This window comes from Gasterosteus aculeatus, chromosome 14, assembly GCF_964276395.1.
Source record: "Gasterosteus aculeatus chromosome 14, fGasAcu3.hap1.1, whole genome shotgun sequence".
Taxonomy (NCBI): Eukaryota; Metazoa; Chordata; class Actinopteri; order Perciformes; family Gasterosteidae; genus Gasterosteus; species Gasterosteus aculeatus.
Window position 1 is genome coordinate 15,751,423 of NC_135702.1, and position 560,166 is coordinate 16,311,588.

At 45.0% G+C, this 560,166-nt stretch overlaps 44 protein-coding genes and 3 long non-coding RNA genes across 119 annotated transcripts; 22 read left to right on the forward strand and 25 right to left on the reverse strand.

Moving 5' to 3' along the window:
- Positions 1-29,717: 29,717 nt before the first annotated feature.
- Positions 29,718-33,929, reverse strand: cdk9 (cyclin-dependent kinase 9 (CDC2-related kinase)). Its single transcript, XM_040197261.2, has 8 exons — positions 33,603-33,929; positions 33,368-33,481; positions 32,905-32,986; positions 31,701-31,791; positions 31,413-31,579; positions 30,917-31,088; positions 30,674-30,822; positions 29,718-30,565 (listed from the first exon to the last, which is right to left on the reverse strand). Exons 1-8 carry the CDS (start codon positions 33,641-33,643, stop codon positions 30,200-30,202), a joined length of 1,182 nt encoding a protein of 393 aa, XP_040053195.1. The 5' UTR covers positions 33,644-33,929; the 3' UTR covers positions 29,718-30,199.
- Positions 33,930-34,093: 164 nt separating this feature from the next.
- Positions 34,094-46,153, forward strand: fpgs (folylpolyglutamate synthase). The gene is made up of 15 exons (XM_040197259.2): positions 34,094-34,516; positions 38,042-38,170; positions 38,302-38,355; positions 38,533-38,597; positions 40,423-40,537; positions 41,164-41,241; positions 41,318-41,379; positions 42,089-42,191; positions 42,303-42,380; positions 42,455-42,602; positions 42,773-42,856; positions 43,871-44,021; positions 44,102-44,177; positions 44,579-44,645; positions 44,967-46,153. Exons 1-15 carry the CDS (start codon positions 34,262-34,264, stop codon positions 45,335-45,337), a joined length of 1,836 nt encoding a protein of 611 aa, XP_040053193.2. The 5' UTR covers positions 34,094-34,261; the 3' UTR covers positions 45,338-46,153.
- LOC144388251 (uncharacterized) lies at positions 39,463-39,908 on the reverse strand. Its single transcript, XR_013452568.1, has 2 exons — positions 39,820-39,908; positions 39,463-39,602 (listed from the first exon to the last, which is right to left on the reverse strand). It is a non-coding gene; the product is annotated as an uncharacterized LOC144388251 (long non-coding RNA).
- A 473-nt stretch (positions 46,154-46,626) lies between the features above and the next one.
- On the forward strand, positions 46,627-51,483 carry skp2 (S-phase kinase-associated protein 2, E3 ubiquitin protein ligase). 2 transcript variants are annotated; one of them, XM_040197260.2, is made up of 10 exons: positions 46,627-46,827; positions 47,442-47,692; positions 47,787-47,901; positions 48,132-48,275; positions 49,270-49,404; positions 49,560-49,658; positions 49,767-49,894; positions 50,271-50,322; positions 50,521-50,628; positions 50,709-51,483. In XM_040197260.2, exons 1-10 carry the CDS (start codon positions 46,814-46,816, stop codon positions 50,914-50,916), a joined length of 1,254 nt encoding a protein of 417 aa, XP_040053194.1. In that variant the 5' UTR covers positions 46,627-46,813; the 3' UTR covers positions 50,917-51,483. The 2 variants fall into 2 exon arrangements, with proteins under 2 accessions (XP_040053194.1, XP_077944436.1); XM_078088310.1 differs by having other exon boundaries at positions 47,790-47,901.
- A 2,777-nt stretch (positions 51,484-54,260) lies between these two features.
- On the reverse strand, positions 54,261-60,991 carry nadk2 (NAD kinase 2, mitochondrial). Its single transcript, XM_040198551.2, has 12 exons — positions 60,202-60,991; positions 60,034-60,122; positions 59,865-59,953; positions 59,604-59,685; positions 59,328-59,411; positions 58,308-58,447; positions 57,127-57,220; positions 56,946-57,041; positions 56,160-56,215; positions 56,022-56,075; positions 55,811-55,934; positions 54,261-55,738 (listed from the first exon to the last, which is right to left on the reverse strand). The coding sequence occupies exons 1-12, from the start codon at positions 60,430-60,432 to the stop codon at positions 55,600-55,602; spliced, it is 1,278 nt and encodes a 425-aa protein (XP_040054485.2). The 5' UTR covers positions 60,433-60,991; the 3' UTR covers positions 54,261-55,599.
- A 1,705-nt stretch (positions 60,992-62,696) lies between these two features.
- LOC120832344 (excitatory amino acid transporter 1) lies at positions 62,697-73,621 on the forward strand. Of its 2 annotated transcripts, XM_040198547.2 has the most exons (11): positions 62,697-62,744; positions 62,964-63,072; positions 64,364-64,503; positions 64,610-64,747; positions 68,164-68,368; positions 68,451-68,493; positions 69,716-69,996; positions 70,088-70,321; positions 71,740-71,934; positions 72,030-72,164; positions 72,786-73,621. In XM_040198547.2, the coding sequence occupies exons 3-11, from the start codon at positions 64,365-64,367 to the stop codon at positions 72,994-72,996; spliced, it is 1,581 nt and encodes a 526-aa protein (XP_040054481.1). In that variant the 5' UTR covers positions 62,697-62,744; positions 62,964-63,072; position 64,364; the 3' UTR covers positions 72,997-73,621. The 2 variants fall into 2 exon arrangements, with proteins under 2 accessions (XP_040054481.1, XP_077944437.1); XM_078088311.1 differs by lacking the exon at positions 62,697-62,744 and having other exon boundaries at positions 62,946-63,072.
- A 538-nt stretch (positions 73,622-74,159) lies between these two features.
- On the forward strand, positions 74,160-77,639 carry spra (sepiapterin reductase a). Its single transcript, XM_040198554.2, has 3 exons — positions 74,160-74,640; positions 76,315-76,605; positions 76,777-77,639. Exons 1-3 carry the CDS (start codon positions 74,319-74,321, stop codon positions 76,965-76,967), a joined length of 804 nt encoding a protein of 267 aa, XP_040054488.2. The 5' UTR covers positions 74,160-74,318; the 3' UTR covers positions 76,968-77,639.
- Positions 77,640-79,113: 1,474 nt separating this feature from the next.
- Positions 79,114-87,454, forward strand: smyd1a (SET and MYND domain containing 1a). Its single transcript, XM_040198553.2, has 10 exons — positions 79,114-79,421; positions 82,608-82,784; positions 85,182-85,395; positions 85,553-85,683; positions 85,805-85,843; positions 86,067-86,262; positions 86,364-86,456; positions 86,548-86,711; positions 86,984-87,152; positions 87,266-87,454. The coding sequence occupies exons 1-10, from the start codon at positions 79,285-79,287 to the stop codon at positions 87,377-87,379; spliced, it is 1,434 nt and encodes a 477-aa protein (XP_040054487.2). The 5' UTR covers positions 79,114-79,284; the 3' UTR covers positions 87,380-87,454.
- A 588-nt stretch (positions 87,455-88,042) lies between these two features.
- On the reverse strand, positions 88,043-101,433 carry dqx1 (DEAQ box RNA-dependent ATPase 1). Its single transcript, XM_040198545.2, has 12 exons — positions 101,091-101,433; positions 99,342-99,721; positions 98,805-98,998; positions 97,705-98,161; positions 92,310-92,615; positions 92,041-92,140; positions 91,793-91,951; positions 90,333-90,524; positions 90,118-90,228; positions 89,811-90,001; positions 89,124-89,314; positions 88,043-88,949 (listed from the first exon to the last, which is right to left on the reverse strand). Exons 2-12 carry the CDS (start codon positions 99,669-99,671, stop codon positions 88,742-88,744), a joined length of 2,439 nt encoding a protein of 812 aa, XP_040054479.2. The 5' UTR covers positions 99,672-99,721; positions 101,091-101,433; the 3' UTR covers positions 88,043-88,741.
- Positions 101,434-102,401: 968 nt separating this feature from the next.
- On the reverse strand, positions 102,402-111,118 carry thnsl2 (threonine synthase-like 2). 5 transcript variants are annotated; one of them, XM_078088312.1, is made up of 10 exons: positions 110,966-111,116; positions 109,359-109,484; positions 108,368-108,599; positions 107,820-108,014; positions 105,939-106,091; positions 105,616-105,855; positions 104,731-104,879; positions 104,124-104,249; positions 103,862-104,016; positions 102,402-103,044 (listed from the first exon to the last, which is right to left on the reverse strand). In XM_078088312.1, exons 2-10 carry the CDS (start codon positions 109,368-109,370, stop codon positions 102,819-102,821), a joined length of 1,488 nt encoding a protein of 495 aa, XP_077944438.1. In that variant the 5' UTR covers positions 109,371-109,484; positions 110,966-111,116; the 3' UTR covers positions 102,402-102,818. The 5 variants fall into 5 exon arrangements, with proteins under 5 accessions (XP_077944438.1, XP_077944439.1, XP_040054484.2 ...); XM_078088313.1 differs by lacking the exon at positions 110,966-111,116 and adding an exon at positions 110,019-110,034; XM_040198550.2 differs by lacking the exon at positions 109,359-109,484 and having other exon boundaries at positions 110,966-111,118.
- An 837-nt stretch (positions 111,119-111,955) lies between these two features.
- Positions 111,956-123,548, reverse strand: tbc1d13 (TBC1 domain family, member 13). The gene is made up of 12 exons (XM_040197895.2): positions 123,191-123,548; positions 122,204-122,277; positions 122,078-122,118; positions 121,047-121,108; positions 120,406-120,505; positions 116,726-116,808; positions 116,184-116,343; positions 115,173-115,383; positions 114,917-115,080; positions 114,479-114,639; positions 114,342-114,399; positions 111,956-114,260 (listed from the first exon to the last, which is right to left on the reverse strand). The coding sequence occupies exons 1-12, from the start codon at positions 123,211-123,213 to the stop codon at positions 114,195-114,197; spliced, it is 1,203 nt and encodes a 400-aa protein (XP_040053829.2). The 5' UTR covers positions 123,214-123,548; the 3' UTR covers positions 111,956-114,194.
- Positions 123,549-126,577: 3,029 nt separating this feature from the next.
- On the forward strand, positions 126,578-140,433 carry zer1 (zyg-11 related, cell cycle regulator). 2 transcript variants are annotated; one of them, XM_040197943.2, is made up of 16 exons: positions 126,578-126,901; positions 127,786-128,003; positions 128,094-128,244; positions 129,469-129,923; positions 130,950-131,123; positions 131,224-131,338; positions 131,498-131,644; positions 131,735-131,908; positions 132,768-132,983; positions 133,695-133,736; positions 133,910-134,029; positions 134,367-134,482; positions 135,150-135,338; positions 136,168-136,265; positions 136,396-136,498; positions 137,795-140,433. In XM_040197943.2, exons 2-16 carry the CDS (start codon positions 127,837-127,839, stop codon positions 137,880-137,882), a joined length of 2,355 nt encoding a protein of 784 aa, XP_040053877.1. In that variant the 5' UTR covers positions 126,578-126,901; positions 127,786-127,836; the 3' UTR covers positions 137,883-140,433. The 2 variants fall into 2 exon arrangements, with proteins under 2 accessions (XP_040053877.1, XP_040053878.1); XM_040197944.2 differs by having other exon boundaries at positions 126,732-127,056.
- Positions 140,434-145,693: 5,260 nt separating this feature from the next.
- On the reverse strand, positions 145,694-146,825 carry LOC120832364 (uncharacterized). The gene is made up of 2 exons (XR_005714180.2): positions 146,348-146,825; positions 145,694-146,178 (listed from the first exon to the last, which is right to left on the reverse strand). It is a non-coding gene; the product is annotated as an uncharacterized LOC120832364 (long non-coding RNA).
- Positions 146,826-147,061: 236 nt separating this feature from the next.
- Positions 147,062-152,922, reverse strand: LOC120832188 (Y+L amino acid transporter 2-like). Its single transcript, XM_078088500.1, has 4 exons — positions 152,867-152,922; positions 148,587-148,729; positions 147,631-147,756; positions 147,062-147,458 (listed from the first exon to the last, which is right to left on the reverse strand). The coding sequence occupies exons 1-4, from the start codon at positions 152,920-152,922 to the stop codon at positions 147,331-147,333; spliced, it is 453 nt and encodes a 150-aa protein (XP_077944626.1). The 3' UTR covers positions 147,062-147,330.
- On the forward strand, positions 152,772-168,269 carry sh3glb2b (SH3-domain GRB2-like endophilin B2b). Of its 14 annotated transcripts, XM_078088336.1 has the most exons (13): positions 152,779-152,983; positions 153,836-153,977; positions 154,993-155,004; positions 156,546-156,674; positions 156,885-157,018; positions 157,207-157,299; positions 158,699-158,761; positions 159,920-159,976; positions 161,135-161,158; positions 161,246-161,335; positions 162,251-162,351; positions 166,832-167,066; positions 167,823-168,269. In XM_078088336.1, the coding sequence occupies exons 1-13, from the start codon at positions 152,921-152,923 to the stop codon at positions 167,928-167,930; spliced, it is 1,251 nt and encodes a 416-aa protein (XP_077944462.1). In that variant the 5' UTR covers positions 152,779-152,920; the 3' UTR covers positions 167,931-168,269. The 14 variants fall into 14 exon arrangements, with proteins under 14 accessions (XP_077944460.1, XP_040053093.2, XP_077944465.1 ...); XM_078088333.1 differs by having other exon boundaries at positions 161,135-161,335; XM_040197158.2 differs by lacking the exon at positions 159,920-159,976.
- A 1,230-nt stretch (positions 168,270-169,499) lies between these two features.
- On the reverse strand, positions 169,500-187,441 carry pip5kl1 (phosphatidylinositol-4-phosphate 5-kinase-like 1). 2 transcript variants are annotated; one of them, XM_078088331.1, is made up of 11 exons: positions 187,297-187,441; positions 184,517-184,669; positions 183,634-183,849; positions 183,395-183,445; positions 183,102-183,256; positions 180,215-180,339; positions 179,188-179,222; positions 179,035-179,090; positions 178,807-178,919; positions 178,430-178,592; positions 169,500-172,114 (listed from the first exon to the last, which is right to left on the reverse strand). In XM_078088331.1, the coding sequence occupies exons 3-11, from the start codon at positions 183,841-183,843 to the stop codon at positions 171,664-171,666; spliced, it is 1,359 nt and encodes a 452-aa protein (XP_077944457.1). In that variant the 5' UTR covers positions 183,844-183,849; positions 184,517-184,669; positions 187,297-187,441; the 3' UTR covers positions 169,500-171,663. The 2 variants fall into 2 exon arrangements, with proteins under 2 accessions (XP_077944457.1, XP_077944458.1); XM_078088332.1 differs by lacking the exon at positions 187,297-187,441 and having other exon boundaries at positions 184,497-184,623.
- Positions 187,442-188,445: 1,004 nt separating this feature from the next.
- Positions 188,446-190,869, reverse strand: dpm2 (dolichyl-phosphate mannosyltransferase subunit 2, regulatory). Its single transcript, XM_040197167.2, has 4 exons — positions 190,553-190,869; positions 189,835-189,924; positions 189,640-189,742; positions 188,446-189,542 (listed from the first exon to the last, which is right to left on the reverse strand). The coding sequence occupies exons 1-4, from the start codon at positions 190,676-190,678 to the stop codon at positions 189,487-189,489; spliced, it is 375 nt and encodes a 124-aa protein (XP_040053101.1). The 5' UTR covers positions 190,679-190,869; the 3' UTR covers positions 188,446-189,486.
- A 4,216-nt stretch (positions 190,870-195,085) lies between these two features.
- Positions 195,086-212,793, reverse strand: eeig1b (estrogen-induced osteoclastogenesis regulator 1b). The gene is made up of 12 exons (XM_040198149.2): positions 212,595-212,793; positions 211,999-212,277; positions 206,999-207,119; positions 206,363-206,392; positions 205,387-205,503; positions 205,238-205,284; positions 202,825-202,979; positions 202,298-202,399; positions 200,173-200,386; positions 198,213-198,334; positions 198,057-198,126; positions 195,086-197,984 (listed from the first exon to the last, which is right to left on the reverse strand). Exons 2-12 carry the CDS (start codon positions 212,142-212,144, stop codon positions 197,939-197,941), a joined length of 1,170 nt encoding a protein of 389 aa, XP_040054083.1. The 5' UTR covers positions 212,145-212,277; positions 212,595-212,793; the 3' UTR covers positions 195,086-197,938.
- A 2,685-nt stretch (positions 212,794-215,478) lies between these two features.
- naif1 (nuclear apoptosis inducing factor 1) lies at positions 215,479-219,104 on the reverse strand. Its single transcript, XM_040197920.2, has 3 exons — positions 217,869-219,104; positions 217,452-217,502; positions 215,479-216,408 (listed from the first exon to the last, which is right to left on the reverse strand). The coding sequence occupies exons 1-3, from the start codon at positions 218,311-218,313 to the stop codon at positions 215,876-215,878; spliced, it is 1,029 nt and encodes a 342-aa protein (XP_040053854.2). The 5' UTR covers positions 218,314-219,104; the 3' UTR covers positions 215,479-215,875.
- A 401-nt stretch (positions 219,105-219,505) lies between these two features.
- slc25a25b (solute carrier family 25 member 25b) lies at positions 219,506-233,760 on the forward strand. 4 transcript variants are annotated; one of them, XM_040197916.2, is made up of 11 exons: positions 219,582-221,418; positions 225,232-225,358; positions 226,241-226,328; positions 228,962-228,997; positions 229,169-229,280; positions 229,953-230,111; positions 230,213-230,365; positions 230,445-230,552; positions 230,866-231,033; positions 231,107-231,257; positions 232,395-233,760. In XM_040197916.2, exons 1-11 carry the CDS (start codon positions 221,128-221,130, stop codon positions 232,577-232,579), a joined length of 1,578 nt encoding a protein of 525 aa, XP_040053850.2. In that variant the 5' UTR covers positions 219,582-221,127; the 3' UTR covers positions 232,580-233,760. The 4 variants fall into 4 exon arrangements, with proteins under 4 accessions (XP_040053851.2, XP_040053850.2, XP_077944456.1 ...); XM_040197919.2 differs by lacking the exon at positions 219,582-221,418 and adding an exon at positions 223,196-223,470; XM_040197917.2 differs by lacking the exon at positions 228,962-228,997 and having other exon boundaries at positions 219,506-221,418.
- A 1,930-nt stretch (positions 233,761-235,690) lies between these two features.
- uap1l1 (UDP-N-acetylglucosamine pyrophosphorylase 1 like 1) lies at positions 235,691-242,661 on the forward strand. The gene is made up of 9 exons (XM_040198114.2): positions 235,691-236,384; positions 236,922-237,126; positions 237,835-238,010; positions 238,425-238,597; positions 240,668-240,861; positions 241,152-241,292; positions 241,368-241,553; positions 241,897-241,963; positions 242,433-242,661. The coding sequence occupies exons 1-9, from the start codon at positions 236,105-236,107 to the stop codon at positions 242,535-242,537; spliced, it is 1,527 nt and encodes a 508-aa protein (XP_040054048.2). The 5' UTR covers positions 235,691-236,104; the 3' UTR covers positions 242,538-242,661.
- A 2,886-nt stretch (positions 242,662-245,547) lies between these two features.
- Positions 245,548-248,686, forward strand: LOC120832189 (Y+L amino acid transporter 2-like). Its single transcript, XM_040198263.2, has 4 exons — positions 245,548-245,558; positions 245,652-245,794; positions 246,624-246,749; positions 246,922-248,686. The coding sequence occupies exons 1-4, from the start codon at positions 245,548-245,550 to the stop codon at positions 247,047-247,049; spliced, it is 408 nt and encodes a 135-aa protein (XP_040054197.2). The 3' UTR covers positions 247,050-248,686.
- Positions 248,687-250,389: 1,703 nt separating this feature from the next.
- zdhhc12b (zDHHC palmitoyltransferase 12b) lies at positions 250,390-255,948 on the forward strand. Its single transcript, XM_040198034.2, has 5 exons — positions 250,390-252,247; positions 252,340-252,479; positions 253,100-253,192; positions 254,438-254,604; positions 254,680-255,948. Exons 1-5 carry the CDS (start codon positions 252,151-252,153, stop codon positions 254,993-254,995), a joined length of 813 nt encoding a protein of 270 aa, XP_040053968.2. The 5' UTR covers positions 250,390-252,150; the 3' UTR covers positions 254,996-255,948.
- Positions 255,930-269,506, reverse strand: pkn3 (protein kinase N3). The gene is made up of 22 exons (XM_040198033.2): positions 269,053-269,506; positions 267,388-267,664; positions 266,066-266,235; positions 265,610-265,733; positions 265,145-265,296; positions 264,629-264,836; positions 263,776-263,946; positions 263,460-263,569; positions 262,716-262,859; positions 261,917-261,992; positions 259,978-260,137; positions 259,182-259,272; positions 258,987-259,033; positions 258,732-258,801; positions 258,513-258,604; positions 258,256-258,432; positions 258,111-258,173; positions 257,955-258,031; positions 257,646-257,788; positions 257,005-257,112; positions 256,849-256,929; positions 255,930-256,581 (listed from the first exon to the last, which is right to left on the reverse strand). The coding sequence occupies exons 1-22, from the start codon at positions 269,071-269,073 to the stop codon at positions 256,381-256,383; spliced, it is 2,763 nt and encodes a 920-aa protein (XP_040053967.2). The 5' UTR covers positions 269,074-269,506; the 3' UTR covers positions 255,930-256,380.
- A 1,182-nt stretch (positions 269,507-270,688) lies between these two features.
- LOC120831980 (protein SET) lies at positions 270,689-275,619 on the forward strand. The gene is made up of 8 exons (XM_040197966.2): positions 270,689-271,236; positions 272,866-272,923; positions 273,009-273,151; positions 273,283-273,386; positions 273,475-273,588; positions 273,749-273,919; positions 274,500-274,640; positions 274,722-275,619. The coding sequence occupies exons 1-8, from the start codon at positions 271,167-271,169 to the stop codon at positions 274,740-274,742; spliced, it is 822 nt and encodes a 273-aa protein (XP_040053900.1). The 5' UTR covers positions 270,689-271,166; the 3' UTR covers positions 274,743-275,619.
- Positions 275,620-276,780: 1,161 nt separating this feature from the next.
- dync2i2 (dynein 2 intermediate chain 2) lies at positions 276,781-283,116 on the forward strand. The gene is made up of 9 exons (XM_040198522.2): positions 276,781-278,293; positions 279,508-279,768; positions 279,963-280,072; positions 280,191-280,348; positions 280,776-280,885; positions 281,102-281,272; positions 281,527-281,759; positions 281,844-282,001; positions 282,785-283,116. The coding sequence occupies exons 1-9, from the start codon at positions 278,216-278,218 to the stop codon at positions 283,021-283,023; spliced, it is 1,518 nt and encodes a 505-aa protein (XP_040054456.2). The 5' UTR covers positions 276,781-278,215; the 3' UTR covers positions 283,024-283,116.
- A 29-nt stretch (positions 283,117-283,145) lies between these two features.
- sptan1 (spectrin alpha, non-erythrocytic 1) lies at positions 283,146-317,772 on the reverse strand. Of its 21 annotated transcripts, none has more exons than XM_040198520.2 (56): positions 317,584-317,702; positions 302,976-303,215; positions 302,768-302,893; positions 302,006-302,146; positions 301,304-301,584; positions 301,070-301,214; positions 300,824-300,978; positions 300,158-300,293; positions 299,962-300,063; positions 299,728-299,865; positions 299,530-299,640; positions 299,361-299,438; positions 299,069-299,224; positions 298,744-298,948; positions 297,813-297,994; positions 297,460-297,703; positions 297,191-297,313; positions 296,896-297,113; positions 296,638-296,730; positions 296,369-296,503; positions 295,382-295,530; positions 295,095-295,151; positions 294,226-294,424; positions 294,038-294,142; positions 293,917-293,949; positions 293,780-293,815; positions 293,308-293,355; positions 292,776-292,867; positions 292,090-292,234; positions 291,819-292,000; positions 291,627-291,726; positions 291,327-291,524; positions 291,077-291,223; positions 290,898-291,001; positions 290,598-290,760; positions 290,374-290,388; positions 289,475-289,606; positions 288,674-288,811; positions 288,487-288,591; positions 288,177-288,385; positions 287,729-287,849; positions 287,302-287,423; positions 287,087-287,219; positions 286,894-286,992; positions 286,646-286,805; positions 286,216-286,292; positions 285,926-286,135; positions 285,546-285,842; positions 285,314-285,426; positions 285,092-285,109; positions 284,602-284,656; positions 284,294-284,490; positions 284,128-284,181; positions 283,903-284,049; positions 283,669-283,816; positions 283,146-283,581 (listed from the first exon to the last, which is right to left on the reverse strand). In XM_040198520.2, the coding sequence occupies exons 2-56, from the start codon at positions 303,210-303,212 to the stop codon at positions 283,456-283,458; spliced, it is 7,440 nt and encodes a 2,479-aa protein (XP_040054454.1). In that variant the 5' UTR covers positions 303,213-303,215; positions 317,584-317,702; the 3' UTR covers positions 283,146-283,455. The 21 variants fall into 21 exon arrangements, with proteins under 21 accessions (XP_040054454.1, XP_040054448.2, XP_040054446.2 ...); XM_040198514.2 differs by lacking the exon at positions 317,584-317,702 and adding an exon at positions 306,527-306,775 and having other exon boundaries at positions 293,917-293,946; XM_040198512.2 differs by lacking the exon at positions 317,584-317,702 and adding an exon at positions 306,527-306,775.
- Positions 317,773-318,627: 855 nt separating this feature from the next.
- On the reverse strand, positions 318,628-329,273 carry odf2a (outer dense fiber of sperm tails 2a). Of its 2 annotated transcripts, none has more exons than XM_078088327.1 (19): positions 329,071-329,273; positions 328,456-328,557; positions 328,117-328,230; positions 327,817-327,993; positions 326,595-326,782; positions 324,766-324,907; positions 324,537-324,659; positions 324,362-324,436; positions 324,151-324,222; positions 323,942-324,058; positions 323,648-323,833; positions 323,270-323,379; positions 322,254-322,389; positions 322,028-322,138; positions 320,924-321,187; positions 320,520-320,620; positions 320,002-320,164; positions 319,780-319,905; positions 318,628-319,704 (listed from the first exon to the last, which is right to left on the reverse strand). In XM_078088327.1, the coding sequence occupies exons 1-19, from the start codon at positions 329,071-329,073 to the stop codon at positions 319,531-319,533; spliced, it is 2,484 nt and encodes an 827-aa protein (XP_077944453.1). In that variant the 5' UTR covers positions 329,074-329,273; the 3' UTR covers positions 318,628-319,530. The 2 variants fall into 2 exon arrangements, with proteins under 2 accessions (XP_077944453.1, XP_077944454.1); XM_078088328.1 differs by having other exon boundaries at positions 324,537-324,662.
- A 485-nt stretch (positions 329,274-329,758) lies between these two features.
- On the reverse strand, positions 329,759-347,105 carry scai (suppressor of cancer cell invasion). Of its 4 annotated transcripts, XM_078088329.1 has the most exons (18): positions 346,304-346,406; positions 346,140-346,212; positions 345,737-345,861; positions 343,655-343,750; positions 343,272-343,358; positions 342,628-342,726; positions 341,974-342,070; positions 341,108-341,206; positions 340,704-340,856; positions 340,051-340,152; positions 338,938-339,039; positions 338,693-338,771; positions 337,111-337,210; positions 336,897-336,978; positions 336,029-336,101; positions 335,548-335,721; positions 334,239-334,339; positions 329,759-333,820 (listed from the first exon to the last, which is right to left on the reverse strand). In XM_078088329.1, the coding sequence occupies exons 3-18, from the start codon at positions 345,841-345,843 to the stop codon at positions 333,674-333,676; spliced, it is 1,698 nt and encodes a 565-aa protein (XP_077944455.1). In that variant the 5' UTR covers positions 345,844-345,861; positions 346,140-346,212; positions 346,304-346,406; the 3' UTR covers positions 329,759-333,673. The 4 variants fall into 4 exon arrangements, with proteins under 4 accessions (XP_077944455.1, XP_040053164.2, XP_040053166.2 ...); XM_040197230.2 differs by lacking the exons at positions 346,140-346,212; positions 346,304-346,406 and adding an exon at positions 346,798-347,105; XM_040197232.2 differs by lacking the exons at positions 346,140-346,212; positions 346,304-346,406 and adding an exon at positions 346,591-347,086.
- A 1,783-nt stretch (positions 347,106-348,888) lies between these two features.
- On the reverse strand, positions 348,889-354,589 carry ppp6c (protein phosphatase 6, catalytic subunit). Its single transcript, XM_040197235.2, has 7 exons — positions 354,390-354,589; positions 352,223-352,318; positions 351,822-351,887; positions 351,084-351,225; positions 350,902-350,981; positions 349,467-349,676; positions 348,889-349,384 (listed from the first exon to the last, which is right to left on the reverse strand). The coding sequence occupies exons 1-7, from the start codon at positions 354,462-354,464 to the stop codon at positions 349,136-349,138; spliced, it is 918 nt and encodes a 305-aa protein (XP_040053169.2). The 5' UTR covers positions 354,465-354,589; the 3' UTR covers positions 348,889-349,135.
- Positions 354,590-355,328: 739 nt separating this feature from the next.
- LOC120831645 (stromelysin-3) lies at positions 355,329-369,266 on the forward strand. Its single transcript, XM_040197234.2, has 8 exons — positions 355,329-355,528; positions 360,033-360,289; positions 360,891-361,034; positions 362,823-362,956; positions 364,803-365,011; positions 365,501-365,705; positions 366,321-366,581; positions 366,678-369,266. The coding sequence occupies exons 1-8, from the start codon at positions 355,430-355,432 to the stop codon at positions 366,800-366,802; spliced, it is 1,434 nt and encodes a 477-aa protein (XP_040053168.1). The 5' UTR covers positions 355,329-355,429; the 3' UTR covers positions 366,803-369,266.
- Positions 367,267-369,266, forward strand: LOC120832190 (uncharacterized). Its single transcript, XM_078088340.1, has one exon. The coding sequence runs from the start codon at positions 367,267-367,269 to the stop codon at positions 368,263-368,265; it is 999 nt and encodes a 332-aa protein (XP_077944466.1). The 3' UTR covers positions 368,266-369,266.
- A 935-nt stretch (positions 369,267-370,201) lies between these two features.
- LOC120831836 (SWI/SNF related BAF chromatin remodeling complex subunit B1b) lies at positions 370,202-377,529 on the reverse strand. The gene is made up of 9 exons (XM_040197624.2): positions 377,109-377,529; positions 375,983-376,094; positions 374,955-375,063; positions 374,697-374,834; positions 374,324-374,451; positions 374,034-374,200; positions 373,756-373,946; positions 373,391-373,522; positions 370,202-371,621 (listed from the first exon to the last, which is right to left on the reverse strand). The coding sequence occupies exons 1-9, from the start codon at positions 377,196-377,198 to the stop codon at positions 371,582-371,584; spliced, it is 1,107 nt and encodes a 368-aa protein (XP_040053558.1). The 5' UTR covers positions 377,199-377,529; the 3' UTR covers positions 370,202-371,581.
- A 466-nt stretch (positions 377,530-377,995) lies between these two features.
- derl2 (derlin 2) lies at positions 377,996-382,284 on the reverse strand. Its single transcript, XM_040197626.2, has 7 exons — positions 382,095-382,284; positions 380,494-380,559; positions 380,099-380,172; positions 379,897-379,990; positions 379,502-379,697; positions 379,314-379,404; positions 377,996-378,990 (listed from the first exon to the last, which is right to left on the reverse strand). The coding sequence occupies exons 1-7, from the start codon at positions 382,185-382,187 to the stop codon at positions 378,885-378,887; spliced, it is 720 nt and encodes a 239-aa protein (XP_040053560.1). The 5' UTR covers positions 382,188-382,284; the 3' UTR covers positions 377,996-378,884.
- A 1,327-nt stretch (positions 382,285-383,611) lies between these two features.
- pdzph1 (PDZ and pleckstrin homology domains 1) lies at positions 383,612-398,720 on the forward strand. 3 transcript variants are annotated; one of them, XM_040197621.2, is made up of 14 exons: positions 383,612-383,937; positions 384,374-384,461; positions 385,472-385,574; positions 385,735-387,972; positions 388,092-388,253; positions 391,502-391,663; positions 391,788-391,889; positions 393,052-393,162; positions 393,618-393,796; positions 393,902-394,059; positions 394,207-394,249; positions 394,537-394,723; positions 397,117-397,252; positions 397,968-398,720. In XM_040197621.2, exons 3-14 carry the CDS (start codon positions 385,472-385,474, stop codon positions 398,065-398,067), a joined length of 3,681 nt encoding a protein of 1,226 aa, XP_040053555.2. In that variant the 5' UTR covers positions 383,612-383,937; positions 384,374-384,461; the 3' UTR covers positions 398,068-398,720. The 3 variants fall into 3 exon arrangements, with proteins under 3 accessions (XP_040053555.2, XP_040053557.2, XP_040053556.2); XM_040197623.2 differs by having other exon boundaries at positions 385,472-385,560; XM_040197622.2 differs by lacking the exon at positions 385,472-385,574.
- A 3,240-nt stretch (positions 398,721-401,960) lies between these two features.
- On the reverse strand, positions 401,961-406,772 carry macir (macrophage immunometabolism regulator). 2 transcript variants are annotated; one of them, XM_040198092.2, is made up of 2 exons: positions 406,654-406,772; positions 401,961-403,828 (listed from the first exon to the last, which is right to left on the reverse strand). In XM_040198092.2, exon 2 carries the CDS (start codon positions 403,819-403,821, stop codon positions 403,168-403,170), a length of 654 nt encoding a protein of 217 aa, XP_040054026.1. In that variant the 5' UTR covers positions 403,822-403,828; positions 406,654-406,772; the 3' UTR covers positions 401,961-403,167. The 2 variants fall into 2 exon arrangements, with proteins under 2 accessions (XP_040054026.1, XP_040054027.1); XM_040198093.2 differs by lacking the exon at positions 406,654-406,772 and adding an exon at positions 406,110-406,239.
- A 2,499-nt stretch (positions 406,773-409,271) lies between these two features.
- Positions 409,272-412,793, reverse strand: pomk (protein O-mannose kinase). The gene is made up of 3 exons (XM_040196979.2): positions 412,665-412,793; positions 410,786-411,052; positions 409,272-410,158 (listed from the first exon to the last, which is right to left on the reverse strand). The coding sequence occupies exons 2-3, from the start codon at positions 411,038-411,040 to the stop codon at positions 409,388-409,390; spliced, it is 1,026 nt and encodes a 341-aa protein (XP_040052913.2). The 5' UTR covers positions 411,041-411,052; positions 412,665-412,793; the 3' UTR covers positions 409,272-409,387.
- pam (peptidylglycine alpha-amidating monooxygenase) lies at positions 411,462-442,956 on the forward strand. Of its 15 annotated transcripts, XM_078088343.1 has the most exons (28): positions 412,895-413,023; positions 413,705-413,874; positions 415,626-415,667; positions 416,235-416,356; positions 418,578-418,692; positions 419,087-419,144; positions 419,641-419,728; positions 421,897-421,988; positions 422,737-422,820; positions 423,087-423,135; positions 423,303-423,370; positions 424,655-424,735; positions 424,816-424,892; positions 425,829-425,932; positions 426,576-426,769; positions 426,937-426,987; positions 429,952-430,215; positions 433,326-433,455; positions 434,276-434,392; positions 434,505-434,577; positions 434,820-435,030; positions 436,187-436,390; positions 436,747-436,862; positions 437,438-437,534; positions 437,870-437,920; positions 438,042-438,293; positions 439,397-439,456; positions 440,640-442,956. In XM_078088343.1, exons 4-28 carry the CDS (start codon positions 416,265-416,267, stop codon positions 440,816-440,818), a joined length of 2,907 nt encoding a protein of 968 aa, XP_077944469.1. In that variant the 5' UTR covers positions 412,895-413,023; positions 413,705-413,874; positions 415,626-415,667; positions 416,235-416,264; the 3' UTR covers positions 440,819-442,956. The 15 variants fall into 15 exon arrangements, with proteins under 15 accessions (XP_077944473.1, XP_077944481.1, XP_077944472.1 ...); XM_078088355.1 differs by lacking the exons at positions 412,895-413,023; positions 413,705-413,874 and adding an exon at positions 411,569-411,637; XM_078088351.1 differs by lacking the exon at positions 429,952-430,215.
- Positions 442,957-445,134: 2,178 nt separating this feature from the next.
- Positions 445,135-448,722, forward strand: june (JunE proto-oncogene, AP-1 transcription factor subunit). 2 transcript variants are annotated; one of them, XM_040196976.2, is made up of 2 exons: positions 445,135-445,241; positions 446,686-448,722. In XM_040196976.2, the coding sequence occupies exon 2, from the start codon at positions 446,818-446,820 to the stop codon at positions 447,838-447,840; it is 1,023 nt and encodes a 340-aa protein (XP_040052910.1). In that variant the 5' UTR covers positions 445,135-445,241; positions 446,686-446,817; the 3' UTR covers positions 447,841-448,722. The 2 variants fall into 2 exon arrangements, with proteins under 2 accessions (XP_040052910.1, XP_040052911.1); XM_040196977.2 differs by having other exon boundaries at positions 445,143-445,241; positions 446,825-448,722.
- A 33,974-nt stretch (positions 448,723-482,696) lies between these two features.
- Positions 482,697-491,159, reverse strand: thap1 (THAP domain containing, apoptosis associated protein 1). 2 transcript variants are annotated; one of them, XM_040198143.2, is made up of 3 exons: positions 490,976-491,159; positions 485,627-485,819; positions 482,697-483,873 (listed from the first exon to the last, which is right to left on the reverse strand). In XM_040198143.2, exons 1-3 carry the CDS (start codon positions 491,044-491,046, stop codon positions 483,481-483,483), a joined length of 657 nt encoding a protein of 218 aa, XP_040054077.2. In that variant the 5' UTR covers positions 491,047-491,159; the 3' UTR covers positions 482,697-483,480. The 2 variants fall into 2 exon arrangements, with proteins under 2 accessions (XP_040054077.2, XP_040054078.2); XM_040198144.2 differs by lacking the exon at positions 490,976-491,159 and adding an exon at positions 490,288-490,536.
- Positions 491,160-494,163: 3,004 nt separating this feature from the next.
- On the reverse strand, positions 494,164-496,757 carry LOC120832030 (uncharacterized). The gene is made up of 2 exons (XM_040198043.2): positions 495,844-496,757; positions 494,164-495,703 (listed from the first exon to the last, which is right to left on the reverse strand). The coding sequence occupies exons 1-2, from the start codon at positions 496,387-496,389 to the stop codon at positions 495,551-495,553; spliced, it is 699 nt and encodes a 232-aa protein (XP_040053977.2). The 5' UTR covers positions 496,390-496,757; the 3' UTR covers positions 494,164-495,550.
- Positions 496,758-498,044: 1,287 nt separating this feature from the next.
- Positions 498,045-511,951, reverse strand: wdr91 (WD repeat domain 91). 5 transcript variants are annotated; one of them, XM_078088357.1, is made up of 19 exons: positions 511,820-511,951; positions 509,606-509,733; positions 509,329-509,508; positions 509,028-509,235; positions 507,811-507,893; positions 507,145-507,254; positions 505,046-505,217; positions 503,803-503,886; positions 503,590-503,754; positions 502,421-502,599; positions 502,196-502,250; positions 502,012-502,107; positions 501,501-501,595; positions 501,045-501,198; positions 500,030-500,138; positions 499,824-499,936; positions 498,842-498,949; positions 498,637-498,726; positions 498,045-498,543 (listed from the first exon to the last, which is right to left on the reverse strand). In XM_078088357.1, exons 2-19 carry the CDS (start codon positions 509,726-509,728, stop codon positions 498,379-498,381), a joined length of 2,289 nt encoding a protein of 762 aa, XP_077944483.1. In that variant the 5' UTR covers positions 509,729-509,733; positions 511,820-511,951; the 3' UTR covers positions 498,045-498,378. The 5 variants fall into 5 exon arrangements, with proteins under 5 accessions (XP_077944483.1, XP_077944486.1, XP_077944485.1 ...); XM_078088360.1 differs by lacking the exon at positions 511,820-511,951 and adding an exon at positions 510,460-510,705 and having other exon boundaries at positions 503,590-503,706; XM_078088359.1 differs by lacking the exon at positions 511,820-511,951 and adding an exon at positions 510,460-510,705 and having other exon boundaries at positions 503,590-503,718.
- LOC120831430 (long-chain fatty acid transport protein 2) lies at positions 511,498-519,787 on the forward strand. Its single transcript, XM_040196831.2, has 10 exons — positions 511,498-512,132; positions 513,845-514,048; positions 514,251-514,409; positions 514,633-514,757; positions 515,196-515,390; positions 515,995-516,085; positions 516,160-516,358; positions 517,276-517,373; positions 517,891-518,021; positions 518,102-519,787. The coding sequence occupies exons 1-10, from the start codon at positions 511,655-511,657 to the stop codon at positions 518,276-518,278; spliced, it is 1,857 nt and encodes a 618-aa protein (XP_040052765.2). The 5' UTR covers positions 511,498-511,654; the 3' UTR covers positions 518,279-519,787.
- On the forward strand, positions 519,700-525,951 carry prrc1 (proline-rich coiled-coil 1). 2 transcript variants are annotated; one of them, XM_040196833.2, is made up of 9 exons: positions 519,700-520,107; positions 520,757-520,876; positions 521,198-521,743; positions 521,898-522,046; positions 522,566-522,668; positions 522,744-522,907; positions 523,291-523,394; positions 523,898-524,000; positions 524,249-525,951. In XM_040196833.2, the coding sequence occupies exons 1-9, from the start codon at positions 520,008-520,010 to the stop codon at positions 524,456-524,458; spliced, it is 1,599 nt and encodes a 532-aa protein (XP_040052767.2). In that variant the 5' UTR covers positions 519,700-520,007; the 3' UTR covers positions 524,459-525,951. The 2 variants fall into 2 exon arrangements, with proteins under 2 accessions (XP_040052767.2, XP_040052768.2); XM_040196834.2 differs by having other exon boundaries at positions 519,787-520,250.
- A 1,329-nt stretch (positions 525,952-527,280) lies between these two features.
- Positions 527,281-536,693, forward strand: lmnb1 (lamin B1). The gene is made up of 11 exons (XM_040196832.2): positions 527,281-529,991; positions 531,591-531,747; positions 531,914-532,039; positions 532,230-532,400; positions 532,857-532,982; positions 533,463-533,683; positions 533,766-533,994; positions 534,910-535,014; positions 535,178-535,297; positions 535,428-535,535; positions 535,882-536,693. The coding sequence occupies exons 1-11, from the start codon at positions 529,636-529,638 to the stop codon at positions 535,921-535,923; spliced, it is 1,761 nt and encodes a 586-aa protein (XP_040052766.1). The 5' UTR covers positions 527,281-529,635; the 3' UTR covers positions 535,924-536,693.
- An 848-nt stretch (positions 536,694-537,541) lies between these two features.
- On the reverse strand, positions 537,542-538,899 carry LOC144388252 (uncharacterized). The gene is made up of 2 exons (XR_013452570.1): positions 538,806-538,899; positions 537,542-537,943 (listed from the first exon to the last, which is right to left on the reverse strand). It is a non-coding gene; the product is annotated as an uncharacterized LOC144388252 (long non-coding RNA).
- slc27a6 (solute carrier family 27 member 6) lies at positions 538,716-556,209 on the forward strand. Its single transcript, XM_040198001.2, has 10 exons — positions 538,716-539,371; positions 541,048-541,257; positions 542,379-542,537; positions 547,257-547,381; positions 549,062-549,256; positions 551,686-551,776; positions 551,863-552,061; positions 552,851-552,948; positions 553,109-553,239; positions 554,959-556,209. The coding sequence occupies exons 1-10, from the start codon at positions 538,891-538,893 to the stop codon at positions 555,133-555,135; spliced, it is 1,866 nt and encodes a 621-aa protein (XP_040053935.1). The 5' UTR covers positions 538,716-538,890; the 3' UTR covers positions 555,136-556,209.
- The last annotated feature ends 3,957 nt before the right edge of the window (positions 556,210-560,166 follow it).

Consider the following 560,166-nt stretch of genomic DNA (forward strand, 5'->3'; position numbering starts at 1 on the left):
CATGCCACTCTGAATCCCAACATGTTACGATCATATAAACGGCATGTCACTCGGTGATCCCATGTAAGACTCATTGGCATTCTGATTCAATGCTTCATCATCTTCAAGATCCTCATTTACATGGGATTCGCATATGAATGAGGAGGCAGGTCCGGAACGTGACGTTCTGAGATTGGTTTGTGCCGTTCTAAAAAAGGAACCTGCCACTTTTTGATATATTTTTTAACTTGGTGCCACTGGACTCACAATTGAAAAAAAATAGAACCATGAATAGTCTATAAAATTAAAGGATTTAACTCTACTTTAAAATATTTGATCCTTCCAAGGGTTTGGTTCAGTAAGATTGTTATGCATCAAACATATATATATATATATTTAGCATGGAAACAACGTCACCATTTCTTCCACGCTAATTTTAGGATCACTCCTTTGCCATATTGTTTGTTTGGCTTACCGTTGAGCCAGTTAAAGGCTAATGTGAAGCAGGCATAACAGGGAGAGGTTCTCATGAGAAACCAGCTGTGTCTCTTCAAATTATCAGCCTTCACAACTCAGCAGCTCCTCTCACTTGGTTAGTCCAATTAGCTTCACATGCACAGTAACCATGAGGCTAGTCAAACCCGGATAAACCATATGGCCAATTGAGCAATTGCCCAGGGGCCCTTGACCGCTAAAGGGCCCCTGGCCAGTGAGGGCACAAGCAAAAAAATCTGGTCATGTCTCGCTTATAAATTAAACTCTCCGCCGAAGCCGTTGCGCTGCTCAGAATCTCGGCCCCTGGCTGCCTGCGACTGTGTTCGTGAGCTGTTACTCTCTCCTCATTGGTCAGTCCCAATGACTCATTCGGACTGACCAATGAGCAATGAGGTGGGTCAAAGGTGACACCAGTCAACGTGCACGGAGCAGGTCGCGTGACGTCAAGTGCTGTGTCCCCAAGTGCAAAAAATGCGAACATGGAGAAGCTAAGTGGGAGCGCTAAACAGAAATTAAAAACACCGTAAATTTAAAGTATATAGGGCACGAACTCGTGACGAGCCACTGGCAGTCCTCCAACTTAACTCTCCATAGAACGAGCCAACGAGCTGCAGCTGCGCAATGAGCAGAGTGGCTTCAGGTGTGATCCGGTGCACGCCCGGCTCGTCCCCGCCGCAAGGTGCGTAACCGTCTGGCTGGCCGAGCCATAACAATACCCCCCCCACCAAGGGAGCCACCCGGCGACTTGCCAGGCTTCTCGGGATGGGCCCGATAAAAGGCGGTCAGAAGCCCCGGGTCCATGATGAGCCGGCGGGACACCCAGTTACAGTGCTCCGGGCCATAGCCCTCCCAGTCCACCAGAAACTGGTACCCTCGCCCCCGCCCCCGAACGTCCATCAGCCGGCGAACCCTCCACTGAGGGTGCCCGTCCACGATCTGGGCGCATCCGGGGCAGGAGGCATCAGGGGACTGTGGGTGACTGGCTTAATCCTCGAAACAAGAAAAACGGGATGCATCCGTATCGAAGCCGGTAGTCTCAGCCTCACTGCCGCAGGACTGAGCACCCTCGCGACCTCAAAGGGACCCACGAAACGGGGGTCCAGCTTCTTGGCGGCCGACTGCACGGGAAGATCCTTGGCGAATGGCCAAACTCTCTGCCCCGGGTGGTATGTCGGCGCTGGGTTCCGGCGACGATTGGCCCCCCCGGCTGCCACGTTCAGCTGCTTGGAGTAGGACGAGGGAGTTGATGGAGTACTCGACCCATGGGAGGAACCGACTCCAGGAGGACGGGTTCTTGGCAGCCACACAGCGGAGTGCCGACTCCACGCTCTGGTTCATCCTCTTCATCTGCCCGTTAGTCTGTGGGTGATAACCAGAAGAGAGACTGACAGAGGCACCCAAGCCCTTGAAGAATGCTCGCCATACTTGGGATATGAACTGAGAAGTGGTTCGAGACCACATCCTGGGGAAGACCATGGAGCCGGAACACATGGCTCATCAGGAGGTCCGCCGTCTCTGACACCGAAGGGAGTTTGGGGAGGGCCACCAGGTGTACCCCCTTACTGAGCCGATCTACTACGGTTAATATCACCGTCCTACCCTGGGAGGGCGGTAGTCCAGACACAAAGTCCAAGGCCACGTGGGACCAGGGGCTGCTAGGAACAGGAAGGGGTTGCAGTAGCCCGGCGGGTGCCCGGTGAGAGGCCTTGCTGCGGGCACACACGAGGCAGGCCAATACAAAGTCCCTCACCTCGTTCCTCATCGTAGGCCACCAGAAACGTCGAGCCAGGAAGGTGAAGGTGCGGTGGACCCCCGGGATGGCAGTACTGAGGTACTCGGGACCTGACCGATTCCGGGACGAAAAGCCTCCGTGGAGGCACGCCACTCGGAGCAGGGTGGGAGCGCAGCGCCCTCTCACGACAGTCTTGATGCCCCAGGCCACCATGCCGATCATCCGGGCTCCGGGAATGATGGTTGCTGACTCCTCGGTGGCCATTCTCCTCCCTTGATGAAGTCGGGACATGGCATCCGCCTTAATGTTGCGGGAATCGGGACGATAGGAAAAATCAAACTGACTGAGGAAGCCGGCCCAACGAGCCTGTCGCCCATTGAGACGCCTAGCCGCCTGGATGAATGTCAGGTTCTTGTGATCTGTCCAGATGGTAAATGGCTGCTCTGCCCCCTCCAGCCAATGGCGCCACTCCTCCAGAGCAGCTACCACTGCCAGCAACTCCCGATGTCGTAGTTCACCTCCGCGGGGAGAAAACGTCGGGAGAAGAACGCACAGGGGTGCACCTTCTGATCCCCCACTGCCCATTGGGAAAGGACGGCCCCCAGCCCAGTGTCCGAGGCGTCCACCTCCACAATGAACTGTCTTCCTGGGTCGGGGTGGAGTGGAACTGGGGCGCTGGTGAACCTCCTCTTGCTGGACATGCTCCTCGAGAGTCCTGGAGAAGACCAAGATGTCGTCGAGGTACACAACCACGAACTCATCCAGCATGTCGCGGAGCACGTCGTTCATGAGCGCCTGAAAAAACCCTGAACGGCATTACCCGGTACTCGTAGTGACCCTGGGGTGTCTTGAAGGCAGCCTTCCACTCGAACCAGGTGGTAGGCGCTCTGGAGATCCAGCTTGGAAAAGATGGCAGCCTGGGTCAGGGGCTCAAGGGTGGAACTCATGCGGGGGAGGGGCTACCTGTTCTTGACCGTAACGTCGTTCAGTTGGCGATAGTCAATGCAGGGTCGGAGACCCCCATCCTTCTTCTTCACAAAAAAGAAACCCGCTGCCACTGGGGAGGACGAAGGCCGAATGAGCCCTGCTGCCACTGACTCCGAGATGTACTCATCCATGGCGGCCTTCTCAGGAATGGACAGGCTGTACAGCTGACTGCTGGGAAGGGGAACCCCAGGGCGGACAGCTAACCCTCAATCACTCCACATAAAATTATGTCAAACCAAATAATACAAATATTTATCATCTTTACATTCTGGCTACTGAAATGATAGCGAAGGCGGCGCATGGGATAGGGAGGGTGTGCTGTGCAGCGCAAGGTTGGTGGTTTGAATCCTGGCTGCTCCGTGTGCCAAGTGTCCCTGAGCAAGACACCTAATCCCCAATTACTCCACATAAATTATGTCAAACCATGGGCGTTTTGGATAAAAGTGACAGCTGCATGTATAGTAATGTCTTGTAAGTCAAAGTCATCATCGTATCTCATGAGATACTATCTCATTATGATGACATACAGGACCTGTTTTTCAGTGGCTGACATGGGCTTCCATACAATAATCTACAACAGATGGAGTAGTAGTAGATGGATTGTGATTCACTGCACTTGTATGTGAATTTCCACCACTTCATAAAATATATGTAACATGCAGTTGAATTACGGTAGTCTGCTATTATTGTGAATTGACAGCTTTAACTGTTTATTCATAACATTGACCGTTAATTTACAGGGATGGAAATTTAACTGTATGTTACAGTTATGACATACTGTAAGATGCCGTTAGAAATGTACCGTAAATGTACAGCAATTTGTTACAGTGTACCACTAACACCGTGACACACAACAGCGTTGGATTAAGATGTGTAACATGGTTCCACGGCATATAGCTCGAAGAGAACAGCAGAGGGAAAGCGTTACCATTTCTTTGAACCGCAGAGTTTATGATTACTGGGGATTTATTCATAGGAGCGACATTTTTCAAATATCAAATAGGGATTTGCCGCATTGACAATAAAGACATTGAATAATACTTTTAGAATTGCAAAATGTAACTTCACTTAATTGATTATATGTTTCATACTGCATATACTGTGTCACGAACCGGCCTGCACGGTCATGACAACAAAGAGGGGGATAACACAAGCAAGTAGTTAAAAGAAAGAATTTTTATTAACTTAAGCAGCAGAAAACATAACTTTGGTAGCGTAGCAATGGCGTGTGGAGTCAGTAGTTTCAGTGGTGGACGTGAGTGCATGCATGGAAGGTGTGTGTGTGTGTAATGTTGTTTAATGGCAGGATAAACCATACTCTTCACGATCAGGCTGTCTTAGGGAAGAGAGAGAATAAGACCAGCTGAGACCAGAAGCCGTTTAATAAAGTGCACTGGCACACAAAGCCCATGAGTTTCCAGCGCTGCTGGTTACGTCAAGTGTTTCCACTCTTCTTATGACCCTCTGCCACGCCCACCTGTAACACCTGCAACAACACCAGCCAGTACCAGAGAAGGTCGTCACAACTGTATGTACATGTAAGACCAATTGTGAGTCGTACCTTCTGAAAACTTTTATTCCCCTAACCTTGTCTCTTGCTAATTGGTTCTGAAACTAGTTGGGCTAATGATATGCAAATGAGGCTTGATTGGCTTGAGTGTGACATGGAACTTGCACCGTGGAGGGAGATTGGAAGACCCCCCTCCTTGCTTATCAAGATATGGAGATAATTGCAATTAAAGTAATTTGCATGCACTAATGAATTTGTCTTGTGTTTTTCATGATCGCAGACATGGAGTAAATAATTGATTTCCTATCAGCCGTGAGCTTGTCAAACTGCCTTTGTCAGGACTGTGTGAAGTCAACAAAGAACAATCTGCCTGCGGAATTGTTAAGAACAGTGTATTAAAATAGTGTTGATGTATTTGCGTCCTCTGTTGTCCTTCAATCAGAGTATTGCCGGTTAGATCCCCGGCAGTGTCTACGATGTATGAATGTCGAGATAATCGTGATGGGCACATGGCCCCTAATATGGTAGGCCCTGTCATCAGTGTGTGAGTGGGAGAATGACCATTCAGAGCTGGCGCCCAGCTCACTCTCATCAGATGTTCCCTCAGTCTCCCATTGGGCCAGTGGCTGTGAAGTTTGACTGGGTTCATTAGGTAGCTCAACATGAAATGCATTTAACATCAAATGCGGTTAAATTCAAAACACCGCAAGGAATTGGGGACAGAATGATCTCCTTTTTTTTGTAAAGGATGTGGTTCCTATGCTAAAAGAGCGAAGTAAGGAAGCATTGAAGCTCCTTTCCTTAGCATTAGAGAATTCCAACAGCTCTTATCATGGCGGCCACTTACACTACATTACATTACATGTCATTTAGCGGATGCTTTTATCCAAAGCGACTTTCAATAAGTGCTACTACCTTTGGGTCAGGAACACAGGAACCTTCGTAAGAAGAAAAGACTATTCCAATCCAGCCCCAATCTTTTATTATGCCTCCATGCTATCTCTGATCATCCCGTTTTTAATGTCACATGGCAATGACTTGTGGGTAATTCCCTTGGGCTAAATCAGCATCCAATGCTTGGATTGGGATTGGACGTCTCACTCACAGGGAAAAACACACCAGGGCAGGAAATCAGCATTCAGGAAAGATTTATTGCCATAATATGTCAGACATACAAGAAATTTGACTTGGCGGTTGGTGCATAACAGCAGGCAGTACGACAATGGACGACAAGACAACATAGTGCACGAGGAATAAAATAAAATGTAATGCTATGGGTTAGTAATATAAGGCTATGGGTTAGTTTAAAAATAAAGGAATACAAGTTAAAAGTTAAGAATAAAGTGCCTCAACAAACAGATAGTGACAAGTGAAAGTGACGTGTGCAGAATGAAAGAAAGTGACCGGTGGAATGTCAGAGTCAGTCAGTGGGGGATCGGCTCTGTTGATGAGCCCGACTGCCGACAGGAAGAAACTGTTTGTGTGGTGGGAGGTCTTAATCCTGATGGGCCTCAGCCTCCTGCCAGATGGAAGGGGCACAAACAGGTTTTGTCCGGGGTGGGAGGGGTCGGCTATGATCTTTTTAGCTGCTTCAGGGTCCTAGAAGCGAACAAGTCCTGCAGGGACGGCAGATTGCAGCCCATCACCCTCTCTGCAGAGCGGATGACACGCTGCAGCCTGCCCTTGTCCTTGGCTGTGACTGCAGCGTACCAGACTGTGATTTCTTCAGCTGGAAGAACAACCTCTGCTGAGCCTTCTTGGTGATGGAGCTGATGTTCAGCTCCCACTTGAGGTCTTGGGTGATGATGGAGCCCAGGAAACAGAAGGAATTCACAGTGGTGACGGGGGAGTCACACAGGGTGATGGGGGAGGGTGGGGCTCTGTTCTTCCTGAAATCCACAACCATCTCCACTGTCTTTAGCGCGTTGAGGTCCAGGTTGTTCTGGCTGCACCACGACACCAGATGGTCAGGTCTTGTAGGCGGACTCATCCCCACCAGAGATCAGTCCAATGAGGGTGGTGTCATCCGCAAACTTCAGGAGCTTGACGGACTGGTGGCTGGAGGTGCAGCTGGTGGTGTACAGGGAGAAGAGCAAAGGGGAAAGAACGCAGCCTTGGGGGGAATCGGTGCTGATGGTCCGAGAGGCTGAGACATGTTTCCCCAGCTTCACATGCTGCTTCCTGTCGAACAGGAAGTCTGTGATCCACTTGCAGGTGGAGTCGGGCACGTGCAGCTGGGAGAGTTTGTCCTGCAGCAGAGACGGGATGATCGTGTTGAAAGCAGAGCTGAAGTCCACAAACAGGATCCTGGCGTAGGTTCCTGGGGAGTCCAGATGCTGGAGGATGTAGGGCCATGTTGACAGAATCATCTACAGACCTGTTGGCTCTGTAGGCAAACTGCAGGGGGTCCAGGAGGGGGTCAGTGAGGGTCGGTGAGGGTCTTCAGGAGGTACAGGACTAGCCATTCAAAAGACTTCATGGCTACAGAGGTCAGGGCAATGAAATTAAGTGAACCTAGGGACACAAGAGGCAGGAAAATACTGAATAAGACATGAAACAAACCCCCTACCGTGGCACATTGCTCCTGTAACTGTCACAACAGTGTGTGACTGCTAGTGACCGATGGGCAGGAAGTTCTGTGTATGATGGCTGCAGTCATCAGTGTGTGAATGGGTGAATGTTGACCTGAAGTGTTAAAGTACTTTGAATGGTTGAAAGACTAGTAAAGCGCTTTTTAAGTACAGTCCATTCATTTGGAACCCCAGAAGTGGGAAATGTACTCAAGAGCTAATGAATAAATACCTGTATATTCTCTCACCAAATATTAATAATAAATATTGTACTTAATATCTTATTGAATGGTGGGGGTCAGCGTCTTGAGTTGTGTCTTACAGTCAAATACATTTAGTGGTAAAGGTATGGAAGGAAACTTTCTTCCTTTATTGGATTCCATTTTTATTTCATATTTGGCAAAAATCTTTTTTCTTTACACCTTTGGGGTTAGAGCTGAAAGAATAAGAATATTGTCACACATTAAAGAAAACTTGATAGAAACATATCATCATAATCCTAGTCAGATATGTTGTGTTCTAGATGAAGCAGCGACATAATGAATCTGTTAATTGTTGGAAGGATCTTCTAACTATCAATGTTGTCTCTTTGCCAATAACACTCCTCCCATGGCACGTGGAGTAGAAAGGGTGGCGGTTTGAACCCCAGCTGCTCCATGTCCCATGTCGAAGTACCCCTGAGCAAGACACCCAACCCCTAACTGCTCCCCGGGCGCCTTTACAGCAGCACACGGGTTAAATGCAGAGAAAAATGTCCTTCTGTCTGCAATTTAATACTTGACAATAGAAATGTCTTCTTCTTCTTTGGTTGTTATACAACTTTGTTTGAGGAACACAGACACTGCCGGTGATTTGATAAAATGAACAATACTTCCTACAAATCAGTTAGTTCACATTATATCCATATCATATTATACTATGTGTAAGATGGGAGTTTGAAGCAAGGGTGTTGGGTGAGAAGGGGGATGGGGTAGTGATTTCTTCCAATCAGACTTTGAATAATTAAACTGATCAACTTAATTAGCTCAATTAAGTTGATTTGACCACGGAACGTTGCCATATGGCACAAGGAAACAAAGGAGAGGGGAACTAATTAAAAGTAAAATAATGAGGATTTTAATTAACTGGTTCCCCAGACATCAGCAAACGGGATGTGGAGTTGTAATTAAAAAGTCCTGTAGTGCTGGCAACATTCTCTCGCTCTCTGTTTTAATAACGGCAAAGGATCCATCCATCTAATTAAATCTGTAAATAAATTAGCAACACTGAGGGTCCCTGCTTGAGATCTATACCACACCTCCCACAGCACAGCTCCCAAATAGTTTTTCCAAATGTTGTCATCAGCATGCAGAAAAAAAAGAGGGAGAAGATGAATAGACAAGTACTCCTCTCTGGAATCCAATAGGTTCTAACACAAATCACGCAAACATGTGTGGATGCATAAGCTGCCACTTGGATCAATAATACAAATTCTAATGTCAATGCTATGAATGAAACCTCAAAGCTTTAAACTAATTGGTGCAGGCTACTTGCCACACACTACTATTCACCGATAGTAAATGTTCTATTGATTGATCTTCAGCACAAATGTCTCATGTATCCCAATGACAACCAGAGGACTGCAGTGTGCTGTCCTTCCATGATCCCACATCAGCTGCCTCCCACCACCCCTCCATCTTCCGTCTACAGCATGCTTGTATGTCTTTCATTTGGTTTATGAGTGTGTGTGTGTGTGTGTGTGTGTGTGTGTGTGCGGGTGTGTGTGTGGACGAGTCGTCACTCTCTCTCCTCCTGTGAGCATCAGAGGCGAGCTGCCAGGCCGCGGCCCACCAGGAGTACAGCCTTTCATTAGCACTCTGTAATTAGGAACACAGGCAATTTGCAGCATGGCACCCAGCTCACACACACAAAAACATGCACACACACGGAGGCTCGCTGACACACACTCTACCCCAATCCCCGACACGCACCAGGGCAGACAGGAAACCAGGGAAAAGAGACGTATGGCTCGCGTTGAAGGGCTCTGGTTGGCACTGAACCGGAGACAGAATGTCCCTCTCCGCTGTGTTCAACACTGAAGATGCTAAAGCCATTGGTCTGTTTGGTGCTGTTGGGGAGTACTGAAATAATAAGTGAAAAACAGTTGTATTTAGTGCTGTGAGAAGTTTAATAAATGGCCGCAAGAGACATCCACCTCTAGTCTGCTACATTCTTATTAACGCATTACTATTGCTGACACCATTACTACCGTTGTTATCATTGTTCTACTAAATTCACACAGCTGTTACTATTAGAATCAGGAATCAGGAAACATTTATTACCAAAATATGCCAAACATACAAGGAATTTGTCTTGGCGGTTGGTGCGCGACAGTAGACAATGTGACAATAGACAAGACAGCAGTGCACAAGTAATAAAATAAAGTAAAATGAAATGCTAATGCAATGGGTTAGTAGAATAAGGCTATGGGTATAGTATAAAACAAGGGAATAAAGTTTAAAAAATGTAATATTTAAAAAGTTTAAAAAAAAGATATATTAAGCATAAAGTGCACTAACGAACAAGTAACAAAGTGACGAGTGACGACAAAGTGGTGAATTACAGTTGAAGTGGCATGTGCAGTGTGAAGGGGAGTGACCGGTGGAATGTTACAGTCAGTCAGTGGGGGACCGGCTCTGTTGATGAGCCCGACTGCCGACGGGAAGAAACTGTTGGTGTGGCGGGAGGTCTTAGTCCTGATGGACCTCAGCCTCCTGCCAGATGGAAGGGGCACAAACAGGTTTGGTCCAGGGTGAGAGGGGTCGGCTACGATCTTTTTAGCTCGCTTCAGAGACCTGGAAGCGAACAAGTCCTGCAGGGATGGCAGATTGCAGCCGATCAGCCTCTCTGCAGAGCGGATGACACGCTGCAGCCTGCCCTTGTCCTTGGCTGTGGCTGCAGCGTACCAGACGGTGATGGAGGAGCAGAGGATGGACTCCGTGATGGCCGTGTAGAAGTTGTTTTAAATCATTATGTGGCTTACTGCTTAATATTTGATTAATTTCTGTCATATGCATTTAAAGTATTGTACATTTTTTATGTTGTTATCCCTGTTGAAAGCTACATTTGGGACTTTTGGGCTGCACAAAAACAACGAATTGAAGTCAATTGAAAGCACAGATCCCATGTAAGACTTAATAGGATCATTTGGGGATTCTTATTGTCCGTTCTGCTCACAAAGTAATCATCTGATCAACTTCTGTTAGCAGCTGGGATTTGTGTTCAGTGGAGACTGTGTAACGTCAGTTTCCCACCTCAACACTTCACCGGCAGTGCGTAGGAGGTTATCCCTGTAATTTACCAGGAATTACTCTATATGTGAGGCTTTAATGACATTCACTCGTTTTCTTTCTTCCAGCTGGACAATCTCTGAGCCAAGACAAAGACGTCTGCAACCCTACACCACTGCCCTCCCACTGCCTCCACAGCCTGCACCACACCTCCCAGTTCCCCTCACATCTACTGATGGCCCAGATACAATATCGGTCCAGATACAATATCACTAATATCTTTAATTGCCTCGTTAAATTGACACACAATTCTGGACTAGGGCCGAGGCACTGACCGTAATTAGACACCTAAACATGAAGCTAGGAGCGTTTTATGTAGGGGCACTTTGGGGAATGTTTTAATGAGGACGTGGTGCTGAGAATAGCTTTGGAGTCATTTGTTGATTCAGGAGCTGCACCCGGTGGCCAGCACTCCTAACCTTGGACAGGCACGCAGACACACAATCACACACACAAACACACACTAGCCCCGCCAGTCTCCATAGAGTTTGCAGTGGGATTAATACAAACAATTGCAAACTGAAAAGGTTCTGCTTTTTGCATTTCTTGGGAGTTAAATGTTTTATTGCTTGTCTTGAGAGTAGCATAAGGGGAAACAATGAGGTCATCAAATGAAAGCAGGACCAGGTCTTACGAGAGACAGTAGAGACACTGAGATACTGAATCTTGACTTATTAGCATTAACGGAACCACCATATCCTATATTCCTCATAATGTCACCTAATCTGTGAATATATCAGAAGAAAAGCCTTATTCTATGGCTTGACCGCAGCTAAGAAATGTGTTATTATAATCTCATAATTTCATAATTTTAGAAATGATCTTTAAACGCTGCAAGTTTGTAACAATAGTGGCATGAATTAACAGCAATGGAATATCATTTCCAAACTATGTTTTCATTAATGTATAATCACCTCAAACTAAGAATCAAAAAGAATTATATGACAGAATACATCAGTCATTGTCTCTCAAGGCTTTTTCCTTCTTTTTTTTTTTAGCTTTTTCTAATAAAACAATGACCTGCTGCCACACTGAAGCTATGAGAGCAGAGAGAGTGACGAAAAACTGTCTAATGGATTTATAATAAGTTGAAAATCACTTTCGGTCAAGGTCCTTGTCGGTTCACTACCTGGAATTTTGCTTCACTTAATTCTTTGGACAGTTAATAGTTACTGGTTGTAGGGACTTCACCGTAGGGGGGAACAAAGGACTATGAAACACCGCCAAGCCCCATCAGGTGTTAGAGATCTCACATTTGTAGGAGATGTGGTTGAACTCATATAGTGGAGCCTCATTGGGCCTGCTGAGGATTATCGAACGGTATTCACGGATCTTAAAGTCGACATTTGCTGCCACACGACACGAGGATTAGTGGAACAGAGCGGGTCGCGGTACCCGTTCATGAGCCGGAGAAACCTCACTGGACCAGTCCGAAAAATCATATGTGGCATTGGTTGTACTTGCTCTGCTGCGTTTTGTATACGTCAACTATTTATTTCTTTGAGTGTAAGATGTCCAGAAACTGAATAATACTTTGATTATATCTTTTAGCAGCTCTTCCTCTGCTCTGCTCTCCTCCATGCAGCGTGTGTACGTTCATTTTCCTCTTCTCCCCCCTCATTCATCTCCTTACATCCTCCCACCTTCTTCTCCTGTCAGGGGGGAAAGGGACAATTCTGTGCTTTCTTCTTGTCTCGTCCAGTGCTGCTGTACGCCAATCTTCTTTAGATTAGGGTACGTGAGTGCTGTTGTCTTCTTTTCCTATCAATCCAAACCACATGTATGCACATGCACACACATAAACGCCTTGAACAGATTCACACACGTGTTCCCCGTTGGCTGGATGGGATAAACCTTCACTCTGGACTCTGAATGTGGATTAGTACTTTGACTATTTTAGACCTATTGACACAGAAAAAAGGTTATTAAATGAAGCTTAGGCGAAAATTCAGGAAGACTGGACAGGCTGTGCCGCTCCCTCGTCAACGTGATCTCCAAAACCTGTTCGTAAAAATGTATACAAAAATCTTGAACATACAGATTCGTAACAATACACACGAACTGGCGGTGGTTAACCACGCCCCCTTGAGTGAACAACATGGCGGTCCATGTCAGATTCTAGAGTGAACGTCTCTCCGCCATGCTGGATTTCTTGAGGGGGTTAGGGTTAGTAACTACTATTACTATTCTTACAATTTAACATTGATTTCTCGTTAAAAATGCAATCATAACACGTTTATTTTACATCGTTAGACTTCACGAAGTGTGTTTACGGGGTGCAGGTCCCCGTTCACTTTGAATAGGGTGACGTCATCGGTTGCAGTCCGTATTTATTTTGTATGTATCACTACGAATTTGTATGTTCAAGATTTTCGTATACATTTTTACGAACAGGTTTTGGAGATCAGGCTGCCCTGGTGGCCTCCTCTCTCCCCGGCGGCGTCCGGCCAGCTGATTGGGGGCGGGGTTGGGTGTCCCGCCACTACCCCTGACACCTCCAATCACAGCAGGACCATATGAGGAGAGTGGAGCAACTTATTCTTTACCACCACCACCAGTGTCTGGACTCCCAAAGGGGGGATATGCCTCATCGCGGCATCCCGGCCCCTGGTCTATCCTGCGGCAGGATGGAGTTCAAGCTCCAAACTTATATATAAATATAAATATTATATTAAATATAAATATTTATGCCTTATTTTTATATTTTTAAATAAAGCATTGTTCAAGTCTCTACAAGTCTCTCTGGATAGAAATGGTTCTTTAGAAGGCAGTGTTGTTCTACAAAGAACCATCACCTTCTAAAGAACCATCTTTTAGATGGTTCTACGTGTTTTTCATATGGTTCTTTTGGGATATTAAATGGTTCCTAGAGATATCAATGGGTTCTTATGTTGTGGTTGAATGGTGGGGGATGGGAAAAAAAACACCTCCGTGTTAGCTAGTTACACATATACATATAAGCCGCAAATGTCGTGAGCAGCAGCAGCGATGGAAAGCCCCTGGGTGACGTTTTCGTATCGGATGGACAAACAATGATGGTGCACTTTGAGGCGGAGGACGTTTCGTTGGCCTTGGGTGTTGTGTTGGCCCTCTATGGTGTTTTTAATCTTGCGTACCCTTGTCAGCTTTCATTTTTGGAGGCTTTTATCCTGAAGACACACGGGTACCAGTAGCTGTGCAGAGCGGCAAATGGTCTGAACTTTGGACTTTTCTTGTTGCATGCAGCACATGCAGGATTACAACGTATAACATTGATTAATGACATAGTTAAGTGTAGTGCAGCTGCAGGTTTTTTGTTTTATCCTGATCATTTTGTGAATGTAGATGATTTAAAAGATCCTCAAATAAAAAATATTGTGAACCCTGATTCCATTATTATCATGTGTAAATGTACACCTTTTTCACATTTCACAAAATCGGTTACTCAAAGAACCATTTATTCCTTGGAAGAACCATTTTTAGCTGAGCCATTTGGGTCTATAAAGAACTTCTTTGAAAAAGGTTGTTTAAAGAACCTTTTTTTCTTCAGGTTCTTCAAAGAAACAGTGCTTCAAAGAACCATTAGTTGAAGGTTCTTTGAGGCACCTCTATGGGTTCTTTAAAGAACCGTTTAAGGAAATGGTTCTGAAAGGTTCTTTGTGGAACCAAAAATGGTTCCCCTGTGGCATCACTTCGAAGAACTCGGCGTGACACTCGACAGCCGACTCTCCCTAACTCCCAACATCAGTGTGACAACACGATCCCGTAGATACACGCTCTACAACATCAGAAGAATACGTCCACTCAGGAGGCTGCCCAGGTACTGATTCAGGCTCTTGTCATCTCCCGCCTGGACTACTATAACTCCCTCCTGCAGGTCTCCTCGTTACCACCATTCCACCTCTGCAGCTCATCCAGAATGCAGCAGCTCGACTGGTCTTTAACCTTTCGAAGTTCTCCCACACTACTCCACTCCTCCGCTCTCTTCACTGGTACCGGTGGCCGCCCGCATCCAGTTCTAAACATGGTGCTCACGTACCATGCTGTGAATGAATCAGGTCCAGCTTACATCCAGGACATGGTCCAACCCGACATCCCGACCCGCACTCTCCGCTCTGCATCTGATAAACTGCTTGTTCCTCCTCACTGAGAGCAAAACACTCGACTAGATCACGACTCTTTGCTGTCCTGCTCCTAAATGGTGGAACGAGCTCTCTGAAGACACCAGGACCGCAGAGAACCTTCACATTTTCGTCTTTAGTCTGAAAGGACACCTCTTCAGACTCTACCTCCACTAAAACACTAACTGTAGCACTTAAATTGTACTTGTAACACCACTCATCTATAGCAAATTGTAAATTGGTTTATTTGAGGAAATTTCTTTCTTGTTTCTTGTTCTTCTGAGTTTGTGTCCTGTTGAATGCACTTATTGTAAGTCGCTTTTGATAAAAGCGTCAGCTAAATGACATGTAGTGATAATAATGATAATAAAAATAACCATTTTTGGTTCCAGTTGGCACATATTTTTCTGTGTGTTTGACTGTTCTATTATTGGTCCCTGAAATGATCGATCTATTTAATTAATGTCAAAAAATACATTTTTGTACTTGCTAAAGACCAAACCCTCTCCTACCAGATCCCAAACAAGGTCCTGCCAATCAAGCACAGCCTGCACCTGCTCAACAATAGCAAAACTGGTTTTATTTATACAAAATATATTTTGCATATTAGTCATTACAAGTACCTAAATACTGGAAACAAAAACAGGAATACAAACGTTTGTCACAAGTAGTTTTAGAACGTGAATTTTGTGTTGTGAAAACGTTCTTCATGGGATGTCACAGTATTTCCCCTCATCTCTGATGTGAGTGATGGAGCCAGAGAGCTAAAGGTTAAATGATAAGGGATATCTGTGCCAACCGAAGGTCATTATTTCCATTTCTCTCTGTAAGACCGACCACCTCTGTCGCTATCTGCTCCACTGTCAGCAGCGTCTGAAACGCAGTCCAGGTCTCCACTCAGGATACTTCAGAGACGGAGTGCAGCTGCAGCAGACAAAGAGCCCATTGACAGGAGCAAAACAGGAAACAGCCATACAGCACGTTTCCCCGTGGAACATGTTGGGATCCCACACAACCTGTGCTGCACCTTGTTCTTCCTTAGGCTTAATTCTATTATTTTATGATTACCATGATGTACATTTTATTGAAACAGTCAAGTAGAAAAATGCATTGAATGCAACAGATGCTGATGAAACCCAACCAGGCAGGAAATTGCTTCGTGAGACGCAGCAGGACATGTATCGTCTTTTCAACTAATTCTCTGAATGCTCTTCATTCTACACCATGCCATATACTCCTCACCTTTAGATGGGAGTATGTATTAACCCAAACCCATATGGCTAAACTCTGTGACGCAATTAAAAATGGCAAAACCTGCAGGATACAAAGAGCCACGTTTCATATTTCCGAAGGGTAAGGCTCCCATCTGTTGACTAAATAAATGTCCTCATTGAGTGTGAGGTAATGCAGTTTAATTTGATGTAATGCGATAGTCATCCGAAAGAAATTGCTTGTGAGCATCAAAAGCCACTGAAGCATAATGAGCAGCAGCAGCTGGGTGACCAGATGAGTCTGCAGCTCAGGAAAAGCCTTTCCATTCACTTTCTATCACATTTTCTGTTGTAGGTCCTTGCTGAGCAGCAAGATGTGAAGTAATCAGGCCTGTGAAATACTGAAGTGAAACTTTACTTACACTTGGTGCTGGGTTTTCTCAAACAAGAAACTGAGGAGTCATATACCCCTTGAAATATAATGACTTTGTCATGTGTATGACAGGGTTGAGTCAGGCTTCAAAATAACGTAGGTAGCTTGGGACTAGTTTATTAAACTAAATTACAAATTGTGTTAGAAATCGCACATCAAGCTCTTTTGAAGTCTTTACAAATTGTTGGCTTTCTAATATTTGTCTTTCTGAATTAAATGTGAATTCTTGATTCAATTTAATTGATTTAATACGAGCCAAAATGATGGACAAAATACGTTGGTTTGTAATTTAAAAACATCATTTATTTATTATTTCCAATACTATTACCATCACCGGAAAAAAAAGTGTTTTTAGATTTGACTAAATTAGGAGGTTTAAGATTTAAAATGACTTCTTCAATAAGGTTTGTGGGGGGTAGTAGTCGTCAAACGGTTCGGCCGACCAGGAGTGGGGGGGGGGGGTAGTAAGTCACTCTGCTCTCTGCCCCGCTGCTGAAAGCGACGCGGCACACAGACATATTCATGTCAGTGTGGAACAGAAAACAGAAAACATGGGAACCAATGAGTCATACTCTAAAAACAAACAAGCTCTTTTCTATCCTTCTCAGTTGCTTTGGTACATTCCTCTAATCATCCTTGACATTTGCAGAACAGCATGTGCATTTCTCAAAACAATTTGTGCAAATAGCAAAACACTACGGAGTACCTGCGAAAGCCAGTCTCAAAATCCATAGTTCATCTCTCAAAAGCACATGTCACACATGTGCGACGTGTGGGCGAATGATTGCAAGAGACAGACAAGATTCACGTTTACACTTTTACTGTAATTTGTTTTTTCTTGCAATACAGAATGGAACCAGCTCATCTGTCATACAGGGGGGCTGGAGTCAATCCCAGCTAACTTCAGGCACACCCTGGACTGGTCACCAGCCAACCGTTGGGCTAACACAGAGACACACAACCATTCACACTCACATCCACGGGCAATTCAACAATACCAATCAACATGATCCCCCGCGTCTTTGGACTGTGGGAGGAAGCCGGAGACCCCACACAGAAAGGCCACTGGGCGGAGTGGAACCCAGGACCTTCTTGCAGTGAGGCGCCAGTGCTGACCACCACGCCACCGTGCTGCCCCCAATTTAGGACCGATTCAGAAGAAAAGTCTTATGTATTAAAAGTATTATGACAACTTGTTCGGCCATTTTGCATGTAAAGACTTATGCAATGAACTAATGTCTAAATGTTGTGGGCTATTTAACAGAGACCCATTATGATTAACTTTGATCAACCTGACATAAGCCATTGATAAACACAGACACTTGTACATAATCATTTGCATGGATGTACCAAAGCATTTGCAACTATTTGATGCACAAGTGATACAATGATTTTGAGAATTTCAATTCTAATCTGAGAAACGTACCAAAGCAACTGAGAAAAACTGTGCTGCAGATGGGAAAGCCACAGCACAGAGCCCAAGATTTCAGTGGGAAGAGAGGCGGTGGACTCTGGGTTTGCATCAGGATGATTGTTGCTGGACATCAAAAGTGGAATCGACCATATTACCCACCCAGAGAAATGTGGCAAACGTTGCGCTTGTTTACATTCCTAATGACACTAAATTGGTGAAGAAGACCGGATGCCATTATCCCTGATGCACAACACCTCCCACCCAATTCAGGATAATAGCAGCACTGTGCAGCACTGTGCAGCGTGTGTGCAGGAGAGACAGCGAAGGATGCTGAGCGACTGCACTACCATCACTGCTTCATCACATATATTGAAATCCTTCATATGCAATATCCATATCAATACCAATGAATGTATGTGCAATATAAAGATTGTGAGCAGGACTATTCCCAATCCAGAAATACCCTCCTGTTCTGCTCTTGTTTCCAGGGTCCCCCACCCTCCTCTTTGTTTTTCTTCTCCTTGATCTGCTTCTCTCCTCCTATCCCGATGGGGTTTGCCAGGCACAGGTGCTACATTGGATTACCTATCCAAAGCTCCCCATAACTGACCGGATGACTATTTACTGTACTGGTTTGGTTTTGCTTTCTACCGATGTCTCTCGTTCCACTATCCGCCGCGGCCGTGTAAGGGACTCCCACTTGGTTCGATGACGTCGGCAATCTCCAGAACTTCCAAAAAGGTTGTATTTATTAGTATTAATTCATTACAGGAATCCTGAAAGACGTGCAAGTTGTTTTCTCCAGTGTAATGGGGTTTGGTAGACATGACAGACGAGTAGAAGTACTATCCAAGGGGAATTTTCATAAAAGGGTCAATCCATTATTAACGTGGACTGAAAGTTTGCTTTCATCTGTCTGCAGAACTTGTAACATAGAACATACAGTTGTGTTGCTAAATTGGTTTCCACTCGCATAAGTTGAAAAATACATCCGTAAACGTCGGTTTGTCTACTGCATTGCAGGAAGTTGTCATCAGCTCACTGGCAGCAGCTTGTCGGGTTGGCCGGGCCCACACAGGACACTACCACTGATTCTGACTCCGGATCAGTTTCTGATCAGCAGAATTCCAGCGATAACAGATTGAGAACCTCTAGAATTTCCATGGGTTGCTGCTCTTTTCAATCAGTCAAAGACCGGATGGAAATAAGCCGCCCGGGTCACGTGGTGCCACACACGTGCTCCTCACGTGTGAAATGCAAGCAATATGTGATAAGATGCCCAGTTTTGCGAGAGTAGAAACATTCTCTCAGAAAGGACACTTTAAGTGCCATATTTGGGTAACTGGTAATAGAGGTTTGTCACTGAAGGTGTGACTGATAAGTTCACAGAGAGATGGGAAAGAAATCCTCCATTTTACAAACAACACACCAGGAATCAATAAAACACATTAAATGCACATAATGGAGCTCTTCTTTTCAGAAAAGGGCCGCTTTTCTAGTCTACAGGGAGATCAAACAGTCGGATAAGAAGGTTAGTCAGAGACCTTCTTTTACTTTCCGTTCTCCAAGAAAAGAAATGTGGACAGCCAGACCAAGAATGGACACTCTTAAATGAAATTCTTTCTACAACAGTTGGACACCAGCATGTGTCTTGTGGTCGAAGACAGTGGTGATTATTAAAATGTGAATACAGCAACAAAATATATTGCTCGGGTGTGCTAATCTTTTTCCTGAGGAATCGTGTGCATCTTGAATGTTAAAATGTACGTCCAAATCCCGGCTAAAAGTTCTAAAAGTACTCGCAATAAAAGGGCAGTTGTCCTGTTGGCAGACCCAGCCGGCCGCCAAGAGGACCCTCTTTATTGACTTGGCTGATAGAAATCTGCAATGACATTTCTCTCTCCTTTCTATCTTAAAGAGCCCAGGGCTGACATTACAGCTCAGCGTTTCAAAGGCCCAGTCAAATGGCTCTTTTTGATATTCAGCCCGGCCAGCCTTCTGGGGACCCCTGGCAGGTGGAATCGTATAGAAGCAAAGACGACGGGGAGTATCTAAGACCTAGAAACTTTTTAACAAAGCGGGGAGGTAGCTGCAATATAGAATAATATTGGCTGAAATAAACGCCCTCTGAGAACATTGTGGACTTTATCGACTCTATAATCACCTTTGGTAGCCCCCGGGGCCTGTGTCCTAAGGCCTGTCTGTCTCACTCACACAGATGTTTGATTATTGTTAATGTACAACAGTAAATCCTGGCTCTAGTCTTCTACATTTTTATCAGAAAACCATCATCCCCACTGACGTAGTGTGTGCGGGCAACTCCATGCTGCTCCCTGCTGGTAAAGTACCAAGGAGCCGATGTAATCTGTTCACACTGAGATTAGCTGTGACGAAACTGTGAATCACAATCATGGGGAACAGAGTCCGCTCATAACACAATCTGTCTGCACAAGACATCCCTCATCTCTATTGAGCCCCCCCAACACTTTAATACACATACTACTGCATATATACTTTATTTCTGTAGGGAAATGTTGTGGGCCTTCTCATCTATAACCTGTAACTATGTTTTTTATCTTCCTACCCTACAATAATATTTTAGTAAATTGGCATATACAGAATATCCTCAGGATTATTCATACTAACATGTTTTTTTAGTCCTCTGTACACGAAAATGATTCAATGCTGCACTGATCTGTTTATATAAACAGATTTCAATTTCTCCAATAAGTCTTGTGAATGAATGAATGATTTCCTGTGTTTGTAGGATTTCAATCAATGCTCTTCAAATAGTGATAGAATTGCTCATCAAAACATCTTTCAATGAAGCGTTTTCCAGTTTTCATTCTTACATTAAGTTGAAGTTTGAGGTGTTTAGGCTTGAAATGTGTATCCCCTTTACCAACGTATTGTCACAAAGAGGTCATGATCATTATAAGACTCTCTGACCTACTGTGACAGCCAACCCTACCATGGGGATGGTTGACACAACGTCATTCCAAAGAGGGGAGACATACACCGTAACAAATTGCTGTAAATTTACAGTGCATTTCTAACGGTATGTTACAGTATGTCATAATAACTGTAACATATAGTTACATTTCCATCCCTTGCTTGTAAATCAACGGCCAATGTCATGAATAAACAGTTAAACCTGTCAATTTACAATAATAGCAGACTACCGTAATTCAACTGCATGTTACATATATTTTATGAAGTGGTGGAAATACACATACAAGTGCAGTAAATCACAATCCATCTACATCTTTTCTAGGTTCATGTATGGAAGCCCATGTCAGCCACTGAAAAACAGGTCCTGTAATGCCGTCATAATCCGATGAGATACGATGATGACTTTGACTTACAAGACATTACTATACATGTAGCTGTCACTTTTATCCAAAACGCCCATGGTTCGACATCATTTTAATTAATTAATTAATTAATTAAGTAATTGGGAATTAGGTGTCTTGCTCAGGGATACTTCAACTTGGCACAGGGAGCAGCCAGGATTCAAACCACCAACCTTGCGCTGCACAGCACACCCTCCCTATCCCATGCGCCGCCTTCGCTATCGTTTCAGTAGCCAGAATGTAAAGATGATAAATATTTGTATTATTCAAAGTGTTCATTGCCTAAAAGTCATTTGCGTGTCAATCGTGACCGACTGCTCCTGAACGTGACGTCAGACGCGTAATCTCAGTTCATCCAGAACACCTGTCAGTTCTACATCGGAGGAGTTTCATTGCCTCGTCTCTCCAAGTAACGTTGGTAAGTGTTATTTGCCTGTCATGATTAACATTCTCCTTCCTTACATCTTGTTGTCTTCCTCATCTTTGTAATTTTAATATTAGATCGTAGATCCGTCTGGACCCTGGTCCTGACTCCTGCCTGGCCCTGCGGACACCTACCGCTTCTAACACCATTGATATTCCCATTTCTATTGCTGTAAAGATTAATGTGCATAACTAACTTTGTTTCTTCCACAGAGTATTTGTGCTTTCTCACCACGTAGGTTTCCATGGATCATGGTTCTATCTGGGCCCTGTTCCTGCCTCCTACCGTGGCCCTGCTGACACCTGCTGCCGCTATCATCATCATCCTCATTATTACTATTTTAAATATTAATCATAGTACTATTACTGTCATTGTAAACCAACATTACCCTCTCCAAAAGTCTTTGTGCTTTCCCTCCTCACAGGCTTCTGTGGATGGTGGTTCTATGTGATGGTGGTTCTATGCGATGGTGGTTCTATCTGATGGTGGTTATATATGATGGTGGTTGTATGTGATGGTGGTTCTATCTGATGGTGGTTCTATCTGATGGTGGTTCTATCTGATGGTGGTTCTATCTGATGGTGGTTATATATGATGGTGGTTCTATCTGATGGTGGTTCTATGTGATGGTGGTTGTATGTGATGGTGGTTATATATGATGGTGGTTATATATGATGGTGGTTATATGCGATGGTGGTTGTATGTGATGGTGGTTCTATCTGATGGTGGTTCTATCTGATGGTGGTTATATGTGATGGTGGTTGTATGTGATGGTGGTTGTATGTGATGGTGGTTGTATGTGATGGTGGTTCTATCTGATGGTGGTTCTATCTGATGGTGGTTCTATCTGATGGTGGTTGTATGTGATGGTGGTTATATATGATGGTGGTTATATATGATGGTGGTTCTATGCGATGGTGGTTGTATGTGATGGTGGTTCTATCTGATGGTGGTTCTATCTGATGGTGGTTCTATCTGATGGTGGTTATATGTGATGGTGGTTGTATGTGATGGTGGTTGTATGTGATGGTGGTTATATATGATGGTGGTTCTATGCGATGGTGGTTCTATCTGATGGTGGTTGTATGTGATGGTGGTTGTATGTGATGGTGGTTCTATCTGATGGTGGTTGTATGTGATGGTGGTTCTATGCGATGGTGGTTCTGTCTGATGGTGGTTCTGTCTGATGGTGGTCCTGTCTGATGGTGGTCCTATCTGATGGTGGTTCTATGCGATGGTGGTTCTGTCTGATGGTGGTTCTGTCTGATGGTGGTCCTATCTGATGGTGGTTGTCCCTGCAGTGGTCCTGCCGTACACCTGGGCTCCTACTCGCAGTTATTTGAATCATTTCTGTTACAGGAATTGAATGTATTGTAAATCTTTTACATTGTTCATTCTGTACACATGACATTGTAGTCTGTCCATCCCGGGAGAGGGATCCTCCTCTGACGTTCTCACTAAGGTTTTTTTAATCTTTTTTTTCCACCATGGAAGGGTTTTTATTTTTTTCCTGTGTTGATGGGAGGGTTTCGGGACTGTAAAGCCCTCTGAGGCAAATTTGGAATCTGAGATTTTGGGTTATACAAAATAAAATGAATTGAATTGTGAAGAGCAGTGGTCTAAGGTTGTCCGGTGTACCATGTGCTCGAACCCTCCTCTGGTCTCAGTAGTGAAAGAAGGGATGGGAATGCATCATTAAAGCTGTGCAGCAGAGCGACTGTCTCCTTCATAAACAAATTCTGAGCTATGTAATAAACACAAACACACGGAGCACCCCAGGATTTTGACAGCTCCTGCGTGTGTGCCCCCTGATTGATGAGCCCCATTCCAAATGTTTTTTCATCCAAATCAGTGGGGGTTTAAGTGCCTCGTGCATGTTAATACCAAACAAAACATTAGCCGGAGCGGCCCCGTTGCTAACCCTCTCTGCTGATTTCATCACTTGTCTCAGTTTGGCTCCACATGACTCCAGGACACAGACGGATGGATATGGAGGCAAAATGGAAGTAGACACCATTACAGGTCGGGTCATTTTACACAAACACTTTTTATGAAAACTGTAATTGAATCATTTTTGACTCTGTATTGGTCACTATGGTGTTGCATTTCGGAACACGTCATTCCACCATATTTAAGTTTTTGTTAAAAATTGAAACCTGGTCATTTATTAATTATCCAACAAGATGATGGATGGCTTTGATGGCGCTTTGTAGTGTTAAACGTGTTCTCTGTGTGGTTGACACACCTTTATTTCTCCTTTGAGCTCTGGCGAAAGTTCATCATTTATTTGGGGAAGATTACAGCAGATCTCTGTGAGTGTGTTGATATATTACGGTTCTTCTTTGGAGGTTCATGACTGTCATTCAGCCTATTGTAAAACCTTTTCTGCAAAATCTGGACTTTTATTTACTGCTCTTAAAAAACGTCAATAAAAAGCCAGAGGAGCAACAAAGTCTAAAAAAACATTTAGGTTTAATCATACATCACTTAATTTGTTACTTTTAGAGGAGCTCCTGTAATCTGAAACTTCAGCTTGCTTTGTTTCAGAAGTTTAAGTACTAAAAGCCAACGTTTTTACATATTTGTTGTTTAAATATTGCCTGCAATGTCTTTTTTTATTTTTTACTTTTGTCTTTGTCTAGAACACAGATGTTCACAACTCCTCTCTGCAATCCAACTCTCACCCTCAACGGAAATACACTCGGCAACACAGGATAAGCCACTGGGAGTTTTCATTTACTCCCCACAGCTCCGTGAGCTGCTGCAGAAAAGATAAATACGAAATCCGCCTCGGGAGTGAAGCAGAAGGCTGGAGTGCTACTAATGGCTTAATGTGGCCCCTGACTGTGTTGATTTCAGAGCAACCCAAGCTCATCCTACCCCTACTGGGCAGCTAATGCAATTACACCCTTGTATCTGCAGGGGGCTCCCTCTGTCCCCATCTCCACCTCAGCCCACTGCTCTCTCAGGGACTCTGTCTGTGAGAACGTGTGTGTGTGTGTGCGTATGGAGGGAGAGGTAGCGGTAGTGACTAGCAGGTCTCAAGCCCACATTGTACGCTTAATCAATCATTGTGCCGCTTTAATGACACCCTGCTGCTTTCCTAATGTTTTCTGGCAGAGACCGCCCGCCTCTGGCACCGAGCTTGTGCCGGCACACATATGGTTGCCTGAAGTGAGTGACAGGACACGTTTCATGTGTGCTGCCCAGAACGCTGGATGCCATCAGCCACGCACATGCATCACTGGGTAGGACTGACAAGGTGGCGGAAGGAGGGAAATGACAAAATAAACAAGTTGAAGAAAGTGATGGAGAGAGTAGGAGAATATGATTGTGCCTTTCCTGATTGGCTCGGCCTCGCTGCCTCCTAAAAGAAAAGTGTAGAGAACAATTCAATATAATCCTGGTTTCTGTGCTGGAAAAAAACTGGAATAGTTTGAAATCAACATTTGGGAGGCTGAAATGAAAACTGAAAGGTCATGAGATACTTCGACCACTTGTATAGATACAACTCGTCAACAGTGCATTTTTTGCCATGCAGGGTGGCTTTATGGACGGACATATGTGAGTGTGGACCAGAGCATCATTTTTGATTTTTTTTGAAGACTTAAATATCTCAATGTTGCTGATTATTGTGACATTTTCACAGCTGCAGTTTCAGTAAAGCAAAATACATCAGTATGGTTATCTGATATCAAATCATTCACTAATACGGATTTAGATGACGGAGCTATATGTTTAAAATGATTGCATTTAATTGCACTGTTGTTGATGCTGTCTTCAATTAGGTTCTTTTGTTAAACTCCTTGACAGTTTACTTTGGATTTCATTCATCTGAGGGGCCTTTGGCACAAACACAGGCTCTAAAGGGTTTTGGGTAACTGCTTTAATAAAAGCGCGGGTAAGTGTGTAAGACTGCGGCTCCACTTCCTGGTCTGAACTCGGGGTTCTCATGAAATAGATCCACAAAGAAACTGGGTCCGATTTGTAGAAATGAGTGGGGAGAACTGGAAACAGGAAGCGGTTGTTGGTGGATGGCGTGCTTCTGGTTAGACCTTTGGGCGGTGTGGTAATTGTACCCGCTGTTGACTCTTTTGGAACTGAAATGAAGAAAATAATCAAACAGATCTTGTCTTTAACATGTTTTGTTGGATTCTTGCAAGAAGAAGTCACTGTCTGCAAAAGTGTGCACTGCAAATTAAAATTCACACAAAGAGCGTGATCAAGGGTGGGGGCCTGTGTACTGAACCATCCTTAAGCATGTAAACATACAATAAGCACTTCTTATCCAACGCTGAGAAGAAGAGGGTCTGTGTATAAGCAGTCAGCTGCGTCATGATGCAAGCTTATCATAGTCTGTTAGGAAACAGTTCTTTTTAATAGAGAGTGAGTGTTTATTCATAGATATTTAGTGTGCGGAGGAATACTACAGAATTAAGCTGCAGCAGCAAAAATAGCCTGATTCAGACACCCACACAGACTACTACTACTACTACTACTACTAAATACTGACCTTAAGGGGCAAGTATTTATAAAATCATTTACTTTACCATATTTTTATATTTTTAATGTTGACATTATTTTGTAGAAATATGTTTCCACTTTGATATTAAAGAGTTAAATATATATATGTTGAGCATAATTGATTAAAACATCCAATGAAGGTAAATACTTTTTATAGGCACTTTAACATTATTAGCAAGAATCTGTGCCTGCAGAGGACTGCATAGTACCATGCAGATTAAATCACCTCGGCAGAGCAAAGTGAACACAGCAGCAATCGGTTTCTTGTGCTTGCAGTTTTTCTCAGTTGCTTTGGTAAATTTCTCGAATCATCCTCAACAAAACAGAATGTACATTTCTCAAAACTATTAGTACAAATAGCAAAACACCACGGATTGCCTGCAAAGCCAGTCTCCTGCTCAAAGTCCTTCGTTCATCTCTTAAAAGTAAATGTCTGCGTGGGTGAACATGTCAGTCCATCAGAATGACGAGTCCTCGTGTCATCGTGTACGGACCAGACAGTCAGATTGCCGAGTCATGTTGTCAGTAGAACAATGTACTCTGGAGGTTCTGTTCTGATGTAAACTAAGTTTTGATGACAATTATTGTAAATTGTGTGTATGTGGGAGATTGATGGCAAGAGACTGGATTCACATTTACGCTTTTACTGTTTGTACCGTAATTTGTTGATGGACCACGTCATTGTGTTACAGAGGAAAAGACATCACTGCATACTCTTGCGATGCAGCGTGGAAAGAATCTTTTAGAGTGTCTTATCCCGCCTCTGCAGGCGTCTGCTGTGATTAGATTAGATTACAGGTCATTTAGCTGATGCTTTTATCCAAAGCGACTTACATTGCATTTTTAACTCCTGGCTTTTTACATATTTCTCTCCATGGGGTTGAGGGATGTGGAGTAGGGTGGAAGAAACGCCATCAGCATCCTGTTTCAGGTCGCAAACCATCACCTGATGATGTTGGAGCCACGGAAACTGACATCGTCCCAAACTATTGGATTCTTTGGAAAGTCATCTCCGATCTGACCCTTTCTTGTTTAGGGGTGAGATCCCTGTGGAGAGTGTAAAAAGCCTCTGTACTGCTTGGCCCAATAATATGTGCACAGGTGTGGCTCTTATCCCCTCAGGTGTCATCGGCTTCTTCTGCCTCTTCCTCTGTTTTGCCTCCCAACTCCTCCGCCAGGCAGCCACACTCCTCTTCCTCTTCTCTCTGGCTGTTGACCCCGTCCAATTCCTTGTCCTTCCATTGTAACATTGTGTGGTGGTCCGGCTATATATATATACTTGCTATTTTATTAGAGAAAATCAAGATTCACCTCGGACCAATTTTCAAATAAAGAAAAAAAGTCTAATGGAAGTGTGTAGAAATATGTTTGACATATTATGACAAGCTTGTTCAACCATTTTGCATGTAAAGAACTAATCCCACATCCCACTCTGAGACGCGTTTGCCTCAAGACAAACCCTGACGCGCTGCCATCACATCCGTCAGACGGACACCGTGATGGAGCTTCTAGCGCCAGTTCCCAGTGAACCTTCTCCGGCCCAAAGCTGGCACAGCTTAGAGCATCAGTTTGGCTCCTGACCTCTCATTCATTGAGACAATCAGCAGGGTGGTTTCTATGCAGAAAATGTGAGGCTATTTGCCTGCAGGCGGCTTTAGTCGGGGGTCCATCTGTCCATTGGAGCACTTTCTAATTTATGTTGGTTGCTGTTCATCATTGACACACACACACACACACACACACACACACACACACACACACACACACACACACACACACACACACACACACACACACACACACAGAATGGAGCAGAGGAGCTCTGGAACTAAAAGAGCAATCCATCATCTGAGGAAAGCTCCAGTTTGACACCACATGCAGCCTGTTGTTAGACAGTGAAACTATGAGCCTGAGGGGATCCTTAAGAAATATAGGATGCTATATTTGCATATTAGTAAATGCGTTAGGCGTAGAGGATTTTAGGCTCTGCTTAAGACTCTTAGACATATCTTGTTCTTTGCCACGTTTTTGTCGTTTCCATCTAACATGTTAATATGCTTCAATGTTCAAGAAAACTTCTCTCTCAAACGGCCAGTCTGAAAATAGAATAATGCTATAGTATTATAGTCGGTCGACGTCATTCACCGTGACACTAGAAAGGTCTCTGTAATGCACAGTTGTGACATCACATTTCCCTTACTTTGTGCCATAGATAGAAAGGACTTTTTTAAATTGCAGACTGCCTTAGATTTGAATGAAGGATTGTCCTGTATTTGGCTCCATGCTTCTTTCCCTCAGCTGTGACTGGTCTCCCTGTAGCTGCTGAGGAGAAGCATCCCCACAGATGTGACCACCACCACGTGTCCCTGACCAGGTCTGACCAGAGCACCTTTTCCCACGTATTGTGTCCCACGTGGCTTGTGGCAAACTCCAAACGGCATTTCTTACGCTTTACTTTCAACAGCGGCTTTCTTCCTGCCGTATATTCTTTCCATTTTTTTGACGGATGGATTTTCTGCTGCTCCGTGAACTATTCAAAGCTTGGGAAACATTTTTAGAAGCTAACGCTGCTTCATGCTAAGCTACAACTTTATCCCTGAGCTGTTTGGTGAGCTCCGTGGTCTTCATGATGCTCTTTGTTCAGCAATGCTCTCTAACAAACTGCGAGGCCTTCACAGAACACGTGTATTTATACTGAGATATAACTGCAGACAGAAGGGCCCCGCTTACTGGTCATGTGACTCGTCGAAGCCATTGGTGGCACCAAAAATGTGTTTACTTGTTCGTAAGCCGACATTAACGCTAGTAGCCACAAAGGATACCACCAGAAGCACCATGCACATTCATATGTAAAGGAAAGAAATAGTTTTGGTAAATGCATTTCTTGAAGTATACACTGTGGACCCGGACACTATTTTCATTTTGGCCGTTTGTAAAGTCAGGGAGTCTTTTAACTACAGGACACAAACGTAAATTCACTTGTTTTTCTTCCGCTCAGCTCTCACTTCTTTTAGATTTCACTGACAAGTGTACGTGATGAGGATAACGGAGGCTGACAACTAAAGATATTCCTCACGTGAGGAAGGTGCCAACCAAAAACGTTTGGTTTGGTGGATTTCTGGGTGACGGTCATGCAGGTCAGACATCATCACCAAATCACCAATCATCATTTCGAACGAGGGCAGAAAGTTCAGGCTGCAGCAGTGTGGATCACAGGGCACACCAGGGAAAAAGACAACGGCTTGAATCAAGAGGCTGCAAATGCAACCGGACGTCAAGCTTTGGTGGCCAATAAATGTTGACTTTGTTTAAGTTCTACATGATCTCATTTCGTTTGAAGCAAAAGATTCGAATTTTCTTAGTTTTTAACAACAGAAGGGAAACTATGCCCCGAGAATGACGATGAACCCAACTTTGAGGCAAGAACCTTGCATGGCCGCTCAGCCACGATCAGTGTGGTGAAGACCCCCTTTCCCCCCGACGGCCTCCGTCTCGCTCTCTAGAGGAACAAGCTCGAGTGCAGCTGCTCTCGCTCAGTTTCTTCAGTGAGCGCTCAAAGCTCGTGTTTCTGTCACACGATATTCAGAACACCAGGAAAATGTACATTGGTGTGTTGGACGTGAACCTCAGCAAAAACCCATGATCACACAATCTTATTCAAGTAAGAACTTTTATTTTGGGTTCGTTATATTTAGCCATTTGTGAATTCTTTGTGTAAAATGGCTTAAATAGATTTCTCACTTTAACATAAATAAAAAACCCACAGCCTTTAAAGACACAGCTTTTTTTGTTTTAAACAAAACAATGATAATAATTATGTGGGAAAATGTAAAAAAAAAAAAATTACTAATCAAAATAAAACTATATGGGGCCTAATCAAGGCGAGCGGAGCCAGAGTCAACCATCACTCTCTTCATTATTACCTGGGAAGACCACACCAGGTTGGAAAATAATAACCTGGCTTGCATACATGACATGAACTGAATATTAAGAGCCCTGTTCCTGGTCAGCGTAAACAACCCGCGTCCTCTGCTGTGCACACGGAGCAGTAGGTCTCCAGAACGCAACCAAAACCGCAATGTGAGATTCGGCTGGTTGGGAAAGACACTTGTGAATAACAACAAAAGGACTTCAAGCACTAAAACACCCGATCAAACTCAGCCTGACTGGTGGTGGCTGGGTTTCTGTTCTGGTTGGGCTGCTGCTGGGGCATGTGGCCTCTCCGTCTGGGTGGGGCCAGATATTCAAACATGGAGGTGTTGTGGGTGGAGAGCATGTTCTTCAGGTCTGACGGCATGGGGTCAGACCAGAAGAAGTCGTGGTTGAGCGCGTCGTCGCTGTCTATGCGCTGTGCCGGGTCCAGGACCAGGAGTTTGTCTATCAGATCCAGGGCGTACGGGTCTTTGACATACGCTTTCAGGCGATCCTTTACTTTCCTCTTCTGGCCTTTAGGCAGCTCCATCTTCTGGTAAAGCTCATACTTCTTATCCACACTCGGCCACACCTGACAGGAAGCCGGAACAGATCATGATCCCCATGACAGAAAACACACGCATGTCCCCAAGTAATGCAACTTCAGTCTGTGCTGATGTTCTGTTAGACGGCATCTTACCTCAGCAGTGATGGAACCACACAGCTGGCTGATGAGAGTGAGTTGATGCTGCTCAGTGTTCCCTTGCATTATGGGACTCCTGGTCCACATTTCCGCCATGATGCAGCCTGCTCCCCACAGGTCGATGGGGGGGCCATAGTCTCGCTCACCTTTGAGAAAATATATGACATGGAAATAAATATAGAGTCCAGATGCATGTCGCTTCTTGTGTGTTCAGTGAGAAGCTTTGTGGTCGCCTCTCACCCAGCAGCAGCTCTGGAGGCCTGTACCAGAGTGTGACCACGCGGTTGGTGTAGCGGTTCCCCTGGCTGTTTTTAGCCAGGCTGAAGGCTCGAGCCAAACCAAAGTCGGCCAGCTTCAGGACGCCATCTCTGGTGATCAGCACGTTGGCTGCTTTCATATCTCTGTGAAGGATCTGATCAAAGAGATAACATACGGGTGAACACACAAGAGAGGCGGTTGAGATTGATAAATGAGGTGGCATTTCTAGGGTTTAAAACAGGATATAAAATATGCAGACACGTCCCATGCTGCACACAATGTGGGATTAACTGATTTGGTCATGAATGCCATCACAAACATGCATTTGGAGATGGTCATTTATATTTTCTCCTGATTGTCTGATAATGATAAAGAAGTCCTTGAAGTCAGGAGGAGAACCAGGGATCGGTTCGTACATTTCGGTGTGAGATCCCTACTCAGAAGAACCAGGCGATGATGACGTGGAACAACGCCTCACCTTGTTTCTGTGGATGTAGTACAATCCGTTGAGCAGCATCTGCATGACCTTCTTGATCTCTGCGAGTGTAAACTTTACATTGGCGTTGCTCAGCAGCCCGGCCAGGTCGTGCTCACAGAAGTCAAACACCAGGTAGATGCTGCCTTTGTATCTGTTGTACTGAGTAGCTTCAAGAACAATGACAAGTCGAAATTAAAGAACCAAAAAAAAAAACTCTTCTTGGCCTGAGGAAACATTTAGGCGTGGCAAACGTAAGATGGAGAACAGACATGGATGTTTGACACCAACCTTTGGTTCTGCAGATCTCTATCAGGTTGACCACATTCTCGTGTTTGAGCAGCTGCAAGATCTTGATCTCTCTGAGAGCCGTGATCGGGAACTGAAACAAAGAGAGACCCTTATAATGACCTAACAAGCACTGATACACTAATATGAATTCAGCATGCAGTCAATATCAGAGCAGAGGGAAACAGCACTGTGTGCTCAGCATGTAAACAGCAGGTCAGTAACACTGGACCTGCTCGTCACATCATACTGGTGTCTGAACGCCAGAAACAAGTGCTGGATGTGCACTTTAAAGACTTCTATGGATTATAATGTTTAACAAAACCCAGTGTTCCATATAGAGCTGTATTTGAAACGCTCGCTGGGCTACAAATATCAGTGTAAAGGGGTTCTTGTATTGTACTTTGTCAGCAATAGCGGACTAATTTTTAGAGCCTTTTTATTTTTTCGGCTGATTTCTAAGTCCAGCCTCTCTATGGAATCGTCAGAGCCAATGGAATCGAGGCAGACCCACGTGGATCAGAGCGACAGCTTCCCAAGCCCGTAAAAGGAGGACCCGTGTAGAACGAGTAACGAGGTTCTGCTCGGAGAGCGAAGGGCCGCTAAATGACAGCAATCCCTAAATTGCATAGCCGTAGTGGACGCTGTGGGATCAGCGATTCATCTCTGCTCCAACTGCAGCTGGGAGGCTCCTGTGAGACTGACTATCATGGCAGACACCAGAAAAGTCTCCAATAACAGCAGAAAAGGTGGCTAGGTTTTTCCTGCTAGTACCTTTTGCTAAACTGGCAACTCTGACTTGGAGTGAAAGAATGGAAAGTTGGAGGGGAAGTGAAGACGCTGCAGGGATCTCAATGCGGATTGTCGTGGGCGCGTTACATCACGTCAAAGATGTTTTTTTGCAAAGATCATGATACCACCTTTTCTGGTACAATCTGAGCAATGCTGGCCAGCCAGTTGACCACCGCTCCCCAGAATAAAATCTCTTCTGATGTACATGATTCAAGTCAAATCAAACTCAATTTAGCGGCAGGCGACTACACACGTATGTCAAACTTCGTCCTCCTAAGGTTGTAAACTGAGGGCAGACACTGAAACGTGTAACTAGAAACATCCTTCGGGTCATATGGATCAAATATATATATATATATATTTAAAGTAAAATAATTCCACATCAGCCATTGAAATAATTAGAGTGGAATATTACCCCTTCCTTCTCATTCTCCATTAACACTTTCTTCAAAGCGACCTTCTTCCCAGTCTGTCTGTGCTTCGCTTTGAACACCTCCCTGTGAAACGACAATAACAACATGACAGCCACATAACAAATAAAGCACTTTCGCTTTGTTTTACAAACAACGACAACAAGTAAACTACGGTGCAATTATAAACCACACATTGAATATTATTTGCACCATTTAATGCCAACAACTATTTCCCCACAACTCTACATTTACGTCAGTACGTTACCAACGTTACGTTCTAGATTTGTTGACATGTATAACGTCTCTTTGCTGTTTGAACGCCTGCAAACACGGTTACTAACGTTACCTTAACGTGACTTGTGTTAGCTTAGCTTAGCACAGCTAACACAATACTCTCCGTTAAGTACAACGTTACGTGTTAGTCACTCAAACACACACAGAAAGGGACATTTGTGTGAGACTTACCCAAAGGTTCCCTGTCCTATTTTTGCCATTTTTTCATATTTGGAGAACTCGTCACAGAAAGGAAATTCAACTCCATCGTAGTATTTCGACATGATGGCGGCCTCTCGGTCGGGCCTGAAGAGAAATGTAATTTCATATTGTTGGAACACAAGCTAAACAGGATCTGAACCATTTTACTATATTCATTGAAATACACTCGTTTTAAAGGTAAACATGTAAACCATTATATTCTTACTTTTCAGCCGCGCCGGAGTTGGTTGTTTTCTCTCGCTGCATGTTTTCAGTCTGCGACCCCGCTGTGTGTTGAGAGTGTTGCGTTCAAGTGAAACTCAGGCTCCGCGAGCTCAGCAAGTGATTCTTTGATTTATTTATTGATACCAGTGCAAATAATATATAGAAAAAACTGACAGTCCATTCAATTCACATATGAATATGATATCAATTAATCAAAATATTACTTCTAGTCCAATAATATTTGTGAACTTCTTTGGGCAGTAACGGTTCTTGAAGGCAGCAACATGGCGTTTTAGTGCAGGGAAGTGAACGTGACACCTGGTGGCCTGGAGGAGCACTACTGCCTGGAAGATATACTTTACTTAACGTGACGTAATTGGGCCATGTGTCCCTGTGGTTACACGTTCGTCCCACAAATCAAACGTTAGGCCAGCGATTCCCAAAGTGTGGGGCGCGCCCCCCTGGTGGGCCGCGAAGGTACTGCAGATGGGCCGCGAGAGGTCATTTATAGCTTGCAATATGGAAGATTTGTTTAGTGAGCTATACACAGACAAGTTCCCGGTTACATAGACCACATAAACAACAGAAAACGGCACTACACGTACCTGCTAAAATATACATAATATATACAAATATAAATAATCTTTTTCTTATTCTTTTATGAATACTTTCTGTCAAAAGACTGGGGCGCGTCCCGACGTCATTTGCGTGCGTAGGCGGGACCGCCCATATTTGGCCGCGGCTTCCGGGACGGCTCTTCGCGCCATGGTGCTGTGCATGTTGCGCATGTGGCAGCGGGGCTCCGTCTCTGCCGCGCGGCTCGGAACGCACCACTGGCCTTTCGGCTCGGCGGGTCTGTCTCTCAGGCGCTACAGCACCGAGGCGGCGCCGCAGATACCGGGCATGGAGTACCAGGTACGCCCCTCCTGCCGCTCGCTCAGCCGCCTGCTAGCGAGCTAGCGGCCGGCGCTGTGTGGACACGTTTGGGTTAAAGCTGTAGTGCGTGCACAGTTTTTGGGATCATAGAAACATGGCTGACTGTGTGTGTGTGTGTGTGTGTGTGTGTGTGTGTGTGTGTGTGTGTGTGTGTGTGTGTGTGTGTGTGTGTGTGTGTATGTGCGGTGGAAGCTGCCGGTGTGCACGCGGCACGCTGTCACGTCAGTGCAGACACGTGGTCCAAGCCGCTGTTTTTCTTCTCATGTTTTGTGTTTTGTTTGAACTCAACATTACGGAAACACTCTAAAGCTAAAGAAACACGAAACTGTTAACATGTCAATCTGTAACCAGATGATCGAAGCAATTTGTTGCGTTAATTATTGCGCTGTTTTGTTACTGTTTGCGTCTGTGTGTGTGTGCGCGCGCGTGTGTTACGTATGTGTGTTACGTGTTTGTCACTCACGTGTACTCGGGCCCTCAGACGGAACAATGTCTTTGTGTGAGACTTACCCAAAGGCTATTTTTTTATTGCATTTCAAATATGGAGATATGGTCTTTTTGAACATGCAATTACATGTTTACAGGGCTTTTACTTTGAATAAATCGCAATATGTTCAGTAAAGTTTTTTTCAATTTTCTTACAATAGTAGTCAGATATGTCCTCAACACATGTATGTTAGTCTTTGACTGGAATTATTGAGAAAAGTATTTTTATTGCAGTTCAAACTTGAGAAATGGTCCTTTTGAACTTGAAATATAGGATAACTATCCAACTTTGTACAGTAAACGTATTCCTTTTTTGTACAATAGCAGTCAGAATGGTCCTGAACACACATACATACTTCAGTCATTGTCCAGAATATTTGATTAAACAGATTTTATTCCGGTTACTTTTTCAATACCGTAAATGTCAGCATAGACGCGCACTACAATCCAAGCGTCGGCTGAGTTGAGCGCAGTAATGTAACCAGCTGTCCAGAGCAACTTGTTGCGTTAGTCATTGCCCTATTCATGTTACTGTTGTTTCTTTTAAACCACAAACCATCATACCATTGATTACACATGCTATGTAATGGGGCCAAAGTTCTGCCACATTTCACTTTTTAAATCATTTTTTCCAACAAGCTGAGGGCGGTCGGATCTCGTGCACTTGAGGCCACGGCCCAAACATCTCCCCCTCAACCCTCAGGGGCTTTACTGACGTCTGGGTGTGTGGAGAGCTCAGCCTCTCCAACCTGAGGACTGGCAACGCGATCCCAGGGCGTGTCCATGTCTTTGGGCAGGACACGTAACCCAACACTGCTCCCGTGACCGCTGCGTGTGAATGTAGTTCCTGACGGGCAGGTGGCACTTTGTGTGGTAGCTCCTGTCATCGACCTATAGGTGAATAATGACATGTCGTGTTCAAGCGGTTTGAGCGGTCGGATGACTAGAAAAGTTGTTCGTTTTCACACCAGCAGATGAAGAGCGCACATCCACCGAGACCATAATGAGGTCCAGAACAGAGGCCAGCAAGCATCAGTTGCCTTTGGGAGGCGCCGGTCTTTTCTATTCAAGAACTTCCATCTCCATACGAAAATCTGCGTATCAAACTGTCTGCATCAGCACCCTCCTCTACCGTTGCCTGAGGCTCTCTCGTTCACAGTGCATGCTCGGAATGACTCAGCACTGTAAGAGGCCACCGTCACCCACCACCAGCTACGATGCCTCACTGAGTGCTGTATGCACAGCTCGCCTAAAGCCAACGCTCTGCTGGAGGCCAGAAGAAGGGCTATAAAGACCAAATAAACACGGTGCTGAAGAAGAGTAAAATCAGACTCTCAGTGTGTTTACATGATGGTATAATTGGAATCTTTGCTTAGTCGGACGATGCTCTCTTTCGGGGGGAGGTGCTATTATCCCAATATACATGGCGGTGAATAAATCTAATCATTGGCCGAGAGCATGTCATATCCGATACGATAGGTGGCGCTGTTTTCATTACAACTAGTTGTGATACAGCCATTTCCGCTTGACCGCTTCACCACGACCAACAACAACCAACAACATCACGAGAAAGATGGCGAGCGGAGAGCAAGGTGAAGCTACATCCCTCTACTATCTGTGCATGATGTTAATAGGAGCACAGTGAATGCGAATGGCGCTATTGGCTGATTTGATAACGTAAAGAAGACGCCGTCGGGATCTCAAGCATGCGCAAAGACGCAAAGTCCAGTTCCTCATCCGATTCACCGTCAAATGCCGCGATAGTCGAACTGTCAACTGGATCGGATGGAGTTATCCAGGGGTGTTAGTCGGATCGTAGTCGGACCGCACATAGTCGGACAAAGATGTTTACATGAAACGGATCATTTGATTTCAGTTCGACTAAGCCAGTTATTGGAATCCATGTAACCATGCTGACTGAGGGCGTGGCTGCTGATTGTAACATCTGGCGGCAGATGTGCCGAGACGGGACCAAAGCACTGGAGGAGGACAAGACGGCCAGGAGATGAAAGAAGACATGAAATAAACTCCACCAAGGTTGCCAGTACAACCACTAGGACCTGCACATGTCCCACGTGCTACAAGACCTGTGGATCCAGGATCGGACTACACAGCCAGCACTAAACTCACCGTAGGCGTCATCGTCGGCCTCAATGGACAACAAGTGTGCCAAACATCAGGAATCAGGAAACATTTATTGCCAAAATATGTCAGACATACAAGGAATTTGTCTTGGCGGTTGGTGCGTGAGAGTAGACAGTGTAACAATAGACAACAAGACAGCAGTGCACAAGTAATACAATAAAATGAAATGCAATGAGTTAGTAGTATAAGGCTATGGGTTAGTATAAAAGAGAATAAAGTTAGTTAGAAATTTAAAATATTAACCAAGTTATAAAATATTAAGCATAAAGTGCACTAGCGAACAAGTAACAAAGTGACGAGTGACGACAAAGTGAAAAATAACCGTTAAAGTGACATGTGCAGTGTGAAGGTGACCGGTGGAATGTCAGTCAGTCAGTGGGGGATCGGCTCTGTTGATGAGCCCGACTGCCGACGAGAAGAAACTGTCGGTGTGGCGGGAGGTCTTAGTCCTGATGGACCTCAGCCTCCTGCCAGATGGAAGGGGCACAAACAGGTTTTGTCCGGGGTGGGAGGGGTCGGCTACGATCTTTTTAGCTGCTTCAGAGTCCTGCAGGGATGGCCGATTGCAGCCGATCAGCCTCTCTGCAGAGCGGATGACACGCTGCAGCCTGCCCTTGTCCTTGGCTGTGGCTGCAGCGTACCAAGACAATAGAAAAACTGGATTCATATTCCTTGTCATGTGTACACCTACCAACACCTTTCAATCCCATTAATTAGCACATTAAATCCAGTTGGTTTTAATGTGTGCACCAATCCCTTCCTGGGACCAGGTATCAGCCAGGCTCCATGTTTTGCATATGGCAACACGTCACGTGTGTCCAGCTACTGTCCTGTGCCGTGGCTCAGACATTTCCCCCTTTCCTTTTGCTGCAGGATGCCATTTGCACTTTGAACACACTACAAACCAATGCCAGTTCTCTGGAGCAGGTCCGAAGAGAGCGGAGCAACCCTCAGCTGCAGCTGCAGGCCATGAGGGGCTTCCTGGAACGCTCCGGCCTCACAGCGAGTCCCTTTTTTTATATTTTGTAGTGTTGGTCTGTGCCCACTTGAAGGATTACAGAGGATGCTGTTGTTGTGTGACAGACTATTTATTTCCCTCAGTCTTATCTGATGTTTTTGTGCCGGTATCAAAGGTGGAAGAACTGGACCATCTCAATATCATTCATGTGACGGGAACAAAGGGCAAGGTGAGCTGACGGGTCACCCGGCCTGTTTAAGGCTTTTATACGTAACATTTTAAAGGCACAGTAATGATTCCACCTCGCAAATATTACATCCTTTGTTCACATAATTCAAGCTGTGACTGCTCATGTGACCTGTTGTGTACTGTATGAGGCCTCTGAGTGTCCCCGTTTATCTTACAGGGGTCAACATGTGCGTTCACGGAGCACATTTTAAGACGTCACGGCTTCCGCACAGGATTCTACAGGTAAAGCTGCAGTGTGTTAATGTGCTTATTGGAGGGAGGAAGCTGTCGGTAAACGGGCCTCATGTTTTGGGTTTTTAACTTGTAGATGGTGTAGAACAGCGGCCCCCAACCTTCTTTGTGGTGGTTTACGGCTTTGTAGGTGATGAGTAATATTTAAAGTCTGTCCTGTGTTTGAGTGGGAGCCAGTGGAGGTTGCGTAGTGTTCACAGTGGGTGGAGGTGAGCAGCAGCGTTCTGAACATATTGCCGTTCTTTGAGGTTTTTGTTGAGCCGTAGAGGACTCGTCACCAACCTTTTTGAAGCCCAAGATCGACCTACTGAAGGGCTTTTTATTTGGCCTAATTGTAATGGAATAAAATCAACACTAAGCTTTCAAATGACTTCACATAAAATGGAAATGATTTAACCGCGCACACAAGGAACAAGAAAAAACATCTCAGGCTGTACGATACTATTTATCAACTTAAGCTACTGTTATTTTGATTGACCACTGTTCCATATCAGTGCGAGATGTAAACTGGTACATTACATCATGGCTCAACAAAGTACACCCCGTGACTACCTCCCAACCAATCACAATGCTGGATTTCATCTACCCATATATACTGTACATTATGGCCACAATGGACACATCAGAATGTATTCTACAGAGGTCTGTTTACTCCACCGGTGCCGTTTCTGCTCTGACATGATTTGAATCAGTCTGAAGTCGTGGTGCATCTATTGCGTTAATGCCCTTATAAGGAGCTGGCGTTTCCGTATGCAAATCCAGGTGCACGACAACGCGTGTTTGGCTGATCAGCCGTTCATGAATCAGGCGATCGTTTCTGACGTTGGTCCACAGTCGATAAGGAAACATTTCAGACACTGCCGAAAATATTTTATTTTGGAGATGCGATCGGCGGGTTGGCGCCCGCTGCAGAGCAGTAGAGTCGACGTTGTCGGGGCATGGATGGGAGTTTCCGTGGTGGCAAAGGAGCAGGAGGGTCGGCGCCGTGCAGCGTTCCTGAGGTGGAAGAAGAGGTGTTGGTGATGTGGTGGGCGTGCCGTAGGAAGGAGGATGGGGTCGAGGATTGGTGTCGGCTACTGGAAACCAGTGCCATACTGGCGCCTACCGAAATGCAACAGATTTCACTGCTTCCTTTCGTTTTTTGAGCCGATTATCAAAGAGGATTATGAGAAGTGATTCTATAAATTAAAAAAATAATAGTGTTTTATTTTACTCTTTGAACATATTGGCTGTGCTGATCTCTTTAGGTACAGTGCATTGGCCCGATGTAAGGTGGGTCCAACTTCCCAATTTCAGTTCCATCCATCCATCCATCTGCAAAGCACTTATCCTGCGCAGGGTCGCGGGGGGCTGCAGTCTGTCCCAGACAACCTGGGCGACAGACAGGGTTCATCCTGGACTGGTCGCCAGCCAATCGGGAAAAGGGAAGAAACCTTAATGACAACGTCAGAGGAGGGACAAATGCATATGTGTGAATCATCCAACTCAAATAAATGTACATTTCTAAACCCATAAGATCGACAGTTCAATCGATTGTGATTGTAACAACACTGTTTGTCAACATCAAAATGCCAAGGCTCACTGCAGAGGACCATTTCTCCAAAGGCCCCATTTGAAAGGCATTGCCTAGATTCTTGTCCAATATCGTATGTGGCCACGAGCATTTTGAGAGATGACGTCCTTGATATGATTCTGTTACGTAGGACTGCAAGTGTAATAAACCACATTAATAATTAACATGAAAATAATACACCGCCATGGTATTTATTTACTTACCAGTCCATTAAAAGTCCCTTTTTTCTTTTTTTTTTTTAAGTTCCCCACATTTGGTACAAGTCAGAGAGCGGATCCGGATCAACGGGCAGCCCATTGGAAAAGAGCTCTTCACCAAATACTTCTGGCAGGTTTATGGACGACTGGACAAAACAAAGGTAACGTGTGCTCCAGTTTGATCAGCGGCTTCACGGCCCGTGTTTGAGTCCATAGTAGATTAGAGACCTCGTGTGAGGACCATCACGTGACATCACTCTGCTTTCATTATCAGGGGTCAAAATAATGTTTGGGCAAACGTGGTCATTCCTTGAACAAAAGCACTTTGTTTGCAGGAGAAATCATTTCTAGTCTAGAAATCTTAAAGCGCCAATTGCGTGTGGCTGTTTGATTCCACAGTAACGCGTCGGCAACCAGATTGCCAACAACTTTTATTACAAATGATGCATCGATTGTGTCCACTGGAAGCGGCGCGTCACACAGCGAAGACACTGAAAAGGTGTGAAGACGGCACAACGTGTGCGCTGTTTGTGCTCCGGGGTTCAGTGCCTGTGGAGCCGAGGGAAACGCTGGTAAACGGCACGTTATTATTCACACACTGACAGCTGGCCATCAGTGACTGGCCTTCACACGCATAGCCCCAGCTACAGGAGCCGGGATCGAACCGACAACCCTGATTGCAGGACTACTGTGACCCACAGTCTCTGTGTTCTCGCCACCTTTTTAGCGTTGCATCAAGTGTAGATTTTCAGTCCTCACGTGTAGAACTTTGCTCTCTCTTCTGCAGGACGCCCACGGAGGAACAATGCCGGCATACTTCCGTTTCCTCACCATCTTGGCCTTCCACGTGTTTCTTCAGGAGAAGGTATGCTAGCTGCTGCCTGCACCACGCGGCTCTGAAGGCAACTTCCTCGGAATCTAAATAACTGTTCTTTGTCAAGGTGGATTTGGCTGTGATTGAAGTTGGGATTGGTGGTGCATACGACTGCACCAACATTATACGGTACGGCTCAATATTCACAACGCAATTCCTATTTACTTGCTGTTTCCAGCTTGAAATATTGCTCAACTAGAATTTGTATTATTCTATCTATTGATATCTTTAATTAAGTGCAGTTTGAAGGATATGTTTTCAAAACTCCAAGCAGATTAGAAAACCCCATTTATTTCCTCTTTGTTCACATAGTCGCCTGGTTGTGTGCATGCAAGGACAGGATCCAGGACAAACTGTTTACAGGTTACCAAAGGAGGGCTGTCCCTGTTGTACCATCCGGCCAAAGTCCAAGAGCCCGTGGAGCGCTGGACTGTGTGCAGGGCGGTGGTTTTAAACAAATATTTTGAGCCTCGGATATTTCTTCATCACTGCGAATGCTAATTGGCGGATCATAGTCCGCCTTGGATCTGAACACTAAAACACTGCAATGAATATCCTGTCAACTGTGTTCTGGCTATCAAATATTTACTCAAATGTAGATTTGTAAGACTCCTTAAAAGTGAATTTGTCCTTTTTCTGATGTCCTTGCATGTAAGTTGTGTTAATCAGGGAGCTGATCTTAATTAAATGGCATTGGATTGTAATAAATGTGGTATTGTGCTAACATGGTATCGTCATGTTCCTGTTTGTCCCAACGTACAGCACCAACTGTAGCTACGCATTCCCTCTAACTGCAGTTTTACCAACTTGAGTGTGCGCTGTGGTTGTGTGTCGGCAGGAGGCCGTGGGTGTGTGGCATCTCCTCTCTGGGTATCGACCACACTCAGATTCTTGGAGACACCATTGAAAAGATCGCCTGGCAGAAGGGAGGCATTTTCAAGGTGTGTTGACTCCTACACGTCGGTCATGTTTCCCTGTGAGGTGAACGTTTGTATCTCATATCATCGATTTTAGTTTTTTCGCTGGCTGGTAATCGCGTGCGTGCCTTTCAGCTGGGCGTTCCTGCCTTCACGGTCAAGCAGCCGGAAGACGCGATGGTGACGCTGAGTAGTCGGGCCAGTGAGATGAGGGTAAGTGACCCGCCGAGCGGTCAGGCAGGGGCGGAGATGCGTGCTCCTGTCATACGCTCCACCTGTTGTTGCAGTGTCCCCTGTGGGTGTGTCCAGAGCTGGAGGAATACCAGGCGCACTGTGGACCTCTGCATCTGGGCCTGGCAGGACGGCACCAGCGCTCCAACGCCTCCCTCGCCCTGCAGCTCAGTCACACGTGGCTGCAGAGAAGATGTCTACCAGGTGGGACGGGGGAGGGGGGGTTGTTTTATGTCCCATCAATTTTATAGGTAGGAGGTTCTTATCAGATTAGACTCAAAAGGTGCTGCGGGTGAGGGGGGCCAGAGACTAACTCGGGTGTGTTCTGTAAATGTAATGTGTGAAAAGGGCTTAACGCTGTCCTGGCTCCACAGATCGGAGCCCCCCCTCAGGCAGTGTAGAGAGCGCGGCGCCACGGCAGGCGCCTCCCTTCAAGCCCAGCCCCATCATGATAAAAGGTGAGTGCTGGAGATCAGAGCGGAATGATCCTCCTTTTGATGCCTCGGCTATTGTGTCATAGTTCAAATCAATCGGGACGGAACTTTTTCTGCAACTTTTAGCAGCTGTGACGTAAAACAGTTTTAAATTTCCTTAGTTTTTTTTCACACAGTCATAGTGTCTGAGATGGAGTCATGGTTATGACTTTATAACAAGAATTAACTCCCAACTAAAGCTCTTTAACCGGGTAAGACACCAGTTTGTGACCGATGGACAGTTTGGACACTAATATTTTATAAAATGACCCCGTTGAATTGCATGCTGGGTACAGCTCACCTGCTATCACAAGAACAATGAGACCAGAAATTATTAATAATTCACTAAAGTAAATAAGGGACCACCTTGAGATAACAGGCACTAATAACCAATACAATAAATCACATTCACTCTACAAGAGTAAAGAATTTGAAAAGGTTTAAAGAGTGCGCACTGATTATAATTACAGATTGTCACACTATACAAATGCACAAGTAAACACAGAAAAAAACGTTCTTTAAAGTATGACAAAGATTATTTGTGTGTGTGTGTGTGTGTGTGTGAGATCTCCTCCTCCAGCGTAGTAATGCTCAGCATTTTAAAATCTTAAACAGGCAAAATGACGGCAGTTGCAGGAACACAAATGAAACCTGCATGGATGCACAGTCAGTGTTTTGAAGTATCTTCTGGCTGCTGACTCAGCTGTTTCAAGCTGATTGTAATGATTCAAGCACCTTAGTTGAACTCAGCGGACAAAGGTCATTTCTGCAGCATCCTATTGGTCCAAAGCAAACCGTGTGGCGATGGAGGGCAGAGCAGCTGTCTGCTGTCCTCCTGGATCCAAAGAAAATGAAAGCAAAACGGGAACAACGTTTTTTTTGTTGGTCCAATAAAGTCTGTTTCAGCCTGCAGGAAAGAGAAGGATTCTTTGCCGCGTTTTGAGAATATGAAATCTGTGGGTTCGGCGCCGTGTAGACATGATGTGACTGTGGTCTCAGGGCTGGCAGACACCGAGTGGCCGGGAAGGAATCAGACGCTGAAACACGGAGCGGTCACCTACTTCCTGGATGGAGCGCACACCATGCGCAGCATGCAGGCCTGCGTGCACTGGTTCAGAGAGGCCGCAGTCCAGCACGAGAGGAATGCGAGGTGACGGTGCCCCCACGTAGCAACATCCACGCCGCCCGTAAACCGTACTGATGTAGAACCGTGAACTGCTTGTGTTCCAGTGGACCCGTGGTCCGAGTTTTGCTCTTCAACGCTACGGGGGAGAGAGACTCTGCCGCCATGCTGAAGCTGCTGGTGGTGAGGAACCGTCTTAACCGCGATCACGGGGGCTAAACTGGCTATTCACAGCATTGAGTGACCAACCAGAACCTTTACCTCGATGACGTGAACAAATCATCACTGAACTAAAAAAAAATGACTTCCATATTTTTTTTGCTGAATGAGTAAAATGTAATTGTCTTTAACAACGTAGTGTGTGTGTGTGTGTAAAATAGTGCTCTGTGCACGCATGGAAGTAACCACGTGACCTCCAGACAGCTGATCTGATGTGAAACGTTTAAGGACTGAAGCGTCTTTGGCTCTCCAGACTCCCCTCTGCGCTTTTTAATGAGGAACATGAGATCTAATCCGTGTAACCTGATTTGAAGAAAGCTAAATCGAGTCCGTACTGACTGCTCAACTGGTCTTTCTCTCTTCAGCCATGCCATTTTGATTTTGCGGTGTTCTGCCCAAACATCACGGAAGCCATCGCTTCTTGCAACGCAGGTGAGTGGTGGAGACGAACGTTGAAGGGCCATTCACTACACATCACTTGTTCTCGTACTCGTGACTCTTTGCCACAGGCGCTGCTGAGATGATTTGCTACCTGGAGACTCCCAGTGGTTGATTTTAAAGGTGTAGTTGAGCATTTTCGGAGATCTGCAGCTTTGGTGCAGAAAAACAAATTGTCACCTTTTTAAATAAAAATAAAGCCGATAAGCGTCTCACAAAATGTTGATCTATTGCTTTAGATCTCTAACTAGTTTTGACAAAGTTTCCCCATCTGTGATACTGTACTCAAACCTTTGTCATCCTGTCGCTCCTCAGACCAGCAGAACTTCAACGTCTCGGTGGAGCACATGCTGACTCGCTGCCTGGACAACGAGAGAAGCTGGCATCTCCACAACAGCTCGGGCCACACCAAAGGGGCTCCGCTGCTCATTGAGAGCAGCCTGGCCCCGGAGAAGAAGGCAGACGCCCTGGTCTTCCCCTGCATACTCAGCGCCCTCCAGTGGATCACGCAGGGCAGGGACTCTGTGCTGGCAGACCCGGCCCATGGGGAATTACCGGTGAAACCCAGCGTCGCGGCCAGAGCCGCTCCGCTCTGCGCCGCCGCCGAGGTCCACGTGCTCATCACCGGGAGCCTCCACCTCGTGGGAGGAGCCCTCAAGCATCTGGACCCGGCGTCCTCCAAGTAAACGGAACGTGTCACTTCAGACGGCGTGGCTGCACGTTTACCTCTCCAAGAGAGATGAGGTCTTGGGCTGACTGGCTCATGCACAGTGACTTCAGGTGCTCACCTAAAATGACGTTCGCCCCCCCCCCACCTGGCATTATAGCCCAGACCAAGGCAGATCCAGTCCTCCCGACAGAACCAGCCTCACCCGAAGCCTTACAGAGGCAGCGCCGACGTGTGGAGCTCACCTTCTCCAGTCTTACTTGAAGCCCAACATGTTTACATGAAATGCTAAAGGTACCTTCATGTAGCGGAGTCTGCTTCACTCATCCGCAGTGCGCTTCTTTGTCACAATACCACCTTAATTGCCCCGACAATGTCTGATGGGAACTCTTGTCCGTCACCTTCAGTGTCTTTGTTTTGTAATGAAATCCCTTTGCCATGGTCTCCTCTTGCTTCATGTAGAAGTGTATATATTCTAACTGTTGGCATCAGATGAGTTCATGTATCTAAATTAAATTCTCTATTCTATTTTACAATGGAATAATATAACCATTTTAAGTCTAGTTTTGAAAGCTTGAAACTATACAATATTTGGGATATGTACTAATTTATTTGGGTCCTTCTATTCTCACAGTGATTTATTCATTGGAAATCTGAGGTCATCAGCTGGAAGGAAGTTTATTCACATCCTTTCACCCTGTAACCTCAATGGAGTTTGAATTCAGTTCTATCCAGACACGATGCTCTTAAATGAAACTCGTCTCTTGTAAGTCGTGGGGAAAAGGTTTGCTCGCTTCTTTAAATGGAGTCAATTAAAAAAATCTGGATATGAAAATTGTCTTTCGCGTACTTTCCCTTGTGAACCAACAGTTTTCTGATTAAAGACACAATTCTTGTTCAGTCCATGTGGTAAATTGTAGGGTGGGTCCACTGCCATGACACACTTATGACTACATCATAGTTAAAGAGCTTCAAGGGGTATGAAGACTATAAGAGATGCTGGTAGGTGGACAGATCCAGTAGCACACTGATGTAATAATAAAACAATAGTCGTATCTGTATAGAAGTTATTGACACAGTTCTGTGGGAGGTAACTCATGTCTGTTAACCGCTTCTCATACCGACTGCAGATAAAGAAGCATCCGCACAGCAGCTCTTATAAATAAATATTATATAAATTTAGTTTAGTCAATGATTGATTAATATGTCAAATTAAGTATTGTAATGTATGTATTTTTACATATAATATATGGAGAACAAACGCTATAAATGTGTACGTATACGTACGTATCCATGTATACTCTTGTATGTGAAGACACCGGAAGCAACAAGCAACACTTGAACGCCACATAAAGCCGCGTGACGTGCGACGCAGCCACGTCGATGACGTAGAAATACGGGCGCGCGGCGGTGAGTTTAAAGAGTCTCGCTTGGAGGGCAGCGGTGAACGCAGCCTTTCACGAACACGTTACCGTCTGGATCCGAACCGGAGCCGATGTCGGAACACAGGTACTGATACGACGGTTTTACCCGCAATGATCCCTGTGGGCGAAAGTACTGCCCGCACGTTACAACCGCTCCGCGCGTCACGCGTTAGCCTAACTAAGTTACTTTGCATGTGGAAACAGCAGCTAACTAACGTTAACTAGTTCACGATGATCTCCACGAAGCAGCTGCTCTTCTGTCTCTCACGATGCGGGTTTCTAACGCTGTTCGCGGGTGTTTGTGAGTCGCCATCGTGTGCAGCCGCGGTTTAAAACTCAAGCTAACGTAGTAACTCTGTCGATGCCGCGCTTTCCTGCAGCCAGGCCTCGGCTCCGCTACCAACGTAACACACGGTACACAATTAAGCGTAACTGGGGACGAGAATAAAACGCCCGTGTGCCTCTGGACGCCTTACAGGACGTAGAAGTGCTGCCTGTTGGCGTTTTTGTTTGCCTGTAGAATTTGCGCGGTCACCCGCCGCCGCAGCATCGTTATGGCGGGCGGGGAGGCTGCTTTCTGCAGCGGAGCGGTCCGCGATCGCGATGTCTCCGAGCTGTCTCCGAGATGTCTCCGCGATGTCTCCGAGACACCGTGAAATGTGCTCACCTTTGGATGCTGTGTTCCTCCCTCCACGCCAGCATGCCGCTGCAGGACCTGCCGTGCCTCAGCCCGCGGGGCTCCGTGTTGTCTCAGGCCCGGAGGACGTGCAAACGCCGGTCCAGAGGGTGTCTCGGCGAAGGCCTGGAGATGGAATGCACCCCAACAGAGCTCATCCAGCAGTGGTCCCCGCTCCACAAGCACCAGCGGCTCGCCAGCAAGGGCAAAGAGAACGACGGCGGCCAGTTTGTTCTCGCTAGGAGATCGAGGAGGAAGCGAGAAGCGGCGTCATGTAGGAGAACCTCGTGCCCCGTCTGACCCGCTCTGCTGCTCCTAGTCGATACTGCGATGAATTCATTCTGTGCTCCTTTTCTTTTAATCCCCAGCAGACGTCTCGTGGGACCACCTGCCCGACGAGCTCCTTCTGCGGGTCCTCTTCTACGTTCCTCTGAAGGACCTCCTTAGGATGTCCACAGTTTGCCAGCGCTGGCGTCGAATAGCGTGAGTCCCCACTCACTGCAACGGGGCGTTTGGGTTCTAAGAACCTTAAAAAAATGGATTTACGATCGAAGTAAATCTCTCCATCAAGACACAGATGTGAAACCAGATGTAAATTCATCTCGATGCGTGAAAAGCTGTAGTGATAAGCAGCCAATGGTTGTGACATCAGTGTGAAACTGGTCCATCCCAGTAGAATGTCCATGAACGTAGTCTTGCTTTCACCGTTGCAGGCTGGATGAGTCTCTGTGGCACAGCGTGGATCTGGAGGGGTTGACCCACACGGGTCCAGCTCTGCAGCAGGTGCTGAAGACCGGCGTCCGCATGCTGCGCTGCCCTCGCTCCTTCGTGGAGGAGCTGCACTTTACGGGCACCGGGTGAGTCCAGCAGGAGCTGACGCTCCACAAGGAGTCTGAGCCGAGCCACCCGGGCTGCTACAGCCGGGTACACCTTGTTCTGTAAACTTACTGTCAATGAATCTCGGGAGCAGACCTGAACCCTCAGTGAGCTTCTACCAACAAGTGCAGTGTGAGCATGTCTCCTCTTCCTCAGCCCATAGAGCCCCATTAGGACTCTTCATCGCAGCAACACCCACACTGTCCTCTATTATAATACTCATCGCCTACAAAGCCCTAAACAACGCGGCCCCTACCTGCCTCTCAGACCCGGTCCCTCAGGTCCACCATGCTAACACCCTGAAGGCCATCAGGACCAAGCGCCGGGTCCCAGGGGGGGGCCTTCTCAGCTTCTGCACCTCCCCTCTGGAACGTTTTATTTTTATATTTTAGTGTTTCTGCCTATTTCTCTCATCTGTATGTTTGACTTACTTAGATTTACATTTGAAAGCGTCTTTGTGTACCCAGAAAAGCACTATAAAAACCCCAAAGTATTATTATTGACACTTGTGGATTCAATCACAGCAGAAAATAGTCCGACAAATGCTCTTTCATCCAGATTTTTAAAAAAAACTACACTGACCGAGTACACTGTGTAATTATTGAGCCATTTCTAAAAAATAAAAGGTCTGTTTTTATTTTAGATATTTAGATCCTCTGTTTGAGCCAATGGGGAAGCAGACAAGTGGAAGCAGGAAGTCTAAGGAGAGATAGAGAATAACTTGATCACAATGTATTAATGTTTGTTGCATGGCGTGTTTACGTGGTTAATAGTCTATGAAATGAATGTCTGACTGATGAATCTGTTAATGCTCACACCCCAACGTGTCCTCTGATGGTCAGAGTTTGGTCTTTTACTTGCGTCGATTTTCTCTTGGTCATAACTGTCAAACATTCTGTTTTAAATAACTGATTCTAGTATTTCTACAATAATAAAAGCGCTTGATGGCTTTGCTTTGTCTTTTCTGTTGTGCAGCCCTCTGCAGATCGTTGTGATGGACCTTTCCAGCTCCATCATCCCCACCGCATCGCTGGAGAGCATCATGTGTCACTGCAGGCAGCTGGAGTATCTGAGCCTGGAGGGTCTCCAGCTCTCCGACAACATCGTCAGGTAATCTCCATTTCTCCAATCTGCTCTGCTGCCACCGGACAAACATCATTGCGTCAACCAGCAACGTGAATGAATGTGAATCTCTTCACTATTTGGAGTCACTTTTTCGCGCGTCATCCCTCATGCTGATTTTTATTGTCCCGTCTCCTGCTCAGCTCTCTGTCCAAGAATCCAAACCTGCTGCAGCTCAACCTGAGCGGCTGCTCTGGCTTCTCTGCTGCCGCTCTGGGCGACATGCTGGCGTCCTGCTCCAGGTCCGTTGCGTGTCAACGTCCCCCGTCTCCAAATAACCGCAGCCGCTTCCGCCCATCGCGGCCGTTTTGAATACGCTGTGCTTAGTGTTTTTTTTCCTCCTTTTGCAGCGTCGAGCAGTTGAACATCGCCTGGTGCGACTTCAGCAACGATCACGTCAAGAGTGTAGTTGGCTGCGTGAGCGCCCGACTCACTCACCTGAACCTGAGCGGGTACAGAGAGGGACTCACGCTGGACGGTGAGTGTTGGTGCTCAAACGTCACGTGCCGACGTTGCTACTGACGACCGGAGCGTCAGCGGTGGATCAGCAAGAAAAGGGCGTCAATTCCACTTAGAAATCTTATGGTGTTTTCTGGGTGCCGATATATTAATTGACGATCCTTGTGGACAGTTGCAGATCTTTTTTGTGTTGTTATATCAGCTGGTCTACAAGATCCAGATTATTTTTTACAAAAGTCCCCCAAAAGCATTTTGAATGCTGTGAATTTCAGTGTAAACAATGTAACCCTTTAACAAATACTATAACAAATCTTTTCATTCGTATCCTTTAATGATTTAGTGCTTAAAAGGATCGACATGCATCTTTAATGACTTTAAATGTTCACTTTGTACAGACGTGAAGATACTGGTGACGAGATGCCCCCATATTCAAACGCTAGATTTAAGGTAAGATGCCGGTTTGCTGCCTTGAAATGATTTTCAGACTCCTCTGGAAATCTTAATTCTAGTACTTTTTGTTTGATTGTAATTACTCCGGCGCATCATGCGATTCGCTGCATGTGACATTACACATGTGGGGTGGGGGGTAACGAGGAGTCTAGCTTGTGGCTGCTGATGATGACTGTTGGAGGTGTCACGTTCCAGCGACAGCACCCTGCTGATGGCCGACTGCTTCCCCGTCCTCAAGCCGCTGGCGGATCTGCTGCATCTCTCCCTGAGTCGCTGCTATCACATCCACCTGGCTGCCCTCACGTGAGTCCCCCCCCCCCGTCCCGTCCCGCTCCCCGGGCTGCGTAGTGGCACTTCAGCCTGACGGCCTGGTGTTTCTCCAGGGACCTGGATACGACCTTCCCCGGGCTGAGCCTGCTGGACGCGTTCGGCATCGTGAGCGGCAGCCACCTGTCCTCCCTGAAGAAGGAGATGCCTCGCGTCGCCATCAACTCCAGGCCCTTCTCCGGCGTCGCCCGGCCCACGCCGGCCTCCGGGCCCCTCGCCCACTTCATGTGGGGCAGGAAGTGTCGGCTGAGGGTCCAGCAGTGACCCGTCTGCCTGAAGCCCGGCTTGTTCCCGCTGCAGGGTGTTGGATCCTGCAGGAGTCGGCCCGTGGTGCCGTGACGAGCCACGTTCCAGTGTTTGTCGCTGCTACCGGAGATGTTTCTACGCGTCAACGGCGGCTTCCTACAGCGAGTCTTTCCGTACTGAACGCGCACGCTTTGTAGGTGAACGCTATACGTTCTTTTAGGGAGGTCAGATGGGATCGTGGAGTCCACTTCTGGCTGGAATGTGTTAAACATTTTTAATGGATTTTTGAATCTGTTACAGGTTCTAATAATGTGTTAATTTAAAAAGAATCGTAAGGGAAACCTGGTGTAAAGACTCAATTAGCAGATGCCTGAGTAATGTGGAATAACACTGATGACAGAAATGTCTTCTTAGCTGTAATAATGAGTTAGCACATGATTTTAATGAGCATAAAATGATGTATCCATATTCGCGTCTGTTACGTCTGCAGGCTCACTGTGTGTCACCATTGATGTGCTGTATGAATATATCGTTCAAATGAAGGATGATGTTGAGTCTGAACAAGTAAACCACTGAACACCCCGACTGCTCCTCGTGTCACCGCTTCATTGTGTACAACCGCTTCATAACAACACACATAGTGACTTTGTCTTTAATTAACGCGCCACGAGACTCTGTCAGAGTCATTAAAGGCTTTCTGGGTGTTTGGGCCGGTCGGTACCATCGGTGAATAAAGACGTCTGGGTGTTCTGTTATTGTCTGGGAGAAACATAAAGCGTTACTGAGGTAAACGTTTACTTCAGGGCCGTCGTATCACATCACGCGGCGCTACATTCATAAGGGTTTTGTAAAGCACAGAGAAGGTTTGATACAGTAACAATTAAACATTTAGTGAATAAACCCCTTTTCTGTCAAAAGCGACGATGGAGTTTTAAGCGGCCTCCCCGGAGGCGTTGGAGTCTTTTGGCGTCTGACGTGAAAGACGCACGTGTCTTAATTCTTCAGCGTCCATTACGACGACGCAAACTATGCGATGGCGTCATTTAGCGACGTTATGACGGCCAATAGCAACTTTCCTTGCTGAGGAGTTGGCGGCACAATGACCCCTGACCCCAAAAGAATCCCAGAGGTGCGTAAACGGCATTGAGATCCAGTTATTCCCAGTTATTATATTATTATAACGATGAGCACTGCGCTGTTCGCACCGCTGTACACGGGTTTGTTCCTTCACCTACGACTGCACGCGGCTCTGATCCCATTGTCAAGTTCGCAGACGACACAACGGCGATTGGCCTCATCAGTGACCACGACGAGTCGGCCTACAGAGACGAGGTCCAGCACCTGGCGGTGTGGTGCGCCGACAACAACCTGGCCCTCAACACCAAGAGGACCAAAGAGCTAATTGTGGACTTCAGGAAGAAAGCTGGCACACACGTCCCCGTCCACATCAACGGGAGGTTGAGCGTGTCGCCAGCTTCAAGTTCCTGGGTGTCCACATCTCTGAGGACCTCTCTTGGACCCTCAACACCTCATCCCTGGTGAAGAAGATGAAAACCGGCCAACGCATCACCGGTTCCTGACTCCCCACCATTGAGGCCGTCCAGAGCAAGAGGTGTCTGCGGAGGGCGCAGCTCTCACCCCAGCCACAGACTGTTTGCCCTCCTCCCCTCTGGGAGGCGCTACAGGGTGCTCCGCTCCCGGACCAGCAGGTTCGGGAACAGCTTCATCCCTGTGGCTGTCACTCTACTGAACTCTGCCCCCCCCTGAACTCTGAACTCTGCCCCCCACCCCCACACACACACATCTCCCTCAGTGACTGTACTCGACCCTCCACCCTGTCTCGACTGCCACACACCCTTATTACTGTATTAATCCTACTTATACCTACAATACCTCTTAAATATAATATTACTAATACCCCTTTCACTTCATCTCACATATTACCACCACTAATACTCACACCTGCACTTTATACTTATCATACCTTCTTACCTCAATTGCTGCTATTCTTGTCCCAATTACTGTTCATATTGCATATCTATTTCTTACTGTACATATTTATTTAATCACTTATTACACTTTACATGTGCACATACTCTGCACTTTTTGCTATTCTGCACTTCTGGTTGGCTGCATTTCGTTGCCTCAGTACTTGTAACCTGTGCAATGACAATAAAGTTGAATCTAATCAATGAAGTGTAAATGTTAGAGGTCATGAGGACAGACGAATAAACCACACTTTGCTTCACAAACCGCTGTACTACTGTTTGCAAACAGGATGTTTATTCATCAGAACTCATACACACAATCAGAACTGGCATTTTCACACACACGTTGTGAACGGTCAGAGTTGGACAAGCACGACTGTTGAAAGTCCAAACGAACCATGGAGGTGATCCAGCATTCAGAACCAGAGCTAAATGGAATTCAGCCGTTGTAAAATTGTGTGCTTCTCAGTCAAAGTGTCCTCTGTGGAAAATGTATGAAGCCCCTGTTGTAATATGAAGCATTCGGTGTGTTCCAGTGTACATCGATACAACAGCCAGTAGCATTATGTGTGTGTACAGACACAACACAGCCACGCATCGAGACCGGAGGGGCAAGGACGATGAAGCGTGTTGAACATTAAAGGATACGGTTATGAAGACATGGGCTCACTTATAGCAAATGTTTAGGATGATTAGAGGCCCGTCCTGTTCAACATAAGAGACAAAGAATGCTCTCATTTGTCAGACGACACGCACGTCTACGTAGTTATTTCACTGGGGGATCATAATCCCGTACAAAGGTTGTGGCAGAATATTCTTCAGTTAAAGAGAAAACGGGAGTAAATGTTTTTGGAGAAGAGGGCGAACGATTAAAAGTCAATTGCTGAAGTTAAAAACCACAAACACAGCCAGAAAACTTGTAGTTATGAATTCGGACCTCAATCTGCCATATGGCAGCAGATTGTCACCTGAAGAATACGTCATGGAATCGAGACTTATTTAACAGGATTTGGAAAAACCTGTTCGTCTTCAGTAGTGGACTACTGTAAGACAAAACACACGTGCGACCTGCTGCAGGTTCACTGGACACTTTCTACGGATTATTTCATAATCTGCGCTGCATCTTTTGTTCGATTAGTAGCTTGCTTGTTGATTAATGTTTCAATATATAGTGTTTACATGTGGTTCTGCCTCATGTTTTGATGGTTTCATGTGAAGTTCTTCTGAATGACCTTGATGAAACATGGATTTGATTTAAATGAATCGTTTGAGTCAGCAGAAGCACTCTGGATAATTATCAGAACTATACTGATACCTCTACCAGCGATGCAAACAGGGCAATGGGGGGTTTAAATAAGCACACGCACACAAACACGTGTTTCATACTTTATCGGATTGAAAAAACGAACCCATCCCAACATACTGACATCATATTGCTGAGGAAGCCTGCGTTTGGCGCGCTGCACATCACAGCTGTTGTAAAGGAACAGTATCCGACTGTTACAAGAGACGCGCTGGAGTCAGAAATCATTACACAGACGATCTTTATACTTCCAGCATGATCATTGTTCCAACAGTTAGTGTCCACGGGCTGAGCGGCGTTTCGCTTTGTGTGAGATCGAGTTCCAACCCGGACTGAGGCCGGTCCGCAAACGACCTTCAGAAGCACCTCTGGTCCTTGAGACGTGACGCACGACTCTCGTGACCTAAACACAGACCTCTGCAGGCTGGAGGGGGGGGGGGGGGGGGGGTTCATCTAGAACAAAATATAAGCTATGTAACAAAAATATCTCCAGTCAACAGACGGACTCCGTTCTTTCAGCTCAGCACATAAAGCTTCAAAGCAGCACCAGGTACGTCTGCAGGTCACGCACTGCGTTAAGGTCCATGAAGGAGCCGACGCAGACCAGCAGGGAGTGTTTCTACCAACGAGTAGAGCGTGTGCAGGTCTCCTCTTCCTCAGCGCGCACACACACACACACACACGCACACACACACACACACACACAGAAATTCAGAGCATATCAAGGGAGGAAACTCGATCACAATAAGTCATTTTTATATCCCAATAATGTGTGCTAGTTATCAATTTAAATGATAAATGATTTTTGAATTAATCAAGGATTTAATTAAAAGTAGATCAATTATAATGAATTATCACACAGCTCAAACTTGCTAATAGCTAACAATGCTAACTAATAACATCCAATAGCATTTACCTGATGTGGGCTCGCTCACGTGCACCAATACCGATCGGTCTCACACACACACGCACTCTTTGACAATACTTATTGATGATATTAATTCTTTGCATGTTGGATAGGGAACCTTTACATTAATTTCGGAACCTGAGCGACACAGATCGTGCTGAGAATCGGAACTCATTAGTATTTGTTGGCAATACAAATTTAGAAGAGTTCGTACTTTAAAAATCAGGAACCTGTGGCAACACGGGTATGAAAGGACCACACAGAGTGGTGTTTACCTAGTTATTGTGACCCACTACACAAATCTATATCATGGATTTTTGTAACCCGATAGAGGGAAAGAGGAATACAAGGCAAGATAAAAGGGTTTTTGAAAATACATAGCTTGTAAAAATGCACTCATTTCAAAAAACAATGGTAACAGTGACCCCTTTCCTTCAGGTAGAACATTATTCACCACTTGGAGGCTAAAAGCCATGAAGGTGCCTGAAACCAGTCCAGACGTCTCAATGTTCAAGAACAACGGTGCGCAGCTGATCCTCCTCCGCCATGCTGATGGTAGCGATGGCGCCGTCGTTGAACTCGAATGAAGTGCCGCCGTCAACCACCATGCAGGCGTCCCAGCAGCGGGAGCGCACGGACACCCTGCAGCAGAGGGCCGGTCAGACGCTGCCCTTCGTACGGTTACTGTGGTGACGGCGAGCGGCGTCCACTGACCTGCTAGCGAAGCCTCTCTGCTGGCTGCTGGAGAACACGCGGTTGACGATGGGCTCCCTGATGCTGTAGAACAAGCGCCTGTCGTCCGGACTGAACACCAGAGACTCGTTGTACTCGTCCGTCACTGAGGGAGCAGACAGACGCCGCGGTCATGGGACAGAGTGCCAAAATATGTAGCAGTCAAACAGAAACAAAGGAGGACGAGCATCACCCTTTTCCACGATGTCACGATCAAGCGGCATATCAAGACCCATTTGAGACTTTCCTGAAAAGAGAGAAAGGAGAGACGTTCAGGAGACACGTGGATTCAGTTGGATCTCAATACGACAGCCTGTGAAAAGGTACGAACCAATGCTTAGAACCTCCTCCACAGCTTGTTCGGTCAGTTTGTTGATGTTATATGACCTGAACAGAGAGAAAATATTCGTCAGTGAGCGCGATGGACCCCGTCGGTCTGATGATCACGGCGCCTGTTACCAAGCACCGGTGTGCTTTAGGACTGCTGCACGCAGACTGGCTGAGGCGCTCGCCACAGAATCACATCACCACGCTTGTGTGGAGCGTGAAATAGTCCACTGATCAAAGCACTGGAGGTCCCGCAGTGCTCCATCGGGCATCGAGCATAAAAAAGGCTTCTCGCAGCTCACGCACCGCGTGGAGGCTCCCTGCTCGCTGCTACAGCTGGACGGAGCTTCCTAAAGCTTCTAGGCTCCTCAAAGAGCGGACCTCTAATAGACCGAGGCTCAATTACAAAGCAGTAGTTCATGACGACAGCGGGATTGACATCAGTCTTCTCATCTCGGTCCCAGCGGACAGCTGATGGCTTTTTACAAAACATTCATTTTACATTAACATCATATATATATTATTATTAGTGGATTTTCTATTTGAGGAAAACAACAGAAAGGGAAATGTCTCGTTCCAACTGAAAGGCGGCATAATGTTCATAGTGTCAACTGCAGTCGTCCCACAGACCGTCCCCATAACGGAGGACGGTAAATAGGCTTTCTTTTCTTTGTTGAGACAACCAAAGACGTCCCTGAAACTGCTGTACTGTCCAATAGAAAATGGCCTCATATTGAGAACGGGTCAAGATGAATAACTCTTTGTATATTCCATTGAAGGCATTATTTACCAGGCTTTGGATCCTGTTCCTGTACAAACGCTGAGTCCTGAACTCTTCTGCTTCTCCCACGGGCCGTCATCCACAGAGATCTCGTAGTAGGAAGCCCTGTGGAGCGGCAGGTTTGAAGGACACGCACACTAGTACAGCACGTTTACACACAGGCAGAAGCACAGGAGGATGATAGAGGTACCTGGAGGACAAAGACTCTCCGATGAAGATTTCATTCAGGCTTCTGATAGGAAGCAGACTGGTCCTGGAGAAGCTGTCATATAGCATTCCTGCCCCTGAATTAGTAACAGAACAGCGAGAGAATACAAGCATCAACTACAAAGGTTCACAAGCTACTGGCCCAAACTGTTCGCAAGCTACTGGCCCAAACTGTTCGCAAGCTACTGGCCCAAACTGTTCGCAAGCTACTGGCCCAAACTGTTCGCAAGCTACTGGCCCAAACTGTTCGCAAGCTACTGGCCCAAACTGTTCGCAAGCTACTGGCCCAAACTGTTCACAAGCTACTGGCCCAAACTGTTCACAAGCTACTGGCCCAAACTGTTCGCAAGCTACTGGCTCAAACTGTTCACGGGTTCACAAGCTACTGGCCCAAACTGTTCGCAAGCTACTGGCCCAAACTGTTCGCAAGCTACTGGCCCAAACTGTTCACCGGTTCACAAGCTACTGGCCCAAACTGTTCACCGGTTCACAAGCTACTGGCCCAAACTGTTCACGGGTTCACAAGCTACTGGCCCAAACTGTTCAGCGGTTCATAAGCTACTGGCCCAAACTGTTCACCGGTTCACAAGCTACTGGCCCAAACTGTTCAGCGGTTCATAAGCTACTGGCCCAAACTGTTCAGCGGTTCATAAGCTACTGGCTCAAACTGTTCAGCGGTTCATAAGCTACTGGCTCAAACTGTTCACGGGTTCACAAGCTACTGGCCCAAACTGTTCAGCGGTTCACAAGCTACTGGCCCAAACTGTTCAGCGGTTCATAAGCTACTGGCCCAAACTGTTCACCGGTTCATAAGCTACTGGCCCAAACTGTTCAGCGGTTCATAAGCTACTGGCCCAAACTGTTCACCGGTTCATAAGCTACTTGCACACAGCAACCAGACGCGTTAGAGGAGGACAAGGACCAAATGCTTAAGTGTCTTTACTAAAAGATGTTATTTAGTTTAGTAAATGGAGATTTAAACACTGGTTCAACTGAAGAAAAAGATCCTCAGTTTAAGAAGATAGAAATCAAATTTAAACAGTAACAGCTTCCCGTTTCACAATAAAAGCACAAAGCTCCTCTTCAGACTGCACAATGACAAGCAGAAGGTTAGAGACAGAGGGACAGCCAGGTTGTCAGAACGAGACACAGAGACAGTCCTACTCTGCTGGCTGCCCCTGGTGCTGATGCGGTGGGCTCGGCTGTGCTGCTCCAGGCTCAACTGCTGTTCGTGCAGGTCGACGGAGGTTGGGTTGATTCCGGTGCCTTCTAAGTGCACGCGGGTCCTCTGACGCCACAGCCACCTGGACACAGCAGAGGACAGAGCACCAGCAGGCGCATCTTTAGGACATTGCACAGCCAAGAGAAATGGACTGTACTGGTCTCATACTACTCAGAGCGCCTTAACGACACATGAACACTAACTATGAATACTTACCGTGTTTCTTACACAACCATGTAGTCTATACAAACATATCAATTTACTGAGAAACAACTATAGCCAATTGTTTCAACAGGTGGATCGTGGATGACCTGGAGACACTGACGTATCAAAGACGACCCTGTTTTTATTTCCCCCCATATTGGTGGCTGACAGTCTCGATGTATTAATGCCGCACTATAAATATTTATTCACCTGCATACATAGTGAAAATACGATCAATGACAACATTAGCAATAGGAATTTGTCCCAAGAAGTTACTGACCTTGACGTAACAAATGAATCCATTAACTAATCTCAACGTACGTTGACCAGAAAATCCCCAAATCAATAGTTTCACTAGAAGCTGTGAGGACACCAGCTTAGCTGAGCTGCAGGTTGGAGTAAATATTGATTATTAGTTTATTAGATTAGTGACCTCTAGTAGCAGGTAGATGTCTGCAGACAGCTACTGGATGTACTCGGTTTGACATAATCCGAAGGCGGCAGTCAGATTTTAGAAACCACGTGACTTTTACCAGACACACGACTTAACCTCTCGAACTCAAGCCAGCCTCCACTTCGAAAACCAGTCCAGCCGGCCCACGCCTTACTTTGCTGTACGCGTTACTCCGCTGTAGGCGTTACTTCGCTGTAGGCGTATATACTAGATTACACGCTAGTAAGAACTGACAGGGCATCATGCTCACTAGAAATAAGACAAAGCACAAGCAGGCTAGCGTTGCTACGGGGTAAATACGCACCTGAACTCACCACGGCGGAGTCTCTCCAGGGCCTCTGGGAAGGCATGCGTGTAGCGCACGGGGAGGCAGAGATGACCTTCTGACCTGCAGATAAAAGAGAAAGAAAGAGGAGCGCAACGCAGTTTTAGGGCGGTCATGACACATTGTACCTCATGTCTCGAGCCCTTGTAAACAAACAGCCACCACTCTCCAAAGAGCCCCCAGTACCCCCCCCCAGCACCCCCCCAGTACATCAGGTGGGATGGTTTATTTAACACCCTGAGCGCAGGCATTTACCTTTCAGGGTCTGTGTTGACGCCCACAACTGGTTTGTCTTTGCTTAAAACCTTACTGGCAACGAGTAGCATCGTCCCGTCACCTAACAACACAAACGTGCGTCAGAGAACTTGTTTGGTGTGTTTGCACGTGTGAAGCCTTTGTGTGAAGCCTTTGTTCAGGGGACTTTTGGCCCCCCAGATTATCACCACCGTACGTAGGGACACATGCTGAATCACTGCAGAGAAGGCTGCATCACAAATGATGATGTAACATTCGTACCTCCAGCAGAGATGATGGCATCAGCCCATCGGACCACTTCTTCATCATATTCTCCCCTCTTCACCACGCGCACCTCGATGCCTTCTTTCCTGTATCACAGAAGTAGAGTCAGTGTGGGGGGTCCCGGGGGTCCCGGTGGTGTCCCCCCCCATGATGGAGCACGTCTCACCGCAGGCTGGTCACGACGTGTTGCACGTTGCCGGTGTGGATGTTGTGTCTCTCCAGCAGGCCGCTGTAGCTGGAGCCCTTCATGGCGAGCTGCGGAGCACAGACACGGGCTTCAGCGCGGGCAGCAACGGGGAGCCCGCGGGCAGCAACGGGGAGCCGGCAGCCTTACCAGTTGTTTCAGGTCCTCTTCAGAGAGCCCCGCGTACAGGTACCGCTGCTGCTCGAACTCGTAGCGCGTCGTCTTCGTGACGACCGCGACTTTCCCCGGTTTGAAGCCCTCCGTGGGCGGCGACGCGGCGACGCTCGCGGAGGCGTGGAAGGGCCGAGGAGCGGTCCCGGTGAGCAGACGGACAGCCCGCAGCCCGAGGCGAACCCACCTCCCCCCCGCGAGACCGCTCATCCTGACCGGTGGGACCGCCGCCACTAACTGCGGAGCATGTCCCGCCGCACGTGTCGGATCGGGTCTCTGTCGTTCCGTAGCGGACCCGCGGGTCACATGACACGTCGGCGGCCAGAGGTTATTCTGCGCCCACAGGCGTGGGACACAAGTCCAGCTAACCGCGGAAGGTTACCGGGTCTCCCGAAGCTCGCCCTGGCGACCCGGTGACACAGTCGGGCCGGTATTCGACGCCGCGGTCCGTATTCGGTTACCAGCGGAGCATAAGAAGCTAACAGTTAGCACTTAAGCTACCTGTCCTGCTAAGCCGCGACTCTTACCACAAGTTTACACCGGACCTGGGGCTCGCTCCCCGGGTGCGACCCACTTTTATACTCGAGGTAAAGCGGGGGGAGGACAGGCGACTACAGCGGACACATCGGCCTCACCGCGCGTACGTTCCCGTGCGACCCCCAGCACGTCGCCGAGCTGCACGTAGGCTGCGTGACGTCAGAGAGAAGCGCGTGTCCGCGGGGCCTTCACGGCCACGTGCCCGACTGACAGGTCACCCGACGCGGCCACGGGGTCGGATTGGTTGTCGTTTAACGTAGTCAATATATTGCATACAGTCTTTGACACCCTGGCCTCATGAAAACAATATTTTCTTATATAATCTACTTTTCTGAACGTGAAATGTAGCTACAATTAAGATTAATGAGGAAAAAAGCCTCATTATCTATTGTAAAATATAACATCTGAGAACTATACAATATTAATATCTTCCCCAAAACTCAGATTAAAAGTGGCCCATACACGAATAAAATTGTAAGAGCAAGTTTGAGGATGTAATTCAGAAAATACCAAATGAAAACCCTAACCTTAAGGTAAACAACCCGAGAAGTTATACTAAATAACTTAATCAAAGTTAAAACCAATAATGCAACAATGCAACAAAATATGAGGATTAAAGGGGGACTTTGAGAATATTAGATCATCTAAATCAGTTTTAGTAAATTAACTAACTAAAGGCTGTCGAATGGGGAATATTTCAGCTTAAATGAAGCGACTCCTCTAAGTCATGTATTTTGATACAGGTATTTATGACTCCTGCCTTTTAATAAACCTTAAATCTAAACTGGATTATAACTCATTTGAAAGCCTGGTGTTCAGTCCTTCGCAAACAACCTGGAAAATAATACAGCCAGTTCTCAAATAACTATTATTGCCTTTAAAACAAATAAAATCTTTTTTATTGTAATGTTGGTGATGTCATTAAATTATAAAAACTTCTAAAAAACTATTGTTTTTCACCTGAAAGTTATTTATAACCCTGACATGCTACATATGTGCGTGCGTTCTGGTTTGTATGAAAATACGCCACTGCCCTTGGGGCTAAACCATTTCTTTGAATCATACAAACGCTCAGGAGCTGCTGATCAGGTTCTACATCCTGACATCTGCTCTTTGCACAGTCATCGACCTGCAGAGGAGAGCGGAGTACTCCTACAAACAGATACTTCTGCCACTGCCAAGTGTGTGAATGGGAAACAGCACACACACTGTTACAGTCCACCATTTGCTGTGTAGTTTGAATCAGCCACCAAACAGGACGGATGTGGATAAGGAGGACGGTGAAAACCCTGTAATGTGTGAATTTGGGCTTTACAAAATAAAATTAATTGAAAAAATGAATACGTTTTTGTCCTTGTTTTATGTGTATAGTACGTAGAACATTGAGAGCAACAGAAAACTGGAGTCGAATGTGCACAGTTGGCCGATAAACCTTATTTCAAGTAATGCGTTTCTACCATTATTATGTGGTCATGAGACATGAAATCAAATTCAGTGCTTGATCCTAAATTCTTCTTCGTAACACACAGCTCATCTTTGGGTATAAGCCTGGACGGAAAGCTCAACTAAGGGGTCTGAAAACTGAATTTTGAAGCGTTAATACTAGTGCGACTCTGAGATTATTGTATGAACAATCAGAAATGTTTCATTCATAAGTGTGACAGTGAGTGAAGTTTGTAAAAGGCCGTGTGACCTGATTTGAGGGATATTCTTCACTAATTATATTCACCACCACCAGGGAACATTTTCCATACAGTGAGGTCACTTATTACTGCACCAGCTCTACTTAAACAGCTAATTGTGGTGTGTCATTGACTCTGTGGAATTACCTCAAACTATAACACTTCCCAAGTGAGATGATGTGTATCAATTAAACCTGGTTATTGTTTGATTTCGCCAAGTACAATTAGCGTGTTTGTCTTTGATACACAGCCTCCGTTGCAAGAAGAGACCAATGTGAAGAGGAGGGGATGAGAGGAAGGAAGGTGAGGAAGATTTCTAGCTTTAGATGGATCATTCCAGAATAATACTGGGACAATTTTTATAACTCTCAACAAAGTTTTCCACCAATCTGGGTTTCACCTGAAACTGTGTCACAGGGCTAACAGTGTTATTATGGGAGGAGCACTTCTAATTTGTCCCCCCCCCCTCTCCCTTGTCTCTCTTTCTGGATGTCTCCCCTCCCTTGTTTTCCAATTACAAAGGTTCCCACACGCTCCAAGTGCTTCATGTTAGAGGTCCATCTCCAGTCGCCGCCTCACAGCGCCAACGCTGGAGCTCTCTGACAACCGAAGAACCACCAGGTCTGACCAGGTACGTGACACTCGTCTGCCCACACTTGTATTGGATGCTGTTCTTTTTAATTGCAGCTGAAAGCTAAGGTGGTCACTGCAATAGAAGATGGACATTTTATTTTATTTGGAACGTTTTAGTTCAGATATTTACCTCTGCCCCAATGGGATAAAAGCGAATGGCATTTTATTCATAGAGCTGACAAATGAGAATCTATTCAAAAGAGACAACCTGACTAGAAACCATTGGACGCAAGAGAGAAGATATTGAGTTCAATTTACTCTTTAAGTAGAGAATTTGTAGCAGAAGGAATCATTTGCAAAGGAATGACAGTGACGCCTCCAGTAAATGTATAAAGTCCTAAACGTATTGTCTTTTTAATGTTAGAAATGTTCTACTTATTGAAATAAATTCTGTGCTCGTCTAAGAGTCATTGGACTAGAATTCCACTTCACGTTCATAATGCTCCTGAGATCCCTTTTCTTCTTTGCCCTACAATACGCACAGAGTAGCATGACGCTGATTTCTGTACTTCTGCAGAGTTCCCTTGATTTTAATATCAGATACTTACTTCTAAGTGAAATGATCTCTTAGTTTAGATCATGTTGCCTCATCCAGCGTTTGCCTGCAGGACGCTTCAGCACCCTGAGCACCAAAGTTACATAATTCCCTCCTTGTGTTTTCTGTTGGGCAACAATAGAACTAACGTAATTAACATCGAGGACTGACTGTCTCACCTTTGTCCTTTATTATAAACTTAAACAAAATATAATAATCAATATCATGGCCAGTTGGTTTGTGTTCAGTTCTTATTTTGCACAGACACAGGAGCAGCTGGTCTGTGAAGGCTGAGGTGTCTCACACACTCACACACAAACCCACAGGGTCACGTCTGCTGGGAGTGGGACAACTAGTGCAGTCAACAAGTCAGACTCATGCGTTTCAGGCCTTAACGAAAAACCAGACGTGTTTTGTGTTAATGATCAGTGTTGGACAACCAAGGTCTGCATTGTGCTCACCAACATATCAATAATACCTCCGTGTTGTTCCGCTGGTCCTGTCCAATTGTCTCACGCAAAGACCTCTGACAAACTACTCCAAAAAGCAGCCGCAGGAATACTAGTCACGTTAAAAAGTGGCAACTTGAATGCAGCCCAGTGAACACAGTGAAAGACAAACGGAAGTACAAGCATTGTGTTCAAACAAACTTATCCAAACCCCAAATGTCCTTGACCAACACGGTAGCCACGTCTGCTCAGTGCCTTTTCACGCAGACGCCCGCTGGCGCTAATGCACATGTTGTCCACTGCAGGATGCAGCGACTCCGGGAAGGTGTTCACATACGTACAATGAAGGCAAAGAGGAAAGTGGAGGAGATCTCTAAAGAGGACGTCCAGGCGTTCCTAAAGAAGAATGCCTTTGTGCTCTTTACTGTTGGAGCGGTCATTGTAGGTGGGTATGCGTCTGCAAGCTAAATGTCCATTCAGTCTGCATCTCCTTTGCATTGGCAACCCTCCACAGGAAGATCCAGAACATAATGCTGTCACTCACTCTGCAGGTATTGTTCTGGGATTCCTGCTGCGGCCATATAAGATGACCTATCGGGAGGTGAAGTACTTCTCCTTCCCTGGAGAGCTGTTGATGAGAATGCTTCAGATGCTCGTTCTCCCCTTATTGGTATCCAGTCTGATAACAGGTAGGCATCGGCCAGTTAACACGGGACCTGTGAACACTTACGTTGTTTTGTATTCGCCGGTTTAAATCGGTTTCTGCTCAGAGGTCAGAGGTCTTGTTTATGTGATTGATCAGTTGTCACTTCAGCACCATGTCAGTCAATTAAACCTGCACCTCAGCTGTTAAATGGTGAGTTAGATGTGAAAAAGCAAAGACGGTTGAGGTCTGATCTTTTGGTTTGGCTGTCTATATGAGGTTTTGTGGCAAATATCTAAAAGCAGAAAAGGACAAGGTAAACTCCATGTGATGGAACACATGACACAGAGGCTTAATGGATAATATCAGCTTGTACTTAAACATACTTACATAAAGTTGCTCCTTTTTGAAATCCTAACAGAACCGGTTATACAAGTTGGTACATATTGTACAAACTGAGCGAGGAGATATGACATTCCTTGACAAAGGGGATGCAACTGTAGAAATGAGATAATAATTGAATCATGACAACCCGATAATTGTGTGTGCAGCTCTGTGACTCCACTGTACAACCTTGATAACATCATCTCAGATAGGTGTAATATGAGGAGGCCAGACTCCCATCGATTCACTGACAGAGAACACTTGGTCCAAATCAAGTACAGAAGATGCTTCAGTGACAACAGGCCACTCATTAAAGCCCTAGTTGGTCATTTAGCCTTCAGCCCAGAATTCCTTTAACAATAGAATCAGAGGTGTGAGGTGGGATTCAGAGTTGTACAAGGGGAGAAGACGTGCTGTGTGGTCCTCAAGCAATTCAAAACTGACTTTGTCGACTGAACTTGAGTTGGGTTCTTAATATTTGCTTAATATTTGGGTCCAGCTCACAGTAATTCAGCTTCATTGATCTCCTGGGATTTTGGTTCATTTCCGTCCCGTGACCTGGATGGAGTGTTTAAACTAAACAGGCCAATGTCAGAGGCCTCACAGGGTCCCTGCTGATGGACAGTTTGTTCTCTGATCGGCTCGGGGAATACACTATACACCCAGGGAGTAATCTGCACTCCTAGTGGCTCATCGTGTTACGCCACATCACAGCCGGGCCCGAGCGCCACAATGATATTCCCTTCTTCAAGATTTCATGCAGAGTTTCTCCTTTCAACTGTGTCAGTGTGCTGAAACAGCTAGAAGCAGCACACCACACTGTAACAAATCTAACGGTATCTTACAGTATGTCATAATAACTGTAACATACAGTTACATTTCCATCCCTTGCTTGTAAATTAACGGCCAATGTCGTGAATAAACAGTTAAAGCTGTCAATTTACGATAATACCACACTACCGTAATTCAACTGCATGTTACATATATTTTATGAAGTGGTGGAAATACACATACAAGTGCAGTGAATCACAATCCATCTGCATCTGTTGTAGGTTAATGCATGGAAGCCCACGTCAGCCACTGAAAAACAGGTCCTGTAAGTCATCATAATGAGATAGTATCTCATGAGATACAATGATGCCTTTGACTTACAGGACATTACTATACATGCAGCTGTCACTTTTATCCAAAACGCCCATGGTTTGACATCGTTTATGTGGAGAATTTGGGAGTTAGGCGTCTTGCTCAGGGACACTTTGACTTGGCACAGGGAGCAGCCAGGATTCAAACCACCAACCTTGCGCTGCTCAGCACACCCTCCCTATCCCATGCGCCGCCTTCGCTATCATTTCAGTAGCCAGAATGTATGAAATTAATCTAATCAGAATGAAGATGATAAATATTTGTATTATTCAAAGTGTTCATTGCCTAAAAGTCATTTGCGTGTCAATCGTGACCGACTGCTCCTGAACGTGACGTCAGGCGTAATCTCAGTTCATCCAGAACACCTGTCAGTTCAACATGGGAGGAGTTTCTCATTCCCTCGTCTCTCCAAGTAACGTTGGTAAGTGTTATTTGCCTGGCATGATTAACATTCTCTTCCTCATCTTTGAAATTTTAATACTTTACCAATGACAGTGTTTCTAAATATTTTATTTTGGTTTGTTTTACAGAGGCTCTGGATTAAGGACGCCAGCCGTTTGCTGCGGTCAATTGAAAGTGTTCCATAGCGTATTGTTGCAGTTTGTTTACCTTGTTCCTAATGATTTTATGATTCATTTTTTTATTATTGTATACATGCAGCATATTTTATGTTTTGTTCTTGGTTACAAATGCCAAACATTTTTGTCTTAAAGGCATCTAAAAAACTCCAACCACTATGACCGAAATGAGTTTGGTTGTCTTTCTTTATCTTGTGGGGAATGAAATGCAAAAGTATACAGTTATAAGTAAACGGTAACAGTCTGGTATTTATAACACAAAAACAGTAATCGTATGGTAACAAACTGTAATCCAATATACGGCAACATACCGTATATTGAGGTAAAGCACTGTAAATAAAACAGTAAGTTACTGTAACGAATGGACTCAGACCCAAGAGCAGAGCTCTCAATGTTTATTTGGGACGACAGGCAACTGTGGTCTCAAGGGATAAGGCAGTACGGGGAATCCGGGGACAGGCAGTGGTTCGGAGACACGGGATGGCAAGAGACGGTTCTGATCCAGGGAGTGGGCACGTTCGTAGAGGAGAGAAGGCGGAAGGTCGATACACGGAAGCTCACTGGTTCTACGGGAATTCAGGGGCAGAGAAACAAAGGGTTCAGCAGAGAAGCGTACTTGCAATACCTTACACCTCATACCTAGTTCTTCGGCGCCCCCTTGCGGCCTCCTGCCGCCACGCTGAGGTTGAGACTCCACAGTTACTAGCGTGGATTGTCAGTAAATTGCAGTTGATTCACAGTAAAATTGGTTCAAGTTTACGGCAACATACAGTAATGCATTATACGGTAACATACTGTATTCTACGGCAGTGTACCATAAAAAACAGCAAATTACTGGCATCCGCTGCCAGTATTTTACCGTTAATTGACTGTAAAGTTCACGCCAATTTACTGTAATCCATTTTACGGTAACATAGTGTAAAAACCATTTACAGTATTATACAGTAAAATAACGGTAAATTCCTGGCATCCTTGCTGCCAGTAAGTTACCATTAATTTACGGTGACATTTTGTAGAGCGCAGCAGCCACGGCACACATGTTGCTACGTTATCTTTTCTGTCAGAACCGGGGAAACTAACAACAACTGTTATTGCTTTTCTTTTGAGATCAGGATCAGGAAACATTTATTGCCAAAATATGTCAAACATACAAGGCATCCTTTAGATGCTGGTACTTGGTTGATACCATCAGCCTGACCCGCTGTTATATAATTCTTTCATAGTTAATCAAAACAAACAAATTGGACAGAGAAATGTCACCTCCATAACTGGTGCTGACCGGCCAGTGGTTTGCAAATACTATATTACATGTGTTAATACTCTGATAGTGACTGTATTTCCACCCTCTGTCCTTTAGGAATGGCAGCTTTAGACAGCAAAGCCTCAGGAAAGATGGGCATGAGAGCCGTGATTTACTACATGACCACAACCATAATCGCAGTCTTCATTGGTATCATAGTCGTCCTCATCATCCACCCAGGAAAAGGATCCAAAGATGAGTTTGGAAAGCAGCAAAAGATAGAACAAATCAGTCCTGCTGATGCCTTCTTAGACCTGATCAGGTAACGTGCACACATGAATTTTGAAGTTTGAATGGAGCTGGCCCACACCATGTCTTACTCACTGGCTGATTTCTCATTTCAGAAATATGTTTCCACCAAACTTGGTCCAAGCCTGCACACAGCAGGTGAGCTTTACGTGGATATTGTCAGTCGTGTATTGCGCAGTTTTACTTGTGCAAACACTAAAGGCGCTTTTCAAAATTTCAGTTGTACATAGTAGCAGTAAAAACATTTCCTGTAAACTTACTAGTAAAATGAGAATTTGAGAAAAAGAATTTAGAAATGTAATCAAATCAAATATAAAACCAGAGAGATTTTCCACTGTCAGGGCATTAACGATGAATCTACATTGATCTATGAAAAATGTTATTGATTTTGATCATAACATTATACGTGAACGGGTACATAAGGCGCATGAAGGTGTTTCTTTATCAGGAAGCAAAAGAGTCAGCTTGCTCAAATTTAAAAATCAAAAGGTATTTAATAACTAAACAAAGTGATAAGGAACACAGTTACAAAGTGAAATACAATGCAGTGAAATATTTCGCGAAATAGAGAATTATCTGCGCAAGTCTAAAGTGACTTATCAAGGCGGCTGCAGGAGAATTCTAACAGTCCTTTGCCCACGCTGGTCCTCCTGATGTGTGTCTTCTTGGGTGTATTTGAATGTCATTGGCTTCTCCTTCAAAGTGTCTCCTCCTTGATTGTCCCCCTCACATCGAAGTGTGAAGCCGCTTCTGTAACCTGAGACCTTCTTTGTCTCATCTGTCCCTCACATTCCAACACATTCAATGTAGATACATATGACTTTATGCCTCAATGAGTGAATATGACATAGCATGCATAGTTTGTCTTCATCTTATAACTAGTACACTCACACCAACTACAATTCCAGACTAAACATCTCTACTAGTACTATAATTTCTATCACCAAGTGTGCACTTGAACCCTAACATAACATAAGGCAGTTTAGTGGAAAAAATATAGCTGAGTCTGCAAGGCCGTTTCCTGTTTTAACACAACTAAAACAGGATATGAAACAGTATATTGCATAATGATAATAGCACAATAAGCAGTATTTCCCAACAGACCAGTTCTCAAGGGTAACATGAATAACTGGAGCAACGATTTTGAAAACGGTTTTGAATAATCTGTTCGTAGACCAGTTTGTCACAGCACGTTTTTGATCTCATAGTGCATAGTCAAGGAGATATTGAAAGGCTTGGTGAGCATGTCGGACATGAAATCATAATTCAAGTCAACATATATCTTATTCTAGATGTTAGTTAGTGCGGGGCTCAAACTCCACAAGTGACTATAACGCCTTTTTATTCCCTCATTCTACAGTTCAAAACCAAATACGGAAAAAGAACAGTCCATGTGACTGTTACAGTAAATGACACCGTCTTCAACTCGACCAATGGCACCCAGGAAGTCATGGAGATCACCCGGGAGGACGTGATCCCAGTGCCGGGTCAAGTGAACGGGGTCAATGCTCTCGGGCTGGTGGTCTTCTCCATGTGCTTTGGTCTGATAATTGGCAGCATGAAGGAGCAGGGCCAGATCCTGAGGGATTTCTTCGACAGCCTCAATGAAGCTATCATGCGCCTGGTTGCCATCATCATGTGGTGAGATCTTTGCTTTCAGGGGAAGAGATGTTGAACAAATATTGATGTCTCACTTGTTCTCAATAACTCGCTGTTGTTCTCCTCCTCTCAGGTATGCTCCTATCGGTATCCTGTTCCTGATTGCAGGAAAGATTGTAGAGATGGACGATCTAACACAGATGGGCGGCCAGCTGGGCATGTATACCATCACGGTGATCATCGGCTTACTCATACACGGAGTCCTTGTTCTTCCCACTCTCTATTTTGTTATCACTCGGCAAAACCCCTTCATATTCATCGCTGGTCTCCTGCAAGCCTTGGTAACAGCCTTGGGCACCTCCTCCAGGTGAGTCGTCTCCGACACTATGAGGTGAATGACGATGAATCCCAACTATTCCATAAACACAAAACCTGCTGTATCTGCTAAAAGGTTCTGTCCTATCGTCAAAACCTGTTGCAGTTAGAATTGTGAGGGCTCTGCGTCTGTAACACAGCTCTTTGTTTTCATTGACACACAATAACGTCACTTTCCAGTGACAGACAAGACACATGATGCTACATATGATACGTGAACAAATGTGGTCAGTGTGGTAGCGTAAGAGGCTGGAGCAACATGACCTCATCCGTACTGCTCATATTTTGCATATTTAGCAGCGTTTTGCATAGAATCATGATGGTCAATGTTGTAACTGGTGCTCAATGTTCAAATAACCAAACTACTTGATTAGGACTAGAAAAAGTGTGACGTCACTCAGTCGTGTCTTACAGTCAAGTTGTCTTCTGTTACTTTACCCTTCGTACTTTAATGAATGCCGTGGTCATTATATGTGATAAGAGATATATAACTAAGCCAGAGTTGCAGCTGACAGAATAACACATTTATTTGACAGAATATGCAACTGTAATTAGTCAGATCCAGCACACTCTAGCAGTAAAATAATAATAAATCGGTTAATTCACACATTTACACAATTGGCACTAATTTGATAGTTTCTTTTTTTTTTGCATGTGTCTGTTTAAAGTGTGTTGCTTTTAGTCTAGATGGTGACTTTAACTTGCCCTTGATAACCAGCTGTGTAGGACCATTCAGCAGGACGTACTTATGGAGAACATGTTTATTTTGGTTTATTGGCTAGCCTGGAATTTTATTAGGAACCTTCCTTCTTGCAAAAGTACAAAGTACACTGCTGTTGCCTTTCACAAAACTATACAGATCTAAACTCAGCATTGAGCATGAATTAAGAGGCCGTATCAAGTCTGCAACCATGTTTTTAAGTAGAATCAAAGCAGGCTCATTGCAGCCACCAATACACACATCTGCACTATTTTTTGTTTTGCACAGGTTGCACATTCAGTGCAAAACAGGTTAATTCTAGTCACAATAAACTATTCTTATTTTTTTGCTGCAGTGATGCATTCAATTACTTGAAAAATCATAGATGGAGGACTCACAAAATAAAATTTCAGTAAAATTTCAACATCTATGTAGCTGGGGCATGAACATGTTTTTCCTTCCAAAGTGACACAAAAGGTCGCAATGGTTTTACTATAGAGTTAATACATTTGTTGTTAAATATTTTTGGAAAATGCCCTGTTTCATCCTAATTTACAGTACGCTTCAAGCTAAAGTCCATTTAAATTACTGAAAAATAGTGAATCCAGCAAAACGTAAGCTGAATGCATCAGTCAAACTAAGTCAACCAGGATATTTCCAAACACGTGAGACCGTTTCTTTGAACTATTTTCGAATCTTTCCTCGCTCAGCTCAGCCACCCTCCCCGTCACCTTTAAATGTCTGGAGGAGAACAACAAGATTGACAAGCGAATCACGCGTTTCGTGCTGCCTGTGGGGGCCACCATCAACATGGATGGAACCGCTCTGTATGAGGCGCTGGCAGCCCTCTTCATTGCCCAGGTGAACAACATGGAAATGAATTTTGGGCAGATCATCACCATCAGGTAAAACAATGAGGAGGATCGTAGACAACGCTAATGCTAATGCTGTTATCAATGAGAAGAACCAAAATGTCTGCGTGTGCTTCTCTTCAATCCAGCATTACAGCAACTGCCGCCAGTATCGGAGCTGCCGGCATCCCTCAGGCAGGCCTGGTCACCATGGTGATTGTACTGACCTCTGTTGGACTTCCTACTGATGACATCACTCTCATCATTGCGGTTGATTGGTTTCTGTGAGTGGCTTCATGGATCAGGAACTTGTGAACAGTAATGCATTTTGAGCGCGTGACACGTCGCTCTGTGAAGTTACTTTGACTTACACATAAATCATCTGAAAGGTCAGAAGCAGATCTGTGTCTACTACCACCCAGTGACACACTTCTCTCTCCCCCCCGAGTCTCGTTCTACATCTTCCCTTTTGTATTGAACATTTTTGCAATGAGTTTTAACATAGAAACATAATTAGGTTTCCCAAATTAATCATTTCAATTAGAATACCCATCCGTGAAATGACTAGGCTAACTGGGGTAATTACCCGTCCCTCCTTTTGATGGGTTGGACAAAATATGACTACTACCAGTGTCCAGGCGTTCCCTCATGAAGACCCAGAATTGTAATTTAGTATTTACCGAAGAGCAGCATGCATGTTATGGTGGACGAGGACACATCCCTGTCGATGTGGACAAATAGCTCCCGTAGCTGTGACTACATGATGGGCAGGTGTCACTGTGTACGGTGGCTCCTCCCATCAGAGTATGAATGGGTGAGAATCGTTAAACAGAGTGGTATGAAGACTGGAAAAGAGAGAAACAAACGTCTAGCATCTGTTGACTCTGTTCCTGGCTGGTGTGCAGGGACCGACTTCGTACCACGACCAACGTCTTGGGGGATTCCATCGGCGCCGGCATCGTGGAGTTCCTGTCCCGACACGAGCTGCGCAGCAAAGACGTAGAGATGGGCAACTCGGTGCTGGAGGAGAGGGAGAGGAAGAAACCCTACAAGCTCATCTCCCAGGATAGTGATTTTGAAAATGACAAACGTGCCCACAGTGAATCCAACATGTAACTGAACATCATCGCCGTGTACAAGCACGTACAGTTAGTTCACACCTTTTTGATTTGTTAACATTCCTTTATCTCTTCTATCCAAAATGACAACGCTGAAGTTCTTTGGTGTCGTTTGGTCCAATAGGACTGGTAGTTTCTATTTTGTATGTTGGCTACGTGAATGAATATTTTAACCTAATATTGCCCTCGTGTAGAGTTTGAGCTGGAAGTATGTTTAGAGAAGTGCTGGATGAAGCTAAGACACGGGAGTGAAAGATGTTTCTGGAGCACATAGTGATACATTATGTTAAGACATTATATATTTGGACACTGACATTTTTTGACCAGGACATATAAAGTCAAATTAAAATGTGTCTATATTGTCCTAACATTAGATGGTTGACATTGTGGTTATTACAGGTTCTTACAAGCGTTTTATGAATCTTGTTTTGGTACAGATCAGGTTCACAGATTCGTTCCTTACAGTGTGCGACTTACAGATTTGACAAAAGTGACTCTGTTGGGTCATTAATAGATGTTAAAGCCTTTGATTTCAATAATATTGTGTGAAATGAATTTAACTACTGAACATGAAAACAGTTTTTGTTTATAATAACTTCAATCAAATAAACAGAAAAATCCTTTCCCGCCTCTTTTATTCATAATGAATATACATTTCAATTGATTCAATAATAAAGATATTTCTTGTAAATCTCAGCTTAAACATTAACGTCATCAAATTAAAAATAAAACCAAAGCTATTTGCCACTGCTAGGGCATTAACATGAATCCAAGTTGTTATAGAAAAACAAGTTACCCTCCACGATCATAACATTATGATATAATTACTATTATAATTATAAATGTAAAATTACGGGTACCAGCATAAACATGTTCCTTTAATTAGGGAGCACAATAAACAATATATCTATCGATCAATAATCCATGTTCAGTAGCACGTGTCCCTGTTAGAGTAAAGCTGAGAGAGATTATAAAGCAGAGTATTTAGAACATTTGATAATTGAAAAGAAGAAACTGTAAACAACAGTAGATTAGAAAGTAGTGTGGTCATCAACAAGCTGAGGACTTGTCGATGACCACACTATATATTGTATAGTGATATTCGGTGTAAATGAGTCTCTTTGGCCCTGGTGAAGGAGGAACCGGGAGAGGGCGACAGGGCCACGGGTCCTCTATTACCGCGGGTAGAACCCACGAAGAAGAACGGGCCTCTGCCGCTGGATAAAAAGGCTCGGCTGGCCGCCTCTGCACGCGCACTCGTCTCGAGTCTCGCGCCACATAGTTGGGGTGTAACGCACGCGCAGCGTGCCCTCCGGAACCATGTCTTCCCCTGCGCGTACTGACCTGGGCCGGGCGCTGTGTATCATCACCGGGGCCTCCAGAGGCTTTGGTCGGACCGTAGCGAGAGAGATGTCTCGGTTGTTAAAGCCGGGTTCCGCTCTCGTCCTGACGGCCCGTTCCGTCGATGAGCTGCGGGCTCTGCAGGCCGAGCTGGCCGAGTCCGAGGCAGGCCGAGCGGGGCTGCTGGTCGAGTGTGTGGTAGCAGATCTGAGTGAGGCGGACGGACTGGCGAGCATCGTTAAAGCGTCCAAAGTGGCCTTCTCCGAGGACATGGACCATGTGCTGCTGGTCAACAACGCCGGTAAGGAGGTTTTGGTCTTGAACATTGAAAAATATAACAATGTATTTAAAGATAAAAAGAAGTGGACAGAAAGTATTGTCTGGTTGAATATAGTTTTGACTCATATAAAATATATTTTTTCAATCTTCACTTAAATATTTTTTGATATTCGTCGTGTTATGTTTTTCGTGCAGATTTTCAGATTCAAATATTATATTTTCAAGTTTCCGATTTTTCATTTTATTCACCTGTTTTTCCACTTTCAGACTTTTGACCCTGATGTGACGTAGGGGGCGGGGCATCAACTGAGCGCGCCGTGTAACCATGAGTGACAGCTTAACAAATGAGGCAGAGACAGATTCGGACATCCCGGTTCAACAGCTCGTCAGCGACGCGTTGTTAAAACACAAACGACTCCTCTCTGTAACCGCAGTGATGTAGACAACCAGCTACAACCACAGTGAACCATCATCTTAGGAATACGGACTGCGAGCTGGACGAAATTATATTGATCTGTGCAGATCTGCCCTGTGAGACGATGCGCACGCGCCGTCTGCAACGCGACATCACCATGGTTACAGAGAGGCGTTGTTTGTGTTTCAACAAGGTTTCGCTGACCAGCTATTAAACCGCATCTGTGAATATATTTCCAAGTTGCTCCATTGTCGAAGTGCCCCTGAGCAAGACACCCAACCCCTAATTGCTCCCTGGGCAAAAATGAAAAGCCATGGGTTAAAAGCGATAAAAGCGTCAGCTAAATGACTTGTAATGTAACGTAACGCCGTTGAGCACGCTGTCACTTACGATTACACGCCCCTCTCAGTTGATGCCCCGCCTACTACGCGAAAAGATCCGAAAGTGAAGATTGAAAAAAAAAAAAAGAATTGATTTCATTCATTTTCGTCTACACATTTTGTATTTTGAATATATTGTTGTATTTTTCATGCTCAAGACTAAAACTTTTGTTTTTCAAATTATCCAAACTTTTGTCCTGGATTTGGCTCCATAGAAAGTACAAAGTGTATATATATCATTCAAAGATTTTTATTGTCAAATACACCCCCCCCCCCCCCTGTGTATTGAAATTATTATGCTTGCCTTTTCTGGAAGGCCGACCAATCAAAAGTTAAAATAAAAATACAATATTTACATAAATGTACATGAAATTAAAATAAGACAGAAATGAGGTAAGGGGAAATGTGCAAAACATTGTATACCGAGCTGCTGTTGTATGATTTATTTCAAAAGATAACAAGTCAGTAATGTATATCTTGGTATTTATTTGTTAATTTGAGTACCTTGTTGTATACGATGCTTTGTACCACTATCATGAGAGGAGAAGTCAGACCGCTGCATCCCTACATTGGAGGCCCCAGCAGCATTTGAGTGGAACCCTTTTTTACTTTAGTGATGTTTATCGCGATCTGTTAAGAACACTCACGCGGTCAGTGACGTGCGGTGATGTCAGCAAGAGGGGAGGCACTGAGTTATGGAAGCCAGATTACCTGATCTGTTCTTTAGGCTAACATGTCAAATCAAATAAACGTTACGCACAAGCGCCACACACACACACACAAACACACACGGGTCATATCATGAAATTTCCAATCATTATGTTTCAATTTTGCGTGTCACTGCACACGGTATATTTTTAAGATGGGACACATCTGGTAAACCCTCCTTTCCTCTCCCCAGCGTCGCTGGGGGACGTGTCTCGCTATGCCAAAAGCTTCACCGACAAGGCGGAGGTGGACTCTTACTTGTCTGTAAACGTCAGCTCCTCCCTGTGCCTCACTGCCAGCGTCCTGCAGGCCTTCCCACAGCGTCCAGGTCAGCTGCGCACCGTGGTCAACATCTCCTCGTTGTGCGCTCTGCAGCCTTTCCGCTCCTGGGTGCTGTACTGCACCGGTAAGGCCGCCCGAGATATGATGTTCAGGGTGCTGGCCGAAGAGGAGCCGGACGTCCGGGTGCTCAACTACGCCCCAGGTGAGGGACTACCTGTTAGTGCCGGTGACGTTCTGCTCCAACTGGTCAGCCTGAGGCTGGAGCTGGTCTCCAATTCCATCAGCTGACTTTCAGTCACAGAATAACGGGGGGACGTTTAAACCATTTTCAAGCCTTGACCCACACTCGTCTGTGTCCTCTGTCTCGAACCAGGGCCTCTGGACACAGCCATGCAGACTGTGGCCAGATCCAGAACGGCCGATCCCGACGTCAGGAAGTCCTTTTCAGACATGTTCGCTCAGGGCCAGCTGCTCACCTGTGAGGCGTCTTGTAGCAAGCTGATGAAGCTCCTCCTGGAAGACGGCTACACAACGGGAGCTCACATCGACGTCTATGACGTGTAGACACAGCGCGACTGCCTACACATTATGTCCTTGATTTAGATGCAAATTATTTCTGATTTATCTTCCATTTCCCTCCCGCACTACAGTTTGAAGTGGGTAGATATAGACTCTGTATGAACGGTCAGTCCTCTGTAGGTTGTAGCCTTCTATATTGAAATGGACCAATATGAAAACCTGTATATCCAAATGATGTTCAACAAGTGGGTGTACAAAACATTCCAGAGCTCCAGTTAGTTCCCTGCACAGCCAGGAGAGTAGAAGTGTGTGACAACTGACCTTTGTCCCCACGTTGGTGTGTATGTTGGATGATTGGCGGGTGTGCTGGAAGCTAGAGGGGAGGGCCGGCAGTGAGGCCTAGTGTTTGGGCAGGGGGTGATGTCAGCAGTGACATCATCAGGTTGGACCAGGTATACGGGGGAGGGTGTCATAATGGGTGTCACCTGTGCACATGGTGCAACCTGGGGCGGGTTGATTGACGGCGCTATAAAGGCGGCGGACAAAATGACTGCTGGGGGGAAAATGGTGGAATCTCCGTGTAGCTGAGCCGTGTTAGACGGGGTTATGTGGAGTTGATTCAGTTAATGATTTAGGTTTTGTTTGGTTGTTTAATGAGACGTGTATCAGGAACCTTCCTTTTTTTTACAAATAAAGAAAGCTTCTTTTTTACCTGGACCAGGTCTCACTTGCCTGCCTCCTAATTCCAGGATTCCTCGGGCGTGGCCTCCTCACAAAGTGGAAGGTAACGCCTCAGTAGAACATCTAGAGTAAAGGACACCATTTGTAAACGTTCAAGGGAAGAGTCATCTCCAGCTCACACGGCGTGCAGTCCTTGGACATCACGTTCATTGATTTTTATATTTAAAGCAGTGTAAATGATAAACATACAATAAATCAAATCTGAAAATCACCAATAAAGAGTTTTCAAGTTAATTACTGATTGTCACCACAATACAAATGCTTCTTAAAACAGAAAAAACCCTCAAGATCAACCATATACGTAACCAACAATCCCTGTGACACACTTATAAACCAACTATCTAAACAATCAAATAAGAGTGATTGAACAAAGGAGGGAGAATGGGGACAACGGTGGGGGACAAGTGTGACACTAAGCGTAGTACCGACTATGACACTGGGGCCGAGAGGGAGTAGGACGACCGACTCAACTACAAAGGGGGAAATAATATGCCGTTGCTATGGCAACGCTATCAGCCACTGCAATCTCGGGAAGAGGAGGGTACTTTGAAGTAAACGGCACAAGCAAGAGGATTCTTCACAACATTGTTTCTACGGAAGCCCAGAACAGTGTCGCCTGAGGGAACGGGGAGTATTCAGCTGGTATATCTAGAGCAAGATCAAACCAACACCAAGAACCCTCTGTTCACACTGCTCCTCAGTGAGCCAGCTAGAACATCAGCTGATTCAACGTGATCAGCTGCTGTGGATTCTGGTATTTAAAACTCTTATTTCTCAATGTCGGCATCGAAATGATATTTAAGGACCTTGGTGCCCGGTCGGCTGTGAGATTGATCTATAGGCTACAGCCAAAGGCTGAAGCTCCACTAGACGTAATATCAGTATGTAGGATGATATTACGTCTGCTGCACTACATCTGCTCACAAAAGAGGAAGAGGACACAAATAAGAAACCCATGTCTGTGATGTCCGGTGACGGTGTCCCATCAATTGACGTTGTCTTTTCCACTATTCATTATATATTTATTTATTTATAGCCGCTTTCCTTCAGCCGTAATCTATTTTGCAACCTGAAGTCTGTTTGTTAAATAAAAGCAATACGTTTTTATTTCTTGTCTTCATTTTCATTTTTTGCAAATTCCAATTGAAGCCTTTGATAATCAGCAATCATCAGGGATGAGGAACATTTATTACCAAAATATGTTCGACATACAAGGAATTTGACTTTGTGAATTTGAATGTTTAAGGCTTATTGGGGTCCTGGAGGAGTCAGGATGGGACCGCCTCCTCGGTACATTGCAAAGGGCTGCGTCTGAATTTCTCCTGTCATGAGGCTCTGACTGACACCCACAGCCGCCCGAACCAAAATACCACCAGAGGAACCAACCCAAAGAAGGGGGCACCGCTAGACTACCTCCTCTACCCCCGGCCCCTCATTTCCACTGCCCTCCCCCCTCCCCACTCATGGAGTTGGTTCAACCTCGAGAAGGGGGCACATTTATTTTGGGCCGTAGCAGGGTTAGTATAGAGGGGGGGGGAGTACTCTCCACTCGCTGCAGCGTGTTCAGTCCCTCATCCCTCTGCGGGCGTCTGCCTCCTCTGGGTCTGGTTTCACCAGCACAATGACTGTGGGCAACATGGAGAGTGCTCAACTGTTTGACGCTGGCAACAAAGGTCGAGGCCTGAGGGCCACCAAAGAGCTCCGCGCTGGGGAAGTGGTCTTCGCCGAGCCCAGTTTCTCTGCTGTGGTCTTCGACAGGTACGAGGCTTCTGTTGTTGTGGTCTCACACTAGATGGACAGGTAGGGCTGGCTTTGTCCTACTCAGCATGTCTGCACATCTTAATCACGCACTGTGTGTTGTGGAGGGAGGTCAGGCTTCTCCAAGGGGTGACCTCATTTCTAAAGGCCGAATCCTCATGACACCTGCAGTGAGAGAGCAGCCACAGGGTCATGTGATCTTCATTTACTTCACTCTCCCACAAAATGATTGTGACAATTTGCAAACTTTGAAAGTAATTTTCAAAATTGGTTTGGTACTAAAACATTAGTAATAAATATTCCATGGAGGTCGTGTGGGGGAATAGACGATATTTTTTCCCTCTACATGCAGTAGATCCTGTATCAGTTTTCAGTGTTTTAAAATAAATTTAAAGTCAGAGTTAATCTTTAACATATGCATGTATTTGTTTAGCACTATAGTCAATCTGCAGTGTTATGGTGAGACTTTTAGTTGTGTTGAAAACCCATGTTGTTGTAACTAACATGTCATAAATGTTAACTGGATGATGGAAATGGTAACAACGATTGAAGATGGAAAAAAATTCAAATCAGACAGTATTTTTCTCATCTATTCATGAAATATAAAATGTCACCCAAGCAATTTTGACAAATAAACATGAAACATAATTTAGAATTACCTAACACACTCTCACCTCAACCACTGAGCAGGTGACGTCAGATTTCTTTTTTAGCGTAAGTTAACTTAGTTGGCTTTGTAGCCCAGGCTCTAATGTTTCTCCTGGTGTGCGTCTTTTCCATTCAATTAATTTTATTTTGTAGAGCCCAAAATCGCAAATTACAAATTGCCTCAGAGGGCTTTACAGTCTGTAGAACATACGACATCCTCTGTCCCGAAACCCTCCATCGGCACAGGAACAACTCCCCAAAGAATGAAAAAACCCTTCCAAGAGGGAAAAAAGGGAAGAAACCTTAGTGAGAACGTCAGAGGAGGATCCGTCTCCTGATGGACGACTACAATGATGTCATGTGTACAGAATGAACTATGTATAATACATGAGACTATATGACACAAATGATTCAAGTAACTGTGAGTAGTAAACCAGACGCACAGCAGGACCACTGCAGGGACCACCACCATCACATAGAACCACCATCAGATAGAACCACCATCACATAGAACCACCATCACATACAACCCCCATCCGATAGAACCACCATCCCATAGAACCCCCATCCGATAGAACCACCATCACATAGAACCCCCATCAGATAGAACCACCATCACATAGAACCCCCATCAGATAGAACCACCATCACATAGAACCACCATCACATACAACCCCCATCCGATAGAACCACCATCCCATAGAACCCCCATCCGATAGAACCACCATCACATAGAACCCCCATCAGATAGAACCACCATCACATAGAACCCCCATCAGATAGAACCACCATCACATAGAACCACCATCACATAGAACCCCCATCCGATAGAACCACCATCACATACAACCACCATCAGATAGAACCCCCATCCGATAGAACCACCATCACATAGAACCCCCATCCGATAGAACCACCATCACATACAACCACCATCAGATAGAACCCCCATCCGATAGAACCACCATCACATACAACCACCATCACATAGAACCACCATCACATAGAACCCCCATCAGATAGAACCCCCATCAGATTAAACCACCATCACATAGAACCACCATCACATACAACCACCATCACATAGAACCACCATCACATAGAACCCCCATCCGATAGAACCACCATCCCATAGAACCCCCATCAGATAGAACCACCATCAGATAGAACCACCATCCACAGAAGCCTGTGGGGAGGGAGAGCACAGAGACTTCAGGAGAGGGTAATGTTGGTTTATGAGTAAAGTAATATGATTAATATCTAAAATAATAATGATGATGGCAGCAGCAGGCGTCAGCAGGGCCACGGTAGGTGTCAGGACCAGGGTCCCGAAGGAACTACGATCTACGGAGACCTGATAGGGGAGATGTGGTGGAAATTTGTGGATTTAGCCCATGTGAGAAATCAAAAGTATCTTGAGCTTGCTTTGTGATTAAGTATTTATTACTAACTAGAATATAGAAAAAAGATAAAGAATACAGAAATCATCAGCACAAGTCGTAAGCACAGACAGAAGTCAAATGACTACAATTCAGCTGAAAAGGGACAGATGTTCCTTCCCCCAAAAGGAGCAGGATGATCTGACCAAGTTAAAGAGGAGAACAGGAGCTTATGTACACTTCAGGGAGGTTTGTGCTGCCTCAGCACAGGAGAGCCCACCCCTCAAGAGGAGTGTTGGAAAAGTACCAGATGATGTAGGGGTGACCCTGTGACCCTCCCTTTATGGACCCAGACAATCAACAACATCTAAAAGGTCAGTCAGGGCACGTATGATTACATCTGTGTCTTATCTCACCCTGGACTGCCTTTAGTCACCGGCTCACATCAAAGGTCACATTCCTGAGAGCCTCACCCCACGCAGGCTCAACAATTTTACCCCAACAGGAGAAAGCACAAAAAACTCCCGGAAAGAAGCTGAATTAGTCATGTGCATTAATAAAACGTGAATTATGGCAGAACGAGAGCGTGAGAGAGGAGCTCGGTGTGTCCTAAGAAGTCCCCGGGCAGTCTAAGCCTATAGCAGCTTAACTAAGGGCTGGTCCGTCTAACCTGAGCCAGCCCTAACTATAGGCACAATCAAAGAGGAACGTTTTAAGTTTTACTTTAAAAGAGCTGACCGAATCTGCCCCCCAGACTGAAAGTGGAACCTGGTCCACAAAAGAGGAGCTTGATAACTAAAGGCTCTGACTCCCATCCTACTTTTAAAAACCATAGGAACAACAAGTAGCCATTTCGACATTAGATTTCTATGAGTGCCTTTCATTCAACGGTATGTTGTAGACTTGATCGGAACCCTTGGAAGGTTAGGTGGAAAAACTTGTTTCCAGGCTTTTGAGCCAAAGTTAGTGAAGTTTAAGAAATCTAAAATGTAAACTTTATACACAATAGCATGTATTTATTTAATATTGGATAAACACTAGAGAATGGGTGCTCTGAAATGACTGGCCTCATCACTTAGTTTTCTTTGGTCTCTCTCGTCAGTGAGAGATGGTGTTTTTAGTTCAGCTGCTAGCGTTCTCTCTTTTGTCTCCCTCTCAGTTTGGCCACTCAGGTGTGCCACAGCTGTTTCCGGCGCCAGGCCAAACTGCACCGCTGTGCCCAGTGTAACTTTGCCCATTACTGCGACCGCACTTGCCAGACTGCATGCTGGGATGAACACAAGCAGGAATGTGCAGCCATCAAGAAGATGGGCAAGTGGCCCGGCGAGAATGTTCGGTAAGGAGAGCTGACCTGAAGGAAGCTGCATGGAGAGAGAGTTGTACTGAAGTGACTTCCTACACAGTATTTAGCAATCAACCACCTTACTGCAAGGAAAGAAATCATAGGAGCCAAAGTTCAGATTCCTAAAAAATTATACAGTGTTCATTTACAAAGCTAGCTTGCCGTGACAAAATAATTGAATTTATTTGCCCAACGTTTGGTACACAAGAACTTTTTTGTGTGGTATAGTATAGTGTAGTATATAATAGAATAGTGTGGTATAGTGTAGTATATAATAGAATAGTGTGGTATAGTGTAGTATATAATAGAATAGTGTGGTATAGTGTAGTATATAATAGAATAGTGTGGTATAGTGTAGTATATAATAGAATAGTGTGGTACAGTGTAGTATATAATAGAATAGTGTGGTATAGTGTATTATATAAGAGAATAGTGTGGTACAGTGTAGTATATAATAGAATAGTGTGGTATAGGGTACTATATGATATAATAGTGTAGCATATAATAGAATAGTGTGGTATAGGGTACTATATGATATAATAGTGTAGCATATAATAGAATAGTGTGGTACAGTGTAGTATATAATAGAATAGTGTGGTATAGTGTAGTATATAAGAGAATAGTGTGGTATATAATAGAATAGTGTGGTACAGTGTAGTATATAATAGAATAGTGTGGTATATGATGGAATAGTGTGGTATAGTGTAGTATATAATAGAATAGTGTGGTATAGGGTACTATATGATATAATAGTGTAGTATATAATAGAATAGTGTGGTATAGTGTAGTATATGATAGAATAGTGTGGTATAGTGTAGTATATGATAGAGTAGTGTGGTACAGGGTACTATATGATGGAATAGTGTGGTATAGTGTAGTATATAATAGAATAGTGTGGTATAGTGTAGTATATAATAGAATAGTGTGGTATAGGGTACTATATGATATAATAGTGTAGCATATAATAGAATAGTGTAGTATAGGGTACTATATGATATAATAGTGTAGTATATAATAGAATAGTGTGGTATAGGGTACTATATGATATAATAGTGTAGCATATAATAGAATAGTTGGTATAGTGTAGTATCTAATAGAATAGTGTGGTATAGTGTAGTATATGATAGAATAGTGTAGTATAGGGTACTATATAATATAATAGTGTGGTATATAATAGAATAGTGTAGTATAGGGTACTATATGATAGAATAGTGTGGCATATAATAGAATAGTGTAGTATAGGGTACTATATGATGGAATAGTTGGTATAGTGTAGTATATAATAGAATAGTGTAGTATAGGGTACTATATGATAGAATAGTGTGGTATATAATAGAATAGTGTAGTATAGGGTACTATATGATGGAATAGTGTGGTATATAATAGAATAGTGTAGTATAGGGTACTATATGATAGAATAGTGTGGTGTATAATAGAATAGTGTAGTATAGGGTACTATATGATAGAATAGTGTGGCATATAATAGAATAGTGTAGTATAGGGTACTATATGATGGAATAGTGTGGTGTATAATAGAATAGTGTAGTATAGGGTACTATATGATGGAATAGTTGGTATATAATAGAATAGTGTAGTCTAGGGGTACTATATGATGGAATAGTTGGTATATAATAGAATAGTGTAGTATAGGGGTACTATATGATGGAATAGTTGGTATATAATAGAATAGTGTAGTATAGGGTACTATATGATGGAATAGTTGGTATATAATAGAATAGTGTAGTATAGGGTACTATATGATAGAATAGTGTGGCATATAATAGAATAGTGTAGTATAGGGTACTATATGATGGAATAGTGTGGTATATAATAGAATAGTGTAGTATAGGGTACTATATGATGGAATAGTGTGGTATATAATAGAATAGTGTAGTATAGGGTACTATATGATGGAATAGTTGGTATATAATAGAATAGTGTAGTATAGGGGTACTATATGATGGAATAGTGTGGTGTATAATAGAATAGTGTAGTATAGGGGTACTATATGATGGAATAGTTGGTATATAATAGAATAGTGTAGTATAGGGTACTATATGATGGAATAGTTGGTATATAATAGAATAGTGTAGTATAGGGGTACTATATGATGGAATAGTGTGGTGTATAATAGAATAGTGTAGTATAGGGGTACTATATGATGGAATAGTTGGTATATAATAGAATAGTGTAGTATAGGGTACTATATGATGGAATAGTGTGGTGTATAATAGAATAGTGTAGTATAGGGTACTATATGATGGAATAGTTGGTATATAATAGAATAGTGTAGTCTAGGGGTACTATATGATGGACTAGTTGGTATAGCACAGGAAAGGACACAGTGGTGGACACATGATTCTGAATGGTTTCCCTGCTTGTCTTGCCCAGTCTGGCTGCTCGTACGCTGTGGCGTATACACAAGGACACCGGCATTGTGTCGGACAGTCAGCTGGTGTCAGTGGACCACCTGGAGGACCATGTGGCTGACCTACCCGAAGGAGACCTCAAGCAGCTCAAGGCGGATGTGCACACCTTCCTGGAATACTGCTCTTACGGAAGAAAGCAGCCTTCCGTCGACGACGTCTCACACATCCTTGGCATCGTAACAATGACTTGATTGTTATTGCTCAGTATAACATGATTATATATTTATGAAGTGCACCAGGAAAGACAGCGTCAGAAACACACACTGTACTTTGTCCCTCTCATTGTCCCTCGTACCCTCCATCCTCTCCTCCCCCTCATGTCTCTCTCTGTAGATCAAGTGTAATGGAGTCACACTGAGTGACCAGAGAGGCCTGCAGGCTGTGGGTGTGGGTCTGTTCCCCAACCTTGGTCTGGTCAACCACGACTGTTGGCCCAACTGCAGCGTCATTCTCAACCACGGCAAGTAGGTACCACTGCTTCCTACCAGGTCAGCTCTGTATTTGAACATCTACTACGAGAGTATCCTAGTAACTAGAATAATGGAACTGTGAACCATCCTGACTCGGTAACGCTTTCATTTGCAGCCAGTCAGCCGTGAGTTCTGCTCTACACTCTCAGAGGCGGTATGTACTGCAGCCAATGTGACTTTCTTAAATGAAAATGACCGAGTATGACCCGTAGCAAACAAAAACACACGTACAAAGATGTCAATTAATGTGCATCAGTGCTGATAAGTAAACAGATAAAGAACATTTCAAAAAATGCAGCAAGAAAGTCCAGTGTCACCATGAAGTAGTGTGTAAGACGAGAAGATGAGACCCCTCTCATGTCCCCCCCCCGTCCCAGGATCGAGCTGCGAGCTGCGGGTCACATCTCAGAGGGTGAGGAGCTGACCGTCAGCTACGTGGACTTCCTCAACCTGTCCACTGGGCGCCAGAAGAAGCTGCAGGAGCGTTTCCACTTCCAGTGCAGCTGTGAACAGTGCAGCGAGCACGTCAAGGACGACCTGATGACGGCTGCTGCAGAGAGCGAGGGGAACAAAGTTTGCCATTACATCATATCTGTCACATCTTTATGTCACGTTTGTGGTGATGGAAATAGTGAATGTTCCTGTTGGCTGTTGTCCTTGTGTCTCCCTCTCAGCCCTCGGCTGATAAGGTTAAAGAGGCGACCGCGTTCAGTAAGGAGTGTGTGGAGAAGATCGAGAGGCTCCGCGCTGAGAAGGACTACCACGAGGTAGACAGCACTGCTCAGCTCTTTGTCTCTCTCGTTGCCTCCACCTCATATGGTTCACTGTCTTCCCGTCGGCCCCTTGGCCCTCTCTCAGGTTGTGAGGCTGTGCCGTGATTGTCTGGAGAAGCAGGAAAACGTCTTAGCCGACACTCACCTGTATGTGCTGCGCGTGCTCAGCGTTGCCAGCGAGGTGCTCTCGTACCTGCAGTCCTTCTCTGAGGCTGCAGGTTACGCCCGCAGGATGGTGGAGGGATACATGTGAGTACGAGGCTGTGGTCTATGTTCTAACTCCTCATGTTCCATTTGTTTGTATAATACTACATTTCTCAGATTAGAATTGAAATTCTTTAAACTACCTTTTCAATCTACACATCATTGTGTCACTTGTGCACATCAAAAAAACAGTTTCTCATTTCGATGGAGCCCAATGGGATGCAAAATGTTAGCATTAATATACACACAATACTTGTTGGTTTTAGTAGTATGCGTTCATGATTGGGGGCGGCTCTCCACGGGATTTGTTTTTGCAGGAAACTGTACAACCCCAATAATGCTCAGCTGGGCCTGGCCATCATGCGGGCCGGTGTCGCCCACTGGCATGCAGGGCAGATAGAAGTGGGTCACGGCTTCATCTGCCGGGCCGTTGCCATCCTCATGGTGACACATGGACCCAACCACCCAATCACCAGGGACCTGGAGGTACTTTAATGCTCTAGACTACTTCCAGGAGTACAGCCAAGATATGTTTCTACTGACCGATGGAAATTATTCAAGCATTATTCAATTGTTGTCTTGCTCTTTTGTGCCTTCAGTCTATGCGCATGCAGACTGAGATGGAGCTGAAGATGTTCAAGCAGAAAGAGTGTGTGTACAACGCCACAAGGGACGCTGCTCTGATGAAGCAGCCCATGATCAGCAGCTTCTAAGCTGAAGGCTTCCTCCGCAAGCATCTACACCACTGATGAAAATAAATACAAATAGATGATTACGCAAACCCTGCACTCAGGCCGTGGACTGAGTCCTTTCTGCAAACAGATGGAGATACTGAGGTCGTGAGCACGTCCACCCAAAAATGATTTATTAAGTAAACTTTTCATGTGTGTTATCTGTAATTCATATTTCCCAATTCTAAACTGGACAGCAGATCCTCCACTCTGCTTTTGGCCCGACTATAGAAATAGAAAGACGAAGGCGGCTGTTAAAGAGGAAGCAGCGGACCTGATACCTCATTTGGCAGAAAGAGGCAACACCGTCTGCAGCTCAGCTGGAGAAAAGAAATGAAAATAACCCTGTGACATACTCACGGTTGGTCAATTTGCATTGTGGGAAGACCTGCAGTCTGCTGCCTCGCCTTTGACCGGTTCAGCTATCTCTCACCAACTTAATGTGGCTACGATAAACTGGTGAAGTCCTTTTGTGTGCATGAGGTCTGACCTCTGCACGTCTGCACAATCCTCCAGGCGAGATGACGTTTGAGCTTCAACGCATACAGAAACCCGAGCAAAGCGCAAGGTCCACCCAGTTAATGTAGTCAAGTATGGTAGTGATCAACTATACTAGCTTTAGAACAAAAACAATCCCTCAGTTGAAATATTTCCAACATGAAAAAAAACACTTTTATTTGTATTGATGTACTGTATAGAAGGAAATGCTATTAAATAGGATGTTTTATTACTCACACAAAGATGGAGTGAAAAAAGAAGAATCTAAGCAGGAAAGGCAAATTATTATACAAACCGTATAAAAACATTGCACATAGAAGCTCTGTGGATCACAGTAAGCCCTGAGAAGCCATCTGTCCATGAGCATCTGCATAGAGGTCAAAGGTCAACCATTACAGTGCTTCTGCTCACTGTAGTGCATATTGCTATTAGCTGAAGTCTAGTGTTTTACCAACATGTGACATGTATTTCCTCCACTCCTTCCAATGTGTGTAGTGCTGCACCACCCAAAGGACAACGGCTGTGTTTGCTGCTATGCACACAACAACCCACAATCATAAAGCCATTACACACTACGAGCACACTATTTGCTTTATAGAAGAACAGAAACACGAGTCCCTCATGAAATACACATCATTCTAAATAAAACGGATCACAACAAGGAGAAACGGGTTTGAATATTTCCCAAAGCCACTGCATATGAGACATTACATACATCGCTGTACAATGGGGGATTTCCAGTAAAGGTCCATTTGAAATCACACGTGTGATGATTAAACCCACATTTATACATAGTACCAAGATTTCAGATAAAAGTATAAAGTGACAGCTGTGTGTTTAGTGTCTTTATTGGACAACACAGAGCTCGGTGCCGGACTGACTGTGAGTCTCTCCGGTCCCGTCTGCGTCTCTGCGAGTCCTGCTGGGCTCGTCTGACCCCGGGTCCGGGTCACATGACTGGGGCTCCAGACTCTGCCTCAGCTCCATGAGCAGCTCTTTGCCATCACTTGACGGCAGGTTCCCCAGGTAGTACTGGGGGGCCAGCTCCACAAGCCTACAGCAGAGAGGGCTTTACTATCGTGGCCCGTTATTGACGAGTCCTCAGGGGCAGTACAACATTCAAAAGAAATAACTATTGATTACGTCTAAAGTGAATAATATAATACATATTTTATGTTTGGTAAAGTAAATCTGAATCCATAGAAACATAACTAGCAGTGTCACTCACATCTGAGGGTGGACTTCTGAAGCGATGCGGATGCAGTTGTCACAGGAGATGGTGAACTCGTGGTACAGGACCCAGCTCGGGGGTTTGGGGCACGGCTGCCGACACAGGTAGGAGGAGAAGGGATGCAGGTGAGCCACGTGGCGGTGAGTTAGCAGCAGGTAGTTACCCGAGCCATCCACATCGTGAGCCACCTGCGCAGAAGAAGAAGTAGGTAAGGTGTGAAATTAAAAGTTGGGTTAGACCGACACACTGATTTTCTAATATTAGGTTTCGCATTGAAAAAAATAAAAAACACACATTTGTTTTGTAGCTGATTCTTAAAAATATGCCCCAATATCTGTCAATTCAGACTGTTTGGGTGTTACGCGCAAAACTATTTTCTGTCAAACATAATTCCAACAGGAAAAGTATGTTATACATTGCATTATTAACATGTGAAAATTCTGTGTCATTCTGTTTTTTCTGTAAACATTTCAAACATTAGAAATTGCTGGTAAAAAAACTAAAAACAATGAGAACAAAACAAAAACAATGCATTTAGGTTCAACAAGCGGCCGCGGTCAGAGCCATCAGTATGCTAGCATGCTAACATGTTCACTATCTTAAGTTAGCATGGTAGCTAACATGTGCTAGTTAGCTATGAAGACAAAGAAGAGCTGGGGCTGATGGGACAACGGGGGTGTTTACTTTGAGGAAGAAGCCCGAGATGAGAGCCCGCTTGATGTTGGTGCAGTTGTCTTGGCATCCAAAAGCAGGAGGAGAAACAGGAAGCTCTATTCGCTGCATCACCTCCAGCAGCTCCGCTCTGATCACCACAGCCAATCGCAAGGCAGCGTGACTGAGGGAGTTGGTCGTGCACCACGCCTCGTCCTGATTATCTGCAATCACCAGAGACCAGTCAAACTCGTGGACATGTCTGCTCCGAGGCCTCATGAGAAGAACCCATGATCAGTGACTCGCTGACTTCACGTGATGAAGATGATGTGATACGTACGTTCGATGAAGTTGTTATAAATATTAATGAGAGTCATGTGGTCTCCCTCCGGGTGCATCAGGGGTCTCCAGTGTGTGACAGCGGTCTCCGCTGCCACAAAGCAGGAAGGAGCTGACAGAAGAAAAACCACATCGAGAGCACATTTACACATATCTATATTTACATTGTCATGTCCATTGTTTTCCAATTGATTCCCTCTTTTCCTTTTTTTCTACCTGTAAGCATGGCGGCTATCGTGAGCAGTTCATCTACACAGTCGTACTCGCAGGCAGCGATCAGGGCTTTGGCCAGCGGGGGCTCCAGGGGCAGCTCGGACATTATGATGCCCACTTCTGACAAGTTCCCGTCGTCATCCAGTGCTGCCAGGTAGTCCAGGTCCTCCAGGGCCTGCATTAGAGCCTCCGGGGCTGGGAAGGAGACACGCATGGAGGGAAAATAAATGTGGAGGACCAGAAGAAGGGAGGACTCCAACTGCTCTGCAAAGTGCTGTAGTGCACGGCAGTGTTAGTGTGTGGAGTATTTGTGTGAGCAGGGCGGCGTATGTGGGACTGAGTCTAAATGAAGTACAGTGTGAGCGATGAAGGGACCTAATGGAGCTCTATCGATGAGGAAGAGGAGACATCCACACTCTGTACTTGTTGGTAGACACAGCAGTAGCTCTTCCCAGGCACAACAATAAAGAATGAAGAGGAGACTAGCGAACGGCTGGTTTATGATCCAGCCAAGAAAATAATGTATTGCACTGATTATAGGACGTACGGCAGTGAAAGGGTCAAGGGTTCTTTTTTGTAGTTGGGAGAAGCAACTTCACAGTGGAGACAATAAAGGACAATGACATCTTAGTTGGCTCCCTCGAAAGCATTGCGACTGAACGGACGAAGACAACAAAGTCCTCCTGCACCAGTTATATGCAATGAGCTACTGTTTTTGTCTTTGTCTGAATCAGTTTTTACACACTTGGTAAAGCTCCAATTTTAAATATAGTTCTTCAAGTAAATTGTAGCAAACCGTAGTCAACTTTAATCACATTAAACTCAATTTCCCAACAATAAAACTTGTGGCTAATGAAATTGCTGAGTGGCTGGTAGCTTTGGAAAACCAGTAGCCACAGTGGCTGGTGAGCAAAAATGTTAACGTGAAGCCCTGTTTGTAACTTACTACCTTAGTTACCGGTGGCCCCAAAATAGACCACGCTGGAAACCTGCACCGTCTCGGCACAGCTCCTGGGCGAGATTGCTAAATGCCCCCAGCGACTCCCTGAGGAGGATTCCATGTACCTATAAGGCCTCCTCCTCAAACACCAAGTAACTGCACTTCATTTGCCAAGAATAAGTAGTCACGGCCTAAGACCGTCACACGAGTAGACGTGATCGCAGCCCATCCCGGCGCTGACAGTAGCACTGCACAGTACAATGTCCACTGCAGCAACATGCCAGCTGGCTCACGGCCTTTAGAGAACTTCCAGGTGTAAAACCATCCGGCTGGTGTGGTAGTGCTTTCAAATGGTCTACCAAAATCAACCCGTCCTGCGTTTCCCTGGTAGAGACCTGAAAAGCTCTTGGGTGGTCTGTCCCGTTACAGTCGGTCCCCCAAGGAACACATTCAGCACTGATGACTCCCACACACTGCCGTCACAGTTGCTACCAAGTGTTAATCAAAGAAGTCGTGAAGGTACCTGGTCGGTCGAGGAACTTGCACTGTCCCATGTCGGCAATATCAAGCCTCTTAAGCAACAGCACCAAGTGGCTCAGGTTTTCCTCCACCACCCCTGGACAATGAGCCTCCTCCATGCCGTCCTCGTACAGGGACTGGGCGTAAAGACGGAGACACAGCCCTAAACAACAGAAAGAAGTTCATTGAGTGAAATCCACGTAGAACTACATCAGCTGGTAATAAGAACAGCAGCAATGACCTTTGACCTACCCGGGAGGTGGCTGTTCACTCTTTGCGTTCTCATGTCAGCCTGGTGTTTGCTGATCGTCCTCACAACCTGCGAGTTAGCTCGTATCTGTGTATTGTAAACCTTTGGTGGAAGAAGAGGGAAATGTCAGAAAATCTTTCCTTTGGGTCGGAGTGTAATTGCACGAGCTTCAAAACAATACAAACTACCAATGAGCAGACATTTCGCCTATTTCACTAATACCATTTGTAAAATAATCATGACATTTAGTCCGGTAGGAAAACAAACTCACAGTTTTGAGTTGAAGGCCTGTGTCTATGACGTAGCGAATGGCTGGCAGGGAAAAGGAAGCCTCTGCCAGGCTATCGGACAGAATGACCTTCCTCTTCACCCCCTGACCTTTGGCTCCCCGCCCCGAGCCATCCAGGCCCTCAGAGCCGTCGCTCTCCCTTAGTGTAGAATCTTCGGGGCTGGATTCGTAGACCCGCTGGGTCAGCCCACCCAGTCCAGCATAGAGGGGGAGGATCCTGAGAGGACCGAGCTGAGGACTCAGAGCTACACACTCCTTCTCCAGCAGAGCCAAACACGCCTCGGTTTCCTACACGGAGAGAACGGAGCTTCAGTTTGAACATCGGCCTCAAGCCCTCCACAGGGCGCTGAAGTCAGCCGACACGAGGCCACCGTGTTTCTCTGTGATTTGGTTGGTGTGACTGCACTGTGTGAGTGTGTGCGGATTAACAGGAGGTACACAAACACGCTCCGTCTGAAATAGAAACACTTGTTACATCCCTGACCATTGTTGGTGGCCTGTATCTTTCTTTCCGTGTTTTGCAGGCAGCTCAGCAGACGACTTAATTGAGGCATCTTGATTGGGCGCACCATCAGAGCCGGCCCCTTTAAAACACATCATCCAGGGGGGATCGGGAGAGGACAAGAAGCATGTGGCTGGTTTGGCTGCCACCATGTTCAAGAACAATAAATAAAAAAATAATAATAATAAATTAACTATTGGCTGCTACGTTCCTTATTTTCCATTGCGTTATTTTTTGTTATGTTGCCGGACCCTTCGTCCATTTTCCCGCTTTCACATTTTTGACTCCACTCTGTGTGAAGCACACTGTGACCAAAGGCCGCTGGTAAGTTTAGCGTTTTGATTGTTTGTTGATTTGGTGGGGGTTTATTGCCGTTAATCCGAGGGGAGACTTGTATCTAATTGGTACGCGCCGAAGATATTGGTGGCTTAGTTAGTCAATTAGTTTTGGGGTACTATTCAGGGACCAGGGTTGCAGGGCTGTGCGTAAGAGTCGGTCTTGTATGTATTTTTTTTGGTATTTCTTGGTTTTGGTGTATGTGTGCTGTTGGTTGCTGTAGAAATTGGACTTCTCAAGTAGTGTCTTTGGGTGACTTTAGATTGTGCTCTGTGTAGGCGATAGTTAGGAGGATGTCTGTGGTTGATGAGTTTATTGAGAGCCATTCCGTTCTTTTTGTTCTTTTGCAGAGTTGTACTAAAGGACCAGTTGGTTCAAATTGCAGAGTTTTACGACATTAGCCTTACAAGCATATGATAAGAAGCTTAAGGAGACTTTGTTCAAGGCTGTTTTTGCAGGCCTAGTAGATAGGACTTTCCTCTTCCTCAGGAAGGAACGCCCTGTTTTTCATCCTGCTTCTGAGTTGTCAGCTGCTAGCAGTTCATCGGAACAGGAACGCCAGTCCGGGTTATGCAAGCTGGAGCTGGAATTAGCCACAAAAAGTCTTTCCATCACTGCACCAGTTCCTCCAGCTGATTCATGGCCTTCTTCTCCTGTTCGCTCGCCTGTTCATGCTGCTTCTGCACCTTTGACGGCCTATACGGGTGCTTTGGGTGGCAATAACATCCCGCCTCCGCACGATGTTCTGACAGGTGCGTTAATTGGGAATGCTCAAGTGGTTAATGTATTCGATGTTCCTCTTGCTCCCGAGCCTGTGCCATTGCCACTACGAGGCCAACCGTTTGATGTTACCCGTCACATTCGGATGGTTCCACGTTTTAATGAGCGAAGTTGAGAAATATTTCACTCACTTTGAGAGAGTTGCGGTCACGTTGGGATGGCCAGTCGAGGTCTGGACGTTGCTTTTGCAAATTGTGTTGACTGGCAAAGCACAAGCTATTTATTCTGATCTTACTGTGCAACAGAGTTCAGAATATTTATAATATTTGACATTCTGAATGCTTACGAGTTGGTCCCAGAAGCTTATAGGCAGAGGTTTCGTGGCCTTTCGAAAATCAGACAGACTAACTTTTGTCGAGTTTGCGAGCGAGAAAGAGAGCGTATTTGACAGATGGTGTACTTCTCAACATGCTCAGTCCAGAGAACAACTTCGAGAGTTAATTTTGTTGGAGGAGTTTAAAAATTGCATTCCAGACACCGTGGCAATGTATTTAAATGACCAAAAAGTAACCACGCAGTTGGAAATAACAGCCCATTGACAGGGAGTTGATAATGCAGGAACGGAAGATCGATCCGTCATTGTCCAGGTGCCAGGTGAAGGGGGTCCTAGTGAGTAGATCTGTGGATTACTATTGGGATAATGGCCTACGGATGCGGAAATGGACTCCAACTCACAGTCAAGATTTGGGATGGAATACAGTTTGTCAGTTAGTGGTTCCTGCTAAATTTAGGCTGCATGTTTTGATGTTGGGGCATGATCATGACTTTGACGGTCACTTAGGAATTAAGAAAAGTTACCATCGTATCCTGCGCTATTTTTTTTGGCCCGGTCTAAAGTCTGACTTGGTGAAGCACTGCCGTTCATGCCATCGCTGCCAGGTGGCAGGTAAACCTAACCAGGTTATTCCACCTGCTCCACTCCATCTAATTTCGGTCATAGGGGAGCCCTTTGAACGCATCATTTTAGATTGTGTAGCGCCTTTGCCAAAACAAAATCTGGGCATCGATTCCTGTTGACCATCATGTGTGCCGCTACACGCTACCCAGAAGCTGTTGCACTGCGCTCCATTAAGGCAAAGCCAGTAGTGAAGGCGTTAATTCCTTTTTTTTCAGATTTTCGGATTGCCCAAGGTCGTTCAAACTGACCAGGGGTCAAATTTCCTGTCTCGCTTATTTAAACAAGTATTACAGCAGCACTCCATCCAACATTGTATTTCCAGTGCTCATCATCCACAGTCTCAAGGGGGTCTGGAGAGATTCCACCAGACGCTGAAGTCTTATGTTCCGCACTTATTGTTTCGATTCTGCGCGAGAGTGGGATGATGGTCTCCCACTGCTTTTGTTCGCAGTGCGTGAAACGACTCATGAGTCACTGGGGTTCATTAGTGATACTGACTATTGTTATAGGAGCGGTCGGTAAAATCAACGCGCATTTGCTCGTATTGTCACTTCAGTATTCTTTATTCATTGTTCGGCAAAAACAACCTAAATCACACTCAAAATAAACGGAGAATTCAATGCGTAATGCATAATGCGTAATGCGGTCAAAATAGTATCTCCTTCCGCTCTCGAAATAGAAAACACACCTGGCCTTACTCAGGTGACATTTAAATAGCCGACGCCCCCTGACGTCATCATTACATCATCACAAATAAATCAACAAAAAAGGCAGTTTCATTATGCACGATACAAATGTAGTGGAATGGCTTCTACAACGATGCTATTGGTACACCAGACAGACGTCGTAATGTAACGTGTGTCACATCAGTATGTTTAAGCCGTATGTCTCCTGGGACTGCGAGTGTGCGCCCTGTGCTTGCGGTTTCTGCAACTCCTATTGTCTCCCCCTATTCTCCAGAGGAGGACGGCCTGAGTTTTTGTGACGTCTCTGTTTCTTTTCCTTGTCTTCAGAACTCGGAAATGTTTAAGGATTTGCCTAATATTCTTGCCCACTTGTCGGATTCTCACGCTAATGATGTCCAGGGGTTGATAGAGTTCTTTCCTAAGTCGTTTTCGGATGTTCCATCGCAGACTAATGTCCTTACTCACGTCATTGATGTGGGTGACCTAATGTCCATCAAGCAGCATGCTTATCGACTTAATCCGACAAAAAGCGCTGCTATGAGACGTGCAGTACTTGGTGGATCTCGGGTTAGCTGAACTGAGTTCCAGTGCCTGGAGCTCCCCGTGTATCTTAGTTCCAAAGCCTGATGGAACATTTCGTTTCTGTACTGATTACCGTAAAGTCAATGCTGTGACCAAGCCTGACTCGTTGGACCGAGTGGGCTCAGCCCGTTTTGTCACCAAGCTTGAACTTGCTAAAGGTATATTGGCAAGTCCCCTTGACCCCCCTATGCTGCCGAAATTTCTGCATTTGTTACCCCTGACTGCTTCATGCAGTACTCAGTCATGGCTTTTCGACTTCGCAACGCTCCAGCCAGTTCCCAGCGCCTGACGAGTAAGGTTTTAGCTGGCCTGCAGAACTGTGAGGTGTATCTAGACGACACAGTCCTACACTCATCCTCTCGGACCAGTCACCTCGAGCTCATCCGCGTCGATTTCCATCGGCTCCGTGATGCCTCACTGACCTTGAACTTGTGAGTTTGGAAAAGCCACCGTAACATACTTAGGAAAACAAGTTGGCCAAGGTCAGGTCCGCCCTGTGGAGGCCAAGATAGAGGCCATTGTTGATTTCCCGACTCCCAAAACCAAGCGTGCGATGCGCCGGTTCCTGGGGGCTTTGTAACACCACCGATTTTGCACGGTCTGTTGATTGTGAGACTGCGTTTCAAAACGCCAAGGTGTTGCTCTGCAGTTCTCCGGTGCTCGCTGCTCCAAATTTTGACCTGCTGTTTAAACTGGAGGTTGATGCGAGCACAACGGGAGCGGGTGCTCTCCTTCAGCAGGAAGGCACAGATGGACTGGATCAACCAGTCTCTTACTTCTCCAAAACGTTCCTAAAGCATCAGTGGAACTCTAGTACGATCGAGAAGGAAGCACCTGTATGTGTGTATACTCACCATAATCCCCTTGTGTTTCTTTCCAGGATGAAAAATGCCAACCAGCGCATCATGCGGTGGTCACTTTATCTACGAGGGTTCAACTTGGAAATTCGTTTTAAGAAGGGGTGTGCGAACATTCTGGCGGACACTCTGTCTCGCACATATCAATAAGAATTGTTTGGTAAATTTCAGGTTTTTGTACATGTTGATTTTTAGTGGCGGGAGTGTTACATCCCCGACCATTGTTGGTGGCCTGCATCTTTCTTTCCGTGTTTTGCAGGCAGCCCAGCAGACGACTTAATTGAGGATCCATCTTGATTGGGTGCACCAGCAGAGCCGGCTATTGGCTGCTACGTTCATTATTTTCCATCGCGTTTGTTTTTGTTATGTTGCCGGACCCTAGCAGGGAACATAACAGTGCTGCTGTTGACATGAAGGGAGTATAATGTTCATGAGGGAGTTGGATAAACTATAGGTCATATGCAGATGGCTTTGCGCATGGATGGAGAACACATGACAGATACACTGTGACTGTGTGTGTGTGTGAGAGAGAAAGACACTGGCCTCTCAGGTTGAGGTGTTTAACTCCTCTACAACACAACTCTGGTGGAACTCAAAGCTTTTCCTTTTGTTAAAAATACAAACAGTATTTACAATAGTAACTGGGTAGTGTTTCGTCCGATAAGTCATTTACATCAGCTCAAAGACGTTTTTTTTGGGACTGGAAGAGTAACATACATGATTAGTAGACGTGTACCTGAGCACTGGCCAAGAACACCATCACATCTCCCTCCTCTCCCCTCCGGTGCAGATCCAGCACCATGTGACAGGCAGCAGCTGCCGGCTCCTTCCCCGATGGAAGCTCTCTGTACAGCGTCTCCACCCGGTTCGCCTCAATCGCAGGCCTCCTTCCCCCCTCCGCCTGGCTCCCTTCCTCCGGCTCCGTAGTGGGGGGGTCTTGGAGCACAGCGTCCAGGGTGAGGTGAGGGACTGATGGTCCCAGGAAAGTGGAGAGGCGGGGCGCCAGCGTTGGGTGAGCGAGGAGAACCACGCGGAAGTTGTCCGGCCTCTGGCGGCAGACGTCACAGAGCAGACCCAGCAGCACGTCGGTGGGCACGGTGCGCTGCTGCAGCTCGTCCAACACCACGATGCCATACTGATGCAGCAGAGGGTCCGACATCATCTCCTCGAGCAGGAGGCTGTCACTGACAAACCTGAGGAGAAACAAACAGAGATTTGAAAGCATTTAGACATCAGACTGGCCCAGTGGCTCAAACGTCACATGACAAAGAGATGCTAAATGGCTGTAAGCGACGACCTCTCTTTACACGATCATTGTGCAGGAAAGGACACAGGGATCTCTAAAGGAACACAGAACAAAGAGTCGGGGCGTGGCTGCAAAGGAAAATAGCCAACTAGCGCATCTACTATTACACGTGACACAAATCCGTCTCGGCTCGGAAAACGAAGCTCCGAAGGACTAATTTGATGGATTCCCTACAGTTCGGAAGAGCAGCTTTTTACAAACATGTCATGTGTCACACTTGTACTTGACCTGTTGAGGCCCTATTAAGTATCCCCGGGGCACACCGAGGTTACTGTAGTTAACTTCTGTAACTGACATACATACAACTGAAAGCTGTTTACTTTAGTTTACGTTGTAAAAAGACAACGTGTGTGACCAAAGGTTTGATCGGAGTTCACAAGCAGTGTTTGAATTTGTGAAAAACTGTGAATTATTAAAACGGGGAGACATTGAATTCCATTTAGTTACTGGCAGCTGTATGAGTGAAACTGAAAATGAGAGTCATGAGAATATGACGTCCTTTTCAATAAACGCTGTCCATGCATCCAAACCTGAGCAGGGTGTCGGGTGTGCAGCTGTCATCATGAGACACTCTGTAGCCCACCTCCAGACCCAGACTGAGATCCATCTCGTCAGCCACCCGCAGGGCCAGACTCACCGCGCTCACTGAATGGGGCTGGGAACAACACACCAGGCCCTGAGAAAATTCATAGGACAAAGCATACTCCACGCACCACTGAGGCACCTGCGGGGAGAAGAGAAAAGACAAGGAAGTGGTAATATAATACTGGGGACACTAGTGGTTACACACGGTTTTAGAAGCACAGGCAGTGTGAATAGAATTACTTGAAACATGAAGGTGGAGCACTGAGTGCAGTGAGAATCCATGTTAACTGACTTAAATAAAGCAGTCCCCATTAAATGATTGTTTCAGCCGTCCACCCGAGAAACACTGACTAATATCAGCTCTGTGCAGCTGTATTGACGTGTAGAATTGTCACGACATCTTAAGAGTTTGACCTGAATAGATCTCAGTGACTCCATAGAGCACACGTGATGTCACCGCGTCCCCGCTGGATCCCGGTTACCTGGGTGCTTTTCCCAGCTCCGCTCGGCGCACTGAGCAGCAGCATGTTGTGGCTCTCCAGGTGCTCCAGCAGACTCTGCCTCAGCCTCCAGATGGGAAACCGCCGCCTCTCTTCCAGCAGGGCGTAGTAGCGCGAAGAAAACGGCAAACCGTCGTAGGGGTTCACTTCTAGGTCTCCGAGGCCATCCTCTTCCCCTCCTCCATCACCTTCATCGTCTAAGTCCCCAGACAGCAGGGAAGACATGGACAAAGAGTCCAGGGCAGCCGAGGGCCGCACCTGGGGCCCAGGGGACAGGGAGGTAGCGGGGGACTCTGCTGGTGGCGATGTCATCGTCAGCAGGGATGGGTGAGGGGCTGGTTCACAGAAAGGCCTGAGATCACCTGCGGCCCAAGAAACAGAGTGAGGAAAGGGATGTTTGTTAGAAACAACAGGGAGGTCACTTATTATTTCTCCTTTCCTTTTAACGGGCTGTAGCACGTTTGCGATCCATCTATGGAAAGCTCGACTCTACCCACTTTATTAGGTCCACCTTGCTAGTAAAAGGTTGGACGCCTTTTTTCCTTCAGAACTGCCTTTATTCTTGGTGCCATACTTTCAACAAGGTGTTGGAAACATGCAGCACAGATGTTGGTCCATATTGACGTGATAACATCACACAGTTGATGCAGATGTGTCGGGTGCACATCTACGATGTGACTCTCCCGTCCCACCACGTCTCAAAGGTGCTCAATTGGATTGAGATGCGGTGACTGTTATTCTAGACTAATATTCAGTATGATATAGCATCAAAAAAGCAACTGCATGAAATAAATAAAGATATGGTGCACTAACATAATATGGGAAATAGAAATTGATCATGCAAAGGGTAATTTACATCCACCACTACGGTGTTTTTGCTAGTGTTTTCTTAAAAAGCTACGAGTGTTCATCTTGACTTGAGAGAGAACACTAGATATTAAAAACTGTTCCGGTTGGTAAACAGCAGCACCAGAACCCAAAGTCACTAAATCTAGTGAGAAAGTCTCTTCACTCCTCAACCCCCAAAATCACATCATAAACACTAATTCAGGTAGATAGATAGGCAGGCAGTTAGGTAGGTAGAAAGACAGGTAGATGGGTCGGCAGACACACAGGTAGATACACACAGGTAGATACACACAGGTAGATGGGTCGGCGGACACACAGGTAGATACACACAGGTAGATACACACAGGTAGATGGGTCGGCGGACACACAGGTAGATACACACAGGTAGATACACACAGGTAGATGGGTCGGCGGACACACAGGTAGATACACACAGGTAGATGGGTCGGCAGACACACAGGTAGATACACACAGGTAGATACACACAGGTAGATGGGTCGACGTACGATTATTCTGCGCCCTGGCTTGGTGTGGAGAAGGAATATCAAGAGATGGGATTAATGCATCTAATAAGATTCCCACATCCTTTGTTTGAGTACCGCGACAGGTAATCGACTGTTTATTTCAGATTACAGGTAAAATGACTGAACTGGTCGTCCTGTAGAGGTGAAGGTATAATCTTAATCATGTTTTTATCGTGTATCACAGCAACACGGGCACGTCTCTCTCTGTTATCTCCGTGTGCCATTTCCAATGCGCCGAGGACGCGTCAGCTGACGCTGCCACAGGCGGAGGTTAAACAAAACGACCCTGAAACAGACACACATACACGGCTAAGTGCAGGCACGCGGGTCCGTAACGTCAGGTGGAGTCGTGTCTTACCTGAGGAACATATCGGCAAAGAGAACAGGAAATCAAGCAGGACGAGTCCGCTGTTGTTGTGTCACTGCCGTGTAATGTTGCTCACACACCGCCTTCACATCGCGTTACCGCAGAGGATGGAGAATAAGCCGCAACGAGGAACAGGGGCTGACACTTGTTCACAATCTCTCTCTGGGAATGTTTCCCCCGTCCTGGTTGTTTTCTGACAGCTGTGTAACAATAAAAGACGACGGTGTTACCAGGTCGCGTTAACCAGCAGTCGCCATGTTGGCCCGTGTAGCTGTCAAACCCTGTGCTGCGTTCAAGGACCCTCGGAGGTTTTGGATCTATGATCAATTGGCAGACTTTCCCCGACACGTTTATTCTAGTCTTTTCAATAAATCTGTGTATTAGTGTGTAATTCCCTTACTCTTGTTTTGCAACCCACTTGATTGTATCTCAAGAAATATCTTAAAGTATTATTTATCAAATATGTAAAGCAAAGGGTTCCATGCTCTTTAACTAACTCCGTGAATGTTGCACCAAGTTGAACACGTTCGTGCGCATCCTGTCCGCTCATACAAATGTCTGAGCGTCTCCAATGACAATTTATACAAATGCATCAACATATTTTTCATCCAAAGACTGTAGGGCGGGGGTCAAACTCATGTCAGGTTCGGTCCAGATACTGCTGACTACGATCGAACACGGGCCAGACCATTCAGATCATACGGAGGGGTGGCGCTGACCTCCCGACCGGCGGGCGGTCATTCTGATGACCCTTGTTATCATCACAGTATTTACAGTATAATTAACACAGCCGACATTTGACATGTTAGCAGGCTTTACGCAATGATCGAGCCATTTATTTAAATATTTTTCATTTATGTTGCATCATTCTTTTCCTCTGCTATATTTTGGAATGTAAATTAATAATTTATGAAATAATAACAATCTCAATGCAATAATAACCGCAATGCTACTTTTAACGAGATTGTCCACAAGTGGTACTTTCTATTAAATCCCACTGATAAGAATATTTTTCTGTCCTTTTTCAGAGCATTCATTGCTCACTCTGCTGGTGGTCTTAATTTGTCTATCGATAGGGTACAAATGACAAATAGAAGTTAAGTGAAATAACAGACAGTTGAAATCTGAAGTCTGTCATGGCTCCAGGTGATGGATCTAGTAAATACATTTAGGGTGTAGTTGCAATCATCGTTATTACAGCTGGACTCAGCTGTGTTGCTGGAGTGTAAATATCAGTTAGTAATAGCAAGAAATGTACTTTTTAAAGGGTATGTTTCAATATTTGCATTAGATAAAGGCTTGTTTTTGAGACAAAAAACCTTGGTTTGATTTTATTCTTCAGCATTCATTTACATCTGTGTTACAGTTGTGGCAGGAAGATTGAAAGTTGTGAACAGTTGATTGGTGGTGGTGATGGTGTATGACACCACCGTAGCAATGCAGAGACCATTTGAATGGCTAAAGTCCGTCAAAAAAGGGAACAACAGGCCTTTTGCATCGACATAGTTTACTAGATCCAGATAAGCACGATCACGGTGATTTGTACTTGTAACGCCACTTTTCTATAGCAAATTGCACTTTCTTGCTTCTTGCGAGTTTGTATCTTTATGGTTGAATGCACTTATTGTAAGTCGCTTTGGATAAAAGCGTCAGCTAAATGAACATGTAATCACGATTGACCTCGCTCATACACGTGTAATGTAATAACATCTTTCCGAATCAGCTGTTGTAAGACTGTCTGGTTTTCCTGGCTGAACTCAGAGACTGGATTTTCTCTCTCAGTATGTCCTCCCAGTCTTTGCACCAGTTCGAGCTCCGCTCCAGGTTCTGGTAACGGGTGGCCAACTTGTCCAACGCCAGCACTGCGTCCGGCAGCTCAAAGGTCAGGCCAGCCCTCTGCACGGTTGCCTGAAACTTGGCTGGAGATGCTGTTGCGATGTAGCACCTGCAAAGAAAGTTAGTCATTACTTAGAAAACTGGAGGAGAGTCGAGTGGCGTGTAGTAGTAAACGTTTTGCTCGCACTGACTCACACACACACACACACACACACACACACTAGTGCAAAAAGTGGTCTTGGAAGGTTTATTTTTCAGAACGGAACAAGCCGATCTTAGTTGGTATGTAGCGACGTGGACCCGCCTCCATTTGCGCTGGAAATAAAAACCAGCGCACAGAGAGCACCAGCAGACTGACTACCACCCCCCATGAAGTTGTAACCCTGGGGAAACACCGGAGTCTACTCGATCAATGGGAACAACGTGTGTGTACGTCGTCCGACTCACGTCCCTAAACGCAAATGGGTTCTTGTGTTATTTAAGTTATATAGCACGCGGGTCGATGCGTAGTCGATACACACGTCCCTCTATTGTTTTAGCGTTGCCGTGCGTCTTCGAACAGCCCATCATCCGAACGGCAGGTCGCCAAATCTGAAGGCACCTTCCCATCATGTGAACGGACGTTCTGAAAAAGGAACCTGCCACCGACCACCTTTCACACTCTCACACCTCAAAGTGCTGCTAGCAGGGCGGCAGTTTGCCCAGCTAGGGCAGTGTGACTGGTCTACAATGTGGAATGATTAGGCTTTTTTCTTATGGTGGCCCTTTGTTCTGGTTTAGTTCTTTCTTTGAGCGTAATAAAACACGTATAATGCATTTGAGTTGTGACCCACTTTTCATTGAGTGAATGCCAAATTCACTTCATGTCTCACTGTGACCACGTCTTGTGTGTGTGTGGCTCAGTAGATGAATGGACTTTGCCTGACCTGTTGAGCCCGGGGCTGTGAGGACAGTGGTAGTGATGCCATACGGCTACAGCTGTGTGAGGACACAGGACATACTGGTTTTCCTCCCAGCATCTCCTCATGGTCTCCAGGATCCCCTCATCAGTCACTGTTCCAGTCGATAAAACGTGTGACAACTGCAAGTAAAACATACAGTGATTGTATGAGGGTGCAGAGGAACGCTCGGTCTCACTAGGCACAAGAAGACCAGCATGCCTGCACGTATACAGTGAATGATTCCTACAAGCCTGCGTTGGTTTTCCGGCAGAGAGTGTCTGTGTGATTGTTGAAACTCCTCCATCATGTTTTTCACCGCAGCTCCATCTCTGCCCAGCAGCAGCCAGAACAGTCGCTCCATGTTGTAAGGGTCCTACAGACCAAAACGCAGCACACTGAATGACCAAACAAGTCAGTACAACGGATCCTTTACACACTTGGTGGCCGTTCAAATGAATGCCTCTTGACCTAACTAACAGCGGTGTGTTTAAGCTGTGTATGAAATTCATCAACGCTAGTCTCCCCATCTGTGCACCAGTGGATAAAAACATCTCATCCAAGAAAAATCTAAATCTATTGTACCGACTGCCCCACGTCACTGATCAGAGGTTGGTCATGAGATTTACTCATGAATTCACATGTATTCAAACAACCATTTCATTTCAAATGACTGCAAAGGCAGAATGCCTGAACATATTTTGCTTCGGGGCTGAACAGAAAGCAAATAACTGAAAAAAAAGAAGAAAAAAAAAATCAAAAACGTGGATTTAAATTGATACAACAAAAGAAAAGAATGTGTGGACGAGTGTCACTGGTGTGAGCAGTCACGACTACGGGCTGTGTGATTGTGTTACCTGGATGTCGATGGCAGGAGCCAAGGTTTGTGTGACTTTAGATGCCATGGAAAAGTCCCCCATAGTCACCGTCCTGTGCACTATGTCATTAGAGTTCACCATGGCAACCAGCTTCAGAGGCAATCCCATCAGCTTCACAATGTAGCCAGCTTATACACACACACACACACACACACACACACACACACACACACACACACACACACACACACACACACACACACACACACACACACACACACACACACACACACACACACACACACACACACACACACACACACACAAAACTTTTCTTAGGGGGAAGCGTGGTGGAATCATTTGGAAAAAGGAAACCTTTGCTCTTAGAGGGTTTAATGACTGTTTTAAATTGAACAGATTTTTTTGTAAAAATTAGTAAAAGTAAAGTAAATTACTGAAATGAATGCTCAAACAATCTCAGTTTGTTCTCAGTTGCTGACTGCTAGTTGATAAGTGATGTTGCCCGGATATATAAATAAATGGTTAAACGTGTTGGTTAATAGGTAATAAGTAACAGTGAAGTCACTTTCTGTGCACTTTCTGAGAGCACTGGCAACGACATCCTGGTCACTGCTTTCCTAACCACGCCAAAGCGACCCCTGTCAAGTAAATAGTCCTATAGCCATAAAAATAACCACATGGTAGAGCCTGTTTACATATATATTAAACTATGTCTGTGTCATATTTTTCGTCCTCTTCCCTTAGTGTTCTATTAGCTTTTTTAACTTTGCATTTCTATAGAGGTTTTTAGTGCGTGACTGACACCTACCTTTCAAACTTGGCTATTCAAGACTGAGTATATATTATTTAAAATATGGACTTTCGAGAGAAATAAACATTGAATTCAAATAGAAATCAACCTACCAGCAATGTTTCCCGCCCCTCCAGTGGGCACCACCACCTCCAGCTCAGGCAGGTCTCCGTCAGCCTCTGTGTGCTCGATACCACTGAGCTCTAGGTAAGCGTAGATGAAGTGGGCCAGCTGGACCATGACTCTTGACCAGTTGACTGAGTTGAGGCTCATGAGACTGTGAGAGCTGACCAGCTCCTGGTCTGCAAAGAGACGCCGCAGAGGCCGATCTATGTCATCTGAGCTGCCGTCGGCTAGAGAGAGAAAGTCGCACGTCATTTGATTGTGATCGATTATTAGAAAGCAGCAATTGGTCCTTTTGCTTCTTTGGATTTACCAGAAAACACATGGACATTGTCCTCCAAGCAGGTGGTCATGTGTTTCTCTTGGACTGGTGTGATGCGTCCTCTGGGGTAAACCACCACCAAGTCCAACCCCCTGAGACCCCTCGCACTCTGGACTGCTGAGCCACCTGTGTCTCCTGACGTACCTGGAGAGGACACCAGCAAGCTGACGGATTCCCATTCATTACGTTCATCATCTTATCGGTGCTACTTAGTATCGTCTTTGAGAACACGTCGATGCCTGTTAATTCCATGATAGCTTTTGTGTAAATGAGCTTTACCATACTCTGATTAACATTAAGCTTTCCTTTCCCACTCAACAAATTATAAAAACCTGTGCATTTTGTGAAACTCCTTGCTCCCATGTAGGAGGGAAGATGTTTGCTTCCGGTTTCTTTCCGGCAGTCAACTTTAAAACATCGATGTCACAATGACATTGAATGTCCACTTACCTTAACCAAGTAAGTATTTAAATACTTCCTTAAACCCTTTGGGCCAATTACGAACAGGTTTTATTATCATCATCATCACTCACTCCCTCCAATGGTGTAACGTCATCACTCACTCCATTCCATGGTGTAACGTCATCACCCACTCCCTCCAATGGTGTAACGTCATCACTCACTCCCTCCAATGGTGTAACGTCATCACTCACTCCATTCCATGGTGTAACGTCATCACTCACTCCATCCAATGGTGTAACGTCATCACTCACTCCATCCAATGGTGTAACGTCATCACTCACTCCATCCAATGGTGTAACGTCATCACTCACTCCCTCCAATGGTGTAACGTCATCACTCCCTCCCTCCAATGGTGTAACGTCATCACTCACTCCCTCCAATGGTGTAACGTCATCACTCACTCCATCCAATGGTGTAACGTCATCACTCACTCCCTCCAATGGTGTAACGTCATCACTCACTCCATCCAATGGTGTAACGTCATCACCCACTCCCTCCAATGGTGTAACGTCATCACTCCCTCCCTCCAATGGTGTAACGTCATCACTCACTCCATTCAATGGTGTAACGTCATCACTCACTCCATCCAATGGTGTAACGTCATCACTCACTCCCTCCAATGGTGTAACGTCATCACTCACTCCCTCCAATGGTGTAACGTCATCACTCACTCCATCCAATGGTGTAACGTCATCACTCACTCCATCCAATGGTGTAACGTCATCACTCACTCCATTCAATGGTGTAACGTCATCACTCACTCCATCCAATGGTGTAACGTCATCACTCACTCCCTCCAATGGTGTAACGTCATCACTCACTCCATTCAATGGTGTAACGTCATCAATCACTCCAATCAATGGTGTAACGTCATCACTCACTCCCTCCAATGGTGTAACGTCATCACTCACTCCATTCAATGGTGTAACGTCATCACTCACTCCCTCCAATGGTGTAACGTCATCACCCACTCCAATCAATGGTGTAACGTCATCACTCCCTCCCTCCAATGGTGTAACGTCATCATTCACTCCCTCCAATGGTGTAACGTCATCACTCACTCCCTCCAATGGTGTAACGTCATCACTCACTCCAGCCTTCTTTGCTGCACTAGTCCACTTGTAATCTGACCCTCTAGGGAGCGTGGAGTCCTCATGTTGGGTTTGCATTTTTTTTAACCATTCTGGCTGTGTGTTAGGGAGGGTTGGTGATGAATCCCCAACCCTCCCTGACAGCCCACCACGGCCCCCTGGGGATCCCGCCCCCTAGTTTAGGAACCACTTCCTTAAGAGATTAGGTTTTATCATCAGGGCTCAAACAAGCCGATGCCTTTGTAGCGACGTCTCAGCTCAGATGGTAAAACGTATTCTTTAGTTGCCTCACCTGCCATTATCACCCATTAAGTCTTACCTACAAGAACAATAGCTGTGCGATTCTGCTTTTTGAGGAAATAGTTGAGGAAGCGCACTGTGCAGGTCATGGCCAGGTCCTTAAAGGCCATTGTGTCCCCATGGAAGAGCTCCAGGATTGACAGTCCCTCCTTCAGCCGGGCGATTCTCAACACCTCAGGTACAGAGAAACCAGTCAAGGCTTCACCCACAAGGACTGGGACGGGGAGAAAGAAAGAAAATCATTTGGTGTTTGCAGCTTGACTTTTATTGTTCTGAATATCAAAAGACATATACTTAAATTATTTGAGTCACTTCTTGCTTGATGTCTTCTATTAGTTACTTTTGAAGGAATACACTAACTGTCAAGCTTTTGGTTCATGTCCTGGTTTTCCAGTAAAGCAGTTTTTGTGTCTGGAAAGCCACGATGCTGCATCTGGGTCCTACTTCCGCCACTCCCCCGTTACACTTACCACGATTAGTTTTTACAACAGTAGGCTATATACAGTCTGTAATCCTTTCCTTGAACATTTGTGAATATCAAATGACATTAATATTACTCCAGCTCACCCTCCAGGTCCAGTCTGGGGATAAGCCGAGTGGGGATGAACAGTGAGGCAACCTCCACCACCAGTTGGGTGTAGGTCAGCCCTTTCCAGGTCCTCAAGGTGTTGGGGCTCAGCACAGGTACATTCTCAGGCATGAACATACCCCCATCGGGAGCGAATCCCGAAAACAGAACTTCATGGAAGTCCCATCCATGGACGCCACCTCGAGTACTGCAGTACTGCATCAGACCAACCTGGGGAGGGAGGGATACCTGATCTCAGATCCGACATGCTGAGTAACGCAGAATGACAGTATCAGAGTATCTGAAGTATAAAGCAGGCTTTTGAACTCACTCTGTTGTTGCGCTTCATTCCTTCACTTCTACTGAAAGTCCTCTAAGAAGGCGTTACATTCCCCAAGAAACACACAGTCCATCAACAGAGCATCGCTATCACCTCTTTGAAGAGCGAGGACCCCCCCGCTTCTGTGTTGGTTTGTTAGATAAACTAAACCAGTATAATATTAGTTAATTTTGGTCCTGCATTCACAGTTACCTTTGGGGCACATGACACTTTTTTCTCTGGTCCTCTCCATAAATCGCTCTTCCCTTTTCCCCCCCCAGCTATTTTTTTTGGGAGAGTTGTTTGTGTACAGACCGTGCTATACCGGGCTATACAAATAAATTGAGATTGGTTGATTTGAAAAAATATTAGTTGGAATATATTTTGTGATGGCATGATGCATAATACAATAAAGTTGTGTTAAATCCAACATAATCGATACAAAGGATGTGTTATTGATCGCTACGGAGTGTAACTACCTTAAGTACTGTGCCTATTGTATTGTTCTTTCTAATACTAGGCGATTAAGTTTCAGAGGGAAATCATCAAGGTATTTTTACTACACTACAGTTAACATAACAGCCGCCTATGCATTTGCTGTTTTGTCTTAGAGGCCTAATTAGAACACGTTTCACATCACTTGGTGTAGCGGCATTCCTTTAGTAACGTACGTTATTAAGCATTTCTTGGTGTTCTTGGCGTTGTTTGGTGTTTATTTCACGCAGCAAAAGCGTGACACATTCCGTCACGCGGTAGAAAAACTGCTCTGGTGCCTGATCAGCTCATGGCAGTTGCACCTGCACAACATGGACGAATCAAGAACCAAATAATCAGCACTTCCAAAACTCCAATTAACCAATATACGCACATCGGGCTCTTCCGACAAAAGTGCATTTCCCACTGGAGAAAACTACCCGCGTGTGTAAAAAGTATTTAGATCCACAGTCAAGACATATATTTACTAGTATTTGCATTGTGGTCCCTTCAGCATATATCCTGCAGTGTGTTGAAGGAGTTCATTCAAAGATCACAGCAGAACATGATTCACATGTATGTTCTTTTCATATAATGTTGAACCTGAATGAGGTTTGAAGCACACTGTGACATCACAACAGGTGTGTGCTGACATAGAACGTATTGCAGACTCCTTATCAGACAACCATGATCACGTTACTTAATCACAATACAGAACAGTCGATGAACCTTTCACCCTGTTTAAATGTCCTTTTACTAGAGCCCGTAACTCATGGCAGCTATCATACCAGCGGTGTGCACAGATAGTACAAATACACCACCATTATACTACCTCACAGAGCATGTGCCGTACTTACCGGTCAAATAGATTTATACAAAACTCTCTTCAGTTTCTCCTAAGCAACACATGCACACACACGTCCTGCCGCTCTATGCTGCCAACCTTTCTACACCAATGCATCTATTGACAAGCTGATGATTGTCCCAGCGCAGATAATAGGTGATCTTGAACTTTGGAACCACCTACCCAAGGAAATACTTACTCCTTATAAAGTAGACCGACTTCCAGATAACTTGAGATTTTGTATCCATGGTTTGTGTAAATGCATTACCCTATTACGTTAGAATAGATGGAATTACCGAATAGGAGTAATGTCAGGTTCCGTGTCAGGTTGATAGTAAACCACATCAGAGTGTCACCCAGGGATGATCAGGACATTATGATGTACCATTTCAAAATTAAAGCCCTGCCATGTCAATATGGGTCAGAATCTCTGTGGAACGTTTCCAACACCTTTTTTATAGTATGCCACAAATAAGGCAGTTTTGAAGGCACAAGGGGTTCGGGTTTTTAGTAGTAACTTGATCAAAATAGCAGGTGTAGTACAACAAGTACAAGCCCATGCACATGTGGCATGATATTGGTGATGCTACCGTTCATAACAGTGAAGTTATTGAATATTTCTGTGATGTTTTTTTGCGTTGCACTTTGCAGGCGGTGCCTGCGGACTCGTGTCATTAAAATCAATGTCAAGCTCCTGCACTGGTCCGTACTGGTAAGATGGTGGTTAATTGTGGTTGTAGCTGGTTGTCAACATCCCTGCGGTTACAGACAGGAGTCGTTTGTGTTTTAACAACGTTTCGCTGACGAGCTGTTGAACCTGTGAATATCTTACAGAACTTTCCGTTACAATAGCATTTACAGAAACCCCGACGTGTTTGACGGGTTAGCGTAGCTAGCTATCTCTGTTAGCATACTTTGGGTCTGTATGCTGATTTGGACAATTTATAAAACAGAACTTACAACTGTTTCTGAGTCGTTGAAAGTGCGTCTGGTGACTGAAACTCACGGCCGCCAGATACGAGGTGACTGCGGTCTGCAGCTCGGGGACGCACAGTGGTGTCTGTGTGTATATATATCTACATACGGTGGCCCCCTACCGGAACACGCGTGTACAAGCATTACGGTAACGGACTTCAAAATAAGGGCATAGTCCCATCCAACATGATGGGCAATTCACGAGTCTGTTAATAATTAATAAGGTAACAAATAATTAAACAAACTAATGTATTAGTTAACTACTGCATTTTAGAAATTAAATTCCAGTTCTGTGAATACTTCCTTATCCACAATAGTACAGAAGACAAAGACCAATCTGACCAAAAAATACAGTTTATTAAGGGACTTAATTTAATTTGGGATTGATCGCAGAACAGCTTAAATTGTAATATCAGGACATCCTGCTATATATTTTGAAACTGAAAGTGCATTAACACATGACATCTCATGCATGAGCCGTTTTTCCACTGATTGGAATTAAAAGCAAACGGCCAATCGTCAAACTATTTTACTAGACAAGCCGATAACCTCACAAGACGATGTTAGATTATATTAGAAACTTTTAAACAATCACAATCTCACCGTGTGAGTGTGTATATACTACTAATAACAGGCTGTTCCCCTCAGTGGGCAAGGAGAACAGCCAATTGTCAATACCTCTTCCAATTGGCTCAAAAGATTGTGGGCGGGACTTATTTCACACTCGTTTAACCCGACTAAAGGTGGCTCTTCAGGGCCACTTCATCTGCAAGGTTACCTACAACACGAGCTGCTGGTATCTGGTAAAGATGAATAGAATACCGTCAGAACTGATGGAGAGGATGAGGAGGATCTGTTGTCATTAGTTACGCCTGTAATGGTGAAAAGGCTGCTGGAGACATGTTTAAATAATTACAACGTTTTTGAGGACTGATCTACAATTTGCTCACCTACTTGGCTTCACAAAGACAGACGTTTCATTTATACGATCATTCATTTTAATGTACAGCTGCAAACGTAAAAGCATGTATTCAAGTTGTATCATGGTACACGTTACAAAATGTGCTTAAAAAATTAGAAACATGCAATTCATTGACATAAGACAGAGTATAGAGAAACACACACACACACACCTTGGTCATTCAGAGTGAACTGAATCTTTTGGATTTAGATCTATCTAACTGAGGGACACTCAGCAGCAAAGATGCTGCTTGAGAGGGAACGCTGTCAGGAGCGCAAACATTTCATAATCAAATTCAAATCTCTGAACTGTGTCTCAGACGTGGGGATCATTCAGGTTCAGACAGGCCATCCGTTTAACACAGTTCTTAAATTATAAAGATTTAACACTTTAATATAATTGAATGGTTCCATACTGAGGTGAAGATCAACAGAACTTCCATAGCACAAACCTGCATAATATTAAAGAGTACATTTCAATAGCGTGTTCTGATTAGGACGGTCACATAAGAGAAAGGAACTCAGGGAAATGCTCTGGTTTCCATTTGGAGTGTGCAAACGAAGAATGAGATTACAAAATCCTGCACATTTTACAACATGCTAGTTCATACTGACGCGGGGAAGCATTTCATCAATGAGCTCGATGAAGAGTTCCTCGTACCACTGTGCATCTTCTATCAGCTATCAAACGCTCTTCTAAACAGCTTCTGAGATCACTTGTCATGCTTTTTCCCCAACTGAACCTTCTTAACATGTCATAATGCACATTTCTATTTGATCTTTGCTCAATACATGAGCAGCATTGCCACATAGATTCCATAGTCTGGGCAGGTGTTACACTGAACAGCATCATGCTGAACCCTGGAGGAGCTCAGCTATTTGAACATCAGCTGCAGGCTGTGCAGTGTTGTTCAGTCGCTACTTCAGCTTCCCACCATGTCACTGTAAATCTTAAGACCCATAAGCTAACTTATTGAAACGGGAAAGAGCTACTCTTAGCTTCATGCAAATCATCAAGCAGAGTTTACACTGAACCCCCCCTCACGCCCTTTTCTGCTCTATCAAAAGCTGCTGGCTGTCCTCAACATGCCGAGCAAAGTATCTTGAGCTAACTCAGTCCAAGCCTTCAAAAGACGAGCAAATAGTACAACACAGAGATGTTGGCAGTCATCTGTCCCTGATTCACTGATTGACCTTTTGAGGTGTTACCTAAAAGGCTTGAACTCGGTTTGGGAATATAGCAGAGAACCATGTAGCCGAGGCCACTTCCACACACTGCTGATCGACTATTGCACTCGCTAAAGGATCAGATGTGGTGGAAGATCAAAGTCTCTTTCAAACTGACTGAAACTTTTCCTCGGCTACAGAGCAATAAAAACGCATGCAAAGTTTAGTCAATTCAAGATCATTTTAAGGCAAATTTCAAATTCAGCTACTTGTGCTTCTTTTGATATCGTAGAAAAATATGGTTGTGTTTCTTAAAGCGGTGTGACGTATTAAGGGGATGCTGCTGTTGAAATAATATGTCTACGTTTAAAGAATACTCGGGGTAGTTTCTGTGCGCTGGTGCCACAGAAAGCAGCAGGTCACTCGCCGTGCCGAGCTTTATAAGAAATACTCTGTGATGGGACACTACCAGTATTGGAACAATAGTCTTTCAATACTTTTTTGCTGTGTCGAAGACATCCATCACAGTCCCAACGGGAGAAAACAGGTCATGTTGAGAAACAATGTTAAAGAAATGAGGATTTTTCAGAGGGTGATTAAACAGCATGTTTAATAGGCCACGCCCATTACTTCAGATTTATTTGATCCACGCAGAAAATGTCCCACAAACACCGTCTCCCGTTTCACAGGATTAAACAGAGGACGACTTTTGTTACATTAAAAACCTTCAACTTTGTAAAATAGAACAAACAGAACAAACTGCACTGTCGGTCAAACCAATGAAACATTTACTCAATCTGACAACATGTGGTGGCAGAGACATGTGTTTAATCCTTTGACAAACTAAGACCTGTAGTGTAGGACTAATGTGGCACATGTCCAGTGCAGCCACCATCATCAACTGGTCTCCACGGGAGAGACGGCCGTGAGACCAGTGCTCACCGCGCAGGGAATCGTCTCCGCGGCCAGTGAAAACGCAGCCGGCGGGCCGCTTTTCTTCCTTGTGTCCCATGACAACGTTCTGTAATGTCTAAACTCTCTCCTACCACGTCCCAGCAGAAAGGGCAGGAGCCAAAGAGCCAACGGGTTAAGAGTTGTCCCGCAGATCTTTGGCCTTGGTCAGGATGGTGTGCACATCCGAGATGGGGTAATCCTGAAAGGAGAAGAAACAAATCCATTTTCTGCACTGTGTGTCTAATAATGAAGCGTCCCAGCGGATTATAAAAAGCTTCACCTGCAGTGACCTCATGTTGACCGTGAAGTCTCCGGCCAGTAGATTGTCCCGGATGAGTCTGTGGATAGAAACCAGGGTTCACTTATAAAGCCATACGGGTGGATCAATGCACAGGATCCACAGTGTGACCTGCTCACATGAGCATGGCGCAGCACACCAGGATGAGGAAGTGGAACCGGTCCTGGTCCGAGAACAGAGTGTCCCAGATGCGGATGACATCAGGCAGGAGGAACTCCTGCGATAGCAGCAAGGTCAACCAGCGGAATGTGAAATACTGCGGTTTGATGTTCTGCTCTTCCTGTGTGGACAGAAGACAAAGACAGACATGGTGGGGACACGACCATATCGGTTTGAATCATCTTTCAGATTGACCGGTTCCTGCTGCTTTTCTTGATCTGATGGTAAACTATATATTCTGTCTCAGACAAACAAAGCAATCAGAAGACACAGATGAGGTTCTAGGAACATGGGATGGACATACATTCCTAATAAGATGTAGTTATATCTGGTGTAGCAGAGGAGACAGAAGAGTGAGGCGGACATGTTTAGTGCGAGACACTTCTACAGGGCCGTACCAGCTTGAGAAAGAGCTCCAGGTCCTTGTCCTTCAGCATGGAGTACACGCTCTCCATCTTGTAGGTGATGCCACACTGAGAGTCATCCAGGCTCTTGATGAAGTTGTCTCTGTTCTCCGACATCAGGTTGGTGAAACAAAAGAACGTATCCGCTTCAGCGTGCTCTGAACAACGGAGCAGACGGCAGGTCAAAAAGGGCCGGCTTCCACTTTCAAGGCGCCCAACGTCTCAAACGTTCCGTTTCGATGCAACCCACCTTTCCACTGGCTGTTGGGGTCCGTGGCAAAAGTGTAGTAGATTGGCCCAACGATCTCATTCATGCCCTGGACATAAGCGATCCCAGGGTTGAGTTTGGCATAGATGAAGAGGATCCGCTCCACCACCTCCCAGTGTGCCTCGCTCCCATTGGGCAGCACCTCATACTCGTTGGATGGATACAGGTGGAACGCCTTTCCGGGGGAGCTGACCTGGGAGAGCACATTCAGTTCAACCACACGTGGAGCCGCTGGTCTGCAAACGATGTTTAATGCCGATTATGTGCAGCACATATAGTGACATTTATGTAGGAAAAGGAGCGGCAATTCGGTCTATCAGGGAGTACAAAAACCAGCAGGTGCCCGGACTATGAAGCCAGTTCACTGATATCAACTAGCTCCACTGACCTCAGCACCCGCTAACGCTCTAAATCAGAGGTGGCCAATAGGTCGATAGCCACGGCAGATCGCCTGCCATTGGAAAAACAGTCAGTGGGGTCACGGAAAAGCTGGTAGTGCTCACAGCGATCCTTACACATGAACACATTTAAGATCGATGCAAAAGTAGCTCACAAGCAGACAAGGTGTGGGCACCTCTGCTCTAAATGCTCCTCCAGCAGCCAAGGTATCTCACATAAAGGGGCGGGCCTTACAGCATCTGACCAACCACACAACACATCTGCTGTCAAGAGCGCCAGATTTTACAAATATATCTATTACATTAGATAAAGACAAGTAAAGACGAGACCCAAGATAAACAGTTTAAAGGAGGAAGGCGACAAAAAAAAATTCATAATGTCACAATAAATCTGTGTGTGTATTGTTTCATTAGTGTGTCACAGTATGTTATTCCTTATTCTTCCAGCTGTAAACCCCAGAGGAGTGAAGAGAAATCAACGGCAAATATAAAAACAATTCAATTCATGAAGGTTTCCTCCCATAACCTATAATTACCACAAAACGGATTAAAGTAACCCTGCGCTCATCTTTCTCACACACACACACACACTTACATTGGTGACCCCACTGCGGTTGCGGTTTACAGTTTGGGCTTTCAGCGTGGTTTGTTCCACTCGCCGTCGCAGCGTCTCGTACTCATTCTGAGGGTCCAAGATGAGTTGGCAAGGGTATTCTGTGGGGCGCTGGAAGAACGCCATGTCGGGGTACAGCCGCCTGCAAACAACATTACACTTCACCCGACCGTTGTCATCGCGGCCTGGTACCAAGGGGCCCGGCGGTGGGGGACCACTGGTCTGGAGCAACTATCCTGCTCCGAAATAGTGTCCGAACGAGCTCTCTGAAGACACCAGGACCACAGGGAGCCTTCACATGTTCCGCCGCAGAACTTAAGACACACATCTTCAGACTCACAAACTATAGCACTTAAATTGTACTTATAATGGCTCTTATCTATAGCAAGTTGTAGATCGGCTTATTTGAGGAAATTGCACTTTCTGTATCGGTATCACTATGGTTGAAATGCACTTATTGTAAGTGGCTTTGGATAAAAGCGTCAGCTAAATGACATGTGATGTAAAGCATACAGATGGATTACCTCACATCCTTATCAATTTGTAGCAGAATCTCATTGTCTTTGAAGTAGTTATTCCACCTGCTGTCGGGGTTCGGATTCAGAGGCTGAAAGAACAAGACAGAAAAACCAGACGCACCTGTGAGCAAAGAGCGAGCGAGCACACGCGCACACGCACACACACACACACACACCTCTCTACATTGTAGATCAATATTGAAGACTCAAGTAAAACTATGAAACAACACAGAAGGAAGTGTGTGTTAAACAAACCAGAATACGTTTAGAATATACACACACTACCGTTCAAAAGTTTGGAGTCACTTAGAAATGTCCTGTTTTCTTCAATGAAGATAATAAATCAATCAGAAATACTATTGTTATCTATATCTATATATTATTAATGTGGTAAATGACTATTCTAGGGGGAAACGTCAGATTTCTAATGAAATATCTACATCGGTGTATCAAGGCCCATTTCCAGCAACCATCACTCCTAATGGTGCATTGGGTTATTATGTTAGCACAGTTATGCTATAAAGAAGCTATACAACTGGCTTTGAGCTAGTTGAGTAACTGGAGCATCACATTTGTGATTCTTCTCGGCAGAGTGGCAGAGAAAAAGCCACATCTGAGACTGGCCAATACAAAGAAAAGACTCATATGCACAAAAGAACACAGACATTGGACAGAGGAAGAGTGTAAAAAGTGTTACGGACACACAAATCAAAGCTTGAGGTGTTTGGATCACACAGAAGAACATTTGTGAGACGCAGAAGAGGTGAGAAGATGCAGAAAGAGTCCTGACGCCTGTCAGGTGGTCCGAGGCCTCTTTGGTGCTGGTAAAGAGGGAGGTTCGTACAAGGTAAAGGGGATTTTAAATAAGGAAGGCCATCACTCCATTCTGCAACGCCACGTCGTACCCTGTGATTAGAGCCAATTTCCTCCTACAACAGGACAAAGCACACCTCCAAATTATAATAAGAGGAAGAAGCAGGCAGCTGGTGTGGTGTCTGTAATGGAGAAGCCACAAAGTCACCAGATCTCAACCGCATTGAGTTGCTGTGGGAGCAGCTTGACCGAATCCTACGCAAGAAGTGCCCATCAAGCCAATCCAACTTGTGGGAGGAGCTTCAGGAGGCGTGGGGGGACATTTCTACAGGTTGCCTCAACAAACGAACAGCTAGAACGCCAAAGGACTGCAATGCTGCAACCAGTTCTTCAAACTTTGCTTTTTTTATGTCTATGATAATATTTTCTATTCACTTTGCATCTCATTTGATAAATAAAAGTTTTCATAAGAGTTTTCATGGAAAACACAAAATTGTCTGTGTGGCCCCAAACGTTTGAGCGGTGGTGTAAATACACCGGCCACTTTCTCAGCTACACCTGTTCAATTGCTTGTTCACACAAACAGCTGATCAGCCAATCACAAGGCTGAATGAGACTTTTAGGGACTTTGAACGTTCCATGGTTGTTGGTGTGTCAAAGTGCTGATCCAGTGGGATTTCGGTTGGGGGAGAATTGTTGAGTCGGCGTAGAGTGACGCACTCAGGAATGTGACCTTTGATGTGAGCCTGTGACCTCAGACAGTCCAGGGTGAGAGAAGACACAGAGGGAACCATACGTGCCCTGACTGACCTTTTAGAGGTTATTGATTGACTGGGTCCCATTAAGGGAGGGTCTACGTCGTCTGGTACCTTTCCATACGCTCCTCTTTCAGGGGGGGCTCTCCTGTGCTGAAGTGTATAGAACCTCCTGTTCTCCCCCAGAAACTTGGTCAGATCTTCCTGCTCCTTTGGGGGGGGGGGGACAATCTGCCCCTTTTCAGCTGAATTGTCATTTGACTTCTGTCTGTACTTACAGCTTGTGTTGATGATTTCTGTATTCTTTAGCATTTTTCTATATTCTAGTTAGTAATAAATACTTAATCACAAAGCAAGTTCAAGATACTTTGGATTTCTCACAAGGGCTTAATCCACAAATTTCCACCACACTCTTTAGGGTCTACAGGGAAGAGTCCAAAAAGAGAAAATATCCAGTCAGCAGCATTATCACCCGCCCACCCGCCAAATGTGGGTAGAATCTAAAATAATAAACTCATTGCAGGGTTCTCAAGCCTTACACATTGGCCGTGACACACACACACACACACACACACACACACACACACACACACACAGTTCAACGGGGTCACACGCCACACCTTGAGAACCAACACCGACCGCGTTGTCCTGCTACCGTATCGTTTCCCCTCTCAGCCACCGTACCCTCGTTACTAAGCAACAATGACGTGAACACACGTGACAGGTGAAGGCTTTTGATAAAACTTTGGCTCAGAGAACCAGGAGGACGGACACAAAGGAGAAAAACAGGATGAAATCGAAAATGAAGAGGAGACAAAGAAAAGACTGTTCAACGAAAAGTGGAGGTCCAGTCGAGAACGGCTGGTTTATGATCCAGCCAAGAAAATAATGTAATAAACTGATTGTAGGACGTACGGCAGTGAAAAAGGTTAAGGAGGTCTCTTTTCTATTTGGGACAAGCAACTTCACAATGGAAACAACTAAGGACCATTTCCGTTGGCCACGTCAAAAGCGTTGTGACTAAACGGACAAAGACAACAAAGCGTTTTGGTCCCTGGTCCTCACGAAGGCGGCAGAGCTTTACACCCCCTGTACCAGTTATATGGAGTCAGCTACTCTTTCTGTCTTAATCAGTTGCATATGCTTCCTCACAAAAGAAGCTTTACACACTTAACAGGGCTGAAGATTTGGTGACTGCATATAAACATTTTATGTAGTCTCGATTTGGGTCAAATTAAACTCAATTTCCCAACCACAAGAATTGTGGATAATGAAACCTTGAACCGTGAAGGAACCTTGAAGAAGATACTACTTCAGCAGAGGACCACACCAGGGCCACTCCTGTCAGCCGAGACTACAATTCACACAGGATCACCAAAACTGGACAATAGAAGATTGTAAAACCTTGTCTGGTCTGATGAGTCTCCATTTCAGCTGCGACATTCATATGGTCGCCTCAGAATGTGGCGTAAACAACATGAAAACATGGATCCATCCTGCCGTTTAGCAACAGTTCAGGCTGGTGGTGGTGTGGTGGTGAGGGGGATATTTACTTGGTACACTTTGGGCCCCTTAGTTGACCGTCCATCCCTTTATGGCCACAGTGTACCATCTTCTAATAGCTACTTCCAGCAGGATAACGCACCACGTGACAAAGCTCATATCACCTCAAACTGGTTTCATAGATGTGCAGCCGACAGAGCTGCGCTGTGCTATTGTGTCAATAGGGACCAACATCTGCGAGGAATGTTTCCAACACCTGGTTGAAAGTCTGCCACGAAGAAATAGGGTAGTTAATTAAGGCAGAAGGGGCTCCAACCTGCCAACCTTTCACTAGCAAGGTGGACAAAATAAAGCGGCCGGTTAGAGTGTGCATATATTACACACACACACGTTAGTATTTAGGATGAGCCAGATTAAACATAGTTAATGGTTGCTGTAGTGATTATAGTAAAGACAAATTATTAACATTGGCCTGAGAGATCTTTACCATATGTAAAAGATATGACAGGTGTCATGTGCACAACAGTCGATCATGTGACAGAAATGATACATGTAATGAGAAGAAGTAGCAGCAGTAAGAAGCATTAATAATAAATAACAGCAGACTTGACTCACATGGTCCTCCATAGTCACATCTTCTCTAGAAAGGCCCATGTTGGCTTTTGCGATACCAGGCTGGATGATCATTTCTTTTAGGAACTGGGAGTACACCTCCCTGAGAGAGGGACAACAGGGAGGAACATTTGTTTAAATCAAGGTGTATACTGAGTAAAAAGGTGGATTAATCAGCTGACAAAAGATGAATAACAGATTCTTTATTTTTAATTAACAAGTTAAACAGACACACCATTTTTTGTTTAAAGCTTCTAAAATGGGATTTTATATGACTTTCAATTGAATATTTGGGGGTTTTAGTTGATTTTTTAGTCGCATCCAGGAAAATAAAAGGGCCATTTTTACATGAAACACTGAACAAACAATCGATAATTCACCATCCTAACCTGCAACAACCCTAAGCCCACATCTATATACATGACCTCCTGTTAGTTAATACGATATCCAAAACCTGAAAACCTGTGATCTAAACAAAGAAACAACACTAAAGGTTGTTTCTGCCCAGCTGGCTTCACAGCGAGACGCAATACACGGCGCCAGGCCGTTCGTCCGAGCCACCTAACGGCGTCACCTCCTGTCACCAGCTATGCTGATTGGAAGCAGCTGACCTCCATGTTATTTGATCAACGTGTTCTTCTTACCTCTGCTTTTTGAGAAAAGACTCCCATAACGTCTGGTCGAAAGGCAGATAATTAAGAAGGATCTGAAAAGTGAGGGAAATAATCACAAGTCAGGGTCGGCCATAATTTAGACTATGGGCAGCATCAAAAGACAATTTATGGATGTAGAATGAGAGAGGAAGCGTTGTGTACTGTATGAGTAGTCAGATGAGACCTCCTGGAAGCTTGTGTGAGTATGGAAGATGAGATGAGAATAACGAGCTTCCTCGTCTTGCAGGCAATTTAAAGCTGGATCAAAGAACCACTCGTGGCATTTTCAACTTTTCACATCCAACAATTATTCTACAATTTTGAATGTTTTGCTGGTCCGTAGTTTACTGAAACCCTGCGATGTAATGTTTTCTGAAGGACACGTGGCTCCAGATGGAGTGGAAGGTATACAGCAGTTTGAATATGTTAATGATGATGTATCATCGAGCATTCATCAGGTGGAAACAGGCTGGTGCAGTTTGGTCACTAGCTTAGGTTTTAGTTTTCTAATTTGTCTAGCAGCGTGTGATCGCCGTAATTGTCATAGTCAGTCTTCTGATAAAATCTGACATCATGCATATTACATTTAGGGACGATACAAAGAAGGGCGATGCGATCACCATTCTTGATAGGGATTGTACAAAGGCAATCAAGTATCCCATTCATATGAGATGTTCACAGTTAGTTACAATCCCTTCTCAGCATAGACAATGTTTATTTATGGCTATTTGACGTTGGACAGGCAGATCGAGGAGTCACACTCAATGTTTTTTTTCCATTCTTCACAGTACAGTTTGTTTGCTGTTCTGGAGGATAATGCATGAAAAAGTGCATTAAGTATAAACACTTGCATACATGCCCGCCTTCTGTGGTGTGCAGGGGGAACTAAGCCATGTTGGATCCGACTTGTAACGCAAGCGGAACTCAAGGAAAAATGTACAAAAGCTTTGGGATGTTTGTAAATGTTGTTGCATGAGGGCCGATGTGTCACGCACAGAAGTTTAATAAACAACACAACTTACTTTCCAGCAAAGTGCTCGTATGCCCCCTTCGAATGGGATTCCTGAGTTGATTAAAGAAAATGACAATAAGATCTAACACAAACGTGATCAGTTTGAGCACACAGAAGCTGGAGGAGGGAGAGTTACCGTTGAAGCACAGCTCCCTCAGGGTCTTCAGGTTTATGTTTTCTTCACTCAAGGTTTCTTTGAATTCCAGTATTCTGAAATAAGAAACGAGACGAGGTCCGAACCAATGGTACGTCTGAGTTACTGCTCAGTGACAAAATGCCTCAGACATCATATACACAATGTGAACTCATAACAAGTCATATTGATTCCTAAAACCTTTGTGAGAATAACTTTAAAAGAACAGTTTTACATATTGGTTAGTGTGCTTAATCCTTTCTTTCCACGGGTGAGATGAAAGCATAGCATTAAGAATAAACCATTGTTGGCGTTTCTTATATTCAAATGCAATGTGGTTTAAAATCCAGTCAGAGAAAAAGGAAATTATTATTATTCAGAAATTATGAAAGTGGTTACTTAATCGAGCCCAAGGACTTTGTCCAAGGTTTGTCTTAATGGTCTTTAGCCATATACAGCAGTAACGTTAGCGGTATAGCTAACTGCTATACAGCAGTAACGTTAGCGGTGTAGCTAACTTGCTATACAGCAGTAAGGTTGGCTGTTTAGCTAACTTACTATACAGCAGTAACGTTAGCTGTTTAGCTGCTATATAGCAATAACTTTAGCGGTACAGCTAACTGCTATACAGCAGTAACGTTAGCCGTTAACGTAGTGTGTCAGCTGATGTGCTAACCAGGAGATAGCATAGCTACTAGGATCGGTTAAGTTGCTAACGTTATATTAGTTAACTGGTAAAGCGCTAAGAAGTCTCTGTGTTTTCGACATTTAACTAGATGTGACACAGAAGTCGCCAACATCTACACGCGGAATGTTTTTGCTATGTTTGTCTCGCCAGCGTTTCTGATGCGCTATCTGGACCGGAGCGGTTCTCGGTCTACTGGTCGGCTGCTAGCTGCTGCTGCTATGGAGGATGTGCGGTTATCGTAGGATTCAGACCCTCCGCGTGTCCTGCGTCTCCTCCAAAGACAAAGACGTACTGTGTCCCACCTGTTTTTGTACGCAGATGACATGATGGTGTCTCGTCAGGCGGCGGTGTATTCCTTTTACTGTCCCCAGAAAGGACTGAAGAGATGTCCAGAGGGAGGTCCCCCTGTCACTTCCGTCTTCACAACAACGATGCAGCCGCTGGCCACAGTCACACCGTCACAATGGGCTCATGTGTCTGCAGCCAGGCCAGCTTTCATAAACACAACGTCACATGTAGTAGTTGCACAGGTTGCATTTCAATTAACGTGTAGTTATAAATAGACCATAACCGACCACTTAAAGCCGAATGTGAAACACTGACTGTGATTTGTTGTCACGCCGCTAGGTGGCGGCCCTGAGTAGAAAGTACACGCCGTGTGATGCTCGAAGCAGCAGCAGCGCCCAGTCCGACAAGTGGTCGGTGGAAGGTTCCTTTTTCAGAACGGCAGGTTGCGGCGGTCGGTTCCTCTGGTGGTCGGTTCCTCTGGTGGTCGGTGGTCGGTTCCTCTAGTGGTCGGTTCCTCTGGTGGTCGGTGGTCAGTTCCTCTGGTGGTTAGTGGTCGGTTCCTCTAGTGGTTAGTGGTTGGTTCCTCTGTTGGTCAGTGGTCGGTTCCTTTGGTGGTCAGTTCCTCTGATGGTCAGTTCCTCTGGTGGTCGGTTCCTCTAGTGGTTAGTGGTTGGTTCCTCTGTTGGTCAGTGGTCGGTTCCTTTGGTGGTCAGTTCCTCTGATGGTCAGTTCCTCTGGTGGTCGGTTCCTCTGGTGGCGGGTGGTCGGTTCCTCTGTTGGTCAGTGGTCGGTTCCTTTGTTGGTCAGTTCCTCTGATGGTCAGTTCCTCTGGTGGTCGGTTCCTCCGGTGGTTGGTTCCTCTGGTGGCGGGTGGTCGGTTCCTCTGGTGGTCGGTTCCTCTGGTGGCGGGTGGTCGGTTCCTCTAGTGGTCGGTTCCTTTAGTGGTCGGTTCCTCTGGTGGTTGGTTCCTCTGGTGGTCGGTGGTCAGTTCCTCTAGTGGTTAGTGGTCGGTTCCTCTGGTGGTCAGTGGTCGGTTCCTCCGGTGGTTGGTTCCTCTGGTGGTCAGTGCTCGGTTCCTCCGGTCGTTGGTTCCTCTGGTGGCGGGTGGTCGGTTCCTCTGGTGGTCAGTGGATTTTTTCTTCTTTTTGGTAGGGGCAGCCAATCAGGTGGTGGTCGGTTCCTCTGGTGGTGGGTGGTCGGTTCCTCCGGTGGTGGGTGGTTGGTTCCTCTGGTGGTCAGTGGTCGGTTCCTCCGGTGGTCGGTTCCTCTGGTGGTCAGTGGTCGGTTCCTCTGGTGGTCGGTGGTCGTTCCTCTAGTGGTTAGTGGTCGGTTCCTCTGGTGGTCAGTGGTCGGTTCCTCCGGTGGTCGGTTCCTCTGGTGGTCAGTGGTCGGTTCCTCTGGTGGTCGGTGGTCGTTCCTCTAGTGGTTAGTGGTCGGTTCCTCTGGTGGTCGGTGGTCGTTCCTCTAGTGGTTAGTGGTCGGTTCCTCTGGTGGTCAGTGGTCGGTTCCTCTGGTGGTTAGTGGTCGGTTCCTCTAGTGGTTAGTGGTCGGTTCCTCTGGTGGTCGGTGGTCGGTTCCTCTGTTGGTCAGTGGTCGGTTCCTCTGGTGGTCAGTTCCTCTGGTGGTCGGTTCCTCTGGTGGTCGGTTCCTCTAGTGGTTAGTGGTCGGTTCCTCTGGTGGTGGGTGGTCGGTTCCTCTGGTGGTCAGTGGTCGGTTCCTCTGGTGGTTGGTTCCTCTGGTGGTCGGTTCCTCTGGTGGTCGGTTCCTCTAGTGGTTAGTGGTCGGTTCCTCTGGTGGTGGGTGGTCGGTTCCTCTGGTGGTCAGTGGTCGGTTCCTCTGGTGGTTGGTTCCTCTGGTGGTTGGTTCCTCTGGTGGCGGGTGGTCGGTTCCTCTGGTGGTCAGTGGATTTTTTCTTCTTTTTGGTAGGGCCAGCCAATCAGTTTCGGTAAACATCCCAGTATGATTCAATGCAAAAAAGGGTATCCAACACAAATTATTACTTTGCAGTTACATATCAAACATTTATTCCAACAGTTTAACATAATAATGACATCTTATTCAAACAATTCTGTATATCAATGAATATTTATATAACTATATATATATATATATATAAAACTATTCAGAATATGAGATAACTACCATATCATAACTACTAGAAATATCATATAATGAATATATTATTAAAGGATAAATAAATTACAATATAAATATATAAAATCTATTATATATATTGAGATGAACATATGGGGAAACACCCAATCAGTGAGTTGAGGAAAGACCAACTCAAAAGCCCCACAAAACGCACAATTAATTACTTTGGATAAAATGTCCCTGTTTTCATCCACGTCCTGTCCTCACCGCAGTCCTGTGTGCGTCGCAGCTGCGTAGCGATGTTAACTTCCCAAGTTGTTGGAACATTAATCCCATTAATGAACATCAATCACTTTGTTTCTTCCACAGAGCCTCCTTCTCTCCATACAGGTTTACATGGACCCTGTTCCTGTCTCCTGCCATGGCCCCGCTGACAACTGCTGCTGCTATCACTATCATTATTATCATTATTAATCACATTACTATTACTCATCATATGCCCACATTACGGACTTAAGACCCCAAGTGCTTTTGCTCCTCACATGTGTCTGTGGCTTATGGTACATCTGTTTAGTGGATGGTTATTCTGTACACATGACACTCGTTCCATACTCCTCCTCTCCATAAGGTTTCTTCCTTTTTACTCCCCATTGAAGGTTTCTTTCTTTCCCCGTCCAATGTCAGGGTTTGTTCGGACAGAGGATGCCGCATGCCTGCAGACTGTAAAGCCTGCTGAGGCAAATTTGTGATTTTATGCTATACAAAATAAAATACATTGAATTGATGTTTCTGTTTTTGCAGTGCAATAGAACATCACATAATCCTTTGTTTCTCATTAATGGGATATCGTAATAAACAGTTTGCTTCACTAGAATACTGTTGTAGAAAAGTTCTGCAGGGTTCATTGCTGCATTAAGGAGGGCATCCTGGGGCAAATTTGTTCTTGAGTCCTCATCGATACAGGACTACAAGATCTGGCGATATTGAAGGATCTGCATTTGTTATCATAGTTTAGTGGTGCAAATTGCAGATTGTACACAAATCTGCAGTGGTTTGGGGGTCCTGGAACCTGGGCCATCTGGAAGAGAGAAAGTAATTCCAATCGTATAAGTAACGATCCAGAAATGTATAATGGAATAAATCATGTTGCATGTTGTTATGGTTTGGCACTTAATTGCATAAACGTACAAAACAAACAAGGTGAGTGGAAAATAACTAGAATCAATTTAGGTTTCTTCTAAATGGTTTTGCTAAAAAAAATACTAGATAAGGTCGACTAGAGGAAAATAAGTCACGTCAACAGTAATACTACTAGCATACTCCAACTGCTACTAATGATAACTTTATCAACTGACCAACTTGATCAAATGCGTGAAAATAGGAATAATAATATCCTGATGGACGAGTGATGGAATAGATGAAGAGGAATAACCAACATTGGAAGACTACGAGGAAAGATTGAGGGGACGGGGGAGAAGTCAGAGGAGAAAGAGAAGGAGGAGGAGAAATAGGAGGAGGAGAAGGAGGAGGAGTCTGTTTGTTGACATCGGACGAAAGGGAGAATCAGATGAGTGAAGACTAATGATTAGAACTTAATTTCTCGCCGTCATCAAGACTTGGCGACAGCTAAGGTAAAGCCGCGGCCAACGAGCCGGCCGACCGCAGTTTGTTGTGTGTGTTCCCTCCCCGCGGGGGGCTTAGCTAGCGCTAGCCCCACTAGCCGTGTTAGCTAGCACCATTGAAGGGAAAGTAATCGTTAGCCGCGAGCTAATTTACAGGCTGAAAGGTAAGGTGAAGCGAAGCCTAAAATAACAAGTGCAGCTTCGTGGTGTATTCGGTGGTTGTGAGCGAGTAGGTTTACAGTTGTTGTCTGTTTGTCAGTGACTATTTATCGTTAGTGAATCATTGTACAATGTAGCTAGCTAGGAAGCCAGCTAACTTCGTAACAGTGTCCTGGGAGACCAAGACTCGCCGCGGTGTGTGGTTGACGTTAACGTAACTAACGTTAATACACTGGTAAGGAAAGTTATGTAGCAACCGCCTATCCGAAGTTTCCAAGTTAGCTTAACAGCAATAATACTTCAGCGTAAACTAAATACGCTAATTTAGTTCGAACCGTTGACACAAGTTGATGGCGAGTAACCGACGTTACGTGTGAAGGCTGCCCGTCCGAGGCGCGTGCGATGCCCGCAAAGAGGTCGTGAAACGGGACATAAATAGTCTGTATTTAGTATTAACAGAGGAGTCATTCAACATACGTGGAACGACTTGAATGTCATTAGCGTAACTTGAATTAATTGATGTGAGTTTATTTCGTCGCATGAGGTTAAAGGGCACCACACAGAACACTTAACATAAGAGCAATATTTATTAACCTAAAACATGAATGCTTTACTGTGGCGAATGTCAAAGAGAGTGGAAAAATGAAACAATGCTTCCATTTAATCCTCACGTAAGTGACAATGTCAACGGGGACAGTTTAGCCGTCTAAGGTGTTTACTGTGTCCAATGACAGGTCCCCTGCACTGCCCTGTCCTCGGTCCGAGCAGGAGGAGAAGAGGCGAACATGGCGGCCAAAGCAGGAGACAACCCTGACAGCCTCATGACCCTGGCCACCATCTTCTGCCTCAGGAACCTGAGGAAGACCATGTGCTACCAGGGATTCAGGAGCAAGCTCAGTCTGCGCTCGGACATCTTCCTTCCCAGCGAAATCTGCGACAAGCTGGTTAACACGTATGGAGCTGCGTCGCTTTCATGGTTTCCCAATTCCCGAGAGTCTTCTTGGTCAAAATCCAATGATGTTTCATTTTTTTTTCCAAACAGATACATGGAGTTGGTGCACACAGACAGTAACTTTGAACCAGAGGAGAGCTTCTTTCAGCTATTCTCGGACCCTCGAAGCACCAGACTGACCAGGGTACAGCTGAGAGAAGACTTTGTGCGCGACAGAGATCTGGAGGCCATTAAAAGACAGGTGAGACATCACACGTTAGTCAAAGACCAGTTTTCAGCTCTCCTTTTGCAGTTCACCTCCGTGGCACATCTCAAATAGAAAACTTTCTAAAGACAAAACGAAGGCACTATATTGTTTTTCATTCTTTTTTTAAAGTATTATTTTTATAGTTTTCATTCCCATCAACCTAGAATTGCACTGTACTTAATTATGTAGACACAGACACAATTAGACAATGTATATGAGACAGCATATCACAAGCAGTCATAATATGTAAACCTTTTTATTTGTAAATTAAATTAGTTTTTCTCCTAATGCATGTGTTTTAGGCAGGTTTGTTTGGTCAGGATTTGAGGAGGGGCTGATGACCAAACTGTTGGTTGATACCAATCAGACCACTCTGTCTATTTGAAGCCTTATTTTTTTTTCTGTCTAGCATTATTTATTTAAATGACAGTTAAGTCGCAAAATGAGAAGGTGGAGAATTGAAGAAGACCACTCATTACACCGGCTTTGTTTTTTTGCGTGTGTGCCCTGAGGCAACCTCTGGGTGTGAAAGACGACACCCGTGATGAACGGCCTTAAACCTGCATTCTCTCTACTGGCCACCAGGAGGCGAGCGCTCTGCTCCACGTCTGTCATACAACGACAGTCCATGAGACAATGACATTGTCCCCTGGTTTATTAACTATCCAAACATTGCCCCACCCACTAGCTGTAAGGCTTCTTCAATACAGCATTGTGATCCTATTTTTAGAGTCAAATTAAAGTTAAACTTTAGGGTGGGCTTACCGTGTGATTGACAGGCTTTTACCACAGAGTCATCTGGTCGGTCCGGACAGTTTTCTTTGTTTTTACCTCATGATCTTTCTGTGGTAATCTTTTTTACCTGATCAAACACAATTTTAACCTTTTGGTCTCCTGAAAATGTCCGGTTCGTCATTTATCAGAATCAGATTTGTTTATGTTATATGATAAATCATTTAGACCCATATCCTCCTCCGTAGATTATAAGTATGTTTTCTACTGTGATTCACCCACAGAGTCAGTGTTGGCTCAGTGGTAGTTATTCAGAGCAGGTTGTCCTTCAATCAGATGAGCGTGTGTATCATAAAGAGCCGTACAGTACATTTATGTCCTGTCAAACAGTGAGACGGAATGTTTTGTAACTTTTACCAATTAATTGCAGTATAATACAATTTCTAAATGTGTTTCATTAATGATTTACTTCTTGTCTCACTACAGGACCCGATTGAGCTGCACCTCACCTACTGCAATAGTCTGTCGTCCCGCAGCTTGAAAACACTGACCTGCTTCCGGGAGACCTTGGTTTCTCTTTGTCTCTTCGGCTGCAGCCACATCTTCTACAGGAAGGGCGGCGCCCCGCTCGCCTGCAACGAAGACACTGAGGACGAGGACGAGGAGAGCCCTGCTTCTAGGCAGGCACTCGAGACAGACTTTAGCTTCGAGGGCTTCAACCGCCTCAGGTTGCTCAACTTAGGTGGCCTGCCCGACGAGGTGGATGCTGAAAGTCTGCTCAGACCCCTGAAGTCGCTCATCTCACTTGATCTGTCTAATGTCCAATTGCCGGGAACAGCGTTTCTCACCCAGTGGAAAGATAGACTGGCATCCCTTGTGCTCTACAACGTCAACCTGTCCGAGGAGTTGATCAGTACAGTGGTGGAGCTTTCTAACCTCAGGTAAGGTAGGAGGGGCTTCTATGGGGAAGTTGGCATCATGCTCTTACCACACCATGTATATCCTGCCAATCGAAAGTGATCAATTACAACATGGTGTAATAAACCTGGTACACCAGGTTTATTACATCTTTGCAAGTGAAAGCCTATCTGAAAGTATTCGCCCAAATGCAGACGTAAAAAAAAAAATCCAGACTTCCTTGAGGGGTGGAGCCCCTTGTTCAATGGTACAGGAAACACAATCTTTCTTATAAAAAGAACTGTATCAATTCAAAATATTTAAAAATATAATAAATACATTATCTACTCTCGTTTCAAGGACAATAAAGGATGCGTTGAAACATAAAATACGTAACAAAAAGACTTAATATATCTACTACATAATGAGTTTATTCAGTTCTTCAGGGGTGAAGCGATAAAAACAAAAAGGATTAAGTTTATAAAACAGCCACAGTATTTTTCTAATAAGTTTTATGTGGATTTATTACAACTGCGGTTATTAAACCACTTGTGTCAGCTCTTCCTCTCTGTTTACAGCTTAGTTGGACGGTTCACTTCTCACTGAGCACTTCCCTTCTTTTTCTCTGTCTCTCCCCCCTGTGTGTAAATATCACTTCAGCCGGGACGCTTATCCGAACACACATATTTGTGTCAGTTATAAAAGTTATCCGTAGTGACATTGCAACATGTCAAAACATTCAAAGCTCTCAATTGTTGAATACAGTTATTTAATAAGTAAAACTGTCAATACATGCACCATCTAATGTTGTGTGTCCACGTAGTTCTTTAATGATGGACTGAATGGAATGATGGATGGAAATGGATGTTTCTGTCCATTTTTGTTGACAGTTTTATTTATTAAATAACTGTATAAAACAATTGAGAGCTTTGGATGTTTTGACATGTTGAAATGTCAGTATGGACTTTTATAACTGAAACTGCAATTCTATTCATTTTAATGTCCACATGTGTTGTTCCCTCTATATGGCCGCTAAGCATCTGAGAAGAATGCGTCTCTGTCATTGACAGGCATCTGGACGTCTCGTGGGAGACCAGGCGAACCTCTAAGTTTAAGATGAGCAGGAAAGTCCTGACGGCCATCGTGCAGCGTCTGGTCAATCTGGTGTCGCTGGACGTCTCTGGTCACATTATGTCGGACAACTGCACGGTTCCACACTTTGAAGAAGCGATGGGTCGGCCAAGGTGGGAAGCCAAATCTACGGGGAACGTTGGATCGTAGAGAAAATGTTGTCCTTGTCTTTCAGATGAACAATAAGCCAGTTTTTTTTCTTCTCTCTTTTAGCATTGAGCCTTGCAAGAGCAGCATCTATCCTTTCCAGGAGCTGAAAAGGCCGCTGCAGTTTCTGGGCTTGTACGACACCACCCTCTGTAATGTGACACACATCCCTGCTCATAAGGTACAGTTCAACACTACTATCACATCTACAGGCAGACGGTCCGTTGTGCCAAACAAGCTACAGTATTCTGTGATTCAAATGGAAAATGAATTCAGTGCATAATAAAAATGAGGGCTTTTGCTTTGTGAGTTACATCAGCGTGTTGTCGGCCTGTTTCAGGTGACCGGATCAAAGAACGAAGACCAGGTCCTGAATGCCATCGAGGCTTACACAGAGTTTCGCCCCGAGCTGGCCCACAGAGCCATCAATCAGCTGTTTGACATCGCCAGGATACAGCACTGCAGCCAACTGCTCCGAGCTTTGCAAGTACGATCCGTTTGATTTGGTCCTCCTCTTGAGGAACGGACAGGTGATGTCCACTATCTATACCTCACCTTCACCCTTCTGTCCTTCCAGCTCGTCATAGCTGCGTTAAAGTGCCATAAATATGATAAGAGCATCCAGGTGACGGGCAGCGCTGCTCTGTTCTACCTGACCAACACCGAGTACCGCAGTGACCAGAGTGTGCGGTTGCGCAGAGAGGTCATTCAGGTGCTCCTAAACGGAATGGAGCAGTACCAGGAGGTCACCGTAAGTCTACGCTGGGGCCTCAGACTAAAAATGGTTTTTAATCAATCAATGTCAAAAGTTGAATAATTGTGACTTTAGAGTAATGGTGCCCAACCAACGGAACACTTTATACCAGGACACAGAGGGAAAACCAAAACTATGACCGGATTCTCTCTCAATTACATGCAACACATTTCCCAAGTGTTTTTTTTGCTACTGTGTAAAGTGCGCCTGCTCATCAGCAGTGATAAATATTCACACACACTGATTTGGGGTGAAATCCAGGGGTTGCGGATCAAACCTACCTCTGGATTAGTGGAGACGGCTTTACAAGAACACTTTCTTGCTCATATTTGTATTTCGAACGGCACAATGTTCAGCAGTGAGGATCTGTGTTAGAGTGACACTTTGAATCTCAAGCAAAGAAAGAAAAAGCTTTCAGTGACGCAGGTTACAAAATTAACTTTTAATGTCCCCTTTTTTGATCCGTTCATCCATCCCATTTTCTTTCTGTCTGAGAAAGTTCTCCCGCATGCCGCATCCAAAGTTTTCTGCTTAACTTCGGCTCCACTGGTTGTTTGCACGCTTTCACCGGCAGACAAAGAGCACATGCGTCGCCCAGAGATCTAAAATGAAAGTGTCTATTTAAAAGTGGAGTACCTTTCTCCATTTTCTGTGCGTGACGTGTTAAGCTACTACCAGTGCTAAAAAAAAAAATGCTGTTAACGCATGATGAAATCAATGTCGGAGTTAATGGATTGCTGCGTTTTATAACATTTAGAACACTGTAACATGCCTCATAACGTGCTGTAATTTTCACTTAAATTGCATCGTATAAGACAGTTTTCAGTTGTTGACCCTCCTGTGTGTCCCACGCCAGGTCCAGAGGAACTGCTGCTTGACTCTGTGTAACTTCAGCATTCCAGAGGAGCTGGAGTTCCAGTACAGTCGGGTCAACCAGCTGCTGCTGAAAATCCTTGAGCCGGGCCGGCAGGATGAGTCCATCCAGAGAATCGCTGTGCACCTCTGCAATGCTTTGGTCTGTCAGGTGGCCAACCATCAAAAGGAGGCGGTGGGGAAAATGGGCTTTGTCAAGGTAACAGCAAGTAGAGTTTAACAATTAGATATTCACTGGTACTTTTAAAATTCTACTTAATTTAGTTACAGTTTTAAATTCCCAGTGCAGAATTCCATGTTCTGTATTTGAGCCTTTCTTTGTTGCTATTCAGGAGCAGTGGGCAGCCACAGTCAAATATTTCTTTACGTCCTCACCCTGATATATCGCAGAGCTTCCCTACCGTGTGTGTGTGTGTGTGTGTACACAGAATAATCCATCAAAAGCAGCCTTGGTTCTGCTCTTGCAGCCATTTCATGCAATATAATATTTCATTGTTCAGTCAAATCTGTGCAAACTCACACTTGTCATGATACTAGGATTGATGTAATATAGGAAGCACAGGCGTAGTTACAGTTTCTCATTTCAGTATCCAAACGTTTGACTGGTACTGTACGTGCAGTATATGTTCATATTTTACCCTCTGATTAAGAAAAGAAACAGCCAATACTTGTCTCCATTGCATCACCGTCTCCGTACATTTGTGGTGTAGCAGCAGGTTTTTCCCCCTCTTCATTTTTAAAATTTTGGAGTGTTGTCCCTGTGCTGGTGTGGGGGTCTCGAGAGGATGCTGCATGTGTACAGCTTGTAAAGCCCTGATTTGCTATTTTTGGGCTATAGAAAATAAAATGAATTGAATTGAAAGCAGCTTGACAGCTCTCAGAAAAGTATTTGTTTCTTCCTCCTTCACAGAGAATGTTGAATTTAATTCAGAAGAAGTTACAGGACAGATTGGTAAGTTTCTCTTTAATTCCCTATCAATTAATCTTTGAACTTGAAATTGTATGGTTTTAGACTTTCAATAGACCAATATAACTATTGCTGCACTGCTGCTAAACTTGCTGCACTGCATCTGTTTGTCTACCTGTCGGATCCTTGCCTTCAAGTGTGTGTTTGTTTCACCTCAGTGTGACCAGGTGATGGAGTTTGCCTGGAGCGCTTTGTGGAACATCACTGATGAGACACCCGACAACTGTCAGATGTTCCTGAACTGTCGGGGCATGAGTCTTTTTCTGGAGTGTCTACAGGTGAGGCACCCGGCAGTCCACTAAGCATGCTCAGACAGTCCACCAAGCATGCTCAGGCAGTCTACTAAGCAGGTTCAGGCAGTCCACTAAACCTGCTCAGGCAGTCCACTAAGCAGGTTCAGGCAGTCTACTAAGCTGGTTGAGGCAGTCCACTAAACATGCTCAGGCAGTCTACTAAGCTGGTTCAGGCAGTCTACTAAGCAGGTTCAGGCAGTCCACTAAGCATGCTCAGGCTGTCCACTAAACATGCTCATGCGTTAGAAAGGAAGTATCCTGCTGACGGCAGTAGTCTTCTGTGTGATAACAGCTCTCCTCTCGTTGCATGATCTTACTCTAGGAGTTTCCAGACAAGCAGGAGCTTCACCGTAACATGTTGGGGCTGTTAGGAAATGTTGCAGAGGTGAGAGCGCTGAGGCCACAGCTGCTCACCCCCCAGTTCATCTCTGTGTTCAGGTAAGAGTGTGACTCTTGCTGGATCATTTCGTTTTTCTTAAAAATGTATATTTATACTAGGAAACAGCTTGTTCTGAAATCTAGTTGTTATGCCATTACAGACTAGGGGCATGAAGTGGAGCGTGAGGGCTGGGTTATTGAACTTAATGTATATGTGTGTGTTTTATATGACTATATATTTATATACTTTTTAGACTGTTCTTTTTACAGTCGGTGTCTCCAGGTACACGTTTAGCTGTGACTCATACTCCGTAGTCCAATAAACATCGCTGTAGTCTCCAGACTTCTAAACAGCGCTTGGATTTGTCAAAGTGCGTTGATACATCCTCACCAACACAACAGTGCGGTTGCCCTGACTGTAACACACCGTCACTGCTAAACAGATGAAAGCTTTGCTAAAAGAAATATCTCGTGTGTCTTTGCCTGCAGAATGAATAAATTACAAAGCAGTATATACTGATGCATAACGAGTTCACCTGCTACACGGAGAAAAGGACTTCTTCACATCATTGTGGCACTGACACACAACCCATTACTCAACTCAATGAACCAAACAGTTGAAACACAACTAAATATAGAGTTTGTAGTTCAAAGTAAATTCACGTCTGAGACTTTTAATGTCTTCTGCCTACAAATGGTCAGATATGTGCTGTTTTGTGTTGGACAGTAACCTGCTGGACAGTAAGGCTGACGGGATCGAGGTGTCCTACAATGCATGTGGGGTGCTGTCACACATTATGTTTGATGGGCCGGAGGTTTGGTCCATGGAAGAGCCGCTAAGAGACACCGTGATGGACAAGATGTGGGACGCCATCCAGAGCTGGGACGTCACCTCACGGCGCAACATCAACTACAGGTGACGATCTGTTTAGTTATTATCATACCAGCTTCTCATGATGTATTATATAGTCACATGTCATAATGCTTTATTAAAGTAAATACGATAAAGTACCAAACTCCAGAAGAAATAGTTAAATGATATTTAGAGCAGCTGTGCTCTGACATGTAATGGTGCGCTCACACCAAACCAGACTCCAATGTTTTGCGTCAACATTCCGCCATCTTTTTTTCCTCCGCATCATCCGTGTAAGACACGGCAGCTAAATAGCATCTGTAGGTGCAGACAGCTCTGTGAATATTAATATATACACTGGATGACCGCCGCTTCCAGCCGTACATGGTGCTAGCCGTTAGCCCGTTTGATAGCTCGTTCGCTCTGCTGAGGGAACCGTCCCACGGACGACAGTCTGCTCAATCACAACCGAACAACTCTTTTAAGAGCCAGACACACGTCCTGTGATATTACTTAACATTTAGTAGCAGCTGTGTCGTTAAACAATACAATTACTCTACGTTATAATGTACAATATTCAATGCCGTGATTAGATGTTGTAAAAAAACGGCACTATATTGCAAATTCGCACCACTCGAGTCTCATCGCGTCTGTGCATAGACTTTGTATATATTCCTGTGGTGTGAATAATTTGCGTTGCGTTTGTTGTGAACACATTTTAATGTAACCGCTCACAAGTCATGACATGTTTCACTGAATGTGTTGAAAAGCTACTGAAAATGACTAATGTCATGACATCACATGTGTAAATGAGTAACAACACATCAGTAAATACTACACGGAAGCTGTTTTTTCTCCATCTTGAATGTTGACATTCCTGTTGGTCTGTCAGGTCATTCGAGCCGATCCTGCGGCTGCTGCCTCAGAGCATCGCTCCTGTCAGTCAGCACTGGGCCACATGGGCTCTCTTCAACCTGGTGTCAGTTTACCGTGAGTCTCCACTGTGCTCAGTGTTTACATCCTCAGAGGTGCTCTCACCTCATTTACAGCTAGTTGATAATACATATATTGTACAACAATACACTAAATCTATCTCTTTACATTTAACTTTGTTCCACAGCGAGCAAGTATTGTCCTCTTCTGATAAAGGAAGGAGGAGTAATTCTTCTAGAGAAAGTTCTGGAGCTGGACAGCTCAAAGCCAGAGACAAAGGACATGGCCAGGTGAGACTTCAGGCTGTGTTTGTATGCATCGTTTTCCGTGCTCTTTCTTTACTCTTCTTTTTTATCAGCCAAGATCAATTGTGCAGCTGCTGATTGATGCGGGTGGAGCAGCAGAGGAAGAACTAGTTTTCCTTGTTTTAACGTTTGTCCGTTGCACTTAATAAAGAGCGATTCCAAGTCTTTAGCAGAAGTTGTACGTAGCCAAGCCTGGAATCTCTTCTGTTAAGGGGTAAGGGCACACGTGACTTCAGTAACACAAAGGAGTCTGGGGATGGTTGGATGTAACACCTGCCTGTCAGCGCGCACACACACACACACACAACTAACTGCTGCTTAGAAAAGATTTCAGGCAGCATTACACATGGAGGTCCCTGACATTCCCTTCAGTGTGGACATATCGTGTTAGCTTCAAGTAGCTTCCCTACCTATGAAACCCTCAATTAGGCCGTAATCAGGGCTAGCAACAATATAAAACCCACAACAAACACTCTTTAACAGGGTAAAACAACACAACACAACAGCTTGTGACACTGATAATCGTACATTTCTAAAAATGACCCTGCCGAACTGCATGCTGGGTACAGCTCACAACAAGAAGCAACTCTGCTGCTACATGAAAACACGGGAAAGAGCGATACAGGAGGAACAAGGAGAGACCACAGATGCACCAACACAACTTGTGCCCAAGAGAGGAGCTCCGTCTGTTTGGAGGGTTTTTGGTTTTGGAAAATCCAACTTAAGTTACGTTAGATCAGAAAACCATTTATTGCAAAGTCCGTCGAGCGTCTGATGGCAACACTAGCACCCACAACAAGCTAACGAGCTAACGCGCTAACAAGCTAACTTGCCGGCCGATTGCGAGCAGGTTGGGCAGCGGGCGGCAAACAGCTGTTTGGGTGGCGGCGGCCCTTTTCGGGGTCAATTAATTAATGTGTTTACTTGAAAAACAATACGGTCACATATCAGCAAACCTTTAGAATCTTTCTAAATACCGTGATGTGGATTTCCGGCCGTACCGCCCAGCCCTAGCCGTCAAAAATGAGCTTTATCTACTATCACCAGAGACCGTTGTTCCCTGTTTTGTTTCTACTACAAGCGAGCCGAGATCAGTCAAACTGTGATATGGACCAAAAATCCAGATTAACCGCTGTCGTTGTTTGGTCGTAGCATTTGTACCCAATTGTCCCCTTGTGGAATGCAGCATTTGACTGAAATCCCCTTTCACTACATAGAATGGACTGTTTAAGATGTGGACAGAACTTAATCCTCGACTTGTTCTACATTGAATGTTTTCAGCAAAGTGATGGAACAGTGTGAAAACTTCAAAAAAGACCCCATGGACACCAGCAATGGACAGGAGGTCAACCTTGGACAACGAGGTTGACATCATAGGAGCCATTACTCCCAGCAAACCGACCTAAGGCCCCGTGCACTGTCATCACCGCCACAATGGGCAATTGTGCGCACTATTCTTATCATTGTCATTATTTTTGTAGAGCAGAAATGTGTCTGCCGTTCAGACGCACAGTGTGTGTGCGAGTGTGAGTGACAGATGCCGTCAGAGGGCTCAGGTCTCATTCACTAAGCTGTTGACGCCGTGGATAACACCAGTGGTGACAGGAGGGAGTTTGTCCCTGACTGGCACCATTATTTGTTTTTGTTATATATGTAAATATTCTTCGTTTGTCTCTTCCTTTTACTGTGTGTATGTTTTATAATATAGCCAAACACTCATGACTTTACTCTATGTTTAGGTTTGAATGACACATGGTCAGTACTAAGAAACTATATCATTCATGTGTAGGCTGGCCGTCCTGGATTCTCTGGTCTCTAAAGGATTATTTAGATTTGGTTGCTACTTGCGTCTGTTTTTAATGATCTAGGATTTTAAGCTGATTATCGGTTGATAACTCAAAGCACCCACAGTGGCTCCACTTGATACGAGCAAAACTATGCAGGGTCCTTTGCACACGGCTAGGTTCATAAAGAGGAGCCTGAGCTCGTCCACTGGGATGGAGCGCATGCTGCAACCAGGAGAGCCCCCACTAAACTCACATATGGTAGCTGCACAAATGTAGTATTACACCTTTTTGGTGCCCAAGTCGGTGTTCACTACCAGCTGACCCGACCGAATGAATCTGGTAATATTGGGTGACTGCGTTGTCCTCACGGTAACACTTTGCTGTTTATTCCAGTAATGTTGAATCAGACTTGATGAAGTAGATTTATAAATGGTAAGGACATAGAACAGTAAAGTTTAACGCTTATTGCATCTTGTGAAGGAAGCAGTTCTTCTGAACTACGCACCTTTTACTGGTTGCTGGACATCTAGACGTTCAATAAATGAAATCACGAATGCGTACAGTTAGGCTGGTGTCTGTTTTAGCGCCTCTTCTGCTAAATGTTAAAAGAGCCAACACTACCCCCACTTCACTGGGACGGCGTCTTTATACTTCCATAAAGCCTGACGTTGTTCACTAAGTTTGCTGTTGTGACCTCCAAGACGTTTTTTGAGTTTTCTTGCAAACTGTTTCTCACCAAAACCAACAACTAGTGGTTCAAACTCCTCAGTCTGCCTTTAACTTACTGGTTGATTCAATGGCATTTCTCACAAATGGCTCTGAGATCCTTTACAGGACTTAAGAATGAGGACATTCTTCTGCAAAGGGCATTCGCATTAAATATCCAACTTAGCTGTCAAAAGGCAGCGTCTTGAATTTCCACATTTTTATCTAAGAGACTGGATTACCTGTCGTCTATAACAATGTTCAGTGAGGCATGGCTGATACAACACACATTACAGTGTATCAAGAACAAATCGTGCATTGTATTTTATTCTAGAAGTACGACACACGAGCGTGTTCCATGCAATGTGGGATATATTATTGTGTCCAACCACCAGTCCACATCCCAAAGATTTAAACAAATGAAACTGAGTAGATGAGCACCAATTCTATCACTTCTATTAAAAGAGAAGTGATTTTGTCCTGCATGTCATTTATCAAAGGAGTTCTTGAGTTCAGTGTGTTTGCACCTTTTGTCTACCGAGTGCCGATGCTGATCTCGGATTGTCAGGACTGTAACGTTGCTGTAAGAGCACATTAAGCTCCATCGGATCTCCTAATCCCACGGCGTTGGTTTAGATGGGCCGGGTCCGGGCCGCTGCACCCAGGCTCCCCAGTGCGTTGCTCCAGCTGGTTCCCAGTACCAGCCCCTGTGCTGTGTTGGTTGCTGAGTTATTTCACTTGTGTTGGTTGTATCCACTGACTTCATTTCCCTGATTCTCATGTACAGTTTTTCTTTGTGTGATTTTTGGAGTCAAACTGGTACAGCTCTATTTCTATTGCTAAGTAGTGGTGTGAGATGAACATCTTTCTTTTTGGATTTCAAATGTGTTGACATGAAGAGGATTTACAATTCAACAAAATATAGTGAGTTTGTAGTTTATAAATCACCAGTGTTTGTTTAATTACCATAATAGAAGTGTGAACTTCTCTGTAGGGAAGCTAGATGACCATTTGGAAATTGTAATCCTCCATCACACCTTTCTAAGTTCTTCAATTTCTCCGTTTTGGCTTTACAGGAAGAAATATGTATCCGAGTCTAGAGCTGAAAATGTAACCCCATGGATTTCAGTGATGACAAGAAGCTACTGTAGAGGGATGATTGTCATTTATGAAGACTTGTCTAAATTAAGAAACCTAGTTGAAGTGAAAAACTGCTGTGTTTCAGATTTCATCTACTTAATTCCTGATTCTGAAGGTCGTCAACACTCGTTACTGATTTGTTTTGTGACTGTTGTGTAATCCAAAATGGAGTGTTGAGTATTTGATCAAACATGAGAGGGGATTCCAGCTTTTCCTGCTCTGAATTGCACCAGGCCATTAGTGAATCTATATGAATAAGCAATAAAGGTGGAGTGGTAAAGAATGAAATTCAGCTTTGTTCTTCTACTTCGATTAGAACTTATCAAATTGTAATAAGCCTGGACCTCCAGTATATAGAAGACTGAGCTATGTGACTTATATCGGCTTCTGTGAGGACAACTGCATGTCATCATGCACCAGGGTGAGTGTATATGGAAGTGTATATGGAAGCACCAAAAAATGATCGTGCTCATTTTCATATATTGTGCAATAAGTGAATATAATGATCATCGCGACAGAGCTAATGCCATGTAGCAGCCTGCTTCAAGGCCTCCACCATCATCCCACGTAGCCCTGACCTCTGTGGTCATGGAGTCTGGCTGGTCCAGTCCCACCTAAAAACCCTCAGCGACCCATTCCTAGTTCCCCTACTGAGCCAAAAGGGTCTATAGACGATGCTGTCAACACGGCCCTCCACTTCATCCTCCAGCAGCTGGTCTCCCCAGGAACCTACGCCAGGTTCTAGTTTGTGGACTTCAGCTCTGCGTTTAACACCATCATCCCATCTCTCAGGGCGGCGCGGTGGTGTGGTGGTCAGCACTGTCGCCTCACAGCAAGAAGGTCCTGGTTCGGTTCTCTCTGGGTACTCTAGCTTCCTCCCGTAGTCCAAAGACACTCTGGCCTGACGATATTGTATCTGGTGGGAGACTGACGAATGACAAGGTTGTTTTGCAGTCAAAACTACTTAGAGCTCAATGCTTGGAAGAAAGTGCTCCTCCATCACCGCCGGTACGCTGCATCCACCAGGAAGCTGCAGCGTGTCATTCTCTCTGCAGAGACGGTGATCGGCTGCAACCTGACGTCTCTCCAGGACTTGTTTGCTTCCAGGACCCTGAAGCGAGCCGACCCCTCTCACCCCGGACAAATTTGTTTGTGCCACATGTTGTGAGCGGCTAGAGGGTCGTATTAGGTTACTAGCAAATGAGGAACTAACTTATGGACATTAATACAATTATTAATAATCACTAAGATACTTAAATAAAATAAACTAAACTAAATAACGGCACCACCCTGAGCAAACAGGGACCAATAACCAATACTATAAATCAAGTCTCATAATTGATATTCACTCCTTGAGAGCGAAGATGTTGGAAGGATTTAAGTTCGAGCACTGGCAATGTGTCAACTGTCACCACCATATGAATGTAGTAAACACAGGAAAACGGTTCTTTAAAGTATCACAGGGTTTATTAACTCACAGAAACACCGATCAAGATCACTTATAACTGCAAACAACAATCCCTATAACACTTATTTCAAACCTACTCACTAAACAAACAGTCAAAACCAGAGTGTGTGTGTGTGTGTGTGTGTGTGTGTGTGTGTGTGTACAAAGGGGGGTGCGAGAGAGAGAGAGACGAGGGGGGGCAGGGAAGGAACGGCGGTGGGTTTGCGCGCAACAATAAGCGGAGTGCCGGTTGTGACACCAGGGGGCGAGCGAGAGCAGCGGGGCGGAAGCGAGACGGTTAAATCAAACCACCGAGAGAGACAAAGTTACAATTACTATGGCAACGCAATCTGTTGCTATAGCTACGTTTTAGAAAGGGGGGGGATACTTATGGCGCGTTTCCACCGAGCGGTACGGCACGGTACGGTACGGGTCGGTACCCTTTTATTTGTGTCTCCACTGCCAAAAGTTGAGAAAGGTACCAAAAATCCGAACCGTACCACTTTGTGGGAACCCTTCCGTTGAGCTACCTGGCACAGTTGTTTGGTACTAAAGGGCGGAGCTAGACTCACTGCAGAGCGTTGATTGGTTGAAAGAATGGACGGACGCGAGGGGATTCTGACCCGCGACCAGCGGAACGTGGATCAGCAACGTGAATCAGGATGGTCGGACCGACGTGAGCGCAGAAACAAACGACGTGGCTCGCGATGCGAAATGAAACCACAGGCAAACGGATCTCGCGACGAAACGAAACGAAAATAAGAAAACAGCGTAATACAGTTGGCGCTTTCAGTCCCTTGCAGAAAATCACAGTCTCACATCAACAGGACATATTACGACACTTGCAGGTACACATTCAAACATAAATCAAGGGTAGCGGATTCGTTGATCCGGACTATATCGTACCACGTTATGACTGAACAAATCAAATAAACATCAGGTGTATATCAACACCCTAAATTAGTCTGCCCAGAAAGCCTGTCTCTTACTGTTTGATGGGCTCGATCGACGTAGCGGACGTCCGAACTTCTCGCTGGGAACAGCGTCGGCGCGGCGGGTCAGAGAGCGGCTGCTCTCCGGTCCTCCGGGTCGAACGGAGATACAATCAAGAAGCGAAAAAAGAAAGCGAGTCGAGTTCGTCCAGCGGGATTAAGACTGACACTTGGGAATTGGAGAAAAGAAAACAACGCTGTGGTGTCTCGATCTATCACTAACGGGGAGGTCGGGCGAAAGAGATCGATTCTTTGGCGCAATCTCTTTTATAAAGTTGAGGTCCATAAATCCATGTCACTGTCCTTGGCCAATGGGAGCTCCGTGTCTCGGTGTTCTTTTGGACGTCCTCTGTTTATGGCCAGGTGGGGTCTGCAGAGCCGCAGGGCTCCTGTTATCAGCCCCTGGCATCAGGCCACGGGGGACCATATATGTGTGTGTGTGTTTTTCCTTTGTTTTCAATCTAGAGAGTTTAGACTCTAAACTCTTGTGAAGATTGAAAGGCTTTCGTAGTTAACGATACTTTCCGAGAGTCGGATGCAGATACGCGAGCCGCCGTTAACGTGAACGTTTGCTAGCGCGTTAGACGCCAACGTCACGTGACTTAACCTGTGACGCATTCGGTCCACACGTCTCCAAAGCTGGATGGAAAAACAGGTGGCCCATAGAATGTTATGACGTCACACAAAGATGAAAGGGAACGCGTCATGGCCTACGTCAGAGAGCTCTTAATGCTCCAGAATGCATCTTGAGTGATACGCGTTCGGAGAAGCAAGAGAGCGGACGTGTGTGGAGACTTCCAAGCGACATGGCAGAATCACAGGGCGGTGGAAGGACGCTTCCACGGGAGGTAACTGAGACGTTTGTTGTCCCAAAAGAAAAGCGGATATCTCAAACCGAAGCCCGTTACACCCAAAGGAAACTCAATGAAGCAAAGAAAACGATATTACAACTTAGAATCAAGTCGGAGGAACAAAGTAAATTGATCGTTATGAGCCAGAGGAAGATGGATTATCTGCATTCGGAAATATCTTCACTCAGAGAGAATGAAGACGTTTCAAAAGAACATCTAAAAGAAGCAGAGAGGAAACTTGCAGATAAATCGAATATGAATGATGATCTTCATCGACAGAACGCTAAAATTGAAGAGCTCTCTAGAATTAACGCTGCCCATAAGCAGAGTGAAGAGGAAGCTCACCAAAGAAATCATGAGAATTTGGCCCAACTTAAAGACTTGAATGAGAAACTAGACAGAACGACCAAATATCATTCAGATTTTGTTCTGCAATCCGAGAAAAGAGAGGACGCTTTGATCAATGACAATAAGGTTCTTGGTGATAAACTGGCCTGCGTGACATCTGAGAAAGATCGAAATCAGGCAAAGATTTCTAATCTGGAAGCAGTTGTTGAAGCGCTAGTTGAGGAAATCCGAACTATGAAGAACCAGAGCCTGATCGCTGAGAGGGAACACACCAAAGTCACTGAGCATCTTTCTACAACAAACAATGTAGCAACGGGTACGATATCACAACTTAAAATCAAGTTGGAGGAACAAAGTAAATTGTTTGTTGTGAGCCAGAGGGAAATCGATCGTCTGCAATCAGAAATATCTTCACTCAGGGAGAATGAAGACGTTTCAAAAGAACATCTAAAAGAAGCAGAGAGGAAACTTGCAGAGAAATCGAAAATGAATGATGACCTTCATCGACAGAACGCTAAAATTGAAACAGACTTTGAAGAGCTCTCTAGAATTAGCGCTGCCCATAAGCAGAGTGAAGAGGAAGCTCACCAAAGAAATGACGAGAATTTGACCCAACTTAAAGACTTGAATGAGAAACTAGACAGAACGATCAAATATCATTCAGCTTTTGCTCTGCAATCCGAGAAAAGAGAGGACGCTTTGATCAATGACAATAAGGTTCTTGGTGATAAACTGGCCTGCGTGACATCTGAGAAAGATCGAAATCAGGCAAAGATTTCTAATCTGGAGGCAAATGTTAACGCGCTGGTTGAGGAAAACCGAACTATGAAGAACCAGAGCCTGATCGCTGAGAGGGAACACACCAAAGTCACTGAGCATCTTGATGACCTTCAGAGTCAAGTTGAAACATGTTACAGAACAATCTCGGAGAAAAATGAGCAAATGCAACTACTTAAACAGACCAACGACCAATATCTGTCAGAGATCCAACAATTCAGAACGGAGGAGACACCCATGGATGAGACGGAGGAGACACCGGTTCAGGCCAGAAGTTGGTCTGGCCTTGCTAAAGGTCTGGTGAACGTAGGATGTTATGCTGCCATCAGCATCGCCACGGCAGTGCTTACTAACAGCTGGAGTTCAGACTTGAATTGCAGCCAGTCAAACCGTTTCAATGATTTCCAATACACCGCACCTCGTCCCTTCTAATCAGGTACAGACTTACACCAAATATGACTATATTTGAATATGGCTATTAGTTGTATTCAAAAGACACATCCAATCAACCGCAACTCAACAGATGAACAGAATAAGACATCCCCTTCTAGCGAGGGGTAAATATTCATCTTCATGATCAAACCAATGTAGGTTTTTGCATGTATGTGTGGTTTAGGCCCGGCTAACCCGCATGCCGTTGTGTCCTTGGGCAAGACACTTAACCCAACATTGCTCCTGTAGCTGCGACTACAGTGTGTGAATGGTAGTTACTGATGGCAGGTGTCACTGTGTGTGGTTCTCCTGTCATCAGTGTATGAATGGGTGTGAATGGGTGAATGATGTCATGTAGTGTTAAAGCGCTTTGAGTGGTCAGAAGACTAGAAAAGCGCTATACAAGTACAGGCCATTTACCATTTACCATTGTTTGCCTCCGTATGTCTGTATGTGAGTGTGAATGATGACCTGACAATGTGAACTGTGATGGTTCATGTTAAGTGTGAGGTAAAGAGAATGCATTTATATTTGTATATATAATTGTATGTATGTACGTTTGAATGTGAGTGTGAATGGTGACATATCGCCTAGTGTGAACTGTGATAGTTTATCATCAAACCTTTGTAGGTTTTTGCATGTACCGGTGTTATGGTCTGGCTCAAAGGCCACAACAAATAGAGGAAACCACGCTCCAGGGATTACCAGCCAAAGATCTTTATTCACCAAAGTAACTGGTTAAACAAACAAAACACAGCAAAGGAAACACGCCATTGTGCTGGGGAACAGGAGAAAACCAGCAGTCACTCTCAAACACTCAGGAAGGGGCAGGTTTTAATGCACTCAAGAGACAGTGGCCAGCTGCGTCTGATCTGCCTGATGGCCTCAGCTCCACTCCACCAGGAAGTTCACCCTGTAACACACACAGACAGGGACACAGCCACAAATACCCTGGCAGTGGCCCTTGGGCCGCCACACCGGTATATTAGTATTTTATAGAATACATTTTACACACGTATCTTGTTTAACTGCTGTCGCCGGATCTCTCCTACTTAACAGGCAGAATACAAACACTGATTAATTTCAACTGAGGCCAATTGCCTCCCCCGGCACCGTTCCCTGAACAGTGGTTCCTTTCTCCGTCCCCCCTGCAGCCGAGCCAAACCACACCCGCCACCACATGGTTCTTCTTGGAAAAAGAAAAATCCCTGTCAAAGCCTTGAGGAGACAAGCGTGGAACATATTGGCAGATACCTGCCGTTATATTAGCGGGTGGACTTGGCTGCTTTGTGCTGGTGTCCACCAACGCACAAGTCTGACTACTTATTATGACTAATAAGAAAGCGACCTCGTACCTCTCTGGGTTTTTGATCTCCTCTGTGATGAAGTTTGTTAGGGTTTCGGAAGCTCTCGAGGGAGGCCTCAATCCTTGTTCTCGTCCCGGCCGGAAACGAGGACACGAATGAGTCAATTCGTTTAAATTCAAAAATCAAAAGTTATTTAATAACTGAACAACGTAATAGGGATTACAATTACAAAGTGAAATACTAAGCGATCAGTGGAATATTTCGCGAAATAGAGAATCCTCTGAGCAAGTCTGAAGTGACTTATCAACGCGGCTGCAGGAGAAATTCTAACAGTCTTTCCCCCGCCATGGTCCTTTGAAAACTCTTGAGGTGTGTCTTCCTTGGTGCATTTGAATGTCATTGGCCTCTTCTCCAAAGGGTCACCTCCTCCATTGTCCCTTCCACGTCGAGGTGTGAATCTGCAGCTGTAACCTGAAACCTCTCTGTCCATCTGTCCCTCACATTCCAATGCACTCAATGTAGATACATTCGGCTTTATGCCTCAATGAGTGAATCTAACAAAGCATACATCGTTTAAGTCTTCATCTTATAACTAGTACACTTTCATTACAACAACCCATCATTAATGATCACCGTTCATCACACTTCATCATAAGATCTAAGACAGTTCGTGTGGTTCAATTCTCAAGACATTTGCCTCAGTCGGCTGCCTTACATTAAGTTGTTCATTTATTACCTGACAGGAGAAAAAACTCCCAAAAAACCCTCTTTGGGGATAAAATTGGGAGAAATCCATAAAGAACGGCAATTGGCATCCGTCCCCAGGTTTTAACATCACATTGTGACAGAATGTTAATGTGTACAGTGTTTATATGATTTAAATGACTATGAATTGTGTTTGATTGAAATTGCATTCACTTCATCTAACATGTTAATGTAATAACTAATATCTAACATCACACAAACTATAATTCTAACACTAAACATTATTACACGTACTATAATTTCCTGACTAGGGGTGCACTTCTGGCTTAAATCCCTAACAAGTTCAGCGTGTCCCAGCCCGAGTAGGAGTACAGCGCTGAGTAGAGGGCCAGGGCCATGTCACCAGGGTTCAGTTTGGGGCATTTGAACGAGCCCTCGAAGTTCTGGTCAAAACCTACATCGACACAGGGTTGTTTGACTCGTCCAGGACATAAAGAAGTATCATTTAAGGCTAAATCATTCCTGAATATTTAACGTCTAATGTCTTACATTTTAGTTATTGTAATCTTCAGATAACTTCCCTGCACATTTGTCCTTCTTGCTCATGGTAAGTTTTGTTTTCCTACCCTGTGCGAGCTTCACCAGCCCAGTAATGACGATGACGATGAGAGGAAGGACCTTCGCTACAGTGGAGATGACCTGAAGATTGGCCCCCCATTTCACTTTCATACAGTTCACAAAGGTCAGCAGACCTGGTGAGAGAAGAGGGGGGACGAAAGCAGTTAACAAATAGCAAAAAACACTACTGACCTGAGACCTAAAAGTTGCGGCACAACAAATTCATTCCAGCATCTCAGGCAGACGCATGCAGCCAAGCGGGGGCCAAGCGTGAGCCACGTGCTGCACGGCGAGTCACACGGCTGCAGCCGTTAAACACCTGCTCATGAAGCGGTTACGTCAGCAGAATTATTTTCTCAAATGATCCCGTCTGAGCTCGCTGGCTCCCTTTGAGCTAAAACCGCAACGGAGAGAGTTGTGTGCTTTATGTGGTGTCTGTGTTGCAGCATTTGTTTTAAGATGCGTGTGTGTGTGTACGGAAACACACCAAACGTGCGAATACACAATCGTGGTCTTTTTTAGGCTTTGTGAAAAAAAAATCTTTAAAACCTTAAATTGGATGTGACTTCATTCTTGGCCCTGCACATAACAAATATTTAGGGTTTCTATTCACTAAACCAGCCTGGTACATTTAAGGCTGAGTTAAAAGGAAACCAAGTATTAAGTGTATTTACACACATATCCCTCTAATTGAAAAGAAAACAAAGACCAAGTGAGGCGGCTGTAATATAATGTGGCATCTATTTAAATGCAGCATGCATGATTCAACATGTACTGGTAGCGCTGCTTAGAACTACCTTACAGCTGCTGCGAAATCTCCTAAACTCAACAGTTTGCAATTAACTTAACAAAATTCACAAAACATTTACTGCAAACACAAGCGTGCACAACCGCAGGCAGTATTAAAAACGTACAACCGATCAAGCAGAGCATGCAAGTGTGCTTAGTACAGGGAGAGACTTACATATGATGACGGCGGCGGTGAGACGGACAGCAGCATAAGGGGCTGTGCAGGTGGAGTAGAAGGGCTGGACCAGGTAGGTGGAGAAGGTCAGAGCGATCGCTGCCTGACAAGCCGGCTCAACTATCAACAAGGACGTCCACAGTCTACGGGATTAAGAAGTCTTCATCATAAAAGGCAAACATGCAGCATATATATTTTGTTTAACTGCATTAAGAGAACAATAATTAATCAAATACATTGTCTGCATCTCTACTATTAGGAACATGGCTTTCTCAGTTCAAAATGGAGAGCAGGGCATGCAGGAAAAAGAATGACCATGCAATATGTGGACCGTCTCCAACAAACTCATGAGATGACTCATGTGGAGTATTGTTGAGTAGCGTCACAGTGAAGACGTATTGTAGCACTCATTTACAGGGATTTACACAAATTAAGAATATATATGCAACCTATTGTTGTCATACAATGCAGGTTACAAAAAGACAACTGTGCGTGAAGGGAATGCATGAAAAATAACCATGTGTGTTAAAAATGAGTGTCTGCGGGGGTAAAGACTCTACCTCGACTAAAAGACTATTGTAGCACTTAAATTGTACTCGTAACGCCACCCATCTATAGCAAATTGTAAATTGGCTTATTTGAGGAAATTGCACTTTCTTGTTTCTTGTTCTCTTCTTGTTCTGAGTTTGTACCCCTATGGTTGAATGCACTTATTGTGAGTCGCAAAGCGTCAGCTAAATGACATGTGATGCAATGTAATATGCTGCCACCTAGTGATTGTTTTTTTTAATGATCCCACCCACTTATTTCGCAGGTTATGATTGACCATCAGTATTCCCTGCGTTACATAGAGCCAATCACTGTATGCTTTTGACCTTTTGACTGTAGGCATTCATCATCAGAGGATGCATTATGCTGTATGTATTATTTAATGTGAAATATGAAAACTGCAACTCTCCTTCACCCTCCTAGTAATAACATGCATGTTTAGGCTAATAATGCTCTTCAACCCTGAAACAAAGAGGGAAACACCCACCCTGCAGAGGACCTGAGCGCTGCATTAGGGGACTTAGGGCTTGTCAGGCCAGCGTTTACGCACCTCTAAGTGGCGTTTACGCACCTCAAAGTTCCCTGCGCCTTGTATTCTTTCGTTTGAATAATCCGAAATAAACTTGGTGTAATTTTAAAACAGCTAAGACTACGTTTGCTATTGTTGAACATATAAACGCCGTAGTCTGAATCATGTTCATCTGCGCTGTATTACGGTCTGTGAGCATCCAATCAGTGCCTTGCGGCTGCCGCAGCAACCAATCAGGATCCAGAAGGTGTGTAAACATACACGTTGTGGATCAGCCCAGTGGTCCCCGACCTTTCTTACCTCACGGACCGGTTTCATGTCAGACAATATTTCGCGGACCGGTCGAGAAGGACCGACTGGGGGGTAGTAGTCGCGCGCTCTGTGTTCGCTGGTCGTGCACGGTAAAAGAAAAACGCCTGGTGACGCGTAGATTAGAAAACAAGTCAGTTCTCAATGTGAAAACAAAACATGCTGTATAGGCTATTTATGATGACGTAGGTAGTACATGAGTGTTCCTTTAACTTATGTTGTCAGTGTAATTGACAGACTGCTTAACTGGTTAACTCTTAAATTCAACATATTTGTTCAGGCAGTGAGAGGACAGGCAATGATGCCGAGAGCACAGGGAGAGAAACACCAGGTCCAATAGAGAGAGGAGAAGCACAGAGGAGCCATGAACCCCAGAACGCGTGTTCTGGGGTTCATGGCTCCTCTGTGCAAGGCAGGACCTGACGTGGAGGACAAGGAGGCCCTCTGGGCACTACTGTAAAAAGGAGACTCCGTATGTAGATAGTTCTTAATCTGCAATTGTCTTGTTGTGTTGTGTTGACATACTTTTCTTCACTGTCTTCTTAGATTTAATAAACTACAAACTACTAACACATGTATTCATTGTCATTGATTGTATATGACTTTTACTGATAACATAATGCAATATAGCCAGGACAGCCTTACAGAGTCGCGACGCCTTGTGTTGCGTTGCTTCGCATCGTGTCGAGGTCTGTATGATCACAAAATTCAGTTTACCCACCTCTAATTTTACCACTACAGCACTGGTCCTCAGTGAAGAAAAAACGTGGTGAAGTTTATTAGCAAGGTGGAGGGCCCAACACACACAAACAGTTTCTTCCCGCCCGGGTCCCCCACCGACTGACTCTGATGTCCCTTTTCCCACCTGTCACTCCCCTTCATACTCCATATTTAAATATTCTTAATCACTTTCACATAACCATACTCTACACAAGTGTTCTGTTGACGGGTCGGCGGTGGTGCAGGGGTAGGGAGGGTTCGAGCCCCGGCTGCTCCATGTCCCATGTCGAGGTTTCCCTGAGCAAGACAACCCCTAATTGCTCTTTAGGCGAAAACTTAAATGCCATGGGTTAAAAATGCAACGTATGTTGCTTTGGATAAAATCGTCAGCTGAATGTAATGCAATGTCACGGTGTGGGTTATTTCCTGTCTTATTTTGTAGTTTCTGCTTCATGTCTCCCTGGGTAACTTCACTTCCTGCCTTGTCCTGTCATCCCCTGTGATTGTCTGATGGTTTCCACCTGTGTCCAATCACCTGCACCTCCCTAGTGTATTTAAGCCGTGTGTGTCTCTTGTCGCGTCATTGTCGAATGTCCTGGATGTCTCTGGTTCCTGCCTGCCTTTTCCCCTGTTCTTGTGTGTGTTTTTGCCCCTTGGCCTTTTGTTTTCTGCATTTTGACTATTAAAGTCTTTTTTTTTGCTTTAAATGTCTGCATTTGAGTCCTGCCTTCCTGACAATGTAGTGTGAATCTCTTTGTCCATGTGCACTTTATTTTAATTCTTATTTCATTTTTTCTTTCTTTTCTTCTATTTTATATTTGATTATGAATTGGATATGTTATATTTCCTCCACTGTGTTTATTTGTCTTGTTGTCCAATGTCTTATTGTCTTATTGTCCAGTGCTATCACCCGCCATGTCAATCTCCTTGTATGTCGAACATATTTTGGCAATAAATGTTACTGATTTGCAGTCAGCAGTTATCTGTTTGCAGATGGATGGATGGATGGAAGAGCTGCCCAAGATGGTGTAAACGCAAACATTCAGCACTTTTTTTATTTTATTTACAAACGTAGGATTGGGGGGAGCTGCGCTCTTGTGATTGGTTGAAAATGAGGGCGACTGTGTGATTGGCTACAGAGGTTCATGTTGAAAAAGACGCATTTGTAGATCTACTCACGTCAGACGAGTCTCAAAAAACCCTACAATATAAATATGACTCGTACTGTATTTATGTGTGCGTTGAAATATATTTGTGAATCTTTCTGTGTGCATTTGTAAATCAAATATATTTGTAAATCTTTCTGTGTGCATTTGCATTTATTGAGACTGATCTGACCCCATAGAGGGCTGATTTCATTTCAGGCAGTTTACAAAAAAATAATAATTTTGATTTTATTGACTTCACCAGTGACATATAAACGTATGTTTATTGTTGTTATTGTTATACACATGTTAGTGTTTATTTATGTGTACACATCAGAACACTCACAGGGGTTCCCCTTCATCCCCACAGAGCAGAAATGTCCACATACACAAAACAAGTGTTTTCCTTTTCTTTTCCGATGGATATTCTATTTCTGGAGCCGAGGCCATAAAAACTGCCTCAGGGTGCAACAGGTTTGTTCAATAAAACTGAATGCTGTATTGTAAGAGGTGCAGTCAGAGATGTCTCATCGTGCATCAGTCATTGTCTGGAATTATTGAGACACATTTTACAGAAATGACGTTTAGCGCATTTACATTGTAAAATATCTTGATTGGTACAGTTAAGATATTTTTGTACGGCTGTGGTCAGAAATGTCCTGTACACGTCAGTCAGATTTTATTTATTAAATGATGGCTCCACTAATCCTCAAATCAAAGACTATATACAGTTCACAAGTTAATAGGGTTTTTCTTTTAACTCAAGAGACGCAGGTAACGTTTACACGTAAGGTAAGTCATCTCAGTTACGTTGTTTTGGACTAAACGAATGACATTGTCTCACTTTGCTCTAACTAGACAGCTGGTTCTGGTTTTATCCGCTCGGGTTCTGAGGTGAGTAGAACAAGGGGGCGGGGAGTCGTGACACCGCCCGGCGCTGTGGTCTCTTTAAGGGCGGAGGGAGGACTTCCGGTGGTCCGTGAAGCGGATTACGGCTTCAGTCCTGCTGATTCGCCGTCTCAGCTGACCCGGAGGATCCCCGCAGGCAGAGCCGCAGCAGCAGCAGCACCGCCGCCGCCGCCATGGATTTCAACGTGAAGAAACTGGCCTGTGGCGCAGGCGTCTTCTTCACCCGCGCCGTGCAGGTACGCGGCGCGCGCAGCATCCCGCGGGGACACGCGGGCCGATTCCCCGCCGCGTCCCCGCGGATGAGCGGTGTCCGCGTGACGCCTTCTGCGCAACACAGAGCGCTTGTTTGAAATCCCGACGCCAGCGTTTAGCTTCGTGCGTGCTCGCGTTAGGGGGGAGGGGGGGGAGTAAGCCGATAACCGTTCGTCCCGCCTCCATCCATTATTGATCCACTATTGATGCATTATTGATCGTGTGTCATGTAACAGCCACATGTAAGTCACCGACACACCGACACACCGATGCTCGAGTCATCCGGTAGTGTGTCTGTGGATCTGTCTGTCAAGGGACCGCTGAGCTGTGGGAAACATCCCCATCACTGCTTAGTCTATCTGATAGCTTTTCATTTTATATATATATATATATATATATATATATAATACTATTGTGGATGTTTTAATGCCTCTGTAAGCTCTGCAAACTATATTTTAGGATTTATGTTAGAAAAATCAAGCAGGAGTCTTTATTTAATTCGAATTTAGAATTTAAACACACGCTAATTATGCGTCAAGGTTAAAAATATTTACTCTTCTTCTTACTCTCTTTGTGTGGGTATTTCTTTTTTAATTTCTTTGAAATTAGTTCTTCAAAGACATTCTATGTTTAGAAAAGCAGAATCTTGACGTCTGAGGTTACACACATACGAGTACAATGAAGCCATTTCCCCCCATAGATACTGTGAGATGCATGTAGTGGTAAACAATACCCACTCTGCATGTGATGTGCTGTAACATCAGACAAGTTAAAGCCCACAGATCGTATGTGTATATATTGTATTCGCTGTCAAGTGAAGATTCTTTTCCTCCCAGTTCACGGAGGAGAAACTGGGCCAAGCTGAGAAGACGGAGCTGGATCCCCACCTGGAGAACCTGATCACCCGGGCAGACAGCACCAAGAACTGGACGGAAAAAATCTTAAGACAAACCGAGGTGCTCCTCCAGCCCAACCCAAGTAAGAGAAACACTTGGTACTCACAAATGAAGCTGTATGACAACTATGTCTGGCTCATCAATCAAATGTAGCCTGGGCTACAATCATTCCCCCAAACACAACAACAACAACAACAACAACTAAGATTACCAAAGTATCAAATGCGTATTTTTATATTAAGACTGATCACACACTGCACATTTTCTGATCTAGCGATCGAAGCTACACGCTAACAAGGAGAGCGAGACGACTGAAGTCAAACCGATTAGACACCGATTGCACAAATATCCGTGACTTGTCTCGGTCCCACTCGAGGTTTGACCAAACGAATCACGTTACCGCTTTACAATCAGAAATACTCCTCAACGTGCGGTTTTTCAAAGGGGAAGAAGGCATATTTTCCAGCATTTTCCAGGTAATAAATGATCACTGGACCTGCTGTGAAATCATTCGTATCTGCTTGAGGGTAATTTTCAGGTTCAACTGATGCACCTCGTTGATTCTGATCAGCTGACAGCGCTGTCATTAAATAATGTCTGATTTCAATCTTTAATCCTTGATGTTTTTACACTTTATTATTACAGTCTGAACACACATGTGCCGTCCTCTTTCTTTACCTTTTTTCACTCTGGTTATCTCGTTTTTTAACGTCCCATTGCAATGACTTGTGGGTAATTCCCTTGTGCTAAGTCAGCATCCAAGGTAAGGTGAACGAACGAATCATTCTTCCAATCTTTTTTTTGGAGAGGACTCGTTACTCTCGAGTCCGTGTGAGGGTTCGTTCAAAATGAACGAATCGTTCACGAACGACACATCACTAAATCTCTGCATGTTGGTCCAATGGAACTATTGGAGAACTAATAACAGCCCAACAACAACAACAGGTATATTTTGATAGCGTTTGATTCATTGATGTCAGGATCTAATGATAATTCTCTAATGAAAATGAGCTCTTTTACTATAATGTTTAGAGAATGGACCTTGGTATTCATGTCTAACCCTTGTTCTGTGTATTTTCTAATCCTCCATGCTCCAGTTGACCACACTGGTAAGTCCTTTCTGTTTAAGGGAGCACTGATTAAGTCATGTTACATGAGTACAGTTGACGTTTGACTATTACTGAACCATACCAGAGAAAGTCTGCTGTACAGTGAATGTATTGGTTAAACTACCTTAAATGAACGCTCCTACATATTTTTCGGCGCGTACCTGGTCTCTCATGTGGTCGACCAGTTGGGCGGACCTGAAGATCCTCCAGTGGGAGGCGTCCGAGAGTCACCATAGTTGGATGCCGAACCATCTCCGCAGACTCCTTTTCGACACTCCCAAGTTCCTTCCTGATGTCCAAGCTCTTCATCCTATTGCTAAGACCGGCCACCATACGGGGGGAAACTCATTTTATTCCCAGAATTACATTCATTCCGTTGCTTGCGGCAGGCAGTCCGTCCCCGTCGGGGGTAGAAATCCACTGGTTTCTGTCCCCAGACCCCATAATACTGAAGCACCCTACACAAAGATCGGGGGGATCCGGTCAAAAGCCTTGTACAGGTCAACAAAGCACTTGTAGACTTGTTGGGCAAACTCCCAGGACCCCTCTTATAGAAGAGCTGGTTCACCGTTCCACGACCGGAACGGAATCTGTACCGCTTCTTGAATGCAAGAGTCGATCTTCCCCAGCGATGGAGGCGACGCTGCCTCCTCAGGGCGGATCCATGCTGCTGGCGATCGGCCCGCCACCCGCCCTGTTACCTGCTCGCCTTGGGAAACCCCACCGTCGGACGGATGCACTGAACAACACAGGATCCCTGAGCCACTCCTCCACCACGTTAAGGTGGTGCTCATAAATGAGAACATGATATTGAATTACATTGTAAAACTACTTGAATTCTCTGCGTGATAGAGCTTCATTCACATTCTGTCTGTCTGTCTGACCTCGTTGTGGGGTCGTCGTGGCGCAGGGGTAGAGCGGGGGGGGCGCTGGGAACCGCAAGGTCGGTAGTTCAAGTCCCGGCTGCTCCATGTCGAAGTGTCCCTGAGCAAGACACCCGACCTCTAATTGCTCCCCGGGCAAAAATGTAATGTAAGTCGCTTTGGATGAAAGCGTCAGCTAAATGACCTGTAATGTAACGTCCTCGGCTGCATCTCCTGTTTGTGGTTGTAGTGTCATTAGTCTGAGTGTTGTGACCTTTTAGAATAATCCAAACCACTCTACAAGGATGCTTCCAAAAATGCTCCAAACTAGAATAAATATAGGCTATCATCGTACATATAGTAGGTATAAGATATTCAAATACACCCTTTTATTAGGAATATGGGAACCATGTGACCACTTCCAATCCCATATGCTGCAATGCCAGTCCTCTCTTGACCAAATGTGTCTCAACCTTTGACTGTTCTACTGCCCGATTTACAAGATGACGTGATGGTTGGCACCAATGCATTCATTAGTTTACATAATCTTAGTTTCTTTAACACATTAATGCCTGCCACATGGTTTGAATGGCTCATGAAACTGAATCAAATGGGCTCAAGCTTGTTTTTCTCCTTGTGTGTACCGTCCTCCTGAGATCTTTCTAACCTGATATCCAGGTGCTCGAATAGAGGAGTTCATCTATGACAAGCTGGACAAGAAGCTTCCCTCCAGGACGACCAACACAGAGCTGCTGGGCCAGTACATGTTGGAAGCCGCCAATGAATTTGGTCCGGGGACACCATACGGTCAGTGGGACGGATGAGACCGTTGACTGAGACTGTTGTATCGTTGTCGTTGCTTTATGTCTAGATAAAACGTATCAGATTTCCACTGGCTACACCAGAAACACAGGAGGCTGCTTCCCTACTCAAATAATGTGTGTTTGTTTCATTTACATCGTCAGTCTGTCCTGGTACTGACTTCTTACACAACGTGTCACATGTGTGTATTTGTAGGCAGCACCCTGATCACGGTGGGAGAGTACCAGAAGAGACTCGGTGGAGCCGAGCGCGACCTCCTCCAAGCCTCAGCCGTCGGCTTCCTCACTCCTCTACGCAACTTCCTGGAAGGAGACTGGCGGACGATATCGGTAAGACTTTTTACTGGCTCGTCTACTGACTCACTCGCTACTTTACTTGAAGACGTTGTGTTGGATTTCAACACGACACAATGGAGGAGCAGTGCATTGCCATGGAAACAGAATACTTTACTGTCTTCCTGCTGGAGCTGGTTGCTTCATCATAGAAACATCCCCCCGTTCCCTCTTGTCTTCTGCAGAAAGAGAGGCGTCTTCTGGAGAATCGGCGGCTGGATCTCGACATCTGCAAAGCACGTCTGAAGAAAGCCAAACTGGCAGAAGCCAAAGCAGCGGTGAGATGAAACGAGAACTTCTTCTTCTTCCTTGTCCTGTCTTCTGTAGTAGAAGTTAACATGTTTTGCAGTCATACAAACAAAGCCAAAGACTCTCTGGTACCAGGTGAATTTGATCCATTTCTAAAAACACATTTATGTGTGAATTTGTATTGATTAATTCTGCTTTATGTGCCTCAGAACGCTTTACAGTCTGTGCACATGTGACAGACATCTGAAGCCTCACATTGGCACAGGAAAAACTCCCCCAGAACTATGATTAGTGTTGATCTAGTCATCCCCTAACTTGGTGTGGCAACGCTATAACTATTCAAGAAAGTGAACTTTGACAGACTGGAACCTGCTCTGCTTCTGCTCCACCTCTGCCCGCATGCAGATGTTGCATGCCGATGTTCTGCGCTTCAGCACATGCTTTGAGTGAAAAAAGGCCTCTTGCGGGAAACTAATAGGACCAGAAGCAACGTGTCGATCGCTGCGGCTGCATTTGCAGCACCCGAGACCGTTAAATCTACTGTACAACTTCATGAATACTTGACGGGCAGGTGGCACCTTGCATTGTAGCTCCTGCCCCAGTGCATGAACCAATGGGGGAAAGATGGCATGGGGTGTGTCGGAAGAAATCAAATTGTAAACCACGCTCCGTAGTGTGATCTCTCTCTGGGGCCGAGTGTTCCGTTTTAAAAATGACTCCATGCCATAACAAATGGAGGCTATTAAAATGTTCCAATCCCAGAGATCCGTGGCGCTCTGTGGACTCTTCTGACCTCTTTTAGCATGACTTTTTCTTCATAGCAGAAAGGCAAATCCGTCTGCTAAAATAACGTTACATACTAACATAATAATGCTGATGGTGGCTGTATAACTAGGAATGTACGTATGCAGTGATGTAGAAATATCAGGAATAATGTTGAGTTATTAGAAGTAAGGCTCAGGCTATAGGAATGATTAAATACGGCTTTTTTATGTTAAAACACCAGCAAAGTTAAGTGATATTTAGTAAGAAACTTTGCTAAAAGTACTTTTCCATATTCGTCATCTTTCTCTGGTGTTTTGCGTTCACAGCTTTACTGCCGAATAAATCTGTCATGTGACATATAACCATGTCACCATACAAACGACCTCTGCTCCACACGTAGACGAGACGACTCCGAGCTCCATCTAATGGCAGCAACGTGGATCAACGTAAGAATGTAACTTGAGTCTCATCACTGAATGATTCAGTCAGAAGTCATTGGAGCCGTCTGACGCCCCCCCGCCAGCAGCAGCAGCAGCAGCAGCTGTCTACACTTTGCTCCTGGTCATTGTCTTTCTGCCGATCTGCTTTGTGTGTAACTGCGTAACGATTGTAACTGCATGACCGTGCCAACATGTGTTTCCTCCTCCCCGCTCGTGTCTGTAGGCTGCACCCGATTTTCAGGAGACGAGACCTCGAAATTATGTTCTCTCTGCCAGCGCTTCAGCGGTAAGAGTCCCGAGTGCAACGAGTGGCAACCGGCATGCAGGGCCGCAGCTATGCTAACACGCTAATAGGCCCGGGTCTCTAGAACACCCTGGCTCTGATGTAGGAGGATGCCAACATACCAACCACATGTAAAGGCAGACTGTGCATCTTAAAAAAAAAAACAAATTACACACATATGAAAAACAGTATTATTCAGTGTTGCTAAATTCAGGCTCCTTTGCTGCTTCACTTGATCAGATATGACTGGTAACGCTTGTGAATGTTTCTTCCAAATGTCTTTGTGACCCTGCTCTCTTATGTCGCCGTGTTATATGGTCTAACCTTTCCAGTAGTTATTGGGGCCACAGGGGCAGCTGTTGAGCGAAGGTTAGAAAGATGTACGCATCTCTTCCGTCTCCATGACAACCAAGTTTGATGTTTTTACACATCTACAGATAAGTTTTAGTTTTAAATACATTGTTAGATTTTTGAAACGCCTTAAACCGTTGATGTAAGATGCACATGCTGAGTATTTATTGGCTGTAAATGACGTTGGGGCTGCAATTCTAAAGCTGGAGCAGGTGACATCAAGATGACAGCATGTTTATGCATGTTTGTTAGAAACATTATGGACAACAGCACCACGCTGGTTTGACTTAAAATGATACGGTGTCTCTGAGGAGTTTTTAGTGCACTGATCCTAAAAGAGCACATCACAGTATAATGGATACTTTTAATACAAATCAAATCATGTTGTAGAACTTGTTGTCGCCACTGTGTCTCCATTTCTCATGTAATATCAAAAAGGTACATGAGCTCACATCCAAACACACTTAGTCAGATGTTTTCTGCAATGATATCGCATCATTATCACTCATGCTTTGTGTACATGCTGTAGATGATTGCGGTGGAGGATAACGTATCATATTTCACCAGTTTATGATGTTTTTGTATATAAAGTAAATATCGTCCCTGTTCTTGTAGCAGTGAAGGAAAAGTTAGGTAGAGCTATAAAGTAGCAGATTGCGAAGGTACCTCAATGTTGCACTTCTAGGAGTTACTAAATTGATTTAGTTCCAGTCGACATTAAACCCACCTCGTAGCTGCGTTACATGAGCTAAGGAGGCTTGTTGACTTCCATCTGGTGTTCTCTGTGTGGACTGTGTGAACCGGCTGCAGAGCGGCTGGGAGAGCTGGGATGTGGAGACGGATCCCGGTGTGTCAGAGCAGCGGAAGGTTGTACGCAGAAACGTGGCGTTGGTGAAATTAGTCGTGGTGCTCCGTGGTCAGACTCCCGTTCCTTAGAGTGTGTTGTGTGTCATTCCTACTTTGCCCTACAGCATCACAAATTATGGTCACTTTGCCCATTTGGGGTTTTCCCAAAAAGCTGGGAAACCCCGGGGTACTAAAAATATTAATGTGCTTAGTGCCACATGCAAAAACAGCTAAATCAGATTACTGTTGCAGAAAAGATCATCCAATGAGAAAGATGCTCACTCATAATAACACATGTTTAACACACGCGCAGCAGATCAACCATTGATCAGCATGCAGCTTCAGAGAGCAAAGGTCAAGCAGAGTTCAGGCTGCTAACAGCACCAGCTGTTCCATACAAACACATCTGTGTCTGGAGCATCTCTGTCTCCATCGGATTCTGACTATTCAGCATTTCTAATCACGCACATGCCTTTTTGTTGAAGACATTCTGACAATATTACCGTTTTCCCAAAGTGACCATCATATGCTGAATTATTAACACGAGGGGGCTTGACTAAAACATTTAATACATCCCTGACCACAGCTCCAATCATTCATTCATTCATCATCAACAAGAAGAAAGCGTAGATTGAGTGGAGATGGAGCTCAATAATGTTTGGTGCATTTTGTGGGACAATCCTGAGTAATGGAACAGTTACATCTTTGTTTTCTCAGTGAAACACTATTTTTCAGCTTTGTGTTTGGTTTTGGTACATTGCAGCTACGTCATTAGATCTTTGTGAGACTCGATTGCACCGAGAAGGACGGCTGTGAAAAACTCACCGCTGTCACAGATGTGCTTGAATGCTCAAAACATTTTAAGCTATGAAACACTTGTATCAGGAATTGTCCATTTTCAGTGATTGAATTGTCTGACAAAATCAATTCTATTTGAACAATTTTGTTAGAGATCTTTGCTTAAGGTCGGTCAGCTACTTAGCTGGTTAGATTTAGGGTAGAAATTGCCATGGTAACAGAGACTTGATAACTAGATATTTAGATTCAGCCCCCCTCGGTTTTTCTTTTTTAGTTTGAAGCACAGTCAAAGCCTCTAGATCTTTTATAGCGTCCACATCCTTTCATGTTGGAGTCAGAATGGTTGGTGACTGCTTCTTTCTGTTCATGCTGATCGCTCAGCTGCTGAGTGAGGAAGCCGACAAAGTGAGTACCTCCACGTGTGGACATTCGCTGCGTGGAATCTGTGCGTGTTTAAAGCTCCTCTTCTGTCCTGTCCAAATGCGCCTGCAGGCCGAGCACGAGCTGCGTGTCGCCCAGGCAGAGTTTGACCGACAAGCGGAGGTGACCAAGCTGCTGCTGGAGGGCATCGGAAGCACACATGTGAGCATCTGGAGATGATGGAGAAATGAGCCCTGTGAATCCGTGTTTACTGAGCACATACATGCTCCGAAGGATGAGTAATGAGTAAATGGTGCACATTAATTGTGCTACGTCGACTTGAGTGAACTATGACACACACCTTTTTTAACTCCTCGTCATTGAACGACATACGGGGAGGTTTACAAAACACTACAGGGGAATGTAAGATGTTTGTAATGATTTGTTCTAGTTCTACAAACCATTTTATATTTCAGTTATTATTTTAAACCTTCAGATTACCTATATATATATGTGTATATATATATATATATAATGTATGTATATGATATAGATAGATACACACAACTTAGTGATTCCCTTGAGTGAAAAGATTGCTTAGATAGATAGAAAGATACCATGTTGGGATCTACCTTTAACTAGAAACATTTACGTCAAATAGTTTATAAAAAATGAATGTATATAGATAGTTGGTTATAAATACTGCTACATTGTCACAAGATGTGTTACAGGTAGTTCTGTCTTTTAGATCCTTAACCCCTTTTAAGTCAGAGAACAATGTTTTTACAGGCCTTTTTTTTTTAATACAGATTAAGTAAAGCGAATACAGCATGTTGTTTGAGCTTTATACATGATGGCTGGACAGAAGCCCCGTTTCCTGTCTTTTTGCTAACTTTGAAGGTGAAGACGCCACTCAACCTTTCTTTGAATTGTATCTAAAGATGAGCTCTGCGGTGTCGTCATTAGCACTGTTGGATTAGCGGCGTGGATTCTCTCACAGTCCAAAAGCGGCTTCGGTTCACTGATGAACTGATGACTCTACGCGTGGATGGAATGAACCTTTGCTGTACATAGATATGTGTACAGTTCTTGCAGGGATTCCACTCAGCAGCTTAAACTTTTGCTTTCTCCCCTCAGCTCAACCACCTGCGCTGCCTGCAGGATTTTGCCGAGGCTCAGGCCACCTACTACGCCCAGTGTCATCACCACATGCAGGACCTTCAGAGGGAGCTCAGCAGGTGAGGATTCATCTGTAGCATGTGTCTGGCAAAGGTAGATTAGATTACAATAACTTAGTCAGTTCCAAAAGTCATGGGACTTGAAATGGTTTCGCAGAGTGAACCGCAGCGCGTTGACCTGCATTCTAAAGCCCCTGTGAGTGTTCTGATGTGTACAAATTAGGGCTGTCCATAAATTAACTATGAAAAAGATGAAAAATTAACTAATTAATCACATATTTTGAAACGAATTAATCGCAAAAGGCGCGGCCTAAGTTAGTTTGCGTGTAACCGAGAGACGTACCGAGCCAACACAACAGGTCATCAGACCGGCTGCTGGTCCGCCTGAAGTCATCCAGACGCACTTCCTGGAGCACAACACAGTTTGTTTAATGCAAACAACAAATAAAGAGCAGAAAGTGGTTATTTATTTCCATGATGGATAGCGGAAAGTATTAGTGTTATATAGTAAATGAAGGCGAATTAACTATAAAGAGTCGGGCCTAACGCATCTTCAGCCTCCGTCTTGCTCTGACTGCAGCCAGCGTCGGTTCTGGGGTCAACTTGCATTGACGATTGAAGTTGCATTAACTGCGTCAAAAATATTTGAACACATTAATCGCATAGATCAATGCGTTAATGTTGACAGTCCATCCATCCATCTTCAACCGCTTATCCGGGGTCGGGTCGCGGGGGCAACAGCTCCAGCAGGGGACCCCAAACTTCCCTTTCCCGGGCCACATCTACCAGCTCTGACTGGGGGATCCCAAGGCGTTCCCAGGCCAGTGCAGAGATATAATCTCTCCACCTAGTCCTGGGTCTTCCCCGGGGCCTCTTCCCAGAAGAAACACCTCCCTAGGGAGGCGCCCAGGGGGCATCCTCACCAGATGCCCAAACCACCTCAACTGGCTCCTTTCGACGCAAAGGAGCAGCGGCTCTACTCCGAGCTCCTCGCGAATGGCTGAGCTTCTCACCCTATCCCTAAGGGAGACGCCAGCCACTCTCCTGAGGAAACCCATTTCGGCCGCTGACCTAGTTCTTTCGGTCATGACCCATCCTTCATGACCATTGGTGAGGGTAGGAACGAAGATTGACCGGTAGATCGAGAGCTTTGCCTTCCGACTCCGCTCTCTTTTCGTCACAACGGTGCGGTAAAGCGAGTGCAATACCGCCCCCGCTGCTCCGATTCTCCGGCCAAACTCCATCTACCCCTCACTCGTGAACAAGACCCCGAGGTACTTGAACTCCTTCACTTGGGGTAAGGACACATTCCCTACCTGGAGTAGGCAATCTATCGGTTTCCTGCTGAGAACCATGGCCTCAGATTTAGAGGTGCTAATCCTCATCCCGACCGCTTCACACTCGACTGCGAAACGCTCCAGTGAGAGTTGGAGGTCACAGACGGAAGATGCCATCAGGACCACATCATCTGCAAAAAGCAGCGATGAGATCCGCAGCCCCCCGAACTGTAGACCGTCCTCCCCCCGACTACGCCTCAATATCCTGTACATGAAGACCACAAACAAGATTGGTGACAAGGCGCAGCCCTGGCGAAGGCCAACCCCCACCGGAAACGCCTTCGACTTACTGCCGAGCACCCGAACACAGCTCTCGCTTTGGGCGTACAAGGATTGGATGGCCCCAAGCAAGGACCCCCTCACCCCGTACTCCCGCAGCACCTCCCACAGTATCTCTCGGGGGACCCGGTCATACGCCTTCTCCAAGTCCACAAAACACATGTAGACTGGATGAGCATACTCCCAAGCCCCCTCTATGATCCTGGAAAGAGTGAAGAGCTGGTCCGTTGTTCCACGACCAGGACGAAAACCGCATTGTTCCTCTTCAATCCTTGGTTTGACTATCGGCCGAACCCTCCTTTCCAGCACCTTAGAGTAGACTTTACCCGGGAGGCTGAGTAGTGTGATACCCCTGTAATTGGCACACACTCTCTGGTCCCCCTTTTTGAAGAGGGGTACCACCACCCCGATCTGCCACTCTTTTGGCACTGTCCCAGACTTCCACGCAATGTTGAAGAGGCGTGTCATCCAAGACAACCCCCCAACACCCATCGCTTTTAGCATGTCTGGACGGATCTCATCAATCCCCGGGGCTTTGCCACTGCGGAGTTGTTTGACTACCTCAGTGACTTCCACCAGGCCAATTGACGATGATCCCTCCTCCGCCTCCAGCTCCGCCTCCACCAAAGAGGGCGTAGTAGTTGGGTTCAGGAGTTCCTCAAAGTGTTCCTTCCACCGCCCGATAACCTCCTCAGTCGCGGTCAACAGGGTCCCATCCTTACTGTACACAGCTTGGATGGTTCCCCGTTTCCCCCTCCTGAGGTGCCGGATGGTCTTCCAAAAACACTTTGGTGCCGACCGAAAGTCCTTCTCCATAGTTACCCCGAACTCCTCCCATACTCGCTGCTTTGCCTCCATCACGGCAGAGGCTGCTGCCCTTCGAGCCTGTCGGTACACTGCAACTGCCTCTGGAGTCCCACCGGATATCATAACCCAGAAGGCCTCCTTCTTCAGTCGGACGGCTTCCCTGACCACCGGTGTCCACCACGGAGTTCGAGGGTTACCGCCCCTTGATGCACCTAAGACCTTGAGGCCACAACTCACCGCCGTGGCTTCAGCAATGGAGGTTTTGAACATAGACCACTCTGGTTCAATGTCCCCTACCTCCACAGGAATGTGAGAGAAGCTCCGCCGGAGGTGTGAGTTGAAAATCTTTTGGACCGGGGCCTCCTCCAGACGTTCCCAGTTCACCCTCACTACACGCTTGGGTTTACCGGGTCTGTCCCGAGTCTTCCCCTATCCTCTGACCCAGCTCACAACCAGATGGTGATCAGTTGACAGCTCTGCCCCTCTCTTTACCCGAGTGTCCAGAACATGCGGCCTCAGATCAGACGATACGATTACAAAATCGATCATTGATCTTTGGCATAGGGTGCTCTGGTACCACGTACACTTATGAACATCCTTATGTTCGAACATGGTGTTTGTTATGGACAATCCGTGACTGGCACAGAAGTCCAGTAACAAACACCCGCTCGGGTTCAGATCAGGGAGGCCATTCCTCCCAATCACGCCTCTCCAGTTATCTCCATCGTCGCCCACGTGCGCATTGAAGTCTCCCAGTAGGACTATGGAGTCCCCTACTGGAGCCCCATACAGGACTCCATTCAGGGTCTCCAAAAATGCCGAATACTCTGAGCTGCTGTTTGGTGCATATGCACAGACAACAGTCAGGGTTTTCCCCCCCACCACCCGAAGGCGTAGGGAGGCGACCCTTTTGTCCACTGGGGTAAACTCCAATGTAGCAGCACTCAGCCGGGGACTTATGAGTATCCCCACACCCGCCCGGCGCCTCACACCATGGGCCACTCCGGAGTAGAATAGAGTCCACCCCCTATCCAGGAGTGTGGTTCCAGAGCCGAGGCCGAGGATCCAACTGATAACGCTCCACCTCCCGCACAAGCTCCGGCTCCTTCCCCCCCAGAGAGGTTACGTTCCACGTCCCCAGAGCCAGCATCTGCCTCCCAGGTCTGTTCCGTCTAGACCCCCCACTGTCACTGCCACCCTTGTAGCAGCGCACCCGACCCCATCGGTTTCCTCCACAGGTGGTGAGCCCATGGGGAGTAGAGTGTTGGGCTGCCGCATCACTCCTTCGGGCTGTGCCCGGCCGGGCTCCGCGGTAAACCCGGCCACCAGACGCTGGCTGTCGGGCCCTCCATCTGGGCCTGGCTCCAAATGGGGGCCCCGGGCTTCCTCCGGGCCGGGTAACTCCTTCCCTCTTCCGTTTTTTCATGGGGGTCTTGAACCATTCTTAGTCTGGCCCCTCGCCTGAGACCACTTTGCCAAGGGTAACCCTACCAGGAGCACAAGGCTCCCGACAACACAGCCCTCAGGTTCATAGGGACACACAAACCTCTCCACCACGATAAGGTGACGGTTCCCAGAGAGGAATTAAGAGGTTAATGTTGACAGCCCTAGTAAAAATAGTTTGTTGTTAGTTATGTTACTCGTGAAGGAATAAATCAATATAAGTCCTATAAACCTTGGAGACACCGGGCTAAAGCACATCCCCGCGTGTGGGCAGCAATCATGGAAAGGTTCACATTGATGGAGTGTAGATAAACTACTCTAGAATAGGCTTTGTGCAGGCCTCAGGGCAGAGAAATGGCAGGAGTTCAAATCTGGATTACTTTCCTAAATCCGGCTCTGGTTGGCCGATCTGTTTCAACCACTTTGTTCATAGTTTGATCCTATTGGTTCCCACTAACATCACGTGGAAAAGAGCGACAGATCCCACTGAGAAGCCCAAACGGGTAGAGCATCAAATGATGTTGATAAGATTTACTAACTTGTTGGAGTTGTGTTTGGAGTATTTCCCGGATTGTTGCAAATCGTAGCCAATCTAATGTTTCGAACAGTGTTCTATTATTCGTTGGTATTTTTCTTTATCTAAATCCTTAATCTGGCTTCCTATATTCACACAGATGTGCTAATTCCATCAGCACCCCCCACTCTGCCCCTGTTGTGTGCCCCGACCCCGTCTCCTCTGCCTTCCTGTCTGGACCACCGTCTCCGGGGGCCTCCGTGTCCTCTCTGTCCAGCCAAAGGCCGCTGGCTATGGAGCAGACGCAGCTGCCCGTCACCGGCACCAGGAAGGCCAAGGTCCTGTACGACTACGAGGGCCACGACGGGAGCGAGCTGTCGCTCTTGGCCGATGAGGTAAAGTAGGATGTGGATGCTCGACCTGCTCATGAACACAAACCAGTTACTTTTGGCTCTGATACAGAATATCAAATATTTCATACATATGCATTTTTGCTTCTCGTATTGAAGTTAATACCTCAAATTCTCACATGTTATGTTCTCACCCGTAGGTGGCGCGTAAGTTTTTATCGTCGTAGTTGTTGTTACATTTGAGTTTTCATCACTTGTCCCTTGTTGTTAACGACACGAGGGCTCCGCCTGGAACAGTCGTTGTTTGGTGCCACTTTATGCCGTGCAGACGGTCCGGTCATGTATGCTAGCAACGCTGCTAATGCTAGCAGTGGCTACGTCCTGGCTTGTTTCCTTCACACATGTCAAATAGTTGACTAAAAAGAAAAAATTAGGTTTTAAATAAAAATGAAGTTCAGTGCCTCATCAACTCTGCAACCTGGAAATCCCCAGAGATTTATTCCAAGCAGAATCCTGTTCCCTGGAAAGGGTTTCAAATTGAGATTTGCACGTTCAGTGATACGGTCTCATTAGCTTCACATTTAATTGAGTAAAACTATATATTTTTATTCACGAAGTGATTAGCAGCACACCGCCATGAGTTGTTGACTGTAAACTATCATATAAGAAACTATACTACTACTATAAGAACGTTTGGTAAAAGTTACATATTAGCTACTGAAATGATTGCGTTTTGTCATAAAATATATACATTTTTTTTATTTTGTACATCTGAAAATGTTCTGTTGTGTGTTTCTCCAGCTCATTATCGTACACACCGTACCAGGAATGGATCCTGATTGGTTGATTGGAGAACGGGGGAACCAAAAGGGAAAAGTCCCCGTCACCTACCTCGAACTGCTGAGCTGATGGACCAAACAAGAGGACGGACACACACACACACACACACACACACCTGTGTGCATTCAGTTCAGTAACATTTTAATCTTAAACACTCATGGTATCTGTTTTATGAATGCAGGTGACTCGTGGGAGGAAATGCATCTGTATGGGTCATTATGAACGTCTCCCTCCTATTTTAGTAACGTATGTTCGGTCCACAGTTCCAGCAACACTCGCTCATTTTGTTATCAGAGCACTGGATATTTTTGTGTTAAAACTGAAATCCTTCTGAATCTTTCAATTGTGTTTTACCAAGAGGTATTCAAAGACATGCATAATCCATTAAAGCATCGTTCTGCTTCACAACATTATGACTTGGGTCTTATTTTGGAGTTTGTGCCGTTTGTATTGTTTAGGAAAATGTTAATGAGCTGTACTTTTATAGCACTTTTCTGGTCTTTTGACCACTTGAAGCACTTTAACAGCCATTAAAGCATCACTCACCCTTTCGCACGCGGACGGCAGAGGCAACCATGCAAGCTGCCAGCCGCCATCAGTAAATAACATTCATCCAACCGCTACGGGAGCAATTTGTTCCCGTCCACGTCCTCTGGTCGAAGGACGACCCTGCTTTCCGCTGAGTGTTTTCATCATAGCTGAGAATCGGGAACAGAGTGAATTTGCTGGCACACAGTTTGAGGAGGGAAGAAAATACATAGTTGCAAAAAGAATTTCTCCAGACTAAACCACGAAAGTACTGGGGGAACTTTCTAGTTCTACTTTACGTTTGCAATGAATATACTACATCATAGTGAATAATAGAATATTTTTGGAGAAACATAATCGAAAGGAATGTCTGGTATCAGCAACCGGATGATTAAAAAGCAAAATTAGCCTTAAACAGTGTTACAACAATGCTGAAGGCGTTCTCGCTGACTGCAGGCAGAAATTGTCAGAATAACGAATCCCTGATTCTCCACATGCATGAGAAAACTGCGTTTTCCACACTCTTGATCGGCAGCCTTTCAGCTCCGTGGATGGAGGAGATCGTCTCCTCGCACACAATATGCAGGCCAAAGTCAGGCCAACTGCCTGAGGTCAAAAGGGCAATTGGAAAGTTGGAGCATCTTCCAGTTACAAAGAATTTCTCTGATTTGTGTAACAACATTACAATAGCTGTTGTACAAGGGAGGTTAAACGGGTTTGGTTTGATTTGTGATGAGCTGAAAGATATTATCGATGTAGTGAAACATGGCTCAAGGATCAAGACCAAAGAACAGACTCACGGACTAGTGGGAGAGTGGAGTCTGGCATGTTGCATTACGTGTAAGATAACGTAAGTCTCACCAGATTCCGTGCAATAAGGGCGGGTCATAGCTACGTGTAGGGTTGCAAAGGGCCAAAAGGTTTCCATGGGAGGTTAAGCCTGGGAATTTTGACCTTTCTTTTCAATGCAAAAGCATATAACAGAGAACGTTAATGTAGTTAAGAACAAGGACTCTGGATGCAGCTAGTAAATAAACATAAAACATTCTGCTTTTAGACATCTTTGTCACCACCTAGCATTTAATTACTTGGTAAACTGAAGCCACGTTCACTTTTAATACGTTTATTAACAGCAGGCGGACCTTTTACAGCAGTGGGATGTATGTACGTCACACCAAAGGACACCATCACCTCCAGTGTTTCCCTGCCATTCAAAAAGGGGAAGTCTGACCCACCCGGGAATGTCTCTGTTATTTTACATTTACAATTATCCACTGGTCCCTGTGCACGGGGGACTTCCGTCTCAATGGGCACGTTCCTACCAGCAGACAGGCCGCGCCTCGGAAGGCAAAGGTGGCTCGCGGCCTGATTATTTGCGGCTGTTGGGGTCCATCAAAAAGCACAAGTTGGGCGACTTACCATGAAATAAAGTAATTACTGCAAAAGAAAGGCTGAGAAAAAAAAAACAGGTAATCAAAACTATATGTTCAAGATGTACGGAATGAGTTTTTTTTGTGAAGAATGTAGCCAGCTATGGAAAGCCAGCACATTTAGAACTGAAATGATTCAGGGAAAAACACTAATACCAGAGGGTTAATTCCCGTATACTCCTGTATATATAAGAGAATCATACGTTTGATTTTACATCACAAGTTGCTATCAGATGTAAACAGTAGTTTAGTGCAGTTGACAACTGCCATAGATTGTTGGTTCCCATAAGATGACGCTGAAAGATATCGTGACCCTGGAGCTTTTTCTTCAGAGCCACTATTTGGGCCAAATATCCTCCGTTTATTTTAAATCAAAATGTAATGACGTTTGAGTACATTCATGCTTATATCTTTTTTCTTTAGGACTAAATTGATGTTTTTAGCTCCATTGCTGATGAGCCTGCAATAACCAGAATATGTGGTTTGCTCGATCTGTATTAGTGGAATGATCAATGTAGCGATGCAATGTGTGCGTTTTTGGATGTTGCTAATTACTATTAGTATGTCTCGATATCTCATTGCCAAAAACGGTCTTTTTCGAGAGCTTTCCGCTGAATTTCAGTTTTCATTAAGTCGAACGCGGATGACTACTGAGCAAACTCCATCCACAACAACTGGAGCGGAAAGCTCCAGAAAAAGGTTGTCAAAGGCCTAAAGAGCTGAAATTTTTTGTCAAACGATTGAATATTCTCTTTCTTATAAGAGCAGGCAAGACTGAAGAACAGAGCTTGCAAACTGTAGAAACCGCCTCCACTCCACAACGTGTGTGTGTGCGTAAATTAATTAATTCATTTAAATTACTTCCAAAGCACACTTGTTTCATCTGGTGTTTCCTGTTTTTAACTTGTGTGTTGTAACATTCCTTCAGGAGGGGCTCTGAAAGGTCCACACATCTTGTCATCACATACTTTTCCAACTTGTGCTCCTTAGATGTGCAATAAACATGCATGTGTGTCACAGTAATATGTGTCTATTTCTTGAATATCCACAGCAATACAATAGGATTAATCCTGAAGGAACCTTATTTTGGAAGAAATATGTACGATCAACTAGAAAAGACAATGTCAATCACCGACAACAGCCATCATGTGACTGACGGAAGCCACTGAAAACACATTTCCAGGTTGTCTTGGTTATTTGTGCATGTATGTTGCACAGTGGAAAACAGAGCAGTACATTTTGTGCAAAAAAAAAATCAGGAATGAGTAACATTTACTGCCAAAGTGTGTTTGACATACAAGACATTTGACATGGTGGGTGCATAGAATTGGGCAGTAAAACAACGAGACAATGGACAAGAGTCAAATAACAGCCTCTCAAAATGTCAACGCGAGATACAAATAAAGCATGGTGTCTTAAACGCGACGTTCCCATACAACTCGTTACAGTCGGTTTTCAACACTCAACACTGTGAAAACACACCACACAGCTATTTGATCAGTTTTAGTAAAAAAAAAATCAACCTTTAGCTAAAAGATAAGTAGTGTTTGTTAAAGAACTTCACTTGCAGGCGTGATGTTAAACATTCAACATAAAATTAAAATAAGTGAATGCTAACTTTTCCTGTTTGCAATAGACATGGCAGCGGTTCCCCTGCTGTCCCCTGTTTACCAACTCATCATTTGTTTCCTGCAAAAAAGTAAATGATAACCGATTTTGTTGGTCAATAACCTGTTTTTTTAGGGAATGAGGCGAAAAATGCCGTTGATGCGTTTTAAACACGTGAAGAGATATAGATGAACTTGGGTGTGTGCTGTTGTGAGAGCGTCTCCACCCCTCGCGGTCTACTTGCTGTGGTCCTGGACCCAGTGACACAATCTGAGGCAGTACGTCTGCGGACTGACGGTGGAGAAGGACCGGCCTGGATGTCTTAGACTCTTCCATAAATGCTCCAGTCTCTTCCTAAAACTATAAACTGTGAAGATATCAATGATGCCGATGAAGTAGCGCTGCTCAGGCCCATCGATGACGTGCAGAGGATTCTTTAGATTGGGCAATAAACGTCTGTTTTGGGCCCTGAAGTCTGGAAGCTCAGTTGCGTCACCGCTCGGCACCGAAGGCTCTGGACCAGTTTGACTAATCGACCCTCCACCACATGATGCAACCGCTGCCTGCGAGGGCGCCAAATAGCTACAACCTGTTTCAGATCCATTCAGAGAGGAGTCCTCTTCCAGGACGGCCCCGGGGACAGCAGCCATGCCTGCGTGGACGCGGCTGCCGCCTGGATTCACAGATCTGAAAGAAAGTCACAGCGGAGATAAAAGCTGTGAGTTACTCTGTGTGGCCTAATTCACAAGACAGACTGTATTTTTTCTAAAGGGATCCGGATGTGTGATGGCAGGTAGACGTCATAACGGCAGTAAGAGTAAGAGCAATGAACTAGGATCTATTCTATGTTATTGTGAACTTTATTGAGCGATTCATATTACAACTATGATGTTGTATGATTTCCAAAGCAAAGCCACATTTTGTAATGAAGAAATGTGGTTTTTGCTTCATTTCCAAAGGAACAGAAACAGACCAAACCTGGATATGGCTTTGAGAGACAAACTGAGAAGAAGAGAAGAACTCTTTGCATTCAATAGTACGTAGTAGTGTGTCGAGTTACACCCCCGAGGAGTAGCGCCATCTACAGTGGAATCTATCCAAGACCCATCGGGGTCGAGCTCAGAGCAATTGTTGCTACGATTGATTGTTGATAAGATTTTCAAAAGACGTCCAATGTAGGTATGAAAAGGTACTATATGACATATATTACAACAAACCGCATGGATGTCAAGCGGTATTAGCTCAGCATCCTAGTTTGCGTATCATCGTAGCAATGTGTCATATGGGGAGCACATGTCGTGTTGCATTACATGTTGGGGGCAGGCCGGTGAAACAACCATAAGACCACTGGGATCCTTCTGCAAACTTCAATCATCATCACTGTGCGGTACTGCAGAAGTACAATTTACCGAGCTTCGGAACACTATAGACAATTTTCAGTTCTAAAGGGTTTGTCTGGTTTGCTCAGTAAGTTCAATTAGAATATCATTCATACGAGACGACAACATTCCATTTTTGCAGCACTGCCGGTCAATCAGCTTCTTCCGTATCAGAGGAACACGCTGCCAGACGTAGAGCTGCAGCTCGATATCACTTACTTCAACAGTTATATAATCAGTTAAAAGCTGCTCAGCACCGCACTCATTGAGCAAATGGTTTTTACTACTGACTTTTAATGTGGTACTCAGTAGCTTGGTAACGTAAGTGGTGACATTTGTGTTTGAACCATGAGTGTAAAGTGTTACCCAGCTTTTTTTAAGTAAATAGCACTGATTTCTTTTCAGTGTGGGTATCAGGAGATTGATTGAAGACAATATCGTCCACTGGAGGTCCTGACCTGATTCCTTTCATCGGGTCCTACGTGTGGAGGCTTTCACTGACTCGGCCCAGTTGTTCATTGTTAGTAGAAGTGCATTATGGGAGGCCGTTAGCCATTATGGTTTCAATGCCTGAGAAGAACAGCTCTACAAGGATACATCTCTGCTGGTTCTGAGGCCTCTGTTGTTTTCTTTATACCTATATATATATATATATATAGGGATTATTAAAACTTAAAATATGGCTTATCATGTATATGAAGACAATATCCACCTCCATCTTTCCTTCAAACCCAATGAGGTGTTCGGGTTAATTAGGTTCCTTGACTGGGTCAATGCTATTTTTTACAACTGACAAAACGGAGGTTCTGGTCATTGCACCTGATGATCCTGTCAGCAGAGCATTGGTCCACTCGTCTTTGTTGTTTGACCACCATGTTGAAAAGCTGTGCAGATCCACCTCGGAAATATCAGCAAACTGAGATCCATTTTATCAACAGCTGAATTAGAGATGATCGTTGATGCATTTATCGCTTCCTGTATTGATTATTGTAATGTACTTTTCTCCTCACTCAGTATATCTACGGTTAACTGTCTGCAGGTTATTCAGAAGGCTGCCAGCAGATTACTGACGGTCTCACCCCCCCCCCCCCCAACACTCTCAGATCTCTTCACTGGCTCCCTGTAGAGATGACGAGGAGGAGAAGGGAAAAGTACGGTGGCTCTGAAGTGCAAATCACAACGGGAAATAGGAAAACACAACAACATTAACTCCTTATAGCAGATAGCTGAGGACGGACCCTTCTGATTGGACAGACGGACTGTCTGTCTTTTAACCCTCTTAATCCGAAGCCTTTCGCCAGCGACGCAAAGTGACATGGAGGATTCAAATTACCGTAACTCCTTTAACTATTTGCACAATCGACGTAATTCTAACTGAGAAATGCCGCTTTCTAGATCTTATGGCAATCAATAAATCAGTGGCAGGACTGAGAGCCTGTGATGAGGGGGGAGGTGACACAGCAGGAAGTCACGGAGAGATGGCGATGTTTTACGAGTGTCTTAAAAGTGTCCAACTAGTGTTTCACCATTGTTTTAGATTAGATATGTAAAGTGTAATAAGTGAATAAATAGATATGTACAGTAAGAAATAGATATGCAATATGAACAGTAATTGGGACAAGAATAGCAGCAATTGAGGTAAGAAGTGTAGGTATGATAAGTATATGTAAAGTGCAGGTCTAAGTATTAGTGGTGGTAATAAGGTGTTGTAAATAAAAGGGGGAGATGGGGTGCTGTGGACGCTGTGGACGCTGTGGACACTACGGCCGACGCGGCTCGGGGACCGGAGTCCGATTCCTTGGCGTGAGGAATTGGATGAGTGGCGGGAGTGCGTGACAAGAGACCGAAATGCGTGACTGTCACGCTCAATGCGTATCCTCGCAGCACGAAGACGAGCAGAACAAAGACAAGGGAGTCTTTCGTGGCAGTCTTCGGGGCGGCTGAATGCGGCGCCTTCTTCTGCTATTTTTAATAATGTGTTTGACCCCTTCACCCGTGCCTGTTCGAATCTCTTCCCGCAGATACTACAGGCCTCGGGCTAGATCTGCTCTCTATCGTAACCTCTCCTCTCTCTCCTATCCCACCCGCTCCTCACACGTCCAGCACCTCGTCACAGGAGGTCTCTGGAACTGCCAGTCAGCGACTCGCAAGGCTGACTTCATCTCCGGCTTTGCTATCCAGCAGTCACTCGACTTCCTCGCTCTGACCGAGACCTGGATCACACCCGAGAACACATCCACCCCAGCCGCTCTCTCCTCCGCCTTCTCCTTCAGCCACACTCCCAGGCCCACTGGTAGGGGTGGTGGCAAAGGTCTACTCATTTCACCCAAATGGAGCTTTTCTCTCTACCCTCTACCACCAGCCACCCCATTGTCCTTTGAATTCCATGCTGTAACAATCACTCACCCGGTACAATTAACCATCATTGTCCTCTACCGTCCGCCAGGCTCCTTAGGTCATTTTTTGGAAGAACTGGACATTCTCCTGTCTAATTTCCCCGAAAATGGTCCTCCGGTCATCCTCCTGGGTGACTTCAACATCCAGACAGAGAAGTCATCTGACCTCGTACACCTACTTTCTTCCTTCGCTCTGTCACTCACTCCCTCTCCTCCTACTCACAAAGCCGGCAATCACCTTGACTACATCTTTACTAGAAACTGCTCTACCACTAACCTCTCTGTAACTCCACTTCATGTGTCTGATCACTTCTTCATCTCTTACTCCCTTCCACTCTCTATAACTAACAAACCTCCCTCATGGACTAACTCTATACCGGCCCGTCGCAATATCCGCTCCCTCTCTCCCTCCTCGCTGGCATCCTCTGTTCTATCAGCTCTCCCTTCAACTGACTCCTTCTCACTCTTGCATCCGAACGCTGCTGCAGAGACTCTCCTCTCAACTCTTTCCTCCTCTCTAGACTCTCTCTGCCCTCTTACGACACGACGGACTGGCAAATCCCCTCCGGCTCCGTGGCTGTCTCAACCGGTCCGTGCCATGAGAGCCACCATGCGAGCGTCGGAAAGGAGATGGCGTAAATATAAACGACCTGACGACCTGCTTGAATTTCAATCTCTCCTCTCCTCGTTCTCTGCCTCTATCTCTGCTGCCAAAAGCTCTTTCTACCAGTCCAAAATCGAATCCTCATTCTCTAACCCCAAAAAACTCTTCTCGATCTTCTCCAATCTCCTCGAACCCCCTCCCCCTCCTCCCCCCTCCACCCTTCTTCCGGGAGACTTTGTCAACTACTTCACCAAGAAAATAGCTGACATACGCTCCTCCTTCTCAAACCCACCACCTACTTCTCGCGTCCCACCGACCTCACCTCTTTCGCCCTCACTTCCCTCTTTCACCGCCCTCTCTCCTAACCAAATTCTTACCCTAGTAACCTCTGCCCGTCCGACCACCTGCCCTCTTGACCCCATTCCATCACATCTTCTACAATCTATCGCACCTGACCTTCTTCCGTTCCTTACCTTTCTCATCAACAACGCTCTGTCATCTGGCTGTTTTCCCAATTCTCTGAAGGAGGCAAGAGTCAACCCTCTCCTGAAGAAACCCACCCTCAACCCTTCTGAAGAAAACAACTACAGACCGGTCTCTCTTCTTCCCTTCTTGTCCAAAACCCTTGAACGTGCTATCTTTAATCAACTCTCCTCTTATCTCCACTGTAACAACCTCCTTGACCCCCACCAGTCAGGTTTCAAGGCAGGCCACTCCACAGAGACTGCTCTCCTTGCTGTCTCTGAGCAACTCCACACTGCTAGAGCCGCCTCTCTCTCCTCTGTCCTCATCCTTCTGGACCTCTCTGCTGCATTTGACACGGTCAACCACCAGATCCTTATTTCCTCCCTTCAGGAACTTGGTGTCACAGGCTCTGCTCTCTCCCTTCTCTCGTCCTACCTCGATGGCCGCACCTACCGGGTAACCTGGCGAGGATCTGTGTCGGAACCGTGTCCTCTTACTACTGGAGTTCCTCAGGGTTCCGTGCTGGGTCCCCTCCTGTTTTCGCTTTACACCAACTCTCTTGGCGCTGTCATTCGCTCGCATGGCTTCTCTTACCACAGCTATGCCGATGACACCCAACTAATTCTCTCCTTCCCTCACTCGGACACCCAGGTGGCGGCTCGGATCTCTGCCTGTCTAACTGACATCTCTCAGTGGATGTCCGCCCACCATCTGAAAATCAACCCCGACAAGACTGAACTACTTCTCTTTCCCGGAAAAGATTCGCTTACCCAGGACCTGACAGTCAACTTTGGAAACTCTGTGCTAACGCCCACTTTGACTGCTAAGAACCTCGGCGTCACACTCGACAGCCAACTCTCCCTGACTCCCAACATCACTGCGACAACGCGATCCTGTAGATACACGCTCTACAACATCAGGAGAATACGTCCCCTTCTCACTCAGAAGGCAGCGCAGGTACTGATTCAGGCTCTTGTCATCTCCCGCCTGGACTACTGCAACTCCCTCCTGGCAGGTCTCCCTGCCACCGCCATTCGACCTCTGCAGCTCATTCAGAATGCAGCAGCTCGACTGGTCTTCAACCTTCCGAAATTCTCCCACACTACTCCACTCCTCCGCTCTCTTCACTGGCTACCGGTGGCCGCCCGCATCCAGTTCAAAACACTGGTGCTCACGTACCATGCTGTGAATGGATCGGGTCCAGCTTACATCCAGGACATGGTCAAACCCTACATCCCAACCCGCACTCTCCGCTCTGCATCTACAAAACTACTCGTCCCTCCCTCACTGAGAGCAAAACACTCGACTAGGTCTCGACTCTTTGCTGTCCTTGCGCCGAAATGGTGGAACGCGCTCTCTGAAGACATCAGGACCGCAGAGAGCCTTCACATCTTCCGCCGCAAACTAAAGACACACCTCTTCAGACTCTACCTCGACTAAAGACTAACAAATTGTAGCACTTAAATTGTACTTGTAACGTCACTCATCTATAGCAAATTGTAAATTGGCTTATTTGAGGAAATTGCACTTTCTTGTTTCTTGTTCTCCTGAGTTTGTACCCTATGGTTGAATGCACTTATTGTACGTCGCTTTGGATAAAAGCGTCAGCTAAATGACATGTAATGTAATGTAATGTAATGTGACACTTGAGAGCCCTGTATCATTTCCTGTTAAAAGACAGTCAGTCCGTCTGTCCAATCAGAAGGGTCCGTCCTCTGCTATCTGCTATAAGGCCCTACCCTTTCCGTAAGAAGTTAATGTCGTTGTGTTTTCCTATTTGCTGTTGTGATTTGCACTTCAGAGCCACCGTAGAAAAATAGTCTACAGGACAAAGATGGAGGACCAGCTGCTGCAGAAAGTCATCAGCAGGGCCTGGGAGGGCCTGAAGGTGATCTGGCTACAAGGGGACCAACCACAGCCTGTGGGGGACAGAAAGTGGGTGAATGACCTGAACCTATTCTTCAACAGATTTGGTCAGCCACCCAAACCTGCTGCTGCAACCCCACGTCTACAAACCCTGTGGAACGTGAGGAACGTTAATAATAACCGAAGAGCTTGTAGTCCCTCCAGAATGGATCACTACACCACACAAGCAGGGAGACAAAATGTTGGGAACCTCTGTCTAGAAATGTAAAAAAAAAGGGTTAAAGACACTGACCTTTTGGTCCTTATAATGAGAGTAGCGAAGGAGATACTCTGGTGGCGTTCATCCTGGTGTAAGGGCTGATAGCCCAAGAGGAGACTGTAGTCCAACACATTGAGCCTCTGCAGGAAGTGCGTGTCAATCTCCACCTGCCGCACCAGCCAATGACGCTGCTGGTCTGCACACAGACAAACACCACAAGTCAAACATGGCTCCTCAGAAAGCAAACTTGTGCGGTACGTTTGATATTCTTATCTTACCACTGGCATCTAAATAAAACATTGGCATCATCAACGGTTCCTCTGATTGATGCATATTGTTGTTGGAGGCTGTACATGAAGCAGATTCCCTTATGACTCCCATCACACAAACATCCCCTTATTTCTCCTTACCGAGGATGACAGACTGGCCCTCGAAGTTGAGGTCTTTGAGAACCACAATGATCTGGCTCCCCTCTGGTGCCGGCTCTGTCCACCGACTCACCTCACAGCCCTTAATGTCGTACCTGCAACACAAAACACACATCCAACCGCACGAGGATGCTGCACCCTCCATTCCTGTGTAGTAAAACACAGCAACACTTTGCTTTGTATTTCCGGAGGCAAGTAGATGGTGCTGACCTGGCGCTGATCCGATCACCGGGATAAAATACACTTTGCATAACAATGAAGTATTTCTGCAAAGGACATGCAAAAAAAAGGAAATGGCTTCATTACGCTTTGAACATTCATCCATTTGAATACTTTAACAGTGACATTTACATATATTTGTACCTTGCTTCTGTGTGGGATTTTGATCCTGTGAACACCTTGAAAAAAGTGAGAAATAATTCAGTCCAATTCTCTGAAATGTTGTTAAATTCTAACATATTTATTGTTAAACATTAGTATTAGTTAAATTCATGTTTCTGGCTGTCTCTTTTAGATATGGTTTGGTCTACAAACTCCTGAAAAAAAACTCTGAGATTCTAAATCAAATTAAATTCTATATAATAAGTTGTGCACTTTTACTGCTTCTCTGCTGTGAGGGTTTCACAACAGAGGATGTCCCCTCTGGACAGATTGTAAAAAAAAAGAATGGTATTGAATCTTAGCTCAAAATCCCAAATTGGCCTTAGAGGGATCAAATGTTCCACAATATTCACTATCTAGTCTCCAACTGGATCTGACCTTTGGTGGTGTTCAATGTTCAATGTTGCAATGACTGAGTGAACCAAAATACTAATATATTTCTTTAACCCGCTCTTTAACTAAATATCTCTTACATCCGTCCCAGTTATGTTTATATCGCCTCTAGGCTCAAGTTTTGATTTATTACCCCACTGCTGTCCAACACCTCATGAAAAAGTCAGTCACGCTGACTTATAAATGTTCTATAATCATAATCATGTGAGCGACTGTTGCTCAGTGTTGCTCAGTCATCCTTCAATAAGCGGATGGGCGTTTTAATCCCTGGCTTTAGTCCACATGGCGACATGTTGACAGGCAATACACTAAACCCGTAGCTGTGACTATAAGGTGTGAATGTTAGTTTCTGATGGGCAGGTGTCACTGTGTGTGGTAGCTCCTCCCATCAGAGTAGGAATGGGTGTGAATACATGAATGATGACATGTGGTGTTAAAGAGATTAGAGTAGTTGGAAGGCTGGAAAAGAGAAATACAAGTACACTTCATTGACCATGGTCACTCTACTTTGGTTACCTGGCCCAAATTAAAGTGGGTCATTGTGTGTGTGTGTGTGTGTGTGTGTGTGTGTGTGTGTGTGTGTGTGTGTGTGTGTGTGTGTGTGAGATGTGTGTACCTAGGAACTTGACGAGCAATGAATGGGGGAACTTCCTCAGATGTTCCATGTAGATTTTCAAGTTGGTCAGAAGGAATTGAATTTCCCTTTTGTTCTGAGTCTTCAAGAAGAATCGCTTATCATTTCTAGAAGTCCAAAAGCACCAAAGATGAATATTTCTATCCTCTCAGTAACACAAGAGTCTGACCCTTTAAAAAGTTATTATTTTGATTCTACAACTTTATCTACCCATTTAACCATCTAACATCCATCTATCTTCAACCGCTTATCCGGGGTTGTGTTGCGGGGGCAACAGCTCCAGCAGGGGACCCCAAACTTCCCTTTCCCGGGCCACATCTACCAGCTCTGACTGGGGGATCCCAAGGCGTTCCCAGGCCAGTGCAGAGATATAATCTCTCCACCTAGTCCTGGGTCTTCCCCGGGGCCTCTTCCCAGAAGAAACACCTCCCTAGGGAGGCGCCCAGGGGGCATCCTCACCAGATGCCCAAACCACCTCAACTGGCTCCTTTCGACGCAAAGGAGCAGCGGCTCTACTCCGAGCTCCTCGCGAATGGCTGAGCTTCTCACCCTATCCCTAAGGGAGACGCCAGCCACTCTCCTGAGGAAACCCATTTCGGCCGCTTGTACCCGTGACCTAGTTCTTTCGGTCATGACCCATCCTTCATGACCATTGGTGAGGGTAGGAACGAAGATTGACCGGTAGATCGAGAGCTTTGCCTTCCGGCTCAGCTCTCTTTCCGTCACATCGGTGCGGTAAAGCGCGTGCAATACCGCTGCCGCTGCTCCGATTCTCCGGCCAAACTCACACTCCATCTTCCCCTCACTCGTGAACAAGACCCCGAGGTACTTGAACTCCTTCACTTGGGATAAGGACACATTCCCTACCTGGAGAAGGCAATCCATCGGTTTCCTGCTGAGAACCATGGCCTCAGATTTAGAGGTGCTAATCCTCATCCCGACCGCTTCTTACTGGACTGCGAAACGCTCCAGTAAGAATTGGAGATCACAGAAAGAAGATGCCATCAGGACCACATCAGCTGCAAAAAGCAGCAATGAGATCCGCAACTCCCCAAACTGTAGACCCTCCTCCCCCCGACTACGCCTCGATATCCTGTCCATGATGACCACAAACAAGATTGGTGACAAGGCGTAGCCTGGCGAAGGCCATTCCCCACGGGAAACACCTTCAATTTACTGCCGAGCACCCGAACACAGCTCTCGCTTTGGGCGTACAAGGATTGGATGGCCCCAAGTAAGGAACCCCTCACCCCGTACTCCCGCAGCACCTCCCACAGTATCTCTCGGGGGACCCGGTCATACGCCTTCTCCAAGTCCACAAAACACATGTGAACTGGATGGGCATACTCCCAAGCCCCCTCCATGATCCTGGAAAGAGTTGTTCCTCTTCAATCCTTGGTTCGACTATTGTTCGAACCCTCCTTTCCAGCACCTTGGAGTAGACTTTACCAGGGAGGCTGAGTAGTGTGATACCCCTGTAATTGGCACACACTCTCTGGTCCCCCTTTTTGAAGATGGGTACCACCACCTGGTCTGCCACTCTTTTGGCGCTGTCCCAGACTTCCAAGCAATGTTGAAGAGGCGTGTCAGCCAAGACATCCCCCCAACACCCATTGCTTTTAGCAACTCTGGACAGATCTCATCAATCCCCGGGGCTTTGCCACCGCAGAGTTGTTTGACTACCAAAGTGACCTTCACCAGGCAAATTGACGATGATCCCTCCTCCGCCTCCAGCTCCGCCTCTAAGAAAGAGGGCGTAGTAGTTGGATTCAGGAGATCCTCAAAGTGTTCCATCCACCGCCCGATAACCTCCTCAGTCGCGGTCAACAGGGTCCCATCCTTACTGTATGCAGCTTGGATGGTTCCCGGTTTCCTCCTTCTTGGGTGCCGGATGGTCTTCCAGGCGCACTGGTGCCGACCGAAAGTCCTTCTCCATAGTTACCCCGAACTCCTCCCATACTCGCTGCTTTGCCTCCATCACGGCAGAGGCTGCTGCCCTTCGAGCCTGTCGGTACACTGCAACTGCTTCCGGAGTCCCACCGGATATCATAACCCGGAAGGCCTGCTTCTTCAGTCGGATGGCTTCCCTGACCACCGGTGTCCACCACGGGGTTCGAGGGTTACCGCGCCTTGATGCATCTAAGACCTTGAGGCCACAACTCACTGCCGCGGCTTCAGCAATGGAGGTTTTGAACATACACCACTCTGGTTCAATGTCCCCTACCTCCACAGGAATGTGAGAGAAGCTCCGCTGGAGATGTGAGTTGAAAATCTCTTGGACCGGGGCCTCCTCCAGATGTTCTCAGTTCACCCTCACTACACGCTTGGGTTTACCGGGTCTGTCCCGAGTCTTCCCCCATCCTCTGACCCAGCTCACCACCAGATGGTGATCAGTTGACAGCTCTGCCCCTCTGTTTACCCGAGTGTCCAGAACATGCAGCCTCAGATCAGACGATATGATTACAAAATCGATCAGCGATCTTTGGCCTAGGATGTTCTGGTACCACGTACACTTATGAACATCCTTATGTTCGAACATGGTGTTTGTTTTGGACAATCCGTAGTACAGAAGTCCAGTAACAAACACCCACTCGGGTTCAGATCAGGGAGGCCATTCCTCCCAATCACGTTCCTCTCCAGTTATCTCCATCGTCGCCCATGTGCAAACAAACATTTACAAACAAAAACACTTCAGGTAGTTATTACATTAAACTGTGATATAATAGGAGAGGAGAGCTGTTGCACAACAAAGTGCAACAAAAGTAGGTCTTCAGGCTCAATATATTGGATTTCAATCTAAAATAAATGTTATTTCTTATGAAAAAAAAGTGTGCAAGCCACTTTCAACAGCTGGTATATGATGACTCACGTCAGGAAGAAGTCGGCCTTGCTCTTGGAGTTGCTGATGAACTGGAGGTAGCAGCTTTCAGAGCAGAGCGACTGCTGATACTCCTGCTCCGTCATTCCTGAAGAGCTACGCAGGCTGGCAAACACAGGGCCTGCAAATGTCTCCATTGTAAAGTCCTACACGAACACACACACACACACACACACACACACACACACACACACACACACACACACACACTAAATATGCAGCTACAAGGATTCAACACAAAAACTAATTTGAGCCAGTTTAGTTATTGAAACACATCCACCTACCTTATGAATCTGAGTGACCTCTAATCTGTAATCATCATCTGACAGTTCATTCTAAAGTGGAATAAAGAGGAAAGATGTCTTAGTAGTCCTACTTAATTGTTGATTAACAAAACATTTTAAAAAATTGTGTTAACGTTCTATAAAATAGTTGTCAACGTTAATAGATGAGAACATTGGGGGCGGACCTTAGCGGGCTGCAGCGCTCTGATGACATTGTGCCTCTGCTGCCGCGTACTCACTGTAGCTGAATTGTTGATGTTGTTTTGAATCGCTGCTGCCAATCCCTCCTTCATCATGCAGGTGAGACTGTAGAACTCGTGCTGCTGATCAATCTCAAAAACGCCCAGAAGCTTCCACTGCTGCCTCAAACCTCCCCAACGCCTCCTCTTGACCGTGCCGGAGCGCTGGCGGTGACCAGACATCCCCAGGCCACCCCCGCCTGCTGACATCTCCACCTGGGACACCAAAAATACACAGACCGAAAAAGTATCACCCGAAGCACTGCACTCTAAATGCAGACAGGCTTCCAAAGCTCCAGCGAAAAGAAATGAAAGAGCAAGCGGAGGCCAGAGAGGCCAGTGACAAACACAAAAGACAGCTGTCTGTCAGTTGAGTCTTTTACAGGGTAGCTATGGAAACCAACACAAAGGAATAGTACTTTCATGAGCTGTGCTGTGGTAATGGGATGATACTGGCCCTCCACATCTCTTAATTCGGTCCCATGTATGTCTACATTAGAGGAAAACAATCTAACCTCAATCAGTGTACCTGCAAATTAAAGCAGTGACAGTGATTAACATGACAAGGCAAAGACTAAAAGGGCATTGGGGGAATGGACCGGTGAAAATGTAAAAGGTATTAAACAATGTAAAAACACTTAACACATAAATGTTTGCTCAACAATTGACTGCTGTACGAAACACAAACAATGTTAAAAGTAAGTGACCAAAATCCGTTTTTTAGGGTTAAAAGCTGGTGATATTCTAGTTTTTCCCTGCAAATCCCAAACTAACAATGAATGCATTTACTAATCAGAACAGCCTCACTGCATCACTGGGTCACACGCTCCTTCACTAGAACAAACACACAGACAATTGCTTACTGTGACTCAATCCCACGGACCTTATTGGGGTGAACTGCTCCTTTAACCTTCTATGCTCGGCCCTGTGACAGTGGAGGAGGGATCGTGCTTTGGCCCCAACCCCTTTTGTAACTTGGTTAGATATGCTGTTGGGTGATAGCAACAAGCTCCAGGCACCTCTGTGGCTCTTCTTTCTGTTGCAACACACACAACTACACATTAACTCTGACTGAGAAACAAAAGCCGTGTTTGGGCTGCTGCGGTTGGAACAGAGCATTTCAGACAGGCAGAGGGTGTTGAATCGCAAACACAGCAGAATTTAAAATCAAACGGTGGCGCTTTGAGTGTTAAATGAACGCCCCAATTGTCACGGTGGCTCTTCTGATCCACTTTCCAATAGAAGGCTCGGTTGCTCTTTTACAGTTTTTGCAGCACTGTTGAAAGGACATTCCGACATTGTTTTGCTGTTGCTTACTGTGCAGGTCAATAGTCAAATGAATAATGTGGGCTTCGCTGATCACTGGAAGGCGTTTTGGGGGGAGCATGGTCTGATTGGGAGGGACGGCATCCATCCCAGATCAACACATCTGACCCAGTGTCTCAGTGGACCTAACCCATGACCCAGAGTCCAGACCAGGAAGCAGAGTTACACACATCTCTGTGCTTCCGTCAGGCCAGTCACCCAACAAAACCATAATTGTCTCATTGTCAGATTCAATTGGTGTACAGAAACCCAATCGTTGTTTTAACCACACCCTTGACTTGGTTCTGGTGTTTGGTGTTGGGCTGGAACATTTAACACTGTCTTTCCACAGACAATTATCTAATAACCTTTGAATTTCCACCAGAATCTGCTCCTCTCAGCAAAGGCTTCTACAGTCGATGCTTATCTGATAGCGCTGCAGCCACGTAGAGGTGATTCCTTCTGCTCTAAGTTCACTATCGTGTCTCAAGATACCAGAGAACTACTGTGAAAACTTCCCAAATCAATCATCTTGTTGACAGTGCTGCAGGATCTTTGACAGACGCTATTGCTCCTCTAGAAAGGACAGTGGTAACTAGAAGGATAAGTATAAGTAGAACCCTCCAACATGCAACTTAAAGCCAACTGCTTGAACAGTTATGACGTTCCACTAAAGTAGAAGAATCCAGGCTTGTTTGGCGAGTGCAGCACACATTGGTAGAGGAAACACTGAAAGTATTGTACATCTTAAGTTCTTCATTCAGTACACAAGACCTCCATTACATCATTACATCCTGTCCATCCTGGGGGGAGGATCCTCCGCTGCCGTTCTCCATGAGGTTTCCTCTCTCTTTCCTTCAGTTTTTGGGAGGGTTTTTCCTGTGCTGATGTGAGGGCACAGATTCCAACATGCGTCTCATGTGTCATGCATCCTTTGTAAAGAGACAGGTGACAAATGGGCCTCACGCTGTCTGTTTCCTTTTGTTTAAGACTTTTTTTAAAATATCTGAAACAAAAACTCAAAATAAGTGTAGGATTAAAAACTATTTGGGGTTGAACATGTTTTCTTTCAGTTCTGGCGTTGTAATAAATTATGTTTTTTTTTCTTTTCACTTACATATTTTGATATTTGAGGTCATATATTTTTCAGTAGCAGATTTAATATTTTCAGACCAATTTTTCATTATTTCTTATCTTATTGTTTTCAAATTTTTGTGTCCCTTTCAGATTGTATTTTCTTAGTTTTAGATTTATGGGCAAATTTGGATTTCAGTTGGTATTCTTGAAGCTTAAGGAGCAGATCATCTATCAACAAAATCATTCAGGAAACAGAAGTGTTCTGTACATCCTATTCACGTCATTGGTATTAAAAATATCAACGCTAGTTTTTAGCAGTTCAGCAGTATCTGTTCTGTATGCAGTATATGCAGTATAACAGCAATAAACTATGCCAGATGGTGCCTTTCAGCAAACGTGCTTTAATTTGTGACGTTCTGCACTTGTCGTCGGGGCACATGAGCTGAGCGTTGCTGCCAAGACGCTCCAGGCCTCACAAATCAGAGCTCAAGCTGTTATTGTGGCAGCGAAAGTCAGCAGACGCCCGCGCTCACAGAATGTCTCAAACTCATGACAGAGACAGCACAGCTGCAAAAACGAGGTCCAAATCAGATGGTTGGTCTGCACTATTTTTACATTAGCAAATAGTTCTAAATAAATATAATGCAGATATTTGCAGATAGAGATGGACTTTACCGAACAACCGGAAGGATTTAGTAAAATATCCTGTAATCAAAAATACCAACAAGCAAAAGTTGGGGCTGTTCACACATATGCATCCTGATTTGAACATGATTTTACATGTGTGCATGTCATATATTTAAAAGAATGTTTCATTTGCAGGTTTTTCCGGACTGTTGGACATCAGGTCTGGCAGCATGTTGTTCGACACACACTGAGTGATGCTGAGTATGCAGCTTGTTGACGACCACACAAAAGCTGTTTTTCTGCTGCTGGATGACAGGGTTAATGTGGGTCAACCTCACCAGCCCATCTGCCCACCACTACATATGAAACAGTTAATAGCTGCACATATTTACTGAAAATAGCTAGTACTTTTTGTACTAGATATCTTTAGTAAAAATCTATACAATTTTAAACATCCAACAAAATGCAAAAGTCTGGCTCTGATTAAATGGGACACATCAGCAAGCATGTAGACCGAATATCAGAACGCCCTCAGATAAAAATCACATCGCAATTTCCATCAGTGTTAAACAATCCTGGGAACAATGAAAGAAATGCCATTTAAGTTCTGAATGGACTAGTAAGGTACTCTTTTAATGTTGCATGTTTACTTGCCTCAGTGTGGCTCGTGGATGCAGAGGATAACAGGTCGATGCTCGGCCGCTGGACTGGACTGGTGTGTGTGTGTGTGTGTGTGTGTGTGTGATGACACGCAGCCCTGCGGTCACACCCACAGGCACTGACTGCCCAGCCGCACTGCACTGGCAGCATAGTGGTGGTGCAGTGATGAAACAGGAAGCACTGAGTTACAAGTAACGTGGTCTCCCAGCCCAGTGGTGCAAACGTACAACAGCAGCACCACATGGTTCTGGAAGTATACAACACAACAGGATCTAATTGAACGCCTTGCCATGTCTTCTACCTACTGGAAGCCAACGCCCGGCGGCTCGTCTGAAAAGCATGTTGCGTGTGAAAAAGCATCACGCCAAGAGCTAGAGGCTCTTGGAATTGATTTATCTCAAAATCCATCACAAAGGGCAAAGAAGTCAAAACCTCAAGGAGCACCATGTGGGGTTTAGTGAGATCTGGTACTCATCTAGTTCATTATCAATGAATGATCTGCCCATTAAATAAACTGCCCTTTAAAACAATATAGAATAGTTTCACAAAGTTATTTTTAGGATTTATATTATAAATTTAATCATTTTAAAGCAGCAACAGCAAAACCCCTATGCAAAGCCCTTAATATCTCAAAGGAAACCAATGTAAAATGTTTATAAGATTTCTTGGGTTTTCTTCACAGGTTCACTTGCGCTTCGACCGTGTGTGTTTGGTTGTGCAGGTGTTTGTGTGTCTGCGTGTGTGTATTTGGTCTGCATAGCTATCTTCAGATAGGGTTGAATGGGACTGCATGGAACACAGCCTGCTCTGTGTAGAATCTGTGAGTTGTGTTGTGTTGTTGGTGGAGGGGCCCCGTCCCTGTAAAGCATGTAACGCATGCTACAGGCTGGAGATAATTATCAGATGGTTGCAACTCATTTATTTCAAGGAATTTCTCCCAGTCATGAGATAAGACATTATTCTGAGATACTAAGTCATAATTGTGAGATGCTAAGTTGTTATTTTCACTTAAAGGACCTTTATTCCTTTCATCAATAGGCATTTTAACAATAACAATAAAGTAAGCCTCGCCCACTATTAAAACGGCTTTATGCTGCTGCTGCCAACACACGTACCAGTATTCCAGTACTGAAACCACTGCAGTGCAGAAAATAGAATTTATTTTTAAAAAAAACATATTTCTCATCATCGTTTTACCCATTGCCCCTATTACCAGTCATACTGCTGTACAAAAAGCTGGTTTTCCTCCAAAACTATTTACAATCAACATTGACAAAACAAAAAACGGATACATCATTAATATTTAAAGATTTCGGACTCTTGCCGCTTTCAGTGAAGTTTCCCCCACAGTGAAAGATATTTCACCTCCCTTCAAATCTGCCACGTCACTGTTGACAAACGTATCGGCCCAATTACAAATATGGAGGATAATATTAGAGGACCTGATATTTACATAATCATATCATCAGATTCTCTCTTAGAAGTGAGGGAGTAGTGGCGTAACGCCGGCTCCTTCAGAGAGCGATGCATTGTGGGTACCTTGAAGCCCTGCTGAAGCCCTCCAAGTGTGTTCATTCTGCACACATGGCATCCCGGGAGAGGGGTCCTCCTCTGACCTTCTCCCTGAGGTTTCTTTCCTGTTTCTTGGGGGGGGGCATATATACAGACTGCAAAGCCCCCTGAGGCAAATTTGTAATTTTGGGCTATATAAAATAAAATGAATTGAAGAGTTTCATTAGACTAGTGAAGCCTGCAGGATGTCACGTGTTTGACTGTGACATGGGAGTTCTGTTCTTTGCAGTAATCAGAGGGTGATGGATTATCTCCTGCATCCCAATGAAACCTTCAGGTGTATAAATATGACACGGATATCACTGCTTGGCTTTAGGATTATTGTTGTCACACTTTCTACTGCTCACTAGAGGAGAGAACATATCAACTGATTGAATAGCAGCCATTTTTTTATTTTGTCATAGGTTTTCTTTTTCTACACTACAACTTGGGGGCACAAACGTCTTTCAAATTAAACACATCTTCTTAACTTAAACTGATCCCAGAATAGATACAAAATACAAAATAAATGTCAACGAATACAATTTTCTAAGGCTTAACATCAGCTGAGAGGGTTTAGCATCGCGGCTATTTTCACATCCATAAATCGACAGCCGTCCCTCCGTCCTGACATTAGTCCACTTTCTTTGGCTTACGGTTCTTCCACATGATAACTGCAGTGAAGGCCCCTGTGAAGATGAGAGCAGTTTGGACTTAGATAAGTCGTTTCCCTTCACACGTGGAGCATGACAGGGTTTGTCGGTGCAGAATGCAGACAGTACTCACCGATACAGAGGAGCAGTATTACTGCTGCGACGCCAGGCAGAATGACCGAGTACTCTCGAGGAAGAAAGTACTTGTGCAGGAGGTGATCGTTGTCCACGAAAGGCTGGAAGAGACCAAACAGCTCATCATGAAAAGTGACGCAAACGCTAAGTGACAGGTTTCATGTTTTACACGTTACTGTGTAACAGAACCTACCAGGACGATGACCCAGACCGAGTAGTACGTGAACAGCAGGAGGCTGAAGACAACAAGACTCAGGCCAACAGCTTGGTCCACCCCCGTAGCCTGAGAAGAGACCAGTAAACACTGAGCAGAACGCATTGTGGGGCTCTTATAAGTCACAGTGACGGACAAAATCTCAAACTAATTATTCTACGTATCCATGATGAACTTCAATGCATTTGGGGTAAGAGTGCTGGTGATAGCAGCATATGTTTCATGCTTAAAGGAATATTCCATCAATATTCTGTAGTTACACAGGTAGTTAGTTAGTTTAACTAACTACCAACAGCTAACTAGACACAAAGCAGAAAACACAGATATCCTGACTTGTAATGCAAATAGTTATTAGCCCTTAAAAAAGGTTTTGTTGAATTAAGCTAAAATAGGTTAAATAATAAGGGCTTTTAGGTCAACATATGCTGTTCAGTTGCATTGTGGTAAATGTAGTTGAGTTGGAAATTCAATTAATTTTATTTTGTACAGCTCAAAATCTCAAATCTCAAACACGCCTCAGAGGGCTTTACAGTCTGTACACGATGTGAGGGAAGCTACGAACAGAAGCTAACGCTAGCTAACGCTAGCTAACCGTGTGTTAGGAAGCTTCTCTGCGGGACCAACTGCCTCAATGTTCAGCTGCTATTTGACGAGTTATAGCTTTAAGTTCTAAGTCAAATACGAGTGTTTCTCTTACCATCTCTGTTTGCTGACGTTTCCTGCTCTTATTCTTCTTCTTCTTCCCTTTCCGGTTAAACCGGCGGATCAGACGCCGCTCAGAGCCTCTGCCGCCTCCTGCCGGTTGATCTGCAAAACACGTCATACAGATACGGACGCTACTGCAACTTCATTTACAATACAGGCCTTTGTATGTATGGATTTACATCTTGTTTTTGTTACAGCCAGGCAGACATACATTAATGAACGTAATACGATATATATATTTTTTATACAGTTTTCTAAATAAAGTCCAAACAGTGTCAGTTATAGCTGATAGCATCACCTACCCGTACTGACTTGGTGAACACTGTTCGATCAGTAAGTTCAGTGCTGTAGTGGTAAAATTAGAGATGGGTAAACTCTGAATTTTGTGATCATACAGACCTCGACGTGATGCGAAGCAACGCAACACAAGGCGTCGTGACTCTGTAAGGCTGTCTTGGCTATATTGCATTATGTTATCAGTAAAAGTTATATACAATCAATGACAATGAATACATGTGTTAGTAGTTTGTAGTTTATTAAATCTAAGAAGACAGTGAAGAAAAGTATGTCAACACAACACAACAAGACAATTGCAGATTAAGAACTATCTACATACGGAGTCTCCTTTTTACAGTAGTGCCCAGAGGGCCTCCTTGTCCTCCACGTCAGGTCCTGCCTTGCACAGAGGAGCCATGAACCCCAGAACACGCGTTCTGGGGTTCATGGCTCCTCTGTGCTTCTCCTCTCTCTATTGGACCTGGTGTTTCTCCTCTCCTTGTGCTCTCTGCATCATTGCCTGTCCTATCACTGCCTGAAAGAATATGTTGAATTTAAGAGTTAACCAGTTAAGCAGCCTGTCAATCACACTGACAACATAAGTTAAAGGAACACTCATGTACTACCTATGTCATCATAAATAGCCTATACAGCAGGTTTTGTTTTCACATTGAGAACTGACTTGTTTTCTAATCTACGCGTCACCAGGCGTTTTTCTTTTACCGTGCACGACCAGCGAACACAGAGCGCGCGACTACTACCCCCCAGTCGGTCGTTCCGCCCGCAACGACTACTACCCTCCCCCCCCCCCCGTCGGACCTTCTCGACCGGTCCGCGAAATATTGTCTGACATGAAACCGGTCCGTGAGGTAAGAAAGGTCGGGGACCACTGGGCTGATCCACAACGTGTATGTTTACACACCTCCTGGATCCTGATTGGTCGCCGCTGCAGCCGCAAGGCACTGATTGGATGCTCACAGACCGTAATACAGCGCAGATGAACATGATTCAGACTACGGCGTTTATATGTTCAACAATAGGAAACGTAGTCTTAGCTGTTTTAAAATTACACCAAGTTTATTTCGGATTATTCCAACGGAAGAATACAAGGCGCAGGGAACTTTGAGGTGCGTAAACGCCACTTAGAGGTGCGTAAACGCTATTTATAGGTGCGTAAACGCTATTTCCAAAATTCCAGAGGTGCGTAAACGGCGTTTACGTGCGTTTACCCTCCACTACAGCCCTGAGTAAGTTCCCCGTTGTGTGTGCTTGCAGTGCTCTGGGGACGCTGGCTCCATGCCGTCCGCTGCTTCACAGGTGTTTGGGGCAAAGTACTCAAGAACATCTTAATAACAACTCTGAGAGCAACCGGGATCCCTAAAACAAGTTCATGTGAGATAAAATCGTGGCAGCAGAATTGTGGATGGGCTGAAGGTGAGGAAGGGATTTGGTCTGCTGATCAAATAGTAATCTGATCAACTTGTCATTGGCCTAGTTTTTTGAGTGAAATAAATTGTCCAATGCCTAAAATGTTTCTGAGATGAAGAAAGCAGGATTGAACTTTTGATGATGGTTGCTCAAAGGTTTTGAGTGTTCATTGGACTACTAAGACGGTTTAATATTGAAGTCAGTGAACCATCTTCCAATAAATCTTTTTCTCTTTTCCAATTATATTTTTGTTGGGCACAAATTAAAAAATCAATCTCTCCACATGCCACATCCTCTGTCCCAAAACCCTAACATGGGCACAAGAACCCCCCCCTTTCCAATAAAAATGCTTTTGAGTGGGGAGAAAAAAGGAAGAAGAGGATCCCCCTACTAGAATGGCCAATATGATAAACATGGCATATGTACAGAATGAACAACGCAGAGATTTACAATATGTTCAATGGAAATGAAAGAAATGGTTAAGACTAAAAGGTAGTAAGCAGAACAATGATGGAATAATGATAATAACAGCAGCTTTGTGCTTGTAAACGGTAAATCCTCGATGAACACCAATGCTGGCCACAGAGTCCCACAAGGTCCTGAGCTTGGACCGATTTTATTTACCCTCCATATGCTTCCTTTGGGCGACGTTATCAGAAAACACTGCATAAACGTCCATTGTTATGCAGACGATACTCAACTGTATCTGTTGATCAAGTAAGAAGAGACCGACCAGGTTGTTAGACTTCAAGAATGTCTTGGAGACATCAAAACTTGGATGACCGGCAACTTCCTGATGCTAAAAACCAAAGTTATCGTGATAGGCCCAGTGTCACACCTGTATGTCAAGTTTTTTTTTTCCTGTCTCCACATTTATTTTGTGACTTCCTGTTTTATTTTGGAAATTAACTCTCCTCTCGTTTCAGGTTCCTTGCCTTTCCTCGTGTGTCACCAGTCTGATTGTCTTCCCTGATTCCTGATTGTGTCCACCTGTTCCCACACGTCCCTCATGTGTACTTATAGTCTGCGTCTCCCCTTGTCCTGTGCCAGTGTGTCATGTCCTTTGCCTTGTACACCAGCCTCAGGAACAGAATCAAGCCCAGGTTACCGTATCGGTTTGAAGTAGCCACCTTGTGGTCTCCTTGTGCCGTTTATAGTTTAGAGCCCTTTGTGGATTGATTGTTTTGTTAATTCTGCTGCAAGAGAGATTTTGGTTTTTCTTTTAACTATTCAGCTCTCTTAGTTTTTCCACGATTATTTTCCCGTTCATCTCTCTTCGGAGAAGTTTTCTGTTTCCAGGGACGTCCCTGTGTTTTTTGTTTTTGGATAATAAAAACGTCAGCTGAACCTTTTACTCTGCGTCCGAGTCCTCCTCAGGAGCTCCCCCCGTGACACCCAGAGCGCCTTCGAAGTCGGCTGTCGCGTGATACGGTTTCTATGGATGGAATTGTTCCCGTTTCTAGCAGCACCGTCAAGAATCTTGGAGTTCTCTTTGACCAGGATATGAGCTTCAACTCTAATATAAAGAAGACTTCAAGGACTGCCTTTTTTAATTTACGCAGCATATCAAAAAATAGGAACTTCCTGTCTCAAATGCGTTGGTTACTTCTAGACTGGACTACTGCAATTCTTTGTTATGAGGCTTGTAATCTAGTATTTGCAGTAGTCTAACAATGGTAACAAGGTAATGTAATAGTAATGTGACTAATAATGATGATAGCAGCAGCAGCAGGTGTCAGCAGTGCCACGGCAAGAGGCAGGAACAGGGTCCACACGGAACTGTGATCCATGGAAACCTGTGAGGCGAGAAAGCTCAAACCCTCCAGGGAAGAAGCTGCATTAATGATGTGAATTATTTTAGAAAGAGAGAGAGAGAAGAGAAGAGAGGAGCTTGATGAATCCCACAGCAGTCTCCGCCTACAGGAGTATATATATATTATCTGCAATAAGCTGAGGACATTTTCTTACATACACATTGGTTGACCGTGTTCTGAATAGTGTTTTCAGGTTCACAGCTTATAGATCTTAGTATAACCAGCGTGATCATTGCATTTGATGTCCATGTGGCCAAGAGGGAGCATGTAAATGCAAAGGAGAACTGGACCCAGTACTGACCCTTGGGTCACTGTGGACAGCGACACGAGTGCGCTTTAAACGTGCTCTAAACTGTTGGAGAGCAGTCTCGCCAAAACCATCAAAACGGAGTTACTGCCAGTATCACCGGATAGCAACAGCTCCTTTGGACCTTGTAGAAGGGTCGTTTCTGCGCAATGCCTTTCTCTTAAACGTGATAGAAAACATTTTAGTTGTTGGCCTTTTAAAAAGGAGTTGTTGGGAATCTGTTAGCCGGGTTAGACCCTCATGGCTGCTTTTGAGCTGGGAAGCAGCTCCTCAGGGAGCTGAAGGTCCGGTGGTTCCACACTTCTATATCTCAACGGTTGAGGACGCTGTGCTTCTAGGAACACTTCTGCTGACTCTCTGGTCCAGGGGTCTTCAACGTTTTTCAGGCCAAGGACCCCCAAACTGATGGCGAGGTGGAGCAGGGACCACCTATTCTACGGCGTTTGCTCCCCCATCTTTTATTTTTGAGCTTGGCGCTCTTTAGACGTGAGCATGAACACGATCTGATTGGCTGGTGCCTGCGCTGTATTTGCATGAAAGGAGCTGTGAAGGAAGCGTGTCCAGCTTGAGAGCTGCTGAGGGAAGCTCAATGTGTGTGTTGTGGACTGAAAGATAACATCTTCTCCATCAATTTATCCGTTTGCTACAATATGTTGGATTCATGTTTAAAGACATTAAATTCTGAATCTGAAGACAAAAAAAAAATTGGTTGAATTTATTGTTCTCCAACACTATCGTCACAATTATTAACAGGATTTGTACTCTATGTGACTTTTACATGTATTTCCCAGCATTTAATACAAGAAAACACTTCACTTCAAAAAAGAATTAAAAATCATCCATTCACACAAAACAAAAGTACAGACCAAAGGTCAATTACTTAACGTCAGCATTCTAAGAAGTCTTTTCAAAGTATAGATCCAATTTTAACAGCAATTTTAATTTGATAAATTTGAACTAGACCAGTAAAACATTGTTTCCATATTCTCTCCACAAAGAAAGCCCACCTATACATTTGAAATCAAAATCACAGCTCTGAATAGTCCCAATTTAATGATGCAACAATGTGTTGATTTTCAAATCACCTGGAAAGACCAAAAACCTTCTGTAGGAGCCATTAGTTCTCAACGGCTCACTGAGATCAGTCACTACCTTCTTACTGCATGCAAAAACATTTAGTAGTATAATTGTTATAAATTAGAAAACAGGTTACAATTGTCAGGTGCAAAGAAATCATGATAAAAAGTATTGAAAGAACAAATCAAAGCATCAGAAAGCCCCTCCGATAATATCCCATCTCACCACACAATGTCTCTTTGAGATGTAATTCCAAACACATAAAAGGAAAAGCAATTGGATGGATGCACGTGTAACCATGGTTTCCAATCACTGCATGTGGACGGGGTGGGACCGGCCCCGTTCCTACTTAAAGAGAACATTTGTTTAAAGATACAGAAATGACCGTAGGGCATCGAAGATAAATACCATGGTACGGTATGAATGTTAATATGGTTCTAGTGCTTATGTGTAGATGGCAATGGAAACCTGTGGCTGAGCCCCATGTGACACCCCCGGTATCCGCTATGTTTACCAGTTTAATCCTACATCTCTACTGTATTTATAGAGATGTACCGATACCAACACTGGTATCAGAGACCGGTCCGATGCGGATTCAAGCTGGATTTGATGAATAAACATTCAGTAGATTTATATCTACGAAATGATTCGTTACATATAGTTAGACAAATAAAAAAGTATAATTAGGCTCGATGTTGCCTCGCACATAAAGATTGATCCCAGTCAGTGAGGCCTGCAGCTTATTGATTATACACTCGTATAATCGCTACTCTGTGTTGGTCAATATCCAACGAGCAGGTTTCACTCATGGCGACCTAAAAAGTCCTACCACTGAATCCATAGAACAGGACTCGATGAATCGGTCAGTCAAACATTCATGTCCAGCATTCCCACACACAGTATAGTAAGACTAGTGAAATGAACACACGTCTCTTTACTCTCCGTCCCGGCTCACTAGCAGCTTTGTGCTGCTGCAGCTGTGGGACTGACCTCAGCACAGTGCCATTGTCCGCTATATAAATACACAAAGTGCAACACAAACTGTCCAACTATGTCGCGCAGTTCATTGCAGCATCCTCACAGAACCCAAACAAGAAAAGAAATAATAGTAAAGACTTGCTTAAAGCTGCGCTCATCTTTTGGACCAAAAGTGTGTGCAAATTGTTCCCCCGCAGCAAATGATCAACTCTAAAACGACTCATTACAAGACGGGCCGGGTCAGAGACTACTAACCCAGTGGAGCATTCAGCCGCCACGCAGACAGCCATTTCTCAGGAGTACAAAAGACAAAAGAAAAAGCAACACAACTCTAAATGAAAGCCGATGCTGCTCCTCGTCTTGTCAGCAGCAACAACTTTAACGTGGCGATGTTGCGTTTGCTGCCTCTTCTGCAGCTAAACGCAGATCTAAGTCCCTTTTCTATGCAGCCTGTCGCAATGTGACGCATTTGATATCCTGCAGTCTGCATTCCGGACTCTCTGTGCGTTTACCAGGAAACGGTACCTTCCCTGATTAGTATAAAAGACGATTAAGATCAACGTATTTATTAAGTCCAGAGAATGGGCGGCTTCACATGGCCGGCCATATGAACATCCGTCTCATAAGACGAACCCTCTCACGAGCTCTTTGACAGATTCACCCGACTACGGTTGTCCCATAACAAGAGCATTGAAATGAAACAACAGAGAAGACATTTCACGTGTCATTTTACACAACTATACAATCTCCATATTCTTTTAGTGGTTTTCCCAAACCTCACAGAACAAACATGTGCAAAATAGTATGTTAAGTGTGTATATACAGTGATCACATGGCATCAAAAGAGAGAATTTCAGCGACCTTCTGCTGCATTTGAAGGGTTTTCATAAAGCCTTGAAATGATGACATCATATACCATATCATGACTTTGCATATGATGTACGAACAGTTTATATATTTAAACGTTCCAACACATTTTTATGGATGTAAAAGAGAACATCCTCTCATTTTTAGGTACCTACGCTTTAACAAACGGCCAGCGTCGCTGAAATGTAGCACAACAGCTGTAAAAAACAAGAAGAACCCAAGTGAAAGGAATGTGATCGCAATCCAACATAATAAAGTTAATTACCAGAACATCACTGAACTGAACGTCCTCACGGAAGGAGTCAATTCAGTCATTTCAGGCACCTCAAATTCATGCTGTGAAAGTAATTTGTCATGACTCTGAAATAACAAAGCAACCAGAATTGGATCATTATAACACATACATGTATTCGAAATAATATATTATATAGAAATAGACCTTTTTTTCTTAACTTGAGGTAAAAATAATGAAAAAAGGTGCGTCCAATATTTAATAAAATAGATCCATTGTATGTTACAGACCTCCCATCACCTGATTAAATAAAGAATATAGTCTTCACAGTCTTTCCCCAAGATATGTCCACTTGAAGTATGTACACAGTCCCACATATTCAGTGTGTTAAAGTTTCCCTCAGTGAGTCTCGATGACCACCGGCTCAAAAACACCAGCTGTTCCTCTGGGGAAACACAGAGACACACGGTCAGTTTGCACAACAGAAGGTGTCCTGGACGAACGGAGGGACCTGTACCTGTTGGAGAGCTGCGTCCCGCTGAGGGCGGTGGTCCCATCTTTGCAGACAAACAGTCTCAAGTTGCTGTCTGAAGAAAACGAGGAGGAAGAGTTACTCGTGTGACACCAAACGTTGAGCGGAAACCGAATCCCGACGACTTAAGCTGCGTCACACCTTCATTGTTGCTGCTGTCGGAGAAGTTCTGACTCTGGACAATCTTGTCCACAATGTCATCTGCATCAATGCGGGTGTCGTCCACACAGCTGGGCTGCTTCTCCACGCTCTCCTTCTTTCTCCTGGTGTTGGGGGGAAAAAGAACGCGTCTTAGAAGTACAAGAACATCGTGCAAGAAGCAAAGGAGAAGAAGTGTTACTTCCTCCTATGACTCTCTCACTTCGCCCAGCGTCTGATAACTAGAGCTGATTTAACAACTCCATGGGATTTATTAATACAACATCACCAGCTTCATCCACCGGTATGGTTCACAGCTGGATTGGTACGCAGCGCATTGCAATAAGGCAAGAAAAGTTACCGTTTCAATTCTACTTATTATCATCTGTTATGTTTTACCTGGTTTGTTGTCCTTTGGCTTTCTTTCTCGTGAGTGATGACTTTGTATTAGTGCAATGTTACCAGAACCCATTAAGCATCTCAACAGAGAGGGTATTCAAATCCTTTACTGCAGTAAAAGTACGAATACCGCAATGTGAAAATACACCACAACAATTCAAAACCTTACTGAAGTAAAAGTACGTCTGTATTTTTGTCTTTGTACTGGTTTGTGTTCAGTCTGTGGTCCAACGGAAAACTCCTCCCCGAAAGGGAAGAATTTCAGGCATGTAAGTTTACACATTCCTGAGATTCATTCTAAACCTGTATCGGTGAGATGGAGTTCAGACATGCACCACATGCATGAGCAGATCTTTGTCAAACGAGCAATAACATATTCCAGAACTTGCCAGCGCAAGTCACTGCTCCTGCAGAACTGACATTAATCAAAACACAATTACTACAGAAATACCAGACTCAAAGCTCGCCGAGGACAACTTCGTTTACAAGTCGTTTAAATGGCGCAAAAGCTTAAAAATACAAATATAAATCCGGTGTTACGTCCCTACTGGTGTTTGAACCTGTAAGGGTTGGGTAGGAAGGCAGGACTCAGATGCAGAGTTCAAAAGCAAAAACGACTTTAATAGTCAAAAAGGAAGCAAAGCAAAGGCCAACGGGCAAAAACACACACAGGAACTGGGGGCAAAAGGCAGGCAGGAACCAGAGACATCCAGGACGATAGACAGGGAACATCCAGGACGATAGACAGGGAACATCCAGGACGATAGACAGGGAACATCCAGGACGATAGACAGGGAACATCCAGGACGATAGACAGGGAACATCCAGGACGATAGACAGGGAACATCCAGGACGACAAACAATGACGCGACGGGAGACACACACCGATTAAATACACTAGGGAGGTGCAGGTGATTGGACCCAGGTGGAAACAATCAGACAATAACAGGGGATGACAGGACAAGGCAGGAAGAGAAGTTACCCAGGGAGACAAGAAGCAGAAAACTACATAATAAGACAGGAAATAAAACCACACCGTGACAGAACCTACTGGTTTGCCTCCGCTCGGGTGTTGTTGTTTACTTGACAGCAGCAGCTGTTTCCTGCCTCGTTCGCCTGATTTGTCACATATTCACAAACATTTTGCTGAAATCATCTCATATCTACTGCAGCAATTAGGATTGTATAGTGAGCACCACATCACTGCCACGTGTAAGGAAATACATATGATAGATGGATCCAGAAAGTATGGGACATCTAATAAATTCACAAATTCAAAAAAGCCCCAAAAGCCGATCGTTACAAAACGATGTGGTTCTGTCACATTAACACACCGAGCGTTGTTACTGCATGTTGCTCGGCCCTCTGTGACCCATCAACTCTCTCTATACACACACGTTACAAACTACCCTGTGTGCGTTGTACACAGAACCTGAATATCATGCGCACAGAGACTACACACTACTGAAAAATGGACAAAGAAAGTAACAAAGTAAAAAATGCATGTTGTTTTGATGTTTAAAACGAAATGAATAGAAAGATGCGGGTGTGTGTGTGTCTCCACCTGGAGGATCTGTTGGTCATGAGGGCAGCTGCAGAGGGCAGAGGAGGTCTCCCTGGTCGGGTGGGCGTGCCGTGTGGCTGCAGCTCGGTGGGGGTGGAGGGAGGTATCTGGGAGGGTGGAGCGAGGCCACAGGAGACGCTGCTGCTGGAGGACGCGTTCCTCTCGTGACTGAGGTCAGTCAGGCTGGAGCAGCGAGAGTGAGCTGTGCTGTAGCCTGGAGGGGACGGGAGGGTTATCATTGACACACGGAATTCACACACGGGGATCAATCATTTTTATGATTTAGTTTATGATGTTTGCCGCTGCCCCAGTTATAGCTGTTGAGCTGTATAACATATTTGTTGATCCTGGTCTTTGCTTGCTTCTGGTAAGCTTCATTCAAAGTAGATTCAAAACTACTACAGGGAGTATTTTATTACAATAACAGAATGTAAACTGTATTTCTGTTAATTTCCTTTTCAATTTTTAACCCACTGAAGTGACATAAAAAGTATTTTCTGCTTAGCGCCCATTTTGCAATCCAACATTACAGTCACTTTCATACCTTGGCATTCAAAATGCTATACCTGGGGGGGCAATACACACGCCACCTGAACAAACATCTAATTACCTACACTTTGTGTTTGTGTCCTATTAGCTCTGCCCTGTTCGATCACCACCACTGTTGCTGCTTCCACACATCTGCAACCTCATGTCATGGTTGATCAAACCCTCTCTGTCAAACACCACATCAAGCACAAAAAACACCTTTTTCCAACCCTCATCCTCCCTTTCATCACCTCACCACTCAACTACTCCTAAAGCATTCCATACGGCACAAAATGATCAACAAACTACAATAAATCCAGAGTTCAGCTCTCCCACTCCCAATTTACCTCTAAGTTAATACTAAATGTGAATTTTAACATATACCATGAGCTAAAACCATTGCAAACAGATGGGAGATCATTGATTCATATACTGACGATCAGTGGTCCTTAAATCAAGCCTTGCGGCACTCCCATCTTGTAGGTTTTCAGAGGTACCGTATTTTCCGCACTCCAACGCGCACTTAAAAGCCTTTCATTTTCTCAAAAAACGACAGTACGCAATTGGTTAATCGGTTGATCCATGCTGGTTGTACACGGCGCTCAAGGCGCTCTGCCAAACACACCAAAGCTCGATCTACGACGGCGAGATGCTGAGCGGCGCTCAACACGTGAGATATGGAGCTTGTTTCAGGGCGCGTCGGAGAAACAAAGCTGTCGTTCTCGCCGAGCACTTCATGAGAATAAAGAGCGAGAGACGGCGCCCTTTTCTCTACAGTAGCTGAACCATCTTAACGGGGAAAATAAGTTATTCTAAAAGCAGCCGAAGATTTAAGGCGTGGATGGCGAGGGGGGCGGCGGGAGCGGACGCACCTCACGGCATTGATCGGACCCTGAAAGCACCGTCTCCACCTCCCCACATCCGACCACATCCACCCGCCCCGACAAACGTTTGACTGCAGGATCTTATGCGCATTATAATCCGATGCACCCGATATATGAGAAATGTTCTAAAATAGGTCATTCATTGAAGGTGAGCCTTATAACCCGGTGCGCTTTATAGTGCGGAAAATACGGTAATCTTATTATGTTTTATGTTTATCCACACAGACTGCTGTCAGCCACATGGCCGAGGGATCCAGTAGTTATGGACAGATTTAAGTAAGCCAGTTTGTTGAGTAGTATTTGATGGTTTACGGTCTGCTTCAACAACTTCAAAGAAGTAACAGCATGTTGCTGTAGTTGAATCATTGTTTTTCTGAAAACACATTGCATAGTATCATGATGGGTCTATAGTTGCTTAACGGCTGTCTCTGAATGTGTGTATAAGGGTTATTATTATAACTGAGAAAAACTGTAATTGAAGAGTCAAAGATCATTCAACGGTCTTTTCTACAAGTTTTCAAAAAGAATAATAGTGTGCAGAAGCTTCTCTCATAGAACACAGGGTGGATTTGCAGTTTGTCTACCATCAATTGCTTCTGAGCCGTCCAGTCTTTACTGTGGAACCGTGCAGGGTGTACGTGATGACTCAGGTTGAGGAGCCTGTTCTACCAAAGCATCCCTGGACAAAGTCAAAGCTCCAGAGAGCCTCTAACCTGATATCTTGCTGTGCTGGCTGGCAGAGCTGGAGCTGCGGAAATGAGCAGTGTGAAAGACCTCATCTGGGCTGCACACACTCCGTCCCTCCTCAGGAAGCCCTGCGGAAAACACACACACATACATGGATCTTTAATATCGTCACTTTGTTATTAGTGGCATAGAGCGGTCAACAGCCAACCTGAAGACGCTCTCAATTTGTTGTTTCACTTCAATACAAAGAATTTCAGAGCTTAGGGCTCCCTGACGAAACCAAGGCTAAGAATCATTTTCATTCCTTCCCATTCTCTGTTTTAAAAAACTATCCATGTGAGCGTTAAACACATTGTTGGATTTTGGTCTTTCTTGGGTTTTGTTGAAAATAGGAAATCAGCAGAAAAATTAATAATATTATGATTGCATCAGTTTTGGACTTTACTGTTACAATGTGACTGTGTTCCCAAATATAATAACTGCAAAAATAAGAACCACATTGTAACAAGTTGGTTTAACCCTTCATTTCCATCCGGTTGACATGGACAGTTACCTGAGCTACGTACTGAAGACTGTTTGGGTTTGAAGGCTCCAGGACCCTCAAAAATGCCACCTAGCGTCTGCATGGTGGAATCAGTGCTCTCACCCTTACAGTCCAGCTGCAGGGTGGGGTCCCCAACCAAGACAGATGTGGTTGTGCATGGAAGTCTGATGGTAAAAACACAAAAGAAACTATGAGTACTACAAAAAGTCAGGAGCAGGTGCATGCTTGGATTCTAAAAACGTAAGGTAAGATCATAAAGTTTGGCCTGCGGCTGTGATCATTTTATTACAGTAAGGTTCTTCAAATGTTTCAAATTGGTTCTTTGTGGTCTGAATGAAATGTCTAACACATACTTTGGTCACAGGGATCATTATTGACTGCACCCTTTTCAACCTTCGTAAAATAAATAAACAAGTATTTGTAAATAAAATGTAATTATAGTATAATTTCAATCATTTTATTAAAGCAATAAGGTACGAGAGGCTGTACTTCATCGTCCAACAGTCCGGGGGCGTTGTTGGGCCAGACGTGGAACCGGCAACCCGGTCAGTGAAATTATAAGAAAAGTAAATAGCTGCCTTTCAGCGCAAAATAGTTGGAGCCACCATACGTTGTTGCGGTGCCAGCAACTTAATTATTGAATAAAGTCTATTGTCTCCTACGTGCGTCTGAGCGTCCTTACAAGATCCCACGGAGCGAGCTAATAACACGGCTACAGTTGTGTCTCATTCAGGGGTCAAAGGGGTCAAGTAACGAATTACAAATACTCACGTTACTGTAATTAAGTCGATTTTTTGGAGTGTTTTCTTCAAGTGTGTCATTTTACTCATACTTGAGTACAATTTACACCATGTAATCTACTTCGCTACTTTTAAAATCAGAAGTCGCTATTGAGTAGGGCTGCAACAACGAATCAATGAAATCGATAAAATTTGATTAATAAAAGCGTTGGCAACAAATTTCCTCATCGGTTCGTTGGGTCGCGAGACAGTCACACACTCCCGCCACTCATCCAATTCCTCACGCCAAGGAATCGGACTCCGGTCCCCGAGCCCTGTCGGCCGCAGCGTCCGCGATTTCTTGATTGCCATAAGATCTAGAAAGCGGCATTTCTCAGCGTTCAGATAGTAAACAGTTAAAGGAGTCACGATTATTTGAATCCTCCATGTCACTTTCTGTCGCCGGTAAAAGGCTTCGAATTAAGAGGGTTAAAAGACAGACGGACAAGACCTGTCCAATCTGAAGCGTCCGTCCTCTGCTATCTGCTATAAGGCCCTCTCCTTTCTGTAAGGAGTTAATGTCGTTGTGTTTTGCACTTCAGGGCCACCGTACGCGTCACTAAAGACCGAAATGACTGACTGTCACGCTCGATGCGTGACACGTGACCGCCCTGAAAGTGTGTCACGGGCAAAATATGCAAAGTCGACGTAACCTTTCACGGGAGCGCCGCGTCGTCCCGTTTTGACGTGAGAAACGTAACCTCCTGCTGTTTATTCGTCATCCAGCTGATCAAGCTAGCGTTAGCTCGCAAACAACAACAGTAAAGCAGTTAGCAGGACTAAGACATGTTTTTATTTACTCGCCTCTTTTGTTTATTCATTTTTCAATCTTGTATTTCGTTTCGCTTTGTCCCATATTGGTTATTGTTAACAAATATATTTGTGTGTGTTTAATGCTGTCATTTACGGTAAATGGTAAATGGACTGTACTTTCATTTGTCATTTGTACTCTAGTACTCTAGTACTTTTACTTGTAATTGAGTACAATTTAAGCAATGTAACAGTACTTAATTGTTTGCTTCCAAAAGCTCGCATTGCCCCCAACAGATCATTTGTGGGATTTCCAAGGTTTTTTCAGCAATCGCCACCGAGCTAACACCTAAAACGTCAACGGTCGTGCAAAATCTAACCTGTTACCTTGAGTGCGCATCGATATGGAACGCTCAGGTCAATGTGAACAGCAAGTGTACATTATCGCCCAATAATGTACCTCTCGTGACTCACTCTCAACCAATCAGAACACTGCATTTCATCTACCCGTGTTATAATGATTTTATAGTGTAGTCAAAATCGCTGAATTAGTGTATTTTCCTGCTCAGAAACGGGGAAAGACGCAAAGGGAATACAGGTCTTTGCACGTCACCTTCAGTCAGATAAATCATATCGCTTTGAACCAGTTACACCCTGAACAACAAGAGGCTCCCCAACGACGTCTGTTGACGTCGGCAAAACCCGGATCTGCCAAACAAGTTGTTTTCATTACTATTAATTCATCCCAGGAATCATTAAAAGAACGTGCAAGTTGTTTTGTTCTAGCGTTTGGGGGTTGGTAGACAATATCAGACAGCCTCATTAATGTGTACAAGAGTTTTGACTGGGGGGGGGGTCCACAGGGTCAGAATCTCTGAAACAGAGGCACTCACGTTTTAAAGCAGGGATCCCCGGACAGCAGAGTCGTTTCAATTGTTACCTTGAAAAAAAGATGGATGTTACTACACTTTAGTGTGTGTGTGTGTGTGTGTGTGTGTGTGTGTGTGTGTGTGTGAGGGGGGGGGGGGGTCATTTTCCTCACCTTCAGGATAGAATTGTCTTGTCGAATGTTTTTGGTGTCATAACCTTCAAGGATGCAGCAGCGAACTGTGGAGCCTGAACCAGCAAACTCTGCAATGTTGAGATCAGCAAAACCGAGCTGGAGCCACAACAACATGGACATGCACGGAGACAGACAGACACATGGACAGACAAAGACGGACAAGCAGTAAGACACACAGACAGACAGACATGCACACAGATGGAAATTTGATTAGTGGTTTTGGAATGATTAAGGCGAGTTCAAAACAAGTTTCTTTAGCTTTGTCTTATTTTGACTGTTTGCATTCATTTGCTGTGGATATTCAAGTTCCTAGAGGATGATTCTTTATGTTTTAAGGACTACTTAAATTCATCATCAAGTGAGTGCATTTGGGGAACCTAAACTGCAGCTTAATCCCTAAAGACGTTTTTTCCCCCAGTCCGTGAAACATTTTTGCAGTTGAATTATTATCACACATTTCAGAGTGTCTTTTATTAATCATTCTTACAGATTGTCCTTTTTACTATGTTTGAACAGACAGTGCAGGAAAACATTACTCGGCATCGTTACACCCTCGTAATCAAGCAGGAAAGAAAAAAGGCTCCCTGTCATCAGGGTATGATATGACAATATCCTAATCTTTATTATTGAGCTCAGGTGATGCTGTAAACTACATGACTGGTGCTTCAAGTTCAACTGTTACCAAACACACACACACACACACACAGACACACACACACACACACACACACACACACACGCACACACACAGCATTATCTTACTGGCTACTCATTACCTCTGACGGGGCCCTGTTACATGGCCCTGTAATGTTGACACAGCTCATTTCTGTACAGCTTTTAGCATCACTGACTACTCCGCTCTTTGAATCGGAGTTCACACCATATACTAATGAGGAGTTTTGATGTCCTCTATATTTTCCTGGTTACTACTCACATCGTCAAAAAATAAACGTACCTTTGAGAAGGACTTTCCTCCTTTGAGCTCCTGAACAGACAGAGAGCACAACAGTCCGTCAGAACACTCCATTCAACATAATATTACTATTTTTGTTGCACAGAGATGCTGTGGAAGAACCAGTTACTTGCATCATGCAGCAGGTATAATCACTTCTGCATTACAGTTATATTTAACATTTAGATTTACAATTAACATTTACATTTAACATTTAGATTTACAATTAACATATACATTTAACATTTAGATTTAGATTTAACATTTAGATTTAGATTTAACATTTAGATATAACATTTAACATTAAGATTTATATTTAACATTTAGATATAACATTTAACATTTAGATTTAGATTTACATTTGACATTTATATTATTTAACAACTTTGTGTTACTGCCAAACATTATCCTTGGAAAAGTTATTGCATGGATTTACATGAATTTCTCTCTAAATGTTTGAATGAATGAATATTGTCGTGCTTTTTGGTTCATATGATAATGCTAAATGTAGCAAAACTGCACAGGATTTTAGTGCGACATTTTACAAACGGCGCCCCATAGATTTTGGGGGTATTGGCACTGCCTTTAAATGATGATGAAGAGAAACAAGAGAGGGGGCTGCTGGGACTTGTAGTTTACCTTACGCACAGAGACCCGGCAGACACAGGGGTCCAACACTCCAGTGTTTGGACTGGCACTCATTTTACACACAAAAGAAAACTTCTTCCTCCATCGAACACAGTTCTGCTGCACCTCCTCCCTACACACACACACACACACACACACGGGTTGACAAATAAAACGTAATAGTCTCTTTCCAGTGCTGTCTGACCTCTGGTCCCCTGTTAACTGGCCCCTGACTAATTCACCATTAATTGTCACATAATATAAGAGACATATAATGTGCCAAACATGAGGTTGTATTATACTATTTTAAGTTATTGTTCCATTGTACGCAAGATGATTCCAATGTGGCCTCGGTCCTGAGGCAGATGCATGTCCTGCATCACGCACGGCCAAAGGCTCTTTGTCCACAGGCAAGATACGGTATCCATGTGATGTGCAGGCAAGCTGTGACCTCCGGCCTCAGAGGAGTTGACCAACGCTATTATCGTCCTGGTGTTCTTTAGTAGCGCAGCCAGCAGATGCCAATTTACGACAGGCTCCTTATTTCTCTCCCTATCTAGTCTATAACACTTACAATCTGCAATTCAATCATTTCAGCTGAAAAATGGCTAATAAATTGAAACAGAGCTGGATAAATTGTATTGACAGTTTGAGAGGCTTTATCTTTATTTTCTAAACACAGGTGCATGGGAACGAAATAATGTCTTAACATAATGTTGTCGCGTTGCTTGGTCGTACACGAATCTTTCTAATAAAGCTTCAATTGAATTGTAGCATTACATAATAATGCTGGATTCTGACTTTACAATGGATTTGTACGCAATAAAATGATTAAATCCAACCACATTTTTTATTACAAGATCCCACTTAATACGATTACCCTCTTGACTTTTACTTGACACTGACGTGTGAACTTGGATTTACATTTAGAAAACAGGAAGAAGGCCGGGGAATATGGCGGCAAATCAGGTTGATGCACGCGCGTAAATCAAACATGAGGTTCAGAGGGAACCTCAAAGCGTTCGATGAGATGAGAAGACTCCTTAAGCTGGAGAGATGAAAGCCTTAATGCGGAACGTGCTCCTCCTCTTTTCATTTGTGGAATTTTGCAATCAACAGCAGGAAGTGAGGACTCTTTGGACGGATCCTGGGTGTCTGTCTATCAGCAGGCGTTTCTCCCTAAACTAATGAATACAGAGCAAAGATCAACTACAACAGCTGAGGTTACAAATCTAATACTAAAGTTCTGCACTTTATTCTCTGAACACACGCAGGCATCAGCGTGCTTGGCTTGTCCCGACTTGGCTGATGGTATCTGTCCCTGCTCGTGTCGTCCAGCTCAACGTGCAGATTTAGTCATGCATGTTTTTCAACCACAGGAATAATTCCTGTCCCTCCCTCCAAAAACACTAAATTAAAGCTACATTGACCCACATAAGTATTCTTTGGAGCTCTGTTTGTGACCACATGTGAAATATATATGTTTTCTATTTTCTGTCACGCCGTCAATCATAGGAGCGTGTGTTAGTATCTGACGGCATAGTTTTCAAAGATAGATTTTAACATTATCTTTATAGAGAAAACTCCCGCCCTGCTTATCTGAAAGGTGACCTGCCGTTTACAGCCCCTCAAACAACCGGCTGCCTGGGAGGAGCAGAAAGCGCCGGACAGGTTCTGCCACTTCTTCTCTTACAGCCCGAGCTTCCGGCCTTCACAAACACACCATTGTACAAGTAGACACAAGCAACGCTTTCCGCCACAATGAAGCTACACTTTTAGAGCGTTTGACTCCCAAAGATCTGGAACAGTCTGACTTAGTGACCAAGGCGTACATCTTTTGTCATTTTGACGAAGTCTCTTTGCATTTCACTCCGTTGCATTTTGCATCAACATTTTTTGTTCAGTGTGTGTACTGTGTGTGATTACATACAAACTGGATGCAACATGAATGTCTTGCATCGCCTCAACCGGTCTAGACGCGCCGCGTACTCTGCTGATGCTACTAATATGTAGCTGTGTCGTTATCCTACACTATAATGACTATAATGTATGATATTCAGTGCAGTGATGGAATGTTGTAAAAATGACACATATGGTTCGATCCCGTTTTGTTAAAAGTGCCACGTCTCATAATAAGTATCGTACAAGCTCGGGTTACCCGCACACAGCGATGCTACTATTCATTCATCCTTCATTTATTCTGATTCGACAAACGTCTGCAGTGTCCCTACATTATGTTTGTTGTTTAATTTGGGTAAAACTTAATTAAAACAGATCTTAATTCATCTGCTTCCACTGAAATGAATTTGCGGCCCCTTGTTGTTGTTTTTTTAAATGTCCAAGTTCAATAAACGCAGGTGAGTCTTTGTTTGTACAATGATTTCCATTCAGACTGCTTAGTAGCTAAAGTTACAGAAAAGCCAAGTAATGACGCTGAAGGCATAAATTCAGTGAGGGGGACTGGAGAAGCCTGTGTGGCCCCCAGGGGCCCCGCTGTCTATGTGGGAGCGCCATGAGCTGATCGGGGTAAATCAATCACGTCGGTGCTGTTTAACGTTAGAAGCCGTTCTCCTCTCTGTTGTTATTTCATCAAGCACCAGATGCAACCCTGCAGCCCCCCTCACACCTCCGGTCATATCAGAGCTTATTCCCTCCCACCACCACCAGTGTCCAGACTCCCAAAGGCATCCTGGTCCAAGCCCCAACAAACTCTGCACGTTTAATACCTGTGCTTGTTTCAATAAATCCGTGTTAAAAGCTCAGAAGTCTCTCCTGATTGAAATGCAGTAAGTAGTTTTTAATAATCATAGTATAGTGCTTGATACTTGAAATCATCCTCCGAAAATCTAGATTATGGGTCACTTCCTCCTCCCTTGCTCTCTCAGTCATAGATCTGCTGGTGGCTAAATTCCCAGTCGTACTGGAAAGATTTCTGCTTTAGTTCCTTTCCAGTTGCAATGTGAACAAAATAAGCATTAATAAGAAAATGAAAGTCAAAGTGGCAAACCAGGAGTTCAAACTCCACAGTGCTGATAGCGCGAGGCGTAATAAAGCAGTAAAGGCGCGTCGGGACTACAAAGACCAAGCAGTGAAACATCATTGTGTCAAAAGGTCCAGCCTGTCCACGCTGAGTCTAAAATGTATCCGGGTCTGTTAGTGTTTCAGCGTTTTCAGTCTAAACCTGCAGGCCGTTAGTGTAAAGGAAGCATAATATATGCTTCTTTAAATGGAATTGTATTAGTGTGGACGTGGGTGACAAATGTGGAGTTCATTTTTTGAGCAAATAACTGGACACATTTATCGAAACAAATAGGACATTCAGGTGTGTCGCCCTAACGTTCCTGCTGGAGTTATTTGCATGCAGACAAATGTGCTGCCTGTTGAGTGAAGCACTGACGCACATTGTCTGTGTGCACTTTTGATCTCACGGCAGCTAACTGCTCCCAATGTGGGACTAATAAAGGATTGCTTATTATTACTATTACTGTTAAATAAATACTACTATAATAATAATACTGTTACCATGTATTTCACTATAATATTTTATAAAAGGTATTTATAAAAACATGTTTTAAAGGACAATTGTCTAATGACACTGTTTTAATTTTTTTCAAGTTTGAGTTCAATATTGCTCTCATTTCTATGCAGCGTTGAGGCCTAGCTTAGCACACACTGGAAGCTGGAGAAATGAGGCTACATGGCTCCAAACAAGAATAGCAAAGCAGACAATGTGTGGTTTACTTTCTTCCCTGTTTCAAGGCAAACTGGAATCGTGTCATCGCAGTGGGGCAGAAGGACCTGTGCTCACAGAAAAACTGGGCAGATTCAAAAAATGTCTGTGAAGAAATACTTACACAACAACTCGAGTCCCAGACGTGTTAAAATAACATATCTTTTTTTCACTTTGTGCGAAATTTTAAAAAAGGGGGGGGGGGTGTTTATTTGCTGACATATTGGAGAGTATTTGTCAGCTATAGAGGGATCCGGGAAACTTTTTCCCCCCCATCTTCCAATCTTAATGCTAAGCTGGGCAAACCACATTGACCACACATGAGGTTAACATTAACCATATTACCAACATTTACCACATCTGCGTTAAACAAAGAAACGATGAGCTGTTATTTACCCATCATCAAAGTTTACTTATTGATGAGTGGTAAGTTACATTTCTTTCTCCGGGAGGTTTAGTCTCTGCTTGCTAACTGTACAGAGAGTAAGTTTAACCAAGGGGGAAAACCTGAACATTAATGGTGTGCTCTCATTGGGTTAAACATGGAAAAATGTGATTTGGTCCAGAAAGGAGTGTCTATTTTTTGTTGAACCCGAAGATCATGAAAGAAACCAGCAGCTAATTCATATTGATCCACAACTGTAATTACCCAAACCGTATATGCCCACGCAGATATACCGAAGTTACATATTGAATAAATCACAGTTGCAAAAAACAACACATTCTGCTTTTTAGTAATTGAAATAATCTAAGTACCTGATAGAGAACCACTTTTAGTGCAACTACTTACAAAGATATAGTTCGTATTTCTGCCAAATAAGCAGGATGGAGAGGACTAGGAATTGCTTTGGCCAAGACAACTCCTGTGATCAGAGCCTGCAAAGGTCCAGACGTAAAGAGAAGCTTTCCATCCTGCATAGTAAATTATTTTGCTCCCTCCGGCCAAGGAGCCATTGCACAAGTGACTTAACCTCCACATGGTTCCTCAGAGCGGCAGCGAAAGATCTGTAACATAAACTGCAGTGGACTGGTTGAACTGCAAGACAAGCGGTTTGACACCGGTTTGACAGCGGTTTGACAGCGGTACCAGCTCTTATCTGAGGTGGCAAACTAACAACAGAGGTCAGACATTCACTCCCTACACACGCTATCTTGTAATAAATAGCTTCAGATATTGAAATGGGGGAAAATGCATTTATGAATCGATGTCAGTAGGAGCAGATGAACATGAAGAAAGGTTTCATCAGGTTTTAACAAGGAAGTGATAAATTGTTCTAAATACCTGGATGACAAAATGGCAAAGTCCCCGCCATGAATCAGCCGGATTTTGCAGAAAAGAACACCGTTGACGAAAGGCACTGCTGTAAGCTCCTCCAGTGTAAAGTGCACTTGAAACTTGAACCTCTTCTTTTTCATCAAAAAAGACATTGTTTCCAGGTTTTCATGGTATGATGATAACTGCCTATGAATGAAAACTGTAAAATATAGATAATTGTGTTGATCCCGAGTAGAACATTCTACTTTGCTTGAAGATCAGTCATCTCGGAAGTTGTTTTTAGACCTGGAATTGGAAGAGAAAAAAATACACGTATTAAAAGTTATAACCAGAACAAGATGAACTCGGTGTCTTTTGCGACTGCGTGATCGCTGCAGCACCGACAGCTTTGGAAATCGTGTGCTCCGTTTATTTTTCTATCCGACATTGCAGAACGGACACTCTCTTCTTCTCACAGTCACTTGGTGTATTCTAATAGTTCAGACACTGTCTGCACGACTGCGTTTCTCTTAACACCAACACATTCGATCGGTGCACAAATATGCCACGCAAACACCGAAATCGTTCGGCGGCTCAACGCCTCCGATGCAAAGCTCACTGACCCTTTTCGTTCCGTCCGTCTGGATAGAACGCGGCACACAAGTGGAGCCGTCTCGGTTTTCAGTGCATCTTCACCAACTTTTGTCTCTCCAGCAAAGGTTTCTCAAGAAGTCAGTGAGATGTGCTCCGTGAACGTCTCACGGGGCCAGTTAGGGACCGTCCACAAAGTCTGAGCACGGGCGTGAAAGGAAGATACCCTTCGTAGGCAGGATGTGCATATGTGGAAATGTCCTATAGCCAGTGGCAGCTGTCCAATATATGGCATGGCCACACCTTGAGCGCCCCACCTATAAAACATTAAATAGAAATAATAATGCATTATACGCATTGTCAATATGTGTGGTTTTAAAATATGGAATGTGCCTAGTAATATTTGTAAGTTGTGATATATGAAGTATATGATCTTCCTACACGTCCCCGGAAGTCATATAAAATCCTGTCTCCATGCGCAGGCGACAAGACTGACATACAGTACATACTATAACATTTGATATATATAGAGGGAGGGACCAGAGGAGGAGGTGACAACAGGACTTAATGACTACAACGCCCCCCAAAGCCCTGACCTCTGGGCTCATGAATTCTTTTGAACACAATGTTATGTCCCACCTAAAAGCATGTACCCGTCCAGGGTGGCCTACAGGTGGCAATCTGAAAATCTGGTGACCTTCTGCAATCAAAAAAAGTTCTCAACACTCTAAAGACAGTGGATATGATAGTGGACTTCAGGAAGAACGTAGCTCCACCAGCCTCTATCCCCCTGTGTGGAGTCCTTCCGCTTCCGGTGCTCCACCATTATCCACAACCTCAAGTGGGAGCAAGGCATCAGCTGGTCTGCTAAGAGGGTGATTGGCTGCAACCTGCCGTCCCTCCAGGACTTGTTGGCTCCTGTAGGACTCTGAAGTGCGCAAGACAGATGGTGGAAAAAAAAAAAGTTCAACAAACAGCAGGAGGCAGAGGTCCATCAAGACCAAGACCTCAGACTGGATTCTCATTTACGCTTTTACTGTCTGTACCTTAATTTGTTGATAGACCATGTAATTGTGTTACAGAAAGTAATGTACTTTAACACTACATGACATCATTCACCCATTCATACGCTGATGACAGGAGAACCACACACAGTGACACCTGCCCATCAGTGACTAACATCCACACACTGTGGTCGCAGCTACAGGAGCAAGTGTCTTGCCCAAGGACACATCGACATGCGCGTTAGCAGGGCCCGGGATCGAACCGACAACCCCTCTGATTAGAGGACGACCGTGCTCCCCACTCACCCACAGTCGCTCCACAGAAAGGAAAAGACAGCACTGCACATCACAAATAAAAACAACATAGGGCAATCTCCTTAGGGAGACCTGTCCATGCAGAGCTATAGCAGTCTCAGGGCAGCGCAGACTCGTTCCTGTCTGTTGGGCCAAAGATTCTCATCCACATCGACCGAATATCTTCTCTTTCGATGCAGCATGGAAAGAATCTTTTAGAGTGTCTTATTCAGCCTCTGCAGGGTCGATGTGGCGCAGAGGCTGTGCTGGGAACCGCACGTTTGGCGGTTCGAGCCCCGGCTGCCCCATGTCCCATGTCGAAGTGTCCCTGAGCAAGACACCCTACCCCTAATTGCTCCCCACGCAAAAATGTAAAAGCCATGGGTTAAAAATGCAATGTAAGTTGCTCTGGATAAAAGTGTCAGCTAAATGACCTTTAATTGTGATGTCATCGTATGCTGCATCCATGGCAGCCAGAAGGGTCATCTGTGTATATGGCGTGAGATCACACACTTTCCATCTCCATGCGGAGGAAAATTCCTCAATGGGGTTAAGGGATGTGGAGTAGGATGGAAGAAACGCCATCAGCATCCTGTTGGGGGTTTGCAAACCATCGCCTGATGATGTTGGAGCCACGGAAACTGTCCCCAAACCATCACGTACTTTGGCAAGTCATCTCCAATCTGATTCGTCTCTTCCTCTCCCCGTCCAATTCATTGTCCTTCCATTGTCAGATAATATTGTGTTGTGCTCCGGCTATTTATATACTTTGTATGTTTCATCAGAGAAAGTCAAGATTCACCTGGGAGCAGTTTACCAATTTAGGACTAATGGAAATGTTTGACATATTACAGTTTTGACATCACTCATACTGTATGACAACTTATTTGAATGTAAAGACTTATGCAATTTTAATCAACACGTCATAAGCAATTGATAATGTCAGAAACACCAGAGAATTGTACATAATGATTTGCAGGGATGTACTAAAGCATTTACAGCTTGTTCAAAGAAATGAGAAACTGCTTTTTTGACGTGCACCAGTGACACAATGATGTGAAGATTGAACAGGTAGTTTTCAGAATTTTAATTCTGATCTGAAAAATGTACCAGTGACTGAGAAAAACTGTAATTATTATTATTAATATAAGTAATATTATTAAATATATTATCTGTTTGACTGTTATTTGTATTTTATTTTGTATTGTATTTTATTTTTCTATTGTAAATGTAAATGTTTATATTCCTGCATTGTGTTCATTTGCCTCAGTGTCTTTTTGTCCAATGTTTGCACCAACAGTCATGACAAATTATTTTCATGTCCAACCTACTTGGCAACAAATGTTTCTGAACGGAGGAGCTGGACTCTAGTTGGACTTGGGGAGACGGACTCTGGTGGGACAAGAGGAGCTCATCTGTATTTCAGAATGATTCTTCAATCCTTCAACTCCAAATTAGGGACAAATCATTTCAGACAACACAGATTTCTTCCTTAAATGAATATTACAGATGAATATACTACTGCTCCACCAGTGATGCAACTCGCGTGTACACACTGACCTCTTCTGGTCCTTTAATAGTGATGCAGCCAGTAGTAAAAAGAACTGTTACAAAAACATTTTACTTATATTTTATTCAGTTCTGAGGACATACACACTAACTGGAGTGTGCTGGACTCACTGTCGTGCTTCAGGGTAAACCGCAGGATGACTTGAGGACCAAGAATGAAATGTTCAGCAAACAGCAGGGGGATGACTTTCCGCTACTTTATAGTAAAAACCTTATTTCAATATTAAATACAATGTATTAAATAACATAAACACACATTGCCTCTTCACTGCTTCAGTGACTGTTTTTCCAATTCATAAACAACACATCAAAATCCTGCACACACTTCCCTCAAGGCAACTTTTGACAAACTTTTAATTCTGAAGTCTGTGTGCATGCACTCTTCTATGTACAAGGCACACACACACACACACACACACACACACACACCCTCACACACACAGTCTTTATTGTGCATCCTCAGCTTGCTGTGGAGGAGGTGGAGGTGTTTTGGGCCTGCTCTGCTCCTCAGGTCCTGCCCCGTCCACTGCTGCAGAGCTGCTGGGGGGAGCTGCTACCTCACTCCCAGTCTGTAGGAATTTGCGCAGGTCTTTAAGTGCAGGTCTAAGCATCTGAACTAATGCCAGAAGAGCAGCCTGGGTTCCCTCCAAGGCCTGGGCCTGCCTCTCTTGGGCGAATGCCTGAGCCTCCTGGGAGCGCCGCATCACGTGCAGCAGGTCGTTCTGGCCCTCCAGGTGCTGGGCGATCTGTCGGATGTGAACGTTGGTGACCCTCTGCTCCTGCAGCAGGCGGGCTGAGTTGAGGGCGATGCGACTCTTCAGCTCCTGAGGTTTGGCCTGACCCTGAGGGGGAGGAGGGGACGCCGCGGACGAGGCCAGCATCTCCACGGGAGCCTCAGCGGTGGGCGTTGAGTCGCTTACAGTAGTGGTGCAGTACTCCACTACACTTCCATCCTCCAGGTTGTGGAAAGTTGTTTCCGCTGGACAAAGAACAGGAAAACAGTTGTTTTATTAGTTATTACTAACTTTCACTTTGGGGGTTTCCATGCAAACATCAAAAGTGAAACCATAGTATATATAGTCCCCATGTTACCCACAGCAACAGCTAATAGTCTTTGTTGTGTCATTTTCTTGAGGTTAAAACAAGAAGGTCAATAGCACTGTCAGAGTCAGGATGTGGTCCACGGTGGAGTTTTTCATCTGGAAGGTCATAAATATGCTAGATGGAGTCTCCTTGAAGCTGATTAACTCTACATGTCATCATTCATACAGAGATGAGCTGCCATACGCAACTAACAGTCAGACGACAATCACAACGACCACGGGAGCAACTCGGGGGGGGGGGGGGGGGGGTGTCTTCACCAAAGACAGGAACACGTCCATACGGACTAGCGGAGCCGTGGATTGAACTATGACCCTGCTCTACCCCTGAACCACAGCCGCCATGCATATGCAACTTATTTCGTCCTTAAATTACATTCAACCCCCTCTTTGTTGGACACGTAGACTTTTCTTAATCGTCCCTAATTTTGTGTCCAAAGGTGTATTCATTTGACAGATCAGCTGGTTCTTAAAATCTGAGAATGAATGATGTCATTATGAAGTAAGGATTCACTTCACAAAGAAAAATGCTGCCTGACATCAGGACGTTGAAGTGATGAACAGAGAACGAGAAGTGCAGCAGGGGGATGACGGCTCCTTATCTAGGATCTAAATGTTTCCTGCAAGCTGCTAGAACAGCGATCGCTGCTGATCGAACTTTAGAGTTCTGACATAGAACAGTAACTTATCAGAAAATGCTCAAGATCCACCTTCCTGCAGGAAAATGATCAAAGAGCAGATTCTTCTCTGATTTCTCTTCATGTCAGCTTACAGTTGGCCTGTTTGCCTCCGGCGTGTGCTGGCAGACTTCACCATGATCACAAATCACAACCAATGAATTCCATATACGAAGAGCTACTCTGATGAGGGGATTTGCGGTGTCAGGTTGATAGTATCATGTGGTTAGTAGAAATAAACTTACCATTCAGTGGCTTTGCTTCATCACAGACTGTTACTGAGCCTGCCGGAAGAGCTGGAAGACACACACAGAATATGATGCTAAAAACTCCAAACAGGAAACGGATGAAAAATAATTCAATTAGTAGGTTCACAACAAAAACACGTGACTCATCCTTTTAAAGTTTGTTTTCACTGGTTCTATCACTGTAAATGCGTCCGATGCTGTGTGATTCACACACCTGATCACAACAACAACAACAACAACAACAACAACAAGAGTCGGGCACAATCCAGTGCCGGCGTCCTGTCTGATATCACATTGCATGTGTGGAACTATCCTGTGAGTAAAGCCGCATCTGGTCACTGCTGCCGCGTCTTCGCGTGCACTTTATTACTGCAGCGTTACACGTGACCGTGGCGGTGCGCGCGCGCTCCTTACTCTCTGCCAGCGTGACGGTGGTGGCGGTGCTCACGGTCACAGGTAAGCCCATCTCCGCATCCGAGTCCCCCGCGGGCAGGCTGATGATGGTGGCCTCCCCCAGCAGGTTACAGATCCGCTGCTGCATGGCCGTGAGGATGACGGGGACCGGGGTGCAGTCGGCGGAGGTCCCCTCTATGGCAGCCCGCGCCTGGGCCACTTTCCGCCGGACCTCCGTCTTCATGTCGGACCACTTCTTCTTCACCTCGGGCAGCTCTCTGGGACAGGTGGTCACGGCGTTTACCTTCCGCAGGATGTCCACCCACGCGTTATTCTTGGCCATGTGGGTGACTCCAGCGTTGAAGTGGTTAACCAGTGTGTGTTTCTGTTTCTCTATTTCTTCCACTATAATGTCCACCTCTCTCTCCGAGAAATTCATTTTTCTCTTTTTCGCGATCGATGCCATTACTGCGAAAATTCGTCTTTTGTTGAAGTAATTGTGCGTAGTGTACGCAAAATAGTAGGCTTTACTCAATTGAAATGCGCAACGTAATGGCTACCAGAATCGGCGTCTTCTTCCTACTAACAACGCTTACGTTAGCTGGGCGTGAAGTCCCGCCCACTGACACCCCATTGGTTGAATGTCTCGCGGTCATGCCTTGTACTCTGTGACTATTGGCTTAATCGAATGCCAATAATCAATGATCTCGATTATTTTCATTAGTAGCTCCTTTCATATTACAGTCTTACTTGGTGACTAATAGTTGTTGTATTTTATGTTTTCATTTCAACAATTCTGTAACAGAAAGCATTAAGCAGTAAATAAAAAAACAAACACAGTGAGGGACGAACTTTTCATATGTTGCCTTACATTTGTACTGAATAAAATGTTAAACTAGTAAAATGTTATATGTTAAACCAGTATAATCAATATTTCGCAAATGACTGTAGTGCCATTTTAGCTTCTTGCACAAGGACAGTAATAACAGAAAGACTCATTCTCATTGTATCATTTATTATTCTTTGCATTCTGTCGTTTGTGTGTGTGTGTGTGTGTGTGTGTGTGTGTGTGTGTGTGTGTGTGTGTGTGTGTGTGTGTGTGTGTGTGTGTGAAGCAAAACAAAAGAAGTATATCTACTTACACTATCTTTCGACATTTTTGTCAATAACATAAACTGAAATGAAACTATAAAATGCATGTAATAGTTGAAAAAGAAAACCCCACCAATAAAAATGTAATGACCTTTGCAAATGAATATTTATGTGTACCAGTTACCTGTTACCTAATACATGAATGTTTGGGGATTTACAATGTGTAAAGCCACACAATGATCCACATATATTTGTCGCTTTGCTGTCTGGTATTCAATAAAACGATCCCAAATCTAAACAAAATGACATTACATGTCAGATGCAGTTATCTCTAAATATAAACAGGAGACCACTGTTAAGCCTTCCAAACATTAAGGCCCATTGTCTCTCAGCAGTAGAGCTTTCAGAAAAACCCCAAACGTCTACAAAGTGGAAGTTTGGTCTTTAATTCATTATCTTCAAATAATCAATGATTCAATTGAATTCATTTTTTTCCAAATAGCCTAAAATCACAAATTTGCCTGAGAGTTCCTCACACATATGACACCCAGTACACACATATGACATCCTCTGTCCCGAAACCCTCACATCGGCATAGGAACTCTTCACAATATGAAAAATAAAATCATAACGAAGAGAAAGAAAGAAGAAACTTTATGGTCTAAGGCATTGATCACAATGAGCATGCATTATAGCCCATAGCTCATGTTTGAGCTATGGGCTATAAAACATATGGGCTAGAGTCAATTTATGAATTCTCAGTTCATCTCCTTGATTCCTTTCCTTGTTTCATCTTAACATATTGGCAGCTTCACCACGGATGAGTATAAACATAGTTCAAGGATATGACTCGCAGCCTAAGCCAATCAGAGGCAGAGAAGTGCTTATATCATATCGGTAAGAGGATTAGTATGGTGTCAACTATGCACTTACTAGTTACTTGGCTTGGTGACATATTTTAGGAAAACATTGGCTTGTTTAAAGATCTCTTGTTTACTGTTTTGAAATATTGTAATGTTCATAAACTTTAATGATATTAAACAAGCAATAACATCTTAAATAATATATCTAGAAGAAGGACAATTTCAAAATTCTGATTGGAAGCATTTCCTACCAATTCATAGATTCATGGTGGTTATAGCAATAGCTGAATAATGAGTCATGTCTTCGCCGTTCACTCCAACGGACTATTTCTTTACACAATATTACTGGATAATTAAGCATTGTTTCCGGAAGTTAGCAGCCCAAACTAGTATACAGTTGCAACAGAGTCCATCGTTTGTGATCCATTTTTAAAAGTATGACATTTCCTTATTCTGTTTTTTTAAACAACTACACAACGTTACATGTGCTGGTATTTTGTATGCCTAGTGTTCATTTTTTATTTTTTTACTTTAACATTAATGCTAGATTGATGGATTGACAATTAATTTCCAAAACCCGCCCTTCGGTCTCAGTTTTTAAAGCTTTTTAAACATTCAAATAGCCCCCAATGGACGTACACGAAGTCAGTGTGAATCACGTGACGATTAAGCGCCTCAACTTCCGGTGACGCGGCTCGGCTCTGCCTCGTCCCGAACGATTCCAGCCAACGAGGGATGGCGAGAAGCAGCCAATCAGAGGCCGAGGGGGGCGGGCCTTGTCGCGTCGCGTCGCAGCAGGGTTTTTCTTTAAGCCAGCGGGTCACCGGCTTGTCGGAACAACGTAACGTTATGTTTATCTTCTTAGTCCGCAAGTTAACTCATTAACAAACATAAACCTCTTATTCAAAACGCTGCGCCCAACGGGAACCTGCATTCTCGTGGCCGTCGACAAAACTGTGTATAAACTCCCCCGTTTGACGCTGTGAAGTAACGTTTGTTAGTTTTCTACCATCGCAAAGCTCCGGCTCCCCGTCTTATCGCCGCGTAACGTTTAGCTGGAATCTTCCATTTCGGTTGGCTTTGCGTTTAAAAAAAAAGTAATTCATCAAGTCACATTAGGAGAAGCGGCTTTCGTCTCGGGGGACCCCCGCTTTGTGCGTTGGTGGTGAGAGGTCTGGTTTGTAAGCTAACCGGCTCCCCGGCAGCGCTTCCTTTCATCGCCGGCTCGAGTGGAGGGAAATGTGACGTCGCCGCGGGCTCACGCGCTCTCCGGCCCGGCGGACGCTCATGTTCGAGGCAGCGTTCGTCTCCAGCGGGGCTCCCTGATGCCTCCTTTGCCCAGCGACCCGGGCGGCGGGGGCGGTCACGCCGAAGAAGAACCCTCCCCGGCTCCCCCGCCCGAGGCAGCTCCCCGACAGCCCCCCGCCGGTGGCTGCCACGCGGACCCGGGCCCGCCGGGGCATCCCTGCGACGTGTGCGGAGGGCCGGAGCAGGAGCACCGGCTGAAAGTCTTGTTCCAAGTGCTGGACGTGAACGGGGATGGAGGCATCTGCGTCAACGACCTGGAAATCGGGCTGAAGAAACTGGGGGTGCACCGCACTCAGCACGAGCTCATGGTGAGTGGGAATATCTGCTCCAGCGGACCAGCTGCTCCGGTCCTCAGTAGCAACGTGTCCCGTCACAAGTAAAGCAAGTTGTTCCCGAACAAGCAGTTATTTGTAGTCCAAAAGGCACCTGGATGTCTCAGTTGAAACTATTCTTGTTAGCCAAGTGACATTGGACATTTCAACATGGAGGCAAAAGCACTTTTGTGTGTGGAGCATTCCGCCTCCAGGCTGCACGCTGTCCTAGAACCGCTCGTCCTGGTTCGGACTTGGTCCTGAGTCCCATTTTGTTGGTGTTATTGCTCGAACATTTTGTGAGACTCCACAATTCATCCTCCACATACCGGTCTGCTTTTACCTCCATTCTTTGACCACTTAAATCCCCTTTTGTAACTTACCGATTCACATGGTCCAGTCCTCCATCGGTTAGGACGAGCTTCTTCTAATGGAGGCCCCACATGCCTGTGATGGGTCTACTATGGATCAGCTTCTCTGAATCTTGTCCTGTCAGGAGGACCTCGTCTCCGCCCGTGTTTTTTAGGACATAGAATGTGGATTCTATTGCTCCGTTTACATGAATATCTGAACTTTGGTGGGAGTCAAAACATAATCTCTGCTTTCCCTGTGTGGTTTAAGACTTATTCTGAATAAGTTAGTTATTTGAATAATTTGAATAATTCAAATAACCACAGAAAGACCAACCTTGTTTTTCAATGTGTGCAAAAGTCTATTGGGATCAGCGGCGTAAACACGGAAGCATGGAGTGTGCGAGCCGTCTTTGTTGAGTCTGCAATGGTGGGATTGTCTCAAAAGAGCAAATACACCTTTTTGGAGATACACATTTTCTATCCTGTTTAATCTATATTGGTAAATTTTAGTTTGTGTTCATTTTTTTGTTGTAGCTGCTTGTCAACAAGGTTCCAGACCTTTTTTTCCTCACCCTGCTGAAAACGGTTTTAATCCTCCGCATTTAGAGTTAACCATCAATAATTCTCCATTTTTTTTCCTTCATAGAAATACACACTAGAATAGAAATATTGTGATTTTATTAATAGAAACAAATCATAATTTCACTGATGTGCACATACGACTAGTGTTGAAGTTAAACAGGTCAACACTTTCTATTTCTTTTCTAATTGTCCTTTCTTTACGTTGCTGTGAAAAGATCTCCTTCAAACAACTGGAAGAAATAGTAATGAACAATGATGATTACTGAGATCTCCTGTTTCTGACAAAAACACATCACAATGTGATGTAATGTCAGGAGCCTTCAACTCTGGAGGCACCACCCAGTACTTGTATTGAATAACTATATAAATAAATAAAGAGGACTGTTGTTGAGCGGGTGAGATGCTGACGGCGTGCTCGGGACTCCTCCCTCCTCCCGAACCAGGGAGCAAGGCATCACTCAGCAGATTTTCTACTGTGCGGGAGGTGCGACCGGTGGGGGGAGGAACCCTGCTCTTCTCCAGCCTCCTCCTCCTACGCCGACTGTCATTTCCAACCTGCAATCGCATCCTCCATTGGCTGAGGGGCGGGACCAGGGAGCCTGTTACTATGGGCTGCAGCGATTGGTCGACTCGGGCTCAGCTGCAGTGAGGATGCAGGTTTTTTGAGTCTCGCTGTGCTGCATTTTACCGGCTGCTGGTCGTGAAGCCAGCGAAGTAGCTTCATCATCCTCAACGTGAGCTACTTTAGGTGTGCAGCTCTTTGTTGAATCGTGCCTCAGAGGTGTATTTAGGAACTATTTTGGATTTTTGTTGTTTGTGTGTCTGAGCCCGGACGTCGATCAACTGAGTCATTTTACATTTATGATGAGCGAAAAAGAATCCAGCCCGAAGAGAAGACGGAGACACTGAGCTGAAGTGGAGCCAACAGAAACCTCTGAGTGTCCTTAAGTTTGCGTAGGGGACAATCGAGTAGACTTGTCCCGTTCTGAGGTGGATGAAGACTCCGTGTTAGTGACGGAGGCTCCTGAGAACCGCAGTGAGCTGCAAGCCGGCCTCCAGGGAAACACTGCAAACTCCCACAGTATTCATTGGGATGGCACCAGCTCCTGATCAGGTAGGATAAAGGACGCCTCTTGACCTCTGACTTTTCCACCCAGTCAGAGATTTTGACCGCTGTGCGTCTCAGAGCTGCCGAGTGTTGTCGTCGTGTCGGCAAAGGTTCCTCCAGAACCACATCGCTGTGGACTCAGACATTTACCTTGGACTGCCAAGTACAAGCGGTCTGTAGGCAACTAAGCAGCTCCACTGGAGCCCTGCCTTGCTCATGGGTACCTCCGGTCTTATGCAACCCAATTCATACAAAGCATTAAAAGCTAAAGTTAAAAGCTTCGGAAATATTCCACCTGACTTTTCATTCTCTATGTCATTAAAACTGTTGGACTGATTTCAGTGTTTCAGATGGGGCTGGGGGGGCGAGGGTAGCAGTTGGGCGAAAGGTTAAGCCGACTGGGGAGGTTGAAGTAGCCTGTCTGCTCGTGTCGGGTGAACTGCTGTGCGTGGGGACATTTTTCTACTTAATTGCAGACTTTTCAGGTGGGGGGGCTGATATAATGGTAGTAAACACTTTCTTTTAGTCTAAAGGTCACTGAACACTGATGTGTGAGATGCGATATGCTTCATGTCGAACTCCATAACTGCATTGACATCTGTCTCTCTGTATCGGTTCAAAGATCGTGCTGCTTGCTGCTCACTGGGAAATGCAGCGGCAAATAAGAGCAAAGGAAACTGAGTGACTCAAAGGGAGGAATGCCCCTCGAGCCATCTTGCTAACCTCCTTTAACCTAACCATCTTGCTAAGTTTATTGGTGCTCCATTGCTATTTGCGCATATTTAAAATGCAGACAAAATTGGCCCCTTTTATTTATTTCAAAACAATCCAATTTTTGAAGATCAGAGCTGTTTATTTTGGGACGCAATGAAAGTTTTGTAAGGAAAAATAATGACTGAAGCTCCCCGATATAGCCTTTTTTTAAAAATACACAAGGAAAAAGAAGTTTTACTGCTTTGCCTTGTTTCTAAAACACAGCATTAAAATCTTAAATCAAATTTAAAAAAACAACTTATTTCAGCAACCTGCGTATACGTGCGCCCTGCAGGCGTATAAGGAGACGATGAGGACAGAAAAGATGCAGCAGCCTGGATGGACTCCTGGGTCCTAACGGGCTCTTGGCTCAGAGACTGACCCTCCCCACCCAACCAACGCAGCGCCTCAACACGCGTGTACTTTGCTACTGTCGTGCCTTTAGCGCTGCTGGGATCAAGTTACTGTGGTTCAGTCGTGCACCTCCTGGACTGAGGGTCCGTTCCTGCAGTGCATCTTGCACAGCCTACTTCCTCCATCCTGTGCTTGTTTCCACATGCTCGGTGTGATTGTGCCTCTTTGGCAGCCTGTTGGCAGGTTCATTCTGTGAGAGGACAAACGTCCATATTGGCTCCCTGCTCCATCTCCCGCTGGTTCGGGTATATTCGTGCCCCACTTAACTCTAATTCTGTGAATTCCTTCTGGTTGGCTTGGCAGAGATATAGGCTGAAAGTGCTGTGAACTGTCTTTAGATTACTAACAACCCCGTGCGTGTGTGATGGCTGCAAAGTGGTCCAAACTGCAGGCTGAGTCAACAGTGCACAGATGGCTGCTACTGTTCCCCGTCACCGTCCAACGAGCTGTAGCGCTGTTTCAACTACCAGCTACATACGAGTCCACGTCAATATCCTTTACAGTTAAGGTTGCTCTGTATTCAGCAAATGACTGAAATGTGTTGACATCTCACGAACACCAAAATGACCTTAGAATTAATCTGGTTTCTTCTCTTTCCAGAAAATATTGAAGGCAGGAGACAAAGACCTGGACGGACAGTTGGACTTTGAGGAGTTTGTTCATTATCTCAGGGACCACGAGAAGAAACTGCGGCTGGTCTTCAAGAGCCTGGACAAGAAGAACGATGGTGAGGACGCACACACGAGGCCTTCGGCTCGGCGCGACCAGAGGAGCTCTGCTCCGTCCTGTGACCCGCGAGGCTGAGATGCAATTTAGCCTTACTTAAAAACATTTTTTCATTCCTTCATTTATTCATTCTACAGTAATAATGTTTCCATTTGATTGGTTATTTATCATTTTCCAATTAAGTTAAATTTTGATTGTTTAACACAGGCTTTAAAGAAAGAAACAACGAAAAACATTGTCCATATTATTTTACCCCTTTCTTACTTGAGTTCTAAATTATTGTTACAGATTTGTACGTAGCAACTAATGTGGTCTAATAAAAGTAGGGATTTGTATTATAACATTTCCCTCTGAGATGTAATACATAAATACTACTAGTTTATAGGTTGTACCATCAGTAACCATTCACTCACTGGTGCCACAGCTACAGGAGCAATGTTGGGGTTCAGCGTCTTGCCCAAGAGCACATGGGCACGCGGGTGAGCAGGGCTCGAACGCCCATCCTGTAATTGCAGGTCCAGCGTGCTCTCCACTCACCCACCGTTGCCCACGATTAAGCTGTAAATTGTACTTGTTCTAAAAGTACTAAAGGTATTCTAAGTCAGGCCTGGAGGCGTCCCAAAGAGCTACGACGAACTCGACCCAGGAAAAACAAGATAATCCAGTTCCGCTGGAAGGAGACGTTCTCCCACTGAGAACGTAAAATGTAAAGTTAAAAAACGGGTCCTTTTTGCACACGCAAAACCGGTTAATTGATTCAATTAAAATGAAGCGTGCAGCTCTGCCTCTATGAGGGTCAGCTGGTACCACACGTTGTTTCTACGCCCGCACAGAAAGCCCGGCGCTCATCTGTAATTTATAAAGATTCTTTTCTGTGGTGTAGGCTGGATCGACTCACAAGAAATCGTGCAGTCTCTGCGTGACCTGGGGGTCAACATCTCTGAGGAGCAGGCCGAGAAGATCCTCAAGAGGTACGTGCGTGTGCTGCCTTCGTCTGCTGTCTTTCAATAACTCCATCACCATGCTTGAAACATGCTTGATGACATAAAATATTTTGGAGGGACTTCTGCTGAGCTCTAACATGGCGACATAGATGAGGTCAAATTAATTAAAGGAGAAAAAGACCCCATCAATGCAGGAGAACAAATGATAAACTAAGATGATCCCAAATGAGTGAGGTTAGAAGCGGCAACAACACAACTGGTGGAGAAGATCCGCATGCAGAGGGAGGGGTCGTGTCTACGGCGAAGCCAGACCACCTCCGCATAGATATCAGAAACAAACCAAAACAGGGATTCAACAACTTTTAGATGGTGTTAAACCAAAAACTACAAGATGTGCCTCCAGGGCCCACGTTTGACAGAAGCCGAGCAACCAGCTGAGGAAACGGAGGCTGTAGATCCACACACACAGACACACACACACACACACACACACACACACACACAGATTTACAGATCCAGCGAGCCCACCGGTCACTTGGCCCCAAACCTCAAGATGGCACCGTCTCAAGATCAATCCTGCTTAACTTCCACAGATGTGACAATGTTGTGACCATATACTTAGTTCGGGCCAGAAAGATCACATACGAAGGGAAAGTTGTGGCTTTTGCGAAAGATCATCCCACTAATGTGAACAACAGACTGAAGTACAAAGTACCTTAAAGTGGGATGAGGATCCACTGGAGGACCGGCCCCACTTAAACACGAGGAACCGCGACTATCAGAAGTGGTTACAAACCAACCCCCCGTCAGTAAAAAAAACTGTGCTGAAATGCGCGATATAAATCCCCGTCAGAAGGAGTGATTGTGCAGGTGACCAGCGGAATAAAATTCCTAAACTCTGTCAGTGGGGGTGAATATAAGCTTGGCATGAATGGCTGACAACATTGTTGCTGTGCTGTAAGATTGTTTTGAAGTATTCTTTTGGACCTACAGTGGGGAACAAGTATTTGATACAAAGGTTTTCCCACTTACAAAGCATGTAGGAGTCATCGGTGTCATCGGTACTCTTCAACCGTGAGTGACGGAATCTAAAACACAAATCCAGAAAATCACATTGTATGATTTAAAAAAATAATATATTTTGCAGTTTATTGATTCATCAGAAGAGCCCAACTTAATATTTGGTACTGAAATGACAGACTTGCGTTTCCCTGTAGTTCTGACCAGGTTTACACACTGCAGCAGGGACTCCTCCATACAGACCTCCTCCAGGTCCTTCAGGTCTCGGTCGCTGGGCAACACTGACTTCCAGCTCCCTCCAAGGTTCTCTGTTGGGTTCAGGTGGCCGGCTGTCTGCAGTGTATCAAATACTTGTTCTCCTGTACTTTGTATTGCTTATTTATATATTGGTTTAATGTGTTTTCTTCTCCTGGTCTTTGTCAGCTGGATATATATATTTTTTCTCACGGTATAAAAAAATACAATAATCTAAGGACTATTGTTTTATGTAACTATACAAGTTCACACCAAAAGAAAAGCGAATTTTCTGAACATTTTATTTGCGCGAGTTTACTCGCCCGACTGTTTATTCGCTTCATTCGTGCAGGAAAGGCAGCCAGAATTATTACACAAACGTTGGAACCGCAAACGCAGTCGTGTTTGGGTTCAGGACGTCCTCCGTCGCCGCACACAACTTGGTGACTTTCACCAGCGCCTCCACTTTCAGGCTAACCAGCAGCAGTTTGATGGGCCGTTGGGTCGGATCGGTGCCATGGTCAGTCTGTTAGATGCCAACTAACGTACAGACGTTCGATCTCTCAGCTCGTGTCTCCGGTGAGCTTTGTCATCAGGACGGCGGTGATGGCGGGCGGAGCATCTCAAAGCTGCTAAAGGACCCTTTGTGTGCCCGTTTTACCTCAAGTTGATATGGTTCCTAATGAAATGTTTAACATACTTTGGATCATTTAGAACCGCACCCTTTTTTCCCGTGTCTAAAACAGCCCTCCACGGTGACCTGTTTTGACTGCCTGTTCCTTTTTAAATGGTAATGTCCTCTCCTCCCCCCGTGCAGCCGACCTCAGCGCACCTTGAGGGCTTAATTTGCTTCATGCTGCTAGCTAGCTGTTCCAGGTGTAGACTCCCATTTCATTGTGACGACAGAATGATGAGGACGTTCATTCTCAGTCACACAAGCATGACGTTTCTGACGTATAAGAACCATAACAAGTTTTTTGGGGGGTCTGTAGACATGCCAGGTACCCAAATTAACGTGTAGAAGCACAAAAAAATTGGAATTTTCATACGTCCCCATTTAAGAAAAGCGGCTTCAGTCATCCCACAAGTTTACAATGCATAGAAAAATAAAAGCTTTGGAAAGCCAATGTTCACTTCCTCTATTCAGACTGACCGGCCAGTAGGTTCTGTTAGACGACTCGCGCGAGTAATTCGCTTCGCTTTTGGTGTGAACGCAGCATTATAATCTATGCAAATGAAATGCATTTCCATTAAAAACCTAATGTTTATGTAGTCTCATTAGTTTATCTGTAATTTTAACGGCTAACTTAAATTACAGCAAATATTTGTAATTTCTGTGGGTCAGTGGGGTCCTTGTCTGGCTCCTCTAACCGTCTGTCTGTCTTCTTCTCTCTGGCTGGTCTCAGAATAAGGGGCCCAGATATGACCCCTCCTATCTTGTAGTAAGTAGAAGCTTCTCTAGTCTGCTTGCTCTGCCACTGATGCACTCTGCAGTCTGCCTGGTTCAGTTACCAGATGGTGGATAAGTACAACCATCGTGGAGACGTAACCGTGGCTTGTCCTTTTTACCTGCTAAAACTGTCCCGATTTGACCGACCGCTTTACATCCTCAGTATGGATAAGAACGGGACGATGACGATCGACTGGAATGAGTGGCGGGATTACCACCTCCTGCATCCAGCAGGCAACATTCCTGAGATCATCCTCCACTGGAAACACTCCACGGTAGGAGACAGACACTCCGAGCAGCCAAGTGTTTGGACAGGAAGTGAAATGTTACGTTTTGAAAGACATTTTATAGGCACTTGGCAATACTATGTGCATTAGTTTGAAGCCCTTCAGGCTGAAACACGGAAGACATTCTATCAAAGTCAATGCCCTCCAACCCGGACGTATGTTTAAAGATGTCCTGCTCATAAGAGCAGGATGGTTTTCTAATACTATTTATTCAATAATGATTTGAAATTCAATTTCTTCTAAAGTAACCCAGATTATAATTATGGTTTCATTGGAATACTTTAACCAAAATTTTCAGACAAACATTTCTTGGAAAAACCTGAACCCTGTAGCTCCTCAGACCCAACACATATGAAGGAATGTGGAGCCTCACACGTGGATGGTGAACAGATGAAATGTAAAGCTTGATCTGTGCTCTCTTCACGCTGGTGGAATATCAGATCAGTCCGATGAAATAACTGATAAATAATGAGGGTGTGTACGGAAGGCTGCTCTCGTGTATCCTCAGACGTCCCTCTTCTCTCCTCTCTCCTCAGAGCAGGAGTAAGAGCTTTGGGGCGGCCGTCATGATGGCAACGTAAAACCACTTCCTGTTAAAGTGAGGAATCAGCTGATGAGAGACTTTGGATGCACCTAATGACCTTTAGGCTTCCTCCTCAGATCTTTGACGTTGGGGAGAGTTTGTTGGTGCCTGATGAATTCACGGCAGAGGAGAAGAAAACGGGGATGTGGTGGCGACACCTGGTGGCAGGAGGAGGAGCTGGTTGTGTGTCTCGGACTTGCACTGCACCACTGGACCGGCTCAAGGTCCTCATGCAGGTAAAGCATGACACGGAGATGAGCAAGAGGAAGCGACGTTGAGATCTGTGTGAAGCCACGCTGACTGCCCCCACCCCCCCCCCCCCCCTCCTCTCCCCCAGGTTCACTCCTCAAAGAGCAACAGCATGCACATCACTGGAGGCTTTGTCCAGATGATCCGAGAAGGCGGAGTGAGGTCACTGTGGCGAGGCAACGGCATCAATGTCATCAAAATTGCCCCAGAGTCTGCTATTAAGTTCATGGCCTATGAACAGGTATTCCCTTCACCGCTCTGATCCGTTACACCGTGGATCTCTCACGCTGGCGCATAACGAGAAATGTCCCGTCTGTCAGATGAAGCGATTAATTGGCAGTAACCAGGAGACGCTGGGCATTGCGGAGAGACTGGTGGCAGGCTCTCTGGCTGGAGTGACCTCTCAGAGCAGCATCTACCCCATGGAGGTGAGCGACCAACGAACAGACGGAACAACAAAACAGGATTATACTCATTCTGTAAAGGTTACGTAGCAAATGAGGACTCTGTATGTTTGCGTGTAGAAATATGCGAGTGGATTGTTTGTCTTGTAACGTTTAGCCTCGACCTCATCATGTCAAACTGTACTGTGACTTCACACACAGACCTCCAGTTAGGCACAGTGTGAGCAAGACATGGATGTACATGTGGTTCATGGGTACACAACCTATTTTAATATGAAGGATCATGCACGGCATGTATATTGATCTGTTTGTTGAAGTCTGAATGATTCGCTCTCAGGTCCTGAAGACGCGGTTAGCTCTGAGGAAGACCGGCCAGTTCTCCGGCATCTTGGATTGTGCCAAACATATCTATCAGAAGGAGGGAGTGGCTGCTTTCTACAAGGGCTACGTCCCCAACATGCTGGGCATCATCCCCTACGCCGGCATCGACCTGGCGGTCTATGAGGTCGGTTGTGCTTGTCGAAGGGATAAGTCGTGGTCTATAGTTGAGTCTTGAGCTCTCTTCTCTCCTCTGTCAGACCCTGAAGAATTACTGGCTGCAGCGCTTCGCCACAGACAGCGCTGATCCGGGCGTGTTTGTGTTGCTGGCTTGTTGCACCACCTCCAGCACGTGTGGCCAGCTAGCCAGCTACCCGCTGGCCCTGGTCAGGACCCGCATGCAGGCCCAAGGTTGGTCACGGCCCAGCTCGGCTGCTCTGTACGGCTACTGTCTGTTTGAATCTCATAACGGTGTGAAATCCATTGATTTGCTATTAGTAATTCATTCAGTCCCAATGATTGGACTTAATGCGTGAACATTATTTTACTCTAAATCTCTTACTTTGTACCTCAGAGCGAGTCCCATGTCAGATTCCACAAACTCGTGATTGCATAAAGTAGTCTTACGTCATCTGTTTCGACCCGATCGGTGCGACTTGTTTATATTTCTGTATTGTAGGATTTGATCTGATAACCTCTTTGTGGCCCAGTGAATAACTGGAGGCGCCCACTGGTCTTTTGTAATGCATCTCTAGAGTGGACTTATGACAGTTCACCAAGCAGACTGAAGCCTGGTCCTAGCTACACCCGGCTTAAGTCACAGGCCTTGTACCATGCGTTGCTTCGGTACATTGTTAACAACCTTGTGCTGTCTTTGCAATGTGGAACTAATCATTCGATGCTTCATGTTAACGTCATTATGAAGATTGGACCTTCAGCCAGCACAGATTGACGCAGTGACCTTTAGTGACCAGGTTGAACTTTCGTGGAACCCAGACTTATCGTGTGATACAACGCGCGCTGCGTCAGATTTATCATAAACATTTACACCAGCTGTGTTGTTTGTGCTGGCGAGCCACAACTATTCCATCTCAGGTCAGAGGAGCTCAGGAGAAGGCTGCACTCCTCCTTCTGCTGCTGAAACCTAAGATTACGTCCAATAAAAGAATTGCAGAACAGCGTATCCATATCTTCTCACACTGCATAGATCTTCTTTGGTTTGCGTGGTCGTAGTCTTAGCTGATGGTGCAATGGAAGTAACTTTGGTTATGTTGGAACGCCATGTTAGGATCTTAGCTTAAAAACCACATTATCAAAACTTAAAGCTAATGTTTCCGCAAGGACTGCTTTTCTTTCCCTCAGTGTGAATTCTGTGGTCGGCATGGTCACAGTACTTTAATCATGCACGGGTGCCTCCTGTTTTTACTTCTGTTGTGAGATGATTTTGAATGTGGGCATTGCACATGACGTTCATGGTTCCTAGATTTAGTCGAGTGTCTCCATCCTGCAGCTTCGTGTGCTCAGCCCGTCTTCCTCTGTCTCCCTCAGCTACCTTGGAGGGGGGCCCTCAAATGAGCATGACGGCTCTGTTCAGACACATCATCAGGACCGAGGGACCCAAGGGACTCTACCGAGGCTTGGCGCCCAACTTCATGAAGGTCCTTCCATCTGTCAGCATCAGCTATGTGGTGTACGAGTACCTCAAGATCTGGCTGGGGGTCCAGTCAAAGTGAGGAGGGACATCACGGGGGCTGAGAATTCATTTTGCTTTTTTTTTGAGGCGAAGGTTTAATGTGTGTCGGCTTCTAAGAAACAAACAACATATTGATATAGAATATATTGAAATCGATTATGATATTCTAGTGTTTCAAAGGATGAATGTGAAAGAAGAGGAATCCGAACTTAAAAGATAAGATCGAGGAAAGCTTAACTGTTTTAAGCAATCCAGATTTATGACGAACCGATTGATATTCAACCCTCTGTCTAGATAGATATTCCTCTATCGGTTGATAGATAGACATCCATATGTATATATATAATGCATATATATAATTGATTGATTGAAGTAGTGTAGTTGAGGACGGTGTGGCAGGAGCAGTGCTGCAGGTCTCGTCGTCGTCTTAAAGGGCTTTGCTATGGCAGATCACAAACTCTGAAAATAAAACCTGCTCCCTCTCTACTTAATTGAGCTCATAAATTAAGTAGGTTGAACTAATTAATTTCTAAAATACTTTACATCAAATTTGATTTGACAAGATAATGGAACTTTTAATGTTCCTTTTGATCCTCAAGATTCACCGCTTCCTCGGTCGCTCCAAAGACGTCGCGCTGTATTCAGTCAGCGACGTGTGAGCACGAAGAGCTTTTGATGTGATCAAAACGATCGAGTCAGTGTTTGTTTGGGTAAAAAGGTAAAACTGTCAAGTGTCTCAGAAGCCTCTCTGGGAGTCTTTTCACATGTTTAACTTGGACATCAGGAAAATAGTATGATTAGCTGGATCACTAAGGGGTTTTTCACTTGTGTGTTGGCTACATTCTCAATGATGTAATTAAATAGACCTTTAAGTCCTATTGGAGGACTGGTGTCTGTGTCACATGAAGCGGAGTCCTATGAGTGCCTTATGTGCCTCTCTTACGTAAATGCACTAAATCACTACAAAGGTGGGGTCTGTGAAATGGTGAATGCACTTTAAGGTACTCTGCTTTAATTCATGTTTTATTGTTATTTATGTATTTATTTTAACAGAAAAAGGAGTTTGTGATCTATTAGTAGTGCTGAAATTGATATTCAGGTGCCTTTTAGGGTGATCTGTTAGTGTTCAATACTAAAACAAACCATGAATGAATGCTGTAAAATATGTAACCCATGCTTTGTAAAATGATTGGAGACATTATTAAAATGTGATTCATTGCATTTTGTTATTTGTTGGATAGTTTTATTTCATCATAGACTTAAATGATGCATTTTCCATCTGACGAGTTTTAAAACACGCATTTTTACTTAAGAAGTGGGAGAGATCTTTCACACAGCCATAAACTTTCTACAACCTCATATCACTGGAGTAAAGTTTACAATATATATATTTTAAAGATGTAGTGAGGGAGAAGTAGAAAGTATTATTTGAATGAAATACTTAAGTACCTTAATCAGGAATCAGGAAACATTTATTGCCATAATATGTCAGACATACAAGGAATGTGACTTGGCGGTTGGTGCATAACAGCAGACAGTACGACAACACAACAGTGCACAAGGAATAAAATGTAATGCTATGGGTTAGTTCAAAAATAAAGGAATAAAAGTTAGAAATATTTAAAAATAAAGTGCACCAGCAAACAAAGTGACGTGTGCAGTATGAAGGGGAGTGACCGGTGGAATGTTAGTCAGTCAGTGGGGGACTGGCTCTGTTGATGAGCCCGACTGCCGACGGGAAGAAACTGTTGGTGTGGCGGGAGGTCTTAGTCCTGATGGGCCTCAGCCTCCTGCCAGATGGAAGGGGCACAAACAGGTTTTGTCCAGGGTGAGAGGGGTCGGCTACCATCTTTTTAGCTGCTTCAGAGACCTGGAAGCGAACAAGTCCTGCAGGGACGGCAGATTGCAGCCGATCACCCTCTCTGCAGAGCGGAGGACACGCTGCAGCCTGCCCTTGTCCTTGGCTGTGGCTGCAGCGTACCAGACGGTGATGGAGGAGCAGAGGATGGACTTGATGATGGCCGTGTAGAAGTGGACCATCATCGTCTTTGGCAGGTTGAATTTCTTCAGCTGCCTCAGGAAGAACAACCTCTGCTGAGCCTTCTTGGTGATGGAGCTGATGTTCAGCTCCCACTTGAGGTCCTGGGTGATGATGGAGCCCAGGAAACGGAAGGAATCCACAATAGTGACGGGGGATTCACGCAGGGTGATGGGGGAGGGTGGGGCTCTGTTCCGCCGGAAATCCACAACCATCTCCACTGTCTTTAGAGCGTTGAGCTACAGGTTGTTCTGACTGTACCACGACACCAGATGGTCAGACTCCACCTGTAGGCGGACTCGTCCCCACCAGAGATCAGTCCAATGAGGGTGGTGTCATCCGCAAACTTCAGGAGCTTGATGAACAGGTGACTGGAGGTGCAGCTGTTGGTGTACAGGGAGAAGAGCAGAGGGGAGAGAACGCAGCCTTGGGGGGAACCGGTGCTGATGGTCCGGGAGGCTGAGACATGTTTCTCCAGCTTCACGTGCTGCTTCCTGTCAGACAGGAAGTCAGTGATCCACGTCTGCCAGGCGGAGGTCATTCATGGAGTGGGGGTTTTGGCTTGTAGTTTGTTACATTGATTTAGTGGAGTAAAGCCCAATCGCAATCTCCCCCTGACCCTTGACCCCTCAGGGACGTCACTGACATGTCCTGGTAAGTGGTTGAGTGTGTGAGTCTGAGGTTTAAATGGTGTAAATATGAATGGGACAGCAATTTGCTGCCTCATGTCGCCATGACAACGTAAAAAAATATTTACAATTTACAATTATTTATTTCATACTTTTTACTCTTATTTGAATGTCTTCCAGGCTCTTTCCTCATAACAGGATCATTTTAAGATTACATTTCTACAGGGCTTTATTTCTTAAATTGCTTCAATGACAAAATTAGACATTTTATGAATAAATTGGTAAATATTGACTGATCCTGTGGGGTTCTTTATCTTTGACCATTAATGTTTTAAAAGTATACATTTCAATATGACAATGAACGCACGTGTGCGACCTCTTTGTTTACCTATTTTTTACACATGCTTTACCTGGTTGGTTATCCCGTTTTTAACGTCACATCGCAATGACTTATGGGTAATCCCCTCGGTCAAAGCCAGCTTCTAATGCTGACTTACGGAGAGAGTTCACAGAAGCTCAACATGTCTGCCGGAGAGCACCAAACTAGACAGAACCAACTCCTCGCTGCGCCATTAAAGGCGCATGTTTGCGCCCAAATGGACCGAGCCGCTGGTCTCCAGGAAGCCGCTGGGCGCGTGCACGCAGGAAGCGCGTGCAGAGGGGCACTTCCTGCACGCTCCGCACAGCGGGGGGGCTGCTGCTGCTGCTCGAGCGCGCGCGTGAGTTGGTGAGCGGTCAGCTGACGAGGCGCCGAGTCAGCGCGCGTCGGGTCCCGTGGCTCTGCGCGCTGAGCGGAAGCGTGAGAGCCTGAGGTCCGCGTATCCGGTTCTACCGGAGTCCTGCGAGCTGCAGACGGCGTTCGAGCGTCCTGGCTGGCTGTCCGTTACGGGGACACGACATGCTGTCCTTTGAAGGAGCGAAGCGGAGCCTGGAGAGCGCAGGGCAGGCTCACGTCCTGCAGTTTTGGCCCGAGCTGGGTGAGGGGGAGAGACGCGCTTTCCTCCAGGAGTTGTCCCAGCTGGACCTGAAGGGCCTGCGGGATCACTGCGAAGGAGCCGCGAGAGCCGCCGCCTTCCCGCCCTGCAGCCTGGATGAGCACGTGGAGCCCGTTCCCGCCGAGTGCATCGGCAGCGCGAGGACCGGCGACGAAGACTCGCTGGCAGCTTGGGGGAATGAAGGTGAAGGCTCCCGGTAACCGGAGAGGGAAGCCGGAGAAAAGGAGAAAAGGCTTCGCTCACTCTGAGCAAAAGGATAGTTCTGTACCAACGTTCTTCACTTTTATACTCCAAATGCTGCACAGCTCTTTTGACGGCTCTGACCGTTACTCAACATCAGTTTTCATGATTTAATTTTATTTAACATTAAGACATACGCTTACTTTATGAGTAAGAGTTATGCGCTCCATGGGGGGGGGCGTCTAAGAGGGCTCACAAGGCCAAACTGTATTCCACTCTATATACACTGCGTCGAGAGATTTACCTCTTCATAACTTTATAACATTTCTGATTCAATAAGCAGAGAATGGAAACCTGGTTTAGTGGCTCATACTGTGTGTCACTCACAATAACTGGTTCTACTGAAGCTTTCCCACAGCGTTATGGCAGCCGTAACCGGCTAAATGTTATATTCCAGCTTTAAACCCTTTTTCCCACGTGTCCAGTATGACGGAAGGTGTTTAAAGGCCCTGCTGCTCCTGTCACCTCCTCTTTTGACAGGCCTTCTGCAGATCTCAGAGAATCGAGTTGGAGTCCTGCTCTTGGCTGGTGGTCAGGGGACCCGTCTTGGTGTTCAGTATCCAAAAGGGATGTATGACGTTGGACTACCAAGCGGCAAAACCTTGTATCAAATGCAGGCAGAGCGCATTCACAAAATCCAGCAGCTGGCTGACAGAAAGTTTGAGTCTGCATGCACCGTTCCATGGTAAGATCATACGATGGGTCTTCCTCCACTTCTCCCATCATGTGTAGGCTGATGCTGACTATGAAAGAATGAATAAATGAAATGTTAGCTGCTAAATCTGCCCTACAAAGCCTGCAGGCAGTACATATTGTATCAAACAATATGTAGTAAATTCATTATGCTATTGATTTGAAACCAAAAGTTAAAACCATTTGAGTTTGTATATGAGGAAACGGTCACATCTGCTTACGATTCTAATTGGATTCCTGTTCGGTGTGGTTAAGCTATTTTGACATACTCATGTATTCATACGATACATTGTGAATGAATCACTTCTATTGGTTTTGAGGTATTAACAAATTGTTTCGTGGAAAGCTGAAGGAACAGATTGTTGTATCACGTTTCTTTTCCCCATTAAATTCCTTCAAAGATTTTCCAAAAGGCAGTTTTTAGGTCGCATCGATGGTCTACGTTGGATGTCAATATTTTATGTTTTAGAATTTAGAATGTATCAAAGGAGTTGTAAAATTAATTTAGATAAAAATATACAATGTCCAAACACGTATGTCTGGACATACGTTTCCATGGTGAGAAAAACCATGGAGCAAAAGTTCCGGGATGGAGTATTTGGTATTTGTGGAGCTGGGGGGGACTGTACAGTATTAGCGACCTCTCACATCCCCCATTAGTTCATGTTTGTGACCAAGACGTCTCGTGCTCCTGTTTCAGGTACATAATGACCAGTGAGTTCACTCTGGCTCCCACTGAGAAGTTCTTCAAGGAGAACAACTACTTTGGTCTGCAGCCATCAGACATTGTGATGTTTGAGCAAAGGATGATCCCAGCAGTGACCTTTGACGGAAAGGTCATCCTTCAAGGGAAAGGGAAGATAGCCATGGCCCCAGGTAGGTGCCCACCAGGGTGCACATGCACTACAATGATGGTAATAATTTAATGAATACGGTTCTAGTGAACATAGGGGGGGGGGCGCGTCTGTCAGGGTAGTGTGAAGAACAAGTTCTGATGTTAAAACAGATCCTTTTCTGATTGTATTTTTATTTTATTTTTTATAAATCATTGTTATGCAACCAATGCACTTTCTGATGTGTTTTCTTCACTTCGAATTTGCTGTTCTGTTTTAGAATAAAGGGTTGGCAATGCTTTTTAAATGCTGTTTTTTATCCGATTAATCGAAAAAATAATTGCTGATTTTCAAAATAATCGTTAGTTGCAGCCCTACACCAGACAAATAGGTAGTGAATCCAATGCATGTTCAGGATAGTTTGGGGTAATGATTCAAAACCTCCACTCCCTGGCAGATGGTAATGGTGGTCTGTACCAGGCACTGGTGGACAACAAGGTGCTGGAGGACATGAAGAAGAGGGGAGTGGAGTACCTACATGTGTACTGTGTGGACAACATCCTGGTGAAAATGGCCGACCCTGTGTTTATTGGGTTCTGTGTGAGCAAAGGGGCTGACTGCGGAGCCAAGGTAGAGTATGAACATACAGTACATATGAAAGAGTCCATTTAAAGTGTGGCTCAATATTTTGGGAATATGCTCATTTGCCTTTTGTATCTGAGAGTTAGATGAGAATATTGATTTCATGCCTGTGCATTACACACAATGCTGGAGTAGAGAGGCGTCCTCTTTACATTTCAGTTTGTGTTGAGATTCAAAAGAAATGTGCTAATCGGAGAGCTGTAGCGGTGCTGGAAGTGTTTTTGATCTTTGGACAGAGCTGGGCTAGTTGTTCACACAGTTTTCAGTAGGCTACGCTTAGTCAAGCATCATATGTCAACATGGGCTGTCTTTCTAGTTCTAGCTAGTAGCTGTGCACAAAACAGCGTTTTCTGCACTAAACTCACAGAACTGATCAATCTACCCACCTCACTCTTGCATATAAATCCAAACAATTGTATTTGTATGTATAAATTGGTTGTTTCCTATTAAAAGAAAAGCAGTATGCCACTCACTGCACCAGCCACCTTTTGATTTGATCGAGATTGTTCCTTTAGTTATTTTGAGCAGTGTAGTTGTGCCTTTTTATTGGATGTCTGTGCCAGTCATGAACTCGTCGTAAGAAGTAACAAGAAGCACCATATCATTGCTGGTCTAGAAGTAAGAACCGCTTACGTCAGGGGCTGGGGGCGGGGTTACCGTGACCAACAAGACGAGAGAAACTTTGTGATCTGCCATTTTTTGATAGCAGCTAATCGAGCTAACAACAACACAACAACGAATAAAGGCGAGCCGCGCGAACATGTTTGATCCGCCGTGTTTGGATGTCAATGTAGGTCCGCAAAGCCATGAACATCAAAAGCAAAGCAACGTCCGCCATTGTTGATGATGTCTTTGTGTTTGGCACCGCCGCTGTAACGTTGCTGGGAAAGATGAGACGTAACTGTGACGTAGGACTTGGCTCTGCACTGGCTCTTTAGCCTGTGGAAAAGCAAACTGGTTCTTTGGAGGCTCGTCAGTTGAACCAACTCCGAACCGGCTCTAGCTCTGGCTCCGAACCAGCACCTGGTTCTTGTTGGTGGAAAAGGGGTATTAGAGTGCATTTTTAACCCCTTGGCTTTTTTACATTTTTTCCTGGGGAGCAATTAGGGGTTAGGTGTCTTGCTCAGGGACACTTCGACAGACAGGGGCAGACGGGGTTCAAACCACCAACCCTGCGGTTCCCAGCACACCTTCTCTACCCCTGCGCCGCGACGACCCTTGTATCCAACGGCAGGAGAGACCCAAACGGGTAGTGAATTGAAAATATCTGGCCGAAGCTTCTGCCCACCCAGCTTTAACTCCCACCTTTGGTGGGATCTCCCTGGTGGGGGACGCTGCCATCAGTTGTGGACACAATGTGGGGCTGCCTGTCTAGCATGTGACCTGAGAACCCGCTGGTAGACACCAGTTATGAAGGAGGCCTTTCCGGCTCTGCATGGCTGAAGCAGCAGTCCGGCCCTAGAAGGCCATAACGCCTTGCTGTTGTTGGTTGTTACGGGGGCGAGGTCCTGCGTTTGGTCATTTGGGTAGACCAGGGAGACGGTTCACCTCATTGAAGTATGGAGTGCTGTTGACCCTGAGTGGAGACATAGAGGAAGTCCGTGCTCTCCACTCACCCGTACTGAGTGGGACGGTAAATAGGATTTGGAATCAGGGGTTAGTTTGAGGCAGAGAGTTTTGGTTACGGTGAAGGTCAGATATAAAGGTGGGGCTCTGGTTGTGATTAGGAACTAAAGCGGCGTGGGAACAGTCAACCACCTCTCGTTACAGGGTTGGCCTGAACTTAGCCAGCAGCAGGTTGCGAAATGGCCTCGGGTCCTCGCTGGGTAAACGGATGGCTTATTTTAAGAGCTTCTCTCCTCAAACTTATTTAACAATCCTCACGCTCATCACACTTTCTCTGATGTTTAAATCATATTTAGTTTGTTCTTCAGTAATTAAAGACAACAAATTAAGACCAATGTTTGGAAAGTCATGGGAGCTTCCAGTAACAATAAATCTCAAGGGTCAAATTGTATAAAGTAAAATAAATCTGGCCTCTTGTCTGTATCCTGTCAGGTGGTGGCTAAGGTGCACCCTGCTGAGCCAGTGGGCGTGGTCTGCCGTGTGCAAGGCGTGTCCCAGGTAGTGGAGTACAGCGAGATCCAACCGGAGACAGCGGCGCTCCGAGGACCTGGAGGGGAGCTGGTGTACAGTGCTGGAAACATCTGCAACCACTTTTTTACAAGGAGCTTTCTGCAGGATGTAGCAGAGTAAGTCTTCACTGCGCCGTGTGTTGGTAGGATCGTCCTGTAAGCCCAGTGTGCGATTCACATCGAAGACGTACATAGATGACACCATAGCTTGCAAAGTGCAACAGGATGTGCCCATCGATGAGGGTAATGTAACGTTTTTCAGTCTGCAATAATTTAGTAATTGAATCCTAAAGAGCAGGTGTGCTCCTAATCTAGGGGTCTGTTTTAGATTAATTTACCCTTTTAAAAACATTGACGTGTGCGCGCGCATTTTGATTGCCTTCTGTCTTTTTACTCTCATCTTACAGGGTGTATAAAGGGCAACTGAAACAACATGTTGCCTTTAAGAAAGTGCCCTTTATTGACACATGTGGCAATCCAGTCAAACCAAGCAAACCCAACGGCATTAAGATGGAGAAATTTGTTTTTGATGTCTTTCCATTCTCAAGGTATTGTATTGTAAATTCAGATAACGACGTCTGTCAGTGCCTCTAAACTAATTCAAATATGCTGGTCTTTGGAAGGAACTTTGTGGCCTTCGAGGTTGTACGTGAGGACGAGTTTTCCCCGCTGAAAAATGCGGACGGAGCGGCAGTCGATAGCCCAACCACGGCCAGAAACTCTTTGCTGGCTCAACACTGCCGCTGGGCAACAGCCGCAAAAGCCACGCTGTTGGATGAACGAGGGAATCGCCTTCCCCCTTCAGACAGGTCAGAGTTCCTAAATACTCTGATCACAGCTTAAACCGTTCAACCTGGAATTTGCCTGGAAAAGTAGAACGAACGACGTTAATGATGGCAAGATACTTTCCATAAGAAAGTCACGTAGTTTTATTTTTATAAAGCAGCCTACCAGTACCTCCAAAGCTCACTACATGGTATTTCTTATTTGTTTAATCCACATGTAAAAATGGCTAGTTGTTTTTTACGGGGACCAATCCTGAGAAAAAAGATGATGGCAGGATGCGTAGACGTGTATATGTTTCAATGTGCATCTGGACTGGTGGTCGTCGTGCTTCCGTCCCTAATATCTGAAATAAAAATGATTCTACAGTGTGTCAGCGGGGGACAACCCCCCAGCACAGTGTGAGATTTCCCCACTGGTCTCCTACTTCGGTGAGGTAAGCATATTCTATACATAGCCTATTTTATTCTGTATAGTTAAATTTGTAAATCGAACAGGCCATGTTCTTGCACTATGTTGTCTTGTTGTCCATTGTCTTACTGTCTGATGTTACGCACCAACCGCCATGTCAAATTCCGCGCAGGCGTACGTCTAACATACTTTGGCAATAAATGTTCCTGATTCCTGAAATTGCCGTCTGACCCACATATAAACATTAAGGATATTAGAGATAAATGTACTGATTGGGTTACAGCAAACCTTTTCTGTCACAACCCTCTGTGAGGATATAGGGACGTTGTGAGGAATCACTGGGTTACAGTAGTGAAACATGTGAAGGTTATTTGAATGAAAGATAATTCCATTTCTCAGCTTATTATTAGATGAATTGTGGCCACTGAATGCTTCTACGCAGTATTTCAATCCCATTCCAGTCGTGTCATTGACTTCCTTCTGCCTTCTGCCAGGGGCTGGAGCAGCTGCTCAAAGGGAGGACGCTGACAACTCCTCTCATCCTCGATGAAGAACTGTCCAAATGCCTGCAGGCTCAGCGACACTGCTCTGATGAATAGACCGGAGCAGATGTCAAGCTCTGCAGCCAGTCTGGATGGAGGTGTTTAGAAGTATCGGCCCAAGAAATCACAGTTTTTATACATCTTTGAACTGTATGTGAAGATAATAAATGTCAAAGTGTCATGTTGTGTTTTCCTCAACAGAGAGAGAATGAGCTAGAAATCTTTTGATGTGATGTTTTGGGAATTCATTTTAAGTTGTTTGCTTCTACTTTTACACGTTTACTTTTCTTGGGTATATTACATGAGCGTTTTGTGTCACTGGATATTATCGTGGTCTGCATGACTCGTCACTGTAACCGATGAAGGCCTCTCTTTTGTAGTCCCTCTTCAGAGAAATGCTAGTTTCACCGCTGCAGGCTGACGTCACTAACAAGCGTCTCCCGTCGCATCCGAGCTACGTAGCTTAGTGAAATTGAGGTCTGGCTGGATGTGAATAGTCCCAAAAATGACCTCATGAAGTCTATTCATTGACCTCAGTGAAAAACCTCACAGGGTCAAAGAAAGATGGTCAGGAGAATTCATGAGTTAAGAAAAGACTACAATGTATTGAATATTTCTCTGTAATGTAGCCTCCATAAACACTTTATTGAGACATCGAATACTATGAGCCTAATCACTATTGATGTAGACACCGATGAGGTTCAGGTAGATTTAACATTTAATGTATTGTGATGTTTGTGCTTTTGAGTGGACAAGGACGCTTCTACCTCAAGAGTAACAAGCAGACAAACGGTAGGCGATGCAGTATGGTGTAAAACAACAGTTCTGAGTTCAGTGTTTACCTCGATAATGTTTTATGTGCGTCTTCTATCCAATATCCAACAATATTTTAGTGTAATCCAGTAAAGTTCAGCAGAACCACAAACTACAGCTGTATCGTCTTTAGAGTGACGTTGACAGTCCAGAACAGTATTTAAATGCATTAGCATGGTGACGTCATCAGCAGTGCTGTAGTGGTAAAATCAGAGGTGGGTAAACTCTGAATTTTGTGATCATACAGACCTCGACGCGATGCGAAGCAACGCAACACAAGGCGTTGCGACTCTGTAAGGCTGTCTTGGCTATATTGCATTATGTTATCAGTAAAAGTCATATACAATCAATGACAATGAATACATGTGTTAGTAGTTTGTAGTTTATTAAATCTAAGAAGACAGTGAAGAAAAGTATGTCAACACAACATAACAAGACAATTGCAGATTAAGAACTATCTACATACGGAGTCTCCTTTTTACAGTAGTGCCCAGAGGGCCTCCTTGTCCTCCACGTCAGGTCCTGCCTTGCACAGAGGAGCCATGAACCCCAGAACACGCGTTCTGGGGTTCATGGCTCCTCTGTGCTTCTCCTCTCTCTATTGGACCTGGTGTTTCTCTCCCTGTGCTCTCTGCATCATTGCCTGTCCTCTCACTGCCTGAACAAATATGTTGAATTTAAGAGTTAAACAGCCTGTCAATTACACTGACAACATGAGTTAAAGGAACACTCATGTACTACCTATGTCATCATAAATAGGCTATACAGCATGTTTTTTTTCACATTGAGAACTGACTTGTTTTCTAATCTACGCGTCACCAGGCGTTTTTCTTGTCCTTTTACCGACCAGCGAGCACAGAGCGCGCGACTACTACCCCCCAGTCGGTCGTTCCGCCCGCAACGACTACTACCCCCCCCGTCGGTCCTTCTCGACCGGTCCGCGAAATATTGTCTGGCATGAAACCGGTCCGTGAGGTAAGAAAGGTCGGGGACCACTGGGCTGATCCACAGCGTGTGTTTACACACCTCCTGGATCCTGATACAGCTACAGCCCTGTCCGTACCTACCTCATCTCGTGCTGTGAAGGTGATGGGTAGCCTAGATTGTTTTTTTGTAACTTGCACATGAGGGAGAAGGGAAACGCTTTAGTGAGACTGGTGTTAAGTTAATGCTGTTTTCTCATACTGAGAAAGATTTCGTTTTGGTAAACTGTCAATGCTCTATAAATCATATCTTGATCCGGATGAAACCTTTACCCATATCTACATTTTAGATGCAGATTTGAAAATGCTTTATTGCGAAATGTGTAACAGGAAACCCGAACATGTCACAATCTAACGGCTTTTCTACCGGGTCCCTAATGAGCGTTCATGTGCTTGCTCGAGCGATCATTGACGAGCCTCATCTTACAGGCCTGACAAGCCCTAAGTCCCCTAATGCAGCGCTCAGGTCCTCTGCAGGGTGGGTGTTTCCCTCTTTGTTTCAGGGTTGAAGAGCATTATTAGCCTAAACATGCATGTTATTACTAGGAGGGTGAAGGAGAGTTGCAGTTTTCATATTTCACATTAAATAATACATACAGCATAATGCATCCTCTGATGATGAATGCCTACAGTCAAAAGGTCAAAAGCATACAGTGATTCGCTCTATGTAACGCAGGGAATACTGATGGTCAATCATAACCTGCGAAATAAGTGGGTGGGATCATTAAAAAAACCAATCACTAGGTGGCAGCATATTACATTGCATTACATGTCATTTAGCTGACGCTTTGCGACTCACAATAAGTGCATTCAACCATAGGGGTACAAACTCAGAACAAGAAGAGAACAAGAAACAAGAAAGTGCAATTTCCTCAAATAAGCCAATTTACAATTTGCTATAGATGGGTGGCGTTACGAGTACAATTTAAGTGCTACAATAGTCTTTTAGTCGAGGTAGAGTCTTTACCCCCGCAGACACTCATTTTTAACACACATGGTTATTTTTCATGCATTCCCTTCACGCACAGTTGTCTTTTTGTAACCTGCATTGTATGACAACAATAGGTTGCATATATATTCTTAATTTGTGTAAATCCCTGTAAATGAGTGCTACAATACGTCTTCACTGTGACGCACACTACTCAACAATACTCCACATGAGTCATCTCATGAGTTTGTTGGAGACGGTCCACATATTGCATGGTCATTCTTTTTCCTGCATGCCCTGCTCTCCATTTTGAACTGAGAAAGCCATGTTCCTAATAGTAGAGATGCAGACAATGTATTTGATTAATTATTGTTCTCTTAATGCAGTTAAACAAAATATATATGCTGCATGTTTGCCTTTTACGATGAAGACTTCTTAATCCCGTAGACTGTGGACGTCCTTGTTGATCGTTGAGCCGGCTTGTCAGGCAGCGATCGCTCTGACCTTCTCCACCTACCTGGTCCAGCCCTTCTACTCCACCTGCACAGCCCCTTATGCTGCTGTCCGTCTCACCGCCGCCGTCATCATATGTAAGTCTCTCCCTGTACTAAGCACACTTGCATGCTCTGCTTGATCGGTTGTACGTTTTTAATACTGCCTGCGGTTGTGCACGCTTGTGTTTGCAGTAAATGTTTTGTGAATTTTGTTAAGTTAATTGCAAACTGTTGAGTTTAGGAGATTTCGCAGCAGCTGTAAGGTAGTTCTAAGCAGCGCTACCAGTACATGTTGAATCATGCATGCTGCATTTAAATAGATGCCACATTATATTACAGCCGCCTCACTTGGTCTTTGTTTTCTTTTAATTAGAGGGATATGTGTGTAAATACACTTAATACTTGGTTTCCTTTTAACTCAGCCTTAAATGTACCAGGCTGGTTTAGTGAATAGAAACCCTAAATATTTGTTATGTGCAGGGCCAAGAATGAAGTCACATCCAATTTAAGGTTTTAAAGATTTTTTTTTCACAAAGCCTAAAAAAGACCACGATTGTGTATTTGCACGTTTGGTGTGTTTCCGTACACACACACACGCATCTTAAAACAAATGCTGCAACACAGACACCACATAAAGCACACAACTCTCTCCGTTGCGGTTTTAGCTCAAAGGGAGCCAGCGAGCTCAGACGGGATCATTTGAGAAAATAATTCTGCTGACGTAACCGCTTCATGAGCAGGTGTTTAACGGCTGCAGCCGTGTGACTCGCCGTGCAGCACGTGGCCCACGCTTGGCCCCCGCTTGGCTGCATGCGCCTGCCTGAGATGCTGGAATGAATTTGTTGTGCCGCAACTTTTAGGTCTCAGGTCAGTAGTGTTTTTTGCTATTTGTAAACTGCTTTCGTCCCCCCTCTTCTCTCACCAGGTCTGCTGACCTTTGTGAACTGTATGAAAGTGAAATGGGGGGCCAATCTTCAGGTCATCTCCACTGTAGCGAAGGTCCTTCCTCTCATCGTCATTGTCATTACTGGGCTGGTGAAGCTCGCACAAGGTAGGAAAACAAAACTTACCATGAGCAAGAAGGACAAATGTGCAGGGACGTTATCTGAAGATTACAATAACTAAAATGTAAGACATTAGACGTTAAATATTCAGGAATGATTTAGCCTTAAATGATACTTCTTTATGTCCTGGACGAGTCAAACAACCCTGTGTCGATGTAGGTTTTGACCAGAACTTCGAGGGCTCGTTCAAATGCCCCAAACTGAACCCTGGTGACATGGCCCTGGCCCTCTACTCAGCGCTGTACTCCTACTCGGGCTGGGACACGCTGAACTTGTTAGGGATTTAAGCCAGAAGTGCACCCCTAGTCAGGAAATTATAGTACGTGTAATAATGTTTAGTGTTAGAATTATAGTTTGTGTGATGTTAGATATTAGTTATTACATTAACATGTTAGATGAAGTGAATGCAATTTCAATCAAACACAATTCATAGTCATTTAAATCATATAAACACTGTACACATTAACATTCTGTCACAATGTGATGTTAAAACCTGGGGACGGATGCCAATTGCCGTTCTTTATGGATTTCTCCCAATTTTATCCCCAAAGAGGGTTTTTTGGGAGTTTTTTCTCCTGTCAGGTAATAAATGAACAACTTCATGTAAGGCAGCCGACTGAGGCAAATGTCTTGAGAATTGAACCACACGAACTGTCTTAGATCTTATGATGAAGTGTGATGAACGGTGATCATTAATAATGGGTTGTTGTAATGAAAGTGTACTAGTTATAAGATGAAGACTTAAACGATGTATGCTTTGTTAGATTCACTCATTGAGGCATAAAGCCGAATGTATCTACATTGAGTGCATTGGAATGTGAGGGACAGATGGACAGAGAGGTTTCAGGTTACAGCTGCAGATTCACACCTCGACGTGAAGGGGACAGTCCAGGAGGTGGCCCTTTGGAGAAGAAGCCAATGGCATTCAAATGCACCAAGGAAGACACACCTCAAGAGTTTTCAAAGGACCATGGCGGGGGAAAGACTGTTAGAATTTCTCCTGCAGCCGCGTTGATAAGTCACTTCAGACTTGCTCAGAGGATTCTCTATTTCGCGAAATATTCCACTGTTCGCTTAGTATTTCACTTTGTAATTGTAATCCCTATTACGTTGTTCAGTTATTAAATAACTTTTGACTTTTGAATTTAAACAAATTGACTCATTCGTGTCCTCGTTTCCGGCCGGGACGAGAACAAGGATTGAGGCCTCCCTCGAGAGCTTCCGAAACCCTAACAAACTTCATCACAGAGGAGATCAAAAACCCAGAGAGGTACGAGGTCGCTTTCTTATTAGTCATAATAAGTAATCAGACTTGTGCGTTGGTGGACACCAGCACAAAGCAGCCAAGTCAACCCGCTAATATAACGGCAGGTATCTGCCAATATGTTCCACGCTTGTCTCCTCAAGGCTTTGACAGGGATTTTTCTTTTTCCAAGAAGAACCATGTGGTGGCGGGTGTGGTTTGGCTCGGCTGCAGGGGGGACGGAGAAAGGAACCACTGTTCAGGGAACGGTGCCGGGGGAGGCAATTGCCCTCAGTTGAAATTAATCAGTGTTTGTATTCTGCCTGTTAAGTAGGAGAGATCCGGCGACAGCAGTTAAACAAGATACGTGTGTAAAATGTATTCTATAAAATACTAATATACCGGTGTGGCGGCCCAAGGGCCACTGCCAGGGTATTTGTGGCTGTGTCCCTGTCTGTGGGTGTTACAGGGTGAACTTCCTGGTGGAGTGGAGCTGAGGCCATCAGGCAGATCAGACCCAGCTGGCCACTGTCTCTTGAGTGCATTAAAACCTGCCCCTTCCTGAGTGTTTGAGGGTGACTGCTGGTTTTCTCCTGTTCCCCAGCACAATGGCGTGTTTCCTTTGCTGTGTTTTGTTTGTTTAACCAGTTACTTTGGTGAATAAAGATCTTTGGCTGGTAATCCCTGGAGCGTGGTTTCCTCTATTTGTTGTGGCCTTTGAGCCGGACCATAACACCGGTACATGCAAAAACCTACAAAGGTTTGATGATAAACTATCACAGTTCACACTAGGCGATATGTCACCATTCACACTCACATTCAAACGTACATACATACAATTATATATACAAATATAAATGCATTCTCTTTACCTCACACTTAACATGAACCATCACAGTTCACATTGTCAGGTCATCATTCACACTCACATACAGACATACGGAGGCAAACAATGGTAAATGGTAAATGGCCTGTACTTGTATAGCGCTTTTCTAGTCTTCTGACCACTCAAAGCGCTTTAACACTACATGACATCATTCACCCATTCACACCCATTCATACACTGATGACAGGAGAACCACACACAGTGACACCTGCCATCAGTAACTACCATCCACACACTGTAGTCGCAGCTACAGGAGCAATGTTGGGTTAAGTGTCTTGCCCAAGGACACAACGGCATGCGGGTTAGCCGGGCCTAAACCACACATACATGCAAAAACCTACATTGGTTTGATCATGAAGATGAATATTTACCCCTCGCTAGAAGGGGATGTCTTATTCTGTTCATCTGTTGAGTTGCGGTTGATTGGATGTGTCTTTTGAATACAACTAAAAGCCATATTCAAATATAGTCATATTTGGTGTAAGTCTGTACCTGATTAGAAGGGACGAGGTGCGGTGTATTGGAAATCATTGAAACGGTTTGACTGGCTGCAATTCAAGTCTGAACTCCAGCTGTTAGTAAGCACTGCCGTGGCGATGCTGATGGCAGCATAACATCCTACGTTCACCAGACCTTTAGCAAGGCCAGACCAACTTCTGGCCTGAACCGGTGTCTCCTCCGTCTCATCCATGGGTGTCTCCTCCATTCTGAATTGTTGGATCTCTGACAGATATTGGTCATTGGTCTGTTTAAGTAGTTGCATTTGCTCATTTTTCTCCGAGATTGTTCTGTAACATGTTTCAACTTGACTCTGAAGGTCATCAAGATGCTCAGTGACTTTGGTGTGTTCCCTCTCAGCGATCAGGCTCTGGTTCCTTATAGTTCGGTTTTCCTCAACCAGCGCGTTAACATTTGCCTCCAGATTAGAAATCTTTGCCTGATTTCGATCTTTCTCAGATGTCACGCAGGCCAGTTTATCACCAAGAACCTTATTGTCATTGATCAAAGCGTCCTCTCTTTTCTCGGATTGCAGAGCAAAAGCCGAATGATATTTGATCGTTCTGTCTAGTTTCTCATTCAAGTCTTTAAGTTGGGTCAAATTCTCGTCATTTCTTTGGTGAGCTTCCTCTTCACTCTGCTTATGGGCAGCGCTAATTCTAGAGAGCTCTTCAAAGTCTGTTTCAATTTTAGCGTTCTGTCGATGAAGATCATCATTCATTTTCGATTTCTCTGCAAGTTTCCTCTCTGCTTCTTTTAGATGTTCTTTTGAAATGTCTTCATTCTCCCTGAGTGAAGATATTTCTGATTGCAGACGATCGATTTTCCTCTGGCTCACAACAAACAATTTACTTTGTTCCTCCAACTTGATTTTAAGTTGTGATATCGTACCCGTTGCTTCATTGTTTGTTGTAGAAAGATGCTCAGTGACTTTGGTGTGTTCCCTCTCAGCGATCAGGCTCTGGTTCTTCATAGTTCGGTTTTCCTTAACTAGCGCTTCAACAACTGCTTCCAGATTAGAAATCTTTGCCTGATTTCGATCTTTCTCAGATGTCACGCAGGCCAGTTTATCACCAAGAACCTTATTGTCATTGATCAAAGCGTCCTCTCTTTTCTCGGATTGCAGAACAAAATCTGAATGATATTTGGCCGTTCTGTCTAGTTTCTCATTCAAGTCTTTAAGTTGGGCCAAATTCTCATGATTTCTTTGGTGAGCTTCCTCTTCACTCTGCTTATGGGCAGCGTTAATTCTAGAGAGCTCTTCAATTTTAGCGTTCTGTCGATGAAGATCATCATTCATATTCGATTTATCTGCAAGTTTCCTCTCTGCTTCTTTTAGATGTTCTTTTGAAACGTCTTCATTCTCTCTGAGTGAAGATATTTCCGAATGCAGATAATCCATCTTCCTCTGGCTCATAACGATCAATTTACTTTGTTCCTCCGACTTGATTCTAAGTTGTAATATCGTTTTCTTTGCTTCATTGAGTTTCCTTTGGGTGTAACGGGCTTCGGTTTGAGATATCCGCTTTTCTTTTGGGACAACAAACGTCTCAGTTACCTCCCGTGGAAGCGTCCTTCCACCGCCCCGTGATTCTGCCATGTCGCTTGGAAGTCTCCACACACGTCCGCTCTCTTGCTTCTCCGAACGCGTATCACTCAAGATGCATTCTGGAGCATTAAGAGCTCTCTGACGTAGGCCATGACGCGTTCCCTTTCATCTTTGTGTGACGTCATAACATTCTATGGGCCACCTGTTTTTCCATCCAGCTTTGGAGACGTGTGGACCGAATGCGTCACAGGTTAAGTCACGTGACGTTGGCGTCTAACGCGCTAGCAAACGTTCACGTTGACGGCGGCTCGCGTATCTGCATCCGACTCTCGGAAAGTATCGTTAACTACGAAAGCCTTTCAATCTTCACAAGAGTTTAGAGTCTAAACTCTCTAGATTGCGGTCCGCGAAATATTGTCTGACATAAACCGGTCCGAGAGTTAAGAAAGGTCGGGGGCCACTGGGCTGATCCACAACGTGTGTTTACACACCTCCTGGATCCTGATTGGTCGCTGCTGCAGCCGCAAGGCGCTGATTGGATGCTCACAGACCGTAATACAGCGCAGATGAACATGATTCAGACTACGGCGTTTATATGTTCAACAATAGGAAACGTAGTCTTAGCTGTTTTAAAATTACACCAAGTTTATTTCGGCTTATTCCAACGGAAGAATACAAGGCGCAGGGAACTTTGAGGTGCGTAAACGCTATTTATAGGCGCGTAAACGCTATTTCCAAAATTCCAGAGGTGCGTAAACGGCGTTTACGTGCGTTTACCCTCCACTACAGCCCTGGTCATCAGGTCCGTTCTTCTGTACCCGTGAGTCTACTCTCCCGTATCCGTTCTCCGGAGAGCGCAAGTCCGTTCCCGCAGTCTTGAGAAGGGGCCTCAGTTTGCGCACCTCGCGCCCATTGTCACTTCCGGCCCCCGGAGTGTCTCGTGACCGACGCTGGCCAATCACAGCTCGGCAGTACAGAGGCGACAACACACAACACAAACGCATTAGACCGGAGCTGAATTCATGCATGATGCGTTTCGACCTACATTTAGTGTGCGACTGAACCACGCGGAACCGAGTCCAGTCCAGTCCAGTCGGGCGCCACACGGCCGCTACCGTAGCCGGGACGTCAACGGTCCTTCAGCCGCCGCTAGTCCTCCGCGTCCGTCCGAAGACAGCGATGGACGCGCTAACATGCTAGCGGGCTAGCGCCATGTTCAAGAATGTGTTCGGCTCAGGCTTCCTGGTTCGGACCGCTCATGTGATTCTGACCTGGGTCATAACGTTGATACTCTTCCTCCATGACACAGGTGAGCCCGTTAGCGCGTTCATAGTGTTACTAAACGCCCCCCCCCCCCCCCAGCAGGGGGCCTTCTTCATGGCTCCCCGTGTGTGTTGTCAGAGCTCAGGAAGCAGGAGGAGTCCGGACAGCTCGTCCAGCCGGTGCTCTTCGTCCTGCTGGTGCTGCTCTCCGTGTTGCTCTATTTCGCCGTTTCTCTGATGGACCCGGGCTTCATCTTGTCTGATGACCAGGATTTACAGGTGTGTGTGTGTGTGTGTGTGTGTGTGTGTGTGTTTGTGTGCATGCACATAAAACATATTGAACAAACATATTGAACATTTGAACAAAATGAAAATGGTAAACAACTAAAGTTAGTGATTAAGTGTGTAAATAAAACAATCTAACTGTGATTGTAGGCTGTTATTGTTTGGATGTAAATGACAAGCTAACACACTGAAAAGGCTTTGAATAAATGCTTAGACCACAGGTGTCAAACTCAAGGCCCGCGGGCCGAATGACTTTGCTGTTGTGAGGATTACAGAAAGACGTAAATTGCATTTTGATAAAAGACCAGCAGCTGTTCCTAAACATTCTCTGAGTGAGCGCATGCGTTAGACCAGGAGGACCAGGTCCTTCACCGACACGGTGCCGGTAGATCACACGCAAACCACGTCAGGTCCACACGCATGCGTGGTCGCTTCCGCCAGACGAGAGTTTAGTGTCCCAGAATGCAGCGCTGTTGTTCCGTTTGGTACGTCGCCACGAGTTGCAGTGAAAAGTTGGCTAGATCGCAAAGCCAGGCGAGTGTGGGGACCGTCTGCGCCACCCCCCCCCCGGGTCAGCAGTTTCTCTGACCAGTTTGTCTTCTGTGTTGTGACAGTTCACGTTGGGCGTGACGGAGGAGCAGCAGGACATGATCCCACACTCCACCAAATCTCTGCGACAGCGCCGCTGTGGCCACTGTCTGCTGCAGGTAACCATTCCAATCAATAGTCAATATGTATACTCATTATTCTTTGATCTTGTTGTAATGGAGAACAAAGGGTGGAAACAGTAATTCGTCAAAACATGAAACTCAAGGGCCACTTCTGTGCTTTCAACTGCAGTGTCTTCAGTCATGTGTCTCAAGTAATCACCTAAAGCTCAGCAGTGGTTCTGCGTCATGCTGAAGGAGAATTAGACACCAGGGAAGATTCACCGGTTCGCATAGATGCATCGGCGTAAAAGCTCCCGATGCGATGGCCCGGATCAAAAAAAGTGTGCACCGGATACCTTGTGGGATGAATCGCGGTGCATCGTTTCCAACATTTTTGCATCGGCATAATTTTATCAGCATAATTATGCCGATGTATTTATACAGATTCGTGTGTAGGCGAACACACTGTTTCTATGCGCGCTCATCTCCACTGCTGTCAGTGGCCGATTCTCGTGAAGTCTCGCGCGAGTTGGAGGAGAGCGCGTGGGAGAGCGTTACCATGGCGAATGGAGAGTTAGACGTCTCGAAAACTCGCAATAAATCCGAGTGTTTGGCAACACTTTGGATTTCCAAAGAAAGATGGCAAATTCGATAAATCCCGTGCCATCTGTAAAATATGTCGCGCTGCCTTTAAAGTACACCGGCAGCACAACTAATTTAGGGACGCACCTGAAGAGGCGACATGGTGAGACGTCTGCCTCCTCCTCAGATTCAGGTATGGCTACATTTTGTGGATCAACTCGTATTCCTTAAGAAAAAACCTCAAAATCGGAAATAGAAAATTTAGTGTGTGAGCCGGTTGATCCATATGTTTAGAATGAAGCAAATTCTGTTGTGACTGCCTGGTATAATAAAAAAAAAAAAGTTAGATTAAGAGAACATCTCGTTGAATCGCACTGCATCGCAATAGGGGTGAATCGCATCGCATTAGTAGCTGCTTTTATGTATCGGATTGTTGGCAGTGCATCGATATGTGTATCGCATTGTCCTCGGTGATGGAGATGCACATCCCTATTAGACAGAGATGAGCCTGTGGTTTTGTGCGCACCCACACACTCCGACCCCCTTTGCTCAGGGTCATCGTGTGTGCTGACTCAACGAGGTTGTTTGTTTTTTTAAAAAGGACACTGACGAGTTCATCCAGCTTCACGCCTCCAGCACCCACCGCGTGTTGTTGTTGTTGTTTTTGTTATGAACAAAGAGAATGTTTCATCTGATGACCCTGAGCGTTGTTCTAAGCAGCAGCCGATGAGATCAAAGCACTGTCAGACGTGCCAGCACTGCGTGCGGCGGTACGACCATCACTGCCCCTGGATCGAGAACTGCGTCGGCGAGAGGAACCACCGCTGGTTTGTGCTTTACCTCGCCGTCCAGCTGCTGGTGCTGCTGTGGGCGCTGCACATCGCCTGGTGAGTACCACTCCCGTCACCAATCCCCGGCGCTGGCAGGCCAATGCAGAAGGCCCCTCTCGCTTGTTTCACCAGGACGGGATTCCGGCACGCACCCGGCTGGCAGCTGTGGCTGCGCAGCAACGGCATGCTGCTGACCGTGGCCGCGCTGGTGGCTCTGCTCTCGCTGATCGTGCTGCTCCTGCTGGGCTCCCACGTCTACCTGGTGTCGCTCAACACCACCACCTGGGAGTTCATGTCACGCCACCGCATCTCCTACCTAAAACACTGCGGCGCCGACGAAAACCCCTTCGACCGCGGCACCTTCGACAACCTGTGGTGTTTCTTCTGCGTGTGGGGCACAGTGGTGTGGGAGCAGGTGTACTTCCGGGAGGGCAGTGACCAGGTGTAGGGTCACACGGCGCTAAAAAGACTGAAGGGGATTTCGCTCAGCAACAACCTCGAGTTTTCGGGACCACATAACGTCTGTAGAGGAATCGTGCTTTTGTTCTTGTCCCACATATCCCGTCTTTAGCGTCGCCCCCCCCCTCAGTGGCCCCTTGGGAGTCCGCAACAGCTTCCCGGCCCTGGTTCAGTTGCTTCCAACCACTCGAGGATACAGTAGCATTTCCCTGTGTGACGTTAGGCTCCACTGGATCCTTTCTGTGAGCAGTGAACACCCCCCCCCCCCCCCCCCCCCCCCCCTCTCCCTCCCTGTTCAATCGTTTTTGAAGTTTACCCTTAATACATGTGAAACATTGCATAAACATTCAATACAAAAAGTGAATATACTTGTTTTAGGTGCATGTGTAGACAATCCAGGTGTGGTTGCTATGGTTTCCTGATTGACAGGTTAAATAATTGCTCCATTTGTTTTGACTGTAATCGCCGAGTCTTATTGTGCACAAAGGTGTGACAGTGTCTGCGGGGCAACGGCGTTACGACAAGCCAACGTGTGAAGTCATTTATGGAATATGAAGGTACCGGTGTTTTTGGCATTGAATCCCACCACGATGTACAGGACACTTCAGCGTTTCAAGCTATTTTATATTGCATATTATTTTGTAAACAATTTTGAACCCAAAAATGTCTCTAGATTTCTATGACGATTAACTGGCAGAGCAGTGAAGAGATCTGTGAGTCCAATACATTGGTTGGCTTCTCTGTGTGCAATAGTTCCCTTGTGAGACAGCAATAAACGTTCTGAATGCACAGCAGTCTTCTTGGACAATATGCAGACTGCCTCCAGATTCATTTTTAGGAATTCAAGTCCCATTGTGTACTTCTGAATTATATGCAATGCTGTCATGCACTGTTTTTACTACTTTAAAATGACTATACATCAATAAATGTTTTCCCTGGTCACTGGAGTCCAGCACATATCAATTTATTCATTCATATTTCCTTCACGTCGTTTACACTTCATCATGATCAGATCATTTTAAAATAACAAATTGGTAAATCAACAGTTGTATTGATTGAGCAAATCTCCCAGAATAATTTAAATTAACATTAGTATGAGTTTTACATCCACTTCTAATGGTTATGATAAATAGATACAGTTTGGCATTGAGATCACAAATATTTACAGCTCAGTTGTTGGACAGAGGCCTTTGTAACTATTGCACTAGTGACATGTTTGGCACAGCGTTAACAGGAATTGATCCCACGGGTTTGTGAGACAAAGCATTAAAAAAAAGAGCGGATGGACTGGTGGTGCGTTAGAAGAGACCGGAAGAGGACGCGACCTGCTCCTCCGCTTCTGTGGAATCAGCAGGTCGGACGGAGTCGCCCCAGTCAGCTCATGAAGGAGAAGTCAAAGTCCGCGAAGATGTCCTGCTGCTCCGCAGTGAGGATGCAGGCTGCCCGCGGGGGGGTGAGGACTGGCTTCAGGCGAGTAAACTCCTCATCGAAGTTACTCACGTCCTTCGGCGCTCTGATGGCCGGCAGGAAGGGGGGCTTCATCTTTTTGGCCAGGAGAGCGTCCCAGTCCGTCTCCTGTGGGAACACGAGGAGCAGGAATCACTAGAACTACCTGACGTGTAACATGTACAACAGAAATAGCCCGGTAGCCCGGTACCGGTCCCACACAGAACTAGAACTACACGAGTCATGTTTTCTCGGGTTTCTGCTGCTCCAGTGTTGCTTTAAATGAGCTTTAACGTGAATGAGTGAATGGTAAAATTCTACTAGCTCATCTCTGCCGGATGAAGGAGATGCACCCGTTTGTCCAGAGAGGGACAGTCAGGTGTTCAGCATAATGACCTGAAAGAATTTGTGGCGTTTGATCTCCGAGGCATCTTCCTCGCCTCCTCCCAGTCTCATCTCAGGGTTCTTCCTCAGCAGCTAAAACGATGGAGAGGAGTCAATAAACGATCGGTAGAAAGCTCCTGCAGAGACGGCGCATTGGTTTAGGCCCACCTTTTGAATGAGGGACAGCGCCTCAGGAGAAAGGAAGCGAGGGTACCGCACCTCGTCGTTGACGATGCTGTCGAACACCTCCTCCTCATCGTCCCCTGGGAAAGGAGACTGAGAGCGGAGCACAAAGTGAACGCTGGTCTACGGGGTTCTGGTCCTTCAGTGGTTACGTTACCGCACGCGTAGGTCAAGGAGTTATTGTGCGTCTGCATTGGAGCTGAACTTGAAATAATATACTCACATCTTCTCAAATACATTCAAATTCCTGTGAAATACTGACCTGGTCCCACTAATGATAAAGCCGCACACATTTCACACTGACACAAACCCTTTGTGGTCTTATGCATCAAGCAGTGTGGCACTCAGTGTTCATGTCTAAGCAATCTATAAATAGAATTATTAACAAGTAGGGGGATCAAGATCACACTGAAATGGAGCAGCCACTATCAAGTGTCTATAACTGATAATTGTCAAATTAACTTTTAACCATCACTAATCTTCCTCTTGAAGGTCCGTGAGAAATCAATCGCAAGTCAGTCGTGTGACTTTCTACATAACGATTGTTTGTTTGAGGACTTTCAGGGTGTAGAGAGCGTCACAGCGTGATGAGGAGCTTTGCTTTGGCTGCTCATGTTCCTACTGACCTCCCCCACCAGCATCTCATAGACCAGGACCCCCAGCCCCCACCAGTCCACACTGCGGGTGTAGTTGTTGTCCGTCAGCACCTCTGGGGCCAGAAACTCTGGTGTCCCACAGAACGTTGTGGTGCGATCGCCGTGGCCCATACCTACACACACACACACACACACACACAATCACTGCATATAACAACACCAACATGCAGTTATGACTTCTGGGATAAGTTCCTTATCCCCACACCAGCTACGAAATGATCATTGGCATGTGCTGCACGTTGAACGGCGACATCACAAATAGAAAAATAATGATCTTACCTTCTTTGCACAAGCCAAAGTCTGCAATCCTGACAAAACCGTCTGCATCCATCAGCAGATTGTCCAGCTTCAGATCCCTGACAGACACAAAGCAACAGGCTCCCGACATGCAGCCACGTACGGAGTCATTCTGAGAGCAGCCAGAGAAGCACTCACCTGTAAACTATTTGGTTCTGGTGTAGAAACTCCAGGCCGAGCAGCACGCAGGACGAGTAGAACCTGAAAGCAGACGATGATGATGATGATGGGGTGAATAGCAGCGCGGCGTGTGTGCGCTCCATGCAGAGTGACGTCTGCTCACCACGCCTGATTCTCGGTGAAGATGCTGGCGTGAATGTGGGTCATGAGGTCTCCCCCGGGGGAGTAGGCCATCACGAAGCACACGTGGTCGGCCGTCTGGAAGCAGCCGTACAGGTTCACCAGGAAAGGATGCTGGGAGACGTTGATCACTTCGAAGATCCTCTTTTCACACATGAGGCTGAACACACACAAACAATATTTAAACACACTGCAGACTGAAGCATCCACTCTACAGTTACGTGTCGAGGGATCGCTTACCTGTCAACTTCATCCCGTGTTACGATGTCTCCTTTCTTCAGGGCTTTGATGGCATAGAGTTTGCCTGACTTCTTATGCTCTGCCAGCAGCACCTTTGATCATCAAAGGAGGAACATTTGAAGCCATGAAGATGAATGTGCATCATTGGTTCTCAGGGTTTTCTGACCCAAACGCTGCTACGGACATTCTTACAGCTGGATCCAGTTAGGCGATGCGTACCTTACCGAAGTGACCTCTGCCCAGGACTGAAATGCAGTTGAACTCTTCCATCTGAAGTCCTTCATCCCTGCTGCATGACAGTATAAAGGTGAACACACAAAATTCTCAGTTTTCCATCACATTTCTTCTGTGTTATCTGCCTTCGTGGCATTAATGATGAAGTGCCACTAAATACACGTTCTTCATGAGCAGGACTGTGTGTGTGTGTGTGTGTGTGTATACACACACACACACACGCGCATGGACGTGACTTACTGTGGCGGTGAGTGAATAGAGGGTTGACGCTTGTTCTCTCGGAGACACTGGTTTCACAGACAAGAGAGATTAAGTGACACATCTGGAACATTAAGACCGGAAAAACAACCAACTGCTCTAGATGACGAGCTGATGGGTCATGAAATACAAAGTTATTGTCGAGCCCTTGTTCCACTGGTGTCTCCGTATGCTCACCGATGGAGAGTCTCTTGTGCTCTTTCTGCTGCGGTGTGGAGATCTGCCGGGTTGTTCTTCATTAAAATGTAGACACATCACAGCAGGCTCTCTGGAAACAAGAGGAACTGGTACTGTGACAACCTTCAGCGATGCACCTCGAGTTCCTAACATTTTTTTGAGCAAAAGCTCCACTATTCTCTGTTATGTCTCTGCAGGATAAGCCGGGACGATTTTGATTTGATTTGAAGAATTTCTTGAACATGTAGACACCAAATAATAAAAAATTTAAAAATCAACAGACGTAGACCACAAAATGAGAAAATACACCTTTTGTTCAAGAAAAGGAGTAGGGGGAAGCAAAAGCTTATAGATACCCACCCCTTTCTTATCCATATTCTCAATTAGTATATATTACTTTGAAGATTAATATCATACATACATACACACACTCTCTCACACACACTCTCACCCACACACACGCACGCATACTCACACGCACAAATAAATACAATTTAAATTTCCTTCACTTAATATTGTGAATATATTATTGTTGAACACACGACAACCACATTTTGTAGCCTCACATATTGGCATCTTAAAGCCTCTGTATCGTACTCCTCATAACTCAGAATGCAGGTCAGTGGTAAAGTCCCGGCTATCCTTCCTCTCTAATCATGACATCATGAGTCGTGGAAAAACAGCCTGAAATCCTTGTGGACAACTACGCAAAGAGGTTAGTAGCCCTCTATAGTAGCAGCTCTTGTGAAAAAGAGATGTTTCGGGGTCCCGGTCTGGAGACTCCATGAAGCTTTACCGTTCTGGAGAAGCGTAGGAGGGCAGGGCGGCAGCGGTCGGGCTCGTGAAGGGAGGGCTCATGGACTCCAGGGAGCTGCAGGGAGGCAGGATGCTCATCACCAAACGGCCCCATGTGGCAAAGTTCATGTTCATCTGGGCCGCCCGCAGGAAGTCCTTCCCTGTGAGGAGACATGCAGACAAGAGAGATCAAATGGGAAGAAGTTAGTAGTGAGAAAAGAAAACCTATACTTTAGAAACACAGGAGCAATTCACTATGCTTCACACACATTAAATACAAAAGGACCATCCAGTATCATCATCATCATCATCATCATCATGGATTAATGATCCCGTAGTAACGCGCTAAAATTATCATCATTTGTAAAATCCTTTACTGGTTATGAATATACTCAAACAATGGGTCACAGTGAGGGTGTGATGTAATCAGTATTCTCTTGGGAGGGGCGTCATCAGGCATATCAACCAATGAGCGCATTGGGGGCGGAGCTTAGCGTTCTGCAGGTGAACCCAAACAGAAAACAACTGGCAGAGCGAGATGGAGAAAGGTGACAAACTCTTTTTAATTTAAAATCTTCCAGGCGTTTGAGTCGATAGATACAGAGTTATTAATAAACACCACCATCATACACAAGACGTGAGAACAAGCTGCTCTTAGTTGTAACTCTTTATTCAGGCAACTCCGCCATGACGTTCCCCCCCAGGTTGTTCCATCACCCCCCTGGGAACCTCCAGGTACTTCTGAAATATTCACTGCTTTAACTTATATTTTTGCATGAATAAAAGTGCACAATACACTACTTCTGGATGAATTAAATCACAATTAAAACATAATTGCTCCCCAGCCCTAATATTAACATAATAGTTATACTCGCTTTGTTGGCATACAGAAACTTAATTGAATGGAATTGACTGATTGGGGTGAGGACATGGTGCTGTATGCCCGGTTGGCAGTTAGTTTAGATAGAGACAATCTGCAACATGTTTGACAGTGACTCACTTGGGCTTCCAATCAACAACATTTGAAAGTGATTAATATCAAATTATGCTAATAAATAAAATTGAATGAGTCTGATTTGTTTACCGTTTATTTTGGTTAAAAAAAAAAAAAAAAGACTACTGCCTAATAGTCTTATTTCTGCAATTTGATGACAAATGCATATACAGGAAGCCCAAATAGGTATATTTTTTTATGAAATTGCCCCCTAAATAATATGTCAATTTCCTACCCTGATCCACAGATAGATTATCCATCTATGTTCAGGAGCACGTGTCCCTGTTAGAGTGAAGCACTAAGGACACGTGTGAGGTTTACTGTGCAGGGACCTTTTAAGTCTGTGTTTGTACCGGATGTCTTTTGGAGAAAACACAAAGACTTTGGTGATCCAGGTCATTAAGAACGTTGTCTGAAAGAGATTAACAATGGAAATGTCTATGTAGGAGCTTGCTACATTTCTCTGCTCTGCTTAGCAGCATCTTTGACCCGCCCCCAAATGTTTACTATTGGTTGAGGCGTGTGATGAAGCCGATGCTGATCAACACCTTGTAGTGAGGCACGGTTTGTTCGTATGTATATTCAGAGGCAGTGAGCAACGGACTTTAAAAATAATAATAAAAAAAACTGCACTAACACACGAGAAAATAATTGTTTGTGTTAATGAATGTGTTAATGAGATAATAACGCGTTACCGTGCCCAGCCCTGATTCTTTTCTTTGTTTATTGTTTGGCTGAGAGCCATTTATAAGGATGGAATTGATGTCTGGTTGTTAGTATGACCTCACCGCGTCTCCTATACTCAACATCAACTAACAGAATCATCTTTGACGGTTTTTGTAATTAATTACTTCTCATTTTGACAAAGGTGAACTCAGCCCAAAGTATCAGAAACAAGCCAGTGATTTATCAAGGATCAATGAACAAATGCCATAAGTGCGGTTACCTTTTTCTTTAGGGAAGATTCTCCTCTGCCTCTGGAGTTTGGAGCGCCGCTCGATAACAGGATTGATAAATGTGACCTGGAAATGATTCTGGTGTTAGATTCCTGCAGCATCAGTACCGGTGTCTGTGTCATAGTAAGGAAATATGAACGGCTTGGGATACTTGTAACTCATTAATTCACTCACTGCTCGTTCCAATAAACGGTAAATGATTACAAACATCATAAGAACACGGATTGTGACTTTTCGGTTTTTATGGTGAAACAAGAACAATAAGCTTTAATTCATTTGAAAAATGAATGAACCCTGGAATGAGAAAGTCCAATGTGTAGGCAGGAAGTTATGGGCACTAATGTTAAAGCGAACACTCTACTATTTATTGGGTACAAAGTAGCCAAACATTTGTAGTGTCTAAATAACGATTTCCCCTCTCGACCTGACGGAGGTTTCTGAGTAATGACGTTGCCACATAGACCCTCGTCTATGGTTCGTGTATCAATGACAAGTACTGTGCTGAGAGTGGACGCCAGTTTGGATCAGAAAGTCACAAAGTGGCGGATGGAGGACGTGGTAGACCAGCAGCGACATGTTGTCAATGGACTCCGGTGGCTTTATAACGGATTTGCTTCCCTTTAAGAAAAGGCTTTTCGGCTATTGACGTTCTGGGTGAACCATGATCATGACACCAAGACAGAATGCGATTAGTGGACAAGGAAAGGTGAAGACTAAATCTCAGACACAGACGCCACAAGTCTCCTGGCCGGAATGAAAATGAGCAGTAAATAAATAGAAAGTAAGAACCTCGATGAAGAGGATGCCCTGAGGTTCCAGCTGGACACACATGCCATGACGGTGGTTGTCCAGGAAATCCTCCAGCCGCAGGAACTTCACCCCACATAACGCTCGCCAGTCTCTCCAGTACACCGCGATCTCCAGCTCCCTGGACTAGATCCACACACACACGTACACAGACACATGCATGACTGGATTATTACATCGGGAGGACGGAATGGCTTCATCTTCTGAATTACTAAAGAAAAGAAGACGAGTAAACAGACATGATATGATACGAAAAAACTTCAGATAGAAACACACAAAAAAGAGGATACTCATGTTTAAATCTGGCCGTGATTAGTCATGTGACCACGGGGTCTTGGACGGGGATGGCTGACGTGTAAATGTTGGGAACAGGAGCAAATGGAACTCTGCGAATATCTTTGCATACACTTTGTATGTAGCATCTTGTGCACGGTAGAAGTTGAAGTGGGGACACCTCATACACAAGCGTAATGATAATCTTTAGCAACTCGTCAAAGGCAAAGGAGCGAGACCCGTCAGGGGGTAGAAGATGAGCAGGCAGGTCTACATGTGCACAAACAGGTCAAAGTGTGTCTCAATACAAAATCACAGTCATAAGATTGGACACACATTCTCATGAGAACTGTTACTGTGCGTCATTCCAAAAGGAGGCTACAGGAGGCGCCATGTAACAGATACACTTCTGGCTGAGTCGCACGTTGAGGTGCTGAAGTTAAAGCCACTGACCCGTTCCAGCTCCATGCTGAAGCTCTGGCCCCAGGCATCTTTGCCCAGCTGTCGCCACTGTGTGCGCCCCACAATCCGGTTGTCCACCTTTAGCACAGCTCTTATCTCCGCTGAGACACAAACACAAAGAAACACACTGACCCGGGCTGCGAGGACGTCATGAAGAGACAGAAGGCGATGGCGGCTGCCGTAGAAACAGTGTGGACAATTCCGAACAAACGCCTCCAGTAGAAAACTATATTCTGCGCTGAAATACACTTCCTGCCTCCTTAGATACCACACACACACACACACACACACACTTATATGGACGTACAGGACAGGTCATCGGCCTTGCTCATCTTGGCACTGGCGCTGCGTCCCGATTGGCCGGCTCTCCCCTTGGCAGAGAGGCTCACAGATGTGGCCGGGACGCCGGTCACACGACCTCGGCCAGGGACCGACTCCAACAGGTCCTGGCAGCCCATCAAACAAACCTCCAACCGACCTACGGGGAAGCCGCTCTGTTTTCAATTCAGTCTTTTAAGAAAACACAAAGTTGGATGTAAAACATAAACGAACTGTTGCCGATTCTATAAAACAACGTGGAGACATCTCTGCTTTTTGGACAAGTGCCTTCATTTGATGCGAGTCGCTCTGCACTGCTCTGGTTCCCCAGGATCACAGTTAGCTCTGTTAGCTCTGTTAGCTGCCCTGTTGAGAGTCTTGTGGTTCTGGATTCCTCATTAGGATTATTTTGGTGTCGTTGATACGGACGCCTCAATGCAACGGCGTCTGCTGTTGATGGGTGTGGTGGAGCTGGTTGAACCGCTTTATATCATCATTGTACAATAAGAACACACCCTAAGAAGTGCCTATTCAGTCCAAAGAGAATTGTTTGCCTGGTGTGTATTCCAAATTAACCTTGTAGCTTCTGGGTTTACCTCAGCGATAAATGTCCCAATGAATACGCAAAACGGTGTTTCACACTTTTGTAAAACTAAAAAAAAAATATGGCTGAATAAAAGAGCCTCCACATTTAAATGCTCCCATGACCCTGTTGCTAAGCAACCCTGAGGACACATTAGTCTTTTAGTGTTTTTTCTCCTACGACGCAGGATCATACTGACGTTGTATACAGGTATTATATCAACATGAAATAAATAGACGATGAATATAACAAGAGCAACCTGTGAGACTGGCTGGTTTGAAGAGGAAGGATGAAGAGGAAGAGGACATCTTCTTTGACATGCCAGAGGAAGGTGGCGTTCCCACAAACAGCTCCTCCCTGATGACAGCATGCTTGGGATGGTCCCGGGGCAGCTCGCTCAAACGCCTCTCCAGGGACAGACTTAACAAATCCACCTTCTGAGAGGACTCCTGCATGCGCGCCTGCGCCTGAGGGACACGCGACGCCAGAATACTCAACCTACAATACTTCTTTTGAGGGGGGGCTTTGTCACATTCAAACAAAAAGGTCACCAGTCAGAACAAAGACGACTCAAAATGATTCAAATATATTAGATGATGTATGTTCTTTGTGCTTGATGTTATTTGTAGTCTAAATGTAATTTCAGTATTTCTCATTCGGGACTTTTAAAAATAAACCATCTTCTGAGTAACGCTTCTAAAACATCCCTCATGATGCAGGCGGCCTCTTCTGTAAAGATCTAAATCCCTCCGACGCTTGCGGTCAGTCAGCCCACCTCTGCTAGGACACGGCGGTCCTGGATCTTGCTGCCACTCAACTGCTTCACCACTTTTTTTGCTCCTTCTGCTACGGCCGATTCGATCTTCATGTGGTGCAGCAGGTCAGCCATCCGCATCTCCAGAGGATTGATGATCTCCACAGGCTGACCTGAGGGCAGCCGCAGATGTTAAGGAGGATGTATCGGTAAAATACGGGGGCCGAGCAATGAATCAGTATCCCAGTTTTCTGTACAAATTATGAATTTCAAGCAAACTTGAACTGAAAACCAATTAAATAATTTTTGCCGTATTTGAAAAATGTAAAAAAATAATCTTTCAAGTTTCAAGCAGCTCAACTCAAAATGAAAAATAATTTGATTAGCTCACGTGAGATATTGACACATTATTGCTAAGCTAACGGGACCCGCTGAGGGTTCCCTTTGGCAGCGGTGCCGGTGGAGACCATCAGATGGGAGGTTTACCGTGCGAGCCGTCCTGCGAGCCGTCTCGGGCCTGACTGACTTTGATGATCTGCATGCGCAGCAGCTCGATCTTAGTGCGGCTGTCCTGGATCATCTGCTGGGCCGTAGTCATTATCTTCCTGTCCTGGAAAACACACGGAGGCTAGACGCATGTGGTCCAATGCGGATACACGACATGCAGTGAGACTGGGTGGGAACCAGGTATGTGATTGGACCTCCAATGATCGTCAGCTATATATATATAAATATATATATATAGGGTAAATTCCTGCTTAATAAAATGTTCACGTGTACTCAAGTAGCATATAATATAATGTCCAGCTTACAGATACTACTACACTTCCTGTGATTTAACCTTTTTGGCCCCCCAATCAATCAATCTACAGACTCTTACAGAACCATTGGTAAGTTATGCAGTCATTTGTAATGCAACCAGCATTTACATCTGCACAGCACCTTGACTGAGCTGTTGCTGTACGTTTGGATCATGTTCTCGGCGCCCTGTTTGACTTTGGTCTCCATGGTGAGCTGTTTCTTCAGCGTTCTGACCCGACTGGCCGCCGGCGATGTGACCTCTTCCCACGGACACGACTGTGCCGATAGGTTGTCCTCCTCCTCCAAGCAGCCTGCATGAAAAATAAAAGCAAATGACGGGTGAGGCTCTAAAGGTCTTTGCACGCCATTGTCTTGTATTGGTGCGGATTCATTTTAGAGGGTTTTCATAACTTATGTGATTACTACGTCTTTCAGTTAATTCACAGGGCTGTTTACATTGAACACAGAAGAAAACGTTGCCGGTGTCAGATATTTACAATAACTAGAGCAAAAGACCGAGGTCCCTCTATCAGGATGGTAATAGTTGTCATGTCAACATAAAACAATACGTTCAAATAATATCATTCAGATTACTTCCAGGTGCACAACGAGTTTGCTTTGCTGCAATATTGTAATGTAGCGAAGTATTTAAACAGACCAGATACAAACGTAGCGCTCAATAAGGCCTGATGTTTGTCATCATGATGATACACATCTGAAAAGACAAGGTTTCCTGCAGCCGAGTCAGGAATACTTCATCCGCTGATGTTTGCATACATTTTCATTCCCTCCTCCCTTCCTTCATGTGTAGCGCTTAAGAGCAACAAGTAAAGATCTGTTCATGCCTGAATAGCTTTGGTAAGTGTCCTCCTTCATGTGTAAAGCCTGCTCATAAATATGCAGCCTGAATTAGCTTCCCTTTAACAACCGAGTGTCCAACCTGGACGGGGTTTGTCTCCCCTAACTTGAACATATGGCTCAAACTAATACCAAATTGGCCTACAGCATCCCTTGAAGCAGAGCACCTATGACATATGATGATGTCATAGTTAGTGGAGGTAAATGGTTGAAACATGGTGGAGAAAAGCTTTTAAGGCTAAAGCGTGACATTAATGCTCAACTAATCCATCGGAACGTCAATATAAAATCCTTTATCCTTTCTTTATTGAGTGATTTATTTTCATGCAACGTATATCAGTCTTCGTATTGCTTACAATAACTAAAATTAGTACTATTATTTATTTCAAAGTACTTCTTTGAATATTCGTCATAATACAAAAATCCATAAATAATAAGGAGGGAAAACCGGTTTAAAAAGAGCCTTCTACAGCAAGTATTTGTGTTAAATAGGTGTTTTTGATCTTTAGAATAAAAGTCACTTTGATGATGATCGGTCCGGAGGTAATTCAGACCTAATGGCGGCACTAGTGTTGGACGTGACGCGGTGCAGCCTCTGTGGTTACCTGTGCTGCAGTCCTTCTCGGTGGCCATGGACCTGGCGTTGAGCTCCTGCAGTTCCCAATGCAACCTCTCCAGCTTGCGGCTGGAGGCTTTGAGCTGGCCCTCCACATCGGCGGCGCCTTTACGATTGGTGAGGGCCCGCCGGAGTCTCTCAGCGGCCTCCTTGATCTTCAGCTCGCGCTGGATCTCCTGCCTGAGCAGAGTACGGGCATCTTCCAGACGCTGCTGAAACTCTGGGTCCAGAATGTCCCCCTCATCCAGAACCTGCATGGTGCCACTCTGGAGGACACATCACAGCGGCTTCAACGTCCGCGCCCCACGCTTCCTGTTTTTGTATCTTATATTGCACATCTTGAAAAGACGGGGCCACCTTTCCTTTACTGGTTCTTAAAAAAAACCCTGCTTCCATCACGTATGATTTGGTGGCGCTGTTTCACACATGTCTCGGTGGAACACACTCACTTGGGGCGGCGGGGGGTGAGAGGGGAGCACGGTCGGGTTGGTGGTTCGATTCCTGGCCTGGCTAACCCGCATGTTGACGTGTCCTTGGGCGAGACACCCCTGTAGCTGCGACTAGTGTGTGAGTGTTATTTCCTGATGGGCAGGTGGCTCTGTGTAGCTCTGTCATCAGGGTGTGAATGGGTGAATGATGGGATGTATCGTTAAAGCGCTTTGAGTGGTCAGAAAACTAGAAAAGTGCTATACAGTCCATTTATTTAAACAAGACCATGGATCAATACACATGGATTCTGCACTACAAGTAGTTTACAACAAATGTACCTTTAAGCTAGACCTCGTGCTTTTTTCAAAATGGGAAATGAAGAGAGAACATTTAATTGCAGGCAGCGTCAACATCACAAAGCCCAGGACGGATCAATGGAGCTCGACACTGCCGGAGGCCCTCAAACCACCAGCTACCACACACACACACACACACACACACACACACACACACACACGGTACACACCCGTGTGTGCAGGTATGTAAGGACAACGATCTGCGATCATTGACAAAAGAAACTCCTATTCAAACTTTCAGATGAAAAAAGCACAGGTGGATGAGAACAAAGAAGGAGCGGAACAAGTTAATCAAGGGGAAGCAACTGGCAAAGGTAGAAGTGGTTCAGGAAGACCAGTAAACCCATCGGTGGAGCACCAGCACAAGGCCCCCCCTCGTGTGGAGGCAGGTCTGCGTAGCTTTCTACTGTAGGGGCACAGAGTCAGGACTCAGGGGTCCTGCAAAGCCCAATATCAGCCAACAGTCCTGCAGAAGGTCTATTGTCTCCTGTGGGACACGCCCCCTGCCAAGAAAAACACGCCCCTCCCCTGTCCTAGGAAGTGATGTCCAGTCTGGTCATCATGGGGACCAACGGATGGCCTGGTACATTTATTCAAAATCTAAAAAGGAAAAACTCTTTTCACCAAGACCAACAAATGTATTCAAAGTAAGCAAACTAATATTCAAATAAAGCATTTGGGGTGGTGAGTGTGTGTAAATAACAACACTGGCGACCAGGGCCAAACAAGACAAACAGGAACATCCAGCTGCCTGTCAAAGTAGCACCAGAGTCACAGCTGAACGTTGGGTAATAGCGGAACGTGGCCCCTGAAGGCCCCACGTCATTCACCTCGATCAGACAGAACCGAACCTGTGGCATTGGTTTTACCTGCGCAGGTAGACCGGACATGGCGGCTCTCGGGTGGCGCACAGCGTCTGCTCCAGCTACGGGGGGGGGGGCGCCGGTGTTCTTCGGACCAGAGAGTCGGTGATAAGGGTCCAGCAGGAACGGAACCGGCGGCGTTGGATAAACTGCGGGCGGTACGTGGGACCGACTGTCTGTCTCACAGGCGGTCCACGCGGGATGCGGGCGCCGGTTGTTCTGTTTGCCAGGAAAACAAATACCGAGTTAACTTTGAATCGACTTTAGCTCCACGAACAACTGACGTCACGCGACGCGGCCGGATTGGTTGGGGTTCGATATGACGAAACGCCGCAAGAACCAATCACATTTGATTATTCAATGCACCTGTAAAGGTGACCACGTGGTACGCTTACGCGGCCTATGGGATTCCTTCTTGTTTTATACAGCTGATAAGCTTCATTAGAACTCCTCTTTGGATAAAAGGGTTTCAGTATGTGTTGTTTTAAGAGGTTAATAACTAAAGTTAAGGTTGTTAACCAGCAATCTGAAAACCATTAAACCCAATTTTAACAGAATTTGTTGTTGTAGCCTGTGTCAAGTCAAGTCAAGTCAAGTGGTTTTTATTGTCGTTCAACCATGTGCAGTGATTACAACACAGAGCAAAACGAGACAACGTTCCTCCAGGACCATGGTGCTACATAAAAACAGCATACAACTAAATAAAATACCTTTATAAAATATCTATATACAATGCACGTGCAGACAAGTGCAGTAAAAGACAATAGTGCAAAAAGATTTCAGTTTCTAAAAACACATACACATACATTACATACTATGAGAAAGTGTTCTATATATGCGCATAGCAGTTATTGAGGTGGCAGACAGTAATAAAGTGACAGTTAATAAAGTGCAACTCAGGACTATAGTAAAGTAGTAAACGCCATGGATTAAAAATATGTAAGTCGCTTTGGATAAAAGCGTCAGCTAAATGACCTGTAATGTGTGTGTGTGTGTGTCAACCCAGTCTCTGAGGATTGAGGAGTCTGATGGCTTGGGGGAAGAAGCAGTCTGGTCATGAGGGCCCGAATGCTTCTTGCCAGATGGCAAGAGGTACGGAAGGAGGTTGCTTTGGAGATACAGTGTTTTTTGTAGATGTCTTTGATGGAGGGGAGAGAGACCCCCACGATCTCATCAGCTGTCCTCACTATCCTCTGCAGGGCTATGCCGTCCGAAACGGTACCAAAGTACCAAACCAGGCAGTGGCATCGCGCAGGATGCTCTCAATAGCACCCTCTATATGTGGGAGATGTGCTTACCTCGGCCTTTGAAGAAAGTAGAGATGCTGCTGGGCTTTCTTGGTGTTGACCGGACTGACTGAGGTCTCCCGGTCAGGAAATCCAGGAAATCACAGGAAATGTGGTGAACTTTGACACAAAAACACATACTCGCCGAGGTATATTTTCTATGAGACAAGCATTTAACGAAACTGCAACTGATCATACAAGTCATCTTATCAAGGATGGGTTTAGCACAAAAGTTAAAAGGGAGCAAATACAACGTTTAGAGATTCCGTTGAGAACGTCTGTGGTCCCAAAATACATCAAATACATCAAGTGTTGTTCCACTTTAATGACATCACAGGACTCCTGCTAGGGCCCCTGCAGTGTGCCATATGGCCAAAGAGGTGAATGGTTGAGGCAATCAATATGGAACTGGACTGAAGCAGGTTTCTGGCATCCATCATCAAGCAGGACCTCAAGTGGATTCCAAACATTGACATCTACAGAAGAGAAGTTCAAAGTTCCGTTGACGGAACAGATTGAACGATGATGGACGCCAAAATGAACTGGCGCTGTCCTTGTGGACCGACACAGATGGATGGAACGAGCCGGCCGTCGCTTTAAGGCTCTGCGGTGCAGTTCGGCACTCCGGCCAGCAGGCGGCGGTAGAGCGCCACGCACGTGTTCCCCGACCAGGCGCCTCCGAGAGAAACAAGCGTGCGAAGCTGCGCTCGTGCGTCTCTTTCGTGGGTTCCGAGACACGCACTGTAAGGTAGAAGTAACTTTTATCCTCCAGAGAAGAGTTATAAACCACCTGGAATATACATCTGGTCCAAGGTCTCACGTCAAACGACAACCATGTCGGCCTCACCGGCGAAAGTCAACAGAAAGGAGAATTCAAATCACGACGCAGCGGACGAGACCTCTGGTAACGTTAAGGAATGGCGGTTATCCCGTACAACGCCATTTTCATTTGTTTTTCGTCATTTTGTTATTTTCATTGTAATTTGTTATGCTGTGTCCAATGGGGTTTATCTATGGACGAACAGCCCTATTTAGCTTTCCGACACGTAATGTTACACACTGGGAATGTTGTGCAGGACTGTGCTGTAGGTAGCATGGTAGCATAGGCTAACTATTTAGCCAGCGTGAGAGGTTAGCTAGCCGTTAGCTTACGTTAGCAACCAACAGTTCACATGAAGATGGCCGGTGTTTGCGTTGCATAAGCTGCAGTTTGCTCAATGTGCAGTTATTGTTCATGCAGATAGTTTGTGGGTGGTTGTAGTTGGGAGTTTTTGCTTAAATCGTTTGCAGCTATGCTCGTACTCGATTGGATCCCAAACTTCAATAACGATTGTCCGCTAGCGTCGCGAGCAAGTGCAGCATTGATGGGACGTTGGCGTTATAATGTTTTTGCATCGGTCTCAATAGGCCGAGCACGTTAATGTGTTTAACTTAAGCACGCTCGAGCTTGGCTGTGGTTTGCCAGGTGGCCGAGGAGCTAAACGTCAACAAGCGCCTGCCTTCGCTTACGGCAGCTCTGCTGTCCCGTTGATGGGCTCTAATACTTGTTAACGGAGCCCTAATCCATTCTAATGGAGCTCCCATGAATGTTGTTGGCATGCAGAGCGTCTGTGGTGGACCTCGCTCCTCTAAACCACCGGTCCGCTGCGGCAGCGACACGTCGCTAAGCTCCTCATTCAAACCGAGCCGCCTTCAGCAGCAACAGGAAGCTCCAGAGGCGCGGGTCTGTCCGCCATGGCTGCTCGCGCGCGCAAACACACACACACACACACACACCGGGGTTGGAGTCCCGAGCATTAAAAAAAGACTTCAAGAATATCATACAATTATTTCTGAAAAGGCGTTTAATTTATTTCTAAGAAGGAATGCCGTTCCTAAAAAATAAAGTTGAGGTTATATGAGGTGGTCCTGGCCTGCAGATGGATGGCTGGCTGAATGAGGAGTCCGTGGGGTCACTCTGGGAAGTGTGAAATTGTTTTTACATTTTATGGAGTTAAATGTATTACCTCTGTATGGCGTGCCAGGTTTTGCCTGCTGTAAACGTGTGACATTAAAGAAAACATTAAATTCCATCCCTTATACGTGCTGTAATAAAAAATATGAAACCTGAGGCTCTCGAGTGTTCCTAAAAATTAGGGCTGGGTAACAGTACCTGGACCTATACTGTAGTATACATAAACTATTTCAATCGGCTCGGGCGCGGTGATGGTTGGACTGGACGGATCAACATTTACCGTGGACAGTTTCCTCTGTTCCATTGAGTTGTCAGTTTGTTTCCGTGAACCTTTTTAACCTGCTAAAACTAACATCTTAAGAGGTTCATTTAAGGCTTTACAGTCTTTTTGGATCTACTTGACTCCAACGTGGCTGCTCACTCACTTCTACTTATACCCCACAATTCCATGTGTCTGCGCTGATCGAATCCATCATGTAATGGGAATGTGTAGATATCATTTATATACTTTTCAATGGCATTGCATGATGACGTGTACCTTTGCTTAATCCCAAAACAAAACCTGTTTTTTCCTTGCAGAAAAAGAGCAACAGGAAGCAATTGAACACATCGACGAAGTACAGAATGAAATTGACAGGTGCGCATGACTCTTGTTTATATTTATTGAAAGATGTGCATCGTGACAACGTTTGGTTATTGACATTTCTTTCTCTACCCTCCAGACTGAACGAACAGGCCAGTGAAGAAATTTTAAAAGTAGAGCAGAAGTACAACAAATTACGCCAGCCCTTCTTTCAGAAACGATCAGATCTCATCGCCAAAATCCCCAACTTCTGGGTCACAACATTCGTCAACCATCCACAAGGTAAACCATGTTCTATTGTTCCATCTGTATCAAGGATACAAACAATCACATGTGCCACAAATCTTCAGAAAGTGCATGAACACACCTGCAGCTAACCGTGTGACCTGCAGCTAACAGTCTCTGTCCTTTAGTTTCAGCTCTTCTGGGGGAGGAGGACGAAGAAGCACTTCATTACTTGTCGAGGGTGGAGGTCACTGAGTTTGAGGACATCAAGTCTGGATATAGAATAGATTTTGTGAGTCGTCACCTTCCCTTTTGTATTTGTACATTCTCAATAGCAACAATGGCATGTACTGATACAGATGTGTTTTTCTTTTCTTAAGTATTTTGATGAGAATCCATATTTTGAGAACAAAGCCCTCTCCAAAGAGTTTAATGTAAACGAGAGCGGAGATCCCGTTTCCAAGTCCTCTGAAATCAAATGGAAGGCTGGAAAGGTTTGTCTTCTTTTCTCTTTCACATGTGTGTGTTCATTTTAATTTATTACACTTGGGCTTACTTGATCTTTTTTTTAAATAATGCTTGCAAATATTGTTCACTCATTGTATTAGTCACTACTCTAACATTCATTCTTAACGACCACGTTTCCCTCGCCAGGACCTGACGAAGCGCACGGGCCAGACATCAAACAAAGCTGGCAAGAAGAGGCAGCACGAGGAGCCAGAGAGCTTCTTCACCTGGTTCACCGATCACTCCGATGCAGGAGCTGACGAGTTGGGAGAAGTGATCAAGGACGACATCTGGCCTAATCCACTGCAGTACTACTTGGTAGGCTTCGGCCATTTATCTTAGTTCCTCCTGGTCTTACAGAGCCTTCAAACAGAAAGAGGATGTTGCACGTGTACACACTGTAAAGCTCTCTGAGGCAGATTTGTGATTTTGGGCTGTACAATATAAAACAAATTGAATTGAATTGCACGGTGGGTTCTAATCCCTAGGGCGTATGCTTGGAAAGTTATGACAGTGGCTATTAGCTTATCTGTTTATTGGCATGATTGTATGTAACAATTAGAAATGCAAACATCTGTTTTCAGGCTGTGTGGGCGGGTCACGGATGTAGAAGTATCAATCCACACATAGACTGGAAAAAAATGGAGACTGCTGCAGAGGAGTTGTAGATATCTGATTTGATCCACCAAAGAGCACTGATACGTTTGTTTCTTTACTGTAGAATGTCCACCCAGACATCTACATGTCTATCAGACATATTGGGGTCGGCCCCCCAAAGTGCAGCAGATATGCTCTGAGTAGAAGCAACAATGCTGCTCCGGGGTGCTCCTCTAGTAACGGGTGCTGTAGGAGCTCAGGCTGATACTTCACAAAGTGTTCATGTCTGAATGATCCTAAGGTACCTGACATGGAGGATGAGGAAGGTGATGGTGACGATGACGACGACGAAGACGATGAAGAGGGTCTGGAAGATATTGACGAGGGAGAAGAAGAGGATGGGGAAGACGATGACGAGGATGGTGATGGAGAAGATGGCGAGGTACGAGTACTGTAGATCACGTGACTGTCCCTCCGTGTGTGTTTGATGGAGGAACCAGTTAACTGTTTTTCCTTCTTTCAGGAAGACGGAGACGAGGATTAAACCCTTCAGCCAACGCGTGTTCCCCGTCCCGTGATAGTCATCCTGCATCCCAGCGGAGCAAAATACCTGTTTTGTGTGTGTGAGAGTGAGTGTGTGAGTGTGACTTGGGGTGGGAAGGTCGTGTGCCCCGTCCGTCCTCTGCAGACACGTCCTATCCATAGTCCATAACGTTGTGTGTGTGTGTATAGACCAGCTCCATACACAGGTCTGCATCGGGGAGGGGGGGTCGTCCATCCTGAAGTCTCACCCGTCACTGTTATTCTTCCTCTCCCAAAGACATTCGTTAAAATCTGTAGCGTTCTGCACGTCATCCTGCGTAGATTTGAGATACGTACTTTAGCAATTTCTATGTAAAATATATCAGTTTCTGTTGTGCGTTCAATAACAATGAAGCCATGGTGCAGTGAGGACTCGGCCGCAGCGTCCATAGCCACCATATCTATAGATCTATATGTGTGTAGATGCATAGATAACATGGAGAGGATGTTGGGACGTGTTACAAGTTGCATTGTCCTTGTACTAATGGAACTGATTGAACCACCAGCTTGTTGCTTTCAATTCTTCTACATGATTTGAGTCAGACCGATAATCAGTGTGCACAGAGTAATGGGGCGGGGCTTCGACACCAAATCTGGACTTTTGTTAAATTAATTCCTATCACCTTTTTTCCAGACACCCACAACAAGGTTTGAATTGTACTTTTTTTTTTTTTTTTATAGAAACAACCTAAAAGATCTAATTTTGAACTCAACATTTTGAGATGGGGGAGAAAAGATTTGTGTAGTCTGCAGTGTTTCTCCTGTTCCACTGGAAACCTGTTGGCATTAAATTAAGTGTACTAGTTGCTTTGTTACAAGAAATAAATGTATACATGATGTCTGGAGTAGTTTGATTACATTTGGCCATTAGTCACCTGCACCTAGGTTTATTTTTCACGTAGGCCCAGAAATTACACAGCACATTACACTTTTGGAAATGTTGCAAAAGTGAATGTATTTATAGAATAATAAAAGACACATGCACTTGTGGCTTTTTGCAGTAACTTCTTTGGCTCGGCCCGGTTAGAATGCAACACCAGACGGGCTGCCTGTGGGTTGAGTGGATGCTGTGGAGCTCTGATTGCCTCAAATGTCCTGGAGGTTCCTCACTAATGTGACCATCGCTAATCATTACTCTTTAGATGTGCCCTGTTATTAAACTAGGACCCAAGTTGCTTTATTATTACATGTCATTTATCTGCCGCTTTTATCCAAAGCGACTTACAATAAGTGCTTTCAACCATAGGGATACAAACTCCGAGCAAGACACAAAGTGCAGCCAATTTACAGTTTGCTATAGATTAGTGGCGTTATAAGTGCAATTTAAGTGCTACAGTTAGTGTGTTAGTGGAGGTAGAGTCTGAAGAGGTGTGTCTTTAGTCTGAAGATGTGAATGCTCTCTGTGGTCCTGATGTCTTCAGAGACCTCCTTCCACCATTTAGGAGCAGGACAGCAAAGAGTGGTGATCTAGTCGAGTGTTTTGGTCTCAGTGAGGAGGAACAAGCAGTTTATCACATGCAGAGCGGAGAGTGCGGGTTGGGATGTCTGGTTGGACCATGTCCTGGATGTAAGCTGGACCTGATCCATTCACAGCATGGTACGTGAGCACCAATATTTAGCACTGGATGAGCCACCGGTACCAGTGAAGGGAGTGGAGTGGTGTGGAAGATGAATATTGCAAAGATAAATGAAAAAGAACATGCAAGCGCTACAACCTTTTAACAAAAGCACCAAATGAACTGGTGGTATGTTTTAGGGCAAAACATTCATATTCTACGGCAGAGGTCTTCAACAGAGGGTCCGCGGAGGTACTGCAGGGGAGGGTCGCGATTAAAAAAAAAAGTCAACCAATTTTTTCCCCCACAAGTTTAAATGTCTTCAGAATCAGAATTGTATTTATTGCCTTTAAATACACATTGACATGAATCCAACATATTGTAGCAAACGGATAAATTGATGGAGAAGACGTCATCTTTCAGTCCCACAGCAGCTCTCAAGCTGGACACCGGTTCACTCACAGCACCTTTCATGCTGTTACGTCATCACAGTCACCAGCCAATCAGATCCATTCATGCTCACGTCTAAAGAGCGCAAAGCTCAAAAATAAAAGATGGCGGGCCAAACTCCGTAGAATCGGGGGTCCCTGCTCCATCTCGCCATCAGTTTGGGGTCCTTGGCCTGGAACACGTGCCCCTGTTCTACGGTTAGGTATTTGGTAATTACACAATTGAGTTAGCACCTACACGAGCGTCTCGAGGGTCTACTCAAAGCATTAACACCAGCTGGATTATGTAACTGAACTATAGAATGTTCCACATTGTAAAGAACTGAATTACTAGACTCACATTGGGTTTCATGCATTAGAAGTGTTCATTGGAGTAAACCGCTCCCACGCACGCACACGTGTATGTTGAAAGGCTGTGCAGGTGATACCAGGTGCTGTAAGTACTTTAAAATTAACGTGTACGGTGCATCCGGAAAGTTCGGTGTCTATTTCAACATTTTATGTTGCAGCCTTAATTTCAAAATGGATTCGTTTGATTTTTTTCCTCAATTCACACAATAACACCCCATAATAATACGGTGAAAGAGCTTGGTTACATGTATTTAAGAACAAGAATATTCCATGTAGTATTCACGGGCTTTGCGCCTTTGTTGTTGCTACGAGCGTCAACATCCGGGACCCAAATTGTGACCTTCACAATAAGATCCCACTGCGACGCCTCAAAATGCTTTAAAAGCTCTTCCATCATTGCCCGAGTGTTCTTGCTTTCTCTCACCAAAGTAACTTTCCTGTAGTAATTGTCCATGTAAATGTTTGTATATATTCTTTACATGTATGAATTGATATTACTTAACGTCAGGTTTCGGTGGCGATCCAAAAAAAGGACCGGAAACGGCGTCACGCCGCAAATGACCGGTTTAGGAACACCTTTCTTAAGCGATTTAGACACCTTTTAACAATTTAAGTGGACGTCGTGAGCAATGTGAATGAACACAACAGACACACGTACGGGGTCTATTTGCTCTAAGCTAGCTGAATGCGATACACACCATTTGGTGGCTATAACTATTTTGTACAGCAGCTTACTATTTACTTACTATTTATAATGTTGCTCCCAGCCGTATTACAAAAGCCTAACAACACACTTGAACAGCACGTTATCGGACGATAAAGTAGAGCCTCTCGTACCTTATTGCTTAAATGAAGGGGCCACCCGCCATTAATGACGGAAGTGGTTTTCCGTTAATCTCCGTAACCAAGGAGACGGCAGCTTTGAGGCAAACGGCCCGCGCGTGAGCTTCGGCCGCTAGCGGAGGCCGCTGAGAGGAAAGTCGCGCATTTACCACTCAGACCCCGTCAGAAGGCAGCGGACGTCGTTCGGGTTTACTGTTGGACTTTTACTCCGCCAGAGAAAATCTCCCATCAGCGGCATGTTTACCGACGAAGCCCAGGAGCCAGTGAGCATCCGCTCTGCGTGGAGGACGTCTCAGCAGTCAGCGCAGGACTCGGTACGTTTGACCTCCATGGCCGCTGTCGTAGTATGAATGTTATATGATATCTGTAGTTATCGAATATTTCATGTTTTACAGAAACCGTGTGACCACAGACGTTCGCGTTAGCTGACACATGTCACGTTCAGGTGTTGCTCGGAAATGTAACAACCTGTTGCTTTGCCCATTTTATAGTTTTTCTCAGTCGCTTGTGGTACATTTCTCAGATTAACATGATCAAAAAAACTACCTGTTCAATCTTCACATCATTGTGTCATTGTGCACATCAACTGTTTGGGGACAGTTTCCGTGGCTCCAACATCATCAGGTGATGGTTTGCGACCTGAAACAGGATGCTGATGGCGTTTCTTCCAACCTACTCCACATCCCTCAACCCCATGGAGGAATTCTTCTCCGCATGGAGATGGAAAGTGTGTGATCGCCAGCCACAAACACAGATGAACCTTCTGGCTGCCATGGATGCAGCATACGATGACATCACAGCAGACGCCTGCAGAGGCGGGATAAGACACTCTAAAAGATTCTTTCCACGCTGCATCGCAAGAGTTCATTGATTTTCGTCGACTTTGGCCCATCAGACAGGAACGTCAAGAGGTGTATAAGACTGCACTGTAACTCCTACAGCACTGCATGTACAGTTTTCCCTGAGGAGATTGTCCTACGTTGTTTTCTTTGTGATATGCAGTGATGTCTTTTCCTCTGTAGCACAATGACGTGGTCAGTCAACAAATTACGGTACAAACAGTAAAAGCGTAAATGTGAATCCAGTCTCTTGCAATCAATCTCCCACATACACACAGGTGTAACTTACAATTTACAATAATTGTCATCAAAACTTGGTTTACATCAGAACAGAACCTCCAGAGTACATTGTTCTACTGACAACATGACTTGGCAATCTGACTGTCTGGTCCGTACACGATGACACGAGGACTCGTCATTCTGATGGACTGACATGTTCACCCACGCAGACATTTACTTTTGAGAGATGAACGAAGGACTTTGAGCAGGAGACTGGCTTTGCAGGCAATCCGTGGTGTTTTGCTATATGTACTAATAGTTTTGAGAAATGTACCAAAGCAACTGAGAAAAGCTGTAATCTGAGAAGCGAATGCATTCATTTAACTTTTCGAACTCAAAATCACGATTGCAGCTGCAATATGCTTGATGTGTATCCATAAATACAACAGCCTTTATTTGTCGGTGATCAGATCGGCTGTCAGACCCGAGCTGTGCACAGTGCTGAGGCTGAGGTCCAGACTCTGTCGACCGCCGTCAGCTGGACCCAAACGCAGCCACACGACGAGGCCCAGGAGCAGCTCCTCCAGCCCGCCGCTGACCGGCTGGACCCGCCCGGCCTCAAGGCCTTCCTGCAGCGGGTCGAGGACACGGTCATCAGAGAGCTGGACCGAAATGGCAGGAGTCACGCCTTTGATGAATTCCAGGTGAACTGGGAAGATCAGAGTCAGCCGGTAAGTAAGCAACAGAACTTCGGACTCCGTAAGGCAGGTGGCAGACAATCTGAAAGTCTTGCTGCTGCTTGTGATTTGGTGCTCAAACATCTTGGAGCATTTTCTTTGGACACTGACAGTGGATGATCTTCATGACGGGTTCTTTTTATGACACTGTGTCCATGTTCAGACCCCAAATCTGTTCATGTCTGCAGGTTTCATGCCTCCATTGCCTTCAACATCCCAGCGCTCAAGAGAGAGGTCTTCATGTAACCAGTGTGTCCTGGAGCTGTACAGGCTCAGTTATTGCCTGTGCCTTCGGTCGGTATGTCAGTGCTTCACCTAATCCACCTCCCTCGCTTTACACACACACACTCACACACACACACACACACACACACACACACACACTCTGTATTTAAATTCCTGTTTTTGGTGGGCAGGACTGACGATGGCGACTGGATCACTGAGCCCTCGTGTGTTTGTACGTGGAACCTGGACCGTCGCGGTCTGAATCCCAAACAAGCAGACCTGGTCATCGATGTTGCCACTGCGGTGACGGCTCTGTGCTGTCATCCCCAGCAGCCCGCCCTCATCACAGGTACTCCAGTCCGCCTGCACATCCTCAACTCATGACACTGTTCCTGCAGCAGCAGCTCTCAGGTTCACTTCGCTCACTTCTAATAATTGTATCATTCCAAAGCAGTGGCACAAAGCAAGCTGGACTTCCTTATTAAGTTTCTAATGTTCTTTTTTTTTTTACTCTTCCAAAAACACAATGTCGTCAATTTCCTATAAAGCAACTCAAATTCATCCTTCAGAATGGGCCCCACCTGCCTGTTAAATAATCTATAATCTAATGCAAGTTCAGAGCCAGGAACACGTTAAACAGCAGCAGTGCTCACTGACCGTGTTCTTCATCAGCTCAGTGACCCTTTAGCGGACTGAGAGCGTGCAGACAGCAGAATAATCCCCGGTAACGTGGACGTGTTTCGTTCTCTCCGCTGAGGTTATTGTTGTGGCTGCAGGTGGTCTTTACAGTGGAGAGGTGGTGGTCTGGGACACCAGTCGGACTCAGGACCCTGTGCTGGTCCAAACTGGGATGTCGGCAGACAGCCACAGGGAGCCCGTCTATCAGGTGAGTGGACGCACTCAGTGGGGCTCCTGTTGGAGGACGGGTTAGTCTACTCTGATCATTGACGCCACAGGCTCAGCATCCTCCACTTCCCCTTCAGAGGCGTCAGCAAAGTCCCGATAATAAAGCTGGAACAAAGAATGCGCTTCAGTCCTGAGAGGCGAACTGCGAACAGGAAACCCGATTGGTGGATTCAAAGTGCCGTGTGTGTGCGTGCAGGTTGCCTGGGTGCCTCTACAGAAGGCGGGAGAGTTTGGGGTGCTCAGCGCGTGTTCAGGAGGACGGGTGCTGCTGTGGACGGGGGACCTGAACGAGGGCCGGTTTGTCCTTAATGCTGCCTACGCCCTGGTGCCACAGCAGGTTCCCCACAGCAGCTACGTCAGCTTCAAGGTGAGCCTCAGGGGGAAACACTGAAACCAAGCGCAGCGCTCCTACCGTCAGCACAAACAGTGAGCACTTCCATACCATGATCCCACTTATGTCTGTTCTCCACTTCCCTTAGTTATTTTTTATTTATTCTTTTATTTTCTGCAACATTGCATCACTGCCTCCTGCACAGGAGGGACATACACAGGCTCATATGAACGAGGACATGATGTGTACGTTCCAAGCTTCTCCCGTGTGCTGCTTTGTGTTGCTCGTAGGCCCGAGGCAGCAGCACCGTGGGCGTCACCTCGCTGGCTCTGTCCCCTTGGGACCCGGACACCTTCTTGGTGGGTTCCGAGGGCGGCCTGCTGCTGCGATGCTCCTTCTCCTCCCAGACGCCAGCGGCGGTGCCCTCTGAAGGCCACAACGTGACACTGAGAGCCCCGGCGGTCTTCGTGTTTAGGCCCCGCAGCGGCCCCGTCCACTCGATACACTGCTCCCCTTTCCACAGGTCACCGCTCCCGCCCTGGACCAGTCACTTCACAGGTGATCGGCGAGGAGTTGACGTGTGATTCAACGGTGACTTTGTGTGCAGGAATCTGTTTGTGAGTGCGGGGACTGACGGCCGGGCCCACCTCCACTCCCTGCTGCAGGCCGACCCACTGCTCTCCCTCAGGGTGTCCGACTCCTCTGTGTTCCAGGTGCAGTGGTCCCCAAGCAGACCACTGGTGTTCGCAGCAGCCGCTGCACAAGGTACAGTGGAGAACGTGAGAAGTATGTGTGCGTGACATCGTTAAAAGATGCAGACTCCAGTTCTCCACGGTGAACTTGGAGCCATGTATCCCCCCCCCCCCACCATATTCTACAGGTCACATGTCATTAACATGCACTGCTCAAACGAATTAAGGGAACGCTTTGAAAACACATCAGATGTGAAAAAATATGTTGGACATCTATACTGATGGACAGTTTAATGTCTTAATATGAAGTCTGTTTCTGATGGGCAGAGACATTCAGACCAGTGGCCTGCTGGAGGTCATTCTGTAGGACTCGGGCAGTACTCAACCTGTTCCTCCGTGCACAAAGCAGCAGATTTCGGTGCTGCTGATGGGTTGAGGACCTTCTACGGCCCCGTCCAGCTCTCCTAGAGTAACTGCCCGTCTCCTGAATCGCCTCCATGTCCTGGCGATTGTGCTGGGAGACACATTAAATCTCCTTGGATGTGCCACCCTGGAGGGGTTGGACACTCTGTGAATCTTAGGGTTAAGAAATGGCCTCATGCTCCCTGTAGTGATGACTAGCTAAATTCATCCATCCATTTTCAACCGCTTATCCGGGGTCGGGTCGCGGGGGCAACAGCTCCAGCAGGGGACCCCAAACTAAATTCAATTAATTTTATTTTGTATAAAATGCTTTTGCTTTCTGATAAAAGCAGTGTTCCTTTCATTTCTTTGAGCGGTGTATACACAGCTGAATGAAGCAACAGTACTTGAGGTATTTGTATCCACTCTGACTTCCTGCTGGTCTGCGTCCAAGGTGAGGTGCACATATTTGACCTGGGCCGCAGGTCCCTGAGGCCGGCAGCCACCATCGAGCAGGGAGGTGCGGACCAAGCCGCAACTTGTTTGGCCTTCAACAGCCAGAACTCTCACCTCTTGGCATTGGGGAGAACAAATGGGACGGTCTGCATTTGGCAGCTGAGCCACGATTTGACGGAGCAGAGTCCCCGAGAGATCAGCCAGCTGGAGCAGATCGCCAATCAGGTGGCAGCATGAGAAGCACGGACAGTTGAAAAATTGTGACATTTTTGTGATTGACGAGGATTTCTGTGAACTGTTTTCTGAAAAATAAAAATCTGAACAACTCAATTGTTGGAGTGAAATCATCACAGTAGAGGTTTCCAGTTCTAACCAGTAGCGTTTATTAAAGCACACTGCAGTTGTTAGGTAACAACATCATTATTACTATTAGGTTCTTAAATGTATTGAAAGCACAAGCTAAAACAATCACATTCAAATGTAGACGGATCCACGATGCTGTGATGAGAAGCACAAATAATTAGGGGTAGTGAGATAAATAGAGAGAGTACAGACAGTTGTTATTAGTGAGTATTCTTGGTGCAACAATCATGCACTTTCAGCGGTGTGTGTGTGTGTGTGTGTGTTTGGGGGAAAACGCGTCCCGATTGGTCCCTGGAGGACGAAGGATCAGTTGACGAAGAGCGAGCGTGTGAATTCAACGAAGTCAAAGGCTGACGGCAGCTCCCGGCCCTTGCTGTCGAGGTAGGGCTTCATGTGCGAGAGGCAGTAGTCGGCCTGCTCCTTGCTCAGGTTCTGAAAGAGAAGAGGACAGTTAGTCCTCCACAAAGACACAAAGCCACGGTGGCGGCGTCCCGACGGCCCGGGCGAGCGCGCACACACCTGGTAGAGCTCTTCTTTAGTGACGTAGGGTTTGTTCTCTGTGCTGAGGGCTCGGAAGGCACTCTCGATCTCCTCGCTGGACTTGACGTTCTCGGTCTCGCGGCTGATCATGAACGCCATGTACTCCTGCAACGAGACGTTGCCATCCCTGCAGACAGACCCCCCCCCATAGTTAGGCAGCGTGTTAAATACCGTACCGCCAAGTTAGTTTCCTTCAACGTTCCAGTGACGGACCTGTTTGGATCCACGGTGTCGAGTATGGCCTCAAACTCCGGATCAGGTTCTCCTTCCTCCACCATGGGCAGGTCGTATCCTAGTGAGCGCAGACATGACTTGAACTCTTGGTGGTTCAGACGGCCGGACTTCTCCTTGTCGAAGTGCCTGCAAGTGTAGATGTGTAGGTGAGGACACGTCGTCACCAGACAACACATAGCGACGTGTGAGCAGGAAGCCACGTACTTGAACATCATGCTGAACTCCTTCAGGGCCTCCTCGGTCACTCCAGTGGTGTTCCTGCAAGATGAAGAGGGAGGAACGTGGGCTGAGGGCAGCAACGCTTTTCCCACATTGGGGAACATTGTCTGGATTGCAGGTGAAGTCGGTGGCAGGACGTGTTGCTGTGTACCTGGCCTGTATCTGCTGCTCCAGGTTGTGCTGCATCCTCATTCCCAGCTGGTCCAGCTGGTCCCACTGCTGGGCCAGGCCCACTGTGCTGTGCTCGGTGTACTTGTTGTCCAAGATCAGGGCTTCCTCCATAGCTGCACCCAGGTCTTCAATCTTCTTCAGCTGACTGCGCATGGCCCGGATCTCCTGGTGCTTACGCTACACACACACACACACACACACGTTACCTCAGCTAACGACAGTCTTGCTCTTCTAGTTCTTGTCCAATGGAAGGACTTGTGTCAACGTGCCACAGGGATTGATATGTACCTTAGTGGCCTCCAGCTGGGACTCCAGGGTACCCGACTCCTCCACCATACACGAGCTGTTAGAGGGAGCAGAGCAGTCTGATAAGACACTTACTAAAAAGCACTTCTCTACTCCAACCGGTATCCCAGAGAAGCTTGAATCGTACTCCAAAGTGGACCTCTGACGGTGAAGTGACCCAAACCATGCAGGGTTCTGTTCTGTCGTGGTCACTGCGCACGTGACCTAATGACAATGACCCAATTGGACCAAACACCTTTGGAAGAGTCTTTCGGATTGTTTAGCATGCGTGTGGATAAGTTGCTGATTCCATCCCTAAAGGTAAACGAGGTGATGACCAGCCAGTCCACTGAGGCCCGGCTGGATGGGACATGAGCTCATGGCGCCCTCATGGCAAACGGAGCAGGACGTGAAAAGAGATTAGCGGCTAGGAGCATTTATGTCCTCAGCAAGCGCTTCAACACAACTAATAAAGAGGAAAGGTGATACTGACCCATCCAGAAGATATGTCCTGGTTACAGCCGTCGGTGATGACGCAGTGGGGGGGGGGGGGGGGGGGGACACAAATACAGGTTAACATGAGGCAACTACACACAACTCACTGCAAACAACATTGGAATCATTATGAAAAAAGCCAGCGTGAACAAAAGAGTATTCAACAGTGCAGGATGTGATGTGTGTGCACTGTGAAGAGGCTCCGCGGGGGGGGGGTCACCTGGTCTCCTGCAGCCATTGGTGGAAAGCATTGGCGTGCTGCGCGAACTCTTGACGCAACTTATCGTTTTCTTCCTGCCTCCTCTGCTCCTTCTGCAGCTCCAGCTCTCGCTCCTGCACCCACATGGACGGAGGGGCGACAGAGGGCAGGGGGGGTCAGCGAGGATCTACTAAAGACTTCAGCAGGGCGGCTTTGTGAATAACAATGCATGAATGTGGTTTGATGTGGACACCTTGATGATCTTCTGCAGGTTCCTCCAGGTCTCCTCCAGGGCCTCCATGGTGAACCAGGTGTAAGGGTTGGACACCACCTGGTAACTCTTGATCTGCTGGTCCAGCTCGGCCAGCTGGTTGAAGTCGGCCTGAGCCGAGCTCAGCGAGGAGCGGAAGGCCTCGTGGGCTTCACGCAGCGCCCGGATCTCCTCCAGAGAGTTGCATCTAACGGGGTCCGTCAGATCCTCTTCTGCATTTTCAAACCAACTGTTGAAGGCGGAGGCCTTCTTGGCGAAGGTCAGGAACAAGTCCTCAACCTGTGAAGAAGACGGGACCCTTGAACCGATTCTAATTCGTTGCCGAGATGCTTCAAACAGATGACGCGCTCGTGGCCTCTGACCTTTCTGAAGTGCTCTTGAGCCTCCAGAAGCTTCTTCTTGCGAGCGCCCGAGTTGGACAGCAGCTGGTTCCAGCGCTTGATCAAGGAGGCGTGACGAGCTTCGATGGCTTTCGATTGGACGTGCTTGGCGGCCAGCAGCTGGTCCTTGAGCGCCGTGATGTTGGTGATGCCCTCCTGCTGGAAGGCCTGCAGACCGGCATCAAAGGTCTCCTGCAGACACACAGAAAGAGAGGCGGTCAGAGAGGAGCACCTGGCCGGGGTACAAGGACACTGCTGCAGGAGATGAGTACCTGCTTGGTGAGCAGCGTCTGGACAGAGGACAGGTCTCTGCCGTAGTCATCGGTCTTCAGGCTGTTCTCTTTCTCTCCTAGACACAAAACCCATCACAGGTTGGAAATGATCGATCGCTCAGACTAGAAAAGGTGCATCATGCCGCCTCCAACTGAGGAATTCTTGAGGAGCGAGAGCATAAAACTTACAATGACAGTTAGTAATGATGCATTAACAGAAAAACTGATGAAATCTCTTCTGAAAGCTCCATCAGTTTTTCTAGAATAAAAGCTCACGCTACAGAAATGCTACAAAGAACAAACGACTGTTGAGTGAATGTATTGTAGCGGCAGGATTTCAGTCTGTGGACGATTGAAGCTTTTTGGACCATCCAGTATTCAGTCCCTTCTGTCTGGGGGGAGGAGGACAGACGTGGTTGTGTGTTCTCACCAATCCAGGACTCCACCACGTCGGCCTTCCAGTTGAACTGCAGGAAGGCGGAGTTTTCATCCAGCTTGGCCTTCCTCTGAGCGGCGGCCCTCTCCAGCTCCGACACTTTGCCTCGCAGAGCCGACATCTTGGCACTGATGTTGTCCACGTGATGGTTGTTCTACGGGACGCACACAGACAGACGGCATCAGCAACCCCGCACGCATCAACGCGGAGGATTAGTCCTCTCTCTGCTATTCAGTGAGCACCTTCTTGATCAGCTCCTCTCCGTTAGTGCAGACATCGCTGACTCGGTCCCTGTGCACAGTGAAGTCCGTCTCAAACGCTTCATGCTTTTTCAGCAGGCCCTGAGGACAAAAAGGAAGGTTCCCGTTTCACGTCGTCATCCCCATTTGGAAGCTTTGCGATGGAGGCGTCTCATGAACGGTGTCAGATAAGCACCTGCACGGCAGCCAGTGTGTCTCCGTAGTCCTCGCTCCCCACTAGATTCAACTTCTCATTAATCCAAGCCTCTTCCTCCTCCACGTTGGCCACAAACTGCTGGTACTCCAGTGACTCCTCCAGCCTCTGTCCCCTGGGAGCACACACACAGTCACACACCTATTCCTATCTGTGTGTGTGTGTGGCTGGATGGCTGTGTAGCGCAGCAGGCTTACCTGGCTCCAGACAAGTCTTTGAGTTCCTTCCAGTGGTCCACAAACTGAGCCAGCCTCTGCTGGATCTCCTCCTGGCCGATGGTGTTGTCATCAGACAGCTTCTTCCCAGTGTCCAGCACCGACTGGCAGCACACAAACACAACAAATCATTGAATGGCAAAGCTACAATACCTTTGAAAATACCCAATGGGATCATTCCATTCAGAAATGGGAATGCACAGTATTTATCACTACAAATAAAATCATCCTTAATTAGTCCACACAACACAACACCTTTCATGCGGCTTTGACGGCGGCATTACTGCACACTAAAGACGCAGGTTTTACATCCATTTCTCCACAAACAACATTTAACATCCGGGTCCAGTGACTCACACGTGTAGCGAGTCCACTCACACGAACATCAATGGAATGAAGCGATTCCCACCTGAATGGCCGGCTCGTGGGCTCCCAGCTCGGCCTCCAGCCTCTTGTGTTTCTTCCTCAGGTTCTGTACTCCCGTCAAATCACGTCCGTAGTCCTCCGAACTCACCAGCAACTTCTTCTCTCTGTGAAGGTCAAGCTTTATTGTTCTGTTGCCAAACAACAATCTCTGCCTCCCTACTCCTGCTAAGGCTGCATCCTTATTTGTCAAACAGTTACATTGTTATATAAAAAGGAAAGAAGTGGGCAGTAAATCGGTTTTGTTCCGCTGCGAGCTGTAATGATCAGAATGTAGTTGTTGGTTTGAAGCATTGACAGTCTGCCATCATAACGTTGCTGTTCATGCCGTCTGCACGTCCTTTTTATGCAGCGAACCAAAACAAAAAGTTTGGAATGTCAGCATGGGTCACCCTCACCCATCACCGATACCACGTTTCAAACGACTCTCTTACTTGATCCAAGACTCTTCATCATCCAGGTCCCTGAAGAACTGATGCAGGCGGTGGGACTCGTTGAGTTTGGCGCGGCGACCGGCGGCCATCGTCTTGATCTTAGTGAATCGGCCGTTGACGGCGTCGCGCTTGTCCTTCACCTGTGAGGTGTCGACGGCGTTGCTGCCCATCAGGCTGTCGGCCTGGCCGTTCAGATCCTTCAGGCGGTCCTGGAGGGGGGGGGGGGGGGTAGGTGGTCAGAGGCGCCAACTCTTCTGTCTCTTTCTGATCGACTTCAACTCGATGATTTCCTCATTTGTGAGCTACGAACCTCGTGGGCAGAGATATCGGCCTCCAGCAGCTGGTGTTTCTTCAGCAGGTTGTTCACGGAGGCCAGATCTTTCCCATAATCCTCAGAGGCAAGAAGGGCTTCCACCTGGGAGAAAATGCACCAGGCAGTAAGAAAACCTCCTGTGCATCGAAGCCTCAGTGCTGTATTCACGCATGCCGGCTCTCACCTCAGAGAGCCAGAAGTCAAAGTCTTTGATGCCCGTGTTGAAGTTCTGCTGCTTGTTGGCTTCTTTGAGTTTCTGGCTCTTCTCTGCAGACTTGTTGACGAGGAACTGCCACTGTTCATCCAGAGCGCCGAGGCGCGCCTGTGCAATAACGCGTCACGTTTATGCTCCGTATGTTCTCACGCATTACTTCTCAGAATGAGACAAAAAGCTCCCAGCATCCCATTTATTCTCATGTCATTGAATTATCCGATTAAAATATCTAATTGGGATTTCTTTTTTTGTATAAAGTTAATCAGCTGCAACAGAATACTTTCAGCAGCACAGCCGGTGAAGTGAACAACCACCAGCTCAAGCGTTCACAGTCTTAACTAATAGAGTCAAACTTGGAATCACAGCTCAATTGAAGCAAATTGAATTTTAACTGCAATTTTCTTTAGTGTTACGACTCGATGTTACGACTGTCATCTTAAAAACCAAATGCTGACACCAGAATGCGTTCTCCTCTGTACTCGCGTTAAAGTCGTTGGGTATTGAATCCTAAAGATGCTCCTTTGATGCTAAAACACTGTTTTCAGTCACTTTGGGTTTAATTAACAAACTACAGAACATCGCCGCTAGCGTAGTAAATACAGGCGAGTAGAGAAGAGCATAAGAAAGCAGCAGTTTGACTGATGTATTTCTGCACACAGCGGTTGTTGTTTTTAGCTTCGGACTGTATCATGTAACCCCGTTTCTTTAGAGCAGGTGCTGCCGACTGCCCAAGGACATTCACCAATAAAGCTGCGTGAGTGCTGAACGTACCTTGACGGCGTCCTCGCTGCCTGCGCAGGCTCCTCTCTGGATCAGGGTGTTGCCGGTGTCAATGACCCCTCGGATCCGGTCTGCGTTGGCATGCAGCTCCGCCTCAAACGCCTGATGTTTCTGATGCTTGCTCTGGCAGCACACATGGAGAATCACGAGTGTTCACAACACGACTTGAATGGAGATTCTTCATACTTACACTCTGCACAGGGGCTCAAATAATACTAAAACATTCAGCGGGAGCATTGTGAGGCTGACATTAACCTCAGCTTCACGATGCTTCTAAAAGGGGGTCTGACTGCAAAACTAGGAATTACTACAAAAAAAAAAAAAAAAAACTCAGGACACAGGACGACCATCAGGACGGACATCGGCAGACGAACAAGTGAAGAACACAGAATGGCAGCGGACATGTAGGCAGTGTCTGTCTGCGACAAAAACAATGACGCTACCGCAGGAAGAGTCCCTTCAAAGCTGCTTCATGTTTGGATCTTTAAACATCAAACGCACTATTCTGAATTAGACACAAAGGTCGAGCTCTGCGGCTGCTGTGACATCCTTCAATTCAATTTCAAGGTCCAATTGGATTTAACTACAAAGTGAAGCAAATTTAAAGGTAACCCCCTCAAGGACTAAAAAATACAGATGAAAGCCGCATCCAACAACTAGTAGCCTTGATGACAAAATACAAAAATTAAGACGAAATTAAGACATTTCTTGAAAAAAAGAAGAAAAAAAAAAGAAGAAGCAGCTGCCACTCAACAGTGGTGATGAGGGACAAACTCAAGAGGGACGGAGTGAAAGTTCTTCATTGTATCTAAACACGCACAGCAGAGACACGGACACACGGAAGACAACCTGCTGGGTTGTTAGTCAGCTGACACACTACTCAAACTTACCAGCAGCTTGGACAGCTATGAGAAGATATAAAAAAGACAGTGGGAGAAAAATTCAGTCTCGTTCAGACGGGACAGAGGGGTGACATGGTTAACGTGGCTCACGCACCTGGCAAAGACTGAAATTAGCACACGTCCTCATTTTATTGTATGTGTAGCATTTAAGTGAAGGGCATTGTGGGGGGACACCAGCTGTTGCTATGAACCTCTTGCAGCCCAGCGTGTACCTGGATGTTGGTGGGGTCCTTGTAGGACTCGTCCGTTGCCGTCTGCAGCTTCTCGCTGATCCAGGCCTCGATCTCGTCCACGTCCCTGCTGAACTGCTGCAGCGTCTGGGATTCACCCAGCTTGGAACGCTTTTCAATCATCTGAGCCTTCAGCCGGCGCCACCTTATTGAACGTCAAAAAGGTTTAAACTAAGCGGAGTGTCAGAACCGAATATCACAAGAGGGATCCTCTTCCTTAAACAACACGCCAGCTGCTTTAAAGAGCAAACCAAGCGGAAACAGCCGTGGTACGTTTCCTACCGGTCGAGGACTTCGTTGCGGCGATTGGAGATCTCCGGTTTAGCGTAATGATCAGCTCCAATCAGCTGGACAGCAAAGGACTGCAAGGCAGCAATCTTCTCCTCCTGCAGTGGGGCCACATGAAGTCATGTACAGAGCAATCTACCAAACTGTCCCCAGTGACAGAAGGCCTCACTGACCTGCACGTTAATGGCCTTGTCAAAGTCTTCGTGCTTCTTGATGAGGGCCTCCACGCTGTCCAGCGAGTCACCCTTGTCATCACTGGCAAGGAAGGCTTCCCGAGCTGCCATCCAGTTCTCTGCCTGTTCACAGTCCCTGTTGAAGAGCTGCAGAGGGACGAGGAGTCAGGCAGTGGAGGGAGAACATTATTGTGCTTTAAAAAAAAAAAGAAAAGAAAAAGGGGCCACATCATGGCTCATTATTCAGTACCTGCAGCTCGAGGCACTGGTCCAACATCATGCGACGCTGCACCCAGGCCTTCTCCAGGTCGGCCCGCTCGCGGTCTAGAGCCTCCAGTTTCTGCTGGATCTCAGGACTAGCATAGTGGCCTCGCACCAGCAGCTGCTGACCAAACTGTTCAAAGGCCTGGAAGGTTCCAGCGCGAGCATCAATCTCTGTGCGGTGTTCCTGGACGACACACACACACAAAAGACAGGAAGTGTTGGATGGCCAAAAAGCTGCGGTGACACCTGCACTGTTGCGCTTTGAGTGACAGGAAGGGTTCTTTGCCTGGTGTCTTTCCAGAAGCGCCTCGGCTCCGGTCACGTCTTTGGCCAGCTCCTCTGAGGACACCAGCCCTCGTATGCCATTGATCCACGACATCAGATCTCTGCACACAAATCAAAGCGGACACATTAACGTCATCGCTCCCCAAAACAAAACATTGTTCTTCACCAACAGAAATAAGTGGTCCCTCCTCACCTGAAGTCAGAGAGGAAGCGCTGCAGGTCGTGGGAGTTGCCGAGCTTGTCCTTGCGTTGATCGGCTCGTCCCACCAGGCTGCTCCAGGCAGTGTTCAGCTCGGTGCACTTCTCCTGGATGTCATCCACCGCCTCTGGGTGGGACTGGATCAGACGCTCTGCGGTCTCCCCGAGTGAGTTCACCTGGCGCGGGGGAAACAAGATTAAAGACTCAAGGGAAGCAATATATTTACGGCTACAATCTTACATTGCTGAATAAAAGCCAATCGGACCTTATCCCCCAGAGCTGCCAGGTCCCTCTCAAAGCCTTCGTGCTTGCGCTGCAGAGCCTGCACACTGGCCAGGTCGTGACCGTAGTTGTCGGTGTTCAGGGCCTGGTTCTTCTCCTCGATCCACTCTTTTGTTTCATCAGCATCCCTTTGGACGCACAAACACAAGTTCGGTGGCCGTTGTGAAGGGAACTTGTGTGCTCAAACATCATCATCACGTGAAGGACTGGGACTCATCTTAGTGTGTCAATTCATTGAATGGAAACACTTTAACTTAGAAACTTGGGTAACGAAACTTCTCCAAAGAAAGACTTTCTTCCTCTTGCGAATGAAAAGTTGAATCGGTAAGAACTGAAGCCTGATTTGGTCTGAACAGCATCTACGTGGCTAATGTTACTTTACGTAGACATTACAGAGTCAGTTGTTTGACTCCGTAATGCCTCTTCTCGACTGCCCAAATTCTAATAAGTAATCAGTACAACTTTCAATAACCAACTTTGTTATAAACTGGTTCAACATGAAACATTATTCAAAAGGGTTCTTTGAGCTGGAAGTTATTGATGATCATGATTGATCAGGCTTCTTACCCATATTCAAACTGCATGACTATTCTATCTAGAGAGGCACCGTGATGTAAAACCTGACAGTGTCTGTGATGTCACACACCCCAAACGCGCTCTGGGTCGTACCTGTGGAATCGCTGCACCTCGTGGGCACTGCCCAGCATGTTGCTCCGGTCTTCAGCCAGCTGCTGCAGGGACCTCCAGCGATTATTGAGCTCCTACACATAAAATGCTGCCTGTTACTTCTCATTTTTGTGAAAAAATGCAATGATTTACAGTATGAGAACTAAACATTGAATGATTAGATAATTACAATTTACCTGCATCGTCACATTAACTTGAAGATTGGGATTTAAAGTGAGGTGAGTCATGCTTAATTCAATATTTTACTCACGTATAGTCATGCAAATACAATATGTGCAAGAAGTGTGCTAAGGGACAAACAGACGTGGAGGATGAGGTGAAGTGCACAAGACTGGATGCATGTTAATAAGAACGTTGCATAACATGGCAACGAAGGAAATGACTAAAAGGTTACTAAAGACGTCACTTATGTAGCATGCCAGGATTCGGTGGTAAGAAACGGATCACAATGCAGGACAGGAGAGCTGGAGGACGGAACATTCAAAGCGCGCGCCGGTGGGCGAGTCAATCTTACCTTGATTGTGTTAAAGTTAGCCGTTGTTTGAACAGCCATGCGTATATTCTATAGTCAACGATGAACCAAAAATGGCAAAGAGGAGGAGGACAAAGACAGAAAACACCACACCCGTCAAGAGTATGAAAGACACTCATAGTTTGCCTCCTCCCAGGACAACCCATCAATCAGGACACAGAAAGCACTGCAACCACGGCTGTAGCAGAGCTAGTCGACCCCAGACACGGAATTATGATGAATCACGTTAAACACCGAGACATAATGAGAATACAAGAAAAGGCCCCATGTCCCATTATATCCAATGAGGACATGTAACACCCAGAACCATCCCAGTAAGATGTCTTTGGGTACGATTGCAGTAGATTCCAGCAGTGACACACCAGTATCAAACATCCACGGCTGATTGACAGGCAGTCACATTTATGCACTTGATGCGTTTTGTTTAAATGACTGGATTGTAGATGAAGCTCACCTTCCATGGAGATGCAGTCTTGGAATCGGCTTCATCCTGTTTTTTGAGATGCGTGCGTCAAACAAGAGTCTTATTTCATGTGGTACTTGAAATATTTGTGGAATATCAATCTAAAAGCGGATGCAAAATGGTCAAACCTTGCCAGGAGCTGCACCAAGCGCCTCCTGCTGCTGCAGACAAAAAACAAACACGATCATTGAATTACTGGTAAAACTTGGAAGATTGCTCAATACGTGAAGCCAGTAAAGAAGAACCTACCTGAGCCTGAACCATGGGGGCCTCCTCAGCCATGAGGCCTTCAGACTCCAGCTCAGACGCCACTTTGTTGATGTCCCTCAGACGAGACTCGTTGGCCTTTAAGTCCTGGACCAGACAAAACAACACCATGTCACACATGCTGGGACTCCCGAGAAGAAAAGGCCTCTAAAAAAGGAAACGGACGTTACCTTCTGGAAGTCGTCAAACTTCTTCTGCAGGACCTCGACCTGTTCCAGGTCAGAGCCCATCTCTTCATTAGTGAGAGTGCTCTCCTTCTCGTTGATCCACTGCTGCAGCTCATTGGCCTCACGGAACAACATGAACTTCTTGCAGCTCTTCTCCAGCATGTCCTTGCGCTTCTCCCCCAACTCCAACAGAGTACCATACCTTGAAAAAGATGCAGCCACAGAATTCAATTAAATCATTTCCATTTAAAAGCTCCTAATCCCTTTTAAAACGTAGATCATGAAAGAAAAACAAATATTTGAAATTTGAGGAATTTCATTTGTGCCATTTCAGTGCAAACGACTTGCAAAAGCTCTTATTAAACCTGCATTGTAATGCTGGGGAAGGAACAAACCTGTTGAAATGTCAGAGAAACAGCCTGAACAAAGAGTTCTGCACTCAGGTGTTCTACCCATAATGTGTTCATAATGAGCTGTTCATGTTGTTGTGTTGTGGACTGGGTCAGTACTTGTATTCATGTATCAATCCATCATCTATTTCCAACAGCAATTCATGCAATAGCTTTTGTAATCTACTTCTCGTGATTTTAAGTACAATTTAAATTAAAAGTTGGACCGATTAAAAGTGAGTGTTGGACAATGAGGTAATGAATGAGCCCAGTATGACCCGAACAGAACAGCGCGTGACATGACAAACAGATGGACATCCAAAGGAGCGCAGGGATGAGAGGGATGCGAGAGGATCTTCTGTCTCTGAGCAGAAGAGCAGCGTGAAGTCGACACGCCGTCACGCAACATGAGGGGGTTTGGGAGGGATGGAAAACTGCAACGACACTTCACGATCACAAGTACACGCAGATACTACTACTCACAGCTCTTCCACCTGCTTCATGCGCACAGACACGCTGCAGGCCTCCTTGGTAACAAGCCTGCTCAGAGGCAAGGCAAGACCACGGCACAGCGGGACAAGAGTAAGTGGTTAAATACAGCAGAGGAGACAAGAGACAGAAGCCAGGGGACAGGCCATTATTGTTAGAAGATATGATTTGAGGAGTCAAGAAAGGTTAAAGAGCAGAGAATAGAGGAACTGTTAACCAGTCAGACGGGAGACTTGGGTTAGTAAAGTGCATTTGGGGAGGTTTTGGTGTGGCTTTCTTACTGATTGTCAATCTGGTCTTGGCGCAGTGCAATGCTGCCGTGCTCATCCAGCAGGTTTTCCCTGGACGAGGACTGGGTGGGATCCAGCTTCTTCACATAGGCTGCAGGAACAAAGCCCTGCCGGTCGTTCACCTCCACCTTCCACCAATCCTGAAAAAAAAAAATAATAACACATGATATTATATTAAAGATATTGAACACGTAAAAATAAAAAAAGATATATTTTTATTTTTATTTTAAAATTGGTCGGCTTTCCGGAAAGGCAAGCACAAGAATTTCAATACGCAGGGCGTGTGTAACTGACATTAAAAGTCTTTGAATCTCTGAACACGTTCAGCTCAAGGTATATTGATAAGAAACGAGAAGTACTTCTCACAAGCTAAATACGAATGCCTTACTGAGAAACATTCATCTTCCATACAGCGGCTGAAGTAAGCTAGCCACACTAAATGCTGAGCATCCTACAGGGGAACCAGAGGTACTGTGGGAGAGCCAAGTCCAAAGCCAACATCGGGTTCTTACCAAGTCATGGACTGGAGGGCCTCCTTGGAATGAGATTTGCTCATATTTACGCATTTCTTCAATCTGATCTGTTCTCTCCTAAACATTCTTCCTTTTAATAACGGCCGTATTGTGCTGTGAAAACGGAGATGTGAGACTCCGTGAAGGACGTAGTCAGCAGACCAATCACAGCCTGGTGCTGCAGGAGGCTGCGTCGCTTTAGACGCTAGTCTAGAAAAATGGGTCGACGCGCGCAAGGGACACACAGGGGACACGCGAGGGACACTCGAGGGGCTCTTGCGTGTCCCTTGCGTCTCTCTGAAAACGCAGAAGCATAAACTAGGCTTTAAACCCCGACTATGCTGAGATTAACAGACAGATGCAGACAGAATTCTACCATCGGAACAAAGATGTTTCTGAGGCCAAAGGTTGACCAATTGAAATATCTTTCAAAAGAACGTTTATTGGAGCTTTATCTGCTCTGTACCTTGTTGGTGCTGTTGAGCAGGGTGAGGATGTCCCCCTTCTTCATGGTCACTTCCCGGGGACTCTTCTCCTGATAGTCGTACAGGGCCAGGACCAGCTCCTTCCCGGTCTCATCATCCGTCGGTGCCACTTGCTGCTGCTCAGTTAAACAAACATTCAGAGTCAATGACTTATGCTGTGCTTCGACTGAAGAAACCTAAGTGAGATTGCCAGTGTAGCCATCAGAGGCTTCATTAGAAAGCCCTGCATGCGAAGAGGGGCGGGCTTTACCCTGCAGGACTGGGCCTGTTCCTTCAGAGCATGGATGCTGCTGCCATAAGCACTCAGGTCAGACATCAGGGCCTCGTGCTTCTTCAGCAAAGCCTGAGGAAGACAAACAACTCAGCACATTGCATTTGCCAAAGGGATAAACGGAATACATATGAAATAAATAAAGCTTGCAAACAAAACTAAAAGATCAACAAATGATACAGTTTATAAGTATTTAAAAAGCATATGCAATGTTGATACAATATTTTGTGTACGTACCTCAGCAGAGTCCTCGTCTTTGCCGTAGTCTATGCTCCCCACGATCGGCTCCTTCTCCCTCATCCACGACTCGGCCTCGTTGGCATCAGCAAAGTACTGCTGGGCCTGCAGGGAGTCCTCCAGATCCTGTCTCCTCTGTGAGGCCTTGGCCTTCAGCGTGTCCCAGCGTCCATGCAGTTCAGCCAGCTTACCCTTCACATCCTCTGCGGCAAAGTGCCCTGCGAACCCCCCCAGGAGAACGGTCAGCACTTTGAAAGTTCACAATCAACTCGTTGAGAGAGCAAACAAGGCTGACCTTCCTCCACCATGGCCTCTCCTTTCTGGGTAACAGCCTTAATGCGAGGCTCGTGACCGGTGATCTCCGCCTGCAACGCCTGGTGCTTCTTCAGCAAGTTTTGGACACCAATCAGGTCTTTGCCTAAGGAAAACACCGAGAGTGAACAACATCCGAGGGTGGTGCTTCAACTGAAAGCAACGCATCCTCCCCCCAGCTTATAGGTGTCTAGGGAAACTTTAATTGAGACCATTGATCGAATACAATTAAATATGGCCAGGGGGTTCTACCTCTGTTGGTAGAGGCAGCAATGGGCTCCTTCTCACGGATCCAGGTCTCCTCGTCCTCCACGTCTCTGAAGAGCTGCTGGAGCCGCAGAGAGTCGGACAGCTTCTGCTTGCGCGCAGCCATGGGCTCACGCAGCCCCTCGTAACGCGCCACCAAAGCTTCCTGCTTCTTGCGGATGTTGTCAGCATCAAAGTGTCCCGCCTCTTGGAACTGACGGGCCTGGATAGTTATGCCATCGATGCGATCCTGGTACAGAACGAATCAAAACATGGCTATTTGATTAATGTGAATGGAACAGGGCTGCGGTCAGTTAGCATCTGGTATGCCTTCAGGATGTAAGCCTAACATCAGGCACCTGATGAGCAGCCACGTCGGCCTCCAGCAGAGCATGTTTCTTCTGCAGGTTCTGGACACTAGTCAGGTCTTTGCCGTAGTCGTCTGAAGCCAGGTGGCCCTCAACCTCGTACAGCCACAGCTCGATGTCCTCGACATTTCTGTTGAACTGCTGCTGCTGGTTGGCCTCACGCAGCTTGATGCCTAAAGAGAAAAGAAAAATGAAATTCACAATAAAAAAAAAAGTGTTCTGTGCGATAAATCAGTGAAAATATCAGTTTCATGGTTATTAACCCAAATATTTGTAAATCGCCTGTAGCTAATTAACTAAAATATTTATTCAACAACTAAGGATTGATGACTAATTATTATTAGGAAATTAGAAAAAGAGTATGTTTATTGATTAAGAAAAGACCATGGTATTGGAAGTTGTAGTTGTGTATAATAAGTTTGTGCAAGTTAAACAGCTTCACAATGACATCGATTTGAAGTGGTTATGAAAAAAAACCCATCTGAATTTAATGAAGTTCCTCCCCAAAACTACATTTTACAAGATTGCACCTGAACGCACCAGAGCTACACAGCGGACAGACTGCCGGTGTGAAGAAAGCTGAACAGCAGGCCACTTTATTTCCTGGTCTAATTATTTTAGATGTTTACTAGTGCAGCACCCACTGAAGGCATGGATGTACATAACAGAGAACATACTTCCTGTGAACTGTTGGGTCCTGAGACAAACCTCTACCAAGTAGAAGGAAAGAGAATATACCAAGAACACACCGATAAGGTGATCATACATAAATATTATTGCGGATTGATGATTAATGCAGATGTTTGGTTTCATATGAAGTGTGAACATATTTCTTGAAAAAGACATCTCAGTGAGAATCCCTGAACATTTTCACTATTAAATTTGAACTTTGATGAAATCACATCTTGCTTTCCTACAGTACCTTTAAGCTCAGTGGCCTCCAGTAGTTTTTTCCACTGGGAGCTGACTTCCTCCATGCGGCCTGCCACCTCAGTAGAGGCATAATGCTTTCCGTCCAGCAGCTCCTGGCCAGACTTCTGCAGGGCATCAATGCGGCTCTGATTGGCGGACAGCTCAGCTTCAAACGCCTGGTGTTTCTGCACCTTGCCCTGCAGGTTGGACGGGTCCTGTTGTCAAGGGAGCACGGAGATCGGAGAATGGAAATGTCAGAAAAAGAGAGCATACTGTGGGGATAAAACACATAGATATTTCTGTTAATCAAGCTCTCCCACTCGTTGACAAACTACCTTGTAAGCCTCATCCGTGGCCGTCTTCATCTTCTCGTTGATCCAGCTCTTGAGCTCATCGGAGTCCCTGAAGAACTGCTGCAGATGGAAGGAGTCCTCCAAGGCAGCGCGACGAGACTGAGCGCGCTCGTGCAGGGCGTTGCGCCGGCTGAGCAGCTATGGGTGTGAAAAGGAAGAGAAGTCCTGTTGTATTGAGTGTTGACGACAAAATCCAGCCAGCGGCTTTAGCATTCGGTGCTCATATTTGAGTTTCGATTAAGGGAACGTTAAGGGAGACGAGAGTGTCACTTACAGCATCTCTGCGGGTAGCCACGTCCTCTTTGGCATAGTGGTTGTTCTGGATGAGTTTTGTAGCAAACTCATCCAGGGCCTGGGGACGCACAAAAATAATCTTCCATGGAGGAGCAGCCTTGTTTGGATGACAGAATGTGTGGGAAAGTAGACGACCGTGAGTAACTTACAGTGATCTTCTCTTCCTGGGCACTCAGGGACTTCTCAAAGTCCTCATGTTTCTTCAGCAGTGCCTCGACACTGTCCAGGGAGTCACCAAGGTCTTCATTCAGGAGGAAGGCCTAAATAACCCACAAACAACATGAAATAGTGGTTCAGAATAGACATATTGGATAGTCAGTGGTCAGTTAGTGGACGGGCCACTTTACCTCTTGTTTGCTCATCCAATTGTCAACTTGCTCCGTATCTCTGTAGAAGAGCTGCAGGTCCATGCACTGCTCGTACTGTTGCCTGCGGACCTCCCACAGCTCCAGCAAGGACTCCTTCTCCTCGGAGAGGATAGCCAGCTACAAACAACACAACAAATCATCGTAAACACGGGTTACATGCGGGTGTGCAGGTATACATTTAGAAAACCAGCCAAAAGAATGGCACAGTCGTACCTTTTCCTTGACCTCCTCCGAAGCGTAGTGTCCTGTATTAAGCAGGGCCTGGCCGGCCTCATCGGTGGCTCGAAAACTGTCTTCATGAGCATCGATCTCCCCCTGGGACACAAGGAGGACAAGCTTGCATTGCTGCTTTCGACATTTGAAATAGGCTTTTAAAAGGGAAACGCTAACAGGAGATGAGGGACTTTACCTTGTGCTCTTGGTGGCGGTCCAGCAGAGCTTCAGCTCCAGCCACGTCATTGGCCAGTTCGTCAGCATTGATCAGAGCTTTCATCTCCGTCACCCAGCTGGTCAGATCCCTGAAGTCTGCAGTGAAACGCTGCAGACTAAAGAGAGATCACAGGAGGGCAGAAGTGATGAGTTCTACAGAGAAATTCACCTAACCAGTATATAGTAACAAACGGTGAATTGACCTCAAAGTGAATAATAAACATGGATTTCTCTTTTCCAGTCTTCTGAGCATACACAGTACACCTGCCCATCAGCTACTAACATTAATTACACTGACACAATATTTGGGGTTAAGTTTCTGGCCAAAGACACATCGACATATGGCTGAACTGGGATCGAACGGCTGCTCCTGTGACTGAAGGAGTGCCCTGCAGTCAACATAATGTAGACCTGTTGGATACCTGGTCGGAATTATGACCCACCGAACGCACTGTCAAATTTGCAATGACACAAACTAGACTGGTGTTGCAAAAGTACCCGGATAAACACATGACCGATCTCTCCATTGAATAGACACTAAATGTAACTACGCCTACAATTCTGCATATTCTCCTCTACGGACCAAGAAATTGCTATTTCCACATTGCAGGACTGATCCCTATGAACCGGAGTACTGGGAGTTTACCGGTAGGAGTCGTTGAGACGGGCGTGGCGCTCAGCGGCCAGAGTGCGAATCTGTTCCCAGTTGGTGACGAGTTCGTCTTTCTTCAGATGGATTTGGGAGGCGTTCTGTGGATGCGTCTGCTGCAGGCGCTCTGCATCGCCACCCAGTGTGTTGACCTGGAATAGACAAGAGCATACAGGTTCTAGACCAGGGTCCTGTGCGGTGTGCATGTTGATGTTAGCATGTTAGCATAAAGCATCTTCCTGCCTTGTCCTCCAGGGCAGCCAGGTCTCTCTCCAGCCCCTCGTGTTTGCGGAGGAGGGCCTGCACACTGGCCAGGTCACGACCAAAGTCATCAGAGGCCATCAGCTGCTCCTTCTCCTTGATCCAACTGATTGTCTCATCCACATCCCTGTTGTTGGAATCAAACACATACAGTTTGTATTGACATTTTGTCTTAATACCATCCGTGGTAAAATCAACATGTGACATGGGGTCTACCTGTTGAAGCGCTGCACCTCAGCGGCCCCAAACAGCTTGCCCTGCCTCTGCTGGGCGAGGCCCTTCAGGCGCTGCCAGGACGCGTTGACCTCCTCCTGCTTACGGACTATGAGCTCGGCCTCGGGATGGGCTTCCTGGATCAGCTTGGCTGCAAGCTGGTTCACCTCATTCACACGTTCCTCATGGGCAGCCAGGTCAGTCTGGAACTCCTCGAACTTCTTCTGCAGAAGCTCCACGTGCTCCAGGTCCTGCCCCAGCTCTTCAGAGGAGGCTATGGCCTCCTACGCGTGAATGGAGATGGAAAAACATTCAGGCAAATACATTTACATCAAACAAACAAACAAACATTGAAAGCCATTTAAGCCGACTATTTGTGCACTTCAGCTACAGCTTGTTGTTGATCAGTTACTTTCTAGTCGTTTAGTTCTTTATTGGTTTTCCAGTGAATCAAACATTTTCCTATCCATGGGAAACGTTCAGTATGTACTATTAGTCTCAGACCCTCTTTTTAGCTTTCAATTGTCACACTAACCTTTAAACTATAACAGCTACTTTGTCTTTGTTGGTTTGTTTTAAATGTGTATGTGTTTGTCAACCACAGAAGCACCTTTATTGCACAAAGGCCAAGCTTCTATTCCATCCTTTCTGACAGATTGACAGAACCGTAGTTCCATAATAACAATGTTCCCATGAGAAACTGACCTTGTCACTGATCCAGTCCAGGGCATCTTCACACTCTCGCAGGTACTGGACCAGTTTCTGGGCCTGCAGAAGACGCGTTCCCTTCTCCTTTGTCCTCTGCAGCAGAAGGTCCCACAGGCGATGCAATTCCTCCAGACGGGTCTAGAGCACAGGAGGGAGGGACAGTGGAGAGGGAAATATGAATGATGTCAAATAGTTTCCCCTCTATAATGAATTAGTATGTATCTGAATAGAAAAGGGAATCGTACAAGGTGTCTGAAGCAGTGGTTCTCAACTGGTAGGTTGCGGACCCGTTTTACTCATTTACAGTAATTGTAATGTAGGTTGTGTTACTGTCTGTCCTCAAGCATTATTTTGTGTTTTAATTCAAATGCAGCAAATTGAATGTAAAAGAATATTTGCCTCTCCATCATCGTCCCTTTGGTTCACCATTAGACTCGTTTTGTGTGTTAGCATTCTGTGATGTATATCATCACTAAATACATTCTCAGGCTCATAAAGCACCATCTTTTCATCAAACAAATTGGAGCTTTCCACACAGAGCCAGCTCCGGAAAAATGTTCACGGCACTCAAGAGTCACATGACACATGGTCCACAGCAGCTCCACACCTACTTGTATATACTCCCCCGTATTGACACTAGTAACTATGGGTCTCCGTTGTGTCCGGTAAGGCGTGTAAGACTGAATCGGATAGAGCAAGTTTAACAATGGACAGGAATGTGCGTACTGGGGTGACCTCCAACGTCACTGGGTGCCTTACTCGAATGGTCTCAGAGGAGAAGTGTCCCTCGGTGATCATAAGGTTTCCGGTCTCGTCCAGTTTGATAATAGCCCCGGCATTGGCCTGAACTTCAGCTTCAAAGGCCTGATGCTTCTGCAGCTTACCCTGTTGGCATGAAGAGACATGGGATGAATACATACATCAAAAGAAATGTACACACAAAAACATGGAAAGGAGCCTGGCGTACCTGCAGGTTGGAGGGGTCCTTGTAGTTCTCATCAGAGGCGATCTGCAGCTTCTCCTGGATCCACTTCTCCAACTCGTCGGCGTCCCGGCGGAAGAACTGAAAGCGGTAAGAGTCCTCCAGCTTGGTCCGACGCGTAATGGACAGCTCCTTGAAGCGCCGGTAGCGGTCCAGCACCTGCTGTCGGCGTTCCTGGATGTCTTCGGCTGTCTCCAGCACTTTAGCCCCTACGGTGTCCATTTTCTGGAAACACACCATGATGAGAATCAGAACTAGGTATGTACTTTTTTTATAAACAGAAAACACACATATTGTGGAAGTCACTGGAAAATACTCCTTATTCACAATGTACATTGATGGTACTGGATTTGATCAATACTCACAAACAAAAAAAACACCACAAACACTCCCCGAGCCTAAGTTGACTCGTGAGTTAAAGCATTGAGGTTTATTTAGGTCATTTTCGCTATATTTAGGGAATAGTTTGTAAGCAAGCTTGGAACTATGCGGCAGGGTACAAAGAGACTAAAGCCACCCTGTCCCCAGCCGAGCCGCCGGCGCCAGCAGCTGAAAACAGTCAAATGCCAAACGGGGGTGGGGAGCCGGACATTCCTCGTGCATGCAAATAGCTCCTAGGCGTCCACACACAATGGAAGCGCTGCAGTCAGCTTCCGAGTCCACTGTGGCCCCGACCCCGCGGTCAGCGGGGCCTCAAACTGAGGCTAACGTCTACTAGCGACCTTGATAGAACGGCCCTTTAAAACTAGCTTCATTTCTAATGGGGGGCACGTTGTGAAGATTGTGTAAACTCTTTTTTACCCGATTGCATTTTTAAAACTCTGGGGGCTTTTACCGGTTAATAACCGGTGCTTAGTAGAGAAAACATTTTGTGTTTCCGTGCCACACCCCACCCATCAACAGACCGGGGGGTTGGGGGGGGGGGGGGGGGGTGCAACACCAAACTACGGTCAGAGAAACCCCAAGTGGAGTGTCACAGACTGTAGATGAGCTGGATTTTTGTTGATGTAGCAGAGACAAAGAGAGACGTGGTCCATGGCTACACTTGGATTAGTGCAGTCAGCGGGACAGACGCCCCCCCTCCTGGCTCGCCCCAGGGCACGGGGGGGATGGGGGGGGGGCTTACAGCTCTGGGATTTAACAGACTCATTCTGCACAGCGCTGTCGGCAAAAGGGGGGCTGACACATGGAGCTGCGCGAACATCTGCTTACGCATCCCGACATTCAAAAGAGATTTCATAGAACCCAAGAAATGGGTTTTGGAAAGCGGAAACGTAACAACAGACCTGTGAGCAGCACGGATAGAAGACTGATGACACACATGGGTGTCCTGCTACCAACAAGAAATATCACACATGTTGGAAACACATTGACCAAGTAATCAATATGCTCGGTAAAAAGACTTTAACAAACGTGGTACAAACTCCCAAGCTTAACTTTCCATGGAAACTTTCCCAAAACGTACCAGAAATTTCACCTCTGCATCCCTACTCGCAATTACAGCCTCAACACAACATCAGGCTCCACGTGGGGCTGCAGAAGCCCCACAAACATGTGACTCTTTGTGAAGGGGTCTTTTAGGGGGTACATTATTAACGGAGTGGTAGGAGAAGTTTGCTTTAATATAAAGTCTTCGTGTCAGCAGCGACTGTGTATCAAGCATGCGGTTGTGGCGCTATGCTGTGCACCGCCGAATGGTTGTTACTAGGCAACCGCTTTGCTCAGGGCATTTCAGCAGTGAATGCCACACATAATGATGAAAGAGAAGAAACGTGAATTAAGAATGAATTCCCTCTGACTTAAGATTACACACGTTTACAAGCAGGAGATCTTTGAAAAAAAGCAGGACATTCAACCTTAGAACCTTCATTATTTGCTTATAGAGATTGTATAAAGGCAATAAAATAGTCCATGAAGATGAGCACATTCCGATTGCTCCATGGTCTAAGGACTTGTTTGTATGTGTCGGAGAATAAGGCACCAAACTACACGTTGCGCTTGCCGTCACACTTGTGTCACATGACCTCACAGAACTGGGGCTCCAGTAAATACCGCCCTGTGACTGCTGATAGCACTCTGTCCCACCATGGATGCCTAGATAACAGCTTCCTCTCTTCAGCTCCCTGCTGCTCTGCGTACACACACACACACACACACTGATACTACGGACTTCTGTTTCACTGATGGGTGCAGTTATACAACCCTAATTCACCCTTTACCTCCGCTTACAGGCACATCAAGAATGCAACGCTGGCCACTGGGAACTATGCCAGCAGCATGTGACTTTCAAAGTCATCCGCATTGAAAAGTCCACTTTATGGGTAGGGCAACAAAAGACACTGCTCCTATTACCACCTCTCTCTGGAAACGACGCAAACACATTAGCATTATAGCAGAGCATTGAAGAATAAACACCCCTGCTGCCTCATCGCTCCAGCTGCCTGTTCTTAGACTGCCGTCATACAACAGGAATAACACGGCTTGTTCATGAAAAGCCTACTGATCAATCTGTGGGTTAGAACACAAATCTAAACCCAAACAAACTACATGCTATATGTAGAAGAACCTGCTACACCCTCAGGAGTGCGGAGGGTGGAATGCCAGTCATTCCACTTGATAAACATCTGAAGCCTATTTGCAATGTTCCCATGAAGCCACATTAGGGCCTCGGTGCCGCATGCTCCCATCAGTCTTACAGATCGCACTGACGTTCCTGAACTCCTCATCCGGGATGACGTCATTTACTCAGCAACGCCCGATGACTATGGTGAGCCATGTGTGATGAATTGGGGTCCTACTGACGCAATACTGGGAGGATGGAGGCTGAATGCTTCTGCGGGAAATGGGAGTCCCATGAGACCAGTCACGTCCCCTTCCTACTGAGGAACAGTTAGCACGAAGACCCCTTAAACTGAACCTGTGGACAACGCGCGGCTGACTATCATTTGCAGGTCAATTCCCTCACCCAAGTAGTCATATATGAAGACATCATAGCAGGTTATATGAGATCTACACGTACACATTAACTGCCACGGGCTAAATCAGCTATTTATTTGAAGCAACTGTAGTTGATCATTGAAATGTGTAGCATTTAACTATCAACTATTCACTTAATACCAATAGAATCAAACATAATCCACGTCACGGTTTACAAATCAGTGGTCCCGTTAATATTTGCTGAGCTCCTGCCTGTCAGTTTGACAACTTCTACTGCGCCGATAACCAGTTAGAGTCAAATCCCAATTTTTCTGGAGCATAAAACATCGTACTGTTTAAAAAAAAAGCACAATAGCGTATTCTACTTCCCTTTAAGATAAGACCACACCTTCATTTCGTTGCAAAGAATATCACACTAACAGATGACGTGCTGTAGAGTTACTCACTGCTAAGGCGCGATGGTCCTGGTTCATCAGAAAAGTCCAACACGGACAAACGCATGCACAATTCAATCGCTGCGCACTTACCAAATCCTCATGACAAGAAATGACATTTCCATGCAGACAGCCCTACGTTGGTAGAAACAAAATCATACACACATCAGATATGTCTAGCCTGGATCGTTGTTGTTCAGAGGTCCTAGTCTGCAGGAATGGGTACATCTGGAGTCCTTAATCTGTTGGTGGAGGCTCATCTACTCCGCAGCACAGACCGACGCATTGCACCTGCAGTGACTACGCTGTACAGAAGAGCCAGCCAAGATGCAGCCCAGCCCATGCGTCGCTCAGTAACCTCCGCTCCACTTCTCCCCCATCCCACATCATCATCGCTGCCCCACAACCTCTCCTGTGCAAACCCATACACAGAGACACAGTGAGACAGACAGGGAGGTTACCTTGAGTTTGGGTCTAGTAATGGGAGGCTGTTTGGGGGCATAACATTGATTGTGCAATCAATAAGAGGCCATCAGCAGTGCACAGTCAGAATAGGAAGATGCTTTCACAGCGAGCATTATGTGGGAAGTTCATCACGATGATGTTTCACAAGTCAATGCATCAAGAAGCACTGGATATTTAATACAGACTCTTCCGATCAAACTGCCTCAAAATGTCTGGAAAGTAGTTCAAGCCAGCAGTAAGACGAGTTTGCCGGCTGTGCAGTATCTGGAGGCCTAACACACAATCTATTTTGATCTGGGTCACGGTCAGACTGGAGTTACAATGAAAAACCTAATTTGGGTTTAGAGAAGAGAAATATGCAGGTTTGTGTTCACTGTATGAATAAAGGCTTTACAGCTGCGCTCAAATGCTGCAAGCGATCAATGTTATTCAAAAGAAAAACAAAAGAGGCAGACTAATGACTGCAGAGCTGACCCTGCAGAAAGGACTGACCCCACCCTCTGTGAGTGCTCTTCTACCAACACGAGCACATTATTCTACTAACCCATAGCATTAGCATTTCATTTCATTTGATTGTATTACTTGTGCACTGCTGTCTTGTTGTCTATTGTTACACTGTCTACTGTCACGCACCAACCGCCAAGACAAATTCCTTGTATGTTTGACATATTTTGGCAATAAATGTTTCCCGATTCCTGATTCCTGACATGCCTAGTTCCAAACATCCCAACGGGTCCACTTTGCATTCCATGGGTGGGAACCAAGTCCCGTTATGCTGCAGATCAACAACGGAATTAAAATTATTTATTATCTTGTAAATATATACAAGATAAAAAGGAGCCCAAAGATGTCCAAGTCAGTTGTAAAAAACTAAAAACTAACGTCTACTAGCGACCTTGATAGAACGGCCCTTTAAAACTAGCTTCATTTCTAATGGGGGGCACGTTGTGAAGATTGTGTAAACTCTTTTTTACCCGATTGCATTTTTAAAACTCTGGGGGCTTTTACCGGTTAATAACCGGTGCTTAGTAGAGAAAACATTTTGTGTTTCCGTGCCACACCCCACCCATCAACAGACCGGGGGGTTGGGGGGGGGGGGGGGGGGTGCAACACCAAACTACGGTCAGAGAAACCCCAAGTGGAGTGTCACAGACTGTAGATGAGCTGGATTTTTGTTGATGTAGCAGAGACAAAGAGAGACGTGGTCCATGGCTACACTTGGATTAGTGCAGTCAGCGGGACAGACGCCCCCCCTCCTGGCTCGCCCCAGGGCACGGGGGGGATGGGGGGGGGGCTTACAGCTCTGGGATTTAACAGACTCATTCTGCACAGCGCTGTCGGCAAAAGGGGGGCTGACACATGGAGCTGCGCGAACATCTGCTTACGCATCCCGACATTCAAAAGAGATTTCATAGAACCCAAGAAATGGGTTTTGGAAAGCGGAAACGTAACAACAGACCTGTGAGCAGCACGGATAGAAGACTGATGACACACATGGGTGTCCTGCTACCAACAAGAAATATCACACATGTTGGAAACACATTGACCAAGTAATCAATATGCTCGGTAAAAAGACTTTAACAAACGTGGTACAAACTCCCAAGCTTAACTTTCCATGGAAACTTTCCCAAAACGTACCAGAAATTTCACCTCTGCATCCCTACTCGCAATTACAGCCTCAACACAACATCAGGCTCCACGTGGGGCTGCAGAAGCCCCACAAACATGTGACTCTTTGTGAAGGGGTCTTTTAGGGGGTACATTATTAACGGAGTGGTAGGAGAAGTTTGCTTTAATATAAAGTCTTCGTGTCAGCAGCGACTGTGTATCAAGCATGCGGTTGTGGCGCTATGCTGTGCACCGCCGAATGGTTGTTACTAGGCAACCGCTTTGCTCAGGGCATTTCAGCAGTGAATGCCACACATAATGATGAAAGAGAAGAAACGTGAATTAAGAATGAATTCCCTCTGACTTAAGATTACACACGTTTACAAGCAGGAGATCTTTGAAAAAAAGCAGGACATTCAACCTTAGAACCTTCATTATTTGCTTATAGAGATTGTATAAAGGCAATAAAATAGTCCATGAAGATGAGCACATTCCGATTGCTCCATGGTCTAAGGACTTGTTTGTATGTGTCGGAGAATAAGGCACCAAACTACACGTTGCGCTTGCCGTCACACTTGTGTCACATGACCTCACAGAACTGGGGCTCCAGTAAATACCGCCCTGTGACTGCTGATAGCACTCTGTCCCACCATGGATGCCTAGATAACAGCTTCCTCTCTTCAGCTCCCTGCTGCTCTGCGTACACACACACACACACACACTGATACTACGGACTTCTGTTTCACTGATGGGTGCAGTTATACAACCCTAATTCACCCTTTACCTCCGCTTACAGGCACATCAAGAATGCAACGCTGGCCACTGGGAACTATGCCAGCAGCATGTGACTTTCAAAGTCATCCGCATTGAAAAGTCCACTTTATGGGTAGGGCAACAAAAGACACTGCTCCTATTACCACCTCTCTCTGGAAACGACGCAAACACATTAGCATTATAGCAGAGCATTGAAGAATAAACACCCCTGCTGCCTCATCGCTCCAGCTGCCTGTTCTTAGACTGCCGTCATACAACAGGAATAACACGGCTTGTTCATGAAAAGCCTACTGATCAATCTGTGGGTTAGAACACAAATCTAAACCCAAACAAACTACATGCTATATGTAGAAGAACCTGCTACACCCTCAGGAGTGCGGAGGGTGGAATGCCAGTCATTCCACTTGATAAACATCTGAAGCCTATTTGCAATGTTCCCATGAAGCCACATTAGGGCCTCGGTGCCGCATGCTCCCATCAGTCTTACAGATCGCACTGACGTTCCTGAACTCCTCATCCGGGATGACGTCATTTACTCAGCAACGCCCGATGACTATGGTGAGCCATGTGTGATGAATTGGGGTCCTACTGACGCAATACTGGGAGGATGGAGGCTGAATGCTTCTGCGGGAAATGGGAGTCCCATGAGACCAGTCACGTCCCCTTCCTACTGAGGAACAGTTAGCACGAAGACCCCTTAAACTGAACCTGTGGACAACGCGCGGCTGACTATCATTTGCAGGTCAATTCCCTCACCCAAGTAGTCATATATGAAGACATCATAGCAGGTTATATGAGATCTACACGTACACATTAACTGCCACGGGCTAAATCAGCTATTTATTTGAAGCAACTGTAGTTGATCATTGAAATGTGTAGCATTTAACTATCAACTATTCACTTAATACCAATAGAATCAAACATAATCCACGTCACGGTTTACAAATCAGTGGTCCCGTTAATATTTGCTGAGCTCCTGCCTGTCAGTTTGACAACTTCTACTGCGCCGATAACCAGTTAGAGTCAAATCCCAATTTTTCTGGAGCATAAAACATCGTACTGTTTAAAAAAAAAGCACAATAGCGTATTCTACTTCCCTTTAAGATAAGACCACACCTTCATTTCGTTGCAAAGAATATCACACTAACAGATGACGTGCTGTAGAGTTACTCACTGCTAAGGCGCGATGGTCCTGGTTCATCAGAAAAGTCCAACACGGACAAACGCATGCACAATTCAATCGCTGCGCACTTACCAAATCCTCATGACAAGAAATGACATTTCCATGCAGACAGCCCTACGTTGGTAGAAACAAAATCATACACACATCAGATATGTCTAGCCTGGATCGTTGTTGTTCAGAGGTCCTAGTCTGCAGGAATGGGTACATCTGGAGTCCTTAATCTGTTGGTGGAGGCTCATCTACTCCGCAGCACAGACCGACGCATTGCACCTGCAGTGACTACGCTGTACAGAAGAGCCAGCCAAGATGCAGCCCAGCCCATGCGTCGCTCAGTAACCTCCGCTCCACTTCTCCCCCATCCCACATCATCATCGCTGCCCCACAACCTCTCCTGTGCAAACCCATACACAGAGACACAGTGAGACAGACAGGGAGGTTACCTTGAGTTTGGGTCTAGTAATGGGAGGCTGTTTGGGGGCATAACATTGATTGTGCAATCAATAAGAGGCCATCAGCAGTGCACAGTCAGAATAGGAAGATGCTTTCACAGCGAGCATTATGTGGGAAGTTCATCACGATGATGTTTCACAAGTCAATGCATCAAGAAGCACTGGATATTTAATACAGACTCTTCCGATCAAACTGCCTCAAAATGTCTGGAAAGTAGTTCAAGCCAGCAGTAAGACGAGTTTGCCGGCTGTGCAGTATCTGGAGGCCTAACACACAATCTATTTTGATCTGGGTCACGGTCAGACTGGAGTTACAATGAAAAACCTAATTTGGGTTTAGAGAAGAGAAATATGCAGGTTTGTGTTCACTGTATGAATAAAGGCTTTACAGCTGCGCTCAAATGCTGCAAGCGATCAATGTTATTCAAAAGAAAAACAAAAGAGGCAGACTAATGACTGCAGAGCTGACCCTGCAGAAAGGACTGACCCCACCCTCTGTGAGTGCTCTTCTACCAACACGAGCACATTATTCTACTAACCCATAGCATTAGCATTTCATTTCATTTGATTGTATTACTTGTGCACTGCTGTCTTGTTGTCTATTGTTACACTGTCTACTGTCACGCACCAACCGCCAAGACAAATTCCTTGTATGTTTGACATATTTTGGCAATAAATGTTTCCCGATTCCTGATTCCTGACATGCCTAGTTCCAAACATCCCAACGGGTCCACTTTGCATTCCATGGGTGGGAACCAAGTCCCGTTATGCTGCAGATCAACAACGGAATTAAAATTATTTATTATCTTGTAAATATATACAAGATAAAAAGGAGCCCAAAGATGTCCAAGTCAGTTGTAAAAAACTAAAAACTAACGTCTACTAGCGACCTTGATAGAACGGCCCTTTAAAACTAGCTTCATTTCTAATGGGGGGCACGTTGTGAAGATTGTGTAAACTCTTTTTTACCCGATTGCATTTTTAAAACTCTGGGGGCTTTTACCGGTTAATAACCGGTGCTTAGTAGAGAAAACATTTTGTGTTTCCGTGCCACACCCCACCCATCAACAGACCGGGGGGTTGGGGGGGGGGGGGGGGGGTGCAACACCAAACTACGGTCAGAGAAACCCCAAGTGGAGTGTCACAGACTGTAGATGAGCTGGATTTTTGTTGATGTAGCAGAGACAAAGAGAGACGTGGTCCATGGCTACACTTGGATTAGTGCAGTCAGCGGGACAGACGCCCCCCCTCCTGGCTCGCCCCAGGGCACGGGGGGGATGGGGGGGGGGCTTACAGCTCTGGGATTTAACAGACTCATTCTGCACAGCGCTGTCGGCAAAAGGGGGGCTGACACATGGAGCTGCGCGAACATCTGCTTACGCATCCCGACATTCAAAAGAGATTTCATAGAACCCAAGAAATGGGTTTTGGAAAGCGGAAACGTAACAACAGACCTGTGAGCAGCACGGATAGAAGACTGATGACACACATGGGTGTCCTGCTACCAACAAGAAATATCACACATGTTGGAAACACATTGACCAAGTAATCAATATGCTCGGTAAAAAGACTTTAACAAACGTGGTACAAACTCCCAAGCTTAACTTTCCATGGAAACTTTCCCAAAACGTACCAGAAATTTCACCTCTGCATCCCTACTCGCAATTACAGCCTCAACACAACATCAGGCTCCACGTGGGGCTGCAGAAGCCCCACAAACATGTGACTCTTTGTGAAGGGGTCTTTTAGGGGGTACATTATTAACGGAGTGGTAGGAGAAGTTTGCTTTAATATAAAGTCTTCGTGTCAGCAGCGACTGTGTATCAAGCATGCGGTTGTGGCGCTATGCTGTGCACCGCCGAATGGTTGTTACTAGGCAACCGCTTTGCTCAGGGCATTTCAGCAGTGAATGCCACACATAATGATGAAAGAGAAGAAACGTGAATTAAGAATGAATTCCCTCTGACTTAAGATTACACACGTTTACAAGCAGGAGATCTTTGAAAAAAAGCAGGACATTCAACCTTAGAACCTTCATTATTTGCTTATAGAGATTGTATAAAGGCAATAAAATAGTCCATGAAGATGAGCACATTCCGATTGCTCCATGGTCTAAGGACTTGTTTGTATGTGTCGGAGAATAAGGCACCAAACTACACGTTGCGCTTGCCGTCACACTTGTGTCACATGACCTCACAGAACTGGGGCTCCAGTAAATACCGCCCTGTGACTGCTGATAGCACTCTGTCCCACCATGGATGCCTAGATAACAGCTTCCTCTCTTCAGCTCCCTGCTGCTCTGCGTACACACACACACACACACACTGATACTACGGACTTCTGTTTCACTGATGGGTGCAGTTATACAACCCTAATTCACCCTTTACCTCCGCTTACAGGCACATCAAGAATGCAACGCTGGCCACTGGGAACTATGCCAGCAGCATGTGACTTTCAAAGTCATCCGCATTGAAAAGTCCACTTTATGGGTAGGGCAACAAAAGACACTGCTCCTATTACCACCTCTCTCTGGAAACGACGCAAACACATTAGCATTATAGCAGAGCATTGAAGAATAAACACCCCTGCTGCCTCATCGCTCCAGCTGCCTGTTCTTAGACTGCCGTCATACAACAGGAATAACACGGCTTGTTCATGAAAAGCCTACTGATCAATCTGTGGGTTAGAACACAAATCTAAACCCAAACAAACTACATGCTATATGTAGAAGAACCTGCTACACCCTCAGGAGTGCGGAGGGTGGAATGCCAGTCATTCCACTTGATAAACATCTGAAGCCTATTTGCAATGTTCCCATGAAGCCACATTAGGGCCTCGGTGCCGCATGCTCCCATCAGTCTTACAGATCGCACTGACGTTCCTGAACTCCTCATCCGGGATGACGTCATTTACTCAGCAACGCCCGATGACTATGGTGAGCCATGTGTGATGAATTGGGGTCCTACTGACGCAATACTGGGAGGATGGAGGCTGAATGCTTCTGCGGGAAATGGGAGTCCCATGAGACCAGTCACGTCCCCTTCCTACTGAGGAACAGTTAGCACGAAGACCCCTTAAACTGAACCTGTGGACAACGCGCGGCTGACTATCATTTGCAGGTCAATTCCCTCACCCAAGTAGTCATATATGAAGACATCATAGCAGGTTATATGAGATCTACACGTACACATTAACTGCCACGGGCTAAATCAGCTATTTATTTGAAGCAACTGTAGTTGATCATTGAAATGTGTAGCATTTAACTATCAACTATTCACTTAATACCAATAGAATCAAACATAATCCACGTCACGGTTTACAAATCAGTGGTCCCGTTAATATTTGCTGAGCTCCTGCCTGTCAGTTTGACAACTTCTACTGCGCCGATAACCAGTTAGAGTCAAATCCCAATTTTTCTGGAGCATAAAACATCGTACTGTTTAAAAAAAAAGCACAATAGCGTATTCTACTTCCCTTTAAGATAAGACCACACCTTCATTTCGTTGCAAAGAATATCACACTAACAGATGACGTGCTGTAGAGTTACTCACTGCTAAGGCGCGATGGTCCTGGTTCATCAGAAAAGTCCAACACGGACAAACGCATGCACAATTCAATCGCTGCGCACTTACCAAATCCTCATGACAAGAAATGACATTTCCATGCAGACAGCCCTACGTTGGTAGAAACAAAATCATACACACATCAGATATGTCTAGCCTGGATCGTTGTTGTTCAGAGGTCCTAGTCTGCAGGAATGGGTACATCTGGAGTCCTTAATCTGTTGGTGGAGGCTCATCTACTCCGCAGCACAGACCGACGCATTGCACCTGCAGTGACTACGCTGTACAGAAGAGCCAGCCAAGATGCAGCCCAGCCCATGCGTCGCTCAGTAACCTCCGCTCCACTTCTCCCCCATCCCACATCATCATCGCTGCCCCACAACCTCTCCTGTGCAAACCCATACACAGAGACACAGTGAGACAGACAGGGAGGTTACCTTGAGTTTGGGTCTAGTAATGGGAGGCTGTTTGGGGGCATAACATTGATTGTGCAATCAATAAGAGGCCATCAGCAGTGCACAGTCAGAATAGGAAGATGCTTTCACAGCGAGCATTATGTGGGAAGTTCATCACGATGATGTTTCACAAGTCAATGCATCAAGAAGCACTGGATATTTAATACAGACTCTTCCGATCAAACTGCCTCAAAATGTCTGGAAAGTAGTTCAAGCCAGCAGTAAGACGAGTTTGCCGGCTGTGCAGTATCTGGAGGCCTAACACACAATCTATTTTGATCTGGGTCACGGTCAGACTGGAGTTACAATGAAAAACCTAATTTGGGTTTAGAGAAGAGAAATATGCAGGTTTGTGTTCACTGTATGAATAAAGGCTTTACAGCTGCGCTCAAATGCTGCAAGCGATCAATGTTATTCAAAAGAAAAACAAAAGAGGCAGACTAATGACTGCAGAGCTGACCCTGCAGAAAGGACTGACCCCACCCTCTGTGAGTGCTCTTCTACCAACACGAGCACATTATTCTACTAACCCATAGCATTAGCATTTCATTTCATTTGATTGTATTACTTGTGCACTGCTGTCTTGTTGTCTATTGTTACACTGTCTACTGTCACGCACCAACCGCCAAGACAAATTCCTTGTATGTTTGACATATTTTGGCAATAAATGTTTCCCGATTCCTGATTCCTGACATGCCTAGTTCCAAACATCCCAACGGGTCCACTTTGCATTCCATGGGTGGGAACCAAGTCCCGTTATGCTGCAGATCAACAACGGAATTAAAATTATTTATTATCTTGTAAATATATACAAGATAAAAAGGAGCCCAAAGATGTCCAAGTCAGTTGTAAAATGCAGAAGAATACAATACAATTTCCCATATGAGATGTAATCAACTAGTAATAATAAGATTATCCAATTCAAATGAGGCAGATTACAGGGACATAGAATCTACTGTGGGAATATATGCAAGATATTTTCGGTATACAGTTCAAAGAGCGGTCCCATTTAGTTTTTGTGCTTTTGTAAAACATAATGAGCTTTCTTACATTCTGCTCATATCATTTTACGCCTGTTTATTCTTTGACGAGCTTAAAAAAGGCTCAGGTATCATCGGCTGGATCAATAATACTCTCCGACTGTATGTTGGCTGGCAGGGGGCTTAACCCCTTTTACCCAAACTTAAGGTCAGTGTAACAGCCAGCTGTGACTACGATGTGCAACCACGCCACTCATCAGGGAGGTCACTGGATGGATGGATGAATAAATTAACTCTCGTCATGAAGCAAATCTATACGCACATGAACTTGCTATGGACCAACTCCATTAAATATGCAACATTAATATTTTAAATCATGCATGCAAGACTATATACACAATATCCAGACTTCTTTACACACACACACACACACACACACACACACACACACACACACACACTGTTCTCTTTTCTAAAATAAAAGGTAATATCCAATCAACATGACAATAAGAGCATAAATGGAGCGTATCTGGCCTAAACTATTTAACACAGTAAATCCCATGGACTCATAGATATGAAAGAGCAAGAGCTGGGCTCTTTCCACATGATTAATAACGTGATCAGTAACGATGCTGCTTTCGTTCCCATGGTGATCGTAGCCAGTGTGCTGCAGCCTTCTATCGGACGCCCTCTCGAGGGTGGGGGCAGTGGGGGCGGTGGATATGTGGAGAACTTGGCACCACCCGGACGAAGTCCGTCTCCTGGTCAGTCAGTAGCAGGAGTGCGATGTCGCGCCTTCATGTTACCGAGTCACGTACACAACCGTAGATACCTCACCGACTATCGTCGTATCGCTGCCGGGCAGCGTCTCCTCACAGCCGCTGACAAAGCACCGTCCGTACCGCTCACAAACGACCCGAGCGCGCGGGCCCCACAGCAGAGGACACGCGCAGAGACACTGCGAGCCGCCGGGTCACCGCACAGTGACGGGAGGCCCGGCAGCTGGAGCCGTCTGTGCCGAGGTGCACTGGGCGGCTCCCCGTCCGCCATGGCCGACCACAGCGCAGCCGCCTACGTAACCAGGCCATCGCCGCCCCGCTGCTATTCCATTCATCGAGGCAAGACGAGCAACTCGCAAAATGCGATTCAGCAACTGTTCCAATGAATATAAATACACCCGGGTGGATCCGCCTCGGTGTCTTTTGTGAACCAGCGTTAATAACTAGCGGGCTAACGCTAGCTAGTAGACCGCTAGCAGCTCATGACCAACCCGCGGGTTAACGTCCCGTTATGTTCGCTGTTAACGGTTTAACACGATGGACCGGCGCGAGCATAACGTTAACGTTGCGCTGTCAAGGCGGAAAACACGACGATATTTGTGCTAGCGGACGTAAAATATGTCGAATCAGTGTTTAACGTTAATCAACCATTTCGTATTAAAGCAACGCCGCTCGACGGACGTTAAAACCAGCTGGTGCCGCTCGGCGAACGGTAACGTCACCACGGAGCGAACACAACAAGACGTCAAGTAAAACCACGGCCCGCTTATCGGCTTATTCCGTCGTTATTTCAACTATCGTACCGTAATAATCGGTGAAGGAACGCCCGCAGCTAACGTTAGCCACCGAGCTAGCGCAGCCACAGCGGGGACAGGAAACACATTTAAAGCTCGTAACTAAGTTGACGTTACAGTGTGCAATGTTTCCAAAGGGGCAATTCGGTCAGAATGGAAGAAATTTTCATACCTCGGTGGGTTTTCGACAGAGCTTAAGAAGTGGTTCTTGTCCAAGCGGATCGACGCAGAAAGACGCGACGCGGAGCTCTGGCTGCTGTTTTTTATCAGTTGTGACGTAATTCTCTGCAGCTGTACGGAAAGACCCGACAGCTACCGAACGGGCCCGAAGCTCCAAAGCATGACATGCTCAATATTACGTGATACCGTAGTTTGTTCCACATTGGTTATTATATTCTTATAATAATATTACCAGTGTCGCTGTAGCAAACCATACGTATATGCAGTAAAAGCTGGTGGGCTGGGTTGGCATCATTAGACCACATTATCAAAATATTCATCAGTTGAGGCAGTTTAAGACTTTCACATTCTCCTTGATTGTACACAAATACCCTTTGTAAAATATTATTATTTTGTATTAATATTTGTTTATGGCAGACCAGAAACACATGGTACTTGCTGCTCAGGCGCTTTGTCAGTCACACATAATATAATTAGTGCTAATCAATTCAGGTTGCTGTTTTGGTCTTATTCCTAGAAGCTGTGCTGCCATCGCTGCAGTCTCACACTGTTAATACAGAAAGCACCGTATCTTCATAAACAAACGGACTTCCAAAGACTGTGTTAAACTACAACCTTCACTGTTGTCTGAGCGTTCAGTTGATTTAGAAAATACATCTTCTGCTGACACGAGTCCTTCCTGACCAGTATATTAAGTCTGCTTCTGTCACGGCTCGGATGCTGCACCACCATTGTGTTCTTCCTAAAGTCAACCATCTCTCTGCTCCAGGCTTCAGAAAGCAGGTGGTGTTTCAACCCCCCATTGCACGACGTCAGCCTCTACTGCCCCGTCCTCCTCCTCCAGTCCATCCCTTATTCACCTGAGCAGTGCAGAGTCATCAGGGAGCTTTGCAGGTGGCGTGCTGGAAGTGAGGCTGGGTCCAGCGACGGTTTCATGTGGCGCCGGAGCTCGTCCAAGACCAAAACTGTTGTGTCAAACTGTACACTCTGACACTGTACGACCGGAACAAAATAAGCAATGAGAACACCGTTTGGATCAGGTAGAAAAACATTTAGTTGGTTTATTGACGTTACCCATAGTGGGCATTAATTACTCAGCGAATGAATGCACTCCGTGGACAACAACTATTCCATTAACGTAGGAAACTGCACGGCCAAGAGGTTTTTTTTGACACACTGTCTTGTGATGGCACCAATGTTTTCAGCTCGGTACAACCCAAGAGCACAAAACATTAAAGCACTTATTGTGTCACAGCTACAGAACTGTTTACACGTAAACAAGGAGACAAATCTATACTTTTAGTAAATATTAGTACCAGCACATCACATAGTCTGTTAACTGGTAATATTACTACTACTGTGAAGGGATGATGAAGATGAGCAATTCTTATTGATTTTGGCGAGTAAAACACTAACTGACTTTTCAGATCCAATCCTTTGTGTCTATAAAATGTCTTCATACAAAAACTGCCTTCTTTTGTTCAGTGTGTCCCGACTGACTTTTGCATAGCGGTGCAGTGCCACTGGAAGGCTCTGGTTGTACTGGTCCGGTCATCGGGCATGACGGCGAGGCAGCGGCCTGCATGAAGAGCTGTGAACCACGGACCCTCGGGAAGGTCATCAATACACCGCTTCACCAAGCGGCAGTATCCCAAACATAAGGACAAAGACATAAGGTGTAACTTGTGTTGGTGCATTAAAGCATCGGGTGAAATAAGCACGCGCAAAGTGAAAGAATAATCTTCAAGATCTTTAACAAACACGTAGTCTTGAAAACATCAAGCCCTGAGTATACATGAGATGGTGGGGAGGTCTGTCCCAGGGTTCCTGACCCCAACGAGAGCCACTAAAGGCATTGTATAATCCAAGGCCTTTGATATTACTCCTGTTAGCCTGTTTAAAAGCAGGGAGTGAGAGCAGAGCGCTGACAGGCGGGCTGTCAGACGGGCGAGGCGGCGCCGCGCAGTGACCTGTCCAGGCCCAAGTCCCCGAACACGTCGCCGTAGGAGGCTTTAAGGAACTGGACGTAGTTCTGGAGACTTCGGTTGGTGCTGTCGGACTGCTCCAGACGGTCCTTCATATCCCGTAGTCGGCTCTGGTACCGCCGCTCCACCTAAGCGCCATAAACACACATGTTATAGGCACACTGACACAGAGGATATTAGATACCGTTAGCGGAGGCCTTCACCTCCTCCTTGCTGCGTCGAACTTGATTGATTTCTGACGTGGTCCTGCCAAGCTGAGCCTCTAGGTCCAATATCTTGTACTGGGTGGAGCGTTCTTTGGTGGCAGCGAGTCCTCTGCTCTCTGACATCTGGAGATAAATATGACCCACTGCACTTGAGCACTCGGCGAAGTCCTACTGAGGATCTACTACTGCGTTCTGTAAACACACAGGCGTCATTCGGACCTGCTGGTGAGCCTCCCCCAGAGCCTCCTCCAGCTGCCGGCTCAGCAGGCAACATTCTCTCGTTTTTTCTTCTAGGCGGCGCTGTTCGCTCTGGATGGCGTCTTCCCGTTTGGCGATGACTGCGAGAAGGTCGCTGTTCTGACTGCCAGCCTCACCCAGCTTTCTGTAAGAGGACAGAGATCAACAGCGATGAGCAGCTAGAATGAACAGCCAACAGCCCCCGACACACAGGATACACATGTTATAGCATTATGTGAGACTTACAATGTCATCGTATCTGATGTCGTCGAGAATAAATGGCAATAGAAGGTATAGAAAAGTATGTAGACAACTGGCTGCACATCGTACATTTACTGTAAAGAGGACCTGCTGATAACTTACTCACCGACTCCATGCAACAACACCCCTGCTGTTAACATCCACCAAACCCCTTAAATTACGGGGGGCGTCCTACGATATGCGACTGGTCCGAACAGAGCGCCAAAGCCAGATGGAGGAACGCAGAAGTGGTGACTGACCTTTCCAAGTTCTCCACGCGCAGCTGAAGCTGTCGCTTCTCCTCCAGCAGCATCTTGTTCTTCTGTCTTAGAAGCTCTACTTGGCTGCACTGGGTCTCCACCTTGCACAACACAAGTCCTTCATCCCACAACTCGGACTGCGCAGCCCACTTACAGCTTGTATAAATGTTAAAATGTATTGCGTGTGGTCTGAGTCAAAGCTGGAGCAAAAAATTGAAAAAGTTACTGGCAACGGTTAACTTAAGCTTTAATTTGGATGGAGATAATAGTGGCCTGATGCCAATGTTGTTTTCAGCGCCACTGATGTCCAACCTCAATTCTCCCCAAATCAATTTCCAACTAGCACCTAAACACGGAACATAAATGACTATTTGGTGATGCTAAATGGAGCATCGCCTGCTGACCTTCACGCGGAGCTCGGTCAAGGCGGCGCTGAGCTCGGCGCCGCGTCTCTCCAGGCTGCGCTCCCTGTCCTGCGCTTCCTGCAGCTGGAGTTCAGAGCGCCGCAACGCTTCGGGAAGCGGCTCCAAGGCAGCCAGCCGCCCCAGGAGCTCGCTGCGCACCGCCTCCATTTCCCGCTCCAGCTCCCCGCGCACCAGCTGGGCCTCCTGCTGCGCCCGAGCCAGCCGCGCCCGGTAGTCATCCGCCTCGGCCCGGGTCTTTCCAACCTGGAAAGAAGAATAAGTGGCTTTAGACTCTTTGAAATGACTTTTAATCATAAATTCAAGGAAGGCTGCGCTTGAAAGGGTTATATTGAGTTAGCTGTTATATATAAAATACAAATATGGCCACTAGACGGAATTCTAAGCATCCCATGGGAAGTTGTAGTAAGAGTTTCTTCTCTTCATTTAAGTCGTGGTTCCCTCTGTTCACATCATGTACAGGCCTATCTGCTCAGCTCCAGTTATCATTAACCATTTGTTAAGCATAATGTACTCCAGCCCTTAGCAGGAGATTCAATGTTATACATGTTACAGACCACACGTATGAACAATACAAACAGCCAGGCTCTTTAATGGGCTCAAAAGGTTTAGATTGACATGTTTAAAAGGACGCAGGAAGGAATTCGGCTTTCTTTTTTTTTGGTCATCCTGGGAAGTGATTCTATGGTGCCGCCTTACTTGACCCAATTCATCGTGCTGCTTTGAGGTGTGGTTCAAATATTCCTGCACTACAGTTTTCCTTCTTCTTCTCAACTTTCTTGTTACGCCGAAGATTCAGCAACTGTATATTCTGTACCAGGTCGTTCCAGGCAGCTGATTGGATACCACGCTGTGCAGAATAGTGGCAGTTTGTCCGTGCTTTAAGGGGCTTCCTGTGCGCTTCAGAGGAGTATCTTTTCTTATTAACCTTGCATAGTTTGAAGTTTTGACTTTTGCATTGTTTTATTGTATGTATAAGATCAGATGTCAGGTCAACCTCATGTTGTTATGTTATCACAACATATTTGATCTGGTTGAATGAAGATTCAATGCAAATGTCCCAGTGATGCATTGTGTGTTAAATACCTGCATCTTATAGCTGTCCAGCAGGCTGTCATATTGCTGGACTGAGACTTTGACCTGCTGGAGCTCGGACTGAGACAAGGCCAGCCGCTCCTCCACCGCAGACGATGTAGCCTGAAAGGAACACGCGTTATACCTTCACCCTGACCCTCCTAAGGACACATAAGCAGGGAGTCTGTGGGACGGACAGTGGGGACAGGAAAGGACATTTTGATCTCTGGCGTTTCACCCTGAGGGACTGCTTCTCCAGTTGGGCAGCAGTGGTCTCTGTGGTGAGTCCCTGCAAGGAGTCCAGCAGGGCCTCTCTCTCCGCTCGGCCTTTCTCCCCCGCGGTCTGCAGCTGCTGCGTCAGCTCTGCTATTCGGCTGCATCACACAACAACATCGGTCATATTTACATTTAGATGACAAGCGACTGTACACTGCTAAGAATGTTACATGGTTATGAAATATAACAAACAATGGGCCTGCCTGAAACTCAACATAATAACATCCAATGTGTATCATACAGGAACAACCAGCACAGCCGGCTTCAGCAGCGACATGACAGGTTTATGAGTAATTGTCTCACAACGTGGTACCCGGAGGCTTTAATGACCTTGTCTGTTGTCTGACTTTGTCAACAATCAATGTTGACTTAAAATGCTAATGGATATAATATAAATGGGTTAGTAAAATACAAAATAATAAATAAAGTCTAACTGGTTCATTATTTTTGCACATGTTTAGCACATCACCCACCAAACACACTTTTACGCTGCTCATAAAGACATGAACACCAGCTTTGATGCAACTCTTTGCTTACTCTATTGATGTCAGCCTCACATGGCTCGTGTGCAAGCAAGACAGCAAACATCTGGCTCCACAAGGAGCTCAGTGGCCAGACCGGCATCGCTGACACCCAACAGTCACGCCCCAAATGTCGCTCAGCGGCTCAGTCTGTACCCCTGTCGGTCTATACCAAACACCTGCAAGTACTGTGGCCAGAAAGCACACATGATCAGGGTCTCTCTGCAGAAGCACTGAGCGTAACTTCCTCCCGCGTACCAGCACGCGTTTTAATCTTCTGAAAGTGATGTTACAGATGAAACACATGTTGCTTTCGCCATGTGTATTTTCTTGTATTTAAGTAAGTGCCCATTTAAGGGTTTGAGACTGGGGTGTTCAATGTGAGCCAGTCGGGTCGTTGCTCTTAGCTATTCTTGTATGCGGATCTGATCATCAGCCGGAGCAGAGCTGGAGTTACCTGTTCAGCCATGACACTTCCGTCTCCAGTTTACTCCTGTCCTTCACCTCTTGAGCATGGTGACCCTTCCAGGACTCGGCTGCCGACAGCGCATCCACAACCTGCTTCTCCTGTTCATAGGAGGCAATCAAAGGTGCAGTGTTTCAAACAGAGCGAGAGAGAGATGAGGCATGGAGCTCTCTAACAGGTTACCTGGAACCACCAGTACCAAGAAGAAGAATTGAATGTCGTAGTAATTAAAGTGTTTCCTTTACATGGCCAGTGATCTCATTATTGACAAAGGCACAATGGATCATAGCGGCCTGTGCATTGTGTGTGTGTGTGTGTGAGTAATCAATGCAGGGCTGTGGTGCACTGTGCTCTGGGACGTGGCCCTACCAGGTCCAGTAGCTGGAGGCTCAACTGGCCAGCAGTGTCCTCGCCGCGCTGCGCTCGCTGCCTCTGGGCCCGCGTGGCCTGTTTCAGAGCCTCCCGGTCAGCAGCGGCCTGCTGCTTCAGCCTCACCAGCTGCTCCTTCAGATGCTCCATCACCCCCTTCCGCTGGCTGGCTGCTTGCTCCTGGTTCTGGACCAATGGAAAGCAGCACGCTTCATTTATCAACCACATAATCATCACGCAGACAACAGTGGATGAGAACGCTTGATGCCGCGACCCACAGATTACACGACAAACCTTTATTTGCACAGAGAGACGGTTGTTTTCAGCCTCTTTGCTCCGCAGCTGTCCTTGTAAATGCGCTCTGGTCGACTCCAGACTCTTGGACAAATCAGCTGCACTCTTTGCATTGTGCTGTGTTGCCAAAACAAAGTACAATTGATATCAGCGCTCCACAGAGCCGCAGTTACAGTCGAAAGGTGTCACAAATACTGTGCTGTCAGCACCTTTTCAGTGTCTATACGTTTGGAGAGTTGATTAACCTCGCTGTCCTTCTCTTGAAGTTTCACCACAAGATGCTGTAAAAGGAAGAAAAAAATGTATTTATAGAGCACATGTGATACATAGCGAGAGGGGGGCGGATTCCACTAAATACAATAATAATAAAACATGTAATGAACAAGATATTGTGGTAGATTTAGGTTGTATCCCGCTCACAGCATTGTCTGCCTCTGTGGCTGCCAGTCTCTGGAGCAATGCGTCCTTCTGCTCCGACCATCGGCGCGACTCCATCTGCCCAACCGCCGTCCACCACAGTGCCACAAACACACAAGGGAGGGAGTCAACGCGACTGATCTCGCGTTGCGGTTTGAGGACGCGTTACGCACAGTACCTGGGACGCGTGCTGCTCCCTGAGAAGGTGGCGCAGAGTTCGGTTTGTCGCTTCAAACGTCCCGAGTTTCTGTAGCAACAGCTCCTTCTGACGGTCCAAGGCCGAAGAGTCGGAGGCGCAGAGCTTCTTCACAGAGACAGACAGGGGACGAGGGAATAGGGTTACCGAACAACAAGGTGACATTTCATATCAGTGTTGACGTTTATGAAGGAACATGAGTGACACTCACGCCGCCAACAGACGCGCACAGCTTGGAAACCGTTTCCCGCAGGGCTGAGACTTGTTTGGCAGCTGCTGTCCCGTCCACCTCGGCCTCCACCAGCTTCCTGTGCAGAGCGTCTTTGTCTGTCTGCATGTCGTCCCCGTCGCATCTGCAAAGACACGGCGAATACAGACGGTCAGTGAGTACACATGCACATGGACCATGTAACCACGGTTACTGAGCGCATAATGTGATTCAATGACAAAAGAAATGTGTCCGCTGGTAACCAGGACTAACTAGTCTACTAGTCAGGAGGGCTAAAAGCTCATTTCTTCTGCCAATCCTTTTCCGTTACAGATCATGTAGAATGCATTTACAAAAGACGCCCAGCTGGGTAAAGAAAGGACTTCTGAGGTCAATCAATTTACTTTAAACAGAGTATACCAATCTCTGAGTGAAAGGACACACAATTGTAATAAATGTGTCCTGGTTCAAGTATCAAAAACAATGTGAAGCTTGAATTGGAGTCAAGTTGGGGGGCTCAATCACCATGGCAACCCAGGTGCCCGAGGCTTAAATGGCAAATTGTAAATCAACCACATCCATCCCTTAAAACACAACCTTCAACATCCATGGTGCCGTGATGAGACACATGATGAGTCACGTCATGAGACACGTCATGAGTCACGTCATGAGACACGTCATGAGTCACGTCATGAGACACGTCATGAGACACGTCATGAGTCACGTCATGAGACACGTCATGAGACACGTGATGAGACACGTGATGAGTCACGTCATGAGTCACGTGATGAGACACGTCATGAGACACGTCATGAGACACAACATGAGACACGTCACGAGTCACGTCACGAGACACGTCACGAGACACGTCACGAGACACGTCACGAGACACGTCACGAGACACGTCATGAGTCACGTCATGAGACACGTGATGAGACACGTGATGAGTCACGTGATGAGTCACGTGATGAGTCACGTGATGAGACACGTCATGAGTCACGTGATGAGACACGTCATGAGACACGTCATGAGACACGTGATGAGTCACGTGATGAGACACGTCATGAGTCACGTGATGAGACACGTCATGAGACACGTGATGAGACACGTCATGAGACACGTCATGAGACACGTCATGAGACACGTCATGAGACACGTCATGAGACACGTCATGAGACACGTCATGAGACACGTGATGAGACACGTCATGAGACACGTCATGAGTCACGTCATGAGTCACGTCATGAGACACGTGATGAGACACGTGATGAGACACGTGATGAGACACGTGATGAGTCACGTGATGAGACACGTCATGAGACACGTCATGAGACACGTCATGAGTCACGTCATGAGTCACGTCATGAGACACGTCATGAGTCACGTCATGAGACACGTCATGAGACACGTGTTGATTAAGGACAGCCCCTGCTGGAAGCCAGCATTCAGATCGATTTCCCCATCGAGTACCCGCTGCACCTCTAAATGTAGCTTCGGTTGTAACATGACGTGCACATTTAAGAGCATATTCTGCACACAGGGCTGTTACAGGAGATCTAAACCAAAGGGACACAACCCTGTCCCGCCTAGAAAAGCGCATTTCCAAAGAAATACACAAATCCTACAATTCCTGCATTTTCAACTGTGCACTTGTAACGTGTAAAACTGGAATTGGCTTTCAGAAACTGAGTGTTGTTCTTCTGGTCTTTATCGTGAAACCTCCAGCTGAATGCCACAAACCTAAAAACAAACACACACACACACACACATCCATAACTGCCCCCCCCCCCCCGCCTCATGTGAGGCACCACAGTGTTCAGTGGGATATTTGCCTGATGTGGTCGGTCTCCTCCAGCATCTTCTCCATGGATTGCCGTAGGTGTGTGTTCTCCCGCTCGGTCTCCTCCAGCTCCTTGGCCACTTCGGCCAGTTCCTCCTCCTGCTCGGCGATGACGCGCTGGGAGACACTCAGCCGCTCCGACTGACGCTCCAGCAGCTGCTCCTTCTTCCGCAGCTCCACCTGCACGCACACATTGCGTGGACGCGTGGAATAATACTATTAAAAACATGAAGTAAACCCCAAAGCTGAAGTGGTCTTCATGCTGTGAGAGGCCGTGCGTCCCATTCAGAATGGGGTTGCACATCGATTACACATCGTGTTGTTGTAGAATCTACACAGCTTTCTTGTAAGTGTCAACCGTAACCTTTATACATAATAAGGTGTGCAATTTCTCACTTTCTCATTCCTCAATGTCGCTCTAAAAAAATCGTTGAAAAATCTCTGCGATAAGGGTCTGTTTGGAGGGAGAGAAAATATATTGTGGAAATTAGATTTTATCTTGATTTCTAAGCAATTTAGATTCCAAGCATTTCATCACCTCGTCAATATTGGTTATTTTCTTTGTAGAATGAATTGCCAATCTGGTACATTTAATGCATCTTAAAGCGAAAGTACCCCAACGTGCTAAAAGGGAAGAGACCCGTTCACATAATGATACCAGTGTTCCCCTCAATAAAATGTAGCTAAACTTTAAATGTTATTCAGTTCAACTCCTGAAAAGTTAACATATAACGGCAGCACCAGCATCGTCACTCGTATCGTTAGAACTCAGCCTGCTACAGATCTGAGAGGTGAACAAACAGGGTTATTATTCCTCATTTTAGACGTAGAAGCAAGAGACATCTTCTAGTGACATACGGTCAGGATTGATCAAGCAGATACGAAGAAATAGGGACTTTTAGTACCAAGCGTGTGGTTTGATTGGCTCATTTTTTAAACTAGCATTGACACTAGATTGACTTGATTAGATTTCCCATCATGCCACTGGGTACATTTTATCAGCATGGCGATGTGTCCATCTGTTGATGACGTCGTCTGCTCCCTTCACAGAAGATGATAAACTCCTCATGTTGAAATGAAAGTTCAGTTCAATAGATTTCTTACATTAGAATAATAATCCCAATAAAATGAACAATGAAAACAAAAATCTCTTTCAGCCTTTAAGTCCAGTGGGGACTCGATGAGGAAAAGGACGATGCAGAAGAGAATCTGACCTCGTTCTTCAGAGAGCTGACTTCAGTCAGTAAGCTGTCAATCTTCCTCTCATACTGGCTGATTCGTCCGTGCAGCCCTTCTTCTCCTTCCTCCTCTGATGTGAGGTCAGCTAGTCGCAGCACAGACTGGGAATGTTCAGGGAGGGGTTGTGCGATCTCAAGGCAGTGTGTTGGCCCCTTTGGTTCAAATGACACGTTAACCGGATGAGCTCTTTCACAATCCTGAGACTAAAACAATCGGAATAACAGAGGAAAACGGCGGATGGGATTTGGATGTACATCTCCTCTAAATTGCGTTACCTCCCACTTGTATGACGTGTCCCGTACCGAGGCCTTCCCTGGTGGTATCCATGGCACCCGAGTTTTGACCTTGGCTGTGGGGTGGAGGTCAGCTCTGTCGACCTTGGTCTTCCCCTTAAAACACACGTGTGCAGCAACATGTCATCGTCACCCGTTAGGCCTTCATGCTGCGTCAGAACTACATCCTATGAGAACAGGTGTCGATTTTCAAGAAGACAAAACATTCCTATCAGGCAATGAAAAGAGAGATTAATATCAAAAAGATAATATTAAAAACGTGCACATGTACAGTAAAAACCAAAGAGATCCCTTTTAGAGACACATTGATAGATCTCGGACCTGACTCGTCCTCTTGCTCTTCACGTGCACGTGGACCGGAGTGTCTTCGTCGATGTGCAAATGGATTGGAGGAGAACTTGAGCGAGTTCTCATGGCTTTCCTCTGTGAGACACAATGGTTTAGTATTTCAGCTCTCATACACATGTACAACAGTCATTCTTGTTGAGCCGATGAGTTCTGAGGAGTTAGCATGAAATCCTGCACCACACAGTAAATCACTTACTATAAACAAACTATATATATATATATATATATATATATATATATATATATATATATATATATATATATATGCACACTCGATATATGGACAATAGACATGTGGATGATGGATTGTGTGTATATTAGACATGTGGATGATGGATTGTGTGTATATTAGACATGTGGATGATGGATTGTGTGTATATTAGACATGTGGATGATGGATTGTGTGTATACTAGACATGCGGATGATGGTGGTGACGCTGTCAGTCTAACGCTTATCACAAGACAACATCACTTGAACAAGAAATAACATCAATGTAATGTCCTACGTTAGCCTGACAGTAGCATTAGCTTGATAACCGACAGTAGCCGTGCTAGCTCTTCAATTGAGAAACAAATTATCTTTCTTACCATATGAAAAACCAAACGATGTTCATCAAGACTGGAAAGTAGGTTTCATTGAAGGAAGCTCGGGGTTTATTTAGATGCAGAATCAGTAACGCGAGGTTTACAAGGAAAGACTGCTGGCTTGAAGACTTGGATGAACCTCAACAGGTAGTAGTGACGCTAACGCCTCCCTGGTTGGTCAGTTCAAAGCACGTGACTCCTTTCCCTAACAGTGATTGGACAAGGCTCGACGTTTTAGCGTCACTTAGCAACTAAATCAACTCAACTCGCTGCGTGCAGTCGCAGCAGATACTACAAACGAACAATTACGTATTGAGCTGCAAACCAAGAACAAAGGTCCACGTCTTATTTTTAAAAGCCTTTTATCTGTTTGGGAGCACTTTCTGTTAGAATACTTCGTGGATTAAGTCCCCTCGTAGACGTGTCATTGAGCTTCGTGGCGCAGTATCTCGCGTGGCCACTGGAGGGCAGTAAATCCCCTGCAGACGCACCGCCGTTAAATTGTGTTCTCTTTGGACTCCACCTTAAAAAGTTAATGAAAGTTTTGAAACTACTGTTAAAAATGCAAGTTAATGATGCACTCTTCATCATATGTAAGTTAGTTTTATTGTTACATGTTAAAGTTGCCATGGCAATCTCAATGTAACACATGTATATCCCTCCCAGTCCCACAATAAAGACACATCAGTTGTTTTATGAAGCCACATTTATCTTTTTCTTTATTGGCTCCATCTGGCAACACAGAAAAGACAACAAAAGAAACACCATCTGATACAATAATTGATCTCAATCACTGTTAAGATGGGAAAGCAAGAGCACATCAGTCTTTGGCACTTTCTATTCTAAACAAACATGCTGCCCACAATGAAAAATCATCTGTGCACTTTTTCTTTTTTAAACTTATGTTTTGAAAATACATTTGACACAGACTGAAAATCAAAACAAGCAGGTCACAAGTGTTGCTGTAAAGGAAGGCTTCACCATTCTTTTGGACATGTTTTAGAGTATAAAAAGGTAGAAATGACTCCTGCATATCTGGCGAGAAAACAGGATTGATCAGTCGGCAGTTATTGAGTTGTGTTCCCAAGAGGTGTCACCATGCTTCTCCGTGGATGTGGCTCCGTTATACTGAGCAGTGGGTTTTGTGCTTGCGGCATGTCAAAAACATGTATTCATTAGATCTTGTGCTGGTAGAACGTAATACTGATTATGTCTCACACCCGTAAGACGGTCTCAAAATCCTCCCTGTTATGTACTCCAATTTTCTCTGCTTCTTCTGTGCATCTTCATGGTATAAATGTTGGACTATGTGCACTGTAGCATCCTTAGAAAAAAAGAAAAAAGCTGCTGTTAAGGGATTATGTTTTGTGAAGCAGAGGTTTTCTGACGGGAAACTTTGTTGCAGCTGGTCGAAACAACTGGTTAAACTGTTCATCTCATCTTATCCTGGACCGGTCGGCGTGGGAATAAGTAAAGGCAGAAACCCCCAATGTGGGTCAGGTAAAGGGGACGTAATCATTTGAAATCCCAATTCTCAAAAACAAAAACAGGCTTCAAACCAGATCAGTTTCCATACAACAAGGATCTAGTACACAGCAGCAGTTTGTAAACTCCTTTCAGCGCGTGTGGGCTTTTAACCGGATTGTTAGTGTGCATTTATAGTACGGCATGAACTCCGCGTGATCTACATGAGACCTTCAGCTGCAATGCACAGAGGATCTATCGTGTGGTCCACACAGGTATCTCCTTAATCTCCTTTGCACAGAATCATAGTATATTTACAAAAGGAGGCTGTTTTATACAAGTCAATAAGTCGTTAATCTCTCGGTGGTCTGAGTTATCTGGTTATCTGGTCAGCAAAGGTTAGTGTCTCGCTTACGTCGACGTCGCGGTAAATATCCGTTTCCACAACTTCATCACACAAATGATGCCTTTCAAACGTCTTCATATTTAGTTCACACGAGTTATCTTTTTTATTTTTTTATTTTAAAAGAACTTCTCAGCTTCCTAGTGGAAACTAAACAAGCCGAGCCGATACACCGTCCAAATGACGTGGAGCAGGAAACTGCCAGACTCAACCGACGCACGCAAACAGACTCAACATGCTAAAAGTTCTTTGAATTTGACCGGTGTCACTTCACTGTTGGGCTTCTTTTCAATGAAGTAATGCTTAACGGTGCCATCGGGCCACAGACGTGATGCTCTCATGGATCTGAAGGGACACGGTGCAACAGGTTGTCGCAACATTTCTTTTTCAGACTCCTTCTATGCGAGCTATTCTTCTATGCGAGCATACAGAACATTAGTGTGAGGTGAACTCTAACGTGAGCACCGTCTCAGAGCACCACTGGCTAGCAGGCAAACGTGTGCGTGTGATGTGAACATGGGGATCGCTGCCCATTCAACAGTTTTTGGAAATCAGCAAACATGTTTGACACATTTCAAGTTGAGGCTGTTAAAAACAGCGACGGCTGATGACCAGTTGCTTTAAGAAAATGTTTGAAATCACCGACTCCTCCGAGTAAAAAAGAAGGTCACCAGTGTGAAGGGCTGGCATGAGGAACGCTCACATGGAAGGGTTATTCTCACAGCACGACGACGAGATCAGAACAATATTAAACTCCAAAAAGTGCAAACCTACAATATCTTAATCATCATAACACGGGGGGGGGGGGGGGGGGGGAGGTGGAAGTGGATCACAATGAGAAATGAAGTGTAGAAACGGCTCATTTTACCAAACAGATGTAAAATTGAGAAAAGCGGAACTCGGCCTGTGCAAGTCCTTGGAAAGTTGGAATGTCGCACATTTAAAAAAAAAAAAATGACCAAAGAACAAAGTGGCCTCATTAACGGCTCTTCCTTAGGGGACCAGTGTGTAACACCAAGGGGCCGCGCTGGCAGGAGCGACCCTCATATTCCTCACGTGTGGGAATAATGAGGTTCTGCACAGCCAGCAGGTCCTCCTCTCAAGGGTCCACCATGTTTCTACGCAGGTCTCCATTCGGGGGACTACACCACCGAATCCTACACACTGCTCCTCTAAGTTCAACTTCATATTTCATCACACATTTTATAGACTTACTAAATACCCAACAAACATTTGTGCCAACACATTGCTCCATATCATCAGTACACGAACCGTAACAATGTCAATAAAAACTACTAACACAAAAACAAAATTCAAAAAGCTTGAAGCGTCACTTCATTCCGAACAATCCACAAACGGTGAACTACAGTTTGATGTTTATTGTTCTTGCCTGTGTGCAGTATCAAGGTCTCGATCAGACTGTCGGCCCGAAGCTGGTTTTTGCATTTCTAGAATGTATCCAGATTGGTTTTAGAAGATTCGACAGCTTAAAAAAAAGAAAACCCACATGCAATACAGTTTTTTTTTCAAGTGAGGTTGCAAAAACATCCGCAGGTGATTTGAAATGCATTTCTACATCTGCATCTCTGCTCCCATCAGATTCTGACTGTGGAAGTAGAAGTCCGATCTGACGCCCCGCTCGTGACGGTGCCGCCTGGATGCCGCCCGACCAGCGCGCATCTGCTGGCTTTTTGGATCGACGGTACGAGTGGAACCCGAGGAGCCGACGCGCGAGGAAGCCAACCGTGTTCCACGCCACGAACGGAATAAAAGCGCCCAGCATTTAAGGTTACGGAGGTGCGTCACTTGAGGGCTAACCGAAGGATGAGGCGTGCGAGTGTGCCGACCACGCGGCCTCCCTTCACCTCCTCTGTCGCATACTGTGTCGTCTTCATTTGCTTACAAACAAGTACAGGTACGGGCCCATGCAACACATGCACCGGCTCCATCTACTAGCCAACCATTTCAAATCGACGAGCCTTTCAGAGACTCACAGCGCGATAAAAAAAACAACTACATGGATACATTTCTTGCCCTTTTGCATGCAAATACAGCACAGTGATATGGGAAAGCAACGAGGGCTAAACAACGGACAATAGAAGCTATTATACGGATCGCTGGTTTGTGATACTTTTTCAAAGTGATGAGGACACTCGACAGAACATGACCTCATGCACCTGAACCTGCTACGAGTCAAGCTTTTATATACAGCCAGTAACTGCACAACGTTACCGGCGAACCCCAGTAGCGTCAGCTTCTAAGCCAGCAGGCGATGTACTAACATCGTACACATTGTTCCAATGTAGTGATGCAGCCAAGGCTTTTGCCTTCATACACAGAGATACAGTCACGACTGGAAGATACTCAGGCTTCTTCAATTCTCCATATTTTAGGCGAACGCAACCTTCCCTCTAATAACAAAAATAAATCATATTTTTTTTGCAACGCAAAACCAAGGCGGCTAATAATTCTGTGAGCTTAAAGTAAGAGGCTGCAGGTTCTAACCCCACATCGGGATGTGGATCGGGGGGTCTGGGTTTACTCTCAGGCACAACATGCGGATTATATTTTAAATGTTGCCCAACATTTGCTTCCACAAGTTCAGTAAAATGTGTGACGTGAGCTTCTATGTTCTGAATAAGTTATTCCATTACCTGGAAAAACAAAAGAAGGAAAAGGGTGAGGGCCCAGGCAGCAGAGTCTGTATGTACACAAGCCATTTGGCCCCGAGCAAAGATGCTAGTATGCTTCCAGTGAATCATCCCAAAATAGACTCTGCACGTCCAGCATAGTTGCCAGCTCCAAGATATGCTTCTGTAGAAGGCTGTTCTCCACCGTGTCCTGCTTAGGGAGCTCAGGGTACGACTCCGGGAAGCTCTGGGACTCCTGCAGACACAAAGACCTCAAGTATCAGCACGCGTTTCAGTGTGGACGGAGGCCGATGGGTTAATTATGCGGCCCGCTAGGTAAAATACAAGAGCACATATGCACTCCAGTGTTTGTCCTATATTCACAGTGGGATGCTGGTCAGCCAACCTGCTTGCAGGTGTGTCACCAGTAGCAGCTCCATTGGCGTGGTGCAGTGGACTGTAATCTCCCTGAATAGATGCTCTGAAGTGTGCATCAAGTACATTGTGTGTTGGCATCTCCACAAGTGGGACGCGCTTTGTGTGTAATGTGCCCGATGGTGCGTGAGTGCACATTAAAGAGAACGGGCCTGTGCGCTGGGCTCTTATGCTAGATTTCTGCAATTGAAATGAACACGGCAACGTTTCGCAGGGAAACCACTGACGCAGGGACTCACCCGGAAGACTTTATGCAGTCTGAGTGCAGCTGAGCAGAACACAAAGCGGATCAGCAGCTGCCGGAGGAACTCGTCGCCAAAGAATTGCAAAAAGGCTTGATCTGAAAAAGCACAACGGTTTAGTGGGTTTTTGCCTTTTTCTCCATTTCTGCCACAACCAAGGACCACTGGAACGTCGAGAGAGTATCTTCTCTTAAACGCTCTTGTTGTCACATACATTACACACATGCAGGTGGAACTCTCTACATTTAAACACTCCTAAAACTATCACAATATCAGATTTGCCACCTTAGTATTTTTTTTTTAATCTTATATTGGAACAGCCCAGGAAACAAAAGAGATATTTGCTCCCACATTATGAAAGCTGACAGTACCCAAGGATGCAACCGCCTGCTCTCAATGGCACAAGCGAAGAGGCAGCTAGCTATATGAGCAGCAAAACCTCGCTCACTACTGCTTCGTTGTGTTCTGCAACATCTATGTTGGTCACGGAGTCCCACAAGGTCCTGTGCTCGGACCGATTTTATTTATCCCCTATATGCTTCCTGGATGACCAGCAACTTTCTGACAACGCAGATGTTATTCTATTAGAGCGCTGATGGAATTCCTCTGGGTGGAATTGCTCTGTAATCCAGTAGCACTGTAATATTGTAGTCATTGTAAATCAGGCACTTCCCGTCTCAAAGTGATACAAAATAACTAGTTAATGCGTTTGTTACTTCTAAACTAGATAACTGCTCCGAAAAATCTCTTGCGCCTCTCAAGATGATTCAGGATGCTGCAGCACGTGTTTTAACACAAACTAAGAAAAGGGACGATATTACTCCTGTATTAGCTTCTCTGCACTGGCTCCACTATTTGAATCATCTCTGTCGTACAGCTTTCACGTGGTTCATTCTGTACACGTGACCCCCCGTTGCAATCGCTCCATCCAAGGAGACGGATCCTCTGCCGTTCGCACTAAGGTTTCTTCCCCTTTTCTCCCCTTTGCAGGGTTTCAGGACAGAGGAGGTCGCATGTGTGCAGACTGTAAAGCCCTCTGAGGCAAATGTGCGACTTTGGGCTACACAAAATAAAATGAATTGAATTCCAGATGAGGTCATCAAGTGCCCTTCCCGCCGCAAGGTGCAGACGGGGGTACTCCTGTTAACTACTCCCACCACCTAGACTGACCTGACTGACCCCGTGTTTCATTTGAAAAACGTCAAGTAAATTAATAAAAATACCAAGACATATACAATATTTCATGACCATGAACTCTGTCCTGTAATGTCTGCCATTATGTCACGGAAATGAACAGATGTGCTACCTATAGTCCGTGACTGAGTAATCATCTGCCCAATGTCCCGGTAGACTTTCAGGAGAAACTCTTGAGCCCTTTCCCACAGGCCTCGCTGCACGCTGCTCAGTCCGCACACAGAGGAGAAGGCCAAGAGGGGACTGTAGAGGAACAGCGTGAAGAGACTCCCACGCTGGGACTGATCTGAGGTAAGATCAGAAGGGATGACGGGTGAGAGCATAAACACATGTTATACAACAGGCAGCGGGAGCCCACCGTAAAATTCAAACCAATTGGACATTTTAAAACCCAAATAAATAGGTTGACTGATAAAAACTGATTCATAAATCAGTTTGCATTTAAATCTATGTAAAACTTCCAGCTAATAGATGCAACCTTTCGTTAAAGCATAAGCGTTTCATACAGTTATTATCAATGAATCTCATAAGTAGACCTGAACCAACCAATGAACTATTGATCTACAGTAACACACACACACACACACACACACCTTGAACACTCTTGGGATACACTGCAGGGGACAGCAGGCACACCAGAGGCTGCCCAAACAGATTCGTGAAATGCTAATAAAAGGACAGAAAAGGTCACATTAGTTAGAAGAGTGATCATATGATAAACACATGTGAGGCTTTTGGGAATGTACGCAGGGAGTATATCGTGTTAAACCCTTAAGAGCCTCCTCGTTGCCGAGGGACGAGGGGCCTTGTGGGGCCGTAGCCGCCGCGCACGGCAAAACAACACGTAGGTGATGCTTGGAAAATGTGTCAAGAGGTACTAGCACATGTAAGTGGGAGAGAATCAAGTCATTTTTCAAAGTAAAATGTTTAGAAAAAGATATATTTTTCTTTCTTTTTCTCTGCAGCCCGCGGACCGGTACCACTAGTGTAGAGAACAAGTTCTGACGTTCAAACAAATCCTGTCTTCTGGTTCGTATTTCTTCTTTATTTTTTATAAATGATTTATTGTTGGGACAGCTGAGGTCCCATTTAACCAAAATATACATGTTTTTGTACACTGTATTTACAAAAAATAATAATTACAACCTTGTGCACTTTCTAAAGATTTTTTGCACTGTGAATCTTCACCGGCAACTGTTTTTGAATAACGGGTTGGATTTATGCTTTTTTGTTTTTGATTCATCGATTAATAAAGATAATCGTTAGTTGCAGCCCTAGATAAGATTTCCTCATGAAGTGTCAATTGCACTGAATTTAAAATTGTGTGTGTTAGTTGAGATTTGACTGAATTGACCTTAATCGCCTCTGTGAGCAGAGGTCATCCAAAGCTGCCTCTCTGCCCCTCACAGGTTGACAACTTGTCACAGATGGGTTTGTCAGGTAAGTGAAGTATTGGCATACCTTGTAGGCTGCGCTGTTTGAAGAATCTACAATGACAAAGAGCGGCTTCCGGGTGAATGGGAATAAATCCCCTGGGTGAAGGCTGCAAGATGAAGGACAAGTACGTCAGGAAGTCACATTTATGTCCAACAAGCCTCCAGTGAGCTGGAGATTCTAAGCTTGTCACACAAACACAGTTATATGAATAAAATACATCTGACGAATCAATAATCACCAGTGCATTTCTTTCTGGGCCTGATTCCTCTTCTGTACCGTCTCTCCGTTCACCACGTCTCGATTTGTATTTGTGAGAACTCCTCCAAAATCGTATGGTCCTGCAGGAAATGGTCAAAGATTAATTGGTTCAACTTGAGTAGACGTGATGATATATAAATCGTACATTTCCCTGCTACTCTACATTACAGTGGTCGGCCTAGTTTGTGTTTGCTTCTAAAAGAGAGGATGTTGCTGCATTAGGGGCACCAAACAAAGTGGTCTACCAGACACATGTGTAAGCACTACGACTCTGGAGAGAGATTGTAATTATCTGTGCACCTTTAACTATAATAATTAGGGGGCTGTCAATCAGATTATTAAAAATTAACAAATGAATCTCACATTTTGAAATGTATTAATCTCGATTAATGGCGATTAATGAATGTTGTTGTTACAATGTTGTTAATGAATGTTTGTTTTTCTTCAAAAGACTAACGTTAAATCTTAAAGTAATGTGTAACTCATTGCACTTTTCTCTCAACTCGCCATAATTGTGCCAACAATCTCCCCACATTTAGCCAGAACGTTTCAAACCACGGTGTTTTAGGTCTTTAAGTCTGCAGAGGACCAGTGTGGTGGTCCTCTGCAGACTGTGTGCCGCGCCGAGTAACGTTAGATGTTGAGATGGAAGCAACCTAGCAGCTAGCTTAGCCTAGCTTAGCCAGTGCTTTAAGTGGTGCCTCCTGTTTGACATGTGGAGTTCACAGCAGTTCACAGTTCTCTGCTGTATGTCGCACCACTGTTTGTTTTACTTGATGTAACCGACAGCAGCTGGCGGCCGTTCCGTTTCCGCGGCCAACTTCCGGTTTGCTTCCGGTCCCGGAAGTAAACAAACTATGGTTTAAATATATTTTTTTGCATTAATCTTGGCCACATTAATTGCATTAATCGCATAGATTAATGCGTTTATGTTGACAGCCCGAATATAGAATTTTCTTGTAAGAACTAACGTTGGTTATTACATTGACGTACCCTTTTTAAACATTGAATACTCTACATAACTATTGTCCACATCAAAGATATTAAATTCCAAATGTCAAGGCACCTTTTTATAGTCTGTTAACAACGGTTAAAGATTTGCGAGCTTTTGCTCAACAAAGCTAACCGTGCGGCAGGAGCACCTGCTTTGCTTTGCTTTACACTTCCTCCCTTTCTTATCCAATACATTACATTACTAGTTTCATCGGCTGGTCTTAGTTATGTCTTTATTACCTAAATGTTTGAGACGGCTTCGATTTGGCATCTCGGTTTGAGATGGAGCAAGAACATCCAGTTATGTGGTTATAGTTATAATATCACTGATCTTCACTGACTGAGTCCAGTTGAAGTCTAAATGAAATGAATGATCATTATGAGTGAAGGGGACAATCATTTAACATTATCAGCGATGGAATTGCCTGCTTGTCCAACGGACGTGCTTCACGCAGGTGAGCAGGGATTTTTAGATTCAACCGGCCTGGTTTGAAAGTAGACAATCCTTTTTCATAAAAAGTCCATATGATATTAAGAAGAAAATGTGGGGTGTGACATTGACATCGTACCTTCATAATCTGAATTGCCAGTAGGAAAGACTCCCGTCGCCGACAGGTAAACAAGCAGAACGCTGTTGGCAGGCAACTCCTGAGAAGAAGAAGATGCTTACGTCAAGTTCTTAGATGAAGGCAGAAGAGGGAATAGTGGGCAAGGGGTGCGGAGAAGCTCCAACAAAATATTATTTGGATTTTGTATAACATCAACACTATGAATTTCTTACTTAAAAACTTAAAACTTAAAGTTGAAAACTGACCTTAAAAGAGGCAGACAAGAAGGTAAAAAGCTGGCTGAATGTGGGTTTGTACAGCAAATACTTGTGAGGGTTCTCTCTTTTAGCCGGCTTCTCATTGGGTTCCTGTGGAAAGATAAAGTATTACTAATTCACATAAATACACAAACATACACACCGTGCCGTGAAAAAGTATTTGTGCCCTTCCTGGTTTCCGATTTGTCACAATAAAATGTTTCAGATCATTAAAGTGATTTTTATATTAGACAAAGATAACCCAACTAAATTAATGCAGTTTTCAAAGATTATTTAATTTATTATTATCATTATGTATTATCCAAACCTCCCTGGCTCTATGTGAAAAGGGCATTGCCTCCTAACCCTAAAAACTCCCTTAATAATAATAATAATAATAATTGTACATTTATGAAATGACCCCGCCCAACTGCATGCTGGGTGCGGCTCGCCCGCTATTATACAACAAGAAGAAACTCTGTTGCTGCATGAAAACACAGAAAAGAGCCATACAGGAGGAACAAGGAGAGACAACAACACAACTTGTGCCCAAGAGAGGAGCTGTGTCTTTCAAGTTAGACCAGAGAAAGATTTTGGCGTCAATGGATCAACGCTGCGGCTTCTTTTGCGGGTTTTATGAAATGTCGTGTTACTTTGACACCAGATGTAGCAGGACACACGCCTTCCAAAAATGTGGTCTCGCCAGTCCACAGAATATTTGCCCGAAAGTCTCGGAGATCATCAAGATGTTTTTTTGGCCTTTGTGTTGTTGTTGGTGAAGAGTGGCCAGTCTCTTTCTTATTGTAAGTCATGACCTCTGACCTTAACTGGGGCAATTACTCTTTTCACATCGGGCCATGTAGGCTTTTTTAACCTTAACGTATGAAATTACAAATATTTAACTGCAGCTGTGTAAAGGGAATACTGCTGTTAAAAAACAGCACTAATACGAGTGCACAATACACCACATTTTAATTCATTATTACATTTTGCGCATTTGCTTTTAATCACATAGATTCTTGCGTAAGTAATCGTGATACAAAGTTATAAACGTTGCCCAGCAATAGTAAAATCCATATTTCGCCGGGGACATTTAATCACGAGTCTTCGAACGTGACTCACCAGCGTTCCCTGCTTGGACGGCTGCATCGCCAGGTTCACCGGTTCCCTCTCCAAAGCTTGAAGCATGCGGAACATGTCGATGGTCAACTCGCTGAACTTCACCTGGAAAGGGAACAGACGTGACCTCAGCATCGGGAGGATTGTCATTGAGGCGGAGCGCTTTTACAAGGCTTAGTTTTTGAAGTGCACATTTCATGCAGGTGGACAAAGACAAAGCTGAGCTGCCATAATGAGAACTGTGCGAAGACTATATAGAAAAAAACATCTCCATATCCGTTTAGGGATTTAAGGTTTTTGGTCTTCGACTACTAGCAGCACCTCCCAAAGCCGCAGCTCCACATGCTTCACCTCATTCTAAACAAGTATAAGATATTTAATTAAATGTTTACTTTAAAAGGTCATTTCTGTTCTGTCTTTAAAAGGTTTACAACTGAATTCACTGAACAGACCAATCAACTGACGGCGCCAAAAGAAAAACAAAGCGATTGAGTAGGAAACGTCCTTTGGAACGGTGAGCAACAGTAGGACGTGACAGTGTTAAGTGTTGAAACGGTGTGAGATGAAGCAGTGTTTCCCCTCCGTCTGCAGCTTTTGGGGGAGAGGGGGGGAGTGTGTGTGTGTCAAAGTGTGTAACGGAATTAGTGGGTTAAAACCTGGTTGTTACAGTTGCCGATGATTAGTGCATCTGCAAGGACGAGCTGGCCAACCACCATGCCTTGTTCCAGGGGAGGCACGCTTCCCTCCTGCAGACGGTTGCTGGTGACGACAACAGAATTGTTGTCATTCAGAACCACCACCGGATCTGCCTGTTTCACAAAGAGAGGCAAACCACAGAGGGACACAGGCGATGAGACAATGACACACCTGCCAGGGGGGGCATATGAGCTCCCTGCTCTCAGTTCAGGAAGAGCTGAACTTTCACAAAGTTATGGGCCGTCACCTTCTTTCTATATCACACGTCAAGGCCTCGGTGGACGATCCAATCACACAGATTTGCAACTAGCATCACGGACAATGATCTAGAGGACAAGCGTGTTACATATTAAGGCTTCGTTACCTCCACAAAAGCCGCCACTTCCTGGAGAACCAGGTTCCATTCCAGTTGGTCCTCCGTGTTGAATCGCTGTGTGTAATCTTCGATTTCATCAGATAACTCCTGCAAGTAGCAAACAGACGCGAGGTTCCATATAGATCCGTGCACAGTTCAAAATACACTTTTTTCAATTCATAAAATCAGATTCATACAGATTGTAGGAGGCCGGCTAACTTTGCCCAGTATTGTGAAAAGGGGAAATGGGAAGTTGTGTGTGTGTGTGAAGGCAGCGCGTTCATTGAGTATTCTCAGGTCATACAAGTACTTTTCTTCATCCACTTGTCAAAGAGCTGCTCACGCTGGATCATAAATTGGGGTTGGAGGCAATGGAGGTTCTAGTTTCAGCACTACTGGTCACAACAGTGTCTAAGCCGGATTTAAAAAAAGACAAAGAAAGGTCCAAACACAAGACACAAGTTCTTCTAGTGTGTCTCCGTCACTAAGGTCCGTCTCTTCTCTGCAATGGTACCGACGCGCCAGTCAGCTCCAATTCCAGTATGGTGGGACATGAAAATTAGGACGTGTACATAGATCCGTGCTTTTGGTCAATGGACCTCTGGACAAACAGAGAAGTAAACTTCTTTGAAACGCTCAAACTGCTCCAATAACTCTGACGGTAAATACTGAACAAATGAGGCACAAGGATAATTGTTAATCGACATGTCAGAAATATGCAGGTGATGATGTTTGGTGCAGGTCAACCCCAATCTCACTTCCCCACATCGAGCAGGAGATGATGCCGTGTTGCTGGAGGACGTTACGGTGTCATGCTCCTCAAACCAGAGGGCAAAGAGATCGCTCTGCATACTTACAGAACGAGAATTCCATACCTTCACCAGAACTTTGACCAGGTCCATCTTGTTCAGCAGCAAACAGACGACTATGTAGCGAGCATAATAACGAAGCTTCTTCACCACTAATTCTGGCCTGGTGAGAGATGAGAGAGGACAATATGAAGGTTTGGATCCCGACGGGCAAATCAACTGATCGTCTTACTTTGCTTGCTCCTGTCTGTGGCTGACAGATGTAAAGAATAAGACCAATGATGTTCAAGTTGTTGTTTTTAGTGATATCATACGTTATCAACGAATCCCAAATCAACAACAATGTATCTACTAAATAGCTATTTAGAAAAGTGTTGTGTTTGCATGAAAGCTTCACAGAATCCACTACAATACACGCAAGCCGACGTCGGGCTTCATGGTCAGATGAGGTTTAATCCACTGCCGAAAATAGTCCCCAACGAACACAATGTGTCCTGTTTGATTAACATACACTAAAAACCATAAGAACTGAGAGATGTGCTTTGGCGGGATTGGTTGACAATAAACAAACATATAGAATATAACCAATGTTTTCCTTGTCTGCACACGTCAGTGATCTTGGGGTTAAGAAAAGGGATATTCAGCACAAAAACTTTTAAAAGAGTGAAAGGTGAATTATACACCAAGCAACATTTCCCTAAAGACATTAGTGGAAGTTACCTGTCCTCTTTGTTGACCTGAAAGTAGTAGGAGCGCTGGCGGATGGCGGAGTAGAAGGAAAAGGCCTCGTTCAGGTAACTTGTTTCTGAGGTCCGAAGGCTGTGAGTCGGGGGCAGAAAGCAGAGGGCTGTTACAGCGGCGTGGAAGGACAGATGAACGGCTCCACACACAGAGGCTGCTCCTCCTGAAGCTCATGCAACTACAACGTCAACACTTCATTTATGTCCACCTGTTTAAATCAACATCAATGAATCAGACATTTTCTCAGCAAAGCAAGCGCTTCAATTCGGTTCTAAAGTAGATGAATGTATCCTTCAGTGAAATAAAGTGCCCTAAAGCTTTCTCTTAGATTTGATTTGCTCAGGTTTTTGGATGACTAACCGACTTTTCTAAAGGTTTCCCCTCAACACATATATTGCGTACTCATTGCGTACTCATTGCCTAATATTTACCCTGCTGGGATCCAGACGTATAAAAGTTATAAAAGTATGGAATGGTCTGCCTACACTGAAAAAGGCTCTGTGCCCTATCTGCATTTTGAATAACTATTTGAATTGTATTTAAACAACTGTGATGGAGAACCGATCATGACATAATGTATTCATAATAATAATAATTGATAGCAGAGATACAGTTTGACTTACTAGTAGTGGTAGTAAAGCTGTCCAATTTTGGATGCAACTTCCCCAATCTGCCATCTCCTCAAGCCGTAGCGACTGTCCAGGACCTGCCTGTCAGCAAACACATGATACTGACATCACTCACACGGAACATCTGCGACCGTCGTGTGCAAGTTAATCAAATAAGAGACTTCTACTACGTCACAGTTTGTCCTCATTGGGATTCGTTTCCACCCTGTTCAATGCGAATACAGCCAACAAGTGTATGTTTGATGTTTTGATGATGTTTGAACTCGTTGTGATGAATCAGCACACACACACACACACACACACACACACACACATGAAACACGGCACCGTCGTCCCACCGAACCCCAACCGGGAAAACAAGAAGAGGTGGAAGTAACCTGTGCTGCTGCTGGAATTTCCACAGCTTGGTGTAGACGTCAAACGTGCGTCCGAAGTAGGACTGCCACTGCTTGTGTCCGTACTGAGGCAGGTCTCTGCAGCAAAGGACACACACGCCTTCTCATCATCGTCTCGTCACCTTTCACACACCAGACACACTTCGAAGGTAAAGTCACAAGTTATGCAGACGGCGGAATTCTATCATCTCTGTGTGAACATTTCATTTGACAGTTTGTCCGTAAGGCTTTTTTTTTATGATGAAATTGATTTCTGTGGAAGTGCCCCCCCCAGGAGAAGGGTCTCAAACGGTTGCTTTCTTCTCACCAAACCGCTCACAGTTGCATCAAAGAGCAGTAGATCCTCACATTAAAAAGCTGCGACGTGTGAATGTTTAGAACATTTTCGACTGACGGGCTGTGAACACTGTTCCTAAGATGTAACTTTCTGTTATGCAAGAAATACAACTGATTACGGGCCCATTATTATAGACCTGAATTAAGGATGTGAATGATTCCTAACACTAACTCACGGGGGAAGACCTGTATCGGCAAATGTGAACACGATTTATTGCAATAAAACCGTGTGAGGAAATGAAGCTCTATTTAACCCATTTGGTCAATTGGTCCTATTATTATCAGTCCAGTTCAGGAAGCAAGCCCTTCCCCTCTCCACCAGAACGGTCCTGCCTGGCCCGCTACTCAACGGCTCCGGCTTCTCCAGAGGGCCAACCTGCCCGTCGGCTCCCCGGCTGCACGGGTCGCATTCTCGTGTTAACGTTGCAGTGGAAACATCCACGTTGTGCGTCAGCGTCGAAGGCACCTGGAGCTCGGTTTGCAGAAAGAACATTCGCACGGCTTCAAGTTGACAGCAGACCTGTTACTTATTCTACGTGAAACCAGTTTGTTTTGTCTACCAAACACCAACAATAAACCACAACAGGCTTCTCCTCCAAATGCACGACCTGCTGCTTTCTCAGCATGCGAGGAAGCCGAACCCGCGCGTGTGTGTGTGTGTGTGTGGACGTCCCAGTGAAATGCCAAATGCCTGGCGTTCCCACGAACTAGAGGCTTGTGGGTAACGCTGGCGCTGTGTGTGTACACGTATTGTGGCTCCGTCGATTAGCCACCGGTGGGGTCCCGTCTGCGCACATCTACCTATTCCAGACAATACTAGACAGACTCCATCCAAGATGACTAAGAGCACTGAGATGGAACGCCTTAAAAAACACATGATCTTGATATCAGCAGAGCGTAATCAAAGCTTGCACACGTGTTTTCATTGGCTCAGAAAAGGCCTTTTCCATCTACATGAGGAGCAGCGCCACGTTTCAACAGCAACTCCCAGCAGACGAACGCTGGAACTCGCTATTAACGGGATAAATAATTAGATGACGCAAAAGAGGTGTTTTTTATCAGGACTTTTGTGTTGGTGAAGTTTATTATCCCTCTGCAGCGAGCGTCTCATGCGCCGTGCAGACATGAAGAACATCTGCCCATCTGGCTTTCAACACCGACTATTATATATATAATGTGTGTGTGTGTGTGTTGACATTTAAAAATAATAATACTATTCACTCAACTACTTTTTATGTTGTGCGACCTTTATATCTGCAGAACTGGTGTTAAACACAATGACCCATTAAATTGCAACTCCCAAAACCAGTCCAGTGTTATATGTATATGTATATATATATATATATACACATATATATATATAAAATTATTATATCGTGGGGGCGTCCATCATATATTTATTTATTGGGGTTTTATTGTAGTTGTTGTTGTGCATTGCCTGTGCAAATAGGGGAGCGTATAGAGTGTACACTAAAGTATAAGACATTAAATACAGTTTAAAAAAATATCAATTGAGTATTACTATAAATATAGTGATAATAAATGACTTAGATGAATATACAAACATTTTTAGCCGGACACTCACGCGGCCTCACACAAAGGACACACCACTCCCTGTATTGAATACATATAATCATACATGTGCATTGCATGCGTTTCCTACAACTACACACTGCGTGTCCAAGCTGGATTATGAACACGCAGCAGACACAAGACGTCCAAACCTACCGGAGTCCATTGAAGAGTTGTTTGGACTTGTCCAGCAGATAGCAGAAATCTGTGACCGTCTTCCTCTCGCCTAACGGAATATCATCCTCAGTCTCAGCTCCAGTCATGACACCGACTTTTCACACCTGATCACAGGCAGAAACAAACGAATTTTGGCTTAGTTATAAACGGTTACAAATATTGGAAGCAGGGGCAACGAACGAGACCAGACAGCGTAGTCGTCTTGGGTACTTCTGATTCAGAGGAAATACATTTTGACGTTTAAACTATTGCCACCAGACGCTTCTGGAAGCGGATAGCAGAGTGTCCTACTTAGATAGTAATAGAAATACGATAGTGAGGAGGAAACGTGTCACGTGGTAACCCTTTTAGGTTGTCTTGGGATGTCCCAGATTTCACTCACAGTGGCTGCAACCTCCAATTAGCTGAGATGGAAGAGCAATCAGGTCGAGGCACAGTTAGGTCACGATGTTCAGCTATAACCGAATGGCATCGGAAACAATTGGTTTATTGTGCCACAGAAACATCATAGTGTAATAACAGGGGTCAGAGGTCAGGACAGCTCACCTCCTCACGTTCAGCTCAGTAACACAGTTCCAAACAGACCAACTGTCCTGAAGTGTCTTTATTCAGCATCTCTGCACATGCAGCAGCTCTCATTGAGCTTTAGAAGCGCGACAACGAGCCCATGATCATTAGAGGGGAAGCTTAAATTAATGCATGAGGTTTTAAGACAATCGATACAATACAAATTTGGGAGAAAATCTCTCGCTGGTGCATCTTTTCACAGAACTTCTTTGTAGATAGAACACTGCAGCGTAGACAGCGATGGTCTGATCGATCCGATCATTCACCGTTAGCTGCTCATCCCACACCGGGCCGTTCACCATTAAGCCTCCGGTGGGCTGAATGGAGCGCGGACACCACCTTTCCGCCGTTGGAGCTCAACGGATCGCGGTCCTTCGCGGGGAGGACACCGGCAACCGGGGGCGGCTCGCTGCCTGCGCGTGGCGGCGTGGAGCCCCGCTGCCTCCGCTCGTGTCGCTCGCGGTCCTCCTTACCTCGCCAGCCGGCTAGCGGGGACGAGCGGGCGGACGTTTCCACAGGGACGCGCCTCACAAAGCTGCGCGAAAGCCCCGACGAGCTCCGTGGGTGAAACGCGCCTGCCTTGACATGTCCCCCGAGGGACGGGACACCGGACCGACGTCCACCGAGCCGGGACCCGGCCGCGTGCACCGGACAGCTGTCGCCTGGAGCCCGAGCGAGCCTCTGGATGAAGGGACGCGCTCCGGTGGCAGGTGAGGAGGCAGGGCGAGGACAGCGGCTGGCACCGCGCTACCACAACTGGCTAGCTACTTCCGGGTCAACATTTTCAAAATAAAGGCTTCTCATCTTCATCATATCATAACCCTGTTATACATATGTCAACGGTCAACCTTCACTGGCAGAGCAAGTAGCAAGCATCGATATTCAAAAATGTTGATCGAAATAAAATGCAATATTTTATGTGAGAATTCCTAAATCTCAAAATTCATAATGAATTTCAAGCAAAACATTTTCTCCAGGTCTTTGAAACATAAAGGAAGCCGTTCTATTGGCTAGTTAAAAGGTACACTATATAGTAAGTCGTTGGTTTGCTTGCTTAAAAATGAAGGAAACAACAATCATTAATTAATATACAAAAGAAGCCTTTACAAAAACATGTTATAAACAATAAAATTATAGTATATAATCCACCAGACTGGAACACAGCCCCCTCCCCAGTTGAAGACATCCAGGTGACTGGGATCTATATTCATAAAGAACCATGTTAAACTGATGTAAAAAGAAATCTCCGTTCTGCTTAAGCATTCCTTTCTTCTCTGCTGAAGTAATGATATGATAAAAGAAGAGAACCTACCAAATCGATCACCAAAAGTGCAACAAGCCTTGTTCCGTCAGCAGAAAACAAAACAAAAAGAAATATAAAGAAATCTGGCTCGACAAGTAACTCAGTTTTGCGCAGTTTTTTGTTGCAGTAAATGTTGAATATCGAACTACAATTATTGCCTTTTGATACCTTAACGGTTTTGCATTATATCATTCAGGGATGTTAGCTGAAATTGATTGGATAGCACCATTTAGAACATTTTCCACCAGCCGCTACTGGTTGATACGTTGATGTTCATAATGCTTAATTGGTGTTTTCAGAAGCAGTACCTGGAGGGACTTAGGACCCTGGGGGGGTTCAGGTGATGGAACAACCTGGGGGAGAACGTCATGGCTGAGTTGCCCGAATAGTTAAGAGCAGCTCGTTTTCACGCCCTGTGTGTATTAAAACACGACAGTGGAGTTTATTAACCACTTTGTTTCTATCAACCACCGTCTGGAAGAGATTGCCTCTCTCCATTTCTCTGCCAGTTGTTTTCTGTTTGGGTCCATCAGAGCGCTGCAGCACGTTAAGACCCGCCCCCAACGCTCATTGGCTGCGTGATGACGCCCCTCCCAAGAGAATACTGATCAACATCCCGCCCTCACTGTAACGGCCTTTCTCAATGAAAAGTATTTTTTAAGGCGCGATAAAATACTTGTTAAGTGTTAATAAATGAATATTTAATTTAGTAGTAGCCTATTTCTATTTTTTTTATTTCCACTGTAAACTTACATTCCCAAACGTTTAAATGAAAATGAGATGTGTAACTAAAAATACTGTATAATTTCAAAGTGGAGTCGGTGCAATACAATTTGTAGATTGAGTTACACTGTACTTAACATTGTTTAACTTAACATTAAAGGTAGAAATAAAAAAAAAGTAATGTCAGAAATATCATCAAAGATGTGTTTATATGTATATAAAAGTATGATTATGGTTTCTATAGCTAAAAGTAGCGTAACCAGAGTCCACAAAAAACACAGAAGAAATAATGTTTAAGAATAGAATAATATAACTGCTGATTGAGCAGCAACTTAATAGTATTTAAGAACCTTGAAAAGAAAACTAGCCAACTTGTTTAAAAGGCAACCACGAGATCAAAAAGGCTGTGATTATAGATACATCTGTGCAGGTTTTCCCACTTAAAAAGCATGTAGGAGTCTGTCATTTTTATCATAGGTACTCTTCCACTGTGGATATAGCTATATCACTACTTGAACATGTACTATTGGCAGTTAGCACCAATTTAAATGTTTTATTTGCTTCATTGGGATACATAAACATCGAGATCTAACAAGTCCACGTTTTATCAACAAAATATGAGGAAACTTAAAAAGGTATCTTCTCATTGCAGAAGGTTTAAATACAGAACAAGTGAGTGTGGTGCAAACAGACTGTAGCCTTAGAAGGAACCTGTCACTGTTCAATATGCAGTGGACCTGAAAGGGCCGTTACTTTGTAAAATATGTGAGAGGACTGGCTCTTGTCTAGAGGAAGTAGGGGGTCGTAGTTCGGGGAGGTATGACACGCTCTGAGTCGGGCACGGCACGGAACAGCTTGGGCTCTCGTCTGTTGACGTCCTTGAAGACCATGATGGACGCGATGTTTCCGCAGCGATAGCAGTAGTTGGGCGCCGACCACACGGTCACCAGCTTCTCATCGAACATGAACTTGTAGCCTTCGTGAACCAGCTGATGTGCGCGGCAGATTAGCTTCAGATTGTTGATGTGCACAAACTGTGAAAAAAATATGAGGATTATTTTCAATCAATAGGTAAAATTTTCCATTGATTTGTCTCAACGTTTTAAAACCACATACCTCATTGGTAACCTTGGAGCCAAACAGCCAGCCTGCACCTCGCGGACTGATCGCCCAGGTGTCCACATCTTCTGGATCTGACCACACAAGGTCACAGAAGGCCCCCTTGTGGGGGATCTCCTGGTTGCGTTCGATCGTGCGGATCTGGTCCAACGTCTTGATGTCAGGCGAAAGACCACCATGGACACACAGGACCTGCTCATCTATCAACTGAAATAGACATGAGAGATTAGGGGTGGGAATCTCTTGGTACCTCACGAGTCGATTCCGATTCAGAGGTCAACGATTCGATTCTAAACCGATTATCGATTCTAAACCGATAAAACGATTATCGATGCATCTCGATTTTCAAAATTTTCTCAAATCTGAGTTTGCTACTCAGAGGTTGCTAATCACTTCCTACTTTATTTGATAATTAAAGAAAATCAACAGATTAATTACCTTCTCTAATTTTTTATAAGAAAAAAAAATGTTTGTCACAAATATGATTTTCTATCAACAATGCAAGAACCAACGCAGCTTGCATTTCAACACAATATGGAAGTAGCCGATGTAAAAAAAATATTAAACAGATTCATTTTTCTTTTAAATGAAGAAAAAGCTGCTCCTAGTATTTGTAAAATACCGGAAAAAAGTCCAAATCTGTGAATATCTTGCCAACTTTCAATACGGATCGACTTTTTGGAAAATGGAAATAATGAGGTAAGATGTGCGCAGGATCCTCCGTAGTTCGGTAAAGTTATTAGATATTTAGATTCAGACTGACGGACTGGTCTGCGAGCTGGACGCATTGCTCTTAATGCGCCGGTAATGATGGTAAATGATGGTTGTAGCTGGTTGTCGTCTACGGTCCACTACGGTTACCGAAGGGGGGCGTTTGTTTTTTGACAACGTTTTATCTCATAATTTCGACTTTCTATCCCCTTTTTTTAGTGCAGAAATGGGCTTCTATAGTTGTATGAATGCATCACTCCAGCCAATCCAAAGACGGGGTTTGTAACCAATCAGGTGTAGAGACCATGGTGACTGGCCCCGCCCCCTTACTGTCAAAAAGACCCCTATGAGAGATGCTATTATATAACTGGCTGTCCTGTAAACATCAGTCAATATGACCCAAATCATGATCTTGATCAGGTTCTAAGTGTGAGAAACCGTAACAATATGCCAATGGAAGGTTGGTGGGGAATGTAGGCTATAGATTACGTTAGGAGACAATGTTAGCAAGGAACACATGAGCTCTGGTGAGCAAGGAAAACAAGGACAGCTCCACTTGCATCAACTAGGAAAAGTTTCCCAATAACATTTAATTGTCTGAAACCTTTATAATCTCTAAATTGCTATGGGACAGAATTGACCCATGCAGCTAACATGTTCCAGCTACGTTCAAAGAGAGGTTGTGATGTTACCAAAGGGAAAGAACCACAAGTAGACTCACGGCTGCAACAGTCAGCATGTCGAACACTTTGGTGCAATACCGCCAGGCATTTGCATTTCCATATTTTGTTTGGCACTCATCTAAAAATAAGCAACAGACATGGCAACACGCTTCGATGAGCTGGTGAAACAGAAAAAATGTGCATGTATATAAAAAGCTAACCGTGAAGCATGTGTACTTACCATAAAAGCCGTACACTTGCGTTATCTGTCTGCTCTCATGGTTTCCACGTAGAAGTGTGATGCGATCGGACCACTTTGCTTTTAAAGCCAGCAGATGTGTAAATGTCTCCAAGCTATAATATCCTCGGTCTACGAAGTCGCCCTAGATGAGGGAAAAGAGCGTCAAAGAGCCTCCATGTAGGAAATCAGGTCATTACGTTGAATATAGACCCAAACACAAAAGATTTTTCATTGTGAGAAGATTCTCGAGCTGCAAATCGTTTAGTGCCTCATAATTCAGTTCTCAAGGGGCGGGAAAAAACTGCAGCAAGTTACATAAATACCACGAGGGACGGTATTTCCGTTCTTATGTAAATAAGATCCCCGTGTCTGAACCGAACCTTTGGTTGGACGTCGTCTTACTAATGAATTCTTACTCGTTTGAAAAGACCACAACATAAGAGGAACAACTTATTGGGGAAGTTGAGGCGGGAAGGCGTCGGTACCACACCGCGCGCATGCCAACCATCTGAACTACTACGGTCACTGAATTTAGGAGACGATGCTACAAGCTTCTGTGTTTGGAGCCGAGGTAGACCACTAAATATTTGGTTAAACAGCGAAAATGTCATGTCAGGATTATATAAATGAAATAGGGTAGTGTCTTACAAATTTATAGAGTTTCATTTCGGTACAGAATCTCCGGTTTTATTTTGTTGGGCCCCACTTTCCCCCTCAAATCAAGAAAAACTAACTTACCATGAAAATGTAATTTGTGTCTGGAACTTGGCCTCCAGTTCTGAAGAGCTCGCAAAGATCATAAAACTAGAAGAGAACATTAAATAAAATGTATTCTTGCTTATTAGGGAGGAAAAACAGAAAAGTCACACACTATTAGCATTATAACAACAAATTCACCTGGGATGGGAGATAATGCAATAAAATAATTTCATCATGTTTAAAATAGAATTGAAATATTGTGCTACACAGAAAAACATTTTGCACCTGAATTCTTGAATGAGAATAAATCAATACTTTATCAGTCCAAAAATATGCATCTAATTCATTCATGAGTAAATCAAATTGTAATCATTTCATTTAGATTATTGATGCTGATTAAATCATCCGTGGAAGAGGAGGAAGAAACCAATTGTGCTTACCTGACCATGAATATCTCCACAAACAGTAACTGGAGTAGAGACTGGCTGAACATTTGATTCCTCCAGCAGTAAATCACATACGTAGTCACATAATCTCTGAAAAAGTAAAACATGGCAGTCGTTATTTGCAGCCTCAGCCAGATTATCCAGAAAGTTCCAAGATCCTGAAAATTCTGACGTGGATAAACACTGAACGAGTCATAAGTGATTACGTCTTATTGATTAGACTGCCGGCATTGCTAACGTTGGCTGCAGCGGACACCAATGGATGTAAACGGAGCATTTCTGCAGACCTTATTGATAATCAAGGTATTTAGTACGGATTTATCGGTTCCCATTTGGAGGCGGGTATGAAGGGCGGAGTCACCCCTCAAAGACCCTGAACATCCTCTCATGTCTGAAAGCACGTCTCACTATCAGTGCTTCTTCGTCCAAAACGTGGTTGGGAGTACAGGTGGGAGTCTGACCATCTGGTGTCGTGGTACAGACAGAACAACCTGGAGCTCAACGCTCTAAAGACAGTGGAGATGGTTGTGGATTTCCGGCGGAACAGAGCCCCACCCTCCCCCATCACCCTGTGTGACTCCCCCGTCACTATTGTGGATTCCTTCCATTTCCTGGGCTCCATCATCACCCAGGACCTCAAGTGGGAGCTGAACATCAGCTCCATCACCAAGAAGGCTCAGCAGAGGTTGTTCTTCCTGAGGCAGCTGAAGAAATTCAACCTGCCAAGACGCTGATGGTCCACTTCTACACGGCCATCATGGAGTCCGTCTTCTGCTCCTCCATCACAGTCTAGTAGCTTCGTTGATGCGCTTTATTTTTAAATTATTTATTTTTAAATAAACTAACTCTTAGCCTTATACTACTAACCCATAGCATTCTATTTGATTCCTCGTGCACTATGTTGTCTTGACGTCCATTGTCATACAGTCTGCTGTCACGCACCAACCGCCAAGTCAAATTCCTTGTATGTCTGACATATTTTGGCCATAAATGTTTCCCGATTCCTGATTCCCAATTCCTATTAAACACGTTTGTTTCGGATCAGAGCGGCACATGAGACTCCAGGATTCATTTTAGCCTGGCTGTTAGCCATGGTTACATGGTCACAACCACGTCAAAGCTAAATTCATCCAGAATAACCTGAATATCCCGGCTTAATCCCTTATCCTGGTTTTGTGCAATAGCCCTCAGCTCTTGGGAAGAAAGAAAAGCAAATCAAATTTAGCTTGTAGCTTTCGACGCTTGTAGCTATATATATATATATATATATATACACACACACACACACACCCTGTGTGAAACAACAGAGCTGCCGTATTGTTCACAGCAGTATTGTGTGATCTGTGGGAAGCAAGCCTGTGTTTACATGTTGCTTCGTGGTCAAATATTATCAAAGTTGATGGTTTTTGTTTACGTAGATGTTACAATGTTAAAATTGCAATCTTACATCTGCCCAAAGGATTTTTGTATTATTGTTTTTTACATTGCTTCTGATGGCAACCTAAAAAAGGTGGATGATGTTTTTGGTTCCTACAACTGCATTTTATTGTGTTAGCCTGTGTAGAATTTACTTTATAACTTGGGCTGAATTAGAATTAGAGAGACACACAGAAGAAAGCAAGCGGACGACAGGAGACGGCACGATGACGATATTGAAGGGAACTAGTTAAGATCACTTCTCTTCCTTATAAACAATAATGCAGAAGATGGTGCAGCCAGTATAGTTCCGGCTATGCGACAGTGTGATAGCATGCAAAGGACCAGATTACGGGCGAGCAGAAGAGTGAAGGAGCCATTCGGAGCGGGCTTCAGCTCCTGATGTCTCCAGTGAGGATACACGGAGCTGCTGATGCAGCCTCGGGAGGAGAGCTGCTTCCGGTACTTAGCTAGCGCTAGTAGCTAACGTTAGCTTAACTCGTTGACTACAGCGTCTTCTAGAAAAGCCTGTCCAGACTTCCATCGGACTTTGTTAGCCGGAGGTCACTTCCCCGGGTACGCTGGTTAAAGATACACACAGATAATAAGCCTCTCTACGTCAGAGCAACAACTAACGTTGGGTAATAGCACTGACTTCATTAGCCAAGTTTGAGGAACAAACCTCTACTTTGCGTCCACTGAAATCAAACGTTAGGCTACTTTTACCTGAGCTACTTGAACTCACCTTTAGATCATTTTCCGGCAGGTACTTGCAGTGTCTCGCTATTTCAACGTAATTGTCAAGGTCTAAAGGCGCCATTGCCAACGCGCTAAAGTAGTTAGCCGGCGGCTAGCAAGTTCCTTTTCTTCTTCACTGCTCCTTCATGTTCAACTGTCATCACTGGTGTAAAGTGGACATCAACTTAGTCAGCCACATCCTGTGGAAACCTTCAAAATAAAACGCGTTAACGACGAAACAGTCCTCTATACATAAGGAAATCTATAGTTAAGTCCAAAATTATATGTTAAAGCAACATTTGACGTATTTATTCAATCGTTCGATTTTTAAAACTTTAACGAAAAGGCAAGTGGCTATTTCTTTAAACCTTTATTTTGAAGGAACAATTACAGCGGCATTCTCTACATTCAACTTGATGCTCTATACTTCGATTGCTGTGCAGGGCAAATGCAACAGCGCCCCCTGCCGACGCCCACTGATCCCTAAGCTGCTCGAGGTGCATGTAACTGTAAACTTCTGTTGGTTCTTTTATTTTCCGTCATCCGCCCGAATATGGATTATGGAATACACAAGCGGTGAGAAGAAGGATCGTTGGAGGTTCCCAGCAGGGGTCATTTCTGTAGGCTCCACGTGCACACCAACCAAAACAAGCAGATTTATTACAGATGATCAAGTGCCATTTGTGATAAGAGTTCATTTGCGACAGTCTTGTGAGTAATATATACAATGCGTGGGACAGACGGGAGACATACATATTAGTAAACATGTCAACAACATACTCACAAAGTTTATGGAGAGAAAAAATGAACAATATAAAAATAAATAAGTTAGCAAAGACAATACCAGGAACATATATACGAAATAAACGTATTCATACTAATTGATAACCTATAACTCACCGCGCTCCATCCGTCCTCCTGCGCGCGGAGCGGAAGGGGTTAAATCCGCGCGCAGAGCGCAGTGCCGTCGGGGGAGGACAAAGACACCCCGTCCTGTCCCTCCGCTCGCACCGTTACTCAAGCACATTGACCCCGCGAGAGAACAAGATGCGGACTGCGCCCGTCGTGTTTTGCGGGATCTTGCCTCTGCACCTTTTCCTCTGCGTGCATTCTCTTCCGCTCAGCGGGAGGTCCGAGCAGCCACAGGTGAGTCCAACGCGGACACCTGAGCATTACGCAGAGAGAGCAAGGGACTTTATTAACGTGAAGCGACCGCACACAGCTGGACAGGCAGACAAGATGATGCAGTGTGTGTGTGTGTGCGTGTGTGTGTGTGTGTGTGTGTGACAGGAGAGATCAAGACAAATCAGTGGGTCTTCATGTCATTTATTGTCACCAAAGCCCAGATAAAAGCTGCAGTCCCGTGACAGATTTCTCATTAAGCCACAAGTGGTTCAAAACGTTGAGAGAGCCGTACACTCGTGTCTCTTTAACACATGGCCCCCTGCCAGCTTTCAGAGGTCTGTTGTTGTAACTGCTTTTGTTCTCATAAGCTCAACCCAACATGAAATATCTGAAGTCATTATTAACCCTGTGAAACTCGTGAGTCCTGCAGTTGTTTTCTCCGTTTGTGGATGAGATTCTGTACTTTTGTTGATTCCTTTTCCAGAAGTAAAGATGAGACATTGTGCGCGTTATAAGTCATTGTACTAAACCTGTACTCAGAAGCGGTGCTGTTTGCTGACTCGGGGCGAACGGCAGAGCGGAGAGCTGCTCGGAGGGATCAGGGGAGTGTCTGCAGAAAACAGCCGTCCAGAGAGGACCACAAACACAGCTTTTCATTATACAATCCTTCATCGTGTTGGTCAATCTTCCTAAAATGCAAAGAAACCCGAAAAACATGTTGGAGGCCACCACATAAAAGCCTTTTCTTTTCCTGTTATGAGATTACATTTGGTCCATTTGGCCTTTAATCACTCACGGGGAGGGCCGTGCAGCGAAGGCTCACATGCAGATTGGAACCCAGTAAATGGTGCGTCCACTTTACCAGCTGGCACCCCGCTGTGAAACGTGTCTTCAATGAGAGACGTCCTGACGGTCATTTGTCTGACCAATTCTGCCGCTGCTACATGGACACAACCCTGCAAACGTTAGAGCTGTAGTCGAGGTAATAGATGGCTGATTTAATCTTAAGGTTACTGTGATAACTGTATGTCTCCGTATCAGCAAAAAGATTTTCTATTTCTTTGTGGTTCTAATCTAAATCTAAATGCCGGTCATCGGTGCCTACGGGTCATTTCTGAGCGGAATTCAGATGAGATCATGCCAGAAAGCCCTTCAGCTCAAACTCCAGCGGCGACTCCGATGGAGGCCGAGTTCACGGTGGACGCGCGCTGAGAAACTATGTCATTCATACTGTAACTAATCGATTCATTGAAAAATGTATCATCACATTAATTGGTAATGATAATAATCATTCATTTGCCCCCCCCTCCCCCCCGTATGAAGCATGTTGTTATGATATATCCGTGAGCAGAATGTAGGCGACATTGGAATTAGATTAGAGGCATCATTTTATTACATCACCACACTAAGATTCCTGTTCAAGGTTTTGCTGCAGCGTTACAAATGTTTGTACTGGAGTTGTAATTTCTGTTGAGTCTGAACACTTTCTATTGAATTACAATTTATTACTGTAACAACAGTTCACTAAATCTATGATCTTATTCTTTGTTATATTGAGTTTGAAAAGGCATTAACCTTAAACGAGTCAATCCTTAACAGAATAAAGTCCCGTACAAAGAGTGAGGCATACAGTCTATCAACGAAACAGCAGCATTGAAGCTCCGGTATCAGGAGTGAAAGGTTGAGTGGAGAAGAGGTTTAATGAGCGATCAGTCTGTCATCTGTTCCGCCTCAAGGCTTTTTATCCTGTAAATAACGTCTCCACCAAACAAAGAATGCTACTGTCTTATTTTTGTGGTTCAATATCCATCCTTTTTTGTACGAGCCTGTCTGTGCGAGTAGATCTCGTCCCGTTCGTAGTGTGATGAATTAGGTGGTCATGTCAGAATTGCACGTTAGTTATGTGAGATCAGCATCCTTCAAACCCGCTCATGACACGCTCCCTGCACAACACGCAGGCGGCCTGACCTGACTGAACAGGGACCTTCCAGGAATCTGCTTACTGTGTGTGATTAAGCTTTGCTGAGCTTTTCAGAATACACTCGTGTCTGTGTGTGGGGGACATTTTTTCCATCTTGTGCGTGTTCATACCTGCAGGCACACATTGTATTTCCATGTTTGTAACAGATGTAACCGGTGCCATCTGTAAAGCAACGTTCCCCCCGTGAAGACGGGCTCACCACTTACTTTGGGTTGAGGCTTGGCACGTCAATTTGGGGCGGCGTTTCAAGGAAGCCAGGGTCCTGTGGGGACAGGTTGGCTCTGTCTCCAGGAGTCCCCCGGCATACCAGACAGCTTGGTTTTAATGGGCCTTTGTGTTTATACATCATAAGTCGCTTCTTGCCCACACGTGTGCGATTGTCCCTCACTGAGCTGCCTGTCAGCCTCTCGCGGCCCGTAGCCCCAATTTTGTATAAGGGGTCAAAACGTCTTCAATCCAGGTTCCAGTCATGCAAGCTGGGACTTTAGTCAAGCAATCGCTTCTGTTAAAACAATAATAACCCCAGTGTATCCTCTCATTGGGAATATTTGCTGCTTTTCTTTGTCATAAACTATGGTTGAAGGCGTGAGTCCTGCGACTCTCTAACGTAACTCATACTTAGCTACACCGTTGTCCCTGTGAGGCTCTTTGTTTAGTGATGCTCTCTCTAACAAACTGAGGCCTTCACAGAACACCTGTAATTGCAGACGGTCACTCATTATGTGACTTGTGAAGCAATTGGTCGCAGCGGATCTTTGTGAGGTCTAACAGCAAAGTGGGTGAATGCTTCTGAGAGGCACTCTATGAGATTTTAGAAAGTAATTATTGGTTCATTCCTCTGCAGAGCCGTGTGGTGTTCAGCCCTCTGTAGCTCTCATTAGAGGACACGTGATGTCGTGGCGTCGGGTTGGTGCCAGCGTTGGGCCCTGAGCTTTGTGTGGCGTGCTGGGGAAGCAGCGTTAAGGAGAGGCCCGTTGGACAGGCCGGTAATGAGCCATTTCTATAGTTGGATTCCCTGACGTCAGCGACACGGAGACACAGACGCTAAACAAACACTCACTCACCACGCAGCGCATTTACCATCTAGATGTCTCAGTGCTGCTCAACAGGTGGACTGAAGAAGCCTTTTTGCATTTATATTTCCTGGGGATGCACAAACCAATCGTCTCGTTTCGCTGTCTGGGCAATTGTTTCTGATATTTTGTCACATTTTGTGCCACCACTGCATCACTACCACACACGCTGCACGTATCGGTGAGGGTGAGTGAGAGAGGAAGCTCACAATGGGTCACAGCGGAGCCTCAAACGGCCCTAAAACCTTCGGATTAATTCACTTGATCAGACACGTATTGCTCTGTGAATCCAACCTGTCAGTCGGCAGCAGAGAGCTAAACGGCGCTAACGGAGGTCACATCGGAAGGGAATGCGCCGCATTCGCGTTTCCAATACTCGATTTAATCCAAAATGTTCGGTAGTGTTTCTCTGATCTCTGCGTCGGATGTAAACAGCATCTTCATACAGACATTCCAATGACTCATGAGCAAAAAATAAACTGCTTTAATACGTATTTGTTGACGTCAGCCTTTCACAAACAATATTTTATTGTTAAGTAATCTCTCTCTTGGTCATCGTGGGTGAAAGAGGACGAGAGGAATGAGGGACGTGCAGTGACAGCTCTCTGTATACGTTCTGCACCCACTTCACTGACTTCCAATTCATTATTTGGTCCTTATTATTTGTGTCCTGTGTGTATCTGTGTTGTATGTGAAGCTACTGGATTCCGTCATTGCCAAGAGGATTAAATAACGCATCCATGAAATAAATGACACTGATCGTAAAAAGGGGTCAAGGACCACAAAATGTCCCTTACGGTCCGCTGCCCGTTTCCTTCTCCAGAGCTTAGTTTATCTGTGAATGTACATTTTAAGTCCTCATTGCTGCTAATTGTATGTAAATATTTCAGGCCTTAAGTCCTTCAGGCTTTAGTGATGACCTGTGACGTGATGTAGTCTCACAGCGCTGAAACTATTGCTCATATCAGATGGAAACGTTTAAAAATGGCCTTGTTTTGTTGGATAAATCGAAGGCTCCTTAATATGACAACTAGTGAATCCGATGATGAAAGTCAATAGAGACTTTCACCCACGTGACAGTTCTCACCCAACAATTTCCATCGTCTCCACAGCCGCGTCTACTGGTCCAGCTTGTTGGCTTTGAAATGGGCTCCTCAGCAACTTTGAAGCTGAACTGTACCAATCATAGGCTAATGGGACGGCTCACCTCGTTGACTCCAATTGTCAAATCAGCAAAACAGAACCAAGGTGTATCAGCAAGTTAGACTGTGTGAGGAGGAAGGATTGTGGCAGCCAAACACGGCACAAACCCCAAAGTCGACTGCGACCTGGGGAAGTAAAGCCACGCGGCAATGAACGATAGAAACGGAGATTGCAATATTCAGTTGGGAAATGAAATGTGTAATTGATCATAGCTGCCAAAGAGCCTGTTCCTGTATGATGACCGTCATGGATGTGCCTTTGTTTGAAGGTATGGCCTCAAAGCAACAGGGGGACACATGAACAGGACGTGCTAAACAAAGAGCACCATCTGAGGTCTCCATCGGAGTCCAAAAATGGCACCAGGTTCTGGCGGCGTCCTCGCTGTGGAGTTCCAGACTACTCCACCTTCATGCAGGTTAAGGTGTTGCACCGTGACCTGAAGAAGGGAGGCCTGAGTCGAATGCAGCGCGGGAAGCGATTTGCTCTGTTTGGACGCCGCTGGGAGAAGACGGACCTCACTTACAAGTAAGAAACACAAACCTTCCGCCTGTAAGTACATTAGTTTGCTATGCTACCCTGCATCTTCCATTACTTTAATGCGTTTTATTAACTTTCTTCATCCTAACCTTTGATTTGCCGAGGACCTCTAAGGTCTTTACCAGTAACGTCCGATGGTTGCAGAATGAGTTTGCTTCAGTCTGGTGAGGCCTGGGCTTGTTTACATGAGGCTCTCTGCTACATGCGTAACGCAACATACATACAACACTAAATTAACAAAATAAAAAAACAACTAACTCAAATGAATCTAGCTCTTCTCATTGTTACGGCAACTTAGATTAGTGCACACAGCTACACACTAATGTTTCTCCTTCCCCAGGTAACGTCCTAAAGCATCTGCTTAAATAGGGCCTTCAATTAGCAGCATCTAGTTTGCACCTTATCCAGGTGTAACTAATAACTGTGGTGCAACCCCTATGACATCACCAGTGATGTCATCAAGTGCACCAACAGAGGAAACGAGACAGATGGTGTGTTCTCACCGACTCTGTTAGTCTTCAGATGTTATTTTTTGGATGCCTATACGGGTTTACAGGATGCAAATATTCATAGCGTGTGTGTCCAATAGGATTGTCCGTTTCCCCTGGCAGATGAGTGAGGGCAAAGTGCGGCACATACTCCAGGAGGCATTTGGAGTGTGGGGCGCAGTGACTCCTTTGACGTTTAAAGAGGTCAACACTGAGAGAGCTGACATTATTATCGACTTCAACAGGTAAGAAAGAGGCACCAGAAGTATCTCATGAGCTGTAACCACCCTCGCTGCCAAGGCACTCCCAGAGATTAAAATACTTACAGTCACATACTCCTACTTACAGCAAAGCGCATGTTATCTCATGATTACTCATGAAGGCTCCGAGCAGGATTAGCCAAACAAAAGTATCATTGTCTATTTAGTGAACAGCCTTACAACTAATTCAAGAAATATAAATGAAGTCCTAAGGAAACACCACTAGAAAAAAAGACTGGTTAGAAAGTCAAAATTATGACTACCCAACTGACGGGACGATGTTTGTGTGGCGAGAGGTCTTAGTCCTGATGGACCTCAGCCTGCTGCCAGATGGAAGAGGGCTCACAAAGTTTGTGTCCGGGGTGAGAGGGGTCGGCTACCATCTTTCTTGGCCGATGCAGTCCTGCAGGGACGGCAGATTGCAGCCGATCAGCCTCTCTGCAGAGTGGAGGACACGCTGCAGCCTGCCCTTGTCCTTGGCTGTGGCTGCAGCGTACCAGACTGTGATGGAGTAGAGGATGGACTCGATGAGGGCCGTGTAGAAGTGCACCATCATTGTCTTTGGCAGGTTGAATTTCTTCAGCTGCCTCAGGACAGCCTGATCTCCAAAACCTGTTCGGAAAATGTATACGAAAATCTTGAAGATACAAATTCGTAGTGATACATACGAAATAAATACGGACTGCAACAGATGACGTCACCCTATTCAAAGTGAATGGGGACCTGCACCCCGTGGACACACTTTGAGAGGTCTAACTTAAAGTCTAATGTAAAATAAACGTGTTATGATTGCATTTTTAACGAGAAATAAATGTTAAATTGTAAGGATACAATACTAACCCTAACCCCCTCAAAAAATCCAACATGGCGGAGAGATGTTCACTCAAGAATCCAACATGGCGGTGAGATGTTCACTCAAGGGCCGTGGTTAACCACCGCCAGTTAGTATGTATTGTTACGAATTTCTATGTCAAATATTTCGTATACATTTTTACGAACAGGTTTTGGAGATCACGTTGCTCAGGAAGAACAACCTCTGCTGAGCCCTCTTAGTGATGGAGCATATAGAATTAAACCAGCATCAGCTTCCATAATCATTTAATTAGATTTTTAATGCACAAGAACTAGGGTTGTGTCATCTGCAAACATTTTTGGAGAAAGGCTTTTTGATGCACATTAAAATATCATTGGTTGTGCAGGTACTTAGTTATAAATGTTTTTTATTTGATGTTTTAAATTTTTATAAAACATAGACAAATAGCTGTATTTATTTATACATAAATACAGCTAGCGAGAGCGAGAGAGAGAGAGAGAGAGAGATTGATCTACATAGATTTACTTTTTCTGTTGGATCTTTTTTTGCTGCCACTTTGAGCTCTCAGTTAAAATATTTAAAACCTTTAGAAAAGCTCTGGTGAAATCACGGTAGGAAATGAAGCTTAACTCTGGTGCCTGTATCGTAGACTGGTTATTCGTAGGATCAGCCCAGGCGGCCACAGATAGTCGCTGGCGAGCAGTGTGAGAAACACATGGTGCCAATGGTGGTTCCTCGCACTCATTATTATTTTATTTTTTTGCATAATAACTCCTGCTCACTAGTTAGCTACAAAATATTTCTCAATTAGAATTGATAAATGTGTGTTGAGTGCCAACAAAACATTTGTCTACATTCTCCCACCAGGATTTCCAACATGCTTAGCATATCGAATTAGCACCATGTGTGTTACATTTAACATTGCTTGTGTATAATAATAATAAAAACCGCTTGTGTAGATACTGGCACGGCGACAGCTTACCCTTTGACGGCCCTGGAGGAATCCTCGCACACGCCTTTTTTCCCAGGACTCAAAGAGAGGGCGAAGTCCACTTTGACTATGATGAGAATTGGACAGTGGGGAACATTACAGGTGAGTAATGTTTGAAATAACTTGAGATCCAATATTGATCCTGTTTTATGTTCTCCCTGTTCCCACACCGCAGAAATAACAAGATCCATGTTAGTTAACAGATGAACAGCCCCAGGCAAAGACCTATAACTGAATAATCTCAGGACACATTACCTGAACCAAACCCAGGAAATATGGCACAGACTGATAGTGATGTGATCAATGAAAGATCAACATATCTTGTAGAAAGCAAATTCTATTTATCCAAACAGCAGTGGTTTCAGAAAAGGGAGAAATACAACTCATCAAACATCATGAGGAATTCATAGTAAAGGAACTGCAGAGATCCAGTTGGTCGTACAAATTTTTACATTTTCAGCACAGAAGACAAAATATGTCCTTCACAAGGAAACAAATGATTGCAATTGTGGTTCGACAAAAGGATCACACACGCTCATCAAATCAAAAGTTGAAGATAAATGTAACAAAGTGTTAAATTCGTGCTAAATTCAATGAGGTGTTTGGTGGGAAAGGATTGTGGGGGCAGACAAAACGGCAGTGAAAGCTATGGATGAACTAGATCTATGTTAGATTAGAGTGTGATGTATCGGTCAGCAGCAAGATCCTCTTCAAAAACACAAGATGAAATCTAATATCGGGCACTAGGCTTCTGAAACAACTCCAACGGCAACACAAGTGGAAACGGGTGAAATGCTTCTAGAATTACAAAGAAAGAAAGAAAGAAAAGAAAGAGTTGGCTTTGAGTTATTGGGCTAATGTTCAGAAAGCCCAATGACCAACTGAACTTCAGTCCATCACCTCCACTTCCAGCAATAGTACAGTGGATAATCCCTGATGCAACAGTACATTTTGCATTGCTAAAAAAGAGCAGCAAGCTTACGTCAAATGTTGTATACAATACAGACCCACATTGACAGTTACAGTTAGAAATAAAGAGTCTAGTTGCAGTAGTAGTAGGGAAGGAAAAGAGTCTAGTCGAAGCTTTACAGTAGAAGATGGAGTTGCACAAGGAAGCATAAATTGCCCAATTGTAGGGCTCTTTTTTCAATTACGATCATTGATATCTTTAGTAAGGTAGATACACAGTTAGGGTTGGCATTAGTATCTAACATTATTGTTAGAAATGTAAAAAAAACTCAGACTCAAGCAACACTTTAGTAAACATCTGAGGTATTCAATCAGACACAAGACCAGACGTTATTATAGAAATCCGACACTTCTCTCAATTGAGAAAAATTGCTTTTAGTTTTTCTGCACGAAACACAGGAAATTATTCAACGTTTTCTCAAGATTGACCCTTTCATTACCCCTCGACAATTACATTACATCACATGTCATTTAGCTAACGCTTTTATCCAAAGCGACTTACAATAAGTGCATTTCAACCATAAGGACACAAACTCAGAAGAACGAGAAACAAGAAAGTGCAATTTAATCAAATAAGCCAATGTACAATTTGCTATAGATAAGAGCCACTATAAGTAGAATGTGAAAGTAGTAGAAAGTGCTACAGTTAGTGTGTTAGTGGAGGTAGAGTCTGAAGAGGTGTGTCTTTAGTCTGAAGATGTGAAGGTTCTCTGTGGTCCTGATGTCCTCAAGATGATTATCTAAAATCCCCTTTCCTCAATATGCAATTGTTTTGAATTGATTTTGATTGAATTGATTGAACTATTTACATTTCTTGTCATTATTGCAAATAAGGTGAACCTCAACTTGCATTTTGAATGAGTAAATACATGAATGTTGAACAACTGTTTAAAAACTCATCATTTGTGAGATTTTAAAAACCCAATTCAACTACTTACGTTAGTGTCACTGTCCCCTTATGCTTTGCTGTCATGTTTAGGCACTGATCTCGCACAAGTGGCCACTCATGAGTTTGGCCATGTCCTTGGCCTGCAGCACTCCCTGGAGCCTGATGCTGTGATGTGTCCTTTCTACAGTGACTCCTACCCTCTGCAGCTCAGCGAGGATGACAAGAGGGGCATCCAGTATCTATATGGGCCCCCTCTGCGCGCACAGCCCGACGTCACTGAGACCAATGAGATTGACATGGTGAGCCACTGGGAAACTATTCATTAGTGTTTGTACACGAATGAGCCGGCGTCAGGCGGAAATCGCTACTGAGACAAGCATTATTTCAACGGAAAAGCTTACTTGGATATTACACAGTGTAGTACTTTGTAATCCGTGTATATTGCTGTATGTCGGACAACAATGATTTGATCCTTTTCTTATTTGTACATCAATTTTGTTTGACTCAGTTGAAAACACGACAAAGATACCAAATATCATCCAGTACAAATCCCAGCTGTCGCTCGCTATGATGAATTATGAGTTAATCGAGCCAACACTGGTGGATCTGCATTATTGCACAATTCTATAATCATCATGAAAAAAACGATGTATTGTCCAACAGAAGTAGTTGATAGGACCGTCCCAATGGACTGCAAAGATATGCATTGGGTTTCAAGAGTTCGTCAGTTGAACATGCGTATTAGTCCACAGACGAATCGTTCTGCCGTGTGTGTTGTTGTTCCCCAGTTCGACGCCTGCAGAACAAACTTTGATGCCGTCTCCACGTTCAGGGGGGAGCTGTTCTTCTTTAAGTCCCGGTATGTTTGGCGTATCCGGGATAGGCAGCTTCAAGCTGGCTATCCCGCCTTGGCCTCACGTCACTGGAGAGGCATTCCCGACCGAATCGATGCTGCGTACGAAGACACGAATGGCAACATCTGGTTCTTCCAAGGTCGGTCATACAGAAGACAACTTAAAAAGACGGCAGTTTGAATGTGGAAAATATGATTGAACGACTGAATGAGATTTTCAACGCATGTAGGTTACTAAATGAAGATGATAGGGAACGCAAAATGGGATTACTGAGACAACTAAAAATTCAATAGAGCTTCTGTACGCCCCCCTTTATTTTCTGGGAACACCCAACTTGTGAGAGGAGTTTGTAAGCCACAGGCTGTGAAGGAGTGGGATGTCTGGAAAACCCTCAGACTGACTTACAGTGAGTCAACTATAAAATATTAAAGTGTAGTCTCGGTTGTGTCGTCATATATGACATCACTGCTGGATGTGGCTACAGGTGCAACTGAGCAGCGCTTCTGTCCAACACCCCAAATGATTCATGGGTGAAGCTGGGTTTGGTCAGAGGGGAAACAGATGCTTTCTGGAGGGTACTTTATATAAATCAGTTATAGTAGACCATAATGCACACAATCCCACTCTGCAAAAACACTGCGTTCAATAACAAAATAGAATGTTTTGTCTCAAATATGTAAAAATGATATTAACAGTAGTCTATGACATTTAAGGTGCAGTTTGGGTTTTTACTTATGTCTTTCTACCACGACAGGTGACAGCTACTGGGTGTTTGATGCCGAGAAGAAGATCACAGGACCAGATTCAGTGCGGCAGCTCGGTCTTCCTGTCACAGATATCCAAGCGGCTTTGAAATGGGATGAGGACCGTGTTGAGAAAGTCTACATCTTCAAATCTGCTTCCTACTGGCCCTTCGATTCCCAAGTGAATCGAGTAGTGGATGTTCATCCGCGCAGCATGCACCAGTGGGGAGGAGTGCCCGGCCATATCGATGCAGCTTTTCGAGACATATATGGTGAGACTCGGCACCCAAAGGATACATTTGAGGCCTAGTGAGTGGTAAAAGTCCACAGTTGACTGTGGCCTTCTCTCTTCTCTCGCCCTCTTACAGGTTACGCTAATTTCCTGAGTGGACTGCAATATTGGAAATTTGACCCCGTGGCGTTGAAGGTGCTAGAAGGCTACCCTCGCAGCATTGGGATGGATTTCTTTGGCTGTTCTGCCGGTCGCTCTTAATAGGTTCACGTGCATGCATATGCTAAACGTGTGATTTCTCATCTTAATTCCCCATAACGAGCATTCTAGCTATTTTGTAAAAGATAGTCATTAAGACGACTCAAAAAGCATATAAATACATCTAATTCTTGCCAAAGTCACTGCCAGCTGCACCACACTTGGGTAACACTTTACAACACGGGATACAACATTTTGAGTAGTTACCAAATGAGGAAAGCAAATGAGGAACACTAGAGATACTAACTGCCAACAAAGCATTAGTTCATGAGAAACTAATAAAAGAAGGCTTGACAATTAATGAGGCATTAATGAAATTAACCCTAACCCTATTCTTTTATAGTTATTTTAATCAGGTTAAATTCAGGTGGTAAAAAGAAGAAACCAGAGTAAACCAGCCCACTGTGAGGACAGCAGTCGGCACAGCCTCAGGAGACACAGCAACCAGTCAAATCCATCCAGGACAAATGCCAGAGCCCCGACCCCGGTGCCCCAACCCTGGTGCCCCAACCCTGGTGCCAAACCCCAGAGCCAAACCCCGGTGCCCCAACCCCAGTGCCCCAACCCCAGAGCCCCGACCCCGGTGCCCCAACCCCGGTGCCCCAACCCCGGTGCCCCAACCCTGGTGCCCCAACCCTGGTGCCAAACCCCAGAGCCAAACCCCGGTGCCCCAACCCCAGTGCCCCAACCCCAGAGCCCCGACCCCAGAGCCCCGACCCTGGTGCCCCAACCCTGGTGCCAAACCCCAGAGCCAAACCCCGGTGCCCCAACCCCAGTGCCCCAACCCCAGAGCCCCGACCCTGGTGCCCCAACCCTGGTGCCAAACCCCAGAGCCAAACCCCGGTGCCCCAACCCCAGTGCCCCAACCCCAGTGCCCCAACCCCAGTGCCCCAACCCCAGAGCCCCGACCCCGGTGCACCAACCCCGGTGCCCCAACCCTGGTGCCCCAACCCCAGAGCCAAACCCCGGTGCCCCAACACCCTGGTGCCCCAACCCCAGAGCCAAACCCCGGTGCCCCAACCCTGGTGCCCCAACCCCAGAGCCAAACCCCAGAGCCAAACCCCGGTGCCCCAACGCCAGAGCCAAACCTCGGTGCCCCAACCCCAGAGCCAAACCCCGGTGCCCTAACCCTGGTGTCCCAACCCCAGAGCCAAATCCCAGAGCCAAACCCTGGTGCCCCAACCCCGGTGTCCCAACCCCAGAGCCAAACCCCGGTGCCCCAGTCCCAAAGCCAAACCCCAGTGCCCCAACCCTGGTGCCCCAACCCCGGTGCCCAAACCCCGGTGCCCCAACCCTGGTGGCCCAACCCTGGTGCCCCAACCCCAGAGCCAAACCCCAGAGCTAAACCCCAGAGCCAAACCCCGGTGCCCCAACCCTGGTGCCCCAACCCCGGTGCCCCAACCCCAGAGCCAAACCCCGGTGCCCCAACACCAGAGCCCCAACCCCGGTTCTCCAACCCAGATTAGGGTGCTGGGTATGGCCTGTATATCAGCAGCACAAAGTCTATTCACTATGGTTTACTCCCTTGACCTTAGAGTACTTCCGGACATACACTTTACCGATGGCCTCACATATCTACACACCTTGGCCTTTTTGTAAAATTCCCCAAATTCCCCCTTCTCTTATTTGTGCTTTGTAACTAATTTTCTCCTCAGTTTTATTTCATCTCAGTCATTATGCTCCTCAACCATTGGTCATTTAGCTCTACAGGCATTATGTGAACACAAACAGAATGGGAATTACTGAGGCAAATCATTTTACGACAAGATATCAGGAACAGAAAGCAATATTCTTCTTCTTTCTGATGCAAGGCAGCGTTGTAATGATGTATTCAAATAGTTCTCTGGTTTAGCAGTATGTTGCTGTTTTGTACTGGAGGTGAGTGGTCACAAATGAAACAGGAGATTTCCATTGAAAAAACTCCAAATCAGTTTATTTCTCTAAATTCACTGCATGTGAATGAATGAAACGCGTACATCTTTGATTACTGAAGATGCTCTTTAAGGTTCCTCAGGCGAGATCAATCGGTACCTCATATGTTACACACATTAAAAAAAAAAAAAGTTATTTTCACTTGTGTTATTTTTGTGTATTTCATAGAGCCATAAAACAGTTCTGATTGTCTTCATTAGAAGAATACAAGCCACATTATCATTGGCTGCACATCATGTGTTTCTATCCTAATTAGACAGTTTGAGTAACTATTTCTTTTTATAGCGATTTCCATGATTATTTGTTTTCAATGAGTTACTGTTTGTAATCAGTGCAGGACACTGACTAATACATTGACTAATACAGTATAATCCACTGTGGTTGCACCCTTGTGTCAACATGTCCTGAACCAATTGAAGATATTTTAATACATTTTACACTTATACTGCTCTGTCTGCATTTATATTCAATTGTGTCAGTCAAAATATGTATTTGATATGTGAATAAATCAATATAGTTTTTTGTTACAACAAAACCAGCTCCTCAAAGTCCTTTGTCACATGTTAGCAAACACCATTTGAGGCCGGGGGTTTTGACCAATGAGGTGTGCCTCCCTGGGCAGGATTACCGTGAGGTGAAGGGACTTAATATAATATCTATTAATCCCTCATTGGGCATTTGATCTGCATTATCTGGCCAGATGTCATTTCCTGACCGGCAGCCCAGAGTTGTAAACAACATTGAAGTCATTGACGGCAAACACTGGTCAGCCGAGCAGCAGTGATGAATGTGAAAATGTGTGTCTGCCCCCCGGGACTGAAAGCGGAAGCTGGTTCCACAAAAGAGGAGCTTGATGCCTGAAGTCTCTGGCTTCCGTCCTCCTCTTGACTCTAAACAAGCAACCCAGCACAACAAATGACACTGATCAGAGATGTTAACCTACATGCTGGAAGCCGGAGAGATTCCACCCAGAGTAACTCAAACTGTAACAAACGATAATGGATACAGAATAATCCTTTAGTTTACCATCAGGAAGCTGGAGGTCAGTTTTTATGTCTTGTAATCAGTTGGTCATGATTAACTTGCTGAATGACGACCCAGGATTCATTGCAGTAATGACTCAATATTTTTAGGATAGATTCTAAACAATATTGACAATTGCAGATATGGTGGAATCCCACTGACGTCATGATTTTAATTGGAAGGTTTCAACTTTTTAAATGGACCTAAGCGTTCTTAAATAAAATGGACCAATTTTAGTCTAAAGTTATTTTCGATATTTATATAATTTATCTAAATACGGTTGAGACTAGTGTTTCTCGTAGCGACTACACACATCAGATTCTGCCAGTGGAATGATGTGTACTTTCACTTACATTTTGCAGGAGAATAGTTTAAATATATATTGTACAAAGTTAGTAGAAATTAGCACAATATATTGTAAAAAGAAAAGACACAGGTCAACAAAACGATATTTCAAACAAGTTCTTTATATAAAAACAAGTCCACTATAAAGACAAAGCCATATTACAAAAGAATAGAAGCAATGGTCCCTATGTTAACATAATCATCTGGAAACTGTTCAAGTTGAAAATCAGCACTTTAAAAAGACACCACGGGTTCTTGTCAGCTTGTATTTTTAATGTGTGCTCCTGAAAACACGCAGTAACAGAGATGCAGCCTGCTTATATTGATGCAATGTGAGGCACGCTGCAAACAGCAGTAACAACGGCAACATTAGTCCCTCATGCAAAGAGGACACGATGAACTAGCTATGTCTTAGCATGCAAATGAACACTGACGGGAACCAGAGTGAGTGTGAACACACAGCAACATTACCAGGGACTCTGGTTTGTCTTAATAGCCTTCAGGCACAGTATATATACAAGGAGCTAAACAATTGAATGCAGCTCACTCACATGTAGTGAAGCCTGCATGGATTAACAGGCTTAAATGACTGCAGCTTTAAAAGTATTCTGGTGTTAGGAGTTTTCTGTTCCATGGCAAGTCACACCATCCCAAGGGGTATTAGAACTTCTGTTTTATCTAGTAAAGGTTCTCCAACCACCAGAAAAGTTTGAACCACTAGTATGTCCAGGGATACGTGCAAAGATTTGCTTGGCAAGGCCAGTATTGAATGATCTATATAACAATACAAACAGGGAAAGAAGGATCATTACAATTTGAAATATGCTGGTTTGTAAGACGGCAGACTAAAATCCAAAGATATTCATCTTACAATGACTTTTGACTAGAAAACAAGATGGAATCAATTATCAAAACCGTTCATGACACATTTTTGCTGATCCACCAGATGATGAACCCACTAATGTCAACAGGCATTTTTCACAACACACTTGTTTACATTTAAGTGTATCCCTTTCATTTTTAGCACATTGGATAGCTCAAAAAATGAATATTTTCTTCTATTCTATTCAATTAAAACAGGATCAAAATTAGACCGCTGATTCATAGATTATTTTGTAATTTCAAGTGGATCTTAAACCGAGAAAACAGACCTGTGGCATCTGTGATAAAGGTCTGACAGTTATGAAATGAGGGTTTTATGCAAACACATTCATACAGTTACACTGAGCTCACTGCGCGGTGATGGAAAGTGCATTGCTTTGACACGTGTTGTGTGAATGTTCCAAGCGCTGTTGTGTGTAACTGCGACATATGAGGTGACCATGGAGACGGAGCACCCGTGGGTGCAGGAACATCCAGATGCTTCCTCAATGCTGAAGGACGACCCGGTGTGGTGTGTGTTGACTCAAAGTATTTACCGGAGTAACAGGAGTCTCCTGAAGACACTCGTGTGTCCCTTTCTGTCGGCTGCAGCGTTGCTTTCTACCAGGACGGAGCGGTGTTGGCCAGTCTTCTCATGCGCCTACAGAAACAAATTTTGCCCACATCAATTCAAGAATTCTACAGGTTCATTTACCTTTGTGTTGGTGACAGGGTGATGTAGTGGCTTGGTGACAGGGTGATGTAGTGGCTTGGTGACAGGGTGATGTTGTGGTTTGGTGACAGGGTGATGTTGTGGTTTGGTGACAGGATGATGTTGTGGTTTGGTGACAGGGTGATGTTGTGGTTTGGTGACAGGGTGATGTAGTGGTTTGGTGACAGGGTGATGTTGTGGCTTGGTGACAGGGTGATGCTGTGGCTTGGTGACAGGGTGATGTTGTGGTTTGGTGACAGGGTGATGTTGTGGTTTGGTGACAGGGTGATGTTGTGGTTTGGTGACAGGGTGATGTTGTGGTTTGGTGACAGGGTGATGTTGTGGTTTGGTGACAGGGTGATGTTGTGGTTTGGTGAAAGGGTGATGTTGTGGCTTGGTGACAGGGTGATGTTGTGGCTTGGTGACAGGGTGATGTTGTGGCTTGGTGACAGGATGATGTTGTGGCTTGGTGACAGGATGATGTTGTGGCTTGGTGACAGGATGATGTTGTGGCTTGGTGACAGGATGATGTTGTGGTTTGGTGAAAGGGTGATGTTGTGGTTTGGTGACAGGGTGATGTTGTGGTTTGGTGACAGGGTGATGTTGTGGTTTGGTGAAAGGGTGATGTTGTGGTTTGGTGAAAGGGTGATGTTGTGGTTTGGTGAAAGGGTGATGTTGTGGTTTGGTGAAAGGGTGATGTTGTGGTTTGGTGAAAGGGTGATGTTGTGGTTTGGTGACAGGGTGATGTTGTGGTTTGGTGACAGGATGATGTTGTGGCTTGGTGACAGGATGATGTTGTGGCTTGGTGACAGGGTGATGTTGTGGTTTGGTGACAGGGTGATGTTGTGGTTTGGTGACAGGGTGATGTAGTGGTTTGGTGACAGGGTGATGTTGTGGTTTGGTGGCAGGGTGATGTTGTGGTTTGGTGGCAGGGTGATGTTGTGGCTTGGTGACAGGGTGATGTTGTGGCTTGGTGACAGGATGATGTTGTGGCTTGGTGACAGGGTGATGTTGTGGTTTGGTGACAGGATGATGTTGTGGCTTGGTGACAGGATGATGTTGTGGTTTGGTGACAGGGTGATGTAGTGGTTTGGTGGCAGGGTGATGTTGTGGTTTGGTGGCAGGGTGATGTTGTGGTTTGGTGGCAGGGTGATGTTGTGGTTTGGTGGCAGGGTGATGTTGTGGTTTGGTGGCAGGGTGATGTTGTGGTTTGGTGACAGGATGATGTTGTGGTTTGGTGACAGGATGATGTTGTGGTTTGGTGACAGGATGATGTTGTGGTTTGGTGACAGGATGATGTTGTGGTTTGGTGACAGGATGATGTTGTGGTTTGGTGAAAGGATGATGTTGTGGTTTGGTGAAAGGATGATGTTGTGGTTTGGTGACAGGATGATGTTGTGGTTGGCTATGCGTGTGATCCCAACAATTCAAGTCAGTTTGTTCAACCGACTTAATCAACTTGTGCCAATTATGCCAATTTGTCATTGCATGTTTGTTTCGATACTATGAACACTTTACTATCTAGTTTGAGTCTTCTTGTGTGGAACCTTTTGGTCTCTGAATAATGTGCGTCTTCATGCAGCCAGCAATATATGGCGGCTAATGATATTCTGCCAAATGCCCACAGCTCATGAAACAACAAATCTCCTGCAGCAATAGATACAATGGAGTAGATCTATATATTTACAGAATGACAGAAAGTAATCTGACAGTCTCACCTTGTGTTCCGGTCCTGGTCTCGGATCTTCTTCTCCATTTCAGCGTCTGTGAGGGTCTCCAGCAGGGGGCACCATTGATCTGCATCACCCGTGTTGCGTATGGCGATCTCCACTGTCGGGAGTGGGTTCTCACTGTGAGCACATTGCAAGCGAGGCAGTACTGGATCAGTCCAACATAAAACCATGAAGATCATCAGCTCATGATGGGTGGAGAAAATAAGGAATGAGTCCAAAAAACGCTTTCCCACGAGGGGAGGTCTGACTGTCCTCCCAAGTGGAATGAAAGTTTATTTGAAGTTCATTCATTCTATTGCTGCATTCATCATCGGTTCCGAGGAGCCTGTAGAGGCGGGTGGCTGAGTTACCTGAAGGCGTAGGTCCTCTGGTGCCAGCTCAGCTGACCGCGAATGCTGTAGGCGATCGTAGTGACAAATTCTCCACCCAGCCCGAGATCAGAGCATAGCTTCAGTGCAAAGGACTCTGGAGAGTTCTCCCTCTCTGACATGTCCCACTCAAACTGGTCCACCAGGGAAATGTTCCCCACATGGATGTTCAGCTGAGGAACAGAGAAAAGCAAATCCTTAAACTCACCCTGGTCTAGTATGTTCCCGTAAAGTGTTGGTCCTTGGGTTCGGCAACGCACCTTGATGATGACTCTCTGGTCCGCCTGCTCCTCCAGGATGCTGTCAGTGGGGTAGGACTCAATCTGCTGACGAATGGCTGAGGCAATGGCGGGGACGAAGGCCAGAGGATTCAGGTCCAGGTCATCACATAGAATCTCCGCGAACATCTCTGGGGTCATCAGTTTCTCTAAAGAGGGACGGATTTGGGAGGTTAGAGAAGAGTTTAGTAACTTGAAATACTGGGACAGTGAGACAGTAGACGACACTTTCTGTTGTGGATGTGGGGAAGCTAGTTGACGTGTGCATTAACCATTCATGTTCCACGTGAAGGCGTCTCGCAGCTTCTGTCCGTCGATCTCCATGTCTAGTCGAATGGGAACCAGCGCCTCCACCTGGGCGGCGTTCTCATGGATCACTGCAGGGTCGTGGTCATCGAAGCTTAGAAACAAGACACAGACAACCTCTATGTTGCATTATTTTTGTGTATCAGAGTTTCAAAGAGATGTAAATAAACACCAGAACATGAAGATATTACAGATTTGACATGATGATGATCCATCTCTCTATAGGGCTACACCTCTAAGTGGAATCCTTTCAGAGAGTCGGTTCTCTTTAAGTACCCTCCGGTACAAGCTCCCTTTAGCCAGAGGATCTACCGTTTCACAGTGGTAAAACTCTCCTACCACAGGGGGAAGGTCCTTTTCTTGTCGCGGCCCATTCGGTTGCGGTTGATGGTGGTGGAGCACGGCACAGCGTCCAGGTGGTGGGAGCTGTTGGGCAGCGTGGGGACCCACTGACTGCTCCGCTTTGCTTTCTGCTCCCTTTCAGTGCAGAGAAAAGTATTTGGGGTTGGTATCTGTCACAGTCTGAGGCCGCGGTGCATCTCGCATCACACAGGATAAAAACAGATGTAAAATGATTTTTAAAAGCAGTGAAGCTACCTGAGGTAAGCAGGGGGCTCAGTGCTGATGGACACCGCTTTGTATTTCTCATCATTACCCTCGAAGATCTCTTCACATTCTGACGCCTTCAGCAAAGTAACACTGGTGGCTACAGATGGACAGTAAGCAGAGAAACAAACACAGATGCAGGTCAATCTTCAGTGCTGACGATTAACTTACTCATTGTTAGAATATTTGGGGATATTTGTAGTGTGAGTAGGTCTCATTTCGTTGGCTTCGACTCGACTGTCCCGTTCTGAAGGTGGTCGAGGGACGCAGCCCTTCAGGCACTGATTTCAGGACACGCATATCCCATCATGCAATGCGGGCGAAGGAGGATTTTATTTATTCAGGACGGAGGCACGTGAGCCGACAGCGGCTGAAGCGGGACTTTTAATTGTACTGTAAAAAGTACTACAATTCACTCAAATATCTACCAAAAAAAATGTTCCAATATATAACATCACATCTTAGTTTGTAAAACGTTACGTGATGCTGGTAACCAATGTTAAAAACATAATGGAACAGCATGTCATAACTCATGCTGCCCGACCGCAGTTAGCACTGAAAAAACACTTTAATGCCTTAACTCTCAACCTTTACATCGTACTGAGGCGGTGTCGGTTTTATGGATGTGTACTTCATATTATGAACAGAAAAGGCTCAAAGTGAGCTCAAGTAGTTATGAACCGGAAATATCCCGTTCTACAGAGGTTAAAAAAAATAAACACGCGAAGAAAGTGAACTTGGTTGCTTTGCTCCTTGCGTTTTGTGGTGTGATAATAAAGTAAATACATGTTGTTTTGTGGAGCAGGAGGAAGCAGCATCACGCTGATGGAGAACAATGTGTGTGGGGACATATTCTGTAATATCTTACCGTTACAATTAAATTAGCTTGTATATCCGTGAAAATAATAAAAAGTATTTTTTTCCCCCATAGTTAGACGTAACTGCTGGTTACTCGGTTCAAATGTATTGGTTGAAGATGGATGGATGAAGAACTCAAAAAAGAAAGACACACCACTCACCATGTGATGACGCGACGATCTTCTTCCTCTCCTCCACCGAGGCCAGTCTCCTCCATAAAGACGGGTAGCGTTTGTACAGAGAGCCTCTGAACATACGCAGGTAGTTTCCAACCTGGGAAGCAGGAATCAGGATGAATCAGCAGAAGGCAGACAGGAATCAGAAAGATTAAACTATTTTCATATTTGCACACAAGGCATCACAATTAACCATCCAAATGACAACAAATCAACAATATACACATAAACATTCGAAGCACCAAGTAAAATGTAGCTTTTCAAAGATTCCCAGTGCCCGATAAAGACCTTAAGACTTAATAATGTAAAGTGTTATGTAAAGTCAGCGAGCGGTCCAGCGCCTCACAGCAGAGGAGGTGATGACTGAAGGCGTAAGTGGATTGTTTTGGAAGTTCTCACTGTGATTGATTTCTAGTCAGAAACGTGCCTTGTTCACAGAGACGGTTTCAACAGAGGACTGATGGACAAGCTTTGTCCCATGGTTTGAGTCTCCAGAGGACAGGAGGACATCCAGGGAGAGGAAGTGATGCACTCTTAAATCAGCATGTAGGTACAAAGCAGTACAAATCGGGAGTGGCCGTCTCTCTGTGGGGTGTCCATCACCCTGTCCTAGCGAGTGGTCTCTTCTGACGAAACAGCCCGTGTCCGTCTTACAGGACAAGACACACGTGCATTATAATGTTCTTCACTTAAGAGCATTACGGTTCTACACAGCGTATATATGGATTAGCTTTAGCTTTGTTACGTTCAAATACCAGGAGTGGAAACAGACTGAGGGGATGACACTTTATAATGTGTTGATCGCGCGTGAGTCCGTTAACGTCTCCGCAGCAGCCTGCGATTCACGTTAGAACTCAATGCAACACACCAGCGGCCACACGTGTAATGATGGCGGTTACGAAATTGGCGTTGGCCATTAAGTTACATTTTACGCGTCATTTGCTGGCCTGACTTTTGTCCATAAGATCCCGCTCTTCGTTTGAGCTCTTTGTTCAAGAACCCATCAGTGGGACTCGTTAGCATGCTAGCATCAACCAGCCAGAAGAACAGAGAACTGAGGCTAACGTGGGGGTACCGAGCTTCCAAAGTGAATGCACAGATAGTCACATACCTCTGACCCAACCATGAAAAAGTCTCCATCTTGCTCTAGTTGAAATTTAACTGGTTTCTGGCCAAACGTTTTACTCAGAGCCAACTGCATCTTCACGCAGTTACTAACCAGCTAACGTTAACGCTATTCTTAGCAACCGTCTTCTCCGGATGCGTTTGAGAGTAAAAATGAAGATGGGAAATTAGTGTGTCTTCTTTCACAATGGGCTTCACTTCAGTTTTCTGCATTTGAAAACAACAGCTACGACAATATCGGAGAAAGAAGTGTAACGTTGTGCACGGGAATAAACCAAAACATACTGGGAGTACAACCACCGCTACACACGTCCCGCTTTAGAAGGTGTGGATATACAAGTTTTTGGAGAATATTTATTTCCGAAAATCACAAACGCTGCATTGGTTTGTTACTCTTCCTTTAGAAAGGTAGAAGAACCGCTTCCAAAGCTCACTAGCGCCGCTCCCGGTGAAAAGCGGCCACCAGCCACTACACACAAGGTTGAATTAATATGGCATTACCATTTCATTGGGAATTTATCAAATTTAAAACCCCACTTGCTATACTACCATATAAAACAAATGAACAAAACAGGCGAAGCACACACATAAGAATGATATGTAGGAACGTAAACATTAGAATGCGATACATTGAATAATGCCAATTATAACTTGTTAGGTCTCTGATCACAAAATCCAACTACATTTGTATTTCTTGAGATTAGAGAAGAAGTGCAAAACACCATAATTTGTGATTCATAAAAGAATACACAACAGTCCATTCTTACAGAGTATAGATTATCACCAACTCAAATTTGGACCATATCTTTTTAAGCACAATTAAACAAAGCTTTTCAATCCTCCTATTGATTTGACATATGCATGACACACATCTTATTAGCATTTTTTTTTATCTCCTTTCTAGAGCAACAGACATGGGCCAAATATTGTCAGCCAGGATTCATCATCCATTTCCTACAAACCCAATCAAATGGTAACATTTAAAGATAAACAAAATACAAAATGTGTGCAAACTGGAAAGTAACCAAAGGTGTTGTAACAAATAAATAGGCAAGACTCATCTTTTTTGTATATGACAGAACTACAGAAACGTGTAAAGGCCGTTTGTGTCAAATAAAACCCAAAAGGAGTGCGGTGGTGAAAACAACACGATAGAAGTTAAAACCTGAAGTTGAAGAAATAGCAAAGATCTTGATATTTTTATACCACTGTGACTGTGAGAATAGGGAATGCAGTTACAAGACCCTTTCTACAGACAATAATGTTATTTATATGCATCAATTCAAGAAATCAATATTTTGGGGGTTTCAATTAATACTTCTTACAACCGAGACCAAAGAGATGAAACCAAATTATAATTTTCCACACATTTATTTCTTTAAAAAGTGAAATGGGGAGAAAAAAAATGCACTCACCATCTGAATAAATTCACTTAGATATTTTTCTGCTGTCATTTATTTCTCTTTAATATGACAGTTGTTTTCTATCCTTTTTTAGATTGGAAAAAAAACATCATGGGATCCTGAGCTTCGCGATCCAGAGTTCCATCAGAAGCTTGTGATCTCTCAAACTGTCTTAGAGCAAGGATCTCGCATCAAGAAGAGTTTCTGAGAATGATAGAGGCCCATTTACCATGACAACAGACGTTATCTCTATTTTTGGCATTCTTCATCCAGAACTAAACAAACCAGTCAAAATCAAAGACCACGTTTGTCCCCTTCGTCTCTCTGAGGGAATGTCCTTCCACCGTCTGTGGGCATATTTAACCTCCGAGGCGCTGTCCCTCCCCCCAGGCAAACCCTCCTGGGCGCTCCTCGGGCAAAGGGTTGTAGTTGGCGTCTTCCTCTGGTGTGTCGAACAGCATCTTTCTGCAGGAGACACACAGAGGACATAATATTTCTGTTTGACCTCCCATGACTATGTGCAGCAACCAGGCCTAAATAAACTCTGAATCCACTAAATCTCAATGTGGATTGCCATGAAACTCCCCGAGCAGGTTCGTTCTCCCCAGAGGATGACCTCTTTCATTTAGCTTACTTCAATTAACATCAAGGACAAAAAAAACTACAGTTAAAGGTTGAAGAATTCATTCATTCATTCCTACACTTTCAAATTGTAGTCTATTGCATCTTACAGGTTTTGGCTTTCAGCCTTGTTTTATTCAGCCGAAGTTAGAAGAAAGCAGACTCACATGATAGATGGGGTCTTGAGCCATCTTCCACCCCCCGGCTGGTTGGGGAAAACATCCTCCAGAAAGAAGTACACATGGCCCACAGCGATGCCTGAAGAACGGCAGAAAACATTTTTAACACAAGTACGATTCATACGAACCACACCAGCAAAGTTAGAAGTGAGGACTGCGGATGGCAGGACAGGTACCTAAAAGATCAACAATGATGGAGTTCCCCAGCAGAAGTGAGAACCCCATCAGCACCCAGGGCAGGAAGGGCGCCTGGAAATTCAGCAGGCCAAAGAAATTCATGCGGACGTTGGGATTTCGCCGGCTCCACACGTACACCAGCATGATGGTGAAGGCTTGGCCCAGAAACACCAGACTTACGAAGGTGCCGAATATCTGACGCCTTGTTAAAGAACACGTCTTGGACAAGCAGAACGTGGTGAGGACCACAAACAAGTAGAGCCACTCCTCAAAGACACAAACCCTCTCAGTCTGGATAAAAACTATTGATGGTCACTGGTAGCAAAGCGTACGGGAAGGAGGCTCAGCGCCGTTAAGCCACATGTTTTTAATGCAACATTGATGGGAAGGATACGGTCATCAGAAGCCCCCCAAAGAGGAACATGAAGACAAAGTCGGCCGTGCGTCCCCTGAAGGAGCCCTCCTCCAGCATCCGACAGTATCTATACCTGAGAGCAAAGGGTTAAAGAAATCTACACAGACGCTTTAGCCACACGCGGCCTCCCTCCAACGGAAAGTATGCAAACGCAAGTGAAACATGGAACCGAGAAGGATACAGAAATATCATGTTGAACAGGAAATTGAAGCCAACGGGACCGAAAAACAGGAAGTTGGTTATTAATCTCCATACCTACAGTAAGAAGAAGAGAGACAACAGTCAGCCGTACACAGAGTAGCATACGGAGGGACGACCGTACATGCAAGATTCAACTGAAAGTTTCCACATAAGGTCACCATATACGTATACAGACGTGTGTTTTGTCAATTTAATGCTAAATGAGGGGCTCCATCATGAAACCAAAATGTGAAAAATAAATCCCTCTTGTTTTTATTCAAAAGAAGGACACGGCACAGGGGACACACATATGTTCACATGTAGCTGAAGCAGACAAATGAAAGCGACTTTATTTACAGTGTGCGTCCTGAACGAACACTGGGTCAGATGCCATACCTGGTAATTCCTTAGAATCAGATCCGGATTGAAGTATAGCTGAAAGGGTGTGATGATCTCCAGTTGCTGTGACAGAAGACAAAACAAACTTTTCAAAGATGATCCTTATCGTTGGCATTATTACGACTACAGCAACGTGACACACTCCGAGGAGCTGCATCTGAATCCAAGCTCCGGACTGCAGGCATGAAGCATCCAGACGATGTACAGGGACACTCGTCTGAACTGCGGCCAGTGACTCGGCCGTGCTATTCGCTCAGCCAAGGACAGTCTGTGTTGTTCCAATCGGCCACTGCTAAACGCCGCTAATCCTCCACACGCAGTGCGTTTCTGTAAAGTGTCATCAGTTGTTCCCTGTAAATATCAATAACGTATTCTTCCACCAAAATAAAAGCAAGTAGTGGTGAGGCGACGTCCAGGAAGGAAAAGCATCTTAACGTTCTCACGTTACATCCATTATCACAACAAGACGGATTTATTGATTGGCTGATAAATAGACAATATCTGTCCAATAACAGATGAGATCCTGAGGCAGCTGAAGAACTTCAACCTGCCAAAGACGATGATGGTCCACTTCTACACGGCCACCATGGAGTCCGTCCACTGCTCCTCCATCAGCGTCTGGTACGCTGCAGGCACAGCCAAGGACAAGGGCAGGCTGCAGCGTGTCATCCGCTCTGCAGAGAGGCTGATCGGCTGCAACCTGCCGTCCCTGCAGGACCTGTTCGCTTCCAGGTCTCTGAAGCAGCTAAAAAGATCGTGGCCGACCCCTCTCACCCCGGACAAAACCAGTTAGTGCCCCTTCCATCTGGCAGGAGGCTGAGATCCATCAGGACTAAGACCTCCCGCCACACCGACAGCTTCTTCGCCCGGTCCCCCACTGACTGACATTCTACCGGTCACTTTCTTTCATTCTGCACACGTCACTTTCACTCGTCACTTTTGTCACTTCCTGTTCGCAGGTGCACTTTATTTTTTAATATTTTTAACTTTAACTTATATTTTATTTTAAACTAACCCACAGCCTTATTCTACTAACCCATAGCATTAGCATTTTATTTTATTCCTCGTGCACTGCTGTCTTGTCTGCTGTCACACTGTCTGCTGTCACGCACCAACCGCCAAGTCAAATTCCTTGTATGACATATTATGGAAATAAATATTTCCCTATTCCCGATGTGTGAAACGAAAATAAATTGGTTTACGAATTATATTTGATGGAATACAAACACAAACGCAGTGTTACACAAGTTATGCTGAGGCTGCGATCGGATCCGTTTCAAGCAGCTCGCTGGACGTTGAAGCTGTAGAAGCAACCGGCAAAGGATGAGCGAGCGCCCGCGAGCTCCACCAACGGCCACCCTCGGGACCCAGCGACCCTCTACAGCCCCGCACCCCTGCTCACTGTCAGCTAAAGTCGGCTACGCCACCGACTTCTGATAACTCGATTAAATGAGTCGGCATCCCGCACAACCAGCTTCCGACACGTCTCCTTCGCACAGGCGCTAGCGGCTAGCCGCTAACGGCTAGCGACGTGGCGTCAGTTGCCTTCGAGCGACACCGAGCTGAGCGCACGACGACGAGGCGGGAGTGAGTCTTACCACCGCCGCCGTGGTGAGGACACACGCGGTCGTGTAGGCCCGGGTAACGACGGGGATCTGCAGGTACTCTTGTTGTAGTGTCTGGTAAGCCATTTTGCTCAGACTGGAGGCTTCCGGCACTTCGTTGACACGTCATCGCACAGGGCGGGGGGGCGTGTTGCGTTCAAGGACCAAAACATAGATGTGCACGTTCAACTCATCGCAACGTGCTGCCTTCGCCAAATGGATTTCTTTACATGGACGATTACGTGTCCTGCAAATGGCATGTTTATGTGCATCAGTTGTATGTTCATTTTAAGCGCTATTGATGAACACAAACAAACTAAAACGGTGTCAGACTTCATGAAATTTGTTTTGGTTCTCACATATTCCTCCAAATGTTTCCCCAAATATCCTTTATTTCCCCTTTACCCCAGCCAAAGGGTAATTACACAAAATGAAATTCAAAACAAAAGAGAAAAGCACCTAACACCTAACAATATAACACCAATCAGCAGTTAAGAGGATGTACCGGGGAAGATTATAATGTATTAATTATTGGTTCCAATTCATCTCGGTTGAATATGACTTAATTTTACTTTAGAAACTGATTCAATTGTTTGGCCCAGAAACATCAAACACCACATTTGAAGATGGCAGATGTGAGGGAAGCTCGGTTCCTTCTGGCATCTTGGATCTTTGGATCGCATCGATGTCTCCGGTGAAAGTTTGTTCAGTTTTCTCTGGTATCTTTCAGACCTGGTTGTCTACTGGCTTTAAGTTGTGCTTGTCTCCATCTTCCTCTCAGCTGGATGCTGTATTATGTTGCCACCCAGCTTCCTAGTCGGGTCATTATAACCTGTGGGCCAATTTTGAAATGTTTCAAAATGTTAATCTTTACTTCCTGTTTTATTGTGTCTGTCACTCGCATGATTCCTCGGCTACTTTACTTTCTCTGTTTAGTTTCAAACTCATAGACAAAATCCAATGTCTATGGAAAAGCTACATTATATGATAAAAGAAGGTAGTATATTATTGTATATTCATTAATACACTATAACAGCTGCAGCATGCTCTAGAATCTATCCCAACAATTAAAGGAAGGAAAGGGAAAGGTGGAACAATACTTTTTAAGAGGTAATTAGACATAGAAACTGGGTAATAGAGGTAATTAGAAATAGAAACTGGGTAATAAAGGTAATTAGAAATAGAAACTGGGTAATAGAGGTAATTAGAAAGAGAAACTGGGCATTTAAGTTAGTGAAAAGCAAATGATACAAATAAAAAGCTCTTAGGCTCCAGGGAGAAAGACAATAAAACAGGCAAAAAGGAAATAGTTGGAAATAAAATACAAATGTTGCTGATGATTAGAAAGAAGGGAGGGGAAGAGATGAAGAAGTTGGCTAATAAAGAGAAAGTCAAATCATTGGTTACTTTTGTAAAGGTACACAGCACTAACTAAACTCGACTTCTCTTAGACCCCGTCCTCATATTGCTGATGAAATAAGTTGTAGCAATAGTTAGCATCTCTTTACTAGATTTACAAAGAGCTGTGTACCACAGTCCTTTAAAGTATCTGTAGTAAACCTCTTTAAAAATATACATCTATATATAATCTTCACATCCTCTATAAGATCCTTGGGAAATGTGTGAATAGTGCTCGTTCGTAAGGCGTGGGTACGATAGGACATCGCCGGTGGCTCATGAGATTAAAAGTAATAAGCTGCTTTACGTTAAAAATAGAAACAATAAGAAGTGGAGCAGTCTGAGGCGCACAAGCAGTACGTCTGTGTGTGAGAAGCAGCCGCTGCTCTGTTGCTCTTCTTCATACATTGATAGAAACTTCAGGATTTCACAGCAAGACGTAAGTGACCTCTTCTTATAGATTCTGCGGGTTCATACAGCCTATAAAAAATATATATTTATATATAGTATTTCAAGATTGTTTCGAATAACCTCTTATATTTTGGTTTCTATAATGACATATTGCTATTTACACATTTTTATGAAACACATTTTCTGTGTTTTACGAAGAACTATGAAGATGTTTGATGTGTATAATAATAAAAATCATCATTTTTCCTTATTATCATTCGTATCATAGTTTTGTTGTCATCGATGTTGTCTAAGTTAGGTTACGTTCATATCCTGGTGAAATTGTGGACATTGCCCTTTCCACTAAATCTCAGAAATCCCTTTCTACCAATACACAAGATATCTGTACCCCAAAACAATGTGGAAAATATGGGTTGAAGTTTGTGTTGAAATGTTGAACACATGCGTTTTCTCTTGTTTTGCAGTGAATGTGAGACGGTGGTGCCTCAGGAATGAGTAAAAGGGGGAGGAGGAGGAGCAGCAGGTGGAGGAAGAGGTCCAGCAGCAGTAAACGTGAGTTGGAGCTTTGGGCCGAGGGTGCAACAAGGTCAATCGTGTGCTTAGCTGAGTCACATTTTTCCAACACCTGCGCGGTTCGCCAATATCTTGACTTCTTCGGACAAGGTTTAAGGTTTCCGTCAGGCTTCATGAAGTAGACAACGTGTAAGGAACACTATTGCCGACCTTCGTACTCAGTAAAAACCACGTGGGTCGTCATGAAAAGACTCACATTCACACTATTTCAGTCAACTGACACTTTAGCTGTTTTAAAATCTACATATAAGAGCGGGAAACATTTCAACATAACCTCCTACAAGGTTCCCTTCGTTGGGAATAAAATAACCAGAGTGGTGTTAGGGAATTACGCAAGTCACAGAACTTCTGATTTCACACATACAAAAGCAATTAAGATGATCTACCGATTGTGAAGCATTCCCCCTAACAAGCATCAGTTCTTTGTAGGCACATGCGATTGTTTAGGGGGGTCTGTTAAGGATGAATGAAATATGTATACGTAGTTTTTCTTGCAGGCATCATCTAGTGAAAATAAGAATCAAGGAGTTTTCTTTAGCTTAGAGCAGTGGTTCTCAGCTGGTCTGGCTCCGGGACCCACCATCACCCCGTAATGACAAGCCGTGACCCAAATCCAGGAACATTCTCAACTTCTCAAATTTATTTAATGAAAATATGGTGCAGTTTGAACCTGAGATAGTGTGGAGACAGAATACGTATGCCAACACAAAAACAAGTTTAATGAAAAAACAAAACAGCCAGCCGTTAATTCTCATTTTTGTTTTCCCAGGCAAAGGCCCATTAAAAACTGGTCCGACCCACCAGTTGAGAATCACTGGCTTAGAATGAGCCGTTCGTACCTACATATGGAAGGGGTCCTTTTCACAGAGCCGGTGTTCATGTTTCTATGTTGCATTTACAGCAATACTGATATCTGGCCTATACTGACACAAATAGCTGTATTGTGACGGTGCTGATCTATTCAATATAATTCCAAATTCTTGTTACAGATGAAAGGATTTGAAAAAAAATCTGACCTGAGAAGAAGTCACACTGTGTGTTGTACTTCGAGCTTCTCTGTTCTTTGTGAACATAGCGGGTCTGTAAGCGCACGTGAGCGTGTTTTATTTTGATACAATCCAATATGTGTATTCGATTGTGTTTAGTTTTTACTTGTATATGTAAAAATCTGTGACCTGTCAAAGCTATTTAAATATCCTACTACATTGTAGACATTCTCTTACCTCATTTTGTGTGTATTTTTTACTTTCAGAGGGCGTCTCAGCTTGTGCCGTTCAAAAGCAGAACAAAACTAACACTGTGAGCTGCAGAAAGGACAATGTTGAAATGGGTGAGACAGACTTACTTCGAAAGGAAAATGTCCTGTCAGGATCGGAAGATGAGGAAAAATACGACAGTGCTTCACCCAAGGACAAAAGAGCCAAACGGGATCATCACGGGAATTCATTTTCAAAACAAAGGAGTATTTATACCAAAACGACAGAGGAAAAAGAGAAAGGAGTGAGGACATTGTCTGTCAACGACGTGGAGGATTTCCTCCCAAATATCATTGTCCAGCAGTCACGTGTGCCCTCATGTGAGGATGCAACCCACTCACCAGCACTAGTTACTAACATCATGAACATCGCAATGAAATGCAACAGGTCACATGGTAAATATGAAATTCAAGAAAGTTTTCAATTGAATACTTCTGGCAACAAGACCTCGTATGTTTTAATAAACGAAAAAGGGGACTGTGCTGATGTGTTTTTTAAGAGTAAATGTGAGCCATGGTTACCAAAGAATACGTCATGTGAGCAGTCATCCCAACATGTGACTAATCACAATGGCGATCAAAGCTCAAATTACAGGTTTACCTTTGGCGACGTGAGTGAACACACAGAGTCTCATCGTGATTCCAAATATGTCCGTCCATCAAGCGCATGGGACAACACACAGTATTCACAATGCTGCAGGGATCACAAACAAACACCAACAGACTCAATGTGGACAAATCATCCATCTAGACCAAGACCACCGTCAAATATCACATGTCAAGGGGAGAGGAAGAACTTTGACAAAAGCATCAGAAGTGGTCAGTTTGCAGACCTTAGAAATAATACTTTAGAGGAATTAACCCACTGCCTGGATTCCTGTAAAATTGCTGCTCAAAGTCCTGCAGATAAAAAGCAAATGGAATTTCACGCTAACATTACTAATAATGAAGAATCTCAATGGCTATTTTCTTTAGAAGCAGGAGAAACAGCACAACTGGCACCTTGTTTCCAGCGATTATCAGAATCAGCCAGCTCTGAGCCAATGCTCATGAGACCCTTCTTGTCTAGGTCCAACTTAAGAGATTTCATCAACTGTCAAAAGGAAAAATCCTGGATTAGAAACAACGGTATTGTCACTGAGGAGCACAGAGCTCGTTTGTCTCCAAACACGAGACACCAAACATATCCTGGGATGTCAGAGGGTCCAGGATCGATGCAGGAAGATCCTCTGTCCCGCTGTACTAAATCCTTTCCCTCTCTAGTCACGCGCTCACAGTTTCTGCAAACTGAAAGGCTGGGAAGGATCCCCCTGGACACAGACGAGTTCTCTGCATTCGGAATAGAAAATTATAATTTTCCACAAACAAAGGCACAATCCAGACGTGCCTCAGAAGTCCTAAACAGTGGCGATGGAAAGCAATTCATCCTTAGTCCATTCTGTATGACCAGCTCTGAAGATACACCTGAGTTCATGGTGAATGACCGGTGTCGAAGGCCAATCAGTTACCCCCCTCAAGAGCTCAGACAACAGGATGCAGGCATAGAACAGAGCTTACCAATGGATGTGGGAAGTCAGGACTATATTGACCAAAGTGAGGTGACAGACAGTGATTTTGGTAAAGATATGGAGGAAGTTGAATTTCACAGCCCAGAGCTCCTCACAGAGAAGTTGAGTCAAAGAGCCCTTACCATAGAAGTCACCCCTCCATCCTGCAGAGGATCTGTGGAACAAATATTAAAGAGGCATCCTGCAACATCACTCCTCAAGGACGAGGTTGAAAGTGAAAGTCAAAAGGATCTAGTCTCAGTTTCCCCCAAACATAGTAAGTCCTCAGTCACAGTACATGTTAATGCACTCAAGCAAACATCCCTGCCAATGCACTCAAGATCATCACCGGGTAGTTTCATGGAAACACCAGGTACAACTGACCTGGGAGTCCCTTGCATGTTCCCTTTGCAGGAGGGGAAATTCTTTTCGATAACCACAATGGCGGTTGCAGAGATTGAATCCAAACCATTTGGTGAAAAAACAGGAAATATCAGCCCTTCTTTACCACTAATGACTGAGCCAAGCAATGATGAGCAATTAAATGCAGCAAGAAGGACAATACACGATTCTGACCAACCTGCAGTCACTGCATCATGTCCTGCCAACTGTTCTAGTGATGCAAAAATCAATGTGACAGAGCAGCTCAGTAAAACAACCGGGGCAGATGAACACATAGTATCCGGACGTGAGTACACCAAAGTTTGTCAGATGATTTGGTTATTTGAAATAATAACTGAACAACTCATTTCAGGTCATTTTGTAAATAAAACTGACCTATTGTGTCTTTTTTATCACCATTTCCAGCCTCCTTAGAGGCTAAGGAGCATCAGAAACCCATGGTTCATAGAGACCCAGACAGCAGTGGCTCCGACCACTGGGTCAGGAGGCGAAAACTCTTCAAGGAGAGCAAGGAACGGAGCTCTGCTGGAGGAAGCTCAATGACCAGTGATATCACACAGGAATCAGGTAACTCTCGGGTTGAGTTTGGGTCAATAGGTGGTGTATCCAAATAATCATGGCTGTACAAGAGCTGAAATTTAGTGAAGAGACACAGCAGTCAGTGGTGATCAAACTTCATCAAAGTATGATACTTTTACCACCAGATTTGTACAAGTCAGGAATCAGGAACATTTATTACCAAAATATGTTAGACATACAAGGAATTTGACTTGGCGATTGGTGAATAACATCAGACAGTAAGACAATGGACAAAAAGACAGATAAGACGACATAGAGCATGAACAACATAGTGCAAGAGGAATTTGATTTGAGGTCTGGCCTGGGTGATGATGGAGCCCAGAAAACAGAAGGAATCCACAGTGGTGACGGGGGAATCACACAGTATGATGGGGGAAGATGGGACTGAATTCTTCCTGAAATCCACAACCATCTCCACTGTCTTCAGAGCGTTGAGCTCCATGTTGTTATGATTGCACCATATGGTCAATCTTCAACCTGTAGGCGGACTCGTTCCCACCAGACACCAGACTCCCCACCAGAGATCAGTCCAATGAGGGTGGTGTCGTCCGCAAACTTCAGGAGCTTGACGGACTGGTGACTGGAGGTGCAGCTGTTGGTGTACAGGGAGAAGAGCAGAGGGGAAAGAACGCAGCCTTGGGGGGAACCGGTGCTGATGGTCCGAGAGGCTGAGACATGTTTCCCCAGCTTCATGTGCTGCTTCCTATCGGACAGGAAGTCTGTGATCCACCTGGTTTGAACCGGGTTTGTCGTTGTTATAACTCACCCTGGTGCATGATGGTACACAGCTGTCCTCACAGAAGTCGATGTAAGAAGTTGCAGCCTCTGTGAACTCATCCAGACTGCTAGTATCAGTCTTGAAAACATCCCAGTCTGTGCAGTGCAAGCAGATCGATCAACCGAAGATCCTCCAAAGCTTCACTGGTCCACTTCGTGAATTCCCTCACCACAGGTTTGCAGAGCTTTAGTTTCTGCCTGTATGCAGGAATCAAGTGGACCATGACGTGGTCAGAGTGTCCCAGTGCAGCACGAGGGACGGCGTGATAAGTCCTGCTTACTGTCGTGTAACAGTGATCCAGCGTGTTCTCCTCCCTGGCTGGGCATTTAATAAACTATTTGTACTTCGGACGTTAATGGCTAAGATTTTCTTTGTTAAAGTCCCGAAGGACAGTAACTAAGGAGTCAGGGCTATTCAACTAAAATGTGATGAGGTCCAGTTAGAGAAAATGTATAGAAGCAAAGGTCCGGGAGATCATAATGTGACTACTTAGTGTGAATAAATAGAGGAATAGATTATTAAACTGTTCAATTTTTAAAATGTGTGCATGTTTTATTTATAATTTGCTGAGACTGTCAAGTCCAAATGTGAATTTTCACATTTTATTTTTTTTATCCACTCTCCCATGTTTTTGGTTAGTGGGAGATTTAAGATCTAGTTTGTCCTGCCAGGATTTTAAACCTGGGCCTGAACACACTTTTCTCTTTTTGGATAGCGCCATTTGTTCCTCAAGTTTCGCTATCTTTCTCCCTACCGTCTTTTTAGTTGTAACTTGACGCTACCTGTCTCGTCTGCAGTATTGAGACGATATCATCCTGCCTGCAATGCAAAGACTCGATGTCAGGGATGTTGCGTCGGGAAAAAGGCAGGACTCAAACGCAGAGTTTGCGGGAAACAAAAAGGACTTTAATAGTCAAAACGGGCAAAAACACACACAGGGGGCAAAAAGACAGGCAGGAACGAGGAACATCCAGGACGATAGACAATGACGCGACAAGTGACACAAGAGACACACGGCTTAAATACACTAGGGAGGTGCAGGTGATTGGACACAGGTGGAAACAATCAGATGATCACAGGGGATGACAGGACAAGGCAGGAAGTGAAGTTACTCGGGGACACAAGTGGCAGAAAACTGCCATCGGCAGCTCGGGGACACGGAACACCTCCGCAGTCGTCGGCGGCTCGGGGACACGGAACACCTCCGCAGTCGGTGGCGGCTCGGGGACACGGAACACCTCCGCAGTCGGTGGCGGCTCGGGGACACGGAACACCTCGGGAGTCGTCGCCGGCTCGGGGACACGGAACACCTCGGGAGTCGTCGCCGGCTCGGGGACACGGAACACCTCGGGAGTCGTCGCCGGCTCGGGGACACCGAACACCTCGGGAGTCGTTGCCAGCTCAGGGATGCAGGAAGCCGGATTTGCCAGCCACTGTCGCAACCCCTGCCAGGACCCCCCCCTCAAGGGCCCTCAACTCACCAACGGGAGGGTGGGAGAGGACCACGGGATGGGAGGGAACCTGAGTCGGGGAGCGGGGACTGGAGGCGTTGGAGTCATGAGTCTCGGGGCCGGGACTGGAGGGGTCGGGGTCTGGAGTCTCGGGGCCGGCACCGGCGGTGTCGGGGTCATGAGTCTCGGAGCGGGGACTGGAGGCGTCGGGGTCATGAGTCTCGGAGCCGGTACTGGCCGAGTCGGGGTCGGGGCCGAGAGTCTCGGGACCGGTACTGGCCGAGTCGGGGTCGGGGCTGAGAGTCTCGGGGTCGGAGCTGCGAGTCGTGGAACGGGAGATCGCTGTGGCGGCCCAGCGGGAAGGGAGTAGGTGGCCTGGAGCCGGACCGCAAGGTCCATCACACGCTCCCAGTGACTATCCCAGTGAGAACCACACCGTGACACTCGATTGGTCGAGTAGTATCACGTGGGATGGTTTAACTTGAATGCAATTGGTCTGTTTCTTTAAGGCGCTACCGTAAAGACGACCAAAGCTGCGCCAGCCGAAAGTGCGCTGTCACTTTTAAATCATAACCGTCTTTTTTTTAGCTGTTGGTCCGGGTCCGATCCGCGGTCCGCCAGTTAGTGACTTCTGCTCTAAATCATGTTCAATAAAATATGGAAAGATCTTCAGTAATATATTTAATCACTATAAAAGAAAAAAATGATGGTGTGGATGAATACATTTAAAAATAACTTTATTTAACAATAAGATCTAGTGAGTATTAGTTAAAAGGTTCTAAACAGTCAAGAATGGGTGTTATTTTAGACAGCATTAGGTTTTTCCTGACTGTGGGCTGAAACACAGATGAGGGAGTACTGAGCCAGATGGTGACGCATGTGTACAACAGTCTAAATGACTATTGTCAAATTCTGTAAACGTATCATTTCAACCACTGACACCTTCTACAGAGTACACTGTACTGAACCATGCAATGTTTTGTACTCCCTTTTTTTATTTTTTCTAGTCTCAGAGGGTTCTCATTCTATGGAAATGGCAATTCAAGACGATAAAGACAGGGGCTTTTACACCGAGACTTTCCATTCTTCACCATGGATTTACCAAGGAGATGATGCAGACTCAGTTTCTATTCCACCCAACCCCAAAACCAAAACTCGAGCAGTCTCAAGTAAGTTTGTGATTATGGTAAAAAGAAAAAAATTCAAACACAATGCAGAGGCTGTACTGTATACTGAACCAAGCAAATGACTACATAAATATCCTCCTGCTCTGACCTTTCTCCTCCTGTTCAGTACGGGAGAGGACTGTCAAGATCAGCAGAGGGGAAGGAGAGTATCCTTGGGGCTTTCGAATACAGTTTTGTAAACCCATTGTGGTTACAGAGGTTGACACAAGTAAGTGAATTCCTCGCCTACAGTGCAATCTCATCCATGTAGGTGACCGAGACGATTGCTTTTAACATTTAACAAACAGATGAAATGAGTGTGGACTTTACAGAGTCAGAGACAGGACAGTTTAAATGCCAAAATACGTTGCATGATAATAAAGAAACAATATGCAATAATCAAGACATCATTTTTCAAAGTGCAAATAAACTATCGTAGACAAACAAAAAGATAACATTGTGTTAAAAAATATGTCATAAAAGTAGTATATTTTAATATAGAAAAGGATGTGCAAGAGTGTGGATCAGTTGGAACGTTTTTGTTGCGTTACGACTTAACGTCTAAGAGTTCTGGTCCAGGGTGAGAACAGTCGGCTGCAATCTGTCTTGCCCGCTTCAGGGTCCTGGAAGCAAATATGTCATGGAGAGATGGCTGATTGCAGCCAATCACTGTCTCGCTGCAGTCTGTCCTTGGCTTGTCCTCGGCTGTGGCTGCGGCGTACCGGGCGGTGATGGTGGAGCAGAGGATGGACTCAATGATGGCCATGCATTGTCTTTGGCAGGTTGAACTTCTTCAGCTGCCTCAGGAAGTGCATCCTCTGCTGAACCTTCTTGGTGATGGAGCTGATATTCTTTGTCACGATCCACTGCAAACAGTGCAGAGTCCAGTATCGATCAAGTTTGTTGGACAGTGAGCGCGCATTGAGTAAAAGTGAGCGCACTGTTGTGTAGTAAGCAAGAATGTAAAAGAAAAGTTTAAACTAGGTCTGCTGGAGTTGTTCTCGTGATACAATTTCAACAAAAACAGTACAAAACAATGTGCACCAACACACCAAGGCAGCCATCTAGATTTAGCCTACAAACAGAATCCTGATGATAAGTTAACCAATGGGAGGCAGTCACATGACCTGGATAATAACATGGCAGTTACTTAAACGCATCAAAAAGCTTCTCTCTGGTTAACTTAATGTGTTCATTTTATGGCTACTATTTACTCTTTTAAAGGGTTGTGCTTTCAATTGAGTACGATGTAAGTTATTATGTTATTTGAAATTAATACCGTTAACCAAATTAATGCAATTTCGATGGCTTGTACGCCGTTGCACCTACACGCAACACACAGTGGCCCCAGTTTGTCTTTGTGTTTTCTCTGCATTGTTCTGTCGTTTTAGATGGGGCTGCTGAGGAAGCGGGGTTGATGGTAGGAGACCTGGTCCTAACTGTCAATGGAACTGATGTAACCAGCAATTCCCACTCAGAAGCTACGGATTTGGCCAGGCAAGGTATGCTGTTACCAGGCCTGATAATGGGGTGCAAGAAAATACTTGATCAAAGGAACAAGTTTTGAGTAAGGTATAAACCTGTAACAGTTTACCTGGTCAACTAACCCTGAAGGAGAAAAGTAAATACGCTCAATTCAATTGAACGGCTGAGTTGATATCTGAAGGCAACGGATCATTAGTGATTATAATCACATATAATATATTAAATCATATATGAAAGACAGAGGTTAGTTGCATATGACAACATATTGTTGCAAATCAAATTCAAACCGGCGTATGTTCCCCTTCACAACTGCTGTTCTCAATGGCAGACCCAGGCCATCATTGCAAACTTACATTTCAACACATTTTGAATGTTGGGTCTAGAGGTTAGGTGAATGTAGCGGCGTATTTGACTATTTAGTCAGAACACTCAGGTGTGTGTTATTTAAAAGAAAAACATTTCTATTTTTTAGGTCCAGATGTTCTAACGCTGACTATTGGGTCAGACATTGCTCGTGGTCCAAACACCCCCAGACCAGCATGTCGCGGTTATCTTCACAAGCAAACGCATTCTGGTCTGTTTAAAGGCTGGAGGAGGAGGTGGTTTGTGCTCACACATGACTGCTGCCTTTTCTACTACAGACATAAACGGGTGAGCAGGAAGGAGTCATCATCGCATACCCTCGTTTCCCAAAACAATAGTGATACCAGTGATACCAAAAAGTGTCTGTTTAACATTACCTTATGATCATTACAGGATGAAAGCAAAAAGCGGGCTTTGTTTGCAGTAAAGCTGGAAGGGGCTGAAGTGGGACCAGATATTTCCCTGGGAAAACCCTTTGTGTTCAAGTGCCGCCCTCAATCCAGTAACCGGGTTTACTTCCTCTGTGCCACTTCCAGCCAGGAGAGGAAACGGTACTGTAGACCTTTGGAACTTTCTAAACCAACTACTTTTTAACAATAACATGTTTTCATGTCTGTTTTTATCTGTATTTTATATTTTCAAAAAAGCTCAATGGGAATGTTACAAATCCTTATGAAGTTGTGTCTTGGTGATTTCAGGTGGCTTGAGGCTATGGAGAAAGCTATTCATCCCATCACACAGGTAACAATTGGACAATGGTGGGCAGTAGCTGCATCTACTACATGGTATCAATATACAAAAGTGCACTATGCTATCATTGCAAAGCAGCTGGATCTTGACATGGTCGTCAGGTGCATAGTTGTCATTCTCATTACATTATGACAGTATTTTATAAATCAAATGCTCTGCTTCTCCAGACTTGAATGATTCAAAGAAGTGTATCGGGCAGTATTTGACAATAGCTTCTTAACTAATACATTTAGCCGCCGTGCTAACACTAATCTCCTCAATTACCTCTCATGTTTCAGAACCACGTGTGGGTGGATGTCACCAGACACAACTCTAATCTGCCCCCGCTGGCTGTGAAAACCCCTGAGTGTCTTGGACTGCTTCATAAAATGGACAAAAACAAGGAAGTGTGGGTTCAGCACTACTGCGTTCTGAAGGATGGTTGCCTCTACTTCTACAGCGGGATCCGTGCAACTCATGCACATGGTATGATATGTGTAGTCTGTCAATTGTTTCAAAATAGCTAAGAAAAGTGAGTCTAACATGGTTCAAGGTGCATTCAAATTTTAACATTTTTAATTGTAACATTAATAATGACCACCCATCCTTGTCAGAAATGTTAGCTATAGCCTACTAAATATTGGGATAACTCTAAAGTGGAGAATGGAGGTCTGATGGATGTCTACTTGTGAAGATTTCTTTTGAGGGTTTTTTATCTCACCCAAAACTTATTCCTTCCCCCTTCCTTCCTATCTATTTGACTTAGAAACCATAACCAAAGTGATATTTAGTTGTGATGGCCTTAATTATGAATGGTAACAATCATCAGGCCGTATGAATAGCCAAATTACAATTTTGGGGATCTGGACCCTCTTGCCACATTGCATTGTTTACAAGTTATTCTATGTTAATGCCATTAGGTGAGTGGTATATTATCTTCTGCATTTAACAAATAATATACACCCTCAACCCAACATTCAATACCTATCCCCTGATTGTTAACTAGAACACAGCAAAAATGTCCACCATAAGCCAACAGAGGGCAGCAGTGTATAATGGGACACCTGAAGAACAGGACTCTCTTATGGCGCGTTTCCACCGAGCGGTACGGTACGGGTCGGGTCGGGTTGGTACGGGTCGGGTCTGTTAACCATGATTTGGCGAGCGTTTCCACCGCCAACAGTACCCTTACTTGATAAGCGTGGTGTATTCCAGAAAGTAGTGATGACGTCACTTGATAGGCGTGGTATATGACGGAAAGTAGATTGACGTCATTCGATCGCGCGAAAACTGAAAGCTAACCGCAAACAACAATGGAGGACATACTGTACAGCCAATCCTGTTCTTGCTTCTCGATATGTGGCTGTTTGTCACAAGGAGACGACAATCTTTGTTTGTTTGCAAAGGCTACATGCTGCAATGAAAAACACAGCGTAAAAATACGTGTATTGTCTTTCCCCTTGCGGCACGCGCAAATGATGACCAATCAACGCTCTGCAGTGAGTCTAGCTCCCGCCTAAAGTACCAAACAACTGTGCCAGGTACCCCAACGGAAGGGTACCCAAAAAAGTGGTACGGTACGGTTCGGATTTTTGGTACTATTCTCAACTTTTGGCAGTGGAGACACAAATAAAAGGGTACCGACCCGTACCGTACCGCTCGGTGTAAACGCGCCATTAGAGCCACGGTCAAGAGTTGACACTTTAGAAAATGGGCTCAAAGAGGCGGTAGATACCACACTCGATCGGGAAGAGGCAATCAAAGCTGCAACCAGGGTGATGGCTGAGGAGGCTGCAGGGTTCATCAGGCCGCAGGGCTTCCATCCAGCTATTGGGGCTTGTTTGAAGCGGTGATGACAAGAAGTAAGGAGGGCCCTTGATAAACATAATTTCTCTTGTCGACTAGGTAGTTTTTTCACTCCCACAGGGAAGGAGTGTGTGACTGAGGAAGATACCACTTTGACAGCTCCACCTGCAGCTCCAGCCAAGCTACCAATTGGGATACATTTTTTCACAGTTTGGTCAATCCAGGAGTTCAATCCATGTGTCAGATTTTGTTGATCATTGCGAGAATGTTCTCAAAAGCCTTTTAGCCTTTCTGACTATCTGTCCAAGATTGCGCACAACTGTATAACCACCCACCCAAATTTCCATATCCGCCTGAAATGGAGACCGTATATGTCGGAGGACGCGATGGTGCGGCATATGCTCAGGCCATGTAACCCGAGGTTGGCTAATGGGCGTTGTCACCACTGTTGACCGGGTGGTTATGGTGGGCTCCCTTATAGAGAAAGACTGGAGCAACTCCAAAGAATACTGGAATCAAGCACATCAGATTGTTCTTGTTTGAAACGATTAGATTGTCAGGTGAATCCTTACATTAAATCGTTGGTATATAGTCAACTGTTTAGTGTCTGATCTGTTATGGTTTTCAGGGCAATGAATTTGCATGCTATATGTCAACAAGCAATATGGGAGCATAACAACAATAACTACAATAACCACTGATACTTGGATGGTACATGTACCAGATTTCTCTATAGTAGAGACCTCTACTTCTTCTGTCCTACTGTCACCATCCCAGTGGTACCTCTCAACTATGGCCTGCAACAATTTCTCGTTCTAATAATCTTGTTTCTTTTTTCTTGGGTCTATTGAGCTTCTATATCACCCTGACGCATGGCAGAGAAAATTTAATGACATTTTGATGTTTACGGATTAGTTTATTTTCAATTGACACTTTTCCTGCACTTTATGGAGCTTTGTGTCATGAGATTATAGTTTCATCTTTTTCAGATATCCTTTTCCTGACTTACTTTTATTTGTCTGACCACAATTTTTTCAGACACTGTTAAAGGCAATGTTACACTCTGTCTTCAGGTGGGATCTACCTTCAGGGATACATGGTGCGAGAGCATTCCTATGGATCCAAGAAATCCACCATTGAGCTGAGACCTCCAACTGATGAGTTGAATGTTTTCCACCTCTGTGCTGAAAATCCTCATGAGAATAAAAGGTGAGGAGCTGACTTTGAGTTAATTCAGGGGCTTTTGCAGTTTAGGACCAAATCTCTGTGTTTTGGAGTTCAGTTTCACACATTCCTTTTTGGATTTCTTACTTGAAATCGAACATTTACTTCTTACAGACACATTTGGGGTATCATCTAATGCCAAATATGGACTCTTTTTGCGCTCTGCGTTAAGTTGCTATATCAGAGCTAACTATTATCTCACACTACTGGTCTTCTCCACTACACCAACCACGTTAAGAACTACAGTATCTAATTAAAAGTATAGGGAACCATTGGCTGACTTTTATTGTAATGGAGAGACAGCAGATGCAATGTCTCTGAATGTAGCTATCTTTTAAAACAACAAGATGTGCACGAGGGGCCATGTGGTAAGCGGGTCTGTATAATTATTTAAGGGATGGAGCAACAATATAAGGAGCCACAGTGAGCTGTTAGATATGCTCAGGTGACTCCCTGCTATTACTGAGGCCTTGTGCAAACCTGCATCAATTTCTGAGAAGCACAATGCCACCCGAATCACAATGAGAACATTTGCAATCAACCTAAAGGGATAATAATTAACATGTTGCCGTGGGTTATATCAACTTGAGTATTGAGCCTTTCTTTATAATCCCCAGACCTACTTAAGTTATATGTTATATGAGTTATATTAGGGTCCTGGAGTGGGAAATGGTGTTGATGCTTCTGGTTCTCTTCACAGATGGATCATAGCTATCAACGCTTCAATAATGAGGTGGCAACCTTCGCGTTCAGCATTCCGGGGGTTCATGAATCGGCCATCAGAAGAGACCAGAATGTGAGTGAGATGCACCCTGTGGATTGCTGGACGCTGGATGCTCTTCCTGTTTGTAGCTGGCAGCACTTTGCTCCCTCTGCTGCTTACTCTTTACGGAACACAAATTTACTTGGGGTCCTGAGAGAATTAGGCCACAGTTTTAGTAGCCATACAGCTCAAGTGCAAAAGGGAGGGACGAAAACCGAATATTAAAAATAGTACTTAATTTAAGCTCACATCTGAATTCACAGACGGAATATGTTAATTTGCAAATGTATCTAGGACCGTGGATCTGGGAAATTTAATATTGTTGCTTCTTTTCCATAGTTTTTCTTAGAGAAATGATCCTAAATGCCTACCTTCTCACTCGGCAATGCTCCTAAATGCTTAAGATAGGTTGAATGCAGAGGTCATATTTTTGGTACGTAACTACGGTATGTGTATGACGATTTAAAAAGAATTGAAATTGAACGCAATAAATGGTCATTGGAATGTATTAAGATCTTTTGGGTCACTAACTTGCTTTTATACAGATCCTGTGTTAATGTTTTTTGTTTTTTATTGCTCCATTGCAAATGAATATGAATGTGAATATTTATGTTTTGATACTGCTGTTAAGTCACTTTATGACAGCTAGTAGTAATGCAATGTGTTTGCCAAATAAATTCTATAATCAAATCGTTTTGAGTCTTTGTCTGCTACTTAATCTGAAAAATTGTTATTGAGTGTTCAGCAAATGCTAAAATGTAAGGGTTGATTCACTCAAATCCCAAATTGATTAGCAAGTGAACAATATCCAGTCAGAATCTTTGTTGTTAGCCCATTGAACTGCTAATTTACATTTAATGGGGACATGCTTTTTTAGTGCTTCTACACGTTAATTTGGTATCTGACACGTCTACCGACCCAAGAAAATAACTCCCGCGATTTGTTTGGTTCTTGTACGTCAGAAACGTCACGCTTGAGTGACTGCGAATGAGCTTCCTTATCATTCTGTCGTCACTATGAAATGGGAGTTTCTACGTGGCCTCGCCCCCCCATCTCATCCCCTCATATCCCCCCCGCCCCCCTACACTCACTACAGATACGATATTTGCCAAAGCACGTCACCTCGGATACACTTGGAATAGCTAGCTAGCTGAGGGGGGGGCTGGCTCATTAGCGTTACTACTGTGGAGGGCTGTTTTAGACGGTAAAAAAACAATCCTAGTGGTATTTTGACCAAAGTATGTTACAGACGTTTCAATAGGACCCCAAGGAACCATATGAACTTGTGGTAAAATGGGCATACGATGGATCCTTTAATGTTACAATCTGTAGCATTTAGGGGTTATATTAGCAGAACTGAAAGTAAACTATATAAAGTGTATTTTCTTTACTATATAATCACCAGGAAATAAAAAAGTTTTAAAAAATTATTTTCGTGTTTAGCTTATACACGTGTTTTGGCATCTGCCAATCCAAGCAGAGCGGAGTGAGTGTCAGGGACGTGAGGTTTGACCATGTTCTGGATGTAGGCTGGACCTGATCTGTTTACCAATGTTCTGAAACAGATCCTTGCAGCCACTGCAAACCAGTGAAGTAATGTGGAGTAATGTGGGTGAATTCAGGTTAAAGACCAGTGGAGCTGCTGCATTTTGGATGAGCTGCCGAGGTTGGATGGCGCTGGCAGGTAGACCTGCTAGGAGGGAGTTACAGTAGTCAAGGCGTCAGATGACCACAGCATGTACGTCGACTGTTGAGTGTCACACCGAGATTCAGGGATGGGGTTAGGGCAGAGTTGTCAAAGGTTACAGTCAGGTCGTTGGTGGGAGAGTCTTTCCCTGGAAGGAAAAGAAGTTCAGTCTCGTCAAGGTTAATCTTCAGGTGGTCTGCTGCCATTCACTGAGATATGCCCTCTAACATGAGATATGAGATATGTCAACAGACATGTCTGCTGCTGCCTGTGTCGCAAATTGGGGAAAAGACAGATTAGTTGGGTGTCGTTAGCATAGCTATGGTAGGAGAAGCCATGTTATTGATGAGCTGAGATAGTTGGTGTACAGTGAGAAGAGGAGAGAACCCAATAGGGACTCTTGGGGGACCCTAGTGGTAAGAGGACATGGTTCAGACACAGATCGTGTCCAAGTTAAGAGTGGCGCATCTTTACACACCGTTGTGTCGACGCACTCGTTTCATGGTTCTAAAAGTCTTGCGTGTGTTGCAGAGCGATTCACCTCCAGAACAACAGGTGGAGTAACGTGTTTGGTTGAAGACGACCTAGAGAGTCACGTCTTTGTGTGTGGAAGTCGTTGGTTGGTTTATTTATTTATCATAGACTTTATTGCCCCGTGCATCCACACTGCTGCTTTTCATCAAGGACACATTTGTCCCGTATTTTCCTCCACAACTTTGTTCCCCTCGACCGGCTAACCGACGTTTGCGGAGATCTCTCTCCGTGAATCAGAGGCCATCCGTGCGTCCTTATGGTCCGTCAATGACGGCTTGTAAATGTGGTCATATTTACGCATTTCTTCCCACAAATGCTCTCGATTAGATTAGAAAATTAAGTTGAGACAGTGTTGTAGTTCCCTCTCTCGGTTTGTGTCTCTGTTCAAGTAAACAAGGATTTAGCCAGAGGTATTATGTTGTGTTCCGTTGTAGAGTCTTATTGCTGTTGGCAGGAATGTTTTCCTGTATCTGTCCTTGTGACAGCGGAGCTGGATCAGCATGTTGGAGAAAGTGCTCTGCAGTAGCAGTAGTAGATGAAGAGGGTTGTCTGAGTTGTCCAATATGGACAACAGTTTTTTTCACTGTCCTCCTTTCCACCACCTGTTCAGGATGCTCTTGTTGACAGACAATGAAGGAGCTGGCCTTCTTCACCAGCGTCTTAAGTCTATTGGTGTCACCAGCTCCAATGCTGTTCCCCCAGCAGACAATGGCAAGGTACAGAGCACTGGCCACAACAGACTGGTAGAACATCTCCAACATCTTGCTGCATACATTAAAGGATCCAAGTTTCCTCAAGAAAAAGAGTCAACTCATCGCCTTCTTGTACACAGCGTTGATGTTGGCATTCCAGTTAAGTCTGTTGTCGATGGAGACACCCAGGTACTTGTATTCCACCACTATGTCCAGTTCCTCACCCAGAACTCTCAATGGTTGTGGTGACCGGCAAAACAACGTTTGCGGTAATCTCCCTCCATGAATCGGAGGCCACCCGTGCGTCCTTATGGTCCGTCAATGACGGCTTGTAGATGTGGTCATATTCTCTCGTAAAAAATCTTTGTTTTATTAATGGCGGTATTGTGCTATGAAAGCAGAAATGTGAGACTTGGAAAGGATATAGTTAGCAGACCAATCGCAGCCTTGCGGGCTGCAGGAGGCTTGCGCAGCTTTATCAAATATATTTCTTGGGGGTCTCACAATATCTTTATGTTTTGGGCTGGATTTACAGTCTTGTGTCTATAGAAACTTGTTTGAGGTGTGGGTTCTGGGTAAATCTGTTATCCTCGCCGTCCTCTCCTCAGCTCAGTAACGATCGCAGCTGCACCGTCACCACGGCAACCGCACAGACATGGACCACTCAGTCTCTCACACAGGTGATTGGTATTAGCTGAATAGTGAAGTCACATGATGGAGCTATTGAGCCCATCATCACTCATTCTCACTCTATTTGTATCTTTCTCTCTCTCTTATTCCGTTTTTCTTTGTCATTCACTTCGTCTTCGGCTCTCTCTCTCTCATTCTTACTCACTTATTAACTCTCTCTCTCTGTCCATCTCTCTCTCCCTCTCTCTTTTATTCTTACTCACTCATTAACTCGCCCTCTCTCGGTTTGTGTCTAACCCCCTTGGAGGAAATTCTTACTTACCCTGTATTTTTCCATTGCACATTTTTCAATGTGCTTTTATTCATAAACCAACTTTTTTCCAAATATCCAGCATTTCCTCTCCGTTTTTATTGAGCCTTAAGTACAAATGCACAAATAGGGTGGGCTCAAAGTAACACACATACTGCACCCATTCTACTCAGATTAGTTGATTTTCTATATTAGAACAATTTGAAGCATGGCAGTGTCACATACACATTTGAGGTTTGATACATATACACATGTTCAGGAAATTAATAAAAATTTTAATGTTTTACAAAAAAATTGAAAGAAATCAAAATTTCCCTACAAAGCAACGCAACAACATGTGTAAAACCTGAAGGAAGTGTTCAGATGGCTTACTTGTCTTCAATATGACTATAAACTGTGAATGCCTAATTCTTGCCGTAATGTTGAAGTTTCAACAGTGTGATGAAGACATCCATCAGTGCAATCAGGTGCAAATAACACATTTTCTGCAATATGGCAAAACACATCCAATACCAGCTGTAAATGGAACATACACACTCGTTAAAAAGACACACTTCAAAATACTTTTGTGTACCCATGTACATAGAAAGCAACAAGGAAACGTTTGCGTATTCTGATGGCTAGTCATCTAAGGAGCTGGTAATTGAAAATTCCCTGGTATTACAAGTTCCAAATTACTTCAATATATTAAAATGAGGAAGTGATCAACTCAGCACAAGTATAGACGGAGGGTAAAACACAACAATTAAAAACTCTTTAAATGTACATGGGACATGTGACTATTGTATTATATTTCTTTATGTTTTTTAAAGATGCCGATCTTCTGAGAAAAGAGATTTAAAAACACATTGATATTGACTTACAGTAATAAATCAATATGTGTTTACAGTTGTATGCACTGCCATACAATGAAAAGAAAATCTAAACTTCCACTAACAAAAGTCCTCATAAATGAACAATTAAATTATGATTGGACTAATTGAAATGTTGCATTTTCAGTTAGTAGAGAAGGGGATATGTGCTTTCATCAGCTGTAAGCTGATGTATCAGTGCATCTCTGACCAGTAAACAGCCACAACTCTATCAATAAATAGGTTCACCAGTTATTGCTAAGTTTATATAATTTACATGTTTTAACCTCAACAACCTCATTACAATGTGAGGAGTGTCCCAACTGTATGTGTCCAAGGTGATACCCCCAGTTAATCATGTAACAAGATTTCAGACTGTCTTGTTAAAGACCAAGCTTGAAATGACGCCGGAAAAGGGCGTTCAACTGTGCTTTCATGTCTTGTTTCTGGTAAACATGCGCTCCCCTCGCAGGGTGAGGTGCTGCAGTTGGTACTGTAACACCTCGGTGTCTGATGATTCTTTGATAGTTATTTTGTCCAGATTAAGGTAGTCCAGAGACTTGGACTGGGCCCTCTTCCCTTTAAGCAGACAGAGGGGTAGTGGAGCATTCAGACCCTTTGCAGGCTCCCCGTGGGTCAGGGACCTCAGGAAGGTGTCACTCGAGCTGGGCATGCGCCTCCTTCTCCGGCCATTGGCAGCAGGAATGTCGTAGGGTTGGTAGTGGCGACTTTTACCTTTGCAGATGCGTGAAGATCGGTGGAGGCCCAAGTCCACCGACTTTGGCACGGCGCTCTCAACAGAGCTGGTCATGGCCTCTGGTACAGAACCCTTCTCTGGTGTTCCTTCTGACCACTTGTGGGCAAGCTTGAGTAGATCTTCACCAGTGGTGAAGCTGACCAGATAGTTTGAGTCCATGTGGAGGATCTGGTATCCTGAAACAGTACCTCTGATGGGTGAACATGGGGTGCTGGCACAGCGAGGTCTATCTGCTTCTGGTTTTAATGTCGCTTTGATTTCCGATGCAGGAATGATGGAGACATGTGCTCTTGACACTCCATTGATATCCATTTCCATCCTTACAGACATGCCCTGACTGGTGGAGAAAAAACATCACTTGAGTCAGTCAGGGAGCAAAAGAGCTGTTTCACAAAATACGATCACTCAGGGACGTTGTTCACTAAAGATCTTAAAGGCAATGAAGTAGAGTTCTATGAGGTACTTATTCATAATCAGTCTTTTACCTATTAGACAGGGAATAGTTCTGACATAAACGGCTGTTGACAGGTCCAGCAGAAAGTTACACTTTATCTTCTCAAAAGAAAAGAGTGGAGGCTATATTTAGAATAATTCCCCTGCTTTATTTTTGTACAGCGACAGTAAACTGAACTGAAAGTGAAACACATTATTACTACTAGATAAAGCCCTTAATCTTAAAGACAAAATTGGCTATTTCTGATTTTTGATTTTATTACTTTCACACCCTTTTGTTTGAACATTTGTATTTGAACATTGCTGTCATAGGCATATATCATTTTTATTTTATTTGTAACACACTTTTCATTCAAACGAATCAAACCTAACTCTCAGATTGAGATTGAGATGATTTATGGAGGATGACTGAGCCTGGCCAACTCCCCAAGACAGGCGGCGAGACATGAAATAGCCACAGAGTGGCTTGGGGCAGTTTTGATGTAGAGCTGTGTGTCGTCAGCATAACAGTGGAAGGACATCCAGGTCTCCTGATGACATGACCGAGTGGGAGCATATAAATAATGTACTGAGAAGACAAACGGGAGGTGTGTATGTGAAAAGTAGCCCTATCCAATCCAATGGAATATGAATTGTTTAATTGTTTCAAACCTCCCCTTTATACATAGTTTACTCTGGTATTTCACAATATATATACAGTGGGGAGATTGCATGACATAAGTATTTGATCTACCAACCAGTAAGAAATCTGGCTCTCACAGACCTGTTAGTTTGTCTTTAGGAAGCCCTCCTGTTCTAAACTCGTTACCTGTATTAACTGCACCTGTTTGAACTCGTTACCTGTATAAAAGACACCTGTCCACACACTCAATCAGACAGACGCCAACCTCTCCGTAATGGCGGAGGCCAGAGAGCTGTGTAAGGGCATCAGGGATACAATTGTAGACCTGCACAAGGCCTGGATGGGCTACAGGACAACAGGCAAGCAGCTTGCTGAGAAGCAACAGAAACAACTGTTGGCGCAAGTATTAGAAAATGGAAGAAGTTCAAGATGGCGGTCGATCTCCCTCTGTCTGGGGCTCCATGAGGGATCAGCCCAGAACTACACGGCAGGACCTGGTCAATGACCTGAAGAGAGCTGGAACCACAGTCTCAACAAAAACCCATTAGTACCACTACGCCGTCATGGATTGCAGCGCACGCAAGGTCCCCCTGCTCCAGCCAGCGCGTGTCCAGGCCCGTCTGCCAATGACCATCTGGATGATCCAGAGGAGGTATGGGTCATGTGGTCTGATGAGATGAAAATAGAGCTTTTTGGTCTAAACTCCACATGCCGTGTTTGGAGAAGAAGGATGGAGTACAACCCCAAGAACACCATCCCAACCGTAAAGCATGGAGGTGGAAACCTCGTTCTTTGGGGATTTCTTTTCTGCAAAGGGAACAGGCTGACTGTATTGAGGGGAGGATGGATGTATCACAAGATCTTGGCCAACAACCTTCTTCCCTCAGTAAGAGCTTGGCTGGGTCTTCCAGCATGACAATGACCTGAAACACACAGCCAGGGCAGCTCAGGAGTGGCTCCGTAAGAAGCATCTCAAGGTCCTGGAGTGGCCAGTCTCCAGACCTGAAGCCAATAGACAATCTTTGGAGGGAGCTGAAAGGCTGTGTTGCCCAGTGACAGCCCCCCCCCCCCAGTGTGTGCAAACCTGGTCAACTACAGGAATCGTATGAGGTCTATAATTGCAAACATAGGTTTGTGTACCAAATGTTAAGCTTGGCTTTTCTGATGTATCAAATTCTTACGTCATGTAAAATATTTTTAGGATCATACGATGTTATTTTCTGGATTTGTTTTAGCTTCCATCACTCATCGTTGAATAGTACCAATGATAAAAATTAGACTCTGCTTTGTAAGTGGGAAAACCTGCAGTGTATCAAATACTTGTTCTCCCCACTGTGTAAAATACGCCTGTCTCCTTATACATAATATACATACATGTATGTATTTTATAATGATTGAATGGAAATATAAGCATGGTTTTAATCTCAACAACTGCATTTAATTAATTAGCAAGACCAGGTGACGTCATCAAGTCCTCCCGTCCCACGTCCATCCCTCATGAACACAAACCCGTACTTGTCGCATCTGGTGTTGAGAAACTGACCTTGTGTGACTGTATCACGCGCACAGAGCCGCTGGGTGAGGGAGCGCCGCGCACGACTTCAGTCTTTAGACATGACTTTAATCTGAGCTGTAAAACCCGTTTGTGCCAAAGAGAACGATTCGTTTTCACTGCCGTGATTATCGAGAGGAGGTCGTGTTGAACACACACGGCCCAGTGCGGCGGCAGATGGAAGCGTCGGCAGCACGCGCAGGGCGCCATGGCGCAGCGACCCGACGCACGGACGAGCAGACAATAGTGACGAATGGTACGAACTCCGACATTACTCCGACAGACCGCTTATACAACCGACGGCAGCGTCTTTAAACGCGCGAGAACAGCACGCAGGCAAAGATGGCTGTTTCCCGGCGGCTCCTCCGCGCCGCCGCTCGCGAGGGTTACACCCATGGATCGATCTGTAACGGCCGCTCGGTCGCAGCGGATGGGTTCGCGGGCGCGCGAGGCCGCCGTGCGGATCAAACGTCTGTTGGCTTCGAGGCCCGCGACCGTACAGACGGATTTACACGAGAAAGAAATGGATGCGAACCTGTTTGACTGCGCGGAGAATCCGATGTGCAGCCTTCCCGTCTGCGGATGCTGCTGCTCGCGCTGTGTTCCGTCAACAGAAGCCAAATCCACACTTCCGGTCCCACTTTCAGGAAAAAAAAAATCACTTGTACATTTATTTTGATTAATTGTTGACAATATTTGCGTAGTAACTACACGTCATTCCTTACTGTCTTTGTAATGAGACCAATAAACAAACGGATCTGCTCCACATTCCCTGCAGGTTATTTTGTTTACATCGTTACACCATTTCCATGGTTACCACCCTCTTTGTTCATGGACTCCATCAGTGGGATTTAAAAGAAGAAAAATCAGTCATGTTCTGAAAAAAATAAAATATAAAAAAAATAAGTGTTTTACGATAGGTTTGGCACTGTGGCTTCACTGCTTCAAAACTAATTTGAATGTCTAACTAAGCTGTGTTTTACGTGTGTAGCTCTAAATGATGATTTCAAGTGTCAGAAATGCACTTTATGAATAAAAGGTATTATGTGGTGGTAAGAAACATTCAACTTCTCAGGGTGCATAATGGGACCTTTTAGTAGTAGTTTTACTTGTTGGTGCAGTGTATTAGACTGCACTGTAACCCTCAATAAGAATTGATTCGGAATGATTTGTACATTTTAGGATGCTGTATTGTCATATCTGGTACCTGGGGGCCACCTCAGAGGTCTGATGAGTAAATGCTTAATGTTGACTTTGAGTGACAGGTGGCTCCTGTCTGTCTTGCCGCTGTGTTTAGTGGTGTATACTGAAGTCAGGGGTGGTTTGCCACTGTTCCAATGGCATATTCCCTAAACACAGGTGGCACATTGTCCGACAGGCACACCGGTACCGCTTCCTGATCCATATGTACATTTCATACACTGATATAAACGGCGTACCGCTATGATGCAAAGGTGCAACATCTACCACTGAGATAAATATACATTTCAGGCTTATTTCTTATTTCTAAAGCCTTGCATGTATTCCGACAAGAAAATGGACACGTTAAAATAGATGCGCTCCCCTATTTAATAAGATGCTGGGTTTCGCTAATCACAAAATCACATTCTTATGTGGATCAGGAAGCTGGAATAGTGTGACTATCTGACACTGTACCTCGACTTTCAGGCACCTGCCTTTAGGAAACGGTGCACAGCGTTAGGAAATGGATACGGCTCCTGGCATCGCCTGAGTCACAGTGGCACAACACCTGCCGCCTTTCCATGGTGCTGCTTTCAGACCAGGGAGTTTAGAACATGTTACATTAAGGAAGACAATTGTGTCATTTAAATGAACTGACCGGAGTGTAGGGCACATTATATGTATATACTAGAACAATAGAATGATACGTAGCATTAATAACATTATGCATGAATGAGTGAAAGCTTTCTTCTCGATGAGACAAATTAAATGCAAGAAAACTACGTAAAAATTACCTCTATTTGTGTGGAAGCATTTAAAAGATGTGGTTCCATAGGAGAAAAATAAACAAGTGCATGATTCTAAGGGGAAAAAGCACCTGAGTTTTGTCAGCATCCAACGGCAAATAGAAAGATAAAAGGCCGCCTGCATTGGGTAACTGGAAGAGGTGATTTAATAATACCTTTCAGAAATAATTTGGTTCCCAAATTATCAAACAAAGTTGAATTATAACCATAATCCAGTATAAAGTTAAAAAAAACGTCAATCAATTTGCAAATATATGGAGGTGTAAAATGGCCTCGAACCTCAATGCAGTAACAAATGAACAGGTAACTGTATGTAGGGGCGGCCTGGTGGCGTGGTGGTTATCACCGTCGCCTCACAGCAAGAAGGTCCTGGTTCCACTCCGCCCAGCGGCCTTCCTGTGTGCAGTCTGCATGTTCTCCCCGTGTCTGCGTGGGTTCTCTCCGGTGTGAAGATGGATGGATGGTTTAAGAGGGATGCTGAGAGAAACACAAAGCCTTTCCCAGTCTAGCTGTAAAGAGTGGGGTATGTGGAATGTTTGGTAAATGTTGTTGGGCATTCGTCACCAAGAAAAGATGCACTTAATGGGGGAATGTAGAGTTTGAGCGGAGGGCTAGTTTTGGAAAAATGAGGGTGTGATGATTGGACGACGCAGCCCACCTGACCACAGGACTAGGAGGCATTTGAGAGAAGACATTTTGACCCACCTACACACACCTAAACAACAAACATCAAGGTTGCTGTGCAAAAGGGTGTTATACTATAAATTGAAGGATTATAGGGTCAGCTTATATCTGTCATCTTTAATACGCTATCGGTTTTGTTCAAATCCATTTGTGAACCCGTTCCTCAATTTCAAACAATTGTTACTACTTCACTCTCATGTTCACGCAAAACTCAAATTTGTGAATCTCAAACTTTCTCAATGAAAATGCGTGTCCAAACTTCAGTGTAGCGTCAGCTACACCAGCTCCTACAACGTGTAGAACCTAGTGCAGCCACGCTTGTGATATTAAATAAATCGCACCAGCACAAATAATTAACATGAAAATACAGAAGGACGTCTCTTTTACGTCCGTGAGCCTCCTGGCATGGTGATTTACACCGTAACATGTGGTTGAACTAGAAACAAGTAAACTGGAAACGAAGGAAAAGAAAGCCGAAACCTTTGTTCCAAACCCAGTAACGTTTATTAAACTGCACAAAATTTCAAAACTGTAGCTTGAATCTCTATTGCACCTTACTGGTCTTTTGTAAGTGACTCCGTTATGGAGACACGTATTCTACAGCATGTCTCTAAAGCCAGCATTGTCCCGCACCATGCTACCGTACACGGATCGGTACACATTCAAAATATCCAGTGCTGAAGGCCGAAGTTTGGGATCTTCCTTCTTACACTTCTCGTGAATCTGAAAAAGATGAAAGTGGACCACATCCCCTCCGGGTACCCGTCCCATCAGGAACCATGTCACGTCTGGAATCTTCCAGATGTCTGTTCTCTCATCATACCCAGGCATGAGGTTATCTGCAAACGGCTTCCCTTTGGTTCTGAATGGCCAAAGCTGCTCTGGGGCCACAAAGTCCCCAGTGAGCTCTCGGTGTCCGCATTTCACCAGCAAGCCTCTGGACGGGTCCACCTCAGGCAGCGCATCGAGATCGTTTACTACCAGGCGAAAGTCACTAGTCAGCAGAAACTGGGTGAGAGTTTTCTCCAAGCTGCTGGAATCACACATAACCCGCCGCCCGGCTGGGCCGCCATGAAGATAATGAAGGATGGAGACGTAATCCATGGCCAGCCTCAGTCGCATCTGCCATGTGTTGTGCTGCTGGTGCTGCTCTTGAGCCAGAATGCTATCCAGGTTAAGCAAAGAGCCAAGTGGGTGGTACTCTGTGACCTGGGTGTGGTTATCAAGGCAAAAGCCCACCAGCTGCACCACCTGGGGGCCCTGAAGGGCCTGTAACATAGAAACTCCATGGAGAAAGTCTTCCAGGTAATCCAGAGAGGACAGTTGGGACAAAGCTACCTTCTGACCCCTCCACTCTGCCAGGTGGACCTGTGGAAGATGAGGTCAGTAAGTCAGGAGGAAAGGTCGCACACCGGCAATAGTAACCACTACCCATGCAAATGGGCCTGATGGATATATTTTCAAAATCCTTAAACCAAAGTCATACTTATTAAAACTTTCCTGAGATGTTATGGAGAAAATAATTATTTGTGTTATATTTTCCTAAATTATATTATACCTCTTTCATAGATGAGGTTTTGGACTTCATCATTGCTTTTCTACCCTGAATAAAATTGGAAAGTTTAAAAAAGCAATCCTTACAAGCAGAGCAACCTTTGGAGATTTATACAAGCCTTAAACCCTGCGGGGTTATTGCCATGTAGCTGGACACTATCGCAATACAAGTTGGGTTGCAGACTAAAAGGGTGTTGCCAAAGGTTGCGGATTGATGTAGCTACTTTTTTATTTGCTTTATTGTGTCATAATGACTAAAACCAGTTAATCCGGTGCTCGTAAAACCCAAATGGTTCAAGCTCTTACACCAGATCCGACTGGGAAGACTGGGTTTTAACCCAAATCTAACGTGGAATTGTCACGGCGTGATTATTTTTGCATCTACACGCTCTGGTTTAGTTGACACAAGATACAGTATATAACAAATGAAAGACCCTCTACCTTCTTAACCGCTCCCTGGCCAATCAGTTTCAGCTTGCGTACTTCAGCGTTTATCTGTGAACACTGGAGCCAGGGGATGCAGTTCTTCATGGTGGCCATTTTAAAATGTCGAGGTTCACAGCCGACATGGGAGGACAGCAGCAGCTCATCGGTCGGATACAAAGACTCCAGGTAGAGGTAAAGTAAGGCATTGCTGAGTAGCAAAGCAGCAAGGCACAAGCCCACTGCTGGGAAGCCATGGGACATGGAACTCATGGTGCCCTCCACCTTCAAAAGAAAACACAATGGGAGAGGTTGGTATAGGAATACTTGGTTGCCTTTTCCGGTTAAAAGTTGTAAGTCTCTTTCCAGAGCACATAGAGAAATGTGTTGCACCTGTAACCACACCTGTAACCACACACGACAACGCCACAGGAAGTGTGCTTCTCCATTATGTAGCAACATAAGAAGCCAAACCAATGGAGACCAGAAAAAAAAACTTTGAGGAAGGGTGCAAGGCACAAGGTGACAATTATTATTGCACAATCGGCCATTAAGTTAAGTGCAGTACTTTTCTTTTCTATTATTTCCATATAGTTTGCACTAAATGTCTTGCCCTCTGCCACTGGAGGGCAAAACGACACCGGCTTCTGCTGCCTACCAGCTTACAAGTTTCTGTTATTTCGCCAAAATCCCGGACAGCTGTGCGATTGGATGTACAGACCAACAAAGAGTCAAGCCTGAGTTGTGTAACTAAAGTATCACTTCCTGCAGAGAAAATCCTGAAAGAATGTTATTGTGGATTTGTGCCATAAAACTTGTCTGTCAAAAGGGAAGCGCAAAGATTGGCAGCCTTCAACCCTTCATCAAAAGGTAAAGTCCAGTAAACACCGGCGATGTCAATTGTTTTAACGTGAATCACATTGTTGCAGAATTGTTGTGACGTGGTTTCCTGTGATGGACCGAGGCAAACAACTCCAATGGCCTTAATGAGTCACACCAACGGTTAGCAAAGGAGCTAGCAGGCTATGCTAAACATATATTAAATTGAAATCCAATGATTTGTAAAACCTTTTGCATCCACTCTGAAATAAATACATTACAAAAAACATGTTGAGCTAATGTTCGGACTTAAACTTCACAGAATCAAAACTTTAGGAATTTAAGTTTTAAGTGGTAGTTAAGACCAGTCAGTCTGTTTAAGGGAGGAAGGGTTCAACCACTTTGAAGAAATTACATCATGTCATTTTAAAGTTGAGGGACATAAACTCTCTTCTAGGCGTAAAATCTGGTGACCAACTGTCCCCTAATTTGGATTAATTTGGCTTCTCTCACAGAACAGTCCCCTTAAAGAGAAAAAGGAAGAACAGGGTTGAGCTAAAAGAGTCAGTCCTTAAACTGCCATCAGCTTTAAAGGCCTCTGATATCTCGCAGTTGCCTTGTCTTATGACACGTGCAGTTAGTATGAACTAAGTAGTGATTCTTCCATAATCATTCTGCTTTCAACCCTCTAAGTATGAATAATATCTTGTATAAGCTTTGAACAGATTGATCTTTTGACCCTTGGAACTCGAGTGGACTCTTGTCCTCACGGGACAGTTAATGGGCCTCCCGTTGGACCGTAACAGCGGGATGTACTACGCCATTTTAAGCGAGGCAAACCCTTCAGAGGGGACCAGAGACCCCCACAAAGGAACGACACATTACGGGTGTCTGCGGTGTTTCGCCATAAGTTAACGTTAGATAAGCAAGTACGCAATAGAGCGACCATGGACGGCGTTACAAAGAAGACGCGTCGTACGTTTAGACACAGCGAGCGTAACTTACGTCAATGTAAGACGACAACGTTAATCGATAAAACAAGCTTTTTAACAACATTTCGCGTATTTTATTGGCGTACCTGTAGTTACGTGGGGTTACATGGTGCCATGAAAACAACTCGTGTACTGCTAACGCGGTTTAACAGCAACACGCGACGTGTGCTTGAAATCCGCCAGCAGCCAGAATGAGAAGAACAACTTCCTGTGAGATTTTCAGAATAAAGGCGCTATATTTAAGGACATTGTTTAACGACGCGATTGCAGTAACTAGTGTCTTTAAAGGTCCAGCCTACGTGGGCGAGTGCGTGGGGTTTCCTTTAGTTTCACCTTTGTAGAGATGAGGCTTTTATTCTGAAATGTGGAAGGGTGCTTGTCACCGAATATTACCAACGTCTTTATAACGTTCGGCGATTGAAAGACTTGGACCGGCAGCGAGCAGGTACCCGTTTTGTCTACAAACATCTCTTTATATCTGCCGTCGAGCCAAATCGAAGGCGAACAGTTACTTCGACACGTGAAATTGATTAAAACTCTGATTCGATGTTTAACGTGTCAACACGCAACGCACTAGATAGCGTTAGCTAACGTTAGCTCCCGTGGAATGCATTTCTCTGATTGCTGAAGTAGTTCACTTCATAACAGCAGCACACAGCGGTGTATAACGTGTACGCTGTGTGTACTTAGATGGACGGCTCTGCTACGGCTTGTGTACATAGACCGCCAGCCAGCTCAATGCCCGTCAAAGATGGCTATTTGCATTTGACGCCTCCTGCTTTACGGAAGTTTAGGCGTGACATCTGTGTGTTCGTGTGTCAACGTTAATTATGTTGTTACGGGTTTAACGACATCAATCGTGAGCATATCGAAATGTATTTAATCAAATAAATAGGGAATTAGATATATTTGTACTACCATCCTGATGTTCCTTTAACTTATCACATTAGCGAACTCGACATCCTGTCATGAGCTCTTGCCTTAAAAATAGAACCAACAACAGCATCAGGAAGATACTTAGAAATAAGGGTTTAGCGGGCTTTAGATGTACATGAACGTGGACCTTTTCCTATTATGTTTTTCTGGTGCAATACGTCCATAAGGGGGATGTGCCTTGTTTCCATAGTTTCCCCCATCTTCTCAGGCGGTGGTCTGTGACGTCACCGCAGCCCCGCCCCTCCACGCTCCTCTCCCGTTAGGTCCACCTGACTCTCTGAGCAGCGATGAGTCACTCAGCGAGCTGAATACCTCGCGGATTATTCCTTTGCCGTACGTACGCGTCCTCTGGGTTTTAAGGTAGGACTCAAGAAACGCTAAAACACGCTGGTCCGCAGGCCGGGAAGACATGAGCAGTAGGATTTGTCAACTGTATTGCCTTAGTATTTATGCTGTGCTTTGCTCACAGTTTGTGTGTACTGTATTAAAGCATTCATACGTTGTATGAATCATTGAGCACGACTGACATAGGTTTGATTTTACTGGACCTTTTGCATTAAGTGAGGAAGTTGTTACTTGTTATGTTTGATGTGAGACAAGGAAATATTCCCTTGTGGTTGTTTTTCTCCACAAATAACATTAATGTTATTTGCTAAGTTACTGTGTAACAATTCATATCACAATGCAAAATTCAGCAAAAACCCTCTTAACATTGTGCGTTATTAGGAATATTTAAGTTGACATTGAGAATTGGTCCAAAGCAGTTAAATGAATGTAAAAACGAATGTGTATGTGTTTGTAACTGTATTGGAATTGGTATATATGGCTTTTAAATAGGGATGGGTCATGATTGTCCATGTTATCGGCCTACACATGCATATGACATAAGCAACCGCATTTATTCAACTTCCTCAGCAAAAACACCTTCGACAAGATTCTATTGATAAAGTCTTTAGTAACTGAAATTGTGTGAACAGGTACACATCATGTGGTAGCTCAATGGAACCGTTAATAGCTGTTTGACTGATGCACTATTCACTCTGATGCTGTTAAACTGCACATTTCCCACTGTGGACTTTTTAAGGATAGTCTTCTCCTAATTTAGCTGCACTGGCCAGTGGCTGCTAACAGCTGACGTTTGGTAGCTCTCTTCCTGCAGATTTCAACCTGGATTGGTTGATCTGATTTTTACAGGGAAATGACATGGTATACATACGTATTTAACCAAATCCACTGGAAGTAGCATAGCTAAATGTCCCCTTTATGTAACAGTGATAAGCAGTTAAGGTATTTGTTGCATAAAATGTGTTGAAATGCAAAAAGCGGAAGTGATTCATCAAAAATAGCTGAAAATACAGAAATGGGGAAACTATCTGATTAAAAAAAATGATGGCCAAAAGCCTTGAACTTGAACTGGATTACTGGCAGAGTTCACCCGCATTATCAGAAGAAGCTGAGAGATGAAATGCAATACAGGAAAAGATGGAAGCTCAATGATTTTATTGTTATAGGTAATGGTAGTATTTTGAGCCATATTAGTATTATTGGTAGTAGTAGTTGTAGTCAAACCACTAGTAGGAGTATTAGTAGAAGTAGTAGTGGTCGAAGTAGTATGGTTTCTATAATCGGTTCAATTGCACTATATCCACTATCAGCATTTTATCCCATATAGAAAGTTACTAGTCTACACTAAGTCATATATATATATATATATATATATAATTTTGGATATATAGTTATATTCATATTATATAATTGTTAAATAATTCTTTTGTTGTTTTTATTTTTATATATACCCTTTTCTTAATTTCTTTTGTACATTCCTTGTCATTGTGTACTGTGTTTTTTATAATAGAGAGCACATGTAACCCGGAGTCCAATTAATAATAGTAGTAGATGTTGCAATAGCTGGTAAGCAGTTAAAATGACAGTTGTATTTACAAAATAAGCAGTAGTCACAGTTGTTGCAATATTAGAAGAAGCATCTCAACAAAATGCTTCATTCTGTGCTGCACGTTAAAATACAGTTAATCCTTGCAGCTTTTATTTTGAAAGGGTGGAACTGAGCGGGTGAGAGAGGAGAAAGAATCAGGATGTTTTGCTTTTTACAGACACAAGGGGAGGAGGGGGTCTGCAAGACGTCAGTATCTGAGGTATGCAGACAGCTGTGAAAGATAAATACGTTTTACGAGGATTTGAGAATTTTCTCCATCGAGAATCATTGTAAATATGAACATTGCTTTTGATTTACAACTTAACCTGGTGGCGGAGTTTGAGTGGCTCAGGGATCCTGTCAGCAATGTCGTCTGGGACATCTGCTCCCGGTAGGGTTTCCCAATGCTAACCGGTCCATGGGCCCAGAAGAAGAGCGGTCAAAAACCCAGATGTCTATTAGATGTAATATCGCCGGAGCAAAGATCAGCTCTGGGTACCAGCTAGAGACAATGCCCCCCACCCTGATCGTGGGAACCTTGAGTCCCTTTATAAATGCTGCAATAAACCAAAGCTAATAAACTGTGCTAATATTTACTTGTTTTAGAAAGAAAAACTATTATTTTATAGTTTTTATATTATATATACAAATAGCTTTCGGTTTAAAGACATTCTTTTTCAGGTGGCGCTTCCACTAAGTTTGCAATCACACTTATCAAAGTTGAGCAAGGCAACAGGTGTGCCGGCCACGGTCTTGTGCAATTGACCCGCCTGTTCTTCCCCCACAGGATCCCGAGCGTCGGCCAGCAGGAGGCACGATGGGAGTCTCTGTGGTCTGTGTGGTGGTGCTGGCGTTCATCCGTCACAGCCACAGCCTGGCGTTACAAAACACCGTCTACAGGTCAACAAGGTAAGACATGCTTTTGGGAAATTATTGAATTTATTCCAATCCCTCCCTAGGTACACACCCTTGGGGGGGCGAGCTCACCCGCCGTCGGGGGGAGGGTTGTAGGTGTGCGCTTGTGTCAGTGCAGAACCGCAGCAAAAATAATTGTAGAAGAATCTATTCTTTTATTTTTTTTTTAAATGAAAGACTTTTTCTCCGCCACTCCTGTTGCCTAGCAACCTGCTGCCCTTGACGGTGAAAGTTTTAAAACCTGAATAATGCAGAAAGAGACGTTAACCTTCTTCTTATTCAATTAAATGTCGGAGGATACGCTTCACCTCCGCAGCATGTTATATCTTATGTGTGTTCACGTCTTATGTGAATTTAAAAACACTTGTAACTTGAACGATTTTATAAACTAAAACGTGATCTTATATATTACAACATATTCAAGTGAATTCTAGTACTTACATTTAAAAATAAACTCACTAAATAAAACGCTGTTGGATCACCGTCTTCCGTCCTGAAGAAATGAAATCTTTATCGGCTAATAACCCCTGCTAGTGACCGCGTTTGCTATTAAGGCCAATGACGACGCGTATTGAGCTGGGACACTCCCCAGATGTGTGCGAGGTGTCTTTGTCTAAAACGTGCCTTTGAGGATTCAACGTTCTCCCGCGGGGTTGTCAGACAAATACAGGAGGAAGCATCCGGTGACAGGCGGTTCCATGCGAGCCGGTGAAGGAAAGGAGAGTCACGGCTTTCCCAACATGCTCCCAGTAGGGCCTGTGCTAGGCCCCCCCCCCCCTCACATCCACAGTGGAACGTTTCCATTGAAGTCTGGCAGATAAGTCGTGTTATCCACTGCACTGGTCCGGCCATCGCAGCCACATTTCTCCTAAAGCTCAACCGATCCGAGCTGGAGGAGCAGATGGTCCTTCCAGGGGACAAGTCCTTCGGTACGTTACCTTGGGCGGGGCCCTGCGTCTCTGTGGTCGCATTTTCTATAAAGCGGCAGATCACGTCAGAGGCTGACGGGAAACGCTGAATGCACTCACAGACTGCTTGGTTCTCGTCACAGAGGCACACTGTGGTGTTGAGTATCTTCCCACAAAGCAGACGCACGTCTCCATGGCTCTCAGATGGTGGGAGGGCTTTCTGACTCCGTCCCGTGGGGGTTATTTGGTACAGTCATCACCATAGATTCCTCCCAATCAGGCTGCGATAAGGTCTCCACCATCAAAGTTAACTTTTTGCTACCTCTGCCTGTCCTACTGTTTTTTAGGGGGTGGGCTATGGGACTATTTTCACACAGTCTAAAAAAGGCTTCGGCTCACTGTCTGAACTTCTTTGTCTGTTGCTGTTTGCCGGCATGCTTCAATAAATTCATACCACTACAGTAACTTCTGGACTGAATTTGAATAATATTTCTTCAACAATACGATTGTTAATTGTTCTAAAAGAACTTCTGGTTACTGGCGTGTGAGGATCACGAGTCACCCTCCTTGCTCTCCTTTATAAAAGCGGAGGGCCTCCACTCTCCTCGACGTTTATGTGACTAGTTCCATTCAACCCGGGCCGGCAGAATGCAGGAGAAGTCTTGGGTGTTCTGAATGAAAAAGTCCCTCAAGCTACTCCGAGAACTCTGCGTTTCCCAAGTCATCGTATTACTTCATGCTATGTAGATGAATAGATTGACCTATCCAGTGATATTATTGTTCTGTTATGAATTCCAAGCTCAAATAGCAGACTGTGTTTCTTCCTTCCAACGAACCACATAACTGCCTCGTCAAAGGTAGAAGCGAGTGAAGTGAATCAAGTATTAATTCTTTCTCCTGCTTGTATTATTTAACACGAACCGAAACTCAAATTAAGCTCCCAATGTAAAGAAAAAGGCCCAACAAATGCAATGAATGCAGCTGTGATTGGTATTTTATCATTAGGTGGCTGTAGATATTGCAAATAAATATTGACTTATACATTGTAGTTTATGGACGTTTCCTCGTCCCCCTTGTTTGTCGACTGCATCTATTTAAAATCCTCTCACGTCACTTTTGAAAAAAACGCTTTACTGATCGTGTTCCTGCTCACCTCTTCCCACATATTGTGTTTCAATGCACATTTGGAAGTATCAGGTTTATACGTTGTGCTTTCTGTAGTGAAGTGTAGCAAGGCCTCAGGGCTGCTGCCGTTACCTGTGGTCTAACAGAATGTAACCGCTATTGTTCCTTTGTTCCCCCTGAAGGTCTCAGGAAAAAGTCGATCCCAGCGATTGTGTGTCCAGGACCAAGCCGACGGTCTTTACAAACTCCCACAACTTCTCTCTGGACATTCAGATGCCTGGTGTCGTCCCAACTGCGGTCAGTCTGTGTCTTGAAACCTACTACTTTCACTTTTATTAGACAATGTTAGAGCATCAGCATGAAACAAAAGGGGTTTGTAGATTTAATACTTACGATTTATGTCCTAAGGATTGTTATTTAGTCATTGTCAGGATTCACAATAAAACCGTGTCTTTAGTTGTTACTCAGTCAATCAGGGTCTTTTTTTAATTGATTTTAAATGTCACAAATCCTTTTCCTTGTCTATTTCTTACACTTTTGCCAGAAATGAGAAGTCTATCATTTTTCCTTTGGGGCAAACTGACCTCGACTTTGTCGATTGGAAAGTAGCTTGCGAGCCAAAAAGTTTTGGGTACACAAGAATATTAATGTACACATCGTAACGTTTGCTGGGTTTCTTTTTTTATTCCAGTCGGATACTTACCTGTGCACGGCAATCGCTCTGCCAACCACTCGAGAGGCGTATATTGGTGAGTATTTCTTTAAAATATGTAGTTGACTGCTAACAGTATTTAGGCCTAACCTTAAAGTCACTGATATGCCAATTTCTCTGACTAGATGACACTTTAGAGGGAGATGTACGCTGCACTATAAGAGGGCAGAGTAATAATAGTTGTTGAAGTAGCAGCAACAATTGTAGCAGACATATTTATTGAAGAAGTAATAGCGTAAAGCCATTACCTGTGATATAAAATCACATTATGGGTTTTATTAAGCCTTTTATTAGGGTGTTTTAGGGATGTAGTCCATTTTCTTTTTCGCTGTCCCAAGCTCGACTCTGGTGTCTAAACCTCCGTCCGTTTGCTCAATGAAAGGCCTTCAACGTGTTTTTAATCTGCTGTGAACTTTGATAATCCGCGGGTCACCGATCACAGCACAGTCGTGTCATTTAGTTTACTGCACAAAAGCATTTGTAAGTGTGCGGTGCCTCTTTAAATGTTTTAACGCACTGCGTTTCTTCCTCAGTGGACTTCATGCCTCACGCCAGTATGGACACAGTTCATCACATGCTTCTGTTCGGCTGCCAGACTCCTGTGTCCTCCAGCAGCTACTGGTAATTCCCATTTCAGCGCCGGGTACAAAGTCTGTTCCATCATCTTTAATAACCGTTGCACCTTGACAGGGAGCAAAAGAAGCTAGAATAAGACCCGTCTCACATATACATCTATACTATCCAGTAACAACCCTTTAGCTTTGATCCTGTCGAACACAAGGTTGGTGATCTCAATTATGGAATGCCGTTTTAGTCAAAATTAAATAAATTAATAAATACGTAAATACATGAAATATGCATTTGAAATACATCATGAAATAAATAAATGAGGCAATAAATACATAAATATTAAATACATTTAATTATTTCATGGTACTTTTATTTCATAATTCCGCTTTTCATTTCCAGAGACTTTTATTTCATAATGCCGCTTTTCATTTCCAGAGACTTTCACGTTCTTATATGCAAATCAGGGGGCGTGGCTACATCTAACATTCAGAACAGACAACAGAGCCGTGTGCAAAAGAAGGCTGGCTAGAAATGCAGGCTGGAAATGAAAAAATAAAAGTACCATGAAATAATTAAATGTTTTTAATATTTATGTATTTATTGCCATATTTATTTCATGATGTATTTCAAATGTATATTTCATGTATTTATGTATTTATTCATTTATTTAATTTTGACTAAAACGCCATTCCTTACTCAATATGATGTCTTCATTATCCTAGTACAGTTTATTGTTGATGTCAAACAGAAGTGTTTCAGCTCCCACAAAGAGCCTTAAGTTGCCCTCATGTCACCTTCAAGTCCCCAGAGCAGTGATCAGCCTCCTGAGGTGAGCTGGATAACTCAGCAGCTAATCAACAGTCGCCTCTAGCAAACCCTTCCTCGCCTCTTCTTTGTCTTTGCCTCTTCTTATGTTAATACAAGACATGTTTAATATTGTTTTGTTTTAGTCGCTGGATGGAACATTGATCAATCTCAATTAGAATTGTTTGTGTACATCTGGGTGTGTCGCTTCCTCTGATCCCCTTTAGAGCCTACAAGCGTATGAGCTCTGCCCTTAGCTGCCAAAGGAGAAGATCCAGTGTAGCAGGATTCATTGGCAGGAATGCAATATGATAATTACAACTTTGGGCTCAGTCTGCAACCTCACAGCTAAATGTGACTGGGTGACGTTAACGGATAAAAAATTATTTATTGCGTTAACCCAATATTGTGTTGGGATGTGCCCACGGCCTGTTTGGTTATGAGCAAATATGTATATATTGACAAAGCAATGACACACTATGGCTACAGCCGGCAGCGCTGTTGCTAGGAGGCCGTGTTTGTTGACCACGGGTGCTCCTAATGTGGTTGAACCTGTCTCTATGTGGGAAAGGACATTTAGTTAGCAGGTTAGTAAATGGTAAAACAAAAGAAAGACTCAAAGCCAAGCAGATCCTCAGTGAGACACAGTAGCAGAAAACGCCATTACAGGTCACGAAACTTAGAAACGTAGCGCTCTGAATAGAAACAAGTTCCAAATACCGGCCTCATTCGTGGGGAAGGGTCTAGTAAAACCAACAGAATATGACAGCAGCAAACACCGGGCGTTGGATACGTCCCCAATAACGCGTCATACCACAGAGTCATCGCCCGGCAGATCAGAAACGGGCACGATTGCTTCTTAAACAATACAGTAAACATCAACACAAAAATAACAACACAAAGCGGAAGAGAGCGTTTCCTGGAGATACTGGCGCCTTAACCTCTCACCAACGAGTCGCTTCAGAAAGAAGTCGCCTGGAGGGGAATCTCTGATCTCCTCCCAGCCCGGAGCAAAGCGCCCCCTGTGGTGTCTGCGGCTCGACCAATCAGATCCCAGGGCTCCTCCACCAAGAGCGAAGTCGCACATCGTCCTGTAGCCGCACCGCAGGCCAAAACTCAGCCTCGGTTTGGTGCCATGGTGGCAGCACACGGGGATAATGTGCTAATATCAACCTTTTATAAGGTTCCCCGAGAGGCAAAAAAAATATATATATACTGATGGATTCTATTGAATCGTGTCCTTCTGCCGTTTGCTAAAAATCTTTACTTCCGAAGTCTTTCAATTAGCCCACGGCCTGCAGAAGTGTGAGTTCCTACAGATCTTTCCCCCCGTTTTCTGATTATCTGTGTGATTGACCCCGTTTTGCTATTTGATCATTGAAAGTTGTATTGATTGGTTGTTTCTCTCCCTCAAGGGACTGTGGGAGTGTAAAAGGCACTTGTGAAGATGAAGCCTCCATTATGTACGCCTGGGCTCGGAACGCACCGCCCACTAGATTACCCAAAGGTATGTCTCTCAAAGGTGGAGCTGTGGTCCACTAAACATGTTTGCCTAAGTGGCAAAATAGCCACAATGCACTAAGCATAAAACCGATTTAATTATTCTAAATAATTTAATACCACAACAAAGTCAACATTTCCAACCTATACCACACCCAGCCAACTTTATGCAAGAGTTATTCTGCACTGCACATCTTCCACAAATATACACCAATCAACACCCCACCCCCCAAAAAAATGGATTAATAAGAAGTTTCTTTGTAATGTAACAGCAGCTATTGTCCAACCAACCGACCAGAAGGTGTTGGCTCGACTCAAAGGGTTGATTTTACAATTACTAGCAGTCATATTTATGAACTGACCTCCATCTGTATCTAATCCTCTGTGGAGTTTTAAAGATGTTTGTCTCAAATATACTAAGCAGGATATCTTTGGTAAACAGCACCAGTCAAACGTTCGGACACATTCTCTCATTCAACTCAATGAGAAAGTGTCCAAAGCTTTAACGGTTGCTGTATGAGGCTGACACTGTTGTTTTAATTAATTCACACTGATGTTTCATCAGCTAACAGATACTGACAGACCTGCATTAGGCTGATGTTGGAAGATCTGTCTGTCCACCACAATCCACAGACCTCACTGTTTACAGTTATCATGTGGACTATTTCTTTAGTCAAACACGGTGTATGAAAACTCTTATAAAGTATTGCTTTGATTTACATGTCTCCATCTTTTTCCATTCTTCTCTCTATCAGATGTTGGTTTTAAAGTCGGAAGAAATTCTGGAATGTCCCACCTTGTGCTGCAGATCCATTATGGAGATGCCAGTGCTTTCAAAGGTGAGTCCTAACGGATGTCTAATAAGTCATGATGGTAAATCTTTTTATCCACCGCTATCATCACGCCAATGCTTTGATTTATGACAAAATGCCCTCCAAATAATACATATAGCACCACTACTGGGGCGGCACGGTGGTGTGGTGGTCAGCACTGTCGCCTCAAGGCAAGAAGGTTCTGACTCACCTGACTGACCACTGCTTTATATGTCATCTTTGCTTATTCTACTCATTCAGATGAATAAAGTAGAACTGTTTTTGTTCTGCAGACCGTCATAAAGACTGCTCAGGAGTTACCTTAAGAATGACATCCAAGCCGTAAGTCATTTCTCAAAAGTATACGTTTTTTATGATACTGATTTTAAAAGGGCAATCCTTGTATGAATACCAGTACGTATGGCCTTGAAAAGAAATAAAAGCTCAAGCAAAACATGATTGTACAGCCTCCAGTCCTCTGACTGTGACAGTTTGTTCCCTCCTTAAAGGCAGCCATTCATTGCTGGCATTTACCTGCTCATGTCTGTGGACACAGTGATCCTTCCAGGAAAAAGAGGTATGTCTGATGGATGTTGTCATAGATTTAAATATGCATCACTCCGAGCATCAATGCAGGCAGTGTTTCCCCTATCATTATATTAGCACTTCTATTAGTTTCTAGTTTTGCACTTCATTGTTAAGGATCTTAACCCTCGCCGGCACCAAGTGACCAAAACCAGCAACCAAGGACGCCAGGAAAAACAGAAACTGCACTTAACATTTGAAAAGCGAGCACTCACCACGTCAAGAATAAGGTGTCCTGCTCCCCAGCGCAGAGAGCAGTGGAGACAAGTAAACGTAAAGATTAGTTGATCTAAGGGCTGGTCCGGGATAACCTGAGCCAGCCCTAACTATAAGCGTTATCAAAGAGGAAAGTCTCATGCTGCGTTCACACCAAAAGCAAAGCGTTGATCAGCAGCCTCAGCTGTGGGTCAATGCTTTCACTGGTAGCCCTACATTTCTTAATGTTACCGAGGCCGTCCGTGAGGTTAGTTTCATCTGGGAGTCAAAGGGCGTGTCCTGATTGTCGTGTAAATAAGACAAACAACATAAAGCTGTGGAGTTTGTTTGAGAAATGAACAATGTACCCGTTGTATAGAAACGGTAACCTGAATAGACTCCTGCTGTGATGGTGCTATTTATAAAACAAAAATCAATCGTAACTTTCAGGTGTAGAGACCATGGTGACTGGCTCCGCCCCCTTACTGTCAAAAAGAACAACAGCGAGCGCGAAGAAAACACCTTAGAGCGCGAGACAAACCTTTGCGCTCGAATTTTGACAGTGATTTGCCACCATAACTAGACTGACAGATGATGGAGAAAGATGAGAGAAAGTACAGCCAAGTAACAAAGACTTTTCCTTTAACGGCTCGTAATAAATCATTGAAAAAATCTCCAGCATTTAATGAAAGCACAAAGTATTAACAACTCCGGATTGCAGCAATTGAAGCACGTCGAGTTAAATCTCCAGGAGGAGTTTGTTAATTATTATGTGGAAAGGGCCAAAACTACACAACAGCAGCATTACCGGTCTGCTGCCAGTGGGGGCGTTATGACCAGGAGGGAATATTTCAATGCAGACGTTGTCGAGTTTTGATCAGATTTCCAAAAGGTCCTCAGCTCTGACTTATAAAACCAGAATGGTAACTTTATCACCCCTACAAGCCTAATGCCAATATGTGTACAACACACTTGCCGTCCACACTGTCTGAGTGGAATAGTGGAATGCGTAATAATAGGACAGAAATGGGGGTTTGCTGATTGGATCTCCGTTGACTTCAAATCATCTTTCTTTTTTAAGTTACAAATGCCGACATCGCTTGTGACTACACGTCATATCCCATCTACCCGTTTGCCTTCAGGACTCACACACACCACCTCGGTAAGTCCTGCCAGATCATTTAGCAGTCGGCCCCACAGTGATCGCTCCAGGGATAACCTGGATAAGTGTTTTTGTCACAGGTCAAGTGGTCAGTGGCTACAGGATCCGAGAGGGAAGGTGGAACCTGATTGGAAGACAGTCCCCTCAGCGACCACAGGTAAGCTGGTGTGTGAACACGCTGTTGGATGTGCAGTAATTAGGCGAGTTGCAGATTGCGACTGTTGTGAGGTCCAGTTAGAGAAAATTGCTGGAAGCAAAGGTCCGGAGATCATAATGTGACTACTTAGTGTGATTAAATAGAGGAATAGAGTTGTATCAACATTTGCATGTAATCAATACATATCAAATGAAACTTTTTTTGACAATATTTATTATCAAACTGATGTATGTGTGACTGCAAATATAATATAATAATATTATAATAATGTTCTCTCAATTAACGCAATAAAAGTAGGGCTGCATTTAAATCATTATTATTAAAAAATAATAATAAAATGTGAACATTTCTGTTCAAATAAAGTGCTTCAATTCAGAACAAATAAAATAACGGGATGATAAGTTTGAATTCACCCTTTTTGGCTTCACATTTGCGCTTGGCAGTCTCAGCAAATTATAAATAATAAATACACATTTTAACAATTTAGCAGTTTAATAGAATATATATATCGACTCTCCCACTTCTTTGGTAAGTTGGAGAATTACAATCTAGTTTTTCCTGCCAGGATGTTAAACGTGGTCACGTGGAGGAGCTCATTGCGCCTCATGATGGCGCTTCAACGGGTTCTGAGCATATTAGACCATAGCTGCCAACTCTCGCGGTTTCACACGCACTCACGCCACACATTTCTCACGCAAAAATAAGACTTTTGATCGAGCCGCGTTCATTATTCTATTAAAATGTAATATTTATATTGTTTATCCCAAAATCGCAAAAAAACCTGCCTTAGAGCTTCACAGTCTATACACAGGCGACAATCTATCATGTATATTTGTATATGTATATTTAATTAATCAGAGTTCAACCAAGAATCTGTCCATCACCACAGTTTTCAGCGCTGCGCATTGCTCAACCGTGCACGTCTTTCCTCTCCAGGCTTTCTATCCGGCCAACAAGGAGATGAACGTGAAGTATGGGGACACAATTGCAGCCAGATGTGTGTTTACGGGGGAGGGCAGAACCTCCAAAACATATATTGGGTGAGTTCCGTTGTATAATCTCATGCATTTTTACCACAGATTGTAGTTTATAAATGACTCAAGTACATTTCAGTTTCTTTGGTTTATGTTCGGTTGTGCTTTCAGACTGCTTGAATAACAGATGAGCTGTTGTGTCCCCATTTGGACTGTTTGTATTGAAACATACTGCACCTCATAGACAGTCACTGTCTATTCAAGTCATTGTTCTCCCCTCCAACACCTCGCTGTCCGATTGACTGACTGATAAACATTCATCTTATATCTTATTTTTTGTGTTAAACTATTTCAAGTTTCAAACGGATTTCTTTTTTAGTTTCTGTCTGATATCTCATTCACGTTCCAATTCACAGATACGACTGTTCTATTTCATTAATCATTTTCACTTATTTCATATCATTCTTATGCAAAAAGGAGGTTTAGAGAATGTGGATTAGATTTGCAATTTTTGAGGCAGAAGAGCATCATTGAAGGTCAAAGGTTAACCCTATATATTGAGCATCATTTAACGATACTGTGCTCGTTTGTCAATAAATATTGAGGATTTCAATCAAGTTATTGACAGGGTAGATTGGAACTATAAAGATATTGCAATTTTCCTTAATTTGCATCACCATGAGTGAAGTATTCTCTGTATTTTCTGCAGCGGTACCTCTGACGATGAAATGTGCAACTTCTATATAATGTACTACATGGAGAGCAAACATGCCATCCCCTACATGAACTGCATGGGTTCCGGCTCCAAGGATCTGTTCCAGCACATTCCAGCTGAGGCCAATGTTCCCATCACTGTCAGTTCAGGTCATATGAACTCGATGATGCATATGGGACACTCAACAGGTACAGAGGCATCAAATGCTGCATGCTGCTAAGCCGTTGTTATTCAGTTCAGAATCTAATGTTTAGCTTTTTTGTTGGACGTGAAATGAAGGTGTACTTGTGTAAGGTTCACACTTGCTATTTAACTTGCCTAATTAAACTCTATTTTCCCTACAAACACCATCAAGATGACAAATTGGCGTTGGATAAAGACAAAGCAGAGCAGGTTCCGGATCAGGGTAAGTTCAAGGACAAAATACTCCAGTGTGATAATCCGGCTGAGATCCAAGTTCAGTTTGGCACTGTATAATGAGACAAGTGTGCAGAAAGTAACACTATACAGACTAGAACAGTGGTTCTCAACTGGTCTGGCTCCGGGACCCAGCATCACCCCTTAATGACAAGCCGCGACCCAAATACTACCTGAGACAGTATGGAGACAGAATACGTACCAACACAAAAACAAGTTTAATGAAGAAACAAAACAGCCAGCTGGTAGCGATGCTAGAGAGGGAACTATTCCCTTTTACAGTCAATTAGCTAAAAACCCCAAAGTGTATCTAAGGACACGAGGTATTACAACATGCATAACAATTAAGAATCTTCTGCCATTTCAAACAAGCTCAACAGCTTTCATGCACAAACAAAAAAGTGGAAAAAAGACACAAATGACCCAACTTTACAGATCTATGACAAACACTATGTCTTGAGGAGCAGCTTTTGCACAAATTCAAAATAAATTAAATAAACCAGTCACACGCTGCTGAAAACATGGACGGACGAAAAAAAACAACACTCCGCTGCATTAAAAAAGTCCCTTCAAAATAAAATCACAGGATGAATTTCTTTTTTTTTTTTTTTTATTCTAATTTTTATTTTTCCACAATATTATACAATAACAGAAAAAATCTTTAAAATTCTAAATTACACTGGATTTACTTATTATGACCATTGTATTATTCAGTTAGAATTCACCCTCCTTTTTTCCTTTACTCCATTGTTTTCTTCATGGCTCAAATGACTGTTACAAAACAGACCCTTTGAAAAGCATCAAATAGGAGCCTTGTTTGATTACATTTCATACAAATAACCGAGTTAAAAAGGAATTATAGAAGACTTGTCTTACATGGTTACAAGTTTCAAGGTTATTAATTTTTATTGTTTCAGGGATGCGCAACAAAAAATGCATTTTGTGGTGTGATTTGGCTTCAAAATAATTGCTATAGAGCACACGTAACGGGTGTTCTGAAGGTCTTCTGTATCTCTGGCCGTTCAGCAGACCGAAGGCAAACAGGCTCACAGGACTTCAGTAATTGGTATTGTGCCTGAGTATATTTTGTCAACTGACCACTTATCACTCCTCTTCTGGATCATGTATAGGTTTATATGCTCCGCTTTGTTTGCTCCTCTCAATGTGTATATGTAAGAAAATGATCTTTCACGCCAAAATACAACAAAACTTTGAGACCATTTATTCAAGGCACAGTCTATATGTGCGAATCGGAGATGAAGTTATAGTTAAATAGTATCATCCTCAGTGGGGGCTGTTTACTGGGACATCAGGCCACATGTTGTAAAGTTAAGGAGGTGCTTTGTCTGTGTTACAACAGACAATACGCTTTTATCCCCATTGCATGCAACATGTGCATATATGTGCATATAACAAGAGGTTATGTGTACAAGTAGTGCACAGATTCTCTCCCAACTACATGCGTCTGTCCCTCCTGACGAAGTTGGAGTAGCTATGCCTCTCCTACGGCCTGGTTTCTAAAAGGACATGTGGCATCACACGGGGCCAAGCGGTAGATGCTGCTACTTCCCCTTTAAGGGGCAGCTGCCCCCCCTGCAAAAAGGCGGCCGGAGACGGAACTACAGCTCCCAGAAGGCCTCAAAACGCACACAGGTGTAAGTGTTTAGGCCACCTGATTAAGGCCAGACTTAGGGCGGGACAGAGGGAGGGAGGGAGGGAATGTGCGATGAGGAAACGGGAAGGAACCAGTGGCACTAAGAACTAAGCCCGGTTAAGTTGTGTTTGTTTGATTAATAAATCGTTATCTCCTCCGCAACACTTTAAGTTTTGTTTTTTTGGGGGGGGATATTTATGTTGCTGGAAACAAATTACCTTAGTTGTCTGTGATACAGGAGAGTATTTTTTTGTAATTTATTTTCCTTCCTTTGCAACTCTCTGGGGCTTTTTGGTCAACTCGCATGCACGGCTTCACCTGGCCCTAAGGACCTTACAGATATTAAAAAGGGAAATAATTCAAATTCTCTTTCTCTTAAATATTTTCTGATGAGCCAAAATCAGAACAAACCCCAGTTAACAAGCCAATGAAGACGTCCTGCCCCTTAGACTACTACTCCCACAGTTGTATTTTCTATGTAAAACTCCATGGACCAATAACCAGGAGGAGAGTCAGCAATCAGATACGACTTATGATTCTTCTCTGAAGTAGATATCTGAAGTCCTCGGCCACGGGGGGGGTCAGCATTTCAATTCTTGATGTTGTCAGCTGTGACTTTTCGTGGGTTCTGTTCACCCATTGGCTGCACCGGGCTCCTCACGTCCCACCCGTCTCTCTCCGTCACCTGCCAAGTGTGTTAACCTCTTGGTCTGGAGCAGCTGACGACCCCACCATCATAACTGGAAATGCTCGATGGGACTGGTATCTGTGTAGAACCTTTCTAGTCTTTCAACCACAGCTTTACGTCATTAACCCATTCACACAATGAGGGTAGGAGGCACCACACAAGTCGCTAAACTTCTAATATCCAGAGGCTTTGGTCTCTGGGCCTGATGGGAGGAATGCTGAATGGAGTGTTGCCGGGCAGTGGTCGTTCAGGCGGAGGGCTTTGTTCTTTTTGACTCACTAGATGTGAAGATATGTGTTATGGGTGGTTCTACTGGACCAAAGAGACGGCAGAGGAGGTGAAGGAATGAGGCCAACGCAGGAAGGGAGGTGACTCGGCTGCAGCATAGAGATCCTATAGGCACGGGGTCACACTTTCCCACACGCTCCTTGTCTGCACGCGTTCTTCCAAAACAGGCTCACAGAAGGTTATGAAGGGGTCAGTGCAAACATATGACTTATCCCATGGAAATATTTCCGAGCTAGATTGATGTGTGAATCCAGACTTGGCCTACTGTCTCCTTGTCCTTCATCTCCGTTCTTTCCTGTCCTTCTCTGCCCTTGTCCATGCAGGTGACCTCTATTCTCTTATGTCCAAGTTGCTAGGCCAGAACAACAACGTAGCTCACATTCATAAGTACAGTCCGAGCAAGATGCGCAGCGTCCAGGCTGAGTTAATGTCTCAGATTGATAGCTTGATGCAAAAGAAAGATGTGGGCTTCCCCACGGTAGCCTTCCACACCAGGGAGGATCAGGTTTTAGTGAGGGACAGAGTCCACAAGTTCCATCAGCTTGGGGCCACAGCCAAGCCACCAAGAAGCAAGCTGCTAGCTGAAGGTTGGTCCTGAAAGCTAATTTTTTATTGATGTTGATGCTGAAAACATCCACCTTGTTTTCTTTGTGCGTTCCAGTTCATAAACTGCATCATTAAATATAGTATAAGACAGTATGAATATCACCCTTTTTCTTTTTTAGAATGCATTTTGCTATGAAATTACTTTAAGATATGCATATTTAAGTTATTGGTTATTATTAAATAGATGTATTGAAATGGCAACGTAAACTCGGGGCTTATTGTGAGACCACTTTGTTTGTTGCTTTTATTTCCTTGTCCTCATCCTTTTTCTCGCTGTTACTTAAACTGGCCCCCAGAAATTGGCTAAAGAATAATGTGAAGGTCAACAACTTTGTAAATGTCTTAATGTTTTATAACTCATTCATTCTGCACCTTTGACCGATATGTGTTCAACGCAGAGAGGTGGCTTGTTTTGCATTTGTCCTTGTTGAGTTATGCTGACATTCAGTGATACCCAACAAACCTACACATTGATTTACATCCTTCAATGTTTGCACCCATGTTTATTAGTGTTGGGGGGAGAATTGTAACAAGATTGTATTGCTTTTTTTGCATGATGAATATTCCCCTTTTTTTAACTATTCACTTTGCAATTAGGGATTTAAAAAATAACGGATTTGGCCGTAGCTGCAGTTATGTGAGTCGTGGTTTCATAACAATAAGGATTGAAGAAGGTACAATATCTATGGTGTACTGTTTACTGCATTGAGGCATTTTCAAAGTGTACTTTGTGAGGGACTTTGCATAAGTACAAAGTGGGTGTGCACAGCTTTGTTTGTGTTTTAGAGAGTTCGCCCTCACCTCAAGCAATTTTTGTAAAATGTCAGAGGGAAGCAATGTGCCTTAAATTGTCGGTGAGGCTCATTGGATATGAAACGAGAATGCAGCATGTGAACCATGGGTTTGTTTAGCTGTAGTTTATTAGATACAACAAATTTGGGAAATCTGCATTCTTTGCTAGTGAAAATAGGAAGCGTTGCAATATATTGCAAATCATACTAATATATCAGGCTTTTAATTTACAGTTAACTGTGACTCGTCACGCTAAGGCATCGCGGTGGTTTTATGGGGTTTTAATTTCCATCGGAAGTCTCAATTCCCTTATATGTCCCTCTGTCTCATATGGAGATGCTCAGACAGTACACAGCAACACCTACATAAGTTCATGTATGATGATGCTCTGCTGCCTCTCCTGTGGATCCACTCGGCGTAGATCCCAGGGAACAGATCTTCCACAGTCGACCCGGGCTCACCTGCCGCTCAGCGTCTGTCCACCGAGACGACGTTGGCGAAGACACTGTCCAGAGTAGGACCGCTGTGTTCACTTGTCGACGCCTGTTTGAATCTGTGTGATTCAGTCGAGTTACTCCAACCAATCGGTCGGGGACCCTGGTCTCCGTGACCTCGGTAACTGTCGATATCGCGTGTTTTCTGTCTACTGTTACTTCGTGGGTGTGATCGATTCGGTGGAGACGTCTCGCTGTGTCGTGTCGGCCTGTGAAAAGGAGACCATGGTTGATGTTGATGAAAGTAGGGGATGAAGAGGAGGAGTACGGAACCTTGGGGGACACCTTGAAGGACTGTGGCTGTGAGAGACTTTATTTATTGATGGTAATCAACTGTTGGTGGTCGGCGAGTTATGACTAGAACCAAGAAAGCGCCGTGCCGGTAATGTGAAGGACTGAAGGAGTGATGAACGATGTCGAAGGCTGCACTGAGGCTGAGCTGTAGTCCATGAATACTCACACTGCTGCCAAACAACGGAAAAAACGCCTGGACTCCAAATCTATGAGCCAAATCGTCAGCGCATTCATTAATTAACACAGTTCTTCACTGAGATTCTCCAAAGGAAATCCAGTACAAACATGGACTTCACAGACCTAAAGGTTTCTGCCCAGTAAATCCCAGATGTGTAGTTGGTGCTGGACCACCTCACTCTAACAGGGGCACTTGCTACTGAACATAATCTAGATTATTGATGCCTGTTCAGGCTGCTCCCTGATGAGTTTATGCTGGTACGTGATCAAAAAAGAAGAGATTTTGAAATCCCAATTTGGCTTTTGGGCTTTGTATCAACAAGAAAATATTCCTCACATATGAATAGGTTCACACATTAGGCCTGTGTATACTATAAAAGCAGAATATAGAATTAAAACCAGTTGTACACAGGTGATTAAAAATAAATGACATAAAAATTAAATAAAACGTAAATGGTAAATCAATACAAAAGTGATCCGACATCTCTTAATCATAAACTCGCTACCCGACTGATAAATAAAAACACTGGCCTAGCCTAGCACTATGCTAGATAGCATCATTAGCATGTTAGCTAGCTTGCTCCACCCTAAAATACTCCAAGTATTTTGTTGCAAATAATTTTTTTAGGGGTCCTATCTAAAACAAATGACAAAATACTCAGAAGTAATTTAAATACACATTTCAAATACAAGGAATAGAAATGCCGCCCATCTCTGAGACGAGCAAATGGAAGAACCCGTAACCAGGACAGAAAAGAGCAGCTCGGAAGACGTTTCCTACACCGTCCTCTTCGCTGCCTAGACTACGTTTGCCTCACGAAAACCACAACACACAAACAACCACACACAGTCACGCAAGGTGGTGGTCAGTTGGCAGCCTTTATGACCCGTATCTCAGCGGCCAACCTTAAACCGCTAACATCATCCATTGTTGGGATTTCATCCAACGTGGGGAGGTACATTCTCACATTGATATGCGTGTTAATGTAACACGTCTTTTCCTGAAAACTCCACGTCATTTGTCTATTTCTAATTCAATGCAAATGCAAACCGCGTGACACCAACAGTATTATACACTTTTAATTCCTGCACGCTTTACATTTCCAAAGGAAAAGCTTTTCTGTCCTGTGTATAATTTCTGTCAATGATCACATACGTTATGAAGAAATTATATTAATTTATCTGTATAAATGTCAAATTATTGAGAAAGGTTTTGATCAGGTTGAAATACAAATAGTGTTTTATATCAAGTCGTTGTTAAGACTGTAAATAAATGGACCAACGAGGTAACACTAGAATGTGTGTGTGTGTGTGTGTGTGTGTGTGTGTGGTAGACTACCATTTGGAGCAGATCCCAACGTGGCCTCAGAGTTCTCTCCAGCTGGGTCAGGTGTCAGGACTTGCCGTGGACTCGGATGCTAACTTGGTCATTTTCCACAGAGGGGACCACCGCTGGGGGGCGAGGTAAGTCTCTTCTGTTATGATGCATCATACATATGACACATTTACCACTTGAAACAGAAAAGGCATTATCTATGTTTTGGACTTCGTGAGATTTGTTTATCTGGAGGTCACACTACTTTTACTACACATTTGACATGTGACCACGCTTTTTAGTTTTAAAACGCTGCATGGATCCAAACCCTCAAACGGAGTAATTTGAAAACGGTTCAGCTGTCATGTTGGGGCCGTCCGCCCTTCGTCGCTGCTGGAGAGAACCAGCAATACAACGTTGAGTCATTTGTGATCAAACCAACGTGGATCACAAACGCAACTCATTTTATTCTTCACAACGATTGTGCATTTCCCAAAACACTGTAAACGCACAAAATAGATGCAGCTCTCGTGAACGATATGGAGTTCCAGCCTCACGGCAGAGCTGCGTGCACGAGAACAGACCCATAATCTCAATTATCTTATCTCATTTTGATGACTCCTGTCCAAGTTCAGAAAATAAAACCGTTTCATTCCCCAACTAAAATCTGTTTGATTGTCTGTAGAAAATATAGATTAACATCTTAGGTATCTAACCAGACGTTTATATTCTAGGAAGTACAACAAATCTCTGTGATTTTCTGTAGCCAAGGAGATAATCGGTCCATCACATGTAATGTGATGTAATCCATCACTGGCACTCGCCACAGATCTGCTTTCAGCTGCCGTCCACATACACAGCAGAGGGTTCCGATATGTTTTGGGTTACAGCTCGATGGATTGAAGGAACACAAAGGAAGTTCAAATAAATGTGGCAAGATCTACAAAAAAAAATGTTTTTTGTTTGTAGTTCTTTTAACAGCCAGGCGAGATACCAGCAGAGGTCCCAAGGTCCTATTCAGCAGTCCACCATCCTGGTTGTGGACCCGGCCAAAGGCAACATTCTGAAGGCGTCGGGCAGAGATATGTACGTCATTGTGTTAAGTGCTCAGCCTCCACAGAGACAACTTTACCGTTTGTACTGTTGTACATACTGTGACGGAACCATTCATGCATAGTTCATATCTCTGGTGTCGCAGGTTTTTTTTGCCTCACGGAATAACAACAGACGAGAAGAATAATTACTGGGTGACTGATGTGGCTCTTCATCAGGTAACGTGCAGGCGGTGTTCCATCAGAGATCATTTTAGAGGGAAAACTCAATACGTGTCGTGGAGAAATATATTACTTCAACCATTCATAGCGATGATCAGCGCACGGTGGCCTAATTGTTGACGGATTATTGTAGATTTAAAACTTGAACAGATGTCAACGTGTTCAGATGTAATAGATGGATGGAACGTATGAACGTGGAGTGAAGGAGCACCAATGAAGACTTTCTGTCCTCCCGTCAGGTGTTAAAAGTGAGCAGCGATGGCAGAGACCGAGTGTTGCTGACACTTGGAGAGGCGTTCACGCCAGGAAGCGACAATAACCACTTCTGCAAGCCCACTGACGTGGCGGTAGAACCTGAGACCGGGAACATCTTCGTCTCTGACGGCTACTGCAATGCCCGGATAATGAAGTTCTCCGCTGAGGGAAAATACATGTTTCAGTGGGGAGCAGGTGAGCATCTGACTCTACACACACAAGGTTCACGAAGGCCGCAAAGCAGGTCTCAGAGGACAAGGGGTCATCCATCCATCCATCCATCCATCCATCTTCAACCGCTTTGTCAGGGTCGGGTCGCGGGGGCAACAGCTCCAGCAGGGGACCCCAAACTTCCCTTTCCCACATCTACCAGCTCTGACTGGGGGATCCCAAGGCGTTCCCAGGCCAGTGCAGAGATATAATCTCTCCACCTAGTCCTGGGTCTTCCCCGGGGCCTCTTCCCAGCTGGCCGTGCCTGAAACACCCTCCTAGGGAGGCGCCCAGGGGGCATCCTCACCAGATGCCCAAACCACCTCAACTGGCTCCTTTCGACGCAAAGGAGAAGCGGCTCCGAGCTCCTCAGGAATGGCTGAGCTTCTCACTCTATCCCTAAGGGAGACGCCAGCCGCTCTCCTGGGGAAACCCATTTCGGCCGCTTGTACCCGTGACCTAGTTCTTTCGATCATGACCCATCCTTCATGACCATAGGTGAGGGTAGGAACAAAGATTGACCGGTAGATCGAGAGCTTTGCCTTCCGGCTCAGCTCTCTTTTCGTCACATCGGTGCGGTAAAGCGAGTGCAATACCGCCCCCGCTGCTCCGATTCTCCACCCAAACTCACACTCCATCTTCCCCTCACTGGTGAACAAGACCCCGAGGTACTTGAACTCCTTCACTTGGGGCAAGGACACATTCCCTACCTGGAGTAGGCAACCCATCGGTTTCCTGCTGAGAACCACGGCCTCAGATTTAGAGGTGCTAATCCTCATCCCGACACTATTTCACTATTGTCAGATTTAATGACATATACAGTGTTTCCCACACACAGACTAATGTGTGTCGGTGTATTTTCCTTTATTCTTCAACGTTATTCAAATCACGCAGCGTCTTCGTCCTCCGTCTCGGTCACTCACGCGTCTCTCACACACACACACACACACACACCCTCCCCTCAGTGCACACCGCGTCTCTCGCGGGTCTTTTTTTAGCGAGCTCCGCAAAATCCGTTGCTCCAGAAGGTGCAGACTTTGCGCATGTAGGCTGTAACAACAAGTAGCACAGGGGGTGATTAATACATTTATATTGAACTGCTTTCACACGTTATGACCCTCATTTTTTTTTCCAACCAAAGGCTCCACAGAAAGGAAGAGGCGCGTCCCGTTCCGAATCCCCCACAGCCTGGTGTTCCTTCCTGACAGACGGGAAGTGTGTGTGGCCGACCGGGAGAACGGGCGCATCCAGTGCTTCATCGCCCAAACCGGAGAGTTTGTCAAGGAAATTATGAAAGAGGAGTTTGGAGGGGAGGTGTTCGCCATCACCTACAGCCCCGCCGGAGGTGAGTTCACTGACACTCATCGCATGTTGCTAAGCTGTAGGGTTTTATCCCAGCACATTAGGGAAATCTTGCTTTATTGTCAGTGGCGGCTGGTCATTAGGGGGCACCAGAGCGCCCCCCCCCCTCCCCCTTCCTCCTCAAGAAAAGAAAAGAAAAGATCATATTAAATGATTAAATAAATGTCAATATGTGGAGTGTAAATTGACAATTATATGTGAAGGTCCCACATTCCAGCTTTAGTAAATGTTTTTAAGTCAATCACAATTCTATTGATATGATTTAATCGGAGATGCCTTACAATTTTGTGTGTGTGTGTGTGTGTGTGTGTGTGTGTGTGTGTGTGCGCACAAATGAAGATGGCTTAATTTTCGCAGTAAACGGCGACTCTCCGTATCGCTCCAATCCACTCAGAGGTTTTGTTATAGATTATTCAACCATGGATATTTTGGACACCTTCAAACCGGAGATAAAGGTAATCGCACACACGCACACACACACACACACACACACACACACACACACACAGACTCTCCACTAGACGGGACTAATAGTGAAGGCTGGGTAGGATTTCATTTTGAGGACATTTTCCAATGTCTGAGAAAAAGGGCCATTGAGTGTGTAGACAATTCTACTTGATTTACCACCTTGGAAAGTAGCCAGACCACTTTTTTTTCAGGTTGTCAAGAACTTTTGGGTAAACCACTCACCTTAACACCAGCTGTACAGTCCTTACGCTGCAGATGGTTTGCACTCTTGACCGTATGCAGTGTTTTCATCACGTAGAAGGATTCCTGTGTCCACTTCCCTCCGTTAGGGCTCCGAACCTCTGGTTGGACCGTGTCCTGCAGCAACAACACTAATGTCCCACAACGGGACCGGCTCTATTACATTTGAACCCTTTAGAAGGATTTCTATACCACTACACTGTGGATTGCTTTTGCTTTTTTCCTTTCCTGTATGTTGCCAGTTTGAATGCCGGCTGATCCTTTAGAAGACGACAACAACAGGTCGCTATTAACGTTATTCTGTATTTTCCTTCATTCGCAGGAATTTAAAATGCCTCACGACATAGTTGAAACCAAGGGTGGAAGCGTCTTTGTCGGGGATGTCGGCAGTGGATCGGTCTTCAAGTTCACCAATGAGAGTAAGCTCAGCTTCATCAGGACCACAGAGAGCCTTCACATCTTCAGACTAAAGACACACCTCTTCACACTCTACCTCCACGAACACACCAACTAACTGTAGCACTTACACTGTACTTGTAACACCACTTATCTATAGCAAATTGTAAATTGGCTTATTTGAGGAAATTGCGCTTTCTTGTGTCTTGCTGCTCTGAGTTTGTGTTCTTATGGTTGAAAGCACTTATTGTAAGTCGCTTTGGATCAAAGCGTCAGCCAAATGACATGAAATGTGATATTAACCAGCATCGACCACTGGATAGAAACAAAATATGTTTTTTTTCATTTCCATTTCAAGAGTCACATCGCTCTGTCAAGAAGGCTGGAATCGAGGTTGAAGAACTCGATGGTAAGTATTCAGTTGAGTTGTTCGTGTTCAGCCTGAACCTCGAAGCATCACGTCAGAACTTGTGTAGCGGAGTGGTCCAAAAAGACACTTCCTTTTGGATAAAGCGCATGTATCTTTCTAGAAATTGAGACGTTTGTCCAAACCAAAGTGAGGCCGGAGTACAACGTGTCAAAGACAGCAGCCGTCCAGGAGAAGCAAACCGTGTCCCTTCAGCCTGGACCTCAGGACGAGGACGAGGAGGAGAAGAAGAAGAAGAGTGCAGCCAAGCCCGGCAGAGAGCAGGCGGTTCTCCCAGCGGTCATCACCACCCTGCTGCTCATCCCGCTGCTGGTGGTCATCTTCGTCGGAGTCTTCATCTGCTGTAGAAAAAACCGTATGTATGAGCCATCAATGAATCCACGTTAGGCCACAAAAGGTCTTCAGCTGAGAATAGAAAGAAGGTCCTGAGCATTGAAACAGCCCAGCACACCGAAATGAGGGCTCGGTGTTGCTTCCCCACGTTGTGCGTTCACCCTACACACTACGCACACACTATCCAGCCCTCCCTGCTTCCCTGCTGTTACTACGAGCTCGTCCCGCTGGGTGACGGGTAACAAGCAGGAGAGCTGCAGGAGTTACAGCAGGATGCTGTTTCACTCCAACCGGCTTTCGTCTGAGGTGCAGAATGACCACACGTCTTGTGCATTGAGCATATTTTGCCATTGAGACACTTGTTTAGTGTGAAAGGCTTGGACGGCTTAAGTTGTTGTGTTGTGAGTCACAACACAACAAGTGTAGTCGTACTTATGAGGTTAAGCCGCGAGCAGCTTGGCTCAATGTGTCGTCACCGTAGCACCACTGGTTCCTCCGTTCTTCCATGATCACGTAACAACATTAACAATGTTTGCACATCACACCGTCCTCCCAACAATCCGACGAATGCCACGTAAACCAGCTGAGTGTGGTTCCTTTAATGGCAGCTGAGCGTTCTGGTCTCCAACAAGACGAGTCCTCAAGGACCTCGGAGAGGAAGGGAACATTAGATCTGCTAATAGATTTCTTAAAGAAAGCAGACGGTAAACGTTTTCTTAAAAGCCATTTGATTCCTATTTCTGACCGAACTAAATTATCTTTAATGATTTATTTATATTTATATATTTATTATTAAATTCAGTTGACTTAAATTGTACTCGATCGGCTATTAGTACTTTAACACTACTTCAAATGTTATTACTAGGAGTTCTACTGCTACTTCTAATTACTTCCATTACTGTACCACTGATACTACTACTACGTGTGTGTGTGTATGTATGTATGTATGTATGTATGTATATGTGTGTGTATATATATATATATATATATATATATATATATATATATATATATATATATATATATATATATATATATATTGCCATGTCTCCACGCAGTAGCAACCACACCAGCTACAACTGGAAATGCAAAGTTTTGTAGTTATTAAATATTGTTTGTTTTCAGATGCGTTTGAGGTGAAAACGGAACCCGGTTCTGTGAGAGGGATCTTGGGAAAAATAAGAGGTATGTTATTTACCATCAATCCCTTTTTCACCCAGGCTGGGTCTCATTGCCCCTACACTCGTTGGTGACCTTAAGCTGTTTATTTTATTAATCTATATTATAAATATACTTTACCAACTTCAAGCCAGATTTTGTCAAAGAGAACAATATTATTATTAATAGTTTATATGAATTATTAACATATTAATATTAGTTTAAAGCCTTGAAACTAAATCTGCAAACACATTATATAAGTGTATATGTTGATTCTTTTGATTAATTAATTCATCTTTTTGAATTTCAATATTTACACGTTTGTATTTTATTCTTTCTATTTTATTTCTCATTGGCGTATGAATTAAGTCACTCGCACGTGTGTTTTGTACAATAAAATATACACTTGGTGCTTTACTATTCTGCTCGATAATCGAGAGAATGCTCTCAGGTTTTGACATTGATTTGCCTTCATAAGAAGATGAACAGAAACATGACAATAGCGACGCGTATCTCGCTAAAACAACCCGGATGTGGTGGCTCCTGTCATGGATGATGGGCGGGTGGGAATGACTCCGTCATCTGTCTGATTTGATTTCAGGGGACGTGGATTGGACTTCTATTACCTAATAATAAATAATCCAGTAGGGCTGTGAATTTGCAAGCAAATCGCGATCCGATGTCCTTCTCCATCCCCTTGTGACGATACAGTACATGTGATGTAATGTGATACAATGGATATTCTAATTAGTGCTGGGCCAAGATGAAAAGATGTAATCCTTTGTGATTGTTAATTAATCACATTATAAATTGAATTATGAATTAAAAACAAGTGTATTGCAACATGCAAGTTAACATGCATGTAAATCAGGGAACAGCACAAAGCTTAATGCAGCATATGTTCAGCAGTGAGGATCTCTGAGCTTGCTTCTTTATCCACGTCCAATGTAGTTTGCTGAAGTCTGGCTCCACTGGTTGTTTGGGTAGATAAGCGGCTGCATCAATGCTGCGTGGCGCCTTTAAGTGATTCATGATTTCTTAATAATATATTTCCAAAGAGCAATTGGATTGTGAACCCAATTTGCTTGGTAAACTTCCTGTTTTCATCGACCCGTTTCACGCCCGAGTGTCCGTGAGATTCCATTTGTGTTTTTGGAAACCGCAGACAATCGTCATTGATTGTGATGTGATCGTATTTCCCTCCTGCAAGGTAAAGCTGTCGGCGGTCTGAACCTGGGGAACTTCTTTGCGTCCCGCAAGGGTTACAGTCGCCAGGGCTTCGACCAGCTGAGCACCGAAGGCAGCGACCAGGAGAGGAACGAGGCGGGCAGCAGCGACTCGGAGAACGAGGAGTACTCCGCTCTGCCACCTCCTCCGCCCTCGTCTTAGGCGCCAATCTCCTGCTTACGCCGCCAAGATGTACGTTATTCATCATGTGTATTGCTGTTGTGTTGGCTGCCAATCTCGTTGTTTATATGATTAAAAATAGGTTGTATAAAAGAGCATAACTTCGATGTAACCTTCATGAGATTGACCGCAGACTTGATACAGCCTTGTTGACAAAATTCAGAAGTCGCTACGACAGGTTGTTTCCCCCAATCAAACTGCCTCTGGTGTAATTATCAGCACAAAGTCCTGGACAAATGTTAGAAATGTGTGCTGTCAGATTCCGCCGATGTTCAGGGATTTGAAAAATATCAATGAAATTCTCCAATCAAGTTATTTTTTTTATTTGAAGCAGATGAAAACAGATCTAAGCTGTATTTTTATTCATACGACTTCCCAAAATAACTTCATTAGACACAGAAGTATTTCAAAGTTACATTATTATCTGTAGTCAACGGTACCTGTTTCACAGCCTGAAGGGTTGTGTTGTCATGGCAACACCGTGAGCATCACACGGTCACAGTTTGCTTTCTCCTGGCGCTGAAATTCACTTTGTCTACCTGGTGCCCCTTCACATGAAATCCCCCTTAATCACTTATAACATGCGTGTCAATATCGTCCAGATCTACGGTTGGATTTTAACGTCACAAGTCACCTGTCGGCTGTTTATTTTGCTGTTCAGGGTTTTAATTTGAGTCCGAACTAAACATGAAAATACTGTTTTTTTCATTTCAATATCTGAGTAGGAATTAAGTCGAGCAGGATTAACCGGATGCATTTTGATCTTAAATATAAGTGGTTTAATAACAACGCTGATATTGCATATTGTTCAGGCTGTTTGGTTTTACTCTATTAAAGCAACACAGCAATTTAGATCCACATGATTGTTTGCGCCAAGTTTTAGTTCAGTAACTATTCACTTGTATTTTGTGCCTTTTTACGTCTGTATTCTGCCTTTCTTAAGCACTTGCCATTACAAAATGTACCTGAGATGAGAACAGCTGCAGCTGCTAAAGCTACTACTGAATTTATTTCTCTTCCATTCAAGGGAACAGAAAATGGATATTATTATATGTATATTTATGTCTGTATATTTGTGTGTGCACAATGCCAATCAAACAGCCAAGTCTCAAGCACTGTAACTATTACATCGATCTTACAAACTTCCAACATTATAAAGAAACTTTACATTAATTAACCACATCGAAGTGGAAGTTTTAAACTCATTACTAAGAAATCATCGGTATTTTTGTGCTCTCTTTTGAAATGCAAGCACTGCGGTCAAAACTTACTATGGTGGAGTTGGTGGAGTAGTTCATTACAAAGAACATTGTTCTTTAATGAACAAACATTGTAGTCATTTGAAAAAATCTGCACTACATGTCCTTAAATGATTTATTTCGCTGAATAATCTGGCAGTTTCTGGATTAATCATCTGAAAAATGTCAAAGTATTGATAATTATCCATCCGTGTTCCCTTTAGCTCAAACTGATCAATGGAAATATATTTTATTCAAAACCCAAAGCTACTAATGATCCAGTGCCGATGAACCGGTGAGAAGTTCATGATATTCTTCCTTAAATTGTAATTTGATTTGTTAGTCAATCATTCGTGGGCACATCAAATGTCCCACTGTTTCTTTACAACACAAGTGAACTTCGATGGTAAGAAACATGCTTCACTCAAACCATCAGTCACAGGCCTCAAAGTGCATCGGAATCAAGGACATGAGTAACACCAATAATTATACAACAATGAATGTCAATTAATAAAAGACGATCCAACACACACACAACTGGTTGCATAGGGAGTAGGTCGCTTGCCAAATCCAAATATTCACTTCTGTATCCTCGGGTTTCTTTTAATGTCCTCGATATTTCGTCAGCTATTCTTAAATTTCGTTTACATTTCTCAGACCATTAAATATTTCTATTCTATCAATATCTACTATATGTACCGATCTGTATTCGTGATATTACACTTTGTATGGATGACTTCGTTAATGGCATGCGCGAGAAATTGCATTCCAATGTTGCAGTCACGTGTGGGCTATCTGATATTTATTTTGACACACTGGTTTTACTGCAAGAGTACTATTTTTTAGTAACTGTTATTTGTGTAATAAAGTATCTGCAAAGCATCACATGATTCAGCGTTTCTCTGGCCGGGCTCGGAGAAACCTGAGCGCCATACAATCCACGATATGAATTTATTGGAACAATCGCTGTAGAAATGTCAGGTTTAGTCCGGCCCAAACCAATCAACCAATCTTAATCCATATCCTACGTCACCCAACGTACACATTTACATTCTGCGCCTCATAGCAGTTGGTACCTTATTGGAAGTTATGAGCTGAAGATAATTGTTGCACAATGTCATTTCTCTTCACTAAGTGGTTGTCGGGTGAGGATCCAAATGCAGAGAGACAATAAGGATCAGGACATCAACACTGGGAACCTTCCATGGTGTCTGTGCCTGGATCAGAAACACAACCAAAGAAGCCACACTGAGACACACGGTGACTAAACGCACTCAGTGGATTTAGAAACAGGCCGATACGTTCGCACATTCGTTCATTCTCTGATGCTTTTCACCCCAGCAACAGGCAACAAAGGCGTAACGTTTTGTGGCGAGCGTTGTTCACAGCAAGACCATCCTGGGTTCGACTCATTTGTAGTACAGTGTTTGTTAAACTGAGTAGTTGAGTTGAGTTACAGTTAATTAGACAGAGAGCCGGATAAATCCGTAACAATGACCTCCGTGTGTCTCATTCGGTGGGCAACTGACGGATAAAGATGAAAGATTTCTTCATGAAATAATCATAACAGAAAGCAAGTGCAAATTTCATTTTTTCGAGACTCTGACTCACCAGGAGCGCGTTTAACGCAATAACATCCGTCTCCGGTGCCGTGGTGTGGCCGGGATTCCAAAGGCTGCCACAAGGGGGCGCTGTCGCACCGTACTCCATAGAACTAGTTCAAATATCAATGAATGTTCTAGTCCAGGACAGGCCCAAAGCATGTGTACTGGATCTGCCTGAGGACAATCACAAGGGTTTGATCCCGGATCTGTGAGGATCTGCTGTTACTTAAGTGCATCTTGGACCAAAATGTCCCTCTTGAGGGATCAATAAAGTATCTATCTATCCATCTTTAGACTGAATAAGTCTGGCACAGAACGTAGGAGAAGAAGGATTAACGTTAGGACGCTTTTGCTCTCCTTATTCAGCTGGAGGAGCTTCAACAACAGGAGGAAAGTTATCTCAATTATTTGTCGTGCAGTTGAGTGAAGTTTAACGAGCCTCGCTCAGTGAACATAATGTGTTAGTTGCTGAGTGACCACATGTGTGCAGTGCAGTGTTTATGTGTATCAGCTATTAATTCATTTTGGTTAACGGAGCCTCTGCATGGAAGACTGGAGTATAATCACTAAGATAGACAACTAGTGTGCTATTGACAATCATTTAGGCGGGTTTTGTCACATGATGCAGTATGACAATAACTGACAAACTGACTGATCAAAGTGATTTGATTGATTTGACATGAAAAATAAGTAATTGGCTAAACGACCCGCGTCTCACTTATTAGTCCTGCAAAACAACATCATCTGTCTATAATAATACTAGTAATTATTATTAGTACCATAAGTATAATTATAACATTGAATTGTGACTATAATTATTATTTGATGTCATTATTGTTTTTTAATTACGATTCAGACCGATGACCCAGTCTCAGCATTCTTTGAGTTTGAGTTTTCAAAATCCCTTTTTTTCTCCACTTGCAAAGTCATTTTATCGGTTCAGCCTTGAGAAAAGAAAATAGAATAATAAATGAAATAAAAACAACTTTGTCAGCCACAGAAACAGATACAAACCCATCGTCACAAACCAACAGAGAGAGAGAGGGGGGGGGGGGAGAGGTAGAGAGAGGGGGGAGAAAGAGAGAGGGGGGGGGAGAGGTAGAGAGAGGGGGGGGAGAGAGGTGGAGAGAGGGAGAGAGAGAGAGGTAGAGAGGGAGAGAGAGAGAGAGAGAGGTAGAGAGAGGTAGAGAGGGAGAGAGAGAGAGAGGGAGGGAGAGAGAGAGGTAGAGAGAGGGAGAGAGAGAGGGAGAGGGAGAGGGAGGGAGAGAGAGAGGGGGAGAGAGAGAGAGAGAGAGAGAGGGAGAGGTAGAGAGAGAGAGGGAGAGAGAGAGAGAGAGAGAGAGGTAGAGAGAGAGAGGGAGAGAGAGAGGGAGAGAGAGAGAGAGAGAGAGGTAGAGAGAGAGAGGTAGAGAGAGAGAGGGAGAGAGAGAGAGAGAGAGGGAGAGAGAGAGGGAGAGAGGGAGAGAGAGAGAGAGGGAGAGAGAGAGAGAGAGGGAGGCGGCACTGGACGTCTGACTCAATCCGTCTGTTCTTGGATCATTCAGCAGCTTTCTGCCTCTTTCTGTGAGTATAACCCTCAACAAACAATATTACTGTTGGTTTTAACTAGTGACTAGTAACTAGTTACCTTTAGATTCCTCGTCTTCATAGGGTTGGAGGGTTTTGCTGACGCATCAGATGCAGGTCTGAAGTTACTGGGAATGAGAACGTAGGACAGAGATGGTGTTCGCTCCACATGAACTATTGTTATTAGATCAACCTGTCGTCCTATCGTCTTGACTGATCAGGTATTTTGATTGAAATTGAAGTAATTCTGACTTTGAAATAAATGAAGCAAATACTACAAATCCCTTTGAAGTGTAGTAAATAACAAGAACAAAGCAGTGGAGATACAGTACAACAGTTCTGTGTCGCAACTGTAGAAGAAATGTGGTCATTTCATAGTTTTCCCACCAGAGAGCACTGACTGAATTTGGCGTAGATAACAACTCTGATGTTTGCTAGATTCTTTTAGAATAGGAATATGGATCAATTAAAACATCTTTTGTGTATACAGCCAGCTCATGCGTGTTATATATATATATATATATATATATATATATATATATATATATATCAGGCAGGCAGGCAGCATCAGAGGGGTCTAACACCATCATGCAGCTGGAGATTATCAGACTCAAACAAGTTAGTGTTTGACTGCTTGCGCAATCAAGTATTTGATCATCTTGTGATGTGAGATGTGTGTTATCTTCTATTAATCTTCTATTATCTATTAATCATGCTTTTTCTAAATCTGTTTTAAAACAATATTAACACGCACACATGTATGTTCACTGTAAACTCTATAATGTTCATTATGGCCACAAAGAGATGAACAATATTTTGGTTAAAAATAAGAAGAAAAAAATGATTTATTTTCCAGTCTTTTTAATAATATCCTCTCTGTTTATGATATTACCTTCGGAAATATTTTGTTCGTGTTGCAAGACCAGTAGCCGTCCAATTTAATCATCCACACAAAAAACAGCTGGCTAACACAGATGTAAATACTTAAATACTTTTTTAATGCCCAAAATGTACCATGTTTTTTTTTAATGAAAGCAGTACCTCGGTGCAGACTCCCGTACACTGGTTATTCTATGGTACCGCGGTGCAAATTTATTTGAAAAATGTTGTGGAAATGTGTTGTGTTTCTGTCTCTGCGTGTCAGTCGTCACCTTCTTCCTGCCCGATGTCCGCTGGGACCACGACAAGCGGCTGCAGGTGATGCAGGACGCCAAATTATAAATAAAAAAGAAGTTCATCAAAAAAATGAATTGTGCTGATTTAATAATATTAGAAGAAACTGAAACATAAATAAATCACATGATGAATGCAAACCTAAAACGCTCAAACGCACTCACACTCACACATACGTAGAGCAACACCACTCGAGGTTTAAGCCACACCTCTGAGTTTACACCCCAGTCATCTCTCAGTCTTCTTTCTCCCCCTGTTTTTGCTGCAGGCGCCGGCCGTCTCTTCTCCTTTTTCTTCTACCTACATCCTCTAGCCGCCAGCGTCAGTGGAACGTTTCAATCCCCTCTGATATTTAGGCTAAGCTGATTATGAAAATTAACTTTGAGACTCTTCTCCATCAATGACAGCCAAGATGGAGACTCCTTTCTACCACGACGACTCCGCTGCCATCGCCGGCTTCAGCCAGTTCGCAGAATACGACCGTTACCCAGGAAACAAGGTACTGGCGAGCAAGAAGGCCGCGCCAGTGGTGGGCAGTCATCACTTCCCCAGCGGCGGGGCAGCGGGCGGGAGAGTCACCAACCACCACAATGTGGGGCTCGCATGCAACGGCTCTTTGTTGACGTCGGTTGTGCCTTCGGCGGACGTTAGCTCGCTAAAGCTGGCACCCCCCGACCTGGAACACCTGATGATCCAGTCCCACCAGGGACTCGTCACCACCAGCCCCGTGTCAAACTCCGGCAACCCCTTCATATACCGCAACCAGGCCACCAACGAGCAAGAAGGATTTGCTGACGGCTTTGTGAAAGCGCTCGCCGACCTTCACAAGCAGAACCAGCTCGTAGGAGGCGGCCACGTGTCCCCGTCCTCACCCTCCAGCATCTCCCTGCAAGCGTCCTATCAGAGGAACCTGGTGTCTGGAGGAGACATGCCGATCTACACCAATCTCAGCAGCTACAATCCGAGCCACATGCCGTATCCTGGGGGGCAGATAGCATACGTTTGTAGCGCTGGCCAAGGCGGCGGTGGAGCCCCTCAACCCCAAATCCGAAGCGTGGACACCCCTCAGATCGTCCCCGAGGCGCCTCACCTGCCGGGTGACTCCATGTCTCCACCCTCCCTCGCCCCGATCGACCTTGAGACGCATGAGCAGATCAAAGCAGAACGCAAGAAGCTCCGCAACCGCATCGCAGCATCCAAGTGCCGCAAGCGAAAGCTGGAGCGTATTTCGCGGCTGGAGGAGAAAGTGAAGGTTCTGAAGAACCAGAACTCGGACTTGGCCTCCACCGCGGCCATGCTGCGGCAGCAGGTCAAGCAGCTCAAACTGAAGGTCATGAGTCACGTCACAAATGGCTGCCAGATAGCTGTTGCTTTGGCCGCTGCCAAGTCAGGAGAAGGACGCCCCGGCAGCGAGGACCGCTGAGGAGCAGGAGCCCAGGAGAACATGTAGAACTTACGTTAAGAGGGTTTACTTGGAGCAGTTTGCCACATTGTTGCACTCCCGGTCAGAGTGAGCGGGGAGCAGATCAGGACAAATGAGTGTTTGGAGGGATTTATGTGGTCGCACAAACAAGAGTCAATCCTACAGCCGGAGGAGTTTACAATACAGAAAGTCAAAGTTAGGACAATTTGAATCTGGACAGCAGTTTATTAGAAGAAAATCTGGCAAATGTGGCTTGAAGAGAATCTAAATTTGAAAAGATACAACACATTTTTTGACAGATTAATTGACTTTTTGAATTGAATTTTCACCAAGAATATTTCCTATTAATATTAAAATACTGTGTTAGTAAATTACCTGTTTAAACTCTCTTTGTACCGCGTGTAGTTGTAACAAAAGTAACAAAGATAGGAGACAAGAAGTTTTCTAATCGCTCAAAGCAAAAACTAGCGATTCCATTACCTTCTGTTACAGAGTGATGCTCAAAATGACTGATGATGAAGTTTGAATTTTTAACAAAAAAAATTTGTTTTGTAATCTGATCGCTGTAAACTTATTACCTTTTCTTTTACTACAAGTCCACTATGTGATTTAACAAAGCTAAAGGACCATTACATAACAAATGAAAACCTTTTTACATGTCTGTTGCTGAAGTTCAGCCGTGGTTGGTAAACATGAGAGTTTCTTAGCTTTCCTTTTATCTGAATATACTTTTAACAGTTAGAAGTGCCATTGTTTCCCCTCTTTTATCTGGCTGTTGGGTCGTGAAAGCTTGTCTTACTTTGTCTCAATCTTTCAGGAAATGAACATCTGAAGACGTCCAAGTCCTCTGTGAAATAAAATATATTTTTTAAATAGAACTCATGAACTGGGCTTTTGGTATGATCTTTAACTCAGCAGCAGATTTATTAGTTAACCGCTATCTTCAATGATTGCTGATATGTTCTACTTTAGCAGAAGTACCACTGAACAAAAATGTCAAGTGTTTCATATCTATATTCTAGCTTCATAGCAGTATTGTGCAAATAAGATGACCATTAAACCGCATCGATCATTTTGACAATGATTTTGCAGCAAAAAAGCCGCCAAGGAGCAGTGAGCAAGCTGCTGGCTTTAGGAGGGAGAATGGTTCATACCACAATAGTGCTTCCTGGGCAATTATTCAGTGAGGAGCTTCCTGAGGTCCTTGAGGGGACTTTCCAGGTTATATGGTGCTTGAGGAGGAAATAACGTGGCATTAGGGGGTCTCTGAGGTGATCGAGGTCCTGGAAGAGGTTAAGGAAGGTTAAAGGAGGTTAAGGAAGGTTAAGGGAGGCCTTTAGGTGGCTGTAGAGCTTCTTGAGAGGGTTATAGACATAACTGAGTGACTTGACAGAGAACCTAGACTGAAGCATCAATACTGTTGCCATGGTTACTTGTAGTTAAAGTATACCTTAAACTCGGATTTAGAAAACTGGTTGAACTGTTGACCCGAATATTATTTGATATGTTCACATGGAGATTTTAACAGACACTTTGCAGCCAATGGACAAGCAGGATATTAAATTGCAGTGGTACTGTAAAAATGAGTTACTCCATAGTGAGAGTTATTTTTTTATTTTAAGTTATGTTTGTGTACACCTTGTATTAATATGGTTAAAACCTGGAGATTGGGTCAATAATATCTTAGTTCAATGGAAAATCCACATTTGACAACATGAGGTAAACATGTTTGTTTCAGCGGTGAGTTGTCCAGTCAGCTGCTTGCTGAAGTTCGGGGGGTATTTCCTGTGAGAAGCCAGGTCATTTCGACAGGTCTTAAACCTTGAATATTTTGAATATTTTGAGTGAACCTCTGAATATTCGTTTCTGCCCATTCATACATTACATTACATGTCATTTAGTTGACACTTTTATCCAAAGCAACTTACAATAAGTGCATTCAACCATAAGGATACAAACTCAGTAAGCAAGAGCAAGAAACAAGAAAGTGCAATAGTCATTCGATCAGAAACAGACTTGATGAGGGCGCCTCATTGCAGCACGTCCTGTAATGCATCAGTCTGACTGCTATTGGGTATCGGAGTGAAATCCTTGACCCGTTGTCAGACCCTCTGCTGGTGCAGTAGGTCCTGGGTTCCTTCTGGAGCACCACGATGCCCCATGTGGCGACAGTATGCAGGCAGTACCTGGAGGATGGAGGAATTAATTCAGTTCAATGGCCGTCACGGTCACCTGACCTAAATCCGATCGACCAGGAAGTGGAACTCAGCAACCAGGTAACTTTCATTGTTGGACTGTGGCCATCACACATACAAACGTGTATATATATACAATTAATATAATATATAATAATTGTATTATATAATACAATTATACCCCTCAGCAGTTCTCTGCAGCTTCAAGTGTCTTTAACTCAATGTCTTTTTTATAGGCCCACGAGAGTATTGTCTTTTTTTTGGATTACATTAAGCAGCAGGCAACTGGTTACAGCAAGAAATAAATAAAAACTCTGTGAAATCCAATGTACAATGTACAATCTGCCCAGCACCGTATCAGATAACATAAATATCAGTATCCACACTCACAGACTCACAGTTATTAAAGAGCGTTCATGCTAAGGACATGAGAGTGTGGAACCGACGTAGATGTACAGAAACAAATGGACAAAGTAAAACAGAGGTAAGCATTAAGCTCTAACTAGGGAATATTAAAGAATATAATTGATTATTATGCCTTATTTATCTGGAGTAAAGGAAAATATTTAGAACATTTTATTTAGTGAAGTTGATTTAGAGCAGGGGTCGGGAACCTATGGCTCGCGAGCCAGATGTGGCTCTTTTGATGATTGCATATGGCTCGCAGATAAAACAAAATATTCTCACTTGTTTTAATCCATCCATCGATTTTTCACTGCACATGTCCTGTTCAGGGCTGCAGGAGCAATTGTCCATTATTTTAATTGGATGATACTGGCCTACGTTTGCCGTTGCTGGGTAAAACAGGTAAACGCCCCTTTTGGATCAGTCTGAGACTGCGTCTGCTCGGTCATTAGCTCAAAGCTAACCCTTCGACGAAGGGTTAGGACCTATAGGAAAAAATAATCTCAAAACCACTGCCATGTAGAATGAGGCTCGGGCCGCATATGTCTGTTCCGACCCGAGTTGAGCCTGACGCTGCATGATTATTATGCACATGAGCTTTGGATCACGCGTTGTCATGAAGGTTAATTACAAACCCCAGCAGCACCGAAGAAAAAGTTTCCCAACGCAGTTGAAAGTCAGCTTGGCATGTTGGCACCTCACACTGTTTTGTTGCGGGCGATGCCGCAATATTCATTCGCCAAAATTCGAACACTTGGAACGCGCTTCCTGTCACATACCACACACTGCAGCGTGTGAGTATTGCTGTATTGACCATGTTTGGATCTACGTATGCATGTGAGCAGTCATTCTCACATCTTAAAAACATCAAGTCCAACCTACGATCACGTTTAACGGATGAAAGCCTCAACGCTTGCATGAAGCTTAACCTCACCAAGTACCAACCCGACTACAAAGACATCAGCAAATCCATGCAGCACCAGAAGTCGCATTAATGGTGAGTGTTATAGCAACATTATTTAAAAGAATAAATTCAGAGGCTTATTATACTGACATTTAGTTGAATTCACTTTTAAAATATTTTATATGGCTCTCACTGAAATAAATTTCCACATTTTTTGCTTTCATGGCTCTCTTAGTCAAAAAGGTTCCCGACCCCTGATTTAGAGCAAATCTAAAAGAGTAACAAATGATTCAACCAAATGATCAGCTGAGTTTTCCATTTGGTGACAACAAACTAGGAAGGACGAAGTGCTCTTTTGGTTGTTACCGTTTGGTAGAAAACATTATGTTATGTTTTTTCCATATTCTGCACCAGATGGAGTGACCCACTCATAGAGAGTGAGAAACTCTGTGCCATTCCTGGTGACTAATACCAGCTCCCCCACAGCGCAACACACACTCAGAGCTGCATTAGTTGTGTCCCTGTGTTTCTGTTTGTTAAAAATAAAGATATCAGTAAATAAATGCGGGTTGATGACGCAGGTCAGCACATGTTGTTGAAGTACATGTTTTCAACTAGAACATTTTCGGTCAAATGCACACTGCTGCTCCATACCCCTTTCAAGTGAAGGGACTTATTAAACTAAAACCTTTTCCAATTCAATAATTTACTGTGTTAAAATACTTACTTACTCAACTTATAAATTAGTCTTATAATGAGATTGAATTTTTAATTCATTTTGACCGTATTATTCTGTTTGACATCATGTAGACTTACTTCTGACTCAGTGGAGTTACTGGACATTTGGTTAAAGGTGCACTCACCCTTACGCATGCAGTGAAGCACCTTGGGAGAGGAAACCGACCGACGCGCTTATGCGTCTCCGCCAACGTGGTTCTCGCACACCGCTGCCGGGCATCTCCCTTTCCAACGTGCGCTCACCGTGCAACAAACTGGAGAACTGATCAGAATGGTTTTGGAAGAGGTAAGTCAAGGGGGGGGGGCTTCTAACCTTCGGATGAATCGGCGGAAGAAGTCGGCAAACCCAAGGAATTGTTAAAGCTGTTGAAGCTGTTTCCGTGAGGAGGGGGTCGGCCGTTTGGTAAATGCCTTAATCTTCAATGCGGGGGCATTGGCGAGTCCAAAGGCTCTGATCCGCCGTAGGGAAGTTTCCGGAATACGCATGTTTCTCCATAACAGTCACCTGAACACATGGTGTAACACCCAGACTGGGGCATTAGGTCACATGTTGTTTTCTGTTGTGTTTCTCACCTTTCCCTCTCGTTTCAGACACCTCCTCCCTGTGTGCCAACGCCCTCTGTGACTGCAAGCCCCACCCTTATTGTTTCCACCTGTGTCTCGTTCTCCTGTGTATTTACTTTGTGCCAACAGCTTGTTCTGTGCCAGTTTGTCTCTTTGTCTCTTTCTCCTGAGTGTGCCTTCCTGTGTTTTGACCCTTTTCCGTCCCTCCATCAACCTTTGCCTGCTGATTTGGATTGATCCACCTTCTCTCTCTGACTACCCGTGTACCGAACCCAAGCCTGAAGTAAAGACGATTTTTGGCCTCTGACTACTACTACGCCTTGAGTCTGCTTTGGAGTCTAAACCCTTGTGGCCCCAGCGGCGTAACAGTACAAACTGGCCAACATGGACTCCGCGGACTCCCTTCGTCACACTGTCGCCTCACAGGGTGTTCTCACACCAACTTCTCCGGGACATGGAGTCTCTCCAGTCTTTCTACGGAGGTGAACCAGCTTGGACAGCAGCTCCGTCAAGTCGCCCCGCAGCCACCTCCCCCAGCTCCAGAGGCGCCTACCCCTCTGCAACCTGCCCAACCCACCGTTGGCTCCCAGCAGCCAAATGTGCCGGCGCCGGAGCGCTACAATGGAGACCTGGGTACATGCAAGTCTTTTTTGATGCAATGCTCCTTAATTTTCGACCTACAGCCTTCTAGATATGTGACCGATAGAGCTAAGGTTGCCTTCATGATGGGCTCCATGACTGGGAGGGCGTTGACCTGGGCTACCAGCGTATGGGAGAGCCAGTCTCCTGTCCTCTCCTCGTATCAGTGCTTCTCAGCTGAGATGCGTAGAGTTTTTGATCACCCAGTTAGAGGCAAAGACGTTGCTTCACGCCTACTTTCTCTAAGACAGGGTTCCCGCAGCTTAGCAGAGTTTGCAATCGACTTCAGAACCATAGCGCAAGGGTCAGGGTGGTCCGATGCGTCACTCCAGGAGTTTTTTCTTAGCGGACTTAACAACCCAGTAAGGGAGGAGCTAGCATTGAGGGATGACTCGCAGAGCCTTGAGGCCTTAACCGCCCTTGCGGTGAGGTTAGAGCGTCGTCTAGGTGAGTTTAGGAGAGAGAGACCTAGCCGCCTTTTTAGCTCGTCGACCTCCCGCTCACCCCTCCCCTCCGTCCCTCCGGAGACCTGCCACAGGTCTCAACAGGAACCCATTCCATGGTAATCCCACTACCAACCCACCTGCTAGACCCCAGACTTCTCCCGACCGCACCGCCCCCATCACTCAGCCGAGGAGCCCATGCATCTCGGGAGGACCAGGTTGACCCCTGAGGAGCGGCAGCGTCGCCTACGGGACGATAGATGCATCTACTGTGGCCAAAGCGGCCACCTCATCGCCTCCTGCCCACTAAAGGATCAGGCTCACCAGTTAGGAGAACGTCACTGGTGAGCCGTACCCCACTGTTCGTAGGCCCCCTCCGGCCCTTCCCAGAGTTTCAATCTTCTCTCTAACCACCTCTCTCAGCCAGAGTGTGTTGGTGGATTCCGGTTCGGACGCCAACCTGATGGACAGTGGATTGGCTCATAGACTGGGATTAGAGAGGCATCCCCTCCCGAGACCTCTGGAAGCTAGCCCTCTCGATGGGCGCTTACTCTGCCGGGTCACTCACTACACCTCTCCTGTGCAGTTAACCTTCCGGACCACCACACAGCGACTATATGCTTCCACCAGTCCTCTCAACACCCCTTCATTTTGGTCCTCCCAACACAACCCCCACATGGACTGGTCTTCAGGGAGAGTGATTGCGTGGAGGAGGGAGTGTTCAGCGAGATGCTTTTCCACAAGGCCATCTCAAACCAATCCACCACCTGCGCCTCAGCCCCCATCGCCATTGGATTCAGACTACCTGGACCTTTCCAGGGTACCGGCATGTTACCACGATCTTAAGGAGGTATTTAATAAGGCCCGAGCCACCTCTCTGCCTCCACATCGGGAGTATGATTGCGCCATTGATCTGCTCCCTGGATCTTCTCCTCCTAGAGGGAAAATCTATTCCCTGTCTGCACCTGAAACACAGGCTATAAAGGGTTACGTAACCTCCTCGTTGGCGGCAGGCCTGATAACACCTTCATCCTCCCCAGCGGGTGCGGGGTTTTTTTTGTCAGCAAGAATGACAAGACTCTTCGCCCCTGTATTGATTACAGGGGATTGAACAACATCACAGTCAAGAACAGGTACCCCCTTCCCCTTATTTAATCAGCATTTGATCTGCTACAAGGTGCTAAGGTCTTTACTAAGCTTGATTTAAGAAATGCCTATCATCTGGTCAGAATTAGGGAGGGGGTCGAATGGAAGACTGCTTTCAACACTCCTAGTGGGCATTACGAGTATCTGGTGATGCCTTTCGGACTGACTAAAGCTCCAGCTGTTTTTCAGGCTCTGGCGAATGATGTTCTCCGGGACCTACTCAATTTTTCTGTGTTTGTGTATCTGGATGATATTCTGATCTTTTCCCCTGACTAAGAGACCCAGCGGATGCATGTCAGGCAGGTTCTCCGGCGCCTTCTTGATCATCAACTCTTCGTGAAGGCTGAGAAGTGTGAGTTTCACATGTCTACTGTTTCATTTCTGGGGTTCATTGTGTCGGAGGGCAAGGTACAACTGGAGCCGGGAAAGGTGGAGGCAGTCATGGGCTGGCCCACTCCCAGCAACGGTAAGGCGGTCCAACGATTTTGGGGTTTTGCTCATTTTTATAGGAGATTCATTCGGAACTTTAGCTCAGTAGCAGCCCTGCTGCATGCACTAACCTCTTCTGTGGTCCAGTTCCAGTGGAACCCTGCCGCCGACGCTGCTTTCCAACACCTCAAGAAAGTATTCACCACTGCCCCGGTACTTACCCTCCCGAATCGTAATCTGCGGTTTGTGATGGAGGTGGGGGAGTAAGAGTCAGCTTGCCAGGTGTGTGCAAGCTGTAAGATCCCTCGACGCCCACCGTCGCCTACCAGTTCCACACCGCCCATGGTCCAACATCTCGCTGGACTACGTCACAGGGCTTCCCCGGTCAGAGGGCAACGGTGGTGGACCGGTTCTCAAAGATGGTCCATTTCATTCCCCTGCCTAAGCTGCCCTCCGCCAAGGGAACGGCAGAGGCGGTGCTTTATCATGTTTTCCGCCTCCATGGTTTCCCCACAGATGTGGTGTCCGATCGGGGCCCCCAGTTTGTGTCCATGTTTTGGAGGGAGTTCTGCCACCTCTTAGGAGCAACGGTCAGTCTGTCTTCCGGCTATCACCCTGAATCCAATGGGCAGATGGAGCGTTTGAACCAGGAGCTGGAGACCGGTCTTCGCTGTCTGGTTTCCCAAAACCCCACTTCCTGGTGCAAGAACCTCATCTGGATTGAATACGCGCACAACACGCTCCCCTCGTCGTCTTCGGGTTTCTCCCCATTCCAGTGTGCCTATGCCTATCAGCCACCCCTTTTTCCTGCCCAGGAGAGGGAGTCCAGGGTGCCCTCTGCGCTGGCCATGGTCCGTCATTGCTGTCGCACCTGGGAACGAGCCCGCCAGGCTCTCAAGAACTCGGCACGTTTCAAGAGGATGGTGGATCAGCAACGGACTCCAGCCCCTAACTATCAGGTCGGCCAGAGGGTGTTGTTATCGACGCGCGACCTGCCCCTTCGAGTGGAGTCCCGCAAGTTGGCGCCATGGTTCGTTGGTCCCTTCCCCATCTCTAAGGTGGTCAATCCTGTGGCCATCAGGCTTAAACTCCCGAGACCCATGAGAGTGCATCCCACATTCCATGTAGCCCGGCTAAAGCCAGCCAAGGAGATCCCCTTGGTCCCTGCCACCAAACCCCCACCACCCCCCCGACTCATTGATGGTGGGCCAACATATGCTGTCAAGCGGCTCTTGGCAGTCCGGCGTCGCGGCCGGGGCCTCCAGTATCTGGTGGATTGGGAGGGGTACGGTCCAGAGGAGAGGTCGTGGGAACCAGCCCGCAACATTTTGGCCCCTAACCTCAAGGATTTCCAACGCAGGTTTTCTGATGAACCTGGTTTTGACCCTTTTCCGTCCATCCGTGAACCTTTGCCTGCGGATTTGGATTGATCCACCTTCTCTCTGTGACTACCTGTGTACCGAACCCAAACCTGAAGTAAAGACCGTTTTTGGCCTCTGACTACTACGCCTTGAGTCTGCTTTTGAGTCTAAACCCTTGTGGCCCCAGCGGCGTAACACATGGCTTAGCTCAGGGCTCTTAAGTGTCACGCATTGAGCGTGACAGTCACGCATTGAGCGTGACAGTCACGCATTTTGGTCTCTAGTCACGGACTCCGGCCACAAATCCAATTCCTAACGCCAAGAAAGAGCCGTGTTGACTCTGGCCACCCCCTGTTTCCCCCCCAGCGACCGTAGCGTCCAGTTTTCTTAAACTAAGCCAGAGCTCTCAAGTTTAACGTCTTTTAATCCATCACTGACAGTTTTCTGAACAGTTTCATAAGAATATCACCTTAAATGCAATTCAAATAACACATAATAATGGTGTCTATACACAGTATATAGTACATAGTATAGTTCTCTATGTGTACTCCTGTGTACTGTACTTCTTATGAGACTTTGTCACGTTTTGTTATGTCTTTTCTTACTTCCTTTATGACAAAATGGGAAAGACGTATTCACATTCAACAATGCCATAGCTTAGTGAATGATGAATAAAGACAAGACAGACCTTGTACAAGTTGATTGAATTTCTCAGTTTTACAGGTCATTTAGCAGACACATTTATCCACAGCAACTTACATTGCGTTTTTAACCCATGGTTTTACACTTGGCCCAGGGAGCAATCAGAGGTTGAGTGTCTTGCTCAGGGACCCTTCAACATGCGACATGGAGGAGCCGGGGTTTGAACTGCCAACCTTGCGGTTTCCGGTGCATCCTCTCCACTTCAGAGAGGCGCTGCCGTCACCCACTTCTTTTTTCCCCCTCAATTTTGATACCCAGCTTGGCGCTAACTGTACCACACTAAACAAATATGGGCGTCTCATCTGACCCGCTCAATGTAATTGGTCATTACTGATTACAGTGCGGTTTTGCACAGTTTGTAACCATCACAACACCAACTGTGTTATCATTCATCAGGACGACATCAATAGTCCAATGATTTAAACGTGTCCGTAAATATGGGAATTTCCCACCTCTACCAGACTGTAAAACACATTGTTAACATTGTCAAACAGACAAATCATTGGTTCAATAATGTTGTACATGTGTACCTTTCTGTGCAGGCTGATGTTGATTTGTCTAAAGGAAACTACAACTGAATCTGAATAGATCTTTGGAGAGAATCTTGTCTGTAATCTATGTAGTGGTGAACCTGATGGAGGGATGGATTGATGTGTTATCTGCTCCGTAGTTGTTTAAGGGTGACTCAGATGCTCCGCCCACAGACGCGCTGAGTCACCATGAACCGCCAAGTACTCTGTATGTGTGCTTCTGTGTGTGTGATGTATTTAAATGTCAGTAAAGTGAGAATCTGACAAATCTCTCCTAGTTTCCCTTTTTCCGTCTACCAAACGGAGGATATGACTCTAAGGGGTTAGCGCAAGAACACTTAAAGCCCAGAATTTGATATTCAAAGCATTTTATAGCAGCAAAAACCAATTTGTTACATAAAGATGTAATCAGAAGAGTAATGGCCACCTGAGCAGAGCTTCCCTGTGCAGTATAAGTGCACATGCCTTTTACGGCATAGATGTTTGGCCACATTCTGCACTGCGCTCTCCTTGGGGGGGCAGCTGATCCACGTGCCAACTCTACGGTTTCCTTACAGGTTCACACTTCAGCGCTGTTGGCACCGTTACCTGTGAATTGCCAAGTTAAGAACTATGGGTAGGTAATCCTATTTCTCACAATATCAAATTCTCAAAGATAATGAGGAATATGTAGCGTTTAGAAGCATTTTACGTTTCTCTCATAAACCCATAAGACTGCATTTACCCAGAAAATTGTTTTGCTCACCGCTCATTTCAGTTTGAAAAGACAGAACGTATATAGCTATTGTAGTGGAAGTCTACACCCCTTCATAGAAGCAATTCTTAGTCATCGTCATCGGTTGTTTAGTGTCATTTGATAAAATGCCACAAATACCACTTTTGGACATTTGCTGAATAATAACGCGTGTGGCTCTTCAAAGAGAAGTATGATGTGCAGGCGGTGACAACAAGTCATCCAGGCGCACTTCCTGTAGAAGTTGGAGAAATTCCCTCTTAAAAGAATGCAGAAAATACTCTTTGCTCAACTCCTTTTATTTTGTCTTCATTCAAGGATAATTTCTTGTCTTTATGCAACACAAGGATGCGCATCGAAATTTACAATCACAGACACAACAAAAAGTGGTGGTATGTTTTTTTTATCTGCATCATAATGGATGTAAATAGGAGAAACTAAAGCACTGATGAAATGACATCTCTGTATTCTCCTGCAACACTTGCCAGACAGGAAATGTTATTGGAAGGAAATATACTCTTTTTTTTCACATGATTTAAAATAATCCAAAGCACTCAAATATGGGTATACACTTATTGATGGGATGGAGCTTTTTTTATTCCATGGTGGATTTATATTCAAGCATAGTTTCTTTTCACTGTGGTAAGGTTTTTATTCCATTTATTATTTGTGATTATAGTGTAAGTGTAATTAGTGTTATAAGTAGTGTAATTTGAAAGAATATCACCCAAAATATATAACTTTTAACCAAAATATTATCAATGTCTAAGATTTAAAAATAAAACAAGAATTTCCACTATTGATGTTGTGCACTTACAGACAGATTTAATGAGCAGAATAATGAGCATTTTGTCAATCTATGTATACACAAATCTATAGTTTAGATTACTTTTAGACCCCAGAGACAGTAATTAACAACACTTTTGATTAATAACTTTCCGAAATTACTTTTTTACAAATTGGACCCTTACGCGGTTTGTTCTTCATTAAGCCCCTGGGAGCAGATCAGAGTCAAATCATGATAAATATTTTATAAGAATCACTCTCAGAAACGCTTTAGTATCCTCCTGCTCAGTGCTACACAGCTGTGAGTCACTCCACTTAAGGAACCCAGCGAGGGATGAAAGTTGTATTAGTGCCGGTTAATTCGTCCTGACAGTTGGAAATGTTAAATCCTGCAGGGGGCTCAGCTTAGCTCGCTCACTCTCTGCCTAAGTAGGTTAAATACAAACCAGTATGATCAATCTGCAGACTATAAATCCACAAAGCCAAGCTAAACACCAGCTAGAAACTCTTGTGTGGTTGAACCAACGGGACCACAGAAAGGCCTTGGAACTTGTGTACTGCAGCATTTAAATACAATTTTGATCAACCTTAAAGGAGCCGCGGTGAGACGGGTGTCACACGTCCTTTAAATGTTCTGGAAGGTTCCTTGTACAGCTCCCTCCTTGGTTTGAACTCATTAAGTGACACCTAACAGGTCATGTGATTTTGTGTTCCCATTACCACACTCAAATGATATTAAAACAACTGTAAACAAAAACATGGACATATAAAATAAACAGACAAAAAAGATTTTTCTACCTTCTTCTCAGTCATATTTAAATAATATTTTATTTTCTCCCATGGTATGTACATAAGCAATATAGCGTTCAGGATGTGCTGACATCATACAGGGAGACGACAATGACTTCACTGTAACAAATTGCAGTAAATTTAAGGTGCATTTCTAACGGTATCTTACAGTATGTCATAATAACTGTAAGATACAGTTAAATTTCCATCCCTTGCTTGTAAATTAACGGCCAATGTCATGAATAAACAGTTAAAGCTGTCAATTTACAATAATAGCAGACTACCGTAATTCAACTGCATGTTACATATATTTTATGAAGTGGTGGAAATACACATACAAGTGCAGTGAATCACAATCCATTTACATCTTTTGTAGGTTAATGCATGGAAGCCCATGTCAGCCACTGAAAAACGGGTCCTGTAAGTCATTATAATGAGATGTCTCATGAGATACGATGATGACTTTGACTAACAGGACATTACTATACATGCGGCTGTCACTTTTATCCAAAATGCGTTAAGTAATTGGGGGTTAGGGGTCTTGCTCAGTGACACTTCAACTTGGCACAGGGAGCAGCCAGGATTCAAACCGCCAACCTTGTGCTGCACAGCACACCCTCCCTATCCCATGCGCCGCCTTCGCTGTCGTTTCAGTGGCCAGAATGTAAAGATGATAAATGTTTGTATTATTCAAAGTGTTCATTGCCTAAAAGTCATTTGCGTGTCAATCGTGACCGACTGCTCCTGAACGTGACGTCAGACGTGTAATCTCAGTTCATCCAGAACACCTGTCAGTTCAACATCGGAGGAGTTTCTCATTGCCTCGTCTCTCCAAGTAACGTTGGTAAGTGTTATTTGCCTGGCATGATTAACATTCTCTTCCTTACATCTTGTTGTCTTCCTTATCTTTGTAATTTTAATATTTTATCAATGACAGTGTTTCTAAATATTTTATTTTGGTTTGTTTTACAGAGGCTCTGGATTAAGGACGCCAGCCGTTTGCTGCGGTCAATTGAAAGTGTTCCATAGCGTATTGTTGCAGTTAGTTTACCTTGTTCCTAATGATTATAACACAAAAACAGTAATTGTATGGTAACAAACTGTAATCCAATATACGACAACATACCGTATATTACGGTACGGCACTGTAACTAAAACAGTAAGTTACTAGCGTTGACTGCCAGTAAATTGCAGTTAATTCACAGTAAAATTGGTTCAGGTTTACGGTAACATACAGTAATCCATTATACGGTAACATACTGTATTCTACGGAAGTGTACCATAAAAAAACAGCAAAATAGTGGCATCTGCTGCCAATAAATTTACGGTGAAATTTTTTAGCGTGTTTGTATGACCTTGATTACACTCCCAACACCAAAGACATGCAGAATGACGAGTCATTCTGATTCAGACTGTAGTGAATCAAGTCATTTAGATCAATGAAATCAACAAAAGAGGAACCCTGGGTAGCAAAATACAACTGCCCAAGGAGAAAGAAACCTTTTGAAACCCCCGAGTGCACTTTTAAAGGGCTGAGTGTCACAGCGGCGAACAATCGTCATATTCCCCTGGACTATTTAAGTAAGTTTATAACAGAATAAATGATTGAGTTACACATTTGTACAATATACAAATATCACGTCAGAGCACTTTTAACACCATGTTGAGGAGCTGGAAATATTGATTGGCATCTCCGTGCGCATGGGCCTTTGCCAACTGCCGGGTATTCATGCTTACTAGGAAAAAGACACATGGTGGCTGACAGCATGTCACACGCATCTCCACTTATTTGTCAAACAGGAAAGGAGAGGATAAGTGCTGGAAGATCCGTCCATCGCTTGTCATGTTTTGCAAAGAATGCGTTGAGATTTCCCCAAAAGAGCACGACTCTGTTGATGAGATAATGATGTCATTCCGAGCAGTACAACAATAGCCAATGAAAATTTGGGGCCGTTCCAGATCCTTTGTGATTTTGGTCGAGACCATCAAATCTACAAAAAAAAAGAGGGGTAAAGGTGGACGGGGAAAAAAAACTCACCCGGCACGAGAATTGACGTTTTAGTCGAGCTGTGTGGAATTCTCCCATCAAACCAAAACTTGAAACTATTTGGGGACAACATGTGTTCTTCAGTAACACTGGTGCTTGAGCTTCTTCAGCCAAAGATCGCTCCGCAGCAATCGCTTGGCTGGCGCAGAAGATTAGAAAAGTTTTGCCCAAAGAGGCAGAGCATCTCTGGGGTGCATGGCCATCGCCAGGTGGTTCATCAGATCTGATCTGAGACCAGAACTGATGCTTGGACCATCGTCACAAGTCAGATATGTAAAGTGACAACAAACTATTTACTTTTTTTAAAGGCGACATCCAGTGTTCAGTTAGAGCACCTTATTTAATACCACAGGCAACTTTCTCCCTGGCCAACGCTACAAATACTGTAAGCGTAGGAATTCACAGAAGTTTCCCCTCTCAGACACGTGTGAAACATGCTCACTGTGTCCAGCACTGTGATCCACTTTCAATGCTGCACTGCGGTCATCATTGTGTAAAGTATCAATATGCAGAACTACTAGAGAGAAGATTCATTTCTTTAAATCATTTCGTTAAAGTGGTTTGAACCATGCTCGTGGAATTATGGCTTTCTTCAGCCATCTCTTCCACTTACTGTCACCATTGTTGCTATTCCTTCGTATAGGATGAATAATTAGCATCTATTGTTTGCTTATTGGTGGCGTGGTGGTTAGCACTGTTGCCTCACAGCAAGAAGGTCCTGGGTTCGATTCCACCCAGTGGCCTTTCTGTGTGGAGTCTGCATGTTCTCCCCGTGTCTGCGTGGGTTCTCCCCGGGTTCTCTGGCTTCCTCCCACAGTCCAAAGACATGCTCTGGGGATCAGGTTAATTGGGAACTTTAAATTGCCCGTAGATGTGTGAATGTGAGTGTGGATGGTTGTCTGTCTCTGTGTAGCCCTGCGATTGGCTGGCGACCAGTCCAGGATGTACCCTGTCTATCGCCCGAAGTTGGCTGGGATGGACTCCAGCCCCCCCACGACCCTGTGTGCAGGATAAGCGGTTTGACAATGGATGGATGGATGGATGTTTGCTTATTTACATAATGTACACTTGCCCTTGAGAGATGAAACAGATCAGAAGTTCTCAGATGGAGGTATATGAACCCCTAGAGGTACGAGACGCTGCTCCATGGGATACATTCGTTTATTTAAAATATATTTAAAATTATAGTGCACCTTATTTTTAAATATTTTTAACTTTAACTTCATTCTTGTTTTATACTAACCCATAGCCTTATTCTACTAATCCATTGCATTAGCATTTCATTTTATTTTATTACTTGTGCACTGCTGTCTTGTTTATTGTTACATTGTCTACTGTCACGCACCAACCGCCAAGACAAATTCCTTGCATATTTGACATATTTTGGCAATACATGTTTCCTGATTCCCGATTCCTGAAAATAATCCAATACGCCTTTAAAAATGGTTGCTTCATAAATATTCAATGACATATATGTGTAAGTTCATTAACAGAATTTTATAGCCAGTGGGATATTCAATTTCATTATCCTGAAAACCCAGAGTCTCTCCCAGAGCAGGATAGTTTGACCCGACCGGGCACACGCCACCTGTCACCACCTGTCATCACCTGTCAATCACTGGAGTTGTAAGCGAGCGCAAAAAAAAGGAGAAACCAGAGCCGGCAAATTCCTTCAGTATTCAGATGAATATATTGTAATAATATTACTCCACAAGATGCAGCCCACCCCGGGCTTTGTGTTTAGTCCTGGTTGACAGTTTAATAAATCCCACCCTGATGGCACAGCTCGCTGTATTACAGCTTCCTCTCAACCAAAGATGCCTCTGGCTGGTTAAGGGGTACAACTCTGAAAAAGTGGTCCTCTGAAAAGTGGTCCTCTGTAGTGGTCCTCTACATTTTTTATATTTAATTTGGAATGGAATTGTGTCTCAACAAGTCTAAATAATTGTTGAGAGTGTTAATGATACAGAAAACTGTACAGCCTTTTGTTTTCTCCAATGATCTCTACTGTAGGTAATGAAGCATCTCAAAATCAAGGTTTTCCTCCCCCAAGTTGACCCACATTTGATGAATTGTCCCACCAGCCTATTATGTACTCAATTGTTTACATCATCATTTCATGCTGAAGGTATAGTACAACAAAAGGTAGAAACCTTTCTAACCTCAGCAGGTGCCTTTGGTAGAGAAGTTTAAAAGTAAAGACAGTGATTTTGCACCAGCTGGGAGAATGAAGACCAAGTCTCCTCCAATCCCTGCTAAGGTTTGAAACATTTCCCCTTTGCAAAGAAGCTCTCCAGGACGTTTGTTTTTTATTCATTGTAATGAATTTTGTGGGTGTCATTTTTGAGCTAACATATCCCGTTTAGTGGCACAGAAAGAAGTAATTGGGAAGGAACCCTGTCATTTTTAGAAGATAAAACATAACTAAAAACATATTGTTTGGTTATACTCTGTCATACTTTATACTTTATTGATTGTCAATACGTAAATAATACAATACACTTCTCCATAAAAAAGACGTGTTTAAAGTGGAATTCATTTTAAAGTTGGCTTGATGGGGCTTTAATTATTTCAGTTGAGTGTGGGTTTGACTCCAGCTTCACTCTTCACTATCATCATGCGACCGGCTCAGCTGGGACTGGAAGCGTAGTCAGACCGACTTATGTTGGAGGAAAAGGCCCTGCAGCTGCTCTGCTGCATGAAATTACAGAGAAAAACAAGGAACGGGAAATTTATGCTGCTGCCTCTTTGTGTTCACACTGAGAGAGCAAGCTGAGCGGAAACTGATCATATCTGATCAGAGCCACGTTCAGGATGAGGCCAGCGGTGCCGGGCGGACTCTCAGTTAGAGTGTGTGTGTGTGTGTGGGGGGGCACGTTCACGGAGCCATGAACTAATTTCCAGAGTCGTGGTCACAGCTCGTCTAAAAATAAAAACGCCTCACATATTTTATTTTCAAACTGAAGGTCAGAATCAGAATCAACAGCGGCTTGCTGTTTTTTAAAGAACCTCTCCCACATTTATTTGTTAACAAAAGGCTGAGTTAATGATGTACTCCTCTGGGTATAAATCTGTTGTATTCACAGTCTATATTATATATCTCTCTATATATATAGAGAGACATAATCCATTCTTAAAATATTCTTAATCCTCATGTTTCACTCTGGATATCAAAGGTCATCACGGAGCTGTTCAGCCCAGTAAACTGATTAATTAGTCGGTCAAGTTTGAAAATTATTTTGAAAAAAACCTTCAGGCCAAAAGCCCAAAACAAACAACTCATCTTTAATTGGGTCAAATCAACATGATAACACACCAATAAAGCGTCAGAAAAAAACATTACACAAAGCTGACAAATACAACCATATGAATAAAGTGGGAGGAGAACGGACGTGGTGGAAGTGATCATTAGACGAGGGCTGGATGTCACTCTCACTTGTCTGAGAGCTCCATTTCTAACTACGACCACATTAAATGAGCATTTAAGCAAAGCAGTGGAGAAAAGACCCTGTCCATGCATTCTATTAATCCACTGTTTGCTTGGTCATACTGAAAAAACCTCCCCTGACTTGCATTGGTTTATAGGGGTTAGCCTGCTATGTCAGTTCAAAGTAACAGTACACTTAAAAAAGGCTGCTGCTCTGATCATCTCGCTACGTTTAAACGGTAATATCCATTCTACTTTAATGCATGCAATTCACACCAGAAGTTCATTTTAAAGGACCAGACCTCATTTTTTCAGGTTCGACACATGAACTCCCAATTATTCAAATCATGACAGATGCAGAGATGAGAGAATGAAAGTCATGTCTACACATTTAGAACAAAATTGGATGAAAACCAAAATCTCTCCCAGCCACAGAGCCGGGATCTATCTGACCATCATGGGATCATTTTTGTAAATGATGATTGTCGACTATGGCTCCACTTTAATGTCTGATGAAGTTGAATGAATGAAAGTCACTCTGTCATCAAACATAATTCCATCAAAGATCACCATTTATCTTTCAATGGGAACACATGTGATGTTGTGATATCTTTCATCCAGCAGCCATCTAATGTTGACTTTTTACCACCTTTAGTTTGTACGGCTTGTCCTCTAGCAGATTCATGTTCCAGAACTAAAGCTGACAAACTACAAATGAGTGACGGACTGAAACACATGTGGGTTAGACATATTTTCAGTGTTGGTTAATCTGTACCTTCAGATTATTACTAGCCACACGGATTAGGGTGACACACTAACATGAATTATTCATTATTCTTCTTCGCAGATATTAACATTGCAGAAGCAGTATACATATTTCACCTGTTATCTAAATGCTCTCTGACTGTATTCATCGATCTCTGGAAAGAGGCAGAAGCATCTGCCGTGTACAGGAGGAAATGATTGAGGTTCTGGTTCAGGTTCTTTTGGTGCGATAAATGTTGCAAAATCAAGGTGTTTGGTCAGACTTGTGACCAAGATATATATTACAGATATTATAGTGGAATCTTCATAATATGTCCATTTAATTGAATTGGTTCAGTATAAAATAATGTTAACAATTTTACAAACAAACTATAATATGAATTTTTCTGACACACTATGACTTTTAAAAAATCTTTTCTATATGCTATACTTCAAAATGCCATTTTAAACCAATTTCTTTTAAATACTAGCATACAAATTGTACATTCTTTTCTAGATTTTATAAGTGAAATTAGTGAGCTTTAGACGTGGTGGTAGAACAACTTTAATTCTATTGTTTTAACTTTGAATAAGCTACATTTTATTATTGTGTAATCTTCAATGTGTAAAATGTGTATTCTAGATTCACTGCAAGCAAATGGAAATTAAATGGTTAGAACATTTATGAAATTTAAAGAAAACTAAACAGAAATGGAGAAGAATACTGTTGATTATTTCCATATAGTTAGTTAGAAACAATCAATATCGATAATACTTTTTGATTACCTGACAAGGGTTGTGCCATTAATCTCCCCACATTTAGCAGGACATTTTTAAACCACAGTCTTTTAGGGACACAGTGGTGGTCCTCTGCAAACTGTGTGCCGCGCAGTGTACATGTTGAGATGGAAGTAGCCTAGCAGCTAGCTTAGCCTAGCGGTGCTTAAAGTGGTCCGTTTGCCTCTCATCCCCCTTCTGTTTGACATGTGGAGGAATTCCTTCTCCGCTGTGTGTCCCGCATGTTTTACTTCCAATGCAAAAAGCTCCATCTTCAACTACCGCCTCGGTCTCTCCTGTCTAACTGACTGCAGCTGGCGTTGTTTTTTATTTCCAGGGTCAATTTTGTTTATTTCCGGAGAAAAACGGAGGTACACAAAGTTGCGTTAACTGCGTTAAACTATTATATTGCATTAATCTCGACCACATTAATCGCATAGATTAACACGTTAATGTTGACAGCCCTATATAATACATTACATGGGGATGGTCATATGGGGCTCCACATTGGTGTGGTGGTTAGCACTGTTGACTCATGGAAACAAGGTTTTCTGGTTGATACAAAGCCAAAGTTTATGGGCCGTTAACTCACAGTAATACATTGATTATGTATATAATCAATTAAGTCGTTGTCTTTTAATAGTTTTACTTAGTGATACCAACATTCTGTGACTGTTCCTTTTTGTGGGATTCACCAGAGCTTTTTGTACATAATATAGCCCGAAACTGAATGCTCTGCTATACCAATTTGTGGGAAAATGGAAAATCCAGAAAAGTATTCCCTATGTTTTAAATACAAAATACTGATCAAAATTGTATTTTGTTCAAAATACACGCAAAATACAGACAAAAATACATTAATTGTATTTTGTTACGTTTCTGGCACCAGCCATTTATTTGAGGGGTATTTTCTATCAAAATCAATGTTAATGTGTTTTTGCCCATCTCTGATTAGCATAATACAATATGGTGCTATATACAGATTATATAGTACTTGTAAGTACAATTATAATGCATTATAGACATCTAATGTATTAAATCATCATGACCAAGGAATCTGGTCTCACAAAGTGATCACTTCTGTTTCTTCAAAGAACTTTGGATCTTTGACTAATGCGTTTTTCGTAAACTGAACGACAGACTGTGCGTAAATGAAACATTCTTCAATAAGTAGCTGTTATCACTTTTGGGTCAACCTTAATCGGCACTATAGTTAGCAGCTAAATGACCATCGATGACACTCGTAATAGAGTTATTGGATGTGAAGCTAGCTTAGCTAGCTAGCTTAAATTAAAGTTGAAACGGAAAGTCTGGATCTGTTTTTCAAATTTGCATTTTATGCCTTTCTAATTCACACATGTTATACCTTTGTTTGTATTTTTTGTAGAACATGTAGCAGTTTAGAGGTGTCACCCTGCTGCCAATTAACACCAGGTGGCTGCAATGAGGTGGGCCGGTTTAAAAGTGGCACGAGCAACCACAGTTTTACTTTGAACAATTAACGGTATTTTCCTGTAAACAGGAGTTGCTGTGATCAGCGGATTGGGGTCGCTGCTGTTTTTCTCTCCGGTGAAGTTTTTGTCTCCACGCACTTTTCTCCGCTGAAGCTCCACCTCCGGGGAAGCTTCGTCTCCGCGGCGTGGTCCATACTGAGGCTTTGTCTCGCCACGCTGCTTTTCCTGGCGTCTCCAGTTTATACCGTGCGCCAGATCAGCTCCTTTTTAAACACTTATCACGCCTGTGTTTTAACCAGGGCTGTGTCCCTTTGTATTGTTGGATGATATTTTAGTTTTGTAATTTGTTTTTGTCTTTTTAGTTGCTGGAGACTGGTGGTGCTGGTGGCTTGGTGGTGGTGTCCTACCCCTTTGTTTGCTGTGTCCTGGGAAGCGGGTTCCTCACTACGTCGGGTGGTTTTGAGTTTGTTTTCTTGATTTGGTGGGTTCCCCCCACCCCCTCTACACCTAGCCTTGTCCATCCACCCAGCTCTAGCCCTCTAATTGTCGGGATGCGTGGAAGGCAGGGAAGGTAGGACTCAGACGCAGAGTTTTTTGGGAAACAAAAAGGGACTTTAGTCAAAAGGTTTTCAAAATCAAAAGGCCAAGGGGCAAAAACGGAGACAGGAACTAGGAACCAGGAACGAGAACACTAACAAGAACGCTGACAGGGACTTCCGACATTGAACAATGACGTGACAAGTGGCCACAGACACACATGGTTTAAATACACTAGGGAGGTGCAGGTGATTGGACACAGGTGGAAACAATCATGACATGACAGAAAAATCACAGGGGATGACAGGACAAGGCAGGAAGTGACATGACCCAGGGAGAACAGAGGCAAGAAACTACAAAATAAAAGCAGACATGAACCCAAACCGTGACACTAATTTGATTTTTTTTTGGGACTAATTAAATTTCACTGATTTTGAAGTATTTAAAATAAAGCTGTACTTTTCTAAAACCGTGAACGGTCTCCTGCCTCAAACGAGTAAACTTACCTTTGTCCTTGTACGTTCCAGATTATTTCTCGGGGTGAAATTCCCCAAGTGGTGTTGTTGGTTTCTTTATTTAGTTTCATTCCCCTTTTACACCCGATCCTCGACACAAACACAAAATGTAAAAGCAAAGATTTGGAGTGGGTTATGTTTTTTAATGACTCTGCTGGATGCCTAGGATTTGGACAGATAATATTACTATACTACTATTACTATATTAACGGATTTTTGAAACCTTTTGAAACCTTTATGGTGGCAATTGAGGGAAACTCAGAATTCAAGTTATTGAGATATACCAGTCTGGACCAACACAAAAACATCCCAAAAGACAAAAGTTGTTTCTTATTTATTATTTAAAGTGTTTGCCTTCAAGATGAACGGTTCATCACAAAACAATTATAGCATTTTATGCTGAATATATTCAGCAAACAAGGTCCAGCAATACAAATACACTGAACGCATTTACTCTCAATGCTTATTTGCATATTCTAGAAAGCTTGCCTGTGACTTGACATGACCTCTGGATAGAACGTTTCACCATGTTCATTGTTCTAGCTTCCATGTTCCCTTTCCCACAGTATTAGAGGGGGCATCATGCTGTTTTTCTATACATGTTTTTCAACAATTACTGATCAATACTGTCATGAACAGGGTAGGTGGAGGCAGGACTCAAACGCAGAGTTCAAAACAAAAAGACTTTAATAGTCAAAAAATCCAAAGGGCAAAAAACACAGACGGGGACCAGGAACTCACAGGGTTCAACATTCAACAATGACACGACAAGAGACACACATGGCTTAAATACACTGGGTGACTGGATGATTGGACACAGGTGGAAACAATCATGACACGGCAGACAATCACAGGGGATGACAGGACAAGGCAGGAAGTGAAGTTACCCAGGGACACGAGGCAGAAAACAACAAAATAAAACAGGACGTGAACCCAAATCCTGACAAATACAATACTTTCATGATGGTAGAATTGTATTTGTTGCTGGGTTAGACTGCTTTGATTCTGGCTCTTTATAGTAAAGAATTGCTCTTCCGTTGTGTGTGTGTGTGCACACAACTAAGCAATAATGCAAAATAATTGAAAAAGGCAACTGTCTAAGTACATATCAACGTAAAAAATATTATAAAAATAAATTCTGTGTTATGGAACCAGTTACTTACATACTTGATCAAAAAAAGAAAGACATTTGTTGTTGAAATCCTTGCAGCAAATTTTAAATAGTAAGGCCATTCTTGATAAGGTTATTGGGAATCATAGAGGACAGCAGGACATACAACCTGACTCATTCAGGGAATGAGGCAAAGACTCCCTAGTCTTTGTTCTGCTCGTCTTGACTCCCACAAAAGACTCCCTAGTCTTTGTTCTGCTCGTCTTGACTCCCACAAAAGACTCCCTAGTCTTTGTTCTGCTCGTCTTGACTCACACAAAAGACTCCCTAGTCTTTGTTCTGCTCGTCTTGACTCCCACAAAAGACTCCCTAGTCTTTGTTCTGCTTGTCTTCGTGCTGCGAGGCTATGCAAACGCTGAAGCTAACGCTTCACTCAACCTCTAGTTAAATACTCCCTCGTTGGTGGAAGTCGGCTACGGCGACCACTCCCCCTTGTTTAGGAGACAAAAGGTTGATTGGCCTCGGCAGAAACGCCTCAAAATGCAAAATACCAATCACCTAATCAATGAACAATCACCATGTGGTGTTTTGACAAACTGAAAGTTTAAGGATTCAAGTCTCTTCTGCTTCAGAAGAGAAGGCAAAACAGACTTAGATCGGGTCAAACCTAGCAAAGTCAGGAGGGCACGCTAGCAGTTAACTTAATAGTCTATAACAACAACTGGCACTAAAAATGGAAGGAGCTTAAGCCAACTAGCAATCAAGTTAACTTAAACACTAGAATCAACAACAAATTTAGCAGACTAGCTTGGTTTAAAGAAAAGATACTTAGTACGATTTCAGGTCGCCTCGATGTCGGATGGCCTTTTAGTAGAGATGCACGTGATAGGACCTCTTGTCCCAGAAAATGACCCAACATGGCTGGTTGTACAGTTAGTTGTTGCTCCTGTTCATTACAACATGAGATGAAACCATCTCATACCTCGAAAGCAAAATTGTCAAGCATAGACAGGCATCCAGAGCTGTTCCCTGGTGTCAGAGTTCTACCAAAACACCACTATCTTAAACACTACCCGCAGATGATAGCCTACGCTGTTTTGGCCTTCTAGTTAGTTTGAACAATGCGATTTGAAGCCAAACATCATTTGTTTAAGAACATTGTTAAACACACAAGTTGCTTTAAGAATGTACCACTGATTTTGGCTTCAAAACATCAAATGATTATTGCATTCCACATAAACTTGCCGTCTTATGGTACAGTTATCCTACAGGTATCTAATGTCTACACAGTTCCAGTTGGTGTACTGAAGGAGGAAGTAGCTGACATTCATAAATCATCATCGTTTGTTACGCTATCCTCAATTTACTTCAAGTCCTTTGCTCTTGGCTCTATGCTGAAGAGATAAAAAGTAAAGCTGTGGGGTTTCTGAGTCAGAGGATGTACTCATCAGCAGCAGATTCTGGACAAAAGCAACATTTTAGTTAGAAGGGACTCTTGTGGGCACACTGTTCTTCTTTAAGACCCTGATTTCCCTCATATGGTTAAGTGGCATTTCGATGTTCTGACAATATGAAGACACATTAACATAACATAGATACATAAATATATTTAAATTCAATATCTAAAATTAATCTGCTGTCACAACTTCTCCAGTTAGAACCCAAATGCAGACTACACAATGTAGGTGGTGACAAGGTGAGTATTTATTGAACAAAGGAAGTGGTATTCCCAACGTGCAGGTGAATTCCGGTGATGTCGTGATGTGATGAAAGGTTCAGGTTGCCAGGCAGGAGTGACGGGAATCCAGGGTGAATGAACTAGAGACTGAGATACAAGAAATAGATAAGCACACAAACTACAAAAGGTGAACAGAGACTAATTCACTGTTGAGGCTGACACAGCATCTCCCTACCACAAATGGGCCGAGCCAGACCTTGTCCCCCACAGCATAGGGGGGTGCAGGGGAACGGCAACGGTTGGCCTGGACCTGATACTGAACAGAAGCCTTCAAGAGGGCAGCCCTGGCACGATGCCAGGTCCGGTGGCAGCGGCAGACATGAGCTTGGACAGAGGGAACAGCGATATCCTTCTCCTGTGAGGGGAACAAGGGGGGTTGGTAGCCGTAAAGGCATTGAAAGGCAGACATACCCGTGGCGCCGGTGTGTTGTGGGCGTATTCCGCCCAAGGAAGCTGAGAGGATCAGGAGGTGGGATTAGAGGAGACCAGACATTGAAGTGTTGTCTCCATCTTCTGTTTGGCCCTCTCCGCTTGGCCGTTGGACTGGGGGTGGAATCCGGACAAGATACTGGCGGGGGCTCCGATGGCACTGGAGAAGGCCTTCCATACTGCCGATGTAAATTGAGGGCGTCGGTCTGATACGATGTCCCTAGGAAGACAGTGGACCCTAAAAACTTCGAAGAGCAGGATTGCAGCCGTTTCCGTGGCAGAAGGGAGTTTCGGGAGAGACAGAAAGTGTGCAAACTTGCTGAATCTATCAACTACGTTTAATACAACGTGTTACCTTCAGATGGGGGGAAAACCAGTTACAAAGTCCAGAGCCAGGTGGGACTAGGGCCATCTGGGAATCGGTAGAGGATGTAGTAGTCCTGCACTGGATCGATTGGTTCCCTTATTCTGCGCACAAACTGGACTGGCAGCGACAAAACCTGTGTCCTTTCCCATGGCTGGCCACCAGAAGCGTCAGCGCAATAGCGCCATGGCACGGGTAACGCCCGGGTCACCAGCAATCTTCGTAGTATGTGTCCACTGGAGCACAGTTGAACGAAGAGATTCAGGCAGAAACAAACGGCCCAGCGGGCCGTTACCTGGGCCAGGTTGATTCCGAAGGGTAGTCTTAACTTCCTCCTCAATCTTCCAGACTACTGCCCCCACAACAATGTCCCGGGAAGAATAGTCTCGGTCTTGGCCCTCGTCTACTCGGTCTTCGAGAATACCCGGGATGAGTCGTCTGCTTTGTCATTCCAAGAGCTTGGTCGATACGTGACGGAAATGTTGAAGCGACCAAAAAAATAAGGCCCAACTGGCATGATGAGAGTTGAGACGTCTGGCGGTTGCACGTATACGAGATTCTTGTGGTCAGTCCAGACGATAAACGGTTGCTCAGCTCCCTCTAGCCAGTGGCACGACTCCTCCAAAGCGAGCTTGACGGCGAGTAGTTCCCTATTTCCTACGTCATAGTTTCTTTCTGCTGTGGAGAGACAACGTGAAAGAAAGGCACACGGATGGAGCTTACCGCCAGCAGAGCTACGTTGGGACAGGATGGCGCCAACCCTTACATCAGATGCATCCATCTCCACCACGAACTGAAGTTTGGCGTCTGGCTGTGTGAGAATGGGTGCTGGTTCTTCAGGTCCAGGAATGCTTTGTCTGCCTCCGAGGGTCCAGCATAAGGACCTGGCACTGGACATCAGGGCTGTCAACGGAGCGGCCTCTCGGCTGTAATCTTGGATAAACTGGCGCTAGAAATTTGCAAACCCTAGGAACCTTTGGAGTTGCAGTCTCGTACCAGGGTGATACAACGTGTTACCTTCAGATGGGGGAAAACCAGTTACAAGTCCAGAGCCAGGTGGGACTAGGGCCATCTGGGAATCGGTAGAGGACGTAGTAGTCCTGCACTGGATCGATTGGTTCCCTTATTCTGCGCACAAACTGGACAGGCAGCGACAAAACCCTGAGTGTCCTTTCCCATGGCTGGCCACCAGAAGCGTCAGCACAATAGCGCCATGGCACGGGTAACGCACGGGTGACCAGCAATCTTCGTAGTATGTGTCCACTGGAGCACAGTTGAACGAAGAGGTTCAGGCAGAAACAAACGGCCCGGCGGGCCATTACCTGGGCCAGGTTGATTCCGAAGGGTAGTCTTAACTTCCTCCTCATCTTCCAGACTATTTAAACTAAGTATGAATATTAGCCAATATATTTGTAATATTCCCTATTAAACAGAAATATAGGTATGTGGTGGTGGGGCAGGGTTAGCTCAGCTGCAGAGCGGGAACGTAGCGAGTGGGTGGTTCAGGTAGCAGGGCCGGGATGAGGTCTAATCGGCCTCAGCTGAGCTTAATCTGTGTGTGTGGGTGTGTCTCCCTCCCCAATAAAGGGCAGTAGGGACTGAGAAACGAGAGCAGGTCAAATGAAGAGTGTGAACGGCGAAAACACTGTATTCAGAGCGCTCATTAAAAATAATTGTTAAACCGAACAATCTGTGACGCTGCTTTATACGTCCGAGAATCAAGGGGTAACGCAGAACACGTTGCTTTTGGAAAGCAACAGCATAGAAGTAACAATTCAGTTTTTGCATTTTCATTAAATCAGCTGATGAAGTCAGACATATCTGGTGTCCTTAAAATTGATACATACAACAGAAATACAATGCTCAAATGATTTAAAGAAACACATTGAACACATCAGATATCAATGTGAAAAATTCACTTCACTGATATGGACAGTTTAATAGCTTAGGGACGAAAGGATGCCACATTGTGTGGGGAAATACAAGTTTCAGCCTACAGAGGGCTTTGATAAAAAAGGTAAAACTTGATGTGGCAGCCTAGTGCAGTCTGCCTAAATTCAATTACTGACACTTAAAATGCTTTTCAATATCTGGTGTGGCCACCCACATGCTTGTATGGATGCTTAAACACGTCGCGGCATGCTCCTAATGAGACGAGTCTTGTGGGATGTCCTCCCAGATCTGTCTAAGGGCATCAGTGAGTCTCTGTAAAGTCTGATGAGCAACCTGGTGGCGTCTGATGGGCCGAGACATAATGTCCCAAAGGTGTTCTATCGGGTTTAGGTCAGGTGATTGTGAGGGCCATCCAATGGAATCAATTCCTCCATCCTCCAGGTACTGCCTGCATACGCTTGCCACATGAGGCTGGGCATTGTGGTGCTCCACGAGGAACCCAGGACCTACTGCACCAGCGTATGGTCTGACCATGGTTCAAGGATTTCATTCCGATACTCCAATAGCAGTCAGACGTTCTCTAGCCTGTAGAAGTCTTTGCGTCCCTCTGTGCGTCTCTCCATGGATATGCCTCTCTAGACCATCACTGACCACCACCATGCTGAACCATGTTGCAGGCAGCATATGTTCTCCTTCGTTTCTTCAGACCCTTGCACGTCTATCACAGGTGCTCAGGGGGAACCTGCTCTCATCTGTGAGAAGGATAGCGCGCCAGTGGTGGAGATGTCAATCCTAGTGATCTATAGCAAATGCCAATGGAGCTCCAGGGTGGACAGTGAGCACATGGCACACTACAAGACGTCATGCAATGAGGCCGCCCCCATGAAGTCTGTTTCTGATGGGCAGAGACATTCAGACCAGTGGCCTGCTGGAGGTCATTCTGTAGGACTCGGGCAGTACTCAACCTGTTCCGTGCACAAAGCAGCAGATTTCGGTGCTGCTGATGGGTTGAGGACCTTCTACGGCCCCGTCCAGCTCTCCTAGAGTAACTGCCTGTCTCCTGAATCGCCTCCATGTCCTGGCGATTGTGCTGGGAGCCACATTAAATCTCCTTGTGCCATCCGGGAGGGGCTGGACACTCTGTGCAACTTCTGAAGGGTTAAGAAATGGCCTCATGCTCCCTGTAGTGATGATGACTCTAGCTAAAGCCAACATTAGTGAAAACCCAGTCAGAGAGATCCATAGGGAGAAACTCCTGTTTTGGGGGCCGTCTCATTGTCGCCCCTCTAGTGCACCGGTTGTTAATTCCATCAACAGCAATGCAGCTGAAACTGAGTAACAACCCCCTTGTTACGTTCTGACTCCCCAGGAGGGGAGTGGGATTCACGCCACTGCCCGAGGACGACCTGTGACCAGTAAACTGGTATGGCGTCGTATGTGCAAGAAAACAAACATCACCTGAAGTTGGGGTAAGCAGGCTTTTATTTAAGCGCTGTTAACAGGGGAAATGAGGAGGGCTGGCGGTACCAAAGCAAAGAAAAGAACAAAATGCCTCCCACCCCCTTACCCGTCCTATCTCCCAACGAAAACCACTAACTGGCACACTAACAGGGCGCCCTACCCAAACTTACAGTAGGTGGCCCAGCCAGGTGTACCTAGTGTTGTTAGACAGGAGAGTAACCCTACGTGCAGGTATGTAAACTCCGGAGCAGGGCTAAACTCCTCATCCCCCTGTAAGAAAAAGAACAAAGAAAAAAAACAATTAATTGAATACACAGTACAGAAAATCACCAGAACTAATAACTACCCCACCATACACCAGCACTCACATACACACAACCAGTGACACCCACCCGGGTGAAACAAACACAGGGGTACATATACTGACAGAAGGGCATGATGGGATTGGAGATGAGTGGAAACAGCTGAACCGGGTAACGAGAGTGGGTGGAGCCAAGATGAACGGAGATCATGGATGATCAGTACCACCTGTATGAACACACACACATGTGAAACAGAACACATACCTATACACAGAACAGGGGACGTAACACCCCTCTACTGCTTACTGACCTGATCATTATAAGAGAAGTGCAATTGAATTCATGCCATATCCTGATAAAAGATTGTACCTTTAATTTTTTTGAGCAGTGTAGAAATTAAAATTTAAAAGATATATTCTGTGAGTCACTTAAAGTTGTATATGTTGGTGTATAAATGGTGTATGTACTGCTAAAAGGTGCATACTTTTTACACCAGTGTTCCAACCACTTAAAGTGCTTTAACATTACATCCCCAGTCATTACAGGTATCGACACCTGCCCATTAGTAAGTAACATTGACACACCGTCAATTTGTGTTTCTCCATGAGAACATTGTTTCTAAAACCCAACATTTAGCCTTTAATAATTTAGCCTTTGGTTTCTGGTGGTAGCAGCACGAGGTCATTCAGGTGTTTAATCAGAGCAGTCAGACCTGAGCCTGAGGAGTGTAACGGTTCGGATAGGACGACCTTGATGCTACACCTGGGGGAGGATGTGCAAAACACTGGAACAACATCCTGATGATTTAGCTTCTTTTACAGTCCTACCAGTGAGGAGTTGGAAATGGTTTATTCTGCACTGTTTCACAGGGTCATTCACATTTTCATCCTCCTGGAGAAAATGTGTTGTGCTTTAAGCAGGTACTGTGCACACAAGACTTCAGGAAAAGTGTGTTCAGTCAATAGACAGATAGGGTCTAAACCAGGATATCAGTCAGCCAGGCTAATAATTGGTAGTTGACGAGGGGGTCACAACAGGGAGGTCGGATAAAGGATACACGAAAACACTGCAGAACTTGGCAGTGACACACGAGACAATCTGGCAGGAGATCTGTGCAAGTGAATGGACCTCACTGCAGGTGAGGAGGGCGTGAATAGCAGGTGAGGGATGTGAGTGCTGATCGGGGGGGCTGGATCTGAAATAACAAAGTTGTGAACAGGTGGACAGGGTGAAAACAAACTAGGATGACGTGACAATCGTGACATTGTTAATCATCTATTAAGATTTCAATTAGTTTTCAAGTTTTTACCTAAGAAAGAACCTAAAATGTACAATATAATCAACAAATGTTTACACCGAATCATGGCTGTAGACCTCGGGGTCGGAACACCTCGAAGATTCCTGCAATGAATTGTAGAGGTCACAAGGTGATACATAACATATGTCCACAAAATGGAAAATGAATGATTAATGATCAGTTTTTTTGTGTTTTTTTACATCTGGCTGGAAGGCTGGAAAAATCACCTCCAGCACCCGGACCACCAGCACCGGTGCCCTCCAGGGATGTGTGCTCGCCCCACTGACCTTCTCTACACCAACAACTGCACCTCAGAGGACCAAACTGTCAACCTCTGAAAACACAACGGTTATTTTTGCTTTGAGGACAAAGCCACCGTTTTCCGACATACAGCACTGTACCACCACCTGCTGGCCAGAAATATCCCTCCTGTTTAACTCCTCCTCACAAATGTTACACGATTTTACTATTAACGTCATTGAATCATGCAACTTATTGTGTCCATGCAAACAAACTACAGTACTTGTTGAACAAGAAAAAAGGATATACAGTCATCCCTTAATTTAGATCCAATGAGACACTGGCTGAAAAATACTTTCTCCTGCATTTCCTATGAGTCTTTTTAGAAGAAGCAAAATACAAGAATTCATGAATTTATTCATGGAATTATGAATTTTAATAATATTTCTGAAATGTTATGAATACAGGGGCACCAATCTATTATTAGTGACAAATAGCCAAACTATAAATTAAGTCTCATAATTGCGGTTTACTCCATATGTTAATTTTCAAGGTACTATTCCACATTGAGTGTGAAGATTGATGAATAAAGAGTGAATGATCATTGTATTATAGACAAATTGAATTTATTGTGATGTTTGTGCATTTAACTGTACGAGGACTAACACACTGATTATTGTCCTCGTATCGTTCGAGTAACAAGGATGTAAACTTTTATAAAGGTGAGCGAAAAACTGAGGATAACTCGTAATTGAAAGCAGGAAATGATAGGAAAATAGTATGGATTAGAAATAACTTCAATTCACAGGAATATTTTCAAATAATGGTCAGTGATCGCAAGTATTGAGTCCTTAAATCTGGTACATTTACACACTCCACTTGCTTATCCAATAAAAATTAAAAAAATTAATAGAAGTGCCATGAGAACACCATGAAGAGGAATATCTTCATGGATAATATACAGTGCATCCGGAAAGTATTCAAAGCGCTTCACTTTTCCCACATTTTGTTATGTTACGGCCTTATTCCAAAATGGATTAAATTCATTATTTTCCTCAACATTCTACACACAACAACCCATAATGACAAAGTGGAAACTGTTTTTTGCAAATTTTTGCAAATCTGTTAAAAATAAAGAACGAAAACATAACATAAGTATTCATAGCCTTTGCCATGACGCTCAAAATTTAGCTCAGGTGCATCCCGTTTCCACTGATCATCCTTGAGATGTTTCTACAACTTGATTGAGTCCACCTGTGCTAAATTCAGTTGATTGGACATGATTGAGAAAGGCACACACCTGTCTATATAAAGTATCACAGTTGACAGTGCATATCAGAGCATAAACCAAGCCATGAGGTCCAAGGAATTATCTGTAGACCTCCGAGACAGAATTGTATCGAGGCACAGATCTGGCGAAGGGTACAGAAAGATTTCTGCAGCATTGAAAGTCCCAATGAGCAGTGGCCTCCATAATCCAAAAGTGGAAGAAGTTCGGAACCACCAGGACTCTTCCTAGAGTTGGCCGCCCAGCCAGACTGAGCGATCGGGGGAGAAGGGCCTTAGTCAGGGAGGTGACCAGGAACCCGATGGTCACTCTGACAGAGCTCCAGCGTTGTTCTACGAAGAGAGGAGAACCTTCCAGAAGGACAACCATCTCTGCAGCACTCCACAAATCAGGCCTGTTTGGTAGAGTGGCCAGACGGAAGCCACTCCTCAGTAAAAAGCACATGACAGCCTGCCTGAAGGACTCTCAGACCATGAGAAACAAAATTCTCTGGTCTGATGAAACAAAGATTGAACTCTTTGGCCTGAATGCCAAGCGTCATGTCTGGAGGAAACCAGGCACTGCTCATCACCTGGCCAATACCATCCCTACAGTGAAGCATGGTGGTGGCTGCATCGTGCTGTGGGGATGTTTTTCAGCGGGAGGAACTGGGAGACTCGTCAGGATTGAGAGAAAGATGAATGCAGCAATGTACAGAGACCTCCTCGATGAAAACATGCTCCAAAGCGCTCTGGACCTCAGACTGGGGCGACGGTTCATCTTCCAACAGGACAACGACCCGAAGCACACAGCCAAGATAACAAAGGAGTGGCTTCGGGACTCTGTGAAAGTCCTTGAGTGGCCCAGCCAGAGCCCTGACTTGAACCCGATTGAACATCTCTGGAGAGATCTGAAAATGGCTGTGCACCGACGCTCCCCATCCAACCTGATGGAACTTGAGAGGTTCTGCAAAGAAGAATGGGAGAACCAGCCCAGAAATAGATGTGCCACGCTTGTGGAATCACACCCAAGAAGACTTGAGGCTGCAATTGCTGCCAAAGGTGCTTCAACAAAGTATTGAGCAAAGGCTGTGAATACTTATGTACATGTTAGGTTGTCGTTCTTTATTTTTAACAGATTTGCAAAAATTTGCAAAAAACAGTTTTCATTTTGTTGTTATGAGTTGTGTGTAGAATGTTGAGGAAAATAATGAATTTAATACATTTTGGAATAAGGCTGTAACATAACAATGTGGAAAAAGTGAAGCACTGTGAATACTTTCCGGATGCACTGTATATGGCCTATAGGGTTAACTATGGTTTGGGTCAGATGTGTTGAAGCGACATGACCCTGAGCCAATGTAGAGTAATCTATCATACAAATTAGGCTGTGTGAGGTTTGATTTCCTTAAACAAACTTCACACTGGGGGCGGCACGGTGGCGTGGTGGTTAGCACTGTCTCCTCACAGCAAGAAGGTCCTGGGTTCGATTCCGCCCAGAGGCCTTTCTGTGTGGAGTCTGCATGTTCTCCCCGTGTCTGCGTGGGTTCTCTCCGTGTTCTCCGGCTTCCTCCCACAGTCCAAAGACATGCTCTGGGGATCAGGTTAATTGGGGACTTTAAATTGCCCGTAGATGTGTGAATGGTTGTGTGTCTCTGTAGCCCTGCGATTGGCTGGCGACCAATCCAGGATGTACCCTGTCTATCGCCCGAAGTTGGCTGGGATGGACTCCAGCCCCCCCGCGACCCTGTGTGCAGGATAAGCGGTTTGACGATGGATGGATGGATGGATGGATGGAGATTTGCAAAAATTTGCAAAAAACAGTTTTCATTTTGTTGTTGAGCCAATGTAGAGTAATCTATTATACAAATTAGGCTGTGTGAGGTTTGATTTCCTTAAACAAACTTCACACTGGGGGCGGCACGGTGGCGTGGTGGTCAGCACCGTTGCCTCACAGCAAGAAGGTCCTGGTTCCACTCCACCTTTCTGTGTGGAGTCTGCATGTTCTCCCCGTGTCTGCGTGGGTTCTCTCCGGGTTCTCCGGCTTCCTCCCACAGTCCAGAGACATGCTCTGGGGATCAGGGTGATTGGGGACTCTAAATTGCCCGTAGATGTGTGAATGGTTGTTTGTCTCTGTGTAGCCCTGTGATTGGTTGGTGACCAGTCCAGGATGAACCCCGACTATCGCCCGAAGTTTGCTGGGATAGACTCCAGCCCCCTAAGACCCTGTGTGCAGGATAAGCGTTTTGCAGATGGATGGAACTTCACATTGGGGCAAACCCTGTTCAGCCGCCATAAGTCATGTGAGTGGGGAGTGCGGTCGTCCTCCGATCAGCTGGTGTGCGTTCAATCCCAGCATGTCGATGTGTCCTCGGGCAAGACACTTCACCCAACATTGCTCCTGTAGCTGTGACTACAGCGTGTGAATGTTAGTTACTGGTGGGCAGGTGTCACTGTGTGTGGTTCTCCTGTCATCAGTGGGTGTGAATGATAAAAGCGCTTTGAGTGGTTGGAAGACTAGAAAAGCACCGTACAAGCACAGCCTTGAGTTCCATTTGGAGCTACGGATGAAAAGTTGAGGGTAAATGTAGACGCTGATTGGACTCGACACGTCACAAGATAGATACGCTATTTTTGAACAGGATGAATGTTCATTCTCCAATAGTCAATCAATCAATTGTATAAAAAAAATGGAAAGTTTTAGTTCAATCAAACATTCTGTCGTTTCACTTCCTTGATCAGTCCCATATGTTAGCATGTACTTGGCTTTTTTCTGGGTTTTCTGAATAGTGGCGTGAACTATGAGTTCTGCACTTAGCCTGGTGATGACGACCATTTAAAGACATTCGGCACGACTCGGGTAAGAAAAATAACACCGTTGGAAAGAGTGCACAGAGGACAAAAAATGTTTATGCTCAACATTCCGTTACCTCATTATTTGACACATTAAATATGAACATGATGGGGCTGGGCGGTTTGGCCAAAATCCATATCACGAGTTATTCCCGTATTGCTTTTTCAAGTAAACACATTAATTCATTGACTCCGAAAAGAACCGCCAGCTACCCAAACAGCCTGCTCACAACTGGCCGGCGAGCTAGCTAGTTAGCATGTTAGCTTGTTGGTGCTGCTAGTGTTGCCACCAGAGGCTCAACAGACTTTGCAATAAATCGTTTTCTGATGTAACTTGTGTCGGATCTTTCAAAACCAAAAAAAACCCTCCAAACGGACACCGCTTGGGAACAAGTTGCTTCGTTTTCATGTAGCAAGAAGAGTTGCTTCTTGTTGTGAGCTTTACCCAGCATGCAACATTCAGACCGTACGGAAAGCTTATACTGCTTGATCCGATGTACCGCCCAGCCCTACGTGAGACATTGTACTTAACAGGAAAGAATATGCATAATAATCTTCTTCAAAGCAAGATTATTATTATTATTATAAGTCCCCAAAGCTCAAACAAAAAAATGTATAAAAGGAGTTGTGTACATTTGCAGGAATACAATTAAAGTCTTCCACATTTTGCATTCCCAAACAAGGAAGTCCTTCCGTTCTCAGCTCAGGGCCTCGCTGCCTTGCTCGGCAGCTCCTCAACAGCCGCCTGGCGGCTGCTGCTGAGCCATGTGAGATTATATGCTCAGTTGGACCTCACTCATCCCTCCGATCTGCATTTCCTTTTACTTAATGCCTTTGAGTGTGTAGTAGACGTGCTTGGGTAAAATCACATATCCCTTTCCAAGAGCTGCTGGCAGCCGGCGGCCCGTCACCGGCGTCTCGCATGCCGCCTTCAGTCTTTTGAGCTCTCTCTCCTGCCGCCGACACTTCTGCTGCGTTGTTTTCAGCTTTTTCCTCAGACTCCCCAACTGCTCTTCGAGTTGCTCCATGCGGCGCCTCTGTCGAGCAGAGTCCTCCGCCGTGTAGTTGTGGTCGCAGGAGACCACCGCGGTGTCGCAGCGCATCTCGGGCAGGCTGCTCCCTGGCAGCTCCATCTCTACCACCGGGTCAGAGGTCAGAGGCAGCGACAGAGGGAAGTGGAGGTCGGAGGGGAAAGGATCCTCCGGGGACTCTGCCTGTCAGACAACAAGCACACAGTGTGTTTACATGATGGTATGATTGGAATCTTTGCTTAGTCGGACGATGCTCTCTTTCGGGGGGAGGTGCTATTATCCCAATATACATGGCAGTGAATAAATCAAATCATTGGCCGAGAGCATGTCATACCCGATACGATAGGTGGCGCTGTTTTCATTACAACTAGTTGTGATACAGCCATTTCCGCTTGACCTCTTCACCACTACCAACAACAACAAGATCAACATTACGAGAACGATGGCGAGCGGAGAGCAAGGTGAAGCTACATCCCTCTACTGTCTGTGCATGATGTTAATAGGAGCACAGTGAATGCGAATGGTGCTATTGGCTGATTTGATAACGGAGAGAAGACGCCGTCGGGATCTCAAGCATCCGCTTCCTCATCCGATTCACCGTCACATGCCGCAATAGTCGAACTATCAACCGGATCGGATGGAGTTATCCAGGGGTGTTAGTCGGATCGTAGTCGGACCGCACGTAGTCAAAGGTGTTTACATGAAACGGATCATTGGATTTCAGTCCGACTGAGCCAGTTATTGGAATCCATGGAACCACGCTGACGTTTCCTTACTGCTTTCTGAACGAATCAAGAGAAACATGAAGTCAAACAGAGAGGAGTGCGCTTTCTCTCTATCCAATATTTTATCTTCAAACAGAATAGAAGTGAAAACTGACCACTGCGGCTTCGCAAGAGGGATGAAGTCTGAAAGTGGTCATTGTGATAGTCAGACTATTAATCCAGTAGCATGCAACAAATTGCTAATTAAAGCGCTGTTGGAGCAAAGCAGCGGATTAATGTCCCAAACAGAATCAGTTATAGCGTTATAGCCAAGGCTTTCAATTGATTAAAAACTCATTAATTGCACATTTTAAAATTCATTAATCTTGATTAATGAATGTTTTTAATGAATGTTTTCTTTAAAAAGACTTAATCATACAATTAATGAGTAATCACTTTAGAAAACGTGTATTTTAGACACGGTTTAATTGTTAATGGTATTTCACACAAAACTACACACATTTGACCATCTTGTGGTTGTGGAACATGAGGTTATCTGACTAGTGAGACGACACAAACGGAAAATGCTCCTCAATATCTTGTGCTTGTATGGATCCTAATGAGACGACGTCCTCGCTGTGATGTGAACGCTAAGGTGTGGGAGATTTCACAGAATAGTGGCGCCATCATCGGGACGGGCATCCACGCACACGTGGGATTGGGATGTGCGGAATTTATTGGTGTCGCCCAGTTTTTTTCCAAAGTGTTTGATAATTTTGCTAAACAACTGGTCCTCTTAAACAGGCAGATTATAGTTGCTGTAGACGCAGTCCCTATTTTTAGCGCATGTACTTTTTGCTCTAGGCTTGGTCGATATGGGGGATTGGTACAGGTACTAAAAGTAATTTTTTTAAAACTCACAACGTAATTTAAAACCTCAGCTACAAACGCTTGTAGAAAGCTTGCCTATGGTTTGCCTGGTCCGTCCACGAATAAGAGCTTATAAGTCTGCTCTTCTCCTTCTGTAAGAATGCATCTCCCATTGATTCACACCAATAACGAGATATCACAATAGTGAGTCACATCGTGTGCTTACACAGCGTGGAACAATTAGGAATAGCAACTACTTTTATAGAAGTGCAGTTTATTTAATACTCACACACTCACCGATGTGATGCTTTATATTTTCATGTATAATCTTTTGCTAATGGAAATGAACTGGGATGCTTCACCTTGACGCTGAGGGTGAAGGTGAAGAGCGACGGCACGGCGTTCTCCTTCAGTACCCGGTTGTTACACTCTCTCTTGAAGCAGTCTTTGGTGAAGTGCTGCGAGCAGATGTTACTGTACTTTGTCGGCTTAAAGTTGTTCCTCCTCATCGCCGCCACCCATTTAGCACTAACATCTGGGCGTGCCAGAGGAAACCTGTTGAAATTAGATTTACAATTTAATGTACGTTGATCACAATAACAATTTGTTCATTCTGTAGTATTTATTCAATTCCTACAAAAGGGTTTTTAATCATTTAGCTTATCTAGCTCACTTTGTCAGCCCCTCAGAGGACATTTAGGCCCAATGTTCCCCTTAAAGTGTCCCGACAGGGACTAAACGGACGTCTCCTGGTTAATGATCGGGTGAGAGTCTGTAAGATGAAAGTTTTCCGTCTAAATAGGGTCCCGGTTTTCCAAAGTTACTAACCACTCAGCAATTTCATTAGCCACAAGTTTTTTTTGTTTAGTTTAATTTGATTAAAGTTGACTACGGCTTGCTACAATTTACTTGAAGAACTACATTAAAAATCCTTTCAAATGTGTTACCGCCCGGCTCAGAAGTGGCAACAACAGGAGGCCACACACAGACACTGTCGAGATACGGTTAGTTTTCCCTAAATGCGTTCGGGTAGTTTGGATCTGGGTGAGGCTGGTGCAGCAGGGAGAGAGACAGCGGACTGGGGGGGTCGTCACAAATGTAAATGACCATTGTAAACACCCAAATCAACACTATATAAAATGTACAGTCAGCTGTAAATATACAAAAGGAGCTTTCCCAAGTATGTAAAGCTCCTTTGGTATGAAAACATATGCAACTGTATTCTATAACTAGTATTTTGTTGTCCGTTTAGTCACAATGCTTTTGACGTGGCCCACGGAAATTTCATGGTCCTTTATTGTTTCCATTGTGAAGTTGTTTGTCCCAAGTACAAAGTACCTTTCACTGCTGTACGTCCCACAATCCGTGCATTACATTATTTTCTCGAATGGATCATAAACCAGCCGTTCTCGACTGGACCTCCACCTTTTCATTGTCTTTTTTATTTTTTCAGCATTTTGGGGTTCATCATCAGATTTCGTCTTGTGTTTCTACCCTCTGGGTTCCTCTACAGCTGCTCTGTGCCGTGACATCCTTCACTTGCACTAAGCGGGTCTCAAGTTTTATCAAAAGCCTCCACCGGTCAAACGTGTGTTTGAGCGGAATTCATGGTTCCATCGACTGTGGCCCAAAAACCTTGGGGGTCATCAAGATGTTGTTTTTAGTCAGGGTGTATCTACTAAGGTGATATTCTACAAAAAGTTTGATCAAATACTCTGTTCCATCAACTATGGCCCTGCCGCCCACTTTGGGAACCACTAGCGTGGAGGCAGACGTCTCGCACAGCATGCAGAGTTCAAAGGTCGGACACGATTGGTGGTTTGATTCCCATCAGTTCAGTGCTGCCACTGTGGTCAGTGGGTAATGCTGTCGAAATCCTAAATGAAAACTCCAAAAGCCGCTCCATCCTAACGCGTCATCAGACACGCTCACCTGTGTGTAGCTATTCAATGTTGGCGAGTATTGTATCAATGTGTTAAAGTCACGTCTAATCAGGATGAGCGTGTGCTGCACAGTAGTACATCGTTATAATGATCAATGTGCAGAGTCTTTACGGGAAAACAGTGAGTGAAAAGGGACATTACGTGTCGAGTTTCCCTCATCTGTATGCCGTGTTTGAGTTTAGTATATTTAACTTGCCGGCTGTATCATTAGCCTCAGATCGACTTGACATCCGATGAATAACGTTTTATGATACAAAAACAATACTGACAAGCGTTTATTGACTCGAGGGTTTTGAACAGGCATTAACACGCGCTACCTATTTTGTCTTTCGCTCTCGTCCCCGCCAAGTGTCCTCCGCACGTTGTCCACAGACACGCACGTGCGTAGTGAAACGTACAGCCGGCTGTTCCGTTTATTGCCTCTCGAACAAAACCATGAAACCCACAGACATAATATACAGACGCCGCATTAGCCGCTACCGCCTATTGGCCCTGACGAGAAACGCAGCCGCCATCTTGGAACGGTCCTCCTCAGTGTGATCTGTTTACAGGTGCAATCAGCTGTGAGCGCATTCAATGAATCACACCTCACTGAACTCCCAACTGATTTTCACGTGGGTTTTTTTGCTGCAAAGGTCATACATGCAGCTATGACACAGGGCACATAGTTTGGCGTATTTTAATATTTATTGTGGACTTAACAGTAATGTTATATTCTGATATATGATGTGATGTAGACTATGATAGGTATTTTGCAAATCACACAAATAATTTGGATAGAGAAGCAGAAACAGATAGTAGTAGTAAAGTCAGACATTTAATATGTTAAAAAACAATATAGAATTAGAAATAAAATGAATTGAATATTTGCAAGGACACACACACACACAAATGACTTCAACAGAACGCCGGGTGTTTGCACCAAAAGAGGGTCTAACCAACTAACTAACACACACACACACACACTCTCTCTCTAAAACCCCTGGAATAGGACTGTCTTGCAGAGCTTCTTTCTCGTGCTCCTTTTTGCAGTTCCAGAGTGGTGAGTTTGGCAATGTGGCGCAGCCTTAGCTTGAGAAACACAGACACAACCAATGACTGAAGTCTGAATGATGGTTGTCGATGCCAAACTGTGTCTCTTCATGTGTTCCCCAAGCAAAAAAACATCATCCGCTCCAATCTCCTCTCGGACGATGTGTGTGACTGTCGACGCCTCAGGAGCTTGTGTTGTTGGATCACCCTCTCTGCAGCTCTCAGCACCTTATAATAATAATAATAATAAAGACATAATACATATTTATATAGCACTTTACACAGAGCTCAAAGACCCTTTACATAACAGACAAAACAAAGCAACCGTAATATACAAAGATTAAAATATTTTTAAAAAAAAGATAAATCAAACCTTGTGCCTTGTGATGGAATTACTAGGCCGCCGTGGTTTTTCAGGGCTAGAAGGTGGTAGTTCTTGTCAAATGAAGCTGGTACAGCATCTCTGACCAAAGTTGCTGAAATTGTAAATAAGCTTGTTTGCAAACCATTCTAAGGTCAGATGTTCTGTTGCCTTTATTTTAAGTAAGTGGGATGGGTATGAGATATGAGAGGTCCTACTTTTGTGGAATTACATGTGAATAATACACTGTGTTGGGCAAGGACTGCCTATTTTCATCTACGTAACATATCAAAAATCAGGAACTTCCTGTCTCAAAGTGATGCAGAAAAATGAGTTCATGCGTTTGTCACTTCCAGACTGGACTACTGTAATTCTCTGTTATCGGGCTGCTCTTGTAAATCTCTTAAGCCTCTCCAGTTGATTCAGAATGCTGCAGCACGTGTATTAACAAGAACTAAGAAAAGGGATCATATCACTCCTGTATTAACTTCTCTGCACTGGCTCCCTGTTAAATCAAGAATAGATTTTAAGGTACTTCTCCTCACCTACAAGGCACTTGCTGGTGAGGCACCGTTGTATCTTAAAGAGCTTGTAACACCTTATTGCCCTACAAGGAGCTGTGCTCCATAGATGCTGGGTTAGTTGTTGTTCCTATGGTTTTAAAAAGTAGGCTGGGGGCCAGAGCCTTCAGTTATCAAGCTCCTCTTTTGTGGAACCAGGTTCCACTTTCAGTCCGGGGGGCAGATTCGGTCAGCTCTTTTAAAGTAAAACTTAAAACGTTCCTCTTTGATTGTGCCTATAGTTAGGGCTGGCTCAGGTTAGTCCGGACCAGCCCTTAGTTAAGCTGCTATAGGCTTAGAATGCCGGGGGACTTCTTAGGACACACCGAGCTCCTCTGTCACGCTCTCGTTCTACCATAATTCATCTTTTATTAATGCACATGACTAATTCAGCTTCGGGAGTTTTTTGTGCTTTCTCCCCTATCAGGTCTCCGTAGATCGTGGTTCCTTCTGGATCCTGGTCCTGACACCTGCCGTGGCCCTGCTGACGCCTGCTGCTGCGATCATCATCATCATCATCATTATTATTTTAGATATTAATCATATGACCGTACTCGTAAACCAACATTACCCTCTAATAAAGTCTCTGTGCTCTCCCTCTGTACACATGACATCATTGTAGTCGTCCATCAGGAGACGGATCCTCCTCTGACGTTCTCCCTAAGGTTTCTTCCTTTTTTTCCCTCTTGGAAGGGTTTTTTCATTTTTTGGGGAGTTTTTCCTGTGCCGATGGAGGGTTTCGGGACAGAGGATGTTGTATGTGTACAGACTGTAAAGCCCTCTGAGGCTAATTTGTAATTTGCGATTATGGGCTCTACAAAATAAAATGAATTGAAGTTGCTTTCACATTGAACTCAGCTAAGCTATGAAAGTTGTGTGGCCAATGTTATACCAGTAATAGGTTATATTTCTACAATAACATTATTGTGTCCGTTTGAATCTAAGTGTTATGGAATATGACTCATCAAGTCTCAGTTCATAATCAGGTGAAAAACAGCCGGGGAAGTAAACATAGCCAAGCTAGCTGACTGCCATTTCACTACAGTGAGATACTTGCTCCTTCTCTACTCTCTGGTAATATTCTTTTCACAAAACACAACAAATAGGACGATAATATTAAATCTTACTTGTGAAAGGTTATCCCCTCGAGCCCTGCTGGCGATGCTCCGCCGATTAGCGCAGAAATAAGCAGCACAGTGCTGCGGGTCCTGTATCTTCTGCTGCTACGCAACTACGAGCACGACCGCTCCAAGATGGCGGCCGTAATTCTCGCGACCAGAAGCCAACGCGGCGTCTATGTATATTATGTCTATGGTGAAACCGACGTGAAGGCGATCGATCGTGTTTACTTCCTGGTTGTTGAACGCGGGTCCCTCGAGGCCCCGCCCCCCGCACGTCTGCCTCACTCGCGCACACAAACCATTTAATTCAAAAACCAGTAGCTCACTGGTAACTTCCTGGATCAACTCCAGCTTACTAGGAAACGACTCGCTTAGACGAAGGCTTAGGAAAAAAAACTGGGAAATATCTGCATTTGTGTTTGCAACTAACTTAAGAGAATGACGTAGTACTTTAACATTACTGTAGGGAACCATCAGGCGTCTCCGGGATGAAAGACGGTTATTTTGTGGTAGTTTATCGAAGTAAAGGTTGCTTGATTGGTAAAGTGATGTCCAAACGTAGTGCTTCAAATTCTGTCCCAGTTGACAAGTTACGTAAGCGAGGGCAGGTGAGTAAAAGGTGTTAAACTCTCCTCCGGCGCGACGCAGGGCCGCTAAGCTAACGGGCGCCCGTGCGTTGTTGACGTGCACTTACTTGTGGAACGAGATGTCTTTGTCTTTATGGTAGCGGTTCTTGCAGCCGTAAGCCGAGCACGTCTGAACCATCGCGGCCGCCCGGGCCGATCCTCACCAGACTGCGCGTGCACGTACAGCGCAGCGTCCACTCACGAGATTTGTTCGGAGTGATCAAATCCCGGTGTCGTCACGAGCACGTGGGGAACGACGGAGAACGGGGGGGCATATATATATATAAAGGCTAGATGTCTCGTCCGCGTTGCCGGCCAACGGCGGCCATCTTGGTACGGTCAGCTCGCTCACCCATAACATTGTGTTGGTAGTGATACATTTATTTTTTAAATAACCATAACTTTCAACGGTTTGGTTTGTTATAAACGTCAGAGATTACATTGCAGGTCATTTAGCTGACGTTTTTATCCAAAGCGATTTATGTTGCATTTTGAACCCACAGCTTTTACATTTTTGCCCAGGGAGCAATTAGGGGTTAGGTGTCTTGCTGACGAGCACTTCCACATGGGACATGGAGCAGCCGGGGCTCGAACTGCCAACCTTGCGGTTCCTGGCGCACCCTCTCTACCCCTGCACCACCGTCGACCGACGAGAGTTGTAGTTATGACACTTTTTATGTTCTAAAAAACAGAACAATGTTCTAAAATAGGTACAAGATTTGCTGCATGTTGAAATCCCCACCATGTGCAGAGATTTATTTATGACACTGCATACTTATGAATAATTATAACCATGGATTTTCATACGAAAATTAAACAGAACATTTCTCATAAATATGCAGTGTCATAACTACATTGCTGACGTTCAAAACAAACCAAACCGTTTAAAATGTAATTATTATGGTACATGTACCACTAACACAACGTTATGGGTGAGCGAGCTAACCCTACCAAGATGGCCGCCACGTGCGGACGTTCTATACGTAAGATATCTAGCCTTTATATATATATATCTATGGAGGCGGCTGCAGTTTGGCATCGAGATGAACTACTTCCCACCAGCAGGGGGCGATGCGATCAAACGTCTTTATTACACGGCTTGCATAGATTACCGAGTGTGGATGACGGTTACTCTCTCAAACGGAGAAAATGTAATAATTAACCAAACAAAGGAAACGGGTGATGCATATATACGATTTTCTCTCAAATTGTATTTACTGGTCTTGTTCACCTTAAGTAATAGCTAAAAAAGTTAATTATATTTTCTTCAACCCTCAGTGTCAAAATGTCTCACTGACAGGATAATAAAAGATACAACACACAGGTTTATTCTTCTTCACCAAACCCAAACTTTCCATTATTACGCTTTCCAAAAACAAAGAAGTGTGGGAACAAATATGGCCACTCTCTTTTCATTTTGTCCACTGAATCCTGCTTCACCAGCCAATGATTTGTTTTACTCCCTTTATTGCATTTTTTTGTACTTTATGAAATTGTGGGTATTTATATATTGGGTAGTCCCAATTACACCATCTCTAGCATTTTTATTAAAAGGGTCTATATGCTGTTCTCCTTTAATTGTTTTTAAAGACTGAAAGGAAAACCCCACTGAGCCTTTCCAGCCACCTTTTCTACTGAATCCTCCGCTGCTTCCACTTCCTACTCTACAGAAACGCAGTAATGATCATTTTTATCATAGAATGCTTCCATACATCCCGTATACAAATACCCGCCAAGAACGGTGACACAATTGTCAGGTCAAATAAAAAGTATTTATTCAAGAAAAAGCACTAAAACGTGACCTGAGCTGAGGATCCAACGGTTTCACAGTAGTTCTCGGCTCCACCCGGGAGCTTTATATTCTTGTCTATTTGACAACGTTTGGTTTAACTGTTCTTGTTTGTTGGGCTCTTGCTGGACAACAATCCAAGTCATGAATACTTTATTATTTTACTCTTCAGATCTCCCTTTTACTTGCATTATCCAAATATCTCCTTATTTACAAGCAATTTCCTTCCATCTCCCTTCTGACTCTTTTTCACCAGTTCTACAGTAGAATGCACAGATGGTCCTTCCTGGATGTTTCCCCACTCTCCTCCTTTCCCTTTGACCCCCCATGGCTGCTTCTCCACATGACATGGCAAAGCTCACACTTCTCACTGCACACACAAACCTCCGCAATCTGCATGTTTCAGCTCTGTCCCTTTGATTCTCTTTGCACCCTGCTGCAATATGTTTGTTTTTGGCATTTGCGCTTGACCATCGACCCCCCCTCAGCATCCTCGCCACCAGAATGCCACCGGTCCACCATTTCCTTCTAATAACTGCCTTGAACGCCTCATTCACAACAATCCTCCTTCCGCTCTCCCTTCTGTCCCACTTTGCAAAAGAGAATTACCCACAAGTCATTGCAATGTTGGGTTAGAAACGGGACAACGAGTGTCTTCAGACTGTCATGTCAAATTGACGCAAATACAATACAATTTTAATCATCAAATATTTAATTTTGTCATTGTTTTGACAAAGGCAGTAAATAAACAATCTTAAATGACCTTGCGTTTTGTGATGAGTAAAAAGTAGAGAAGAATTAACCACCATTGTCATTGTTTCATCGTCAAAAAATCATATTTTTGGACGTTGTCATAGTGACGTGATCTGTTGCTGTCCCGTTTGTATTTACACTATTTTCCTCACAGACTTTCACTCTCAACCACTTCATACGAGACATCAGTGAAGTCCCAGGGGGCTCGGGGGGGGGACTCGGATTGGCCTCACAAAGTCACGCCTGCCGATGGACGGAGTCGCCCTCTTTCCAGCTCAGATTCCTTTCTATCGATTGCAGCCTGAGCGCGGGTGGCGTGTGCTCCACGTGTGGCGTGTGCTCCACGTGTGCTCCACACGCCACTACAACGCATCAATTCAGAGAACGAAAAATCAGCATTGTTTTCTAATCGCCCGTTCTATTAAACCGCCGTACCAGTGCGCAGCGTGTTCCCCGGGGAGCGACGTAAGACCCACTATAGCGCCGGCGTGGCGTGCGGGTCCCCTCGGGTCGGCTCCATGCCGCTCACACCGTTTCTGCTGCCTTCCAGGACTAAAAAGAAAGTCAGAGAGACAGTTACTTCTTGTTAGGTACTTGTAGTTTACAGAGCATGTTAAGATTTATTCAATTTAGTTATATATATATATACACATGTATCTGCATTGCGTTATCTTTTGTTATTTTTATGTCTGTAAAGCACTTTGCTGCTTGATATGTGTTGTATAGATAAGCTTTATTATAATAAATCACACAAGATATGCTTTTAGATTAAACTTTCATTACAAAACACCAGACCGTTAAATATTACAATTACACAGAGAATTTGGATTTTCTTCGAGAGGCAGTAGTTGACCATGTGGGCCCGGAGCGCCATCTAATCGGACTGGAATCTAACTGGCGGGGAACCAGTCGGCCCCCGGTGGCGGAGGACAGGAGGCTGGGAACTAAACGACTGCGAGCGTTCTCATGCTTCTGTCTTTAGAACTATTCAGGAGCCCTTCCTGCAGTATCCTCTGAACACACACTGGTATTACAGCAGGTGAGGGGGGTCCGGACTCTTATTTTGGTACTTTTCTATTCTGAGTGATATTACAGTTGATTGTGAATATGCTGCTGTTATTAACAGTATGGCATTTATTTGAGCATGAAAGCTGTATATTAGCCCTGGAATAGTATTGTGACAAAATAATACAGTAGCATAACTCCTTGTTCTGTTGTCCCTTGTACTGGAAAAACATAAAATGAGGGTTAATATTATTTTATCACAAGGCATTTGAGAGATTTATATTTAAATTGTTATTTCAGAACCATAAATTTAGGTTTTGGCGAGAAACTATGATAATTGTAGCCGTAATAACATATTTTCAATACAATATAGAATAGAAATTAAAAGGTAAATTAATACCTGTTCAATGCCAAGAGTTTATATTAATCAAAGAAAGTATTTAAATAAAAATATCATTTATTTTTTATTCGTTTGAATTAGGTTTTCTGCAAATAGCCACTATGAATGGCAATAACAAAGTAAAAAGACAGTTGGTGTCGCTTTGCATTGCCTCGGGGCTGGCTGAAATGATGCCATGCAGTTGCAGTACAAAGGCGTCACCCATTTAGAAGCAATTACATTAACATTTTAGGGGAAAATTAAAATGCTGTTAGAGCTCATGCTTACCTACCGGTGCAGCTATCGCTGTAACATGGGCTGTCATGACATCGAACTAGGATCAATAACAGGGATATTTAACTTTGAGATGTATAAATAAAACTGATTTTGATATATTTATCTATATATCAGTAGTTCAGCTGGGGTAGAACATTAGGAATTATAATACGATCATGTGACAGGAGTCACATCGCTGTCCCATTTCAGGGGGAAAACACACGTCACACAATGCACATCAACGACGCTGTCAAAATCCTCGTTGCATGTCAATCTTCTGTTTCTATGGAAACAAAATGTGACTGTAACTCCAGTTCAAGTGTTTTTGTTTTCCATTTGAAACGTTGCAGGAAAAAAAAAAAACAATTGATGTTATGAGTCCTTTTAACATGGTCGAAGTATTAAGTTCAAACTGTCTGTCTTCGTCATCTTCTTCGCCTCCTACTGCTCCTCTTCTTTTGCCGCCTCGGCGTCCTTCTCCTCCGCACTGCCTGCTTCATCTGCCGGTTGATCGTCGGCGGCTTCTCCTCCGCCCGCATCTTCCTCGCCTGCGGACTCCTTCTCGCCACCTTTGACCTCCTCACCGCCTCCACCCTGACGACACATTTCAGACAGGACTTGACGGTTGGCTGCTGTTAAGCGCCGCAGGAATGACTCGTTTTCAAACAAACGCTTTAATCCCTTAAGGCTAAAAGTCCACAGTTTAGTGGGCCGCGTGTGACCGGGTGTCCTACCTGCTTCAGGCGGCTCCGTCTTCGGCTCGGGACGCGGGCCTTCATCCTCCGGGAGAGCGCCAGCAGCTTGCTGTGTCTCTGCCGCTTCTTCTCCTTCTCCTCCTCGTCCCTCCGCTTCTCCTCCACTTGGTCCGAGTCGGACTCGTCCTGCGGCTGCAGCCTGCTGCGCTTCTTCGGCTGCACCGTCCTCTTCGGCTGGCTCCGGTCCCCGTCCTCGTCGTTAGTTGTGTCCTCTTCGCCAGCGCTGGAGGACGAGGAGCTGTTGTCTCCCCCCAAGAACGAGCGCTTTCTGCGGGTCACGGAACGGCTGTCGTCGCTAGAAGTGGAGCCAGAATCGCTGCGGCCCCGGGCCTCCTGCTCGGTGTCCTCCCCCGGGGAGCTCTCGAAGTCGGACTGGGACCCGGAGGAGGAGGAGGAGGACGAGAAGGAGCCTTCGTCACTGTCGTCCAGGACGGAGGCGGGCAGGCCGATCTGCCGCTTCTTCGAGGCGTCCACTTTGGTTTTCCGCATAGATGCGAACATTTTCCGCTTGTACAGGCTCTCCATGTCTGCGCGCGGAACCAGACACCCGGGACATTAAACAGAGAACCGGGCGGTGTGTAAACAAGCTAGCGGCGCAGCTAACGTCAACGTCACGTAGCTCTCATCGCCTGCGCGTCACAGCGAACGGGAGGTTCTGTTGACACATGGCGCTGTAATCTAACTACGTATTTTGAAAAAAAAATCCCGGAAACGTTCTATGTGAAATATGATTTTGCGGCTAAATAGAGGATCTCCGTAGACCTTCGTACCTCCACAGCTAGCGGTGTGTTATTGTTGTGCCCCTCACTTCTTCGCTGGAAGGAATTACGGCACCGAGTGAACGGGCGCCCCCTGCGGCCACGAGCCGCCACTACGGCTTCTTCTTCTTCTGCGCTCGGGAGTGGCGCGTCACCGCCTCCTGTCACCCGCGTGTCCAAATCGGAGTCTTGGTGTGACCTTTTCCTTTTGATTGTCAATACCGTTAGTATTTTCAAGCGGTATCAGTTATTACTCCTGGTAGATAAATAACATGTGTACAGGATCTGCAGCCCTTGGGGCAGCACTAATATATATATGTCTCTTTCTTCCCCAGCATGTTTAGTTTATTGGAGATATGTACGTCTTCATCTGTAGGTAGATAAATGGTAAATGGACTGTACTTGTATAACGCTTTTCTAGGCTTCTGACCACTCAAAGCGCTTTAACACTACATGACATCATTCACCCATTCACACACTGATGACAGGAGAACCACACACAGTGACACCTGCCATCAGTAACTACCATCCACACACTGTAGTCGCAGCTACAGGAGCAATGTTGGGTTAAGCGTCTTGCCCAAGGACACATGGACATGCGGGTTACCAGAGCCTGGGATCAAACTGACAATCCGCTGATTGCAGGACCAGCAAACTTTGTCCAGCCAGATTCACGCCAGCATCAGGAGGTAAAAAATAGTTTCCTATTGTTGATTAGGTATTTCTTCTAATTATTTCGTCTATCTCCACTTATTGTATATTGTATTTGTTCCTATACCCCCTCGTAACTCCGTTAAACTTGAAATCAATTTAAGTCGATTTGGAGCCTCCTTTGTATGCACTTATATCTTTTTTAAAATTGTTTAAATAAATGTTGTAATCTGGTGGGACCCTTTGGCTCAGTCTGTTTACTTCACCTGTGGATCGGTGGTTGTTAAATAATTAAGCCTCCGAGGAAATAACCGAACCCTGCGGTACCAGTGGTTTTCATTTTCATTATTTTATCAGATTTTTTTTTAACCGTTTTGTTGCAAAACCAGCACAATCAAACTTTAATGAAAAGTACACTGTGTAAACTCTAAGACACATATATGTCAAACTCAAAAGGGAAATGCTGTTGCTTGCAGTTTGGGGCCTGGACTCGCGAAGGTCTGCGTGCCGTCCAACCTGGTAACCCGGAAGCTTTTCCAAATCAAATCAATATCAAGATTGCAGAGCATTAGCGTCTGACAAATATTCTGGACTAAATGGCTGCAGCATCCTTATTGGGAATGAGGGAGGGAGAGACGGCCCAACCGCTCTTATTAACTTTGTTTCCAGCAAACGCAGATAGTTAGAAACTAGCTGCTGAAGGAGTTGGAATATAGGCAGCCAAAGAGCGATAAAAGGAGACCGACATTCATCACGGGGCCAGAAAAGACATAAGTGTACAACATTGCTGTGCTTTATGTGGAATTAAATGCTTTCTGACATCTTGGTCACATCGACTACATTGAACGATATGTCAGATCGGTGTATGTATCCGTTTACCGTGTCCCACTAGAGTCTTCGGTAATACAAAATCATGCAGCTTTCATTAAAAACATGCTCTCAGATTTCAGTTTGACTTTTATGGGATTACAATTTGTTAACAGGTTGTTGAGCTTTTGTCATTAAACAAATAACATACTCTAAGAAAAGATTCTGGATTAATCTCTATCAGCGGGACTGAATCGGTTTATAATAAATTCTGATGAGCGCAGGCTCCCCGGGCGGTTTAGCAGCTCTGTGCCAGGAGTGTGCTCAGCTTGATCTTCCCGTCCATGGAGGCGGTCAGACAAGTGCCGCAGTCCACCGCCGAGCACCAATCCACCGTCACCACTGGCGCTTTGTGCCCCCCCAGCGGCAGCATGCTTTCCAAAGCAGGCTCCCCATTGGTCAACTGAAAGAGAGGGAGGTGCACATACGACGATGAATTGCAATGGCTGCAAAGCAGTTTCCCTCTGGATAGACCATCTCATTGAGGTTTATTCACCCTGTAGATCAGCCCTCCGCTGCTGGAACAGGTCAGAACGTGTTGCCCTTCAGAGTCAAAGGCAAAGAGTCGACCTCGAGGGACCTGAACCTGAGTAGGAAGTCATTCACACATTTAGACATCAGCATGTTATTAAGTCATGCCAAGTTTATTTGAACTAATATTCCATCAGTTAAATTTGTTGTGGCGCGTTAACACCAGCTACCTGTTTGTATCCACTGTAGCCCGACAGCATGAAGGGCCCCGTGGCGTCCTGGGGTAAGACCTGCTCCGACTGCTTCACCCCACACCGATGGATGTTCCACTGGATGAACTGAACACAAACAGATATATTGCTTCAACTATTAGAATATAATACAAAATAACACAATGCAGTATAATATAATATCATTTTAATTTTGGTCGGGCTGGTCCTGTAATCCACTTCTTACTTTGTCTTGTTTTTATGTCGGACAAACGGAAGTAAGGATTTTATTTCATTCATCCCCAGAGTGCCGGAGCTTTGTGTGATTTCTTTGCCTCGTCATCGAAGGGATCGGACGTAAAACGTTCTGCTTCCAATGCATCTAAAAACATCTCGTCTCTACAGAAAGAGGCCCAGCGGTCCTCCTTCAGGTACGAGGTTGGTGGGGGGGTTCCCATGCAGAGGGGGTGTCTCACAGCACATCACTTAAATGCTCCGGAGGGGTAAAACAAACCGCGGCCAAAAGGTTTGGAGCTTTTGAAAAAGAAAATTGAACCTGAAAGTTTGAGTTTTAGTCTTTAATATTGAAAAAAATAGTGAAGAGTATTTTTTTTAAATCAAATTTAACTTTGATTCAATTTTATTGTTTTAATACAATATTTGCTTTCATTCTTCACTTATATATATTTTTATATTTGAGAAAGCATGGCGTTAAGATGAATTTGTGAATCTTGAGAAGATCGCTGCTAACGGATGTTTACCACAAATCAGCTGCTCCTAGTTTGGCCAGATGTCGACTTCTGTGCATATGCATCGATACGCTTCTGTGCATGAGCATCAGGATTAACATCAACTTATATGTCCACACTTACTGTGCCACCAAAGCTGATACTAAAAATACAAAGCTACTATGGTTTCTCTGCAAAACAACCAACGATGTTCCAAAATAAAACACACACACACACACACACACACACACACACACACACACACACACACACACCTTTCCATCTTCTCCGATGCTGAAGACGGTGTTTTCATCGTAGCTGAACTCCACACTGTAAACCTCTCCGTCGTGTGCTCTCCAGCTCATGGCGCTCTCGTACCGCTGCATGTCTACGGCACAAGGCGTGTGGTTCTCATGTAAATGTTAGAGAACATGCTCGATAATGTTGGATACAAATGATCCCGAATGCATAAAATACTGACCAAACAGTCTGATGACTCCGTCAGCAGCTCCGGTCACCAGCAGGTTTCCGTTGTGGTTGAAGGCGGTGCAGTTAATAGCTACTGGTTCAGGCTCTAAAGAGAACTGGAGCTTAGGATCAGACAGAAAACTGATTACACTCCATCCGCAGGAGCTGAACACCCCAAATCTAATGCTAAACATGCTAATGCTAAGATTCATTATTGTAGGTGCTCGTAGTATTTGTGCACATATTAAGCTTTTAGTCTTGCTATGTAACGTTTATCATGTTGGTGTGAATAAACATGACATGCTAAATACCAGCACGCGTTGTTACTCAATGTTAGCATACAAACATTTAAATAACAACTAGCATGGCAGCTAGCACATACGTTACAAAAGAATATTTCTTCCTCGTCACGTAAACATGAATAAATATTCCAAAACATAAACAAACACAAATGCAACAGATGTGCAATATTTCTTCTTCTTCTTATTATTATTATTATTAGTGTATCTTATGAGGTCCTTTGATCAAAACTCAAGCTTTCAGAGACAAAACACTGTAATATTCCCCTGAAATGAACTGCTTTAACGTGAGCAAAGCTCACATACAAACAGGAAACATACACACGGAGATTAAAGCCATGATGCTCTATATCAGGGGTTTGAATTGATATTCAACAGGTTCCGTTCCTCATGCAAACGTCCGCCAGAGAAAAGAACAAAAAATATCCGATCTGGCCCGTGATTTACAGCCAAAATACAGCACATTGAAGTTGTTTCAACATCTACATGCTGTTCAGAGGCTTCCGCGTCAGGGTCTAAATGAATCCTCATACACACGTGACGGATTCGTTTGGCCTGCTGCTTACATGCTGGCCTGGAGAGTCAAGGAAAACCGTGTGCTCTGAAGGCATCTGGAGAACCTCCAGTCTTCCCATTCGTGGAGGATGTTGCGCCACTTCCAGAGCACACGCTCACACAACGCGTGTGCGCGCTCTGTAGTAACTATTGCTGATCCGGCTGGTTAAGTACCTGCTGTTTGACGGTCTTGGTGTCCCAGAGCAGCAGCTGTCCGGACACCGGGATGGGAAGTTGAGCCGCTGAGTCGACGCTTCCGGATCGACTGACAGCTGCAGCCGAACAGACAAAGGACGAACCGCTGGGACTGCAGGCTAGTGACAAGATGCTAGGAGACAGAGCCGGGACGCGCTGTCACCGTTTGTAATCCAACAACAAACATTATTCAACACTTCATGAAACATTTTAGTTTAATCCTCCCAGAACCAACAGGAATATTGTGCACTCATCACAAACAAATATATGAATGCGTCACACTGTTGTCTTGATCTCCACGTACACGTGTTCTGGTTGCACGGCTTCATCTCAGCTCAACAACTGGGCTGAGCTGCACGCCGCTGAAGAAAGCGGTCTGACTGTTTTGAAGAGAAATATGTACTGCAACAAACTGTATCACCGTGTTCTGATTACCGTGGGTGAGTTTCGTCGATGTTCATCTCGTAAAGGTTCTTCTTGGCATCCGTATCGTACAGCCGCACCGTGCCGACACCGCTGCCCAGTAACAACTGACAACACAGAGACCTGCCATTACCCTTTATGGTCAAGCTCCGCACGCCTCCACCCGTGACTTAAAACCAAGAACCCTTTAATATACTGATGAGCATCTCACCCACAGGGCACGTTACATAGCATTTATATACTCTTTTGATTTACAGCCCGCAATTGCCATGATTTGGGCTGACTGGCTTGTTGTCTCTTTTACTTTGTACATTTTATATATTTGGAGTTGAATTTTGTGTGACACATTTAAAGTCAGAACATCCAGTAATTCACAGCTTAAATTGTAGAATGTGTCGCAAAAACACAATGTTTTATATTTACTTTAGTCATTTCTTGAGCTCAGCAGTGAATTGATGAATCGAGCCCTTAATCAAGATACGAGTACAAATAGCAATGAGCTTGTGGGCCGTCTTGTTCCTACCAGCCGGTCTGGTTTGGTGGCCCACTCCAACGACAGCAGAGGAGACTTGGACATGATGGTGGCTTTGGTCTGCATGATGGGGTTGAATGACCACACCTGAGGAAGAAAGAAGGCTTTGTTATTATTTATTCATTAGTGTGCACGTTCTAAAGTAAACCCCAAAAGATATTTAATGCAGATTCACCTTAATGACTCCGTCTACGTCCAAACTGGCGACCCGGCGACCAGAACAGTCGACCCTTGAGAACGGAGGCACAAATGGACGAAAATTCATGTTTGAGGTTTAGTTTTCACTTGACTTTAGAAGCCAGTCAAGTCCACCTGCTGTTAAAATCTTCAGTTTTTCAGATGGCTTTAAATCCATGACGTGTTCGGGAACCGAGCGAGCCGGTGTACGTGGAAGGCAGACCTGCAGTGCATGATGGAGGAGTGATGCTCTCCGTACTCCTCCTGGCTGAGCTTGATAAAAGGCTGTTCTGTTGAGAGTCCTCCTCCCTCCGCCGCTCCGTACGAGCAGAGCTCGGGGGGCTCGCCGGAGGTCTCGGCAAGTGGCTCGACCTCTCCCGTCTCCGCTCTCCTCTCCGGTATCTGAAGACAACACGAGGACATAGATGGAAGAACTGTCCGAGCGATCACTAGCAACATAACGCACAACAAACTAGTGTTGATCATCGATGGGAAGGCCTTTGTAGAAGTGCCTACAGGTCATTAAGGAGACGGCCTGAGGAAAGAAGCTGTCCCTGTGTCCCCGTCCCCAGAGGGGAGGCGTCTAAACAGGTTGCTCCAGTCTGCAGAGATCTTCCCTGCCCGTTTGGAGGCGTATGGGTCCAGGATGAGGGGGAGACTGGAGCCGATGATTCTCTCTGCAGACCTGATGATCCGTCGTGGTCTGTTCTGGTCCTGTTCAGTGGCCGATCCGAACCACACAGTGATGGAAGAACGGGACCGGCAGCTCCTCCGGGAGGTCCTTCTTCCCGATGGGTTGATATCCCGAGGACCACCGCAGGTCAGCGGGAGACCTGAAGGTCCTCAACAGACGCAGTACTGTCAAGAAAGTCCAGCGTCATCTCCGCAGTTTAACATGAGAGCCGCTGCTCCTCCAACGTCAAGCTGTGTGAGACTGTCGGGCCAGAAGAGGGAAAGGTTTTCACCAGCGGATTGTCTGAAGCTCAAGAGTTCCTCCCTGCTGAATGTGATCAGAGAGGAGGAGCTGGAGGCGAGACAAGTGAGCAAAAACAGAAAAGGTACGAGCCGGCCACGGCACATCATCAGAAGCCGGTCACGGTGACCTTCAGGTTGTGTCGGGAGAGTCTGCAGCCGGGTGTTCCGGCTGCAGACTCTAAACTCCGAGGTGAGACAGAGCGGCGGCGTGTTGATCCATAGGGAGCCGCGGTAAACGCGGATTACGTATCTCGTCAGGCCCCAGAGTTCCTTCTTCCATAATCTACAGCCGTGTAATTTAATCAGGACACATGCAAAAAAACCACTGAAATATTTGGGTGTAAATGGCGCTGTAATGATTGCTGGCAGCAGCAGCTCAGTGCAGCGTGTGAGCAGCCTGCTGATGTTCTGCGGTACCTGTGATGTGGGCTTGGAGAAAAGCTCCTTCCTCTCTTTCTCGTGTTCTTGGATTTTCTTGTGTCTCGGGTGAGATGGCTGGTTGGTGGACTGGTTGGTGGACTGGTTGGTGGACTGGTTGGTGGACTGGTTGGTGGACTGGTTGGTGGACTGGTTGGTGGACTGGTTGGTGGACTGGTTGGTGGACTGGTTGGTTGGCTGGTTGGTTGACAGGGAGCTCTTAGATTCACTGGTTGATGCTTGGCTGGAAACGGGCTTCCCCTCATTGGCTTGGAATGGCTCTTTTGACTTTGCAGGCTAGAAAAGACAAATGCGTCTTAGAAACACGCAATGATCTCAGGTCGTCGTTCTGTCAGCGACTTCACTTCAGCACTCTATCATTTATAATATTGTTGAAAGCAAACACAAGGAATCAGATTCCAGGTTCCAAACAACATATATGTTCACTGTAGCATGATATATGAACGTAAACAATCTAAAGACAGGCGCTGCAGTCCAATGTAACTGCTTCGTTCTCCTGAACATCTTCACTACATTTTTTGTCAACTATACAGTGCTTCATATTTCCAGCAACAGAAACCGTTCAGGTGTCACAATATTCAGCCCTACTACTACTACTACTACTACTACTACTACTACTACTACTACTACTACTACTACTACTACTACTACTACTACTACTACTACTGTTTCATGTACCACTACAGCTACTACGACTACTACTTTTTCAAAGCTTTCAAGAATACTGATTCTGAGTACAAATACCAGTGTCATCTACTCCTCCAGCTGCCAATGGTAATAATACACAACCGATACTACTAAAACTTCTACTGGCATAAGTAATGCTACTGCTTCAAACAAATAGTACTTTTACTACAAACAACACCTATTTGCTTCTACAAAGCGGCTGTGAGGTTTAATACTGTGCAAAGTACAGACAGTATTTACAAGGAGCATGAATCCGAAAGGCAGAAATAAAATATCTCAAGTCAACCTTAGTAATGCATCATTATATATATATATATATATATATATATATATATATATATTCAAAATTGAATGCAACGTTTTCTATTAGATAAAATGACATTTTGAAGTTTTCTGTATTTTTTCAAGATATGGTGCCATCCTAAATGTAATCTTAATTTACATTACTTTAAACATATCAGTGTTGTCTCTTTGTGAAACTTTTTTTTAAACTAATTGATGGGTTTAAAATTCATAATTGAGTTATCAATAATTGTTACATTTTGATATCAATTCATTATTACTTTAGAAATACTCTAAGCAACCAATCGATATCTCACATTAGTGGAACTGCAGCTGATTTTCATCTTTCTCTAAATGTTCACCCACCTGCATGTGTCACGTTTTAACTCAGAAATACCTCCTTCAAAAATAGATCCGTTCCTCGTTTTTATCCCACTGAGCCTGTAAACCGGGTCGCCCCTCTCACCTGACCGCCTGGTGGGTCCTTCCGGCCCACCGACGCCTGGATCGGCGAGGACCCGCCGGCGAACAGAGGCAGCTTCCCCGGAGTGCGGCGGCCCTGCGGCAGGAATGTTGAGAAGAAGTTTCTGGAAGGGGTGGTGGCGGTGCCGACGGGGCGCTGGCTCAACACCAAATCCCTGGGGGGGGGGGGGTTACAGATTTTAACCACACAGCACTTAATGTAGGAGAGAAAACAGGTTGTCCGGGTGATTTGGGGGGGGGCTCGCCCGCCAGCAGCCTCCCCGGGTCCAGGCCCGACGTCCCGCGTTCCCACAACCATCCGGGGGGAGGGGGGGGTCACATCCGGTGACGGTGGAAACTGGCTGCACGCAGTCTGTGATTGAGCGGAGAACGGGTGGGCTGGGGGGAGGGGGTGTGTGGGGGGGGCATTGTGGGTGAAAATGGGGCGCGCGCATGGGGGTGTTCACGGGTATCGCTGAGTTTCACGTCTAACGCTTGCGGAGCGGCTCTCGCCTCACGCACCCGATAAGGCAGCGGGCGGCGGGCCGTCGCCCACAAAGGGTCGTGCGGTACGTGCGCGCTGTGCTCGGTCCCCCGGCGTGCAGCACGGTGGCTTCAGGACTTCAGGGGGATCACGAGCACATGAACGTTTGTTTAAAATCTGCCGACTTCCCGCAGTTTTGTGGCAAAGTGCGGACGTTTCACTGGTCCTTTGAGAAAACAAACTGAAAACGATGCTTTGTTCCCACGAGCGGTGGTCCGTCTCTTCTCCGCTGGCTCAGATCGCTCCACAGCTGCAGCGCCGTCTCTCTCCCCCCCCCGTCCGAGCGCAAGCTCGCCCATTGAGCCGCAGGTTTTCAATGCTTTGTTTAGAAAATGGCCACCGACCACGTGACTAAACAGTGTACCGCTGAGCGGTGATGAATCTTTGTGCATTTCCATCTCATTGTCAGCATCTAGAAATGCTGCTTGTTCTAGTCAAGCGTATGAAGCAAAAGCGTGAACGTGAGGCAGATCCGTATGAATGTTTTGTATAGAAGACGGCTGGTTGGAGGCGGATCGTGATCAGCAGTGGTGGGGATCATTAAGTCCTCTTTCAGCCTGTCACATCACTGGTTTAGTGGTTAGAGAGGACGATGTAAGGAGACCTGGGAACCCGACGTCTTCATAAAAAGACAGAAAATACAGTTGTTACGGACCCAACGCTGCTCATTATGCTCATTAATTCATTTAACCTCAGAGGGCGATATTTGCCAGTCATCTGCCAGTGTGTGAAAGTGGATTGCACTGACAAAAAACCACAATTCATCAGGTGAATTGTTTATTTGGCAACATCAACTGCATCACAGCACACAGTCTAAAGCAGCACTGTATCATTAACAATAAATTAGATAAAAGCGGTTTAAATGTGTATTTTGGATATGAATAAACATAAAATAATCCAGCTGTTCTGGCTGCTTTGAAGGGCTTCAACATCCCTGGAAGTTATTCCGAGATGAAGATAAAGGTTTCTAAATCAGACTGTTACAACGTCCCACGCGCAAAGAAAACAACCTAAAACCTTCTCACATTCCTCCTTATTCATCGTGCTGCTGCTTAATGCTGTTATTTCCCTTCCCTCCCTTTCATGCATCTGAACTCATCCCGATCTAATCGTTCATGTAGCAGGAGATCTGCTCTATTAAGGGGTTTTATTCCATAAAAATGAACATGTAAGAATCATAGTGAAACATTTCAAATAGAACACTAGTAAAACAAATGCAGTCAGTCAATGAGCTGACATAGAACAAGCTGACATGCCAATGAACCAATAAAACGTGTATCTGTCGTATAAAAATGAATCTTACAACGATAGAAAGACCCTTTAGGGAGAGCATATAAGATGGCTGCCGACTGTAAAGGTGCATTTTGTGTTTTTCTAAAACCTTTAAACCGTATCTTCAGCAGGGTCACTGGGACCGGCCTTATTCAAAAGGTATGGAACAAAATAATTAGGTAAAAAGCATTCAATTGTCTTTACGTCAACACAATGAACATAAAGAGCACGGCGGCCATCTGATTTGTAGCCAGTAATAATTAAAGACAGTGATGTAAGTGTCTCACAGGTCAGTGTCTCCAAGTCGGTCCATGTTCTGGACGTATATCGGCAGCCGGTGGTGGACCATCTCGTCTACCTCCCTCTGGTCCCGACTTTCCATCTGCAGAGCAAACAGCTGCACGAGACGAGACGGGTCAGAAATATGAAAAGCCCAAAGCCAGACGTCTGAATGAAGGACGTCTGAATGCATATTAACGGTAAAACAAGCAAAAGGGCAACGCGTCTAGAACCGTGAAACGGTCCCAATCCATTTAAGCGCTACCATTAAAAGAACATTAACAGCCTTTCCACAAAAGCCCTTCTTGTCAGACCGTCTAATAACCTGTGAATTCCTACCAGCGGAACCTGCTCCTCCCAGAAGCCTCAGAGCGCTTGACAGCGTTCTCCGTAACGCGAGATCAGCTTATGCCTCATTCATTAAAGAAACAAATTAAAACAGACGGGGAGCCACAGCTCTGTTGAGCCGCGTCTTCCTTCTAGTCTAAATCTTCTACTTGATTCCAACTGGGCGGCTTAAGGAAGATTTGTTTTCAGTCCGCACGTCTCCACTGGTCTTTGTTAACAGGACATGTACCACCGTCCTTCAAGGTGGCTCAAACCGTCCTTCCTCTCGAAGGTCGCAGATCCGCTATGAGACTTTTTAAGAACTCTTAATATCTTTGCATACTCACCAGCTGGCAAAGTCGCTCGTTCTCCTCAGTCAGACTCGTTGTCTTCTGAACTTCAGCATCAAAACTCAGCAGAACAGGCTGAGGTGACAACCAGTTAAAGACTGGGAACCAGCAGGTTCAGAGTTTACATGACAAACAGACAAAGTGTGGCGTCCTTATGGGTTCAAAACATTCTAGGGGTGTAACGATTCATTCACTGAATCGATTAATCGATTTATATTCCTGCGATCCAACTGAATCAATCTGTGCTCCGCAAATCGGCATTCCGGACGACATATATCGATTACAAATCGATTGAAATGGTACATCATCGATTGTATCGATACTTGGAAACTGCACATTGGATTTAAGCACAAAAACTGTGTGGATGCGTGTTTGTTTGTTTGTTTGTTTGTTAGCACTTTAGACACGTTAAACGTTACTGGACTCAGTCTACCTGTCTGTGACGTCATCAGTACCCAGCAGCAGCCGCGCGAAACTCTGAACAACAACAAAACACAGCGTGGAGGAGACGACTGCGAGCGAGACATTTACAAACCAACTTATCGATCCAGTGGAAACGTTTTGGCTTTTACAAACACGGAGGTGTTCTAAATAAGTCGCTCGCTGTTTGTAGAATATGTAGAAGACAAATAAAAACCACGGAAACACGAGGAATCTTTGCGGCCGTCTACTAAGGTGCCGTGGGATTAAACAACGCCGACAGTCAGGACCTCCAGCAGCGTCACCGCTGCAGCAGGTAACTCAGCTCTGCAGACACCTCAGGCCGCCAGCACCAAACTCAACATCACAGGAACGAGTTCAGCTGTAAAGACATGCGACCCTACAATGAGGTGGAAAATCCGGGGTTCTGTGAATTGATCCAAACATTGTGTAATTATTGTGTCATTTTTACATTGAGAATGGCACTTGATTCAAATAAAAGGTTAATACATTTGCCATTAATTCTTGTTTGATTGTTTATAATATCCATAATTAATTTAAACCTGATTTCCTTACAAGAAACAACAGGGATCTCAGAAACTTTGCCTGCACTGTCCAGTAAAGTGACTGAATTGATTTAAAGTCACTAAATCAAACCGAATCGAATCGTTCTAAATGAACCCAGATCGTCCAAGAATCGAATCGGCAACCATGAATAAAAATTAATCGTTACACCCCTAAAACATTCTTTACATTGTCTACTGAAGGGACATCGATCCACCGCTGAAGGATATGCATACACTGGAAGAGGACGGACAGGAAGTTGTGCAGGGAAACCAGGAAGGTGTCGGCCCACTGGCGGGAGAAGTACGGAGAGAAGGCCGGGTTCTGCTCGGGGGCGGGTATAAACGGCAGAATGAACCAGTCTCGCCACTCCACCTGACTCTGCAGCTCCGACGCCTGCTTCTGGAAAAACTCCTGGGTCTTCTCAAGGTTTCCTTTCTAGGAAGACGAAAGGACGCCGTTACGGTCTCAGGGGGGAAATTTCTAACCATTTCAAAGACTGGTGTGCCGGATTTCTCTGCACGATGTTACCTGGATGGTGTGGATGACATAGTATCTGTACAGACTGGTCCTCAGTTTAAGGACTGTGGATCTGTAAACGTCTTCCAGTCTGCACAAAAGACGTCTGTCCAAGTACAGCCAGTACTCCTTCAGACCACAGAGGTCAAAGCTCACAACAAACTGCTGGAGCTGCTCGATGATCTTATCCACCTGCAAACAGAAGATGTTCTGGATCAAATGCAGACCTCTAAATAAAAAGCATTTCTTAGGTCTTCACATAGCAGCTGGATGCATCGATACATCGTACCCTGAAGCCTTTCTCCTTGTCGGTTTTGATGTCGTTGTCCAGGTGTTTCAGAGTGCTGGTGAAACCGCGGTAGATTAGATATTCTCTCACATGTTCGTCCGTCCTCTCTACTGCAGAGCCCATTATGACTGTGATGCACAGGAAATAATAAGATCATTTGGGATATTGGAGATATTTCTGTTTTAATTGTAAGAGGGTTAGATTAACCCCTGGGGATAAAAGACAGTGATAACCATATGACTAATACATTCATACATGTCAAGGTTCATAACAGAAAATAACTAAAAGGAGGAAATTAAATAGAAGAGTGGATAAATACGCCATCAATACAAAAAGTCAATAGATAAAGAAGCAAAGTGAATCCATTTTCCATTTAGATCCCTGACACACGTGGGTCGGGTTAATCGTGGAGTAGAACTGTAACGTTCTCAGACCTTCTGCTCCTCTCAGGTGGAACTTACCCATCAGCTCGTGTAAAGCATGAAGTAAACGCTTCATAAAGTAAACGCTTCATAAAGTAAACGCTTCATGCTTTACACCACGGTGGCTCATTTGGATGTCTTCGCTCTTGTTTCCCCTAAAAGCTTTCATGCCAAACCCCGTAAACAATCCCACACACAGTTAAATAGTAAACAGCGCGTATTGGTGACGTCACTCAAGAGGAAGTGTCGCAAACGCTCCATGGAACGTTTATACCAATAGACATATATATGTCTATGTTAATACCTACACCAAACAAGTCATATTTAGTTATGTCTCCCAACATCCTTATACCTGCATATGTTTAAATAGCAAACGTATTGCGTTAAGACAAGAAAGGCTTTACATCGTCACTAAACGTTTAACTTACGCACCTCGGATGATTCTTCAAGGTGTTTAGTGGACTTCCGTATATTCGTCAAACCTTCAGCCTGCTCAAATAGAATTAACCTTATTTAGATTCAAGTGACGCCTTAGCTGCTCATAAAATGTGACATGTCTCCAAAAGAAAGGGGAAAACTCTCTTCCGGGTGTATTTGTTGTCTAGTTAACAATCACATGACCCGATCCCCTTCTTCTTCTTCGTTGCTGTCCTCGTCTTCTTCGCTTTGTTTAAAGTCAGTAGAAACCACCGTTACAGGAAAACGGCCGCCACCTATTGGGCGGAGTGTGAGACGGAGTTCTGCGTTCACACGGCGCTGCATCCTCACGAAGGTCCTCCAATGAAGGTCCTCCAATGAAGGTCCTCCAATGAAGGTCCTCCAATGAAGGTCCTCCAATGAGGGTCCTCCAATGAGGGTCCTCCAATGAAGGTCCTCCAATGAGGGTCCTCCAATGAAGGTCCTCCAATGAGGGTCCTCTAATGAAGGTCCTCTAATGAGGGTCCTCCAATAAAGGTCCTCCAATGAAGGTCCTCCAATGAGGGTGTGTGTGTGTGAGAGATAAAAAACCTAACGGGCTAATTAAATAACAATTGTATTTGTCTACGTGTATGTACGTGGGAATGAAAACAGGGTATTGTTGTGTTTCAAATGAGTGATGCCTTTAGTGGACCAGTGTAGAGGTTTATTGTGGTTTAGAAGGTCAGGATTATTCCAAATAGGGACAATTTGAAGGATGTCACATGTGTACAGACTGCAGAGGTCTAGACCTCTATGGCAAATTTGGGATTTTGGGCTATAGAATAATAAAATAATGATGTTGAATATAGTGGGGCACTGTGATTAACATGAAATAAGTTGATTTTAGGTGGAGCCAGTATTATTGCCTATCCCCAAAGTCCTTAGAATACCAATATATGCAAAAACCACTAAATGGTCTTTGGCAACACTTTTTTTTATCAAATAACTTCTTTTAATGGCGCTGCCTTCTTGAACTGAACCATACACCCTCGCCTCGCCTCGAGGTGGAGCAGGTCGAGGTGGCGGCGCCGGGACGCCTCGCGCTCATTGGCTGTCCGCGCGCCACCGAGGAGCCGCATAATGAGGCGGGCCGCCCGCTCCGCCGCCTCCCCGCCCCGCCCGCCTGGACCCCCTCGGCCCGACCCGGGGGCGCAGTGCCGCGTGGGAGATGATCGCCGCGGTGCTCGGCGGCGTCCTCGCGGGGCTGCTGGCCCTGCGCGTCTACCAGCGGCTGGCGCACCCCTTCCTCTGGGCGGACGTGGTCTACTACTGCAAGCTGCGGAGCTACGGCAAGACGCTGCGGGCGCGAATGCAGCGCGGGATCGTGTCCTACCTCGACTGCTTCCTCCACCAGGCGAAGGAGAACCCCCACAAGCCCTTCGTCGTCTTCGAAAACCAGACGCTGACGTACCGCGACGCGGAGCGGAGAAGCAACCGGTTCGCGAACGCCTTCGGGTCGGAGGGCTTCGCGAAACGAGGCGACGTCGTGGCGCTGTTGATGTTCAACGAGCCGGACTTCATTTGCGCCTGGTTGGGGCTGTGCAAAGCGGGCTGCCAGGTGGCCTTCCTCAACGCCGGCGCCAAGGCTCCGTCTCTGCGCGCCTGCCTCCGCAGCTGCGGGGCCAGGACGCTCGTCGTGGGCGCAGGTAGCGCGCGTTTCCCCCCCCCCCGTCGCTTTAGCGGGACCAGACCTGCAGATAGTTTGAGGTCCTCCGGGATTTGAGCGCTTCGCTGTCCTCGTTCACGTGCACGTGAAGTGTAACTTCATACGATCGTTGGTCCTTCTGTGCAGTGTCCTCCGCTCCATCGGGACGGGATTTATCAAGCACCCGATGCCGCTCTGTGTGCTCGGAGAACGCAAAGAATCAAACGAAATGTTTTTAATCAAGTCGTGTTGCTTAAAAACAGCAAAACGAAATGAAAAGATCCGATGGACCTGAAGTCAGAAGGCAAAGTAACTAACAAACATTGTGCGTTGTCCGGTTCTGGTTCTGGCTCTGACCGCAATATTCACATATCAACAGATATTGCCTCTATTTATTCATTTTAACTGAATGGCTGGCATTAGCTGTATGGATTTATATTTGAAGCAATTGGATAAGTAGATTAGTCCATAAACTTACACACCAATTGGAAACAACCCATTTTCTATTACAGATCATTGTTTCCATTAACAATGTAATAGCTCAACACCTAATTTAGTAAATGTACAAGTAATAATTAAGTAATCCAATAAGTCATCCGCTGATGAACTGATAACCTCTGTTAAATAAGACCTCCTTGGAGGTAAATTACAATGACCATCTTAACTTTGCACGAGCTTGTGTTTCTCATATTTTCCCTTCTTCATAGATACTTCCATTTTATACTTCATTTTATTTTGTATAACCCAGAATTACAAATTAGCATCTGCGGGCTTTATTCTGTAAACATGCAACATCCTCTGTCGTGAAAAGCCTCACAGCAGCACAGGAAGAAACTCCCCAACAAGTGAAAACCAGAGGAGGATTGTTCTCCCGGGATGGACGGACTTACAATGGTCATGTGTACAGAATGAATTACGTAATATATGTACAATGCGTTCAATTCATCTGACAGGAATGATTAAAAAAATTTGAGAATAATAAGTAGGTGTACAGCAGGACCACTGCAGGGACCCCCGTCAGACCCGACCCGTAACCATCCACAGAAACCGGTGCTGATGCAAAGCACAAAGGCTTCAGGAGGGGGAGTCTGTGATGTTGCTTTATGGGGACCGTGATAGTAGTGTGATTTAATATTAATAATAATAATAATAATAGCAGCGGGTGTCAGCAGGGCCGTGGCAGAAAGCAGGAACGGGGTCCGGACAGAACCATGATCCACGGAGACCTGCCAGGGGAGAAAGCACAAAAAACAAAAAGCAGCTGAATTAGTGATGTGCCTTTTTAAATGAGACGTCCAGGCTCACCTGAGCCAGCCCTAACTACAAGCGTTATCATAGAGGAACGTCAGTGGGTTCTTGTACTGTAAAGACTCATGTTGCGTGTCCGTCCCTGATGGAAGTGTCTTATCATGAGAAATACTATCAGTCGCACTGATAGTTGGCAGGCAAAGAGCACGAAGTACCCGGCTGGAACTCCTCCCGACCATAAACCGGTCCCATGCATCGGAATGGCTCGGAGCCCTGATTACCATTGATTAGGATTACGTACTTCTTACCTCACTACTCTGTTCCGTGGTCTGTAAATGATCACAACCTCGCACGCATCATCGGGTCTGAGGGAAAGGGAGAAGAGCTAAAATGAGCACAGAGTGGAGTAAAGCGCTTTGTGTCCCAAATGTCGCTGAGATAAACCGTTGTGTCTTCTTGATGCAGATTTGGCCGGTTTGGTGAACGAAGCGTGGCCTGATCTGAAGGAGGACAACGTGGCCGTGTGGGTGATGGATCACACGTCACCTTCTGAGGAGTTCAACTCTTTGCTAGATAAGGTGGAAAAAATGCCTGGAGAATGCTTAAGTGATCTTCCCAAAGTGGACATCATGTCAAACTTTGTCTTCATTTTTACTTCGGGCACCACAGGTACGGCATGAGCGTTATTTCCTTCAGTCATTCTTCATATCTACGATAGCCAGACTCTGCTCATTGATCACAATAACAATTAAAGGTTTCAAACATTAGGCTAACGACACTTCCAAAACGCCATATCCATAACAAAACCATTTCTATATAAGACATTTATATATTGGAATGTTAAAAATATCTGCTGCCCTCTTTCCTCCAGGTCTGTCCAAAGCAGCCCGGGTGGGTCACATGAAAGCCATTGTGAGCATGTCCTTCCTTCATATGTGTGGAGGCCGGTCCGACGACGTCATCTACATCACCCTTCCGCTCTACCACATGTCCGCTTCCCTTCTGGGGATCGGCGGATGCATACACCTTGGTGAGAGACAAACCGCTCCGCAAAGATTCGTTGTTTGAATTCAATAGATTGGGAGGTTCGCAGGAAACCAACGTTTCTTTATTGGTCTGTCAGGAATTGTGAAATGGCGGAAACAAAGCGCTCCCGCTCCGGCTAGAAGGACTTTGTATGGACATTGTTTTTGCCGCTGTATTGTCTCGCTCTGTCCTGCCATTTCCTCTCTACCTCCTCCTTTGGGTCCCAGGTGCAACATGTGTGTTGAGAAGGAAGTTTTCTGCCAGTCAGTTCTGGAAGGACTGCGTGAAACACAATGTGACGGTGGTGCAGTACATCGGCGAGTTGTGTCGATACCTGCTCAACCATCCCCCGGTAAGGCCGACCACATTTCACACAAGGCTGGTTTTGTGAGATTAAAATCAATATTTAAATACACAACCCTGGATACGTCTGCATGTTCTGGGTGGTACAACTACATTTGGGGCTTGTTGGGTTTTTGGGTGCTTCTTTGACTACCCTACTTTTTTTCACCATTGGGCGGGTTTCACACTTGCAAAAGGGGGTTTTATCTTGCTGGTCACATATTGTTCAGAAGAAGGAAAGGGGTTCATTGGGTGAAAGGAGCGTTGTTGTCTCAGTATCGCGTCGCTATCCTCAAAGAACTGTAAACTCTCCATTGGTAGAAAAGCTTTGAACTTGCTGAAGGCGTTCTTTACTCTTACAATCGGCTTTGGCAATTTGACCGTACGTTCCAGTCTGAACCTGAGACGCACGCACTCATGTGAGAGGAATCTCCTCGTGCGCCTGCAGGTTCCGGAGGAGAAGACCCACCGTGTCCGGCTGGCGGCAGGAAGTGGTCTCAGGTCAGACGTCTGGAGGGAGTTTGTCCAGCGCTTCGGTCGGATCAAGATCAGAGAAGGTTACGGCTTAACGGAGGCCAGCATCGGCTTCCTCAACTACACCGACGAGGTCGGACCAATCGGAAGGGCCAGCTATTTCAACAAGGTGAGTCGCTCAGTGTCGATCCCTCCGGACATGGACCTCGCCACGCTGTATTCCATTCGATTTTCAAACTTAAATATAAAGTGTTATGTTGTAAATATTTCCCCGTTAGAACAAGTTGTTCAGCGTTTTACTCAAACCAGCGACTATGCAGTTGGAACAACCGTGGTTGAAGAGTCAACCCATTTGATGTTTTGTCCTGCCGTATTTACAAAGAGTCCATCACCTACATGCTCTGTCTAAAATATATTTAAATCCCATCTAGATGTCATTGGACATCCATAGGCTGTTTTTAAAAAGTGAAAACGCACAATAATCCGTGTAAAGCCAACTGACTCACACTAAATATAAGTTCCACATAGATAGCACTATGATAAAATGTAATGGAAAGAGACTTTGAGTGACAGGGATTCAATTCTCAAGGATCATTTGCCATCATGCAGCAGGGATGCACATGAAGTTCTGCTGAGGCCCATTTTGTTGTGCAAAAAGAGAATATCACTGGATACGGATGCACAAAACAGAGATTTCGTGAAGCCTGTTAGTCCGATCGTGACATCCGCAGCCGCGGCTCATCAACTCCAAACGTATGTTTGGTCCTTTGCAGCTTTCTATGCCCTTCGAGCTCCTGAGATACGATCCTCATACATACGAGCCAGTCCGCACACCCTCTGGGAGATGCACACGAGCGCCGACCGGTAAGTGAATCAGGCGTCCTTTTACAACGTGGAAGTGGATCCTAGCTGAGTGTACTCCCTGTCTCCATCCAAAGGGGAGGCAGGGATCCTGGTGGCTCCTCTGACTGCTATGAACCAGTTCTTGGGTTACGCCGGGAACAAAGTCCAGTCTGAGAAGAAGCTGCTCAGGGGCGTGTTCAAAGCTGGAGACGTGTATTTCAACACTGGGGACCTCCTGATGCACGACCACCGGGACTTTCTCTACTTCCGTGACCGCATTGGAGACACCTTCAGGTACCGTCGCTGCCGGTTTTGTTGGTGTCTATTTCAACAGCCACCTTGTGACCGATGTTCGGTCAACCGACACGCTGTCGACACCAAACGTGCTTCTTTTCAGAGGTTATCTGTGCTCTCACCAAAGCCACCATGCTCGACCATAAAAACAAAGGAAAACGTGTGTTTGCTGGTTCACCGCTGAGTTCACCTGCTCCACAGCTGCCCTCAGCCTGAAGGCAAAGACCTCGTAATCCACACACATTAGAGACACAGGGCGCCAGTGTCCAATGTCCCGTCCTTTTTAAAAAATGTCCCAGAAAGCTCTATAAAGCTCTGCAGGGAGGCCGTGTCAGCTACGTGTTTATGGGCCTGCGGAGCTGCTTCTTCTGGCTGCTCTGCGTCCGCCAACAGTGAGTGGATCCCCTCCCCTGCCCACTCTTCCTCTCCGGGCCAAAGAAGAAGCTAGAGGGAGTGTCCATCTCTGTGATGGTCTGGATTTGGGACGTGACCTGTGCACCCTGAATTCTAACATCCAGCAGGTCGGCCGGAGTCATTTTTTGCCTTCGAGGACTTCAATATGTCCTTGATCCCCTGTGGACTCTCTAGTTCCACTACATCAGTCCAAAAGTTAAGAGAATTAAAATGCCAATAGGCACATAAGGATACAATGTTTCTAATAAAAACCAAGGATGATCAGTAAAACAGCAACACTGCACATGTTTTAATTGAGAAGAGCTTTTACAATCACTGCAGTCGACCAAGAAGAGGCTCCAGTGTGTTGAGTGTCTTCAAACACTGGCGTCAGACCCTAAACTGATGACATGCTTTAAAACCCCCCCCCCTTATCATGTGCAATATTTGAAAGCACTCTAAAGTCCAATCTATTTTATTATTGTTAAAAAAGGTCAAACTGCATCTAACCTGGTGTCCTACAGGTGGAAAGGAGAGAACGTTTCCACCACCGAGGTGTCAGAGGTTTTCGGTCCTCTTGATTTCATCCAGGAGGCCAACGTCTACGGAGTCTCCATCCCAGGTCTGTGGAATCTGTTTGTACGCCAAGTGGGACGATCAGCTGGGCCACGTTTCATACGCACCTTTTGCTCGGTTTGACCCTTTTTAAAAATCCGTTTGTTCTTTAGCTTTGTTCAGCTATCATTTCGAAACACAAGGTGAGTTGTGGGCTTTAAAGCTCACAGTCAGCACTTTGTGGACCCAAAAGGTTTTATCGTTTGCTCTTGAACGTTGAAAAATACAACAATGGATTTGGCTCCGAAGCCGCTCACCTTTCCAACGATGGGGGACCGTTGAAAATAAATGCGACTTATGATTTGGGGACCCAGCAGGGTACAATATTCAAGAGATCATTTGCACTCCCTTGAGAAATATTATATATGATATATTGATAAGATTTTCTTCACTAACAGAAAATCCTCAAAAGGGGGACGAATACCTCCCGAACCAGCTGTGCCTCCTACTTTTCGCTTTCCTCTTTTCGGACCTTTCCCCATGTGATAATCAGCGTGTGGCTCTTTTGCAATGTGTGTGTTTAGGATGTGAAGGTCGGGCAGGAATGGCCGCTGTCGTCTTGAGACCGGATCACGAGTTCGATGGACCAACACTCTATAAGCACTTGTTAAAAACCCTCCCTGCGTACGCCTGGCCGTGGTTTCTCCGGGTCCAGGTAGGCCCTGCAGCGATTCACTACCTGCGTATGTGTTTTAGATTGTAACGTATTGTTCATTTGTTGTTCTGTGTTTTTAGACGTCTCTGGACGTGACCGAGACCTTCAAGCAGCAGAAGGGGAAGCTGGTCCAGGAGGGTTTTGATCCAGAGGTTTCCAAGGATCCACTGTATTTTTTAGATGTCTCCCAGAAGGACTATATTCCTCTAACTGCATGTCTCTATTGCGACATTGTGAATGGAAAAATCAATTTATAAACTCCTTCCATTAATCCCCATTTCTAAAAAAATGTTTGATTTTACAGTCCATTCAATTTAGAATGCTACATGTTTCTTATTTTCGGCAGGGTTTGGCTACGGTGCCTCGCAGCTGCAGGCGTCTTCAAGCTTTACCGCAGGTTGAGCAGTTAGAGAGAAACTTGAGAATCCAAATTGTGAGACTCCCCGTTAACTGGGTCCATTTTCTGATTTCTTCACTTACAACCCGGTTTTCCTAACTGTATTTCAATCCATAAAAACCAAGGACCAAGTCTGGACCACCACCTCACAGTTCGCCTTCTTCAGGGAGCTGTTTTTTTTTTTTTTTTTTTTTTTTTTTTTTTTTTCTCAATGATTCAATATGGTAGATCAGCTCCTCACAAATATATATAACAAGAAACTCTATTTAGTTCCTTGTTGAAAGAGGATTCAAACTATTTTGACCTATAAAACCGCGTTCTTCTTTAGTTACGTGGTCAGTGCGTTTTCAAACCGCCTCTACTGAGCTCGACTCCAGAGAGAAGAGGGCTTCTATTCTCTGTTTGACTAGAGTCTGTTTCAATGAGCTGCTCATGCAAACTCAACATATTCAGTACTAATATTCTCACCACTCTGAGGCTCGCTTTGCCTTTTTACAGAAACAATGTTTATACATATACAATCCATATTTCCATTTCTACACAGCCTGCAACCGAGACGTTGCATAGATATGACAATTTGTCAAGTTAATAAACTATTTTGTATGTTTTTTTTATCCAAAGCGACTTGCATTGCATTTTTAACCCATGGCTTACATTTGGCCCGGGGAGCAATTAGGCGTTAGGTGTCTTGCTCAGAGACACTTCGACATGGAGCAGGCGGGGTTCAAACCACCAACCTTTAGGGTTCCAGCATTCCCTCTCTACTCCATGCGCCGCCCCCATGACAGGACTGTTGTACAACGATGGAGTTAGAATTACTTTTTTGTTTCGTGCCGAGACATTTTGGTGAATTCATGCCACTTGCCTATTAAATTGACTTCAGTATTAATTATATTGAAGTTTAAAGAGATAAACTGTTCTCTACATAAAAGCGTTTATGCAGCAAGTTTAAAACTTTGAAACGTTGTAAAAAGAAACTTTTTACACCCCAACGTGGACAGTTTGTTTTCTTCTTGTTTTGTAAGTGAATATCTTTAATTTGAACATTTTTTAAATTAACCTGTGATTATTGGACTTGAGTCTGCAACTTGAGATAAATTCACAAACTTTGGATTACAGAAATGTCTGTCAGAGAGGAAATGTTTCAATATTTCAAGTCAAATTTCCCCATGTGCTCCATCTTTTGATAAGGGACATAATTGATCAGTTAAATCTTAATATAGCTGCTCAGTTGATAAAATACTAAAAACTAATACTGTAAACATTAACCATAATAGAAATGATGTTTGTATAAGGTATATTTTATTGGACATGTAGATGAATTGCTGTATGACATTTTTACAAAATGAAATAAACTAATAATAACACATCTAATGTTTTGTAAATTATTAATCATTCTATGCACATTCTTAGTCCCCGAATAATCTGTTACACCTTCACAAAGTATAATTAGTACAGTTAACATGAGTAAGACTTTCTTTCCATTCTTTATCTCTTGACTCTCACAGCCCAGCACGCGGCAGCCGCCAGGGGTCACGTGGTTGGAGAGTCTGGCCCTTTAAGGAGTGCCGGTCCGGGCTCTCCCGGTCATGGGAGGAGTCAAATGTCGAGCAGACGTGGCAACACATGACGTCATCAAAGAGGGTCGTTGGTTTCTTCTGGGAAGCGCAGAGCTACTTCTGCTAGCAGGTGAGTGGGCGAGATACTTCACCCGGTGGTCCGAAGAGAACCGCCAGGTGCTCGCTTTTCACTGCTGGAGAAACACACACAACTGTGACGTCGCCCGGCGTTCCCACGTCGCCCTCCCGCTACAGCCGAGTGTGTTTGTGCAGGTGTGACGTCAGAGGCGCAGCGCGCGCGGCTAGCTAACGATGAACCGAGTGAAAGCGGTTGTATTCATTGGTTTCTAACAGACGCACGCGGAGGCGACACCTGTAGTCGGTCTCGGTCAGAGACGGGACGCGTGAAACGACGCTGAGACGCTCGACATAAGTTGTCGGTGTCACCGGGAGCGACGTGGTTGTCGAGTCGGCGTCCGCGTTAAAAGTGACCCGCCGGATCGCGCAGGAAGAAGCAACTAAGTTCTTCGGTTCAAGTCCTCCTCAGTCGTCCTGCAGAGCGCTTTCATTCGTTATTAAAATAAATTACACACAATTATGTGGTAATATTTCAGGTTCTCTATAATATATTTTTGTACGTGTTATTAATTAATGCTATTTTTATTGATATTAATAGTATGCTGTGCACCAATACGACGCCGCTCTCTGCAGGTGAAGTCTACTTGGCAATAAAGCTGATGGTGATCCTGATCATTTATCCGTCTTCTTCTGGTTGGAAGTTGTCGATTTTGAGTGTAGGTGTTCGGCAGAGAAGATGATGGAAGAGAGCGGCATAGAGACGACGCCTCCTGCAAGCCCTGTGCCTCCTCTGACGGTCAGCGCCCCGCCAATGACCATCGGTAAGCTCCACCAGCACACCGGGCAGGACAAACGGCCAAGCAGTTGATTGAATATCTTGTTTTAAATCTCAAAAGACTAATCAACCTTCTAAACATTTGTTTTTGCTGCAGAGTAAAAAAAAACAACATCCAAAATAGTAACATTATGGTTCTCATGTGCAATAAACTTGATTGAACAATGATTCGTCTTTGAGCACAGATACTGACAATTAGCCTCTGTCCAAATATGTGGTCAAGTCACTACAATATTATTATTATTATTATTAAAGCTTAAAGAATTCAGCATAACCGAGGGTTGACTGAAGACACCGTGTGTTCCAGGACTGTCCGGCACTCCGTCCCTGCCTGGCACTTGCTCCGTCGGCTCGGCCTCCGTCTCCACCAGTCTCACCCCTTTCAGCAGCCCCCTTCCCACACACCCCTCGCTGTCTTCCACCCTCCCCCCTGCCTCTACCCTCGCCTCCCCTTTCACGAGCAGCTCCCCCTTCCCTCCCTCCAGCTCCCCCTTCCCTCCCTCCAACTCCCCCTTCCCTCCCTCTAACTCCCACTCTTTAGCACACCCGGCCACCTCCATTGGTCCCCCTCCTTTTTCGGCCCCTTCCCCCGGCCCGCCCGCGTCCACCTTCCCCTTCCTTCCTTCCACCTCCCCCTTCCCTCCCTCCAACTCCCCCTTCCCTCCTCCCACCTCCCACTCTTTGCCACACCTGGCCGCCTCCATTGGACCGCCTCCTCTGTCGGCCCCTCCCCCCGGCCCGCCCGCGTCTACCTTCTCCATGAGTGCAGGTTATGACATCACGCGGGGTCATGCCGGCCGAACGCCACAGACTCCATTGATGCCGACCTTCTCCGGTCCGACCGCCGTGCCGGGTAAGCGCTTGTCTTTTTCTGTAACACACACGGAGCACAATTACCAGTCACGCCAGTTTAGTTGGTAAATGTATTTTCCAAACCGGTATTCACACACATACGTATGTTTTATATTTGCTTTGGTAAAAATAAAAAAGCAAATGATGCCTTTCAGGTATCGTGCCGGACCCCCTGGTGCAGCAGCCAGCCATGACAGGAGGATTATCTAATACAGGGTCTCCCATCACTTTCCCGATGGAGCAGGAAGACCCCCGGGGGCCCGAACACACCAACCCGGGTGGAGGCATCTGGGGCTTTTTCAAGGTAATACCGCCGCCCTGCCGACGTAGAATACATGACGTGGGGGATTGTTCTCACTTCAGTGGCTCTCAACAGGGTGACGGCCAGCTGGCTGTAGTTACATAGCGAACAGCAGCTGTCCACACCAACAGTTTAGCTGTGTATAAGGGCCCCAAGGGGTAGTTACAAAAGTCCAACTCCCAACAGCAATATCGTGTAATCATCAAACAAACGTATGAATGCTTCACATCGTTCGAAAGGTTCTTGGCTACAATATTCACTTATGCAGGGTTTTTTTTTTCAGCCAGTCTTTACTCTCCAGCGTGGTTTCACGCTCTACCCATTTGGGGTTATGAGTGGCTGAGGAAGCTGTCAATCATTTTCACGTGGGGTTAGTGGGATCCAATAGGATCAGACGATTCGAAAAAGTGGTTGAGAGGCATGACATGGCCGGACAGAGCCGGACGTGGTTAATAGTGAAACGGTGTGATTGTGTCCTCGTGCACTGTCCTCTGATCGTCTGTTTCGTCTGCGGGTCCTCAGGGAGTAGCAGGTAACACTGTGGTGAAGACGGTCCTGGACAGAACCAAGCACTCCGTGGAGTCCATGATCACCACTCTGGATCCGGGCATGGCTCCGTATATCAGTGAGTCGGCCCGCCGTCTCCTCTGCTTTATCCCCGAATGAAACCCGCTGACCGCCGTTTGTGTCGTCGCTCCAGAGTCCGGCGGGGACATCGACATAGTGGTGACTTCGGACAAGGAGGCGAATGTGGAGGCAGTCAGAGACGCCTTCCAGGAGGTTTTTGGGATGGCCTTGGTCACCGGAGAGCCCGGTCAGTCCAACATCGCCCCACAGCCTGTGGGCTACGCCGCCGGCGTCAAGGTCCGTTCCCCTCCTGCTTCTCAGCACGTTCACAACAGAAAGACCAGCGCAAAACAAACCCAGTCCTGTTGCTCTTCATCCTGAGGCCGCTCCAACCGGGGCGAGCTGTCTGCCAGTGTTTGAGGAACTGGAACCTTGTTCCAATTTTGCCAATTTATTTTCCTTAGCTATTAATCTGTGTTCCTGCTACTATTCGAATAATAAGAAGTTTCTTTTGGCGGATTGAGGGTCACTTTGTACGCCTTTTTATGCATTTACAGGTCGGGGCCCCCATCGGTTCACCCTTCACTCGTCCTAAAATATTTACAACATCCTAAACCACCAATTCTATTTGAGCCTGTTAGTTGATTCTAGTCAAGCTGATTCTGAGTGTGTGCGCGCAGGGGGCTCAGGAGCGCATCGACAGCCTGCGCCGAGCCGGTGTGATCCATGAGAAGCAGCCGGTGGTCTCTTTGGAGAACTTCATCGCCGAGCTCTTTCCCGACAAGTAAGAACAAAACCTCAAACCCACACACAGGGTTCTCCCTTCCAAAGCACGCACAGGTGCACGCGTGCAGCAGTCCCTCTCAGCGACGGCCCGAGCAGACAATTTTTGTTCTTATTATTTTTACCATGTTAAGTGTTTTGAGTGCCTTTAACACTTGCACACTTTTAAAACCTGGCTTGTTTGCAATACAAGCAAAGAGAAATCCTGTTTATGGATCAGTAGCACTTAGTAGTTCTTTCTGGCCTCCGATGACGTCTCGGCGATGTCACTGGATCCAGGAGGAACTGCCCATTTTTAGAAGCGCACAACATGGGCATCTACATGTGTGGTTTTTCACACTTCGCCCCTGAAGCTGGGTTCATGGTCTCTGTGCTAAAGGGAGAAAACAACGTGGTGCCGGCCGGGCAAAGCACCTGAATTGTCCATTTCTACAAAAGCTTTATAGGAAGGAAATGATAAAGAATGCAGACGATTAAAAGGCCAAACCCTTCTGTTGTGTCCAGGTGGTTTGACATTGGCTGTCTGATCCTGGAGGACCCTGGTCACAGCCTTCGCCTTGAGGTCTTCACTCAGGCAACTCCTGTGGCTCTGGATCACGTCCAGCAGGTACAGATCACACCCACCGTCATTCTAATCACCTGGTGGCCCTTGTGATATTATTAGTGTTCTTTTGGGGAATAATCTCAGATTACCTGCAAAAAGGACGTATTTTCATCAAAAATAACCGATTTGTGATGTTCAGGCACTTCGAACATGTTTAGTGGAACCACGCAAGGTTTCATCCACTGTAGCTGCAGCTTTGACTTGAGGGTCTGAACCTCCTCTCCTCACCGTCGGTTTCCTCCGCTGTGCAGGCTCAGTCCCTGACGCCCGCTGACTACAGCCTGCGCTGGTCGGGCCTCATCGTCACGGTGGGCGAGGTCCTGGAGCGCAGCGTGCCCAACGTCAACAGGGCGGACTGGCACCAGGCCGTGACGGGCGTGGCCCAGCGGCACACCATCCAGAGCGCGGCCAAAGCCCTGGCCGGGCTCTACAAACGGAAGCTGCCGCCCAGGACTGTGTGACGCCGAGCGGCTCCAGTGTCGCGCGCGTACTGGGAGGAATGGGGCGGCAGGGTTCCTCCACCTGTCCTGCTGTGGCGAAGCCAAATGCACATTTCATTGGAAGTTAAAGTTTCTGCTCACATCCCAACGTGTCCGCCTTCGATATTAAGCTTCCATGAAACAAACTAATCATCTCGTTACTCTCCTTATTATTTACAATATTGTGTATATTAAGTTCCACAACCGTAACCTTTGTCTAGAGGGGGAATGATACTCTGTTGGCCGTGGTACTCGAACGCGTTACCTGCTCACCGTTTCTCCTCGTTCAACCACCTGAATCATTTTCTCCACAGAACAAGTCTTGTGTGCTGAACAATGAAGCCTCAGCACGCCGTCTCAAAGCTGCGCTCTTTCTACTGATAGAAGTCTTTGAGAAAATGACTCTCCTGATTTTATTCCCTCAGTAAACATGAGTTCCTGGTCTCAGCCTCTAGTCTTCTTCAATACAAGCGGATGTTCATTTAGTAAAAGATATTTACAGTCAAACACGGACCACGTTGGGAGCGAGTTCATCAGAGCGCTTGTCATTTTTTTGGGACGGGGGCTTAAAGAGATGGGCACTAAAACGCAGGGTGATGACAGGTACCTTTAGAGAGACGGTATTAAAGCCACTAAACACTTTTTACCAGCCCAAAATACAAAAAGGAATCTGAAAATAAGCATAATATGTTGCTTTTACAGTTGGTCCTAATTGTAATTCTAATTATGTTACTGTTTTTATTTCTTTTTGTAAATAACTTCTTTTATTTGACGGTTTTCAGCTGTTGGCTCCTTAACCAGCCGGAGGACCCGGAGGCCAAAACTAGCCGCTGGGCCTTTGTTAACTCTGTATTCTACGCTTATTGCCGATGCCACAGGTAGAACATAGTTTTCTCTGTGGTCATTTGATTTACAAACTGTAAAATAATAGAGGTACTTTCATTCCGTTCAGATTTTCGGGGCCCTGGAGTCTAAGCTCCTAAAAGCATGGACTCTATAAGTTTGATCCGGCCCAAATGGTTTCCTCTGCCGGAGGATGGAAGTAGTCTCTCCTGCACGCTGCTCTTTCTTTATATATTCAGTTTAGTCATTTCCCCTACTGTCCATCCACTGAACCCGTTCAGGATCAGTACATCCTGTGCAACTGGGACTACAAAGGTCCGACGGCTATATGACATCACGTTTTACGTAGAATCGATTCCGTTTTTAAGCATTCATGGGTTCTGGCTTATTTTATTTCAAATATTTGCTGTTGTGTGCATCCCCTCGTTGGGTTGTGTTACCCATGAGTACTTGCAGCAGGATGATAACTGACCTGTGATTGGATTCATTTATTCTCTGCTCCTCTGGCAGTTAGAACTCCATCAGTACCAGAGGTCCTTCACACAGAAGCCTAAACACCGTAATTGTTCTTCTCTGTATGTGGCTTCTCCTAAATGTGCCTTTTTACACAAATAAATAAGTTTTAAATCCTGGTTGGTATCAATGCTACATGTTATTGCACATCAACTTGTAAAGATGGAATTCCTATTTTTCAGAGATTTGGAAAGACTACTTTATGGTTCCCCTCTACATCGTGCAGCACTGGCTACATACATTCTAAACTAGTTTATTTGTATTTAATATCAATGTTTCTCATTTCCATATCCGGCCCATCTGCAATCTCCCTCTTCTGTCAAATACTGGAACGTCGCCTCTCAGCTGAAAACCCACCTCACCTCCAATAACCCGTACGAACCATTTCAATCAACACAGCACTGAATGATCTCCTCCTCTCTCCAGACTCCGGCCACCTCAACGTCCTCATCCTTCTCGACCTCACCGCAGCCTTGGCCACCATTAACCACTATCCTCCTCCCGCCTTGAATCCACCATTAATATCACCGGCTTTCTCAAACGGAACTGTGACACAACAGACTTCATCGTCGTCGGTCCCAAATCCCTCACCAAAACCACCCATAACCTCACCATCAACATTGAAACCCCCACTCTGTCCCCCTCCCTCACATCCGTAACCTCGGCATCATCTTTGATAGTCGCCTCACCTTTGAACGCCACGTCAATAACATCACCAGCATCCACTTTAAAATCCTTCTCACTCACAAAGCCCTTCACATATCAATAAAATGTATTATTTATATGTTGTGCCTCCATAAATTGAAGGAAAATAAATGTTATTGTTGTAAAAACTGCAAATAAAGTGTGTCATGATATCAATGAGGCTAGACTACTCAAGGGCTTTGTTACCCTCAGCTGGCAGACAAGGCAATAACCTCTTGAGAATTTTTCTGACAGTTATTAAAAAAAATTCAGGACCACAGCAAAGATGTTGCCTTCTTGTCAACAGGTGGACAACCTAAGAGCTCATAAGCCCTCTGGAAGTGAACTCCCCACCTCGCGGTCTTAAGCTGTCGGTGTCGAGAAGGAAACTCCCGAAAGAAGCAGAAAGAAGCCGATGCTTCGTGTACGCTCCCTCTGCTGACCACCAGGGGGCGACTCACGGCGCTACAGGAGTCGGACGGGTCTAGAAGGTGTGGCGGATAAACACCTCAAAAAAACGACGGGGGGGGGGGGGGGTTATCGTTGCAGAACGACAGAGACAGACAGACAGACAGACAGACCGACCGACCGACGGGGCGGGGGTTTGGGGTGGGTTGTAGTCGCGCGCGGTGAGGAAATGGCAACGAAGAAAGCGCTGGAGTATCCGGTTAATTTTCAAAATAAAACATTCATACAGAAAGTCAAACAGAGGACCCAGGCTGCGCAGTCGACCTGGCTGGGCCCTCCAATATCCAGTAACATGGGCGGAACCGAGCGGTTCCTGCAATGAGACATCTGGGCTCCAGGAGGACTTCCTGCTTGTGTCTTCGGCGGTTCCTCCTCCGCGCTCGTTGCCTAGCAACTTGCTGCGCTTGACAATAAAAGCCTTTAAACCCCCAAAACATACAACAAACGGATAGAGAAGGTAATCTTCTTATTTCATTCAATTATAGGAAGATGTGCTTCACATCTAGAGAATCATTTATTCAGTCTGAGAGAAAAACATTTTTCGGTCATTTGAAGTTAAATGTAAAATCTGTTGAGCCATGCACATTTAGCTGGAAGTAATATCGCAATCTTTAGGCGGAGGAAAGCTCCAGTAGCTGGATGTCACCACGCACATCGTTCTCCTTCAGCGTGATGCTGCTTCCTCCTGCTCCATACAACCAAGTGTATAGTTAGTTCAGAATCACACCAGAAAACAAGGCTCTAGATCCATCTATGTTCAGAATATGAAGTATAAATAAAACCGTCACAGCCTCAGTAAGATGTTAGTCAGCCTCTAAGGAGTGAAAGTTAACTTTATAAACTGCATTCGGATGCAAGCTGTGTGGGGCAGCATGACGGAGTTATGACTACATTTAAAAACACCACATTGGTTACTCAGATGTGATAATATATATTATAATACAATATTTATATTGGTCCTTTTAGTATCGTTTCTGTTGCTTTTAACAGTAGTCTATGATCCCAATGTCCCAACGATGCTGATGTGTTATGTTAATAATGATTTGATTATTACATGCCTTCCATGTGGAAGTGCCGAGTGGACCGCTGAGGAGACCTGCAGCCTGATCGCGTTTGGTGTGAAAGCTGCTTTAACGTAACGGATAAACGATGACACCGCCAACAGATTCACTTTCAAACTCAAACGCTTTCTCATCTATCAAGGTCCAAATATTGTTTTGTTGAATCATTTTTTTAATTACGGCATGAAATGAAAGAGCGGTGTTTAAAAAGGGACGTTGAAGGAAATTAAAAGCAGTAATACAATTTATAATGTGATTACAGGAAACGTATTAAGATGATATAAACTACAGTGCGAACGCACTTGTACTGCGAAAGATTCCAGATGTTAAATCACTCAACACACAAATACCTAGAAATCCAACGTTTTCACAAGGAAAGTATATTAGTATAAGGATCCTAGTAGCCCCATAGTGTTAAAAAATACATTGATTTGAATAATTCCCAATAAAAAACTAGTGTGTGAGTCGTGTAAAAAAAGATGATTTATTATTATTATTTCACCAACAATTACATTGTATCCCAACTTTCCTGTTTTTAACATATCTACAGGGTGTAATAATCATGTGATCATCACAAAAATGTAATTCAGCACATTCACACATCGTAGTATGAGGGAATTTCACCATTAATTCAACCAACCTCGCTGCCTTCACATTAAAGAGGTTAAATATTTCAGTTTCGTCTTTAGTTCAGTTTTTCTCTGTTGCCTGTTGGCCTCTTTAGACGTGTAACACTCTGCGCTCTATTTAAATTGTAAATTGATGATACTACTTTTCCTGCTATGTTACTGTCCCACTCGAGCCATTGTCTCAGTGTCTTACTGTCCAATGTTACGCACCAACCGCCATGTCAAATTCCTCGTATGTCTGACATACTTTAGCAATAAATGTTCCCGATTCCTGATTCGTGAACAGGACAGCAGTACAAAACAATTTATTGGATTGGATTATATTTTTATATTTAACTATATTTTCAGGATGGTAATAGCTTTATAACTATCATGTCAGCCTTTTCTATAACATAAGACACTACGGGGAACATTTAAATAATAATAATAATGATAATAATAATACATTTATATAGCGCTTTTCAAAGTACTCAAAACCGCTTTACGTGGTTAAAATAAACATAAAACAAATACATCATATAAAACCGAGCAATAAACAATAAAACGGTTTCAAAGGCAGCCGTTAACGGAGAACTAAGGAGGCGCTTGTTTTCCCACCGGGACACTCGGATTATTCAATGAACGGTCAACCGCTGAACGCGGAAGGTTTGGAAAGGCTAATGTAAATTGACCCCGCCCACTCTGGACAGTTCCGGCACATGCTGGTCGCTTTTCCAAGTGAACCCAAAAGTTAAAGTTGAAATAACGCATTGCGTCGAGCTCCGCCATTGGCTCGTTGTACGCAACGTGAAATATCCAATGAGCCGCCATATTAGGAAGCCGAACCTCTTTCATTCGGATAAGAAAAGACGGGACCTGCCTTCACGACAGTTTTTCATGCGTTCCGGTTGTCTTTGAGCGCCATAATCAAAACTATTTGCGCCCGTAACATCCGTGTTTTCTTTGGTTACCGTCTTCCACAATGGCCACCGCAGCGGCGACCCCGACCGGCCAGAGGAGCACGTGCGGCAGCGGCACTCCGCTGAGCCCGAACAGGATCACCCGCCTGCAGGAGAAACAGCAGCTGCGGGACCTCAACGACCGCCTGGCCGTCTACATCGACAAGGTCCGCAGTCTGGAGTCCGAAAACGACGTGCTCCACCTGCAGATCAACGAGAGGGAGGACGTGAAGAGCCGGGAGGTGAGCAGCCTGAAGTCCCTGTACGAGAGCGAGCTGGCCGACGCGCGCCGGAGCCTGGACGACTCGTCCCGGGAGCGCGCCTGGCTGCAGATCGAGCTGAGCAAGATCAAATCCGACTATGAGCAGCTCCACCACAGGTAAGCGCGCGCCCCGTAATCCGGCTGCACGGGGCCGACACGGACACGGACGTTAAACCCCAACCGCTAACTTGCTTTTGCGCCTCACTTTGATTTTCGAGCCACTTTTGCCACATTAACGTAACGCGGGTCACGTAAGCTCGTGCGGGGGGGGACGTCACGTGTGACGGTCCCGGCAGCGCGGAACTCAAACTCAGCCTATAAATGTGTTAACGTTATTACGCGAGGTTTTATTGTCCTGCAGTTTGCTTTGCAGCCAGCAATCAGTCATTTGTAAATCCGTAGCTTACGTTTTAAAATAATGGTTTAAATAATAATAAAATATCGACAAAAAAATGACCCCACCCGTCCTCCATTGTCTGTTCGTGAAAGAATCACAATGTGACGTTTACCACATATTTGCTTGAATAAATTTCATACATAATGGTAACAACCTGTTTAGTTAATTTGTGAAATTGACCTGCTGGTTAATTAAGCTTTACTAAGTTCTTGCTTTATCTTAAGCAGATAAAGCAAGAACGTTCATTGAAGGTGACATGATGCCTTCAGGGTCTCCTAGTAGTAGTATCCTCTGAGTGTACTGAATCCCAGGTACACATGTATAGTACACACCAGTGCAGTTGGGCCTGAGAACAGCTGTAGTGTGTCAATGAACACACAAAGCACTGTGTGTGTGTGTGTGTGTGTGTGTGTGTGTGTGTGTGAGCACAGGTGGCAGGAACCGCCTGTTCGAGTCCTTCTGCTGGTTCACGTAACCCGTTGGTCCACTCCATCTTGATTCCTGACGCGTATCTTGAATGTGTTTTGTGTCTATCTGGCTGCGGGGGGCGGGGGGGGGGGGGGGGGGGGTGATCTGTAGGTCATGATTAAGGGGGCAAAGTCCACCTCCCTCCTTCACCGTAATGTAATCATTGATTGAGGGTGTAATTTAATCAGCAGAGGTATAGGAACTGGCGTGGTTCCTGTGAAGGGAGCGCCTGTTTGCTTTCCCCGCTGATGTTTCCCCGGATACTATGAAAAGCTCTGCTGCATTCCTCTCATAGTTTGTCCACTTCCGTCCAACCCGCCCCTCGTCGCCCTCGTGCATACCAGCTAATAACTGGCCCCCGTCCCGGCACAGCTCCTCCAACACACGGTTAACTCTGGTGTGCGTGTCTATCCAGACACACCCTGACAGGCAACGTTTCTTTCTACATTTTTAGATTAATATCAGAGACACCAAAGCCATGAAGGAACTCTCATGGAATTCTGTGGTAATCCGCGGTCTTAGATTCTTAAAGTATCCCCCGTTTGCTTTGCACACTCCTGGCATTCTTTAAATCGGCCTCATGACGTATTCACCTGGAATGTTTTCCACATCACACACACTGCAGTGTTTCCCCGTGGTTTACAGCTTCAGGGGGGGGCTTCAGTCCGCTGGTGCAAGCGTCACGCGGACATATTTGCACACCTGTCATCGTGTAAACACAGTGAATGGGGATATAATATTCTACACCTTTTGTCGTGGGGGTAATTTTAGGATTTGGAGGTGACCCACGAGCCCCTGTGTGCGTGCCGCGTTGCAATGCCGTTCTAATGCTCCCGCCTTCCTCCCTCCAGCTACCAGAAGAAGGACTCTGAGGCAGCAGGCGCGCAGGCCCGGCTGAAGGACCTGGATGCTCAGCTGAACTCCAAAGAGGCCACGCTGGCCACGGCGCTGTCCGACAACCGATGCCTGGAAGCCGCGCTGGCCGACCTGCGGCAGCAGCAGCAGGAGGTACTGCGCCGCTGTCGCCTCACTGTCAACGCTTGTTTCTGTTACTTTAACAAGGACTTATGCAGCATGTGCTTCTTAAGAATATTTTGTCTTCTACTTGAACCAACTAATGGTGATTGTCTGTCTTTGAGACTTGTCTTTGACTGTGGTTTCTGTGCGATGGCAGCTGGATGCGGCTCTGGCGCAGACGAAGAAGCACCTTGCAGACGAGATGCTGCTGCGCGTCGACTTGGAGAACCGCTGCCAGAGTCTGACGGAGGACGTGAACTTCCGCAAGAGCATGCAAGAGGAGGTGAGAAATGTGGAGCCGGCGAACGAGACTCGCTGAGGCCTCGTTTACTGATGGTTTAGTGACGTCTCCAATCCTCCTGCTCGATCACAGCTTTGTTGCTGCTTCAAAAGCTAGACAACCAGCGGCATTGATCGGGGAACATTTCATCCTTCTCTTTTAATGAGCTGAATGCTGCCGGTCTGTTTCACAGGAAGTGAAGGAGGCCCGGCAGCGCTACGAGACTCAGCTGGTGGAGGTGGACTCTGGCCGCAAGGTGGAGTACGAATATAAACTGAGCCAGGCCTTGACGGAGATGAGGGCTCAGAATGAGGAGCAGATCAAGCTCTACAAGGACAACATGGAGAGCACCTACGTCACCAAGGTACACACACGTTCTCCCTATGATAATAATGCATTCCAGGTGTGCACCGCTAGAGGAATTTTGACTGTTAAAGAGATACTGCTTCAAATAGTGCTGTTTGCAAACAACTCTTTAGTTTCTCTTTCGTGGTTGTGCAGATTTCCCAACAAGCATTTGCACCGTAACTTTAAAAAAAGCTAAAACCAGAGATCAGATGAAGTGGAGATAAGTGTCAAAATCCTCTCGCTCACCTTCTGTAATTGGCCATCTGTTGACATCACCCAACACAATATGCTGGTTATTGTGGTTCGTTTGTGTTTTTACCACTGTAGCCGCAAGACAGGCAGGCGACCAGGCAACACACGCCTTACTGAACTTCCTGCATGTCAGGAAGTGGCCAACGCGGCTCAGTTCCTCTTCTAGAGTGCGATGAGGAGGAAACTGTTTATGTTGACCCTCAAACTGTGTCGTCTACAGCTGGAGGACTTGCACCGGCAGTCTGAGATGAACGGAGCGTCTGCCAACGTGGCCCGAGAGGAGCTCAGGGAGTCCAGCCTGAGGATCGACAGCCTCACCGCCCAGCTGGCCGCCATGCAGAAGGAGGTGAGCGCTTACGTTCACTCGCTAACCTTTTATGCGTTGTTTGAGTGCGGACGTTCGTCCCAATGCAGCTACGCAAAGTGAGTTTTCCGGCTAGTCGGCGCTCCGTTTATTCAGCTTGCCAGAATCTCCCAGTGATGCCGTGGCAGCATCTGGATTGCTGTTCTCTCTGTGATGTTGTGTGACATCACAATCTTCATCCTCCCACTGGTTGAACTCACTCTGATGGGCTTTAAATGTGTCACTTTAGTACAGTATTTGGTCCATCATTAACACAAACATTCACAGGATTATTTTATTAAAAGCGCAAAGCCTCCCCGTGTTACGTTTTCTTTAAAGGATGGCTTACTTTGCACGACTCAATTAAATAAAAAATAATTGCATGTACCAGTAAGTATTTTGAGTGCTGCGCGGTTTCCTTTTTCATCGGAGCATCAAAAACTTTGTGGATGATAACGCTCTAACTCGCTGCTCCACCTTCAGACTCGTGGGTGGCGCGATCGCATCGTGGAGCTGGAGGGGTCGCTGGCTCAGGAGAAAGACAAGAGCCGCAAGCTGCTGGCTGACAAAGACCGCGACCTGGCCGAGATCCAGGCCAAGATGCAGCAACAGCTGAACGACTACGAGCAGCTGCTGGACGTCAAGCTGGCGTTGGACATGGAGATCAACGCCTACCGCAAACTCCTGGAGGGAGAAGAAGAGCGGTGAGCAGCCTGACCGTGTGCACGCAGCTCCTCCGCCGCCTGTGCTCCGTCTAACCGCCGTGTTCCCTCCCTCCCCCCGCAGACTGAAGCTGTCCCCCAGCCCTTCGGCTCGCGTCACGGTGTCTCGAGCTTCGTCCAGCAGCCGCAGCGTGCAGACCACCAAGGGGAAGAGGAAGCGCGTCGACGTGGAGGAGCAGGAAGCCAGCAGCTCGGTGTCCATCTCGCACGCCGCCTCGGCCAGCGGACCCGTCTGCATCGACGAGATCGACACTGACGGCAAGTTCATCTGCCTCCTCAACGGCGGGGACGAGGTGAGCTGACGGATGCAGCGTTTTTCCGTTTGGGGTCCGAGTCTCCAGGACACCTCGGCTACTTTGCACGACTCAAAGAATCAGAATCAGAATCAGAGAGGCTTAAAAATCAAAGGATTTAATGACACATTTACCCTCAGCCGGTTCTGACCTCAAAGTGCGGGTTTCCTTTTTGCATTGGGCGGGGTCTGTGCATTAGATTTACTGCCATATGTGATGAGCTGCACATCCAAAAGTAACTCCGCCCAGTCCAGTCACCCTTCCACGGCATGTTCTTACCTTCCCCTCTGGCTCCACCTGGTGACCAGACCTGGAATCGCTTACTAATCAGACCCTAAACTCGTTAATGCCTTCAGGGATGTACGACCTAAAGCTTCAAGTAAGCACAATATGGCATATTATATCATCTAATATCTAACACGACATCATAACGTGTCCTAGAGCCTGAACATTATATTTCACTTATTTTATACAGTCCAACCTTTTCCTATCTGTACACCTGCAGCCTCCAAAACCCGTCTATGGAGATAAAATAAGGAAGAAATAGATAAACTCCTCCTACCAGGATGTAGGATGTGTAAAGTATTAAATGACTTACAAGATATACAGTATGATTAATTCATATTATAGAGTCTTATATATAAAATCACACAAACTTATTATATATGCTAGGTGTGCCTTTCTGCTTGAGTTCCATCTAAGGAACCTGATTCCACTGGACAATGTGCTTCATTCTACTTTCACACGAGCTGTAAGGCTGTTCTATTCTGTTATGAATGTCTGAGTGTGTGTGAATAAACCAGCATAAAGTATCTGTTATATAAACGGTAAGAGGTCGGATGAGACTACGTATAATACTAGTAGAGCCGCACAGCTTACTGACCACTTCATTGTGTGTCTGTGCGTCTGTCTCAGGACCAGGCGATGGTCGGCTATGAGATGATTAAGACTATTGGAAATGCCACAGCGACATACAAGTTCACACCCAAATATGTCCTGAAGGCCGGCCAGAAAGTCACGGTAAGAGTCTGTCTGCATTTTCATCTCAGTCCTTTTCTCTTCCAGTCATGTTTGCTTCTGTCTTTAAGCCCGGCTGGTCTCCAGTGCTCGGTGTTAAACAGTGGGGCCGTAGCCATGGCAACAGTGTGAACGTGAATACTGTGTGGATCTATACTTTGTGCAGGTCTGGGCGTCTGACGCCGGTGTGAGCTCCAAACCTCCTACAGACCTGGTGTGGAAGAACCGGTCCTCCTGGGGTTCAGGGGTGGATGTCCAGGTGATGCTGGTCAACCCTCAGGGAGAGGTGAGCACACACACACACACACACACACTCCTCTTAAGAGTGTTGCCGCTGGATTGTGTTACCGGTGGAGATGGATGCTGAAGTGTGTGTGGTGTGTGTGTGTGTGTGTGTGTGTGTGTGTGTGTGGCAGGAGGTGGCAAAGAGAACCACGACATACAGGACGACAATAGAGGAGGAGGATGATGATGAGGAGGATAATGGAGTGGAGATCACTGATGAAGAGCTCTACCACCAGCAGGTGAGAACATCAACCACCTCAGTCCAGATGTTGCATGGAAAACACCAGCTGGGGGTGTTGCGATACTGTCGCACCTGCCGTTACTAAGCAACCAATACCTGCGCTCGGTGGGGTCGAGCGTTTTTTAGTCTCGCCATTGCTCTGTGATTAATCAATGAACCGTTGCCCCTTCGACAGAATTAAGTTCGACAGCGTAAAAACGTGTGAATCATATGTTTATATGAGCAAAGGCTTTGTCAAGCAGTTGGGATGAGAGATGGAATATGACCCTTTACCCCTCCGTGTTGATGACCTGTGTTCGTGTCTGCATCGTGTTTCAAATGGCACCATGACTGTTTCTGTGCAGGAAGACCCTCGCGCCGCGAAGAGAGGCTGCTCCATCATGTGATCCACCATGTGATCATCATGTGATCCACCATGTGATCATCTCCACTTCCTCTGAGCCCAGCCAGTCTGCTGCCAACTCTTAATACTAGAACTATTTTTCTATGTTTTGTAGTGAACACCAAAAAGAAATGGATTTATTTCTCAGTAAAAAAAGCCAGTTTTTGGTAGATATAATTTCACCTGTAAAAGCTAAATGACGGGGCAATGTTTGTATTTGTAGTTCAGATTTTCTTTTTTAAACCATGCAACACGTAGCTGAACCCACGGACCGACTTGTCTTTTAAGAAAACAAGTATGTGATTTTCTTTTTTTATATATATATATATTTATAATAATGGCTTTTAGTTTAATTTTTAATCATTGATGCTATATTTTAGTCGGGAAGTAAATCACAGACTTACTGTTTTTAGTTCAAGTCCAAATAAGCACCGAGAGGAAGGAACAAGTGAACACAAGGAATTGGAAACGGCAGAATTGAGCAATGTAAGAAAAGCCGTGTGAACTTGTTCTAGTGTCCTAGAAACACTGGTGGTTTCATCGTATTGGTAAGAGGAGGTCAAAGGACCGTTCAGTTGTCATGTTCCCTTAAAGATACGAGTAACCCGATCCCACTCCACTAAGTAAATGCTGCACCACTATTTGAGAAGTGCTGATTGTATTCTATACTTTTGATATTTGAAGTGTTTTGAAGTACTTTTGTGTTGTGTTGTGTTTCTATGCATGCTATGGCTGTAGACATCATAGTTGAATAATTAAACTACTTTTCTTGTACTTTCTTGTACGCGTAATGATTCACGTGAGGAGATTGATCCATACAGACCAGAACCTTCTAGTTGTCTCACAATGAAGCCCCCGGTTGGGTAGAATGAGTAAAGATCTACCTGTGGCTCTGTAGAAGATGGAGGGGAGGTTCTGTCTCCATCACCAAGGAGCACCTACGTGTAAATAAACTCGAGGGAGGAAGCGTGAGTTTGTCTCGACAACGACGTGTTTAACTGCAGAGCACTAAGGTCCGTTTGTCTGTTACGGTAAATATTCAATGGTGAGAAAGACGTGTTGCCTTTGAATAGGGAAAATAATCCATTCCATAGATTCAAACTAGTGTCACAGGGCCATTTCTCACAAGAACAAAGTAGAAAAATAGTCAAATCGGGTCTGCTTATCCTTTTCTCCTGAAATACAAACGTCTATATTCCTCTCATTGTCACCATTCTGTCCTATTTCATGTGGGAATGTAGGCCAGAGATTCATGAGCTCCTCGTTTTAGTGGCATCATTGCAGAGCACAAACAAAGTCATTTCTTTAGCATATTCTGAGCAAAGCGGTTTACGTCGACTCTACAGAAAAGGAAAAGTGAACAAACCGGTGGACGCGCCCTCCTTGTCTTGCGGCTTTTCTTTGTGGGTCGGACATTTTTGAAATGCCTCCAACCTGAAAGTAGGAACCATTGTTGTCTTTGTTAAAAGCAAGGAAGTAGCCTTTAGAACGTTGAGTTCAGATCATGAAGGCCTGTGGGGGGGGTCGACCGTCTTCTGCACCTCAGGCACCACCAGGTTATCTGGACATCGGCGCACAAACATTAGACTGTGGACCCACAACACGAGAGAGAGGGCAGAATCTAAGAAGATAAAACGTTATTTAATCAGTTTTTGGAGGATGTTTCTGAACGATATCGGTTATACAAGTAAGGGTGTTTGTATAATAAGGGAGTAGTTGTAGAATAATAATATAGTAATAACAATCTACTACTTCAAAGTGCAGAGGAACAATTCAATCATATGAAATGAAAACGACTTGGGGATCATAAAAATATAAAAACATGAAATGTATTAAATGCCAAGGGAGCGATTGCAAAATCCAGTTATATATGAAATGTTCATTAAGGCTTTTCCATAATACTAATTATATACTAATACTGGAAACACAAATGATAAATCGATGTGTGAGTGGAAGTAAACGGTCCTTTTCGCTCCAGTAGAAGTTCCAGCTTCTCGTGAAGAGTCAGGGGCGTCAGGGACTCTCTGTGGTAGAGGTGGAGCAGGCGGATTGTTCATCTCAACTGAAACGGTTACATGATTTCACCCCCAGATAATCAAGTTGCGTCAAGAACGAGTCAGACAGGAAGTGCGGCTTCAGAATAAAAAGCACTTGTTACATATCAGGATGTCACACAACTTCTATCACAGGCTCAAAACGAATATATATATATATATATATATATATAAGAATATATATAAGAAGATAAATATAAGAAGATAAATATATATATATATATATATATATATATATATATATATATATATATATATATATATATATATATATATATATATATATATATATATATATATATGTGTTGTGTGTGTTGCGCTTGTTGAGGCGTCTCTGCTTTTTAATGCATCTGTTTAGTTCATTTGTGATACAAGCCCGGAATTAGAGTCTACGTTAACAAAATGGACCGGATGCGTCTACAGTGTGTTCAACAATGTGTATAAAACAAAGTATAAAGTAAGCACCTATTTTCTGCTGACTTTGTAGCCATAGCATTTCATTGGCTAAAGGAGTTATTGTATGTTTAGTATGGAAAGAAGGCTCAGTCAAATTTACGGATGTCTCTATTGTTCTTGTGTTCCGTTTTGTGCCGCATATTTAGACTCTTAAACCCTTCATTGTTTAGTTGTTATGTTTATGCTTCTCTCTGTTAATGTTGTCACAATTACTTCTTGTTTGTAACTAATTCACAATCCGGCGATGGCGACACGTTGTTATTCTGTTCTCTTTTATTTTGAAGGCAGCGCGCGTCGCGTTCCGGCGCCGCGGCGTGTCGCTTGACCTCTGTGGGCCGGCCGCTGTTACATCACGCCGACGGCTCGTGTTTATTACCTGGACTGCAACAAGCAGCAGAGTAAAAAGCGAGCGCCGCGTGTCCCCCCGCCGTGTCCCCCGTCTCGTCCCCCGTCTCGCAGCCATGTCTCTGGGGTGGCTGTCGGCGCTGCTCGCGGGCGTGTTCTCCGCGCACGTCCTCCAGACACTTTGCTTCCCGTACTTCTGGAGGGACCTGCTCTTCCTGCTGAAGGTGCTCAGGTACGGCGCGCGCCTCGAGCTGACCAAGCTGACCCGCAGCGCGCGCACGGTGCTGGACCGGTTCGTGCAGCAGGCGCGGCGCATCCCCGACAAGCCGTTCGTCGTCTACGAAGGACGCGTGCACACGTACCGGGACGTGGAGCTGCGCAGCAACAGGCTCGCCAACGTGTTCCTGGACAGCGTGAAGTTGAGGAAAGGAGACTGCGTCGGCTTGCTCATGAACAACGAGCCCGACTTCCTGTGCGCGTGGTTCGGGTTGGCGAAGGTCGGCTGCTCGGTGGCGTTCCTCAACACCAACATCAGGTCCAAGTCTCTGCTGCACTGCTTCGACTGCTGCGGAGCCAAGACGCTGGTCGTGGGTTCAGGTACGGCGCCGGCCTCCTCCCGGGGTCTCGTAGGAGATCCGTCCGTCCATCACAGCTCCAACTGGGTTCACGCGTAACCGAACCGAAATGTTCAAGGGTTTTCTGATCGATGTCAGCGAACCTCGTGGAATGATGGAATGCAAAAAGTATCAAAAACTCAACACCAATTTGTAGGTTGTAGGTTTTGTCACTCAGCGATTTGCTAAATCTTGAGCTGGTGTGAATGACAGACAGGGTCGTGCAGGAAAATCACATATTTTGCGCAAAAATCTTATTTCACAAATATGTGAAAACTCTGCACAAATACAAAAATATTGACAATTTGTAAGTTTATTATTAACATAATAAAAGTGATTCTCTTTTATTATTTTATTTCTGTGGTTCAGGCCCTTTGGCCGCCGTTGATTAACTGTTTAACCAGTTCAATGATAACGTTCAAACATAAAAATCTAGAACCTAAACTATAAATAAAACAGTTTCTTCTTGATAAACACATCAAATCCCCCCAAAAATTAAAAATACCTATGTTCTTGATTAATTAATCAACTTCAATGTCAGAGTCTATTTGTGGGACTTTGCAATTCAAAACATGTCAAATGTCTTTGTGTCCGGCCTGTGAACAGTATGTTGTTTAGACGCAGTACATGTGTTGTTGTGTTGTTATTGTGAACCTCACTCTGCAGGTCACTTTAGTTGTTTTATGACTTCCCTCCAACTCAGACAGTCGCAAGCTTCCCCCTGCTTTCTAATGATTTCATGTGTAATGTTTGCTGGTTGTTGTGATGAAATGAGAACATGAACCTGATTTTGAATCCTATCTTGCACACACACACTCGTGTCTTTGAGGGAAAAAAATCCCGTTTCCACGGTTAATAGGGATCAGCACGCTGCAGCCATGTGACCGACGGAGGATCGCCCAACCAGACAGGCGTCGTGATGTTGGTCCGCGGCGCTCTGCTCATCCATGGAACCGCTCCGTGTTATGACTGCTGTCAATCACAACTTTTCATAACGACACAACGTCTATTTTTAGCGTTGATCTGAATCTGAAAAAAAAGGAAATTCGAGAGGTTATGTTTCAGAATTATTCGATGGTAAGAACTTGCATATAGAGCTCATCATTTTGGGGATATTGAAGTAAGCGGACTCTAGTGCTCTGAAACCTGTTCTCCACCACGGGACCCCTCATGCCCACCCAGTAACTCAGGCCCCTCTCTTCTAGAAAAGTCCCCCGTCTGGTCCAAGAACAAGCCAAGAACCTTAATGTGTGTACGTGGGTCTTTTAGAAGATCCCTTTTTGTACCCACCACTCCAGTGTAAAGTGTACTGAATCTACTCGGTATGCGATGAAGAGGCCTTCATCCCTTAGTTTACCCGCGCCGGGTACTTGCTGGTTTCGTATCGCCGGCCCGGTTCCTCTCCTGGAGGATTCCGTGTCTCTTGAGGGTTCAGGTACTGAACTAGGAGTCACCAAGCAACCTGATCCCCAGAGCTCGCGTTTGGACTGTGGGAGGAAGCCACGCAGACACGGGGCAGAACATGCCGACTCCGCACAGGAGGTCCGATTGGTGGAGACGAACTCCGAGGACCAAAGATGTTCTGTCGCACCGTAAACACGACAGGATGTGTGCAAATCGTCCTCCTCATGTGTGGCTTTTCTGTTTACGCCCCCCCAGATTTAGTGGAAGGTCTGGACGGCGTCCTCGACGTCCTGCTGGAGGACAACATTCAGGTGTGGGCCATGGGGGGTCCGGGCGGGCACCCGCGGGTGCACACTCTGTTGGATAAGTTGGACGCTGCCTCCGACCAGCCGGTAGCAGCGGCGCTACGTGCCGCCGCCTCCCTCAAATCGCCCACCCTCTACATCTTCACCTCCGGAACCACCGGTGAGTGTGAGGAGCGACCTCCGGTATCACGGCTCTCGCTCCACCACGACGAGGTGGAGAGCAGCAGTGGTGCTCAGAGTCCTCCACAAACGCGCTTCTTGTTATTGGTTACCAAAACAACAACAACAACAACACAGTGGTGGTTGTTTACACTTCTTATTAATTGATGAATGGTTCATTCACATGATTCTTTATAAGCTTCGTCTGTAGCTCTCACTGACGTTACTGAATCTCTCAGTATCGTTAAAATGAAAGCAAGTGATGTGGTTCATCCTCCTGTGACATTTCACTCTTTGCTCCCATGAGAATCAGCGTTGATCTTCACTCCTGAATACCTTCAGCTTTTAGAACAGAACAGTCTTAGCAAATAAGTACACAATCATTAATAGTTTGAATCGTTTTATCATGATGGAGCCATCTTTTGTCGTCATATTGTGCTTAATTTTGAATAAGTATATGTAACAGGTGGGTGTACCCCTACATATATAAACTTACTTAGGAAATATGAACCTTTTCCAGAATGCGATGGCTGTTTCTCAGCAACAAACCCTCCAGCCACAGCACATGTGTGATTGTGTGATGGCTTCTCCTCCTTCACTTCTAAACTCAACAGTGTATGAACACCAAAGCTCTGCAGCTCCGGGTGTGTGTCTATTTGAGCTTTTGGTTTTACAGAGGAATCGTTTACTACATTTGACATATTTTATTGATTAGTCATATTTTTGGACATTGTTCGGAGATTTTTACTTTTTAGTCATTGGTTGAACGTGCAAGGAAATTAAAGGTAAAGTAAATATTGAATGTTAACAGGTGCTGAATACTTAATATAAACAAGGCGAATGTATTTGTATAGCACATTTCAATAATAAGGCAATTCAAAGTGATTTACATACAACTATTAACACACCCGGATAAAGGACATTTAAAAACAATTAAGTACACACAGACATTAAAACGATAAACAAGAGAAAGTTTCAGTTAATGAAAAAACTAAATTGTATTTTGGTGGGATACGGCACAGAGCGTCATCCCACCCGGAGTGAAAGCCCGCCAGACATGATCTCAATTCAGTGCTTCAATCATCAATCAGGTCACCAACCTTCTCTCATCGTTTCCACAAGGGCTCCCTAAAGCTGCAGTGATCACTCACCTCCAGAGCTTGAAGGCAGCAGCAGGGTTTTGGGCGTTTGGAGCTACTGAAGACGACGTGATGTACATCCCTCTACCGCTCTACCACAGCGCAGCCTCCTTGATCGGCATTGGAGGAACCATAGAGCTGGGTAGGCTTCCCAATATTTCCACATGTGTGCTTGTTGGATGAAATCAAACCGTTAAGGAGGTCAGGGGTCTTTGTCTTAGGAAACCAAGACATCTGGAGGCCTGTCTCTTGAGCGAAAGAGGCACACAGCACCCTTGGGTGCGTTGCTCTTAAAATAAGCACGGTTCAGCGCCAAACGCTGTTGTGCCATTGGCACGTTGTTCAGATGGTGAGATGCACTTCCATTAGGCGGTTCACAACGGCAAATTCTGAGCGTCAAACTGAATGACATGAAACTTCAATTGGGTTGTTGATGATAAAAATGCTAAATAACGTGTATTTTGTAACAGGGTTTGTTTTATTTGCTTCCATCTATGAACACGCGACTGTTCTACTCTAACTCTGAAACCATTGTAAAAGATTATTATATTTACAGTTTACAGCTTATTTTTGACATGAAACTAAACGTTTCGCATAATAATCCTAATGATCCTTATTTTAACCAAATATATGGCACCTAAATGATTAATCGCATGCATCTCTGTGAATCATGAGTTCAAAGTTCAAACGTGGTGTATTGCACACTTTTATTGGTGCAAACACTCGAAACATATGTGGCTTTTACAGCAGCATTCCCTCCAGCAGTAGCAGTTAAATATATAGTTTTAAATCTTAACTTAATCAAATGTAAAATATAAACTATTCAAATCCAATATAAAACCAGAGCTTTTTTGTCACTGCCAGGGCAATAAATCACCTAGATCACATATGTCAAACTCGCTGAGGTGTGTGAGGTGGTCAGACACTGTCCGTGGTTCCGGTTATTAATGACCTTGTTCTATCAACTCTGCCTCTTTTTCAAAAGAAAATGTGCACGTTGGAGTTCTTAACCTTTCTCCATTATTTTGTCCCCGTCTTTTCTCTGTTGGTTCACGTTAGCTTGAAGAGCATTTGGGGGTGGTCCAAGGATAATTTGTCCCACCCCCAAATGCTCTCATTGGTTTAGGCGCCTGATGATGGCTCTCTAAGGGCTGCGTACGTGCAGAACAGACGGAATCTTACTTTGCAACAATTACAGTTGGAATTTGAGGACGGTACCAGAAGCCTTCACAAGGATGTGTTGGTCTTTGTTATATAACCCTGACAGGACTCCAGTGTCCACTGACCACAGTGTAGGAAAGCAGTGACCCCTCTGAGGACCCACTGTCTCACAATTAGTGGCTTAATTAGAGGCTTTAGAACAGGAAGTGGACACTGAAGACTATTATGGAGAATTGTTTTTGGTCATGGTTGCTGTGTCTTCCCTTTTCATGGAATTGCACACTGTGTGGACCTTTCGTATTTGGGTTGAGATTACATTACAGCATTGTGAAAACCGCTCGCTTTTGGCAGCTAATTTAGAGTTGAAAGGTCATTTTGCTGTTGTATAATACTTTTGGAAAAGCAGCAAAATTCTATTGCTTAATCTTTGGCTTCTGCATTCTTTCCAATTGCCACAAAAGGTGACGGGTCAACGTCCTTTCCTGTTAGAGATCATCACATCCCGACAGTTGTGCTAACAAACCTCGAGGCCGTTGTCCTGACAGATGTTGAAATGCATGTGGACACGTGGACTCTAGGACACGTGAGGGCTTTAGTTCTGCCCGCCGTCGCAGCTACTACAACTTATTAACCCCCGGACCTTTTCAGTTCGGTCTCTGATTGTTTGGTACTTGCCTAATCTATAATGAACCCGATACCAACCGCTTGTGACCTTTTGCCCTTCATTAGTTACACCTGTTCAATCGCTTGTCAACACAAATCGGCCGATCACATGGCAGCAACTCACTGCCTTCAGGCACGTAGACGTGGTGAAGACGACTCCGTGAAGTCCAGAGCGAGCGTCAGAGAGGGAAGACGGGGATTTAAGTGACTTTAATGTGGATGTTTGTTGGTGCCAGACGGGGCGGACTCAGTACGTCACACACTGCTGATCTACTGGGATTCTCACCCACAACCTTCTCTAAGGTCCACAGAGATGGTCCAAAAAGAGAAAATATTCAGAGAGCAACACAAATGCCTCGTTGGTGTGAGAGGTCAGAGGAGAACGGGAAGACGGGTCGGGATGGTAGAAAGGCAACAGTAACACACAGAAGCACTTGTTACACACCTGGGTATCGTTGCTGACCATGTCCATCCCTCCATGACCACAGTGTAGCGTCTTCTGATGGCGACTTCCAGCAGGATAATGCACCATTTCACAAAGCTCATAGCATCTGGTTTCTTGAACATGACAATGCTGTCCTCCAACCAATGGAGTGGGACGAGGCCGGACAGCGTTCCTGAGATTGGGGCGACTTTAAAACCATCTTGGCGACGCTGTTTTGTCATAAGCGCCTTGTGACAAATCCAGCAACCTTTTCTGCTGCTCCAGGAGACTTTTGGGGTCTCCTGGAAGTCTCCCAGCAGCAGTCAGAGCGGAGACCCACACGTCTCCGCGTGAAGCCGCCGCTCATCCTACACTGTCACTTTTTATGAGTTTGCAGGTATGAATAAGTAAAGACATTCGTTAAATGAAACCCTTTGATTTTGCAAATCATGGACCACATCTACGATGTCGAAAAGTAAATACAAAGTGTGGCAACATGTTGGTGTCATTAAACCTTGAACTTTCCAGTAGAGACAGATCTCATCACGGTCTCGCTTATCACAAATGAAGAAAATCAGCTGTTAACCAGCTTTTTCCAGTCAACTGATGTTTTTACAGGGTGAGTATCATCATGTTGTTGATCATCATCAAGTACAGTACAAGTGAATATGATCCGCTTAACAACTGTCTCCACCATTCAGATACTTCAGGAAGTCAAACTGCACCTAAAGGTTGTAGAAGAGAAGCGTTATGTTGTTTATATATGTTGTTATTTTGTTTCTTGTACTTGTATAAGTGATCAACCATGTGAGTACATGACAAAAGCAATCTGAACCTATGAGGAGGTTTAGCGGTTTGCTTCTTTCTCATATCTATGAGGCTGATGGCCATTTAATCAGCTGACAGCATTTAAGCAGGTGAAACCTGCTTTTTGTAATCGGTTCACAGGATTAGTGAATAAGGATTTCTCCTGTAGAACAGTGATGTATCTATGAACTGGTGCCTGCTAGTATAGGTATACATCCAACGTTTGCTTTGGAATGGGTGCATCACAATAAACGCAATGCAATAGCAGACACATTCAAATAGTTATGATTGTTTTTATTTAAAAAAATCTCACAAAACAAGTATGTAAGCAAAATGTAAATGGCTATTAGATGTAAGTATGTGCAGGGGAGTGCACAGTAAGACATTGTCCTGGGGATAATGCTGCGCTGCAGTTGAGGCGGAACTGCATTGGGGGTGTGAGGTCTTGGTCCTGAAGGACAGCAGCCTCCTGCAAGAGGGAAGGGGAAGAAGTGGTGTGAATGGTACCAGACGGTGATGGAGCAGTCCAGGTTGGACTCAATGATGGCAGGGTAGACCATCATTGAGTCTGGCAGGAGAAACGTCTTTGGTTGTGGGGAAGAACATCCTCTGCTGAGCCTTCAGGTGATGGAGTAGACTCCAGGGCATCAACAAGGGAGTCCCACTGGGGGATGGGGGCAGGTGGGGCAGGTGGGCTTGACCTCTTGCAGAAATCTGCAACCATCTCCACCGTCTTTAGAGCACTGCACTCTAAGGGGGGCGGCCAGATAGGCGGACTCGCCCCCGCCGGAGATCGGTCCAAAGAGGTTGGTGCATATGCGATCTTGGGGGTTGCAGCGTCACCAGCACCCGTGCAAATCCAGCATGGTGGGGTCACGCTGCCTGATGCGTGAGGGCCGAGCTCATGGCCAGTTCAATCTTATCTGGACACCTCACCCTGGTTCCTCTGCCTCCGCTTACGTTATTCAGGAACTTCAATTGTTCAGTAGTTACAATCATAACAGAATAAATTCTACCCGAAATGTAGCATTCTCCTGTTCTAAATGTATCAGAAGTTTACCAGCTAACTCCTAAAATGTGAATTTACTCCCCTTAATCTGTGATTATGAGGCTTGTGCCTCCTTCCGCTGATGGTTATCTTCCCAGAAATGTGCAAACTACAGGATACAAAATGGCACAAATTGAACTTGGTTTAGTACAGTGTAATCCCTTTTGAGAAGAAAAGGGAACAGAAGTTAATGATGACTACCTAAACAGTTAAACGTCCCAAGCTTCAAAAGCTCCTGGTTAGCCAGTGAGGAGGTAATTCAACTTGATTTAGTATCCAAGGGTGAGATCTAGGTCACATTCTCTTCCTAACTCAGAATCCTTAAGCCTCTGAAAACCGTCCTTTTTATAGCTCTCTCCGCATTATGGAATTGGCAGAGATCACAGGCCTCCATCACAGGCCTCCATCACAGGCCTCCATCACAGGCCTCCATCACAGGCCTCCATCGCAGGCCTCCTTCACATGAGTTGATTTACAAATGCAATACATTCCCACACAGGTAACCACTTGTATTTTGCTTTCTACAAGCATGCATGTGCAGAACATGTGCTCAATATTCTTTGGTGATGCTGTGAGGTAAAACAACAAAACAAGGTGTTGTTGTTGTTGTTGAAGAGATTTCAACAGTACAGGAACCTGCATGGTGACACAATGCTCTACAGTGTCCTACACAAAATACCCACAAGACTCTACATGAGAATGAAATGTACCTGTGATGTGCTAATGCGCTAATTTAATACCATTGTCTGTTTTGACAGGTGCGTCCTGCGTCTTGAAGAAGAAGTTCTCAGCCTCCCAGTTCTGGACTGACTGTAGAAAACACAACGTTACCGTTTTTCAGTATATCGGTGAACTCTGCAGATACCTCTGCAACCAACCCAAGGTAATCTGTTGTGCAGTGAACTTCAAAGTGTTATAGATAACTGCACAAATGATATCATGCCACAAACGGGCACCAGAACATTGCATTTCTGTTCATTCCGGTTTGAATATGTGAGAATATACCTTGGGGGAAGGTTCTGGTTTTCTCTGAAACAAATGAAGTAACTTTAGGAGTGGTACCCATTCTCCCAACGTATGTCAACTCCCTTCCTGCTGTGTGATTGTTGAATTTGAAGAACTGAAAGTCTTCTTTCTGATGTACCTAAGCCCTTGCTCTGCAAAGCATCCCGAGCTTTCTTCCGTCCTAAACGTTCTATTGCATACTTACTGCTGGCTGTTATTATCAAGACATGACGTGCCGTAAGGTTATTCACATTTAACATCTACGTATAAAACATCTACAGAATGACCATGCAAGCAGAGCAACGGGGACAACGGCATCAACGCTTCACACTCCTTTACTGTTACTGCCACTCGCAGGTCCGTCTAGTAAGGCCGTGTGCAAGCGTAGCAGCAGGACAAGCAGTGCCTTTGTTGTGTAATGTTTGGTGTGCCCAGATATGCACGGACACACAGTCATTGCTTCTAGAAGCCGGACTCAAAGTCCCCTTTGTCCTCTGTTATTTGGCTGCGTGGGTGGAAGGACGGCCATGAGCATCCTCGCCGCTGATAGGCCACTTCTAGATGTGGACACGCACGGCTCATAAGAACTTTTTCACAAGTTCAATGTGTGCACCCAAGCGTGAGCACCAATAACCGCCAATTATTTAGACCGACAACTATTCAAGATAACTGCAACTCATGGAAACTAAAGGGTCTGTTGCCCGGTTTGAGATGATTCCAGCCGTGTGTCGCGCCCACAGACTGTTTATAAGAGGAGGACATGGTCATCGGGATGTCGTCCATTGCTTTGTGGACTGCCTCAAGTTCAGCGATTTGGCCGTTGCTATCTTGTTTTTGCGACCATTGACCACGTTTAGACTGCAGAAGAGTGTTGAGATGTCGACTGTAGCAGAGGTTACCTGTAAATCAGTAGTTGACTCTAAATTAACGATTTACTAAATGAACATCATGCTGTATTGAAGACCGTCAACTCATGTTTACAATGTCTACCTAGGGAATACATCAAAAGAGTGCATTCATTTCCCCATAGACTTCTATACATATAGTCTCCCCCTGGTGGTCAGTGGTGAGAATGCAAGTTTAAGACAATTCCTCAACGGCTTCACTTAACATCCAGAGGATGCCGCCTGATCTGGCCTCTTTCGTTTATTTCCGGGTGCTCAAAAGACTTCTGTACAGGTTACACGGTTTTATCTTGGCGTTGCTCTTCGGGTGAGGCTACTCAATCCAACAAGTGAATTTTAGGAAATGGGAAGTACATCAAGATGAAGCAGCGATCTTGATTCCCGAATCACAACGAGGCGCGAGAAGTCAAATTAGAAAAGGCCCTTTGTCAGGTCCTGCCATCAATGGACGCACCAGTTCTTCTTCTTCGGACAGAGTAGTTGCTGAACTTGTGCTGGCTCCCTCCGATGGTCAAAAACTGCTAGATTACCAACCAAGAGAAATAAACTAACGGCAGTTGGCAGTGCGGACCCCATGCTGTTGTCAATTCATTTACATTGTGTTTTATTTACATACGAAATGATCAGTTGTCCCCTTCCCCCACCCCCGTCAGACAGCGGGGGATCAGGTTCACAAGGTACGGATGGGAGTCGGGAACGGACTGCGGCAGGACGTGTGGCGAGAGTTCCAAAGTCGCTTTGGAAACATTAAGATGTGCGAGGTGTACGGCTCCACGGAGGGAAACCTGTGTTTCATGAACCACATCGGCAAGATTGGAACGGTGGGCCGCTCCAACTTCTTCTACAGGGTGAGTACCCGGTGACCCTAAGACTAAATATAAAGAACATACGCAAACTGCTTTAAACAAATACACATGGGCTGAAGAGTGACTTGTTACGGTTGAATAATCATCGAACATGAAGGGGTTTAAGCATGTGCGCTCGTCACAAGCACTCTACTGTGCACAGCCCACAGTAGACACACGGACACAATACATGTCTTTATCATCGGTGGTGTTTGTAGGTGGAAAGAAATGTTAAATGCAGAAAGTGACACTGTTTGACACATTCCACACAGTTTACCTCAGAGGATCGCGTTCCTCCTGGTGCTTTTGCTGTACGTTTGGTCAGGAATGTGATGAAGGGCTGTTGTTGACCCGGTACCATCCCCTTGTTAGTGTGTCTGCTGTGACAAGCACACAGGGGCTCTGCTTTGGCCACATAGCTGCAACCAGGATATTTGATATCATGCAGAATGATATTCCCTCCCTCCTGGTGTTACTAAGACACCTTTCAGCTGCCAAGAGGCTGGACTTTGACTGTTTGCCTCTCTGCATTATCTAAAAATCCATTTTTGCAATACGCTCTTGTTTGCTTCCAACCCACGCAGCTAACGGGCACGTCCAAGTCTGACCGCTCAAGGTGGGCAGGGCAAACTGTAGGGGGGGGGACGGGTAACCAGCTTAGAGGAGATCTGTCAGGTCCTGTATTGTGGTGCAGATCAGTGGGGTCCTTCAGAGGTCATCAACGATCGTACTCCACGAGGCGTGGACGCCGCGCCATCAACAGTCCAATATGACAACGATAGCATGAAATGTTCATTTAATCTATACGACGTGGTAAAAAGTGTCCATCCTATATCGGCTTTACTAGATCCATCTGTGCGATGATACAGAGTCCAAAACATATAAAAATAAGGGGTTAGACTCTCATGTCTGTCGGTAGGTTTTCAGAACAGAATCCATGAAGTATTGACTGATCTCAGGCCCCCTCATGTCCTCATAAGCGTGGGCTGTGGTTCTTTAGGATGAATAGCAGCTCACCAGTTCTTGTCCTAAAGAAGAAATGAAAACATAAATTCATTAAGACTGATTTTGAAAGTGTATTCGAGCTTTTTGATGGAAGCGTGCGATGAAGACGCTAAAGAAAGCACCTCGGCTTATAAAGGTTGAAGAAACGCCCGCGCTGTGATTTGGTGTCGATAACGTTGGGTAAGAAGCGTCTTCTTCGGCCAATGCTTCCTCTACTTGGTCCTGTGACGTTTGGTGAGACTTTGATTTTACCCCCGGAGGTCATTATACACATGAGGTTATGCTCTCACTACAGTGAAATGGCGACACACGTACCTGGGCTCAGATACCTTGTCGTACCCACTCAATGCCCACTCAAGTTTTCTGAAGTATTTCAATTCACCACTTCTAGAAAGCGTGCAAATAACAAATCAACGCTGCATGCAGAGAAAGCTGTTTTTGTCGCACGCTGCCGGGGTTCAGGAGGCCGCTGGGACCCCAGAACCCGCTTTCAAACATCACAAATGAGCCCCGCGTCCCATCTGTATCTTATCACAGTACAGTGTGCACAATGCAGAACCAAACCCGGCTCACATCCGCTCGTGTGTTTTTGTGTTATGGGTTGAATACGACACACAATGCAGTCTTCTAATCGCTATACATTGTAGTGCAGTTGTTTGGTAGATCTTGTGGATGTGATAACAGAAAGCCCTCATATGCAATTAGTAAGTGGAGGCTTTAATGGTGTGATGCTGAATGAGGAGTTTTGCTGACTAAGCTAAGTGGTATTAGCCACTTAGCCCTGCTAATGCTCGTTTTAGGAGCGGTTCATTAGTTCTAAATGTTTAGCTGTAATCTCTGCCCTCGGCTCGCCTCACGAAATCTTTTCTTGTCATGGGCCGACATAAAATGTACAGAGTCTGTAATGTGAGATGAAAACAGATGAGTAATGTGGATCCGTTCCCTTTGCAATGAATCCCCTAAAAGGTGCAACCTACAGAGGTTATTAGTGAAGTAAAGAGTCACATGAAGGGGCAGAAAATAAAGATAATTAAGAATATGTTTTGGGTCTCAAGTCTTTTGGGTTCTGAAAACTCTTTTTCAAGAAAGTTCACTCTCGTCTACGTAAAAAAGTTGTCCGGTAAAAAATAAATATCTTCCACCACTATGTGTACGTATATAAAAAGTGAAGTATGCCGCGTGGATATGGATGTAATCTTCATCTTATCATTAATAACTGACCGACCATCAAACTGTTACTAATGAGGGCAAAGGTGCTACCAGGAGGTGGCGCTATTCGCTGTGTGCTTCTATAAATCTCAACCCAAACAAAAAACGATCTACCGACAGCAGGTTAAAGTATGCACATGTGTTCTGTGGGTGGGCGCTCCTTTATTAACGTAACATTTAATGTGACGATACGTTCTTCACATCCTTCTTTTCTCCAGCTCCTGTTCAAGTACGATCTGGTGAAGTACGACATGGTGAAAGATGAAGCAGTGAAAGATCCCAACGGCTTCTGTCAGCGAGTGGAAAAGGGTAAAAGATCTGCCCTTGTGATGTGACCTCACCGGGGGGGGAAAAAGGGCTTTGTTTAGACGTTCCACTTCCCGTCCTGCTCCCAGGTGAGACGGGGCTCTTACTGTCCAAGGTGAGCGCCTTGAGTCCGTTCTTTGGCTACGCTGGAAGCAAGCAGCTGACCGAGAAGAAGCTGATGAGAAACGTCTTCGGGAAGGGAGACGCCTACTTCAACACGGGCGACCTCATGGCCGAGGACCGGGACGGCTTCATCTGCTTCAAAGACCGAGTGGGGGACACCTTCAGGTACAGCGGGACGGGAGCTTATTTCACGTATCTTCCTGCAGGTACGAACCGTACCCCGAGACCTTTGTCCTCTTTCATTTGTCCCCATTTTTTTGGTCCAAAATGGAGCATTAACTGAGTAGAGCGGCTGCGATCACCGTCCCTTTACGTCCATAAGTTCTTGTTTTGCCGTTGAAATGCTCAGATTGCTATTTAGAAATAGGATCCAGGTTTAGAAATACCAAAGTACCCTGTAAAGGTACTTTTGTAGCTGTTATACATGTGATACTTGACTTTCTTTCCAGGGTTTGTATGCGATGATAAAGTAGTCCATGATTATGATGCGTGAGCTAGTTAGTTACACTGGTCATGTCTCAGGTCATGATGTGGTGTTTGTCCCCTGTAGTAGTTTGGTTTGATTCATTTAGTAAATGACGGCCGATGTCGAGTCAAACGGACCGTTCAGCGGGCTGCGCTTTAGGGCGGAACACGTTGTCATTGGCTGGTGCTACCAGAGACTAATGAGGGTCACATACTTGTACTTGTGGGTAAGGAGAGCCATACAAGCCAACTGCACAATGCGATTGCATGTTATTTGTGGTATTATATGCTAAACCTTTTTCTGGCAGTCGTGTGGTCCGGTGGGTATTGAGGCGTTCTGGTGGTTTGCCAATGAGGCGTGCAGGCAGCCGTCAGGGAAGGAATACATGCCGGGTTGTCTTTGTTCACCGCAGAAACCCGATTTAATTCATTTATTACAGCCCAAAACAATGTTGTTTGATTTGAATCATCCCGTTTGCCTAATTTCAGGTGGAAGGGTGAGAACGTAGCAACGACGGAGGTGACGGAGACTCTCGGGCTGGTGGACTTCATCCAGGAAGTCAACGTGTACGGAGTGGAAGTGCAAGGTACGCTGGGACGCGTCTGTGTTTGCATTCCTACCTCCGCCTTCCAGAACATCCGCTACAGATGTTTTCAGAGTAGTTCTTCATACTGCAGTCAGCCGTGCTGTTTCAGGCCCCGGCCCCGATAACGGAGTCATCGCGTTGACCCTCCTTGTCCACACAGGGCACGAGGGGAGGGCGGGGATGGCCGCCGTGATCCTCAGAGCGGGCATGGCGTTCGACGGGGGGAAGCTGTTTGAGCACGTGACGAGGGACATGCCGCCGTACGCCCGGCCGCTCTTCATAAGGCTCCAGGTAAGGAGGGGGACGGGTGTCCTTCATGACCCCTCATCCTGGACCACCGATCTCAGGCAGGTCCGCCTCCAGGGGGCAGGGTTGAAAGTACATTAATTCCCATTAATTCCGCCAATTGTTGGCGAGAAGTATAAAGCAGCAAGGATGGAAGTACAGAAGTACAAAGTACAAATGGCTACAGTACTTTTTCAAGGTAACAAATACAAATAGAAACACAATCGCTGATGGATTTGAGGATCGTTGAGAGTTTTGTGATCACAAAGAAAGACGGCAGCCATCGTCTCCTCGTACAGTCGGAGGCAAAAGACACTGATTGTCTTCGTCTAGCACAGCGGGTCCACAGAGCCGTGGTCTCCACCAACCCACCCAGATATCAGAGGGGCTGTGGTCCGCGTGCGCGTTGCGCCCTCTAGTGTCCATCAGGCTTCAGTGCCCTGAACAGACTTGAAAGAGTCCAATGAGCACTGTGAGGTTCTGACTAAACCGATTTCATTCATTTCCTGCTTGTTATTGGACAAGAAACGTAAAGTACACTAAAATGTGTCCTCTGATTCACAACGATCTTAATCCGTGTATTCATGAGTCGACCAGGAGCGAGCGCTCCAACGCTCTATAGGTTTATGGGTAGAGCACCGCCTGGTCGCACGGTTGATGGGGAGGAGTGGAGACAACCACAGGGCAACGCGTCGGCGTGAGAGTAGCAAGTACGCACGACTAACCGCTCTTTCTACCATTGGACTCAACTGGCCACATTGTCACAGAGAAAAGCAACGTTGTGAGTGGAAGCAAAAGCGCTTGAGCTTGGATGCGACACAATGACTTGTTAAAGGAGATAAAGGAGTCATCTTGCTACACACGCAACAAAAGCACAGTACGTCCACTCTGACTTTTGGTGTCATGCAGCGTCCTTGGTGAATGTCCTGAGTTGTGTCGCTCATCAGCCCCATCCGCTCCCATTAGAACTATAACGGCCACTAAAGTTTGCCAGCTTTTTTGAACACACAAACACACACACACACACACACACACACCAGTGGTCAACCATGTAATCAGTGGACAACAAGCCTCTCTTTTAACCCACAAAGTTTAACATAAACATGTTATTTTAATCAACTTTTGACGTTGCTCCTGTATAAGATGTTTCCTCCTCTGTTGTCAGTGGTTGATACAAATGTAATCCTGTTGCTTATCTTGGGGGGGAAGTGGGAGTCAAAGCAGACCTCGTTGTGATGCAACAATGACTTTGACTTGCATGGAATTATTACCATTAGCAGCCGTGGGCTCACGGACTCACTTAAGGACACTGACATGCAGACATGAGGAGGCACAAACTGTGGTTAAAGGAACAGCCGCTCCATCTGCTTTTCCTTTGTTTACATCGAGTGTACGAGGAGTTGGAAGCAATGAGAGCGGAGAAGTGGACAGTTTAAGAGAAGAGCAACGTCTGAAAGTCCCAAACTCAAGTGGTTTCTTTGGTCTAGAGCCGCGAATTCACATCCACCTTTGATCAACCGTTACCTTCTGTGTCCCGATGTCAACCAAAGGACTGTTGGATTCAAATTTGCTTCATTTAACCAGATTGATAATATTCAGTTGATGGACTAACGGTAAAATAGGCCAGCGCGGATGAATCAATCAGATCCAATCATGGGAACATTGATCCGTGCTCCACACACAGCTCACTGCAGCGCGCTGACTGTTGTCGTATGTTCTCCTCAGGACGTCATGGAGATGACGAGCACCTTCAAGCAGCAGAAGTTCCAGCTGGTGCACAGCGGCTTCAACCCCTCTACGACCTCTGACCCCCTCTACGTGTTGGACTACCAGCAGCAGAGCTACATTCCGCTCACGGACGGAATCTACCGGAGCATCCAGGCCGGAGAGCGCAAGCTGTAGGAGCCTCAGCGCGGGGGCGGGGTCAGCGCCGCGCCCACAGAAGCCAGGTGGGGGCGCCGTGGCGTTCAGGGAAGTGCTTCCCGCCGGCTCAGCTAGTGGGCGCCAGAGGACCAGGAGCAGCGTGGAGCGGAACACGTCACTGTGACGCCACAACTCACCTTCAGCCCAACGGCGGTTCTGGAAACTCAGGATTTGATCAAAGCACTGCGAAAAAAATCCCCCCAACGAAGAAGCTCTTAATTCCTGAAGAGAATCTGCGAGTTATTTACGTATTAAAGTGAAATGCTTGACAGATTTATTTATAATTATTTTTATGGTTGCAATTTTTGTTCCATTATGGATCCCAGGTAGTTTCAGCTGCGAAAGAATAATTTAATTAGGATTATTCTTCTTACTCAGATATGAGCTTGATTAACGGAGAGATTAATAATGACGATTCTTTAATGAACTGTACAGGATTAAGAGGGTGAATTGTCATTTTATCATTGATAGAATCCAGTTAAAGTGCCTTCATACTACAGTACTAAAGATCACATCAGTGGATTTGAGGGATACATTTAATGTTTGGTTTGTTCGCAGAAGTCTGATACTTTGCTGACAAATGGGAACACGAATATTCATCCAGAGGCTTTTGTTTTTTACTGATCTGACTTATTTAGACGGTTTCCTTGTTCCGTTTACCAATCACTACGAAGAATGTGTGTTTATTTATGAAACAGAAGTAGTTGCATATTGATTGATGATGATTTTTAATGTGAAGTGCCCGGACATTCAGTCATATGAAGCGTTTGCTTTTAATTCTGTGACAGTTCAGATTACACCATGTATTTATTCATTCGAATTTTAATTCTTTCTTGCCTATATGTTGTTTTTTTGTATGTGCTCTTAAATGTATTCAGACGTTCAGGTTGGGAAACCTTTCAGGGGGAAGCAGGTATTTGAACCATAAACCACGATAAGCTTCAGCGGCTCTGCGATGTTCTGCTCTCGTATTCACATGATCGATATCAACTGCTGATTCCAGAACATCGAGTCCTGTGTCATGTTTCAGTAAATAAACACACATAACAGTGACTGAATGAACCAATGCTTCATTTGTGCGATGCAACACAAACTGATTTACAATTCAGCAGCAAAAACACTTCAAGCCCAAAGTGAGCTCCATTTTAAACATGATCCAAGCCAAGGGCCTGTGAGCCCGTCTCCACGTAGCGTTTACCAGCAAAACACTCAAAACCGTTTCAACCATTTACTATGCAAAACAAACTTAAAGAACTTGTGGAGGTGGAGGCTGGCCTGGATCCGTGAGGAGGGACTCGTATTTAAACGAGCACGGGTAATTAAAGGTGGTGGTGAGCGAGGTGGAGGTTGCGACCTGCTGGGCGTTCATATCATCTGACAGACGTTCTCCGTCCATTCAATGACACATGCGTGTGGCACACAGGGTCTCCTGATGTTTAATATACGTGTTCAGGTTCCTGCTGTCTGTGACAATCCTTTAAACAGACGAAACCTTTAGAAACCACTAATTTTTCCCCTCGTCTCTAAATCAAATGTTTCTTAGTGTTTTTTATGTCTTTCTCGTTACATTCGTTAGATGAAGTATGTGGTTAACGTTCTTGTGTTCTACCGTGAAATCAGAAAAAGTCATTTATAAATATCTCCTCATTGCATTCACGCTTGAAAAATCACAATATTAGTTTGAAAGCGAAATTCTTCCGTGGTGAGAACCAGGGTGAGAATAACCTCTAGAAGGGCCCGAAGCAGCAGGAGGTGATGAAGAGCTCATGAAGAGCACACTATGGTGAGAGGGAGAGTTGAACCTTCATGTCACCAGATAATAGAGACGTTGGATTTGAGATGTGTGACGTTTGTGAACGTAAACAAGTTCAAATACAGTCTTTGTTCTTTCATCAGTGGATTCGAGGCGCAGTAAAGACCACAAAGTGTGGTGGAGTGATGAGACCTCCATGCTTTTTCACCCTGTGAGACGATTCAGCCGGACGTCTGGTGGCTCCTTAGTGAGTGTTCTACGGCCAGATGCTGAAACCCTGGTGGCTCCTTAGTGAGTGTTCTACGGCCAGATCCTGAAACCCTGGTGGCTCCTTAGTGAGTGTTCTACGGCCAGATCCTGAAAGCCTGGTGGCTCCTTAGTGAGTGTTCTACGGCCAGATGATGAAACCCTGGTGGCTCCTTAGTCAGTGTCCTATGGCCAGATGCTGAAAGCCTGGTGGCTCCTTAGTGAGTGTCCTAATGGCAGCACACATGAGTCACAGGGAGGTTCTTCCGACTGGAAAAATAAGGCATTTATTCAAACATATATATATGTATAAAGTGGCGCACGAGGACGGGTTGATTCTGCAGGGAAGAATGGCCTCTCAGAGCCCGCCAGCCGGCAGGTAGGAATCCTCGAGCACTAGGGCAAACACAGGAAAAAGGTGAACAAAGACAGCATCAATTCTCAGTGAGCAGCGAGATGGCCTGAATAGGTAGTTTACCACTCTGACGGCGGAACGATCTGGCGCTGACTGGCAGGAAGACCCGGGTTCATATCGGAGTCCGTCTTTACAGTCTTTGTTCTTTCATCAGTGGATTGGAGGCGCAGTAAAGACCACAAAGTGTGGTGGAGTGATGAGACCTCCATGCTTTTTCACCCTGTGAGACATTTCAGCCGGACGTCTGGTGGCTCCTTAGTGAGTGTCCTACGGCCAGATGCCGAAAGCCTGGTGGCTCCTTAGTGAGTGTCCTACGGCCAGATGCCGAAAGCCTGGTGGCTCCTTAGTGAGTGTCCTACGGCCAGATGCCGAAAGCCTGGTGGCTCCTTAGTGAGTGTCCTACGGCCAGATGCCGAAAGCCTGGTGGCTCCTTAGTCAGTGTCCTACGGCCAGATCCTGAAAGCATGGTGGCACCTTAGTAAGTGTCTTATGGCCAGATCCTGAAAGCCTGGTGGCTCCTAAGTGAGTGTCCTACGGCCAGATCCTGAAAGCCTGGTGGCTCCTTAGTGAGTGTCCTTCGGCCAGATGATGAAAGCCTGGTGGCTCCTAAGTGAGTGTCCTACGGCCAGATGCTGAAAGCCTGGTGTCTCCTTAGTCAGTGTCCTACGGCCAGATCCTGAAAGCATGGTGGCACCTTAGTGAGTGTCCTATGGCCAGATGCTGAAAGCCTGGTGGCTCCTAAGTGAGAGTCTTACGGCCAGATGCTGAAAGGCTGGTGGCTCCTTAGTGAGTGTCCTACGGCCAGATGCTGAAAGCCTGGTGGCTCCTAAGTGAGTGTCTTACGGCCAGATCCTGAAAGCCTGGTGGCTCCTAAGTGAGTGTCCTATGGCCAGAGGCTGAAAGCCTGGTGGCCCCTTAGTCAGTGTCCTATGGCCAGATGCTGAAAGCCTGGTGGCTCCTTAGTGAGTGTCCTAGTGGCAGCACACAGGAGTCACAGGGAGGTTCTTCCGACTGGAAAAATAAGGCATTTATTCAAACATATATATATATATAAAGTGGCGCACGAGGACGGGTTGATTCTGCAGGGAAGAATGGCCTCTCAGAGCCCGCCTGCCGGCAGGTAGGAATCCTCGAGCACTAGGGCAAACACAGGAAAAAGGTGAACAAAGACAGCATCAATTCTCAGTGAGCAGCGAGATGGCCTGAATAGGTAGTTTACCACTCTGACGGCGGAACGATCTGGCGCTGACTGGCAGGAAGACCCGGTTTCATATCGGAGTCCCTTGATGGCTGATTGTCGTCAGCTGTTGCAGGCCACACCCTTCGGGGAAGCCCAGGTGGAGACCACACCTCCTTTCAGACACAGGGGAAAACCCAGGCAAAGGAAACAAACACAGGGAGCTGCTGGGCTGACAGCATGACAGTTTGGAAGCCAAACTCTCTGTGAGGTCTTTGCTCGGAGTCCCTTAATTATTAACTCAATAATTAACTCAATTCTGAAATATTTGAATAGCTTTAGACACATTTACAGGCAGTGGAGAGTGTCTCGGGGTCAGGGCCCCTCCGAAGGGGTCGTCAGATCTGACGGGTTGTGACATGATTAATAGTAGAGGGAAAAGTTCAGATCCACAAATCTGTTTTTAGAAGGACAACGTGTCAACTCATAGAAGTCTGAAATGTGATGACACGCGACCTGTGAAACGCACTACAGTGTGCAGGGGACCTCTGTTCAACAATAAGCCTATTACACGTAACTCCATGTCAAATCAGAAGAAATAACATGACCAGGTAATATAGTACAGTATTAAGGACAATATTGATGTACTAAAACGCCTTAAATTAAGCTTTACTAATAATTCCTTTGAATGTAAAATGTTTGGATTACATCCATAAACACGTAAAAGTCAATAATAATAGTTAATAACATCGCCATAGTGATTTTAAACAGCAGATGGCACTAAAACATTTTCCAGTCTCAACCTGCAGGACAAACCTGTGCGCACATTACGAATCTTCTGTCCTCAGTTTCCTGTGAAAGCCGTTGATATCTGGCTGACATCCTGATGTAGATTCAATGTGAGGTATTGAATTAGCTCCTCTGGCCTAAGAACAGTTATTTAATGAAACATTTGGGTGAAAATGTCTCTTTGAACTCCTATCAAGTCAAATGAAGCATTGCTTTAATGTGTTTGTGGTTGGACACATTCACCACGTGGAGGATTAATCTAAAGATTTCATTCAGACTATGATAATTTGATAATATTAGATGATTAAGATATGGCACACAAATAGCATTCGTTCTTTTAAAAACAGCAGCATTAGAGGAAAAATAAAAATACATCTTGTGAATGTATTTCTGAGTAGTTATATGACATGTAATTGTTGCAGGAGTCCTAGTTGAGCTCAGGCTCGGGGACAGACCTCACAGACGACCTTCTTTAAAAGCTCCTAACGAGTCAGTGGGACTGATTCACCTTAACCCCCCCTGGAATGAAATATACCTCCATGAGCCTGTGACATTTCAACATCCACAGAGCACCATCAATATTGACATCCGTCATTTTTAATGCAACTGAAAGTTCAGATGCTCCAGCCG

Bases quoted from the DNA above. Each gene is read 5' to 3' on its own strand.
- cdk9 (XM_040197261.2), bottom strand. From the start codon at position 33,643: ATGCAGCGAGAGAAAACAACCAACTCCGGCGCGGCTGAAAA. The intron at 32,987-33,367 runs GTAAGTCTCACA...GTCGTTTCACAG, and splicing joins ATAGGACAGGGAACCTTTGG to GGAGGTGTTCAAAGCGAAGC. The intron at 31,792-32,904 runs GTAATATTCCAC...TCTTTGTTTCAG, and splicing joins TGGAGAATGAGAAGGAAGGG to TTCCCGATCACGGCTCTCAG.
- fpgs (XM_040197259.2), top strand. From the start codon at position 34,262: ATGAATACTTTCTGTCAAAAGACTGGGGCGCGTCCCGACGTCATTTGC. The intron at 40,538-41,163 runs GTAACGTGTGCT...TCTCTTCTGCAG, and splicing joins GACGACTGGACAAAACAAAG to GACGCCCACGGAGGAACAAT. The intron at 42,192-42,302 runs GTGTGTTGACTC...CGTGCCTTTCAG, and splicing joins AGAAGGGAGGCATTTTCAAG to CTGGGCGTTCCTGCCTTCAC.
- skp2 (XM_040197260.2), top strand. The intron at 47,693-47,786 runs GTAGGAGAACCT...TTTAATCCCCAG, and splicing joins GAAGCGAGAAGCGGCGTCAT to CAGACGTCTCGTGGGACCAC. The intron at 50,323-50,520 runs GTAAGATGCCGG...GTCACGTTCCAG, and splicing joins ATTCAAACGCTAGATTTAAG to CGACAGCACCCTGCTGATGG.
- nadk2 (XM_040198551.2), bottom strand. From the start codon at position 60,432: ATGAGCGGTCTCGCGGGGGGGAGGTGGGTTCGCCTCGGGCTGCGGGCT. The intron at 59,412-59,603 runs GTAAATGCCTGC...TTTTATCTGCAG, and splicing joins GTCAACACAGACCCTGAAAG to GTCAGAAGGTCATCTCTGCC. The intron at 57,042-57,126 runs GTACCTCTATCA...GCCGCTCCACAG, and splicing joins GGAGAGTCTTTGTCCTCCAG to GGCTTCCTACTACGAGATCT.
- LOC120832344 (XM_040198547.2), top strand. From the start codon at position 64,365: ATGCAGCGACTCCGGGAAGGTGTTCACATACGTACAATGAAGGCAAAG. The intron at 64,504-64,609 runs GTGGGTATGCGT...CTCACTCTGCAG, and splicing joins TGTTGGAGCGGTCATTGTAG to GTATTGTTCTGGGATTCCTG. The intron at 68,494-69,715 runs GTGAGCTTTACG...CTCATTCTACAG, and splicing joins TCCAAGCCTGCACACAGCAG to TTCAAAACCAAATACGGAAA.
- spra (XM_040198554.2), top strand. From the start codon at position 74,319: ATGTCTTCCCCTGCGCGTACTGACCTGGGCCGGGCGCTGTGTATCATC. The intron at 74,641-76,314 runs GTAAGGAGGTTT...TCCTCTCCCCAG, and splicing joins GCTGCTGGTCAACAACGCCG to CGTCGCTGGGGGACGTGTCT. The intron at 76,606-76,776 runs GTGAGGGACTAC...GTCTCGAACCAG, and splicing joins GGTGCTCAACTACGCCCCAG to GGCCTCTGGACACAGCCATG.
- smyd1a (XM_040198553.2), top strand. From the start codon at position 79,285: ATGACTGTGGGCAACATGGAGAGTGCTCAACTGTTTGACGCTGGCAAC. The intron at 85,396-85,552 runs GTAACAATGACT...CTCTCTCTGTAG, and splicing joins TCTCACACATCCTTGGCATC to ATCAAGTGTAATGGAGTCAC. The intron at 85,684-85,804 runs GTAGGTACCACT...TTTCATTTGCAG, and splicing joins GTCATTCTCAACCACGGCAA to CCAGTCAGCCGTGAGTTCTG.
- dqx1 (XM_040198545.2), bottom strand. From the start codon at position 99,671: ATGACATCGCCACCAGCAGAGTCCCCCGCTACCTCCCTGTCCCCTGGG. The intron at 92,616-97,704 runs GTACACGTCTAC...CTCTCCGTGTAG, and splicing joins TGTTCTTGGCCAGTGCTCAG to GAAACCGAGGCGTGTTTGGC. The intron at 89,315-89,810 runs GTAAACACCCCC...TCTTCTGCGCAG, and splicing joins TCTCGGGCTTCTTCCTCAAA to GTGGCTCACGATGTGGATGG.
- thnsl2 (XM_040198548.2), bottom strand. The intron at 104,250-104,730 runs GTAACACAATCA...TTTGGTCTGTAG, and splicing joins CTCCTGCCATCGACATCCAG to GACCCTTACAACATGGAGCG. The intron at 103,045-103,861 runs GTCAGGCAAAGT...CTTTCTTTGCAG, and splicing joins CACAGCCCCGGGCTCAACAG to GTGCTACATCGCAACAGCAT.
- tbc1d13 (XM_040197895.2), bottom strand. From the start codon at position 123,213: ATGTCATCTGCGTACAAAAACAG. The intron at 115,384-116,183 runs GTAAGTGTGTGT...GTGCTCTCCCAG, and splicing joins ACCGCAGTGGGGTCACCAAT to GTCAGCTCCCCCGGAAAGGC. The intron at 115,081-115,172 runs GTGGGTTGCATC...TCCGTTGTTCAG, and splicing joins CCCCAACAGCCAGTGGAAAG to AGCACGCTGAAGCGGATACG.
- zer1 (XM_040197943.2), top strand. From the start codon at position 127,837: ATGGCGGCCAAAGCAGGAGACAACCCTGACAGCCTCATGACCCTGGCC. The intron at 129,924-130,949 runs GTAAGGTAGGAG...TGTCATTGACAG, and splicing joins GTGGAGCTTTCTAACCTCAG to GCATCTGGACGTCTCGTGGG. The intron at 131,909-132,767 runs GTAAGTCTACGC...GTCCCACGCCAG, and splicing joins AGCAGTACCAGGAGGTCACC to GTCCAGAGGAACTGCTGCTT.
- sh3glb2b (XM_078088333.1), top strand. From the start codon at position 152,921: ATGGATTTCAACGTGAAGAAACTGGCCTGTGGCGCAGGCGTCTTCTTC. The intron at 158,762-159,919 runs GTAAGAGTCCCG...AACCGGCTGCAG, and splicing joins TCTCTGCCAGCGCTTCAGCG to AGCGGCTGGGAGAGCTGGGA. The intron at 161,336-162,250 runs GTGAGCATCTGG...TTCTCCCCTCAG, and splicing joins AGGGCATCGGAAGCACACAT to CTCAACCACCTGCGCTGCCT.
- LOC120832188 (XM_078088500.1), bottom strand. From the start codon at position 152,922: ATGGCGGCGGCGGCGGTGCTGCTGCTGCTGCGGCTCTGCCTGCGGGGA. The intron at 148,730-152,866 runs GTCAGCTGAGAC...TTAATCCCGTAG, and splicing joins TGCCTGCGGGGATCCTCCGG to ACTGTGGACGTCCTTGTTGA. The intron at 147,757-148,586 runs GTAAGTCTCTCC...TTCTCTCACCAG, and splicing joins CACCGCCGCCGTCATCATAT to GTCTGCTGACCTTTGTGAAC.
- pip5kl1 (XM_078088331.1), bottom strand. From the start codon at position 183,843: ATGTCAGCAGGCGGGGGTGGCCTGGGGATGTCTGGTCACCGCCAGCGC. The intron at 179,223-180,214 runs GTACACACATCT...ACTTTTTTCAAG, and splicing joins ATTGCTCGTCAAGTTCCTAG to GTGTTCACAGGATCAAAATC. The intron at 178,593-178,806 runs GTAAGGAGAAAT...GTCTGTGTGCAG, and splicing joins GGGCCAGTCTGTCATCCTCG to ACCAGCAGCGTCATTGGCTG.
- dpm2 (XM_040197167.2), bottom strand. From the start codon at position 190,678: ATGACGTGTTTTGCAGATCAACCGGCAGGAGGCGGCAGAGGCTCTGAG. The intron at 189,743-189,834 runs GTAGGTTCTGTT...GGTCTCTTCCAG, and splicing joins CGGTCTGGGTCATCGTCCTG to CCTTTCGTGGACAACGATCA. The intron at 189,543-189,639 runs GTGAGTACTGTC...TCATCTTCACAG, and splicing joins AATACTGCTCCTCTGTATCG to GGGCCTTCACTGCAGTTATC.
- eeig1b (XM_040198149.2), bottom strand. From the start codon at position 212,144: ATGTCTTTTTTGATGAAAAAGAAGAGGTTCAAGTTTCAAGTGCACTTT. The intron at 205,285-205,386 runs GTGAGGAAAATG...CTTTTTTTCAAG, and splicing joins AAGACAATTCTATCCTGAAG to GTAACAATTGAAACGACTCT. The intron at 198,127-198,212 runs GTGTGACGCAGC...CGTTTTCTTCAG, and splicing joins CGACAGCAGCAACAATGAAG to ACAGCAACTTGAGACTGTTT.
- naif1 (XM_040197920.2), bottom strand. From the start codon at position 218,313: ATGGCATCGATCGCGAAAAAGAGAAAAATGAATTTCTCGGAGAGAGAG. The intron at 217,503-217,868 runs GTAAGGAGCGCG...TGTGTCTTCCAG, and splicing joins CACCGTCACGCTGGCAGAGA to CTCTTCCGGCAGGCTCAGTA. The intron at 216,409-217,451 runs GTAAGTTTATTT...TTCTTTGTCCAG, and splicing joins TGAAGCAAAGCCACTGAATG to CGGAAACAACTTTCCACAAC.
- slc25a25b (XM_040197916.2), top strand. From the start codon at position 221,128: ATGCCTCCTTTGCCCAGCGACCCGGGCGGCGGGGGCGGTCACGCCGAA. The intron at 228,998-229,168 runs GTAAGTAGAAGC...TTACATCCTCAG, and splicing joins ATGACCCCTCCTATCTTGTA to TATGGATAAGAACGGGACGA. The intron at 231,034-231,106 runs GTCGGTTGTGCT...CTCCTCTGTCAG, and splicing joins TCGACCTGGCGGTCTATGAG to ACCCTGAAGAATTACTGGCT.
- uap1l1 (XM_040198114.2), top strand. From the start codon at position 236,105: ATGCTGTCCTTTGAAGGAGCGAAGCGGAGCCTGGAGAGCGCAGGGCAG. The intron at 238,011-238,424 runs GTAGGTGCCCAC...ACTCCCTGGCAG, and splicing joins GAAGATAGCCATGGCCCCAG to ATGGTAATGGTGGTCTGTAC. The intron at 241,964-242,432 runs GTAAGCATATTC...GCCTTCTGCCAG, and splicing joins TGGTCTCCTACTTCGGTGAG to GGGCTGGAGCAGCTGCTCAA.
- LOC120832189 (XM_040198263.2), top strand. The intron at 245,795-246,623 runs GTAAGTCTCTCC...TTCTCTCACCAG, and splicing joins CACCGCCGCCGTCATCATAT to GTCTGCTGACCTTTGTGAAC. The intron at 246,750-246,921 runs GTAGGAAAACAA...GTGTCGATGTAG, and splicing joins GCTGGTGAAGCTCGCACAAG to GTTTTGACCAGAACTTCGAG.
- zdhhc12b (XM_040198034.2), top strand. From the start codon at position 252,151: ATGTTCAAGAATGTGTTCGGCTCAGGCTTCCTGGTTCGGACCGCTCAT. The intron at 253,193-254,437 runs GTAACCATTCCA...TGTTCTAAGCAG, and splicing joins GTGGCCACTGTCTGCTGCAG to CAGCCGATGAGATCAAAGCA. The intron at 254,605-254,679 runs GTGAGTACCACT...TTGTTTCACCAG, and splicing joins TGGGCGCTGCACATCGCCTG to GACGGGATTCCGGCACGCAC.
- pkn3 (XM_040198033.2), bottom strand. From the start codon at position 269,073: ATGTCCGGTCTACCTGCGCAG. The intron at 261,993-262,715 runs GTTCTTACTTTC...AATCATTTCCAG, and splicing joins AGGGCATCCTCTTCATCGAG to GTCACATTTATCAATCCTGT. The intron at 259,273-259,977 runs GTAAAGCTTCAT...TCTTGTTTCCAG, and splicing joins TCCTACGCTTCTCCAGAACG to AGAGCCTGCTGTGATGTGTC.
- LOC120831980 (XM_040197966.2), top strand. From the start codon at position 271,167: ATGTCGGCCTCACCGGCGAAAGTCAACAGAAAGGAGAATTCAAATCAC. The intron at 273,920-274,499 runs GTAGGCTTCGGC...AATGATCCTAAG, and splicing joins ATCCACTGCAGTACTACTTG to GTACCTGACATGGAGGATGA. The intron at 274,641-274,721 runs GTACGAGTACTG...TCCTTCTTTCAG, and splicing joins GTGATGGAGAAGATGGCGAG to GAAGACGGAGACGAGGATTA.
- dync2i2 (XM_040198522.2), top strand. From the start codon at position 278,216: ATGTTTACCGACGAAGCCCAGGAGCCAGTGAGCATCCGCTCTGCGTGG. The intron at 278,294-279,507 runs GTACGTTTGACC...GTCGGTGATCAG, and splicing joins AGCAGTCAGCGCAGGACTCG to ATCGGCTGTCAGACCCGAGC. The intron at 279,769-279,962 runs GTAAGTAAGCAA...TCATGTCTGCAG, and splicing joins GGGAAGATCAGAGTCAGCCG to GTTTCATGCCTCCATTGCCT.
- sptan1 (XM_040198512.2), bottom strand. From the start codon at position 306,589: ATGTACCCATTCCTGCAGACTAGGACCTCTGAACAACAACGATCCAGG. The intron at 297,314-297,459 runs GTAGAACCCCCT...TGTTTTCCTTAG, and splicing joins TGCTGCCTCTACCAACAGAG to GCAAAGACCTGATTGGTGTC. The intron at 286,993-287,086 runs GTGCTTATCTGA...TTTTGTCCTCAG, and splicing joins ACACACTGGCTGCCGTGCAG to GGCCTGCTGAAAAAGCATGA.
- odf2a (XM_078088328.1), bottom strand. The intron at 327,994-328,116 runs GTAACGCAATTT...TTTGAACCAAAG, and splicing joins ACACGTCATACAAGTGGGAG to GGGCCAACACACTGCCTTGA. The intron at 322,139-322,253 runs GTGAAACGCCAG...TGTTCCTTTCAG, and splicing joins TGGAGAAGCAGTCCCTCAGG to GCTACATCGTCTGCGGTGGA.
- scai (XM_040197230.2), bottom strand. From the start codon at position 345,843: ATGACTGGAGCTGAGACTGAGGATGATATTCCGTTAGGCGAGAGGAAG. The intron at 342,071-342,627 runs GTAACTTCCACT...ATCTCTCACCAG, and splicing joins CAGGTCAACAAAGAGGACAG to GCCAGAATTAGTGGTGAAGA. The intron at 336,102-336,896 runs GTATGCCAATAC...TCCTTTTATTAG, and splicing joins CAAACAGCGCAGCCTACAAG to CATTTCACGAATCTGTTTGG.
- ppp6c (XM_040197235.2), bottom strand. From the start codon at position 354,464: ATGGCGCCTTTAGACCTTGACAATTACGTTGAAATAGCGAGACACTGC. The intron at 351,226-351,821 runs GTAAGTTAGTTT...TCCCTCATCTAG, and splicing joins ACACAAATTACATTTTCATG to GGCGACTTCGTAGACCGAGG. The intron at 350,982-351,083 runs GTAAGTACACAT...GCTTATTTTTAG, and splicing joins GCAAGTGTACGGCTTTTATG to ATGAGTGCCAAACAAAATAT.
- LOC120831645 (XM_040197234.2), top strand. From the start codon at position 355,430: ATGCGGACTGCGCCCGTCGTGTTTTGCGGGATCTTGCCTCTGCACCTT. The intron at 361,035-362,822 runs GTAAGAAAGAGG...CCGCTTGTGTAG, and splicing joins ATTATTATCGACTTCAACAG to ATACTGGCACGGCGACAGCT. The intron at 366,582-366,677 runs GTGAGACTCGGC...GCCCTCTTACAG, and splicing joins AGCTTTTCGAGACATATATG to GTTACGCTAATTTCCTGAGT.
- LOC120832190 (XM_078088340.1), top strand. From the start codon at position 367,267: ATGCCAGAGCCCCGACCCCGGTGCCCCAACCCTGGTGCCCCAACCCTG.
- LOC120831836 (XM_040197624.2), bottom strand. From the start codon at position 377,198: ATGCAGTTGGCTCTGAGTAAAACGTTTGGCCAGAAACCAGTTAAATTT. The intron at 373,947-374,033 runs GTGCGTTGCCGA...TCTGTTCCTCAG, and splicing joins ACCAGAGAGTCATCATCAAG to CTGAACATCCATGTGGGGAA. The intron at 371,622-373,390 runs GTGAGACTGTCA...TTGTTTCTGTAG, and splicing joins GACCAGGACCGGAACACAAG to GCGCATGAGAAGACTGGCCA.
- derl2 (XM_040197626.2), bottom strand. From the start codon at position 382,187: ATGGCTTACCAGACACTACAACAAGAGTACCTGCAGATCCCCGTCGTT. The intron at 380,560-382,094 runs GTAAGACTCACT...CTTCTGTCACAG, and splicing joins TCCTCACCACGGCGGCGGTG to CAACTGGAGATCATCACACC. The intron at 380,173-380,493 runs GTATGGCATCTG...TTCTTACTGTAG, and splicing joins TGATTCTAAGGAATTACCAG to GTATGGAGATTAATAACCAA.
- pdzph1 (XM_040197621.2), top strand. From the start codon at position 385,472: ATGAAAGGATTTGAAAAAAAATCTGACCTGAGAAGAAGTCACACTGTG. The intron at 387,973-388,091 runs GTGAGTACACCA...CACCATTTCCAG, and splicing joins TGAACACATAGTATCCGGAC to CCTCCTTAGAGGCTAAGGAG. The intron at 394,724-397,116 runs GTATGATATGTG...CTCTGTCTTCAG, and splicing joins CCGTGCAACTCATGCACATG to GTGGGATCTACCTTCAGGGA.
- macir (XM_040198092.2), bottom strand. From the start codon at position 403,821: ATGTCTGTAAGGATGGAAATGGATATCAATGGAGTGTCAAGAGCACAT.
- pomk (XM_040196979.2), bottom strand. From the start codon at position 411,040: ATGAGTTCCATGTCCCATGGCTTCCCAGCAGTGGGCTTGTGCCTTGCT. The intron at 410,159-410,785 runs GTAGAGGGTCTT...CATCTTCCACAG, and splicing joins GCCAGGGAGCGGTTAAGAAG to GTCCACCTGGCAGAGTGGAG.
- pam (XM_078088341.1), top strand. From the start codon at position 415,608: ATGTTTTGCTTTTTACAGACACAAGGGGAGGAGGGGGTCTGCAAGACG. The intron at 435,031-436,186 runs GTGAGCATCTGA...TTCCAACCAAAG, and splicing joins CATGTTTCAGTGGGGAGCAG to GCTCCACAGAAAGGAAGAGG. The intron at 439,457-440,639 runs GTATGTTATTTA...CCCTCCTGCAAG, and splicing joins GATCTTGGGAAAAATAAGAG to GTAAAGCTGTCGGCGGTCTG.
- june (XM_040196976.2), top strand. From the start codon at position 446,818: ATGACAGCCAAGATGGAGACTCCTTTCTACCACGACGACTCCGCTGCC.
- thap1 (XM_040198143.2), bottom strand. From the start codon at position 491,046: ATGGTTCAGACGTGCTCGGCTTACGGCTGCAAGAACCGCTACCATAAA. The intron at 485,820-490,975 runs GTAAGTGCACGT...TAATTTCAACAG, and splicing joins AAAGACATCTCGTTCCACAA to GTTTCCTCTGGCACGCCCAG. The intron at 483,874-485,626 runs GTGAAGCATCCC...GTTGTCTGACAG, and splicing joins CCTTCACCCTCAGCGTCAAG to GCAGAGTCCCCGGAGGATCC.
- LOC120832030 (XM_040198043.2), bottom strand. From the start codon at position 496,389: ATGGAGAGCCTGTACAAGCGGAAAATGTTCGCATCTATGCGGAAAACC. The intron at 495,704-495,843 runs GTAGGACACCCG...ATGTGTCGTCAG, and splicing joins GACGGAGCCGCCTGAAGCAG to GGTGGAGGCGGTGAGGAGGT.
- wdr91 (XM_078088357.1), bottom strand. From the start codon at position 509,728: ATGGGCTCTGCAGTAGAGAGGACGGACGAACATGTGAGAGAATATCTA. The intron at 503,755-503,802 runs CTGTCAACCAAC...CAGTCCACCAAC, and splicing joins CCAGTGAATCTAAGAGCTCC to CAGTCCACCAACCAGTCCAC. The intron at 502,251-502,420 runs GTCTGCCTTCCA...TCCGTTCTCAAG, and splicing joins TCCTCCATCATGCACTGCAG to GGTCGACTGTTCTGGTCGCC.
- LOC120831430 (XM_040196831.2), top strand. From the start codon at position 511,655: ATGATCGCCGCGGTGCTCGGCGGCGTCCTCGCGGGGCTGCTGGCCCTG. The intron at 514,758-515,195 runs GTAAGGCCGACC...GTGCGCCTGCAG, and splicing joins ACCTGCTCAACCATCCCCCG to GTTCCGGAGGAGAAGACCCA. The intron at 515,391-515,994 runs GTGAGTCGCTCA...GGTCCTTTGCAG, and splicing joins GGGCCAGCTATTTCAACAAG to CTTTCTATGCCCTTCGAGCT.
- prrc1 (XM_040196833.2), top strand. From the start codon at position 520,008: ATGGGAGGAGTCAAATGTCGAGCAGACGTGGCAACACATGACGTCATC. The intron at 520,877-521,197 runs GTAAGCTCCACC...CGTGTGTTCCAG, and splicing joins CGCCCCGCCAATGACCATCG to GACTGTCCGGCACTCCGTCC. The intron at 522,047-522,565 runs GTAATACCGCCG...GCGGGTCCTCAG, and splicing joins GCATCTGGGGCTTTTTCAAG to GGAGTAGCAGGTAACACTGT.
- lmnb1 (XM_040196832.2), top strand. From the start codon at position 529,636: ATGGCCACCGCAGCGGCGACCCCGACCGGCCAGAGGAGCACGTGCGGC. The intron at 532,040-532,229 runs GTGAGAAATGTG...TCTGTTTCACAG, and splicing joins GCAAGAGCATGCAAGAGGAG to GAAGTGAAGGAGGCCCGGCA. The intron at 533,995-534,909 runs GTGAGCTGACGG...CGTCTGTCTCAG, and splicing joins TCCTCAACGGCGGGGACGAG to GACCAGGCGATGGTCGGCTA.
- slc27a6 (XM_040198001.2), top strand. From the start codon at position 538,891: ATGTCTCTGGGGTGGCTGTCGGCGCTGCTCGCGGGCGTGTTCTCCGCG. The intron at 542,538-547,256 runs GTAGGCTTCCCA...CTGTTTTGACAG, and splicing joins TGGAGGAACCATAGAGCTGG to GTGCGTCCTGCGTCTTGAAG. The intron at 552,949-553,108 runs GTACGCTGGGAC...TTGTCCACACAG, and splicing joins GTACGGAGTGGAAGTGCAAG to GGCACGAGGGGAGGGCGGGG.